Source organism: Pithys albifrons, chromosome 22, assembly GCF_047495875.1.
Source record: "Pithys albifrons albifrons isolate INPA30051 chromosome 22, PitAlb_v1, whole genome shotgun sequence".
In the NCBI taxonomy this organism is placed as follows: domain Eukaryota; kingdom Metazoa; phylum Chordata; class Aves; order Passeriformes; family Thamnophilidae; genus Pithys; species Pithys albifrons.
In genome coordinates, this window is record NC_092479.1 from 4,250,803 (window position 1) to 4,814,492 (window position 563,690).

At 49.9% G+C, this 563,690-nt stretch overlaps 22 protein-coding genes across 63 annotated transcripts in view; 12 read left to right on the plus strand and 10 right to left on the minus strand.

Annotated features, from left to right (window-relative positions):
- TNFRSF9 (TNF receptor superfamily member 9) overlaps positions 1–3,295 on the plus strand; it is a 4,741-nt gene extending 1,446 nt beyond the window's left edge. Inside the window, exons 4-7 of the mRNA XM_071575820.1 lie at positions 245–311; positions 413–549; positions 776–910; positions 1,878–3,295. Coding sequence (XP_071431921.1) covers positions 245–311; positions 413–549; positions 776–910; positions 1,878–2,005 — 467 coding nt within the window. The 3' untranslated portion in view covers positions 2,006–3,295. The remainder of the gene's footprint in view (positions 1–244; positions 312–412; positions 550–775; positions 911–1,877) is intronic.
- A 10,762-nt stretch (positions 3,296–14,057) lies between these two features.
- On the plus strand, positions 14,058–17,821 carry UTS2 (urotensin 2). Its single transcript, XM_071575712.1, has 4 exons — positions 14,058–14,213; positions 16,420–16,530; positions 17,023–17,066; positions 17,705–17,821. Exons 1-4 carry the CDS (start codon positions 14,108–14,110, stop codon positions 17,819–17,821), a joined length of 378 nt encoding a protein of 125 aa, XP_071431813.1. The 5' UTR covers positions 14,058–14,107.
- A 3,547-nt stretch (positions 17,822–21,368) lies between these two features.
- Positions 21,369–44,309, minus strand: PER3 (period circadian regulator 3). Of its 6 annotated transcripts, none has more exons than XM_071575791.1 (22): positions 43,733–44,309; positions 42,538–42,689; positions 41,841–41,956; positions 40,810–41,011; positions 39,728–39,776; positions 38,856–38,918; positions 37,912–38,054; positions 37,489–37,567; positions 36,654–36,760; positions 36,274–36,430; positions 35,300–35,405; positions 34,798–34,923; positions 34,153–34,279; positions 32,956–33,100; positions 32,172–32,299; positions 31,535–31,738; positions 30,687–30,938; positions 29,461–30,191; positions 28,189–28,354; positions 27,470–27,647; positions 26,742–26,892; positions 21,369–25,238 (listed from the first exon to the last, which is right to left on the minus strand). In XM_071575791.1, the coding sequence occupies exons 1-22, from the start codon at positions 43,870–43,872 to the stop codon at positions 25,137–25,139; spliced, it is 3,624 nt and encodes a 1,207-aa protein (XP_071431892.1). In that variant the 5' UTR covers positions 43,873–44,309; the 3' UTR covers positions 21,369–25,136. The 6 variants fall into 6 exon arrangements, 5 of the variants coding, with proteins under 5 accessions (XP_071431892.1, XP_071431891.1, XP_071431894.1 ...); XM_071575790.1 differs by having other exon boundaries at positions 27,470–27,650; XM_071575793.1 differs by lacking the exon at positions 43,733–44,309 and adding an exon at positions 43,437–43,665 and having other exon boundaries at positions 27,470–27,650.
- Positions 44,310–44,315: 6 nt separating this feature from the next.
- VAMP3 (vesicle associated membrane protein 3) lies at positions 44,316–48,587 on the minus strand. Its single transcript, XM_071575797.1, has 5 exons — positions 48,485–48,587; positions 47,109–47,190; positions 46,347–46,505; positions 45,656–45,707; positions 44,316–44,877 (listed from the first exon to the last, which is right to left on the minus strand). Coding segments are annotated over exons 1-5 (312 nt in total). The 5' UTR covers positions 48,487–48,587; the 3' UTR covers positions 44,316–44,860.
- A 1,832-nt stretch (positions 48,588–50,419) lies between these two features.
- Positions 50,420–281,951, minus strand: CAMTA1 (calmodulin binding transcription activator 1). Of its 10 annotated transcripts, XM_071575903.1 has the most exons (24): positions 281,866–281,951; positions 278,330–278,423; positions 257,968–258,086; positions 219,747–219,814; positions 200,276–200,411; positions 156,760–156,831; positions 105,187–105,340; positions 95,453–95,593; positions 91,287–93,142; positions 90,015–90,141; positions 89,196–89,330; positions 76,215–76,354; positions 75,771–75,967; positions 75,346–75,424; positions 74,187–74,502; positions 73,308–73,831; positions 71,950–72,137; positions 71,334–71,580; positions 70,804–70,875; positions 69,805–69,825; positions 67,053–67,246; positions 66,787–66,861; positions 62,490–62,520; positions 50,420–53,939 (listed from the first exon to the last, which is right to left on the minus strand). In XM_071575903.1, the coding sequence occupies exons 2-24, from the start codon at positions 278,394–278,396 to the stop codon at positions 53,907–53,909; spliced, it is 4,992 nt and encodes a 1,663-aa protein (XP_071432004.1). In that variant the 5' UTR covers positions 278,397–278,423; positions 281,866–281,951; the 3' UTR covers positions 50,420–53,906. The 10 variants fall into 10 exon arrangements, with proteins under 10 accessions (XP_071432004.1, XP_071432007.1, XP_071432005.1 ...); XM_071575906.1 differs by lacking the exon at positions 69,805–69,825; XM_071575904.1 differs by lacking the exon at positions 62,490–62,520.
- Positions 281,952–282,016: 65 nt separating this feature from the next.
- On the plus strand, positions 282,017–300,124 carry DNAJC11 (DnaJ heat shock protein family (Hsp40) member C11). The gene is made up of 16 exons (XM_071575496.1): positions 282,017–282,125; positions 285,946–286,075; positions 288,123–288,196; positions 289,345–289,446; positions 293,463–293,591; positions 294,168–294,290; positions 294,586–294,659; positions 295,583–295,772; positions 296,110–296,195; positions 296,635–296,751; positions 297,410–297,565; positions 297,737–297,806; positions 297,926–297,983; positions 298,624–298,766; positions 299,160–299,289; positions 299,874–300,124. Exons 1-16 carry the CDS (start codon positions 282,054–282,056, stop codon positions 299,897–299,899), a joined length of 1,680 nt encoding a protein of 559 aa, XP_071431597.1. The 5' UTR covers positions 282,017–282,053; the 3' UTR covers positions 299,900–300,124.
- Positions 300,125–302,438: 2,314 nt separating this feature from the next.
- Positions 302,439–306,942, minus strand: PHF13 (PHD finger protein 13). The gene is made up of 4 exons (XM_071575497.1): positions 306,782–306,942; positions 306,265–306,366; positions 305,357–305,909; positions 302,439–304,950 (listed from the first exon to the last, which is right to left on the minus strand). The coding sequence occupies exons 1-4, from the start codon at positions 306,818–306,820 to the stop codon at positions 304,724–304,726; spliced, it is 921 nt and encodes a 306-aa protein (XP_071431598.1). The 5' UTR covers positions 306,821–306,942; the 3' UTR covers positions 302,439–304,723.
- A 32-nt stretch (positions 306,943–306,974) lies between these two features.
- Positions 306,975–313,818, plus strand: KLHL21 (kelch like family member 21). The gene is made up of 5 exons (XM_071575495.1): positions 306,975–307,098; positions 307,574–308,616; positions 309,916–310,321; positions 311,769–311,841; positions 312,185–313,818. The coding sequence occupies exons 2-5, from the start codon at positions 307,581–307,583 to the stop codon at positions 312,476–312,478; spliced, it is 1,809 nt and encodes a 602-aa protein (XP_071431596.1). The 5' UTR covers positions 306,975–307,098; positions 307,574–307,580; the 3' UTR covers positions 312,479–313,818.
- Positions 313,819–314,133: 315 nt separating this feature from the next.
- On the minus strand, positions 314,134–318,760 carry ZBTB48 (zinc finger and BTB domain containing 48). Its single transcript, XM_071575494.1, is given in 10 exon segments — positions 314,134–314,937; positions 315,023–315,111; positions 315,244–315,408; positions 315,733–315,869; positions 316,041–316,195; positions 316,532–316,618; positions 316,938–317,030; positions 317,273–317,384; positions 318,064–318,292; positions 318,295–318,760. Coding segments are annotated over 10 exon segments (1,830 nt in total). The 3' UTR covers positions 314,134–314,640.
- Positions 318,761–318,971: 211 nt separating this feature from the next.
- On the minus strand, positions 318,972–323,293 carry TAS1R1 (taste 1 receptor member 1). Its single transcript, XM_071575490.1, has 6 exons — positions 323,081–323,293; positions 322,703–323,009; positions 321,589–322,365; positions 321,087–321,299; positions 320,769–320,889; positions 318,972–319,909 (listed from the first exon to the last, which is right to left on the minus strand). The coding sequence occupies exons 1-6, from the start codon at positions 323,233–323,235 to the stop codon at positions 318,984–318,986; spliced, it is 2,499 nt and encodes an 832-aa protein (XP_071431591.1). The 5' UTR covers positions 323,236–323,293; the 3' UTR covers positions 318,972–318,983.
- On the plus strand, positions 322,713–329,316 carry NOL9 (nucleolar protein 9). 2 transcript variants are annotated; one of them, XM_071575492.1, is made up of 12 exons: positions 322,713–322,739; positions 323,603–323,825; positions 323,959–324,086; positions 324,179–324,317; positions 324,534–324,630; positions 324,793–324,890; positions 325,643–325,804; positions 325,963–326,248; positions 326,332–326,443; positions 326,806–326,983; positions 327,412–327,545; positions 328,982–329,316. In XM_071575492.1, exons 1-12 carry the CDS (start codon positions 322,728–322,730, stop codon positions 329,105–329,107), a joined length of 1,695 nt encoding a protein of 564 aa, XP_071431593.1. In that variant the 5' UTR covers positions 322,713–322,727; the 3' UTR covers positions 329,108–329,316. The 2 variants fall into 2 exon arrangements, with proteins under 2 accessions (XP_071431593.1, XP_071431592.1); XM_071575491.1 differs by lacking the exon at positions 322,713–322,739 and adding an exon at positions 323,282–323,531.
- A 6,464-nt stretch (positions 329,317–335,780) lies between these two features.
- On the plus strand, positions 335,781–342,629 carry PLEKHG5 (pleckstrin homology and RhoGEF domain containing G5). 3 transcript variants are annotated; one of them, XM_071575498.1, is made up of 20 exons: positions 335,800–335,878; positions 336,002–336,104; positions 336,185–336,245; positions 336,351–336,442; positions 336,520–336,656; positions 336,733–336,881; positions 338,446–338,631; positions 338,806–338,976; positions 339,048–339,143; positions 339,225–339,275; positions 339,384–339,533; positions 339,609–339,719; positions 339,787–339,936; positions 340,012–340,149; positions 340,349–340,468; positions 340,548–340,680; positions 340,753–340,868; positions 340,950–341,098; positions 341,172–341,960; positions 342,068–342,629. In XM_071575498.1, the coding sequence occupies exons 1-20, from the start codon at positions 335,836–335,838 to the stop codon at positions 342,075–342,077; spliced, it is 2,955 nt and encodes a 984-aa protein (XP_071431599.1). In that variant the 5' UTR covers positions 335,800–335,835; the 3' UTR covers positions 342,078–342,629. The 3 variants fall into 3 exon arrangements, with proteins under 3 accessions (XP_071431600.1, XP_071431599.1, XP_071431601.1); XM_071575499.1 differs by having other exon boundaries at positions 335,781–335,878; positions 340,753–341,098; XM_071575500.1 differs by lacking the exons at positions 335,800–335,878; positions 336,002–336,104; positions 336,185–336,245; ... (1 more) ...; positions 336,520–336,656; positions 336,733–336,881 and adding an exon at positions 338,009–338,245.
- A 367-nt stretch (positions 342,630–342,996) lies between these two features.
- TNFRSF25 (TNF receptor superfamily member 25) lies at positions 342,997–346,869 on the plus strand. Of its 2 annotated transcripts, XM_071575679.1 has the most exons (7): positions 342,997–343,220; positions 344,847–345,042; positions 345,145–345,273; positions 345,349–345,501; positions 345,591–345,675; positions 345,770–345,852; positions 345,937–346,869. In XM_071575679.1, the coding sequence occupies exons 1-7, from the start codon at positions 343,191–343,193 to the stop codon at positions 346,545–346,547; spliced, it is 1,287 nt and encodes a 428-aa protein (XP_071431780.1). In that variant the 5' UTR covers positions 342,997–343,190; the 3' UTR covers positions 346,548–346,869. The 2 variants fall into 2 exon arrangements, with proteins under 2 accessions (XP_071431780.1, XP_071431779.1); XM_071575678.1 differs by having other exon boundaries at positions 344,847–345,273.
- A 237-nt stretch (positions 346,870–347,106) lies between these two features.
- Positions 347,107–358,955, minus strand: ESPN (espin). 9 transcript variants are annotated; one of them, XM_071575922.1, is made up of 14 exons: positions 358,616–358,955; positions 357,628–357,821; positions 355,186–355,372; positions 354,912–355,094; positions 354,700–354,831; positions 354,057–354,626; positions 352,334–352,495; positions 352,082–352,256; positions 351,768–351,794; positions 350,386–350,531; positions 350,016–350,297; positions 347,871–347,950; positions 347,778–347,789; positions 347,107–347,683 (listed from the first exon to the last, which is right to left on the minus strand). In XM_071575922.1, the coding sequence occupies exons 1-14, from the start codon at positions 358,907–358,909 to the stop codon at positions 347,536–347,538; spliced, it is 2,592 nt and encodes an 863-aa protein (XP_071432023.1). In that variant the 5' UTR covers positions 358,910–358,955; the 3' UTR covers positions 347,107–347,535. The 9 variants fall into 9 exon arrangements, with proteins under 9 accessions (XP_071432023.1, XP_071432022.1, XP_071432025.1 ...); XM_071575921.1 differs by having other exon boundaries at positions 354,057–354,629; XM_071575920.1 differs by lacking the exons at positions 347,107–347,683; positions 347,778–347,789 and adding an exon at positions 348,496–349,782 and having other exon boundaries at positions 347,870–347,950; positions 354,057–354,334; positions 354,407–354,626.
- A 1,283-nt stretch (positions 358,956–360,238) lies between these two features.
- Positions 360,239–365,736, plus strand: ACOT7 (acyl-CoA thioesterase 7). Of its 2 annotated transcripts, XM_071575888.1 has the most exons (10): positions 360,239–360,344; positions 360,914–361,031; positions 361,419–361,575; positions 362,091–362,182; positions 362,316–362,430; positions 362,861–362,875; positions 363,470–363,556; positions 364,119–364,235; positions 364,421–364,605; positions 365,179–365,736. In XM_071575888.1, the coding sequence occupies exons 1-10, from the start codon at positions 360,298–360,300 to the stop codon at positions 365,281–365,283; spliced, it is 1,038 nt and encodes a 345-aa protein (XP_071431989.1). In that variant the 5' UTR covers positions 360,239–360,297; the 3' UTR covers positions 365,284–365,736. The 2 variants fall into 2 exon arrangements, with proteins under 2 accessions (XP_071431989.1, XP_071431990.1); XM_071575889.1 differs by lacking the exon at positions 362,861–362,875.
- Positions 365,737–366,420: 684 nt separating this feature from the next.
- Positions 366,421–370,103, plus strand: ICMT (isoprenylcysteine carboxyl methyltransferase). Its single transcript, XM_071575570.1, has 5 exons — positions 366,421–366,672; positions 366,810–366,898; positions 366,975–367,144; positions 367,810–368,027; positions 368,746–370,103. Exons 1-5 carry the CDS (start codon positions 366,448–366,450, stop codon positions 368,926–368,928), a joined length of 885 nt encoding a protein of 294 aa, XP_071431671.1. The 5' UTR covers positions 366,421–366,447; the 3' UTR covers positions 368,929–370,103.
- Positions 370,104–370,687: 584 nt separating this feature from the next.
- RNF207 (ring finger protein 207) lies at positions 370,688–376,380 on the minus strand. Of its 2 annotated transcripts, none has more exons than XM_071575571.1 (18): positions 375,656–376,380; positions 374,996–375,186; positions 374,776–374,908; positions 374,546–374,690; positions 374,381–374,462; positions 374,234–374,309; positions 374,025–374,150; positions 373,857–373,903; positions 373,679–373,751; positions 373,537–373,605; positions 373,343–373,411; positions 373,106–373,227; positions 371,902–372,091; positions 371,628–371,813; positions 371,494–371,545; positions 371,288–371,405; positions 371,139–371,219; positions 370,688–371,053 (listed from the first exon to the last, which is right to left on the minus strand). In XM_071575571.1, exons 1-18 carry the CDS (start codon positions 375,953–375,955, stop codon positions 370,891–370,893), a joined length of 2,223 nt encoding a protein of 740 aa, XP_071431672.1. In that variant the 5' UTR covers positions 375,956–376,380; the 3' UTR covers positions 370,688–370,890. The 2 variants fall into 2 exon arrangements, with proteins under 2 accessions (XP_071431672.1, XP_071431673.1); XM_071575572.1 differs by having other exon boundaries at positions 370,965–371,053; positions 371,311–371,405.
- Positions 376,381–376,500: 120 nt separating this feature from the next.
- RPL22 (ribosomal protein L22) lies at positions 376,501–378,964 on the plus strand. Of its 2 annotated transcripts, none has more exons than XM_071575623.1 (4): positions 376,501–376,670; positions 377,081–377,185; positions 377,810–377,934; positions 378,751–378,964. In XM_071575623.1, exons 1-4 carry the CDS (start codon positions 376,659–376,661, stop codon positions 378,893–378,895), a joined length of 387 nt encoding a protein of 128 aa, XP_071431724.1. In that variant the 5' UTR covers positions 376,501–376,658; the 3' UTR covers positions 378,896–378,964. The 2 variants fall into 2 exon arrangements, with proteins under 2 accessions (XP_071431724.1, XP_071431723.1); XM_071575622.1 differs by having other exon boundaries at positions 376,563–376,670; positions 377,078–377,185.
- Positions 378,965–379,099: 135 nt separating this feature from the next.
- On the plus strand, positions 379,100–402,177 carry CHD5 (chromodomain helicase DNA binding protein 5). Of its 5 annotated transcripts, none has more exons than XM_071575854.1 (42): positions 379,100–379,239; positions 380,342–380,472; positions 383,155–383,334; positions 383,775–383,893; positions 384,378–384,616; positions 384,994–385,118; positions 386,211–386,334; positions 387,719–387,885; positions 387,964–388,185; positions 388,682–388,891; positions 388,978–389,189; positions 389,973–390,104; positions 390,619–390,727; positions 391,024–391,215; positions 391,294–391,494; positions 391,876–392,013; positions 392,433–392,554; positions 392,751–392,924; positions 393,114–393,255; positions 393,456–393,587; positions 394,071–394,188; positions 394,650–394,774; positions 395,101–395,332; positions 395,411–395,536; positions 395,668–395,840; positions 395,999–396,173; positions 396,580–396,672; positions 397,095–397,183; positions 397,359–397,492; positions 397,710–397,854; positions 398,038–398,197; positions 398,323–398,402; positions 398,522–398,651; positions 398,980–399,087; positions 399,424–399,558; positions 399,808–399,916; positions 400,086–400,218; positions 400,397–400,592; positions 400,775–400,935; positions 401,030–401,144; positions 401,255–401,305; positions 401,537–402,177. In XM_071575854.1, the coding sequence occupies exons 1-41, from the start codon at positions 379,176–379,178 to the stop codon at positions 401,260–401,262; spliced, it is 5,880 nt and encodes a 1,959-aa protein (XP_071431955.1). In that variant the 5' UTR covers positions 379,100–379,175; the 3' UTR covers positions 401,263–401,305; positions 401,537–402,177. The 5 variants fall into 5 exon arrangements, with proteins under 5 accessions (XP_071431955.1, XP_071431957.1, XP_071431956.1 ...); XM_071575856.1 differs by having other exon boundaries at positions 391,879–392,013; XM_071575855.1 differs by having other exon boundaries at positions 380,345–380,472.
- On the minus strand, positions 402,045–423,344 carry KCNAB2 (potassium voltage-gated channel subfamily A regulatory beta subunit 2). 4 transcript variants are annotated; one of them, XM_071575868.1, is made up of 16 exons: positions 423,284–423,344; positions 417,764–417,883; positions 417,354–417,395; positions 409,386–409,429; positions 408,972–409,009; positions 408,703–408,782; positions 408,195–408,239; positions 407,996–408,040; positions 407,882–407,925; positions 407,670–407,756; positions 406,461–406,546; positions 406,149–406,269; positions 405,920–406,014; positions 405,612–405,732; positions 405,437–405,525; positions 403,125–405,099 (listed from the first exon to the last, which is right to left on the minus strand). In XM_071575868.1, exons 2-16 carry the CDS (start codon positions 417,838–417,840, stop codon positions 405,010–405,012), a joined length of 1,104 nt encoding a protein of 367 aa, XP_071431969.1. In that variant the 5' UTR covers positions 417,841–417,883; positions 423,284–423,344; the 3' UTR covers positions 403,125–405,009. The 4 variants fall into 4 exon arrangements, with proteins under 4 accessions (XP_071431967.1, XP_071431970.1, XP_071431969.1 ...); XM_071575867.1 differs by lacking the exon at positions 423,284–423,344 and adding an exon at positions 420,967–421,356; XM_071575869.1 differs by lacking the exons at positions 417,354–417,395; positions 423,284–423,344 and adding an exon at positions 420,967–421,356 and having other exon boundaries at positions 403,124–405,099.
- Positions 423,345–423,680: 336 nt separating this feature from the next.
- Positions 423,681–443,365, plus strand: NPHP4 (nephrocystin 4). 6 transcript variants are annotated; one of them, XM_071575859.1, is made up of 29 exons: positions 423,681–423,757; positions 423,977–424,191; positions 424,979–425,110; positions 426,858–427,030; positions 427,358–427,422; positions 427,684–427,839; positions 428,582–428,718; positions 429,456–429,622; positions 429,704–429,830; positions 431,221–431,403; positions 431,528–431,657; positions 433,861–433,907; positions 434,585–434,775; positions 434,887–435,078; positions 435,698–435,885; positions 436,138–436,298; positions 436,711–436,891; positions 437,772–437,888; positions 438,080–438,159; positions 438,325–438,545; positions 438,647–438,836; positions 438,989–439,072; positions 439,168–439,324; positions 439,642–439,727; positions 440,547–440,632; positions 440,763–440,934; positions 441,465–441,644; positions 442,462–442,605; positions 442,782–443,365. In XM_071575859.1, exons 2-29 carry the CDS (start codon positions 424,054–424,056, stop codon positions 442,920–442,922), a joined length of 4,026 nt encoding a protein of 1,341 aa, XP_071431960.1. In that variant the 5' UTR covers positions 423,681–423,757; positions 423,977–424,053; the 3' UTR covers positions 442,923–443,365. The 6 variants fall into 6 exon arrangements, with proteins under 6 accessions (XP_071431960.1, XP_071431964.1, XP_071431963.1 ...); XM_071575863.1 differs by having other exon boundaries at positions 439,180–439,324; XM_071575862.1 differs by having other exon boundaries at positions 438,328–438,545.
- Positions 443,366–528,010: 84,645 nt separating this feature from the next.
- AJAP1 (adherens junctions associated protein 1) overlaps positions 528,011–563,690 on the minus strand; it is a 37,685-nt gene continuing 2,005 nt past the window's right edge. The window contains exons 2-6 of the mRNA XM_071575925.1: positions 548,753–549,420; positions 541,327–541,414; positions 538,855–539,097; positions 537,539–537,669; positions 528,011–532,702 (exon numbers count right to left, since the gene is read on the minus strand). Coding sequence (XP_071432026.1) covers positions 537,597–537,669; positions 538,855–539,097; positions 541,327–541,414; positions 548,753–549,420 — 1,072 coding nt within the window. The 3' untranslated portion in view covers positions 528,011–532,702; positions 537,539–537,596. The remainder of the gene's footprint in view (positions 532,703–537,538; positions 537,670–538,854; positions 539,098–541,326; positions 541,415–548,752; positions 549,421–563,690) is intronic.

Below are 563,690 nucleotides of genomic sequence, written 5' to 3' on the forward strand. Positions count from 1 at the left end.
CTCTGGACGTAGATGTGGTTTGTGGCATCTTGTGCCAAACAAACTGGCTTTGTAGCCACGTACTGTACTGGTCCATGGCTCACAGGGAAAGACGTATCTTGCATACTCAGAGCAGCTTATGAAACAGTAATTCTGTGAATGTGAATTACAGTCATGGTACAAGCAGGCAAAAATAATGTTTCACATGTTGTGTTTTAAATGTTTATCTTGTACAAATTTACCTGTCCTTCTTTGTCTGTTGAAGGTTGCCAGACTTGCCAGTATGGAACTTTTAATGATCAGCCCGATGGCTCCTGTAAAAACTGGACAAAGTAAGTAATCTAAAAATAAATGCTACGGCTATTACACTTCACTGGATTTTTATTTATTTATTTATTTTTCTTCTCCCTGTTTTGCTGCAAATGCCATTCAGGTGCTCTGCAAACCAGGTCCTGGAGCCTGGAACTGCAACAAAAGATGTCATTTGCAAACACGCTTCAGTCAATCCCACTTCAGTCACCACTTTACCTACCACCTCGCTTGAAATTCCACTTTCTGTCACTGTGCCAGGTGAGCAATTTTCTATCACTGTGCCAGGTGTATAATACTGCTTATAGAGCTGAAGAATTGTGACCTACTTTGACATTTTCCATTTAAAGCAAGAGTCCTTTCTTCTGTGCATTTGAGTGTTGTAGACTTAGCCAGAAGCAGAGCGGGAGACAAAGTTGTCAGCTAATTCAAGGGCAGTAGAATTTTTTCTGTTAAAACTCTTAAGAGAATATTGTTTACTTCCTAGGGGAGGATCTCCAGACAGACATTATCAGGATTTTTCTCACTGTAGCTGGGATATTGTGCATAGTGTTCCTGCTACCTTCGTGCATATGCTTCAGTGTCTGGCAGAAAAAGAAACTCCATGCTGTCTTCAAGAAAAGTAAGATAAATACACTCTTGAGTTACCTTTGTGAAACTAGACAGAAATCAGGAATCCAGGTTAATAAGCCATGGGGAAGCTCAAGAGTTCAACACAAAGATGAAGTGTAAATGCATTCAACATAGTTTATAGTTGGGGGTTTTTTTTGTTTTTTGGGGAGTTGTCTCTCTCTCCTCCCCCGGCCTAGGGATAAGGTCTTAACCTTCTAGTGTAACTCTGAAAACAGGAGAAAACAGCAGTCCAAAAATCTAACTCCTCCATGTTGGTCTTCCTTCATTGCTATGGCAAACAGAGCACTGGAGGCCCTGTTGAGTTAGGGAAAACAAAATATGATACATTAGTTTTATTAGATGTATATGCTGTAGAGGAGTAACTTCAGATTATAGAATCCTTTGGAAGATTTTTTTTCTTCCCAACTTCCTGCACTTGTGACTGAGGAATAGTGAAATAAGATGGGGAAAGAAAACATTTATCTGGTTCTGGGCCCCTCACTTCAAGAAATGTTGAGGTGCTGGATTGAGTCCAGAGAAGGGCTTAGGAAGGGTCTAGAAGGTAAGTCTATGAAAAGGAGCTGAGAAAGCTGTGAGGGCTCATCTTGGAGAATATGAGGCTCAGGAGGGACCTTCTCACCCTGTACAACTACCTAGAAGGTGGTTGTAGCAAGGTGGGGATTGGGCTCTTCTCCCAGGTAACAAATTACAGGACAAGATGAAACATCCTCAAGCTGTGCCAGGGGAGATTCAGGCTCGAGATCAGGAGGAATTTCTTCATATGGATTGTTAAAGATTGGACGGGGCTGCCCAGGGAGGTGGTGTAGTCACTGTCACTGGAGGTGTTCGAGAAACATCTGTACAGACACGTAGTGCCATGGTGTAGTTGGCAGTGTGGTGTTCAAGCAAAGGTTGGACTCAATCTCAGAGGTCTTTTCCACCCCAGCTGATTCTATGATTCTGTTTTTTTAATTCAGTGCATCCCACACCTGATCAGTCAATTCAGGAAGACGACACCTGCAGCTGCCGCTTTCCTGAGGAAGAACAAGGGGAATATCAGGACCGTGGCAAATCCACAGAATTCAGAGATCTTTTGGTGAACTAGAAATTGAACTGCCCAAGTCAACCACATTTGAATTTGCTTTTGGAACACAGACAAGAACTTGTTTTTGTAAATAGAGAGGTTATCAAAATCTGTGAGTGTCAGTGCTAAATAGCCACTGAGGGAAAATGCATCTTTTCTAGCTCTTAAAAAAATAAATAAAAAATATATACTTTGCTGACTTTTTTCATCTAGGACTAAGAATCATATTCCTAAAAAGTAGCTCATGATCTACATGTAGAAACTTAAAATGTACTGCACTTTTGTTGAAATGTAATGTACTGCACTTAAAAGCTCTAATATAAGGCAGAATGGCTTTCTGGTCCCTCATTAATGGTGTCTGAGCCATAGTTTATCTGCAGTCCAAAATTATTTGATGCTAAAAAGGAGATCTGCAGCACACAGTAGAGGCACAGGTGATACTCATGGTCTCTCACCATCACCAGCCCTCCTCTTGAGTCTAGAGCTGCTGCTCCTCCCAAAATTTGGCTCAAACTCAGCAGTCTTGGGGTTTGTGTGCAAATACAGATGGAGCTCATTTCAGATCCCATCAGCCCTAGAAACAGATCCCTGGTCTCATCATTACACACCTTCTCATACAGAGAGGAGAGAAAGACAAACACCTGGAGCTGCAAAGTGTTCCATAACTTGGATCTGCTGTTGTATTACATTGATTGGCTTAAAGGAGGCAGTGGAAACACTGACAAGCTGTGGTTGACTTGATCTTAGAAACAGCTCTCACTGTGCAGCTGGACTGCACCACCTTCAGCCCTACATCACTCAGCTTTGATCTTTCAGGTGATGTCAATTTTATGTATGTTGCAGCTGTACATGTGATAACTTTCTGGTACTATTTTTGTAACTGAGGTTGGAAAGGTTTTAACATCAGACACTGTCTGTGTGTCTGATCAATTTACTGTTACTTTGGTCTTAAGAAAAAAGGCATGTTTGGGTCATGGCATTTGCAGCATGGTTTTTAACCTTTTACAAAACCCAAGTATTTTATTTCTTCAGTAAATGTTACTCAAAAAATAGAATCAAACCCCACCAATATGTCATGTAAAGGGTGATGTTCCCCTCTGTGTGATTTCAGCACAAGAGAATGTTGTTCTTGTGCCCATCTCTTCATTCAGCAGATTATGATAGCAGGTTATTTTCCACATTTAAACATTTTGATAAACTTATGTACAAATAAATATAAAACAGTGATTTTTATATAGTGAGAAAATAAATACACAAAGCCCGAACTGTGAAGTTAAATATATTTAAATAAACTTTTCTTTTTATCCCTAACCCAAGCCTTCTGTTGGTACTTTCAGCCGTGAGAAGTGAGTGACGATTATGTCAAGATCACAAACTTTAAAGACAGGAACAGGATGCATGAAAAGCCACCAATCTATTTATAAATATGACATATATCTATTTATTAATCAAAGAGCTTCCTTTGCACCAGTGGATGATGCCTTCTCAAGATAAAAAGGATAGTTCTGCCTGGGTTTAGTTTTTTACCCAAATGTAAGATATGAGAATTAATGTACACATCTTGTAAGAACTCAAAACATCTTCTAGGGAATAAAAGAGATACCAGCTGGAATTTTACATGTTGTTAGTGCATTCTGTATATATTTTGAAATGCTTCAAAGTCAGTGCAAACCCCCTATTTTCCTTTTCTGTACCTGAAACAGAAGCTTGACAATGAGGACACATTTACACCAAAATTGAGTGTTCTGACTGTTTCAAGGAGTCACTCACAGAAGGAGGTACATTCTGAATCAAATGTTAGAAAAAAATCTTCCTTTCAATCAAAGAATTACATGGATAATCCTACCTGGGACTTCTGTCATTTGAGAGTACTGAAGTCTGAATTACTTAATGATAAACATATTTTGTTGGCACAAACATCTGTTGTCAGATTGTGCAGCTACACCTGCATTTCACAGCAATGCACATCAGGCCACACCAGCAGAGTAAGACATTGGCTAATTGGTAGTTTTGTGAAATAGTTCAATTGCATCTAAAGTCAAACATATTTATAAATAAAAACTAAACAAATACTTGGAGATACCATATTTTCAAACGTGAAATAAATCATGGTACAACTGGAAGATCAGGGCACTTCACAGTGTGCAGTGCTTGCTCACTCCCTGAAAGCCTTGGCAGCAGAGCTTTATTTCACAAGGTAATCATAGAACTGCAAATAGAGATGGATTAATCCATTTTGCAGGCAAAGGCCAGAGCAGGCTATGTTAAAACTCATAACAAAAGCAGCACTACAAATACTAAGATAGTTGGAGTGTTTAGCAATTTACACAATATTCAAATTCTATGAATTGTGGCTTTCTAATGAAGAACTCAAATTATAGCCATAGAATAATGCACTTCCTTGAACATAATTCATTCTTGTGTGTTGTGTGATTTGCCTTCACTCTGATCACACAGAACAAATGTATGAGAAGCTTTTTCCCACTTCAGACTGGGATAGTTGGGGATGTTCAGCCTGAGAAGTGAAGGTTTCAGGGAGATCTCACTGCAGCCTTTCAGTACTTACAGAGCGTTTAGAAAAAGAGGGAGAGGGACACTGTACACAGGCAGATAGTGATAGAACAAAGGGGAATTATTTTAAACTAAAAGAGGAGAGATTTAGATTAGACATTAGGAAGAAATTCCTCCCTGTGAGGGTGGGCAGGCCCTGGCACAGGGTGCCCAGAGAAGCTGTGGCTGCCCCATCCCTGGAAGTGTCCAAGGCCAGGCCAGACAGGGCTTGGAGCAACCTGGGATAGTGGAAAGTGTCCCTGCCCAAGGCAGGGGGTGAGACTGGATGAGGCTTAAGGTCCCTTTCAGCTCCAACCACTCTGTAATTCCATGATAACTCTTTCAACTCTAAGTGTTGTCTGCTTTCTGTGCATGTCTCTTTTCTTGACAGTCATTGAATTTATTATGTAGCCAACAAAAAGGAACTGGGAATGCCACGATGTGTCTCGAGCAGCCCAGGTGGCCAAGGATGAGGTAACAGGCCAGATGCAAACTTTTTGCATTTCCATTTGTTTTTCTTGGAAGTCAGAAAGTGCCCTCTTAGCCAGACTGTGCATGGAGGCCCAGGTGATGTCAGGCAGGGTTCTGAAGGCATGGAAAAAGAAGGCAAATTCTCTTTAAAGACAAGTATAAGCAGGGGAACCTGCTGCTTTTTTATTGCTCCCAGAACCAGCACCGTTTCCTGGCACAACTAGTGGCATCAGTAATTAAAACCATGTTTGTCACAGGTCTTGGCTCTGTAATTTCTTACAAGAATTGTGTGGCTAAGGAAAGTAAAAGGTTCATAACAAAAGGTTTCCTGTTTCTCACTTTCTTTTCTTACAGGTGTTTCTGTGCCTGATAGTTCTGGATGACAGAGACTCTGAAACTGTAATGGCTCCTCTAAAATATATTTTTTCAAGCAGAGTGTGATTTCTTATTTTCAGTCTCTCAGATCCTTCATAGAATGGAAGCACAGTCTCCTCTGACAGTCATTCTGATACTCACACTGATGATGCAAAAACCTTTGAAGGAGATGGTCCACTCTGATGAGACTTAACACCCTGGAAATAGTATTGAACAGGTAACTTGTACCACTCCACTTGCATTTTAAACAGGTGACAAAAAGTCAAGTCAAGTTAAGTTTTATTATTAAAATGATAGAAAGCCTTATTTTATTACCAAGTGTCACCTCAGTTCCTGTCTCAGCAGTGGAAAAGCCTTCCCTGGTCCAGTGCTTTCTTCAGAGCCTGTAGGAGGAGGTTCTCCATCCCTCAGGCTTTGTGTTAGCTGTGCATCAGGAACACATGGCTGGGGATCCTTCTCTCCCTGGAACTGTCCTGAAAACAGCTCTTGGGTACTGTCATTGCCCTCCCTGTAAATAAGAACTTTTAATACCACCTACAAAGAAAAGGGAATGTCCCTCTAACATCCTTTTGGCAGGAGTTTGTTTAGATATCACCCACTGTGTTTCACCTTCTAGATCTTGGGCATCTGCCAGTTGAAGCATCAGACTCCTGCAATACTTTGAACCAAACTGGATTGTACTTTAACAAAGCAAGATCAGCAGCTGAGCACATGCTGAAACTGGGGAAAATCTCACCTGTTCTATTTGCATTAAGAAAATAAACTGAGTTTTATTTGATCTAGCAAGTGCAAAACCCCATACAAAGACACCTACTTCAATTTAAGGATGACTTATAGTGTATCTTAAACCTGTTACATCTACTCTCTGTCATTTCATCTCACTGTGCCCTCCTCATGAGGGTGGGCTGTGATCAGAATACGTCTCACATGGAACACTGAAGCTGTAACAGTAACATCAGGTGCTTTTCAAGAATGCTTAAATATGCCTCAGGGAAACACAGACCAGGAAAAAGAATTACTGTGCCGTGGCAGTACTAATTAGCCAACCTTATATAACTTTCTGCACCTTCTTCCAGTCATTCCTAAGGACACCTAAAGAGATCATCATATAAATAAAACATAAATATAGTGGCAGAAACAAGTAGTAAATGAAGGCGGCTTTGGAGGCTTCCTGCATTATCCTGTTTCCACATATGGTGGTTGGAAATGGATTATTTTCTTCTAAGCATAAATCCTGCTTGTCTTGTAGAGGATTTTTACAACAGCTACGTGGATGCTGGGATGGGGTACTACATGGTTTGTAAAAGCAACACAGTTCTTCAGCTGGAAAGGCTGATAGAGCTGAGCAGTTACAAACAGCCAGAAACACCTTCCCATCACCCTCTCCAGCTAAAGGAAGGAGGATTGTCACAAGAACTAGTGGAGAAGTTGATGGAATGAGAGCAGGAATTACTAATCATTAGGTTGGAAGAGACCCTTAAGACCATAAATGACATCTAAAAGCTGGTTAGAGGGTTGTACTTTGCAAAGATCTGCAGTATTTTTCCTCTTGCTCTTACATATCCTTCACCAGAACAAAGCTCCTGTGCACAACACAGCTGTGTACACAGCAAGAACATAAAGAGGAAATACAGGACTGTGCTAGAATGAGCTCACCAGATATATACCCTTTTCTTGTGATACAGGTCCTAATCCCACTCTGAGAAGCACAAGTGGATTTTTCTTATTTCCAAATCTCTTCTGCAGACTCTGCTCAGCTGTAACCAGTTGGTCCTGTCTGTTACAAGCCTCACTTGTAAAAGATGCATAAAAAGCAAAGGAATATCCAGCTAAATATGGACTGTTCTTCAGAACTCTCTTGTAGCAGAAATATGCCTCAGGAATCCTTGGAGGAAAGAGGATTTTGCTCCCTTTAGTTTCAGTGTAGCAAGAAACATTCAACTTGCCAAATCAGAAGACAAAGTTCTGGTATCTGCTCCCTTCACCTTTGTTAATTCCTGCTCCTGTTGGTCACTCCCATTCCCAGGGAGTGCTTTCCACTCCAGCCAGGATCAGTCAGTCATCACAGAAATCAGTTAATGCTTGCAGTGGGGATTCTCCAATAAACTGAATTCAGCTCTTAAACAGTGAAGGGAAGATTCTACATGGCTGACTGCCAAGAAACACACATTCATTTACAAAATAACCTTGAAAGAACTGCTTTAAACCTGCCCTGTCAGACCTATGGCAACTTTCCCCGTTAAATACACGTATTTGCCCTGAAATGTGAATCACTGAGCCTGAAGAGATTCCATTTAATTAATAAAAACCATCTGATAGTGAAGGATTAAAGGGATTATGCAGTCACAAAGCAAAGTAAAAAAATTAAAAGTCTGCTTTTGTGCATCATTAATTTACTGCCTACGCTAAGTGGACAGCTAAATGCCAATGATTATTAGCATTCCTCTTTAATTAGTCAGAAGCTCCTGCCCACACACTAAACTTCTGTAGAACTCCCTGAAACTTGCCCTCTGATATCAGCAGGGGATATTGGACTGACAAGTGATCCTCAGCCTCTGGTAAAACCAGGAAGAACATGTGCACCCCAAATGTGAAAAGCTGGACAGAAAAATAAAAAAGGGCACAAGGTTATCTGTGACCAAAATTGTCTTTCCCTGTCCCCACTGTAGATCAGAGCCCTTATCCTCCAGCTTTCACAGACAATGAGACAGGGCATAGTCTTCAAAGACAGCAAAATCTTAATAAGTTTCCAATAAGATGGTTTGTAGCAAGAAAATATCAAGGCAAAGCCCAGTGCAATTAACAGAGTATGAAGCATCTCAGCAGGGAAATCTGGAAAATGACTCTTGCACCTCATCCATCTCTTGCAGCTTTAGTATTTCTGCGCTTCTTCTCTTTGGCCTGGAAAAAGTACAAGAGTCTGGCCTGCCCACACCATCATCCAAACTACTGAAAAAAGAATCAGGGTATTGCTGCTTCCCTTTTTTACATTAGTAGTACCAGTTTTTTGAAAGTTGCATTTGAAGCCTCTGGAGACAGAAGCTGAAATTAATTTCTTTAAATTCTCAGCTGAATAGATGTCTGTGTGGTCAGGCTCCAGGACAGTAACTTGATTGGAAAACCCCTCAATAATCTGCTTAAAAAAATAATGAATGGTCTAAATCTAAGGAAAGAACAAGAATGAAAAATGTCATAGTATGCAGCAGGATTAGCATAATAATTTAATATTACAACCTAAATTAAACCTCAGGAAGACAGTGCTATTGTTTTAAAAAGAAAAATATAGTGTCTATTGCTGATAAAAATGTGAGGAATGCATTTAGTGCAGTAGCTCAGGGTGGAGCTGCAGGTTGAGCTCTGGGTAGTGGAGCCCAGGACAAGAGGCCATGAATTGGCACCAACCCTTTGGAACAGGGACCTGTGGTGCCAAGTGACCAAGACACTCAGGGACAGGAGCCCAGGGCTCAGGAGGAAGAGAGAGGAGAGGTAAAGTAGTACATGGAAGGGAACAAGGTGTGAGAAAGGACTAAAAAAGGGGGCTCTCAGAGGACCTTGGGTCTGGCTGATGTAAAATATAAAATACAAAATAAAGCCACCCATGGGTCAGGACATCCCTGTGCAGAAAACCCAACAGCAAAATGTGTTCCCCTGTCACGGTCCTTTCCCAATAGTTGTCTGCTTCCACACTCCCCATGCCAGGAAGGACTGCCATGCACATTTGGACTACTCTGGGTTATTGAAAGGTCTCCAAAAATCCAGTATCTTGCCTTGAAAATGTCTCATAACAGATTTTTCTGCAACAAAGAAATCCAGTCAGAAACTTCTACCAGCTCCAAGTGCAGCAGCGCTGCAGAAAAGTGAACCTCCCAAGGAATGAGTCCAGGGCTCCCACCTGCCCCATGGAATTGGGAGGAAGGATGGAGGGAGTGGGGAGGAAGGACGGAGGGAGTGGGGAGGAAGGACGGAGGGAGTGGGGAGGAAGGACGGAGGGAGTGGGGAGGAAGGACGGAGGGAGTGGGGAGGAAGGACGGAGGGAGTGGGGAGGAAGGACGGAGGGAGTGGGGAGGAAGGACGGAGGGAGTGGGGAGGAAGGACGGAGGGAGTGGGGAGGAAGGACAGATGGAATTGGGCAGATGGACTGATGGAATGGGGAAAAGGGACGGTCAGAGCTCCCTGACAGCCTGTGCCTTTCAGCAAGGCTGCTTTGGACTCCTTTCTGTGATGGCCAATGTGATGACCAGAAATATTAAATAAAGAAGACTTTATTCTGCTTTTATCCAGATCATAATTTCTTATTAGAGGTGAACAGATTATTTAGGATAACTTGGGATAATGGGAGAAGGGCAGAGAGAAAGTTCCAGCCAGGTGTGTTCCACTCTTCCCTTATACTGTCTGCTCTCATAATTTCAGTTTTAAAAATAAACTGGAATTGCGTAGTCAGTTCCATTACCTTTTTTGTGAAAGAAACCTTATTTCCAGATCTGGTCTCTGCTCCTCTGTTTGTGGCTGTGTTATCCAGAATTCAATTCCCATAAGATATCAGTGTGCTGTATTTCCAAGCTCCAGTCATGCCAGACTTACTTTTCCTTCACGTCAAACAGGGAGAACCTTCGGTTTTGTAATTCTGTGGTGCTGAGAGGACAGGAGAATTAAGGACCAGTTTGTCAAGCTTCACTTGGAAAATATACCCAGACTACAGTGGGCCAGCCCAGCAGGGCCAAAGAGCAAGAGGGGTTTTTTTCCCCTCAAACTGGTGGAAACTACACTACAAAACAGCAATGTTTGGGCAGCTGTGATTCTGTGCTCAAGAGTTTTTAGACCACTTGCCAATTCTGTAGCAAACAAAGTATCTTCCGAAGGGCCTGAGGACCCTCCATGTGCATTACACACAGGAAGGTGTTCAGGTGAGCACACACACTCACCTGTGCACCTCCAGCCCACCCCAGAACAGGAAAACCTCAGTCAGAACCTCTTGCAGGTATTACCTAACATGGAAAGAAATTCAAAAGACAAGAAATACCCAAATATGTCTACGAGGTTACAGAGAACACACACAAAGTGCTGCATCACAGTTCACACACAGTGAGCAGAAGAAGCATCTTCAAAGAGAGAGTGAACAGCAAGTGCCCAAGTCAGGGTTATTTTTCCCTTTGTTCAGCTTAGACTCCACACAGGCTATTTTCAGTACATGCTGAAATGCAGAGTATAAATAAGGCAACGCAAGCTACTGGCAGGGAAAAATCACCTATTGCATCGAAGAGGTGGCTATTTTGAATGCAGAATTGATCTAATAATCATGTTATGAAGCTGAATAATCAGCTAAAATGTTAAATTTTAAGTCAAAGTAAACTTCTCAGGTGTTAACGAGGACAGATATCTGCCAAACCAGCAGTGATGGCCAATCAAACCCCCCCAAGCCCTACATGCCAGACCCTACCAGGAAAGTAAATAGCAGTGCACTTATTTTTTCTCTCATGCCAGCCAACATGTGCAACTCATTGAAACAAGATGTTAAGTTGAAAATGTAAAATTCAAGGAAGAGCTGGATATTTATACAATAACAAGCTCATCTGCAATTACAGTGTCAATACACGAAATTATTTTACTTCACACCTCTCTTCTTGCAAACTAAATTCAAGCCAAAAATCTACACCAGAAGTTATAACCTCTGAAAAAGTCTCTCATACAAATGCTACTGGTAAATCACACCTTTTCAGAAATTCCTGTTTCTGCCAACTGCCACAATACTTGACTAATATAACAGATTGTGCTTTCTTGCCATAAAGGACTTACAAACAAGGAACAGAACTGTTGCATTGTACATCAGATTCCATCCTTGCTATTTTACACAGAAGGTAGATAATTTTGGGGGGGTGTTTTTGTGTTTTTGATTTCTTTCATTGTGTCTTATTTTTACTTTTTTAAAAAAGTTCTCTTGCAACTTGTACTTCATGGGCCATCCTTTTAAATCAAGAACAGTTGTTTCTTCTGGTAATGAAGGATAATCTTTTATGATGAGTTCGTATCTACTTACTGCTTAGAATATCCTCATTAATTTATCTGGACCACTACCTGCCCTGTTCCCTTAAACTGAGGCACTTGAAAAATAGTCTATTAGCATAAATAAGAACTTCTGAAAAGTTTTCCCACAAAATAATAATTTTGGTAAAAACTAAATCAGTTTCTTGCACATCAACTTCCCAGTTTCCACAGAGCAATCCAAACTTGCTTCCCTCACCCATGGATTCGGTGCCTTGTTTGGTATGAGCTGTTTCTTTGCTTTGCATGATGACGTGTGCACTGTCCCCTGAAGGAAATGCCTTTGACATTTTGGTGGAGGAAAGAGTTTCTAAGTGACAACTTCAACTCTGAGTAAAGGCTGTGGGCAAGTTGCCCAAGTCGAGCATGACGCACTTCACGGTGGCTCTAAGAGGCTGAGTCTTCCTTGAGAAAAGACAAAGGACAGAAGCTGCTCCTTAAGAATTCCTCATTAGCTTTCCTTGGAGGATGCTCAGAGCAAATATTGATAACACCATTGTCATTGATAGTTCACTGAAGGAGAAGCATTTGTACAGAGCATCCAGCACCAACAGTGAGATCATGCATCAAATCAGACCTAATTACTGTCTGCAGTTTTGGAATGAAGAGCTGCATGACTCAGATGAGGAGCAAGAATTCCTCTCTTGCTGCCTATTTCTCTCATAGGGAAGCACAGGTAAAGAGAGGTATAAAATGTATGAGGTCAATTCTGTAGAGAAATTCTTTTGTCATAAACAGTTCAGCAAAGAGAAGTCCAGAGAAACAGGATTTGCAGTTCAGACACTCAGCATGTGTTCTGTAAGTCAAGACTAAGCCTCTCTGTGCACACAGGAAAGTTTAGAAAAGTTTAGGCTGGCAGGACTTCTGTGGGTCCTTTCACACTTCAGCCACACCCCACTCTGCACTCGAATCAGAGCATTTGAACTTTGCCATGCTTAGTTTTGAAGTTCTATCCCATTCCATCCATCAGCAATTCAAACCTGAATAGACACACTCCTGGACAAGCAGTTCTGGCTGACTCTGCTTTAAGCAGGTGGATTAGACTGGATGATTTCCAGAGGTGCCCTCTGACCTCAGCCACTCTTTCAGAGCCCACTGTGTTTCTGGACAACCTGTTAACCACATCCATGTGGGAAATGCTGTCTGTGAATTAGTCCTGCAGCAGAAATACAACTGTTTATTTGACCAATGCACTCAGTTTGAAATTAGTCCTAGAAGCCACAGGATGTAGATTTAGTATAAATGCAGTTTGAAGTGTTTTTTTCTTTCCCTTCTCTTTTCCTCCCTTTCCCTGGTGTTAGGAGGGAGGCTTTTCTCTCTGTGCTTGGGGGGGGTTGGCAGTTGCTTATCTCAAACCAAGACAACAATATAAAACTTAATCTTCAACAGGAAATGTTAATAAAGGAAAAAGATGAGAAGCAGGTAAGTTCACACCTTTTGCAACTTAAAATTATCACAAAATTCAGCATAGGGAAAAAACTTTAGTAACATTAGTTGGATTTCACAGCATTTAGAAGAGCATTTGAAGATGAAAACATTTAATTAGAGGCAGAAAAGTAATAAATGCCATTTTTTAATGAACAAGCATTATCTTATCATCTAAAGGAAAGAAAATTGCTATAAACTTTTTTAAAATTTATTTTCAAGGTTCTGTACAGTTGGGTATGACATTTCATAGAGAATGAAGATGAGGGACCCACTCAGTTCTTGCTCTTTGATACGAAAAATGAAATTGTAAATAAAGAAGACAAAATATGCTTGATGGAGGGAAATAAATATTAAAGTGATGAGATTACATAAGGCAGTTACTGTATTAGCATTAAGTAAAAGCAAATAAAGCAAACAGGGGAAAATTGTTGCTAGTACACTCAGAATTAAGTAATTAGATCCAACTGAAAGAGAAGATAAGTGAAATGGAAAAGGGTCTCCCAGCCTACTGAGGGACCTGTGTTTAATATCAGCCAAAGCAGTTTATATGTACCAAGCAAGTCTCCAGATGGAAGCTGTGCTTTCTCTGCCAAGACAGTTCTCTAGGGCAACATTGGATGAGGTCTTCTCAAATGAAGAGCTGTGAATTGCTGCAAGGGGGGCAGAACAAACAAAAAAATTGAACTCCCCTAATACTATCTTTGTAAATTAACTAGATGTTTTAACTCCCTTTTTCTTTTACTTTTTCTGGCACAAGAGCCCCAAATACAACACAACACATTCATCCATCTCACAAAAGGAGAGAAAAAGTGCATTTCATATCAGATGCTTTGCGTCAAGCACTGCTCAGGCTCATAAATCAGCTGTCTTATTGCCCTGGTCATTTCAACCAAAGTCTGACCCTTTTGTTAACTCATGATTTATAACTGGAAGTTACTTTTTTTTTAATGCCAGATTTATAAACTTTACTGTGCTTGGTTTGATATAATATCCATTTTGTACACCAAGCTGTAAGACAGAAAATTTATTGTCTATGAACTGTTACCTTGAAAAATTACATCAATGCAAAGTGGTTTCCATTTAGAATCAATGGGCAATAAATTCATTGGATTTTTTTTTTGAAGGGGGGGAGAACATGATGATATTTATGAAGTCATGAGTGGCTATATAATGGGAGAAACTGGGAGCAGAGGCAACAGTCAGACAGGAGTTCTGAGTTACAGAGGAAGACAAAGACGAAACATATTCAGTACAGCAACGATGCACAAGCTGATATTCTGCTGTCTCATTATTGTCAGCTTCTCCTCATCTCCTCTCTCATCTCTTCCCATCATCAACACCAGTGAGATGTCTTATCCACTCTCAGGTAAGAGCCTTCTGATTTTAATGGTTATAAAGAAGGGGCAGGAGCAGTAAAACCAGAAAAGAGGCAGATGTGCTTTCCAAGGGGCCTTATTTGTGCTGATTTGCTGTAGAAAAAGCAGGAATGCCTTTGGAACACCAGTAGCACAAGTGACTTATCAGTGAGTGCTAATCTTGTAAAAAGGGGAGGTTGGGTGCCCTAAATATTTATCCTTGCTGCTTTGAGATCCAGGAAACAAAAGTATGTATCCAGGTGAGAAAGGTGTCTGCACGTTATAGCACTGAATGTGAGCTACTATTCAATGTCTGTCTGAGCATTTGTAGGCATTGGGTAACTCAAAGAAACTTGGCTGGACAGTATCTCCTCTTCCTATCCTTTGAAAGGAGTTATGCTGTACTTAAAAAGAGGGAAACCTACCACAAACAGCAAGAACAAGCAAGTCTGTCTTACACTCCTATGTACTGAGCATGCAATTGGTTTGCACTAATTCAGATTCCATTCAGCCCAGGGAAAGGATAAATCTTTGCTTGAAAAAACTATCTACAAATCTTGAAATGGCTCAGTAATAAGCAGAGTAGAGTCTGGAAGGTTACTGTCCTCAGACCTGACTTGTACTGGAAGACTTCCTGAAATGAGTTCTGAAACAACAGGCAAATCAAACCCAAAGTTATTGCATAAAGCTGCCTATTAAAAAGTGGCTGTTCTTACCTTAGCTGGTGCAACAGCTGTTGTATTGGTTTATAGGTATCAGTAGTCCCTCGTTTGCTTTGAAAGTCTTGGACTCGCTCAACCAGCATCTTCTTAAGCCTCCCACTGTGTACCTTGCACTTACAGGTAACCCTGACTCAGTATGGACAATACCTACCACATTACTGGCTCTGACCATTATTGCATTTGTTTGGAGACATCCACTGGGCTTGTTTAATCTTCCTTGCTAATAAAAAGAGTTTCTAGGATTGGTAAGATAGAAGAGGAACTGTTTTAAAGAGGAATGGTTTGGGGTTTTTTGTTTTAAATCTCAAAGCAAATTTACCCCCCAACACTGCTCTGACTTAAAGAACAACCCAAGGCCTGAGACATGAATTGTCTCCACATGGCACAGGGAAGTTACTGTGTTCTTATTCTGAGCCTTACAATGAAATCCCCACTTTGCAATTGTCCTTTTATGTAGTGAACAAATTAATAACATGGATGTCCAAGGTCTTCAAGTTCTTGATCTTTGTCCAAGTTTTTGAAATGTTGGGGAATTACTTTCAGCAGTTTATTTTCTTATATATTCCCAGTGGAGGAGCTACACAGTCACACCCACCCCTGCAGTTCAGAGCAACCGAAACGTCACAGTGTCATCTAAAAGTGCAACTACAAAATGACATTCATATTCACAACTAATGTTTGATAATAACACCCTCTCGTTGCCCACAATTTTGAATGTCTACTTTATATTGGAAAAGATTGAATTTACTGCTCAGACTACAAAAGCCCAGCTAAGCATTTCTGTTGGCCACCTGCCATGGGGTACAAGCTGGCCACAGAATTATAAATGCTCTGTGCACATACAAATTAATTCTATCAGCTACCAGCAAACTGTTTTGGAAGAAGTAGCAACATCTGTACAGATATGGACATTAAATGAGAGAGGACTGACACACACTGAGAAGTTTTGCTGCCAAAACAACTAAGTTGCAAGATTTTCTACAGTTATTCCTGTCCTTCCCCTTCCTTTTATTGCATTTAGTAGTTGGGAAACTGAGCAGATTAATACTCTTGAACAGGAAGCTTTGTCTTTATTCATAGAAAAGCTCCAGCACAGGAAATAGGTGATAAAGAACTGGAGTATAAAATAGAAAAAAAAATACATACAAGTGTCTGTGTGTACAGCTGAGTACTGGAAGGATTAGGATGAGTAACTCAAGTGATGAGAGGGGCTGTTTGTCAAAAAACTTACCTGAGGAAACATCTGTCAGAGAAATGAGAATCTGAGATTAACATCAGGAAGGCACCTTTTCCCAAAGCTTTGGAAGGAAAAAACCACAAAACCAACTATCCCCAATTATAATTATCAAATGAGGATGGATGATTGGTACTTTCAAGAAAATTTTCAACAGATGGGGCCAACAGACATAATTGGAAATCACTTGAGACAAACTCAAACAGGAATTCAGAGCAAAAGACTCACCATATGCCTGTTTCTATAATCTTCCATTTGTAGCTGATGAGGATTCGAGATTAAACCTGGAGAGACTGGACAGCCCAGGAAGCACTTCCCTGATTCAGTTTCTGCCACAGCTCTTGGGCACACTGACTGAGGACACCAAAGCAGGTGAGGATTTACCACAGCAATGGGGGAGTGCCCAAGGTTTGCACCTCCAGCTTCCACAGATATTGTGCCTCAGCTCCCAGGTGTTTGCTGAAATACAACTTTATGCACAGGCAACAGAAAGCTGCCACTTGGTTAACTGGGGCCTTGGGGAAACCACTGATAGCCATGCTCAGTTCAACACCACCTGATTAAGCATCCACATGAGTTTAGCAAAACCTCCATACAGCAAACCAGGACAAGGCAAAGACTGGCCTTAAAGGGAGCTGGCAGAGAAAACAAACCAGCAGCCTTAGAAAACATCAATACCTGCAGAAAGTACAGAATCAATGGCAATGGATGGTTTGGGGAGCAACAGATGTTACTCTGTCTGGTCCTCTGAACTTTCCAGTCCAAGAGTTCTGCCAGCTATAGCATTATGGCACATGAGAATTATTTGCCCAAGTTCACAATTTCTGAATCATAAAACATTTCCTTATGTCTCCCCTCTACCAGGTCTTATCCCCAGCAACTACAACCCAGGGGAAAACATCAAAGAGGTAAGTAAACAACCATCCCTCACTGAAACACAAGACCGAAAAATAAGATTCCACATTTTAAACTACACAGAATTGTTACTGAGACATCATTTCAGATGCACAGACTTCATAAACAGTATAGACTAAAGTAGTGTGCCACAGGGTTCTTGAAGCTGGAATCACTTAGCAGTTAAGTAGGCAGGGGAGGGGGGAACAATGGAAAAAGAAAATGAGAGACAGCAAGTAATCCAGAAAACTTAATTCTAAACCCTCCACATTGTTCCCTGCTCCCCAGAATAAGTTTTCTAAGTAAAGGCCAATTTTCAGCTTCATTAGCCCAGGCACCAGTATCAGTTGCACATAATTCCCATCCCCACCCCTGCAGCACAGGCTACACAGTATTACCAGATCTGTTATGAATCATTAGGTACATGGAGAACACCATCCCTGTTTACTTCCTGCTGAATTAAAAACAAATGCAGAAGACAGGGACACATTTTAGTGCATCATCCAAGCCAGAGGGCACCCTGGGCAGCTGTCCCTCCTTCCCCCAGTCAGAACACAGGGCTGGGTGATCACTCAGGGCAGGGAAGAGTTTACTTTCCCACTAGCACCAAGTACCATTCAACAGTAACCTCTGTAATGCTGTTTGACTTCAGACCTTCTATGGAAACCACCCTCGACTTGCTTTGCTGGGACGGATCTTGGCCAAGGACAGGAAACAGTACAAGAAACGTGGGAATCTTTCCGAGTGCTTCTGGAAATATTGTGTGTAAACAAGAAGCTCCCTGACTGTCTGCATAATTTATACAGATGTCTGAAAACATGTACATAGATTTGCTTGATTTAAAATGGGAACGAAGAAACATGAAGGCAGCACCTAACTTGAGACTCTATGCTACTTGGAAATGAATAAATTCTTGATATTTTGCAATTATGCTGTGACCAATGTAGTATTTTCTTAGTGCTCAGCACAACAGGAAGAAAGTAGTGGGACAAAGAGATAAATACACAACACAAAGAGAAGTTGGGCAGGGGAAGCAAAATTCCCATGGGGTCCTGAAAAACCTCTCAGAAGAGCAACTGTGTCTAAGTCCAGAGGAAAGAGGATTTTCTCCTTTGTCACTTGATGCAGATTGGGGTGTCAGGAGGAAAGGGTCATTGCTGCATTCCCTGATGAGCTGGTAAGGGATTACAAGCTTAATAGTGCCCAGTCCCATCCTGCCATCCTCAAGGCACCACAGAACCAACAAGCACATGTCAGGATCAAGCGTCTGCTCCCACGACTGCTGGAGACAAGTTTCTCTTGTTCACTCACCAAAAGACCCACAGATCCATTTCTTTACAGCACCTTGTCCAGCCCTGGGCTACCCATGACAACAGAGCTGCCTGTGCATAGCATGGGCTGTGAGAATTGTGTCTGGTTATCACCAAGCACAGAGTGAAAGGTAAACCTGGCTGTCAATGTCAGGGCTTTACACCCAGATTCAGCCATGGAGGCAGGAGTGGCAACATTCAAAAGATTCTGGGGCTGTAACTTGCAGTGATGTGGCTGCACACACAGATGCAGGAAGGAGATACATGAACACAGATAATATGTGTTAATAGGGCAAGGCACCTCTGCCTGGGCACTCAAGGGCAGTGAGATTTGTTCCCCTGAGCTGCCACTCACTGATAATGTTGGTGTGTAAGGTAAATAAGGGAGAGGACAAAACAGCAGCTGCAAAAGGCTTCTAGTTTGACTCCTTTGTATGCACAGGACCACCATAATTTCTCAATCCTGGGTATCTCCTGGTGATATCTGCAAGAAATAGAGGTAAACAGTCAGGAGTTGTCTCTGGGGGATGCCAATCTTGATAATATGCACAAACTGCCTGAGCTGTGACCCCTGCCTTGCTCAATACATACTTTGCACAAGCCTCACACCAATCAAGGCTCACAGAGAGCTTGCAGTAAACTCACCTAACAGTGATACACAGGCTACATTGATCCCAACAGTACACATCATAAATCTCTGACCGTGCTGTTTAAACAAAGCCTACAGGTTTGAAACAGCTTGTTCACTTCATATAAATTACAAGACAGATGATGCCAGTTGTAACAGAGAAAAATGTCCTCAGAAAGTCAGGGCAGCTGGATGCCTTTGTGCAGCCATTTGTAATCTTCTGAACATTCATCCTTCTCTTACACCATGGAGCAAGTCAGTGCATGTCAGGAAATTACTCCTTTTCTGCTACCTCATCAGCCAATAAAAACTTGTCAGAAAAGACTTCAAATTGATCTAAATGAATAACCAGCTAAGACAGACAGATGGACAGGGCAAAGTGCAGAGCCTACAGAAAATCCCATCACCCACCCCCTTTTTACAGGGGAAAAAAACCCCAAATATTTTAAAAAATTGCAAGCATAAAGTAAAATACATAAAACGAGAATGAATAATAATGGAAAAATATTACAAGCATTAAAAAGTCCACTAGACATTTCTCCAAGAGCTGCCAGGTGTTGAGGATGGAGACAAAGTAATCAAGCTATAAACCCTGAAACTTTAGCTTTTAATACTGTGAAAATACTTGCTGGCATTTATAGCAATAACCAATTTATTGTTCAAGGCAGGTCACAGCAGCAGGGACTGGGGCAGGGGGAATTCAGCTAATTTGAATTCACCAGAATTTTATCAGAGTCTGACACTTTGTCAATCACAGTCCTTGCCCATAGAAGGAAGGAGTTCAGACTCTGGATATCACCGACAGTTCTCAAAAAGCCAATGGTCAAGACCCTGATGCTCATCCAGCTACCTCTGTCCTGAAGGAAACATTCCCAGTGGGTGCAGAACAACTCAGGCCAGGGTCCCAGAGCAGAGAGCCTGCCCAGTGCCTGACACAGGATGGCAAACTCCACTTGTCCCCCATCCTGCCATGACCTACAGCTCCTGTCAGCTTTCAGCCCTGAGCTTTCCCTCCCTCCTGCAGGCCAGAGACAAGGCTGGAACTGTCACAGAGAACTAACAAGTCTGCAGGAAGAGTTTGGAAGCCAGGCAGGTTGTCTGCCCATTGGAAGGTGTAACTGTGGCTGGGGAAATCAGCTACCAGTCTGACCCCACCTGTACTCGTACCAGACGGCAAACTGGAGCACCAACTGGGAGCTGAGCAGGCAGACACCAGTCTGAGCTGCACAGGAACAGTGTGTAATACACACCCTGACAGCTGCTGCAACTGTGAAGTTAATCTATTACAGGAAAACTACGGGCCAAACACTTTTGAGACTGGGCTGACAAAGCATCACAGGTCCAATTCTTATTTCTCATCATTTGCCAAAAGTAAATCAGCACATCATTGAGCTCCCCTTTGACATCCACACAAAGGTGTAAGTCACAGGTTTTTAATTGTGAGCAAGAACTGGAGCTGGCAGAAGGATGACTACTATTGACAAAGCAGGAGCATAGCTGGGCTGGAATTGCCTAGATCTTGGAATAAAAACATAGAACAACTTTTTCATTTCACAAGCCTATTCACTTTTCCTCATTTTTTTTGGACCAGAAATAGTCAGATTATTTGACTCACATTTTTAAGTATGCTTGGAATGACCAAATTACCCTTTAAAAAACAAAAATCAATAAACCATCAGGAATGACATATCCAGTGTTACCTTCAAGATGTCTGTATTTCAAGGAACTGCATTGCTGACCTTATCAGAAGCACCTTCAGTTACATGCTCATCTAAGATTACTTCTTGCTTTTCCAATTTCAGTAAGAGGCTACATCTTTTGTTCTGTACTTTGCACTCCCTGCAGTGACTTTGCCTGTGTGTTTCTTTAAGCACTGTCGATCACATCTCTCTGTCAGGTCCCTTAAAGCAGAAAGAGATGAGCAAATTGTTTCTCCACAACTAGTTAAAGAACTTCATTGACATGCCCACGAATTAAAACCTACGAGTTTTTTCTTTGTACTTCCTCTAGAACAAAAATTTCCCAACAAAATTAGCAGAGACAGAACCTTTAAATCCTGCATGCCAAATCCCAAGTTTACAAATCCAGATACAATATTTCACACTGAAAAGGTGCTTGCCCTTTTTTGTGGGATAAAATTAGTAAGGGAAGAACATGCCCTGGAGTTGGGAGGGTAGAGTGGGACTGAAAACACAAAACAACTACAAATCCCCTCGACAAAACAGCATAAATGGCCACTGCATGACTGTTTTCACTGTACCCACAACCCCATGGACACTGTACCCCAGACTATGTACAATCAAATGCAATGAGTATTTCCTTAAAAATATCTTTTCTACACATTACCGAGAAAAAAAGTAAACACACATTTCAAACAGTTCTTTGCAGCACATTTTTCAGTTTTATTTATAAAATCAGATGCTCCTTTAAAGTGTACAGTTAAAATCACAACTGTAAATTCAACAACAGCTGAATACTATTTCAATAAAATACTACTACCAACTGATGTAAAAATTCATTTGATTGTGATTTAAAACTCGATTCAGCTGGAAGATAAACTTACCAATACATTACTCATTCAGCAAATATTTACCACACTGTAAAAATACACCAGGGTCCCTCCTGTTCATGGCAATGCCATGAAAATATTTGCACATCAGCTCATCTTTTAAATCATAATTCTGTATTTATGAATACAACAAGAAAAAATTGCCAGTGAAATCCACCAGGGGTTTCTGAACTGCTGAAGCCCCCACAGGGGGTAGTAACTGCATCAGTCCTGTCCTTCCATGTTTTCCCTTGGATCACCAGGACAGTGACCTCCAGAGCAGCTCTGAACTGTCCAAAACATTTTGCCAAGCAAAACAAAGTCACAGAAACAAAACAGCAGGTGCAAATCTGGCTGCAACACTCACCACACTGCTCTTTCAGATGGGAACTGAACCTCACTTTGATCATCACTCCAGCACAGCAGAAAGATGAAAGATTAGTGTAACAACCTGAAGTAAAAACTACCAGTTCCCCAAAACTGACGGAAATGAGGTCAAAGGCTTGATAAGGCATTTTGTTGCAAGATGTTGTGGTTCTAGTGGGTTAAAGAGAAGCTTGGGAAACTTTTTCCATTCTAAGCCTGGTTTTGCAGCCATAACCATTTGATTTTTGGGCAACTAATTGTCTCATCATCACACAGGGCACTGATTCACCTCTTCACTCCTTTTATATTCTTCTCCCATACCAGAACTTTTTCCATAACCCAGGACTAATGTAGCCCCAGACAAGGGATCCTGCCCTAAGATTCAGCCAGGATTACAAGCTTGGAATTCAAAGTCCTAGGGATGTGTATTTTCATTATATGTGGCCAGAGGGTATGGGGCATTCACAGCACTTCAAAAACTCTCTGGGCTTTCTGTTGCTTGATAATTCTACCCGTAGTAGGGGGTACAAGAAAGGTTAAGAACTCCAAACAAGAAACCAATGTAATAGGATCAAATTTCTACATACAAGTCAGAATCTTGACCTCCTGCAGCAAAACCAGCACAGGATACAGCGAGTGAAGATTCCCACAGTTTCCTCCTGGATTTGGTATGAACTGGGGGTAGGCACCTGTGCAAGTCCTTTGTGTCTCTGTCTCTTTTATCCAACTGGGATAGTAAGTTATCTTTCTGACATACTCACAGACCTATGGATAAAAAGCACTATTCAAGTGTTAAGTATTATATTGCCATTCTCCTAAACTAAGTCCCACTGTTTTAGAAAAATGGATGATGTGTCTGCCTGCCAAGACATTACAAATAATCTCATTTTCATACTTGGGAAATAAACAGTGAAAATAATGTACACAAAAGAGCTGAGTATTATCTCAACTTTCCTTCTGGCTTAGGGGTCAAAACTATTTTGAAGGAGACAACTGTCCTTACCTCAAGTATTCAAATTAATCCATTTCACTAAGTCTCAAAATACATTAAAACAATCATTTTAATTTGAGCACAGCTAACTAGAATTCTAGTGCATAAATCTAATTTGACAGGGAAGTTAATTAAGAAGCTTTCCAATCAAGAAAGAACCTATACACAAAGCCTCTTATTACATGTTTTAGAGCAAATATTTTAGGCAGTGTGATCATAAATCAGAATACCACGTTTGGACAATGCTGTAAGAAGACCAGGAAAGGTCTAAGACACTGCCCACATTTTCCTACTTGAATACAGAAGCTGCTAAATGAAAACACCTATTGAAGTCTCTTAAAATAAGAGGTGTTTGAACACAAGCAGTCCTGAGGATGTGTGGACCTCTGCTGATATACAACACAGGGAAAAAAAACAAGTTTAAGCTGAAAAAACTGAAAGACAAAGAAATGCAGCTTAAGAATACACAGAAACCAATAGGCATAAACAAAGTGGGTCAACATACTGTTAAAAAAATAAAAATCAGAACAACACTGAGTCAAATTAGCCCTGAAAACTTAAAATTCTGTAAAAATAACTTTCCATAAAGTAAACTTTAATGGGAAAGATTGTCACTGGATTGATTTTTAAAAGTAACAGAAACCTTTAGATAAACAGTTTTCCTTCAATGACCTGCAGATCACAGTATTTTTACCTTAACAACTTTAACCTTACTAGTAACTGAAACTAGAGAAGTGAAAATACTTCACACAGCAGGAAAGGAAGAATCCCACAGAAAAAAAAGGTAAATAATGTGTTACATTCTAGACCTCTGTTGAGAAGGCTGAGGTGATTAATAACACCACAAGGAAAACCTGATTACATCCAGCTTTTGATAAACAAAGGGGAAATCAGACAAAATTGGCTGAGTTTTATCTGAAGAGCACTTTGAGACATCCATGAGAACAAGTCCTTGTACATACTGAGAGTGGTTATCACTTTCTGAACAACAAACTCAGATTATGCACAAACTCCTTTTTCATCCATGGATTTAAACAACCAGAGACTCCATAATAAAGAAAGAGGTTAAAACTTGCACAGGAAGTCAAAAGTGCTAAGAAATAATGAGTATGTGGTTTGATGTTCAAGTTTGGCTCTGCAACATGTGACTTTTCACAAAAACTGAAGAAATGAACCTCAAACTCTTTTTGGTTCTGACATCATCACAACAAAAGAAAAACAGAGAAACTGCTTAAAATTTCCTGTTTTCTACATCTGGATTCAACCCATCTAACCACTCTAAATTAACAAAAACATTCAGGTACAAACCAGAGCACTGGCAACAGAAGATAAAAGACTACATGGAACTCCTTTAATTGGTAACTACTTGCTTTGATAGAGAAGACTTTTCCCCCAACTCTGTTTTTAAAAAGCAGATGATGTGGAAGGAAATAACTACTACATTAAACCTTCTGGTGTTTTTTTGGTTGCTGTATGTAATTTAATCTGTAGTGGATTTTCAAACCAGTCACCCTCAATTAATTTTATACATCTGTCTTGATAAATACAACTTTAAAATCAAAAGCTGTAAAACGACTTGGCTTTAAAACACTTATCACCAAAACCAGGGAAAAGCTCTGCTTAACTTCAGTTTGTTTTTTCTGATGGGCACATGCTGGCAAAAGGCATTTGATGCAGAATAACCTGTCCAGTTTCAGCTGCTCTTTAAAAACCCTACTGGATTCTCAAACCAGCTACAGTGATTTCAGAGCCTCAGAGTATTCAGATCTTCAGTTTAGACCTTTAAATATTGAACAAAACCCAAGAGTACTCTGCTGTAGCTTGGTTTAAATACATCCACCTTACCTGGAGGGTGAACATGCTCTGATCAGTTTGGTTCATTGCAGGTTCTCAGACACTGCATCTTTTCAGACTCTTACTTGCCAAGTTTAAAAAAAAACCCACCCAAACAGAAAAAAAAATCTTTGTATTTTGCTCAGCATTGAGCAGTTAAAGGTTAGAAACCTCATCCATTCTGTGTCAAGTCTGTGAGGTCAAAAAGTGAAACAGTTTCCCAGTGAAAGATCGTCTTCAGTCGTGCCAGGAGTGGAAGGTACTGGAGGAAGATTCAGTCTCGTGTGTGTGACTGCCCATGTTGGTAAGAGGTGGCCATGTGGATTCACTGCTAGTGTGGAGCAAAGCCAGAGGAAAAGGGAATGGGGATGACACCAAGCAGTTTTACTGACACAGGTGCTGATGTCCTCAGCGTTGCAGGACAGGAGGTGGCTTTCCCTTGTTTTCCATATTGTCATCAGGCAGTACAGCCTCACAATGTGCTTCCCTGTTGTCACATGTAACACAGCCCTTTAAAAAGGAACAAGAAATAGTAATTTGAATTCTCCTTTTTCTATTTCAAAGGGTCAAATCCTTGACCTGAAACCTCTTACCAATGGGCTGAAATCTCCCTAAAAGCAGACATTACATAGATATCTGATTTTCAGAAGCAGATATTTGGACCTGCAACTTACCTTGTCTAGAGATGAATACTTTGGTTAGTGGAAAATACAGTTTTGCCTTTGAGATAAAAAGGCACGTGGCTTCCTTGAATTTGAAGACCTTGTCATTCAACTTTATAAGCAAGCTCCTCATTAAAGATTTGGAGCCTTAGTAGGAACAATACTGACCAACATAAAGGCTGAATTTCCTGAGTGTATTGATAGACCAGATTTTTCTGTGTTTTGAGAAATGGTAGAATATTGAAATAAAGCACTGAAATAGAAATCCTACATTTCCCTCTACTGTCAGAAGCCTGGTTATATTCACAAAATCATGATCTGCACTGGAGACACGACCTATTGCCCAGGAACAATTTCAGGATCTTAGACAGAAAATATTGATATTTGCATACCAATACATCTCATAACATTTGGGATGGAAATATGCAACAGAATTTTCTACAAGATCACTGGGCATTTTGCAATTTGAATCAAACATGGTATCCTAGCCACAACAGGACAAGTGTTTTTTATCAACAGGTATCAGGAAAACAAAGACTACTTTTCTGGTCTTCTTGCAGTGTCAAGGACACACATGTCTGTTTTTCTCCTCCAAGTATAAATATCATATCTCAGAATACCACATTGGACAATCCTGGCACATACAGCAGGCAGTGCTCTAACAGACATAGAATTCTCTGCTGCACAAGTACATGAATGTAGCCCACTCTGCCTTGAAATTTTCTGTACCACTCAACATTGAAGCTCTTTGTGTGACTAGATCTGCCTTGTTCTTCTCCTGGAAGAACTCCAAACTGATTAGGACATTCAGAAGAAGCTTAGCAGAGTGCCCAAGAGTTACACCAGCTAAAGCAATCAAGCATAAGAGACCAACATTAGTAAAGGATGAATCCACCTACCAAAATCCAGCTATTTTTGTGTTTCTTACTACAGGCCTGAACCTGTGATTAGGAGCATTTTTCAGCCTGCTGAACACACTTGCTCTGATCTTCACTGATATCCCACTGTTATATGCTATTCAATCATGGCAATAATCAATTTTGTAAGAGCATAAGTCCTATGCTCTAAACACACCTCTAGATATCTTACATGATATCAGGACACTATTTCCATTCATCCAACACTTTGAAAGGACTTTTCCAGAGATGGTTCCTATGCAGAATTTGCATATCTTGAAAGAAAAAAACCAGTGGCAAGACTTGTGTTGGCATTTCTCATCTGGCCAGGGCACTCAAGCTCATGTCCTGCTTATACTGACATGCATGACCCCAGCACTGCACAATGCCCTGGTTAGAAATGCCCTGGCTGGCCAAGGCAGGAAGGAGCTGCCCAGTCCTCTCCCCCTGCTCACCTGGGTGCTGATTTGCAGTGGGACAGTCTGGGTCCTGATCCACGTGTGCACCTCTGCAAGCTCCTGTTTTTGCCCATCTGTAAACCAAGGCTGCTGCTTCTGCATGACAGCCAACTTCTCCAGGTCCTGCTTTAGAACTTCCTCTTGGATTCTGCAGGTGACAGACAACTGTGAGCACAGCCATGCTACAGGAAACAAGGCAGGCACTGACTACTGCACTGTGAGAATCTCTTCACCATTATCTATGAAAGGGAACTGTACTTTGTACTGTATCTGCTTTGTAAGGCTGATTTCAACATTAGTCTAACAGCCAGTGTTTTGCTGTTGGTTTTTTTCAAGTTTTTGGGCATTTTGTTCTTTCTTTCATGGGTTTATGTGGCTCTATTTTTAATGTGGAATCTCATTACAAATTATAGAGAAGCTGAGTGCAAGCACCTTGCAAATAACCTGTATTTTTACCCCTTTATTCATTCAAAGTACAGGACAATAACCAATCCCATTAGTGCTTCAGCAAAACCATTACATATTCCCTTATTTTAACTAATGGGGAAAATGGGGAAAAAGTAGACAACAGTGAATAAACAGGGCCTAAACTGCACCAAAATAAACTAAAACTCCCTCTTGAAGTTTCATTGGTATGCATGCTGTTTTCAAAGTACATCATTTGAATCCTACAGTTCTACACACAATTCCCAAGTACATGTCAGAAATTGTTCATGTTTTCCAACCTGTTTGGCATTTGGTAATTCATTAGAAGTCGCTCAGGTGTGTGATCCATCATCACCCAGGCTGACTCATGTTTCAGTTTAGAAGCTGTCCCTTTTACTTCTGCTTCCTGATTCCTCTCTTCTTTGGAAGTTTCAGAAGAATAATTACTGGCAAAATGCTTTCTGCTTCTCTCACTATCTGCTGAGAATGACCATGAAAAAAAATAAATGGAGATCCCTGAAAAATCCCAGTAATTCAGCACAAAAAGTAAACCACCACCAGTGTATTCTTGCAAGTTCTGTAACACAAACACAGGTACTCCCAGAAGACTGCTCTAGAAATTAGTACCTATTGAGAAATCAAAGTACATTTTTAAAGTTATTCAAGATCTCCAAGGTTCTATTCACTCTTCTCAAAATTAACTGGCTCAGCTTCTCTGCTTCTGAGAGGTCCTGCTCTAGGTAGATTTACCTTTACTCAGGTAAGATGTAAGCCAGTATCTAATGTAGAGAAAATTGATAATTAGCAAAAGGAAAGAGTGATTCCAGGTTAAAGAAATAGCTTCTTAGATTCACATTTCAGTTACAGTAACCGGAACAAACATGGCTTCAAACACTGAAAGCTGATGAAAAGCAAAGGTTACAGTTCCTCTGACAGACATTTCCCATTCCCATCATAGTGCCTTGTTATTGATTGCATGCTAGCAAGCCATCTAGCACCAAATATCTAACTTCCCTACCTGTGCCACCACCAGAAGTCTCATTGAAGCTAGAGCCTAAAGAACAAGACAAAGCTGATCCACTGCCTGATGCTGCTGAACCTGAACTCAGCTGGGAGTCCTCATACAGACTGTGGTCAGGAAATTCTCGAGCAGCACTGTTACCACTATCTTCTGGATCATTATCCTGGAGACAAGAAGCAAAACCAACATATCCATGGAGGTTACATTTAAGTTTGCAAAAGGAAATGCATGCATTTACTGAATTTGTCACACGTTGACCAAGTTCTCCTATCAATTCAACAGGTTTGAAGTTCTTAGCTCTGAAAATGAATGGTGGTCTAGAACTCAGGCTAACACTCCTCATGGGTGAAAATCAACAAGCATCTGGACTCGTTTACTGGTTTCTGCTACAGATCCTTCCCCACTTTGTCAAGATATTGTGCTGTTGCATAGTTAACATTTTCTGCTGACAAGAGAGAAGGAGTCAGTTCCCTTCACATCCTCTTAGATGGCATGAAGCAGCCACACACATCAAGCAATGGTGCACTACAGGGAAAATGAGAGAGTCTTCCCCTGATTCACTATGCGAAGCAACTGCTTCAGCAGCTAGAGGTACACCAACTCCCCTTCCAGGACCCTACCCTGCAGTTTCAGCTGATCCAGCCTTTCCAGCCCAATCTGGATTCAGGAGCCAGCATTTTTTTCCTTGCCTGCAGAGCTCAGATTTCTGCCTCTGAGTTTACCGCGGAAGTTGGAGAGGCCTTTTCTATGCCCATGTATGGAAACCGACCCACACGGATCCCTGTTCTTCGTTCATTAGCTGCATCCCTGGGAGACAGAGGGAGTAATTAGAAGAGTATCTTCCCTTTGTTTTGGTTCTCCACAGAGACTGTGGGACTGGGTGAGAAAGGATGCAAATTGCGCAGCACTAACCAAGTCCCACATGCACCAAAGCCCCAAACCCAAAATTCTAGCTGACAGTTCCATCAAAGAGGCTGCTGCCAAAATGCTGAGCAGAAGCACCTTGTGGCAGACTAGACCAGAAGATCTCACATTTCTGTCATTTACTGAGTGTCAACACTGTACTGGTACAAGTTCCCATAAGTGCAAGTATAAACTGCTTTTCCACCTCCTGTGCTATTTGTGTCCCGCAGCCTACATAGCACAGCCAACAGAAAAAGCAGCTGACAAAATCTGCGTCCCTGGAACACAGATCATCTCCACAGGTTTTGGTGGCAGAACACTGTGAAAGCCAGTTTCTCCTGTACATTGAAAGGTTTTGTTACTTACACATTTGTCTTCTGGATGAGGTTTAACATCAGCACTACTGGAAAGCTCCATAGGCTTTGGCAGCTCTTCTTGAAGCAAATTCAGCTGAAGTGGGGAGCTGCTCCGTGAGCTGCTCAGCAGGAGAGCCTGGTCACACTGGCCCTCTTGCGGGTCCTCCACAGACACGTGAGAAGAGGCTGGAAAGGGCTGATCCACAGAGTGTGGGGCTAGTGGTGATGGTGCAGAAGGAGGGGGGGCTGGAGGTGCAGTGCATGGATATGAAGAGGGGGGATAAACACTCTGAGCGTTAGGAAGAAACACTTTTTGAGGCATCTGAACATACATGGGGAAACTCTGAAAAAATACAGCCATAAATGTGCCAATATTTGGGGGATAAAGGGCTGGGCATGACTGTGCCACACAGCACAGTTGTGATGATGACATGGACTGAGGCTGTAATGAGTGAAGGGCAAGTCCATTTGCTGCAGAAGAGGCTGGAAAACGAGAGAGTGGATCCAAATAGACAGGAAGCCCAGTAGCAGGATGGACATTCAGACTGGAGGAGCTCAGATAGGACACTTCTGAGGGAGAGAACGGTTGTTTCTGAACGGTTGTCTTTTCACATGGAAGACTATTTCTATTTTTACTAGAAGAGTGGCCAGCTGAGGATTGTCTCTGAGGTTTCTGGCGCTTGAATTTTCCATGTTTGCCTTTTTTACAGCTAGCTGGGCTCATCTGCTTTGAAGGGAAATCTAAGGAGGAAGAAAAATAGACACATTCACTACATGACAGACCTAAAAAAGAGAAGAGGGAAAAACACAGAGATAATAATTGAGTGTGGCTTATTCAGAGAGCTGACTATCCTCTGGATAATTCTTCCATAAATTAGTGATGGATTTGCTGACATACCTACAATATTTTCCTTCATGTCAACTTTCTTATCGATCACTTTGGCTAATCCCAGTCAGATCTTTTACATTATTTCAAGGGGAGGCAATAAACTGCCTGGGGATTTGTAGGGTTTACTGCAATAACAATTTGCTTTGTGAAAGAGAGCAAAAACCAAGAAGAAATAGACTTTCTATGTGGGCAATGCTGCTGTCAAACCCTGCAGTTCAAAGAAATATTCTGTTTGCACCCACAGTAAGACACTCACTAAATCATACAAAGGGCAACCAGACTCCATGGCTAGCTTGGTCTTTTTAAGTCATCTAAGCAAGTCTTTATTTCTCAAAGCTGCTGCCTACCTTGGCCACAGAAATGCCTGTTGTTACTTCTGCTTCCTTGTTGAAGGTAAGTCCTAAATGGAGAGAGCAGCACCTTCTGCCGGAACTTGTCAACGTAGTTCTGCTCCTCCTTTTGAGTGTGGGCTGACAATGTCTCTTTTGTGAGCCCAACTGGCTTTAACTCCTCAGGCAACACAGCAAGACTCTGAGTGTTCACAGGAGGCACCTCAATTTGTTCACTTCCAACAGCAGTGTCCTCCATTGTAGTCACTTCTTTGAAGAGGGGGAAAAAAATAAATCACTCTCTGCTTTTGCCTTCTGGTGTCAACACCCACAACACCCAGAGGGCTACACAGAAAATAATCTCATCTGAGCTACCAAGCAGATACAGACTGCAGAGACAGGGGAAGAAAACACCCTTTACACTCAAATACAGTTACATTAACACCAACTGAGCAAATTATTTTGCATGGTCTGGAAAACTTCAAATTCCCCTTGAAGTTAATAGGCAGTTCTTTCTTCATATTTTCCAGTACAAAAGCAGCTAAATACTCATTTTTATACTTCTTTCTGCATTAAAATGAAGCAACATTGGCCCATTAGTCATTTTACTTTTAATCTTCAATGGTCAAAAGCACGTTGTTGTGTTTGAGGTATATGTGATGAAGTTCAAGGGGAAAGGAAATAATGGAGTCTGCAAAAACTGTTTTACTAAAACACTCTTAAAATTTGCAGGCTCAAGTTTTCTTCAGTGTCCCAAGAAGTAGCTCAATATTTCAGAATTCACATTCATGAGAATGTACCTTAAATGGACAAAACTTTCTCACAGTCTACTTCAGTCTGGAAACTGTACATTTAAAAATCAGTACCTGACTCAGGGTGTGGGACATGCACGATTGTGCTGCTGTAGCTGCACTGGCTGGTGACAGACACCACGCTTGGAGCCTTGTTGGACAGAGTCAGGTCTGCCAGAGGAGCTCCCACCATGCCTGCAGTTCTCTGGTCTTTCAAGGCCTCTTCCAGACCAGCAGATATTGGAGTGTGGGACTTAACTGCTGACAGCATAGCAGGATCTGTTGGTAAATGACAGAGGTTCCACATGGAATTTCATTCCGAGCACTATGTTCCAAATTCATCAAGTCTAACTGGTTCATAAATAACCAGAAACTATACAGACTATTAAACCAGACAGTCTTATATACAAAAAACATCAATATGCCAGTGCAATGTCAGTACATACTAAACATGGCATAAAATGAGTGAACAACAACAAACAATAGTTCTTTTGATCCATTCTACGTTCAAAGACTCAATGTTGTAGCTTATGTGCAATTGTGAGGTCTAGGCAAGGTAGGCAAATATTCACTATGTACCCAAAATACTGTTAGCAACACAACAATTTAAAAAGTGGACATAAAACTTGGAACAAATAACAATTGACTTATAATAAAAAAATTAAATCAGCTGTTGTGGTTTTATTATAATTGTCAATACACTTTGTGTTACCTTCCAATGCCTGGATTTCCTGCTGACCTTGCTGGACTTGTTTGTCATCTTCTGAAGATGATGATGATGTGTTTGCAGAAGATTTACATTTCCTTTTCAGTGCTGGAATATTGCAGCTCTCCAGATATCTGAAATGAAAGCATAGCACAGGAAGCTCTCCCTGCTTTATGTTTTTTTCTCCATTTGGAGATACAAATATTTGAATAATCCAAACTGGAGATCCAGAGGTTGTTAACTAGTATCTTAAATTCACTTCAGGAAGTTCTGGACATGTACCTGCTTTCCAAGGAATATTTTAAATAAAATCTATCACTCTTTGAGGGGACAAAAAAAAGAAGTAAAAAGAAGAAAAAAAAGAAAAAAATATGACGTATCATCCACTGGGTTAAAAAATACTGACATTCTATAAATTATATCAACTTCCTCTTTTATGTGGATGTTCTCAGAGAGCATAATGAGAAGACATTGACATATTATGGTCATCAAAATTCACATAAATTTGTATTGCACCAATGGTGAAATTAGCAGTAGACAAAGATCAACAAATAGTTGCAAACAGAATCTTGGGTCCTAAATTCTTCCTTACTGTGCAATTCAGATGGGGCAATCCATTCCAGAGGAGGAATCCATCTTCAGAGAGGAAGAAAACTTTACAAAAAATCCCAACTTTATCTCACAACTCAAGACCCAGACAGTTTTAATACTAATGCAAAATACTTGGCTATTTACCTTTCACCAAATAAACTTAAACTTACATCACTAAAATTGCTTCACAGTTTATTACCTGATGATACTATCGACACAATTGATCTGCTGATAGGAAGGAATATGAGGGGTCTTCTTCGGATCATCATAAAATGTGTTGCCTGGTTCTTCTGTGCTATCACTTCTCAATGTCTGAAGAAAACAGGAAGCAGTGTGCCTCTTCCCTAGAACAGAGACAACCTTCAAGATTCCTCTCAAGGGCATCTAAACACTGCCCTCAGCAAGACACAGATATATACATATGTATATATATATATATATATATATACTGGGATACATATACATGATACAAGGATATATGGCCTATGGCAGCACAGCTCTCATTACTAAGTTATTCTGTGTTTTCATCTCAATTTATATGAGGAAGGGGAAGAAGAAGGGGAAAGTATGTCTGAAATAAACCAAAACCACACACACTGCCTTAAACATTCACTCAGAACAATCAGTGAACACAAGGGAAACAGCACATAGAAAGCCCCTGCCTTTAAACTGCAAACAAAGCTGCAATTAGTATTACCCTTCTTTCAGTTTAAACATCACAGAATCCAACGTGTTATTTAACAGTAATTCACAGCTTTGCATACCATGGATACACTGGTCAGTCTTATCAACACTGACAGCACAGTCCCTTAGCACAACACCAGCAGTTAACTGTAACTTTAATTGAGTGTCATAGTGGAAAAGGTTTTAATACAGATTTCTATGATATTTGTGGAAGCATCCAGGTTTCTCCATGTATTTGTTCCAGGTATTAACTGCAAATAACGTGTATTAGCATAATATTAAGCCCTCAGTAACTAATTCTTACTTCAGTGGGAAGTGGGGCAGCATTGTCCAACATAGGACTGTTTTGAAGAGTCCACACAAAGTAACTAAAGGAAACTTCCACAGTACTTGCTACAAGCACATGTGCATTTTCACTAGAAAATGTTAAAATAAATAAAAAAGTCAAAGTCTATTAACCTAGAAAGAGACATGTATGTTCCTCCATGTCTCAGAAGCAGTTAAAAAGTTACTGTATCTGCTGAGGTTTTGTTAAGGGGTGACTTTGGGATTTTTTCTGTTTGGGTTTTAAACAAAACAAACCTCTTCCCATGTTTTAACCGTGCTCAAATACTTTCTGAAGTTCTTCAGCATCACATGAGCTCGCCAAACTCATGGTTACAGATCTACAAGAGTTTGTGTTATCTTAAGAATCATAACTACATTAACTTACCTGCTGGCACTTCTGAGCTGACAGCCTGCTCGTTTCCATTCTGGGGCTTGCTCCTCGATGCAATATACAGCTGCTGTCCCAGATTCTTTATTCTGTTGACATCTGCACAAACCTGTTGCAATGTCATCTTGAGATATGTGAAAAATGTGAAGTCAGAATAAAATGAGTACAAAGAGGCCATAGGAGCTGACTTGAGTTCTTGCATTCATCAAATTTAAAGTGAGTGGACTGTCAGCCTAAGCCCAACATCTATTGGTATTTGTAAATTTAATGAGTCCAATTTTCATGGTTAATGTAAGTAAATTAACTACTATAAAGCTCAAACAGTCTCAGCATTTCAGTGCTTTAATACTGATGGCAAGTCTTGAGAGTGGCAATAAGCTGATGACTTGCCCAAGAGCCTCACAAGGAAATTAAGTAACTGCAATGCTGGTTTTACAACAGCCACTGCTTCCTACAGCAGTCAGCAAAATTAAGAGCAAAACCCAAAAGCCAGCACTCTATAGTTGACCAATTTAGCTTGAACATAAGCTGTGTTCTACCAGCTTCAGTGAAATTCATGATGAGAAGCACATACGTAAACATTTTCATTTTTAAAAGTGTATTTTTACTACTCTGCAGGCAGTGACACATTCAGAGACTTACTGGTTCCTGTGTTTCCTCTGCACAATTCCCATTGGAGTCACTTGAAGATGCTATGCTGATATAGTGCTCATAAGAGCCATTGCTTCCAAGGCTTCCATAACCACTGGAAACATTGCTGTGAACTGGCTGTATGAGGGGGAAAAATAGTAATTAAAATTTCATGCTTTTAGAGAACAAAATGAAGGAAACATCATACTTTGCAACACAGAACTTCAAGTAAGCAAAGAAAATCAAATGGAAAATCCCTATTTGTCTGGGCTTTTCCATGTGCTTAGGAAGAATTCTCTATCATGCTTCAAACTGTTTCAGGAGGCAGATTTATCTTTCAACATACAAACTTGCCAAACAAATTTTTTTTGTAACAAGGTGGGCCTGTCTCAATTTAGAACTTTCCTTTTAGACCTTTTAAAAGGCCATCCTCAAAGTAGCCTGCTAAGCAGACTCAAGTGTCTTTAGCATCTCATTCAGAAGGCCAGTTCTGATATTCTTTCATCTTCTTTACCTGCAGAAGCAGTTTGTAAATTTGTCCTTGCAATTCTCTTATCTCTTTCTCCACACTGCTCGTTTCTTTACTTCTTGCAGCAAAGACATCTTCATTCAGAGGGCTTCTGGAGAGAGCCAACAATATTTCACTATTCATTTTAATTTGATGAAGAAACGGTAGCTATGAACAGTTAGAACATTATTTTATTTTGACTGCTTTGCTGAAGCAACAGAAAGGGAACGTCATCTGTCCCAACAGCTGCTCTGCTGGGGTAGTGAGGCACTGCCATGAGAGCAGGAGAGCTCCAGGGAAGTCAATACACCAGCACAGACTCAAGTTATAAGGTTGACAAGCATCTATCCCTCTGTCTCCTTCACTCAGAAGACAAATCCACACCCCATAAAATCTTGAATAAAAGATCACTTTGAAAAATCAGAAGGCCATCCCAAAAAGCCATTTCCTATAAGAGAAACCAGGTAAAGAAGAAGGCAGTCAGTCATATTTTCAAATCTCTTCAAAGCTACAGAGAAACATCTGAAAAATTAACTTGCACATTCAATGTTAATTGCATTTTTAAAAGATACAACTTTGGTAAATATTTACATTCTGTATCAAGTAAATGTAAGGTCAATTAATTGGGGTTTTTTTGTAAGCCAATCATGAATGAATTTTAAGTAATTATTTGTTAAAGTAACCTACTTTTTATGTTGCTTCTACTCATCTAAAACTGATATTTTGATTTAGACATGTCCATTGTCATAGTATTTGGACATCAACCATGCTAAAAAAAAAGTTGACTTTGCCTTTTTCATCAACATAATCCACTCATTTTTCATATTTAATAAACAAGACTAATACTGTTCTGAAGGAAGGGGCTGTAGACAGATACTGGGTAGATGTCACATCTGCAAGAGCAACATTATGTCTCTAGTTCAGTACTCAGACTGTTTTGTTTTGCAGAATAATCAATGGAAAGGATTTAATTGACTTACGTCCGGACTTTGTGTCGGCCGATGATGAAAACGACTTTCCTGCTCCAAGGGTTCACAAAACTGGACCAGCTGGTATCCAGTATGACATAGTCCCCATTCTGAGTACAGAATCTAATAGGTAAATGTTCAAAAGGGGGTTGGCCTGCAAATTTCAGTACTGAAAGAAACCACAGTGAAGAAACAAGGTTTAGTTTACATTCTGACACAGCACTGCAAGCACAAACAGACCGGGGTCCTTAAAACTGTGACTGACTCTGACTGCACAAATTATTTCATTATTTTTGTCTAGACTGCAGATCAGTCACATGTCAAGCAATATGGTAAGGAAAGAATTGTAAAACATTCAGAAATTCCTCTCAAATGAACTGTACTGTACTTACTTTTCCTGTGAATAGCAATCATCAAAGGGCGATCTTCTGGGTGCAAATACATCAGTATGGATGTTCCAATTAAATCTTGGGGTAAGTAACCCAACAAAGGCACTGCTCTGAAACCCAAACACATTATCACAGGTTATAATAAAGTTTTGAGTACTTACATCCTTAACCCTATTTTAGTCAGTGAAGTGTCCATGTGTCATCTACAATGGAATGAACTGAGGCTACAGAACATTTTCCAACCCATCTAATAATCATCCACTGCAATACAGACATGCAAATACCAATGGCAGACATTTCTGTGCCTGGAGATCTAACAGATATTCACATTTACTGGCAGTCTTGTGCTTATCTGCACATAAAGCGAAAAAAATGGCATCTTGAAAAAAAAGAGGTGACAGGCAAAATGGGAGGAAGAAATCTGACAGGCTTGGTGCAAGGTGTCCTGTAAACACAGTCTTGTGGCTTTGCAGGAGACAGCTTCAGTCTGGTCAAATTTATTTGACCCAGCTTAGTCCAGCTGTGCCATCACTCTGATCCCCAGGGCTTGGCATTATGGATGTTTTCCATGTTGGTGCTACCACAGCTCCCAACTGCCCTGGGTAGTGAAAACTGGCTGAGTTCTGTTCAATATGCATGTTAAGCCAAGAAAGCAGATTACATCTGTGGAGTGCAAGATGTTTTCCATGAATGGACTAAACCAAATCTTTTTTGCTTAATTAACTACTGCTGATTGCACCGTTCAACTACTTTACTTGGGTCTACAGCTGCACCACCAGGGGATGTTTTCCTACTGCTCCATACACACCTCACAGGTCTTAACACTCAAATCTCTCACCTGTCATCTATGTCCAGAAAAACACATCCAGGGGTGTGAGTGGTGGTGAAGATTCTTTTATCCATAGGAATTCGAGGAGCTAATAGAAACAAAATATGCACTAAGACAGAAAACCTAGGCATTACTTTTGCTCATGGCAGAGATTTATTGCCTTCTGAACTTTTTAATTGTTCACTGCTTTCTGACCAACTCATAGAAACATTACACACTTTTAGGTGCTACACAATTCTCTCAAAAATAACAAGGAGAGGTGAAGAGCTTTGGGGTCTGGCAAAGGCAGCACAGATGCTCTGGATTCTCATGCATGCACACACAAGCTGCAAGTTACACAGGTGAGACCACCCAAGCATAAGTTCTAAACAGATTTCGTACACTGCATTTTTCTACTGGTTTGGTTTTTCCCACTGGAATCTCCTGACTTGCCTTCGTATCCAGAGTGAATTTTCTCAGCCAGAGCTAAGCAACAGGATTCTGCATCCACATGGACAGAAGTGCACACATGGACCAAGTACGGGGTGATTCGGAAGGGGTAAGAACGTGGTTCTTGTTCTTGATCTTTGCCACCCCTGAGGAAAAGCAAAAGGGATTCATACACTGCTTTCAAGACTCACTGTCAGGGCTGAGAGCCCTGCATGGAGAAGCTGTGCTGAGCACACAGACCCAGATAACCAGGTCCTACACATGCTCCCTTGTGATCCAAGGTCAATACATTCAGCAATACTTATCTCTCTCCACCTGGGTGTTTTGTCTCCAATGCCTCCATTCAGAGGTTGTCTAGAAATACTATTCCACTAATGATTAAAGACCACCTTCTAATACTCAGTCCAAATGTACTCACAAGAACCACTCATTTGGGTTTGTACTCTCCTTCAAGATAAACAGTTCTTTTTCTGCTTGTTGTTTATTCTGCACCATTCTTATGAAAAAAAATCTGTCTCTCTCAAGTTTTGTTTCACAGACCTACATAAGTAAGACTCCTCCAGCCTTGGCTCATTGTTGTTGTTCTCTGCTTGCTCTCCATGAGAACTTCTCTTCCTAGAACATGGTGAACAGGAGCAGCATACAACACCGTAGATGAGATCTTAACCATGGCTTTGCAGCAGCTGCATTAGCGAATGCTCCTCTCCATTACAAGTATTTTTTCACCTATTATAGTTGCAGTATCTTACCCAGCTCTGATAGAAAGAATTGAGATAAATTTTTGGAGCTTATACTAAAAGTTACTTTCTTATTCCACTTAGCTTTTCAAAATATTTCTACAGAGAAATCAGTGTAATAAAAGTTACGACTGACACCTCTGTCTTTGAGAAAACGACAGATACAAATGGATACAACAGAAGTTTAACTCACAAAAAATATTTTCTTACTTAAGCCTGGTGTGCACTTTTGAGAAGATATTTTTACTCATGATGCCAACATAATCAAATGATCTGTTATGTAAGGGAAATAGAGACAGATGTCAAATGAAAACACAAACTATTGTAAGATGTTCATGCATCTTACAAACAGTTTACCCAACTTAACATTGCTATCTGTCCTGCTGTATTTATTCCAGGTGCCCTTACACAATTCAAGATACAAATGATTTTAGAGCTCAGGTTTTAGAAAAACAAATGAATGAACCAGTGATCAACTGAAAGATGGAGCAAGTGTTCTATCTGCACAGAAGCAAATAATTCTTACTGACATCAAGAGATCACCTGAGTCTGGAACAGAACTTCACTTAAGACTAAAGGCCAATCTCAATTTTTTTTATTCTTTTAGTTCTAAGATTAGCCAGGCACAAAGCAACAAACAGCATCCAGAGTGACAGCAAGTAGTATCTCAGGGGTCAGGTCTCACACTCGGACTCAGGCAACTGAGTTTCTGTTAATGCTTCTGTCACAAACTCTCAAGCAATCTCAATCTTAACCAAAACACTCTTTGCCTCCACCCTCAAACAGTAAAAGGGGGAGCAGCAATTTTTCACAAGATCATTCTTCTGCATGACAGTACAGATGGAAACTGATGGATCCAAAAGAAACACGTATGAACAGGTTTCATTCTGTCCCTGTACGAATTTATGCATCACTCTGGGAAAGATATTCCAAGTGTCCTACTGGATGCCAATATTAAACACAATAAGCCCATTTTTTAATGGAGTTTCCCAAGCTCACACTGGTCAGCTTTAACAATAGAACAGTTTCTGCCTAGTACTGTCCCTTCATCAGCCTTCACAAAACTGTAATAATGTCCTTACCTGATCCTGCAGAAAAAGGATTTCACCTGGGCATATTCATACAGAGAAGCTAATAAAAGGAACACATTGAAAGTATCAGTTAATATGCTCAAAAAGGTCCCACCTACCAGAACTATTTTAAACTCTGCATTCTCCAGACTTTCTGAGCAGGACTGAAGTCTCACAACCTACTCTTTATTAGCTACTGAATTAGCCATTCAACAGTCTGCTCCCACCTCAGATGTTATCTCTCTTCTCCAGCTCACTCACTCCCAGCCAAATGGTTGACCTGAAACTAAGTTCAGAGAAAATGTGTATGACCTAAAAAACCACAAATCTTTCTCAAGTGCATCACCATGAAAAGGAAAGGTGACATTTCCTGGCTTTATAAGCCATGTATCAAAAACTATATACAGACAAAACCAGCTCTACTGGGGTGCCACTGCTCTGCTGGGTAAGCACGTGACTGGCTGCCAAGTTATGGAATCTCTGGCATGTTGGCAGTTGCAAACTCAGATAACTCACTATCCTTTGATAGCAAGGACTTTGGACTTGTCTGATCTGATATCAAAACAGCCCCAGAACAACCCATGTCTAGGTGGACAAAAGACATGTCCTGGGCATGCAAGCTACATTTAAACTGCTCACAAATAACATGGGACTTAGAAGTCACAGTTTAGACACATCCAGCACTAAACAGCAAGTCAGCTTAAAACGTGGGTTTGGTGAACCACGTTCACAGCAGGAAGCAAGGGGTCCATAAAGACAAACCACCCAAGCAACCATAAGGTATAGATAAAACAACTTCAAACTCACAACTAGATCTTCAGTTTCTTTTCAAAGAGCAAGAGTATTCAGAATGAATAGGATGGTACATGAAACAATGAAGTTATCTGTCTTTTACTTACCCCAAGCAAGAGTTAAGCCACTAGGAGAGCAGCAAGAACTAATCCCACAGCCACTCCAGTTTTCAAAGTGGAAAGGGAACAAGTGTTGCTGCTGTATATTGCCAGCATAAGCATTTAAAATGAACTACTATTCTATCCTCATTCTGCAAAGACAGAAGGACACACAGAGCATTTAAAAGCATTGCCATGTCCCACCTGTTTGACTTTCCATGTTCCAAAGCGGCAGGTGAGAGTGATCAGTGTGTGTGTAGAACACACTCACATCCTGAGGGACAAGCAACTCTACAAACCGGGAAGAGTCCAACACTTTCTTCTTACAGTTTAAGATAGATGCTGCCTGCTCAGAAATATGCACTATGCGTCCAGATAGCAAAGAAAACACAGCCACAAATGTGTCCTGGAAAACAAACATTAAAGGCAATCACCTCCCAAAACGTGGTAGGGATATTGTAAGGATAAAAAGCAAAACCACCACAGAACATACCAACCAACTGCAAACCACCACATACCACAACCTCAGGATGAGGGTCAAAAATGTGTTGTCAGCATCCAATTAAAGCAGTGTTCAAGTTACTACACTCTCCAATGCCACAGCAGCACACCCAAGATTTACAAATGCTAGTAAGACTGCAGTATCAAAACTGAAACTAATGAGTGATGCTTGTCTTTTCCCAGAATGACTCGTTATCACTCCACCCACTTCTCCGCAAATTTCAGAGGATTCACCACAATCCACATACAAAAATACTGAGAGCCTTCCAGAGATTAAGCATTTGCAATATTTCTGATACAGCATCTAACAGCACTGAATTTCAAAAAAACACTCTTTTCTTTAAAGCAGAGGCAGAAAACATTACAGATACTGCCAAACAAGAAAAAAAAGTAAATCACGAGTATAAATACAAAACAAAAGTCCCTCACAACTCTCAATTTGATTGGTTTTGAAGGATTACTATGCTGTAAATGAATTCTCAAAGAGAATTTGTTGCTTGGGAAAAAAAAAAAAAGAAGAAAAATTAGTATTTCTTCACTCACTGTCATTGGGTACCCTGAGATAGCACAGATAAGAAGTAGTCTTGACCTAACTTTAAAACTTAAAAGGTCTGTCTGGCTAAAACTTAAAGGCCTTTCAATTTTACATGTTTTATTTCCACAAAACCATGTTAGCAGACTAAATAGAGTAAAACAGCAAGTGATGAACTCCTTGAGTGTGCCTGAATTCTTACAGTGTTTTTTGGAGTGTGTTCAGATGCAACTGCCACCAACTCCTCTATGCTGTATGTCACCACATCTGTCTGAAACACTCTTCGGTCATTCAGAGCCTGGAAAAAGTCATTGTTTGCTAATTGAAAAAAAAAACAAACAGAAAAGCAAAACAAACACAAGAAAGTCAGTAAGGAGACTACTATGAAAGTATTTCTTACAGCCCTTGTACTTTTGTCATCTTTTTGGTGGAGTCCCAGGTGAGATGAGGAAGGTCTGTGTAGTGACAAAGGGAAAAGGAATACTGATTATACTACTGGAGTGACCTGGTTATGTTACAGAAAACGAACATGAGAAAGCAAAAAGGACAGAACATGATGGTAAAAGAACAATTTTAGCTACCTAGTTCTGTTGGAAAACATAAACTATCCAATAATTTTTCCAGGTGGGATGGGAATGCTGTTTTATCAATATACATAGGAAGTTACTAGTAGGCACCTATTAGCTATGGGACTCTGAAGAAAAGAGAAGCAGTAGGTGGGTATTTCAATAGAACAGATAACATGATTGTTTAACAAAAAAAAACCCAACAAAAACCCCACAGTGCTTCAGAAAGTCAACTGGATAACTAGAATGTATTCTTTTCTTTTAATGCTATTTGTTGCCAGACATGTCTATTCAAACCATGCTACTGTTCTTTCAGATTTTCTCCACACGTACCCTGGACCTGCTGGACACACTGCAAGGCATAATTGAGTGCACTGATGGTGCTGGGCTTGCTGGAACTCCTTTTCTCTTCAGGCAAACACCTTTTCATTTCTTGGATCATCATCATCAGGTCTCTGTGAGACTGGCTCCAATTCAGCTGCTCACTGTAAAACAGAGGTTAAACTTTACCAGAGAGTTCTGGTATAGGCGCTTTTTTTCCCTATCCCTGAATTAAAATTATTCACTAATTTAATTTTATGGGATTGGCCACAACATTGCACGATATCCAGAAATGTCCTAACACTTCTTCACTAAATTTCCTCTTGTATTTTTCTCACTTCCTTTTCTACTTGAACTTTTCTCCTCTACTTTCCTCTTTCCCGATTCCGATATGTCATGGATGGCGAACTCACACCAAAACCACTCTGCTTTCTAAGATGTTCAGCAACTTAAAACAAGCTGATGTTAACCCTAGATTTTGTAAATCTCATTAGTACTAAAATAATGAATAGATGCTGATTCTTGATCTCTGCAACTTTTTCTAAGCACCTCAGGGAACCATGAGGTCCTCAACATACACCTGACGCAGATTCTGCTCCTCAGGTGACTTCAGAGTCTTCCTTATACTTTTGAATTGTTGACTCCAAGAGCTGTAGAATTGTTAACAGGCAAAACCTCCCTTACATTTCACTGACTAAAAAATAAGCAGTCAATATCCTCAAATCAGATTCTAATCCTACAGATGGGTATGAACGTGATTAATTTTAATAACTTTTGTCCACTTGACATTTTTATTAGCATCATATTCATAGGTTCAAGTATTGCATGTTAAGTTCCCACACCAGTTCAACATTTCATAAACTATAGATCTCGAACTTTTCTATTAATTAAAAAAAAAGAGAAACTACCACCTCATTGAATTTCTGAACTTCCCGGAAAAACACTGTCAGTAATTTCTGCTTCGGTACTGCCAGAGGCTTCAGATGGGGTACATATAGAGAGTTCCAAAGGGTCGCTGGCGCTCGTGGCTCAGCCGATGCCGGACTCGGGCACAGCTCGGGGAGGGCGCAGTGCCACAACCGCGGGCTCAGCTGCCCCGCCCGTGCCCCCGCACTCCTCCGGGTCCCGCAGCGCTCGGGCAGCCCCGCGAGTGCCCGGTCCCCGCTCCAGCCCCCGCCGAGCCGCTCCCCGCCCGCTGCCCGGTTACCTGCTGGCTTTGCCGGCGGCCGAGCCCTCGCCGGACTGGGGGCTGTGCAGCTCCGTCCCGCCGGGGCCGGTTCCCGTACTCGCCGCGCACCGAGAGCCCCCGGCCCCGGGGCCCGGCCCCGCGCTGTGCTCCGCGTCCATGTCGGCTCCGCTGCGCGCCGCAGCGCGGGGGCATCGGCCGCCACAGCCCCCCGGCACGGCCAGACCCTGGGCCTGCGGCCCCGGCGACAACACGCGCCGCCCCCGGGGACAGCGGGAGGAGCGGCGTGTCCCCCTCCCACCGCACCCCACCCCCGCCGAGCGCAGCGGGTACCGCGGCCGGGTCCGCGCTCCGGGGCAGATCCCTCGCTGCAGACCCCGGCCTCCCCCGGGCGGCTTCCGCTCAGCCCTCCCGCCCCTGCGAGCCCCGGCGAGGCCGCGCCTCTCCCGCCGCGGGGCCGGAGCGCCCTGCGGGGCCGTGCGGGGCCGTTCGGGGCCGCGCCCCCGCCCCGCGCCCTTTACGTAACGCGGCGCACGCGGCGGCCCCGCTCGCACACGCCCCCGCCACGTGCGCCGCGCGCCGCGCAAGGACCGAGGAGGCGGGGGCGGGGCCAAGGCTGTTTATTGGAGGAGACCCAGATCGGGGGGGCGGGGCCAGAGGCTCGCGCGCGCCGGCCACGCCCCCTCACGTGGCGCCGCACGCGGCCCCCGTGCGCGCGCCTGCCCCGGCGCCACGTGCGGGGCCTCGACACGGGCGGGGCCCGCGGGGAGCGCGCGGGGAGGGCGGGAGCGCGCGGGGGCCCCCCCGGGAGCGCGCGGGGCGGGCGGGCACGGCCCCGGCCCCGCCGCTCCACAGCAGGGCCCACCTCAGCAGGGCCCACCTCAGCAGGGCCCACCTCAGCAGGGCCCACCTCAGCAGGGCCCACCTCAGCAGCTCCGCACCGCAGTTTATTAAGGCACTGTGCAAGTGGTGAGCTGTGCTTGTTAGTGATTAATGGCAGGAGTGTCTTAAGGCAACCGGTGAAGTTAGTTTCAGTAATGAAAACACAGTTTTGCTTTAAACAGCAGTAAACGGGTTGAAAATGCAGCAGGTTTGAAGGCTGAAGACTCGAGGCACCTTCGGTTGATCTGACTTTCTTCCTGTAACTCACTAAGGCACAGTTGCGACTACAAAAAGAAGAAAAGAGTTGTGCAGTGTCCTTCAACCCCTCACTGTAACAATACTGCATTTTAAGAATTGAAAGTAACAAATAAATCCCTCTTTAAATCTAAGAATTTGCCCCTGTTGGTTTTCTTAGCTGCAGTTTTCCTTTGTGCTTGCCCTCCAGTACTGCTCACCCAGGACCATATCTCAGGTGTCAGTGGTTACTGCAGTGTTTGTTACTGCATCACAGTACAAACTTAAAACCCTTCCCTTCCCATTAAATACCTGATGATTACATGGGGACTCTAAGACTGAACTATACATTCCCTGGCTCTCTATCCTAACCTAATGTCATTCCCATTTCATCAGGCAGCAAAACTGCTACTCAAAGAAAACCTCCCTGCTATGGCAGTGCACTTGGAACTGCCACACCAAAAAAGGTTAATGGAGTAGGAAGCAAAGGCAGATGATAAACAGTTCTCAGACAAGGCAGGTGTGTGGAATTTCATCTTATAATTCTGCAACATGTAGCTAAAAAATCCAAGTCTGTTCCTGGTTTCTAAGTAATTTTCACCTGTGTCACCCTCACAAACGGTTGAGATTCAGGTCCTGGAGCTCCCACAGTAGTCCCAGTTTACCACTCACTGCAGGCAATGCTTGCTAAAGGTGTCACTATTACTTCAAATTACTGTTGTATATACTTCTATTTGAGTATCCTGGCTTTATTTAAACTATACCAGTCAGTGAATTACCACCATTTATTCCAAGCTTATGAGAAATCCCCATTTTGGTGAAACTTACCAATGATGATGATGATGATAATGACAACAACAGCTATCAATATTGCCCACATCTGTGAAAAGAAGCCATATAATGCTTACTACAAAGCATGCAACAGCATTAACTGTCCCTTAGGACACAAGAAAACAGTCCCTGAAAGGAACTTTAGCACCATGTCTCAGATCTAACATGGCAAGCAAAGCCTCTTCAGTAAGCAAGCTTGATCCACACTTAGCACTCAGAGATGGCAGGCCATGCACAGAGGCAAAACACAGCAGGACAGTCTTCTTCACATAGAGCCTGTCCCAAGTAAATACACAAGTCTTTGTTACTCACCAAAGATGACTCCAACCTTTGCCAACAGCTATAAGTACAGGAGTCCAAGTGAGCTTCTTCCACTTTCCAACAATTCCTCCACATTAACTGAACCTATGCATTTTTAGGCTTTTCTTCCTGTTCCTCAACACCTCGGATTACTGACATGTTTCCCCTCTGGCCATTACAATCTTACACAAGATCCTGCATAAGGCAGCATGGCCACTAATCCAGCTTTTCATTCCTTCCCCCAGCCACTATCCTAAGCTTTAAAAAACTAGATACTGTAACTTAAATAACATCGGCTAAAGTAACTTTTTCCTCTGCCTCTTGAGATGTCTATTGCAATAGTGTTACCTGCAGCACTGCACAGCATAAGTACACAAGAGAAGGTTACCTTGCAGTTCTTCCACCAGTACTTCCTTTTCAGCTTGGCTGCGCTGGTCTCAAACTGGGAAGCTCCTGCCTGCAGTGCATCAGCGCGGTCATCCAGCTCTGACAGCTTCTGATCTCGCTCCAACACCTTGTCCACGTTCACTCGCATGATGTCAACGACCTACAGCATTTAGTGCTTACAGTGAGTTACCAGTTGTATAACCCAGGGTGGAACATAATCACAGGCGATGGACAGCAACACAGGGTACTCAATGTTCTCTTCTCAGAAGCAGGAGCTATTGCCATTTAACATATGCAGTCATAAGCTTAAACAAAACTGAAATTCACCTGTGGCTGGAAGCCCATAATACCTACTTTAAAAAGTCAATAGTGCTGGCATTCCTTCAAACTTGGGAAATAATTCCTGACTTGCTTCAGGAGGAGTTGAGGTATATAAACATGAGTAGACCACATGTCAAAAAATACCCTTGCTAGCCAGCCTGGCTTTTGGACTCCACAAAAATCCAGACATATCATATTTGGCAGTCAGTCCTCATGGCTACTGATGAGAAAAGAGGTTATTCTCTGTAAGAACAAAGGGTTTTATCTGTACTTATGCCAAATCCTCAACCAGCAAGATTGCAGCTAATATTTGGACAATGGTAACTTCTCTCTGCTTCCCCTTTACACACTGAAGGGAAAAATGCTTTGGCAAAAATATCCCTTCTAGTCATACAGGTTTGCTGAAGGAAAACAATGAGACTGCCTCAGACTTGACTTTTACCTCATCTACTTGGTGTTGAGTCTGCTGAAGCCGACGATTACTGCCAGCAGCCATATTTGAGCTTCCAGGGATATTGGCTGACCTGCAGTGAAGAAAGTCATCATTATTCATCTGACATTTCTGAGAACTGGAAACTTGTATCCTTGGAATAAAAGTAGGGCACTTTCCTACTGAAGAAATGGTGTTTTAACAGGTGACACTGGGTGCAAGTCACACAGTGTCCCAAACATCTTGTCAACAAATTGGCTGCTGTGCTGAGACGACACTGGCTTAGCTAATACCACATTTTGCAGTAAGGCACAGAACAGCTCCAACAATGGTTCATGGGGCTCAAAGAGTCAAGAGTTTGGGCTCAGGGGTGTTCTTGCTTTTCACTAGGAACACAAATACTAAGTTTCAGTAGTTTTCAAAAAATTAAATACAAAAACATAATGGATGAATAACTATGTGCTTCTCCATTGTTGGCTGTCTCTATCCTTTTGAAACAGTTGATACAGGGCAAAATAAAGCACCAGAAGGACAAAGTATTTGGCACATACAAGAATTTACCTCGTTAGCTTTGAATTCATAATGAAGACTTTTTTTACCCGGTGCAACACTCTGCATCTTTGTAATGGATGCAAAAGCTTCTGCACATACTTCCCATACCCTTCTCACTGCCTTGCCAGGTTTTCACTGCATATCTCTAGAACTATCTGTAGTCTATTTCCTTTTCTATGTAGTTACTTCCCATCAGATCCTTGTTTAGCGCATCCTGGCACTCCAAACAGCCAAGTCTGACTATTTCCTGTATTTACACATTCGTGCATTGACTTTAACTTCCACGCAGCGAGAATAAACGAACACACGCACAAGGCTGACCCAGGAAGCCCCGGACCAGGCTCTGAGAGGGCTCTGCACAGCCCAGCATCCCCGCTCGTCTGTTTGGGCAATCCCGCCAACCTTTGGTGCTATTTCACTGCTAGTTCCAGGTGAAGAGCCTCGGAAATGACACCTCTTCCTGAGAGATGAGACTCCAAACACAACCACACCCCGGTGCGCAGCGGGCGCTGTCCCGGCGGGGCGGCTCCGCTCCGAGAGGCGCCCGGGGCTGGCGGGACAGCACAGCCCAGCCCCGGCCGGCCCGGCCCGGCCGGCCCAGCGCGGCGGCACCGGCCCGAGCAGCGGCTCAGGGCGTGCGGCCCAAGCACAGCCGCCCTGGGAACCCCCGCCCGCGGGGCCGGCCCGGGCCCGGCTGTGGCTGGCACCGCCCGCCGGGGCGCGGCCGCGGCCAGCGGCGCTGTCCGGCTGCCCCGCGCGTTCCCCCGCAGTGCCCGGATCCCCGCAGTGCCCGGAGCCCCCGCAGTGCCCGGAGCCCCCGCAGTGCCCGCACTCACATCCTGCCGGCGGGGTCGGGCCGCGGCCACAGCGCCCGGGCGGGTCCAGCGGGAACTGCGCTCGGCGCCGGCGGCGCCCTCGGGGTGACGTCAGAGGGGCGGGGCCCTGGTTAAGCCACGCCCCCGCCGGCAGGGCGGTCCGGAGCGCGCGCTCGCGGTGCAGCCGCTGAGGGGCGCCATCCGCCCCTGCGCCCTCCCCGGTGGGTCACGGCACGGACAGACAGACGGACACGGGGACACGGGACACGGCACGGACAGACAGACGGACACGGGGACATGGGACACACACATGGACAGACAGACGGACACGGGGACATGGGACACGGCACGGACAGACAGACGGACACGGGGACACGGCACGGACGGACAGACACAGGGACACGGAGACACGGGACACGGGATGGACAGACAGATAGACACGGGGACACGGGACACACACATGGACAGACGGACACGGGGACACGGCACTGACAGACAGACGGACACGGGGACACGGCACGGACGGACAGACACAGGGACACGGGGACGTGGCACGGACAGACAGACACGGGGACATGGGACACCCATGGACAGACAGACGGACACAGGGACAAGGCACGGGTGGACAGATGGACACAGGGAGATGGGACACAGACATGGACAGACAGACGGACACAGTGACACACACACAGGCACAGAGACACACAGGGACAGATACGCAGACATACAGACACACACACACAGACAGACACACAGACACACAGACATACAGACACACACACAGACAGACAGACAGACACAGCCGAATGTACATTTTCTGCTGTTCTGACTCGCGTCCGCGCGTTCCGTGCAGCGCCCGGGGCGGCGGAGACGCGGCGGGGCTGTCCCCATCCCCTATTCCCTGTTCCGTCCCGGTTGCCAGGGACTCTCCGTGACATCGGTGCCCAAAGCAGGGCCGGAACACGCCGGTGTTAGGGCGCTGCTGTCGGTGGGATATGGATATTCCCGGAGGGAACACGGGTGTGCTCGGGGGACACGGTGCACCCGCGCAGCCCCCGAAGCTGTTCCACCGGGGAACATCGGGAAGCAGCGACTGCCTTTGCACCACTTGTTTTCTTTCTTTTCCTCTTCACTTACTAAACTTTTCTTACTCCAGGCAGGTTTTTTCCTCATGTTTGGTCTTCCAGTTCTCTTCCCCCACGTCACCGGGGAGAAGGGGGAAGGTGGGGGAGTGACCAGAACCTGGTAGGTGTCTGGGTGTCCATTTTCAATACAGGGTCAGCCCGCCACGAGGCCAAAGAAGAACCCAGCAATTAACAGGAATGTAAAAAAGGAGGAACCTGAGAGCAATTTGGGGAGTTAAATGTTGATTTATTCTTTAAACTCTGTAGTCAAAAAATAAACTCCCTTGATGAAATCTCCTGTTGTGGACCTGGATTTTGGACGAACTTAGAACAGCACTAACACATCTTTCACAGACCAGATGATGAGTTTATTAAACCTGGCTTTCCCTGCTAGGCTGGCCTTGTACTAGTCTGGTACAAGTTTCATTATTGAGGGTGTTTGTATAACTTACGTATCTGATGAGTGCATTAGTTATTGTGTCAGTTCTTTGTATTATTGTGTGACCCCTCAGGTTTCTGCATCAACAGCCCTCTTGAATTCTACTAAGATTTCACTCTGCTTTGTGCACACAGTGGGATTTAGCACTTTGCTATCAGGTATATATGGTTTCTCATGAAAAGCTCTCAAAGTGATTGCCCAGTGAAGAGGAACTTAAAACAATCTGATCTGAGAAAAGCTCTGGGGGCCGCACCTGCTCAGGGCAGGCTGGGTAACAGCCTGAGAAACCAGATACTTACAAACAGATCAAGTAGAGAAGAAATGCATTTTTTTTTCATGGCTCCTTACAGTGGCTAAAGGACTATGCTCTCAAATTAGTATGGAGGAGATGTGTTTAAAAGAAGGCACACACTTTGTATGGGGAAATTTTCTTTGTTTTTAATTTACAGCAGAAAGAATATAAAGCATTCAGAAAACATTTTCCATATTTTAAGGGCAATTCAAAACATTTTGCATGGTTCCAGCAGCTGAGTTCTTCAACAGATCCATTGATTCAGTGATGCTTTACATGCACGGTTACAAAAATAAAACTTACAAAAGAGAAGACATCTATACTAGTTTTACATGCAAGTCTTGGGGACCCCCCATTGGGCACCAGCTATTGTGTGGAACTGCCATAAGCGTGCAACCAGAGAGGGGGTTCATGTTATATTCTGTATTTCTTTCACACAGTATTACTGCAGTCGAATGTGTTTCACAAAGGAGCGGTTCCATTATCAGAAGACAGAAGATCTGGCTCCTGGCACTTGGGAATTTTGAATTTTCCTAGAAAGCTGCACTTACTTATCTTCGGTGAAAATGTTAAGTTCCACAACCAAGAAGAGGGTTCGCAGAATCACTTCACTGCAGGGGAGTCCTCCTCCCTCCCCAGTGACACACTGAAGGGTTACGGCCCGACACAACAAAGCACTTGGGAGCTGCACTTGGCCTCAAGCACGTGGGGAGTTCTGCGGCACCCGCGGAACTGCCCACGTGGTTAACGCCAGCACAGGCTTAAACGTTTGGCTGAAGCAGGATCTAGATTAGTAGATACACCACCAGGCCCATGGATCTGGAAGAGTAATTTGAAATAGCTCTGTATATTACTGAATCGTTTTCTGTAAAGACAAGGAGTTAAAACATTTCCACTGAGGTCACTACTCTTGTTAGGAACAGATCAATTCTATATTGTCACGTATTGGTTAATGGGTGCAATATTTCACTTTCAAAATGTCGGAGTTCTTCCAGTACTAATACAGAGCATTTCCAATTCATTCCAAAGGAGATTCTTCAGCATCTCCTGTTCTGTTTTGGCGTGAGAGGAAAATTTAATGACTAAGGTTCCAATTGCAGACAGTAAATGGAGGCTACGAGGCTGCCCACAGGCACAGTACGAGTGCCAGGCCATTCGTTTTGCCTTTTTCCCTTTTTTAAAATTGAATCAGGTCATAAAGCAGCAGTTCAGAAATGTACAAGAGAATTCTGATAATGAGCTATAGCACATCTACTGTAATTCAATGCTGGCAGTGAAAAGAAGTAATTAAAAACAGGTACAATTATAGAAAAGGCACCAAGAGCACTGACCCCAGTTTTTTTGCCACAATCTTTGTTTTTTACTCTTCTTGTAAAGACACCAGTTTCAAAGCTTCTTATATGTGAATATTTTTTGGCTTCACAACAAGCCTTGCGTTTAAACATTGCAGTTGGTGGCCGGGATCAAGCAAGAACAACTATTCCAAAACTAACAATCTCAAATTTACACAAGTCCATTCAGAAATTTTAAACTGCCACAAGCAAGACAAACAGACAGGAGCAGTTTCTGATCTCAGACACATGTACGTGACCCACAGTAACGACACGGACTTCAGGAGTTTCTTCCCTTACATTCCTACGCAATGAAGATCAGAACCTGGTTCCCGTTGCTGAGAATCTGTGACAGTTTTAAATTAGTAGTTCAATTTTAAAAAATCTAATTTCTTTGGCTCCTCACTATGTGGAAATAGCAATATACCATGACACCCCTACAAGATCAGTTTGCATCTTTTTTTTAAGTTTTACTTAATTTTTTAAAATTTTTTGTGCAATTTTTATTACATTTTCTGACTTCCAGCAGGAGATATGAAAATGTGAAACATATTTTCTACTTTCGTACTATTTATTTTTTTTCATTTTATGTTCATTCTAAGTGTTCTTTATTGGAGTGAGTGTATGGTGTTAAGCTAGATACGGTTTTTGTACTCTTATGATTATCTGCTTTGCAAAAGTAACTTAATTTTCTTAAGCAATATTAGCATTCACATTACTTGGCACCATTGGCAAAAAGAAAAGAAAAGAAAAGAAAAAAAAAAAGATGGGGGTAAAAAAAAGAAGGAAGGAATACGTAAATTAAACCCAACTGAACCAAACTCCTGGTAGCCAAAATCAAATGTAAACATATCCTTTTTTTCTTTTTTTTTTTTTTAAAGTAATGTTGCTCTGCCTTTTTTTTTCCTAAGTCTAAATACAGTAGCTCTTTTTTGCCATTTAGTCATGCTTTAGCAAAAATGTTCTTCTAAAGAACATTTAAAATAAAGTTTCTTATAGTGAAATAAAGTTTTTGTTTCATTTTACAGACCATAGCCACTAATGCTTTGCTTTGTTCATTTCTTTTTCTTGAGTTCATGCACATATCTCTTTGTTTTAATATATACAATATGTACAAACAATACATCCACACTCTTCTGGTTCATTCAGACAAAACTATACAAATAATAATTTTATCTTGCCAAGTTATTGACCCTTTGTGAATAAAATATTTAGTAATTAATCAATATATTCCCTTTCAAATATTTTTTTCTCATTTTCCATTTCTACCTTCTATATATACAGAAAACTGCCCAGAATTTGATGAAGTAGCCAAAATAAGAAATTTACTGGCCAGAATGCAGCACCACTGATCTTTAGGTGGCATAAAATGTCCAGGCAACATATGTACGTGACTCTGCAAAATGACAAGAGGTTTGACATAAGAGAGAAAGCTACATGTTTTACAAATCATTTAAGAACTTAATCGAAACAATAGTACATGAAGGTAAGGCTAGAAAATAAAGTGCTGAATATGAAAGTACATGACAGTTGGTATGTTTGCAGGTTCTAGTAAAAATACCAAAAAAACTGTTTAAAACTTGCTTAAGCTGCTCTCTCCATTCCTCATGCATTACCCGTGTCTCTCACACACCAACCCCTTCTGTAAGTTCCCACAGGATGTATTAAAAACCTGCAGATTTAAAAAGTTGCATTAAGTGTGCTGTAGAGGTTTAAATAAAACACAAAGGACAGGAGTGCGAAGGAAATGAGGATGCATGGACCCAATAAAGATGTACTCATCTAAGCCCCTCCACTGAGACTCTCAAAGCTTCAGTTTCTTGGAGATGACTGACAGGTGCAGGAACAGCATTCTTGTGTTGCTTGTGCATTCCCACCTTTTCTGAACAATATTTTTGGTATAATATTTGTACAGTTCCACATGTTGTTTAATACAGCCCTATATGAAAAGGATAATTAATCGCTTCTTCCTTCCTTCTCGGAGAATGAAGCAACTCACAAATTCTTCCTGGTGTCTTTTGTTTTCCCCACGATCCAACAGAAGATTGAGTTCCAAGATGTCTTGCTGAACAAATTAAAAGTTGTCCATGAAAGTGCAAATGCAATGACCAAAACATTACTGTTAAAATCCTGCAGCTGGTATTTTCCAGAACTGCAGTGGGTATTTTTGTTGTTGTTGCATGTCTCTGCTAAAAACAGAAAATGAAAACAGTCTGAAAAGCAATGTCACATTGCTACGGGATGCTGCTGCGTATCTTCAAGTTCCTTGGCCTTTTTCAATTCTTTCACTCTGAAAAAACAAAGAGGAGCTATGTAACACTTCTGTTGCAAATCTCTTGAAGACACAGAACAATCAAAAGGACTCCTCAGTCCAACTTCCCGTGCAGAAGAGCCAGCTCTCAGAGAAATGACAGGAGGGTAACACCTTCCCGACACCATAAACAGTTGGAAGTGCAAGAATGGGCCACTAGAGATCCGAGACAAACACATTTGGAGACATACCCTTGGTTCCAGCTACTGTTTTCCCCCAGTATTTGAAACCATAGCTGGGCTTCATTCTGTTGTTGACCTGTCTAATTGCTTGGGGTTTTCTAGACTGCTGTTCACTAACTGACCCTGCAGCTGCTCTTGTTTGTCATGGCAAAGGGGATGGTCAGTGCTGACTTCTTTTCTCCACACAGCACTGAGGCAGTAACAGCTTTGATGTCATGGCCAGTACAGACGGGGAAAATCAGTCCGTCCTACTTGGACAGGAGCCTTGGGTGTTGATAGAGAATCTCATAAAGTGTTTATGTGCAAGCAGAAAAGCTGGTATATGGATGTGAAGAAAGGTGTCTCACATTTATTCCAGCTGCTGGTGGCTGTCCTTTCTAGCATGTTGTTGGGAGTAGATTTGGGTGTTTTCCCAGCCAGCAGTGCAGGATGCTGCTTGCCAAGGGCGACAAACCTACAGCATGGAAGTCACTCTCCCTAGATGTGGCCTCGTGCCCCAGTTCTCAGCTCTAAAATGTATGTGATTCATTACCTCCTCTAACACTTGTCAGCATAAGAACTAAACCATCACTGAAAGCTGAAAGAGGTAATAATCAAAATAATGAAGGGGAAGGAATCCTTTGAATCCCATCAAGTGAAACAGAACTCTGCACTGGTGCTGGGGCAGCAGCAATCCTCTACTCAGGCTCAACCTGGCTGTGTGTCAGAGCAGACTCCCAGCAAAGAGCCAGACCAAATCCAGGGGCGCTTCCCATGCTGTCCCTAAACCACAAGGCAGGTGCCCAGCTGTGCTTGGGGCTGCCTCTGCCTGCAGGGAGCTCCTCTGCAGTGCAATCCCTTTGCCACCTGCCTCCAGTTGTCTTCCCTCTGCTTCTGCAAAGGGAGGACCCCAACAAAAGAAGCAGAACACAGCATATCAAAAAAAAGTGATTTAGCTAAGCATGTACATACATGCTTGAGTGCTCAAGTGATGCTGCAAAAACTTTAAAGGACAAATAGCAAAAAATTGTGTCAGAGATGCACGTCTCTGTAACAGACACCAGCTACAAGTGAATGTATTTAACAAAGCCCAAGCAAATAAAGGTAATAAAACATGTTGGGAGAGCTAATCAGCAGCAGTGAGAGTTTGTTGCTACTGTAGGTGGACTTAAACCCCCACATCATCTTTTGACTCACACCATCCTGCTAATACAAGGATACAAAAAAGGCTACAAATGGATCTCTATTAATACACACCTCCATTTCACAATTTTATTTATTTTTTTTGCATGTACTGTTACTCAGAACCACAGTCAAAAAGGAGCTGGCTGCTTTTACCTCTGGTTTAGCTGACTCAAAGCTCTAGTGCTCAAAGGCATTCTCAGTATTTGTGAAACGGGGCCAACAGGGGTCAAATCACACAGGTCAGGCCTTAACTAACTACTTTAATTCCACTGACCTGCTGGAGAATATCATCCATGGAAATACAGAGGTTCTGCTAGTCCAAATGCATGCACTGCTTTGAGAGTCTGAAGGCCATTGCTGAAGGGGCCCCAGCACCCCTGAAATCTGGGCCTCTGTACTGCTCCCCCAGGTGTTCTCAATTCCTGCTTGGACAGTGCCATGCTGAGCCCAAAGGGCCTGCTAAAACTTTAAGAAATCTTCTACAAGGAGATTTTGGGTCTACACAAACTGGTGTCTAAAAGATCCTGTTGACATGAAGGGAGCAGAGGCTTCAGCACTGCACAGAGTGACAACCTGAGTTCTGTCTGAGTTCACTGGGGTTCTACCTGCTGAGTATGGCCAGGTCACCTTTTCATTACAGGAAACAGAGGAGGGCTGGTACAATGAACTGAAACCACTCACAAATTACAAGCTACCCATCTTCAATATATTCAGTTTTCTTTCAGCAGAAAAGCAGGGAATTTATTGCTAATATTTCTATGACTCCACTCCTTAGAAGCAGAAGGTGAGCAAAGATCTCTGGTGCTGTGCTAGAAAAGGTGTTGTTCCTCTGTGCACTGGACAATTTTTAAGGCTTAGATGAACTATGTTCAAGATACCATCAATTAATGTATGATTTGCAGTGCAACTTCCAAGTGTTTTCTGTTGCACTTTAGTACTGTAATGTAAAATTAACCTGTTATTATAGATCTCTCACTAAGAACATGCACATTAAATAAGCTGGTGGCTCTTTCACTGAGACATGCTATCCCTTAACTTTAGCACTTCACATGCAAAGGCTACACTAACAAAGCACTTTTGCTGAAAGAATGCAAGACATGCTTTGCTGCAAACTTCAACCTACAGCATGCAATATCTGTACTGGTGCAGACCTACTGCATCTGTTTGCCTGGAACACACATGCCAACAGAAGTTAATTACTGCAGCAGTCAGCATTTGCACTAATACAGGTTCTATTCAGAAATACAGAATTACAGAATGTTAAGGGTTGGAAGAGACCTTGAAGATCATCTAGTCCCAACTCCCAGCCATGAGCAGGCACACCTTCCACTAGACCAGGTTGCTCAAGGTCTTATCCAGCCTGGCCTTGAACACTTCCAGGGATGGGGCATCTACAGCCTCCCTGGGCAACCTGTTCCAGTGTTTCATTACCCTCATAGTAAAGAACTTCCTCCTAATGTCTAACCTGGAATTCCCCTCTTTCAATTTGTACCCATTACTCCCTGTCCTGTCACTCCAGCTCCCACGGAAAAGTCCCTCTGCAGGTCCCTTCAGATACTGGAAGGCTGCTCCGAGGTCTCCACACAATCTTTTCTTCTCCAGGCTGAACAGCCCCAACTTTCTCAGCCTGTCTCCATAGGGGACGTGCTACTGTCCTCTTGACAACTTCGTGGCATCCTCTGGACTCGCTCCAACAGTTCCCTGTCCTTCTTTTACGTTGAGGACACCAGAACTGTGCACAGTGCTGCAGGTGGGGTATCACAAGAGCAGAGCAGAGAGGGACAATCCCCTCTTCTGACCTGCTGGCCCTGCTCCTTTTGATGCAGCCCAGGACACAGCTGGTTTCTGGACTGTGAGTGCACACTGCAGCTCATGGTGAGTCTTTCATCACCCTCAAGTCCTTCTCTGCAGGGCTGCTCTCAACTCATTCTACGTCCAACCTGTAGGTGTGTCTGGGATTGCCATGACCCACGTGTAGGACCTTGCACTTTGCTTTGTTGAACCTCATGAAGTTTTCACAGGCTCACCTGTTAAGCCTGTCAAGGTCCCTCTGGATGGCCCACGCCTTCCAGCCTGTGGGTGCACCACACAGCTTGGTGTTGTCAGTGAACTTCCTGAGGGTGCCCTTGATCCCACTGTCAATGCCACCAACAAAGATGTTCAACAGTATTGGCCCCATCACCAACCCCTGGGGGACCCCACTCACCACTGGTCTCCACAGAGAGAAGGATGTCAGGCAGGACAGTGCCAAATGCTTTGCATTTGCAATCCTTTCCTTGCTCAAGTAAGATTTACATGGTTGCAGGTGCAATGATAATTACTGCTTAAAAACACAACATGCACTAGTACAGAATTTCCCTACAGTAAAGGTCAGACTGAAATTTGTTGTGGGTTAATCACTGAAAGATGCTCTTTAGTATGTAATGACTTAAAACAAACCCTGCATTCCACAACATTTATACATTTAAGGTTCAAGGGGATGACCATCCAAATTCACTAAGCTACCACATTTTTTTACTAACCCATCTCTGTGTACAGTACACATGATGGTGCAAGTGTCACACGGCACATGGGAGTCTTCCTCAAACCATTCTAAACAGGAGGTGTCAGAACCAATGCATGCATCAAGGTACATACCAGACCAAGATAATCCATTAATGTTATCTGAAATGCTTTGTCAAGAGAACCTAAAACTAATTGCCTTTACCCACTTAATTCTTTCTTGGATGGTCTGTACTGCAACATTTCCTGTGTCTTAGAAGTCCTTTCAGTCCTCACTGATCTCTTCTCTGAGTTCCTTCCTCAGTCGTACTTTGATTTGGATACAACAATATAATGTGTCAACAGAGTGGGCTGATATTTCCTCTTCATTAATGATCAGTGTAATAAACTGTCAAAATGTTCAACTGCAGTTAAAAAATACAGTTTGACCAGGGAAGAATTTTGGACAAATTAGGACTCCTGAGAACAGAAACCTTCTGAGTAAGTGCTGCTAGGAGAGATAAGAGAACAATATAGCATTGCCTTCAAGCTAGAAGGCAATCTTCTTTGGTTCACTTTTTTCCACGCTTAAATTGAGGTAGGGGAAGAGGACCAAACGGTAGCATTTGCAGTTACAAGCATTAATGAACTGCTGTAAGAAAAAGAACACTACTGGGATTTACAGAATGGGACAGCAGAACAGATGTTTCTAGAGAAGATGTTTCAATCCAGTTTGGTAGACTTGTAGTGAGACTTTTTTAACAACAGAGAAAATGAGAGCACTGAGAGAAAGTGATAGCAGCAGGTCAGGTGCTGCTGGATGGTGTGCAAACCTCTCCACCAGCAGTCTACAAGCACTGGCACGCTGGCTTGGATCACTTCTGGGAGTGCCTCCTGCTGCCTGGGACTGGAGGTGAGGGTGCCTCAAGTGAGGCAGAGCTGCAAGCAGAGCATTCCAGAATGGGAAACAGACTCTGGCTGCTGCAGGTCCCTGAACAAGAAGCACCATTTTACATCAGCAGATCTGAAACAATGCACAAAACTGCAAGGACCATAAATTTGGGGTTGCACTGATGAAGCCTTGAACAAAATCTCCTTAAATAATGTTTTCTCTAGACAGTAAGTGCCTTTAAGGTACAAAGTCATTCCCTCAGCAAGTGCTGAAGAGCAGATGGAAGGAAAAAGCACGTGCAATAGAGATGACCACTGATAAGGTGTCTGAAATAATAGCTGTGGTGCTGACATACAGAAAGGGAAGAGAAGATGATTTCAAACATGAGCTTTGAACCCTGACTCTTGGGAGCTGCGTCCCAGTTCCCAGACTGCTCCAGCCAGACAAAGCTTCTGCCCTTCACACTGTGATACTTACTTGGACACCATGAAGGAGGTTGCATCGGTACGTGCTGAAGCAATGTAGAAAGCAACAGCCCCAGCAAGTGGCAGCTCCTCTCCCCCTCCCCAGTCCTGTACGAGGTGTCAGCAAATGAACAAGGTCTACTTAGATTAAAGTCACAGCAAATGATGGCTGCATGGGTAAAGCGTAACACAAAGCTGCTTCATCAGACTTACTCCATAATGCCCAGCCAAGGAAATGCTGAATGAGTCCCAATGCTGAAGATCAGTGTAAAGGAAGGGATGCAAGAGCCAGAGAAGGCTGGCTGCTGAGTTACCTGTTGCTCTGAGAGCTGAAATGGCCCATGGGATATTTAAGAAAAGGGAGCTCTTGCCTTTTTCCAGATACCTCATTTAGGCAGCAAAACAAAAAAGACAGAAAGGCCCAATAAGAATGACACCCCAGAGCACATGATCTGCCATTTAACACACATATTTGAGCTCCAAATACATTCAGGCCCTGCAAGAGGTAAATGAAAAAAGAAATTACTTGCGAAAACTTTTGCTGCAGGTACAGTGACGCACATCCCAGTATGACATTTTCGCATATTGTCCTGAACTCAAACAAACAGGACTTTCCAAGTCCTTGAAATTTTCCCCCATTCTCAATCTTACTAAGAGACCTAAGAAACCAGGTACTTCAATGAAATGTCTCCTGCACCGCATGGATCAAAGTAACACAAGAAATACAAGTCCTAGATGTGCAGGAGTAGGAAAACGTTTGTTGCTAAAATGCCAAAAGAGGGAAGAGTATGCAGAGAACAAGCCATAGTAAATGTTGTTTATTCAGGTATGAAATGAAGCTGTACTTACCAGAGATCTGACTTCAGGTTTCAGTGTGTGTTACATGCACAGCCCCCCAAACTGGAGAGCAGCTTTTAATCAAACCATGAGAACATGGTGCGGGGTAAGGGGATGTATTTGTACATGAAAGATGTTGTGAATGAATACAGAATACAGTTTTTGTTACTCATGATCACAGCTAATGAGAGCACTTGTTTGGCCCCAAAGAGGAGAGAAGTTTCACCGCAGGCAGAAAGCGACCAACTGGCCTAGTGATGTGAAAAACCTTGTTCCTTGTGATCTGCTCCAGATCCCCTCCTGCCAAGGGTACAGCAGAGAGGGTCACACTTCAAGTAGCTGTGCAATTTGTTCATCTCTATATCTGGACTAGGAGCAAAGCTCTCCTCCGCAGGAGGCTACAGTGGATGTTTTGACTGATGAGCAGGTAAACATTTGTGTAGGGGGGCAGTGTTAGTAGCTGAAATCTCTCCACTGAAGCAGGTGTCCTTGAGATGGAAAACTATTACTTAAAGGCAACAGCAATTAGATAGGGTTTCTTCCCCTACAAGGTGTTTTAATTTCTATTGTAGAAAGATACCAAGTTTTGCCTCGCAGGAGTTGGGCAGCAAAATCTCCTGCCTCTCCCTCTTCACTGTTCCTGGCATAATGCAACCCAAATAAATCCAGAAAAAAACAATCAAATCAATTTGAAAAGATTTAAAACTCCAACAAAGAAGCAAATGCTGCCATCATTTATCTGCACACTACAATAAGATGTATACAGAACTCACTCAATTTATGTATTACAGAAAGACAATGTTTGCAGGCATTCCCTCAGCACAGGGGAATGTGTCAGCCTGAGCACAGGCCCAGGAATACTTGTCTTGTGGGTGTGCATGCCAGCAGCACACACACAGGTTGTTACCAGAATGCAAAGAATCATTTGCTGTAACAGACTGACTTTGGCACAACAGCACCAATACACTTTGTGATAGCTCACAGTTTATTTTTTTCCAGACAAGCAGAGAGCTCCCTCATTTTCCCATCAATCTCATATCACTGGCCATTCCAGGCAAAACCTGCAAAAGCTACCAAACTTCCAGAATCTGCTTCCTGGTAATTTCTCATATGATGTTACATACACAAAGCCTTGAAGTGCAAGAACTGTTTCTCCTGCAATGCTGACAACTGGCCTGTCAGCTGCAACTATACCACGCAGCCTCTGCAGAGCCTCAGGGCTCATCTGGGCCTTTGCCCCCATTTCATCCAATTCTTACCTTGTCATCAGTAAAGAACCCACATTTTACTTTGTAAAAAACTGAGGATTTGCAACAAAAAATGTTAGCATAGAAGTCATAGTTTGGAAACAAATGTCATTAGCTGCTGCTTCTTTGCTAGGCTCAATAGTTAAACAAATAATGGTTTCTCCAGCAGGCTTAAGCCCAGTTCATACTCTCACTCTTGAGTCTTGAAAATGATCTCTGCAATTCAGCAAAAGTCAGCGATCAACAATCTGGTTTTCTTTTCTGAATGTTACATGGAAGCAGGGATCCAGGCCCCCCCTTCCTCTGCCTCCCCTTCCTTGCTGAAAACAGGAATAATAAACATACAAATGGTGGTATTTCTGACGGCAGTTTTTGACAAAAACGCTGCTGCCCCAACGACCTGTCAAGTGAAATGGAACAGACCAGCCTGCTGACAACAGGGCATTGTCTGCTCAGAGGGGCTGTGACCTCCCACCTATTCCCACCCTGCTGTCAGGGAGCAGATGAGCTGCTAAGGTGACTGAGCACACAGGTGACTGGACTCTCTTCCTGCTGAGAACCAGACTCCCAACAGAAGCTCTCTGGGCACCTACTGTAACACAGTTACAGCATCTTCATTTCAGTTTCTTTTCCTTCCCACTGGAGGAGTGGATTAATTCATGAGAGAAGCAGTTGTCAAAAAGCTGGCCATATAAGGCAACCAGATGTGTAACTTACCAACTTCTAGAAGGTAAGTACTGGTGCTTAACCACCTTTGGCAGTAAAAAGCAATGTGAGGAGCTCTTCCACTTCCATCTGTCTCAGGCAAAACCAAATACTCATCTTGAGTAGGCTGAACTGCACCTCAACTGCAGCTTCCTACACTCCAGCCTGAATGCTGTCACAGTCCATGACAATGGGCATTGATACTCATTCAGTGTGTGTGAGTGTAGACCCTGTCAGGTTCCAACATCTACTAACAGCCATTTTGGATATTGAAAAAATATCCCACCAACAACGCCATCTAAGCATGCCCATGATGAATATACATGTTCTTTTTCACAAATTCATGCATTGGTAACATCTACTGCAGAGCTCTGTCCTGTTACAAAAGCAGCAGTGTTAGTCATTGCAGTAGGGTTAGTTTGTATAGGATTCTTTTATATAATTAATGGAGGTGAAATTTAACTGGCATATCTTGGCTGCAGCCCCATGCAAGCAAGCAGAAAGCAAATATATTTAAAATGGAAGAGAGGAACTGGCTAGCAGGCAGCTACACTCACCCTTTTGTACAGCCTATGGTCCACCAGTGGGCTTCAGAGTGCAAAACAATACCAAAGAGCCATTAGACACACATGGCAACAACTGTACCTTACCCAGAGCTTCACTTCAAGGAGGAGGAGACAGCACTTCTGCTTGCCTGGAGAGAAAGAACCCTTCCCACTCCTGCCTATGGGACTCCTCTTTACCAGGGAAGAGCAGTCCTGTGTTTAGGTGTTTTAGGGCAGAAAGTTATAAGCAAGTAGAATAAACCCAACACTGTCATCCCCATGGCATTTCTAGCTGCATTCTCCCTTCTTTTGCAGCAATCATCTGTTTTCTATCGCATCCCAAATGCTACTCCATAGAAACCACTGCAGATCATAACCCCAGCCAAGCAATGGTCTAGGTATCCCTCAGAAGAGCAAAAGTTTCCTACAAATCAAAGAAAGAACAGGAAATAGGAGGTTACCTTCCCAGTGAAAGCTGTACCCTATGTGGATTTGGCTCAGCAAATCCAAACCCACTTTGGTGCTCCCAAATTCCCTTGCAGCTCTAGATGTGTCATACCTGGGGATCACTACGTAGGTGGAGTCCCAAAACCACTAAATATGCAAAGCCTCGATTCTGCCTTACACAGGACAGTGTGCCTGGAAGCAGATCAGCTCACAGGAGGTGTAAGGGCAGGCTTACAGGAGGTGTAAGGCTGGAAGTTACTCAAGAGCCAGCTGACAGGTTCAGGCACCATGGGAAGATGGATAAAGCTCTCCTGGGAGGCCGGAAAGTTTCTGTTTCTCATTCTCAACAAACAATACTTCTGTGATAAGTCATGTTGATACCATGTTATGGCTGATGCATGTTTTTCACCAGATTTTTGAAAATGTGACAACAGATGGATAAATGTGGTGTCTTTTTTTGTTCAAAGTCAAAAGGAAAAGATACATGTCTGACAGTTAGAATGATTGCTGCTGATGAATGACCCCTTTGTCTCCTTGATCCCTGAGGATACTGAGCCACTACAGCTCCAGTGTCTTCTCTAGGAACATGTTCAATCAAAACTTACATTTATTTTCTGATTTTCATCAACATCTATGCACCCACTACCGAGAGCTCCAATAATGCAGAACCTCTCTCATTAACTCTCTCAAACACCTGAAATACCGTCTGGTCAGGTAACAAATGTTAAGTTCAGGAGATCAGATCCTCAAGGTGATTGGAATCACGTTTGTGTTATTTGAGCCTTTGTGCCACAAGTTACTAAGCAGAATAGAACAAGATGACCATTTAAGCTGATCTGAATGTGAGCAGAGAAAGAGGTCTCTGAATTGGCTTAAAGTAGACTTCAATCAATTTTAACAGGATAAAAGAACCTATCGACCAGATGGTTCCCAGGGAAAAGCCTGAGTAAATTTTGCCTAAAGCCTACAGAATAAGCTCTTGAGAGTAATTTTATGGCCTACCAACAGAATCTGGTCATGGACAACAACCTAGCTTAAACTGTTCCATTTTTCTTTTAAGGTTGAATTTCTGAATTTTAAGAACTAACTGCCTTCTCACTTAGCTCACTACCTTACAACAGACCACAACTGGCTTTTACAGCCTCTTCCCCCAGGCTCTATCAACTGACATAAATTTGTTACAAGATCCTGTTTCTTTGATGTTCCTATGCATGCTCCTGTTTCTCTCACTCCCTCAGATTTTCCAAAAATACCTGTCTTGTACTGACAAGGCACTGTTTAACAAATGGCTCCATAGTGCCATTTTTATGCTACAGAGCATTAACTAACATTAGATAGTAGTTGTTATGGCTCACCCCTGGATGGTCAGGAGCTTGGACAGCTGAGGTGTTTCTTTCTGGAGATTAGGGCTTTCTTCATTTCTTGTCTGTAGCACCAGTGTGCTAACTTTGAATATAAAAGTATTAAACTTTCTTTACAGGTTGTTTACACAAGAAACACTCCTGGGTGGTAATAAAGCTCTCAGAACCCAGTTTTGTGTGGTGTTTGTCACTGACTGCGAACAGCAGAGGGACCAGATCCCTGTGTGGCTCCAGCAGCCAAAGGAGCCTGAGCAAAAAAGCTCAGTGTGACCCCAGGATCACATGTGTAGTCCAAGTGTACAGAGTATGAAGGGCTTTGGAAAGTATCTTTCTTTGCAACTGCTTGCTAGAGCTTTTTTTGGCAAGCAGGAAAAAGACGGAAACAAACCTGTCACATTTCTGAACAGTTCTATAAATGTGGTAAATTTATGTATTTTTCAGATTCTGAATGCTTGTCATTTCTGACTGTTTTGTCACTTTGGTATTTCTTACTTTTACTTTTAGCATTTGCCAATGCCAGAATGCTCCTGTTTTTTCTGGCAATTATTAGCATTTGTTACATTAACATAGTTTTAAACTGTTATGATTGCTTGGAGAAAGCATGTGATCACAAATGTGTGATCATTTTTATTTCAGAAGGAAAGGCAAGGGTGTTTTGAAACAAAATTAACATCTTTAGTGGAAATATGTCACTTTTTCCTTTTGTTGCATCCTAGCCAAGAACCAGGGACAAATTCCCACGTAAACACAACACTAACAAAGTGCCTCTGACACAGACAGGACAGGACTGCACTGCTGCAGAAACTCAAGCACTGTGCAATGTGACATCAAGCCAGAGAGAGCCTAAGGGCAGTGAACGCCCTCTGCTCCTGAATCCCTGTCTGCAACTACCCAAGAGCTAAAACTCATCCTGCAGAGATGCCCAGCAGCACTGACCATGCTGCTAGAGAGAACAGACTGGTCACAGGCAAGGGGAAGGGCCTTGCCTGCAAAATTCAGTGGTGCAAATGAGCAGGGTGTCACTCTACAAAGGAAACAGGAGACACTGAGAAAGTGGAAGGCAACGAGCTGAAGTCAAGAAGAACTAATGGAATCATGGGCAATTTGAGACTGGGAGAGTCCACGTTACTTGACAGCTGGAGTCTCAACTGAGCCCAGTTGAAGCACATGGCACATCCTGCACGTTGGTGGGAACCCCAGAGATACAGTTAGCCCTGGAATATTCTCTGGGCCTGTGTGTGAATTGGCTGCAAAAGCCTGTCAGGTTGACCCCAGAGCCTCCATGGATGGAAACTTGGCACAAAGCTCCCCCAGGGACTGCCTGGATCTCAAGCAGATCTGAGAGGATACAGAAGTTCTGAGTCTCTGTCTGCTTCAGGAGGACATGCTCACAACAAACACAACAAAACAAACCTTCTGGTCTCTTCCGCATGCCCTGACAAAAGCAAGAAGCCCCTTGTGCTTCCTCGTTGTTTCAAGCGCATTTGGAAATGGCCTGAGAATTACAAAGCCCTCTTTCTGATCCACATGTTTCTTCCCATAAGATGTCCTTCAATAGCATGAGCTACACTGACCTCCTGCAAACTGTAGCTCTGAAATCCCGAGTAAGGACCAAGCCTGTTTCTAAAACCAAGTCTATCATATGCCTCCCTGAGAGTTCTCCTTGTTCAAATGGCACTGGGCTGAACTAAACATGCCTCAAAATGCATCAGGTTTGATCAGCTCCTGAGTGGATGAAATGCATGGGTAGTGAGAATGGAGGGAGCAGGGGCAGAAACATCAGAATTCACCTTTGTCCAGGCAAAGTTCTGGTTTGCAACCTGGTAAGATAGGGGATCCTTCAGCTAAAACCCAAACCAAATGCCCTGCTCGTAGCAGAGCACAGGTATGGCAGTGCTGGCTGCCACAGGGGGCACTCTGGCCAGCCCACACATGTTCCCACGCTGGCAGGAGATGGTTCATCTTCATGTCTGCGTCTGTGCTCCTGGCTCTCTGCAGTATGTGTGGACTGGCTGACGTGAACTAACGTGTCTGCTGCTCTGCTGGCACATTCCATCTATCCACATGAAAAAGAACGTGCACTTGAGGAACCAACCAAATGATCCTGTGACCAAACTAAAGGCATTTCCAGCACACACCAGATATTGTCACATTTTGCACTTTCCCTTATACCATGAATGCTTCGTGCAGCACTTACAAGCTGCTGCTACAATTTAAGAAGCTTTGTTTTAGACTTCCTCATATCCAGCTTTTAAAGTCACACAACCTGGACTGCTTTATTGTATCCACAATGGAGCTGAACACAATTCTCTTTCAGCAACACTCCTAAGTTAAGGGATTTCATTTTTAACAATGTAACTTGGAAGCAGCTCAGTTTTGTTCAGTGCTTAGATTTATAGCGAGCTGATTCTGTTACACTTTACACTGTACTCATTGCAGACACACCTGAATATTGTCACAGTGCTCTAAGGAAGGGCAGATACCAAAAGACAGTGTCATACCTGTGGCGGCAGCGTCGTAAAAACCGCATAATCTTGCGAGCAGCTTGATCCTGCTTCTTGGTAAGCAGACTGCTTCTAAACACAAAAAACCCCAACACTGAAGTGTAGGCAAAACTGGGGAAAATACTACTTAATGCAAGAATAATTATCCTATGAACCACAGTCCTTCTCCCACTGGCTTTTATGTGTAGATTACAGCATAGCCCTGGGGAGCGTAAAAACAACATATAAAGATCCCAATGGCATTTCCCATCCCAGCAGCTCACCTGAGCTTCTGCTGTACAATGGTGGCTGCCCGACGGTTTTGCTTCCTCTTCCCACACTCTTTGTAGCTGCGATAGTACTGCTGGATCAGCATCGCAGCTCGTCGGCTCTGCTGGAATTTTTTCTGCTCGTAATAACTTCGGAATTTGCTCTGGATAAGAATGGCAGCTTGCGTCATCTTTTTATAAAGTGCATACTACAACAGAAACAAAGAGAAGCTGAGGCATTCCAGTAAGACAGTAAGATGCAGGTTCCTACAGTGAAAGACTCTTAAACAAATCTGTGAACATCTATTCACTGACTGGGAATCGTATGAGAAAATGATGACAGCAAACTGGGACAACTCTAAGACCAGAGGCAGAATTCATTTGCATCAAGAAAGCAACTACCTGTTTTGCTGCTGCTGGCATAGTTTGATGAGGTTCATACACTCACAGAATAGTCTGGGTTGGAAGGAACCTTTTAAGGTCATCTAGTCCAACCCCCCAACATGAACAGGGACATCTTCAAGTAGATCAAGTTGCTCAGAGTCCCATCCGGCCTGACTATGAATATTTCCAGGCATGTGGCATCTACCAAATCTCTGGGCAACCTGTGCCAGTAATTCACCACCCCCACCACAAAAACCTTCTTCCTTGTATTGAGTCTGAATCTACCCTCTTTTAGTTTAAAACCATTATCACTTGTCCTCCTGCAACAGGCTCTACTAAAAAGTCTGCCTTCATCTTTCTTAAAAGCCCCCTTTAAGTATTTGAAGGCCACAATGAGGTCTCTCTGGAGCCTTCTCTTCTCCAGGCTGACCAGTCCCAGCTCATTCAGCATGGGTCCAGAGCAGAGGGGGTCCATCCCTCTGATGTCTCATTTAATACCTTGCTAGCAGAGGCTCTACATGTCCATGCTAATGACCAGATGCAAGTGCACAACACTTGGAAACAACTTTGGAACAAGTGGAGCTGAGCTGTGTTTGCATTGCAGCAGGTCTGTTAGAGCACTGACTGCACTCAGGGGAACTGCTTTTCCCTTGCATACAGGAATGGCATTCCAGGGCATGGGATGATTGATTCTAGGCAGCCCTTGTTGTCAAAATTCATAAGAACAGCAGCAAAATATGCCCAACTAAATGACTGTAAGGATAAAGCAGTTTGAGTGACTATTACAAAATACTAACAAATTTACTAAGACCAAAATAAACTTTTTTGTTTCTTTTTTTAATATTTTATAAACAAATTACATTTTTAAGAACCAAATTCACTGCTTATAAATGTATTCTGCTTTCCTAGGACAATTCACTTTTCAACAGCTCATGTTCTGTTTCTACACAACAGCACAATAACACAGAAGTCTTAATTGCTCATATATCCATTTAAATCCAAGCATTTCAAATAGAGTAATTCCAACTTAAAAAAACCCCAAACAAACCCCCAAACGCATGACAGTTAATTAAGGCAAGTCTAATACTGAGCCTAAGTCACAGGCAAAACTAAATCTCATTAGAAATCCGTAAAAAGTATCCACTGAACTTGCAAAAAACCCCCCAAAACCTCCAATACCACCACAGGCCACCATTTACCAAATTTCACCTTTTGGAATTGAAGCAGTCACAAGGAGCAGTTATATTTTGTCAATACTGATTTCTGTTGGTTTTTTTCCTTTCTTTTTTCTTTTTAACATTTTTAATGAAATGGATCAGATTGTGGTTTTAAATTTGCTGTTTGAAAGAGTCCACTCATGGGCTGGTCACGGTTTTCCTTCAATTTTTTAGCCCAGATGGGACTTCCGTGGCTGAGTTACAAACCCCTGAATAGAAGGGTTCAAATACAAACCCGTGATGTGAATTGTGACTGTTCAAATCTAGTCACAAGCCTGTGCTGATCTCTGCAGTGCAGTAACAGAGCAGAGGAAAAAGGCATGTGAAAGAGAAATCAGCAGTCACTGTATGGACCAGATCCCAATATGTTTGCATTCAACCCCAAGACCTGCTTAGCTGATTAGTTACCCCCTCTCCTCCTCTTGCTCCCTATGGTGGGAAGAGGATCAGTGGAGATCTGCGAAGGGGAAAGCCTCAGCAAGCAGTGTCCCAGAGAGTTCAACTCACTTCTGCTGATGGAACAGTCCTCAGCCTGATACAAAAACCTTGGGGCAGGAGGAAGCTGTGGATGGAATATCACTCCAAGGACACATGCTCTCCAGGAGCATGCCTTGCCCCTGGGTGGCCCTGAGAAAAGCTCAGCTGATTCTACAAAATGGTGAGAACAAGATGTTGCACAGCTGGGAAACCCATCCTTAGAGTAGAAAATTATTGCCTGGGAACAATTTAAGACTGGCATCAACAGTTCTGTCTCCAACATGAGCAGCAACATACTGAGATGTTGGTCTTAGGAATTCAGATCACAGGCATTTCAAAGATGAATGGTCAACATACTTTGGCAGGCAGGCAGAAAGCAGAGGACAGGCTGCACGGGTGGGATAAACATTCTGTGCTCCCTGAAGGCCAAGGCAAAGGTGATGGCTGATCAGGAGCAGCAAAGGAAAGCCTGTCCTCTGGAAACTGGCTGTAAAACCCTCCCTGCACCTCAGCCCGTCACTGCTCATGTGAGTGGATACACAAGGTCTGGTTTGTCAGTGATTTCTCAACCACAGGCATTTATTAGTGGATACTATTAGAACATTTCTCCAAATGCCAGGTTCTCCTGGTTTATACTGAACGTGACCCATAGGGAATTGTTTCCAAAATAGTGTCTGTATTTGTATTACCTTCAAGGCTATCCAAGTAAGCTTGGAGAGAAACAGAAAAATACATAGTTAATGTTAGTTCTGCAAATAAAGAATGAAAAAGACCAAAATAAAAAACCCTAAACAATCTTCTTTCAAAAAGAAGTGATTCCAGGATCCAAGACAAAGTAGTTTGTCAAGTAGCTTTTGAAAGGAATTAAGCTTCCCTATTACAGGAAACATCACTCCAGAATGAAAGCCCTGTAATGGGTTGGATGTGAATCAGGATGCAGTCACCTAACACTAAAAAGACTTCCCAAATAAATATTTTTATGAGGGTTGTAAAATAGCACAGGCATCTCGCCTCTCACTTTATGCAACATGCCAGGTATTAGACAGATGGTGTCTGGCAGGGTAAAGTAGGAAGAGGGACATGAGCTCTAGTCCCCACAAACAAAACTAAACAAACAATCAATCAACAAAAACACAACCAAAAACCACAAAGGAAAAGCTTCTTCTTTTTCTGGGGTTGAAAACTCAGCCTGAAAAAATGTCTCCAACTAGAGTGTGGAGAACAGTCTCAGTCCTGGAAAAACTTGCATCAAGCTACGACATGTGACTTCCCATAGTTTAAAGGTTTCATATGTGCAAAATAAAACAATCTATTTTTCATCTTCACCTTTATCAGAGGCAAAACCAACTTCAATTTCACAATGAAATTTGGCAAGCAACTAGTCAAGAGAATAGTCTCCTCAGGCTGTAGCATGCATAAAGGCCAGTAGGGAATAATACATCATTGCCCTCTGTATCACAGCAAAAATGCAGGCATTATCACAAACAAAATAATTGCAAAGATTCCCTTCAAAATTAAGATGCAGAACATGAATTTTCTTCCCTTTCAATTTTGCCTGAGCAGGGTATTTCACTACTGCATGCTGAAAAGCATACCAGAGGAAAAGTGAGATAATTCCCATTACAATTAATGTAATTCCCATTCATGGCACTTACATGTGCTGAATAAAATTTCACTCCCTTGATTACCTGTTTGTACTTTCGGTAGCAACGCTGGATGACAGCGGCAGCCACCTCTTGCTGTTCCCGGAGAGGACGACCCTGCGTGGAGAAGGAAAGGAGCAGTAAGTGGTCAGTGTGTACCAAAACCCAGGACAGATGACGTGGCTCTCAGCTGCTTGCAGGGCAAACCTCTCCTATCAGTGCTGCTACCTGGTCTGACTCAGGCCTAGGCATTTCCTGGAAATGTTTCTACTGTCAACACATATAAGGAACAAACCCCCAAAATGCATCTTTGCATCAAACAGGCAACTACCCAGAACCTCTGGAGTGCATTTTGAGGATGTGCTTTGTGAGTGCTGCTTTGGCACAACAGGTTTGCCAAGGCATGGCATGCTCTCCCCAGCATGCTACTTGCTGGGCAAACCAGAGGCATTAAAAAGGTTATGACAGAAACTGTATTTTTGTCCCAGGAATGGGTATTACCCATATCTTGTTTTGCAACAAATGTTACTCTCTTACAACTAACAAGGAAGACACTGGACATTTCAGCCACATACCTTGTATTTCCTGAACACTGTCTGGACGAGTTTGGCAGCTTCATAGAGTTCTCTCTGCTCATGATCAGACAGAGTTAACTGTGCAAACTCATTTTCTACCTTCTCGCTGGTGGATGCACTCAGAAATTCGGACCAGTCTGCTGCCGAGGGAAGGCTGGGTTTCTCAAAAGCTATTTCACTCATTGGTGAGCCTGCAGGGCTCAAGCTGGTGTTCGAAGAAGGGGTCAGGGGTTCACTATACAGACTTCTGAAATACCAATCACAGTAGGAATTATTGGCTTACAAGGCACCTGGGCTGGCATCACAGGTAAGGACAACAACATTTCTGAGTTCAAGACAGAATTTTATGCTCTCCTCCCTCTCTCCAAGCAACATCCCATACCCCTGAGACCGCCTGTACTGCACTGCACAGATGTGGCACTGGAGCGAACCCCCCACTCTCTGAATTTGTAGTTGTGTTGGCAATGATCTGTCTCAGTGCAAAAGTGTGCCTGGACTTGGAAGACCAGCACTGAGTCTTGCTGAGAAGTGGCATCTGCAGACTGAAGAGTCAGCACATGCATCTCAGCATTCACACCACACCAAAACCCAGAGCAATCTCACAGCTCTCACTGACCTGATCTGTGCAGCACTCGGCAAGTGATCGACATCTGCAAGGTAACTGGCCAGCCAGCTCATGGTGGTGCTCATGGCAGCACTGTCTGTCCTCTCCACCAGCAGTGATTCCATTGGCACAAAATTCTCCCGCTTGATCCTGTCAGGCGTAGCTTCAATAATGTGCTCTGCAAGTGTCATCATGTTCACCTGTCAAGGGGGAAAGGAAAGCAAACTTTTGCTGCTTGGTAGAAGGTGTCTTGTCCTTCCATGTTACAGCCCAGCTTTAGACAGAGTGCCCCATTTCCCCCACACCTGTGAAAGCTGGAGTCTACTGTTTGTCTCAGCACTGGAGAGAAATTCATTAAGCAATGCTCATTTGGTTTTCTGTCTCCTTGGACAAAGTGCCGCAAGGTTTCATATTTCCCAGACTGCTTTTTTTGTTTATGGGGAGCCAGAGAGATCTGGTGAAAGGTTAATGTCCCTGGGCTCTTACTCTACACTACTGACAGCTGTCACTGGTATCTTGTTTCCAAAGGAAAAGCAACCTTGCCACTCTTGCTGAGATGTGCAGCAGAGCATGACAGGAGAATACAGGCACATCAAGAAAATTCAAAAGCTTTGGGACAACACATTGTCAGGAATCCTTCTAAACAATATCCTCCAGCCTACCAACGTTCACAGGGATTTTTAATACAGAGGACAGAAAATGGTTCTTGTTTTGCAATGGTATGCTTCATCTGTGCTATACCAGCCAGGGCATTCAGAGATGCCAAGGCAGAACAGGTAAGACTGAGCTCCCACTACTCTTTTTATTCAGATGGCCACTGTATCTTTCTCCCAGTGACTACTTCTCATCTGTCTCTCCTGCTTCTGTTGTATTTTTATTTTCTCCATTCCATATCTAGTGTGATTCTTCCTTCCTCAAAACCATTATTTCTTCCCTTCTCCACTCTCATCTCCTTGCCCTCTGAAGAGCAGCAGCTTGGACTGCAACCAGAGCACTACATCTCTCAGATCTTCCTGTCTTTGTAGGGACTGCTGGCCAGTGTCCAAAGGACTATGGGGTCACCTTAGTCTCATGTACTGCTGTGAGCAGGAGGCTCTGCTTTTTCCTTTTACCTTGCACAACTGCAAACAATTTTGTGCATTCTGTACACTGTTGAAGTGTATGCCAGTGAACCATCCTAAATGCTAATGGTTAGTGCCCACATTGAAATTGGAAAAAAAAGTATATACATTGACTGTGTGACCACCTCCTTTCTCAAAGTACAATTCAGAGTCTCCAGAGGCCTCCCTAGGAGTTTCTCAAAGTCAGGCTCCTCTGTGAAGCCACTGTGTTCTCTGAGATTGCTGATATTGGTGCTATGGTTATTTTACCTGCAGTTCATCCATGTGGTGTAAGCAGTCCTCATCCCCTGCGCTGTCCCTGTAGGACAAGAGCTCTGCATCCACCATCTCCCTGTCAGCCATCATCAGCACATTCATCTGCTCCCGCTGGCGTAGCCGATGGCCTGCAGCATCTTTCCCCAGCGCAGTCCCCTTCTGGCTCCCTGCCACCTGCACTGCAGACACACCAATATAAATGTCTTTTGGGTTCCATTTGATGCCTGCTTGGCTGCCAGAGCCCCGGTACCCAGTAACTTCTGGGATGTGCTGGGAGAGCTCCCGGCCATAGTCCCTCATCCCTTCACTGGGGCTGATTGTCTCAGTGGAGGATTGCTTGGAGCTGGAGTTCTGCTTCCTAATGCTTGGCTGTTCCAGGCTCAGTGCAGTGGAAAGCAGCTTCTCTTGCCGGGCTTGAAAATATTCAGGGCTTAGCTTATGTTTTTTGGGTGCAGGGTAATCTTTCTGAGTCTCACTACTGTAATAACTGGAAGGTTCTGATCTTGGCCGTCTCAGCTCTGGAAACAAACAGATCAATAATTAAAACTAAACATGCAACCCATGATCGTTATAGGACCAGCAAAGCTTCTGCCTCAGAGCTCTCTCCTTCTGCAGATCCATGACACCCAAGAGGATCAGCAGAAGGAGTACCAGTCACCCTGCCTTCAACCATTCCTAAGACACACACATCTTTCCAAAGCAGGCATTTACTCCTCTTCCTGATGCTTATGCAAGTGTATGGAGTACAAGAAAATAATTAAGCATAGACAGCAGGACTACAGGTGGCATCTTCTGCCCAGGTGAGCTCCTTGCCCTCATATTTTCACATGTCAAGTGACAGCAAATCAGTGCATGTCCTCCAGATTGTTTTACCTGTGTTTGTACTGGAAATCACTGTGACTCCCTTCTGAGGCTCCTGAGAGGCAACAAGCTCACTGTGCCACTGGGATACCCAGTTCTCTGTGTTGGAGTCTGTGCTTGAGGGGCACTGGATCCTAGGGTTTTGCCCAAGCTGAGTTTGCTCATCTCGCTGTAGCTGCTCCAAGCACTCTGCCAACTTCACGTGGCCCCGAGACCGAGCAATGGCCAGTGGCAGTCTCCCAAGGGAGTCGGGAATAGAGATGGCTCGGCGGTCCCACTTGTACAGCACAACAGCCGCATCCATGTGGCCCAGGGCACAAGCCCACATCTAAAGAAGAAAAGATAATTGACCCATTGGGTGACCTGCCTTCTCCTTCCTTTCTTGCTAATGCAGCAGAGTCTGGTCCCCAGCTCAAGGAAAAATGATAAACAGAATCATGACATGCTTGAAGCCAGCAAACGACCTTTATAAACGTCCCATCCCAATGAAAGGCCATTATAGAGGACTGAATACATGCTATTCTTTCCTACAGCAGAGAAACCTCCATCTGCCAAATAAAGCTGACAGTGTGACAGTTTCTTATTTAGCAGTAACTGTTTTTTTGTTTTGGAGGTTTTTGTGATATTGGCATCACTGCAGACAGAACAGCCTCATACGCAAAGGAACCTCTGAAGTTAGAAACGTGGACAGGATCAAAGTTTGGGAACAACAACCCTGCTGTTGTAAACTTGCAGTTCTGGTTCCAGCTCCTTTGCCTTTTTGCTTGTCAAAGTTCTCAGTCATGATTTCATGATTCCAATGACCAAGATATTGTAATGACTTTACAACCTCTACAATTAGACAGTCACAGAGAACAATTTGAAAGAAGACACATAGGGTCCTTTTCACAACACAGTAGTGGAGACTAGAATTTGTGTAAAACACAAACCAGAACCACCTGCCTGTCCCCTTTCCTCATGTTACTCAACGACAAGGTTTTCTTCTGGGTGCTCTCTCGCAACAAAGTGCCAGGAAGCTGACAGTATCATGTCTTACCATGTACAGAGCAGGGATACACCAGAAATATCTACTCTCCAGAGAGTGAAACATAGTAGGAAAATAACACATCAGATCAGAAAGAACTCCAGAGGGTCCTTAGACTCTCTCAGAAGCTTCAGACTCTGCTCTTACCAGAGGGGTGCAGGAGAAATGATCCACATTCAAAGGGTCAACTTCCAGCTCCAGATCAATGCTGTCTGCATGTTTGGTGCTGCAGGGGAAACAACAGTACAAGTGATGCTCTGTAGCCATGTCAGGATCATGGCCTAAGCACAGCTTTACCCAATGCACCATATCACAGAGAAGTGGCCACGCACATGCCTGCGACAGATTTACTGGCTCCAGATAGTGCCCCCACCAGAGACTTGAAAAGCACAATAATCCAGTGACTGGACTCGCTCTCTCAAGAGACAGGTCCCGTCAGATCAGGGGATGGAAACAAGTTCAGAGACTTGGCTGTTTGTACAGCACAACCAGAAATGTGGACCAAGCAGAGTTTATGTATGCTTCTACCATGCCAGTAATGAAACCCCAGAGCCCAACAGGCTGGGTCTTACCGCCATTTGATGAGGGTCTGGATCAGTGTGGCATAGCCCTGGGCAGCGGCCAGGTGGAGTAGTGTCATTCCTCGGAAAGTCTTCGAATGGATCAAGTGTTTGGACTTTGCCCAGCAAGCACGACTCATCATCTTCTCACACACCACCACCACGCGGCTCTCAAAGCAGCTGCCCAGGGTCCCAGTCCCAGAAACGCACTGAAACATCACACATACACCAGCTGAACCATGGAGAGGAGCTGTAACCTGCCCTGAGCAGGCAGCCCTCTGCTTCTGCAAGTACTGAGGCAGCGGCAAATACGACCGAAAGCCAACTGCTGTTAGATAACCATAAACCAGATTTGTTATTTAGGATGAAATATAATCCTTTCCAGACCCCTCTCCCCACAAAGAAACTCTGGTAAGAAAGCATAAAGCTGCCATTTCTGGACAGCGGGGTTCATACCTGCACCTGCGTTCCACCGTTCCCACTCCCATTACTGCCACCTCCTACTCCTTGTTTGTGCTGCTGGGAACCTGTCATTTCAGCCATTCTCCTCTCCATCTGCTCAAGTCGCTCCAATATTGACATCCTGAACTGGTTATCTAGGTTGGAGAAAGCCAAAATAAGGACATTTCATGGAAAGGATGCTCAGGTTTTGAGAGCCAACTGTAGGAAGCCACAAACAGCTATTCTGGAAGTCACAGAGGAGATTTGCTCTGCTAAGCAATGTACACACACACTTGCCTTGCAGCACCCTAGTTCTTCAAGTTCCTGCAGCAACCTTTTGACTGCCATTCCAGAGAACTTCCTTACAGAAAACAGACAGGAAAAAAATGCAGGCAAAAAGACAGATCCATTTCCTTCTGAGTCCAGCTGTATCCATACAACAATGAACATGGGTAATGCAAGGTTAATTAGGAACAAACTCTAAGCAAATACACCCATCTAGAGAGCATCAGTAGGATCATATCTGCCATTTTACAGCCAATCTCCTACTTTACAAGAATCCTGAATTCAGCTTGGCTTGCCTCCTGGAATCATACAATAATGGTACCTGGATGAAAAAGACTGTTCTGTTTCCTTCTGTGCTTGGAAAAGGAGCCTTTAACAAGGTACTTGCTCTTTCCCTGGCAGGCTCCCTTTCTTGGAAAACAGCTTCAGCCAAGTGCCAGAAACAGAACTACCAAAAATCAGCAGAGGGGCACAGACAATCCTGTAGCACCATTCTGGAAAGCAGTGCAAGTCTGGAGCCCTCTGGTCCCTGTAGAAGTCTCAGGGCAGTGCTACTGATTTTCTCCTCCATTCATTGCAACACAGCACTATCCTATAGCTACCAATGCTTGCATGGTGGAGCAGGGAGATTCAGACAGGTTAACAGATCATTACTGGACCTGATGTTCTAGAGATCTACTGGTTAGGGCCAGTCAGTGCAGAGGGAGTGACTGCAGACACAGAGTTCCTTCTGTCCTGTGACCCATAAGGGATAAGCTTCATGCAGCTCATGTGAAATTGGGCAGAATTGTTTTGTGAATAGGGAATATTTCATGAATCTTGTTATCAGGCTAATCGCATATGTAGTAAACTGAGGGGAAAAGACAGCCCTTATCTTGTTTGGTTTTGTGCATCCACGGACATGGTGTGGTGTTACAGAACACTGATAACCCCAGAACAAAGCCCACTGAGAGCAAAAGGACTATGTGCAACAAAATTGAGGAGCTTTGATCAAGTTTTAAACAAGCAGGTCTCCAAGTGACCTGGTTACACAGAGTCCTCCCAGGAAGGTTGCAACACTCCATGGCACAACTCTCACTAGAGAGTGTTCAAGAGATGTAGATCTCTGCTGTACTGCACTAAGGACTGTATTGCAGACCATCAGTATAAGACAGGTCCACTGGCTGGAGACATCCAGTTCTCACCAAGAGGCTGCTGTGGTTTGACAGCAGACAACAGCTCTACTCTCTTCTGGCCAGTTCCAGCACCCCTGGCTGCTCAAGAGCCAGGGACAAAGGGCTGTGGCCAGCACCTCCTGTCTAACCTCATGTCAAAGGCGAGCTCACTAGTCTAAAACACTTATTATTAGTGCCTTATTAATCCTTTAGTTGTTCTGCTAATTGCAAAGCCTCTGTTGAAGTCCTGACAGTTACATGAGGGAACACCCATCGTGCTGATGCAGCCTGAGGGCCCTGCCCCTGAGCTGCGGTCAGCACACGGCAGCAGCAACACCAGTCCTGTTTGCCCAGCACCTCTTTGTTCCAGGAGTGCTGCAGTGTGCTGCAGTGCAGTCCATGCCGCTGTCTCCTCCCTCCCCATTGCCAGGCGGAGCACGTCCACTGCAGAGACTGGCAGAGACCTGGCCCTGCTGAGCCAGCCCCTCTGACTGCAGGCCTGTGCAAACACAGCTGTGACAGCTCAGGCACCTGGGAAAGGGGCCAGGTTTGCCACACAGGGCTCCGTTCTGCACAGGTAATGCCGATCTCTCTGATAGCGGGGTACCGGTACTTGCATTTTATTAGAGCTGAGAGTGGCCACACATACTGGGTATCACATCTGAGCCTTCAGCCTTGTACAGGCAAAAGTAGCATCTTTTTAAAAGAAGAAATTTGGCTTGAATTGGTGTTGCAGATCAACAGGCCCAGGGCTGCAAAATTCTGGGTATTTGCTCCTACTCATTTAGGGGTCAAGTGAGAATAATTGTTCTGTACATCTGGAAACAGAAGGAGAAATTGATTCCAGGGAGAAAATTATTCCAGGGAGATACAAAAGTACACTGTGCAGATTACTATTTTTCCACACTTTCCGTTTTTTCAAGCTGCAACCACCGTGAAACAGAATTGGAGGGCCCTATGTTTGGGTCTATGTTCCAGACTCTTCTCACTGGGCTCTGTGACCCGTAACGGAGCCTCCACCTTTCCTGATCCCAAGCTAAAGACACTGAGAACTTCCTGTCAGTTTTTGTCAGAAGACTGAAGTTACCAAAGGTATGTCTGTCACCAGCACTGTCCCCAGATGGAAACACAACCAAATAAATAAAAGCAGGGAACTCTTCTTAGGAAACAGAATTTAAAACAGCATCTGGTGTTCCCAGGTATTCCTACTGAGACACCTGGCAGTGCTCCTGCAAAGTATTTAGGGCAGGGCTATCTGATTCTGCCCTGACCAGGCAGGTTAGAAATAAGCTGCTATTAGTTAAAAGGAAAGTGGAAACAAACATTCTGCAGTGCCAGCACAGCATAGAGGGAGCTGGACCCTCTCATTGCATAGCAGAGACTGTCAGCATTTACTCAGCTCAGGGCACACCCTCAAATCAGAAAGCTCCAGGCAGCAAATGAGCTGTGTGAGGTGGCAGTGCAGGGAAGGTATCTCTGAGCTGCCCGTTTTCCAGGTGATCAACTTGTGGCCTAAGCAGCTAGAAGAAAGCCACAACTAATGGCAATTTCAAAATTATTTATGTGTAGTGTTTTCATAAATCTGTGGTATCAATTACACCAAGGTGTCCCTTTCCAAAAGGGACTGCTCACCTGGAGGGTGTGCACTGCATTGGTCTACCAAAAAAACCCCCAAAACACTAAAAAACAAATCCCAACTGAAAACAAACGGCAGAGAGAGCAAGAATTGTAAAGGGAATATAACAACTAGCTGTGCTGCAAGAGTTGGTACATCCTTAAGAAAACAAGGACACTTTAAGCAGAGGGGAACAACCAAGAGACAGGACACCTTCCCCCCAAAGCCCCCTGAACTCTGTGATGAGGTGAAAGGCTCTTCTCCCACACGTGGCCCTGGGCACACACCAACTTGGTAGCATTTGGACCATGGCCAGCATGGCTCACATGCTGCTAATGAGCCAGCAGATGTACTTTGTAATAACTGAGAGATGGGCTACAAGAGCCATAGGGCTGAATGTTAGAAGGAGGAGGAGTTCAAGACCCTTTATCCTGTATTATTTCTCATTTTGCTAATCACAGTCTTTTCTGTCTTGTTCACTTCAGGGGTCTGTGCAGGGCCCACCTGCTTAGCAGGCACTGAAGTTACTGGAACACAGTTTCCTTGTATCTTAAGCCAACAGAAGATCTCATGACAAGCATCTATCTTGCAGTGCACTGAAGACAACAGCTGAACAATGTATGTCACTGTCTAAATAAGCTTTTCTCCTGCTGTATTTTACAGGAAATCTAAACAGGCTCAGCCCAAGGAGATGTCTCACACTGGAGGCATCCTCACTCTGTCCAAAGGCAGAAAAATGAACATATTCACATATTTACATATACACACACACATACATACTTGTCCAAGGACTCTGCTTTTGATGATAGAATTTAGTATTAAATTTGTGAGCCCAAAAAATAGACACTGAATTTTTCCATTGCATACCAATCTAAGAAATGTTACAATATTCTTTAGGACACTACAGGGAGAGTTTCTGAAGATACTCTTCAAGGCTTCCTCCACCAAAAATCACCACACTTCTGTATCTCCAAGATACTTCATATTTTCACAGAAAACATTCTGAACATTACGTTTTCTGGAATTTATTCTTCTTCAAATTTAGCAATAACAATGTAACACCAAAATTACTTCTCACCATCATTCCTTAGCATAAGAGGGTGAAGTGGCAGCAGCCCAAGAGCAGCTGAACTGTCCCAGGAGGGAGGGACCAGGAACAGCTGCTTGGTCAGATTTTGACCAGTACTAAGAAATTGGTTTGAGTCTGGTACTCATTTCCCTAAAACATGAATCATCTTTTAAGTGCAGAACAAGCTTCATTTTCATTTGTACTGTGAAAGAGCCTACTATGGATCATAGTAACGATAGCAGATTATGCACTAAACATTTCTAGAGATGCAAAACTATTCTGGTACAAATCCAGTAAGGATATATGGCTGTTTACATCAGTTAGCATCTTACAGAGCTACAGCATGCATGTTTGCACAGTTATGCCCAGACAACCTGGAGATCGTTTCACATTATCAGGTTTTTTTGGCAGGAGTTGTTTAGTGGTGTTTTCTTAGTGCAGATCCCTTCATGATGAACTGAGAGCAGACCTGTACCAACAGCTTGATGAAGCAGCACGGCAGGCAGAGTGAATGGAAAATGCAGCAAGCAAAGGAGTTAGTCTGGGCTCCTAGACTCTGGAAGTCACCACTCCATTTTCCCCCCATTGGTGTCCTCCAATAAACACGGAATTTCCTCAGTAAGAATCTAAATAGATGCCAGCCACTTACATGACACAAGTTTTCAGTGGGGGCTGCAGAAGCACATGCCTTGTGCAGCCTGACAGCAGCTCCTGACTGCACAGACCCTCTATTTAAAAGGGGAGATAAAACACAGCACTTGCAAACACTTCACCTACACATCCTGCCCTGACAGCCCAACTCCTCTGCATGCCCCTCCCCATCATCTAACCCAAAAGCCTCTTCCAAAGACTCCAGAATTTCTGGGTTTGATCTGTGCGTGTAGTTCCCCACCAGAAGGGCACAGCTCCAAGCAGTCTTTACTCATTCTTTATTACAACAGGTAGTAAGGGCACATGTTCATCCAGCACCAGTCTCTGCACTTCCTTTGTGTGGTACCCAAAACAGCACCATGGTCCAGGGCATGGAGCTAAGAGGATACCAAAGCACAGCAGTGAGTGACAAGTCCTCCTTTGCTTGACAGGCCAAGTTTAAGACATTAGCACAGAGAGCTGCTTTTCTTATCTCTGCACATCGCTGTACTGGACAAGTACAGAACCCAAAGGAAGTTTTGTCCTTTTGCCAAGCAAGCTGCAAACAGCAAGAAACTTTCTGTGCCACACTGTGTGACTTGGCAGTGCAGCCAGAACTATTACAGAGGAAACACTGCTGAAAATACAGATAAAAAAATAAATTCACATTTCTTGGCAGCAAGCAATGTCTATTCCACTTTCTCTTTTTTTGCACTCTCACCTGCATGTCTGGGGTTTTTTTGCCACAACCAAAATGACAGAATCTGACTGGAAAGACTAAAGAATGAGGGTCAGTGCTTTTCTGCACATTCCACTGGGGCTGCACCTGCCCAGCATATAATTATTCCCCTACAGATGTCTAACCACTTAACTAACAGTGGTATGCAAGGTCTGCATCTGCACGTGTTCCCAAGCACTGTGCTTAAACACTGTGGCAGGGAGAAGCCACTCTGAGGGCCCTGGCTTCTCAGAACGTGCCATTTCTTTACTGTGCCATTTCATTCCCTGTATGAGCACACGCAGACTAAACTGAACAAGGGTGGCAGCTCAGCACTGTATAAAAAACATGCAGCACAAAGACATTTTTCTGTTTTGCAGGGCAAGCCAGATACTCCATATTCTCTCATCCAGGGCAAGCTGTGGGTGGGGATGGAAGCAGTCTGAGGACACGTCACTCAGAGTGTCATGCTCTGCTCCTGTTTTGCAAATCATGTCACTGGTCCATAATATCTTGTTTAATTCTTCTGTACAGTACAAACCCTGAACACATTCCATGTAGCAGTATCAATTTGATCTGGCTTAGTACTGATTTCTGAGATGTCAATGTTGCAGGAATATCTATTTCTGAAATTAAACTCTGGTAGCATCCTCAATGCACCTTACAAGAACCTTTCTTTAGCAGCAAGTTGTTACAGGTCTCAGTCCTTACCAGCAAATGAAAGCACTTCATATTTTAGGACAAATGTGTATCTATGCTAGGAAGGCAGGTCACTTCTAGACCTTTTGATCAGTGAGAAATGCCAGAACTACTGAGGCACGAAATGAGGAAAACACTGTATGTACATTCTGAGCCTAAGCAGCAGCTTTCACACAAAAACACTACTGGGCATGGGCAGGAATAATGAAGTCATCTCATCCTGTACACACAATCACTGTCAGTGATTTTAAGCCATTAATCCACCTAGCAGAGTATGATTTCTTACTGGCAACTCTCCTCCCACAGTTCTTCCAATGATGTAGAACTTGAGCTATTATTCTCATGCCGTCTGGGACTACTCTGTTCTTATCATCCCCACCAGTCAGTGCTCCCTCAAAATAGGGTATTTCTCTGCTTTTCTTTATCATGCCATTACTAGAGAAGAGAAGGAGGGTGGCTCAGGCAGACTTCTTCCCCAAGTGGCAGTCTCTATACCAACAGCAATAAAGCACTTGCTGCCCTATTTTTCATGCTTCTATTCCCCAGGTCGTGGAGAGGGAGAGATTTTAATGCTATCCAAGAACAGCTACTTCAGCAAACAAAAGGAGGTTTTAGACACGCCACATAGACTTAATGTATTCCAGAGGTAGGGCACACTGCTAAGCACATCACTTCACGTGCTATTTTGTAATTTGTATAAAAAGTTGGCTGCTTCAGGTCAGTCTCTGCATCTCAGGTCAGAAATTGGCTTTCCTGTGGATTCCAACACTATGAAAGATGTGCTTTTGGATGTATGGAAAGAGCAACAGCCTGGGAGGACATGATGTGCTGCTTCTCAACTGCACAGAGCTACTACCCCTGCTCCTGGAGACTCTGTCCTCCAAGGGCTACATTCTAAACGAGGTATAAAACAGGAAAAACCACCTCATGCTCCATTATGCAGTGTCTGTGCTTACAGTACTGTGTATGGTATGTATGTACATGCACAGTAACAATTCTGACCCAAGTTTTCTCTCATTAAAAATACAACCTCAGGAGTCAAAACACTCACTCAGAAATCACCAGACTGATGAACAGGCTGATATAAAATAGCCTCTATTTGCTGTAAATTTAGATAAATAGGAATTGCTGCAAGCTACTGTGAGTCACCAGAACAGGTCAGCAAAAGAGATAAGATCTCCTTCACTGGAAGCTTTCAGAGAGTCTGACATCAGCCACGTTTACCCCATCTAAACTGGGAGTGGCCTACACGGTCTCCTGAAGTCCCTTTCCTAGTCTCACTTTGTGGCGAAGCCCACTGCAACACAAGTTTTGCAATAACGTGGTGCAGAGCAGGTATGTGCTTTCAGCATGCCTGAGATCGCCAAGGTTTGGACTACCGACCTCCTCCTCTGAAGAACCAGCTCAGAACCGAGGCTGTGAGCTGGAGGTGCTCAGATGCAATCTGTCCTGCCGCACACGTGATGATACAATTAAAGTGCTGTCACAACTCTGATGCATCGCAACATCACCCAGGAAGGGCTGAGGACTAGCGAGGGAGGGCGAGTGGAAGGAAACACGACCACGTCCCACAGCTGGGGGCACAGGGAACGGGGGGAACAACGAGCAGCAAGGCGTGCAGTGACGCTGGAAGCGCAGCAGAGTGAGGGACAACACAGAAGCATGCAGAGTTAAACCCAAACAAGCACTGCATGACACATTATCCTGTAATACTTACTGGAAGCAGTACCTTGTCACATCTGCACATCCACCTGCAAAAGCTGGGGGTCTCGGACCCCTCTGCAGTCCCTTTACCTGCTTCCAGGTAAATAATGTGACAACACTTGGCACCAGAGGACTGACCTGGGAATCTACAAGGCATCAGCGGAGGCTCCAGCCAGCATCTGGCGCAGCCCCCTCAGCATGGGCGGGCAGAGCAGGCTCCCCCCAGACCCGGGTGTCGTCTCTCGCATCCTCGCAGCCAGTGGAGCTCCGCCGTGCAGCCCCAGCGGCTCTCAGCGGTGCGGCGGCCGGGCTAGCGCTGCCCGGCATGGCTCGGGCCGGGGCTCGGGGCGGCCCGGCCGGCAGCGGCGGAGGACGAGGGCAGGCGCCGTTCAGCGGCCGGGGGCATGGCGAGCGCGGCCGCTCGAGCGCTGGAGCCGCGGTCGGCAGCGGAATGCGGGGGGCACGGGCCGGCATGCGGGGCCAGGGCCGCTCCGAGCCCTGCGCCTCCCCACAGCCCCGGCCGGCCCGCGGCGGCCACAGAAGGCAGCGGCGTCCCCGGCGGTGGGTCGGGCAGGGGCTGGCAGTCGGGGGCCGCCCTGGTCACCCCGACGGGCCCATGGCCGCGCCCCACGCCCTCTCGCAGAGGCACCCGCCGGTACCCGCCCCGGGGCGCACGGGCCCTTCGCGGGGGTGGCGGAGCTCCGGGCGGGGAGCAGAGGCGCTGGGTCCCACCGCGGCGCTCAGCCCATACCCGGGCCCCGCGCCGCTCCCATCGCGGGGTGCCAGCCCGGTCCGGCGGGCTCGGCGGCGGCCGGAGCGGGGCGGGCGGGCGGCGGCTGCGCCACCTCCTCCCTCCTCCCATTGTGTGCGCGGCGCGGCCGAGCCGGCCCTGCCCCTGCGCCCGCCCCGCGTGACGTCACCGCCCCCACTGGCGGCCGAGCCGTGTTTACAGCGCGGCCCCGGCACCGGAGCGACCGCCCGCCCGACCGCTGCTGCCACCGCCACTGCCACCGCCGTGTTTACAGCGCGGCCCCGGCACCGAAGCGACTGGCTGACCGCCCGCCATTGCCATCGCCGCTCCCATCACCGTGTTTACAGCGCGGATCCGGCCCCGGAGCGACGGCACCGGAGCGACCGCCCGCCGCTGCCATCGCCACTGCCACTGCCCACCGCCGTGTTTACAGCGCGGCCCCGGCACCGCAGCGACCGCCCGCCGCTGCCATCATCGCTCCCATCACCGCTGCCACCGCCGTGTTTACAACACGGCCCCGGCACTGGAGAGACCGCCCGCCGCCACCACCGCTCCTGCCACTGCCGCTCCCACCGCAGTGTTACACCGGAGCGACCGCCCGCCGCTCCCATCGCCACTGCCACCGCCGGAGTGACCGCGCCGGAGTGACCGCCCGCCGCTGCCACCGCCTTTCCCATCGCCGCTCCTCCCGCTGCCACCGCCACCCAGACCGCGCAGCTCCGCGGCCATCGGGCAGCGGGAACGACTGGCGACATCCCTGCGGTCACCTAAACATGCGGCTATTTGTACTTCTACTTACTGCTCTCATAAGGCAAATTTGCGGAGCGTTAAAACCTGACACAGAATTCCGAATAGTGTGCAGTGCCGCGATCCACGGAGGAGCCGCGACCCCCACGGCAGTCCCCGCGTCAGCAGGGCATGTTCAACCATCGGCCTGAGAACAAACACGGACCTCCCAGAGGAATCTGGTGTATAACCATGAAGTTCGGCTGGCTCAGAAGACAACAGTCAGCACAGAAAATGAAATACTCCTTGCCTCAATTCAATCACAGTACAGCCAAAATGGAAACGGCAGTCTGGGAAATGCAGTCAGAGCAGTAGGAGACTGACTTCCTGAAACAGTGTCCTCAGCAATGGTGTGTGAAAGGAAAAAACCTACCCAAGAAATCTCAGGAGGAATATAAACAGAACAGATAAAGCCTCCATACTGCAGAGGAGTCAGTACACAGAAGGATGAATAGAAACTTGCTAAGTTTACTGTGTAGTTCCTAGGAAGGAACAAGATCTCTTTGTCCTCTACCAATGCTCACACGTCCCAGGGAGCTGCATGGCAGCCTGCAACATGGTATAAAACATTCATCCCTCTTCCCAAAGAGAGCCCAAATAAATAATCTTTTATGGTAGAATCCAAGATGTAAAATTAAACATCCCATCACCTCTACCCAGAAGGAAAGACAAGCGAAAAACAGTGACACTGTTTATGAACACGAGTTTTTTTTCCACCAAAAGTCTCTCATGGCTGCAAAACAACATTCCTAAGGACCTCACTGACACTGAACACATCTCTCCAACATGACTCTCTTGTCCTGCATATTATCACATCTGTATGCTAAGAAGGGCATCTGGTCCCGCTAAATAGACACATGCCAAGGTTTTTGGTGATGAACATCTACCACCACCTTACAGAAATCAAGTACCTGTGAAACCATGAAATGCCACAGAAAGCACACACACACTGTACAGTCACAGATAATATGAGTGCATGTGATTCCATCCACCTGCTGATTGCTGAGTGTGGGTACCACAGGCACAGCCACATCATGCTACCAATCCCCTTTGGTCTTTTTTATATTTTCCAGCTGGGAAAGACAACCAGATCATTATGTGAGAACCCAGCAGTAGCTGAAAGGCTGCCTGCCAGGTGCTCCTGCATCAGTGCCATTTACATTCAGTGCCAGTCACACTTTTGTGCATCCCATACACACTTCCATACATGCAAGGCCTGCTCCTGTTTTTAAGTTCTGTCTTCTTTCTATAGATGCATAAATGTAATGCCAAGAGCACCCACACCCGTTTCCCTGGAATTTCTGATCACATCCCACACCAAGGAAACGCCAACTCTACAGACACTTTATGAAGGCAGCAAAAACTTCAGCAGAGAGTAAACACACATGCTTTCCACTGGGAATCTGTACTAAAATGCCTTTATAATTTGTTATGCATCTGCCAGAAGAAGGTCTCTGCCCTTCAGTTCAGAAGGGGCCTCATTTGCTTTTTGTTGTTTTGTAAGAGAACCTCTCTACAGACAGTGAATGAAAAGTGAGGTCAAACAGCTATTAGAAGCACATGATGGTTTCTGAAAACTGACAGTTCTACACAGAAAAAAGAAAAGGCTGCCAAGTTTATGAGTGGAGATCAGGATCACATGAGAGTGGTTCCTTTATGAGAAGGAAGACTTGCTTTGAAAAGAAAGAATACTATTCCAATTAACTAGAAAAAAAATGCAAGTGTCAAGTGTCCATCTGCAAAAGATCTAACTCATCCATGGGGTAAAATAAGAAAAACTCAAAACAAGCATGTCTGTGTATAGTCCAGAACAGGGTACAATGTCCTTCACAGTGCAGTGGACACTGACAAAGGAAGAAGCACTTCAGAGGATGGCACCAGACATGCTGGCACCTTCAAAATCCTTCTCTGCACATTCCTGCACTTGGCTCCATACAGTCCTAAAAGAAGCAGCATGGAGGAAGATGGTCTCACAACACTTCCCAGTCATTTGCAGGACTGTTCCTTCATCCCAAAGGCCAGTACTTGTGCTGTGCTCAAAAAAAGAGTGATTTTTGTCTTAATATTCTTGAAAACACACAGTTCATACACAGAATGTCTTTGACTTTCAAATAAAGAGATCTGTGGAAGAGCATTGTTTACCTAAACTTCTGTGAGATGAAAATTGCTTGTTCTTTTCCTATGCTGTTCACCCTGCCTTTCTGGCACTGGTCATTCCAGCTGGAATTTTAACTGTATTTTAACAGTGAAGTGCAAAGGAACTCAGTGTTCCACTGAGTTAATTAAACAGAATTTTAAAATTCCTGTCAATATTTTGTGACTTCAAATACTCCTTGAAAACCTTCCCTCAAGGTTACGTAACAGGCAGCAGGGCAAGGATTTTAAGCAGGGAAATTAAAGCAAACAGAGAAGACAGGGATTTGTGTATTTATTCAATTGATAGAATCAACTCACACAGCTTATACCTTAGCTGGCTAAGCTAACATTTGTTCTCTAACAATAAATGCAAAGATGTTGCTGGTCCTTTAAATACGAGTGTAATTTGCTCCCTTTGGAGCATTGTGCATCAAGGCAGAGGCTTTGATAAGTCATGGTTAGTATAATTATTCAGTCTTATTCCCTGAAGGGCCTCTGCAATGCAGCGGTTCACTTACTTTTTTTTTTCCCTCCCTCTTAGCAATGCCCTAGTTTGTTCACTACTGCAGTCCCCCTCCCTTTCACCATCACCACAGCATAACAACCTCTAATTGTGAGCTGGCCTGCTAACCAAGAGCTCCCAGACAAACTGCAGGGACACCAGAGACAGCACTCACATCTACCTTCTCAGCTCCTCTGAATTCATCAGCACTGAGGGAACTGTCAAACAAGGGGTTTAAAACTACCCACGTGGCATGCTATGCTGGAGAGAATGCTAACAGCTGAGTATCAATCACCATCACACACTCAGCTCCACTCCACAGGCAGCAAGAGGCCTCAGTGGCAGATGAAAAGCACCTGCAGACTCTTGCAATACTCTGAAGTCAAGCAAACTCAATTTTGATGGTGAACATAAGACTATGTACACTTGTTTATTAAGGCCATTTCCATTTCTGTTTGCAAGTGTCCCTCTCCAGTCACGTCACAAACCTCTCCTTACTCTGCAATACAACAGTTCTGTCTCCACACTGCTCTTTGGAGGTGGGACCACCCCAACTTCCTTGGAATGTGCCTCTTGTATGTCTCAGTATCTCCCCACTTTCTGCTTGTTAAATACAGTTTTCTAGACAAGCTCAAGTTTCAGAGTTCTCAGGAAAGACAACTCCAGGGTAAACGCTTCTGTGCTAGCCAGTCCCCGTTTTAGGGAAATAATCAGGGTTCTGTTAAAAGAAAACACCCCTTTATCACCTTGTATCAAAGACAGCAACATTTTGTTCACATCAAAAGTACTAATATGACATTTCAGTGAGAGCACTTCTATTACTATGACCACAGTCCTTCCTCTCAGCACGAACTTACACCTCTACATCTCCACCTTCACTCCCACCAAGAGCTGGTCACAGTCCCACGTTTTTTAAGTTTTCTTAAAGAATATCACATGCTTCTTACCGTCCAAGGACAGCCAGTCATGCTGGGAGGAAGGCAGGGTTGGTAGAGCTCTGGCTTTATATTCAAACACCACAGAATTGGAGATGATCTGATTGTTGAAGGCAACTTGCAAAGTCACGAGCCCAGTGTCATGAGCTGAAAGGAAAACACATGTGGTAAGACAGAGGACTCTGTGCACAAACCCACAGCTAGGAATTGTCCTGTGAATATCCTTGTGTGCTCACTGGGCTGAGAGCAGGTGAAGAGAGGGGAATGTAAAACAATATTTTTGGGATTAGACAACTGTGGAGTGCAAAAGGCCCATCTGTATTTTCAAACGTGAAAGTTCTAAGTTTAAGAGTCACCTAACAGGTAGTTTTGGCGGGAGGCAGAATCATGTGTGTTTCCAGAGGCAAACTGGGGCCAGCAGTGAAACCAAGTTATTCTGTATCCACTTAGAAGTCACATACTGAGGGCTAGCACTACTGAAAATCTCTGTGGGGAGGCTGGAGATACTCTCATCCTGTAAGTACCAAGGACAAAGGGCAAAATGTAGGGGAATTGAGTCAGTTACTCTTTAATTTGCTATTTCAAAACTAATGGAATGCCAAGCATTATTTCAAATTATTTAAAATAGTTAATTCAGAGGTTCTAAATAGTGTTTGTTATGCTCTGTTGTGACGCATCTAGATCTCAAATTGCTCTTCTCATACTAACTAGGTCAAAGAAAAAGGAAAAGCTTCTTGATGCCTACGTGCTGCCTTTTGTAGTGGATCAGGACATGTACATGCCTTGATGAGGCTGTGAAACCACCAGCTGCAGGAGAGCAGTGCTCCTTACCTGGGCAGTAGCAGCGCAGTACCCCTGGCTGAATTAAAGATGCAGGCACTGAGATCTGATCGAACAGACAGCTGTAATTATTGCTGGCTTCCTGCCACGGGCCGGTAATCAGGACTTTTACTCCTCCCTGAGAGGAAAAAAGGGAGAAACCCAAGGCGTGACAGGAGAGGCCGTGCAGAGAGCGGGGCACGGCTGGGGATGGAGCTGCCCCCGCCCCGCGCCCCTTCCCCGCGGCCGTGCTGCCCTCGGGCGGCGGCTGCCGGCAGCGCCCGCGCCTCGGGACACACACCGGCCCCGGCTCCGACACCGACACCGGCACTGACACCAACACCGGCACCGACACCAACACCGGCACCGACACCGGCACTGACACCAGTACCGGCACCGACATCAGCACTGACACCAGTACCGGCACCGACATCGGCACCGGCACCGACACCGGCACTAACACCGACACTGGCACCGGCACCGACACCGATACCGACACTGGCACCGGCACTGACACTGGCCGGTGCCGGTCCCAGCGCGTTGCGGCTCCTCCCGGCACCGGCCCGGGGGCTGCTCGCACAGAACATCGCTCGGCAAAGGCCGGGAGAGTCCGGGCGCGGTCGCAGGATCCTCACGGAGCCGCATCCCACTGGCGACCGGGAACTGTCATTACACACCCCCGCTGGGACATAGACTCAACAGCGCTCCAAGGCTGGCCTCATAAAAACACAACCCTTTTTGGTTTATCATTCAAAACAACCTGTTTTGAATTCCTCTCCCATTAGTGGCTCAAACAGTCTCTTCCCTCTCTCCTTCCTTCACATCAGCAAAGCCTGTGCTGCTGCCATTTTCAACTTGCAGAATATGCAACTGATTTTGAAAAGTCAGTGAGATGGAGGGAAAGGCTGAACTCATTAAGGCAGTGCAGGTCTGGAATTATTCTGTTAAGAACATCAGAAACAAATTTAGGGATCAGCTCCAATTTGCAAACTCTGTTGCTCTAACATGGCTAGGTAGCACCATGAAGGCATTGCATGGGAAAGACTTTGCTTTCAATAAAAGAATATATTTCTGTTCAGTGAAGAAAGGGCCCTGTCAGGGTAATGAAGTGCTTAATTAAAAGTATGCTCAGACAAGCAAAAGGCCTTGGATGCTCCAACTTCGAAGAGAAGTATTTTAAAAGCCTTGTCAAAGCTTTAACAAAACAGTTGCTGTGAGCCCTTATTAACAAAAAAAGGAAAGGATAAAGCAGTAAACATTACCAAGTAAAAGCCCTGGACTTACCTCAGGGTAAGACCATTCTGGTGAATAATCTGTCACCATGAACAAGCGCCCACTCTGCTGCAGCAACCCCAAAGTGCCTTGTGCCGCAGCTGCCGAGACCACCTCAGCCACGTGCATGTATGCCATGGTGCTGGCTCCGTTCTCCGTGCTGCTGAGCTGCATGTTGGCCTGCTGGGGACTGCAGCAAGGAATGCACATGTCGGCCTGGTTGTACGTCGCTCTGTTACTGTCTTCAGGCTGAGACAGGCCGGCACTGTCACCTGACACCAGCTGGTGTCCATAGAGAGCATTGCTCCCACCTTCTACCGATATGAAATCATTAATTAGATCAGAAAACTGGTTGCTGAAGGAAATGTCAAAGTGGTCCAGGTTAAGCTCCATGTTGGAGGAGTTATTTAAGCTGGGATGGGCCACGGGATAGAGTCCTTGTACCATGTTTCCTTGGATAATAGGGAGATTGTTCCCATTCCTGATACCCCCGTTGGACTCGGGCTGTAAGTAGTGTTCTGTGTTGCAGGCCTGAAGATCCCCTGATTTAAGTAGATTTTCATTTCCTTCTGCCTGCTGGGAGGTCTCCATGGGAACTTCAGCTTCTGCAGTCATAGCCTGGAAGTTTGCTTGGAACTGCATGAGCTGGAGAGAAGAGGTGGACTCTATTCTGGTTTCCACCGTGCCATTACAGTTGGAAGTGGTTTGGGAGGAGGACTCTGTTTTCACACTAGGGATCCCTAACGTGTTCACAAATGAGCTATTTGTGTCACTCAAATTATTGTGAGTGTTTTGCTCAAGGGGAAGAGGTTTGCTGGCATCCTGCAGAAAGAAGCTGGGGGAAGGGGTCTGATGGACGTGAGGGCTCTGAACGGTCTGATTGAAGCTGGAAGAATAGTCCTTGTTGGAGTCAATGGCACTGAAGTCCATCTGCTCCAGGGTGGTACTTGGGCTCAGACCTCCTCCAGATGGAAGCAAACCTGAACCAGTACTGAGGGTGAGAGTGTTAGATGCAGAAGTGGAGGAAAATGCTTCTTTGGACATCTGTTGTTCAAAAGATGTGTCCTCAGTTTTAATTTCTTTTGTGAGGGTTGTATTGAAGTTGAAACTACGTTCTGTTGTGGGTGACTGCCTTATGTTGGTACTGATGCTGTCACTTTTCATACCTCCTCCACCGTAAGTCTGCCCTTGCTTGGGATTGTTAAGAAAACAGTCTGGGTCAAAATTCATGGTGGTTTCAGGAATTTTTCTATTTCCTTCTAAAGTTGTGGAGAGCACAAGTTCCTCGGAGACAGTGCTGGGTAGCATTGACAAGCTCTCTGAACTACCAGTTGTTGGAAAAGCAAACTTGTGTCCATCTGAACTCACAGCAAGTACCAGTCCTTGTGCAGCTGCATCTGAGGACAGAAGGTGTTGATTTGGACCAGAGGTGGGTGACATGGTGTACACAGCTTCACTGGTGACTTCTGACATAAATACGGTGGCACTTTGTGACAAGCTTCCCATAACTGATGCTACAGCCATACTGGACACACCAGTGACAGCTGGGCTATCTGCCATATCTGGGTCGCTGTTTAACCCACTGCTGATGGACACAGGAGAATTCTGGGTCGTGTCAGGGACCTCCACCTGGTTGGTGGAAGAAACCTCAGTGCTGTTTTGATGGAGCAACACTGGTTTCGCCACTTTGCCATTCCTCTTCTCTCGGCTGGAGGCTTTGCCATGACTGTGCTCGTTCTTGCCTTCAGAGACATCGTTATTTTGTACCTCTGAATGAGCGCTGTACCCACCTGTCCTTGGTTCAACCTTTGGTGATATGATGCGGTGTTTGGCACTGTTACACTTGTGATGCACACTGCTTCCTGCCCCTGTGGCAGAAAACAACAACATTTGCTGTTCAGTAAACACAAAATTAAGACAATGCTCATTGTGTATCTCATGGTTGTAGCAAGGGAGAACTATGCTTATGCACGTGTGTGTGAGAGAGAGAGTGAGCACACGTAAGAGAGAACAAAAGTGACCTTGGAAATAAAATAGATTTCTCACCAGTGCCAGATGTCCAAGTCCTGTCTAATGCAAATATCCACTGTATGCAATGACAGCAACCTCACAACAGGCACATGTGCACCCTTACCCTCATGCCATGTAGCACCTGCCCCCTTCCACCCTGCCCCAATAGGCATCATGTTAGGAGGACAGGAACTGGCATCTGTGACAAGTTGCAGAGTTACTTAGACATGCCCAATCTCAGTGCAAAGTCTGCAGAGCAAGGGCTGCTGCTGTCAGCTGTGGCACAGGGCCCTGTTCCACCTGCCCCATGGACAAGACCTGAGCCCCAGAGACACAGATGCTCAGCTCTTCATGCTGGCTGATGTCAGGAGGTTTGACAACTTCTCCTGTGAGGTGGATGCTGACTGGTAACCTGTAGGTGATAGATGCCATATCATGCTCCTGTCCCTGGCATCACCATGCCACATAGACTGTAGCATTCACCTTCCTGTCATTATTGCGTCTACTACAGTTGCCAATCAAATTATTAAAGAAACAGCACATTAACTATACAAAGCATTCTTGCCCTCCTGTAAGGATGGTGATGTATTTCTCCTGCTCTCAGCTGTTTCTGCGCTGACAGATAGACATGTTGTACTCTGGGAGGTGTTTGCAGAGCACATGGCCAGCATTGGAGCTGAAGAATGCTCAGGCAAGGGTCACCAGAAAACAATCCTCCATGAATTAAGCCAGCCAGCACCTTTACTGGTCTGACAGAAGGTAACAACACCTGCATTCCTGGAAGCTTGGAAATCAGGCATGATGAAGTAAAGAGTTCTGTCTGCAAAGGCACCCTAGCCACAAACCCTGGTGTGGGGACTGCTTTTGCTGTTTAAAGAAGAGCACCCTGTTAATTTTTGATGTTTCTTTCCTTAATTGATTCATTTTCCCTAGAATGAGGTAAGAACATTAATTATGGTACTGCTGAATGACTAAAGGAGAGAGGAAGCCCCCTCCCTATAGCTAATGGCTACAATTATAAATGTCATCTTCTGGGCAACATAAAGCATCCATGTAGCCACTGCAATTTGCTAAATCTTTTGTTCCTTGCCCTTGAAGGGGAACTACTCTATTATGTGCTCAAGATTTGAATCCGGTCACTTAAAGAAGTTCAAGACAGTGCTTTTGAGATTAAGTGCAATATTAAATCTCTCTATTCTCCTAGGTATAGTGATGAACAGGAACAAGGAAAAGGCTTTCACGCTGCTATATTTGTGGATGACAGTAAGGAATTGGGACTGTGTGTGTCAATGTGCAAGCCATTACAAAACAAAGCAATACTGTTATGTTAAAAAGCACTGAGCAGACTTAGCACAAGACAAAACATCAAAGGAAAGCATAAAAGGATTCATGTTCAGATCTGCAAGCCTGGATCAAATGCTGAGCCTTTAGGGGTGAATTTCAATCCAAACTCAGGTATTTCAGAGGTCATCATTCTTATTTAAGTCTTGATTGTATAATGCAACTGCTCACGAAAAGAAGAAAAAATAAATCCTTTGAAGCACTGACAGCTTTCCTTTATAAGTTTTGCTAAAAACTAGTAAATGTGTCATATACTTTACTTGACCAAACTACTAGAAAGGGATGGCTGTAAAGCAGATGAGTTGGCAAAGTGAATCACTTTGCTTCCCACTGTCTGTATAAAATCCTAACACTAAGGATATTGTTTCTTGCTGCTGCAGTCTCATTCAAAACAAAGTCATCTCCTTTAACGGGAAAGAAATCTGTATTTTCATGATACCTAAATAACACCTGTCTTATCCCAGTAATTACTAGCTGAGCATTTCTTCAACAAAGTGGGCTGCAGGGCAAGGAATTCAGAGGGTGAAGTTGGAAGAACATTAAATTTTGAGTCTTTGTTAACAGAATTTGAGCATGTAGAAGAGAATATGCCTTTTTGAACAGGTATATATGGAGGGCATTTATTAGAACTTGCACATTACAAAGCACTGACATTTCCCCCAGAAGTTCCAGCTGCATCTTTTTATATTTGAAACCTCTCCTATCAGCTGTGGTTCATTGTATTCCAGCATTTCACAGGACACCATTTTTAGCACCTCAGTACCACAAACCCAGCTGTTAGTCTGGATGAAGCTGAGTGATGTTCTGTGCCCTCCTGAGGTACTCACCCAAGGTACCAGTGCAGAGACAGTTGTGTGTCCGAGGCTGGGGCTTGGTCTGGTGGCTATCAAGGATCTGCTGCACGAGCTGTTCCACTGAGAACCCTGAACTGCTGTTGCCATTGCTGCATGTCCACTTAATGCCATGAACTGCAAAGAGAATAGTAACATTTCCCATTAGAAACTTCAGAACCGGGCCAGAACCATCAAAATCCACTACAAACCACCAGTGGAAAGCCATTCTTGCTGCTTTTTGTCAGAACTGAAGGACACCTGTAAAAGGCAACAGTAATGGTTACTGGTTTAGTATTCTCTGCTCCTTGGTATCCTTAAGCTTCTAAATGCAATTTCTGAATTAGGTATATACCAAGGAAAAACCCCTCAGTAGAGTAACAGGCTCTATTTCAGTCTGCTGCAAACAGGGACCTGCAAGGACTATTCCTGTAGTGCCTGAAACCTTCACTGAAAACCCCAAAGCAACAAAAGACTTGGTTCCATTGAAGTAAAACAGTACAATTCCAAGGAGCATTTTGGAATCATTTTCTGTCTCATATCAAAACAAAACCAGCTTTATAGTAAAATCAGCAGCCAAAATATACCAGTGTAACAGCACGTGCAAACCTTCTGCCAGGTCTTCATTGTCAGATCCTGGCTGGCAGCAGTGAAGACTGACTCATATTTTGGGAGTGACTAACAGACACTGTGTGGGTTCCTCTTTAGACTTGGACAACCTTTTAGTAATTTTGGAAAATGGACAGAAGGGTGATGTTGCAGAACATGTTGCAAACTGAAGTTTTTTTCTTGAGGACTCCGGGCCTGTTAGGTATTGAAATAAGAACGTTAAACTGCATGCAGATACATGATTTGAATAAAGGCTCCCTCAGAATTTTTTAGATTCAGAATTCCCCATAACAGTGATATTTGTAACTTGACTTACAATGGAAATAGTACTTATAAATTATTTTATCCATAATAACTGACTCAAAACATCTTCTATCTCCTTTAATGTCTCTCTAAGTAATTTATATGTGCATATTACTTATTTATCCTTTGTGTGCACCAGAGCTCATGTGCAGACTTTGAAAGTGCTGCCTGGTAACAGCATCTTTTCCAAGGTGTTCTCATGCCTGGCAGCTTCTTTTTGGGAGTGTCTTTGACACTAACAAGGGACATTCCTTTGCATGTTGTTTTCTAAAATCCTTAACCAGAATATACCAAATCAAAGTTAGAAGTGCCACAGACTTAGGCTTTGTAGTAAATGCACAGATCCCTGCATGGTGAAGATCCCTGATGTGAGGGGGTGAAATGCTGGCAACATCAGGTTGGGCTGGTGCTCCCCATACAGCCAGAAGTGCCTGCAGGGCTGGGGCACAAGCCACAAGCAACATCATGTCATGCAAGAAGATCAGAAGCAAATGAAGGCATGTTTATGACAACTAATGACCGTGGTCACAGGGGCAGTAAATCAGGTGAATCTCTTGTTCTCCCTTTGATGCTGCTCACTTCAGTGTGCCACATGCAGCTTGTGTAACAGAATTCCTGGGTCTGCTCTGTGAAGCAGTTTTATTGCTCTTTTTTGTTACCTGTTGCTGTATCACCTCATCACCCACTGATGTCACTTTGCCTAACGACATCTCATATTGGTCTAGTTTTATATTACAGAATTTGTATTTCTATTGGCCAGGCTGGATAACTTGCAGAAATACTGTAAATAAGGTTTATAAGTGTTCTTCCTCATATCACTACTTAAAGTGCTGCAGATAGTTTAGTAATGAGTCCCTCTATGTTTGCTTGACAACCACATTTATTGTTATCGTACCCAACAGATTTTGCTTTCTAGTATATTCACAGTTTTGAATTTCCTTTTAACACTCCGTCTCTGTTATTATGTCTGTTTAAGTTACATACACTTGCCAGTTCACTACCTCTGCTCACATTCATTTTATTATTTCAGGTACATTATTCTGTCACCTGTGATATTATGCCTAGTGAGTGACATTCAAATAGCAGTTTTGCACAAAATACATTGACAGTGAGATTAGAATACAGTAAGGTATTTTGGATACTTTTGGCTACATGACATGAAGTTACTGAACTGTAATTATTACCGAGAACTTTGCATTAAGTAATTTCTTCAGAGGTTACTTTAGAAATGCTTTGCTAATGAAGTGAGCTCACGTTGTGTTGTTGGGTACAGAAAGTCTGTTTACAGCAGGATGGCAGCATTTGCTCCCTACTGCTGCTAAATCCTGGGATGAGCAACACATCGTGGGGGCCAGTCTGGAAGGTGAATCATGACTCGTGGTTTGTGTATTCATGATGATGGTTCTTAAGTCTGAATCAAGCTGTGAGCTGGAAGCCAAGACATAATGGACAGACCATGCCTATTATTTTCAGGTCCTTCCAGCATAGCAAAGTCCCATCAAGGATCAATTGCTGCTGAGAAAAGGTTGATCTCTAGCCTTGCTCCAGCTGATCCTTGAGGGCTCTGGCTCCAGCTTCTGTCCACCTTTTTTTTAGTACTTATGCTCTCTGTATACTATGAAGGTTATAAAATAAAAAGGCAGTGAAGGGTTACAGATTGCAAAAAATGAATGTCTGGATACTTAATGCAAATTATCCACTATCTTGGCACATCCAATATGTAGATTTTCTTCCTCATCCTTTTAAAGAAGGACTCCTGTGCCTGGTGAATTGTTAGTACTGAATACCAAACACTATCAAGATGGCTTTTAACATGTCACGCTTGGCTTCCTGACACATAATGAATCAGCAGGAAAGGAGATTTCTATAGGGAAGAAAGTGCATTATGAAAGGAAGGTTAATAAAAAGCACACACACACACACACACACACACACACACACACACACACACACACACACACTCTTCCTGGTTCTTAGTGGTTCAAAAACCGAAACCACTGAAGAACAATGTTTGATTAAATATAGCCATAAAGTGTGACTACAAAAGGAAAAAAAATATTGAAGCTTAGCAGAAATTCTGGGAAGCATTTTAATCTGGATTCCTGTTCAGACTCGTCCTGCATCTCCTGAAAATTTAAAATGAAAACTGTGAACTGCTTCAACACTTTCCTTTTCAGTGATAGCACAGAGGGGTCTAAAAGCTACAGCATTACAGCAGCAACACATTCCTCCTGCCACACAGCAGCGCCTGCAGCACGAGGCAGTGTGGCCTGGGAGAGTTACTGGTGTTTCACTGGAGGCTCACAGGAGAGAACTGAGGCTGTGGGAAGGTCCACAACTCAGAGCACTAATGCTGGTCCTATAAGATCTGCCTCCAACCTTTTCTGGTGAGCATAGGCTCTCACTGTTCTTCTTTTTCTTCCCTTTTGGAGAAAAAACAATAAAAATGACCCAATAGTGGCCCAACAGCTCCTTGTTCACTAGCACTGTAAAAACTTTGACTGGCACAAGCAAAGAGATGAAAAATGATCTGGATTAGCAGCAAAAAGGCAGCTCAGGAGCCAAGGGAAACTTGCACACAGAAACACAGGATTGTCCAGGTTTCTTACAACACTCTGGCTATTTCTGCCTCCTTTTGCTGCTGGTGGTACTTAGTCCTCCACAATTTTCAGGTCTGCTGTCCTCCAGTCTTGTAGTTATCTTCCTTGTTTCCATCATCTTATGTCTATCTCACTGTCTCACCTTCATCTAGACCCAACACCATCAGCAGCTAAAACTCAACACCTAAAACTGTTTCCCTCTCTGTGGTTTCTCCACCGTAAGCAAATCTTGTCTCTAAAATACCCTCCCACATTGAAATCCGATCATTTCACCCTTCTGAATGCTCTTGGACCTATCTCTTTGCCACTTCAAACATTTTATGCTTCCTGTTTCTGTTCCAAAGATCTTGGCGTTTTGTACCACAGCTTACACATACATGTATACTACACAATGAAGCTATTCCCTATACCTTGTGTGCTGCTCCTCTGCCCCAATTTGACAGGTCTTTTTTTTCTGGAGTGACAATGAGATCTCCCACATGAAACACATAAGTTGGACAGACTGATAAGGCTGGAACATCTGGAATCATCAAGGTCAAGTTTCTGTTTTCCTCTCCCTCTTGATGTACCTTGATGGGCCACTGGTATCAGAGTCCTGCTCTTGGCCACTCCTGAGTGACAAAAAATGCTTTAAAAATCCCTGAAGCACTGCTGGGAGGGTGAGCGGGTCCTTTGTCCAGCTGCCCATTCCCAACTTGCTGCCCACATCCCCCTCCACCAAGTCTTGACACTGAGAGTTGTTTCCATGGCAATGGTCAATTGGAAATGGCAGCCTTGTCCCTTCAATTTTCACTGCGTTGGTGTTGACAGAAGTAAAGGCCTCGCTCTGATGTCTCAGTTTGGCTGAATGAGATTTCCATTACAATTATCCTTTTGTACTCAGACGCCCACACACAGTTCAGCTTTGATTTTCCTTCCATTTCCACTCGTTGCTGGTTGTGAAGGACAGGTTTCCTGAGCCTCAGTGCTGGGGACGGCGCCGTTTCCCGTGACACCCCCTGAATGCTAATGCCTTTGCACGGCCTCACACGGGCGCTCTGCTGCTCTTTAAAGGGATGTCTGCCTTCCAAAACGAGCTCTTCCCTTGAAGGCTTGCTCAGACACAGCAGGATGCACACAAGGACTGGGGAGAACACGTGGTCCAGCATCCCTTGGAGGTGACCAGCAGGACACGACTCTTCCGAAGCTGCTCAGAGTGGGATTCCTGCCACCATTTACAGACATCTGAAGTTCAAAGGCTGCTCGCACATGGAGAAGTAGAGCCGAAGCCACCTCTCCCGTTCCTCCCGTGGGCTGCTCGCCCTCAAGGGCTGCGGCTCAAGGGCACCATCGCCGTTCTCCTGCTGCTCCAGCTCCTGCTCCAGCTCCAGGTCCTGCTGCGAAGGGCAGCGGCAGCGGCGCCGGCGGCCGCCAGGTGGCGCCAGCGGATAAGGCACAGCGCTAATTTTGTCTTAAATTTTTAAGTCTTGCTGGGCCATTTTTGGGGTAAAAAACTCCTCTTGAGCACGGACCCCACGGAGGAGGCCTTCAACCCCTGGATCACACCTTGGCGGGGGTCTAGGGCTGAGTCTGCTGGTCCCTATGGCCATGAGGAGGGGAGATAAATCCTACGGAAGAACAGGAGACAAGGGCTGGGGTGCAATTGCTGCATCTGGTTTAACACCCAAAATTTAGGAGGCCTGGAAACTATTTGGTTTAGGGTTCCTCATTTCCATTAATGCTGATGGTTGGTTCAGCCTGGACTGCTGTCAGCACACTCGGTGGGATTATTCCACTGTTGTCTCTTCAAATGCACCAGCTGAAACATGGTTCCTAATTTTGCTCTTTTGGAGAAGTGGAACTTCCTGCAGTAGGTAAAACTTGCCCAGCAGGGAAGCCACGTTTCCTACAGAGCAGCCCATACAAGATGGGAGGGAACAAGCTTTCCCTGGGATATGAAGGCCACTACAGATTTGAGGGAGAGGAAAAGTGCAATTCTTGCATAGGGACCCTGTTCAGAGTCACACCCCTCCAGCAATGAAAGGGTTGTTGAGAAGACAGAATCTAATAACCAGGTGGCTCATACTGAGCAAACCATATGAACAGAGGTACTCTGTCCAAGTGGTCCAAGTGGTGGGTGGGATATACAAACCTATCTAGCACCTACTATTGTGTTCTCTTTTTAATAAAAAGTCCAACTACTGCACTAAAACTGGATGTCAGCATTACTAAACCCAAGGTCTTTTAAACAATCCATGTTGTTTTTTATGTGGTCGGCTGAACTAAGCTGGCAAGCTTCAGTTTCCATTGAGGGCATTTTGGAGCTCTGACAAACCACTTGGGGAATGTAAAAATCATCCCATTTAGACTTTTGTACAACTGATCTTTTAAGATTCAATATAAACCTCCTCCTTAAACCCAATTACTGAAACTGAATATAAATTCAAGTCAAGATAAAACTTCCAACAACTCAATTCTTGAAACCATATTAATGCCAATTGCAGCTCTCTGAATTTCATTCTGGGCTGCAGCACTTGATGTCCTCTCCAGTGGTGACAATGAGGCGATCCAGGCCCAGGTCACCTGCAGGAGCCCAGACTGGTTCCCTTACACAGAACTGGGTAACTCTGGGAAGAGGTGAGATTGGCCCCTGCATCAACTCTGACCAGCACTATGTAAAAAACTTTCCAGCTGTGGCTGTATGGAGGGGTCACAAAGAGGAGCCCTCAGTTTCTACACAGGAGAGGAATGAAAAAACCTCTTTCTCTGAAAGGAAGATAGCTCCTAATTATAGTGGACCTGGAACTAGGATTGCAGTGTAGCACCAGCTGTGAGCTTGTAACTCATACTTTGCCAGCTGAAGGATGAGACAGCCAAACGGGGATGATTTGGAGAAACCCCCAACATGAGCTGGCCCAAAATTTGCTGATCATATGGAGTTTATATACAGAATTCTGCTGTGTTGGATTCTGCCACTGAATTTGCTTTTACCACCAGATGCCTCTAAGGACATCTGCTAATCTGTTCAGAGAAATCTCAAAGCAAGACTGTAATGGGGCACAAGAGGGGGGTGGAAATGGAAAGCAATGCCAAATAGAGGCCCATCCTTCACACCAGGCACCCTGAAATGACTTACAGGTGTCTCGGACAATGTTCCTACAGAATTTTCATGTATTACAACTATTCACTTTGCAGAAATGTCCCCAAAGGTTGCATTTATACCAAGGCAAACAACCCTTTGGTCCATACACCTAGTTGGTGCTCCCAGCAGTTGGTTTGTATCTCAGGCCTGCCATCCACAGCCCTCCCTGCGCTCCCTGATCTTTGCTGACACCTCTAAGTTGAGGGGCCCCATCTCCAAGTCTGGAGGGAGAGAGTAATGATCCTGTGGGAGGCCATGAATGTGTATCCAGCCCTTCCAGGCTCATCTGCTTCAGTCTCAAGGACTGCCAAATTGAGGTCTGACAAGCCAACGGTGATAGTCCAGAAAGGACAATTAGGAGGTCATGGATGTCCCAGTGCAACAGCACGTGACAAATAGATTAGAACTAAAGCAAAAATTCGAAGCCATGAAAACTGAAGTCAGGCTGATTAATTAATTATTTACTGTCTGAACTCAGCTGGAAGTGTTGAAAAAAACTTCAAATCCTCAGAGCATCTGCAGCATTTACCTTTCACGGATGTTCAGATGGGTTCATTTCAGTCTCTTAATTAGTTCACACACCAGCTATGTTAGAACAAGTTAATGCTGTTTCCACAAAGCACTCAGAGCTGTATGGCCACTCCAAAAAGGTGGCTTTAAACCATAACCACCAGCAGAAGTACAGTCACAGAATAAGGAAACACCACCCCTGCAGCCAGCCAAGAAGCTCTCTCTGGGTTCAGTGACCTCCTCCAGGACCAGGGCAGAAGCCACCTCTTGGCACCCAGACCTCAGGGCCCTGCTCTGCTCATGGAGGTGACAAGGCTGATATGAGGAGCTGGTGCCCGTCCGATGCCTGCTGAAGAGTTGCTGAAGTCTGGACTGCCTTTGTAATGATGTGGCAGGGAAGGAAGAAGCAGCTGAGTGAATTATGGATACAAGAAATGTAAACAAACTCCCTGATCATCCCAGTCGGGGTCTCTCTGCATTTCAGGAAAAACAGTTTGATGTATTTGTCTGGCTCGGACTCCAAGACCGATGCTGCTCACCCTGCCAGCCATCTGCCACATCACTTTTAGTTCTCCAGGCACACATGGCCAAGAGAACATGCTCCCAGCCTTTGGCTGCCACACCACTGACTATCTGCTACCCTCACTGCTGACAGAAAAGCTTTACTACCTCACAGAGGTCAACAGCTTTAACACCTGACTTCGGTCCAGGCTGAATAGGACTTGAACAAACAGTACTTGTTCTCAGTGAGTCAAGAGATGGACACTGCAACCAGCCTTTGACCAGAAAGAAGCATTTTCCCCAAAGGCAGAACTAGTATCAGCTTCTCTCTCCTATTCCTGAATTACATCAGTGCTCTGAAATGGGAACCTCCCTGCAGGTACAGCAGCCTCAGACCTCCAAAAACATCCTGGCTGTACCACTGCTAACTTGTCTTAAATGTGCAATTCTTGTGAAAAACAGCAACCAAGAAAACAAAAGAATCAACAAAAACCTCACGCTGCTTCCAAGTCCAGAGGAATAAAACATGAACTGCAACACAAACAGGTAAAAGGGCAAGGCTGTTGGTGCACCAGTGACACTAAGCACAATACTTTGATTAAGTCATTGACAAATCTGCTTTAGGGCAGAGAAATTTGGAAACATCAGGCAATCAAACTGTGAAGTCTGTGAAAGAATGTGATTAATGCAAAAATGTGATGAAACTAATGTGCTTGGCTCCAGAATTTCATGGCACACCCCATACTGGAACAAAATCTGATGGCTTCTTGGCGAGCAGTGCCCCTCTGTGTTCCCTGAACACAGTTATCCGTGTCCTCTTTGTTTTCTAGGTCTGATCAGAATCCAAAGCTTTTATTGTAGCTACATTTCTAAGGATGTGTTTCCCAGGATATGTACCCATAAACAGAGACGTGTACATGCATATATACTCTGAATAATTGCGCAGAATTTCACTCTTCCCTCCTGAGACATAAAAGAGCCAAGTGTTATTAAATTTACGGTGAGTTCGTTGTAGTTTTCACATAATTTTCTTGATGCACTGCAGATTTTTTAGCAGGCTGCCACTTCCTCTCCTGTTTAATGTTAAGGTACTTGGCCAGGCTCAGCTACACCTTCAACACCCTGAATTTCTGCTTAATGTTATCAGCCCCAGGGGCAAATGTGTCATTTACTTTATTCTCTTCTGCTTGTCTTCTGCCCTCCAGCTTTGCGTAGAAAAGAAATACATGGGCCTGCCCAGCTCAGGATGAAACAAAGGAGTGGTGCAAACTCAGATTACTAAGGCTGCACTCAGCATTAGACTGACCTTTCATGCATGGCAGAGACACATCAGGATGCACTCCGTGGCTGTGACCTCCAATTACAGGAAGCTGGGCATGACACCAGCACCCAGGCAGGGGCAGAGGGCAAGGACAGAAACAGACCCGGTATTTGTTGACTCAGATTTGGTATTCTGGCTTCTGCAGTTAATTTTCTCCTCCTTACAAACCCACTTTATGTCTAATCTTTCATTGCAAAAAGTTGTTTGTGTGCACATTGGAACGTGCATACAAATTAAGTCGATGCTAAAGAAAATACTGTACACCAAAGCAGATGCAGAGAGGTCCAAAGAACTGCTTGTTTGAGGGCAGACTTCCCCACCACCCTGTGCACCTAAGCAGACTCTTTGGACTGCAAAGTTCAGAACTGTAGGCAACAATGCCCATTTCAAAGAACTCAGTACCATGGGGCTTTCTGTAAAGTACAACAACCCTCTGTGACCTGACACTGCCCACCCAAACATGGAGTGCCCTTAGGGGAATCCACCTGCCAGTACTGAGCAGGCTCTTTGCAAGTGAGTAGGTACCTACTAACAGCCCTCAAAAGTGCATGACCATAGGTACAATTTTTTTCCCAGTGTGCAGAAGGGATCCTTTTGGGAACACTCTGGGCACATCCCAGAAGTGTTGAATATTGGGAAAAATGCATGTAAATGCAAGCTGAGTTGGGTAATGAAAAATGACTCCTTCACAGCAATCTTGGTGGCTGTGAGAGACATTGTACTCTAAATACACAGCAAAGAAGCAAAACCAGCTCCAGGTACTCACACATCGGTTTGAGCTGCCCAATGAGTTCTTCTTTTGTCCACTTTGCCCATTCCTTCTTGTCGGTGTTTATTGAGCACAAGATGGGGCCACACGGTTTCCCGCAGTCCTCGATGGCTGGGACGTTCAGGTAGTGCACCAACACGATGTCTGGGTTCTGCAGGGAGAGCAGAGCAAGAGTTACATCGGTGGGCCTCTCCCCTGCTCACAGCTCTCTGCATTTGTCTTCCTAATTAAAATTGTGATAGAAAGCATCATAATCAGACCTCAGTATGTCCTGGATTTCCCCAAGATCACAGCTGTTCTTTCAAAGAGGTGGCAAAAGACAGGCAGGAGAGTTTGCACATGGCTTGCCCCAGTCCTGAGGGCCCTTTGCTTGCAACCCTCATGCTTCCCTTGTATGCTTAGAGTGAACCTTTTTTCCGAACTCTACAACACTGAACACTTGCAAGAGTCTTGCAAACACCACTTACAACGAAGACCAGGTAATTTGTTTTGGTTTCAGGGACCCTGGGTTCATATGAGACAATGCTTCCATCACTTCTGGTCCACATCAGGCTATTTTGCATATACAGAAAGTCACCTGAGAACATCCAGAACAGCCACACTCTCCATACAGTGACAGAAAGAGGGAGGGAAAAGCCAAGGAGGCTCACAAGCCCCGACGACGGGCTCTCTACAGTCAAGACTGGAAGGCAGCAAGCTGCAGAAGGCGGGGACTGGAAGAGCCCTTTGCAGAGCTGCTGCAGGGGGACAGTGAGGCACTGGCTCCTGCAGGCTGATCAATGCTCCCCTCTCCCCACAGCCCTTCCCAGGGCCTCTGAGGGGGAGGACACCCCACGGTGATGCACTTGCGGTGCTGTCCCACCCAGTGCTACCACCCTGCGAGCAAATGAATCATCTTAACAACAGCAACAGCAACAACTCTGCCAGTTCCCCAGCAGCATCCCAGGGAGATTGTACAATAGATAATAACAAGATTGAGGAGCTGATTTCTTTCCCTTAAGTAATTTACTCCGAAGTTCGCAAACTTTAATGACTGCTTTGGAATTATTTATAAAAATAAATAGGATAATGGTGTAATTAAAACTCTAATGTTTCATTAATGTTGTTAGAGCCCTGTTCCAAGGGGGAGAGGGAACACAACCGATCATTCATGTGCAAAGGTTGTGCTAGTGGGAGCATTTGCTTATGAAGCCAGGGGAGGGCTGGAGCAGTACACGGATACCTGCAGCAAGGAGACCTATGGAAGGGAACTTCTGATGGGCAAAGCACAGCACTGAGGCCCAGCATGTCAGAGCTGCACCTGGAGCAGCCCAGGGCACGAGTATCCTGCACATCTCCGAAATCAGGGCGGGGCTGGTCACATCTCCCAGCTGCTCAGCCTGGCTAAGAAGGTTCCAGCATTGGAGAGGTCACGGGTGCCCGTGTACAGCAACGGGATAAACAGAGCAGCCCCCTAAAGTGTGACCTCTGTAAGCAGAAACATCCCTCCGTCTGGAGGAGAAGTTCTTTTAAGCAGGAAGACCTGAAAACAGGAACTTGCATGTTTCCCCTCTATGGATACAACTGCAAGCAGAGGATTCTCAATGAAGATGCTGTGAGAACACAGTATCATTCTTGCAGTTTCTGCTAAAAGAGTTGTGTTGCACAGGGAAAAGGCAAGGAATCCATGTAAGCAACAGCTATCAATTTATTTCAGAGCAGTTTTGGAAAGTGCTAAAGCAAAGAAAACTATTGGCTCTTCTACTCCCAAGATTCTTCTGGAGACAAACAATTGGATCTTTGATGTTCAATTGTGATGTGTTCAAAACCTTCCACTTTGCAGGGCACATCTGTCCCAGAGGACATGGGAAACCATCACATCTCCTCTTCCCACAAAGAGGAGGTCTGAAACATCACAGTCCTCCTGCATAACTCAGAAAAGGTTCAGATAATAAAAATGATTACCTATACACCCAAACAGTCTCCATCAGCTAATTTAATGTAATTAGTGATCTAGATGATGAAGTAATAAGAAGTTATAAGCTTCAGAGATTTCACGTAAAGACACCTCTTGCTCTCAGAGAAGTTTCCAAGGGAGCAGGGACACGCTGCTGCCACAGGACTGGGCAATGTGTGTGGCAGTTCTGCAGGTGCTCTTCCTTCCTCTCAGATAGCTGTTTTTCACAGCCTGACAGTGCCTGTTTGTCAGGTCAGGATGACAGGGCTTCCTGGCTTCACTGCAGCACAAGCAAGTGGACCTTAGCTGTCAATTTACACTGAATTTTTTTTATATATAAAAGCATACAAAATGAACACAAACCCAGGAGGTTTGTTCCTTATGTCTGCATCTAAAAGTTGACCTCAGACTGACAAATTTCATGAGTGCCAATCTATTCGGTGAACTGAAATGTTTTGACACAAATGAAGAGAACAGGTATGTTTTGGAAAACTTGAAATGAGCAGTGAGTGAATCACTACTGGTGGTGACCTACCAGGAGAGCAAGAGAGATGTGAAAGACTAAAAGCAGAATTACAAATTTAACTTCCACATGGGAAAGGTGCCAGGACAATGGACACACCATGGCAAAGCCCTTCACTGAGGTGGCAGAGAGGGGAGCCCTGGACTGGGCTGCAGATGGCTCTGGAAATGTGCCTGCTGGAAAACAGCCCAACATTCCAGTGCCCACAGCAGAGCTGCTTCCCTTCCCACACAGCCCAGTCGAAGGCACTGCCACCTGTCCCTGACCTGGGCAAGGCTCCTCCTGCCACACTGGGGCACGTCACCTTCCTCCTCAGCGTGGTGGAGGAATGGGCTCCACTGCTGCTGGAGGGTGAGCAGGAGGTGGTGCAACAAGCAGTTAAACACAAAAACCTCTTAGTTTTGATAAAGAAAAATGCAACTGCAACATCTGTCTGACTCTTGTTTGAAGCTTCATCAGCACTAAGTGGTCAATAAATCAGACTGGCATGGTGTTACATTTCTTCCATGGCTTAACCATTAATCTAGTGCCAATTCTCATGAAAAATGAAGGAGAAAAACTATGTGATGGTGGAAGTATACACATTACTCAGGAAGTGGCAATGGCACATAAGGTGCTGCAGCCCTCTGTCCTCTGCTGCCCAGCACACACCATGGAAATTACCCAAGTAAAACAGCAGTTGCTCCACTAGCCTGCTCCACTTGGGCATTTTTCACAGGAAAAGAAATTCATACCTGAAATCAAACTGAAACAGTTCTGGCAGGTGTGAGGGCACAGAAAGCTGGCAAAGGGCTGATCAACACTGAGGTGAAAGAACAGACAGTTCCTGCAACTCTCCAGGCTGGCCTGGCCATGGGGGAAACCCTCCTTTCATTTCAGCAACCACCTTCTGCTTCCTCTTCACTTCCCAGAGTCAGTCCCCCACGAGGGGAAGTCTTCCTTCTCAGGCAGAGTAATCACAAAAAAACTCTCCATTTTTCCTGTGCCCATCCAAAAGTGTGGTGGTTTGGTTTTCTTACTTCTTTTTGTTTTAAAAGCAAAAATCAAAAGCCATTTCTGGCCAGCTTCCAGCTGCTCTTCAGCTGTTCAGCCAAGGCAATCAGCTCAAGGCAAAAATCTCACTGTCAGGGGCTCCCAAATCACCGATGACCACAGCTGAAGAAAATTCTATTTGGAAAAATACCTCTGAGCTGAAAGTTTTGCATCTGTACTCCCTGCTGGAAGGATGAGAGGAAATAAAATATCCTCAGGGATAATGAGGATTGGTGAATTTAGTCCCAGACAAGGAATTACCCCCAAACACAGCCACTTCCTCTGGCAGGCACTGGACATTTGTATTAGTTCTGTTGTGTCCAACCTGCAAAGTACTACAAGTGGTGAAACCAGCCTGTGCCAGCCCTAATGGCCACACCATGAAGCAGAAGGGTAGAAGGAGAAGCAGAGCATGGCAGGGGGATGCAGAGGCGGCTCCTGTGCCCCCCTCCCTCCATGTTCACCCTCAAAATTATAACAGGATTTTTCTTTTCTGTCAGCTACTCCTTCATGAGGTATCCTCTGAATTCCTCAAACAATCCAAAAAGCTGAAAGAGGATCTCGGCTTTCTGGAAAGACAATTCACATCCATTGCTGCGCAGTGACTGGATTAATATCCAACATATTATTACCCCTCAAATAGATAATACTTAGAGTTTTCTGTGGTTTTGAGGGGCTGCTGTCACAAGTTTCTTCAGTACCCAGAGGTAACTCAGGGACAGGTACTGGCAGTATCTGTGTATCCTCACTATACTATTTAAAAAAAAATCATAGAATGAAACCATTCCCAGACACATGGATGGCAGAATCTTCTGCTATTTAAAGCAGTGTCTATCTGGAGGGATTCCTCTGGATTTTCAAAGGTTTGATTATGGAGCCTGGGATACCTGAAGAACAGGCACAAATACACAACACAGACACAGAAATAATGGATTTTTTTCCTTTCCAGAGACCAAATGCTAGCTTTGGGAAAGATTACTCGTTTGAATCCCAGCAATTTCTTTACCCTTGAACTAATTTCTAATTGAGGTCATGCTACAGAAGGCAACCTGGTGGATGATACGTTAGAATATATTAATCTTCTGCATTAATCACAAAAACAAAAAAAAATCCAGCATTGACTTTGAACACACAATCCATTGCCTTAATTTATCTAGAGCTGGGCATGTTTAATTAGGGAGAATGAAAGAATTACCAGAGATGTAGCACAGCCCTGACACCCGAGTTGAGGCACTGGAGCACAGGGAAGAGTGTGGGACCCCAGAGCTGGACACAAATCAGAAGTTGTGCTGCAGACTAGGACTCCTTCTGCTGGGAATCCCTCTTAGCCAGTACAGCACTTTGAATAAGCCTTGTGTCCTATGGCTCCAGCTGCCAAAGGAGCTGGTGGGAATTCTGTCCCTTCAAAAGTTTCCTCAGGAAGAGAGAACGCTGAGAGTCAGCCAGGTAAAGAAGCAGCAGAGCATATATGGTTTTAAATGCAGTTAAATCAGCATCCTGACAAGCACTACCTTAGGAGCCACTGTCAGTTGTCACTGTCTGTTATTTGACCTTCACAACTGTCCTTGCCTGGGTACAGGAGCTTTGGGTCCCCTTGGGGGCAATGGCCACTCCTGCCATCTCCATCTTTGCCACATCCCAGCCAGGCCTGGAGTCTCCAGATTTATGCCTTATGCCACACTTGTCTCCAAAGGTCAGCCAGCCCACAACTCCAACACACACACATTTTTCCCACTTTTTTAGCCCAAGTCCTTTTGAGGTTTTTTGTTTGTTTAAATTCACTAATTTTTGAGATGAGAGACTGGCTGGAGGCCAACACAGCTCCATGTACTGCAAATACTGAAGGGCTTGCAAAGCAAAAGAATTATTTTCAGATTATGAGATTTCCTGCAATTATTTTGAAGGGAATAAAGATTTCATTTGTCTGTATGCTTTATAACATGCTCCCTGGTTCTTCTTCAATACCTTGGTAAGGTCACAGTACACAGAGCAGCACGGGCATCACCAGGCAGCATTTAAATAATGAGCAGCAAAGTAAGAGAGTCTTAATATAGAACAATTACCAAACACTCACCAATACATCATCAAATGTGATACATTTCAAGATACTTTATACAGAAAGAGCTGCCTCTGAATACTCCTGGGGATCATGTTTATTTAACATACACTTTGAAAGATACAGAGAAATACAACACTGTAATTCCTGGCCTCCAAAGTTCCAAAAGAAATTGATTTCTGAGATGCTTTTTATCTTTCATAGCAATACCTCTTGTGCTAGTAAAAGGTGTAACAGAAGGATGATGCTGCACAACTCGAAACATGCAGCAAAATAAAAACAAAAGGCTCTTCTTTTTCTCATGCTGGTATTATTCTTCTGGACAATGGAAATTTCATCTGTGTCACCTCTCCCAGCTGGAAGCTGTAACTTACATAGGCTGACAGGGACAAGATAATTCTGCCATGAGCTGGGACTGTGTTTGTTTATCTAGGAACACTTAGAGGAGCTAGTGGTGCTGACACAGAGGTCCTGGGGATGGAGATGTAGCAGGGAGATCTCCTGTCCTGCATATCGCTGTGGAGAAACAAACCCACCAGAAGCCATGAAAGGAGTCACCTGGGAAGGTCTGAGGAGAGATGAGTCTTTGGCACCTGAGCACACAGAGTGCTGGCAATGCCCAGCATGCAGGGCACTCACCAGCAGTGCATCCTTCAGCACAGCTTGGCTCCCACACAGGTCTCTGAAGGGTTTTTTCCAAGAACCACAGAGGGCTCCAGGCTTCCACCCATGGGGCAAGGCAGAGGAGCCTCTTTCAAACCCAAGATTTTTCCTGTTTTCCGCTCAGTCCTTTATGACTGTACGACTGGATTCTTGGAGGACCAGCCTGAGACTTTCACAGCCATTAAGCAGCCAGTCAGAGGAGGTGCTGGGGCAGCTGTTTGACTCAACCACCTTCTAAAGCTACGCCATTGCTCATGTATAAAAACATGACCATGACAAAAGCATGAACAGAACCCTTCCAGAGAGCAATCTCTCCTACTTCAGCTTGCTCAGAGACACTCTTTCTTAACACCCTCACTCAGGAAAGTGCATAACAATGGCAACAGCTGCCCTTTAACCCAGCTGCTGCTGCATCCAGCACCAAATGACTCTACAGGGAGACAGATTTGACATGGAAATCACCATGGAAATCTCCTCCTCCTGTCACTTGCTCTCTGCAGTTCTATAACTCATTCTGCAAAAGCCTTCAGGATTTTCAAACAATAACACTGAGGGGGCAAAGCAAAAGTTTCTTTGGGTTTGAACTCCTTTGAGATACTCTTCCTGACAAATGAGGCTTATTACAGAGACACACATGTCTTGCTATACTGGGCATGTTCTCCTACTCCAGCTCATGACCTTTGAAGACTTACACTTGAATAGTGCTCCTGTGTTTTCTTATATTAAACCTGTGTATTGCAACCACTTCCAGAACAGTGGAATTTCTTCTGCAGAGGAGAACATCAAAGCCACCTGATATTACAGTGTCCTACACTTGAATTGTGCTTTTCATTTTTGTAACATCTCAAAGAATTTGCTGATTTATACACCATGATTAGTGGATTTAACAGCAAAACACAGCTCTTTTGAAGGTAAAACAAAGCAAATGCTTGATTGCCCACAAAGCACCAGTGAGGACCCTCAAAGCTGCGATGTGGAGTAGAGCTCTGCCCTGCAGATGCAGAAATAGTTTGAAATCACATTACAGAAAGCACCATTAAATCACAGACACAAATGCAAATACCAAGGTACTGAATATCCTGTAATGGTGCCACTCTCTTTGTAGGCTGCTGCTCTGTAAAAGATTTGCTACTGCATTTGGACTATTTTTCTCCAACAAGTGTGAGCCAGAGATCCCTCAGCTGACATTTGTGAGGACTCTTTATTTTTTCAACTCTGAAGTACAGAATCTCTTCTCCTTCTTTCTGTTTTTATTGCAACCTTTACATGGGAATTCTATCACTGCATTTCAAACGAGCTCAGACAGAGCTCAGCTCAGAACACTTCCATCCTCATCACCAGCCAGAAATGCCAGCACTATAAATCATGCCCCAAGTGACTTCTGTCCTTTCCCAGCTTACCCAAGCCAGAGATACAATAATAGTTGGTCTGAAATAAGAGGAATTTTTAATTTCAAAGGTCTGCTGACATTCACCAAGTGCTTTCAAAGTTTCTATCAACAGAATGCACTGTTTCCAATTCTGGTTGGAATGCAGATGGTGCAAGTTTTTCTCTCATGCTGATGGCCTAGTTTGCCTCAATAACACTATTAGCTGTTAAATATTAATGCATTTCTGCAAATTAAGAACAGTTCAATGTGTACCTGAAGATGTTTCACTTCTTGCTTTTTTAATTGGTATTGTTGTAGGTGGACCAAGTAATAGGAAGCTGACATTTCCAAAGACCAAACAAGAAAAGCCCAGGAGAACGTACCAAGAGCTCATGACAAGCTTCCCTTCCAGAGACATCCTGTCCCTCAGTGTTGCTCCTAAAGCTTCACCAAGCTCCAAGCTGTTTTTGTATAGATGATAATGATTTAAAATCATTTGGAGGTGGATTGCCCCTCAAGCCCTGTGTACACTCCCCACATCAGCAGCGTGTCAGCAGGCAGGACAAGAGGGTGAAGGACTAAGGCTGTGTCCAAGGGTTGGCCAACCTGCAGGAGGCAGAGGAGCACCAGCTTTGGCCCTTCACGAGGTGCCACAGCCTCTCTGCCCTGCACATCCCACCTGCCCAGCAGAAAGGAGCTCTCTGCAGTGCTGGGAGGGGATGGCAGCTCCTGCAGCACCCCAGGGGCTGGAGCCATGCCCTTGGTGCTCCCCAGCCCTGGCCCCTTTCCCTAAACCTGCACAGCACACAGTGCAGAGTCACAGGGCTCCAGGTGCCTGGAAATGAAGCACGTGTGAGCCTCATGCCTGCCTGGAGGAACAGGAGATAAATGCCATTTAGTGTTCCATGCAGCCTATATGGTACATGGTAAGCCAAAAAGTCCTTTTTATTTCTATTCTTTGCTCTTGTCCCAAGGGCTCTATCATTTATAGCTTCTTTAAATTTGTTACTTTTGATATCAGTGACTGATAATACAATTCCCACAGGAATAACATCAATAACCTTCAAAACACTTTCATAATGTTCCCTTTGATAGTCTTGCAACATTTTTGTTCCTATGGCAAAACCCTTATGACACTGCTATACAGCACACAGGTTATTCACTGAAGGTTTTGATATGCCTGGATAACCCTTCCAGACATGGGTAATCCCAGTGCCAAGGAATCCAAAGTTCTCCTCTGCTACACATTTTGGAGTCCAACTTTACTTTGCATTGGATGTGAGGGCTCACAGAGATGCAAGAGTCCAAACAAAAGATGCATAAAGGCCAGCAATAGGGGACTGTGCCCAGAGGCAGAGATGGGCAGGTACCAGGGACACTACAGATTGCCATGTCCAGGACACGCTGACCTCCCTCCTTCTCCCTACAGCTGTGACTCCTGGAAGGAACCCACAGCAGCCAGCTGGCAACTGAGGTGGCACTTCAAACTGGAAACACCAAATTCTTAAGCAAAAAAAAGAGTATCAGACTTGAATTTCTTCTAAATGGCAAGAAAAAGATTATTAGACAACCTTGTTTCCTCTTCACCATCACTCTGAAAGCTCAAATTCCCCCAGACACAGGGATTAACAAACAGGGATTAGCATCTCAGCACTCCTGCTGTAGGCTTTGAGATAGCCCAGTTTTCTGGGCCTTCTGCACATACACTTCAGAGGCTCTCATATGGATACCTTGGAAACCTAAAAGAAAATGTGAACCCTCCACCAGTGCTGCTGTGCAGCTCAGAGGGGCTTCTCTGACCTGCTGATGAGCATGGAGTTTCTCCCTATCAGACCTTTCCAAGGACTCCTGGTCCTTTCCGACATTCAGGTTTCTTTTGGGAAGATCTGACAAATGGATTTTGTTTCTCCTATTCTACTGTGCCAGAGCAAGCACAAAACCACTCCTAGGGCGGACAAACAACTCTGGTCAGTGCCTGCTCAACTCTGAACTCAAGGGAGGAGCACACATTTCTTCCTGGCTCTTTTTTGCTCTAAATCAGGTCCCCCTTTCATATAGTGAGAGAAGAGAATGGTAAACTGGATAGTGAGCCCATCCTGCCTCAAACTGCCAAGGCAGAGCAAGGGACCTGGCTGCTAACAGAGATGTTATCAGGGATGAGAAGATGGGTGCTCCAGCCCAGCTACAGCAAAGCAAACTGCCCTTCAGCCTGATCCATCAGTCTCAGATTCGCTGTGCAGGAGCAGCCTGGCAGTTTCCCAGCAGATGAGAGTGCCCCAATAACCTCCAAAGCTGTTATTTAAGTAGAGGAAGGTGAGCTTCATTTAGTTTTTGGGCTCAGCTGAGCTGATGACAGATGCTGATGCTCCATCCAATTAGATTTTTAAGTAGTGAGAGCAAATTTATCAGGTGAGCGTATGGAGAGGCAGTACATGAGAATTATCAATTTCTTTGGTAACTCCATGGCTCCATCTCACCTGGAGAATCTCCCTCCTCTTTTTATTTCACAGTGTGCTCCAACAAAAACAGTAAGTTTTGGCAATGCTTTCTGAAGAATACAACAAATAGCAATGCAGTTCCCATTATATGCAGAAAGTATCTTTTTTTAAATTTACTCACCAAAAGTGACTATAAAGTTGAGATATTTTATAAATTTAGTGCTGCTGCCTCTGGTGTATACTCAAATTAGCAAAAGAACACACAATGCCCATGACATTGTACACTTCACCAAATACAAAAAGACAGGAAAGCTTCTGAATTTCAATAACAAATGCAGACTATTACACACAGAAAGTCATTACTCATTTCACCCATCAGCTACTTGACCCAGCTATATACACTGGTATCTTCTGAGACATCCCAAAAAAGCAGCAGTAGTTGGAACATCCAGTGCCAGACACGGCAATATTAAAGTTTAACATGGGTACTTTTAAGTTGGTAAATGCTTGGCAAAGTAAGCACAGATCAAAGGGGTTTTTGAGCTTAGGCATCGATGCATCTGAAGAAGCATCTAAGAGAGAGGTAATGCTGAGGAACGAACAGCTTCTGACAAGAGTCCTTGAAATCCCAGAAACAGCAACACTCTGCATTATCCAGACTCAGAGTGCTCTGTGCATTTTCAAATTTACTGCTTTTTCACTTCTTTTCTGCCTGCACAGAACATGGAGGAGAAATGAAGACCATTGTCTTGCTGTCCTTCAAAGAATGGACATCCCAGTTTTTGTTCTTCAGCTTGAACTTCTCAGATCTGAATTTCATCTCTCAGATCAGAAAATTGATCTCAGTGTCTGTTGTTAAGAGTGCCACACAGGGCTGTATTTGAGAGAAATACTGAGGTTTTAAATGCCCACATGCATTTTTGTGTTTGTACATACCCCCCATAGGTTTTCTGCCTGGGAGCATTTTTATTCCACCAGCAAAACTGCCTGTTAGAGTTGGAGACTCTGACCAGATGCCTCCTATTTGTTGCTAGAGATGAGTGTCTTCACTCATCCAGCCACAGATTATTACTCTTCAATACTGCTGAAATGGAGACTTGGTGCTTGCTCAGCAGCAGCACGATTTGGGGTGACTGCAGTCATGCCTTTGCAAACCCTTTGACAACAGGGATTTTCATCTTGGCAGAGACACAGGAGCTGCAGCTGCCTTCTCTCCTTCCTCAGGAACATTTCCATGAGCCATCAGGTGCATTCCCCTCACCTGCCATGGCTGCAGAGAGCAAGGAACCGTCAGCTACGATAGGGATCCAAGTTACCAGGATTCCCCATGTTATTCCTACTCGCTCTCAGAAGGACATGCCTTGGAAGAGCAGATGTCTGGAGCGGGGCTGGATGCTCTTGCTGGGCCTGCTGGGACCACAGCGCTGGCACCACCAGTATCCACCACCCATGGGAAGGGATTACACTGGCACTGCAATCCTTCCTCCTCCACCACATGTTCAGAGCAAGAGACAGAGCAGAGAACAGCCGAGGGGATTCTGTTCTCATGACACATTGAAAAGCCAATGATGATATTCCCAAACCCTGGGACTGGAACAACAGCACTGCCCATCCCAGGACAATGGAGATGCTGTGATGCAAAAGCACAAGGGAGACCATGACCTGCTGGGCCCCCTGGAGCAGGGCAGATATTGCTGTCTGCCTGTCACACCAGGGAGCACTAAAGAAACCTGTAAAGGAATGTGTAATGAGATGACAGGCAGCAAAACCAGCGTGGGTGAATGCAGGGATTCCTTGCAGTCTCCTTTTGACTCCATGCTAGGAGAGCACTCTCTGAGGAATGTGGCATCCCTCTCTTTGGGCAGAGATTCTCCACCACTAGTTGGAATGGGAATATCTTCTCCAGGTTTCCTGATGTTTTGGTGTTATGTCAGGAATGTTTCAACTGGCTCAGTATTGCCAGAACCTGGAAAACATCACAAAAATCACCTGTCCTGACTTGCACACAGAGTTTGGAAATGACTGGAGCAACCATCACGACTGAGGAGATTAAAGACAGATTGTCACTGCTTGCTGAAAACCAAAGCACACCCTGCCACGCCAGAAGCTGCAGCAGGACAGGTAAATTGCACATCGCTGCATTCTGGTGATGTGGGGATGACAACAACAGCAGAGCCCAGAACTTGGAGGCACATTCCCAGCAACACGGCAAACTCCTCACTATGTTCACCGTGTCCTCGTCATTCTGTTTAACAGATAGAGACACAAGGAAAAAATGAAATCTAAAAAGCATTGTCAACTTGAATGATTTTCCAGGTTCTTGTCACTAAACAACCATCATCCCTCAGAGCATACGAAAGGCAATAAACGCAATAGAACTAATAAAGGAAAACTGTGCAGAGCTTGACAGATCTGGCTGTCCCTGGCATGTGACAGCCGATTTTCCAGGCAGGCAAATTGAAGCTGCAGCAGACTTGTCCACAGGATAAGTGAGACCCTGACAAAAACAGCACTGACTCCTGTTTTTTAGTGCTGTTAAATTCTGCTAAAAAAAGTCCATTTTGAAAGAGCACTCAAAAGGTTCTGCAAAGTACATTTTGCTGTTAAATTCTGCTAAAAAAAGGTCCATTTTGAAAGAGAACTCAAAAGGTTCTGCAAAGTACATTTGTGGCTGATATAAAAACTGCTTAGTAATTGCTGTTTAATGTCTCACCTCTGCTGAGCATCAGCATGAACCCAGCAGCTCTGTAACACCCATAAAGGGATGCACCTCCCCTTCTTAACAGTCTGTCCACCCTGGCTGTGCCAGCCTCCAGTCCCTGGTCACCCTCCTGTTATCTGTGTTTCTCTGAATGCTGAAAACCCATCAGAAACTGCAGTTTTCTCCAAAAGCTGGAATCCCTCAGGCTGTGTGGCAAGCAAGCCCTGCAAAGTTTCCAGGAAGAGTGTGTTACCAAAGAGAGACCTAATTTATCCAAGAAACTGTTAACATTTCCTCTGTGCACTCACTGAATGAACATGCTTTTGAAGTCACTTATTTACCAATAAACCGCAATGGTCTGGAATCATTAGCAACAAAGTAAATTGTTTTAATTGATCAGAATTAAAACAATGTGGGAGTTTCTTTCCCATGTAACTGTAATTTCTAAAGGACTGAAACAGCAAATGAAGCACTCCTGGAGCACTGTCTGCAAAATGTTCCCTATTCTGAAAGGCTGCATAGCTGAGATGAAGAAAAAAAAACGGAAATCAACACTTGTATGACTCTCTCATGTTTGCAATGAACCTTGAACCTTGTAAGGAGTCAAGGACTAACTTTTCTATGTTGAGGGACCCACCATAAGCCACGTGCAGGCAGCTCATGTGGGAGGAATGGCATTTCATGACATGCAGCTCTTACTGCGCTGTCCAGAAACAATGTCACAGAACCACAGAATCACAGAATATTCAAGGACTTTATTTATTTTTTGAGGGATCAGAGAAGATGAAGACTAGGCAGGTTTAAATAACTGCAGGAGTTCATTTGGTATAACCTCAGGCAAATGCAAAGGAGCAAAGGTTCTGTTAATAAAGACTCAGCCCCTGTCCGTCTGAGTAACAGCAGCCTCTGCAAACAACAGCAAAGCTGCAATCTAAAACAAACACAGTGTGCTGCCATCAGGTAAAAATACATTTTTATTCAAACTGGTTGGGGGGTTTCAGAGGAAATATTCCATTTATGAGTAGAGTATAAATGGCATCTTTCAAAACCAGAGTTTTCGGCGCAGATCAGCTCTCCATCCCCAGTGCTGCTGAGAGGGCCAATCACCGCCTGAATCAGTGTTTCGGCTGAACCTGACATTGGAAATCACACGTAATTATACTGATTAATTTTGCTGAAAACATACAGTGTTTTGCTATAGAATGTAAACATAATAAGCTGAAAGTGTGTTACAAACAGAAAAAGCTGTGCTATTCAGAAAAACCTGCTCAGGTGCTACAGGCATTGGAGTGACTGCATTTATTAAAAGAGCAGCACTGATTCCCACAGCTGCCTCCTGACTTCTGAGGGAAAAAAAGCCAGTGGATATATGACTCAGGAGTATAGTTGCTGCCTAGTGAAGGCATCCAATTATTTATATATACATCAGAATAAAATAAAATGGAACTATATAGAAGGACTGCTTCAAATAGCACCAGTCCTGAAGAGCATCTGCACGCTGAAGAGCCTGATGTGGCCAAAGAACTTGGGGTTCAAACAGGGGGTGGATACAGAAGGAGCTGAGGGGAGATGCAGCAAGGAAAGAGAAGGAACTCAGTCCGTCTCCTGGCAGGGAGGTATTAAACAGCCAATAGGAGAAATATAAAAGGCCTCAAAACACAAGATGAACCCTAAAATTAGGAATTCCTCCTCTGTCATCCTCATGCAACACCAACACTTCAGAAGAAGCTGCAGCAGCTCTAGAACAGGCTTGTCCTCACTGCCTACAGAAACAATTTCTATGAAGGGCAAACAAGCACAGAATTCCAGCAACTAAGCCTGGTAATTTCACAGAAGACACCAGCATTAATGCAGAGCACTTAAAACTGAGAGAGATGCCTCTCTCCTTAGCTGCATCTTGCTGTGCAACAATCTGAGAAGGCACTGCAAGAAAATTGCTTGGGTTTCCATTTTAAGGCTGCACTTAACCAAATACTGTCTTCAGACATATTGGCAAGGAAAAGTAGCAAATTACTTGCTTTTCCTGTAGCACCTAAAATCACAACAGCAATGGTGTTGGTCCCATGTCACCCACCATCAGCAATGCCAACACACCCCTGAGACTGCTCTCCTGTGCTGCCTCCTGAGGTGGCCACTCAGATTCTTTGGGTGTTTTGGCTTATCTACCCACAAGCACATTGCAAAGCACCCACATCCCACAGGACAGCAGCATGGGTTCAATGGATGCAGTATTTTCCAGGGCCCTTTGGCAGAATCACCAGTGTGGCAGGCTCTGCTCTCCTGAGCCAGCCTTACCCTGGGCTGGGGCAGCCCCAGACCCCCATGGGCACCCCCAGCCGCAGCCAGACCCCGACTCCTACAGAGCATCTCTGCCACAGCCACCTCCCGGCGAGGAGGACGCGGGGTTTGCCTGACGATAAACAGAAGGGAAAGGCAAACACAAAGCTGTAGCTGAGTAAGGAACATTAAGTCTGACACGGGGAAGCTGTGATGCATTACTCAGCCTGATAAGTTTAATGTATAATTTAGAAAGATATCACCAAAATGGAAAAGAGAAGCGGTTAAGCAGCTCTGAAGGGTATTCGGCTCAGGCATCACACGCAGTTAGTGTTCACAGGAAGCTGCTCACCCCATGGCAGAGAGCCACCCCTTGCCCAGTAACTTGATTTAGATGTGTCTCAGCACTGAAGCACTTCAAAAGAACTCAGTCCTTTTCACAGGACAGATTTAGGCTTTTTACTGAGTATTAGGTATTACCTTCCTGCTTGATAACCAGAAGCCATCAGATGGGAACGCACTTTTCCTCCAGTTGCTGCTCAGTGTAACAGGCAGCCTCAGCCAGCTGGTTTGAACCCTTTTGACACCTTGGAAGTTGCAAATAATCCCAAATTACACGAGCAAGACCTTAGAGGATGCATTTAGCAGAAATAAATTTTAAAAAGCCAAAACACTGCTCACATAACACATCAGGTGTTATGATTTTTGTTTAAAAGACTATAAATGACAGCCACCTTGCCATAGTCCTTTGAAGAAATGTTTATCTCAGGGAAAACAAGGGCTTTGCTGGGGCTTAGGGAATCTTCTGCCCTTTTGGCTTCGTAGGGACATGCAGAGGAGGGATGCTGCAGCTGCTTGTTGAGCAAGGCTGTAGGCTGGTGAGTGACAGACCAGCACCTGCCTGACAGGGGAAGCTTTAACAAGGAAAGGTTTAAAGGTTTATTTGCCAGCTGAACTTGCTGAAAGTGCACCCTGGAGCCCACATTTCAGAATTAATGACTTCTGATACTGCTCATGCAATCACCAGAGGGCCTATGGAAAATATTTTGATGATGAGGGATGCCATTTGTTACCAGAATGAATCTGAAGAGCGGAGGAGAACACCCCAGGACACCCCCAGCACGCAGCAGACCCCTGCCACCCTGCCACCAAGGATGGGACAGTGAGGGGGTCCCACCCCACATGGGTTCACGACAGCACCTGCTCCAGCCCAGCAGTGCTGTCAGCTCAGCACCACTGCAAGGCTTCCAGCACCACTGACAAATCTTTAGCACTGCCACCTTCAGTTATCTCTGTATGGCTCACTGCAGCACTACACAGGGAGCTCAGTCAGGTCTCCATGGATGACCTGGCCTTGCATGGAAAACCACCACCCCTAACTGGAGAGGACTGGCAGGCTGCCTTTGGGAGCACGGTGTCTGCCCTTCAATGCGAGTCCACACTGTCCCACCAGGGATGCTCTTCCACACATCCACGTCACAGCTGCCATGGGCCCTGACAGGTGAATTTCAAGCAAAGTGGAAATGATGGATGGCAGCAGGTTAGACCTGAGACAGGGAGGAAATTCATCCATGGAGCCAAAACAGCACTGTGGCATGGAAGGGAGGGAGGTCACACAGGGGGACACTCACAAAAAGCCATGATGGCCCCAAAGGTGCAGCCGATCCCAGAAAGGTCCAAGTTTTGATGTTCCTTCTGGTAGTCCCCCTAACAAGGCTGCTTGTTATTTCCCTGGATTCTCTCACATCCACACATTTTCATTCCATTTTTGAGTTTACCACACTCAAGAAGGGAATGACATCTTGCAGCAGTGTCACTGTATTTCCTTTCCTGAAATCAGATTTAACTTCTGTAGCTCTTTAATATAATTCATTGTCCTCTTATTCAGTAAGACAAGAAAAAAAGGACAGAACTGTCTTCTTTACAATTTTGGAAACACTTCCTAACCTGACACAGTATAACACCTTCATGTCTCTTTTCCTAGCCTGTTAATATCAACCTTTTCAACTCCCTTTAAATAGGACCTTTCCAGGAATAATCTCTCCCCATCCAGCCCCCATCCAGCATCAACCACAGCATCTCAGACAAGGCTGTGTAACAGGATTAGGATCCACTTTGTTTCATGCAATCCCTCTGCTCTTTATTTTTATAAAAACATCTTTTTTGCTCTTGACTTCAGCTGCATATTAAGAAAAACTCTCAGCCCATGATTCTCTCTAATGATATCCTAACCACCCCCCAGGTGCCTGCAGCACTCAGAAACAGCTTTCCAATTTTCTCCCTGTTTCCTAGCTCCATTAAAAATATACATTATAAAAGGTCTTGATTCTTGCTGGCTCACTATCCAGAGCACCCAGTGCTCCAGCACCAGTCTGACTGACAGATAAGGTTTCCCATCCTGCTGGCACAGCTTTCCTGGGCTCCCCAACCCCAGTGAAGGGGCAGATGCTTTTCAGGACTCACCGTTACTGCAACTGCTCCATGAAGTGCTTTATCACACACATATTTTAAACTCTTGACAACACAAACACAGATAAGGGAATGGGAACTTGGGCCACAGTTTCGTAACATCTTTCCTATTTCTAGTGGTTTATCTCCAGAAAATATCAGCATGTCTCCCAAATCCTTACAAATTAGTGCAGCTGGCAATATCAGCCTCTCTGACCTCAGTCAGCACTGCCTGAAATGATTCACTCAGAATAATCTGCTCAGAAAGGGAGCCCTTGTTCCAAAAGCCTCTGCCTTCAACACTCTGACCACCAGGTACCCATCTTTGCAGTGAGACCAGAATTTCTGGGGGTGATGTGCTGCTGTACTGCTGTTTACTCACAGCAATGACTGTACCTGCACCTTCCGTGCAATGACCTTCAGCGTAGAGAACAGCAGACAGTGACCTTGAATTTCATCCTTTCAGAGGATACACAAATGAACCTGCACTGAGCTGCTGCACCAGCCCTGGGCCATCAAGCACCTGGGAGGAAGGTGCTGGCAGCTGCTCTGGGCAGCTGTCTCTGCCCAGGGCTGGACCAAGGTCCAGGCAGATCATGCAGTGTATGGAAAATGGGTCTGGGACAGAGAGATACCAACCACATGAGCAATCCCAGCCAAGTCATTTAAAAGCACACAGTTGGATCCTGTAATTCTGGATACAGCAGGGAGCACCTGGGAACAAACTGGCCCCCAGCCACCCAGACATCCTGCAGCTGAGCATGACTAGCACCCAGTGATGTAGTATAATCCCTGGCATGCTGTGAATACCCATGTTCCCTTTGGATATGGAGGAACTAATCCTTGGGAGCACTGGCTGCAGATCTGCAAGGAGCTGCTTTTCTCTGCATGGAGCAGGACCAGCAGCACTCACAAGCCAGAGCAATATGAGGCTGCAATTTGGTGGTATTTTTTTTAAAAAGCACAGACTGTGCCCATAGAATCTGACATAATCTGAGTTCAGACATGCAATAAAAAATAGCATACCCTTCCCAGAGCTTTTAGACTCAAAATTTCATCAAAAAGAAATGCAGGTCCATAAATTATGCAGCCCTGCCCTGCCTATCATATTCAGCTGATGCTTAGAGTCTCTTCACTTTGACAGGGCATTTGAATTATAAGAGTTTGTGAAAACGCTAAGGGCTCCTGCCTCAGGCTGTGGGAGGGCAGCCCCACACCAGGCTGCCAGAGCTGCTGAATTCACATCTTGTAGCCAAAGACAACTATTGCTTTTGCTGCAAATGCTCCTGGACATAAGGTTATCTGGCTCAGAGGGGCAACTGCACTTGTGCAGCGACACCCCAGCCAAAACATCCTCCTGGTACAGGACAGTAGCCTTCCCTGAAGACATCCCCTGAGGGACACTGGCCCAGGAGCACAGCAGGGAACACCTGTGCCAGTGCTGGGTGCTGTCTGTGCTACCTGTGCTCAGCCACAAGCGAAACAGTGCAGCACTTTTCGCTGTAGTCAGATCTTGGCACAGCATGCAATGAAAGACTTTCAGCATTGCCAGTGTGCTGAATTTAGCAGAGAAGGGAGCTAGGGAGATGGAATTCCTACAGACAAAAATAGAAAGTTTTAAAGCTGCAGCAAAGAGAAAGACTGCTGGAACATGGAGTCCTCTAGCAGCATCCAGCCAAGCAGCAACAACCAAAAGGAAACCTATAAATAATATAGAGCAGATCTGCTCTGATCCACTAACCTACTTCAGGACAGGTTTATAGTGAAGAAAAAAAGAATTTCAGCTTGATTGTGGTGATTTAGAAAGCATACGGTGTTGATGTATATTCCTTGCCTTGGTTTCTCAGCTGGAATTAAACCAGATAACTGACTCCATGTACAGGGAAAGCAGTCTGTGTTCTCTAGTTGTTTGTGGAGAAGGGAGGGAGGGAGTGTCTTGTGCTGCCAGCTTGGGCCAGTGTGTGCTCTGCTTGTATCTCAGAGCTGTACCCTTGGGGCAGGGCAAGATCCCAGATGCTGTGACCAAAGCATAGCAGGATTAGAGCATCCTCCTGGGAAAGGAAAGCAAATACAAGGATGTCAGCATTTATCAGCTTATCAGAGTTGCCCTGGGACACACAGCACATGTAATACTCATGTACTGACAAGACTCAACATCTCATAGAATACAGGTGGTTAATTGCCATTGTGAAATAATTGGTGTTTACAGTTATTATTACAGTTGTTTGATAACAAAGGTGAGCCCGGATTTCCTACATGGTGCATGGCAAGACTGTCAGCAAACTCAGGGAACAGCCCTAACTTTACTTAAATAATGCCAAGTAGTGATTTCCTCTATGTTTAGACTGAATACAGCAAAATGGTGACCTGTAACTCTTTGCAGGTGTTGCTGGATGCCTCAGCCAAGAAATTCATGGCAGGGACCCCCTCAGCTTTGTGTTACAATGTCCTGCCCTCCCCAGCCCTGAGACACCACTTAGTCACTGGCTCAAGAGTTCTTCAGAGAACACCTCCACGTTGCCAGAGCCCCTGACCCAGGGCCTTCTGAGCCTCTCTCTCCTTTTCTCATTCATCAGCAACATCTTCATTTCAAGCACATTCCCCTGAGGCAGACAGAGCCATAAATAACCTTCTGCCTCGTTGTCTCTGCTCTCTGGGAGTGCACTGCCACTGGCACAGGCCAGCCCTGCTCCTCCAAGGGGGAGGTGTGTGCTCTGCTCTGCCCAAGCAGGTTTCAATAATGCATTCCACATGTGAGGAACATCCAGCTGGGGTATAGGAATGCACACCTACTCCAAGAGGAAACCTCAGGATGAGCACTTGCACAAACTTTAAAGATTATTAATTACTGTTACTTTCCTGAAAACACTTTGAAAAATAATTGTGAATCAATAGCCTGTAATCTGCTCATTTATTATGCCAGACTCTAATGATGTTCTCAGGTTCCTCTTCTTCCTATTTCTCATTTTGATCAGGAGGAGAACACATCATCCAATTTTAAGTGGAAATTTAAGTGGAAATCAACACTGCTGTTTGGGTGAGGGGATGCTTGTCAGTGTCACCAGAGCAGCTCTTGCAGTGGCAATGCCTGTTGGCTCACAAGGGTTAAACACCCACCTCCTTTCGGGACTTCTGGTGGTTCCCACCTGCAGAAAACCAACTCCCAAGATCTTCACTCCTCCAGCCAGAGAGAAAGCCAGCAGGCAAAGGATCAGAGGAGTCGTTCTGCCACAGACCACCCCTCCTGTCCCTAAAACAGTCCTGCTTGCAAAGCCAGGCTTCAGGGTACCTGGCAAGAAGCACCTCGGGAAGTCACAGTCTGCTGCTGCCGAGCTCTTACGCACTTTTGTACAACTAAGTCTGCTGTGTTTTGCCTACATGACATGCAAATTTGCGCATTTGTGTGGGTAGATAATTTCCGTAAAAGATTCCCAGTGATCATGCACAAAATCTGGCACTTCAGAACATGCTCCTGCCCTGCGTCAGCACCTGCATTTTCTTCTTTTTTTTTGCAGGACCCCAGGAAGGCACCCACAGCCCACCCTGAGAACAAAACAACCCAAAGGAGCTCCCAGGCAATTCAAAGCCAAATGACCCTTTGTGGGAGAAAAAAAGAAGTCAAATTTTAGCTCTGCACACCTGGATTTTTCTGATTAGAGAAGCACATGCTGAACACTTTTAAAAGCTCTTTTGGCCCCAGGTAATTCCTGGCATAATGTCCTTCCCAGTAAATTGGTTTTGGGGGCGGGAGACTTGCTGCAGACTAATTCCCTGTGTTTTTCTGCCGGGTCTGTAACAAAGAAATGCTCCATTGTTACAGCATAGGGTAATCTCTTGCTCTCAATCAAACCCAAAATCACAAAAACACATTCCCCCCTTAATTCAGTTGAAACCCTGAGCTGTTCCCCAGGTAATTAATAATGTTTGCAAATGTGCCTCCTTTGAAGGAATATTATCGTAGTTTAGGTGACAAGCTCAGACTTGGATTCCTCTTTATAATTCCTAACATCTACTCAGGCAGCATTAATTGGATTCAAAGCAATTACACAGGAGTCAGGTTGGCCACTTTATATCAAATTCTAGAAGAAATTTTGCTTTAGGCTGCTCTGAGCCACAGTGCTGGTTCCCAGCCTCTCCCTGTCCAGTGCCTGGAGGCACCTGGCATGAGGCACTGGGCAGGTCGTGCCTTGGCTCTGCCGAAGCAGAGGAGCTGAATTTATTGACCACAAAGGGATACCTGTACTGTGGTTATTATTATTATTACATAAAGAAGGACCATGAGATGAGGACTGGTCACCTGAGGCAACCATGGGTCGCCCTACCTTGGTGTGGCACTGGGACAGAGGGGCTGCAGAGGCAGTGAAGGATGGGCACAGTGTCATCCTGTACTGGGGACACTGTGCCCCATTTGGGTGATCTCCCTTGGCCTGGAAGGCTGCAAAGCCCCTGTGGACACTTCAGGAAGAGGTGTGGCTCCAGAAGGAAAGAAAACCTGAAAGGGATCTCTGTCTCTGTGCAGTGCCAACCCATTTCTCTGGGCACAAACGAGGAAGTTTGCACCACATCTCTTGCTGAAGCAGAGGAAATTAAGGCCAGCTCTGAGCCATGCTGATGACTTTCAAAGTCATAATACTCTGACTCTAATAACAGCACTCCAATTATCCTTGGGAGCATGGAAATAACCCACATTTTGCAGGGGTTCCCAGTCACACCGCGTGCCTGCGGAGGAGGGATCTGCAGAACCTGCTCCGATAGAGTTAATGGGCTGCTGTGCCAGAGCCTATTAAGAATTCCAGGCAGCGCTAATTTAGTTTTAATGGGCACAGATTCAATTCCAAAGGCTAAAGTATGCAAATAACAAATAAAAGGGAACCCCTGCTCCAGCAGCTGCCAGGAGAGAAAATGAAGGGGTGCCCAGCTGCCCACCTTGCCCTGAGCTCCTCTTTCCTCGCCCATCATCTCCAGCAGAAGCAGCCCCATGGCCCTCTGGGCGCTGTCAGGGATGGGGCTCACCCCACACTGCCAGCTGAGGTATTTATTAGCCAATGAGTGCAGAAGTGACACTAAAGGGCCCTAAATAATACCAAGCCTCATTAAACTTTAATCAGGGCAGGTTCGTGCTCCCTCTTCAAACACCAAGGCCTTGTGAGAGAGGGGATGCTGCAGCAGGGAGCCTCCAGCAGAGCAGGGGAATGCCTTGGGCAGGGCCTTCCAAAAGCACCACCACTGTCACCCTGCCCACCAGACCCAGAGGACAGAGGCTCCTGATGTGAGATGTGTCACTTGTGTCACTCTGACCCTCCTGCTTCATCATACCCTCATCACAGGGAAACCCACACAAGAGGCAGGTCTGTCCCACGGCATCTTACAGGAACCAGCAGAAATGGACTTCTGCTTTGAGCAATACCACAAAGGGCTTTAGCTGCAAGTTTGAGCTCTGAACTGCACTTGGGGCAGAACATCTTTTCCACTGCTCAACACTTGGTCACCACTGTACAGCCCAGGGAACAGCACTGTCATCAACATCTTCCTGGCTGGGGCCATCAGCACCGGGATTCACTCCCAGGTAAGCTGCATGCATTCATCTGGACATTTGTGCCCTTCTCCCGAGAGCTGGAAACACACCTGGGAATACAGAGGTGGGTTTATAAGAAGTCCATTGCTTGCTAAATATCGCACTGGCACAACATGGTCGATGCAACACAGTCAGAGTCACTCAGAGACAATGTGCAAGCAAACCTGGAGGTGACTTACACCAACAGCCTGTTGGCTGCTGTGACTTCATCACTTGTCATCAGAAGGAGGAAAATAAAATTAGAGGCAATGAAGAAGCAGAGAACAGGCAAGAGGAACAAACACCGAGATGTTATTCAGTGAGCACAGGTCAGGTACGAGAAAGGAGCTGGAAAAGACCAAGTCTCAGGTTCACTGCAGCACAACACACCAGAGTAGCTGAGCAAATCTGTCAGGGGGATGGCAACATCGTAGTAGTAATCAAAGATCAAGTTTCCCCAACCTGAGGTTCCTTTTTTCACTCTGCTGCTACAGAAGATGAACTCAAACTGAGTTATGTCGCTCAACTACACAGAAAAAGTGCTGAATTGAACAGCTTAGTAACTTTACACACTCAAACCAGGGCAAAATACCATAAAACATGCTGAGCAATGGCTGCCTAATGCAGATTTCTTTCTTAAAAATGGCTAAAGCAGCAGAAACTAAGCAGGTGAACACCATGTTTACATCCTCTGTAGCTATGGCAGAGGCAGACCCGCTTCCTCTTCACAACATCATCTCCACAGCCTCTCCAGAGATACCAGTGGCTGCAAGGACACCGGAGGGAAACCAGGTGTCAGCAGCTGGGAAACAAGCCTAAGCTTTATCCAGGGGAACTGAAGATGCTTCTCTCTGTTAATCACTTCAATCTGTATTTAGCAAGGAAAGGCTGCAGTAATTCCCACCCTCCCATCCTCTTCCTGCACTGGCTGCTTGCTTCCCAGCTGTGGCAGTGAAAGACAGGCCAGGGTGTTAGGATTCTGGAAATGCCAGCCCTGTTCACCTGTGGGCACCTCCTGCTCCGACCCAGGCAGCATCACTCACCGCTAATCACCTGCAAAGCCCTGGGTCACCTCATTCCTCCTCTGAACTCATTTACTCATTGACAAAGGCTCATTATGTCACCAGAGCAGCATCAGAAAAACACTGATGGATGAAGGACTCTGCAAGGACACTCTCAGCGCCTTTGGAGGAAGCTGCCAGGCCCAGGAAGGAGACGGCAGGGTGATGTGCCACTGGGATGGAGGGATGCAAGAATCTGCAGTACAAGGCTGAGCGAATCGTGCTCCAGCCCAGAGACTCTGCTGTGTGATCTGTAGGTTCTGCCATGCAAAAAGCTGGTTACAGTGCAGATGCATCCTTGACTCTTCTGCGTGGCACTGCAGGGAAAAGGGGACGCAGGGCTGGGCACAAGGGCTGGTGTGACACATCACAGCCTGGTTGCTTGGGCCGGTGGTCGTGTGGGGTCACGCTCACTGCCAAGCACAGCATCCTCCTGCTCCAGAAACCCTCCTTGCCCTGCCAACAAGCAAGGACTCAAGGATGGATTTTTCCAGCAATTGCCTTGGCAGACATAGAAGGCATTAATATTGCTGTCTGGTCCCTGCAGGTGCAGGGAGCCTCGTGCTGCCCCTGTGCTGCACTGCTCTCATCAGAGAAATATCAGCATTCTCTCCCCATGGCTCACAGTCATTCTTACTTGTTTGAAGATGGGGTTTTCCCTTACAAAAAAAAAATCAAACTGAGAAGTGGTTTCTAGGAATCCCTCCAGTTTGGCACTGATGGGCTGGCACTGAGGGCCCACAGCTCCAGCAAGCAGGAGCCTGTGTCATGCTGCCTTCCCCCAGTTCCAGGTGCCAGCAATGCTCCGGCTGCCGTGCTGCATCCATCAGCACCAGGGCTGCCTCTTTCATCCCCTCTTTTCCTTGCCCTTGCTGTACCTGACTTTCTGTCAGCACAAGTTCACCAGGTAAAGAGCCACAGGTAGGGGTCAGGCTCTGGCAGCAGCAGTAAAACTGAGAAGTTTCTCCCTTCTGCTCCAGGCACAGCAACCAACTCTTCCTTGACCTCAGCTCCTGTGAACATTTATCGTGGGATTGACATACTTGTACAGCATCACAGTGGAAATGGAAATTTAGGTGAAATCATTGAGATGAAGTACAGGAAGCCTGGGACCTCTTACTGTGGACACAGGGAACAGTCAGTGCAGATTTCCCTTGGCCCACTCAAAGAACCCAAGCTGTGGTGGGCACCATGCACAGGCATTCCCTTCTGTCCCCCGTGACCTCACCAGAGTCCTTCAGCACACCTTACACACCAGCCATGATATATTTTCTTTGCCTGCCCATCCCATTCCATCCAGACACTACACTGGGAGTGTCCCAGGAGCAGCTACAGCCAGGCACGTGCAGGTGACTTGCCAAGCACCTGGCACACCTCATCTGCCTTCTTCCCACAACCTGGTAACACGCTTAACTCATCCCTTTGTCCGCAGTTATTGGAGGACAGAATGAATGTGTCCTCTTTTACAAGTAAGGATAACAATTTGCGAGGTACAAAGAGCCTTAGACGTCAGGAAATTGAATCTTATTCAAATTGAACAAAGATAATAGGAGTGGAAGAAATGCACATCATCAGGGCACAGCACACTGAGAATGGACTGGTGAGCCTGATCAATGGCTACACTTACTGTAGCTGAAGAAAGGAGACTGGGCTTTTTCATACCTCCAGCTGCACAATGTAAATCTAACACTGTGGGGATTATCTCAATCAGACCTTTTCAAAGACTGTATCTTGAATACTTTATATCAGTGATTTCAGTTTAAATCTGAATTCACAATATGATTTCTATTTATAGGCTCACATTCTATTTTTGAGAAATAAAGGAGTTTATGCCAAAAGTAATACTTAGCATGATGAAAGATCGCATTTCCCGAAGAATTAATCTCTAAAATGATGAGCGCTGTTCACCTGAAATGTAATTTTACAATTAATTGCTGCAAGATTACCTTCCAATGGCAGAAGACCTCTTAAAAAAGTCTCTTCAAATCAGGGCAGTAACTCTGGACCTTTTATTGTAGCACATCTAATTTCAGAAAGCACCAACTACACTGGCAAGTGCTAATACAGCAAGGAACAAAAACCTGTGCACTCTCCCTGGCAAGAAAGAGCCCAGGAAGGCAGAAGGTCAATGCTCAAAGCATGGCTGAGGAGGCAAAACCGAGAGGGAGGATGCAGCAACACGGCAGAGTGCAAAGTCCCACCTCCTGTTCCAGGGAGCTGCTGAGCAAAGAGACCATCACACGTTTACTCATTTTCATCGGACAGGGAAACACACACAGGGTTCCTCTCCTCCCTGAGCTTCTCCAGCAAAGACACCTCTCTCCTTCCCTTTGCAGACTGCTGTCCCCTTGGCTTTGGGGTGGATGTGACAGTGCTATTTCATGTTCATACTTCCAAATACTGGAAATGGGCACAGCACGACCCCTCTCTCGTAGCTGCCCAGTCCCAGTCCCTCGCAAGGACAGGGTCAGTGCTGCACGTGGGAACAGTTACTTGGGGGCATCACATTTTCACACAGACCTCCAGGAGTAGAGAGAAGAAAAATCAGCTGCTGCTAATTACATCCTGAGGTTCTCACCTTCAAGCTTTTAAATCACAAGTGACATTTCCAAATCAATCCTATTCTTTTTTGGAGAGTTTAACAAGAAACATTCAGTCTCCAAGAGCACTTGGATTTATTTTTTCAGTGATTTTACAAGAACCCATTAAAATCTACTGGAGGTTGCTTTACCCCCTACAGAGACAGTTTAGTCCAAGGGCTTTTTCACAGTTGACTTTTGGCAAAATATGCAAAGGAAAAAGTCACTGTAACAGGGAAAAGACTGGTACTGAGCAACTCCAAAATGTTAATCCAAGCAACCCTTTCCATTCCATGCCTGATGCTGAGCTCTACTGGGGTGTGCCGAAGCACCTACAGCAGCTTCACTCCACACTACAGGGCAAAGCACCTGATCTGTTTCCTGGCCTAAGTCCTAAGCTGGGAATGCCTTCCTCGAGGGTCTAAGAGGAGAGCAACCTCTGGCTCCCAGGTTTTCTCTTGTCAGGAAGGAAAATGCTCAGTTCCCCCGTAGATAAAAGGTGCTTCTCACCATGTCCTGCTGCAGCCTTTCTGCTGGCATTTGCCTCAGTGGTGTGCACCTAATTTACAGTTCAGCTTTACAGAGTAGGGCTTCACTAAGATTACTTAGCACCAGTTCAGGCCTGCAGCTGAAGAAAGAAACCATCTCAAGAAAAGGGACAAACCCCTCCTAAAAGACCTTCTAGTTAGCAATATTTATCAGAGAAAATAATTGGGAGAGTCAACACCCTGGATCTACAAGGAGATCAAAGCACAGATAAAGTTAAAAACCATCAGCTGAGTGCAAGCTTTCTTTAATTCAGGCAGTGGATCCCCAGTAATTAATTCCTTATCGTGGTGCCCCCAGCTTTATGTTTAGCCAAGGAACACACAAAGTGAGAGTCAGCCACAGGATAATTACAGGATGAAACAGGCACCAACCTTCCTGCCCCAAGCCATGGCACCCTTCAGCAGGAACAGCCTCTGTCGAGTCAGCTTCATTAGGTATTGTCAAGAGCCCCAGCCCTCATTTGTTTGCATCAATAATACATTCAAAGGGTTTATCTAACTTGCAAATGCGAGTTCATTTATTGGTCCCATAAGCAAGAAAGAGCTGTGACCAGAGAAGTGTTTCATGTTACAGGTTGGAAGAAAGAGCTGTGACCAGAGAAGTGCTTCATGTTACAGGCTGGGCACTAAACTGGAATGACTTGCTGAAATTTCAACAATTACATTCTACCATAAATGTTTATATCAGTACAATTTCCCTGTGCACATCATAATAATAAAATTTACCATAATGTTGCCCACAATTTTAAAGACACATATTCCTTATAAGAGCAGAGCAGACACGTGAATGTTAAGAGATTTGTTTCTATAGAATAACTTAGAAATAAAGTTAAGTAACAGAAGAAACAGAGTGCAATTTGCAGAGTGTTGGCAAACCCTCTGTGTTGACCCTTTATTCCTCCTTGGAGCACAAATCCTTACCTACAGAGCAAATTTCAATTATAGTTGCCTTTTCTGATTTCACTTTTTCCAATGAAACATCCAACTGTGGTATTCCTAGTCTGGAAAAAGGGTCCTCCCTGCATTTTGTGTCCTGGCTGTACAGTATGAAGCAATGCTGATTGCTGCTATTCCACCTGAGATTACAGGTGGTCCCACATCCCCGATTTTCTTCTTGATGTCTTCCTGAAAATTTGAGCCAGGAGGCAGTGAACCCTCACAAAATGGGAAAAGCCCAGAGAGAAAAAAACTCTCTTGGACTGGGAAGACTCAGATTCTGTCATCAATTGGATTTCTTCCTATAAAAAATACCTAAAAACAGCAATAAACCTGGCTGGACCAACCACCAGCCACAGCAAAAGCTGCTTGCAATTGCCACAGCTGTCACCAGCTTCGAGGTGCTTCTGAACCCTATTTTGTAGCCATGAGACTTAAATGAAGATGGCAGGGCAATAATCTGCCATAAAAAAATGCTCAGAGGCTCCTGCCTGTTCACTGCACTTGTGAGACATGGGAAAGCTCAGGGATGTTCTGCCAGAAGGGTCAATACCCTCCAGGTCCTACTTTGAAGAAAAGCCAGACCTGTAATTTGCTTTAAGAAAGACAAACAAACAGAGGAACTCGAGACTAAGGCAAGATAAATTTGATTTTGACAATTCATCATTGTGATGCCCTTCCTTGTATCAGCAGAGCTTTCTTCAGCACCTGCTTGGAGGGAGGACAGAGCTCAGACAGCTCAATCTTGTTGGATTGGAAATTAATGCTCCAAACTGGCCGGTGACGTGAAGTGAGACCAGTGGCAGAGCCCACACTGGTGGGAGCGCATCAGCTGCTCCTGTTGAGCAGAATTGTGCTATGATTCTCATGTAAAGTGAAGACTAATGGATTTCTTCCTTGAGGCAATTAAAAAGTGATTTGTCTCAGGCTGAGATGCCCAGCTTTGTGCCAGCAGAGACTCCTTGGCACTCCCCACCTGCCAGAGAGACAGGCACTGGGAGCCACGGGCCAGAGTGGGCTTGTCCTGAGGTGGGTCTGGGCGACAACGCTGGGCACCTCCACACCCCAGTGCCTGAGTCAGCACAGAGGGATGTACCCACGGCAGCAGGACCCAGAGCCTTTGGAAGATGTTGATTTATACTCTCATTGACTGCTCAACTCTCCCAGGCAGCCACACGTTTGTGGGACTTTGGAATGAATTCTGACAATATTATGAATAATTCTGAAAATCAGCTGAAGCGTGGACTAAAAATGCGGCTCCCCAAATTCAAATAAGTATCTGAAAAGACAGAGCAAGAGCTCTACCTAGAGACAGAGCAAACTTTGCCTGCTCTATCTCTCCAGCCTTCTCAGCCATACCTGTGCCCAGCACAAAGGGATGTTTCTGTAAAAGGTGTGACGATGCAAAGGGAAGGGGGCACTGAGTGCAGAGGTGCTTTGGACACCAGATGGTCCCTGAATGCAGCACAAAGCAACGGGGAGAGCCCCTGGGGCTCCACACAGGGGATTCTGAGCTGGCAGAAGTGCCTTTGTGGGCAGGGGATCCATTCCGAGAGGGCCCTGTTAAACCAAGAGTGACCCTCCCCTTCTCCAGCCATTTCAAAGCCCTTTGATTCCCCTCCAGGCTTCCAGTACATCAAACATTAAAGAACTAACGTTATTTTGAGCACACAACGCTAAAGTTCAAGATATTCTGCAGATGGATTTTAAAATCTTTTAATCCATTGTGAAGCCAAAATCCTGCCGTAAACACTCTCGGCATGCTCCAGTTAGCTGCTCATGCAGATAGAAAAAAAGCCTTTCCAGCTTATTCTGCAGATGACCTTGTGGTCCCCCTACCCCATGTCTCACAAACCTCAGGGGACCAGTGAGGAATCAGATAAAAGGATTTAATTTATTTTTGTTGGCATTGTTTTATGAAGCTTTCCTTTTATCGGCACCTCAACTTCAGACCATTTTCAAACACCCAGTGAGGCACCAGAGATCAGCAGATATTCAAGGGACATGCTGAAGGTGCCTGTCTTTGCTCCCATCAACCCTTCCTGTGAAGGAAACCCTGTCTTGCACATGTGCTGAGCTTTAACCTAAATACTGGAGGCCCCACAGTGCTGTGCTGCCCACACTGGTGACACCCTTTGCAGAGGGATAAGCTGTGCTGGATGGCTAATTAAAGATCTGCAATTAAGCCTCACATGGTCCTGAAAGCTATTTCATCACAAGGCTAAACCCTGACCTCGTTTCTCCAACAGAAGTCACAGTAAAAATTTTATCAGATGATTTTGCCCAGCTTTCCAGACAAGCAGACAGGACACCATGGTCTTTCCTGACATGCTGGAAGCTCACTCATGTCATCTTTTTCCTTGCTTTTGTGGGGGAACATGGAAGATGCACGGCTTGTACTGCTGGAAATGGAAGGCAGCTGTTTTCCCAGGTGCTGGAGAGATGCTGAGGATTCTGAGTGTGTGTGGGTGTGATTATTGCCTATCTGTTTTTCCACACCACAATATGCAAACGCTTCATTTAAGAGACTCATATATCACCAGTCTCCCAAGTTCCCACTGAACATCCCCTGATCTGTTCTCCTCCGTGTAACAGGAACATGGGGATCTCTTTGGAAGCCAGGCGGAAGGTCAATTCATGACCTCTTGGCTCCAGGAATGATTTTGTGTAGTGTTTCCCCCCAGTGTAGACATTTAGTAAATACAAGTGCTACACAATGCAGTTATTGAAACCTGAGGTCTCTGGGACTCCTTCCTGCAGCTCTGGGCTGAGTAGGAGGGGATGCCTCACAGGGGACATCTGCTGGGAGGTCAGGTCTGCTGCAAACCAGCCAGCAAGGTACCAGGGAAGGGCTCTCCTTACCTTGCAGTTGACCCTCACACCCTTCCTGTCACTGTGTCACACATTAGTGCTGAAATAGCATCAGGAGAGTGCTCAAATAATGGTGCATTTACAATTATAATTGCTCATGTCCAGGATTAATCCAGTTTAAGCCCTTTACCATCTCAAATATTTAGAGAAATCCTGCCAGCTGCCTGGAGGGAGAAAGTTAGGAGCACTGGGAGAGCACAACAGATTTTCATCTTTCCAGCCTTGACAGCCTTTCACACATAAATATCCTCCCAGCCCTGCTTCCCCCCTCCTCCTGCTCCACTCGAGCTCCAGAGCCAGTGTCCTGCCCATTGTGCAACTCCAGCACTTTCCTTTCTATTGCAAAGGCCCCTGCTGCCATGCAGGAGCTTTGGGCAGAGATCCTACAGACCTGCAAGTTTCAAGATCTGCAGAGCTCAATACTCATCCTGCAAACATTTCTCTTTTCCAGCTTTTAAGTCTGGGGGATGGCACTGCTGACACTGAACCTGCTGCCTGGCAGTGACACAGCTCTGAGTTCCAGTCCTCACCAGGGACCCCAGCTGAGCAGGGCACACATCTCCCCAAACACACCATGTTCCAGAGGGACATGACAGCTCACTCTCTCAGTAACTGCATTCACCATTCAAATAGCAAGTTTTCATTTTGCTGACCTGGGCCCTGTGAGGTCTGTGTCTCTTGTTGAGCTTTTATCTGCTACAACTGCTTCTATGCAAGTGCAGTCAATAGGGTGTGACCAAATCACTGCTTGGCTGCCTCACTGATCTGCTTTGTGCTCTCACTAGAATCTCTCCTTTAAAAGCTCTGCCATTTCCCACCTTTAAAAGCAAAAGGACCATGGCTGGGTGCACACTAGCACTGCTCATCAATGAGCCCAGATTTGGACATTTATGGAGTGGAAGCCATTTCCAGAGACACTGCTGGTTGATAAAACCCTGCAAGCTTGCTCTCACCTTCTTTTCATGCAAAAGCTTGCTTTTCAGCTCAAACACGTGCTGACAGCTCTACCCATCTCTAATCACCATGTTCGGATTAATTTCTGTGACCAATGTTCATCAATATTTATTACCTTGCAAAACTTCACAAATCAAAGTGGTGATGAAACTTGCAGGTAATGATTTTATAATTTCTTTCAGATGATTTGATAAAATATTGAATACCACTGGGCTCCAAAGCAGCCTCAGAGGGATGCTGCTAGAACTGCCGTGACAAACTGATAAGCTTCCCACTAGCAAGGCAGCAGCGAGATCCAGCAGCGGCTGCTGCAGGTCACAGGGCCCATCCAACAGTCTTTGCACATGGGGGTGATGTTTGTGCCAAAGAAGAGCGTGGTTCCAAGTCAAATGCCTCATCTTCCCACAGACCTGAGTGCAGGACAGGAACATCACATGTGAACATTGAGGGTGTCACACTGAATTGCCTCGATAAGTGACAGGACAGTCCCTACAAGGAGCAACCAATGCTCTTGCAGACAGTAACTCCTGAGGGGTGGCAGAGCAGGGCATGAACATTCCCTACCTTTGAATCCATACAGGATGCTCATTGGGATCTGAGCATCCTGTATCACCTGAACATCCTCCTTCCAAGGACTGCTCCGTGTCCCTGAGGTGCACTCACCACAGGGTCCCTGCAGGACCTGGACAGGAGTGCTGTGTAGCTGTGTGGGGCTTTTCAGCACTGCAGCTGGACACAAGCAGAATATTGAAAAATGTATTTCCACATTCTTCACTAAAAGGACATCCAGCATTTCTGCATTTTGCATCACAACTTCCAGTCATCAGAGCACCAGTGACTCCCCAGTACAGGCAGGTTAGAATAAAAAATTATCATACTGTCTTTCTACACTTTCTCCAATTGCTGTCTAATGCTATTCTGGAGCCCAACAGGATGGAAAACCTTTGTAGCTGATGAATGCAGACAGGCTGATATTAAGAACTGTGGCAGTTTTGTCAGCAAGAAAAACCATCAGGCCATCAATGCAATATTAGAGAACACCTGGAGCTCTCCTGAGTGTTTGTGCAAGCACAACCATGGCAGAGTGAACCCCCCCATTAATATCACATTGCCAAAGAGAACCATTCATCATTACTGCTTCAGAATGGTAGGATGAAGCAATGTTGAGAATACTGAAAACTTTGACTTGGAAGGGACTTCTGGAGATTGTCCAGTCCAACTCCATGCCAAGGAAGGGTCACCTACAGCAGCTTAGACAGGAACATATCCAGGTGGGTTTGGAATGTCTCCAGAGGGGGAGAGTCCACAATCTCCCTGGGCAGCCTATTCCAATACTCTGCCTGCCTCCATGGAAGTAAGTTCTTCCTCATGTTGTGGTGGGACTTTGTGTTTTCATGTATGGCCATTGATCCTTGTCCTGTGGTTGGGCATCACCAAAAAGACTCTGGCACCATCCTCTGACACCCATCTTTGGGATGTATATGTATTAATGAGATCCCCTGTCAGTCTTCTCCTCTCTAGACCAAACAAGTCCAAGCCCTTTCAGTCTCTCCTCAAAAGAGAGATGCTCCAGACCTCTCATCATCCTTGTGGCCAGGGAAGCCCTCTTGCATCTTTTCTCATTTCCCTATTTATGTGAGGTGTTTTCTTCACAATGGAATTGCATATTTTGTTTACAGAAGTGCCAGAGGGGCATCCCAAACCAAGTGTGGCATGGGGAAAGAATGTGCAGGCTGACCTCAGCACATCACCTCTGTCCCTGCTCACAGCAGGGCAGGGCCCAGATGGAACAGGCGTCAGTGCCCAAAGCCCAGTCCCTCCTGCCCCACCTGCTTCTCCCCTTGCCACATCTGGGGCAGTTGTTTTCACTGGGAGCTACACTTGAGGTGCTGGCTCTGTGTGTGAGGTAAGGAAAGTGAGGAGAAGCATTCATCAGCAAAACCAAAACCAGCCAGAAACACAGTAGGTTTGTCAGATGGGTCTGGTGAGCCGAAGTTACACCTCTCTCTCAGCAGACATTTATCTAAGTCAAAGGTAACAGATTGCCATGCAATGGGAAAAGGAGAACAGGTCCGTGTTCTGCTCACCACTGGTGTGCCATCAGGTGTGCGCTGGCACCGCTGAGGCAAAGTGGGAGCAGGGAAAGTGCTCCAAGGTAATGGGCTCCAAAGGGACCAGAAGGTACAGTGGTGAGAGAGAGCCACTCTTCATTCTGGTGCACCTTCTGCTTCCTAGCAGGATGATGAAGAGCTGGCACACCTCGAGCTGGCTGAGATGTTGCTGCAATAAGAAGATCCTATGACTGTCCTTATATTCCCACTTACAGAAAACCGTCCTACATACAAGTGGAAAAGATTTGCCAACAGTAGCTTCTTCTTCACAGTCCCAGTCTGAAAGCAGCTGATCTATTATGCTCTGCCTTGCTTAATACTCCTACAAATTCCTCCACTGTTATTCTGCATGGCTTTTACACTCCTCTCCCACAGCACCAGCCTGATGGGAGCGCAGCTTCAATTAATGTGCTCTCCAGAGGGAAGGGGTCAACCCATGTACATGAGGCATTTCTGATCCAGTTCCGTAGGAAGGGAGGGATCTCCTCTGACAACTTCTAACAGCACAGAAAAATTAATTCTAGGAAGCCCCAATATCAAATTGTTAATAATTTTGCAGGCACAAATTAGTGTCACTGAATGAAATTTCACTCTCATAACTTCACTTTTAATGAAAGACCACAGATGTTGGACTGTATTTGCATTACAAGCTGAGAGATGTTTCATAGTTTAGATCTCATCTATGGTTTTATTAGCTCAATATCTGAGCTAATCTGCACAAATTGTTTCTTGTATTCATTCCCAGTGGCCAGGACAGTTTCTGTGCCAAAACCAAAACATGCCCTGTCACCCTCCACAGGGAAGCCCACACCAGGCCTGCTGTTCACTGCTGAAGCATTTTCTATGAATTCTTTAACAATCATAACTGGAAACAAAGTATTGGCAAAATGAGGAAGCCTCAAAGCTGGCATCCTGTGTTTCTGTGAGGAACAGCTTGCAGGGCACTGCTGCCCAGCCTGACGTGAAGGGAGCCCAAGGCACCAGGGGATCCCCACAACACCCAAACCTCAGCCACCAATGCACCACCAAAGCTCAACTTAGCACAACATTCAGGCTTTGGGAAAACCCTTGCTGCCCTTTGCTTTGCTCTCTTTTGCCTGTACCAGAGTGCTGCAGTTCCTGCCCAAAGAGCAGGACATCAGTGATGTGTCACTGCCACAGCACTGGGGATGTGCCGAGAGCTGGAGCAGGGAAGTCCTGCTCTGACACTTTGGTGGTCTGCTGACTGCAGGGCCTGGGCTGAGGGGATTAACCGTGTTTTCACACAAGCTCTTGTGTCCTGCTGCTGCTTCAGGCTGCTCAGAGTCCAGCACAGGTCGTGGGTACCTGGTACAGCCCAGGATCAGAGATGTTTCCTGCAGGATTGAGGCCACATTGGCCTGAGAATCCTCAGCTCCAGGCAAGCTCCAGGACTCGTTCACTGGCTCAGGCTTGGATTCCTTCACCCTTCTGGGAAGTGCTCACTCAAACTGTTTTGCTGAGCCTCTCTATAATAATCACATCTCCCTCCTGCTACTTAGATGATTAATGGCTGAATTTGGTTGAAAATCTGATGCCGTGCCCCGTTTTCCCAAACCTCCCTGACAAGAAACCTTATTCTGCTATTTTGAGAGGAGACCTCACCTTGCTGCCCATGCCATTAATTGAGTAACTATCAGTTCCAATTTATTCCACTTGGCTACAAATTAGATTTCAGCTGGCTACTTCCAAGCCTGCTTCAACACAACCTTATAAAGCTGCGTCCCTTGGCTGATGCCACTTGTCAACCTGCATCTGTTCTTGGGGTATTAAAAGACAACAAAGCCAGAAACCTGCCAGTCTCTAAAGTACAGAACCCAATATGTTTGGCTTTACTTTTTTGAGTTTATTGTTACTTTAATGAAGACAACTAGACTTGGTATTTTGGAGGCTCAGCCTGGCTGCCTGCATCCCACAGCCCTCCACTTTGAGGAGAGGTACAACAGGAAGTTAAAAACTCATCACAGGAAACTCAGCAGCACCAACACTCCCTCAGAGAGCCAGGCAGTGCTGAGGGAGCATCTTCCAGCCCCGCAACACGCATCTCCGGTGCCAGTTCCCACTGTTGTTCTGTGAGCTCAGAGTGATTTAATTCCTATTAGAGTATAAAAATTAATAACAGTAAAATGTCATGATCATCTCACACTAATTACGCATCTAATGAATAATTAGCTGTGGACACATTTGACATTTTTGGTCATTAATCTCAGCAAGTGTTTTAAGCCTTGAACAAAACTCTGCGGCGGCAACCTGGTGCTGAGCAGCTCAGACCTGCCACATCCATTCCCTCTGTGCCAGATGGAGAGCATCCACTTCCCTGTCCCTTTCCCTGCAAACAGAGGAGCTCCTCAGAGAGCACCCACCAGCTCCAGATCCTTTCCCTGAAAACTCCTCACTGCAGGAAAGGCCCAGCACAGCCTCTTGTGCTGAATTCATGGAGCAGCAGAGCAGATCTGTGCCTGCCACTGCCCTACTGGCCAGTGGAAAAAGTAGGATTTAGGAAGAGAATTTCTGCATGCCACCTCTCTCTTTGCACCAAACCTGGAAATTTTACACATGATGCTGTGAGAAATATTTCTTCCTAAATGTGCTATGAATCTTGTATAAAGCAAGACTATAAATTTCTGTTAGAAGCTGTCATTTCTTAATCATAAAATCATTATACAAAAGGGGGAAGAAGGTAGAACTCTGCATCTTATATATATGCACATACATGCGTACACACATTTTATTCTGCCTGGCTCAGGCTTTTAATGCCTCCCCTTCCCCTCCACCTCTAACATTTTGCCTGCAAGGTCTTGGGAAGGAAAGAAAACAAGAAGGAAACAAATCTCTCCTGCAGGGTAGGTATGAACTCTGAGGCAATTCAGTTCAAAGGGTGTAACACACATCCAGAACTAACAAACAAAACATGTCTCATATCTAGAATGAGGGGACATGTAAATAGGTCACAAAGGGCCAGGATTAGCACCAGACTAAGCACTAAAACCAAAACAGAATGCAACAGATGTTTCCTTCCTAATTTACTCTGCTAGGATCTTCTCTGGCTAGCATGCACTGCTGCTTGCTAATGAAGCATTTCCATCTCCTGGCTGCACATCTCGTAAATAAGCATCCCTAAGGTTGGCAGCAGGAACTCAACTGCTCCTCCCAAGCAGGCTTTGTCTCTTTTTATAAACCCTGGTTTTTGTTGAAGAGAAAATAAAAGTCTGTTCCCAAATTCACAAGGAATTCTGACACAACTCCTTTACCTCCTCTTGCTGAGCTGCCTGTCTTGAACAAGGACTCTCTAACCCCACAGTGAACCCGTTTCCTCGTGCTCATCAAAGCGACTCTCCCCATTATGAACAGCTGTGTATGCCCCACGTGTATTGATCTTTTAAACTACAGGAGCAAACCACAAAAGATCTAAAATAAAAAAGTATTTCACCTACTGTGTTGTCACTCTTGGTACTTTGGTAACTGAAGAAACACCCCAAATTGGTTCCCTACATCAGACCACTCATCCCTCCATCCCTGTCCTGGTGTTGCCTGGGAATGGCCACCAACTCCAGCCTGTGGTAAATTAATCACCTGCAGAACCAACCTCAACAACAAAACCTGCTTTCCTGTCACTGTCCCAGCTGCCACAGGCACATCTGAGAGCTGCAATGGTCCACTGAGCCAAAAATGGTGGAACTGCTGCCTTGGAGAGGTTTTTTCCCATCTCTACAGCCTGTGAAATATGACCCAAGCCTGAAACAGTACCTGGGCAGAAATCCCGAGGCACAAAGCAGAGGAGCACTGCCTGAGCCTGCTGGGATCACCTGCTGCTGAGACAGACACTGCCCAAGCAAAACACACTAAATCATATAATGTTAAGGGATTGGGAGGGGCTTCAGGGATCATCCAGTCCCAACCCATCCTGCCATGGGCAAGGACACCTCCCACTGGACCAGGCTGCTCCAATCCCTGTCCAACCTGGCCTTGAACATGCCCAGGGCTGGGGCATCCACCATCTTCCTGGGCAACCAGTTCCGGTGTCTCACCATCCTCACAACAAATAATTCCTTCCCAATACCTAACCTAAATTTCCCCTTTCAATTTGTACCCATACACACATTCCTCCCCACTGCGCTACAGCTTAATTATAGTGCTCTTGCAAAGAATTCTGATTTATCCTACCATGGGAACGAGCTCTGTAATGAAAAGGCTTTATTAAAATGGAATGTAAAACATGATATTAATTAACACGACTGTGCAGGTGTGTTCATGAACATGGCTGAGCTCTGTGCACATCGAAGAGGGCTGGATTAGGGGTCACCTGTGGTGCAACAAACCTGTCTCCATGCAATGCCACATGCCCTGTCATGGCATCTTACACAGCCAACAGTACAACTCTTGCTCAGGTTTGAATTCAGGTGGGCAACACTGAGGAGCACCTGGGGAGATGAAGGTAAAAACGTGCTCCCAGCAGGAATTCAATGAGACTTTTAAAGCAGAACCAGCCAGGGCTGTGCTCTCCACCACAGGACCTGAGAGATTCGATCCAGAGCCTCTGACCACACAGAATTTTGGAGTGAGAATTAATGCAGGCCAACAGCACTAAGGTCAGAATGCCTTATCACTCAAGAAAACATGAGCTCAAATATAGACCTGTCTGACACTTGCACTAAACTCCTGCAGATGGAAATCCAGTAAGAGCCGAAATGCCACGGAAGACACATCCAGCCGCACTGAGGTTCATGTCGACCTGCAGTATTTGGGGGTCTTTTTGGGTTTTGACATTTGGCTCAAATTTTGGTGTTTGGAAACCTGAAGAGCTCCTGTGCTGGTGGCTGCTGGAGCCACAGCAGAACGACACCCTCACAGTTGTGTGCCTGGCCAGGAACAGCCATAGTTTGTCTCCTTTGGGAGCTCAGGGAACTGTGGGAGGATATTCTTCATTCCCTTCAGCCACCTTGTTTGCTGAAATGCAGCAAGTTATACTGCAGCAGGTGTGAGCATTATGCAGGGCTATTAAAAGGAGGCTGCTGGTATCTTACTCATATGTCAACATAAGAAAACCCACCGATGATACACGTTCACAGCCACGTATGCCTGTAGATATTTTCAGAGGCACAGGCTGCGTGCAAATCCATTTTCAGGGTTTCTTTTGGTAGAACAGAGATATTTATGACCAATTGTTACTGTGTGGGCCAGACAGACCTCAGTGAGTAAGAACAGCCCTTAAGATTAACAGTGCTCCCAGCTAATCACTTCAGGTTCCCAAAAGCCATCAGCAGATCCCTTCCTTAGCCCCCTGCTCCAAAAAAAGCTGTGTCCTGTCTCATTGTCCTGTTCAAGGAAACCTGACACTGCCCCGACAGAATAGAGCCTCCCAGGGCACTGGGGAGCCAGCACCCCTCTGGACACGTTCCAGAGCTCCTGTGAAAGGGAGCATTTCCTCACTTCCAAGCAATTAATCTGAAATAAAAACTTAGGATAAACTTACACTGAATTTTAATTCAATTATACAGAGCTCTAGGTATAATTGTACACAGGGAGGGTGGTTTGTTCTGCCTGCAGCAACTAACATGCAAACACACTTTCTCTGCACGGCAGAGATGCAGCTGTTACATCCTGAGCACCAGCATACAGCAAATTTTTATGGCTAAGCAATAAACCTCTGAAAAATAAGGTTTATAAGAGAAACCCTGACACCATCTAAAATATAGCAGCACTACTGGGTGCTGCTGTAATATGGCCCTAGTTTATAAACCAGGGAGGAATCCTATTCCATTTTGAAACTTACAGACACTAATCTAGAAAAAGGGTAAACTACGGGGAAAAATGGTCATGTTGTCCATGAGCTATAGTGTCTAGTCCATCCAACAATTCAAAAATCAAATGGGATGCCACAATATTTAGGCTGTGCACTGAATCCTGGACTGTCACAAAATAAAAACATGGTGTATCCTAGGATGAGAATATATTTCATAAAGCCATATGCCATTTCCCATGCCTCTGGGCAGTATTTTTCCAGTGAAAATTTGATAGAACACCAGAAGTAAAGAAAAAGAATTACTAAAGAAGTACAACCCAAACTCTCCAGTTGTGCTTGGCACATAAATGTTTCTGCAAGAAGGCTTCAGTGTACTCCTGTCTAAATTGAAAAAAGTGGCAAAGCAGCAGATTGCTCACTCACAGGAGACAGAATTTTATCACTAAACCTTAGGAAAATGTTCTCAGTTGCCTCAAGGCTCCAGCTCTGCATTAAAATGCATAGAGGAAGAGGTGATTCAGGGGGCACCATTCCAGCACTCTGCTCTGCTCAGGATCTGTCTTTCCACAGTATACTGGACCAGAAATCTGTTTGAGATCTTTCTAGTGACCCTGAAACACTGAACAGAGGAATCGGCCTTAGGATTTCTGTTTGCAGAGTGATTCTGTGCCTCCTCAGGCACCACTGCCTTGGGATGCTGCTCCCAGCATGGAGCAGGAGCGGCAGCAGGACCAACGCCTGTCGCACAAAGTGCCACTCACTTGCAATTTTGGGAAACAAACAGGAACCTTTTGGAACATGAGTTGGAAATCAGGGGGCCTGCGAGGATTCCACTCATTGCTGTCACTTGCTCTGAAGCCTGGAAAGAATTCTGTCTGCACACTGGCACTAACTCCTCCCAGATACCAGAGTCATGTCCCTGACTCGCAGGCTTTAGGGGCTCACAGCTGTCAGGTCTACCCTGCAATTTTCATTCTGGCCATCCCAGATTCCTTTCCTACTTCCCCTAAACCATCTCCTTTTGCATGCTGAGCATCAAAGGAGAATAAATCCAGATTTATCTCACTTCTCCTGCTAAAACTATTTCCCAGTAGGCTTGTTATAAACCAAGCACACCACATTCCTGTCAGCCAAATCACTGCCCACCAGCCTGGCAACATTTTACCTACCACAGGTTCATCCCCCCGCCCCAGCTCAGGTGGGTCCTGGGCCCTCTGCTCTCCTACAAAATGCAGGATTTGCTTGTGGAAAAAGCACTATGCATCACTCCACAGCGCTGTGCTTCTCCCCACACAATTCCCATAGCCAGTGCAGGAATGTCCTGGGCAGCACCGGGATGCTGGGATGGGGCGAGAGGAGCTGAGCTCTTCATGAGCTGTTAGCAGGCTAACGAGGGCATCTGCAGAAGGAATAGGCACTAAAACTGAAACTAGATACAAAATGAATATCCCAGAGCTGGATTTCTTAAGAAAGATTCTGCTGAGCTATAGTTCCACATCAAATTTTTATTGAATACATTTTCTTCTGAGAATTTGTGCACTAAAACCAGTCAGAATCATATGAGAGGAGTATAAATTTCACATACAGTTTTCACTGCAAACATTCTTCAAGAGAAAAAGCAAAAGCAGTTTTTAATCAAGCCCTCCACATCCTCTCCTTCCTCCCCCAGAGGAGTGGCAGTCTGGGAAGTGGAGCTCACACAGCCCCAGTCCCTGCAGCACTGGGGCAGTAGGAAGCTCTGGGGAGGGATGCTCTGCCTGAAGGTCACAGCGAGTAGGAGACATTATCCCCCCTTTGCATGCCTAAAGACAGTGCCTAGGTCTGCTTCACATAGAGTAAAGCAATGAAGAAGGTGACATTTTAAAGCAATTGATATTCTCAGCTGATGATATGAGTTCACACGATTTCAGCAAACCATTGTTAAAACCCAAATATGGCATGGCCTCTTCTCCCAAGTTCAGAGCTGCCCCTTCCAAGCTTACTTAGTCATACTATTTTCTGAATCTGCAGTGGATTTTCTGTTTGATTCTACAAAACCTGAAAATGAAGGGTTAGTTCCCTGGAAGGACAATGTTTCTTACTGTTCAAGTGATTTTGGGTCACTTTGAGCTTGGAAAGGCTCTAGGATCTGAAATGCTATTACAGACAGAAAAGCTATTTTATATAATTTCTTTTAGCAAGGTTCCAGCACCCAACAGTCATAACTTCTTCCTCTGACAACTACAAGGTGAAGTCAGAAAAAAAACTTCTTTTCTCAGAGGTTTCCATATTTGTTACCATAATGTGAACATCAAACCATTGTAAAATTGAGCACCTTTCAGCACTTGAGTGAGTCTCGGCAGCTGTGCTGTCCCAGATGCTCACACGGCTGCTCTTCCTGGGCTATTTCGTTACCTGGACTCCCAAGAAGAAAATTACACTGCAGGTCAATAAATGGCAGAGAGGAGATGACATTACAAAGTAGTTATAATTAGTGTTTATCAGAGTGCTGGACTGCACAGGTAATAGCAGGTAGCAGGTTATAGGATGCATTTGTTGTATTTTTCCATGAAAAAGGACACAGCTACACGACTCGGAGTCAATCCCATGACCCAAGTGTCGGCTGTGTCAAAGAATGCACCACACAGTCACATCTCCTCCATGGAAACCAGTGACCTTGAAAGATGTTACATTCATTTTTCTTCCTGCATACTTTTGTGATGGATTTGATGTTCAATAAAACCAAAAGAACAACAGCATTTGAGGCTGGAGCTCTTTGCGCCAGTGCCAAGCGCTGCAGGAGGAGCCAGGGCTGAATCTGCACCTCGCTCAGACCATGCACAGCAGAACTGATACTGCAGCTCCTCTCTTCACTGCAGGCCAAGGAGGGGATCCATCTTCTATGGGGATTTCTTTTCCTTCAAAGTCTTACACTGTGCACATAATGAAAATTCCCAGCAGAACAGGTGCAGGAAATGCAAAAGCATGAGATGAGCAAAATTTGACTGTTTAAGAAATTCGAAGGCTCTCCACAGCACTAAATATCTGTATGGGGACACTATAAAACCAGACAATGACGGTGCCTCTGTGCTGGGCAATGGTGGTTGATGAAAAAGGGGATGCTTGGCTGAACCAACCTGACCAGGTCTTTGCACTCCGGAACACTCTGGATACCAGCACTGTGTCTTAAAAACACCAAAACCCCCACAGAAAGTGGCTCAAGTGTAGGTTGTAGAGAGGAATAAACACCAGTATTCTGCATTCAGAAATAAAGGCTGTGATTATGGAGCTGTTGATGCCAGCTTTCGAGGAGTGCCAGAAACAAAGATAAATGGAGAATGGTGAAAATCCTGGCAGCCTTTTCCCTCTTCCAGCAGAAAGCACCTGTGATGGCTCAACTGAATCATAGATGGTGACTGTCATGAGTGCCCAGCAACAGTGAGGAGCAGGGGTGTGCATGCTGTCCCTCCAGCCAGGACAGTGCCAGGAGCCGTGGGGATGATTGGAACAGCCATTCCACTCTGCCATATGATGGTGGGAACAACATGAAGATACACTGAATACAACAGACTTACTCTGGTTACATTATTCGGAAATCTACTTTCCTGGGAAAAGACCATCCCATTTCACAGTGATTAAACTGATAAAACCTCAGCCTCTGTTTCACTCTGTCATGCTTTCTGTGCTGCCAGTGGCCAATAACCAATGCGAGCTGGCAGACTGCTGCATGACACGCGCCTTGCGGCAGTGCCAGGAGCAGAGGTTAAGCTGACATTTAACGGAAACAAATGCATGATAGGACAAACTGTGCACTTTTTCCTCGACACAGAAAATGATCCCCTGAGGTATGACACCTGTTCAGAAGCAAAAGCCATTTAGGTTGGTCATTCTCCTCTGGGTTTGCCCCCTCACTAACACACTAAAGAAAACCATTGATCTCGCAGGAGAATCAGGCTGTGATCCCTACACACCATTCCCACAGCCTCAGAGGTGGGTGCAGCATGCTATGGTGCAGAGTGTGACCTTGGGACTGCTTTTAATAACCTTTACTGCCTTTCACTAAGGGTAGTACACCATGTATACATTCATGTGCGTGACAGCCACTTTCCCATCCGTTGGTCTGACCCGAGATCCCACCATGGGTGTGGACTGGTGAGAGGGATGCACTGATGCATCCCAGGTGGGACACAGATGGCAGGATGCAGGTGGCAGCTGCAGGAGGTGACAGGGATGGAGAGTCTTCATACCAGTGAGACAGGGTGAGACAGAAGAGGCGTCACAGCTTCATTAACCAGGGGTAGCACAGACGTCAGTGACAGCTGAGGCAGCCAGTTGATAGAAAGGGAGTACAGAGAGACTCCTTCAGAAATAAAAGATTATCTTGAGAATAAAAGCAACTGGGGTAATAAGCACAACACTCTCAAAGGCAGAGGACAGAAAGAAGAGCATTCAAACCTTCAGGCACCTGGGAAGTGATTTATCCAAAACACTTAAAAAGTGTGCCTTAACAGATAAAATACAGAGGGTAACTCACTGCAGGCCAAAACACTGCTTATTAAAGGAAAAAAATATACTGCATTAGAAAGAGAGACTTCAGCCTTGCCAGCATCTGCTTCAAGTCCTCTGCTGCCTACGCCAGAATGAACTCCAGATCTCTAAACTCAAAATTGTAATTTGCTTTGCTACAGAATTCCCAACTCAAGCCTCAGTTATACCTCTCCAGTGAGGGTGAAACTCCAGCCAACGGTATAATACATTCACTGACACCTGCAGACCTAATAATTGACCAGGGAGGATGTGGATGAGCTCAGCAGAATCTCTGCATTGTTCCTGCAAGGCTCGGTGTCCTACACCAGGAAACAGCTTCACTACTGCAAGGTGCATAATTTAATAAACCATTAACTCAAACCTGAGGTGAAGTAAATTCAGCGTATTATATATTTCAAAATAGCATTAGAATTCAATTTAAGTGTCACCAAAAGCCTAATCCTCAGTATACAGAGCATATTAATAAGTGTCTTGGAGCCTGTGGTTTGATTTAATTTCCAGCTGAGTTGTGCTGCCACATGGCTGTGATCCCTGCAGTGAGAATGTCTCAGTGACAGCACCACCGGACTGAACCGGAGCAGAATCAGAGGGATGACAGTCCTGCTTTTTGGGGTCCTCCTGAGAGAACAGGGGGACAGCCACTGGAGCAGAAGTAATCCTGTTTCCAGTCGTGCCACTTCTGTGTGGCCCTGCTGAGATGCTGATCTCTCCCAGCATCAGCAGCTCCTTGCAGGGTCCCCAGGTGTCCCTGACCTGACGCTGCTCTCGGTGCCCTTTGCAGCCACAGGGACAAAACCCATTTTAGGTAAGGCAGGTGCTCCATCAGCTGCCACATGAGGCACAAGGAGCTGCTGTGTGGCTGCTCTTGGCCATGCCATGGCACATGGCAGGGCTGTGGCCACTGAGAAGGGATGAATCTGCTGCTTTCCCTCCCCCAGGTCAGGCATCCAGGGCCAACAGGGCATCATTTCCATCAAGAGCTGAAAGCACAAACTCTGCTCTCCCTTTCTGCAGGAGTCACTCATGTTTTGGCCTTTTCTCTGTCGCCCCTGACAGAATTCCTCTCAATCAGCAACCCAGGCACGTCCCCCAGCAGTTTGGGAAAGGCATCTTTTCTATAAATGACAACAGATTATTTAAGTAACAACTAAAGCACTCTGACTGCTTTTTAGTTTGCTCGCATTAACGTCAGTCTCCTCATATATCTAGGGAACGAATATGGGATTTTCTTTAAAATGGTGGAGAGCGATACAAAAATAGCAGCCTGCTCATCTAAAATAAAGTTATGTATTTGAAAGGGTTGGAAATTGTTTTTTAATCAGAGACGTCTTCCTTCTGGAATATAATCTGCTGGCTATACATTCTGCTCTTCTACCCAATTTCTCAGGAAAATGCAGCAAGTGTGTTAATAAATAATTTATAAAAACATTACAAAAGATAAAGCACTCCTGCTAAAGTGTTCCCAGCCTTTGACACACCAGTTCATTTGTAATCCTCTTTGTCTCCCCTTTACTGGAACATCAGCAGAGGGTTAGTGCTGCTGCTCTCGCAGTCCCACTTCAGCCACCCTGCAGAGCTCCATCTCTGGTTTCCTGGGATCCAGGCTGATACAGGACATGGCCCAGCCTAAGCCACACCTCAATGTTACATACCAGAGATTTCTGTCATAAAAAATGTCTTTCAGGAAAGCAGTATCTTGATTTCTTTCCATAGTCTCGTGTGCAAAGATGGCTGTTAATGCAAAGAGTGCTCTGTGGTTTGTTCTTTCTCCAACAGCCCATGGGCTGTGTGCTCTCTGTGACACCCCACAGGGTGATTATGGAGCATGGTGCACAGGACTCTCTGCTTCTAGTTACTCTGAAATGCTCTTTCAGGAGCCAATATGTTAGACATGTGACCAAAAAAAATTATTAAAACAGACAATTATTACAAAAGAGTTCACAGAACCCTTGGGAATTGACTTGGACTGAGCAATAGCTTTTGCACAGCTCCACTGATTCCAGGAGTATTTCAGATCTTTAATGAACCTTGAAAAACAGGATGAGAATTCTTGAGACATGGCTGTTCTGGTGACTTCAAGGTAGCAGAGACACAGCGATGAGCACAGTGCCTTCAGAACAGCTGGTGAGAAGATGAAAGGAGGAAAAGAAGAGAGCACCCTTCAGAGAGATCAAGTCAAAGGCATGTTAAGGAAGCATGAAAAGGGTACCCACAAGTTCCTCATTCTCTGAAAATGCTTGTCCATCGTGAAGCCTGATGATGACACAAGGGGACCAATCGGTGTATCCTGACAATGTCTGGTACCAAAAGCACTTCTGCTCAGAGCTAAATCAATGCAGAAGACAATTCCACTCTCCTGCATGTGCCATGTGCTCCGCCCACATTCCCTGTCTCCTTTCCAGCACAGCTCCACATGCACACAGGGCACTGAGAACAAGAACCCAAGCGAGGTAGAGCACAGATGCTGCACAGCTCTGCTCTGTGAACACCCACCTGCATCCTGGGCGTGCTTGGGACACAGAGCCATGCAGGCTATGGTTGGGCACCCCAGGCCATGCTCTGCCAGACTTCTGTACACACTGAATTTCATTGTACAGGCTAAAACCCACTTTGGGACAACATGTCAGGGTAGCAGCAACAGTTTACAGTCCCCTTAGCAAAACCACATAGGCTTGTTGTGCCGAGGCCTCGCTCACACCTCACCCCCGAACATACAGGACACACCTATGGGTCCATGTGCAGTGCAGCACCCTCAGTGCTTTATTGCCCAGCCACTTCTATTTCACCCAAATGAAATATAAAAACTCATTACTAAGCAAAAGTCTTGAGAATCTTTATAAGATTGTAATGCTTCCAATTTATGTTGAAAAAGCCCCAAAGCCTCGAGCTGTCGCTGCTCCAGCCAGGGACGCAGGAGATGCTGCTGACACAGCCCAGCACGAGCGATCAGAGAGGGAAATGCTGCTCTGATGGGGTGCTATCAAAAATAAATGGGAAGGGTTTCCTCTTGTTCAGGACATAATGGAAAAATTGAGGCAAAAAAATACAGAATGAACACCAAAATTCTGCAGGACAGACATGTAAAATATTTTAAATGAGTTAGGCCTGGATACTTTTTGTCCATTTCAGACAAGATGCATTTTAGGAAGGGAATGCTCAGGGAGCATGAAGCATTAGTGCAGACATTCATAGTAACAAACTGCTGAATATTCAAGTGTATCAGAAGGAAGAATCCAGGAAGAAACAGTTTAAAGAGAAAATATTGCAAAAACCTTTGAAATTCAGTTGGTGCTTATGGATACTCCACAAAGGCACAGCTGATGCACACTGAACTGCAGGAACAATAACTAAAGACTGCTATCCAAATATTGCCCAACACCAGTGTGCCCCTCAGCATCTCCCACTTGCTCCTTCCAGGACAGATATCCTGCCTGGACATTACCCCTGATGACACTGCTGATGTCCCTGACCTTCCCCTGCCATTTTCCACCCTGCAGGAAACCATCCCAGGACTGCCAGGGCTGCTGGGAGCATCCCATGAATATGCAAGCAATAAAGGTGAAATGCAGTTCCCCCCGCGTCCCAGAGAACTGGATTATCACATTTCAGGAATTATTGTGAATGCTGGATTTACAATAGGGCTCTGTGGGGCTCTGGTGTCTCCCTGTGCCCTCCCAGCTCAGCCTGCGTGTCCTGCTCCACTTCTCTGGCTCACCTGCCTGAACAGACAGTGCCACTGACACTCTTCTGCACCACTTCTGAACTATTCAGCAAGCAGTTAATGCTTGTACAGTGGGAAACAGCTCTCTGCTGACATATTGCTCTCCAAGACTTGTTACTCTTAATTTGTTTGATTGGACAAGAGGTCTAAATTCACAGTAGGTTTTTAGCATGATCCTATAGCACATTTTATGCACTTCTTAATTAAGAAAAAGGCACCACTTTTTAGAAATGTATTCCTTCCTATCCCTGCAGCACCTGAACACCAGCACTAAAGAAGACATCAGCACCTGCTAAAGGCAGGATGGAGCACAATGAACAGTCCAATGAGCTCAGCATCTCCAGCTGCACGGCACAAGCGTGGGAGTGAGCAAGGGACACGTTGCTGTTGATGGGTGAAGGCAAAGCCTGCCTCTGTAACCCTGGCAAGCAGCAGCCCTCTGGGAAGCCTGGCAGCCAGATTAATTTCACATTCTTGGGGTGCCAATTTCCAACGTACAGAAGGGAACGCTGCATTTTGCTACTCAGCGGTGCCAATGTTTGAAAATCGTCCGTGTCTGAGAATCCACATTTTCCCTCCATTAGTCAGTACGAGAGCAAACAGAGGTTTTTCTCCGTGTTCCATTAACACAAAATCTGGTGCTATGTTGAAGAGGCACAGTACAGGTCCTGCTGGTGACAAGCCAACGAACTCAGGGCTGCAGCTGTGGTGAAGCCTCTGCAGAAGACTGAGATCTGCCATCCCCCACACCTCAAGAAAGGTGTCAACAGCACTGCTCTGTGCTCAGTGCACTGAGGACAGACAGGGTTCTGTATCTTGTCACAAGCAAACAGGTAATGCAAAGCAGTAAAAACCAAAGCACCACTGGGGAGTCCTCCCCAGAACCCAGAAGAGACCACTGCATCCTCAGTCCCGTCTTCTCCTCTGCCTGTCACCCAAAGCATGATCTTATATTTCTAGAGATCAGAAAATCCAAAGAAAGATATGAGAGCCAAATCTAGGAAACCACCACCTTCATCATGCTTTCTTCACTCAGCTCCAAGAGTGAGTGTCCAAGAAAGCATCCAAGCGAGAGGCTCCCAGTGCCTGGGCCTGGACCATCTCCTGCAGAAACAAACACTGGCTTGGCAATTACAACACCTATTACAAATATTAAAGGTCTTTGGGGTAAGGCAGTACTTCAAATCCATTATCCAGAAAGCTGGAAATGTCTCAAAAATGTCTCCCTTTAGAACAGGGAGGAGGAGGAGGCCTCAGCTGCAGTGCTCCATGCAGCAGACCTGCCATCCCACTGCCCGCGCCAGCCACGGTCTCTGCTGACCACAGAACTTCTCTACAAGAGACACAGAAAACTGCACTGTGTGGCTCCAGCTGACTGGTTCCCATTTCTTATCCCTCTGACCAGTCCCCAGGGAGCAGGCATGTTGTGTCAATCATAAATGACAACACAAAGTTGTTTCAGTAAGAAATCAGACATAGCCATATAATTAATGGCTACAGTGCAGTGTAAATGCATGAGGGAGGCTGTGAGTCCCTGTGGCTGGTTTGAGTCCTGGCCTTTATGCTGAAAATGTGAAGCAGAAAAGATCAAGAACAATTGAATGGGGATTTTTAATCAATATCTAACCTGACAATAGGATTTGGAGGAAGATCATCCCATAAAACACAGGCAGCATCGCAGACTAATTGTATTGACTCCCCACTGACCAGACACAGGCAGAGCCCTCTGTGCCCCAGGAAGGTGCTGAATGTCTCTCTAAAAGAAGGACAAGTCATCCACATGCCTTTGTGAACTAAAAAGCCAAACATGTTGCTGGAGGTTAATGTTAAACATTGCCCTGGCTGTACCTGTTTTGGAATACCAAACTCATTTACTGGGGGATGTTGAAGTGGAAGCCTCTGCAGCAGACATACAAAACACCTTCTCCCTCTCTGGTCTCATTCCCCCTGAATTCACCATGGAGCTGAACACAAACACTGTGCAGACGACAGAAAAGCATCATCTATTCTTGGCCAGCTCCCTTCTCCCAGCTGAATAACCTTGAGCGCATGACTGAAGGATGCCCATTTATGCCTGGGAGATGCTGTCATGAATCACAGACCCCTCTTCCTCCCACAGAGAAGGCACAACGTGTCCTTGTTGAGGAATACCAGTCTACCACTGCCACAGTGAGACATCCTGCAGTGCATTTTATAAATAGGCTTCTAAGAAATATACTTCCCATCCGCTCCTCTTGAACCAAAGAGATTACATTACCTAAGCAAAGAAGACAACTATACATCATCACACACTCTGTGAACATGAAGGGGCCAGACCCCAGGGTACAGCTCAGAGATCCTACAGTGCTGCAGTGCAACCCTTCAAGGAGATGCTGGCCAACATGCTGGCTAACAGCTACAACAGCCAGGGCCAGCAACACTTCTGGGGAGCACAAAACAAGAAGAAAAATAAATACAAAGCTCACAACTGAAGGTAAGAGAGGTGACTTATGAGTGAGGACCCCTCTGGGGGTACAAGCACAGCTAAGCAGCCTATAAGAGAGCCAGATCAATGCAGTCATGCTGCATTTTCAGAGGAGCCACAGCTCTGCTCTGTGAGGTGCAGTGCTGCTCCCACCACTGCAGCCAAGCATCTTCTCTTTCCTTGCATCCAGCATTTATATGCTGTGGATGCAAAAGGAGTTGAGAGCACAGAGACAGCACAGAGGACAGTGGCATTTGGTGCATGTTCCCTTTGATTACATCCATGGTGTGGGCATCGTGCTCTGCAGGTCATGAGGTGTCTGTCCTGTCCCAGTGACAGCTGCAGTGTCTTCTTTTTTCATATGAAAGTACAGTTGCAAAACCAGGGGGAAAAAGGGATTATTTTCCATTTGCTTCTAGAAACAGATGTCACTTTCCTCAGACCTGTTAGTCTTCGGGACCATGGGAGTTTAATCTTTAAAACAGTATTAATACAATATGTGTCAAGTGCCATTTTCTAACAAAAGAAAACAAATTGCTTCCACTTTGTATGCCATGGTAACCAGCCAAGAATACGAACAGCTCCTCAAAGGTATGGTCAGCAAACACCACCCAGGCCAACTCCCACACATGACCCTGAGCATGCCCCACCACAGCACCAGGAGAGCTGCTCAAACTCTGTGTAACTAAGAGAAAAACTCAGTTTGACTCCTCCTGGGGTTTCTCTGTTCCCACAACAGACAGAATAAAAATTATTGAGTGACTAAACTCCTCACTGGAGGAGAACAGATCCACTGCAAGGCTGGCCCCAAATTCAAACACATAAGGAATGCCTGACCTGGCATCCCTCTCTATTGCTAGAGAAAATACATGATCCCTCTGAACAGAGACAGACAACTAAGAAGACCCATTTCATCGTTCAGACAAACAAAATCCCCCAAACAGTGAAACGTGGGATGCTGACCCCCCCCAGCAGCAGCCGAATGTGGCTGCAGAGCTCAACGGCGTGACCCCAGAGAGAGGAACTCGTCGCCATCCTACCTGCAGAAGCCAGTAGCACCTTCTGTGAAATGTGGGGATGATGGAGGAATGGACGTAGCAGCCATACAGGCACTGGGGACACAAAAAGAGAGAAAGCAGAGTCGGGTTAGTGAAGGAACCATTGCCTGAGAGGCTGTGCTGAGGATGGGGCAGCAGCACAACCCGCCACCAAGGACATCGTTTTGCTGCTGGCCCAGGGCTGGTTAACACAAAACACAGGATTGTGGCACCCCAACATGTGTTTTCCAGCATTGCTATAGGTCACAGAACCCCCTTCCTGACAGTCCCCCCATGATGCCTTTGCCCAAGCACAGTCACCTTGGAGTGGCCAGAGCCAACGGAGGATCCCTTGGCACCCCAGCACCAACAGGGCTGGTTGGGGGCTGCACTCAAATCTTTGCTCTAACCTATTTTTATTTTTTGACAAACACAACACTTAAATCTCTTTTTCCAGTTTATCTCCTGGGTTGTTGTGTTTGTAAACTGAAAAAATTGCTCTCTGGTATTTCAGACAGCAAAAGGCCAAAATACAGTTTTTGATTTCCTGCTTAACTTGTTCTTTTTTGTTTGTTTGTTTGTTTGTTTGTTTTTTATAAACTCTGCTTCTCCGATTAGCTGAAACCAGCAAGGCCAAGGAATTCTTTCTGCAGGAAAAAATCAAATTTCCAGCATGTTTAAACTTTTCAGTTGGAAACCAGGCCCAGTGCAACCCAAACACACAGAACTGGTTTTAATTTCAAAGACCCTGAGCACAGAGGGGTGCAGTTCCACTGGATGTCTGTGCTTGGCAAGCACACTGGAGGCTGTGGCACCATCCCCTCCCCAGGATCACCACTCACAAGGTCGGCCTGAATTAAACAGGATTTAAGGACTGCTGGCTGCTATCACAGAGTTATTTTTAAACAGAAATGACAAAGATTAATAATACTTTCAAATGTATCAAGGGTACATTCCACACAGAAATGCAGCGAGGAAAAACAGGGCAGGGAAAAAAGCCCTGCAGAAAATAATCCAAAGAAAAGCTTAACATTTAAATCCCTCCCCTCGGATGGGGAACAGCCGCCGCCTTTTGTTTGGATAATCCCTGACAGTGACTCCTGGCACACGGCGCTGGTGGCTGCATGGAAAAGTCTGTAGTGTTTGGTTCTGCTGACTCAGAGCTGGTCCCCCTGCTTAGAAAAGCAGCTTCGGAGGTGCAGAATCTCCCAGTCCAACTTGCTTCCCAGTGAGGGTGGGAAAGCTGGTCTGGAGCAGCTGAATAGCCTTTACAGAAGCTAAGGACATCCATAGCACCTCCTGCAATATATATCAACATATTCCAGCACCCCTCAACTTGCTTCCCACCCTGATTTGCTGCGGAGTCAATTGAAATTTCATTCTGATTAAAACCAAATCCAAACAAGAAGTTCCAGCACTGGAATCTGTGCAGCTCATGGAATGCAGCAGGCAGGACCACTGCCCACCCTCTCCAGAGGTGTCTTGTGGATAATTCTGGAGCTGTCAATAATGAATCACAAAAGCCTTCCACCTCCACGAAAATGGTTTTCAACATTACAGTAAACCCTTAAAAAATCCTAATGATTCACAGAATTCACAAAGCACCCAGAACACAGAAGGGATTTCTTAAGTTTTTCTTTTTTTCCCCTCACGGTGGCAGGACATGGGAATCAGACTCTGCATTGATGTTTAGAGGCTGGATGTTCTAACTTGGGCAGCTGGGATGAAGGAGATTCACACGTTGAGCAAGCTCCTGACCTCGGAGAGATGGCAGGGACTGTCCCCACAGGCACCAAGAGACACCACAGCATCAAATAAATGCTCTGCAGGGGAAAGAAACAGTCCCTGGGAGTGCACATGGAGTGTAGGCAAAATGAGTGATGGCAGCAATAAAAACTACATTAATTTTGGGATAAAAGGCATAAAAACCCCCTTTAGGATATAAATAGAAACCTAGGAAATCTGAGTGTCATTGTTTGGGAGGATTTTCAAGGTTAATGAGTTAGGCGCTGTGGATGACACATGCAGCCCCATGGCTTGGTACACGGGGGTTATGGGGAGGGGAGTGTAGAGGTAATTTTTCCTACACTTGGTCCCTCTGACCCCTGCCTTTGGCAGAGGCAGAACCCCTCAGTCTCAGCACAGCTCAGGGTCACTGAGTGCCCAGCTGGCTCAACACCACCCTGCAACTAATGAGGAGAGCAGAATTACTGCCCTGCCTGGCTGGAGCACACAGGCAACCAGGGGAGGAGTAATGCCTTTAGCTAAAGCTGTCTTTAAAATGAATTCTTGCTCAGAACAGGCAAAGGGGGTTTCATTAGCTGGGTTTTCTTTTATTTTTTTATTTATTTTTTAGTGGGGAGGAAAAAGCTGCGGAGGCCTGTGTGTCTGTGGAGATGTTAATGCCAGGCTGGGCGCTCAGCCAACGCATTAAGTGAAATCGAATTCCTGAAACCAGCTTTAATCAGCAGATTTTTAAGGTTAGAATGACTCTCTCCTCTGCAAGGCTTGCCAAGGTTAATTCTGTCCTGAGCAGGCTGAATTAATGGGCTGGACAGGGGAGAACAATTTTTTTCAAGATTCTCTTTCAAGTTTACAAAATCTCCAGGAGAAGAGAAAGGGCACTTCTGAGCTGTCTGAGGAGAGATGCCACCTCAGCAGCTCATTGACTGCTGTGTAGAGAAGAAGGCCTGAGATGTGACCAGTCACCACCTTCTGTGGGGACCAGCACCAGCCTGACTCCAAAGGAGCACCAAGTGGCACCAGAAAAGGGACAGGGACACCTGCAGGGATCACTCTGACCCACTGCCATGCTGGGATCAGGATGCCCATGGTGGTGGTGATGCAGTCCTGTTGCCTGTCCAGGAGCATGTCCTTGTCCCTGTAGGTGACCCAGTGAGTGTGGCCACACAGACCACATCCTGCTGCTGTGGGGGTATCCCTGGAATGTGACACCCACACCTGCCTATGGGCACCTCCTGTGCAGCCCTCGCACTGCTGCTGGAGAGCCCAGCTCTGCCATCTCCACTGCAGCTCAACCCTTCACAATTCAAGGGGTAATTAAAGAGAAAAGGCCTTCTCTGGGCAGGGGGGAGAACATGCAATTACAGCTGCTCGCCCTGCCATTTGTATGCAGTGCACATCTGGCATTACCAAACTTCTGAAAACTGGAGGTGGGGGGGGGATAAAAAAATCAAATTATGAGTGGATTTTTTATCCTGAGCTCTTTAAAGTGATTGTGGCTTATTTAAAAATAATACAATAATGCTGAGGTGTTCTTCCTTAACAAGCACACCTTGGGAATGGAAATAGGAAAGCAGGAGAATCAAAAATTCAAGATAGGGTTGGACAGGCTTTGAAATTCTTCTCCCCAGTGAGTTACACTAGTGGATATTTAAAAAAAACCCTAAAAACCGCCTAGATTTTGTTCAGATTTTCACACTGAATTCCCAATTCCCTTAATAAGAAGCTAAATCAATCTTTAGAGAACAAATGTAAGACCCGTGGCTGTAAATTATTAAAATATACTTGAGTAATTTTCTGGTGTAAGGCTTCAATTTCCAACACCCTGGCAGCCTGCAGACACCACGAGCAGGATCTGTGCAGGTTACCTGGAGAAAAAGGACTGTGTCCTCCACTGCTTGGCTCCATGGTGGTGTTGGGCAATATGGGCTCAGCCCAGCAGCTCACGGGCTACTTGTTACAACCCTGTGCTGCCAGGATTTCCCTCTGTAATTACATCAACCATTCCAGAGCTTCCTCACCAACTTCCATCAGGGAGTAGCACACTGCTGGCAGTGGCAGCACTGCTGCTGTGGATCAAACCTCCTGGGAAAGCCAGAGGAGTGTTGGCTTAATTCCTCTCATCATCCCAAAGACAAAGTACAGGGTTCCTAAAGTAGTGGCTGTATTTGGGCCCAACCACACTCTGCCCTCACCCTCACCTGCTGAAACCAGCACTGAACCAGGAAGGTGTGATGCAGTAACAGAGCTGTGGAGCAGCACAAATACAGGTACAGATTCATAGGCAAGGAAGGGAAAATGGAAAAGTTGTCATATGGATACCCTCCAATGCACCAACCTCTGTTTCAGTGATACAGTCAAAACGCAACGACAAAGCCCACTCTCCCATCCCTACCACGACATATAGACTATATATATCCCTGTCATGATACATAGAATAATTTTGTGATTTTATCACAGACACCTCCATTATCTGTTCTCATAGATACTACTGTTCCTTTCATCAACTTTTCCATATCCCAGCAGAGATATCATTGAATCTTCCTGAAACCGATTACTCTGGATTTCACACAAATTGTGATCAGAGGAATTCATCAGCTGTTTGTAGTTATACATTTGTTTTAAATGTAGGAGTGATTGACCATCTGTGTTTGTAACTAACACCCACAAAATCCTCTGCTGATTCTCTGGAAGGGCACAGGCCAGCTGGAAAGGCAGGGCAGCTGAAAACTGGGAACTGCCTCTTGGCCACAGAATTAGCAACCATTGGGGAAACCCCTCATATATTATGTGTCACCTCTCTTTTCAAACAGACCTGAAGTGAGATCCTTCTGAGATCGGGTTATCTTGCAGCAGGTGGTCCTTCCTTCAGGACAGGGATGCTAAAGCCACAGATAAGTTCCAAATCTGTTTAAACGTCTCAGACAAGGCTCTCCCCTGTCAGCTGCGGGAGCTGGGAGACAGCAGCAGCTCCCGCCCACTCCATTAATCAGGATTCACCGAGAAAAGCCAATGTGCTGCTATAACCCCCTGACTCTGTGCCAGCACCACGCACGGCGAGCCATGTGCCATCAGTATTCCCCATCCTCCCCCAGCAGAGAGACACAGCCCAGGAGGGCCTGGCGGGGCTTGGCCATGCGAGTGGAGGAGCAGGTTTGTGACAGCTCTGGATGGGCACAGCGATGCTGATCTGATGAGGATGTGACAGGAGACCTCCATGCTTCCCCATGCAGATTGGCCCTGGCTCAGCTTTTTAAAACAGGGAGGTGTAACTGTGCCTGAACCCTGGGGTATCCCCCGGGCTGCCAAGCTACCCCAGAGCTCTTGTTTTGACTTAGAAAGTGTCATAACATAGGGAGGCATCCAAAATGTCCTTTTACTGTTGCAAATCTTCAACAAAAATGCTGCTAAATGTGTTTTCTCGCTCCTTTTCTTAGTGAAACACAGATATTAGGTTTGGATTTTCCTCTGACATTCATAAATAGTAACTTTGATTCAGCAAAGCACAAAACCACGTGCTCAGGTCTCAGGCTGGGCTAAGCTGTGCTGCTGGCAAGGTTTGCCTTTTATCGATGTCAACAGAACTTAAGTGATTGCTTACAGTTTGCCAGGTTGGGTGAGGAGTCCCTGGTACAGACAGCAGATCCCAAAAACATTCTTAACGTTTCTAGGTGGTTGCAAACCCTGGGGATCCGGACCCTTCACTTTTTGGCTGTGGCACCGCAGCGCAGGTCTGTGCAGGCACTCGGGCTGGTGCAGATTTTGGTTTTAATGCTGTTGGCTCTTTTCCTGACATATCTCAAACCCTCCAGATGCCCTCAATGCTACCAGCAGGCACACTCAGACAACAATTCCTGGAATGAGCCCAGGGCTCTCATGTGATGGCTGAGCAAGGCAGAAGAGGTTACACAGCCTGTGCACTACAGGACCTTGTAACTTCTGGTGGCTTTTGTTAACAAATATGTTCTGTTTATCTTGGGACTTGTTAGAAAGCAATTTTTGAAATGTTCAATATTTAATGAAATATTTAAATGTTTAATGGATGGATTCTTTTTCAAACCCTGTTTTCCTTCTGTAGGGTTCTGAAGTCACTCCAAAAATTGCAAGGTTTTAACTTTCTCACTGTTACAAACTAATCTTCTAACAACACTGGTTTAGCGACAGAAATCAGTGTACATGGGGACTGATGCTTCCACGGGTAGCAACACCCACTGCTGGCCCACTGCAGGATCATTGGTATGCAGTCCCACATCCCCCCTGCAGCGCCTGCCTCTTCATAAATGCATATTTCTTTATTAATATGGGGATACTTTAATCTCAGTCTAATTTTACCTTTAGGGAAGCTCCATTCCGAGGCTGCCAGGAGCTCAGACCCTCCAGATGCAGCGGTGTGATTTGTATTCAAAGCAGCAGGTCTATCTGTCAACATGTTTGTCTCCCCTCTCTGCCAGCTCTTATTTATAATCCCATTCAGATTAATGAATGACAGTAGTTCTCATCACAAGAAATTTGATTAATCAATTTAAGTGCTTAATCACCCTGGCCTGGGTGAGAAGTGTACTGGAGGAATGCTGCCTGTATAGGGGCAAAGTTGTGAGATGTAGGAGGAAAACATCATCCCTTTCCCTCGGGAACAACTTGAGCTGGGAGCATGCACCAGATCCTTGACGGGATTACGAGCTTTCCAAAAGCTCAAAGTTTCCTTAGGGCCAGCAGTCATGGCCAATTAGTCATGAAATATCCTTTTCAACCCACCTCCTAATCTGACACAAAAGGCTTCACACTACCCACCTCACTCCCTGGTACCCAAGTTACTCAAACTGAACCCAACACCTGTCAACCATAAAACCTCTCCCAGGGTGATGACCAGGATAATCCAGCTGGGCATCCTGCAGCATCCTCATTAGTCTTGCCCATTGCTTTCCTGTACCACAAAGACCTCCACAGCCTGGCTGTGGTACCAGCTTGAATACTCCAGAATAATCTCCAGGGTAAGAGCACGGTTGAGCAGAACTCACTGATTTCCAGGACAGAGGCCATGCAGCGTGGGAGCTGCTTTGAAGCTGCTCTTGGGGATGCTCTGAATGAAATGATAAAAACAAAAAATCTGGTAACACACCTCAAGTAGGCTCTGCTCAACCAGGCAGATAGGATACAGGGATTCTCACTGGGAAGAATTCCCACATTCATCTCCACCCTCTAAGCTCAAAGGCACATGGAGGCAGGAGACCTGTTTGGACCTGGCTACAAACAGGGCAGCATGAGCTCTGTGGATGGACAGTCTAATGACGCCTGTAACTATGGAACAGAGGTTACTGAGAGCAGATCCACCTCACACAAGCTCCACATGAAAGCCAGACTCCCACACTCTCAGGTAAGGGAAGAGCATCCCAAGGACCCTGACGTGAGTGGGGAATTAGTAAGAAGAAAAATGGTACAAGAGGCTGCCCTGACTCCACAGACTGGTGTTCTAATAAACCAGCACTGCCCAGGTGGGTCTCTAGTGGGATACAACCAACCCCCAGGACAGGCACTACCTGAGTCCCCCGTACACCATCGACCCCTGCAGTCCCCTCAGCCTGTGCCACTGCACCCTCCCTGACTGACACCACACAGTGAGAAGAACTGTGAGCTGGAAAACCATGGAGCATATTAATGTCACACTGAAATATGACACAATACACAGAAGTATTTTATATTTATTCTCTTTTAGGAATGTTAGCAAGACAGTATAATGAGAACGCTGCAAACAAGTCAAGTGTTTTCCTCCTAATCTGGCAATAAAAATATGTCAAAGAAATGCCTAAAATCATAATAGGAGAACAAAAAAATAGCGGGCTGGGCTGTGACATGATTTAGTTGCAACTTTATTTGGAGGTTTTAACCATGTCTCCTACAGTATCAATGGAAAATCAGATACAAAGCTGTATGAACCATTAATGTCTGTGTTGGTTGTCTCAGTTGTTTGGGGTCTGAGACTGAACAGATTGGGCAGAGGCTAATGAAGATAGGTCAAGGCTGAAATGCCTTTATATCTGAGGAAGATTTGCACAAAAAAAAGATTGTTGAGCTGGTCTTAGTGGAGATTGGACTGAAGTAGCAAATACTATGATAAGAACAGCATTGCCTCTCCAGCCCAGCTGCCTCCACTGTGGCCATCACAGGCAGGCTGCACCCAAGTGGGAAACGTCTTTATTGTCTGGCTCTCTTTTTTGGGAAAAAAAAAAGACCATCGCAGCATGGGGGAACTAGACAAGATCTGACAGTGCCCTGGGGAAATGCAGGCTGAGACGGTATTTTTGGAGACATACGACAGAAACAAGCCACATGTAGAATGATCCAGGACTGCAAGGCAGGGGCACAATCACGTGGGGAACTCAGGTCTGAAGCGTTCACTGTCTGTCCAACATGGGCAAATAAGGACAAGTTTAACAAATGCAATTAATAGAAAAAAATATATATCTAAAGGAACTTTTGGGAGCTATTAATTATACACGCAGTTTTATCTTGGATTGATTTTGTGCTGGAATAGATGAGAAGCCTTAGCTGAAATCTTTTTCTGGCAGCCTCCCTTGGGCAAAATCAGCCCTGGAGGCACCTGCAGATATTCCACACTGCAAAGGGACATGCGCAGGTTCTGGGTCCTATTCTCTTTACTCTGCTTGCTCAGGGTTAAGAGCAGCAGGTGCTGCAGTCAGTGACTCAATAACCAACACGTGTCCACTGCACCTGGTCACTTTAGGCCCTTTGCAAAGGTGACACAATTCCACCACAGCTCCACACAGACTGAGCACATGGCTGTGGAATGGCTGGGTGCCACAGCCAGGGAATTTCCCGTGGAAACCGATATGCCCTTCCCATTTCAAGAAGTCACTTAAAGTCACTTAAAGTAGGTCTTGAATTCTGAAAATTGAATACAAGTGCATAGAAAACTCAGAATGAACTGACCTTCAAACCTCCTTTGAGTGAATCTCTTTATTAAAAAGCATTTACAGAACCTAAAACAAATTATTGTGTATGTCAATACTAAATCTTCCCATTCCAATTTAAAATCCTTACAGACTCACTATTGCTCACAAGCAAGGGCAGAATCTACAGCAAGCAGGCATTTAAGAATGTCTTTCTGGACAAGCTGTTGTACAAATACTAAGTTTATACTGTTTACAACCCGCTTACAAGTATTTCATTCCTGTCCCAAAAAGCCAAACGGCAAAGCATTAATTTCTCAAGGTTAGTGCACCAAATTTACTGAAGCTCACCACCAGCAAACAGCCAAGTGTTTCTGACATTCAATAAACAGCAAAAAGGTCAACATTTTACTTGTATTAATTTCTCATCAGAGAAGGAAAAGCTCATTTTCCTGACAGATAATGAATAAACATTGGAAGAGGTTTGCTATGGCAAGATACAGAAGACCAGGGTACTGTCTGTATGAATAGTTGTGGAACCTCAGACCTCTTGCTTGTGCCTACCTGAGGTGACATTATTGCTGGGATTTTGCCTTCTGAAGAGCCCTCCAGGGCCATTTAACAGTTACAACACTTGGCTGCTTAGAAAGGAAAATACAACTCTAAACACAAAAGCAAGTATCTTCCATATGCCCTGAGACCTTTTGGAGGATAGAAGAAAAGGTGGCAAGCTGAGAGCAAATTTTCTTCACATAGTAAAATCATAGGGATTTCTATCACTGGCATTTGAGGTACAGCTGTCTAAAGAGGATCTGCCTACACATTGCCAAGAAGTTATTTGGATTCTTTCAGGAACAGGACTTCAAAGCAATGGCATCTTGGATCTTGGGTCTGAACAGTCCTTCTCCTCCTGCCTTTTGGGCCACCCAGCCTGGGGCAGAAGGGGTGTGGGGCTGCCCTGCCAATAGTTGCCCCTGAGCTCCTTTGCATGGGCTGTCCTCCAAGAGACACTCAGAATCCTGCCATGTACTGCCCTCACAGCACCAGCCACCACCTGGCCCTGAGACCTTCAGCTCTGGGTGCTGGGACCCTGTACCTGCTGCTTGGCAGGTGTGCTCCTGCACCTCCCCAGGCAGCCACTCATCTGTAACCACAGTGCCCAGACCCCCATGGCAAAGGTACAGCCCCTGGGGATGTCACCTGCCATGTCTCCTGCACACAAGGTGACACAAAGGGATTTAACTTTAACTGACTTGTCACCAGCATCCAATAACAGATCTGGCAGGTTTTGCTGATTAACCAGACACAAGCCTTCACACAAATGAATCTTAAACTCTGCTCACACAGATGGGACCGTACCATATCCCTCTCCAACCTTTTGTACTCCCTACCTAAGAAGATGAAAAAGCTCACAAAAGGCATGAGTCGAACTGCAGGTTCTTTAGCAGGTAATGAGGGTTGCGAATTTCCCCACATCTGCACCTTCTGCATCACTGGAGGTTGCCCAGGGCTCGCTGTGCAGAGGGTGATGGTGGCAGCAGGGCACTGCCCAGCTCCAGGACATCCTCTTCCGACTGTCCTGCCATGCCACAGCCTCTGGGGACAGGTCACAGGGTAAGGGACCTGGCAGTCACAGGGCACTGACAAATAAAGTCAAGTGATCAGCTGGCAGGTTCAACACTTTTGCTTCTAGAGTGCTTCCTGCATATTTTCTCAATAAAAGCCAGACAGTGCTGATGAACTATTTGACAAAACATAACGCTGAATCATTTTTAGTACATCACCTTTCTCATGCAGAGGGAATCTTCCGTCTTCCCCATCACAGCCAATTAGAGCATTCAGAGCATTTCTCCAAGGCTGACAGTGATTGGAAAAGACCATGAGAGTTATAAAGGAGGCTTCCCTGCTTTATGCCATTAGGTCTGTTCTCTCCATCCCCCCGGTTTCTGGCTGTTTAACTGGCAATGGCAGAGAAGCATTTTGCTCAACCCAAACAATTTTCTCCTTGCCTGCGAGTACAAAGTGCAGCTTTGCTGAGATCAACAAAAAAGGCAGTTTTCTCTCAGAGCAGGAGCAGCACAACTGGCATGAGGAACTGCAGCTCCCTATCCCTTGCTCCTGGCCAACAGCAACCTGGAATCCTCTGTCCTTCAGCAGAGATGGACACAGCTGGGTAAGGAAATGGAACTGCTGGAGAACAGTGCTGAGCAGGAACTGAAATGTTACTTGAACATGAAACTACTGGGTATTTCAGCTTTTTTTCAAGACTGAAATGGTGAAATGCCATCCCTCGAGAGCAGTCCCCTCTTAAAACGTCTGGACCCATACACAGAAACTTCACTTTTCAAAATGTTCACTGGCTGAATCCAGCTCAAAAGCATATCAATGCTTTCATCATGGGTAACTCACAGCATTCAGAGGTTCATGGTGTTGAACAGACCTCAAGAACATTCAGTGACATCCATCAATTTAAACAGTGTTTGTTTCATTTTGTAAGTGGAAGTTTTTCGGCATTTGGGAGAAAGGGGTGGACAGAAACTCATGTGCTTGTTACTGCCAAGAGAAAATTGACAATGCACTGAGTCTTACTTAAGGTGGCTACAGCACAAAACTGAAAAGCAAGATTTTCTCAGTTACTGAAACCAGGTTCAAGATTCAAGAAAAAGCAAAAGGAAACAGAAAATTCTGGGCTGCCTGCTTCCCAAACCTCCCACTGTCACCACAAAACTGTCATTAGAAATGAGTCCCACGGGCAGGCAGAATCTGTTCCCTCAGCCGTACAATCCATCATTTCTATCCAACACGTTGCCTGTAGGTTTACAAATCACAAGGAATTTACCAAGTGGCTTTCATAAGGAAAAGTGGACAATAAATCATCATCACACCAAAGCCACTCACATAACACACAACTTCATTTTCATGCCAACTTTCATAACTGGTAACTGTAAAAAAACACAAAACCAACAAAAAATCACAATCTGAGCAGTCTTCTAAAATAACAATACAGTATTAAGGATGAAAATTAATTCAATTATTCACCTACTCCTTCTTCTCTAATCCCACACTAAACTTGAAGGGGCAGGAACTCTGCCCCTCTAGAGCCAAGGCTGTACTTTGCCTCAAAGAGCTTTTGAAAACAACTGATTTTACTTGCATTAAGCTCAGGGCTCTGAAGGACAGGGACAGTCCCCCTGAATCTCCTGCCACTATGGCACAGTGACTGTGCCACCTCCTCAAACTTTTGATAAATCCTCCTCAGAAATGGCAATTAACACCTTTTGCAGGTCGCCCCACAAGATTAATTTTCCAAGCACAGATTAATGAAAATGCAGGCACAAGTGTTTAGAAAATATTTTCTCTATTAATCTTCAGCAGCAGCAGATTACCAGCAGGGTGGCTAATGAAGACATTGTCTCGTTCAGGTGAGGGCAGACAGGAAAAATTGTGGGGCCACTTTCCTGGGCACCGTGAGGGGACAGTTCTGTCACTACCATGTCCCACTACACTCCAAATTCCACAGAAAAATGACTTAGGTTTCCCCAAAATGCTGACTGGGGCCTGCCAACTTGCTGACAGGCAGCTCAGAGGAGGGAGCTGCCCCAGGAGCTGCAGCCATCACAAATCCCCACAGCCAACAGGTTCTGAGCTCCCCAACAGAAGCTCAGACAAACATTTAAAAATCTTCAGTCCCTCTAAATCCACCAGCAGCAGATGCTTCTCATGGTTGAAAGTTTACCCTTAGGACTGAGAGGCTCCTTTTCTGGAGAATTTTTCACTACCATACACAAATCTCAAAGGGATACTTAACTGAACTAGAGAAAGAGTTTGAAGCCAACACAAAGAGGATCCTGCAGAGCAATCTGCCCCCGGAAGGAGCCCACAGTCACTGCAGAGCCCATGGCCAATGACTCTGGAAAGGGGATTGAGTGCACCCACCTTTCTAAAGCAGGACTTTTTGACTCCCAGAATTTTCCCAAACTAACAGGGCATGTTTCATGTTTCTTTCTCTAACAACGTTTTCTGCAGTTCAAGCAAACACAGTTTCTTTCCTTGTTATATTTTCCTTTACAGCATTAAACTCTCTTTTAAATTGAAAACTGATATTCTGCCCTCATTTTTCCAAGCTCACTGGTGGCAATGCTGCATTTTGATACAGTCTAGCTTAGAGCCTTGTCTGGCTTTAAAAACAGTAAACGTGTCCGTTTATGCGCCCTGCCCTGGGGAGAAGGCAGCGTGCTTTTGCCTGGCTCATTACAGAATCAATTAAACCTGCACTTAGTGCAAGGATGGGAAGGCAGTGGGAGGAGAAGCCGAAACCACATCCCCTGTCCTTTGTCAGCAGCACAGAGCTGCGCACTCCGTACCCTTCAAAGCTCCTTGCGGGCGGGTGGCAAAGCACTGCGGGTGCTTCCTCCCGGCACTCCCCCATCCTCACCCTCCTCTGCTGCCCACACAGCCTTCGGACCAGCACTCAGGGCCCCTGTCAGCACAGCACCGACATAAACAGGACAGCTCAACGTAACATTAACAAAGGTGACCTTCATACCTTTTTGGCGTTTAAATTCTGTGTGCACCCTTCACAAATTAGCCATCACCTGCTTAGTATGACGGATGCCACCTCACCATGTCAGCGTCTGCTTTATAAAATGAGACTATCATTGCTTTATTTCAAGGTTCGTCTGCAAGTTTAGTTTGTAATAAAAAGGTGATTCTGTAGAGACATCAAGAAAGGGAGAGGGACAGACCTGGGCTAAGGCTGGACCTGACTGTGACTGTCGAGACACCAACTCACCTCTCCCCTTCAGAGCAGGGGAGACCCAAAAGGTATAAAGTTTAATACTATCTTGTTTAATGATATTTTCACTTCAACCGAACTGTAAAATTAACCGAGAACTTACACTAAAAAAAGACTTTTATTTTATGCTGATCATTAACTGAGAAGGTTTTGCACTTGAGATTTGTTACATTAAAGGGGACTGAAATTGCTTGTATCAATTACCTTATTCTAAGTGGACAGACTTCTCATGAAATATTAAACTGTTTTGTGACTATAGAGGAGAGAAGGGCCAAATCCTGGGTGGGAAGGGATCTGTGGCCCAAGGGTGCTGCCTGTGTTGAATGGTGCAGCACTCACCTCCCCTGGTGCCACAAGCTCCAGGCTCTGGCACAGTCCCACACAACCTTTGGTGGACCACAGGCCTTATTTTCTGGCACTGAAATGATCTTCTTCAGGTTCTACTACTTAAAGCAAATGAAGGTACACTCAGCTGGAGCTCCATGACTTTGCTGTTTACCTTGCCAGTAAATACATCTTTAATGAGTGCAGTTCAAATGCTAATAAACTAATGAGCTCAGAGGAACCATCCTCAGCGTCACCCAGACACTGAGCAAGCAGACACAGAGACACAGAACTAAGGAAAAAAACTGGTTAAGTAGAAAAGCACCAAGAGCACCAGCAACTGGGAAGATGCAAAGCCCACAGCCCAGAGCAGGGTCTGCACCCAAACTGGCTGCACCTGAAGGTGAGAGCAGAACACAGTCCCTAAAAACTGACACATTTCTCTAACACTCTCACTGTGGTGTCTCTGATACAGTTCAGTGCTGCTACAGGTATGCAATTAATTACAGACCAGCTGTAATGCACTTTGCAAACGAAAATTCTATTAAAATGTAATTATTAATTCTACAAAAACGTAATTATTAATTCCATTACTATTACTGCCAACGGCACAAGTCTGGATTGAAATACACAGCTCCCCTAAGGTAACTTTAAAGACACACAATAAATGGGGTTAGGAAACAAAGTATTGAAGGATCCTCAGGCCACTAAAACTTTCTGAGCACAATGCAATCCACCCACATATAGACCCTGCTTACACAATGGCACAGGCAGCTTTAGAAAAGCCCTTGTTTCTGCAGGTAGTGTGTTTTGTTGTGATCATCCTCTTTACTTTCTCTTTTCTCTTAACATATAAAACAGGCCATGTTTAGTTGCAGAAGGTGCTGACTTGGCAAGACTGGGTTTGCCAATGGAGAATGTGTTATCCCTGGTTTATAAAACCACGCAGTGTTTATTTAAACACAAGCCAATGCTCAGCTGTGTGAGAGGGATGAGCACATGGCAGTGCCAGCCATCCAGCTCCACTGCTGGCACCCACGAGCAGAACTGCTCTTTGTCATACACCCACAGCCATGGAGGCTTCATGAAGCCAAGCCCTAAATTTAGAAGTCATCATCCCAAAGCTGTACGTGAAACGATTCATCACGACGACAGCAGCAGCATGTGAAATGGAGTCATTTGGAGAATAATGCACACAAGTATTTGCACAGGACAGAGATAGTGGTGATGTTTGGAGCCTTCTGAGTGTAGATCACGCCCCTCCAGAATGGGGTGGCTTTTCTAGAGTCCTATAATGACTCTGCCACAAGGCCTAACCTCAAATAATGTTTCAGCCTGTCCTAACACACAACAAAAATCTCACTATATTCTGGAGAGGGGGAAGAAATCAATACAGTGAGATGAAAAAGGACCCCTCCTGCCCAGAGCAGCACGTGCTGTGGCGTGTGGTAGCACGGGTGACTCCTTGCCACAGAGCCCAGCACTCCCACAAGTGAATGTCACAGGCACCCTCAGTCCTGGGCTCTTGCCTGGTTCTGTTCTCATGAGCCCTGTGGCTGGTACCTGACTCCTGTCAGAAGCCTTGGACAAAGACTCAAGACTCCAAAACAACCAGTGAACACCTTGAATGTGCATCTACCTGCAGCCTCTCTTGCTCTGGTCATTCCTGTGCTGACATCAGCCCTCAGTTTATGTGGTTTTCCACCTCCCCACTTTATTCTTTTGACATTTGTAGATGAAACAACTGCATCACCTCTCAGCCCTGGTTTTGCCAGATTAAACAATCTTTTTATTTCCGCTCATAAAACAGCCCATTTTCCTGATCCAGCCTGTTCTTTTCTGTTCTGCTCCTCACCATTGTCCTCTAAACTCTGCCCTCCTTCACTGTATACAGTGCTGTAAATGATGCAGTGCCACCTTGCTCATGGCCCCATCATGCCCAACTGCTGCTGTTATTCCTCCTCTGAAGCACCCAAGGAATGCACATGCTGCAAGAGCCATTAGCATACACTGTCTAAGGCTGAGGAACTCTGAGTAACACACAACTGTATGTGAAAGCCACCCTAAATGAACAGATGAAACATCAGTTCTAGCTGCAAAGATCCTCCAGTGCACAAGGTATTGGTAAATATGGGCAATTTAACTAAGTGTGGCTTTACATGGCCTGTGAGAAGGAAATCTGCAGGGCAGAGGGAAACAAGAACGCAGCTCCGAGAGTAACAGTGATGTAAAAGCTAATCTCTCTCTTTCTCACTGCTGTATTCCCAGTCACAAGCTATGTGTTCATTATCTTCCATTAACATATTGTGTCCTCTTCCTTAATTTCCTAAGAAAACGTTTATCTCCAAGGAAATCCTGCAGAAAAGACTGAATTTACATATACATAATAGACATGTCAAAACGTACGATGTGAGGATTTGGTATTCCAACTAAGAGTGTTGTACATGATTTGTATTAGTTTCCCTAAACTCCAGAACAACTTCACTGAATCCCTTTCCTGCCAGTGGCACTGTAGGACCAATAATTCTACTGCATTTACTAAAGATACAACACTGAGCAGGAACTGCCCATTTGGGCTATGCATGTTTTGGGGGCAGTCATCTATCTAAACATGCCTGCTTAATTCTGCACTTCAAGGAGGGGAAGTGGGATGACAGTGAGGCTTTAGATGGGATAAAATCTGAAAAACTTGTGTTTCCCAACGAGAAGGGAAGGGCTGAAGGCAGGAGCACCACACACACTGAAAACTGGTGGAACCACCTGCCCCAAACACAATGGTTTTCCAGTCAGATCCAGAACAACCTGGAATGCTAAAGGTGAACTTCAGTTCAGATCTGCTGTGCATTTTCCTTCAGATCCCAATAAAAACTTCATTCCCTGCCAACAGCAAAGTCTACTGTGAATTCTTTTTTTTGAAAAGCAGTCATTTTTGAAAGCCAGCTTAGAAACCAGATGTGCTCCAAGGAACAGAGAAGGCAGTGCCATGTACATGATGCAATACTGGGAGGCAGAGCTTAGGATACTGACATTGTAAAACCTGAATAGCAATGGGAAATAGTATTTTTACAAGGATTACAAAAAGGAACACAAGAACTAAGGACAATTTTCCAGATTCTGCTCAGTAATGTATTGCAGGTTCCCGCTTTTCCTACTGAGAGAGGGAAGGTGAGACACATCAGCTGGGGCCACAATGCTCACCAGGCTTCCTGGCCACTGTTCCATCACCAAGAGTGGGCACAGTCCTCACCAGGAAAGGAAATGAGCTCCCAGCTGACAATTCCCTGGCACAAGGAGCATCCTTCCAGCTCCACAGCTGAGCCATACTCCAGTACATCCCCCCATCCCGATGGCTCCTGCAGCTCAGTTGCTGTCGTCAGTGCATCCATAAATCAACTTTATGGAATGCACCAATTCGGGGGTGGTGCAATAAAATACACCTGTATTATTGGAATATCAACTGTCTTTGCAAAGAAACTGTTTTTTATCATGAGTTACTCAGACAGCTCCCCCAGCTCTGCAGAGCTGCGCGTGGAACAGGGACAGACCTGGCCCTGCCCAGCACTCAGAGCTTGGTCACAGCCCCCAGCCAGCCTCTCACATACCAGCCACTGTTGTCCTGGGCATCAGTGCTGAGGGGGGCAAACTGTGCTAAAATGGTGGGTAACACAGACTTCTCATGTCCATATTTAAAAAAAACCCCAACTTTTTCAAGTAGCTGGGCAAACATCACCCAGATGGCAAGTTTGCTGTATCCTTGCTAAAAAATATTATGCAGCCAACAAACCCATATGGCCAACCAGAGAAGCCACATAAAGATAACAATATGCCTGTACAGGCAAAATGTTAATGAATTAGGCCCAAAGTACATAAAAATCTGCTATCTGGTTCATTACATGTGTTTATGAAATCAACACTTATATTTACCTTAATATTTAGTAGTTCATAACACAGGACAGGCAGGTATGGTCAACACAAAGGTGCTGGCAGGAGGCTGCCTGTGCCGCCCACTCTGCTCTCCATACCCCAGCCTTTGTCCCCTTTCAGCTGAAATGGGGGTCTTTGAGTCTTCAAATTGCCCTAAATGGGAAAGGGATGAGACATACAAGCAGACAGTCTATAAACAAGATTCTGGAAAAATCTCTCACTGCCTGTGGATTTATCTGCCTTAAGAAGGCTGGCCTGTTCACTGGAGGGTTATTAAGCTCTCTGACACCTACATGCAGGCAGTAAAAGAGATGCAGAAAGGGCTGCTACACTTGAACCACCGACTCAAATAAATGCTAAACATTGATGCCTTCAAGGCTCTGCCATTGCCACCACCTTTTCCATGGCTATCATCCATGTAAGAACCATCTCTGTTGGCTTCCAAGATGACACTGAGCTGAAAAAGCCACAGAGGGAGCTGACAGCAAGAATCTTCTATATTAGGATGAATCAATTAAATGGCCATTACAGCAGGAACTGTCAGGATGCTCGATGGCCAACAAGATCTGTATTTATGCCTTGCTGCCTGGAATCCCCCACCAGCGATTAACCATTCCCCTGGGGCATCTCTCAAGCAGCCTGCTCTGGAATGAGGAGTGAGCTGTCTGACAAACCATCGGTGCCTGGGGAGGAAGGGGGTTTCTGCCACCCCCAGCCACACCGCCGGTGTTCCGAGCTCCTGGCCAAGATGCACAGTCATGGATGGCAAGGGATGTGAAAAAAGGATGAAGCCTTTAAGGCGTTCTGAGCTCCAAGGAGGCTGCGAGGGCCGTGCGTGCCGCTGCCTGCTCTGCACTGAGTTATCCCGGGTGCCCCCAGCCCGCGGGGAGCCCGCGTGGGAACCGCCGCAGCCGTTTCCAAGGCAACGGCGCGATGTGAAGCAGGATTCCTTTCTCATCAGTCGAGATGGCTCAAGTATCCATTACGTTCGGCGGCGGGTTGAATAACAAACAGGAACGCCAACAAATCAATGAGACGCGCAGGATTTTAAGCCCTGCAAAATGCTTGTTTTCTTCTGTATTCCCTCGAGCCCGAGGCTCCCCAGCCAAGTTAGAGCAAAGAGATTTCAAATTTGGCAAGAATCTAGGCGACAGATCCTCCTGAAGTGCAAATTGCCACAGTTCCACTGAAGTCAGCAGAGATATGACAATTTACACCCACTTAGGTTCTGCCACTGGGTAATTAGCACATTGCAAATAACTGGAAACAGATTCCCAAATAAGAACACTCTTAAGCTTGAAGCAAGAATGTTTAAATTAAAAAAAAAAACTTCACATTTTTTTCCAGGATTAAGCAAACTTGGAGGGTTCTCTGCTGGCTTCTTCTAATATATTACTGGATGAAGTAAAAAACTATCACTCTTTTGGTCCCCTGAAGACACTGAATTGCAGGTGATGAAACCATAGTTTTGTTACCACCTTTGCTGTACCTGATGTGTTTGGTTGACACACCTCCCACCAGGTCCAGCCCAAATGCCCTTTCGCTACCAACTCTCCCTGTCCCCCCAGGGACTCAGCACCCCAACATGGTTCCAGTCATGCCCAGATTTTGTCACCCATCCAGTTTTACCGACTTTTATCTCAGACATGGAGGTAACAAAGCACGTGTTAATCATTTTCAGGATGTGATACTCAAGTTTTGTATCATTTCTTTCTTAATCAATACCCAAAAAGGTCAAGCAGAACAAACCCTTCATTCTTTCACGATGGGCTGACTTGTCTAACATCAGTCCTGAGCAAAGCAGTGGAAAAACTGATACGAGATTCAATTAATAAGGAATTAAAGGATGTGACTACACTTAATGCTTGTCAATCTGGTTTCATGGGAAACGGCTCTTTTCAAGCACCTGATTTCATTCCTTCAGGAGGTTCAAAGTCTGGTTGACAAAGGCCACATATTTGGAAGGCACTTAAAATTTTGTATGGCATTTTAATTGCTACCAAACAGCATTGGAATGTTAAAAACACACATTTCATGAATTAAAAGCTGTCTAGAACACAGATCTCAAAAGCAGTGGTCAGCTGGGATTTATAATCAAATCATGAGCTTTTGAAGAGGAGGCTGCACTCGAGGAAGTGATGACCCTGGAATTGTTCAGGCTTTGGAATGGACAAATGGCTCAGCCCACATGGGCAGGCAGCTGTGAAACCCAATTGCTGTTGGGGTCAGCACTGGCAGTGGAGACGTGGCTGGTGCTGGTTCCTGTATGACAGCTCAACACAGATAGGTGGCCTGGTAACTGCATGGCTCTGCTGCACTGGTTTGCCCAGTTAGAACAGTTTTCAGGAGGAGAAACATCTAAAGCAGCACAGAAAGGATTCCCTTACTGTCCTTTTCCCAGGATACAGATGTTCCTTGTGCCCATCCATCACGCATGAGCTGTTACATCACAGCACAAGGTGCAGACCAGTCACGCATGACGACCAAGGGCACCTCTGCCCTTACTCATCAACCACGCACAGGTACTTCATCCATCAGCCCACATGTGAGCTCACTGGGAAAGAGTCAAAAAAGGAGAGACACCCAGCAATCAAAGGTCCCCAAGATCTGCTTCCTTCTGCCACCAGCAGATGCTCAGGGACTCCTGAGAGCTGGAAGAGCTGCCTCTGCCTGCAGTTGGCCCTATACCCTGACCTGCCCCTGCTCCATGACAGGCTCACAAGAGGATCTAAGGAGTCCCTGTTAGTGCCTCTGACACAGCAACCTGCCTTTTTCACCAGCAGGTTATTCCAAAGGCTTGAAGTGCTGAGTCAGAGAAATTTAAAGTGATCTCTACACTTCAACAACAAACAAAGCCACTGAAATGTCCCTGTGCTCACCCACCAGGAAGGCATTGGCTCTCTCATCTGGAGAAAATGTTGGTGGGGAGCAAGGACCAAGCACAAGGCAGGGGATCCTTGGGAGGAGATGAGAAGGACTGATGTTCTGCAGCAAGACTTGCCATGTCTGCTCAAGCCCCAGCATCAGTCAAAAGAAAGAAAAAGGCAGCCTTTAAGGTCTGAGGAAGATGTGTGGCCCCAAAGTGCCAGCATTGAGACAGCACCTCCCAGCCACGGCCCTGCTCAGGGTGCCAGACTGCTCAGAACTCAAGCTGCTTTAGTAACATCTACAGCAGCTGATAACTCAGGCCTGCAAGGAACACATACGTGTTTCAACGCCATTCAACAGGGAGTAGGAGCTTGTCTTCCCAACACTTGGTGTGCTGCCTCTACTCACAACAGAACCATCCCTTCCATGTCCCTCCTCACAGCAGAACCATCCCTCCCATCCTCTTCTTGCAGCCAGGTTTGTTATTAGCTGGGGAAGCAGAGGGTGTCCGATGGCAAGAGGGAAATAAATCATTGTTCCCAACTAAATGGAGTAGTGCAGATCTGCTGGAAATGCTGCCTTTACCAGCAGTGCAAATAATGGAGATTGCATGCGCTGGGGCCAAGGCAATGAGCCACCACACTATTGATGGGGCATTTGTACAACTCCAAGAGTTGTGTTTCACAGCCAGCTCTAACAAAGACAGTGTCACTGTTCAGAGCTGAGGATTAATGCTGCCCCTCACCATGTACAGGTTTCCCCAGCCAGACCTCAGAGAAGCCAAGACAAGCAGCTCTTGCCTGTGTGTCGCCCTCTTGGCCACTGATGTGTTTGTGGGGGCTCAATGCTCTGCCTGCCACGTGTTGTGTGTGTGTGACAGGATCCTTAGAGAATGCTGGCAAACAGATATTCATCGAAACGTTCCGTATTTAATCTGGGGGAATTATACCCAGTACACATGAAAAATAGCCATTACCAGCACTGGATTCACCCCCATTTAGCCCCAGCTCCTGTTCCTGACAGCCACCAGCATGAAATGCACTGAAGGAAGGTGAAAGGCTTTGGCATGAGACATCAGGAGCTCCCAAAGGCATTATCCAAAATCCTAGGCAACCTTCCACTCTGTAGCTACTCCACTGGCAGAGAGAGTGAGATCTCTGAGAAACATGATTTATCTACACAATTATAATTTACATTTTAATGAAAGATGCTGCAACAAACATCCTGAAGTACCTCATCTCTAGCATCTAATTCTGTTGATGCCAGTCAGCATGTTCCACTGTTCACCATTTTTACTCAAAACTCTTGGGACTACTGGCTGTGTAACCTGTTTATTCCGCTCTCCAGGCATCTGCCATTTGCATCTATGTCCAAATTAAAAAAGAAAAGCACCCAAGTGCTTGACAGCCACTACCCACTGGGAACCGAGATGGGACCAGTGACTGGTAGAATTTTGAGAAAGCCACACACTCAGTAACCCAGCAGAACACCTTAACTAACACCAGGGAGAGACCCACAGGCTTCATTCTCTGCAGTAGTTTGCAAAAAGTGCATAACAACATAATATTTAGCATACAAAGACAAAAGGCCTATAAATCTGTGCAATAAAGCCCAGCATCTCTACAAAAGAAATACAATGAAAAATAAGATTACAGATGAAAACTAGATATCAGCTGCGCCAGCACTTGCTTTAGTCAGAAATTATAACCCAAACAGCAAACTGGTGCAGTATCTCCTTCTTTGGGTTTACTTTTTTAACCAAAGAACTGCAGCTTCTCATTGATTTTTTTCAGCACATTTAAAGATAGATTAGTACATTACTGCAGTTGTGGTGAGGTATTTTAAACAGAAGAACCATAAGACCTTACAGACACTCCAAGCCTTCAAAATTTTTCCAAATGTGACTCTTTAAGTAGTCATATGCATTAGTACTTTTTCACAAAACAGAACAAGTTGAAGAGGCTTTTCCATTAAAAGCATTTCTGCCTCAATCCCACCTGCTCTGCATTGGAACCTTTTATTCCACTCTATGTGTGTGTGCCTTTACAAAGATCCTGGAACCTCTGGGTTCAACCAAACCTTATTACATTTTAAAGCCTTTGGATGGCAGCAGCAAAGTGTTCTGCGCTATAAACCAGAACACAGCTGAGCTTTGATGGGTTTGCTGCTTCTTTCTACCCCACAAAACACTTTCTAAATGCTATTAAAATTTAGCATACACCATAATAACCAAGCTGCATTTTTTTCCCACATTTAAGTCAATTGACTTTCAAGTTTTATCTTTCTTTTGAATCATATAAAGTTTCTGCAGCTCAGGAGGAGGAGGATGAGGAGCAGCTCATTTTGATGAGCAGCAGTTCCATGAGCAAAAGTCCAGATACCAACATAAAAATGCCAGTGAAGACAGAGTAGAAAAGTTCAAACATTTTCTGTTTCTCAGCACACGTCACTCAGGAAAGGGCTCTTCAACCTGAGCCCTCAAACTCATCTCTGCAGCGTCTCCAATGTTACAAATATAATTACAACCATCAGCCTGTGCTAACGCGTAGGAAGGCGAATGATTTGCATCCAAACTGCAGCCAAGTCCAACCAGAAGATGCTTCTGAAACAGGACGCAGCAAGGCACTGAGCTACAAAATCTTTCAATTTAAAGTTACGGATGAAATATAAGGAGTCACACTAGAAACTCCTCCTTCCAGCTGAGTCAGGATGCAGAGGCAAAAATGAGCCAAATCTGAGTTATCTTCAAAATAACCAACATTGAGGATGAAAAAGAAACCAACACCCACCCCTGCCATGAGCTGAACCCTGTCCCACCACCCATGTGAGTGGAGGGAGGACGTGGCTGGAAAGCCACAGAAAGGAAACCATCAGACATTGGGACCAGGATTTATGTAGACTGTTGGAAATTTACCATGGGTAGAAACAAGAAAATTCTTCCTTGACTAGGGCAGAACATCATGAAAGCCTCAGTGGCAGGATGACTTATCACGTGTTAAGACTCACCTCCCAGCCCAGTAACAGAAGTTTCATCATTCCAAACACGTAACGTTCTCACAAGGTTAGGGAAAGCATTGCAGGGCATAACCCACCTTTGGCTGTAGCAGCAGAACAGATTTTTCCTGAATCTGGTTTCTATGATTCAAGGCTTTGGAATTATAAAGCCATGAGGAAGGAAATCAGATAATATTTGATTGTCATTTCCTTCAGCTGATGGCACCAGTGCCACAGAGGGCAACGTGAGCAACCTGGAACTGCATTGCCCAGCAGGACACTTACACCCCAGCCCTCATGCTTTTCACAGGTACTTATTTATGAAAGTCTGAAAACCTGGGGCATTTATCTTCAGGAAATTTCCTCACAAAGCAGGTGACCAGACACACACAAAGCTCCCCCTGCAGCAAGCAGAGCACGTGCTCACTGAGATGCATTTGCTCACCCGCAGGGAACTCCTGCCACGTGCTGGATCAGCTTCTCCGAGCACACAAGCAAGTTGTGCTCAATATACTCAGGAAATTCCTTCCCTGGATTTTGCCCCCTTTTTTACCTTCCCACTGCCAGACAATACAGAAAGTGGGAAACACAGCACCTGTAAATTCAGGTTATGATCCAGCACTCCAGGGATGCTCTGAGACACTCTTTCACCTTGTGGGATCCAGGGACGTTTCCAAGCAGCTTTCATTGGCCACACACAATTGGTCCGAGGTGGGCTGTTTATAGGCACTGGCAGTTCCACAAACACCCATGATTTAGTTCCCCAAATATTTGTCTCTCATGAAAGTCGGGAACCTCTCAATTTTACAAGAGTTGTTACAAGTCAAACAAAAGCTATTAATAAAGCGTGAAACCTGCAATATCCCCCAAGGGGGATGGAAAAAGAAATCAGCACTGGAAGGAAAGATCAAATGCAGCTCCAGTGACAGATGGTGCTCCACAAAAGGTCAACCCTTGGCTCATTCTGCTGCTCATTATTTATTAACAATCTTTCTGACATTGGCATTACTGCAAGAGTCCAGTGTTATGCAGATAATAAAACGCTATTTTATCGTCCAAGGTCTCCTGCAGGTACAGCAAAAAGTTTGCAAAGTGATTTCAGTGTCGCAGGGCACTTTTGAGGATGCGCGTGCCAGGAGGGCACAGAGAGCCTGCAAAGTGAATGTGAAATGGAAGAGTTTCATGGCTCACCTGCCTGGCCTCCTGTTCACCCAGACTTTTCACCACCAATTCCCATTTCACACTCAGAACAAGACAGCCAAGGTCATGTATGTCACAGTCTGCACTGGCTGTAAGAGCTCACAGGTTACATCTGCCAGAGCCTGACAGGAAACCTTTCTTATTTCGCTTCCTGACACCTGAGGACTTTGACAGGTGCTGCACTGCTCCTTCCACAGCAGGCACAAGAGCAGCAAGGAGAGGGAGTCACCGACCACAGCAATGCAGCAGAGCAGGAGAACCTCCTCCCACTCAGTACCTGGGGAGTGTTCTTTGTCATGTGATGAACAAGCCAGGAGAGTTCTGTGCTTGCCAACACAGCCCCCTCCTTACTGGAGGAAAGAAAGTGTGATGGTTTTTTCCAGCTTCCGATGTGAGTACTTGGGAAGTTAAGCTTAAACAACAGCCACGTCTTTGTTACACATTGCCCAGCTCAAAGGAACCCTGGAAGATCTCCCTGACAAAACAAGAGTTGGAGTGAGCCCACTACTTCCTCTGAGGAATGATTGGCATAAGGGTGATTATATAAATAACAAATAAAAACATCATAAAAAGTCGTCAGCCAGAGATAAGTTTACAACTAATTATGAGCAGCGTGTCATGCCCTGACTCCTTGTAAAATAAAATATAGTCCATTTTTACTATCTGCTCCCATGACTTTCAGGTAACCGACACATTTACTTCCAAGGTCGTATCTCATTTAACATGTCAAGAGTTTGAACCCCATGTAGAGAAACCACCAAAGGTTCCTGCATCCCACAGAACTGATCTGAGAGTGACTGTGTTTGATCCTCCTTAATAATGTGGTTTATCAGTAAGTATCAAATAAAGTTCATTGCAGAGAAAGGGTTAGATCTACATATAAATCTGCAGGATTTATAAAGTCCCAAAATATTTAGGATATTTAGGTTTTTAGCCAAGAACAACAGGAGCAAGCACCAGTTGCCCCTCAATAAATGCAAATCAGGTACTGATGTTGGCAGCAGTTTGGCAATCAGAGCTACCAACAGAGTGGAGATTCACATCAGGGACTCGTTACCCAACCACCTTATGCTGACAGCTTCAAAATGGTGATTTAACTTTTGTACTGTAGGTGCAGACAAAATACCTGTGGAACGCTCCCATCCCAACCCAGGGGTAGCTGCCAGCACTGACTCTGCAGTGCCATACCCGCCATGGGATACCCCAGTGGGATACAGCTGTGGGATGCACCCATCTCTGGCACTGGCAGCCGACACATCTTCTGGACTCCGCGCCCCCATGACAGCCTCGCTTTGGCCATCCAAGTTGTTTTACTGCAACAAAGTCACATCCCTCAGCCAGGAATGGAAAAGCCTTTTGTATTCTCCCCACATTTTCCAAGCTCCAGCAATTTTCAGAACTTTGTATTTATTTCTGTATAAAGTTTAATGAACTTTTAAAGAATTCCTGGTAAGGAGGGAGCAGTGGCAGGCATTATCTTCAGGAACCAGTCATCCTGTATTGCAAGGGTGAACCAAGAAATAAAAGGAAATAGCGGGGCCCTTGGGCAGTTCAGAAAATGGCCCAAGGTACAACAAGATGAATGACAATCCTTGCAGCATCCTAATGGAGTGATAGCCATGGGACATTCTACTTACAGGGAGCCTTTTAGAGCCTGGGTTCTGCTGACTGTGAATGAGAATGTGTATAAATAAACAAAGAGCACACTGGCAATGATGTTAAATGATGCTTTGTATAATTATCACTATTCTGTGGTATCATTAACAGGCAAAAGCACAGAATCTTAATGACCATGTTCTCATGGCTGCCTGGATTTGTTGTCTGACACCACGTGGCCGTAAAACCTCCCCATGAGCGCAGCTGCTGATGGCACAAGACCCACAGGCAGACGGCAAGAGTCTGTTTTAGCAACAGACAACCCATTTTGTACACAAAACCAGCAGCATCTTACTGCTGAAACCTGAAGTGAACCTTTCTCCATTTATCCAACATCCTGACAAGCCCCAGGGTCTGGCCCAGAAGGTCTGTATTTCCTTGCCAGTACGGGACTTCCCTGACCAGTGCAGACTGGGATGCTTGTTGACCAGGATGCCTGTGGAGCAGGATGTTCCTGGGTCAGGATGCTCATGGACTGGGATGCCCATGGACCAGGATGCTCATAGACTGGGATGCTTGTGGACTGGGATGCTTGTGGACCAGAGTGCTTGTGGCCAGGACCTGCATGATCAAGCTGGGTCCTGCTGTCAAGGGACTGTCTAATGCCTCTGCCCTTAGTTCAACTCTAACAACAAATCCAGGTACACAGTTCTTGAGATTCATGTGAGTGACTTGAAAGCTTCTCCACTGAGACTGAGAGTTTCAGGCCAAATGTCTGAAGATTTTTGTGGGGAGCACCAGCACAGACCACTTCTTGTTACAAGAGGAGCAGCAGCAGGACTGTACTAAGTCAGTGCTGAAGCAGCTTCCACAGAACAAGAAACTGTCTTTACATCATGTAAGTCTTAACAAATCAAGTTGGCACCATAACGTAAGCCCTACACAGCTTCAAGGCACAGAGCCTTGGTATTTTATTTCTCAGCTGTGTACCTACCACTTAACTCTGAAAAATAATACTTATAAAAGATGGTTCCTAAAAGCAAAGTTTGGAATTTTATTATGTCTCTGGGCTAGACTGGCTGATCTTTGAAGAAATAGGGTTTTACCTTTTTTATCTGATATCCACAGAACAATATTTTAGCAGTGAGAGAGGTCAGAAGAAATAGATCCATGGGGCTCTTGGCATGTGATGCACGTTGTAGGCAGCAAGGTCGGCACTGCCAGGTTCAAAGGGCACCACACAGCCTTAATAATGTGACACTCTGGAATTTGATGCATTATCCCTACCAAGGTGGGAAAATACCACTGAAAGGCCATGAAGCAGACAGAACATGTGAAGAACACTCAGAAATGTAGACAAAAAAAAGAGAAAATAGAGCAAGAAGAAATCCCTGTGACATCACAATTGTTAGCAGTGACACTGAGACTTCTTAACCTCAACAATCAAACATCCTTTCCTGTTTTAGAGAGGGCTCTGATTAAAATAAGCAATTCTGGTATCACTATTGTATTTTAGTTTCCCTTTGCTGTGTGAGCCACCACAGCAGTCCTTTCAGAGCTTTATTTACTCCTTGTGGAAGGCAGGATGCCCAGGCAGGGACAGCTGTGATGAAGCACATGTGGAGGAGCCACTGGACACTGACCAAACTGCCACAGGAAACACCTGTGGATGATGCTGGTGGTGAGAGAGAGGATCCCTCAGCTGTTCTGAGCCCACCCCACTTGGCTGCTACCAGCCAGCCTGACTTGGTGACCACACTCGCTAATTAATGCTGACAGGAGCTGCCTCTGCAACAGGAACTCCTGCAGCCACTTTGGAGCAAAGGTAAAGGACAAGGTGCTGGAGTGAGGGAGTCTTTGGCCAGCCAGAAAACTGGCTGTCAAGAGAAGCCCTTCTCTTCTCCCTTCAGCATGTCCAGCTGCAGCTCCTGAGCTGCCATCCTCCTCTGCCAGAGGACTTGGGGCCTTGGCTGCATTTGGAACAGGAGAAACATTCCCGCAGGCAATGAGGGGGAAACCAACACAGGCAACTGAAACAGCTTGGAATCAGTATGTATTGAAAATTAACTTCTATTTTAACCATGATTTAATCCATACTTTTCTTTGGTAAATGTGCCGATAGGTGTTTGTTGCTTGCAGATTGTCACACTAAGCAAAACATCGAGTCAATTTGTTCTCAAAGAAATTGATTTGAGAGCATTAGATTCATCAACATTCCATTTTTCCAACACAAAACAGGGTCTGAGTAAAGACTCAATATTCTACCCCAAACCAAAGTTTTAGTTTAACTTTTTAAAGCACGTGATTAACTTTTGAAAGCAAAGTGTGGCTGGTGGGACAATGCCCATCCATCACCACCACACTTCCCATCAAACCACTGCCGAAATGTTCCCAAGCAGGGGCTCAGCAGACAAAGCTGTTTGTCCTGAGCAGACCTGCATCAGCTCCAGCGAGCAGATCCATCAGCCCAAATTGCCTGCAGATTGCAAAAGCTGAGCATCCTCCTAAATCATGCTATGCCGTGCCCTGGTTGGAGAGCCAGCTCCCACCGGCGCTCCAGATGCCAGGTGATGAGAAGTGCCGATGTGTTGCTGCCTCCAGAGCCATTTGCTTTACAGCCTGGCAAGGAAGGCCACTCTGAAATTCAGCTGTGCCCCATCAGCACTGGGAGCGACAGCCTGTGATACAGGCACGGCATCCCCGCCCTCGGCCCCTGCTGCAGCTCCCGACACCAGTAGCTGTTCTTCAACAAACACCTGGCAAGTGTATTTTTAAACTGCATCCGTGGTTTGGGAGAGCTGCCTCCTGGGAAGGTCAGGAGAGGCTAGAGAGGCTTCCCTGGGGAATGTGGCTGTTCACTCTGGGCCACGTGGCACATGGCCATTGTTCTCTGCATCACACCCTGCCCAACGAAGGGGATGGGCAGCTCCCACTGCTCACCCCATGGCTGTGGGGGCACAGCACAGGAAATTGCAAACCATCTCTTCAGCTGGGGGACAAAGGGGGAGTTACCACCAAAACTGCTTCACTGGGCACCACTGCCTTCCCTGCCAGACGCCCTTCAGCACAAAACTGCCACGAGGGCAAACCAGCCTTCCACTACAACACATTCGAACAAGCACTCTCAAAGCTTCCGTACTTCCCTTAATTTTGATTTTTTAAATGACAGAATTGGAGGTCTTCCTATTGGCATGAAACAAAGAAATGTGACATTCCACTTCCCACTCATTTTATTCCATGCTGACATTGCTGAAAATTCTATTTTTAAATAGAATTTCTTTCTGATGATGTATATTGGCAATCAAACCAGGCACAGCATGGTTATCTGACAAGTTAAAATTCTACGGTATTTTCTCCTAAATAGTCTCATCTACTGATTACTTAGAAGAGCAAATTCCCTGCAAAGCTGCACCCAGGCACTTGGCTTTTGCTCCAGCTGATAAATGTAAGCAATAAAAATATGTTCCATTCTACAGCAGTGCCTATTAAAATGTAAACACCACTGGAAGATTTTGAGCAGGCTACAGAAATGCTTTATTCAAAAGCAAAAGGCTTTCTGAGGCTGCCAAAACCTGGCACGGTGTGCCCATCCATCAGACAGTGTGTTCCACCAGCGGTCAGTGGGACAGCTCTGTAGGGGTCAGACTGGGAGCACTGGTGCTGGGGCTTTCCCTGCTCAGGCTCCAGAAGTCAGGAGTCACCATGGGAGCAGGATCTGAGTTTGATGGGTGCACCAGCACCCCATGTTCTGCTGGGCTAAGGGGAGAATGATGGCATCAGGTGCTTCCCCCCAGTCAGGTTTGAAAGAGGCCCCTACAGGAGTTGGGGGAAGCAAATGTGTCCCATGTTGTGGTGAACTTTCCAGCCTCTGAGGTCATTTAGAGCCTGCATGAAGCAGGATGCTGAGGAGTTAAAATTCAAAATATCCCTCATGAATAATTCACTGAATGTGTGCAAGTAAGTTATAGCAATGTAAATATATATATATGGCTATAAACAGATACATGTATATGCAAATTAATATAGGAAGGGCTCAAGTTACCCACAAGTTAAAATACCAGTCACCTGAAGATGTTTGCTTCATATGGCTCAGACATGTCAAACTGTAACTAAAGAAATAACCTGAAATTTATCCAGCTATGGTGCAAAGTTGTCCTTGTACTTCCTCACTTGCAACATTACAAATCATCCTCATTTATTTATATTGGGTTTTTTCCCCCAACACAAGTTTTACTCTCCCTAACCCCAACCCATCACCATGGTCTGACCTGTGCTGACGGCTTTGCTCGGCCACACCAGCTTCAGTCCCCGCTGCCCACGTCACCATGAGCCATCAGCTCAGCACCACCTCGACAATCCGCACTCAGCAGTGAAATTACATGAATAACAATTACCACGGTAGGCCAGAAAGTGCATTGAAACCCTGGAATTCTTATAAACAACAGAAGAATATAAATGACAGACACAGGTGCAGGGTCCATCGATCATCCCTTTCTCCCTCACAGCAAGAAAGGTGGGATCACATTAAAAATAGAACAGACACCTGCAAATAGACAGGTATTTATACAGAATATTGTGACAACTGTCATTTTGCATTAGTCAGTGAGATCCCACAGGACTTGGGCAAGTATTAACTGTGCTGCGTTTTGTTTACTGGCAAAATATAATAAAATCCACCCTCCCTGATGACTTCCTGGTGGGGATTGCTCCTCTCCCTGAAGTCATTCATGAAATAAGGATCTTCCTCCAAAAGCCTGGGTAGAAAACACTTTACCTGGGCACCAGAGTATGGAGAGGGGAGGAATTTTTGTGATTCCTCACTTGCACTCTCTGTGTTTTTCAGCGTGGTGTGATGACACCAGACTCAAAAAATGACCATAAATGACCCAAAGTCAAGGAGGACCCATTGCATGATGGTTATCTGATTAACAGTTCAAATGGTGACCCCCAAAATGTGAAGACCAGAAAGAAGAAAGGTCTGTGCACTCCTGAGAGCCCATTTCTTGAGCAAGTTCCTCAATGGTTTCAGGAAAGAAAATCCCAAAATACAGACCTAGAGGTACTTTTGTTTATTTACAATAATAAAAACCTCTTTCCCATAGAGATGAAGCATTTCAAGATTTTGCTTGTTACCCTGAGCCTCATTCAAGTAGGCTTTTTATAAAAATAGGACTTTTGTGAAGGTCCTGGACACTCCTTTTACTTGGTGAAAGACATTTACATCATCGGAAGCAAAAATGTATTCTCAGCGGCAATGTAGTTCCTGTCCAAAAACACACCATGCCCTACATTTTATCATCAGTGCAGTTAATCATTTATACACCCTGCACAGGCACACGGTACTCACTGAGAGACACCAAGGCCCATTGTGTGTCCCAAAGAACACAACACCAAGTACAGGGAAGGAAAACAAGAGCAGAGGAAGGAAAGACCTTGGATACAACCTCCAGTGGACAGGGCTGGAGAGAGAAGACATGACGGACAAGGGACAGAATCGGAAGGGACAAAGGGAATCAGAGAAATAATGGGGAAATCAAGACAAAAACATGTCAACAGGGCAAAACTCAAAAACTTTATGGTGAAGAAGAGCTCAAAACAGATGCAGAAAGAGCCAAAGTGCCACGAAAAGGTGACAGAATTGGGATGGCAGGCAAGGAGAGTGCTGACTGCATCAGTGATTCAAGGGGAGCTGCTGGGAGGAGAAAGGGGTTATCAGAGCATCAGAAGGCTTTCAGCAACAGCAGCTGGAGGTAACAGGAAAACATCCATAGTCTTCTGTAAGGAGCCACAAAAACATTTTAAAACAACTCACACAAGAGAAGAGGCATGAGTGCTCTTATCGGAAATAAATGGTAAAAAAGTAATGTGGCATAGCAAAAAACAGAGAACTGATCCATGTGTCACATGATGCCACCAGAAGCATCTTATAAACATACATTAGAATTCAGGTTCTGTTTTCAAGTGCCTCTCACTGAGGGGACTGGAGAGGGCATGGCCTTGACTCATGTTCTGGCTGGCCCTGAGGTCCCCAGCTGCGATGACTTGGACGTGCACTCCTGATGAAGGCCATCTGTCAGTGGCCTCTGACACCCCAATTTTTCCCCTGTGTTGTCTCCATGTCCAGGGCATTTGGGCTTGTTTGTACCAACCAGGCCTAGTGTCAAGGCACAGCCTGTCACACAACTCTGTGTCATCTGGGCTGGGAATTGGCTCAATGATTTGACCATGCTTCCCTCCCGCCCTGTCAGCAGTCGGGTGGGATGTACACCCAGCCCGAGTCATCACCTGCTCTGCGAAGAGGGACAGGCCACCTGACCCAGACTTGGCAGGACTTAGAGGAACCTGTCATGGCACTCAGCCCAGCCAGGTAGAAGAGATCCATCTGTGGGCTCCTAGAAGAGAGGGGACAGAGCCAGTGTGGCCACACATGAAACATTTGACCGGTACAAGCGATCAGCCCCTCAGAGCATCACTCCCAAGCTTGCAGCAGGCGCTCTACCTTCGCCTGTCTTTAAATCCTGCCTTTTTGGGAGATAAAGGTGCAACAAGAAGTGACAATTGAATTCAGGCATCAGTAGGTGGAATTTTTCAATGTGTGCCACAAAGGCCAGATGATCCTGTGAGCTGTTCCTTCTGACCTTGTAATCTGTATTTTAATTAATGTGCCCTCCTGGTTACAGGATATCAAGGAAAGTTACAGCTAACGATCTTGTGCTTCGGGGTTTTCCTACTAGTGTGGACTTCCAACAACCATTACACATTTTTCTTTGATTTTTATAATCTAACGTTAAAATCATGACCTATCCCCAATCCACTTCAGATTTTGTTTGTTTAATCAAGAGTTGGGCAATTTCAAAGGTGTTTATACAATTCAAATAATGTGTGGTTGCACGCTGAGGCAATCCTTTGATATCTGAACAGTCCTCCAATGCCAGCCTCACAGTTTTAATCTTCCTGGTATTGAAGGCAATCTAGTTGATCTTACAGACACTTCTGATTAAATGAGCCTTTTTCTCACCCCAGTTTTCAAACAAATATATAAAATATTTACAAATGTGATACAATGAAGTTTATGTTCTTCTGCTGCTTAGGGCAACACTTGGTGGCACAGCTGGCTGATATTTTTTAGTCATTAAAGAAAAAGCAACTAAACCTTAAATTCTTTAAAACTAATTGTTTTGTTCAATACTCTGTTGGGGTTTTCCTCTAACAGCAGTCACTGCACAGCTCTTATAGGTTGTATATAAGAAGAGTTATTTTTGTGGATAAAAGACAACAACAAGTCAATAATTTTTGGCAGACAGTCTTCACTGTTCTGCTAGCACAAGCGCATCCAACTGCTGATGTGCCTTAATGTTTCCCTGATATTGTTTTCTGCTATAAAATGAAAGATCTAATCTATGCTGAAGGTCAGTTCCCACCAAAGGCTGCAATCAGTGACAGCCTTCACAAACTCATTGAAATTCATATTATTGTGCAACATCCTCTCCCGTCACAGCAGCAGCTCCATCGATGTGTCCTCTGCCCAGGATGCTGCAAAGCTGGAAGCACCACCACTTCTTCACCACTGGTTGTGCATGAGGAATAACAGATCCCTGGGTCAAACTGGAGTACAGGAAAGCTGCTGGTGCAGGCACTGTAACCCCACACACACTTCATGAAGAAGGATAAAGTCCTGCTCATGTTCCCCAGCAGCTCCACCTCTGGCAGGGACATGCACTTGCCTTTAAAGTAACAGTGGGGGGAAATCCACCCTTTCAATGATCACCCCGTTCAAGCCTAAGAACACAAGATCTTTGAAAAAAGCATAACTTCAAACCTGGACTTCTCACAATACCTTGGAGTCAGGCAATTATGAGGCACTTTTAAGGAGTAATTTAGGTAATGAAAAAGTCAAACATACCATATGCAGGAGGCAGTACTGGTGTGTCACAGTGCTCCGAATCCCAGCCAGTCCCCTGTCCTGTTAACACATCACTGTGGCTCAATCATGGCTGCAAAGGGCTTTCCACAGAAGCCTCAGCTGTGGCTCATGTTGGAGTGTGTTTAACACCAATGTGTATAAAGTATGTTGGGTAATTGCTGCTGGAATTCAACATGTGCTGCATCTCATCTAGAAGATGCAATTTACTGGCTCTATTCCAGTAAAATAACTTTATGGCTCTCTGTCATGATAAATAACAGTTTATAGCATAATGGAATTAATATTTACTTTGGAGCTATGTGGACTATTCAAATAAAGTTGCTATATATAGAATCATCTCCACACTGCTGGGCTTCCAAATGCTGTAAATTGACAAGACAACAAGCAAATAATAAATTCCAGTGCCCTCCAGCCATTAATAAACTTTCAGATTTTGGGTTTGCCATTGAAACCCGCCTGTGTATTTCATACAGCTAAGGTAGTTCAAGAAGAGTTAATTCAGAAGTGGGAGAGACTGGGCACGAAGGGCCTTTGGAGTCTGGGAGCTCCCTCTGCCTGCCCTAAGAATGGAGACAGGGCAGGACCATGGGTCCGGATCACCAGGCTTGGAGCTGGGGGCAGAAATCTCAGCAAGTTTTCACAGGGAAGATCATGATTTAACACATAAAAATATTTTTATCATTATAAATCTACTATTTATTATTCCAACAAGGAGAAATTAAAGAGACACCAAAGTCTAACCATGTCTCTTCTTCATATGGGTGTGAAGGGAAGCACACAGAAGGCAGGAAAGGAGATGGTATTTAATCTTTTTAAGCTCAAAACCAGCTCCTTTTTAGCAGGAAAACACTAAAATAAATTGTCCTACTTGTCCCCAAGGACAACAGTGAGCCTGACTGACAGAAGAACAAGGAAGGGCCAGGCCACTGCTCCCATCACGCACACTCAGGAGGAAGCACAGCAGGAGGATTAGGTAGTGCAGCAGTCACAGGCGCTGTATATCCCCCTTGCAGTGCTCCAGCATCTCCGTATCGCCTCATCCTGCTTTTATTCAAAATTCCTTCATGGCAACAAGCTCACAAAAACTGCAGGCAAAGTGTAACCATCAACAGAAATGCCCACGCAGTATCACAGAGTGTCTGGGGCCAGACAGAAGGCAGAATCTTCACAAACATATTTATAGTGCTCTAAGACACTGCAGTCCTCTGGAGCACAGGGCCTTTTAATGGAAAAACACCACGTATTTGTCGTGGTAAATGACAAGGAGCTGCACCAGCAGCACGGAGCTGTCCAGAGTGGTGTGGAGTGGGAATGGCAGGGTGGGGGCTGCAGTGGGTCAGTGCTGGCTGGTGCAAAGAGGCAAGGGCTGAATGCCGTGGCACAGCCCTGCCACCAACACACATCACCCCAAAGAGGTGACAGGGATGCCCCACCAGCCCCCAGGCTTTGCACTGGGAGGTCTGACTCTTTACTGATTAATTTGCATGTCTGAACCTGTAACTTCATGAACCCCAGTACCTCAGAAGATCTCAGAGCTACTGTACATTATTTTGAGAACTCACCCAAACATTAAACCAAGTGCAGCTCTGCCAAGTGCTGCAGTTACAGATGGACATCAAGCCCTCCCTGGTGCCCTGGTGCAAGCAGCAGTGTCCAGCTCTCCTTCGTGCAGGACAGAGGGGCTGTGGCTGCGTGGGGAGCATTGTCAGGGCTGAGCAGGTGGGCAGCAGAGGGTTGGGGGGCCAGGGATTGGGGTCCAGCCACCAGCAGTCCCCCGGGACAGCAGTGGGGTCTCTCCTCCACGGAGAGTGCTGCTAATCCCCAGCAGCCACGCGATGGCAGCAGAAATATGGGAACACCGGAGCAGACGAATGCATTATCCCACCGCTACAAGGAAAAGGTATTCTGCAAAGACGAGGCAACTCCTACACGTAACCCAACGTACGCGATGGTTTTTTAAGACAAGTGGAGAGTAGAAAAACAGTTTTTCCCCTGAAATACCGTAATTCACACTTTCTGCATTCCTGATATTGCCTAAAGGGTCACTTGTGCTTCCCTGTTGCAACACAGACACAGCACAGCCCTCTCCCCTGGTGACTTTAATCTGACCTACAGCAGACACAGCAAGATTCAGAGCACAGCTCCTGCTTCACAGGAATTCCTGGAGGTGAGACCCCGGCCAGGGCCTGGGAAAACCCCTCAGTGATGGCACTGCTGAGCTCCTTCCCTGCTACCCTCAATCACATATTTTTGCTTCACACAGGCTATTAGTGGGCAATTATTGGTTTATATGTCCTGAGAGTGTGCAAACACCAGCTAATTAATTCTTATCTCTTACCTATAAAAAGGAGGAATAAATAACATCCTACAAAGGGGTGGCCATTCGAACGTGCCAGACAGGGTCACACTCTGGAATCCCCTTTTGGCAGGTTCTGTACCTGTGCTGCTTGTTATGGCCAATACTACACTGTGTTTTGGAATTCCAGTGCTTTCAAACCCTGACAAGACTGTCTCCCTGCTCCTCCTCCCCACACACACCTCGGTGAGCAGTTCTTGCTTTCCAACAGGAACTCAGGAAATTAAAATGTTTAATGCACCCCTGACGCATACAGAATTAGCAGCAATACAGAAAACGAAGTTTGCTTTCCTGCTCATGACACGGAGAAATAAATAAATAAACAGGAGCTCACTAAAAGCCAGGCAGGGAAGAGGCAGAGCCACCGAGACTCCTCTCTTCCCGTGGAAACCCTTATCTCCGTCACAGCCCACAATGCAATTACAAGATTACAAGGCACATGCTGCTCCAGCATCTGGATCCTCCGTGCAATCGCAGGGATCCCTACAGAACCAGGAAACCTCTTAATCTTGTGAGGAACAGCATGGATTCTCCTTGCCACGTGGCTTCCACTGACCCTGCTCCAGGAGCCACCTCCAGGGACAGCTGTCATCTTTGGAGTCCATTTTTCTTCACACAGGCACAGAAAGGAACTGTGTGGTCAAAAAGATAAATGGTGACCACCGACTCTGGTCCATACAGTATTGATGTCTCTCTTTTTTTGCTGTAAAATGTCTCATCTACATTGCAAACCCTGGGATAAAGTTTGGACCAGCACCCCTCCACTCCCACCCCAGTCCCCAGCACGTTAAGCCCAGCCCACAGAGCCAGCAATCCAATCTCCATATATTTTGTTCTCAATATATTTCATTTCTGGCCACTGATCTTTAGATCTCCTATTGGATTTTGTTTTCGTAAATGGATTTTCCCACAGAGCTGGCAGAAAATAGATTTAATTTCAAATTTCTGTAAACTGAAATAGTCAATATAAATGTCAGTGTGTGTTTGTGCTGTGCAGGCCGTGCAGTGAGATAAGCCTCATGTTTCAGAGGGGTGCAGGGGGCCTGCCAGCTTGTTCTGTGTCTGCCCACTTGTTCTAATGTTTTCTTTCATAAGGATGACTAAATAATAGAAATGTATATATATACACATATATACATAAAGACATACAGATATACAAATAAATAAATAAAGTTGTTGGTTTGGTTTGGTTTGGTTTGGTTTGGTTTGGTTTGGGGAGTGCAAAAAGCAGTATGATGACTAGCACTGATTTAGAGGCAAGTCTAGAGTCAAGATTCCCTCTCTGCAGAGGATTCCACAAACTGACATCACCACAGACTCATCACAGAATGGTCTGAGAGGCAAGTCTAGAGTCAAGATTCCCTCTCTGCAGAGGATTCCACAAACTGACATCACCACAGACTCATCACAGAATGGTCTGTGTTGGAAGGGACCTCAAGGACACCCTGTCATGGACAGAGACACTTCCACCAGTGCAGGTCACTTGTTCACTCTCTCCCCCCAGCACAGGTACAGTTGCAGCACCAATTACTCAACAATTTCAATCCAGCCCGTTGTTAATGTCATTAGTCTGCAGAGATCCTTTTGGAATCGTTTACATCGCAACTGCCTTTACCTGCTAAATGAAAAATGCTCAGACTTCAGTGAATGGCATTTGAATTACAACCCTACCACATGTGGCTCAGCTTTATTCACGCTATTTATTAAACAGGGGAGAAAACAGTGATGCAGCCAATTACAGAGCAATTACCTGAGAAGTGCTGCAAACCTGTTGCCTCACACTGCAGGGACAGTGGTTGCCCTTGACTTGGGCAGAACTTGCCCACAGGCCACCTGCCTGGCACAGCACCCCCAGTGTCACACACAGGTCACGATCTCAGCTGAACCTTCAGAGACACCCAGATATTAGGAAAACTTTTATTGCTTAAATTAAATAAGCAATGACAATTAAAAGCTTAGGAAGGTTGTGGGTCTGTTGAAGAATAAAATCTCCTGGACGTGTCCAGTGCTTTAGAAAAAGATGCCAAAACTCACAAGCATTTGCTGTGACTTTATGTTACTGCAGGAGAATAAACCAGGACCCCAATATAGAAATGGATTATTGATATGTATGTTCCCTTCTGAAGAGACTCCCAGGAGACCCATTCCAGATTAATGATAATCCATACTCCCCTTCAGAAACAGCAAAGCGATGCTTCCATTTCCCAGGACTGCCACCAACACAGGAATTGTTAAGACATCATCACAACCCTGCATTCCAGGTGCTATAAACACCACCTGGAACAGGGAACAGAATAAAACCCAACCACAGCTCAGGAACAGTCAACACCTCCACATTTCTGCAGCAGCATTTGACCATGGTGCCCCACTGTGGAGACGTGTGTGTCCCATGGCAAAGGTGGGGAGATGCTGTTGGTCTCTGGTCTCCAGGGAGGTTAAGGGAGGGGTTGGTTAGAAAAAGCATCAGTCAAATCTCAGGAGAGGTGTCAGGAAATTGCTGTTTGCAGCAATGATGAAGAACAGGTCTGCTTAAAACTGCCCCTCCTCATGAGCAGTTTCTCCCTCTTTCAAGGCTGCTTGTTTGTGTTAATGTATGCACACGTGTGTGTCACATTTCCAGCAAGCCTCTCACATTAAACTCTCATTTCTCCTCCAGAGCCATTCCACAGTATTTCTCTGGAATGCATTAAGCAGCCCGACTGAACAATGCAATCCTAATTAGTTTGCAAACTACACAGCTCACCTCTGAGGGCGAGCAAAGCCCATGTAAATTAAAGTGAATTCACTCAGACTGTCCTAGGAATCCCTTCCCCATCAGCACTGCCCCAGTGTGTGACCTCCGAGGCCGCTCCCACCCTCCTGTGACAGCCACAAGCAGGTTTCACCCACGACAGCAGGGAAGGGAGACGTGTAAAACCATTTTGCAGTTCAATATTCCACAGTGAGTTATTTTACACAATGCAGAAGGGCCCATTTGGCCATTTACTGAAATGCAGAGCCCCCAGCCCCAGCCTGCAGGAGCCACAGACACTTTCCCCAGCCTGGCCATTCAGTGCTGGACAGAGGGACCTACAGAAACCTGTGCGAAGTCCTGACAGTGATGTCCCAGGGTTTACGTAGTAATTGAATAATCTAAAATTTTCATTCCTGTCCTCATGGACTAATCTGCAATAGTGTTAAGGGACTGTTATGATATTAATTAAATACAAGTCCTGCATACAAAATTGATACTCTGCATCTCCATCTCCACAAGGGAGTTTCTCTCTTAATAAGACGAAGTAAAGTTTTGCTTTTTTGTTGGTTTTTTTTTTTAAGGAATTCATGAAGATTATCATATTGTACCAAGATAACATACATCCATCTACAAGAGAACAAGATATTTCAAATACAGGAGCTCTGCTGCTTGGAGCTGGGCCTGTAGGCACAGCTCTGCCCAAGCCTCGGGACAGCCCTTCTCTATAACCACTCCTTAGGCAGTGGGGTTTGGAGAGACCAAAATACCCTCAACACAAGAAAAAGAGCAGCAGGATCAGCATCGACCTTCCAAAACACAGAGGATGAGAGGGAAATTCACTATAAAAACATGACCCCGTTTTAATTTTAGCAGCAGTTTACTATGAATTCACGTGAAGGCGCAGCTACAAGAAACATTTCATGTACAAGGAAGGGCAAAAGCATCCTCTGAGCCAGCCGACTGCGATGCAGAGCAGCACCATCCAGAATGATGGCTAAGCTGTTCCAACACTCCCCTTACTATTATTTATTAGTTAAAATTTTTAATTATGTGAATTGATTAGGAACACATCACCAGGGATCCTAATTAATTAGAATTTTTAAAAGGATCACAGACCAGAGATTCCACAAAGAATTGCACAAAGAGGTGTATTAAGGGAAAGGCCAAATTAACTTCTTTCTGGTTTATCCAGTGTTTCCTAACAAGACTGTGATCAGATTAACCAAGTAATACCCAAACTCCTCCTGCAGAGCAATGCTAATCAAGACAACATCTTGAGGATTTCAGACTGTTCTCTTTTACTAACCACTTTGTTAACTAGTTTATTCCTCCTAATCCTTATTTATTTAAATAAGTGTATTCCTTCTTAAATTAGTTTATTCCTTATTTAGGTCCTAAATTTGCTTTGGCTGCCTCGTCCATGCTCACCAAATTCTTCTGTGTGGTTCTGACAAACACCAACATCCCTGAGGATCTGGTGTAGACTTTTTGTTTCAAAATGCATTTTTCTCTTTACCCAAAACTTGGAAAGATATAGGAGCCATCACATTGATGACACTCAGGAAGGAGTTAATTATTAAATCTTCTAATACAAATCCCTGTTCAGAACTGGCTGGTCAGTAGTTTCCCAGCCCAGCATGTTCCTCCAAGCTGCCTTTCCAGAGCAATGTTTGGATGCTATTGATGCTCTTGGCTGTCAGCTCTGCAAGTACTTTTCCATCAGTGCGATGATGATCCGTATTTATCTTCCGGCTGCAAGAGTCACTGAGATGATCTGGCAGTGCCACAAGGCAGACAGTTATTTCATGCCCTGTTAAACCCGAATGTGGCTAACTACAGTATCACTCCAACTTTGAGAAAAGTGTTTTTTTGTTATTTTAAATCTGCTGCCTACGTGCCCAAGTGGAGAACATTGCTTCCTTTCAGGATGGTATCAGAAACCCAAACCCAGAACGCTGTCTGTGAAGTACCACGCTGTACTGATTGAGTAATTAGTTAACAAGGTTAAAACTATGTCATTTTAACTAAGAAACACCCAGGAGTCAAGGAAACGGACTTTTCCTGCATTGTTCAGAATGGAGACTGGCAGTGACCTCCTGCACACTGCCTGGGGATGAAAGGGCCCAAGCACCTTTTTGGAGATAAAATATCAGGTACTAAAGGGCTCTTAAGCTGGACAAGGATGTATGAATGAATGGCCAAACCCTGGTACATCCAAATCGCAAAGCAAGTACTTTAACACTTATTTTCCTACGTGGCAAATGTGATCAGCCATGGGGAGAAACCCTGAAAGCTGCACATCCTCCAGCTACCACAATGTCCCTGTCTGGATTTGCTACTTTCCAGAAGACATACTCCAGTAAAACATAATTTACTGGGTTCAGTGCAGGGCTATCTGAGCTAAACATGAATGCCACCACATACACAGAACAGTTGGGTACTCCAGGGCTTGATGGCTCCATCTAGGGAAAAACCTGACAGAAAGTCACATTTATTTCCTCACGTTCTTCTGTGGCAGCCAAGGGTCATCATCAACCCCTTCCTACAGGTAAGGGGGCAGTACAGGGTCTGGTGTTCTGCATTGTGAAAGTTCACAGGAATTAATTAAATCACACTCTGCAAACCTGAAACAAAAACAAGGCACCATTTCTGTGATTTTTTTTTGTGCTTGTCATAATAAAACATTGTTATTGGATGTAAAAATTATGAAACAAAGTTATGCCTCTCTGGTGTAATATAATGCAATCCATTTAATACTATTTTAAACCCCAAAACCTCATTAGAGCAGACAGAATGTAAGAATGACAAATGGCCCCGGAGGAAGCTGGAGCACGAGATGAATTCCGGGCACTCACATTGCTGGCACTGACTTCGGGGATGCCAGGGGGTGTCAACCACCAGCACCACGAGGGGAATGTGGGGTGCCCATCAACCCGACAGCAGGGAGTCAGTGCCATCCAAAACATCTGTCAAGGTGGCCCCAAGGGCGAGGCTGGAAAGCTCCACTCAGCCCTAAGTCCAGACCGGAAGTGCTGGATGGGCCTGGAGACAGAGGTAAAGCTCTGCCTGTGGTGGACACCCCAATTACCCCAATGCCAGCAGTGGGCCAGGCCAGGCCCACAGGCTGTCAGATGCAAAATCAACCCGACTTCCACAAACACATCCCCAGCAGCCTCAGGCTCCTTGGCTAAAATGACACAGCTAAACACTATAATTACACATTTTAACACCCTTTGACCACTTTTGTCCCAAGTTCTTTATCCCATGCCAGGAATACAGACCTTCTGCCTTAGAAATGAGCTGGGCACAGCTCTGCAGGTGGGCTCTTACTACCAAACACATAATTGTCATTTAATAAATAGAAAAGTTCAATAAATGTACTTGTTATTCACACCTGTGCAGAACCTTTAACACCAGAAGTGACCAGGATGATCAAGCAGCTCCTTCCTCATGCAGATGGAGTTTAAGAAAGAAAAGTGGTGTCAAACAATGACACATTTTAGAACAAACAGGCTTATTCCAGAAACTGTCTCAGGTGAAACCACCTCTGTGAATGTCTCAGAGTGGCTGAATCTTATCAGCAGAGCAACAATTCCTTCAAAACATGCATGGATTCTGGGCTGAATCCAACAGAAATTGCACCCCTGCATACTGCAAGGCCAACACTCAATCAGCACATGGAAACTACAGCAGTTGATAAGAAAAATTAGCTGGGATTTGTGAGAATCAGGCCAGACTCATTCAATCTACCACAGTTACTGAGAGTGCTGTGCAGCCCACCCTGAGATGTTGGGTTGCTCTTGTGCAGTCCCTGTTACAAAAACCATGGGGTCTACTAGAAGATGCTCAGTGTGGAGCCGTCTGTGCCTGTCCACTCTGCAGTCACACAGCCCCACAAGAGCCAGTGAGCAGCCACATGGCCGGACAGTGAACCTGCACTCACAGTTTGCTCAATGGAGTAATAAAAAATGCAGGTGTGTGTTGGGGGTGGGGGGCATTGTGGTTTAACCCCAGCTGGGAACTGAGCACCAGGTCAGAGGGAACAGCTGGGAATATTTTTCTGAAGGTGTGGACAGCCTTGGGTTGAGGTGTCTTGGAAAGCCATTGCCTTCCAGCCCAGCACCACCCACAGCCGCCCCCGTCGCACTCCTACCTCCACTCCTTGCACCTTCAGTTTCATGTGATCCTCTCTGGTGGTTTTCCCGTCTTTCCTTTTTTTCCAGCAATATCCATCTTTCCTGTATTTCACTTTCTTCCTGTTGTACAGGATCATAGAACCATTCTGTGGTCTGAAAGTAAGAAACAGGTCTGGATTACATAAAGCAACAACATCAGACTGAAGAGTGTCTATGGGACAATGTCCAACAGACTGGCAAAAGGTTCCACAGAACAGCAACAATCAGGATTTGGCATCAAATAAATGTTCCCCTTTTGTTGCTGTTACCTGGTTGAACTGTTATTTTCAATCTGCAAACTTTTATGTGAGGATCTTATACCTAATGCAGGAAGTGTCACTGACAGGTAAAATAAAAAAAAAAAGGGAAGTCTTATAAAATAGCCAGCATTTTTACAGGATGTACTTTGACTGCTACATGCTGAAAATTAGAAGGAAAGAAAATTTAGGAAAAAGGATTGTTGTTATTTAATTACAGACAATCTCTGGCTCTTGCTAACACATCAGCAGGGTGAGATTCCCATCACCTCTAATGCTGCACCAGGACATGGATGTTTGCTTAAAAAGATAAAAGGATAAAAACATGAGCTTATACATGGGTTTCACTGTTCTGCTTAGATCAGTGCTAGACAGGGAGTAACCTGCTCCCTTCTGAGCACATCCTCAGCTTCAAAGACCCAGGAAAATGTTTTCACTTAGGCACCACACTGGTGTTTTAAAATGTCCCTAAAGGCATGGTGACACCCAGCAAGACAGGAGCCACAGAGGTTTGGGTGTATAACAACATCCACAGAGAGGTTTTGCCATCTGCTAAGCCAAATCACAACCATGGAGTGACTGCTGTAACACTGAGAAATAAAAAATACCCCCAAGGCAGCAAACATCCCACGCCTGTGGCAGGGGCAGTGAGAGTTTTTTCCCACATACACGCAAATATTTATTGCCTGTGACTAGAAACCCAAGCTCCATCCTCCCAAAATGCACCTCCTACTGTCCCTTGGCTCCCAGCAGCCTGGACCAAAGGGCTCAGGGGGGCTGCTCTTCATCTCTGCTCCTACGCATCACCCTGAAAATAAACACTCGGGTGACAGCGCAGCCACGGCATCTGTTTGACAGCACTGTAGATAGTGCAGGATTAATTCAGTGTAGATATTACATATCTCACTTCTATGTTTATTCTACAAACCCCCAGTTGGTACACATGTCAGCTCACACCCTTCTCACATCATCGCAGATCGCCCAGGCCCTGTCGGGACGTGTCCTGTTGCTGATGGCGAGTCACACACGTGGTCAGGGTGAGCTATGAAGAGACAGCGCGAACTGATCTCCCACTCGGTGCCTCTGCACTCACACACACAGCGCTTCACAAAACACATTCTGGAAGGACCTCAAGGTTTCTGATGCCAGGAAAATCCTGTCTCCCTCACCCTCAACCCCACATGGACACACGGAGTGCAGAGCCAAGCTCCACAGCCTGGCTGCTGCTCTGCAGGGCTGGAACTGGGTTTGTTGGTTTATTTCTGCAATCAAAAAGGAACACAGTGAGAGGGCACAGGCAAAGCAGTTAACGAGATTTATAGAAAATAGAGCTCAATGAAACAAAATCTCTTAAGGATCTCTGGAGCAGTTGTCGATTTTGATAAGAGTGTTATCAAGCTGCTTTAAGGCTCACAGAAAGCGGCTGGTTTTTAAAGATAAATTCATGAGATGAGACGCAATTTTAACCTGATCTACACTGTTGTTGTATTTCACCCACTTTAAGGAAGAATGGAGAGGTAAGCTCTGCCCTGCTCATCCCTCAAGGTTCAGACACAGCCCAGAGCACCCAATTGATGGTGAGGGAAGAAGGAGGTGAGGCCTGATGGGGACTCCCAGGACACGTGACAGGTGTGATTCCAGCCCAGATCTCCTTTGGGTGTTTTGCTGCTCAACCTGAATTTGGGGATTTCCTTTGTAACCTTGAAGTGAGAGGAAAAAAGTTGCACACCTGAACATGGGCTACTCCAGCTCCTAATCGGCTCTGGATTTCCTCTCTTTATGAGCCTGTAGCACTTAAAAGCTGCCTGATCTCTATTTTGGTTTCTTGCCTGTGGCCTGGGGGAAGGATGGGGAAGGACAAAAAGAGTAATTGCAAAGCACAAAGCCTTTTGTCGTGACTATTGATGAGACTTGAGATGCTTTCCTCCCTCTCATCCCCTGCTATCCACAGACACAGCTCCCACAAATTGCCACAATAGCCTAAGAGCTACTTTTGCCCACATTGTTCCTGCTACAGCCAGGAAGAAGACCCTAATTTCCCTTTTTTGGCTTATTCTTAACACAAACAATCATCCTCTGTGGCTGATGCCTCTGGGACCTGCTGGTTGCTTGAGGTGACCTGGGGCTCCAGACAATGCTCAGGAGAGATCCAGACAAAGGCAGATGGGGACAGGCAGGAATGGAGAAAAGGGATTCCCAGAGAAGATTTTCCAGAGATGTCATTTTGGATTTGACACCCAACTCAGCTGTGCATGCTGACCTCTGGCCCCAAGTCCCAGTCTGAGATGGTTTTGCTTCTTTTGCATTGTCCCTTACTAGGAACTTAAACCTACTTATCTTCTCATGACCAGGAACCAGATACAATGAGGAAGTAAATAGAAAACAAGTTAAGATAAGGATATTTTGATCCACTGATGCTTTGTGTCTGCCTCTCCATTTTGCTCATAAATTTAGGTCCCTCTGGCATAAATGACCAAGATTTCCCCCTAATCACATTACTGCAATATTAATAACACTGTTCAGAGCAACCAGTTCCCTCTAAATTGTCACATCAAGATGTGGTAAATGTCAGACGTATCAGTTAATGAAAACTATGTTTTACTGCCTCAGGAGCTGGGGGTGCCAAAAGGGAATTGCAAATATTGTAAATCCAAAAACTTCTCTTTTTCGGGATAATAGAGAAAGATCAGCCAGAACCATTCCTTGAGAAGGTCCTTGGCTCTAAAAATTATTTTTTATTTTATCATCTTGCATTTATTCCAATTCCAAGCCAAGGAGATTTAAAGCAGCAATATGGATGTTCAGTGCCATAAAGCAGAGGTATTACACACAAGACCCTTCCTGTACTGTATTGGGGGACAAGTGATCACCCAGCACCTGGGTGACAAACCCCCTCCATCCCTGCCACCCACTGCACCAAGAAACAGCTCCTCCAACCAGCCTGGATGACATTATTTTTCACCTGCATGATATTTCCTCTGGCTATGAAGTTATCATGGAGCCAAGGGACAACAGGAAGTGACTATCTTCCATCTTCTGCATCTATGCACAATAATAATGAGAAATTAACTTCTGCTCTCCCAAAGGAGAAACCTTCTGGTGCAGAAACTGGCTGGGAAAAGCTGCAGTCCTGGAAGAAGTGCTGGAAAGCAACAGAGTTTTGCAAGAAAATATGAACACAAAGAGGACCAAATCCTCAAACCTGTCTTCATCCAGGCCAGTATGGGAATGGGAAGAAGTGTCAAGAGCAAGTGCAACCAGGTGCCTCCCACTCAGCTAATGCCATGCCACACAGCAGCCCAGGGCAGGCAGAGCTCTGGGGCTATCATACACTCCAAGTGATTAACTCCATGTAGCCCTCTATTCCTTCTTCCCTTTCCTCTGCACTGTGTGCAGCTGTATAGCCCTCACACTGCAGCAGTGATGGATGAGGACCGTTTGTCAGGAATGGTCCTGACTGACATCATGCTCTCATAAATATCTCATCTCTTATTTCTTGTTTCTGCCCAAGAAAAAAATCTGATGACCGAAGTTATTTCTCCCCTGAGAAATCCTGGTCTCAAAGTCTTCATTTAGTTTGACATTTCCCCTCACTGTACCTGTGGCTTATCAGAAGATTATAGCCCAAATGGAAAATCAAGAGAGGAATCTCGAGCAGTCGCAGCCTGGGATGTCTCATCCACCCTTGGCCAAGCAAACACCCAGACACTCACCGCTGATTTAGGATGTCACCCAGACTCATTAATGATGGGGTCACCCACTGTCGAGGCAGAACTGTAACTCCTGTGTCGAGGGCATCACCCCACCAGCCCAGGGATGCACCTGGAGGATGCTGTAACCGGTACCTGTAGCTCTCCTCTGTACCAACAAAGGGCTTTAAAGTAACATTTACATGGGTAAATAGTTACAAGACTTTGGAGACTTCATCCATCACAGCTTTAATACTGGCAGATCACACACAAATTGTTTTTACAAACCCTTTTTTCCCCCCTCCCAAATAAACACTTGACTTTGACCCTCAGGCAGTGATTTACACTTGCCCCAGCAGAAAAGAAAACCCAGCCCAGTCTGTGTCAGTGGGACCAGAAACCAAAGAAAAGTGCCTCAATAACTTAGTGGAGATGTTCAGACTTCACAGTAACTGCTGGGAACCCTCACAGGGACAGGCTCCACTCTCTCTACTGCAAACTGGGATTACTGGCATGGTAACCAAAGGAACCACAGATTATGTGTTTGAAATATGCCTTATCTTTGAACTCTGCAGGGACGAAATAAAGACTTCAGAAAGTCTTTTTATCCATGTAAGAGAAGGTATAAATCACAAGGAAATGTAAATACCCTGCAAGTTTTTTGTACCTAGAATTAAATGTCATTTGCATTTAAGATGCAAGTGAACTTACTTTGTATCCACAATATTTAAGAAGTTAAAGTCTAAAGTCACAGACTTAGCAATTTTATCCAGAGTTGCAGTTAACACAACGGCTAATCCCATCAAGGGGGCATTAATTGGTGTCTAGATGCTCCTTCTCATAGCAGCAGCAGGCCATAAAACTTAATCCTTGCCTCCTCCTTCCAGCATGTAGCCTCCGTGTTCATCAATAAAAGTAATGTGATTCATTAAGTATGGGAGTAATTACCTGTGGCTCCAACAAACAGGACTGAACAAGCCCGTGCCAGTGCCAAGTTGGCTCTTGTGCCGTCGCACAGGACTGCCAGGGGCTGCCAAGGAAAGCCTTTCTGCACAATTGGGATAAATGCTGACGGCTGCAACACAAGCTGCAAGAGCCCTACACAGCTGCTGGGCATCTCTTTGGTGTGGGCTGGGACACTCGCTGACAACTCCTACCCCAAAAGCAGCTCCTTGGGGCTATTTAAGAAGTGATCAGGATGCCAGTACCACATAAGTGCATCCTACAGATATTCTGTTTGCACAGTGCATTGGTACAGAAGTTAATTCCAGGAACATCTGGGGCTCTGCTGACTGAAGCAGAACCAGACTGTCCTCCCAGCAGAGATGACCCTGCAGCACAATGCAGGTGACGAGTGCAGGGGCTTTACTGCGGGCAAGGCGGCAGCAGAGCCTTGCCTGTGCCCCCAGGGATGTCCCCAGCAGGCTGAGGAGACCAAGAGCAACGGGGCAGTTAAAGGCACCTCTGTGTAACCACAACTCTGACCGGCACCACTTCTCCTGTGCTTAGATCTGTATTTGTGAATGCTCCAGAAAAGAGCGTCTTTGTTCTGCATACTTGCTCTTGACAAAACTAGAAAATAGGGAACAGTGCTACCAGCACTAATAACAGTGATACAACTAATAACAGGATCTGACTTCCCAGTAAACATTTATTCTGCAGCCATTTATACTTAATAGTATTGCAGCTGTTGCCAAAGAATGAATTCCATGAAAGACTCACCCAGCATCTCAGCCTATCGTGGTTACTCAGACTGATGGATTCCACCATTAACAATATTCTTCTTAGAACCAATAAAAAAAAAAAAAGCACAACCCAAAAACCAGATTAAAAAAAAAGAAGAGATGTTTCATTCCTGAGCACAACTAGGCAGGTGAGCTCTGCTCTCCCAGCGATACAGATTCAGAACTCCGTTCAGCACCTTGTCCAGACCTCACTAGGCAGGAAGATCCTCCAGGAAACAGTGCTGTCCCAAAGCTGCATATTTAGTTCAAGCAGGCAGCAGTGGTTTTCCCCACATTTTACTAAGTAACATGATAATTCACGTGTTGACTGCTCTGAACCCTGTAACAGACTTGAAAAAGAAATTGGAAACAATCTTTATGAACTCCTCAGAACACCAAGCAATTGAAGCCTCCTTGTAACGATGTAGGACCAAAGCTGGAATATTAAAATTGTCATTAAGTGGAATGCACATGAAATGCTAAAAAGTCTTTTGGCAAATTATTTCTTGATATAATGACATGCTGTAGAACTAAATCTTAGTACAAGGTATGAAAAAAGACAGTTAAATCAACTTTGTTCATTTAAATATAATTTTAAAAGAACTGGTGTTCATCTCTTTATTGCTCAAGGATTTTTATCAATTTCTTTAGTCCTCATTTATTTCTCTTCCCTTCTCCCATGGGGATGCTGTTTGATTTATTGGGAATTAATTCTTACAACTCATGAATGCTTTAAACTATTTTCAGATTAATCACCACAATCTCCGCTGGCACACTGAGGAGAGCCCTGTTCCCTCTCTGCACTCACACACACACCAAAGGGCTCCAGGCACCAGCAGCCTTTTTGCCTTATCGACTGCTCTCTCCAAGGACATGGGTTGTTATGGTGAGGACCAGGGGTTCCAATTAACTTTTAAAAGATTTGTTTGGAGATGGATTCCTCCTGTGGGTGGTATTTTGGTTCTGGATCTGGTGACTTCCCAGTGCAGCAGTGACACAAACGTGTGCAAGCACTGGCACAGTCTTATGGGGGAGGAAGAAAAGGCAAGAAAAATTCTATTTATTAACTTACTTCCAGTTCAACTTCCTCACTCATTACAACCAGCAGCTCAAGACTAAGAAGGTTTTCCCAACTGTGTTGAAGTGACACCACATCTTGGTTTTGTCCAAAACACCACATACCAGGGAAATTTGCCAGGATGCCCTCAGTGTCCACATCCTTGGGCTCTGGCAGGTGTCACCTCCCTGGCACAGTAGATAGTGGGAGCTGTGTGGGCTTTGCCAGGGATCAGGAAAATCCCACTGGGGATGGGAGAAAAGTGGAGCTCTGAGGAAGGGAAAGGGTTCCTGGCTCTTCCTCTGCTAGCAGTGTGGAGTTTGGCTCAGGACTTGAGACACTATAAAAATCCGTAAATATTTGAAAATTGAATAATAACTCATTAATTATAAATTTTAATTGAGAACCACTTCAAATCATAAATGCAGTTTGACAGTCGATAAACTTCAAACACTGCTAGGCAGCAAAACAGAGAAGGCCAGAGGAACAGGCAATGCTGGCATGGGAGGGATCAACTCCCCAGCTGTGCTCCAGTATCACATCTGCCCCACGTCAGCACAGCCAGGCCCAGTGGAAGATGGGCACAGCACTACAGGAAGGGCTGGAGAGGAGACAGCACTGCCTGACAGCCAGCCCTGGCTGGCTCTGTCCAGGCAAAAGCATTATATGTAACTCTGCAACAGAATTTAAAAAGGGTTGATTTTTCTTGGACTCTGTTGATTGTTGATTAATAGTAACTATGTACATAAATCTGGATTAACCTGGAAACCAGAAGTGCTCAAACTGCCCCAGAAGCCAGGCTGATGGGGCTGCCTGTCCTCAGCCCTCAGACAGGACCACTGGCTTTCTGCAGGGCTGAAGTTTAGGACTGAGCTGACTGCTGAGGTTAATTTTAAGATGGGACAATGCAAGTGACCCCAGCCGTGTCCCAAAGCAGGAGGGCAGAGCTCACTCCTCCTAACAGGTTCACGAGTGGTGGCACTGACCAAGCCTGAGCTCTCTTCAATAGTCACCAGTCACGTGCTGTGCTTGAGGCACGTGCCAAACGCCCCACAGCAGCCTGTTCTCAGCCCTTCCTCTCTTTCAAATGAACATCACAAATATAATCTGTTTATTTATATCAATTTAGTCCCATCAATTAATGATGACAAGGCAATTAACTAGAATGCCAGACAGTAAAAAATAACCACATAATGCCTTCTTCAGAGGAAATCTATTATGTAATTCCAATCGGTCTTCATTAACACAAAGTATTCCAGTAAAAGGTAGTAATCTAGTTATGGTCTGTGAAATATGAAGATCCGCAAAGTCATTTTTCAGAATTAAGGGTAAAGTATTTTTAGCCAATGAGAAGGAAACCTTTCTGCATTTTTCCTGCAAACCTTTGCAAAACCCTAAAGAATTCCAAAACATAAGGTACCAGTACTGAGCAGGCTGTGCAGTACCACTGAAGAGGCACTAAACTCCCATCATTACCTCCCCTCTACACAGTGTTTGGGTTCTGGATCAAACTAAGAGCGCGGCTGTGCCAATTTTCTCCATCTCTCATCCAACACTTGGTGCACAGATGCCAGCACCAGAGAAACGAGTCTCAAACCGCCAACTGTAGTGGTCTTCAAACACCCTAACAAGCAGTTTTTGAGATGAATGCGTTCAGATCAGTTACTCAAATGATAATGCAATATACTGCTCATCCTACCCCACAGCTCTCCTTCACACATTGGCTCCACCACTGCTGTGATGGGAAGATGGCACAGCGTGACCTGAGCTGGCTCATTTCTACCTGATGGACCAAGCAAGCAACTTGTGCACAGAATGAAGACGATGTATTTGCTTCAGTACTTCATGTGAGGCACTTCAGAATAAACACAGTGTTTTAATGGTAATTAACCTAATTTATCAATTTCATATATTAAGGTCCAGGTTTTAGGGAAAATGAGATAAAAAATGTACATGAGTCCACAAAACAATCAGCTTCTCAGGGAAATTCACATTTTCCAATTTTAAGCTTTATTCCCCTTTAAAGTTATTAATAAACTAGTAGATGATAAGAGAGAATTAACCCCAAATATAGAAAATCCTGCAAACAATGGACACAGACAAATATAAAGGTAGTCAACCACTTCTCAAAAACATGCCCAAGCTATTAAGCATTCTCGACTTAAAATTTCTCATGAAGCGGCTTAAAAAATCCCCAATTCCTACAGGAATGTGTTTACAATACAAACTCAATTATTGTCTTATTCTGATGCTTATCTTTTCTCACACCCTCTCAGCTCATTCTACTTTGGAATTTAATTACATTCCAGTATTTTTAGTTGAGATGAAATTACACATTTTCAGATTAATTTAGGCTGAACCAACTTTTGATAACAGACAATCCTTTTTCTATCATGCCCTAATTTGTGACCCTCCAAGTCAGCACAAATTGCTCTTTCAAGTCCCCCCCCATCACCCCTGCCATAAAGCCATAGTCCCTGTCCCCAGACCCAGCACAGCATCCAGCATTGCTGGAGCAATGTTTGCCCAATTTTCTTTGATGCAAACCTTCCTGTTTTCCTCTTTCCTCTGTTATTTTCTGAACTCAGGTCGACAGAGCACAGTCAGGGGGTGACTGTTCCCTACACGCTGGTGCAGTAAAGGCACCACGTTTTCTGTTTAGTTAAAAAACAAGGGTGATGTTTTCACAAGGACATTTCAGCTTGGCCATCACAGAAGTGCCAGATGGGAACACGGGACTGAAGCACACCTGGCACCCAGCCTCTCCCAAACCAAACCCCACTCAGCTCAGTTGGATCCTGCCAGGACATGAGGTATTCCCCGAGAGATGCCTCATGCTTCCTCTGGGATAGTCCTGCAGCACCGTGTCAGGAATCCCGGCCTCTCCCCAGGCTCCCACGGCTGCCTAAATCCAAGCACGACCTCCACAGCTTTCCTTGCACCTCCCTCCCACCAGCTGTGATCTGATGCAACCGTCAAATCCTCGGCATGTTTGAAACCTTCTTGTTGAGGCACCAAGTGGAGACTCATCTATCACTGTAACAAGTCAGACACCGCAATTGTGCGAGTGCAGTGCAAGACTTTCGCTTTCCAAACCCTGACCAAACTATGATTAATATCAGCAAGAAACTAAGATTTAATGTTAGCTCCTGTATGAACTATATAATCTGAAGGGAAAAAACCAAACCCTACTTATTTGATCTTTTGCATACATTACTGAGAGTGCCCTTGTGTCCTTCCAACAGACATTGTGGACAGTACACTCTCTCTAACCACTGCCTACTTTGGCCCATCAACGCTACAATGGTGGGGCCATGCCTGCACATCACCTGCTTTGGTTGGTTTCCCTCCCATGGTGATGGGCCGCCCACACAATCCTACCCCTGCAGCATCTCACCCAGTACTAGGGACTGTGGAACACAAGGGGCAGACAGACTAAAGGAAGGCATATTAGATGCAACAGTCCCTCCAGATCTGGGATCTGTGCAGGATTAGAAGTGACTTTTTTTATAATTTTGAGCAGTTGAGGAGATAAGAGGAAGGACTGAAAAGGAGGAAAAACTGAACAGTGCAGCATTTAGAAAAGCCTGGGAGAAAAACCAGAGGGAGAGGAGGAGGCAGAGCAAGCATGCAAAGCCATGACTATAAAATCCTGCAAATCTTTCATATCCAAAATTTAAAACAGAGCATAAAACAGAGACCTTCTCTTGGCTGGCACTGTTCCCAAAGGGCACAGTTTATCAAAAAAACATTTGCCACACAAGTCAGTGCTGGCTGGGTCTTCTAAGGCCATCTGGGATTACAAATATCATCAAGCAGGGAGATGGGTCCCAAGTGGCGACCAATGTCACCATCACTGACTGGCCTTAGATGTCCCCTCTGGATACTGCAAAGTAGAATTAGAAGCAAGACAGTGGAAGAGCCGTGTTTCACCTTGGCGTTGGCAGCTGGGACTGCACGTTACTCAGTGAACCCAACATCCCCTTATGCACAGAGTATTTTCTTGGCAAACTGGTCCAACAGTGTCACCCCTTCTTAGCTGCTCACAAATCCTGTTACACAGCAAAGATTTGTACCAGTGCTTTAATTTACTTACTGTAAATAAACCCAGCAACTTGGCCAGATGCTTTCATGAGTCACCGGCACAGCCGAGGGCCGGGAGCTGTAATCCTTCCGCAGTGCCGCTCTGTGCAATACCCCAGGTAATGCACTGCTACAGCATCCGCTGCTTCTAAAGATCCAGACAAAGCCTTCAGAACACACTTGGGGGGTTACTGCCAGAGGTGGCCGTCCCTATCCTTGTCCCAGCCTGCTTTGGCTCCTGACCATGCTGTGGTTCCAGGAGCAGCCCCATCACCGCCCCACAGCACTGGTGCTTCCAAAGCCCTTGCAAGCACATGTAGACCATGATCCCAGCCCAAGCCATGCTGTCATGCTTGTGTTTAACCAGGGCTGCTGTGGATGAGCCTCCTGAGGTTCCAGAGAGAACTGGCAGGACTCCAGAGGAACAGGTCAAACAGAGGCTCCTGGACATGCTGCTGAAAGAGATTTTGTCTCTCTTAAGGAAACGTGGAAGGGTCCTCCCAATTATCACTTTGTTTCCTATCTTGTAACAGTGTAATTCAACTCCTAATACCCTGTTTGCTCACCACAGCCGCAAAGAGCAGGGGGAAACACATGAGCCCTTTAGCCAGAGAGAATTAAACAAAATAGTGGGAACATCCTACAAATACCAAAGTCAGTTAATTCATTTGTTACAGAGCAAGAGTCCTGCATAATTTGTCCTTTGAGTAGTTTATTTTAGCTAATTGCTTATCCAGCAAGAAGATCTCCCCTGCATGACCCATTTGCTGTGCAAGAAGCTCGACTGATGAGAAACAAATGGTCACCTTCCAGAGGGGAGCAAGTGATGGCAGGGACATTCCATATTCTGCTCTGGTCCTCGGACCCACACAAAAGGAGAGGAACACTCATAATCTGTCACCTTGTAGTCATGGTGAGCACCAGTGCCCAGCTTCTCTAGAGGAAACTAGAACACAATTCCCCTTTCCAGGACAAGCATCTCCAGCAGGCTGGAAAAGGGAAGGCTGCAGATAAGGCTTTACTTCCCCCTTTGCCTGCTTCCATCACTGCAACTCACAGCAACGTATTCGCCCATCACTTGGCTTCTACAACAGCACTTAAAGCAACACAACAATTCCACTTGTGTGGAGGAGCTCTTTGCCAGCCGCATTACCCCCCCAGCTTCTCCATCAGGGTCAAAGTACAGACAGAAAAAACTGGCTTAACACTGCACTTGTACATCCCCTGTCTATAAACAGCGCTGGGGGACAGCCTGAGCAGAGCTGTCAGAACCACAGCCGCCTTCAGCCAGCTGAAAGATGGAACCTGTACAGACGTTATTGGTCTCATCAAAATCTTGTAGACTGAACAGTGAAATGAACAGCCTGATTTACCTTAATTTAGTTCATTGCTGACATTTATAAAATAATACAGGAATAATACTATGGGCACAACTCACTCTCACCAGTGGCAGCAGGAATTACACATGTTCCAAAGACAGACAAGGGAGGGACACTGCTGCTGTCTGCAGGAAGCAGAGCAGAGGGTGCCAGGGGATCTCCAAGGGACCAACTGCTACCTCTCACCTCAACACCTCCCTGCAGCATCAGCACATCCTTGCTAGACTGAGCCAGGCAATGCTGAAAGGAGGAGGAGTGTGAGGCAATGCACGCCTTGAGATTGGCTGGGCTGGCGAGTTTGGAGTCAGCACCAAGGAGGCAACAAGATTTTGGCAGGAAATCTTCCAGTTCTCATGTTCTACCAGGAGGCTTCTGATAGGCTCTTAATGTTGCCTCATCTCCCTCAGAATCAATAGAAAACAATAATCCCATGGCGAGGTATAAATCACATTGCAAATCTTGGCAAACCGTCACATGGGATGCCTCAGGACAAGGTCACTTCTTTAATTCCAGAAACAGCACCACTAATGGTTTCACAGATTCCCACTTCACAGAACCAGCGATCTCCATCCTGTAACAAGCCTGGCCACTGGCAGACAGGTTGTACAGGTTTACTATGGAGCAAATGTGGGCAACGCTCACCTCAGCCAATGAGGGGCCAGAGGGTGCCAGTGCTGGGGAGTAGCTCCCTGCCCAGGCAGTGAGGACCAGGGGCTGTGGGGGGATGGACACCTGCACTCACCCTGACACCGGTCCCAACACGTGCCTGTCTGCCTGGGGCTGCAAAGCAGCTCCTAAATCCCCTCTTACTACTTGTCACACTGGAGATGCTCCTTCAGGCACAGCAGCCCCAGGCAGGAGGCTGCACTGTCTGTTAATTGGGAACAAAACAGCCACTGCACGAGTGGGAAACTCAACACTCCCACAAACAGCAGCTCTGGAAAACCCCGGCAGCACCTCCCCTCATGTCACTTTACATCCCATCAGTAACTCACAGGAAACAAAATGGCCTAGCAAAGTTATCTGAGGGTATGAGACTTTAGGTACACCTGTAATTAAAACACCGAGACCAAAGCTGCGATGCAGCACCATAAAGCAGGCCATTTTACAGCTGGCTGGGCTCCCTCTGATGTACTTGAGAACCATTTTTAAGTGACATAAAGTTTAACATACCGGTACATCTGCCTACCCACCAGATTCTACATGGAATTTAAAATTTAATTATATAAAAGTATTGCTACAGTGTGCGTAGCAAGAACACCAACCAAGTGTAACTCAAGGAGACTCTTTCCCAGATTGTTGTAAATCTGTGTTTTCAGGACCAGCAACTAAAAAAATAAAAATTCTAATCTGAACACCTGTATTGATGCTTTTGGCTTTGTTATTGTTCACCCACCAACTGCTCCACGTTTGTGCTGAGCAGAATCACACACTTCTCCAGTGTTTCATCACAATGTCGATGCACACCAACAGCACCTGCACCTGCCAAGCAAATTATTCCTCATGCCACAGCGACAGCAAAGCCTGTTCGCTGCCTACACACACTTACTCAGCACCAAAAGAAAAACCCCAGCCCCTGCAGGGAGCTCCTCAACTTCCAACAACCACAACACAAGCCAATCTGTCCTCTCCAGTCTGAACAGCAGGTCCTCTGGGATGCTCCCAGCTGCTCTGAATACACATGGGCACAAACATCCTCCACCCCAATTCCAGGTTACCAGCTCGTGCCAGCTAACATTCCAATGGGCAATTTAAATCACATTGTGTTTGTCATAAATACAACACTGTCCCCAACTGGAAAGTGAAGCACCAACCCCACAGACACAGGGCACCCCTCTCCCCTGGGCCGTGGCCACCCTGATCCCTGCCAGCCCAGGACAGTCACAGTGCCCAGCTCCAGCCCAGCACTCCAACCTCAGGGTCAGGTTTCCTGGAGGGGAAAAAACTTTGTCAATAAATAAAGAACCCAAATAAATAGTTTATTTTTCATCTGCTGCTATTTGCAGGCCATTAAGATGCAACAAGCAGTTGCTGACGCTCTTTCTGGATGGTGTTTTTGATGCAGAGAATGTATGGGAAAAAACAAGAGAATATCAGTAAAGGTCAATTATGAGCAACTTAAAGGTTATTTTTGCATATCTCACCTCCTGGACAAAAGATGCTTCTGCATTACCATACAAGAATATAAATTAAGTTGCAAAAGTCTTTAAAATGTGACAAAGAGTACAATTTCATTGCTGCTACAAACAGCCTAAAGAAGAAACCGTGGGTCTCCTGCCCCTCTGCAGCCGCCCTACATTATGCAGAAAAGGTCCCACAACAGCAATTAACCCCTGTCCTTCCTGGTTCCCTTTGATGGGAAGCACAGAATGCAGGACAGTATAGCAGGTTTGGCAGGTCTGGGTGTGCCCACCAGAGCCCCAGCCCAAAACTTCTTCCAGCACTCTCTTCCCTTTCCTCTGCCCTACCTGGGACAAGGGCAGCCCCTCACTGATCTGCCTCACAGCCTGTTAACCCCCAATTGCAGGGTCGACACAGGGGGCTCATGCACATCCAGCAGCCTCCTCAACCCTGAGCATGCTTCGACCCCATAATGTGGGACTGAGAACAGTCAGAGCCTGCCCAAATACTGAATGTCAGTGTCATCCAAAGCCAAGTGCCACGTTGTTTTCCTTGGCTGCATCCACTGACAGGAAAAGCTCACCAAGCCTTGCTGCAGGCAGACAGGGTTTTGCTGAATAATTTCATTGCTTTGTTATCAGATAATTGCTTTTTCTGATGATTCCATGGTTTCATGGCTCTCTTCTTCTCCAAGCAGCGATTCTGCAGGACTTTCCCAAGTTCATGTGAAGAGGAGCAGGAGCCTTCACCCCCCAGCCCTGCATCACTACAAAGCCAGGCAGCAGGGGCAGACATCTGTATGCATGGACCAGACGTGGACACAGCACCTCTGACAAATATCCCCCTGACACGGTGCACGTCTGGAGACTGGTGACCACACACTGTGGCTGCAGAGCCATTGGTGGGCTGGAAGAGCCAACCTTCAGCCTCTGTGCCAGGTGAATCTCATCCACAACAGAAACACAGACCTCTTGCCCTGGTTGCCCAAACTGGCTGGTACTCCCCTCTGCAGCATCGCAGCTCTCCTGAGCCACCAGTTAAATATAGAAGGAAACCAACTCTCCTGGAGCACCAGCTGCCCAGGCAGGGTTTGCAAGGAATACTTTAAGACCATCAGCCAACCCAGGCCAGGCATCCCAGTGGTCCCAAAAACTGTCCTTAGGTGGCATTACAACCAATGGGGTGAGCTGTCAAAGGAATTCGTTATTGGTGTCTCAACAGCGCTGGAACACAGTAACTAAAAATCTATATGAATTAAGGGCTCTTAAAACCATCTCTGCACTATTTATCCTCTTCAGGGAAAAGAAAGAGAAGAAAATACTGAAAGCAGCAAGATGAAAGTGTTGAGATTCATGGAATCTTTAAAGTGTAAAGAGAGATGTGCCACATTTAGCAGGGATTATGTCAAGCAGAATCCCAAGCCAGGAGAGCTGACAGCACACACACTGCCTTCGATGAAGGAGGGTAAGTTGTACGCGACCCCAGACATGCTGGCAGAGATTCCAGCAGCACAAGCAGAAAATCCAAATTTTAGCACTGCCAACAGGCAAAGCTGATGGTCCTGGATCCCACAGAGAGCATAAAGCATGAGAGCAGGACCTTTAAAACATGCCTTGAAAGTCCATACAAGGTCTCGAAAGGACTCTTACTTGCAACAAGCAAAAGGGGAGATGGACAGAACTTCTGCCACCAATCATGGCTCTGGGCAGTCACTTTTTCACAACCTCCAGCTCCCATGACTTTGTCCTCCACAGAGAGCCTCTGTCTCATTTCCCAAGGGCTAAAACATCCTGACGGCAGCATCCACCCCAAGCAGCAGGATGGCTCCCACACAGAGCACACCGGAGAGCCGGTTTGCAAGGTAATGGCCTAATGCAGTGAATTCATTCCAAAGCACAATTGTTTTCAATCTTCATTTAAACCCAACCTTAGCTAGTCTCACTTTAACGACATAGGAAATGGAAATTCCTTTAGTAATATAAGTTATGAATATTTATTACCCTATTTTTTACCTGAAAACTGAATAATTCAATTAATTTTACTATTAATTATTTAATACAGAATTAATATACTGCAAGATCCCAACTTTTCTTTAAGATGTCACTGATAAAGATATCCCAGATAGAATATGGATTCAGCTGGACTGACAGACAAGTGAGGTGCAGGCTGTGCTCCCTGGGTGATAGGCAGCAGGACAGGAGGAGAGGAGGTTCCAGTGACTGCACTCATCTTGCTCTCACTGTGGAGCAGGCTCAATCTCCCCACCAATCCTGTGTCCTTTCCAAGACAAAATACAGGAAGGGGCAGGAACACATCGGAACTCTATTCCCAGGTAGAAAACCGACCTTGCAGCTTCTGGGCTCAGCCAAGGCTTTTCCGTTGCCTGAGGCTCACTTGTGAAATACAGGTGAAGCCACCTCGGATTGCTCAAGTGTATTTTTACAATACTGTACAAATGCTAATGACAGAAGGCACCTGGAAACAGAGAAGCAAAGTACTCTCCTCCAGTAGAATGTTTCTGGACTCAGGAAGTAGACTTTGTCATTGAAATTCCAAAGTAAATAACAATTAATTTCTACTTGATATACAAATGTCAAGTAATTTTTTTTTAATGTCATGATTCACATTTAAACTTGGAAATGTCAGACACTTGGCCCTGCTGCATTAGCAGAACTGTTCCCCCCACCCCACTGATGGAACACCCGCTGCGGATCACCCAGCACATCATCAAGGAACCAAACACTGTTCTAAGGGAACGTCAAGGTCGATGCTGCAAGGTGTACTCGTTAATTTATGTTGATCAACTGAAGTGCTCAAAAGACTATTGTAATAATACTCCAGCACATTTATATCAGTGTATTTGATCAATTTGAGTCATTCAAGAAGAAGTTTCATAGAAAAGTGATTTTAGAGATCTTTCAAAGCTTTCTCATAGCTCCTCCAATGCCATTACAATGGCATCATAAGAAGGCTCCTCCTCCATCTCCATGACTAAAGCAATACCCAACAGTGCTGTAAACATGGGCACTTCTGTTTGGGATGGATATGAAAACATTCAGAACAGCAGGCTTGGCTCCAAACCAGCTTGTCCCTTGTTGCCACCCTCTGCCTCAGCTCAAGTGACCTGTGAGGCATCACAGCCCAGTCTGGCCTGACCCCCCACAGTGGCTCCTTTGCTGGTGGGTGAACCAGACAGTACCAACACCTCGTCATCAATATCCACCCTCTGCTGACGGCTCTGGCGGTACCAGCTCCTGCGGGCATCGTCCAGCTGCACTCGGAGCCCCTGTGGCCATCTATCCAACAGAGCATCCTCAGAGCACACTATACATCATTGTATTAGGAAACTCCATACCTGTCAGAGGTATAATTAATTTTTATTAATTTTCTGAGATGAAATTAGTGCCACCCAGAGCAGCAAACAAAGAATGGGGAGCGTTCCAGTTCAGTGCTGAATCGATGTCATTAATTCTGTAATACTGAAAGCCCTGATTGCAGCAACTCAGCATTTAACTCTTCCAATTAATTTTTATATTAAAAAAAAAGAAAACTAACTCAACAACTTCAGAAGGTCCTTGAACTCCCGTCACAACTCGCCTTCTCCTGGGACATTATTTTTTCCAAGTGTAAACACACAGAAGGAAGGTATGAGAATGTTCATCAGAAAATTATTTTCATGCACTCCCTTAAAATCATAAGATGCTGCTACAAAAACACTTATATCTTTAATGACACCATCTAGTCAGACTAGTGAATGTGTTTTATGACCTTTTAACAGGTTTCTCGGCAAAGGTTCAGCCAGAAATTGTTTTGCATTTATTCTGAAACTGGAATTACCAGCCCAGAAATAAAACTTCTCTAATATTAACCAAATTACCTGCTGTTCTGCAGGCAAGGAAAGCCTTGCAGCTGCCACCAGCAGGAAAGGTCCATCCAGGACCCTTCCACCACCACGGCAGCTCCAGATCTTGGAGAAACATTGAAAAAGCAATTGGGTTTCCCACACCTCCTTCCCAAGTGCTACAGACAGGTTTTAATATGACAAGCAAACACATTACTTAGGGATGTCACAAAAATATACAGAATATTCTGGGGGGAAAAACCCCACAAAACTAAAATGACACAGCTCTTTTTTCCCCATATTCCATGGAAAGCAGGTCCTCTGTGCCTGCAGCTGCACTGCAGAGGTGCAGAGAAGGCCTCCACGTCCGTCCTCTCCTCGGCTGGGTGCTGTGGAACACCTGCAATCAATCTGTGCTACTTGTTAGGGTGACACTGCTCCTTGTGTCCCACTGTGACCTCTGCCCCTGCTCATGGTAGCAGCAGGCGATGCCAAACCTGGAGTGTGCTGCCCTGGGCGCCTGAGGCAGCAGCATCTGCAATGGATGGCACTAGGATATAGGATACTAAAATAGGCTTTTCTCTCACCAGGGTCCCAGCAGGCTCCCTCCAATGGTCCTGCTCTCTGCAACAGGAAAGGAGTGGATTGGGAAAAAGACAAACAGGAAAAGCCCAGCAACACCAGAAAGCAGGAGTTGTTCTCTGTGTTAGTGAGATGCATGGAGCTTGAACGCAGCCAAATCCGCAGCCAAAACTCCATGTCTGGGTTACCAGGGGAGCGAGGAGTTAAACATTTATGGCAGCATGAGGAAGACATAACATTTACTGAATAATAAACTGCAAACATGTCTGTTAATGCTTTTTGGGATCTCCTCACCATCAACCACTTAACCCCAGCAAGGGAAACACTGGAACTCAAACAATCCCTGTGCCTGCATGTGAACAGGGAGCACACAGTGGGGCTGGTGCTTTTTTATTTATTTAAAGTTGGAGGCAAGGGAGTTCTGTCAAGATAAACAGCCTGTGACCTCGCTCAGAGGCTTCAGATCTGCTCATCTGAAGGGATACAATTAAATCCTGAGCAATTGGGTTAAAACTTTAACCTGCCACGATTGCAGCTGTTCCATTTTTAATCAATCTGATTTCATTCAATAAAATGCTCATTAAGGCAATTAATGAGAGTTTGGTGTCACAAGCCATCAAGCATGACTGGGAGTTTCCACTTGGTGGTCAAGGCATTGATCAGTGAGTCAAGTCATCAGCGCGAGAGAGTCAATGTGCTGAGCAGGAGAACGTTACCTGGTTTTGGGGGAGGTTGTTAGCCACTCTTCATGCTTTTCAAACGTTATTAAATAAGCTGCAATTTCCTGAAAGAGAAACGCAGAAAGAAAACAGAGTTACTTGCATGGCTGTGCTGGGAACTAGAAAGTTTTATAACAGAGACACAAAGCCACCCACTCCGGGCCAGGCTGCAGCTGAAATCAGGCTTTGACTGACACAGCGTGCTCAGTCAACGTTCACATCCACACCACCAGGGCCAGGCTTAAACAGGGCAATGAAGAGATGTAAATGAGGAAAGGCATTAACATTTTCCAGCGCAGAGAATTTGCTGGTAACTGTGGTGACCACAGCATCGCCGCGAGCCTGGCGTGACGTCAGAAGGCAAAGGGGAGGGTAGCAACAACACGGACACGGGAAGCTAAATTAAATATTTAAAAATAGAACAGCATCACTGCAGAGAGAATTACTGAATTATTAATCGTTGCCATAAAAAGCCAGCGGGTGACATCAACATAAGTCATCGCTCCCACTTGCAGGAATGATACGGGCGATTACTTCCAGATCAGAACCGATTTGTTTGCAGGAAATTATCGGTGCTGGCGAGGTAATTCACGACAGTGCCTGTAAACAGGCCTGAGGAATGCGGGACGGCTGCTCATTCATCTCCTGGGCACAAACCCGGCGCGGTCGTGGGGCAGCCACACTGCAGACAGACCCAGCATCAGCAGCAGCCCTGGGAGAGAGCGGGAGAGCTGTACCAGGGGAGATGCAGGAAGAGTGACAGTTACTAACCATGATGGCCACTGCCACCACACTAGCAATGCCCCAACATCTAGAGATGGCCATGGACCCCCGGGCTGCACTGAAAACAAGCCCCCCAATATACTCAGAAGAACATAGTTTTTTGATGTTCTCTTCCAAAAATTGCCTCCTAGTCCTCTCAGAGGGACCTGAATGCAAAATCCACACAAGTGAGGTCAGTGAAGCTGCCTTCAATGTTCAAATGCCTCAAATCAGACCCCCAAACCACATGCAGTGTCATCTCCAGAGCCACTGCAGCAGAAGCATCCCCAGGCTGCACATCCTGATGGCAGCACACACGCCAGCACTGGGGCTTTCCACCAGGAATGGAGTTTTTATTATTTTTTTAGCTAGCTCTATATAAGGGCTGTCGCTTATAGTACCAAAGCTAAAAACCCCCACAATGCTCTCCAACCAGCTGGCCCAAGCATCTGCTAGAGCCACAAAATGCAATTATATTACTCCCAAACGAGACGTAAAAATATCTTGTTTCCAATACTCTTGGTTTTAAGACTCATACTTAATGTCCTCTGGGCATTGCGGCAGTGCCAGATCTCCGTGTTATGTACTTTATTAGAGCTGTGTGAATGTCATATTAATGACTCCTGACCAACATGTTTACACTGCAAATAAATTCCCCCAGAATCCAGCACTGCACCCCTTGTTTCCCAAGCCCCTCTCAGCAGGTTTAAAGGATCCTCACAGAAGCAGATTATGGAGAAGTGACACAAAGCTACAAAAAACTCCTCTTTTTAATTTCTGGGTAATTGCTGCATAAAATTCAATATCAAAGTAACCCCTGCACAAACCTCCACAGTCAACACAACTTTCCCAGAGAACACACCAAGTCTCGCACTTTCACAGCAGCTGCAGCTGAATCAGATGCTAGAGCTGAAATTTGGATGCTGCATGGCCAAAAAGGTCCGACCCCAGATTCCCAGCAGGCTAAAAACACCAAAGAACTCTGCAACTAAAATTCTTCAGAAGACATGAAAGAAGACCTCTGGATTTTTTCAGCCAGTACAGTAATTCTACCAAATGTGCTGTGATCAGCAGAACTTTATTTTCAACTCGTCCCACGTTATGTCCTCAGCTCAGCTCCCTACTTTACAATGCAGTGTCACCTCACGCTGCACAGCAAGATGAGCTCTGGAGATACCAAGGAACACACAGGAGCTCCCTGCACATCCTCTCCATCATGGGGCCAGCAGGCATTTACAGAAATAAACCCCTTCAACTCCAGAGCAGTTTGGGGCATTTAGATCAGCATGGGATTTTGCCTATTCCTACTAAGAATCAATTGCTGTAAGGACAATGAAACCATTTTTAACTTTTGTGACTGAACAAACACATTGCTATGGCATGGAAACACAAAGTATTTCAAGTAAAGGAACTGAGCCTTACCCACAGCTCATTCACTCTGCTCCTTCCTGCTGGCCCGTGCCCAGCATGCGTGAAATGCTCATCCCAAACCGTCACCAACGGGAGGAGCCGTAGCAACGAGACACTCCCGTGTGCAGCAGAACACGGGTTTCCACACTGCTGGCCTGGCCTGTTCAGCACATTAGGGCAGAGCAAAGATCAAGCTACTGGTTGGTGCCACAGACATGCAGGTGACTCACTGGAACACATGCACAGTGTCACCAGAATGTCCAGACAGCTCCTGCCCTGGCTGTGATACTATGGAGAGCTGCAGCTCCAACCAGACTACAAGCTGGATCTTCTGACACTTCCAGATGTACAATTCAATTCTTCCCACAGGATAAAAGAAGAATCCACATCAACTAAGATAGCAGCTCCCCCAGGCTTTCCGCTTAATAATGTATTACAGCCCGATTTCCCTCCTCCAGGGGAAATACCTTGGATAGCAAGGAGAATCTCGCTCATGGCAGCGCTATAAATTAACACGTACAGCAGAGAGACAGCGAGGCCTCCATGCTGCCTTCTGTGCTCTGAGAACTCAGAATTACAACGACTGGCATGCAAATGGGGCCCCCCAAAACCCCTGCACCATCCACTCACCCTGTCCATGCCTGCCTGCAACCCTGTCAGCCGGAGCTCCCCATCCTGCACTGGGATATCTTGGCATCACTAGTGAGGAGCAGTCACTGTGCTTGGCTGTGCTGCAGACTCCTCAGTCCAGTGTGCACAGCCATCGGCAGAGGGGGAGCCCGAACACAGTCTGGTGTCAGGCCAAGCGCCACCCCATACAGGTGGGACACGAACAGAACCACCTGTTTGCAGTGCCACCCACGTGCCCATTCCTGTCACCACACCAGCACTGAGAACAATCTCTCATTTGCCACCTCCAACTGGAGCAGAATAGCAAGGAATAGATGACTTGGGAATGCTTAGCCATGTTCGTGAACATTTGCACATATACACAAAGCCAGGCAAAAAGGGGCATTCCAAGGGAAAGGCACGTTCTGGGCTCTGGGGTGAACCCTACGCTGCTGCTACTAGTGAAATGCTGGGATTCCAAAGGAAACAGATGGGAGAGCTGTGAGTCCCAGACCCACAAAGCAGAGATGCTCGGCAGCAAGAGATGCCTGGGATGGGGAAGGCCCAGGAGGGGATGCAAAGGACCAGGGCTGCAGGATGTGCTGGGGAAGGAGGATGTGCTGGGGAAGGAGGACATGCTGAGGAAGGAGGATGTGCTGGGGAAGAAGGATGTGCTTCTCTGCTGCCAGAGATCAAACTTTCCTTAAGCCCCGCTCGTTACATGTTCTGCTTTCTGTAACTCTACAACCTTGAGTTAGCTCTGCAGAGGAAAGTGCTCACCCAGTGCTGGTGGTGGATCAGAGGTTTGCAGGAGACAACTCCGTCCAGCGGGTCCCTGTCAGCACAGCAGGGCACCAGCAGGGCTGCTGAGGCAGGGCCAGGGCTGCTGAGGCAGGGCCAGGGCTCAACAGCTGTGTGGGGCAAGCACCCCTCTGTCATACCAACACCCTTTTTCCCTTTGAAAAAAGGGTAAGGAAATAGATTTATCACTAGAAGACACAAAGTCATTAAATAATTAAAAACAAAACTATGGGCACAATAAAAGACCTCTGATAAAACCCTGCATTTTAATGCGCATTAATTCCCCTAATGATTCTTTCTGTGTCTTACAGGGTCAAATCAATGTCCTCACCAAAAAATCCAATTACATCCCATTCATCGTATCTTTGGAGCAAGGCTATTGTTTGCTTTTGTCTCCTATCAAACCCTTTTCCCATTGCTTCTTGCCCGAGATTACAAACAAAAGGCAGCATGGCACCAGCAAGGTCAGACGAGACAGAGCCAGCTCTGAAACCCCAGCTGGTCCTGGCTCCTCTGTGACTGCACAGCAAGCGATGGAAATCACAGGACACACGTACTTCCACAAACACTCAACTCACCACTGAGTCCCCCCATGGCCACCCAAGCACATCTTCCATGGGCAGGGGACTATGGGCACTATGGGCAGCAGCCCCTGGGCCAAGATATCCTACCTGGCCCCACATCCTCTCTGTACCAGCTTTAGAATTAATTACAGCATAAACTGAGCGAGCATTGCTGGGAAAGAGTGAACCATTGAAAGCTGTGCAGATCCAGCTCCACTTCCAAGCATGCCAGGCCCAACACTCACAAGACATTGGTGAGGAGAACAGGTTTGATTCACCAGCTCACGAAAACACCCCATAAAGAAAGGAGATAATTTAACATTCAAATCATGAGAGTTATATTTTATCCTGAACTCAGTCAGATAATTCAGTGGTCTAATCTAGACTTTGTTGCTCAGGCTGAAAGCATTTTATCCAAGTGCACATTTATTTTTATTTTGCATTTCCCTGTTTGTTTAGTTTATTAGTCCAAACACACCAGGGAGCCACCGGCTGGGAAGCCCAGTGAGCTGTGTGAGACAGCACACACACAGCTCCAGTGATCCAGGCAACTGCCACCAAGGATGTTCCTGTTGTCCCCACAGCCCTGTGCCAGCACAGCCCTGTTCAGCCTCACACAGTGTGAGTGGTGGAACAAGCTGTTGGCATTACTGGCTTGGGCACCCTGCTGGGGCCAGGGCTGGAGGTGGCAGTGGCAGAGCCAGCATACGCTCCCCGCCCGACGCTACGTGACTGCAGCTCCTCAGACACTTCAATATTTAATGACAGCACGTAACGGCCCAGAGCTGCAGCACATGGGTGACCTGATCTCACCCACCATCTCCCAGCCGCGGTGGTGAGGAGAACGGCAGTGCCACAGCTGGTGGTGTGGGAGGAGGAGCTGGGTGCTGCCCAGCAGCTGCTGCAGAGCTGCTCATCTTTGTGCATGGGAGCTGGAGAGGACATTGCTGTGAGGTGTAGAACAGACCAACAGGGCAGGCAGGGATCCAGCAGTGTCAGAAGACACCCATAACCCATCACGCAGACAGGAAAGCTGCAAACTCTGCTCTGAGATGAAGGACTTGCAGTGAACATACACATTTTTTGGAAGAAAAAGATATTCACAATCAGTGGGCTCCCTAAAGCCACAAACTGAGCATTGGGTTCCTCTTCCCAGCTCGACCCTCTCCAGGTCATCTTGCAGGGTCATAAAGTATCAGCAATTCCCATCTGACCTCTCATAAGAAAAAGAGAAACTGGAACAGAGTAGGATTGCAGGATTCCCTGGGCGAGGCAGCTCTGGCCACTATCTGGTCTCAAAGCAACATGTCATCCATTAAAAAATAAAAAAGAGTCTGAATTTCAAGTTATTACTTTCTATGAATTATATACACCCAAATTAATAAGCCTAAAATCTATGCATGTGTTAGGAGAAAACAGGAGGGTTTGTACACATCCCTGGATTTATACCACAGAGCTAATAAAGCTGCAATCTCTTAAGCAAGCACATTTATTCTCTTAGGAATTCATCACATCCTCACTGCTATAGACAAATTCCAGCCCATCACTTCCTTATCGTTCTTCTGCTCTGAAATGAAAAGAAAAATTCGTGTTGACTGTGGAGCATCTTCTCAACTGGGATTGAGTCATTTTCATTTTCTATCCGTTCCCACTCTCAAAGCCATTAATATTTTGAATATCACAACTACAAACTGCTCCAAACAACCACACATAGTGGGCTCTCACCACCTTGTTCAAAATCACTAGAAAGAAAACCCTAATCCCATTGCGTTTGTCCAGTCATTCAGTCTAAAACAGCAACACATCATTGCAGGCAGGACTTGGTCTCGAAGCATTACCTGACTGCAACCTCCCAAGGCAGAAACATTGGTCTGACCACACTGAGGCTGAGAAGGGGAAAAACTCATCACCCTGTTTTTGCTGATAACCAGCATCAGTGGCACAAGCTGGGGCTGAGGGTCAGAGGTTTCCCAGGGCTGCACATTTCAAGTCCAGCCAGACCACGTGTCAGGCCGGACTGGCATGGATTTGATTCTTCAATGCGTACCATAAATTTCCTGCCAAGTGTGGAGGCACTCATTCATGCCTGTGAAAATACCACAGAATAGCTTAAGCCAGATCCCTTGTCTGTGACTCTAATGGATGAAAAAAACACCTCTTTGGGGCCCAAAGTGTTGATCCCCCTTGGTTTGCAAGGAGCAAGAGATGGCCCGGAGCCTGTTCGCTGCTGCCATCCCTTCACCCAGCCAGCCTGGCTGAGCACACAGGAAAAGGCATGAGGACAGCCCTGGGAGTGCTGACCAGTGCCATGGGAGAGTAAAGCTGCTGAGTGGGAAATGCCTGTGATTGGGGAGACACTCGCCTTGGTTCCCCACACAGCAGATTGCAGGAGGGGAGATGTTTTCATTAATAACGGCATCTCGCCAACCATCTGCTAAAGGTCCACGCTATTAATTTAACAGGAAAAAATGGAATAGATTACTATGCAGTTTTCAATTAAAGTACATGATGTCTTCAAACTGCAACCTTAATTAGATATTATAGGGTGACATTTCGGGAATCCTGAGCTGCAATGGCTGATCGAGTCATCTGACTCGGATGGTGTTCTGCAGCACTGCTGGGGCCACATGCACCCCCTGCCATTGGGAGGGTTGCCCTTGGGTTCCAGTGCCAGGGCAGCTTGGCCAAACTCCTGGGGTTAGAGGAGCAGAGGGGTGAAATCCACAGCAGACTTGGCACAAGAAAAAAACAGCTGCAAACAGGCTTGGACACAGTCACAAAGAAAACTTATGGAAAGGGGTGGGAGAACACAAGGGAAAAAAACCCAAAGCGAAAAAAATAAAAGTAGCAAGCAGACAGCTTAAATACTTTATTTTCAAGGCTAAACCTGGTATGAAAAACCTGGATTCAGACAAGAAATAATTTTCTCTAAAACACAAGAAAAGGAGGGGAAAAACCCAATCTAGAGCACAAGAAATGACTGACAGGCACCAGAGCTGAACGAGTTCTGCTCAGTCACTTCACCTGACAAACACATGGACAAGAGCAAAGTGAGACATGTGATGAGTCTTTATAACAGCAAGACCGTAATTGGGCACAACCCCTGCAGCTGTGGCTGTCCTAAACTGCTTGGAAGCACCGTTAGTCACAAGGAAGAGAAAAGTCAGCCCCTGCCTAATGGGATTAGGATGGATTTTATCTTCCATTTAGGCCCCACACTGAGGGACGGTGAGTAAAACAGAGCAATAACAAATAACAAATCTTGAGTTACTGGAAAACACCCACCGGTCATGGTGTGATTTTTTTTTCTTTTAAATGACCTTGGACTAAACCCTGTGGTTTAAAGAACCATGAGCAGTGGCGTCCTGCTGGCACTGTTGGTTCAATTCACTTGTCCTTCACAGCCAGAAGAGTCAAATATGCAGTGGGATGAAAAAAAGAAAATCAGTGCACTAAGATCCATGTGTTTATGGCGGATTAATTACAGCATAACAGTAAAAGTCTGAATTATTTGACACAATTCAAACAGCCATGCAGTTTGAAGACGCTGAAGAGCGTTCCTCTGCTCCAGAGTGGGCACATGTTGTTGAAGACACTGCCCTGCTCTCAACTCCCACAGAAACCAAGAGGAACATGGAATTTTCTGCAGCTCTTCTCTGACCGGCAAAGCCCAACCACATCATGGCAGGACAGAGCAGATCCTGTGTGAACCTGCCCATGCTGCACCCTTCCCACAGCCCAGCTTGTCTATCCCACCATGGGGACACCAGTCCCAAAATGGGCAATGGGGTCACTATACCCAATGTCAGTAAAGTGACAGCACCAGTACCTGCTCCATTAGCCTTCTCTCACATGGACACAGCACCAAACCTGTCCAAAGAACTGTGCAAGGGTCATTAAAAGGGAAATATCCACAGAAATTGCCCCTTTTTTCCATATTACTCAAACACATATGCTCTGACATAATAATGTTCCACAGGCCTGCAGAACTGTCTTTTCAGCATGTTTTTGCATTATGCCTAATTCTGTCAGAGTTTTTTAGTCCCACATAACGACAGCTCAATGCAGAGTCAGATATAAATCTGGCTTAAGAGACTCTCACCAGGAATTCATTTAAAACTGTAAATGTTAAAAGATTCTGTTGCTGATTTATAGCATTTTCTTATTCCAAACGGAACTAAAATTCTTCTAAAGATACATATTCAATCATGATAAAAGCCGCATTTGGATGATGCTTCTGGTCAGATTAAGAGCCACAAAGCCCAGAAATCTGGCAATAACAGGGGAATCTGGGAATAGCAGGGACTGGGACGTTTCACTGGCTTGCTCAACGCTGTGCTGTCCTGCCACAACCTCAGTCCTACATCTCAGCCAGTGTGAAAAGGGAGTCCTGGATGCTGCTGCTTTCATGTTCCACCTATCCCCCTCCAGCCCAAGCACAATGATTTCTCTTTCTGAAAGTCCACCTGAACAGAGGAGCTGCTGCACTTGGAATGATTCCCTTTCCATTGTTTACATTGAAGGACCTCCCAGCTCTGTCAGTACAACATAAGTGCACCATGTCATTGTGCAAACAACATTTTTGTCTTAAAAAAAATGACCAATGCTACTCATTATCACCATTCTTGCAAGAATTGTTCATGTTTTGCATTTGTGAGCAGAGAAAATTGTACTGATTGAGCCTTGGGCTCCACAGCACCTGTACCACTGTACCCAAGCATGGCTGATGAAAGCACAGGAACAGTGTTTGGAATGAACCCATGCAGTGCTGACAGAATTCACAAGGGTTTTTTAAGTATTCAAGATGCAAAACGAACCACAGCCTACAGGAGGCTCACACCTTCCAGCTGTCCTTCCTAAGCATGCACCACCCAATGCTGACCTCTGCAGGAGTCCCTAATCTCATGCTGCTCCACTGAAATAAAAATCTAAATGAAAGAAGGACCAATATCAAAGACAGAAGTAAACAAGTACAAGAGTCCAGAAAGAATGTCATTCAGACATTTATATAACTAATTGCTCATAATTCACAAGCCACAGAGGCATTAGCAGAAAGGCAGAGCTCCCTGCATGGTACTACAGGAGATGCACTGACACCTCAGAAAGTGGGTTCTGTCCCAGGCCCACCTCAGCCATTTGTGCTGCTACCCTGGTGCCAAGCTCTCCTTCCTTCTTCTAAGCCTTCATGGCTCATTCAGTTCTTCCCCCTCTTTTTAACTGTTCCTGCAGGTTTAGAAAGAACAAAAAAACCCATGAAAAATGAATACTGAACTCAGCTCCAATCCTCAGCTCTTGGCCCATGCTGCTGGGTGGGTTGGTTGGTTTTGGAGAGGTTTTTCGGTTTGGAGCTTTTCCCCTCCTAATCTCTTCCCTGGTACGTTGATGGATTCTTCACTAAAATGGGAACAACAAGTCAAGTTCCTGGAGGCAGCTCCTGAGTGCTGATTGGCTCCAGTGAACTCATGATGCTCACAGCTACCATCAAACCATCCTCCCTTCTGTGGGGGCACAAAAGGGGAAATATTTCTGCCCCAGGTAAAGATCTGGCCATGACAATTAGCCAGGCCACTGGCCCGGGGAGGACAGCAAGTCTGTCCCCAGAGGGGTTTGGTGGTCACCAGCTGGCTCCCAGCTGTGGAAACTGCACCTCTGGACCTGAAATTGTGCATTGTTGTTGTTGTGTGTTGGCACAGAAAGGAAACAACCATAAAACCAGAGCAGCATCAGGGAACTGTAAATTCTTTGCAAGCTATTTTCAGACTTCTAAGAGTTTAGTCATTACTCACTTTCCAGAAAACATATAAGACAAAAAGGACAAGCAGAAAAAAAATGACCAGAAAAAAGACATTATTTGTGTGAAAGCAGTTTCCCATTGTGAGCAGTGCCAGGGCAGTAAACTGCCCAGGATTCCCTGCATTTCTCCTCAGAAACAGGTGGACCAGAAGGCTGGTGTAAAGACAGGGCCAATGTCATGTCACTCCGGTCACCTCTGGGCTGTCGGCAACATGGAACATCGGCACAGGCTGTGCTGGGGCTGCCACATCCTTTCTCACAGAGAGGAGCCAGTGGAGACCATGGATGTCACTTTCCAAAGATTAAGTATCACAGGCAGTTTCATGTTCTTTACATTTCTAAGTGGTTGATTTTTGCTTTTTCTTTTAAATAATCATAAATCCCAGCATCTGCTCCCGGGGCGGGAGCCCTTTGGCTCTGTGCTCAGCCAGAGAAGGGAACGCGGCTGCTGCAGGTGTTATTTTTAGTGCGACAGCTATTTACCAGCTCCATCCCAGAGGGAATTCAGGGAAGAAAAGGGATGCTGATGCATTTCTTACTAAATATAGAAAAGGGGGCGAGCCAACACATGCAGCGTGGCTGCAGCGACCCGCTCCCACCAGGACATGGCCTCAGCGAGGAGGATGCGGCCCCGCAGGACCCAATGCCATGGTGGAGCCGCCCCAGCACAGGCTCCCTGTTCACCTCGTTTTAACCTTCAAGCTCTTGTTGTTTGGAAAAAGCTTTTTAAAAGCAGATCTTATACCTAATTGGTTCCAATTTGAAGCCCTGATCCTGTAATGAATGGCTTCTGAAATCAAACAAAGCATTTTCAACACCAACAAAATTGCCTGTTATGAAAGCAGGACGTTTTTGGGGTAATATTGACTTTAACGGTCTGTCAAGGCACATTAACAGCAGGATGAAAACAGCCCTCCCTCTTCTCAGGCAGCCCAAATCCAGTCACTGAGAGGGGACTGTGAGCACTTGTCCCAGGCTGTGCTTCACATTCCCTGGAGTGGGCTCATTTCATATTAATTTAAAAACACACTCCTTTAAAAAATCTAAAGCTTGCTGATCAAAGAAAGGAATGTATTTCAGAATCACCCTGCTCTTCTCTGGTTTTAAGCCTTTAAAATTCTGGAGAGGCAGTTTTGACATCCAGGAGCTCTGCAGGCCCAGCCAGATGGGGCATCCTGGTCGAACTCCCTTTGTATTTCTTTTGTTGCTTCATATTTACCAAGGACCTGGAAGAAAGCACTGAGAAGGTGCCACTTGAACGTGACAGAAGGTGTTTCCAAGTGAGGCTCAGAAAAGGTGGAAAAACAGCCTAGAGCCCCAAACAAACTGCGAACTGGGCAAATGATTGACATGACACAGAGTGCATGACTGGGAAAAAATGCAAAGTAATGGGGATTGGAAGAGCAAGATGCATTATTTAGGCAGCCTGCAAAGGTCACTAATGGCATCACCACAGGGTAAGCGAGGGCATCAGGGCACAGAACCATGGGCACCTCAGACATGCCTTCATCACCATGAGCCACACCAATCAGCCCAAGACCTAGCCCACTCCCCAGGGCTCCAGCTCTGGGCCACTACCACAGCCCCACCCACAAGACAGAGACATATCTATATTTCTACAGATCAATATACACATAGTTACACACACATTCCTTGGGGCACTGCATTTCACTTCATAGTCTCCTGAAGGGCAACCACTTACAGAGTAGAAGAGTTTAATGAATTAAAGTGCACTTAAGTTAGGGAGCACTAATGAAATCCCATGTTAATTGGGCATAATTGAGAACCTAGCCCAGACACGGTTTGGATTATGAACTGCCATTTTTGGGCCTACTGAAATTAGAAGCTACCTCCTCTGAGAGCAACCAGCTGAGAACGACATGTTGGTCACCCACCTGTTATGGCTCTCTTTGTTTCTATGGGGAAAAGCACCAAGGTTTTCCCCTTATTTCCCTTTCCTGGGGTTTTCACTGCCTTACTTGGCCCTGATTCACCTTGCAACCATCCAACAGCAGCTCTAGCTCAGCCATGCTGCCCTCCCAGACACCATGGGCAGGCTCAGCACCCCTGAAGGCAGCCCAGCCACAACCCTTGATGCCCAGCAGAGGATCCCAGAGGTGCCAGCAGGGACAGCATCCAGGCATCAGTGTGCCTCAAGGGAGAGCCCAGCAGCCCCATCCCAGGAATGGGCTTTGTGCCAGTCTGAGCTCTGCTTGGAGCAACCTGGGAGTATTTTGGAAGAGAGAAGCTCCAAGGCCCTGAGCATTGTGCTGCCAAGAGGAACTTACAGCATGCGGAGATCTTCCAGCTTCTTGTGTGCACTTAAAATATTATTTAAAAATAAAAAAAGGAAAGAAAAATACAACCAATCGTGTTTTGTGGGACTGGGAGCATCAAGAGCAGGAATCGCAGTGCCTGTGCATGCCTTTGTCTTCAGCTGGTGTGGTGCCCACTTATTTGGCTCAAAATGGAGAGGAAAAATGCCATTTCCTCAGTACCCACCATGAGGAGTGGTGAGGAGGAAAGCTTGCGCTGTTCCAGATATACAAGGAATACACAGAAGTAGAAAAAGGTCATCCCACCACTTAATGTATGCAAATTATGTTAAATATTTCATTCATTAAATAGCTCAGGTTATTACTGAATTGTACCTTAAGCTGTTCAGAAAGTTCATTCTTCTTGCACTTGCTCAGTAATGTGATATAACCAAGTGAAATGAATATTTTAAAGTTTGTGCAGACAGAACATTTATTAACAATTCTCTCATTCTCAGAGTCCCTCTCCTAAGCAGGTTTTGGGCACAGTGTGACTTCACATTATCCAGAGGGAATGAATTTTGGTTTATTTTTAAAAGTTTGTTTCACTCTCAGTTTGGAAGAGCCCAACAGCCTGCGAGTTGAGCCAAACACAATCCTGCTGGGAGAGGGAAGCAGTCACAGAGCTCATTCCCAAAAGCCAGTGGAGGGAGAGGAAAGCAGCAGCAGCATTTGGGAATTTTCCTTACTCTGAGTCCACTCACCTCAGCTGTTAGCAGGGAAACAGCTCCTGCCATAGCCCATACCGTGCCACGGGTCCTGCGGGATTTCATACAAGTAATGTGAAGTGACAGAGCTCTGGCGCCCGCTGCCTCCCGTGCCCGCCGCTGCCGTCCCTGGGCCAGCCAGACAAGGGGGAAGGGGCCACTCACAGAAAGCCAAGGCAGCAGCATCCTCCCCTGTGGTGTAAGGTCATCACAGGCTCCACGTAGGGGAGTACGTCCCGGCTAACGCACCAGCACATTCCAGTAGCTCCCAGTCCCATGGACCAGTGTGCAGACCACCCTCCCTGGGGCAAGGGCAGGACACAACATACCCCAATATATGCCCAGAGGATGGCATCACACAGGCAGTGGCCCAAGGGGCAACACAGGTGTCCTCCACCACCCTCCACAGCGCTGCCTTCCACCATATCTCCAGATGACCTTCCCATTGGCATGCCATGGGCAGCTCCCGGGGAAAACCCACTGGGCTTCAATCTGGATGTTAACATGGCATAGCAGCCACATCTGCAGGAATTTCCAGGCTCAGAGGAAATACAGATGGATAAAAATAATCATCACTGGAATGGTGACTCAGGCATCTCAGTCAGTCCCTGGCCAGTGACCCAGGAAAGGAGGCTCCCTCTGGCACAAGCTTGTCCCTGGGATGAAGGTTTACAGCCTCAGCTGAGCAGACACCCTGCAATGTCTCATCAATCTCGGCTGGGAAAAACCTTTCCAATTCCACCGGGAATATGCAAACCAGGCTCCACACTGTAAATCTTCCTTTGCCACGCTAAGGAGATAAGTAGGACCTATTAACCTCCCATGTTATTTCCAACTTCATTATTGGAGCTGACACGGGGAGAGCGCGCGGTGACGGCTCTTTTTGGCAGAGTGCATGTAAATCGCTTTCTCAAAGGAAATTACTTCTCTGGGCTGAATGTTATTAATCTAAATTCTCCCTTAGTCAAATTGTTGCCCGTAATAAATATGGAACAGGTTGCTACGCTCATCTCCGGGGGCATCCTAATACAGCTGAGGTTTTCCCCTTCATTTGAAGGAGCTCCCGAGAAGCTGCTCTGCGAGAACAGACTTCACCCAAGGATGGGACCATCAATTCCAATGTCACCTGGTGTGTGAGCACCTCATGATTTCATTATGAATATGTGTTTTCATGCTGCTGGCATGGAGTGCTCCAGCACCAAAGTGAGCAGGAGCAAGCCAGGGCTGGTGAGGTTGGGGAAGCGACATGAGGCATGTCCTTGATCTGCAACATGATGTGGTGTCCTTCCATAGCCAACACCTTTCATGGCCAGGGCATCATTTATGTCAGCTTTGGTACTGTTAAAGCAGCTCAATGTCCACGGTTTAGAAGTTTATGCTCTTTCACAGTAGATACACACTTGGCATCCTCCTCATGCAACTAAAAAACCCTGGAACAATAACAGATCAAAAACTCCACAAAAACCAGATCCAAATCCAACCTAAACTTTGCCAGAGATGCAGTTAGAAATCAGAAATTTCACATCTTGAATTCTTGGAGGAATTATAAGCCAAAGGGAATTCTGTTTGAACATTATTCCTTCCTTTTACTGAGAACCAGCTCCTTGCCAGTAAAGACTTTCACAGAAATCCCCACAGAACACCGCTCCATAAAAAACCTGCAATCCTTTCTGCTCAAAGGTGGGCACCTCCAGCTGAGGGTGCAGACTGCTCATCTGAGGTACAGAGCAGGCTCAGAGCACTATAAATCCAGTGGCACAGACAGCCCTTCTCCTCATTTGTTACCAGCCGAGTGTGAAAATGTTAATGAAGGCAGCTGCAATAATCGTCGGGAATTTCCCAATTAAGATTTCGTTCACGTCCGCCAGCTCTGGCTCCTGCACGTCCCCCCCTTCCATCCAACAGCAGCCGTAATTGCCAGGCTCCATCCAGGCACCCTCACCTGGCCACCTCAACAAGGGAAATCACTGCCACTCTATTAACTCAAACTTTTATTACATGTATTCCTAGAAGAAAGTAAGTGCATAGAGATTTTAAGTGTGTATCTTCTCCCCTACACAAGTATGTTTGAAATATAACACACTGACAATGTTGGGTCAGGCAATACCACAGCACCTGCTTTTACTGAAAATCAAAAAAGAATTACAAATTAAATTTTAGGGGTGGCTCATGGCAGCTCTGACTCATGGGAAGCTGACGCCTTCCTGGTTCAGCAAGATGAGCCCTTAGAGCCGGTCTGGGTGTTGGGAGCACATCTCTCTTTAGGCAGAGCAGAAGGGAAAGAGACTCCATGATAAAACGAAGACATCCTCGCAAATAAATTACTTTCCTACCATAGTCGTGTGATTTTTAATTTTCCTCTAATTTCAGGACTGCAGCACTGATATAAAACCCCTCTAAGTGTTTTAGGGAGATGGTAATGGTCCTATACTAAAATAATTCAACCAACACTATAATTTTAGTACCACTATCAAAATGAAATAATGGCTGTTTACTGTGTTACACCTTTCAAATGACCTTCATTTGAATACAAATTGTAGCTCCAAACTCCAAAAGCTGCTCCATTACAGGAGGCAGCAAACTGAGGATGCTTACCCAGGATTTACTCTGCCAGCAGATACACAGCATACACAAAAGCCAAATGTTTTTTGGGGTTCTTTTCCTCTGAAGGTGCCTGAAACTTGCCTAAAGGAACCATGTGGATCTGACCAGGAGCCCAAGCCACAGCTCTTCATGCTGCTCCAAGTGCAATGGGAATTGCACATTCTGTGTTATCTGGAAACACTTACTGATGACGGAACTGCTCATTCACAGCTCCCTTCTCTCCCATCCATCCCAGCTTGGATGAAGAACAAGGATTACTCTGCCAATAATCAGTTATCCAGCCAAGAGAAGAAGGCAGAATGGTCCAATCTCAACCTGAGCCTGTGAAAACACCTTGATTTTTTTTTAAATTTAGGCTCTGTCTGCCCATCACAGGCTTTTGCATTGCTTTTAGGAACCCCATGCAGCCACCTCTGCCCAGAAGAGCTGCCAGTGCCTGGGCAGTAGGGAGATCCTTGGCACAGACCTGGGCAGCTGCACAAGGAACACTGTTCTCAACCCCTGGGGCCGTGCAGCTCTCACAGCTCAGCCCACGCAGCCAGAGCGGGGGCGGCCACGGGCGAGGCTGTGCAGAAGAAATTTCACTACAGACATTTCCTCGTATTCACTCATCCACCTGGGAACCCAGTCTAGCACCAGCTATTTCTCTCTAATAATGAATTTCTGCCCTTTCATCAACATTAGTCAGAACAAGCTCTGAGAAAATTCCCATTTGGTGCCAGGAATATAACAGAAAACACTGACATGACAGGCAGCAAGAAAAGCCAAGCAGTGTGCCCGGCTGCAAGGCAGCACAAGCTGCCATCACCCGATCCTGAGCCCTTCCCAAGATCATGCTTAAGCAGGGAAAAAAGGCATTATCTAAAAAAGAAGTTTCTCTGTAAGGCAGCAGAAGTTGTGCTACGAACTCCTCTGCTGCAAACACCAAAGGGATATGATCCCACAGGGATGCTCCATCCTCAGGTGCTCAGGGGCACTTGCTTTCCCCCCTCTCTCCCTCAATTCCCAAATAAACCAATGGTGATCCAGGCATCAGGCTGAGATGCCACAGTGCCTTTGGTCCTGCTTGCAACCTGAATGCAACAGAGGGAAAATCCCACATGCCAAAAATAGGGAGCGTCTGTAAACACTCCCATTCCAAGACACGTAGGTGTCATTATTCACAATGACTGAGGAGGAGGAGGAAAACCCCACTTTTTGTTTTTAATTCCCTTCTCTGTCCATAAAAGCAAGAGAAGCCCTGGCCGGCCAGGGTCTCTGGAGGGGAAGTTGCAGTGCGTGGCCACAACAGTCTGTTCTGTTTGGCAGCAGCACCATTTTGGGGAAGGAGAAAGGGAAATCCCTTCTGTAAAGGCTGACCTCTGCCTTTCTTCAGAGACACCTTTCCTCAGCAGATGCAGCCCTCCCAAGGGCAGAGCCAAGCCAGCAGAGGATGCCCCAGCTGGAGATCCTGACACAACACCCATCTCCTCTGTGGTGACATGTAGAGAAATAAAAAGGGCTTTAAACAATAGGTATTGCAGAAAACATCTGAAAACACAACAAATTAGTCATTAAAAATTAATTTTGCAAAATTACAGTCTTGTTAATAGATGCCATCATGGCTTTTCACATTCCTTTTCAGGCAGGAGGGAGGAAGGAGACTTAAAACACATTTTATTGTACTTCAACAAAAACTGAAGAGGTAGAGACCTATGCCTTTGGTAGCCTGTGTCCCACCACACTGTGTCCTGGTGCTGGGAGGACAGCCCCATTTGGTGAGGTGCCAAATAATGCGATGGGGGCAGGTGAGCACCTGCAACCCTGCGCCAAAATCCCCACCACAAAACTGACCATGGGATGCTCAACGTGATTTCCATGAGCTCAAAAGCAAGGACTATGCCAAAATACTCAAGGTCAACAGACCAGCATGGTTCGAGGTAATCTGCACCTCTTAAAACAGTGACAAATATGTTATTTAATTTTAATGAGCTTTTTTGCATCTCCAGTCTAATTACGGCATTATCAAGCACTGCTCTGAACTGCAGGTGGCTGCTCATTACTTGGGGTAAGGCTGTCACAAGCATTTTTCATGAATACTAAAAACTGCCTCATTTCACCACCCGCTCCAGAATATCCCCAGCTGATCACTCCACTTCCAAATGTGGGGTTTGGTGTGGTTAAGGGAGAGCTCCTGCAGCCAAAACCCTGAGGGAAACTGCCACATCCACCAAAACAAGTGACTTTTGGTGTCCAAGACGCTCCTGTCAAAAGTGTCGTCACAAAGCAAACATCTCCCTGTTCTGCACACAACAGTGAGGACATTCTCTGACAGGGCAGAGGAAAACCCCTGGTTTCCAGACTGCTTCTAGTTTTTGCTCTCAACTTAGTATTTGTTTTAATCATTATTAAAAGAAAAGCTCCAATGTCAAGGGCATTTTGGCAAGATCGAAATTCTTTGGTTTTCCTCTTAAGCTTTGCAAAAACCCAAATTTTTCTGCCATTTTTGGTCAATTCTTTTGACCACCTCTGCTCATGGGCTGCTGTTTCCTCCATGCAGTGCAAAGCTGCTAAGCTCAAGTCCAAAGGACTCAGTAACAAGCAGGAATCAGGTATTTTAATCCTCCCCAAACTCCTTTTTCCCTGCAGGGTTTGGTGAGCAGAGGCAACAAAGAAGTGATAATGAAATCCCAACAGCAAATTTTCCTCTTCCAAAGCAGGGAGGCAAGGAGGACACCCCTCTGCAGCAACCCCAAATCCTCATCCCTCAGGAGCCAGGAGCAGCCCAGCTCACCCCTGGAATTACTGCCAGGGACACCGCAGGAAACCGAGGACAAGGAGCTCGTCCTGCTCCCCCGGCATCCTCATCTGTGCTCACTGACGGCTGGTGGGGATGAGGATGCAGCACCCGGACAAACTCCCGCACACCAAGAATGCACGAGTGTGTGTGTGTTTGCATGTGTGTGTATGTATGCGTGTGTGTGTGTACATGTGTGTTTGCACGTGTGTGTATGCGTGTGGATGTGAGCATTGTGCACATACGTGTGTTTGCATGTGTGCGTGCACGTATGCGTGTGCATGTATGTGTGCATGTGTGTATGTGTGCATGCGTGTACCTATGCGTATGCACACACCTACGTGCGTGCATGCACATGAAAGGGCACACACGACACACACCGCAGGGCAGCCCAGCACACACGTGAACGCCGGAGGAGCCGCGGTTTGGGAAGGAGCGTCCCCGCCGCTGCTGCAGTCCCGGCGTGTCCCCCTGACCTTGCTGCAAACCGCAGCTGCCTTTGGGACGCGGGATCGCTGCCAGCGGGGGCCCCACACGGCAGGGGCTGGCGAGGCAGGGACACTGCCCGGGTCTGCGGGGAATTGTTCCCTGCGGGAGAGGCAGCCGATGGGGCACCGCGGGGGAGTTGCGTGGCGAGCTCCGCGTTTGCTCAGCCTGGCCCCGGAGGAGCTCCCGGCTCTCCCTCCCCGCTCCCTCCAGGCCCCTCTCCAGATAAGCACATTGACTTTAAACTAAAGCGTGTGCCAACAGCTGCAGCCCCGCGACCGGAGCAGGCAGAGATGTGGCGCTGAATGATAATTAAATACATTCTCATCATCTGTCATTTTTTACTGCAGGTGCCAGTGTAATAAATCCGAGCTTGACTCTTCTGTCAGCTGGCAGCGAACATGTTTTAACGCCAAATCCCAGGGGATGAATTCAGAATGGATTGGCTTTGCACAGGGAGGAGCCACCTTTAACACACCCAAGTGGGTAACGCATACGTGATTGCATTCGTAACACTTTTATTATTTTGGTGACACCTTTGAACCTGCTCCTACAGGGAAGGCAAACACCTTCACCTCTGTCTCCCCCCACACGTGGCCCCAGCTCTGCTCTCCTCAACCCCTAGCACTGTCTCAGCATCTTGGTGTACCCATGACCCATTAGGGGTACTAGAATTTTGGTCAAAGAGGAAAAAAAGTTAAACAGCAAAATTTAAAGAAAAAAAATTAACTAGAACAACTGCAACTCAGAAAATTCAGCATTTAAGTTACTATGCTGTAAACCCAACTTGTTCCTCCAGTGCACAGTGATGGAGCAGCTGTTTCCCCACGGATGGATGCAAACCTTTCCCCAGTCATCTTGCGGAGAACAGTGAATCCTTTGCTGCAGATGCTGCTGGGACATCCCGTGTGACACCATTTTCCACATGCCTGTGATGCAGCACCACCCCCTGAAGTGTAATGATGCTGCAGGAGTGAACTGTTTTGGTTGAAGTAAATTTGTTATTTTACCAATAGTTTTCTTCTCTTTGCCTTTTGCACACAGCCTGGCTGATGCACGGACCGGGTACAAATCCAGGTGCTGCAGGAGGCTTCTGCCTCCGAGCTGGCCCCTGTGCCAGCAAGGATGGCAAGCCTGGCCATGGGGACCAGCCCCTGTGAGCCAAGGTGGGGAGAGCATGGAGCACGAAGGGAGAAGCCAAAACACTGATGAGAACCATCCTCCCGGTTTTGCTAACGAGTACCAGTGCCTTGGCGTGCTGGGGCTGGGGCTTGCCAGCTGCACCCGCTATTTATAACGCTGGCACTTACATAATTAGAGCTCAACAACTTAAAACACAGGCCTGGAAATCAGAACACTTTATTTACCCAGGCAAAGCTATGTATCAGTGTAGCTGGCTTTCCACTGGTGTTTATGGAGCACCTGGAGGAGTCTCTCGGCCTCCGGCTGCCCTGAATGGCATTTCCCTCCTCACAGCATGGGCTGATGGGAAACAGGTAAATCCTTCAGCAGCACTCTCCATCGTCCAGGACTTGCTGTGCTTTCAGCCTTAAAAAAATCCTGATCTTAATCTGGGGCAGAAAACGCATCTGAAGGGGCAAACAGCTCTGGGTCCTGCCCCACAGTGGGCACAGGTGCCTGTGCTTGCCCCCAGGTGGTTTTTATCTACATTCACAGTGTGCTCCACTCCTTGATCATTTTTAACTTTGGCCAGGTACTTTCCCAGACATATGTGTGTCCTGGAGCCACAAATGCCTTTTTTGACAAATTAAATGAAATTAAATCATAAACAAGCTAAGTGGCTACAGAAGAGCAGAACTCCCCTTTGGTGTGCAGGAACCAAACCTGGTGCTGCTGCTTTGTGGTTTCCTTGGCAAACACATGGTTCTGCTTGGCTCTCCCTCGCTGGAGCAGCAGAAGCCCTGTAACACCTATCAGAACACAGGTACAACTCCAAAAAAACCTCCAGGAAAAGCCATGACTGAATTCAGAAGCAGGAATCACTGACACAGTACTTACAGAATGGTTACACCTCCCACAGTGAGACTGTCCTGAGATGGGGTTCTCGCTGCCCACCCCTGCACATTCCTACACCCACCATACCCAAACTCGGGATCCACCAGTGCCAAAAATACCTGATGTGGGTTTGTGATTCCCCACGCCAGTGCTGCTGCCCACAGCATCGCCTGTGCTGTAACACCTACTTTAAATAAAAGCACGTTTTCCTTTCATTAAAAACAGACCCACGGCTTAAAGATTTGGATGCCACAGCAAAGCAAGTTAAACATTTACTTTCTATTAAAACATCTAAATGAGAAGATTAAAACCTGTTTTACATTTAACAGGCAAAGTCAAATCAGCACAGGAGCAGCTTAGCAGCTACTTAGAGCCAAGGCCTTCTGATGTGCAGAGGTAATCAATTTATGGAGGGAGGGATGGGAGGGATTTCCTAAAACTACTCATAAAGGGGTAAAAAAAAAAGCACACCTACATGTGAACAAATCTCCTTTCTGTCCCCACACCCCTCTCTCAGAGCCGTTCCGCTGCAGCTCCAATCAGCTCACTCCTGCTGACAGCTCTTGCCCCAGATTCCCCCATAAAATATTTTCACAGCTTATTACTCTATTTAGCACATTGCACGCTTAAGCTCTTTTGTTTATTTTTCATTTGAGATGGCAGGAGGAGACGATCCAATGGAATGCATAAGGGGGTTATTGACTGTGTTTAGTGGCAACTGTTCACAGGAGCAGCAGTTAAGAGGTCACGGAGGTGACGCAGACACAGCTGACTGCTGCAGGAATTTATGCTCTAATTTTCTAACATCCAAACAGATTCTGCCTGGTAACAGAAACCACCAAACTATGGCTAGTGCCTGCCAAGGCAGAATTCCCCCAGGAAACTGAATGTCTCCCTTTACAGGGCCAAAATCCAAGTCTATTTGTAGTTGCCTGCAGCTGATCTAACAGCATTCGGACACAAGACCAGCTCAGGTTTGCCATGTGGGTGCTGAGGCAAACCTCCTGCTGCTGCCAGGCATCTCATCCACAGTGTGTATTAGCCCAGCTTCAGGATCACCCATTCCACCAGGTTTTGGTGATGTAATTTCAGACGAGTGCCAAACCTGCAGGGTAACACAAAGCACTGTAGCTGCTGTACATCATCCTTCATCCAAACACCTGGGATCCAAACCCAGGTAACTGAACCGTCAGGTGCAGCAATTCCCCTGTGGCCGGCGGAGAACCCCACAGGGACTCATACACAGATCCCAGTCCCAGCATTCACAGGGTACTGAGTAGCTGGTTTTACACCCCCCCACACCACAGCTCCAGCAGGTGATCTTGCTGCCATTAAAGGAAGGACTCAGTTCCCACACTCCATGTAACAGAATTAGATTGAATCCCCCTACATGTCCTAGAGGTCATTCCAAAGAGAAGTCTCTACTTCAGTTTCTTTTTCTACTTGGTTTCAAAAGTTTATTTAAGTGAAAAGCAGAAGTGAGGGGCCGAGCAGACACATGCAGCCCTCGAGGGGGAAGGCTGTATACTTTTAAAGAATCACACTTAAATTCAGGGTGAAGCAGGACCCAGTGGAAGGGAGAATCATGTGGAAGTGCTGCACTATGCAAAAGGAATAATACCTTTAATTAAAATATTTGAAAGAAAAGCTGCACAGCCAGGAATCAAAAGAAGGTCTCACCATTATTTCTCCTCTGATGATGCTGAATAAAAGGGTCCAACTTACAAATTATTTTAGGATAGAACTTAGAGGCTCTAGCTGCAAGCAAATGCAGACTAAACATACTATATACAGACAGGAAAGCAGCTGGGTGGCTACAAGGCTCACTGTCAAGAAGCCACACGACCCACTGGCCATGGACAACGCTCAAGGGGAAGGGTCCCTGTATCTGCTATGAGGCAGGGGGCACAGGAACAGCCCCCGGACACTTTGCAACTACCACATGCTTGACCCTGTGGCATCTGCATTGCTGGCGTTCCTGCTGCCATCACTTGCAGAAGTGGAAACCCAGGGGACGGCCACGGGATGCTGCGAGCCCCAGCGCTGAGCTCCACCTGCGCCGCTCCCCGGGCACGACTCAGGCACTGCCCTTGCCAGAGCCACGGCGTTGGCTGCCCTACAATCGCCGTCTCCTCCAAGCCCCGGTCTCCTCTGCAAACCTGCACATTCAGTGCCTTCACAGCACCCTCCTGTGGGGATTCCGCGTCCGTACAGACACGGGGGCAGCTGGAAGCGGGGCGCGATGGAAACCCTTCTCCTCCTCATCCTCCTCCGGCGATGCCGCAGGGACAAGCACTGCAGCCGCCTCAGCCGCGGCTCGGAGCACACCGGGCCGTCCTGCCGGCACGCACCGAGTCCCCTTTCCCCAGCAGGGCTGGGTGACGAGGTGATGCCAAATGAACCGCTGCCACCGGCATAGTCAGGACAGGATGGACAACCCTGGGGGCTGCGGCCAGTGAAACTCCCAGCACGGCCGGCGTGAAACCAACCAACGTGTTTGTCTGTAACCTGCTGATTCACAAAGCCAAGCAGTGACAGGTAATTACAAAAAGAACCAAAAATAAATGGATAAAGCAGATTTCCTGTAGCAATCCCTGACAAATACAAACGGCACCTCAGCTCCTTCCCTGAGGTGTGCAATTGCCCCCCATGGGGTATATCAGTGATTAAAACCTGCTCTCAAAACGAGGGAAACCTTCACTTTGCAGCAAATCATTTGGAACCACTTTTGCATTTTAACACTTTTGTTTTTCATGGTGATGCTGCATTTTCATGCAGATACTTAAAAGCATTTTTATCACAAGTTACACAACACTTTGCACCACAATGAAGGCCAGACAGTACACTCATTTTTAAAAGAAAGATTTTGAGAGAGTTTATAATTACTACTCAACATTTAAGTTTTTTTAAAAAGTTTGCATGTTACTTTGCTGATTTACAGCATTCAGAGTGGTACCAAGATACAGAAATGCCAGATATCAGACACCTTCCCACTTTTTCCAATGCTGCTGCAAAATTAGTGTTGGATAAATCTCAAAACTGAACTACTGATCCCTCCCAGGTTATGCAGTAATTTAACAACCCTTAGCACACATGACTTGCAGAGCACACACAGAGTTCACTCATGCAACACACATAGGAACATGTGCTATCATTCACTTTTGAAGTCTCTCACACCAGAATGATTCACCTGAAGAGATGATGCCTCTGCAGGAACAAACTAAGTTTTTTGCTTCTCAGATGAACAGGATTTTTAAACAAGTCTGGCAGACAAACATTAGATGAAGCACAGACACACTATAGACACCCATCTCTAGTTTAGATGCTCTAAAGCAAGGTAAGAGTGATCGTGGGAGGGATGATAATCCCTCATTTACTTTTTCCTGCACCTAAAGAGGGAAGTTCTTTCCATGCCCTTAATTATCTGGCAATGACTGCTTTCACTTCTTGGGAATGGCACATTTTTCCCATCCCTGGAGCACACTAGTACCCTGTCATGGAAAAGAATACGCCATAGAATCAATCACAGAAGCTGTCAGAGAAGAGAATCTAGTATGGAAGATAAAGGTGCAAAACTGCAAGTAAAAACTGCCCTTCTATTGCCAGAAAGCCTTTCCAACCTGGACAGTAACTAAACCCTCCTCTTGAAAGTTAAAAACTCACTACACTCATGAAACACTGAGAAATAAAGATCTGCTCAGCTACCAAATTCTGAAGACTTAACTGAGCTCTACAGCTGCTCTTCCAGGGCAATGAAAGGCTGAGGCTGATGGCAGGATGGTCTGTGGAGTCTGGAGGCGAGGGCTGAAATCCATCCAGCAGAACTCAGGAAATAGGGAAGCAGATGTGGCAGAACAGAGCAGGCAGAGCTGCAGCAAGATGCACCAACTGCATAATTTTTGTTGTTACTGTGCCACGAGGTCTGTGTCCAGGGAAGGCTGAGTAGGAGAGGAGACTCTCACCACTACTGGATGTACAACATGACTTACTACTACCATCACAAACTACAGCACGATCTGAGCAGCAGCAGCAGGATTTTCTGGATGAAAATGCTCCATTTCTACCTTGAACAGTATCAGTTCTTCCTCCACTACCCAGCTCTGCTCAGGGAATAGTAGGGCAAGGCTATTCCCAGATACAAAGAAAATGTGCCTTAAACAAACGGAAAAGAAAGGCAAATAAAATGTTTGATATTAAAGTCTTGCAAGTTTGTAGCCTTTTATAGGAGGGAAATAATCTTCGCAGCTGGAAGGACATGTCTTCTGGCATCAAGGTCAGAACTTCTTAAGGAACAGTGAAGCACAGACTGGCCCTAACTCAACAGGTACCTCAGGGCACTGTTCTCTGGCTGCCACCTTCTACACATCCCCCAGAAAAGTGAAGCCACAGCCTAAACCCTGGTTATCAAATTACACACAAATCCAACTACTGAATCAGTTATTCCTCAGCCTCTCCTCAGCCCACTGCCCTGCTAACATGTGAGGGCCAAGAGGGACAGAAAGTGAACAGATGGACTTGGGTGACAGAGCACTGGGAAGGCACATCGTGCACCACGGCACCTTCCAGGGCCCTTGCAAAGAACTGAGAAAGGCAAGTTGTAGTATTTGTTTCATACATTCATCACAACAGGAATATCAGCCAGATCTAGACTAGGTCCAAGGGATAATCACTGTAATTAGCACTTCGTTCATATAATTACCAGCAGACCCTGTAACATTTTACAATGGAGGTAATTACCCACATTTTACAGCTGAGGAAACAGATACAGTGCAGGTGAGTAACTTAAAAGAAATCATCAGTGAAAGTGTGGCACAGCCAGAGACTGCAATTATCCTTATTCCCAGCCAAGGCTCTCCCCAATAATCCGTGCTGAATTCACTTCTGTCTTGTGGGAAGGAATCCAGAGAAAATAAACACTAACTGGAATTTCCAATGTCAAGAAGAGCTGAAAAGCAGACAAGCCAAACCTGAAGGAGAAATAAAAACACATGTTTATCACTGAGCATTTTCTGACCTGAATTGCAGCTACGAGTGGGGGACAGGCAGAGCACCCTGCTCTAGCAGACACAAAGCCAACATGGGGTGTCAGGTGCTACAGTTCTACTTCTGAAGCAGAGGAAAAGCAGAAGCAGAGGGGCGGGTCAGGCCCAGCTGCCCAGCAGTGCCGGCTCACCCCCTCAACTATCAGAGACCTTAATGCGCTTTGAGAAGTTAGAGTAAAGCAGGAGCAATAAGTAAAGGACTTTGCAAACCAATGCACACCCAGAGCAGCAAGCAGGGTGACAAGCCTGAGAAATTCACTTCCAGCCCAGGGAGAAGCTCCCCAGAGTGGCCGCCAGGGTGCCCCAGTTCTGCACCCCAATAGCTGGTGCCCTGCTGCGAGGCCAGAGTGGCACTCAGGCTCTGCTCTGGGAAGGGGGAATTCCCTTCTCCACCAAACAAGAGCAGCAGGATCCGTGCCTAGAAACCACCAGCCCTGAAACATGAGGAGGGGTCTGCTGCCACTTGCTCAGTTTACTGTGTACAGTCAGGTGCTGCACAGAAATCTGTGTTTTCCCAGACAGAGGCTTGGACAGGGAGGACAGACCTGTCCTGTACCTTCATCCTGCATGTTTGGATGGTTTTCAGTATTAATAGAAAACAGAGTGTACATGTGCCAACTGATACATTTGATTTTCAAAAGTAGACCAGGCCAAAGTGAGCCAGTTGCTGCTGCTTATGTTATATTAAATGAGCAGTACATGCATGAGACACACAGGTGTCTATTAGGTTGAATAAAGCAGATTACAGTAATCCAACCCCAGATGCATTACCTGAACTGCAAGATATGCAATGCTCTGAATCTTGTACATGTGCCAAAGGCTTCATTTCAGCTCTTCAGCATTTTGTTAAGGTTAGCATGTAAAAGTGTCCAGCAGCAAAAGATACAGCACAGATTTCCAGATTAAGACTTGTTTCAGGAGTGCTTTTAGCAACATTCTGGCTTTAAGTAACAGAAAACCCTCACAAGCAGGAGCAACTCTCTCAATAAAGTATTCTCTCAATATTTAAATAGACAAATGTTTTGCTTTGCAAACATCTTGCAGCATTTGTGTAGCTCTTTGATTAAGTGCTTGAAGAAAACATATTTGAGTTCCTGCTCCGTACAAAACACGCTGAATAAAGTGAATTAAGTTCCATCATGTCCTGCCATCTGAGGGTCAGCTGTTGCTGTTCCTGCTGTATCCAGCAGCACTGCAGCAGAAACCTGAGGACAGATTTTATGCTGGGGCAAATGCTATTGCTGGGTCAACAAAGCAGCTTCTCTTGCTAATATTTACTAATTTTTATACAGGAAACTGAGGACAATTCCTATCTCCTTCCTTCCCAAGGGCTCTACCTCCTCCTCCCTCAGCATCTCTAGCATCCTGTAAGCCCATGCAACAGCTGAACAGGCATAACCCATATTACTACACCGATTTCTGCAAATAACCATCTGCATCTAACACAATACATGGAAAGACCACAACAAAGCATGCACCACTCTGTCACCCCCACCACCTTGGGAGCTACACCCAGCTAGTTCCATGACTCAGAGCGCTTACCTTATGAAAGGAGGCAGGATGGACATGACAAAACATGAAATGAGAAAAAAAAAGAAGAAACAAGACATTCTAACCATCTTTAAAGCTCATCTGTTTTTATATTATTGACTCCAATTCCCAACATTAAACATTTTTATTCCATCTCTTCTTTTTCCCTGCTATTTGTTCTAGCAGGAGGCAGCCAACAGCCAGCCCGCTGCACAGGGAGGGAGATTCCCTTTGGTTTCCAGACGTCTAAATAAAGGTTTTTTTAAAAATTGCTTCCTTGGAAAGGCAAGGCATTCACATCTAACTGCTGCCAACATAAAATATGTGTTACAAGGAGGAAAAAACAGTCTTCAAGGAGTTTTCTTGGGCAAAATAAGTATTTTTTCCACTGAGTTTTAAAAATCTTGTTCTGGAGACTGAAGAAATAGCTCAAGATGATTTCTAGAGGCTCCTTCTTATCAGGCTGACAGGCAGCATTAAACCTAGAGCCAAAGCCAAATCCCAGCTATCCCAGACACACATAACGAGGAGCAGCAATCGGTGTGCCAGAACTGACGACTCCAGGCCTCCAAAAATTAGAGCTAAAATTTGGAACAGGATGGGAAAGGAAAAAACTACCCAAATGCTTCAAGCACTGATGTAGGCTGTGATGGTCCAGCATAGCTTCATAGTCATGGGATCAGAGAAACTCACACACCAGCATGGAGGGGCTGGGCAGAGAATTCTGTGAATTCTCAATCTGTCACGTTATTTTAACACATAATTCTGCCACACAAAGGCAGTTTCAAAACAGAGATCTTGTGACTAAGCATAGAGAACAGTGCTGGAAATACCTTTCTCAAGCAGGGATGCCAATTCAAACTAGCTGGTTCCTGAACCAGGCTCTGGTGATGATGGTGAATCCCCACTGCTCAGGTAGAACCTGCTGGGTGGGGCCTGATCCCCCCAGGCCTTTCAGGACTCACAAGGAAGGAGCAGCTCAGTTTCAGCCCTGTGAGGCAGCAGGACCCCCAGACAAGGGAGCAGAACTTGCTGGGTGTTCGGGTGGGCTTCAGGCTCCTCCCAGGCCAGACACCAGCAGAGCCCACTGAGACTATGTGAACGGCTCACTACAATTTTAATCTGTAGTTCTAATGAATGATATAAAGTTTTACAAGCATCAACAAGGCTCTGAGAAGACCTAAATCCACTTCAGTGCTCATTTAGAAGCTTCATCTGTGTGCAATTAAAACTTCAGCATTAAATGTTAGAGAATGAAATAATGAGACACTTAAAAAGTAATCTGTACTTCAGTGGGCCGTGCTCTGTGGATTTCACATGATCATTTACCAGATAAAAATAGAACCTGGCCAAAATCTGTCTTACCCATTGGTTCCCTTTCAATAGGAAAATGGAAAGAACCAGCCACTAAGCTTTGGGGGCTTTGCCATCCCACGTACACACCTAAGCACAGCCATGCCTAAAGCACAGCTCCAAGCATTGATAACTTCCCTTTGGACTCCAACGATAACGGAAAAATAAATGTAAATTGAGTTTCAATTGAGGTTTTCATTTTGGTCTAAAGCCTAATCTTTTATTAAAACAGCTATCAGTTTGGAGCTGATGGTTAGGAAAAGTTATCTTCAGGACAGGGAACAAAATTTCAAAAGCAAAGAATAGTTCTTATTCATAAGAGTATCTGAAATGCTCATATGGTTACTTTAGCCTATCAAAATGTGACTGAGGGGGACACGGATGGGCCATAAGAATGGGTTTTACTGAACAAAAGAACTGTAGAAAAAATGCAAATGGAAGCAAAGAGGTACATAAATATCAAAATAGATTAAGTACTGGGAAAACAAAAGTAAAAAAAAAGTAAAGTATTATACAGGCAACATACACACAGTTGAACTTAAAAGAAGCAAACGCAATGAAAATTACAGTTTATTAATAACTGAAATAAAGTTTATTCAAGAAAAGCCAACATTACACATCCTCATAGGAAAAAAAAAAGACATTTGGGGAGGTCAAAGACCACTACAGTTTAAAATGATGAAATGTTACAGCTTACACACCAAAATTAAAAATGAAATGAAATTAAAAAAAATGAAATGGTTACCAAAGTAATGCAGGTCAAGGGATCAAAGATGAAGGGTCACACACTATTAAAAAGAAATCCAAAAGGGCGTCTGCATCAAGATCTCTGCAAAACAAAGGAGCTTCAGTGAGTAAAACTAGAACCTTCTATGGAAGCACATCAAAGCTCTCGCACTCCACACCCAGCCCGTGGCAGCGCCCTCGGTTGCCTCCTGCTCCCGCCTGTGCCAGCGGCTGCTGACCCTCCTGTGGCCGCTGACCCTCCTGTGGCCACCGACCCCTCCTGCGGCTGCACCACCCTGGCGACACCAGGAGACTCCTTACTCCAGCCACTCTGGTTTGTTACTATTAACCTCCCTGCAGATGGGCTCCTCCAAGTTTCCCAGTTTCCATACTGGGGCGCGGCTTTCTTGATGCCCAAACTGTTTTCAGCGCCAAGGGCACGAGGCAGCGCAGCCCGAGCATCGGCTGCAGGGCAGAGCACACGGTCCCACATTGGCACTGACCAACACCTGTGCCAGGGAGACTCTGCTGAGGTCAGAACACACTGGCTGTCAGTACAACCGTCCGATCATGGCTTTTATGGAAAGCTTGATGTGCTTTTTCAAGAGTTTGCTTTATTCACTGTAACTGTGGAAATCTGGTGATATTGACACACATCTGCACTGAACCCCTTCACATTGTAACGTATTTGCTTCAACACTACAATAAAAAAGTAATTCAAATGTGGTTTCCAAGACAAAGGCCTCTCCTCCTAGAATTTCAATTACACAGAAGCTATAAAACAACCTTTGCTACCCATTTCCAAGCAAGATGCAGTCAATTATCTATAATAAATTTATGCAGAGAACGTAGTATTTACATCAGATAACTTTTGGAGAAAGACAACCACCAAGGGCATTGCATTCCTCCTCATCCCAGCATCCCTGGCAAGGCATTAACTTTTGGGAGTCTCTTATCTGGACCAAACCAGTGTGCTTGAAGCCAAGAAACAAACTTGCCACACAAAACTCTGTCTTTGTAAGGCAAAGAAGCCCCCAGTGTCAGAGAATCACCATATGTAACACTGACATGTTGTGCAAGGATTTAATCTGTCCAGAAAATACATCTCATCTTTCCATATCTCTCTTGTTTCATGCATGTCACAGTCAGGAACTCGCCAGAGAACGCAGGAAGGCCTCCCCAGCAGTGGTGTCTCACAACCCTCCTGCTAAAGCTCCTGCCACGTGCTGGAATTACAACTCGGCTCCTGCCATTATTTTCAACACTTATCAATTCCAACTTCTGTGAACCAAACCAGTAAGTCCACATTTCCATTGCTCCCTCACCGTTTTGCTGGGCTGGCTCCTCTCACCACAACTCATACTGCAGGTGTTCCAGACGACCTCGCTGTGAAGGAAATCAGTTTGGGAACCCAGACACTTCACAATAACTCAACAGCACAGACACAGACTGCAGTGACTTAGGAGCTAATTAAATCCAAAGGCATCAATGTGAGGAAGACCCCAGAGTTCAGGAAATTTCAGAGAGGTGCCACACAGGGACATGCCCCCAGGGCATACCAACGTGGGGCTCCCTCACTAGTTCTCAAGTAACACAAAGATGAGTTTTAGATAACTCAAGAACATTTTACCACTGGGACAACAATGGCCTCCAAGGAGGGGCAGCTCTGCAGGGTTTTCCCAGTGCCTGGCTCGCTCCAGGGCTGTGCTGCAAACAGCTCCCGGCCTGAGCTCTGTCAACAGCAGAGCAGACACCAGATCCAAAGGAATGAGCACAGAGCCTTAGTTATTCTTTCGCCCCACTGCAGTAATTCCAACCCCTCCCATTCTCCCTGGGACACTATCCCTGCAATGATCCCCGCAATGATCACTGCTTTCACAGGAAACAAACTGATTTCCCTCTTTCTCTTAGGCACTACCCCTGCAGAAAACCTGTGCTTTCACTGGCACTAATTTTTCCTTCATATCTGGTTTTTCTTTTTCACCTAAATCCCCTTCATTTCTTTCTTCCAAATGCAACAGACATCCTTGAAAGCAGCAAACCTGAGATCAAGATGACAGGATTTCAACCACTTTTACGAAATATAATCTCCTTGGTTCCCATTCACTTGCCAAGTGAACCAATTCCTTTGTGTGTGTGCATGCCAGGCCTGGCAGAAACTGAGATTGACTTTGTAAATTGACTTTGTTGTAACATTTTCCTTGTAAAATGAGGTACAACGTACAATTTCTGCAACACCAGTGAGTATTTTACTCGGTGCTGGGCAAGCAAGAGACCCAGATACATGATGCAGTGGTACCCAGCACTACTGCTGGTGTTCCTGCAGATAAACAGGTAAATACTAACTGAATTAATGCACTCTGATGACTCTCTCATGTTTCAAGAAGAGTTTCCATAACTGGTAACTCCAACTTTTTATTCCCCACACACCGGATTCCACTTTCTATTTTGATACTACACTTCATGGTAACCATATGTGGTTAAAAAGGATGAACTGCAGCAGATGACACAGGTTAGGAAAAGCACACCATGTTCATCAGCTGGAGGAAATATTCCACCTTATTTTCCCACACTCCCAGAGCAATCTACCATTTTTTTGTTAATTGTGTTGAGTATAAGACAAAGATTTCAGAGCCACTCTACAACTGCTGTCCAGGTATCTGGACACACATGTATTTTGCTTCTGAACTACAGTCATCTCACAACTCATTCTTAGTGGAGGAACCTAAGGATGTCCAACAGCAAAAAAAAAAATTCCACCGGACCAATTCTACTCCTAACTAATGTCTAGAGAGTTTCACAAGTATTCAGCAGTACTTTGACAGGTTACTAACGGCAAAGAGTCAGGTGGTTAAATACCACCATCATTTTATAGTTTGTGTATACTATGCTAAAACTAATGATGAAGCAATTTTTTTCTCAGGCTATCATTAAGTTTCCAAAAGTTAATTTAATTCATTCAATCGAGCTCATTTGTAAAACAAAGTGCATTATCCCCAACCCTCCATTTCATCTGTTTGCTCTGCTTTACAGTAGCCACTCCGTTTCCAGCACTCTGACACACTAAATGCCCAGAACCACCAAAAAAGCCATTTTTCATCAGCATCCGCGTGAACCAAAGGGAAAGGAAAAAAGTTAGAGGTTTTCCCAAGAGGACAAGTGATCAATCTCTCTGTGTTTAAGCATGAACAGCATGGCAGGCATTACTGCTCTTGTTCCAAATGGTCAGGACCAGTAACTAACCTTCCAATTCTGCTCAGTCCCTGCTCACAGCACAGACTGAGGAATTGCAAACGCAATCCCAGCAGCACATTCCTACTCTGCACATTAAGCAAAGGACAGAATTTCATTAATTTCACAAAATAAACCCACAATGAAGTGTTCTCATTTTTTCTATTTCATTCACTGATCAGCCTCAAACCCCAAGCACAGACACAGCGGGAGGAGCCACCCCCGTGTGCCACAGTCCCAGTCAGGTGTACGAACACTTTGCTACTGCTCTGCTCTCCTCACACTACAAATGCTGTTTTACTTGGATTTCACTTGCAGAGCTCTTTCTTCTTCAAAGGAAATGCAGTTACTCACATTCCTGCTGGTGGCCCAGAGGAGGGACAGGCTCTGGAAGTTTGGTACCAGCCCTCTTAGTGCTCCACAGGTGCAGGGCTCCCACAACAGTGGTCAGCCTCTGGCTTCAGGAATGTTGCGCTCCTACTGAGCACTCTCAAATTAACATGAATTTGATAGAAAGCATTTTAAAAAATACTCTGGACTTCACAGTCCTTAGGGAACCATACGGAGTGCTGCTCTGTTTCCAGGGAGTTTTGCCACCTTGATGGCACATCACAGAGGGGACACTGTGGCCAGGACAGGCCCTCCCTCCGTGCTGTGATGGCAATGGTGACACAAATTGGTCCCATACACTTACTCAACGCCACAAATTTGTAACACATTCAGCTACTTTAGCGAACAAGGAACAAAGTGGTACATGTAGTGCAGGGTTACAACACACCGTGCTGTCCAAGTAGCTTTAAAAACAAGGAGGTTTTTTAAGTTTTCTGATATAAGAGTCAATTGTAAAAGGCAAGTAAAAGCATTAAAATGAAAAAAAAAAGCAGTGGCAGTAGCTGTGCTGCCAGGTCTGTAGCAGGGCAGGGCTTTGATGAACAAACGAGTGCCGACAGGAGCCGTGTGGTGACTGGCTGCCCGACGCTCAGCCGCTGGGCCCAAGGGGGGCTGGAGGAGCAGGCGGCAGGGACCTATCGCTTTCACTGCCTCCCTGCCAGCGTCTGGGAGCATCACAGACAGCCCAAAGGCTCCAGACTCACTCCCCGTTCAGTCTGGGTCCCTCATGTCCCTCAGGCAATTCTCCAGAACTTCAAGATCTTCTCAGTGCTTTGGAGAAAAGATGGCAAATAACTCGCTGTCAAGCAAAGAGAATGTCAGTGTCGTGCAAGCAAAGCAAGAACGCCAAAGCACATGGAGATGTCAGTGAACACGCGACTTGGGCCCCAGGGCAGCAGAGGCAAAGAATCTCTTGCTACGCTAAACAATGCTCAAAACACTGATTTTCATAATTGCATTATTTGCATACTCTCCCAAGCAATACCTGAGCCTGGAATCTGCAAAACATGGATGATGACTGATTCTGGACAGCAGGGCAGTTGTGTCATGCTCCTCCAGACAAGAGCAAGCACGTGGAGCAATTACTGCTGGCTTTTCCTACCATGGAAATTCTGGGCTTCGACCAACAGGGACTGTAAACAGAAAATACTGTTGGAACCAAAGCCCGAGGTAGCCTCTTACGTTTCCAGTGTTTAACTTTTTCTTCTTTCTCCCACCATGTCATTAAGTGTTTACAAGGATGATTAATGACTGCGTCTGCCAACTGTTAACAAACGGCATCTCTGCTCAATGCCACAATCCAGTGCCTGGCAAGCACTGTGCAGAGAACAAGGTTACATCAGCATCCTTGAGTCCCAGCACCCCAGGAAGCTCCCTCTTCCCACATAACCTGGTCTCTGGACAGAAAGCAGTGGGATGCATCTCCTGTGGACAATGCATCTTGCTGCTCAAAGCCACTAGCGGGTCATGAGGCAGCAGTCTCTGCCACCTGCATCAGGGGACACGGGAATTCAGCTGGGGTGCCCAGAGGGACCCAGGGCCATGGGCTTAGTGCTTTGGGAGCCTGGCCCCACTCCTGCAGAAGGGAACCCAGAACCAGCACTCCCGGAATCCTCCCTGAAGGTGCACTGCCAGCACACGGAGCGGGAAGCCTTTGCTTCCCCAGCTCACTGACACCAAACTGGATCTGTGTTACACAAACCCTACAATGGTTCACAACAAATGACAACCAAACCCCAAGAGCGAGGAACTCCCTCACGTGCACAGAGCACTGCAAAACTTTCTGGTAATTAGCTGGTCTGTTCTAACATGCGAAAATGTATGAAAACCCCATCTCTATCCTCTCCCAGAGCCAGAGGAATAAGCACAACACACCTTCCCAGGCATCTCAAAAATGTAAATCTGTAATTAAATTGCTTGGCTAAACTTATGATTTTCTATCTCTGGTAAAAAAAATTGAATTAGAAGGAACACTTTCTTCGGTAGGAAATATAGAACTGCTATAAACTTGATTTAAGACAAGATGACATCTTGGTATGTAAATGTATTTCCATCAAACATTTCAGTTCCAAATGCATGCTCTGATGGAAAGCAAACACCTCGATAACATATTCAAAGCATTTTTAAGCACTCCATTTCTCTTCCTACTCATCATGTGATTTTACTATGTGTAAAGTCAAGCACAACCCATCCAGCTCTCAGAGGATATGGTGTCTCCATCCCATCTAGAGCAACATCTGACCATTATTCTCAAGCTGCAGATGAAAGCGCTCAGAAAAAGTTATTTGCAGTGTTTCCATGGTGATGCCCTGGCAGAGGAACAAGCAAACCCCATCTGCTCCCTGACCTCTGTGCTGACAGCACCAAGGGGCTCAGTGACAGCACACACCTGTCCCACCACCCCAGCGGCCCAGAACATGCTGGAACACACGTTCAGGGCCCTGCAGAGACAGCAAGAGTCATGTTCGAGTCTCCTTGAGGCATCCCCATGCAAAGAGGCCCAAAAAGCAACGCTTAAGGGTTTTGGAAAGGAGCCAGGTCATGGCTGGCTTAGGAGGTTGGCCCCACCTGTCCTCAGGATGCATCCCACACCACAGCCCACACTACCACCTGTACCAACCATCACCTGCAGCACTCACACTTTACAGCCCATGGACACCTGCAACTGCCAAAATACGCACAATTCAAATGAGGACAGCACTGTCACACACATGTTCAGATCTTTAAGTTATTTATGCACTTCATTTCTTTTCCATCTTTTACTAAACCTCCCTGTCAATGAGACACACACAGGACCAGGGATTCTGAAATTAGTACAAAGATTCTCGAATCACCACTGTATAAAATAACATCTTTTTCTTCACTACTTTACAACTTATGCCTCCACCAGCACAGGCAGAACATCTGTGTACTCAGATGAAAAAAATGTATCCCCTTAGGAATGCCTGAGGAATGTAGTCCAACATTATTATTCAATTATACCCTAAGAAAAATTCAAGTTTTAAAACGGCGAACAGAATTAAACTTTCAGATTGGGGGTGGGGAGGGAACTAAAATCTGGAAGCTCAGATCCCTCCTTCCCCATAATTAACACAAATTTCCAAGACTTCACCTAGGGATAAGACTCTGCCTTTTTCTTTTTTTCCCCCTCTGAGCTAATGAGGCCAAAATTCTCCGGCCACAAGAAAAGCTCTTCCATTTAAATAATTCAACAGGGAAACTGCACTGGCCACATCACACAGGATAGCAGTGTCAGCAACAGCATAACCCATGACAGACCTGGTTCCATGTCCCTGTGGTGTGGCAGCTGCAGTAACAGATTTCGGAGGAGAGGATACAAATGAGAGTGACAAACCTGACATTCAAAAAGACAGAAGTGGGCTGGGTCTGGCTTTTAATGTCCCTGATGATCATGTGTAACTATTAGCAAACAATCCATTTAGAACTACAGCATTATACAAGCCCACCCCAGTAACAGGCTGGCCAGCCCAGCAGAGTCACTCACTCCCCACTACCTGGGACACTAACATGTCCCTAAGGAGGAAGGCCACACTCCCAAATTCTCCTCCCAGCCTAACACACCACACCAAGCACCTGTGTTTTCCTGTTTGCATGCTGTCCTGCTCATGAATAGTAACAGTTTTCAGATGTATGATGAACTTTGCCATGTCCTGTACCCAGGGAGGCTCCACACATCAACCCTACCCAAACCATTTATGCAAGAACGTGCACAAGGCTCTGCACTGAAGACAGCAGCACTACCACAGAAAGTGACTAAAACCCAAGCAGCTGTTTCCAGTAAGAAGGAAAAGCATCATTCTATCACAAACCTGTGAAGACCTTGGTTTCCCAACTGTCCTTGTCCAAACATCATCTGTCAGGGCCACTGGAATTGCCATTACTCCATGCCCTGTCCTCGTTAGTACAAACGATATTGCAGAACAAACCACGAGCCACATTTTCAATTTACCCTTCAATGCAAATTACCCAAGACAAAAACATCTACACAAAAGCCAAGGCCAGCAACTCTACCAAAGACCCAATTCATTCTGCCACAGTACTAGGAATGTTAAAAACAGATATCTGACTGTAACTTCCAGTCTCCAAAAAGAAGGGGATTTAGGACTCCAGTTTTGAAAAATACACACAGGAACTGCTCTGTGATTGATTCGATGCTCAGCAAACACACACAAGTGAGCTGTGTTTGATCCTGTGCTCAGCTGCCACTTGCAGGTGTTAAACTCATGAGCACAGGTTCTGTTAACAAGTTTGGACGCTACAAATGGGGATCAGAGGTACAGGACCAGTCAGCTCCCAACAAGCAGAACTAACTGGAGCTTTACAGTCATTTCTTCAAGTGGATCGCCTCGATTGTTAAGGGATTCGCACAAATAAGGCAAAGCTATGGCACAACAAAGATACTGAAAACTAAAACCACACTTGTGAGTGTTGCCATGGGACATCCAGCCTTTCTGCCCAGCAGGAATAAAGCCTAGGGATCATAGAGGTATCTGGGCAGCTCTTTAACTTCACTTTGGCCCACAGACACCCACATTTTAAATACTTCTGTTTCACTTAAATTACGCCAATTGTGATGCATTAACAGGAGACCTGTGAACCAGCACACTCAGGATAATTGGATTCCAGTATAAAATGCCCAGTTCTGTGTGTCCCTTTTTCTTAATGAGATTTTTCAGACAGAGGTAAGGTGGTTATTTCCAGGTCCCTGTGTGGCAGGAAAGAACATACACCAACTTTTTGTTCAAAAGTCTTCATGCACTGAAGGTAACACCCTGGTACAAACACACCTATCTAATTTTAAACCATTTAGAAACGGGTCATTAAGATAATCCAAGATTTGACTCCAAGACAGGTCACACATATGAGCAACAGGCTCCTACTGTACTAGTGGTCAACTTCCACATTTGCCTTCAGGTCCAGCTCAAACCTCACCTACAGCATGTACTAGGACTTTATTATTTATAGAACAGGTTCCAGAGCCAAGGATTTCATATCCTGGAGCTCACATGGCATGCTTTCACAAAACAATCTATAAGCATTAAGTAAGATGGTGCATTTAAGAGTAAGTAAAAGATTTAGCTACCTCGTTAGTGTTCCAGCGGTGCCTCTCTTTCGGTAAACTTGAACATTTTGGTAGACATTCAAGCAGCTTCTTCGGTAAAAAGATTTTTACATGACTGCCATTGCTGTTCCCATGATCATCTAGAAAGGAGAGGAGACACATGATGTACACACAGGACAATGGGTGGCTTTCACCAGGAGACCTGAGCGACAACAAGATTTGGAAACTCCCCAGTTCCCTGTCCAAGAGCAGCAATTTGCCATGGCAATAAGACAAATAACAGCTTTCTGATGAAACTGCAACTTTACTTCAGAAGTATAAATACAGTTTAATTCTTTGTGGTTGCAAAGTTTGAGAAGAGCATTGATGAATTTGGGCATGAGGAGACTGTGTGTGCTTACCTGTGCCTATTTTAGGTCATTATTTCTCTCAGTGACAAATTTTACAAGCAATAGCGACAAAATGCTGTAGAAGCTGTGACCACAGCGGCACAACCTGCCAGGGAAGTCATAAATGAAGTTCACACTTGACAGGATTTGCAAGTAAATAAGCACAGAGCCCCAGCACCTGCTATAATTTTGTCAAGCAGCAGCAGAAATGCAACTCAAGGTCTATTAGTTCATTTAAAACTAGAACGCACTGTATCCGATCAAACCCAGGTTACTCCTCTTTCCAAGTACAGCTCAGAAAGTGAATGTAGTTCCTCAATGTGAAAGTGAGAAAAAGGGCTAGAAATTTTCTTACTCTACCATACCTGGGGTCTCAAAAGCAGAAACACTGAAGAATACAAAATTATTCTTTCTTTATTGCTACATATGTACAAGGTGCGTCAATTACACTTAAAAAACCATGTCCCAAAAAGTCCTGCCCTCCCAGTCCCAGCAGCAGCACCTTAATGATGTCCATCAACCCTCCAGCACCACCGAAAGAATCAGAGCATCCATGAGCTGCACATGTTTATCAACTGAATCGGTCCCCACAGGAAAGGGAACTGGAGCAGCAGGATAAGAGGGGCCCAGCCACAATGCAGAGCTTTACCAGTTCTCCCTCAAAACCCACTCCCTCTGCCTTCTTCTACCATCCTCTCGCTTCCCATGACAGATCCTGGGCAGAGGTACACAAGCAGTACACTTACTCACTGGCATTTTACCCTACAAAATTAATTTATAGTCATTTCCCATTTGGAAGTGTGCAGAAAAAGGATATTAACTTCTTCCTTTTACACATCTAATCATTTTATGTCATTAAACAGATGCCAGCACTATGATAAAACTCCTCTGCAATTTCGTACAACACAGACATTCCCTGTGACCTGCAGCGAACCCGACACAGCCTGGCCCACGAGCATTCTTAGAAATGATTTAGGAATTGCGGAGACCTCACACCAGCAGCCAGACATCCCTGGTATTCTTAAAGCTTGATTAGACTCTTGGATGTGTCAAGTTCAACAATATACACGCTGTTAAATCAACTGCTCGTGCAAGCCCAGCAGATGAGTTTACAAGATAAGCAGCGATGTGTATGATAAACGTGAGCTGCTCTGTAATTTATGAGTCCTGCGCACTCCCTGAGTTATTGGAAACTTTACTGTGAGACTGTGTTGGACTAAATCAACAGGGCTGCCACTTTCCAACTTCTTCCTGAGCAAGGAGCAGTCAAGCAGGATCGATCTCTGCTGGACTGATAAAGAAATCAGGATTTCTAACTGGACATAGAGTAACTCAGACTGTTACTCTACAGGGCTTTTTTCCCCCCCAGACAATGCTCTGCACATGTGACTGTCACTGCTGCTATTTCCCTCCACCCGAGCCACTCAAACCCTCATGAACACCCATGTCATGACACTGGGGCTTATCCACAAAGGCACAATTTGTCTGGGGCAAAGACCAGAGCCAGGCAGCCCTGCCAGCAGCCCCCACCATTCCCACCTGCATTTTCAGATCCACTGCCCGATGCAGCTTCACACTCCCTGCTTTCATTTTACACCATTTCCATTCTTCATTCAAAACACTGCATTGCTCTACATTCAATTCATTATGGCACAAAGTATTTTACGGCACACATTATTGCTTTTATCAGCCAAACTACATCCCAGTTACATCTCATCAGCTTATTTTCCATGGGCACATTTTAATTGACATTAATTGTAATACTTCCCCTTACCTCCGTATCAGTCAAGTCCTCTATCATTCATTCCATTATTTTGCAGGGCTGGCAGACCTCTAATTATTCAGCTCGTTTTATTAACTTTCTTCCATTGTCATCAATTATCAGTATTATTAATCCAGAAAGCGCCTATGGATAATAGATCCCTTTAAAATATTTTGGTAGAACTTGTCAGAACTTGCTGATGCTAAACCTTCCAACTCCTGTTGTTAGCATCTCCCACCTTGTGTCATTACAGCAACGGAAGGTCATTCTCATCATCCTGTAACACGACTACATCTCACCGATGCCTCCCTCTTCAGCATTTAGCAATGACATTTCTTCATTCCAAAAAATCCCCAACGTGGAAAACAACAACTGCCACCCGCCTCGATCCAAAAAGCTTTTCATTACGGACTCCTTGAGCCACACAGTCAGAACACACAACAATCATGTTATGGGACCTGAATCCTAAATTCAGTGACCTCTAAACCAGGTTTGACCTTGGAAAAGAATGAAGTCAGCCAACTAGCAAGACCCCATTGCCCCAAATAATGCACACACACTCATCTTCAAACTAACTTCTTCACCCTCCTGGAATCCCTCACAAGGTATTCCCACAGAGAGGAAAGTTCCTGGGAAGCCAGGCACAGAAGAGGATTGCTCTCCCAGTGGCTCTGTGGATACTGGTGGACCACGAGTTCCCATTCCTTCAAATGAAGCACCACTTCCCTGCTCCCGTTCCTCATAAATAACACTGTGATCCTTCCAATGAAACATGGACAGCTTTAGGGAGGTGGAGCAAAAAAACCCCCCCTGCTATCCCTTGTCTTCAATCAAATCTGCCATTCCTAGTCTGGCTGACGCTCTCACCCACCACCACAGGGGCTCCTGGTGAAGGTGGAGGAACAAGAGCCCACGTTGCTCCACATCCCTGTGCTCCCAGCAGCACGGCCAGAGCACCCACAGGCAAACTCCTCCCTTTGTCTCAAATTAAAATTTCCTCAGTAGCTTAAAAGAGGAGCTGCAACCTCACAGCACTGATTTGGTTTTACTGTGCAAACCCAGATTTGTACTTGAACTTTCTCCTCGTTTATTTTTGCCATGGGTGCGAATCACAACACCGAGGTCTGCAAACCTGTCCAGCGTCAATAAAAAGTGTCTGTGCAAGCAGAGCCGCACTGGCATGGGGAGGATTTGCCAGTAAAGCTCTATCGACACAGGGGTTTTTAGTGCAGAGCTGGCCACGGCTCAAAAATGTTTCCCAAGGCAGGCAGAGCCACAGCCGAGAACACCACTAAGAAGCTACAGACTAAAATACAGCAGCCTACACTGTCCTGTTATATATCATTCAGGATGAAAATCCAAAATTTAAGTTCCATTAGCAATCTTCAAGTTTACTTATTAGCAAACCAGAAACTCGTTTAGAATTAAGAAAATACAAGTATTATAAAGTTCATGGAAAGTTCCATATTAATTATACCACATAAACCCTTCGTCACTTTATGGGTTTCTTCATGCTTCTTGCACTTTATCCTCCCAAGGGATGCACCATGGACCATAAAACTTTAAAGTGCACAACAGCAAATCACACAGAGAGTCTATGCTCTACCCCCTCTCTTCAAGCAATCCCCCTCATACCCTCCCCCTTTTTTTTCTTTAACTGGTTCTTAAATCTTGAGTGATCCAGGAGGTGAATTTAGACCGCCAGCCCCTTTAACTACCACAGTTTGTCAATATAACATGTAATTGGAGAATACAGAAATGGCCAAAAGGGTGTTGATCCGCTGCTGATCTGCAGACAGGTCTACACTAGAAATAAATATCACAAGTAAGCTATAAACTCACAAACACAAGTTTTATAAACCCATTATTATGAAGTAATAACTTAAGGTTGGCCATCTTCTTAACTACCTCACAGGAAAGGGAAGAGGTGTTTAAACATTACAAATGGGCTCTTTAGTACAAAACAAACCGCTAAATCCCAGTGTCATCCTTGGCAGGGGAAGGGGCCAGCATCCAGCTGACCCCACCACCACTGACCGACTGCGGAGGCAGCAGAGCCGCGTCCGTACAGCACGAGGAGGGACAACACAAACATGTGCCCGCACCAACACGGTTCGTGGAGGCCACCAGAGTCACCGGGACACTTGCTGACCTCTGGACACAGACAAAACCAACAAATTCCATCTGGAAGCAATAAATGCAAAGAATTATCCCGGATCCAAACATCTGCAGGACTGCCATGCTATTTCTCATGGTTAAACTTCGGTCCTGGCATTTTCCACCCGTAAACGAGCAGCAACAGAAGCAAACCCAGCAGCTTTTGGTCTGTTTGCTAACAATATTTGGACAATTACAGTTGTAAATCTCTTGGCAACAAAAGCAGATTTCCAAATATCAATCAAAGGTGGCTAAGAGAAGATAACCAGGTCCAGCTCTGCAGCGCTGCTGTCTCAGCAGGGCTCCACTGGATGCCAGCACTCAGTGAGATGCTGGCTGAGCAAAGGTGTTCCCAGTCCTCCAGCACCAAATGCAGCCCAGGGCTGAGGGGAGGACACGAGGAAGGAGTAAACAGTTCAGGCAAAGGTAAAAAAATGTACAACAGGAGCGGGAGGCCAACACAAACCAGCACGTATATGGCCATGATTGCAGCCTGTGGGGAATATGTGAGGAACAAGAAAAACCAAAAAGCATAAGGAAGGAATCACAGGAATGGTGGCAGTATTAAGGCTGAGCAACAAAACCATTTTCCTCTAGGAAGTTATTGAATCTAGCCTTTACTGTCTTGGAGTATTTGTGACAAATACTTTGTTGCTATGACAAGCTCTACAAACAGTTCTAAAACCATAAGAAACAGAAATATAGCTAAAACCATTGCTGTGCATCAGTGACCCCGTTCCCTCCATCAGTAACATGCTACTCCCAAGTTCCTTTGTCCTTTTCAAATAGCAGAAAGTTTCTTGACCTTTTATAACTGAATTCAGTCCTAAGACCAGTTAGGCAAAACTGCAAATGGTGCATTTTGGGGAAGCCTTGATAGCTCAGTTCTCCCTAATGAAACCCCACATGCTGGCTGAGGGCTGGGTGACAACCAGCAGTTTACCTCTCATCCTGTACACCTATCCCCCTGTGCAGCACTTCTGAATCTACTTTTCCCAACCAGCAAAATGAGCTCCTCTTTCCCTCTCCCACCTCGGCGGGCAGTTCCAAGCACCCTGCTAATGTAGAGAGAGGAGAACTCAGTTACAATTCAGAAAGTGCACACAAATAGTTACTCTAACACCAAACTTTGGGAGCACTCAAACAGTGCAGTCGCTTCAGCATTTCCGGCAACATCTCACTGTGTTCAAGCTTGACTTTCACAGTGTTGCTGTTAAACCTGGTAAGTGCTCCAGTAGGAGACCATTGCTCACCATCACCAACAACTACTTTGGATGAGACCTCTCATCAGTTTCTCCATCCCTTGGTTTTCACTAAAGTTACACCATCAAATTCAATGGCAGTGAAGCCAAGGAGCAGAGGATATTATTGGACAGGTCTAGAAAAAATAAACCAGCTATTTATTCAGTTTCCAATACTACAGATGTTCTCAATGCTACAACACATTTCCCAAAAGTCCTAAAGTATTGGCTAAGGCCGAGGAATTTGCTTACTCTGATCCTATATGCTGGCAGCCACCAGCCAGATATTTTCGCTTTTTCTCCTTGTATACCATCAACAATTGAGTTTGGAAACCTACCTGGAGAGCTGGCTGGAAAAATCCAGCTCCCAGAACCAAACTGTGTGACTCGAGCAGAAGGACAGTGAGTCCTCCATACCCAGTGGGAACAGAGTTTGCTCTCGCTCACCCGGTGCTGTGATGGCTCCTTGGCACAAACAAGCCCTTCAACATCACCCTGGGAACGGGGTGGGTGCTGCACCCCAAGGGGCTTGGGCTGAGACAAGTGCAAGTACCCACAGGTGAACCCGCCTTTCCAAACCCAAGGGGTTTAACAGCACAAACCCAACGTGGGGCTGCCAGGGCACCGGGAGCTGTGGAAGGTGAAAACAAGACACGAAATGAGGGGAGAAAACTACAAAGCTAAAAGTCATCAAGGTGTGGAAGCGGAAGCCAGGGAACACCAAAGCTACAGGAAGCTGCTGGAAGCACTGCATTTCAATTAACCCGTCCCATATACCACAAGCATTCCACCAGCTGTGTTTCTCTCCCTGGAAAGGTCTGGGTTTGTCGAGGTTTTTCTACCCTCCAGAAATTACTGAAGCAGAGACAGAGGGATGCTAAAACAGGAAGGTCACATTCCGGCTCCCTCTTCCTGAAGACTGTCTGGACAGAGGAAGGACAGCTACTGCTCCTTCCTCCAACAACATCCACCATTGTAAGAAGGTCCTTACATTGGCAATGACATGGTTATAATACCAAAAGTACTTAAAAAACTGACCTCACACACATGTAGTTCCTGCTGTTTGGAAAAGGCAAATCAAGCCCACCCTCTGAACCCATCCTGCTGGCTGACAGCCCACAGAGAGGGTCTAGAAGCTTCACTAGGACACAGTTTGCTTCCGTCTCTGACAACAGAGATATTGGTAAAATCCCAACTGCTGAAATTCAGCGGAAATTCTGGGGCAAAGAGTGGACTGAGCTGAGTTCAAGTGCTGCCTCCTCCTCACGACAGTCTGATCCTGCCAAGCTGGACAGCAGCACAAAGCATGGCACACAGCCCCAGCCATCAACACACCGTAAGCTCAGGCTTGTTTAAGTAACAAAATCTTACGCAACACTTCCAGAGAGGGAAGTAAATATTTGCTATTTAACAACCAAACCAAGAATGTTTTGTTTTCAAAAGGCAGTTCCCTAAACAATCCCTCTGCAGTCAGTAGCATCTCCCCTCTCAGTCATCCAGTGCCACCAGCACCATCAGTTCATCCTGAGCTGCAGGGAGAAACACCCAACTCCTTCTATAACCCTGCCTGAACTAACAGACAGGAAATTCAACAGCCACATGTAACCAAACACGACAAAGCGCCCAGCCCTGCACCAGCCGCCCAGGAAACACACGGGCACTGCTTTCTGCAAAGCTCACGGTTACAGGTACCTGTCCATGAGAACACAGAAATAAAAAGCAAGGTTGTCCATGCACATCCTCTCCATTTTCAACTTTAAATCAGAAAAATGAAGTTTTTAAAAAGATCCCCCACCCCATCACCTCCCTGATGAAGTTCAGAGCTGTCACAGCTGCCAAGATGGCACCGCCGAGGGTCAGTCCTCCTGGCTCGGCTCAGATGCACAAAACGCAGCGGGAACTACAAAACCCACAAACCCTCTGCTGCAGGATGGCAAAAGCCACTTGGTCACCGAGCCAGTCTCATCCTGCCGGGGGAAACCAGAAAAGAGGAAACTCACCCGAGTTCTCTAAGCCATGGAACTCTTTTCTGCAGCCAGGGGACAGCGGTGTCAGCCTCATTCCAAACCTCACCTCCCACAGGGATCTCCTGCTGCTCACGGGGCACAGGAAGCCCCGACCACAGCTTGGCAGGAAGCTCCAGGGCCAGGCAGGTCTGCAGAGCCGTGTGCTGCTGCTCACAAGGCTCGTCGCTGCTGCACCGCGCCGAGGGGATGGAGCAGGCGGCTCCCCAATGAAAGCAGCGCTGCTCCGCAGCCGGCCCGTAAGCTGCCATTTACAGCGGCTTTTAACTCATTAAAGTAACAAAAATCTAAAGCAACTCGTGTTCTCTCCTCCAACACCTGTACTACTGGTGAAGCACTGCTTGATTCATGCTTTAAAACCATTCCACTTAAGTTTCTGACAGGTAGAGTTTAAGAAATGAATGGTTTATATTGCATCTCCTTGAAAATCCACCACTGAAGTAGGTCAGCGGGGAAGCTGCTCTGTGACTTACTACTAGAACACCCCGGCTGCCAGAGCAGAGCCAGGACTGCTCTGTTCCCACCTCCGTGATGGTGCTGTGCTTGGGCACCGACACAGAGCGGCGACAGCCACAGCCCAGCCAGCAGAAACACCGGACAGCAGCACTGGGCACAGCGGGCGCCTCTCTGGCAGCGCCTGCACAGCCCGACTCGACAGAGCAAACCCATCTTTTCAGCAAGGCCACACCTCACCCACCCCCAGAAACCAGCAACCGACACCAAACATGACAAAGTTGCAATAAATAACAAGCAGAAAGGACAAATCACCTTCCTAATCAGGGAGCACTGACCTGCCTGGTCCGAAGAGCTGCAGCCTCGCCAGAGCTCAGCACACCAAATCCTGTGCTTTACAGAAGGAAAAATCCATCATTCGTTGGCACAAGAAGCCTGAAAAGCGAATGGAGCCTGAGTGTGCTCTGGTGACAATACTGTCACCCCCAAGAGAACCGAAACATCACCATCTGAGCCAGGAAGTCCGGCTGAATGCTCAATCTCTCCTTGCTCACACCCCTGTTAACCAGGTGGCATTTTCCTACTTCAGTGCAGTTAATCATGTACTTATAAGCAAACGAAGAAAGAATGAAGACTAGTGTTTTCCAGAGCGTAGAAAAGATCAAATTAATGGATTTGGAAGCATCACAGAGACCAGTAAGAGACGAAGATGACAAACTCAAAATTACTACTACTACTTAAAAATAACATTTTTGCAAAGCCTTTGGCCCTCACACTGCTGGATGCGGCGCAGGCAAAACTCAAGCCAGTGGTGGCCATGTCCATGGAGGCTCTACAGCCACCGAATCACAAGAAACAACCCAAAAAAATATTCCCAAAGCAAGCTGAGCAAAAATCCAGACAAAAGGTGGGATAATCGCCCTTGTGTTTTAAGAAAGGGTTTCCCAGTAAAGAACGCAAATGGGTTCATCAAGGTGAGGACGCACATTTGCTGTGGCGGATAAGGATAAAAATCCAAATTAGTAACTAAACACCGTTGCTTGAGAAGACCAACCACATCCAGGCCAGTCCCTGGGGTGCCAGCACCTTCTCCCGGGTTTAGGCAGGGGATGTGAACGGCCCTCCGCCCTCTTCTCCCGCCCCTGTCACATGAAGTGCCGACACCGGTACCGGCCCCGATCCCTGCCCGGCGGTGTCCGAGCCGGTCGGGGCAAACTTCGCTCCAATGACCCGCAATCCCAAACCCGGCGCGCCCGGCCCGGGCCATGGCCGCGCTCCCGCCGGGCCGGGGCAGGAGCGGTGGCGGAGCGGCGCTTCCCCCTTGCGGACGCACCGGCCCCGCTCCCGCCGCGCCGGCAACTTTCGGCCCGAGCCTGGCGCCCCGGTGCCCCCGGCAGGGACAGGCCCGTACCCCGCTCACCTCCGTGTCCGCCGCTCAGCCCGCCCCCGGCACGCCCGCGGCGCGGAGGCCCCGGTTTGGCGAGGCCGCGGCCGAGGCCGCCCCGCTCCCGACGGGCGCGCGCCCGTGAGGCACGTGCGCCGCCGCCGCCGCCGCCGGGGGGGGGCCGGGGGGAGCGGCCCGGCCCGTCCGCGCAGAGCGGCGGCCCCGAGCCCCGCACCGCCCCGCGCCGGCCGCGCCGCCACAGCCTCCATGTTGGCGGCGGGCGGGCACGTGCCGGCGGGCGGCGGGAGGCGGGACCGGGACCGTGCCCGGCCCGGCCACCGCGGCCCCGGCGCCACGCGGCCTGCCCGCCGCACATGGCCCGCCCGCCGCCCCGGCCCGGTCCGGCCCCGCGGGGGCGCCGCCGCCGCAAACTTCATGCCGCGCGGCCCAGCCTGTTCCGCCGCCGCCCCGCGGCGGGGCCGTGGCGGGGGCGGCCCGGCGGGCAGGCCCGGCGCGGGGCCCGGCGCGGGGCGGGGGCGGCCCGGCCGCGTTCTCACCTTCCGGCTTGTTTTCGGCGGCCATTTCCCCTCCGCGCGCCACATCCTCCTCCGCCTCCTCGCGACCGGGACCAGGCGCGCGCCGCCTCCTCCCGCGCCGCCGCCGGCCCGGCCGCCCCGCGCGCACCGCGCACGCCCCGCGCCGCCCATTGGCCGAGCCGCCGCACTGACACCCCCGGCGGCCAATGGCGGCAGGCGGGGGGGCGGGCGCACGGAGGGGATGGGCGCAATTGACAGCGCGCCCAGCCAATGGGAGCGCGGCAGCGCTTCAATGGCACGCGCCGCAGCCACTCAGCGGCGGCGCTGGGCGGGAGAGGAGGCGGGACAAAGCACTTGACTGACGGCCTCGACAGCCACTGAGGAAACGGCATTATGAGACTGACGGCAGCCTGGACCAATCGAGACGCAGAGGAGGCGGGACGGGGCCATTGACGCACAGAGCCGCGCGCGCCGGCGGCCAACGAGCAGGGCTGCCCGCCAGAGTGACAGCGAGAGGGACCAATGGGCCGCCCCATCCTGGTAATGGCCCCGCCCCCAGTCCCGCCCATTGGCTGAGCGCGCCCCGGCGAGCACCGCCCCCTCCGCGCCCGGTGACCCCAAACAAAGACGGCGATTGGCGGGGCCGGTCCCGCCCCGCCCCGCGCGGGGTCCGAGCGGCTCCGCGTGAGGGAACCGGCCCCGCCGGGACACCCGCGGCGCTTCGGGAGCGGCGGCACCTGCGACCGCCTTTGGCACCGCCCGCGGGAACGCCGGCGCCGAACCGGCGTGGCCCGGCCTGAGGGTCCGCCCAGCTGGGCTGGTCCCGGCGCCGCCGGGAAGGAGGCGGGGAGGGGAGCGGAGCCCTCGGGACGGGGAGCAGGCCCCGGGCTCTACTCGCTCTCTCAGTGGCCGACGAGGCCCGGCGCCGTTTCCCCGCCCTGGCCCCCGGCCCGGGCTGCGGACGTTCTCTCCCGGCGTTCCGGTACCACCGAGCACTCGGGGCTCGGTGCCCCCTCCCACGGCCGGTCCCGGGTGGAACGGCCGCTCCTGGCACCGTGCAGGGTTTGGGACCTGCAGGGAACCAGCGGGCTGTCCCTGCCCGCCCCACAGGGACAGACTGTGACACGGCGTCGCGGGTCCCGCCTGGCACCGCCACGAGCCGCGAGGCTGTGCAGGGGCTCCCGCGACACCGAGATCGCTCTGTCCTCAAAACTGAGGTGCCCCGAGGAGCGGCACGTTCTGGCCTGGCTGAGTATCCCCCGTGCCTGTCAGAGCTTGACGAGCACAGGCACTTCAGCGTCCCCGAGCAGAGCCCTGTGGAACTGGACCACAGCTAATGCCTGCACAATGCAAACCAAGACTGGAACGGTTGTTTCCTTTGATGTGTGTTACTAAACACACAAAAAGGATATTTTCCCTTAGATCCTCCTGGGAGCAGAACTTCTTTAAAAAGACCTGTTGGTGCTCTGGCTTTGCTAAGGATGGAAGCCGTTTCCGAGCCCAGACGAAAGGAGGAGGATGTGATGGGTCTCTTCTAAGACAGAAGAAAGGAAAATTCCTTTTTCCTGTTTTCAGCAGCTGCTAATCTCGTGGAGCGTGAAAGGCACATTGATGAAGAGGCTCCAGAATGACAGGCTCACTCCCGATGGTCAGAAAGCTCATCTGGTACAGTGTCCTATAAATACACACAAATACTAATGCAGCCACAGGATCAGCTAAGACAATTGCTTCCTTCAGCTCTTCAAAATATGCTGAAAACAGAAAATTTCCTGGTTGCCACACTGGCAAAGAGCTACCATGTTATTGACGAGTTCTATGGAATTTATGTCTTTCCTTGGATATTCTTCCAAGACGATCCATATGCTTAGCAGAGACACGAGGTAGCCCCACAGTTGTTGCACTTCACAGTTTGCATCATGGTGAAGGATGTGCATGGCCAGACTTCACAAACAAAGATTTGGGAAGGGCTCTCCCCACATGGTGTGCCCTTCCAGCCTCCACAGTGGATTTTTTAGGTGAGGCACAGCATGTGCAGAACTGGCCCCACCGTTTAAGTCCTAAGGGTCCATTTGCCATGGTCGAGCGAGCCCGGACAGCAACAGTGAAGTCCTCAGGACTGTCACAGCACCCAGTACTAACCGGGGCTGACCATGCTCAGCATCCGAGATCTGATGGGATGGGATGGCAGGGAGGCATTGAACTGCCAGGGGACAGTCCCCACTGAGACTCAAACTCAGGTCCTTGGGATTCAGAGTCCGGAGTGCTCTCCTTTACACCACGGGACCGCCCCATTTGGAGAAGGATAATACCTGATTAAAAGAGACATCCCTTGGTGCTGAGGGTCAGCAGGCAACTGCAGGGCCAGCCCACACTGAGCTCCCCACTCGGGGTGGCAGGTGCCAGAGCCCCTATGGACAGACCTGCCTTGCTGCCTCTTCTTCAGCACAAAATAGGCTCCTTAGCCAAGGAGCACAGCCTGCAGTGCCTCTGCTCCAATCCAGCTCGTCTCTAGCCATGTAGCTCTCCTGCCCCAGGAATGTCAGGCCAGCATTCACAGGGTGCTTGAGCTTCCATGTGGGTATCCAGCCAAGTAATAAAAAGGAGATGAGAGAAAGGGTGGGGCCAATGGCAGCTCCTCCAGCTGACACAGATCTTGCTCTGGTACCAAACACAGCAATGCGGGAGAGCTGTTGGGTTCATTTTGCTGCACCCTGTGCTTGTAGCTGATGCCACAAAGCCAGGCTGCTCCCCACACGCAGAGCAGCTGCTGCCTCAAACAGCCTTCCCGTGCTTGCCAGGGAGATGGGCACAACTGTTCATTCCAGTCACAGCCCTCACTTCAGTATTCAGGGGCACCCTCGGAACAGGGAACTGTAGGGACTCCACATGGGTCACATCACCCTGGGATCACCCTCAAACATAATGAAATGCCAAGTCAGCTCCATGCAAGGAGTGTCCATCCCTCTCTTCCCTCCAAAGCTCGAGCAGTTCCTTCTGTGCTTCTATGGTTCATTAGAGTAACAAGGTCCATGCTCGGAGAGACAAGGTTGCTCAGGACACCAGCTGCCTGTTCCCAGCCAGCACAGCCTGGGGACGGAGGAACTGGTGCTGCTCCAGTCAGAAACAGCTCCACTGCCAGGACTACCACAACCACCCTGGCTACACATGCACCCTGCCCTATCACGTGTCTTTGGGAGCACCGTCCGGCTTCCTAGATCCTTCCTGGTCCACAAAGACTATGCAAATTTGTGTGGATGAGGATGAATAAAGCATTTTTAAGGGGTTATTGAAGCAGTGTACAAACTCTGCTACATTTAGCTAATGAACCGTTCTCCTCCTCAATATGAGCTTTTCTTACCAGGAGACATAAATCCCTAATGAACTGAGTCTCCCACACCTGAAATCTTACCTAATGTTAACAGTACACACGGGTTACTACACAGTGGGATCTGTGCAATACCACAGATGCTGTTTGAACAGGGGTTTTTTTATCCAGCATACCAGCAAAGCTCCAAATATTTTCATTTAATTCCTGTGCAATAAAATGATAAGAAAGAAGCCATTTGAACTGAAGTGCTGCTGGTATCTTTCAAGTTTCCCAGCTGACACTGTTTAAAACTCCAATTGCTGTTAAGGCACAGAGGTACTGAACTGCACAGGATTCCGTGCATGGATCATGTGGAATAAACTGGCTTGCTCTTACCTTTCCAGGGACACATGCACAGATAAGCAGCAAGAGAGGAGATGTACCAAGAGTTTGTGCATCTGAATCATAAATAATTTTTATCAGCACACTGATAAAAGCTGCTGCTATGATGGCAATTGGTGTCTGGGTTGGTTTCATTAAGAGGGAGGTGAAATACCAAGTTCTTTTAAAAATCTTCATTGTCATTCCATGGCAGATTGTGGCTCTGGTTTGGTTAATTGGGTTAATGTGATGATTTGGCATGCTGAGCTGTATGCAGAAGTAAAACTGTAAAGAACATATTCAAATATCCTGCTATGGATATTCAGCAAATTGCACATCACCATTGTTACAGCAAGCAGCACAAAGGAAAATAGTTCAGATATGTTTAATAGCCATAATGACAATGTCGGAACCCCATTTCTTGCAAACTGTTTGCACAGTTACTCTGTGATTTAGAAGCAAGAAATGCCAAGTGTTTTCACAAATATACTTTCACAGGTGTAAAGAGATGCTTATAAAAACCCACATGATAGAAATTAAATGCTTTTGCCCTTTCTTTGCTCTCTTCACTTACAGAATCCAAAAGGTGTATTTTCTAGGAATAAACCCAAGACTTAACCAAGACAATGTCTGTGGACTCACTCTCAACACATCACTTCATTTGTGACGTGCAACTGCCAATTCCAAGGTTCGGCAAAACCAGGTAAATATCCCCACATGTATTTCTTCCAAAAGGCTCTCCAGGGCAGCATACTCTGCCTAAGGCTCTGCCATCCAAGTAACTTGCCCAACAAGAGAATATACATTATCAGGACCTAAGGATACTGGACTCACTCAGAATGGATGAAATCACATACTGCCCTACCAGGAAACTGAACTTGGTCCCCTTCCACACTATGGGCTTTAGACCCATCCTTCTTGCTGTTCCTTTTGCAGTTCTGAGCCCACTAATTTCCCTCAGAAATACAAAGACTACACTCAAATCATCTCTAGTAAAACTATGCAGGCTACAGGGAGTTCATGCCAGGCTAAAGTGAAGCACAGCCCAAGAGCTTTGCCCCATTAAATACACCCCGAGGAAATACGTTTTGTTGTGCAAACCCCCATCAAGAGTCTGTGAATATTTAAGCCAGTACCCTTAACAGGAAACAGCATTTACCTGTTTAACCAAGAACAGGGCCAACAATGCTTTGTTCCTCTACATGGGCATCAGCTCCAAACAGGAAACACATGCCCTGACAGGGGGTTGCAGTGCTGGAGCCCCAGTTATCCCAGGACAGCATCACACAGCTCCAGAGGGACTGACACAGGTGCCAAATATCACCTTTGCTGCAGGCAGCAGCTTCCCCACTGCTCCCCACACGCTGCCCCTGCAGCCCCTCAGCCTTTGCTCCCTGCATGACAGATGGGGGTCTGGCTTCCCTTTGGTGCCTGTTCCCAGCACCCCGGTGGCACTAAAAAAGTAACAATTATTTTTGCCCTAATATACACCCATAAGCCAGTTAGAAGAGAAAAACCTGAAATATGAGGTAAATTAAAGTTTCCAACTAATAAAGGGATTTAACAGTAAGTCACCATAAAATTCAGATAATTTATTTTTTCAATTCTGCAGCAACTTTCTCCAATTCATTTGGACTAGCTATTAGAAATTATGTCTCAAAAATTAAAGAAAATGTCAATTGACCACTATATCAAATTCTAATTTTAGCCAGGAAAAAAAAAGAATAATTAGGCTATGATTTATTCCGGTAGTCAACTTACATTAACAATTTTTCCCCATGTTTATGTAATTCTGGCAAAATCAAATAATATATACAGTGCTCATAAGTGCTGGGCTAGATTTAGTAAAGACAATTTCCTGCGCTATATCCAGGACATTTCTCTTTGCTTTCTGTTCTAATAAGACAGTTGAGTTATTCCATGTGTGAAGGGACTATGATTGTCATTCATGGTCGCCTCAGTTGGAATTTTAGTGCAGTCTCCAATGAGGGTCATGGAGGGATTGTTTTTAAATTTTCTTTAAGTTGTAACAAGCTGTATAGCCTGGCTGCTCTCCGGGAATGCTTTAGACCACATCCTAACCCCCTAGTATAGAAAATCCACCTATTCCCCAATGAGAAAGTGCAAATCCTGCGAAGCCCCAGCAGTGCAGGGTTGGCAGCCAACTGGCTCTGCTCTCAGGGCTGCACAGCTCCCAGCTCAGCACTGCCCAGGGAACGCGGCGCCACAAAGCTCAACCCTCAGGTGAGTTTGAGATCAGATCTCCAGCCACAGATGGAGCAAATAACACCAGAAAAGGATGTTTAAGATCCCTAGAGGTACACTCCTAAATTTGTGTTCCTGCTTTTAAACAAGTGTCTTTTCCAAGCTACTTAACTCTCTGGAATTGGGCTGTTGTCTACATTAACTAAATAAATACAGATCTGGGAGCCAAACCAGTCACCAAGGTATGAAACTGTCAGCCTCAGGCACTGAAAACAGAAGAATGAGTAATGGAAGACAACGGAAGAACAACAGGAGAACCGAAGGAAGAGGAATTGGTGATGGTAACAGAGGCAGAAGGTGCTCACAGCCAGGCAGATTTCAGAAATGGAAGCCAGAGGCAAAGTCAAATTTACCAGTCTGCTCAGACAGCACTGTCCTGGCTCTGCCCTTTGCCCAAAAACCCGTCCTGGCACTACCAAACCAAGTCCCTGATCATATGCTCCTGTGATTCCCTCCAGGAGCATCATTAGCACACAGAGCACTCAAGCTTTCAATTAAAAAGCATCATTGCTGAAAGCATTATCCTAAATCTTTATTGGACTCCACCCCAATTAGGCTCTGCCATGCTCTAAATTCATAATGCAAAGGAACTTCTCTGACTGTTCCCATCATTATTTATGAGTAGGTAAACCAAATGGAAGTGTAATTCCAGTGTCACAAATTAGAGTCACTCGTTCTTTGCTCCCAGTGGCACCGTGGCAGGGCAGCTGATCCAGTTCTCTCAGGGGGACCCAACAGTGCCTTATCACACAAACCCCTCCTGTTCTGTCAGCAAGGATACACAGCAGTTCTTACAGCAAAAAGGATTGGTTTAATATTTTCTCACTGGTTTTAGCTACAGAGTGGAGTTTCTTTCTAGGTCTCCCTAAACCTTCTTTAAGCATTAAAACTATTCTTTCCCATGTGACCCATGAGAGTTGCACAGAATGAGAAATATTTCCAAACAGTAGCTGAGGCAAATACACAAAAATAACTCGTCTTCACTGAGATGGGTTCATTTGTGAGTTCTGACTTTCCCCTGAACTTTCTCCCCTGAAGGACTGGAACACTAATACTGGAACAGTAATACTTTTTCTCCTGAAGTGGAGTAAATCAGGTCCTACACTCAGTAGCAGAGTGAAAATCAAGATGAAAAGGAGTAAAGAATGCAGAAAACCCCTATTACTCCACAATAATACAATTTGCTGCTCATCCTCAGTTGCTAAGACAGGCACATCAATTATTTATAGAACCCCAAGTGTGACATATGAAGTATTTCAGCCTGGGACAGCATGAAGGTAAAAACCAGGAATGTGATCCTATCAGCACTGCAGACAAGGACAGAATATTTCTACACAGATTACCCTTTTATTGAACTACAAATTGCCAAAGGTCCCTGTGAAGTGCCACTTTTGGTGTTAAGTGATCTGCATTCTCCTTTTGACAGTGTCAGTCTGTATTTAAGGTTTATTTAACGTTTATCTAAAGGGCCATCTCTGCCAGAGAAACAAGGCACAGTAAGTCAGCATAACCTCACCAGAAGATTTACCTGAACATTTATCTCCCTGAAACCTGAGACATTCCCCAGGATCTGTGCTTATGTCCATCAACAGCCCATCGTGCAAACTGCAAAACCTGCTCCACATAACCAAACTTTGCCAATAATTTTCACAATCAAAATTCCAATTTATATTCTTAGTAGTGATACCGAAAGTTTATCTGCACAAAAGCACTTGTATGGTTCATAGCAAGTTTATTGGGAGTGGCTTAAAACTCCAGTGGCTGCAGTGAGTGGCCCATCTGAGGAACTAACATGTACTACTCAAAAATATCCACAATTTCTTGGGGGAAAACCCCAAACCTAAATCAATAAAACCCCACAAACAAAATCAGAAAACCTTGGAGCCCAAAGTTCTAGTAACAGGCACTGATATGTGACACAGCCTTACTAAAATGTACTGGTAGGTCCATGCAATATTCTATCTCAAATATTTCAAAGCTGGGGGAACTCTAATGGCAACTCCTCCTCCTGCCTTGCCTCTGACTCCGAGGCCAAGAGCTTCAAATACGGTGACTAAGAAATTTTGTCTGACAAACCCATTACAGAAAAGGACTGAAAAAATTCTGAACTTTCAGATCAAAGGATACAAGGGAGTGATTCGTCTTCCTTTCCTGACTGCTTGCAAGACATAGGCTAAACACCAACACAGTCTGAGGTGCTCTGAAAGGCTCCACCTGCACCTGAGTAAGAGAACTTGCTTCAGTGGTGAGGCTACAGGACCCTGAATGCTGCAAGTCTCCCTTAGACAGACATCCTCCTTCCCTTGCTCAAGAGCTCTGTCTGTCAGTCCATGTCACTGGAAGGGCAATACTTCTACTGCTGCCAGCACTGGCAGGACAGCAAGCAAAACAAAACACGTATTGCCCAGTGCTCCCCTGCAACTGAAAACCTGAATGCTGACCCAAATGAGGAAAAAACCAAAACAACCACAAGCTAGGCCAGCAGGCAACTGTCTGTCCTCAGGGTCACACCAAACACCACATGCTGCAAGGAAGCAGAAGCACAGGACTTGGCAGTGCCCAAAGCACAATGCCTGCAGAGGGGATAGTTCTGATGCCAAATCTGATCCTTTTGGAGCAGTCCAGGCACTGCTGAGTGGGCAGCACGTGCTGCGATGCCGGGGCTGGCAACGGCGATGCTGAGCACAGCTAGTGGCCACTGGCCACCTTAAAGCACCAGCCCCACACATCTGTCCTGAGCCAATGTTTAGGAGCATGAGCAGTAAAATAACATGTCTGTCGACCTCTCAAAACTGCAGTAAATTCACTGAAAAGCATCTCCTTGTTCCTCATTTCACCTGGCCTCGTGGGTGCTGCAGCTGCCACCATACCCTGCTGGCTGGGCTCCAGAGCTCCAAACTGGGAGCAGGAGGAACAGGGAATACATCCTGGCTCTGGGGAACTGGCACTATCGCAGGGACATGGCTCCTGCCAGCACAGACTCCAGTCTTAGAGACTCAAAGCTCTCCAGAGTGATGGTGAAGAATTTTGAAACTCAAAGAATATAACAGATTTGCATCCAAGTTTACAGAAATAGCCAAAAAATAAATCAACAGCCTTAACATACATATATGCAGAAAAAGGAGAGACAAAACTATCAAATCTCCCAAAATATGAATTGACAACAACAGAAACTTGATAATTATTTTTTAAAGTGTCCTCAAATACTCAAGTCTGTTATTAAACTAAAACTTTTATCATCATATGTTTGAACTGTAGGATAGCTTATTCAAGTTAGGATTGTTCCAAAAAACCCAATCTGTGTTTCAGAATATATCTAGAGGATATTTTGAACATGGGCAGGACACAGAGCTCTGCCTCATGACAGACTCTTGTCATACCAGACTGGAAGGCTTTAAGGAAACCAAGAGCTCCAATTCACCAAATGGCATCAATACCTAAACTACAGTGATTTCCTTCCTGACTGCTGATTTGAAGACAAAGCTTCCAACATAACAGAACTGTAATTTATATTTACATGCTATTAACAAGATCCTTTGCTTGCCCCAGAAATGCCCTGGTGTCCCACACACCTGCTGCCAGAGAGAGCTGATAGGCAGGGGCAACACAGTTCACTACTACAGACCTAGAACACTTTCAAAGAGAACATTTGCTTTTCAGTTTTGGGGGATTGAAGTCAGTCTGCCCTAAACAAGCATGAAAATATCCCAAGGAGGGTTACATTACTACTACAGATTTTCTTGCTTCTCATCAGTTGCTTCAGCCACTTCTGCTGCCACTGGATGAGCATAACGAGGCCTTTCTAGTGCGCAGCTCTCTGCAGGTGTGATTAAATCTGCCTCTTACCTCCCCAAGTCCCCAGGTGGACTATCATGCCTCCATTATAGAGATAATTTCTCAGAATGAAAGAGCCAATAAGAAGTGATTCCTCTGGGCATCTCCATAGCATTAACACCAAATGCAGTAAAAGACACCGGAGCAGCAGAGCAATTCAGCCCTGGCGGACACACCTGTCACTCCCAATGCTGCAGCCACGTGTGCCTGCCCGGCGGCACATCCACAGCTGGAACAGGCGTGGCTGACTGACTGACCCTCCGGAGCACGGCACTGGCTGCAAATGGGCACATCCACTGCAGCTCTCTGTTCTGTTTTCCCCCTCAGCATAACCACAGCAGCAGAGACCTGGTGTGACTGCCAGGCTGGCAGGGCAAAGAGAGCTGCTGCACCTACAAGAGCATGCATGCAAGGGCAGGGTGGAAAGGACAGGTTTTAGCTACAGAACGACGCAGCTTTAGGGAAAGCCCGAGCAGAGACTGAGCAGCCAGAAGTGAGAGGTGGCACTGGGACTTCATGCAAAACAGAGGAGGAGGGAATTCAGAACACTGAGCTCTGGTTTGAGGGGGTGTGCCATTTGCCTTGTGAGGAAAGGTACCCCATGAAGTCCCACAGGCTCTGAAATGCACTCAATTAGCTGTTTCTTTTACCTTTTTGTTCTACCCAGCATTTCTTCAAGAGCACTGTCATCTCTGGCTTTGGCATCCTACTCATCATCTATGAATTCATGTTGCCGTTTCCTCCCTGAAAGGAAAAATCCCATAGTCAGTCATTTGCTACACAGAGAAAAGGTCATATTTGACAGAGTATTTTTTGCCACTGTTCAAGTTCAAAGACCACACTGTTCCATGAGCAGACAGCACCGCAGGTTGTGTTCTCCGCTATGGTGTCATTCAGCTGTGATAAATCAGCACGTGTTGACTTCAGAAACTTACCCAGAAGTTATCTGTAAGCAACTGAAAAGCTGTCAATGCCTCAGCCTTGCCTGGAGAGAAAGAGCAGGGCAATAACTCGCCCAGAGTAAAAAATTCCTAGCAACACAAGAGACTTGTGCCAATCAAATATCTTTATTTTACTTTAAAACATTCTGAAAGTGTTAATCTATATGAAAGAGAAGCAATACAAGATTGAGAAAGCATCCTTAATGTTAGGGAAGCCTTCACTTCACATCACATGAGCCAAATTAAAAATAAAACTAAACATGAGCGTACAAAGCGGAGACAAAAAAAAATCAATTTTCTCAAAGACATAACATGAGAGACTCCCACAGGAGTTGGCAAATTCTGGAAGGAAGAAAGAGATTATATTTTATGGGAAGAGATTCAATAACCATTCTTTTCCCATAAAGCTAGTGATGGAGGATTGTCACTGCTCCATAGACACCCTGCGCACATTTCAGGAAAACAGTAACAGGAAATCAATACCACCTTTTATACGTGCAAAGACATTATCTCTCTGGACTTCTAATACTAACAAATGGGACTAAGGAAGACCTTTACTAGAATTTAGCAGTCAGCATTACTCTGGCTGAGAACAGAGAGGAGGATGCTAGGATGCCACTCTATATCCTTGGAATTTTTAAATTTTTTTTAAGAACTAACTCTGCTCAGAGCGTCACCCTCCACTGGCGCCCAGGAGCCCCCAGTGACAGCACATCACAAGTGTAACAGTGCTGGGCCCCAGCGCTGTCGCCCCATCACAGACATCCCCTCTGGCTGATGCTGTAGTCATTACAGGCAGGAGCTTTGTCAGGGGGTAATTTGACAGCTTTGACAAGCTCGGCTGAATTTATGGCACTTTCTAGTTTTTCCCTCCATTGAGCTGCAATGGAACTAAAGTTAATATTAGCAAAACCACTCTTTGCAGGGGCAGGTTCCCAGTGCTGACTCTGTCATCCCAGTCACTGAGAGAACCTCCTACCCTGAGTCTCTCACAGTCCCCACTGGGACTGGGGCCAGGCAGGGCAGCTCCATCCAGCCCACACACAGAGGAGAGATTCCATCCATGAGGTCTCTGGTATCTCTGGCTCTAGTGCAGCAGAGGTGAATCACCACTAGTAAAGCTACTCACAGCTTACTAGAGGAGCATGCTGCACACACGGGAGCAGCAGCTGTGGTGTCACAGGTCTGACAGCACACAGCTAAACCCAAATCACACTCCTGGGTGCTGCTTCCCTTGTTACAGGGCCTGCATCCTGCATACCACATGCAGTGCAAGGAACCTGCAAGTAACAACATGGGCAAGAGGAACAATGCACCATGGGGCAAACCTTGGCCACTCAGTAAAGCACTAACAAGTATTTTTCTTTTTTCTTCCTTTTTTTTTCCCCACCTCAAATTGCTTTTTGCCATAGATGTTACACTTCTTTTTGTTGTTATGCTCTCTGTACATGCTTAGAAAGCACAGCTCATATTTAGCTGCCTAAAGTCGTATTTCTGTCCTCCTGTATTTCCCTGCCAAGATGTGACACCTGTGGAATGTTCCCAAAAAATTCCCCTGAATCATCAGTGATGCGAGGGAACAGCGACCAGCGCTTGGCAACGAGCAGTTGGGTCTTTTAGGAAAGCATTAGATCAATCTGGTAAAGGGAAGGATTCCCCAGTAACTCTGGCAGTAACACCCCTGAGGACCACATAGCTCCCAAATCACATTAGAAAAAGAGCAGAATTATGACAGGACCAAAATCCATGGGAAATAGTGTTGCTATGGCAACTGACATCCTCAGAACTCAGTCTCCTTTGCATTGTTGCACAGACTCAGTGACTTCTAAAACACGTGGAAACAAAATCTGTCTAGCAGGTGGGTTCATTGAGGAAGATCAGTGCTAGACATGTTTGCCTGCAGAACAGACCCTTTTCCACGTGGCTTCTCAGAAAAGAAGGCTTTGTGCACCTCTTGTTCCAAGCACTGCATCTCACTTACCAGGAGTGCAGAGGAACTGCTATAAAATAATCAATACTTCCTTGTTAACTACCCTTGGATCAGGAGAAAAAAACTTATTAAATATTAAAACATTCCTGTTTTCAAATCAAAGTTACATGAAGATAAAATCCAAAGCAGACCAGCTGAGCTTCAGAATGGGAACACACAGTTCTAGCCCCACGCTGAGCTGTGCTGGTGTTAATAAGAGATCTTTCCAACACTCCTCTTTACAGACAGCAGTACCTGAAAACCATTCTAGCATCCCCCCACAAATATCAGATCCAGCCACTGGGGAACATCCACCCACGAGCAGGAAAGACTGTATTTGTCTTCCTGACAGCCTTATCACAGCATTGATGCCAATAAGCACCTAATCTGTCTGTCAGGGTGCTTTAAACGGCACTCAGGTTAACGCACCAATGGGGCAGCCCTTCTGCTAAAAGCTCTGTGCTCTGCACATTCTGGGGGCATTTCCTTCCATTTCGGTACTGGTCAGAACTAGAGGGAGTGCCCGCTCGTGGTTAACCACCATCACGGAGGGCAGCACAGCGCGAGCTCCAGGCCCACGTTCTCTACTCCTAAAGCCAAAGCAGCTCTATTGATCCAAGTAAAACAGCTCCAGATCTACTCGTGACAAGCGAGCGCACGTTCTGCCCACGGTGTGTCCCTGCCGGCCGTGCTGTGCCCGCGGCTGCCACATCGCCGAGCTCGGCTGTGATCGCCTTCGGACCCCGCGCCGGCCGGGGCTGCCCCGCTGCCTCCACCAGCCCCGCCGGGGCCGGGACTGGGACTCCGTCATGGAACAGCGACTCGGTGGCGACAGCTGGGTTTGGGAATCGCCTTCTTGCTACGGCGGCGAGAGGCTTCGGGGTACCGTCTGCCCTGCAGGTCCCGTCACTGACCTGGGTGAGCGACGGCCCTTTGGGCAGGTCCCGAGGGCCCTGCGGCACCGGGAAAGGTACCGGGAGAGGGCACCGGGAGAGGTATCGGGGCGGGCATCGCACCTGGCGCCCGCGGCCGCTGGCGCTGCGCTGCTGCCCGGGAACGGGGCGGACGGAGACCCTGAACACCGGCGGCTCCGCCACAGCAGCCGCTCGGCCACGGAGCGACCTCGCCGGGAAAGCCGCGTCAGGGAACGCGGCCGGAACGGAGCGCGGCGGAGCGGCGGCCCGTGCCCCGGTGCGGCTGGTGCCTGTCCGCACTCTCTCTTGCTCTCTCTTCCTCTCATATTCCCTCTCATCCCCTCCCTCCCTCTCTCACTCACCCGCGTCGCCTCCTCCTCTTCCTCCGCCTCCTCCTCCTCCTCGCGGCTCCCGCGCTGCGCACGCGCACACGCCTGGCGGGGAGGCCATGGGGGGGGGGAGGAACGTCCCCGTGCGCGTGCGCGTGCGCCGGGCCCGCCGGGCCGGCAGGGGGCGCTGCCGCGGCGGCGCGGGGTGAGAGGTCGGGGCGATGGCGGCGGCCTTGGACGAGGAGGCGCCGGACAACGAGGACTATTACGGGCTGCTGAACGTGCGCCGCGAGGTGCGGCCGAGGGGCCGATGTTGGGACCGGGGTCGGGACCGGGAGGGCCGAGATCCCCGTGCCCACCGCGGCGGGAGCGGCGCGCCCTCCGCGCGGGCCGGGGCAGCCGCTGCGGGCGGCGGGGCGGGAGGGCTCGGGCCGGGCCGGGCCGCGGGGCTCCCGGCTGTGTGCGGCGGGCGAGCGGCGGCTGAGGCCGAGAAATGCGTGTTCTGGCCCGACTGGCAGCGATCTGGGCGCTCCCGGACCCTCCCGGTGCAGCGCCGCGCCCCCTCGGCCGGGTCTGGGGGCACTTCCCGAAGGTTTCCTATTTGGAAACACCTATATTTTTTGCAAAACGCCTCTCCCGCTGAAAAAGGCGGATCGAGAGGCCTTGATACACTTTTAAGAATAGATAGGTATTAATTGGTGCGATTTTGTTATGCTGGATCAGTTCTGAAGTTTATGTAAGGCAACTGATTTTTATAGTAATAATTAGGCAAATCTCTGGATATCTGAGTATAGGAACTGTGCAGTAGTTTGTTTCAGGAAATGCAACAGCAATATAGATATATATATATGTGCATATATGTATAAACAGACCGTACTTTTCAAGCCCATCCTTCTGGATGTTGCCATTGGAGCTGGACAAAGCTCATGCTGCACCACCACTGCTGTGTGCAATAGGAGATCCAGACTTGGAAGCGATTCAGTCTGATAGCGTTGAAAAATTCCTTCTGGGACTCCTGTCAGTCCCTGGGCTGCAAAGACAGTCTCCTGTGCCTCATCTGTGGGAATGTGCCACATTCCTGAAGGAACAGCATGTAATGGTTGTGCTATTTGCAGAGCTCCCTGGTGCTGGGTGGCTTTTAGAAAAGTTTCTGTGCAACTGAGACTCCTGGTCTGGTTTGAAGGTGGTGGGGCTGTGCTTTTACATCTCTTGGGAGCTTTTGTAATTCCCCCTCCCAAACGTCAGCAGCGTGCAGAGGTTAAAACAGAGAGGTGGGAACTACACAAGGGTTGGGACTGCTGGAGAAGGTTTAATAGTTAACTTTGGCCGGGTTCCAGAGCAAGACTTTCAGGTTTGGTACCGCAGGGAGCTGGAACCCAGTTAGAGGGGTCTGCAAGGGAGCAACTCCAACAGAGAGGCGTGGGTGCTTTGTTAATTGCCCCTTGCTAATTAACTTCAGCAGTGCTGTAGAGGAATGCAGTGAACAGCATGTCTGTGTGCTGAGCCACAGGATGATGTGGCAGCTGAGCTGAGAACCACAGTGACCCCATGAAGGGACTCTGGGGGACTCTGTGTGTGTGTGAATGGTTCATCTTTTAGAGATGTTAGTTCACTAAAAATGTGTTGTTATGTTTGAGACATCAAATGAGTAGGGAGTAGGGGCCAAGTAGGGAGGTGGGAGGCCTTTTAGTTTTGCCCAGAGTTTGGGTAATAAAAATGTAACTTGCACACAATTATTAGTGACTTAGGTATTTCCTGGCAATCTGAAATGATGTCAGGGTTTGTTTAGTGGTTTCAAAGAGGCTGTTGCTCGTGGAAAATTGAACCAAGGATCTGAGCTACTCAGTGATGATGAAATGCTCAATCTAACGTTTTATTGAACATGGCATTTATGAAAAACGAACCTGGTCATTTCTCTTATATAATCAATAGCACATTAAACCATTTATCATTAATTTGATTTAAAAATGCCATTTTGGGCCTGTATGATCCCCTGCCTTCCCAGTTGAGTTTAAATTTGATATCCGAGAAAGCACAAGGTAGTAAAAACTAAAAAGCTAATCTGTACCTTACTGTCTTGGGACCAGCAAGTTTGGCAGCTCCCTTTTAGCTATATAATTTCAAAACATTAATATAAAATAGTACAAACATGCAGAGAAAACATCTATTCTGAGCTATCCTCAAATCTAAATGGATTCCTGGTGTTGGAGCACAAGCGAGTGCATTTCTGTGACAAAAACATTCCTTGCCACAAGAGGGGAAAAAGATGTTACTTTAAAAAATTACCTTTTAGGGCCTTTATATCCCCAGTGAAATCTTGGAAACTGTGCCAGCTTCGCTCCCTGAAGGGCATTAAGAGTAAATGGTATTTGTGTCTGTAAATCCCATTGTTAATGGTCCCTCTCTGGGTGCCCCCCCTCACTGGCTGTACTGGGTCCTGGCTGTGGCAGCCCCTGGGAACAGCCAGGACCATCAGGTTTCGTTTATTTTCCTCTGCATGTTCCTCCAGAAATGGCCCCCTGTGCCCAGGAACTGGTTCTTGCCTGGGCAGTTTGGGAACTGGATGGCTGGCAGCTCTGTGAAGCTCTGCTGAGGGGAGGTTCTGGTTGATTTTGGCAACTGCACTTCTTAAATTCAGGCATGATGCAGTCTCCAAGAAATGGACAGGGGCTGCAGTGCAAGGGCTGTAGCAGCATGAGGTGAGGGAGAGGAGGTTACCAGGACTCTCTGGAGTCCAGAAATAACATTGCTGGGAGATTGTCTCCCAAGAGATGATAATGGAAGGAGACGGGGACGGGGAGGTTGCTCCACTGATTCTGGAGGAGCCGTCTGTGTCCTTGGAATGAGTCCAGGTGCAGACTGAGGTCCCAGAGTGCTTGTGGTAAAGGACAGGGCAGGTTTGTTTTGGATACATTTGGCGACACACTGTTCTCATGGTTATTAGTCTGTGACTGTGGGCAGATGATGCACCTCCCTCTCTTGCAGCAGAACACAGACCCTGCTGGAGAGCAGGATGGGGTGCTGGGAAGCACAGGGGGATGCTGAGGAGCATAGAGGGGTGCTGGGGAGTGTGGTAGTGCTGGGATGAGTGTAAAACTGTGGGGTTACATTTCTTATGTTTGCAGCTGCACAAAGTCGGTGCTTTTATCTCCTTGTGGGGTAAGATTGAAATATGCGTGGAATTTGTTGTACATCTCTGGATTTATATATTTTTATCTGGGGCTACTTTGCTTTTTCTTGCTCTTCTGAATTGAATAGAAGGGGCACTCATTGCCTAATAAAACTGTTCTGGGCCCCTCAGCTCAGGAAAGAGATTGAGGGGCTGAGGTGGGTCCAGAGAAGAGCAACGAGGCTGGTGAAGGGACTGGAGCACAAGCCCTGTGGGGAGAGGCTGAGGGAGCTGGGGGTGTTTAGCCTGGAGAAAAGGAGGCTCAGAGGTGACCTCAGCACTGTCTAGAACTACCTGAAGGGAAGTTCTGGCCAGGTGGGGGTTGGTCTCTTCTCCCAGGCACTCAGCAATAGGACAAGGGGGCACGATGGGCTCAAGCTCTGCCAGGGGAAATTGAGGTTGGAGATCAGAAAAAAATTCTTTCCAGAGAGAGTGCTCAGGGATTGGAATGGGCTGCCCAGAGAGGGGGTGGATTCCCCATCCCTGGAGATTTTTAAACTGAGCTTGGCCGTGTCACTGAGTGCCATGATCTGGTAAAGGGACTGGAGTTGAACCAAGGGTTGGACTTGATGATCTTGGAGGGCTTTTCTAACCCAATCGATTCTATGATTCTAATGCCTGAATGTGGATTGCTCAGGTAGTTCGGTTTTTATGTAATTTTTACACCTGGGTATACACTGTTGAACTGTTGAGGTCACTTGATTGCGCTACAGATAGTGTGGACAATCCTGGTGTGATAATTGAACATTTTATCAACTTATGTAATGAAGCAATAGTCCACTCCTGATTTGGCCAGAGTAGTGTCATGTAACAGCTGATGGACTTCCCTTTCTGGGCTGATCTTGAGAGTGGCCTTGTGGAAATGGCATTCATTGTGCTTGAGTTCATTCATTGTGCTTGAGTTCATTCATTGTGCTTGAGTTCATTCATTGTGCTTCCCACAGGCCTCCCAGGAGGAGCTGAAGGCTGCGTACCGCCGGCTGTGCATGCTGTACCACCCCGACAAGCACCGCGACCCCGAGCTCAAAACGCAGGCTGAGCGGCTCTTCAACCTTGTCCACCAAGCGTATGAAGGTCAGGGGGAGGCTGGACTTTGCAAAAACTGTTTTCAGAGGGTTTCTATGAGAGCTGTGTCTTCATGCTTTTTGAAGCTATTTATTTTTACAAGGAATAATAAAATTTGCTGATATTTAGTGAGGCTGTTTCCTGCTTCTGTCCCATGTCAGAGGAGAAATGCCATATAAATGCAGTAGGTAATGAGATCTGGAATCCTTGTCTTACCTCCTGCATGTTGTAAATGATCTTCTAATCACTTCCCTTGCTTCTGAATGCCTCTTCCGTAGGAGAATGAAGACCGAAAAGCTGTTTCAAACAGAGACAGTTTCATATGAACTGCTGCATCTCAAGGTTCTGTTCCCTATCACCTGACTGCAGTTCTCCATTGTTTTCCAGCAAGTTCTTTGATATGCTCTGACTGAAATAAAGACAACTGATTCATAGCAGTTAGGGTTTTTTCTCAAGCCAAAGCCTTTTTAAAATACTCTGAATTAAGCTCAAATTTACTTAAATACCAGTGTGCAAGTTGCACCTGGAGTGCAGATGGATTAGAAGCTGGTAGGAACAAACTTGGTGCACCCAGCTGGATGCCCAGTCCTGAAGACTAAAGAAAAACTAAAGCAAAATGATGAATAAATATTCCTCCATTCAACCTCAAATATGAGGGGTTTTCTTTTCAAGTCTCCTGTTTTTGACTGATAAGCATTTGTTCCTTCCAGCTGGACTTGAGCATGGGTGGAATTATTCCCATTGTTCTAGATAGGCGTTAGGACGTGGATGCTTTTGCTGGGAAAGCAGAGAAAGTGTAACCTTGATGATAAGGGGAACAAAAACAGGTGATACTTCAGTAATTTCATTTTAGTGTGGTGAGTTGCCTTACATTACAGGCAGCAGCTTCCCTTTGAGTTTTGTGGCTCTGCTTGGCTCTGCCTTGCAGGGAATGTGAAAACTGGGGCTTGTTTAGTACCAAATGTGAGCATAGTATGTTACAAGCAAAAATTTTGATGTCTTGGACATAAGCTACTCTACCCTGTGCCTATATTCTCTTCTTCCTCTTACATCTCTTAATATCACACAACAAAAGATTAATTTTAAAAGTGGTACCTGCCTGTGACATTTAGCAAGTCCAGTAATCTTCCAGTAGTTCAGGCCAAAGCTCAATTACCAGTATAAGCCTCTTTTTGCCTTAGTAAACACCCCCAGCTCCCTGAGGACTCATCAGTTCCCCCATAGTCAAAAGAAATACCTCATAATGATAAAGCTGGTCTTGGAACCCTGAGTGGAAAATACTGATGATCTTTTAATTTATTTTTTTTTACATAAGGGTTTGGTATGGAAGATTATGTATTTATATATGCCTTACCTTTCAGAGATTCTTCCTAATTCTGTATCCAGTCTTTTTCCAAAGTAGCTATTCTGCAGTCTCCTGGGGTATTTAGTGTTCTCCATTGTGTTGGGTGACACTTTGGGAGGTTCAGATTCTACAAGTACCTTTGCCATTACCCTGTAATTGGTGTTTGGCAAGGTGTGGATGGCCTTGTGGAAATTGCTTTGCTGGTGCTTGACATGTGCCCCATGTTTAGACTGTGTGGGAAAGGGTCAGTGGGACAGGGATGGTGAGGAATATCAAAGGAAGCATCACAGAGCTTTAAGAGCCAGACAGAGGTGGGTGGCATTCCTGCTCAGGAAGGGCCCTGGGACTGCTCTGGCCAAATTGCTCATAATCTCTGTGATTGTTAATAAGCCTCATGTCACCCTTCAGTCAAAGAAAGCAGTGTTAGAAACTGCACTCCACATTCACTTAGGCTGCATGTCTCTTGTGTTCTTTCCACTTTTTTGTTTTAGAAGTAAGAAAAATGAAACAAAAATGGAATTTTGGGGGGAAAAAGTCCCTATGTCCTCTTAATATAGCACAGGGAAGCATCAAAGGGGTTAATGTGCTGTTATTATAGAACAAGATGTTTCCAGGATCTGTGCTTGAATTCCAAATAACATGACTGGGTCTGAAATCTGAGGAGATGACTGAAAACTGAGTTCTCTCCTCTCTTTTGGTTTTAATTTGCAGTGCTTAGTGATCCACAGACCAGAGCCATCTATGACATATATGGGAGGAGAGGACTGGAGATGGAAGGCTGGGAGGTGAGAGAAATTGAGGACCTTATGGCCAGTGGCCTTGACTAAATCTGCCTTTATCTACCATTCTTGTTCTATCAGCTGCACTGACACCTGGCTTGTAATAAATGCCTGTTGGTCTGAAGGCCTCCTTGCTTAGTTATTTGTTTCTCTCTCCATTCCTGCTGAAACACTGTGATGGATTTTCAAAGAACACTTGGGTTTTGCACTTGACAAGAAAACAATAAACCTGACATTCAGAGTTCCCTGGTAGGATATTACTGTGACAGGCAACATCTTTGTCTGAGATGAATGCATCATTATTGTCCATCTAGTCCCATCTTTTTCATCCGGATCTTGTTTTTTCATCCAAAACATCTTCTCAGCTAGCTTCTGAGTTTGAAATTACTTTTTCTTCCTAGGCTTTTTGGGGTTGGTTGGGGGTTTTTTTGTTGTTTCTGGTTTGGTTTGCTTTTGGTTGGGTTTGATGGGCTTTGAAAGAGATTTTGTCCATTCGTTGCTCTCCTACTGTTGAGTCCCCTGCCAGCCCTAGTTGATTGCACTGTGCTGCTTGCAGCAGAATCATAGTATTGGGTCAGGTCAGCACCAAGGTCAAGTCTGAGGTCAGTTTTTTAACTGGTTTTCACAGACTTGATCTTATTTGGAAAATCTAAATCTAATACTCTTTCTATTCATACCAAAACTGGACCTGTGTAAAATCCTCATTCCCTGAGCCATGTCAGTTATGAACTAGCATGGCCTAAAATCACAGAGCTCTCATTGAATCAGTTTACTTAAGGCCAGAGACTTTCAGTTGCTTTCATGTTTGTGTCAACACCTGGTATAGCAGTTAATGGATCACTGAGGGCAACAGCGCTGCAGTGTCTTGTACTTGTGGTTGGAAAGGTCTTTGCCTTAGTTTTCTCAAGGGAATGGAAATAATGAGACTATTTGTCTTTTCTCAAAGCATGGGATTTTCTCTCATGCTTGCCTTTTGATTAGTCCCAGGTGCTTCCTTCCAAACTCTGACTTACTGAAATTGGTGCAGAGTGGCTTTCAGCAGCCAGGGCAGTGTGTTAGTGTGTCCCAGGTCCGTGGGCCTCTGTCCCACAACAGTGCAATGCTCTGAACAGCCTCAGTGTGGTAATCTTTGGTTCTCATTTCTTTTTGAGCAGGTTGTGGAACGAAAAAGAACTGCAGCTGAAATCAGGGAAGAATTTGAGCGTTTGCAGAGAGAGAGGGAAGAGAGGAGACTACAGCAGAGAACTAATCCAAAGGTAAGCAAAGACTTAATCCTGGTCTCAAGAGTGGATTCGTAAATTATCACCACTATGCAGGGTATGCTGAGCCTAGGTGAGGGTCTGTACAAAAGAGCCCCTCAGGTGCCTACACTTACTCTGTGACTCTCTCTTTTTCATACGCAGTTTCTCTGGACACTGTAGGGAGAACAGCTTATTCTTTGAACAATCCTCTACTTTCTTTTCTCACTGAAACATGTTGGGGCAAAATACCTTTCTCAGCAATTTCAAGAAAACAGACCTAAAACTAAAATATTTATGATTTTGTTCCAGGTTTTCTAAATAAAATGTAACTCCCTGCAGTTACCTGACAGATTTTCCCTTTGGCGCTGCAGCAATGTCACAACAATGCAGTGAGCTATTCAAATGCAGCCTTGGAAACAGTGACAAATGCAAGGCAGCCCCAAGCCAGCTGGGCAGCAGCACAGTGAGCAAAGTCAGCCTGAACTGGGGTCCTGCCAGTGTCACAGTTAGTCCCTGTTTTTCTAAAGCTTGATTGCACACTCAGGATGAGAATTGTCCTGAATGCCATTCCCATCTCAGTCTGTTTGAGCAGCTGGCTCTGATCCCAAGTGACCCACCTTGCAGCTAACCTTGGCTGGTCAGAGGTGCTCAGGAATACTGTTGGGATGACAGGGAGAGGGAGACATGGTGATAGGCTGAAGTAGTTCATAGATCAGACTGCCAGTGGCTTTGCTGCCTCTTGGCCTGATGAATGTGCACGGCAAACTTGTCGGGATTCTTCCTGACTGAGGAGTCAAAGCCTGTTGAATCACAAAAATCTTGGTTCTCATGCAAAGACTAACATTATCCAAGAGCTGCATCTACTAAATTCACCAAATAAATTCATACTTTAGTGTAAAATCACAGTGTTCTGAGTGGACAGGTGTGTGAGTGCAGTGGTGCTTAGGACTGAGTCAGGAAAACATTCATCTAAGGAGACCTGTAATATTTTGAGACATTCACCTTGGCACGACCTTTGGATCTGCACTGCTCTTAGCAAAGCCAATGGACTGTACAGATCCCCAGGCTGTGGGTAGCGCAGAGACACTAAGAACTATTTTATACTGGAAGGTTAAACAAGCATAAGATGTTGTGTGAGTATCCATTGACTGCATATTCCAGGCAGGAAGAGATTTCTGGGTGCCACAGACCAGGCAAGGCAAACTGTCCCTGCTGGAGGTGTGATTGAGGGGTCAGAGAGATTTTCTTGGAGAGGGGCACAGTTATCTTCCACTTATGCTGCTCTGTGCTTCAGGAATGTGACATTTTCTTTGGGTGCCTCACTGTGGCTGTGAGCTGCACTGTGAGCCTCAGCCTGTGTCCTGGGATAAAATTAGCCATCTGGGTGTTTACAGCAATTGCCGGTTGGCAGCCAATGGAAATGTCTCTCCAGGCAGCGTTCCCGTGGAATTGGGGAGCGCAGCTGTGATCGTTTCATACACGAGCACAAGTTATTTTAAAATTTCCAACATTTTGTCAGTTCTATAAAACAGTTCCACAAAAATAAAGCATTTTAACCAGAAATGTTGAGCAATAACCAGATGTAGGCAATTTGGAGGGTTGGAATTAAGTCTCCTATTTGCTTTTAGAGCTTTGTTTTTGCTTTCAAAGACACGCAGAAGGGTTGAAAAGTTCATTACTTGGTTTGAGAAGAACCACTTCATGTTAGGAGAAATTTAATCCCATTATTTTCCTGCTGTGGAAGGTTAACATCAAAGGAATACAGTCTGGCACAGCTTTCAGGTGTCACCTTCCTGAAGGTAGATCCATGAGAAAAAAGGCAAGGAGGGAGTATATTCTTCTCTGGCACACCTGTGAATTCCATCAGCACAGTCGATTTCCTGTTCACAGGGTGGCAGAGAACAGTGATTGTAAAAGCTGATCCCGGCTCTGGTGGTTCCACTCCCTGCCCTGTGAGCTGCTGCGCTGTGCAGCGCTGACTCCTGAGGAGGCCTTACAGCTCTCTCCTGCTGCTCTTCCTTTGGGGAGGGCTCCTCATTTCCCGTGGCTGGAGCAGGTGGCTGATGGGAGCCAGGAGCAGCAGCAGTCCCCTCCATTATCCGGTGGCATAGGGGTGCTCTCATTCTCTGGGAATATTTTTAACTTTACCATCTGCTGCTTTTCCTGTGCTTGCGCCTGAACCACTTTCCTTGCCAGGATCCACAGACCTCTCAGGGTGACTTCACCTGCCTGGTAGGAGGTGGAGGGTCTGCCCAGAGTACACTGCTCACCTCAGGGAAAGACAGAGGAGTGGGAGATCCACTGAGGAGGGAACAGGTAGACACTCCTTTCCTCTGAACAGGTCATGTGGAATTTCATGGATAGTTTCAGGTGTTTTCCTTTTTCCCTTGGGAATGATATTTGCTGTGCAATTCATAGGTGTGAAAAAGGAAATCGTAATATTTTGAGTATGTTTTAGAAAAAGGAGGTGCAGTGAATTCCAGGAATGCATGTGGACATTGGTGTATCTTTCCAAAGGTGCAGTGTCACGGCACTAGTAAGCCCAGTACAGCAAGGTGGTCTCCAATGGGTGTTTGCTAGCACAGGGCTGCACCCTTCCAGGGCAGTTAGTGGTTTTGCCTTTGCTTTCCTCTTCTTTTGGCCTCCTTTCAAGGAACAGCACAGAACAAGAGAGGGCTGAAACTGGAGAAGCTGTAGGGCTTGGAGTCCCCTGAAGGTGACTTTGCAGATGGTTCCTGAAAGTGCAGAAAGGGCAGGAGCTGGTTGCTGGTGCTCCCTCACAGAACACTGAGTGCACCAGCTCTGAAATTCTCCAGCTGCCAAGCATGGTTAGTACACAGCTGGGACACAGCCCCTGTTCCAGGGTTCTCCTGGAAATAATAGTACCTTTCACTGTTAAAATATTTATCCAATTTTTGCTACATAAGAAATCAGAAAATAAACACTGAGAATAGGTCTGGAATCTCCACAGCAAATATCCAAAGCAGAGAAAAAGTTTGAGTCCTGTCTGCAACTCTCCCTTTATTTATGGTTCGGTATCTAATTAGAGTGGAGTGAACAAGTCAAAATGCTCCCTTGTACTGAAATAAGGATTTATTTTATCCATGCTTGGCCTTGGTGCGTATGGGTTTTGTACATACCCAGCTTTTGAGTTTCCATACTCAATCTGCTCAGAGTTCAGGCTGTGCTTATGCACAGAGAGGTTTTTTTATTGCAATTAGTACATTTTATAGGAGCTAGGATGCTGTTGAATGAGTCCATAGAGAAGGTTTCCAAAACCTCTTGAAGTTATATGACCCAGACAAGGATCTAATCGTGCTCTTTTTCAAAGAAACCCATTTCTGCAGTTAGTCTGAGGGAGCACAGCAGCAGGTAGCCAGACTATTGAGCAATGGCCTAGTTTTTTGCAGAAGTAAGTTTTTATATGGTCTGAGAAAGGAAATACCCCTTGCTAAAAGTTTGTCTTTGTCAAGCTTTTCTTCTGATAACAAAATATAAACCAGAAAAAAGAAAACAAAATTTTTGACTAATGAGGTCAACTGCAAGTGAATGATGCAGCTCAGAACTAAGTTGGTTTAGATAACTCATAAGAAGAAGCACATAGAGGCTTTCTGGCCAAGTTCCACTGAAGAAAATCAATTTCTGAAATATATTATTTCAACTTTCAAGTACTGATAGAGCAGAGTCAGTTGTGGGGGAAGAAGAAGCCTGCTGTGTAAAGGTGTTCTACCTGCTTCTGTAATAGGTCACAATAGAAAAATTACCTCAGGATTGCAAGTTGAGTTTGTGCTGAAAAGCTGCCTTTTCTACAGTCTGTTTGATGATTTATATTGCTATTCTGGAACACTGTAATCATCACTTTTGTTTGTCTTGCATTGTTAGGAAATACATTTTAGAGTAGAAAACGTAATTGCAGAAAAAGGGAAAACTGCACAAAAATGTGATCATATACAGGGATGGTTTAGCCACTTGTCCTGTGTATGTTGGATGTTTGCTAATGCTAAGTGTTTGTTTCACTTGTCATCCCTCAGGGAACAATTAGTGTGGGAATAGATGCCACCGACCTCTTTGATCGCTATGACGAGGAATATGAAGATGTGCCTGGGAGCAGCTTTCCTCAGATTGAGATAAACAAAATGCACATATCCCAGTCCATCGAGGTGAGGAGGGCAGGAACTGCCTTGTGAGCAGGGCCTGAGCGAACGGGACACCGCTGAACACAGAACACGCTGCTCAGTGGTTCTTACCTGGACTGGGGAGGGAACAGTGACCAGCACAGGTGGAAGGAGGCAGCTCAGGGCCAGCAGGATGGTGGGTTGGCCCTGCAGCCTTTGGGAGACTGGTTTGTGAACTGCAGTGGTCCTGCTCTCCTGCCAGCAGGGAGGCTCAGTATCCAGTTCAGACTGAACATGGTGTGTTCAGTGGATGGAAACGAATGGCACCCAGTTTTCAGGATGTGGGTAAGGAAAAGAATGGGAAGTGTTTCCTCTCACCAGAGAATTGTAGAATTTTATTCTACAGCTAAATTTGCAGCTCAGGGTCAGAACTTCAAGATGATACATTACAGGTGTCACAAATGTCTGGTACTGTAAGAATTACCTCGCCTTTTGCCATACTTGATCTTTGACTACAAAACCATTTACACTCTCTGCATTTGTGATTATGTCCTTGCAGAACATACACTAAACTTATGAACTGGGATCAGAGTTACTGGTAACAATATATTCATTTTTCAGGCACCCCTGACTGCCACAGATACAGCAATACTGTCTGGTAACCTTTCCACCCAGAATGGGAATGGAGGGGGATCGATTAATCTTGCTCTGAGACGAGTTACCTCTGCCAAGGGATGGGGAGAGGTGAGTACACTTGTTATGCAGTTTTATATTCAGTCTATTGCCCAGTGTTTATTTTTGGGGCACAACTTTCACTGTGGTCCATCTCTCATTTTCTACATTTTGTAGAATGTAGAAAAAGGAATTCTTTAAGGAATTTGAGAAAAAGGGAAGGTCAAACCTTGATTTTTGTTATTTTTTCCCCTCTCCATTTGGCCATGCAGTATAGACTTCACTTTTGCAGACAGGATTGTTACTTAGTGTCTGTAGCCTTTCTAATTTCTCTCTTCTAACACTCTGTCATTGTGCATTTAAACAGTTGGAGTTTGGAGCAGGAGACCTTCACGGACCTCTCTTTGGGCTGAAGATATTCCGTAATCTTACACCAAGATGGTAAATATTAGAAAAATGGTCTAAGGGTTAATATTTCAGAACTAAATTACTTGATTTCTCTTCCATGCTAATTCTGGATTTGTTTTCTATCCTGCAAAATAAGGTATTTCCTCTTTAGCCTGAAGGTCATACTTGTCAAAATACTTGTGTTCTTTCTGGGCGTCAGTGCCTTCCCTTTTCCTACTTCCAGTTTAAGGAGGGTCTGTGTTCCACATTCTTAGATTTGTACTTGATCATCTCATGATTCATGGTATTTGAGGTGTGATCTCCAATCAGAGCAACAGAGTTTGCTCTGGGAGCAGAACAAAAAAATGGGGAGCTCTTCTGACACTTCCATATGTGAGAGGGAGTTTCTGACAGCAAAATAGGAGATGATGTGTCAAATTTGCCACTACTGTGGTGTCTGTTCACAAATGCATAGAGGTCTCAGGTTGCAAAGGAGATGCAAGGTAAGGGCTGTGAGTGAAGCCACATGCCAGAGCACTGTAGGAGCCAGTGTAGGCTCCTTCATTTTGTCTAGTTTAGTAAATACAACATTCCTCATTGTACAGGATTGTTGTTCCCTGTAGAGAGCTTTAGTGCTACTTTTGGAGCTGATGCTCAAGGGTTATTAAATAGCAGGGCTGCACAGTGCCAGCAGCTGAGTGTGCTGTGCTGCTGTTACCTGTGCAGGGCAGGAGGAGGAAGGCTGGAAGCAGCCACCTGTCTGGGCACAGTCAGTACACCAGGGCACAACCTGCTTTCCTGGGTGCTACTGTGGTCAGGGCAGTCTGAGTTAGTTTTGACTTTTCCCTGAAAGCCTTGGGCGTTGTGTTCTTTGAGGGTGGTGCCTGGGCATTCAGCAAAGTTCCTGGGCAAGAGGGCATTTGAGGCTGCCTGGAAACCTGTGTGTTAGCACTGATGAGTCTTCCTCATTTCTCTAGTTTCATCACTACAAACTGTGCCCTGCAATTCTCATCCCGCGGGGTCCGTCCTGGCCTCACCACAGTCTTGGCCCGCAACCTTGACAAGAACACAATGGGCTACCTGCAGTGGAGGTGGGGCCTCCAGTCAGCCATGAACACCAGTATCGTCCGGGACACCAAAACCAGCCACTTCACGGTGGCACTGCAGGTGAGAGCCCTGCTGCTCCGTGGGGGCAGCAGTCCCACCCTGTGGGACAGAGGAGCCTCACCTTCCTGTTGTGGCAGTATTTTGGCTTGGGACTAGAGGTTAAGGCAGCAGTTGGTACTATCCCACGTTACACCAGGCTAAATGTGGCAGATCACAGCACTGGGCATTACTGTAGCTAATGTGGGTGAGCTCAGAGTAGGATCAGGACAACATGGTCAGCAGAGGTTGTGTCAAGCACTCTGTGTTCTGTGCCACTTCAAGGATAAGGGAAAATGGGGGAAAAGTTCAGCAGTAGCCAAGGGTATGTTTTCATACATTTGTGCCTCTTGTGTTTCAGCTGGGAATCCCCCATTCTTTCATGATGGTCAGTTACCAGCATAAGTTTCAGGATGAGGATCAAACACGAGTGAAAGGTTCTGTCAAGTAAGTGCTCAAGGGAAATTCACATGACTCATAGCCAGAGGAATCTGTCCTCTTCTTCTGCTGTAGGCCTACAGGTTCTACACAAACCAAATGCTTCTGTAGCCTTTGGGAATCTGCTTTTCATTCTTTAAATCTGTTAAAATCTGAAGTGAGTGCCTTGGAGGCTTGGCCCTGTGTGCCTCTGTGGCTATGTGGAACTTAAAATACTTGGGTATGATATCTCTGTATCATCTTAAATTTAAGAACTCCGGAAGTTTATAGTCTTTTTACTACTTAGCAAGCTGGAAGGGTTAATCTCACCTTGGAAATCCACAGTGAATCTTCCAGAGGACAACATTTGCTGCATGCAGATGTATTTCCATGCTTTACTGGTTGGGGAATTACAGGATTCAGTAAAAAGTCTTCTCTGTCTTACTAGTTTTTGGCTGTGTCATTCTAGGGCAGGTTTCTTTGGGACCATAGTGGAGTATGGAGCAGAGAGGAAGATTTCCAGACACAGCGTTTTAGGAGCCACCGTCAGCGTTGGTGTTCCCCAAGGAGTGTCCTTGAAAATCAAGTCAGTTCAAGATTACACCTCTAGATTGCAAAGGCTGCTATAACCTCCATGATTCTATTTCCAGTGTTCAGGTGGGAAAGTCCCAGTCCCAGGGCAGTACAGGTGTGTCACTCTCCCAGTGATACATCACTGGGTGCACTCAAATACAAGCAGTGCCCATCGTAAGCAGTGGATGCCTTCTGGTGATGTTACTCACAACCTGAGCCACCTGCCACCTCTGTGTGTGTGTGTGTGTGTGTGTGTGTGTGTGCGCGCGTGTGTGTGTGTGTGCGCGCGTGTGTGTGCATGAGAATATTCTAAAGACCCATGCCAGTGTTGTGAACACAGACCTTCTCTAGAAGCATTTTCTTTCCTTTGATGATGATGTTAGTCCCATCCATTTTCTGGTGAAATTAATGATTAAGTAGATTCTAAGACTGAAAAACCACTTTACTTAGTAAGGTACTATCACGAGAGATGTCTGCTTCATCAAAGTCTGGCTCTGGCTGGTGTCAGCTGTCTTTCTTACACTGGCTTTTACAGTTTTTGGACTTTTATTTTTTTAGCTCATTCTTCATCTCCCTTTGGTTCAGCAGCACATGCTGCTGCTAAGTGTTCTTCATTGAGCACATTCATCTGCTTTTCCTCTCACATGTCCATCTACTCTTTTTTGTTGCAGGCTGAATAGGGCTAGCCAGACCTACTTCTTCCCTGTGCACCTAACAGATCAGCTGCTTCCCAGTGCTGTGTTCTATGCCACTGTGGGACCTCTCGTTGTCTACTTTGCCATGCACAGGCTGGTCATCAAACCATACCTCAGGGCGCAGAAGGAGAGGTGAGACTGCCAGGCTGTGCTGCACATTTCAAGTGAGGAAGTCTCACTCAGGCTCATTTGTGTGAGGTTGTGGGTCACTTCTAATTGGGGTGGATAAGCAGACACCTGCCAGTTTGTGGCTGAATCCCATCTCTCTGTATTCCTGATGTGATGTTGCCTTCCTTCTGCCAGAGAGCTGGAGAAGCAGCGGGAGAGCACAGCCAGTGACATCCTGCAGAAGAAGCAGGAGGCTGAAGCTGCGGTGAGTCTTGCAACTCAGTCCCCTTAGTGAAAGAAAGCCTTTTTCACTCTGGGCTGTTCTCTTTTGGCCACAGTGTCTGACCCTGCATGATTTCTGCTCTGCCACTTGTGTTGTGACAGGTCCGGTTAATGCAGGAGTCTGTCCGAAGGATAATTGAGGCAGAGGAAGCCAGAATGGGTAAAGATTATGATACTATTTACTTTTTCTATGAATTTGGAAAGAAGAAGAAACAATACAAAGGTGTCTTTTCTTCATTCCCACTTCTGATGAAGCACAGTGTAGTTGCTGCTGTGCACAGAGTGGGGAAGTCCCATTATGATTCAGCTCCTGGTGCCTGAGCTTAGGAGGGATCACAGAATATTTTGGGACATGCTGTAAGGTAGATGAACAGACTGAAGACACCAGTGTGGATTCACCTCTCCACCAAAGAGAGGCATGTGTATAAATATGTACAGAGTTATAGTCTGAAGTTTAGCGTTCACTGATTTCTTCCTCATGTGGCATTGATCCCATTGTTCCTGGCAATCTGATCTCTGATGATTACTAGCAATTTCCCACAATGTTCCAAAGGGAACTGACATCCACTTGGACTGTCACATCTATGGCACTGAAGTCCTGTCACTCCATCCTGGTGTTGAAGGTTGCTAGCAATCAGCCCAGTAGAAATGTTGTTCTGGGTTGAGAAGAGTGGGTCCAGGCCAGGAGAATTAAATCTCAGGGAAGTCAAGAGGAAATGCTAGGAGGGTCTTTTTGTCAGTGTCTGTCCAGCCATGGTGGGAAGCCTTTCATCACAGCTGTGGTTTCCCGGGAAATGCAGGTCTCATTATAGTGAACGCCTGGTATGGGAAGTTTGTCAATGACAACAGCAGGAAGAATGAGAAGGTGAAGGTAATAGATGTGACTGTGCCCCTGCAGTGCTTGGTGAAGGACTCTAAACTCATCCTTACAGAGGCCTCCAAGGTACGTAGCTGTTCTGTCAAAGGCCACATTCTGGGACTCAGATGTGTGACCCAGAATTTCAGTTGAATCAAATGGTGTCCTGCCAGGGGGTCCCTCCAGTGCTTCTGTTTCTCTGGGCGTTTCCAGTGCCAAAGAAACAGCATCTCAGTGTCTGCAGTGTGGGACAGTGGGTGTTACAGACCCTGGGGCTATACACCAGAAACTTCCCAACCCCTTGATTTACTTTTATGTATTTAAAACTGGCAGAGGTAATTCCTCAGCATCTCACCTTGCTGGCAACAAAACTTCTTATTTTTAATAACGCCTTGTCCTGGCACTAATAAATGTTTCTGGCTGCTGAAGAGCTGTGAAAGTCCATTCCCTGATGCTCAGTCTGCCCTTCTCTGGTTCTAGGCTGGGCTGCCAGGCTTCTACGATCCCTGCGTGGGTGAGGAGAAGAGTTTGAAAGTGCTTTATCAGTTCAGAGGAGTTCTGCACCAAGTGATGTCAGCTGATAACGAGGCCCTTAGGATACCAAAGCAATGTGAGTAGCACATACTGCCCAGCTTCTTGCCTTGGGAACCAGAGATGGATTGCTTCAGCTCTGTGGTGAAGCACACAGAACTGGTGTTCTGGGGCTCAGAACAGGTTACTGGAACGGACTGACCATGGCATGCCTCTGCAGTAAGGCCCAAATACCCACTAGCCTTTAACTGGGTTTGGAAGCAGAAGCCTCCCAGAGGTGCCAGTGTCCCTCTGGACTGTTCACAGCACTGGGTTGCCCATTAGGGACTGAATTGAATGTATGGAGGCACATTGGAGACCTGAGGCAGATTTCTTCCTTGTCCCCATTTGTCTTACTTGCCAAAACATTTTCCCTGCTAGAATAGTTCTGTGAAACCAGTGTCTACTCATGACAAGTTTTACTGTCACCCCTTTGGGCCTGGCAGGCTGGTTCAAGGGCACAGCCCTGGCCAGTGTGAGCAACACATCCAACTGACAGAGCTTCCAGAAGCACCTTGAGAGATGTATACAAGTTGTGTTTTATTAGTAGCCAGAAATGTTCCTGCCTGTGCCCCATACAGTGGTGGGTTCCAGCATGTGTCCATTCCTTGTTCTCCCTGACAGCTCACAGGATCGATGCAGATGGCTAATACAGGGATCACGTGTCTGCCACAGTACCTGGGTCAACAGAAACTGCAAAACCTCCCTGGGACGCTGCGAGTTTGAATAGAGACACTTTTATTTTTATTGTCCATATAGCAGGCAGTGTCCTGCCGATTCTGATAGGGACAAAAGGACAGACCCTGCTGCTCTGGGCAGCTCCAAGGCAATATCTGAGTTGTGGCTTGGTACCCAATAAAGCAGCGTGACTCTGAGTGCACAGTGCTTTCTGCCCAGGGGGCTGGGCAGGCATCCTGCTGCCAGCTGGCCATGGCCCCTTCGTGTGCTCACACATACCTCCTGGCACAGCAGGGATGAAAACCTGTTGCTCTCACTTCTCCACATACTTCTTGGGGTAGGTAACACACCTTTTCCTGCTCCTGAAGGGAAGTTCAGTTCTCTGGCCACCTCCTGGAAGTCCCCTGTGCAAACCCTTTTTGTTGGAAGGAAGTCAGACATTGTTTCCATCTCAAATCTGTGTTTGAAATGCACTTGTTAACAAAAGTATGTTCTTAACTATGAATGAAGTTCTTTGCCTTTTGTAGTACATTGACCTCTTCAAGACTTACCTGTCCAGCCACTTATTTCCAACACTGCTATTCCAGACAACAGCATGGGGTATCATAGTCTTAGTAATTTGTCTGCCACCCACATCCATGTATTACCAAGGTTTTCAGAAAATCAAGTGGAGGAGAAGGACAGCAATTAATTTCATTTGATTCTGATGCTGCAACTATCTCTTCACACCCAGTTTGTTTCTAGGAAAACAAACGTAGTTCATATAAGTAAATCAGACCAAAGTGAGGAAAGGTCAAATGGATAGAGCTGAAAACGTAATATTCAGCTGCCCTTTCTGAAAAGGAGCTGTTATGGCATAAATCTATTGGATTTATCTTGCCTAGAAGCCTTGCCAGGGATTTCCAGTGGAAGGGCAGTCCTGGGCAGGTGACAAAGCTGCTGAAAACAGCACCTTGTAGAATCTGCTATACACTGGGCACATCAGCGACACTGAGGCTTTTACAGAGAGACAAGGAATCATGGTGGCTGTTCCTTAGTCGCAGTTCTGCTCAGGGTGAGTCTAGATAGCCTTCACTGCTCATGGGTGAGAGCACAGGGGGCAAACACCCATGTCTTGGCAGTGCAGAGATGCTCTGGACAAGTCTTGCCATAACTCCTTTCCTAACATGGGCCTGGCCTATGTTTGGTTCTGTGCTCAGATCACTGCAACAGAATTAGATTTCCCAAAGTAGACCTGTTCAAGCCAGTCTGAAAGAGATGCTCCCCCCTCTAAAAACAAGTTCATACAGTGAAGGGATATTCGTTTGTTTTTATTAAAACCAAAACTCTCAGTTGTGACCAGCTCCTGCTGCAGGGCTTTATTTCACTTAGGACCAGTGTTCTGTTGATCTGAAATTAAATGTAAAATGTGCAATAAATTATATTCAGCTGAGAATCAGTTCCCATTCCCTTTGCATCTGGAGGAGACTCCTGAAAATAAACCCCTGGAAAGCAAGGGTTGCAGGTTTTGTAAACATAACGGCATCCTCCATCCCCTCCAGCTCATTGACTGCTGCTGGTCATTGCTGGGTGGGACTGGAGGAACTGGGCAAAATCTCTTCCAGAAGCTCTTTGTTCGTGTCTTGTCACTGTATGAGGTGTGTAGTCAGGAGTGAGAGCCAGCCTGTAGGGACCAGGACAGGAGAGAATACTCTCAGGAGAGTGTACCTGGGAGCCAGTTGCTGGGTCAGTCTTTCCAGCCCACCTCCTTTTTCCCTCTTTCTGTCAGTGCCAAGTTTTGCCAAGACTGTAAGAACAGCCTCACTGTTGAACCACATTCCTGCTGTAAGCAGCTGCCATTTTACAGCCACAAATCCCTGGGACATCTTTTTATCACTGTATAATTCAAAATTACCAACAGAATTAAAAATAGAACCTAGTGCCATTTCCAAAAGGGTGAGCCACCTTTTCAGTTTGCCACAGTGTTAAGGCTGCTGCTTTGGAGGCAGCTGGCTGAGCAGCAATGCCTGTGGGGTCATGGCATGTACAGGAGCTGCAGGGTGGCACCAAGGCTTAGGTAGCCCTTGGGTCAGTTGGGGTCCTCTAGCAGTGGGGAGAGAAGAAGAGAAGAGGAAGGAGGGGTTCTCCTTCAGCACAACTCCAGGAGGGAACACCCTGGCCTGAGCTCCCTTTCTGAGTTCAGCCTTCACACCCCTCAGCAGGCCCCTGACACAGTGTCCCAGCTGCCTTCAGCCACCTGGGCAGCACCTGCCCCCCCACCCTGTGCCAGCCAAAAGGCTGCACTACCATATTCCATTCTCTCAGCAGAGGCTGGCAAGGAGCAGCTGCTCTGAAGAAAGGTGGGGACACCTGCCAGCACTTGCTATCCCTAACTGGGTGTATCATTTAGGGAAGAGCACTTGAAGCATCAGGTCTTGCTGCTGCCTAGCACAACAGCTCACACACCAGTAAATCACAACAGCAGACTCCCAAGTTTGGAATGAAACAAACTCATTATTCACTTATTTCACATTTAAGAAAAAAACATGGTTCATTGAAAGTTTTAATGAAAAAATAAAGTTCTGAATTAAACTATAATTATACATGGCTGAAAGTGATGAACTAAAAGAATGGAGGTGTTACTTTTTTATTTCTCTCTGCTGATATTGTAATGTGCTGGACTTGTCAGACACCACCCACTGGGATAAATCTGAAAAGGGAACAGAACAAGAGTCAGTCACATCGATTAGTGTTGAACCTCTGTGAAAAAGAGCCAGTTCACTTGGCAGTGCACCATTTCTCCCATAAAAGCTTCAGGAATGTGCTCCACGGAGGTCCAGTTGAACTGTGGACATGCTGTAAATGTGGAGATACCGATTTCAGAGCAGGTCCAGCCCTTGCACAGGAGCAGCCAGGATCTTCCAAAGCCTTTCTGGTTGCAGAGTGAAATGGCAGCATTGGAATACTTTGGTTATTTTTCTGGCTGCAAAGGACAGTCAGGCAGCAGTCAGGGGCAAGTCTTTGGCAAACTCCTTGGTGGTTCCACATAGCTTCTGAAGGCAGCAGAGCACGGTCATGGTCATGAGATTTCACAGAAGCTAGAGCTGGTTTTCTGAACCCAGAGTCAGCTGTTGCAGCTTCGTGGAACAGGATTCTTTTCAAGAAGTAGAACAGAACAGTTGCATGTCATGCAGCCCCGATGCCCTGCTCCAGGCTGGCAGACCTCTCATGTCCCCATGTCCCACATCATGGAGCCTCCAGGACCCTGTGGCACTGGCCTGCCTGAGGCTTTGGCAGCTTCAGGACATGTGCCTGAAGGAGGGCACCTGAGTCTGTGTCCTGGCAAGACCCTCGGTCATCACCAGGGCACATCTCCCAGTGAGGCAGTCCTCAGACAAGGCTGTGACTTGCAGAATTCAGGGATGTGTTCCTGCTGGCACAGCTGGTCTGCCTGTGGCTGCAGTACCAGCCAGTGCCTCCCCAAGCTTCCTGGTCTCCCTGGACAAAGCATACACTGTTCCCCAGGCATAACTTCAGAGAAATACCTCAAAATATCAACCCAATTTGTGTGATCCATGAGGATCCACTTGGTCATCAAGGAACAACACCAGCATCTCCCTGGCCTTGTGTATGACCTGTGACTCCCTGACATGGTTCTGAAGGGCTTTCCCTTGGGTTGACGCTGGCCAGGGCCTCAGTGCTCTCCTGTCCACTCCGCACTGGATGGATCCTCATTGCACTTCACCCTGTAGCTGTATTGCCTGTGTTTGCTTTGAGCTGTGTCATTGCTACCACTAGGGTAAAGATTCTGGCTTTTTGGTTACAGTCCAGTCTCAAAAAACAGTGAAAACACAAATCAACTTAGCTGTCATACTCAGATGGACATGATCAAATCCCAAACCAGATCTGCCAGGTTCTACATTTACTTTGGCCCCTTTTACAGTCCATGTTTGAATTCTGGGCTGAGAGGAGGGAGAGTCATCGTCTTGAAACAGCACCATGGAGGTTAACAAAGGGACAGGAAATAGAGCAGTTTCCCCCATAACACATTTGAGCCTATCATGCAAATAAAATCACAAAAAATCACTGTGAAGAGACCTTCTAGGAAGGAATCTGATACCGCTGATCCCCCCTGCTGCCTGTCCAGGAAAAGGGCTACTCTTTCCTGCCAAGGCACTGTCCCTTGGCACAGGAGGGAACCCCAAGTCCCATTTGCACTTGGACGATGCCGAAGCACAGAACTCCCATATTCCCAAGCCCGTGAAAGCGGCAGCAGATCGCACAGAGGCCAGTAGGACTGACACTGACTCCTACGGAGCCTTAGGATATCTACGACTGATCTATACGGACAAATGGGCAGGTATAATATTACACTGAATTTAAAACACAGGGCCATTTACTTTTCAGACTGTTCACACGGACTTCCTCCTCCTCCTCCCCTCCCTCTTTGGAGGAGGAGGAGGAGTTTCCTAGCACAGAGAAGATTTGCAGTTTCCCGATGGGATGAGAAAACCTACGTGGCAAAGGTATTGTACATTCTCCAGACATCACCCAGTCACCGTTAACCAGACAAAACTCCACCGAACTCAGAGAGCTTCGTCTGTCCCTCAAGACAGTCGGTATCTCGCCGCAGTTGTGACCAGTTGGCCTCTCCCAGCTCCAGCTGCCCACGGCTCGGCGATTCCTCATCCCTGGGCCGCGGGCCAGCCGGGCAGCTCTCCTGCCCAAGCAGCAGCAGTTTGGGGGAGCCCTTGGCGGCCACCTGGCCAGCGCCCACAGCCCGCCCGCCCGCGCAGCACACCAGCACGCGCCTCCCCCTAGTCCAGAAAGCGCCTACGCGAGCCCGTCCGGGAGCGGTTCGAGCGGCGAATGTCAAACTTGGAGTCCCGGCACTTCTGGCAGATGTAGATCTCTGGGACGTTTGACTTGCGGATTTTGGCGCAGGACAGGTGGATCCAGGTGTGGCACTCATTGCACTCGATCATTGGCCGCCCAGCGAAAGGCTTCATGCAGAAGCAAGTGACCAGGTCCCATGAGTCGTCATCTGCAAAGACAAATGGTAAAGCCACATTTTATAGTGGTTGACACTTCTCACCCACATTCGGAATTTTCTCTCCTCTTGTGCTAAATTAACTACCTGGATTTCAGACAGGCACTTTTCCGCTTTTTCCAGGTCTCTCTTGCGTGAGAAGAGACTCTCAGCGGTACATGGGATGCCATAATCCAGGAGAAGAGAACACGCTTATTCTATAAAGTCACAGCTTTTCACTCAGTTTATTGCAAAACAAGCCAACCCACTCCCTTTCCCCTGAAAACCCAACTGCTCCTGAATTCCACCCAGGCAGCACTCCTCAGCATTATCCTCATGCTATAAGTAAAGTACCAAAAAGATCAGCAACAGCACTGCCACTTCCACCTGGCTAACCCTTTTGGACAGTTAGGCCACCTACCTGAATCCACCATGATGTCCTCATCGTCACCAGTGCCGTCCTCATCCCGAAATACCACCTGCTTGCCCTGCCGAATGACCGTTCGTTTGCCCACACTCTGGATCTCCACTGTCTGCTCAGCTGTCACAGTGGGGTAGGAGACGCTGGATGGGGTGTCAGAGTCCCACACTGAGCAGTGCTCAGTCACTGACTGAGGGTCCCCCTCTGACGAGGGGCTCATCGGTGTCTCTGTGTAAGAGTCCTCCGCCTCCAGCTCCAGCAGCTTCTCCTCATAGTCCTCCTCTGCAGACACCTCTGTTTCCCTCCTTTTCAGCTTTTTCTTCTTCCTGATCTTATCAATTTGTTTTCTCTCCGGCAGGAAGTTGCTGGCCTTTGCCCGCTGGAACAGGGAACCGTATGGTTTCGCTCGCTTAAGCTGACTAAAGTTCTTTCTGTTCTTGGTGGGCAGGGACACAGAGGAGGGGGTGTCATTGAAGCGAGGATCCCAGCTATCGCTGTCAATCGTGCCTCCCGTGCTGTTGGGAGGGCTGGGGCTGTTCCTCAGCGGCGTTTCCTGGAAGCAGGTGACAGCCCTGCCTCAGAGCAGGCTCGGCGCGGCACCGGGCGCTGTCCTGTCCCCCGCGGCGCTGCTGCTCCCGCTATCTCCACGCGCCGCCCCGGCAACCTCCGGCCGGAGCGCCCGCGGAGCGGCGGCGGCAGCGACGCCGGATCCGACGTTTTTCACCCCGCCCACGGTGGCCACCCCCCGCCCCGTCCCCAGAGCCTCCGGCCGCCGCCGTTCCCCTTTTGTTCAGGCCCGGCGCGGGGCCGTGACCGCGGGAGCCGTTGGTGGGACACACCACCCCAGTGCCCCCCCGGTGTCCTTCCGGTACCCGGTGCCCTCCCCAGAGCCCCCCGGTGCAACTCACCTCCTGCGGATACGGGGTGTAGCCGGCGTAGGCCAGGACAAAGGTGCAGAACTTGTTGAAGTCCTCCACGGTGCGGTGCCGCCGGGAACCGGGGGAGAAGTCCTACGGGAACTGGGTGTGAGCGGCGGCGGCCGCAGGGCCGGGCCCGCCGAGGGGCGGGGAGGGGGAGGCGCCGCCGCTGCCGCCGCTCCCACCGCCCCCGCAGCGGCGGAACCGGGCAGAGCCCCCCACCTCCCCATCGCCCCCGGTGTCGGTACCGAGCCCCCAGGCAGCCCCCTCCGGCGGCGGGCACGGCGGGGCGGCGCCGCCGCCATTCCTCGCCCCGCCGCCAACAAGATGGCCCCGACCCCGGCCCAGCGGTGGAGAGCGGGCAGCGGCGCTCGGGCCCGGCCGAACCGGGCACGGAAAGGCCCGACCAGGCAGGGCAGGGCCCGGCCGGACCGGGCGGCGGGAGACGCTCCCCCTCCCCTCTTTCCCCGTCCCCTCCCCTTTCGTGCCCCCCCGGGGCCCCGCTCACCTCCGGGGCGAACGGCGAGGCGCAGGAGTCGGAGTCCATGTCCCGGCGCGGGGGGCGCGGGCGGGGCCGGGGCGGCGGCGGCGGCGGCGGCGGCGGCCGGGCAGTGCCGACACCGCGAGCCGCTCGGTGCCGGCGGGAGGCGGGGAAGGGGCGGCCGCCCGCGCGGGGCCGCCGGGAGCCGTAGTCCGGGCGTGCGCAGTGCCGGGCGCGGGGCGCGCCGGGAGCGGCGGAGGGGCGGGGGCGGCGCCGGCAGCGGCGGAGAGAGCGCAGCGAGGAGCGGAGCGGAGAAGAGAGGAGAGCGGGCGGAGAGCGGATCGGTGAGCGGGGCCCGGGGCGGTTCTTACTGGGTGGCTGCGGGCACGGGCCCGGGTGGGAGGTGGCGGCCCTGGGCTCACCGCAGGGCCCGGCCGGTGTTGGCGGCGGGACGGGCGGTGACGGGATGGGCCGGGCAGGGCGCCGACGGCGCGACCTCGGGACGCGCCTTTTCGCCCGCAGTAGCGCCTGGAGCCGCGCTCAGGGTGAGGCTCCCTCAATGACACCCGCTCTGGGGGCTGCCCCGCTGCCCTCCCGGTACCGTCGAGCGTGGTACCTCCCGCGGCCGCGGGGCTCGGCGGGGTGGCTGCGGGGCCCCGGGACCGTCCCGAACGGGGCCCCGCTGGCAAAGGCACCGCGTTTCGCAAGGGCCGCTCCCGGGGGGCTCCCGGCCGGGCGCGGCACAGGACGGGCTCCCTGAGGGCAGCCGTCGGGCCCGGCGGCTCGGCTCAGGGAGTGACCCCGGTGCGCTCCCCGCAGGCTCGGCATGGCGACCGGCACGGGCACCGGCGGGACGACGGCGGCGGCGGCTCCAGCTGCGGGAGAACCGGCGCACGCGGTGTCGCTGCTGCGGGGTCTGAGCGCGCTGCGGGCTGAGCGGAGCCTGCTGGACGTGACAGTGGTGGCCGGCGGGCGGGAGTTCGGGGCTCACCGAGCCGTCCTGGCCGCAGCCTCGGGGTATTTCCGCGCCATGTTCGGCGGGGCCCTGCGCGAGTCGCGGGCCGAGCGTGTGCGGCTGCACGGAGTGGAGCCCGAGTGCCTGGCGCGGCTCCTCGACTTCGCATACACCGGCCGCGTGGGCCGCCTGGGCCCCGACATCGCCGAGCGCCTGCTGCGCGCTGCCGACCTGCTGCAGTTCCCTGCCGTCAAGGATGCCTGCGGTGCCTGGCTGGCCCGGCAGCTGGAGCCCGCCAACGCCCTGGACATGCAGGACTTCGCTGAAGCCTTTGCCTGCCCGGCGCTGGCAGCCGCTGCCCACCGCTTCGTGCTGCGGCACGTGGGTGAGCTGGGTGCCCAGCTGGAGCGGCTGCCGCTGGCGCGCCTCCTCTCCTACCTGCGGGACGACGGGCTCTGCATCCCCAAGGAGGAGGCTGCTTTCCAGCTGGCGCTGCGCTGGGTGCGCGCCGACCCTGCCGCCCGCGCCCCGCTGCTGCCCCAGCTCCTGGCACATGTCCGCCTGCCCTTCGTGCGTCGCTTCTACCTGCTGGCCCACGTGGAGAGCGAGCCGCTGGTGGCTCGCTGCCCGCCCTGCCTGCGCCTCCTGCGCGAGGCCCGCGACTTCCAGGCCGCCCGCCTCGACCGCCACGACTGGGGACCCTGCGCCCGCATGCGCCCCCGGCCCTCCACAGGCCTCGCTGAGATTCTCGTCCTTGTCGGCGGCTGCGACCGCGACTGCGACGAGCTGGTCACCGTCGACTGCTACAACCCGCGCACCGGCCACTGGCGCTACTTGGCCGAGTTCCCTGAGCACCTGGGCGGGGGCTACAGCGTTGCCGCGCTGGGCAATGACATCTATGTCACTGGTAAGGCACACAGTGTGTGAGGACACCCACCAGGGTGGAGATAGATGTTGAAAGTATGTGGGTTCTAGCAGTGAGCTTTTCCTGGGAAGCAGACAGTCTGGGACTCGGCTTGGGTGCCTGGAGCCTGCTGGCAGGCGTGGAGACTCCTGGAGTTGGTGCTGGATTTAGCAGCTGGTCTCAGTCCAGGAGCTATTTTGTCATGACTAATGCTGCTGAGCACGCAGGCAGAAGTCACAGATCTTGCAGTTAGAATTTTCTAACTGTCACTCTGAGGGACAGGGGTGACTTTAGAGGGTTTTGAGTTTCTCTCTGTGAAGGTGTTTGGATTCGGAGCCCTGTGAATCACAAGCCAGGCACATGCTCAAGGCGTAGGTGCGTCAGAAAGCCCCAGGTTCCTCAGCCAGCCCCTGTGAGTCACAGTACCTTCCCCAGCACAAATCCTGCCTCTTCATAGTCCATGGGGGTTACAATTACTTCTGTCAAGGTGACACCAGTGTATGAATTCAGCTGTTAATCTACATGCAGATGCTGTCTTTGAACTACATCCCTGTAGCTGGAGCAGCAGCCCTGCGGCAATTGTAACAAGACAAGGCCCAGGAAAGCAGGTGCTGTGGAACAGTGTACTCTGGGTGTGCAGGACACACTGGCAGAGCTTTGAAGGGCAAGTCTTACGCAGATGGCCAGAAAACTCTGTGTTCTTTAGTCACAACCAGAAAACAAGGCTCTGCTTTAAGGGCAGGGTTGTAAAAATGGCCACATGGCTTGTTTGTACAAACACCCTTACATCCCATGGGAGCTTCCTGGAGTGATCCCCAGTGGGTCTGTGAAGTCCAGTCTTGCCAGGAGCCATGTGCAAGGCTGCTGCTGGGCCACTGTTCTGCTCAGTGTCAGTGTGGTGCAGCAGGGCCAGGAGGTTCCTGACCTGCCGTTGGTACCGCTGCCTTAGCTGCTTCAGGGCAGCAAATTGGGAGAGAAATTGGGGCTTAGAGGATGGAGACAGTGAAACCTGGGAGACTTGTTTTGATTCATGGTTGAGCATGAACTAAAAAGGATGTGGGAGAAATCCTCCCTGTCTTGCTGGAATCAGTGCAAAACTCACATTCAAATTCTCATGGCACACACTAGTGCCGTCCCCCAGAACCAAAATGCTGCCCTAACAGCCCAGGGCAGTGGGAGGGGTTGTGTGCAGAAAGTGGAGCTGGAGCTGTAGCAGAGGTGCCAGTACCAAGCCAAGCACTCCCCTCCATCACCCTGCCCTGCACAGAGCCAGGCTCTGACACATGTCATGCTGTGCCACAGGGGGCTCGGATGGGTCCAGGCTGTACGACTGCGTCTGGAGGTACAATTCCAGTGTGAACGAGTGGACGGAGGTGTCGCCCATGCTGAAAGCCAGGGAATACCACAGCTCCACAGTCCTGGATGGGCTGCTCTACGTGGTTGCCTCTGACAGCACAGAGCGCTATGACCACGCGCTGGACAGCTGGGAAGCCCTGCAGCCCATGCTGTATCCCATGGACAACTGCTCCACCACCTCATGCCGTGGGAAGCTGTTTGCCATCGGCTCCCTGGCTGGCAAAGAGTCCATGGTCATGCAGTGCTACGACCCTGACAGCGACCTCTGGTCCCTTGTCAACTGCGGCCACCTGCCCCCCTGGTCCTTCGCCCCAAAGACCGTCACACTCAATGGCCTCATGTACTTCATAAGGTGAGTAGTGGGAGCCATCACCTCCCTGTCCATGTCCCTGTGGGGAGAGCACAGAGCTTCCCTGGGAAGGTGTGTGGATTTTGGAGGTGCTGGAGGGAGGGCACTGAGTTGCGACAGCACAGCAGTGGTTCCTCTGATGCTGCTGGTGGGGAACCCTTAAAATTGTGTAGAAATGTCTGAGTGTAACCCCAGGCTGGGGAACAGCCAGGTGTAAATCCGGCTGAAGTCAGCAGCGCTGCTTAAAAATTGGCTTCTCGGATTCCTTGGCTCCTGGTTCAGCCCCCCTTGTTGCTATAAATAAGCACATAAGCTCCAAGAAAACATTAAACTCTAGCACAGGAGAGGACATCTTCCGTCTCAGCAGTGATAAGAGGGCTGAAGATGAAGTGATTGGTCACTATTTTTAAGTGCCTTTCCAAGTTGGGACTTAATTACCCATCTGAAGCTGTCCTGGTGGCGCAAATACTTCAGTTATCCGCTTAATTAAAAATAAACGGAAAGGCATGCTAGGGCTGCAGTGTTTCATCTCCCTGTCTGTTGACTCTGAGCAAACAGAGACTTCTCTGAGGGCCTCCAGCCACTTCTCTTTTTTTAAGCTCCTCTTGGCTTCACATAAAGCAGCAGCTTTGGCCCAAGACCTTATATTTGAACCCTTCGGGTCCAGCTGAGTGTCTTGCTGACGTCTGTTTGAGTCACCTGGTTTCAGTCCATCCTGACGGAGTGTTGCAGCTGCTCACTCCTTGTCACAAGCTGATTCTGTAGAATTTCATTTTAAAATACTGATGATTGACACTTAGGATTTCAGATCATTTGTGCATCTGCAGGAGTCAGTGAAAAGGCAGTCAGGATCAGGTGTTCTCTCTGCATTTTATGTGCTGAGTATGGGCTGCTGGTCCATGTAGAGCTGTAGGATAATTTTTGGAGGGCAGAGGAATAGATAACATGTAAAAGTAGCAAATTCAATTTTTGGTTTGTTTTAATAGCTCAGACTAAAGCCTCTGAGCGATGATCCCTCATGCTGGGACTGATTTTATACCTGTAGATACAGCACAGCAGTGAGGCTCAGGTGTTCTCTGCAGCCACCCTAGAGCTGACCCCGAGCGGGGAGAGGAGGCCCTGGCCCAGCTGCTGGCCCTGCCTGGAGCTGCCTCACAGCCTCTTGATCCTGTCTGTACCAGGACTGTCTTGGAAGGACTGACAGCTTCTCTTCAGCTGCCCTGACCTTGTCCTTCTCACATTCTTGTGTCAGTGTCTCTGTGTTGCAAATGTCCCTCACCTGTCACTGTCGCCCTCCTGTCTGGCAAGTGGGGTGGGTGAGAGAAGCCTTGGGGGATTATGCAGCCCCTCCAGCTTCTCCCTCCTCCCACACACCTAAATTTGGCATTGGCGAAAAACTCAAGTAGAGTTTTTAGAATGCAGAAGAGTAATTTTGTGTTCTCTCCCCCAGAGACGACTCAGCTGAAGTGGATGTTTACAATCCAGCAAAGAATGAATGGGATAAAATCCCTGCCATGCTTCAGGTAGGACATTTGCATCCCTCCAGGATGCCTGAAGTGTTACAAATGAGCTTTATTTACCTTTGAAAACTTAGAGCTCTTTAGATCAGAACCCCTTGCATGTGGAACAGGTTTAAATGTATCAGAGTCATCAGGAAGACAAAATCCCAGATGTGGTGGCTTGTCTTGTGTGTTCAGCTCAGCACATGAGAGCTGTGGGCAGCGCTGGTTCAGAGCCTGAGCTGCAGCTGGCAGGTACAGACCCTCCTCCAAGGAGCAACTGCCAGACTTGCACTCACCACCTCAATCAGCTGCCAGATGGGGCAAACACCCCTGATCATGGTGTGTATTTATTGTTGCTTTGCAGGTTCACGTCGGGGGGAGCGTAGCTGTGCTTGGTGGGAAGCTCTACGTCTCCGGGGGCTATGATAACACGTTTGAACTCTCGGATGTCCTGGAAGCCTATGACCCTGAGACACGAACGTGGAGTGTGGTGGGCCGGCTCCCTGAGCCCATCTTCTGGCATGGCAGCGTCAGCATATTCCGGCAGTTCATGCCAGAAACCACACAGGAAGATGACAGTATTACACTGGACAACACCATCAGCTTGAGCAGGCAGAACCAAAACCTTCACAACCAGAACCTCAACGAGCTGCCTTAGCACAGGGAACTTGACACGTGTCCCTCATCCAGAACCTGGGCTGCTTCTGGAGAAGGCTGAGGCAAACCAGTGCTTGGAAACAAAACCACACTGATCACAGAGCAAATGAGAACTCTGGCTGTTGGATGTGCTGCTGTGTGACTGTAGGCAATGAGGCCTCCACTGCCTCCCTCGGCCCTTCGCTGCTCATAGGGACCTGAGAGCTGATCCCTCGGGAAAACGATCGCGCTGACCCACACCACAGCACTGCCACTTACAGCTTGTGACTGGACACCTTTCACTGGGAGCTCCTTCACCCCACAATATGTTTGCCACCAAACTGCTTCCTTTGGTTTCTTTTTTGGGAGGGTTCTGTCTGGTAAGACAGTGGTCTGGACCCCTCCTCTATTCTGTGCCTCAGAGGGAGACAGGCTTCCTGTGCACGTGTTGGAATTGAATGGTAGTTATTTTAGGGTTTTTTTCTCTTTTTTGTTTGGCGTTTGCAGTTTTTTTGGCCTGTGTAAGATTTGCCTTTATACTTGCCCAAGTGCCCTGGCCAGGTGGGCTGTTTATCTACCTTTGCTGAAAAGCAGCTGCTTGGTTTATTCATGGAACATTTCTGGAACAAGCAAACAGCTGAACCTGTGGCACAGCTCCCTGAGAGCAAGTGCTGCACCTTCAGGAGAAAACTGAAGTGTGACAGTGGCTCAGGTGTGGCACGATGTGTTTGATTTTTGGTCTTTCATTTTTAACCAGTAGAGGAGAAGTTTTAAACTGAATTCAGAGATGAAAATCCCGCATATTCGATCGCCACACCCCTCAGCCCTGGGGAACTCAGGCTGTTCTCCAGTCTGGAACACTTGACAGTGCCTTGAGACCACCATGTCCTGGTGGGGACTGTGCAGGGCCTGGCATGGCTGCCCCTTGGTGTCAAACCCTCCTGGTGCTGCCACACGCCAGGGTGGGCCCCCTGTGGGCAGAGCCAGGCAGGGGGGTCACTGGGGCCTGCAATTTGGGACAGCTGCTGCTTTTCTGGGAGCAGCCCATCCACGCTGGCCCATGCTTGGGGAGAGCGGGCAAGCGCCGGCAGCTGGACAGCACTGCAGCCCGAGGCATTTCTGCTGAGCTATAAATAGCACACACAGCAGTGCTCACTGCTGGACCCCCAGTCCCACCTGCTGAGCAGCTACAGATCTGTATTTATTTTTTTTTAGAATTCATTGTGTTGAATCTTCTAGTACAGTTGAACTTCATCCTTTGAAACAAAGGCATTTTACATTTGCAGATAATGTATTTTTATTCTCATAGTTTGTTTTTAAATTTACTTGCAGCAGTCAAGTTAAATAAAACCTGTTACACAATTCTGTCGTCTGTGAGGGAAAAGGGCCTGGAGTAAGATTTTACTGGGACTATCTCATTCCAGGACACTTAAAACTGCTGCCTTTCTGCCTCCTTGGTGAGTAGAGGGGGAAAGGGGAAGAGAGTGTGGTTGCAGCCCTGGGGGGTGAGGGTACAAACGGGGATCCCTCCTGACCTTGGCACCGCTCAGGAAGTGGTTATCCCTCCCATCAACCCTGGATCGCATTTGGGACGGAGATAAGTGCCTGTCCCTGAACAATAGGAGCTCAGGCACAGTGTGGATGCTAGAGTGGGTTTCGAGTGAACTTGCAGCTCCATTATTCCACCACTGAGGAGACACAGGTCCTGCCCCCCTTTAATGGGAGAAAGAAAGAGCAATTGAGAGAAGACTGACAAAACAAAGGAGAAATAAGGCACAAGTTTAACGGAGAAGACAATCTTTTCACATGCGTTAAAGAAAAGGGCAGAGCTGCTCCCTCTGGAGGAAGGTGAGCTTTAATCATGAGCAGGGTGAGAGGGCTGGAGGAAAGAGCGCAGCACCAGCTCCTCCAGCAGGTGTCAGAAAGTGAGTCACAGTACGACAGGAACAGGTCAGTCCCATCTCCCTGCGCAGTGCATGGACACTGGCTGGAGTGGCCAGTTTGAGCCATTCCTTCATTTGACATTCAATCACAACATCATGGTGACTTCCCTTCCCTGCAGTCTGTGGTGAGAGATTGGAAGGGAAGGAGGGAAGGGGACGGATGTACTACTCAAAAGAGTAAGTGTGGCAGAGAGTAGCTCAGTCCGACACTGGACTGTGTTTCGGTGGAAAGGCAGCTGCACTATGTCTCACAGTCTTCAGGAATCGTCGTTGTTATAATCAGAGATTGCTCAATCACATCTGCCGTGGAGAAGTTCTCGTTTGAGCAGAGTCTCTGTGCAGGGACCTCCTCAGACAGTGGCCCGTGGGCCAGTGCCTCCACAATCACCTCGGCTGAGCCCACCTCCAGCTCTGGGGGCGGCTGCAGCACCACCATCACATCCTTCTCATCCTCAATTATTAAGTTCCGCAGCTTCCGCTGCCGGGGGTTGTAGTTCTCCACGCGGTCGTGGATCTCCATGTGACGCCTCAAGTGAGCCTGTGAAGGAACGGGCACAGGGAGGGGCCTGGTGAGGGCCGGCTCCTGGCACCGTGCGGGGCCCTGGAGGTGGGGAAGGCCTCACCTGCCGCGTGAACTTGTACCCGCACTCAGTGCACTCAAACTTCCTCACGCCCTTATGCCGGCGGATATGGACACGCAGCTGTTCCACTGCTGGGAAGGGAAGGGAAGTGAGAGCCCGTAGGCAGCAGTTTCACGTTGTACATGCTCACAGTGATGCCAAGCTGCCCATGGGAAGGAGGCAGCTCCTGCAGAGCCCTGTGAAAGCCGGAGCCTTGGTGTTACCTTTGAACGTCTTCCCACAGATGTGGCAGAAGTGGGGCCGGCCCTCCTGGTGCCGGCTGGCGATGTGCCTCAGCAGCGGCCCCTTCTCCGTGAAACGCTGCTCGCAGAACTCGCAGCTGAATGGCCGCTCCCCAGTGTGCGTCCGGTTGTGCTTGTCCAGGCTTGCTGCCATTAGCAGGGGAACAGAGGGGCAGAACAGCCAGTCAGTGGTGTGGCACATGCCTCCCATCACAGGGATCAGCAGGCTGGGTCAGGCTGCTAGGAGAGCGAGAGCAACACAAACAGCAGCTGCCTGCTCCAGGTAGGGATCATGGGGAACACCAGTTTTTTCCCCTTCTGTGCCATGAAGGCAGTGGAGGTGACAGGAACATGCTTTCCTTGGCATCAGCCTGCACTCACAAGAGCATGGCTTTGCTCCTGGGGAAGCTGCTTTCTGGATGTCAGAGTATGGTGCTTGACATGACCCGCCCCAGCCACACCCGGGGATACCTTGTGTGCGAAAGGTCTTGCCGCAGAGATGGCACTGGAAGGGCTTCTCGCCGGTGTGCGTGCGCAGGTGCATGTTGAGGTTGGCTTTCTGCGTGAAAGCGTGGTGGCAAAACTCGCACACGTAGGGCCGCTCATTCCTGTAGGCAGGGAAAACTCAGCATCATCTGTCTCCACTGGCTTCAGTTGGGTCTCACCCCAACACCTCCGTGAAGGGGGCACTCCCTTCAGACAATCTCCAGACCCACAGGGGAGGGAGTGCAGCCAGGAGAGCCAGGGTGATAAAAGGGAGGACTCAGCTCACATCATACCTGTGCTTGGCCTTGATGTGCATCTGCAGGCCATTACGGCTCGAGGCCCTGTGCCCACACTCCTCACACACAAACAGCTTCTCTCCACGGTGTTTGAAGGCCTCGTGCAGGCGCAGCTCTGTCCGGGACAGAAAGCACTTGGAGCAGGTTGAGCACTGCAAGGCCATAGGAGAGGAGGGTTAGGTACACCTGCACCAGACTCACTTGTGCCCAACACCTGACACTGCCTTGGCTGCTCCAGGGCCCCTTCCTGCAGCAGCCACAGCAGCAACCCCAACTCAGAGACATCCAGTGATATGGGACAGCCTAACAGAGGCAAAATGCTGCTCAGTGCTTGGGTCTATCAGCAGCTGCTGTACACAAAAAAGCCCATTTCCAGCAGCTCTCACTAAGTGCTCATCTCACTAAGAGAGCCAGAGTGGACATGGATACCATTCCCTAGGCCAGGCCTGTGTGCAGGATTGCACCCTCCTCAATATCCTGGTCCCTACCGCATGTGGCTTGGGCGCGCCGTGCAGTTTTATCATGTGGCTCTGCAGGTCCTTCTTCTGCATGAACTGCTGCGAGCATGAAGAGCACTGCAAAACAGGAGAGGGGGATCAGCTTCCAGTTGCAACCACAGAGTGGTTTTGGAGCAAGGAGAGGATCTGTGGACGATCAGAACAGATTCCTTGTATGACTGTAGAAAACAGTTGCTTGTGGTGCCTCCCTGGAGCACATTCCAGCTCAGAGACAGGGAATGACCCTTACTGGGCTGTCATGGACTGGGGATGGGACCTGGTGCACTTGGGTCCCAGACAGACTGGGCCAGGCTGCTCCAGAAAGGAAAGGCTTGCCCCCACTCTGTGCCAGTGTCCAGTGGTATCCATAGGGATGTCATATGCCAGCACTGCTGACCTTGTATGGCATCTCCCCGGTGTGTGACACCATGTGCAGTCGCAGCTCCATCCGCCGCTTGAACACCTCTGGGCACACTGAGCACGTGAACACCTGCGAGAGACAGGGCAGCATCAGCTTCTCTGTGCATCAGGCACAAGCTGCTGCCACCCTGGTCCTGGCCCTGGGGATCCCAGCCACACGGGTCCCAGCTCTGGGGGTCCCAACCATGGAACATGTGTCATGCAGGTGCCTGTTCAGAGCTGAGCATGACCTGGGGCTGGGAGGAGGCTCCACTTCCCCTCCTGATGGATGGCAGCCACACTCCAGCCCAGTGGGGCAACTCTTGGGAGTACCTGTTCCGATCGGTTCATGCAGTTCCTGGCTTCATGTTCCAGGAGATTCTCTTTTCTAAAGTAACATTTGCCACACTTGGAACACTCAAAGGGCTTCTCTCCAGTATGTTTCCTGGAGGGATACAAATGGAGAACCCCATCACTGCCTGTCCAACAGCAGCTGCACAGACAGGCATGGGAGGACATAGTGAAAGGTGAGGCAGCTTTTTCCCCCTCTCCCCCCAGTGCCACTGTTCAGTCACCCTAAAGCTGCTTTTCTGCCACTTTCAGGGCCCCTCAGAGCCTGGTCACGCTGTCAGTGCCCACTGTGCTCTGCAGAACCTCGATTCTGCAGGGCCAAGGTGAAGCTCAAGACCTCACTGCAGGGCCCTGCTCTGCTCTGTGATCCACCCCAGAGATGCTCACAGAGCCCGACCACGTTTCCCACAGCCCTCAAAATCTCCCCCAGCCTGCGCTGATCTGAAAGCCCGCAAGGACGATTTGCCATTGCCCACCTGCAGCCAGCACAGCCCTTCAGGAGCCCCCACCGCCACCTTCCTGAGCCACAGCCCAGGGCCATCCTAGGACCATTGCTGCATCCCTCGAGTATGTTTCAGAGACATATAAACCTCCCTCAGGTCAGAGCACTCCCAGGGGCAGCGGGGACCCTCCTTTCCATCCCGAGGGATGCCGAGGCGTTGGGAACAGCTGGCAAAAGCGGGGCCTCCCTTTTTCCCCCGGGAAGGGGCAGAGCTGTGCGGACGGCGCATCCCCGCTCGCGCGCAAGGGGAAGGAGAAGTCGAAGCGTTTACCTGTTGTGCACTTTAAGGTAATATTTGCTGAGGAAGGTTTTATGACATGTGGGGCACTCGACCGGCACCGCTGTACCTTTTCTGCTCCCCGGCGCCTTTCCCGGGGCGGGGGAGCTCTTTTTGCTCCGTAGCGCCTTTTTGTCAGAGAGGGGCTCGGCGTCGCCATCCCCCAACCCGCCGCCGCCCGCCGCCGCCTCCTCCGGGGCCGGGGGGGAGCCCTGCGAGGGAACAGCGGCGTCACCGCGCCGCGCCCGCCGCCAGGCCCCGGCCCCGCCGCCCCGCTCCCGGCCCCATCACGCACCGCCTGCCCGCCGGGCTGCGGGGCCGCCGCGGGCTCCGTGCGGGCGGCGCGGCGGAGGCGCGGGCGGAAGGCTCGGCACAGTGCCACGGCGTCGGGCACGCCGAGCTGCTCGGCGGCCGCCAGCAGGCGGGCGCGGTTGTGCGCCGTGAGCGCCAGGCGCCCGGTGTAGAAAAAGTCGAGCAGCAGCTGGAAGGTGTCGGCGAGGCCGTCGGGCAGCGCCACGGGCCCGCCGGGGCCGCGCGCGCGGAAGAAGCGGGAGCAGCTGGCGAGCACCGGCCAGTGCGCTCGGAACTCGCGGCCGCCCACGCCGAGCGTCGCGTCGCAGAACTGCCCGGCCGCTCGCTGCCGGTTCAGCTCCCGCAGCACCCGCACGCTGTGCGCCGCCGCCGCCGCCATCGCCGCGCCCCGCACTGCCGGCACCCGCACCGCCGGACGTGCCGTCACCGGGCACCGGCAGTGACGTTTGGGGGGTGGGGGTGGGTGGGTTTGTGTGCGGGGTCGGACGGTGACCGCGGCGGGGCAGGCGCTGTGCGGGTGGAGCTCCGCGGCTCCGGGTCGGTGCCGACGGGGCAGGCGCTGTGCGGGTGGAGCTCCGCGGCTCTGGGTCGGTGCCCGCAGCTCAGGCGGCGGCCTTGCGGCGCGTGTACGCCTGTATGGCCATCTGGAAGTGCTCGGTCGTGTTTTGCTGCGGCCGCAGCAGGATGACGAAGGCCCGCGGCACGAAGTACCCGCCTAGCAGAGCCCCGAGCGTGCCCAGCGCGCTGAGCACTCTCGCCGCCGCCTCGGCGCGGCCGCGCAGCGCGCCCTGCGAGCAGAGCAGGACGGCCGAACAGCCCAGGTGCAGCAGCAGGCTCACCGTCAGGCTCTTGGCCTCATTGTAGGCAGCGGGCAGGTCCGTGCCCGCGTAGCTGAGCGCGAAGCAGCCCACGCTGAGCAGCACCGTGTAGGCGATGGCGGCCCCGGCCGCGGCGCTCGAGGCGCACTCCAGCACCACCCGGTCGGGCCGCGCGCTGTAGTCCCGGAGCGGCACCGAGGGGCCGGTGACCTCGGCGACCAGGCACAGCATGGCCTGAGCTGCCGTGCTGGCTGCCACGAACAGCACCGGCCCCTGGCGCCGCAGCCAGAGCTCGTAGAGCGCCGGGCAGCGCGCGTTCAGCTTGAAGATGCAGAGGATCTGGAAGGAGCGGATCGCCACGCATGAGAGGAACACGGTGAAGCTGATGGCGAAGAGTGGCAGCCGCAGCAGGCACACCAGCCGCGTGGGCTCCCCAAAGTAGCAGAAGAGGCCGCTGCAGGCACAGGCCAGGGACCCCAGCATGAGGAAGCACATCTTTCCGCCCGCAGACTTGACCACGGGTGTGGAGGCATTGAGGGCAAAGAGGACAGCCAGTGCCGCCATGAGCAGCATGAGGAGCAGAGCCAGGGTCATCAGTACCCAGGAGAGGGGCTCAGACCAGGACAGGAACTCGATGGTGCGGTTGAAACAGGCCTCACTCCCCACTGGGGCCCACTTGTCCAGCCCACAGGCCTGGCAACTGTAGGGGTCTGCAGAGGACATAGGCATCTCACACACCTCGGACTCAGTAAGAGCTCTGCCACAGTGCAGTGCCCACAGCAGCCTGGGCTCTGCCCAACTATCACATCCCACTCCTTCCTGCAGGCACTCCCAGGCCTTGGGGAGCACAGGGGGCTCTTTTCCCAAAAGACACCCCCACACCCAGAGTGTGGACCCTGTCTACACCCTGTGGACTTCCCCAAAGTCTGTGGCTTGGGCTGGAGTGTGGGGCCCACAGGAGCTCAGCTGGATGAGGTTCAGGGCTGTGGGTGAGAAGGGGCCCATGCATCCAGCAGTAATGTGGGAATAGGACAGGACCTCGCTCTTGCTGTTCCTGGAGCTGCCCCTCCCCACCCCGTAAGCCCAAGCACACTGAGGTTGTCCAGGCACCAGCTGCCAGGAAGGGGGTTGTCACTGTTGCTGGTTACTTCGAGGCAAGAGACTGTTCGTGCAGGGCACATTTCCATATGCCAGTTGCTGGTGACCATGGTGCGGAAGCCCCAAGTGCCATCTGGGGGACAAAGGCAACCACAAAGGCATTCCTGGCAGAGGATGTGGTGCAGGGAACAGCTGCCAGGCCAGACATCCCGGTCCCCTGGCCACAGGAGAAGGGGCTCTGTTTGCCCAGGTGGGCTCACCTGTGGGCAGCGCTGCACTCCCCGGAAGGTGCAGGGTGTGGGCTTTGCATACCCATGGGTGAGCAACTGGGAACCAGACCCACCACCCTCAGGTCAGCACAGGGGCTTTAGTGACCACAGAAGGGAAGAGGCTGGGAACAGAAGGAGGGAGCAGAAGGCAGGGTGCAGGCAGGGGAGGAGGGGACAGGAGCAACCTCCAGGGCATACTGACCCGATCTGTTCAGGAAGGTTCCCACTGGACAGGCCACGCAGCTGAAGCAGCACCGGTGGCGGCTCTGCTGCAGCCGCATCTCCCCTGGCTGGCAGGCCTTAGAGCACACTGAGGTGGGAGCCTGCCAGGAGCACAGATGGGGTCAGGCGGGTGAGCAGGGTGGGCAGCAGCACAGCTAGGGCCCAGCAGCACTCTGGCAGCTTCCACACTGCCTCTATCCACCCTCAATTTTGCCCTGCTGTGATGAAACCCTGCTGGCATTGTGATGCAGCCAGCTCAGCAGTGAGCAATAGATAAGACCTGGGTGTAGAACAGTACCTGGCCATCTTTTGTGTGCCACAGGACTTTGCCTGGGTCAATGCTCAGCCTGTCAGGGTTGACACGGAAGGTTCCTATCACATTGGAAGCCCAGCTTGGACCGCTCCAGTTCCACATGATGATGTCATAGCCTTTACGAATGTCCCCGCTGGCATCAAAAGAAATTCGGCTCTTGTACAGGGTGAAATTTACTTGCCTGATCTTTTGCAGGAGCTGTAAAACAAGAGAGTAAGAGAAGAGCTCTTCAAATGGCGAAACTCTTGCCATATGTGCTAGAGGACCCCTCCTCTGTGCTGCCTCCACTCTCCACCCTTCCGTCATCTGCACTGGCCATCATCTGCATCATCTGAGAGCATGGCAGCAGAGGAACCAGTGATGTAGCGTTGGGTCCCGAGTCCAGGTCTGGCTCTGACTGTGAATCTTCAGCAGGAATCTGACCCTTTGGCAGGGACAGCAAAGCCCTGGGCACAATGGGATAAAACCTTCCTCATGTTGTTCTTACCTGCCAGGGATAGATGGTGCCTTTGCTGCAGGCCCCCGAGGCACAGCCTAGAAAGTTGTGGAGGCCATGGGCTACGGCATACACGGCCGAGTACACGTTGAAGGAGGCTTGAGCATCATACACGTTGGGGGCAGCAGTGAGCGAGCGGCAGCCGGTGTAGCGCGGGATGCAGTCCGGCCACGCACTCCCCCCGGCCTCCCAACCTGCCTCTGCACTGCCAGCACACTCGGCTGCAGCGCCTTCCTCTGCCATCTTCCACGTTTCAAAGCGTTCCAGCATCGCAGACTCTGGCTTCTCAACTGTCATCCCAATCACCGAGCCAATGGTCTGGATGCCAGGCACCTGCCAGATGGCTTGAGACAATGACCAGTCCTCAGAGCCCACCCACACCATGCCTGTGATGTTCTTCTGGACCACCACCTCGAAGAATGGGCGGGCGCTTTTGGTGTTGGAGAAGATGACAGTGACATTGACACTGACATCTGTGAGGATTCGAACCAGGTTGTGGAGTTCAGGGTTGCTCGCATCAGAATTGGTGGGAATGGTGCCTCGGTAGGCCACGCACACATCACTTGCAATCAGCAATTTGTGCAGGCTATCCACGCCAGCCCTGCCATAGGTGTTGTCACTGCCCAGCAGCACCACCCAGGTCCAGCCAAAGTGCTGCAGCAGCAGGAAGATGGACTTCACCTGCTGTCTGTCGCTGGGGATGGTGCGCAGGAATGATGGGTACAACCGCTTCAGGCTCAGTGTCTCCACGGAGGCTTCGTAGCTGATCTGCAAAGTGAGCCAGGAGAAAGGAGGATGCACTGCCCCAGGCAACAGCATCCCTGAGAGCTAATGGCACACGCAGCCTGTCCTGGGGAGACTCAGAGCTGGGCAAGCAGTGGAGACAGCACAGAGTGTGCTGTGGTGGGAGAACACTGTGATGGATGGTGAGCCAAGCATGATTCCTGCCTGCCCACAGACAGGGTCTGGGAAGGAACCTGAGCCAGCACACACAGAGGGGCTGCATTTCCAACTCTACCAGCCTTCTCAGCTCCGAGTCCACCCTTTCTCAAACCCTCACTGCTCAGGATCCCGATTCTTCATCAGCTGTGGGAGCTGCGCTTACCTCTGGTACGAGGAAGACACTGAGGATGGCAGCTGTGGTGAGGGCCAGCTGGGTGCTGTCTGGGCCGATGACGGCAACAGCCTGGGGCTCATAGTGTTGGAACGTGGGGAGCACCTGGACATCCTGCCCACCTTTGTGGGCAAGGGCACGCAGGGTGGCGTGGAGGTTGGTGGGCTCGGAGCAGGTGTCGTGGATGTCATAGCCCAGAGTAACATTCGGGAGCAGCGTGCTGGAGTTGTTGATCTCCTCCACGGTGAAGCGCAGAGCCTGTGCCAGGCAATAGCCGTGGCTCTTGAAGGCGACAGCGCTGTGGAACCGAGAGTGGTTAGTGGGGAGGACAGAGGTCGGCTGCGGGGAGCGAGCGGCGCGGGCACTCACCCCTCGCAGCCGCGCAGCAGCGGGCGGGCGGCGTTGCGGGGCCGGGCGCTGTGCAGCGGGAACAGCCCGGCCAGGCGGTGATCGCCGCGCAGGGTGAGGGCGGCGGCGGCGGCCGCGCAGAGGCAGAGCCGGAGGCGGAGCAGGGTGGGCGGCATGGCGGGGCGGGCCACGGCGGCGCCGGGCGGCTCTTAACGGGGCGGCGGGCGGGGCCGCTCGAGGGGCGGCCCCGGGAGGCGGAGGAGGCTCAGCGGTCATGCCCGCGCGGCGCAGCCGCCCCCGCCGGGCCCTGGCCCTGGCCCGCAGCGCGGCCCGCGGGGGCCGGGCCGAGGCGGCCTGGCGAGAGTTCGCCGCCTCCTTCGCCCGCGCTGGGATGGTGCCGCCGGCCCAGCCGGGGCTGGCGGCCGTGGAGGCTGCGGAGGGCACGGCCGTGCTGCTGCTGGCGCCGCGGCAGGTGAGCATCGCCCGCGCCGCGCCGGCCCCGCCGCGCCCCGCACCGCCTGACGGCGCGCTCTGTGTCCGCAGGCGCTGACCTTCACCGGCAAGTGCCGCCTGCGCTGCCTGTACGGCGCCGTCCGCCTGCTGGGCTTCGCCATGGCCTCGCACCACCCGGGGCTCCCGGTCTTCTCGCCGGCCACGCACTGCGCGCTCACGCTGGAGGCGCTGCCCGGCGCGCGCCCGCCCGCCGCGCTCCGCCAGCTGCGCGCGGCCGCCCGCGCCGCCATGCGCGCGCACCGCGTCCGCCGCCGTGAGTGCGGGACGGGGCGGGCGGGCGGGCGCCATTTCGCGGACGGCGCGGTGCGGGGAGCGGCCATTTTGTGCGCGGGGCTTTGCGGGGCGAGCTGAGGGCTCGGGGTGATGGCGCCGCTCGCCCGTTGCAGAGGCGCGGGTGAAGGCCATGGCGCACTTCTCGCCCGACTGCGCCGTGGTGCTGCTGGAGCACCTGGACACGCCGGTGACGCGGTTCCTGCTGAGCCACCCGCCGCTGTCGCGGCTCTTCGAGCCCCAGGTGAGGCCCCGCGGGCGGAGCGGTGTCTGCGCTGCCCCTGACGGCGCTTAGCGCCGGGGCCTCCTGCGCTCAGTCCTCGCCCTCTCGCCCAGAAAAAGGAGGAATCCAGCTTCACGCCGGAGGATGCGGTTCTGGCGTCCGTGGGCATCGTGAAGTGCAGCCCCGACCGCGGGATGCTGGTGTCGGAGAGCGTGTGCGGGGCGCTGGAGGAGCTGATCCAGGTCTGCTGTGGTGAGTGCAGGTGCTTGGCCAGGGTAGGGTCTTGGTGGCCCGAAGAAAGAAAATTCATGAGGCTTTTCATGAGTTAGAGAGTATACACTGCATAGCATGCTCTGATTTAGAGTTGTGTTTTTGTCTAAAGAATGGGAGGCTTGAGCTCGGCATCGCCTGGGATGGGTCAGAGTGATGCCAGCACTGGTCTGGTTCACACTGTGTTTGTCTTTCCAGCGGAAGATGAAGGTGTCCCTGTGGTGCTGGTGTGTGGCACAAAAAACACTGGAAAATCAACATTCAACAGATACTTGATTAACCTGTTACTGAATCGGTGAGTCTTTCCATGGTCTGCAAGCTTTTAAGTGCTGCATGGGATTAGGAGAAGAAAGAAAAAATGTGTCTGACAGCACTCTCAGAAGAGCTGTCAGGCCTGGAAGGTGGATAGCTTTTAAATACAAAGCGGTGAACACGTTCGTGTGATCTCTCCCTGCAGCCTTCCCGCAGTCGAGTACATGGAATGTGACATCGGCCAGCCGGAATTCACGCCGCCCGGGTGCGTGTCCCTGAGCAGCGTCACGGAGCCCGTGCTGGGTATGTGTTCCGCTGCTCTGCGGTTACCAGAGACCTGTTCCGTTCCCGAAATGAACAGGGTGTTCTGGGCAGAGGCTGCTTGAGGGGAAGCTGCTGCCACAGATGTCAGAGGTTCCTAGAGAGACTACACTGAGGGCCGTTTGATTTTTCTTGTGGGGACATCTAAGGTCCCTAAGTAACAAGGCACTGTTCTGCCGTTTTGTCTTATTTAAAGAGAGATGATGTTGTTTACAGCTGGTAGAACAGGGTGAGGCACATCAATGGGAGTGTTTGGCCTTTCACATTTCAAAGGTCTCTTTGGGAATATCTGTATTCATGGATGAAACTAACTTGAAAAGTTCAAGGTGAATCCGCACAGGTTTGGGGCTGTTGTAATGAGTGTGAAGAAACCAGAACTCAGGAAACTGCTGGTGTTTGTGGTCTTCTGGATTCGGGTGGCTGTCTGAAAAGACTGGTGTGCTCTTTGAGCAGCTTGTCATAGACTGTTGTTTAAAGATTTGCAAGTGTGTAACCAGTGATTTCAAGCAAAGAAACAAACTCAAAAAGAAGCCAAAACAAACAGGACTGCCAGCCCCAGAGACTTGCAAGTGATAGATGCGTTTCCCCTTAAGTGCAGGCTGTGCTAGAAGGACTGTTGGCAGGTAGGAAGAGGACAGGTTATTTTCAGGAGGGATGGCGTGTGGGTGTTATAGGGATGGGAGTGTTTTGGGTTGATTTGGGGAAGGCATGAGATGTTTGATGCTCTTTGCCAGGTCCCCCCTTCACTCACCAGCAGATACCCCGTAAGATGGTGTATTACGGCCAGACCAGCTGTGAGCAGGACACGGAGAGGTATCTCGACGTTGTGAAGTACGTGTTCAGCTGCTACAAGAAGGAAGTGCCTCTAGTCATTAACACCATGGGCTGGGTGAAAGGTAAGCAGTATCAGTTCTTCTCTTGAGAGATGTGGGAGGGAGGTGGCAGTGCAGTAATGCAGTGAACCAGAACTATCAGCACACCTGCGCAGAGTTAGAGCTGGCATCTGACCTATTGGAGTAGCAGCAGCAATCATGTATTCTCTGTGCTCCTGAAGGCGAGGGGCTGCTGCTGCTCATCGATATCATCCGTCTGCTGTCGCCCAGCCATGTTGTTCAGATGGACATGTGTGACTGGAAGGCAATGCCCGCGCTCACCCCTGAGTACCTACACCTCAGCGCTGGGCTGCACACCAAGGGCAAGCAGCAGCCCAAGTGCAAGCAGTTGGATGTCAGTGCTACAGAGAGCTGGAAGTGCTTCGAAGGGGAGGATGTGTCAGCTCCACAGTACAAGCTGTTGTATGTCCATCCGGAATTCCCTCGGGCTGGGGTGGCAGGTGAAGCGTAAGTATAATGTTGAGTCCTGGGTGGGGTCCATGGGCTGAACAAAACCACACACTGTTCTTGACTCAGGGCTGTTCTTGCAGGCGAGTGCACAGCGGCGTCCTGCGTGACATGTCCATCCTGGGATACCTGGGGCACCTGCAGTACCCAGACATCGGGGCAGTGCTCCCGCTGCACAGCCTGGTGCCATATCAGGTAAAGGAGCCTTTTGGCAAGGCTTTGGGGTGGTGCAGAGAGTCTGGTTCACAGTGATGGGCAGTTCTGCTCCTACTGCAGGTGTTCCTCAGAAGAGGGATAAATACTCTGTAATCTGTAAAGAGATAATAACTCTATTCAGGGTGTGTGGAAGTGAAGCTTCTGTCAAGGTGGTGGTGTGGCACATGTGTGCAGATGGCATATATGTGTGTTCTGTCTGTGCAGAAGCTCCTGGATGTGCCCTGCCTGGGGGTGTGCGGTGGGAGCATGCAGGGCCTGTGTTCTCAGCAGGGTCTTACCTTTGAATTCAAGCTCAGTTGTGCAGCTGATGGCAGTTTCCTTTCCTCTTTTCCCCCTCTCAGGTGCCTTTCAGTGCTGTTGCACTCAGAGTTATTCACACAGATGTTGCTCCCACCAACATCATGTATGCAGTGAATGCCAGCTGGGTTGGGCTCTGCTGCATTCCGGATGAAGTCCAGAGCCAGACTGATGGGCCGGTCCTGCTGACACAGACACCAATCTGTGACTGCCTGGGCTTCGGTGAGCACACCTGGCACTGTACTTTGACCTGCTGTGTTTTGGCAGTCAGGTCACAGAGTGACAGAATTGCCTACTCTCCCTAAAACAGCGAAAGAAGTGTGATGAGATACAGGAGTAGTGGTGTGTTCTCTGCTGTTAAAAGCTGTGCTGTAAGTCTTTTGGCTTTGGTTAAGGTGTGGTAACAGCTGTGGGGAATGTCACTGAGCTTCTCTCAGAACTTCACAGTTGACTCACTTTCTGGGTTCACATTTGCAAAACCAGATTGCATATGGCTTATGTAAAATTTTTGTAGTTGTCTTAAGTTTCCCTCTACAACTCAATTTAATGTTCCAGTTCAGACCTGGAGTTTGGTGCTCAGGGGTCTGTAGGGATGTGCCTATGAGCAGGGATTCCTCATTACCAAGCTCTGTGTGTGTCATTTTTTTCAGGGATTGTCCGAGGGGTTGATATGGAGAAGAAGCTTTACCACATCCTGACGCCGGTGCCTCCAGAGAACCTGAGACTAGTGAATTGTCTGCTCCTTGGGAACATCGCGATCCCTAACTGCGTGCTTGTGGGCCAGGTAGGAGTCCATGGGAGGGATGGGAGCTGGCTGAGCTTCAGCTGCCTGGCAGCTTTTCCAGTTTCTTATTCCTGAGGCGGATGCATGCAGGGAGATGCCTGGGCATCTGCAGATGGTTATCTCTCTAGGAGATTGTCCTTAAGCATAGAAACCTCTGGAGAACAGAACGTTCCATTCGTGTTTCAGATGCCAGAGTGGGGTTTGGTGATCACTGTGTTCTTACTTACCACCAGCTCTGTCAGCCTGGGGAGGAAAGTTGTCATGTGAAAAGGAGGGTCAGAAATGCAAAGATTTCTTGTCCCACCTGTATTAATATAAAGTTATTAGCTATACTTGCCCTCAGAATATTGAAGTCATGTAAACCCAATACTGCCTGCCTACCACTTAAAAGAGCACAGATTGGGCGAGTCATCAGCACTCTTGTGAGGACGACACTTTAGCCAGAGGGAACTTCCTTTATCAAGATATTAGCTGTAAGTGTCCTCAGAGCATCAAAGCTTTATAACCCAGATCAGCCTCTCTGCATCTCACCTAAAGAGACACTACTGGACAGCACACTGTTTGGACAGGTCTTTGACACTGTTTATGAGACCACACTTAATAGCAAGAAAATAAATTTCTCAATATCAGCTCCTGATATAAAAAGTATATGACAACGCCTATATGGGTTGCTTAGTTGATGATAACATTTAGCTGCATGATGATATTTAATTGATGACAGAAAACCCCACAAGAAACCAGCACAAAATGCATTCTACAGGCAGCTCCAGCAGTACATCCCCCACGACAAACTTAACTAATCAACAGAAAACTACTAACCAGAAACACAACAGCTTAAGAACACATTTAAACATACTCAGTAACCCAAAGCAAAAGCAAGACTGTAGCCACTTCCCACTAACACCTGGTGAGTTGAAGCAAAGTATAATTAGTAAGGCATAAGAAAACAGTAAGAATTGGTTTCTCACCCCTGCAATGTCCGATGGGGTGGGAGGAGACAGGATAGCTTGTAGGTTTCTCTCCCAGCGATGGTGGAAGTTTACTCCCCAATTTTTGTTCATATCCAATCTCTTTTTTTACCCTTTTTCTTTAGGTAGGTTGAGTGATTATAGTCAATAATAGTTTTTATTTTGTGGGTGATAGACAGATGCCTGAGGGTCGGCTCCCTGGGTCTCCATAGGGTGTGGTGAAGAAGGGCCATGTCATTTCCATAACATTCCATTCTTCCATAATCCCATCAATATGACTTGAGCACTTCCCAGGGACCCACTGGAGTCTCTTTGTCCCCTGACAGTGGTTCCTGGGAGCACCCCTCCAGGGGCTGAGGTGTTCCCCTCAAAACATCAAGAAGTTATCAGGGCTATCACCCCACAGAAGTGCTTCCCCCTCTGCTGAAGCTACAAAGTTGTTTCTGGGTTTATTTTTCTGTTTTCCAGCAAGGAATTGAGGGAGAGATACCATACGTCACATCTGATTACAACTACAGCATTCTGGGCTCTGGGAAGCTGAGGAAAAAGCATTTCAAGAAGAAGGAGTTTGCCTTTGACTGTGATTTCACCTGAATCCTTGGGGCCCTCAGGCCAAGGGTTGTTTGTGTGGAACTGAAGGGAGCCAGGTGTGGTCATGAGCCCTGGGTGCTGCAGAGGCCCTGGGCCAGTGTCCCTGGACAGGTGGCCAGGGAGATGCCCACAGCAGGCTTGGCTTTAATAATGTTTTGTATGTTCCATTTGTATTTTAGCGTTTTGTAATAAATACCTATGGAAAGCCTTGAGTTGGTTTGGATTCTAAACTTGGATGTGGGTGACACAACAGGGGGCAGCTGCTATTCCACACACGCTCTGCCTTGGACCAGGAGTTGTTTTGGTTGCCTTGCTGGCCCTGGGAGGCTCTGGCTGTCAGAACCATCTGCAGTGGCCTAAGCAGAACTTCAGGGTCATGCGGTTTGGCAAAGGGCTTGTGCTGGGATTCTTCTGGCACTGTGGCTGGCCCAAAGCTCTTGTTGCCCCACTGGTGGAGGAGTGGGGGGGAAGGAAGGAGCATATCGGGCAATCCCTTTCCCCCTGAATGGTGAAGATGGAGCTGTTCAGCCCTGCACCATCACAGCCCCACTGGCTTTGTGCTGGGGCACTGCTGCCTCCTGCCTTTCCCAGGCCTGGCAGTGCTGTGGTGTGAGCTCAGCACCCTGAGTGTGGTCTGGGAACAGGTCAAGCTGGCTTCACTGTGTCCCCAGCTCTAACAGACTATTCTCTGGATAAAGGCTGAAAACAGGATGGGATTGGGGAGGAACTCATCCATGTGAAGCACTGGGGCCCATGGCCTTGCCTGACCCCCACCTGCTCTACCCTACTGGGACATAAGAGGAACTTTATTTTTCCTTCCCAGCCCTTTGTCAATCATCAATTTGCTCCTGAGGAAAGCTGGGGGTGGTGGGAGTCACACTGAGGTGAGTGAGCATCTCAGGTCAAGTTGAGCACATTTTTGGAAAATGGCTTCTGAATGGGTAATATCAGCACTTCAGGTGTTTACTGGATGCATGGCTCCGAAAGTAACCTGGGTTCTGACCTGCTCCTGCGAGTGAGGTGCAGTTCTGCCCCAGTCTAGACTAGGGAATGATCCAGCCCCAGCATCTACAGCCCCCCAGTCCCACAGACCAGGTCTCCTGCAGAGAAAGGAGGGATGTGGCATGTCACTTTGGACCAGAGCTTTTTGGCTGGTGGCTGCTCTGGGTGGGACTAATCTGCGAAACCGCTTTTATCTGGGTTGCAAAGAGATTTGCTAGAACTCCAGAAATGAGCAGCTGTAAACAAATAGACTGGGATGAGTGGTGTGAAGGGGATGGAGCTGGAGGGGAGCTGTGAGGGGCTGTGTAGTGTTGCTGCCTTTTAAAGAGTTAAACTTAATCCAGGCCTAATTATCCCCATCTGGCTGGGTCTGGCAGCAAAGGAAGGACTTGGCTGGCACTGTGGCCTGAACAGTGGCTAAAATAAATAAAGGGGCTGTGATGCAGCCAGGGAGAACATCCCAAGCAGGGTGAGAGCAGAGTTAAAGTCACAGAAGAGGAGGTGGAAAAGGCTTTGGGAAAAGCAAGACAGGCAAAGGGCATATGAGAAATGCCCAGCACTGAAACCCTCCGTAGCTGAGCATCACTCTCAGTGCTGTGACTGGCCCCCAACATCCCCCTTGCTCAGCTGTGGGTGATGGACCCTGCACTGGCTCCGTTCCTCAGAGTCGGGGGTAAGTGAGTAACCCCAATGTGCCAAGCTGCAAGTGTCTGTTTTGGGGTGTTTCCAGGGGATTCAGGCTGCCAGGGCCCAGAATTGGATGTAGCAGCTCTGGGAAAAGGAACCTCCTCACTGGGTCTTGGTGGTCCCTGAGATGGAGAGGAGCAATGAGCTGATCAGGGGCTTTGGAGCATAAGCCTCAGTAAAGCATCCCATTCGTGAGTTGGGGCCACTGGGTTCTGTGACTAGTGGGAAATCAGTGATAGTACTTCCAGTATCAAGGATGCACTAAATAAATCAGGATTCATTTTGCAGTAAGTTGGCATCTGCTACCTTTGCAGCAGCAATTTGTGTTGAAATTTCTGGCAAAGGGTGCACGGAATCAGGAAACTCTGGGGAGGCCATGCTATGATGAGTCTGTGGGCTGGGATGATCTTGGCCAGGTTGATCATCCTGCACAGTGCTGTGGGTTTTCTCTATTTTAGGGAGTTTTGTGTGGGGCAGGATAAAGGTGCCATCCTTTGCTGCCTGTGTGGGTTTAAAGCCCTATCTGGTGCTTTCTTTTTTTGGTTGGATTTAGCAGGAGGAAAATCCCCCTAAGACCCCTGACTTTCCCTGTGCAGGCTGGGGGCCCCCATGTGCCCAGGGGTACAGGGATGCAACCAGGGCTCAGGGCAGCGCATTCCTGCCCCCTCAGAGGCCGTCTGGATGGCAAAGCCGCCAAACAGCCCCCCTCTTCATGCCAATTCTTTCCATCACAAGTGCGTCTTGTCTCCGTGGCCGAATGTCTTCCATAGACGGCGGAAAGTGAAATTTGTGCAATGTCTGTAGGAGGCTGAAGAAAGGCCCTTTGTGCGCCCCCCGCGCGGGTGCTGGGCAGCCTCCAGCGGCACCCTCGGCCGCTCTGCAGCTCTTGCCACTGGCATCAATGCGCCGCTTGTCCGGAGGCCGGGACCCACTCTTAAAGCTGGAGCCGGTCTCCCCTGGTTAGTCCCACTGGTGGCCCCGTTGGGGCTGGACACGGCTCTGGGGGGCCCCCGGCCGCAACCCCAGGATGTTTCTGTACTGGAGGAAGAGGGGTGCCTACGAGCTGGAAGCTTTGCCGGCTGGGCTGGCGGGCCTGGAGTATGAGGCAGTGGAGCGCTTTTCCTGGAGCTCCAGCCTGGACATCAGCGAGGAACTTGGGGGTAGGTGGCTGGGGAGCTTTGGGCAGCCGGTGGGGTGTGGGCTGCTGTGGTCAGCCAAGGCCTCCAGCCCTGGAAATGAGGGTGAGGGTCTGGGATAAGCTCTTGCTGGAGCAGGGGTGCCACAGGGATGCCATGGAAATACTGCAGGTGCAGCTGAGGAGCACTCAGGAAACCATCTCGTGCCACGGGCACCTCTCCCCCTGGCCCAGGCAGACGTTTGAAGCAGCTGGCTGCTGCCGTGCTCTCTGCTGCAAGGATGATCCGGTTTCAAACTCATTTTCCGTCACCAGGAGCGCCGGGTGTGATAGCACAACCAGCAGCAGAGGAGGAGGAGGAGGTGACCAGGGGCGAGGGGGGACAGGATCCCTCCTCTGGCCCCCAGAGTGTCTGGTGGGGACCCGGACACCCTCCTGCCTCTGTCAGAAATTGGGGGGTCCTGCGAGGAGCTCCTAGCCCGCGTGCCCAAGGCCCTCGTCCATGTGTGACCCGTGGGTAGGGTCAGTGTTTGGGAACAGCCACGCGGCTTTGGCTGCAACACAGGGCTGGTCCCTGGCACTGCCAGCTGCTGCGGACGGCCTCTAGGTTTTTGGTGAGTTTGGAAAACTTTCCCTTGGGTGCATGAAAGAATTTCTTATTTGCTTCCGTTATTATTCCCGATAGGTCAAGTGAAACAGCAGCGGCAGGGGGCGAGGGGCCTGCCCAGCACTGAGGGGCGGCCGAGCGGACAGAGCCCTCATTGTGCTCCGGCCGCGGGGGCAGAGCCCGGCCCGGCTACCAGCCCAGCTACCAGCCCAGCTACCAGCCCGGCTACCAGGGAGCCACGGGCCCAGCCCTGCCTGGCTGCTACTGAGCCATCATCCAGCAGTGCCCATGGTGCCATGGAAGCTCTAGGTTCACTCCCAGATGGGAGCTGGAGCAACCAGCACCAGTCCAAGTTGCTTTCCCCTCTCCAAGGCAGAAGCAGTAGCTCTCTCAGTGCTGCCTCAAAAGGCATTTTATCCCACAGACTGAGTCTAACCTCGGCCTTGGCTGTGGTCCCACTCGGACCGGCATGGTTGCTGTTTTTGTTGGCAGGAAGGATGCGGGAGAGGGGAGTGGCGTGGTGGGGAAGCCCTTTGCTGCTGGGCGGGTGCAGCCGTGCCACCTGGTGCAGCCGTGTCACCTGGCCTCTCCTCATTCCCAGCATCAGCTCCTTTCCCAGCAGGCGGCTTCCCAGTGGTGCATCCCTGTCCTCAGCGAGGCTGCCCTGCCAAAGGGTGTCTGCACTCCTCATTTGCTGCAAGCAGCCCGGACTCTGTTATTTTTAAACGATTAGATGCGACACATAACAAATGCCTTCAAAATAGGATTTGTCCCTAAGGCCGATTTAACTGTCAAAGCTTAAAGTGGCTCCTAAGCCCCTGCTGGGGACTGACAGCAGCAGATTTAGTGTTCCTGCTGCAGCCCCAGGCCGTGCCAGCCCTGGGGAAGCTGGGGCAGGTCCGTGTCCTCATTCTGTGCCTTGGGACGCCGAACAAGAGGTGATGGATCCTTTTCCCCTAGCGGGGATGCAGCACTGGCTCTTGACCATGGGACTTCATCGCACTGGATGGGCTGTGGGATGGGCAGGAGTGGGCAGGACCAGCCTCAGCGGAGCCTGTGTGCTTTGCCAAGCTCTTAAACCTAGAGTTTGTGTTGTGAGGGCCTCGGCATGGCCCTGGAGGAGGCTCTTATGGCACCCAGGCACTGATCCTATTCTTTCCACAGACGAGCCGTGCTCAGCAGAGGAGACAGTGCTGCGCTGCCAGAACCCCAACTGTGCTGGTGAGAGGAGGGCTGCCAAGGTGGGTCCTGCAGGGTGGGGGCAGCTGCTGCCTGATGTCAGTCTCATGGGTGAGAAGGGACAGTGGATGGTTCTGCCCAACCTGCTGCTCCCTGAAGGGCCCCTGTCCTGGTTGGCAGCCCCTGATCTGCCATGTGCCCCAGCCCATGCTGGGTGTCATTCCTTGCTGGTGTCGTAGTCCGGCTGTCATTTTAACAGCACAGCGTCTGTTTCATCATTTCCCCAAGGTGCCATGGTTGGAGCTAATCTGCTCCTGTCCATCTGCACCCCTGCTCACTAATGTGACACCAGGGTGGATTTAGGGTCCTTTCTCTCCCACTGGCTGTGCAGGGCTGGGCCAGACCCACACCCTGGCTCCCAGTGAGTTCCAAGGGTTCCTGTGTGGGGCTGCAGGCGGTGTCTCCAGTGTAGCAGGCAGGACAGCCTGGGCGTGCCAGGGGTGTGCCGCAGCGATCTGTTTGCATGCTGGGGTGACAGGGCCAGTGCCACTGGGGCACACGTGGCACTGGGCTGTGGCTGCCCAGGGGTGCAGCTGGGACTGCCAGGAGCAACCCACTGAGGCCACTGTGCCACTGTCACCAGAGACCCCTGATGGCACCTGGGAGGTAGGGGGGCTTGGGGTGACTGGTCAGTCTGTGGGCTCATCCTTCCATGGCAGGGTGCTGGATCTTGATCTTTCTTGCTTTATGAGGTTCTTGTTGAGGGGCAGCAAAGCTGCCGTCTGTAGGGACCATGACAGGGCTCAGATCAGGAGTTGATCCCTGGGGTGGGCAGAGGGGTTTGACCTTCCTGCCTGGCCCCTCCTGCAGGGATGAGCCCAGGGATGAGCTGCTGGCAAAGGGTGGATGAGGAGCCCTGCATATCTGTGGAGTGGCCACCAAGGATCCCAGGGGGGACCACTGAGTGAGCACCAGCTGTGGCCACACTCTTGCATGCAGGTGCCATAATGGCAGCAGTGGTGGAGGCATGTGTGGGAGAGAAGGAGGGCTGGGGGCACAAGCCTGGGGTTGGGTCTGTCTCGTGGCCTGGGATAGGACACTGGTGGGTGCTGTGGTGGTGGCTGCTGCAGGGGAGACGGTGGCCCCTCCGAGAGTACGCGGGTGGTGGGAGCACGTCAGCTCTGACCTCAGCAGCACCGGGAGGAAGGAGGGCAGGAAGTGGGGGCGGCTGGAGCTGCACGGGTGCTTCCTCCCCGCAGCAGTGCAGTGTGCTACAGGCAAGCCTGGGCAGGGCTGGCTCCTCCCAGCAGCCCCTTGCAACCCTCCACATGCAGGGTGGTGATGGGGGTCCCACACAGGGATGGAGGTGTGTAGTGGTGCAGCACACCTTGCTGGCAGTGGCTGGTGGCACCACAATCCCCAGGAGCAGAGCTGGCCAGAGCCCCCAGTGAGATGGGTGCTGACCAGAGGTCACAGGCTGTGCACTGTGCTGGGGGCCCAGCCGGGGGTTTAAAAATAACCCGCTGTGAATGCCCGGCGGGGCTGGGGCCATGGCCGCGGCCGCACACAATCGGAGGAAACGCGCCGGCTTCAAGCATTGTTTGGTCGCAGACGCTCGCTTCCTCTGTCCTGCCATGGGGACACAGCTCTTGTCAGCACAAAGGGGCTGTGGGGTGCCAGGGCAGCCTCTCAGGCCACTGGCAAGGTGTAGGTGCCACAGGCACAGGTGGCTGTCCCCCAACTCCTTGCCCAAGCCTCAGCATGTGCAGCTGTCCCAGGGTTTCTCCTCATAGCAGTGGAGCAAAGAGTGGGCTCTGTGGTGCAGAAGTCCCTCTGTCATCACCATGTCCTTCAGAACCCACTGACTTGTGGCTGTGTCCTGCTCATGCTGCTTTCCTCACGAGCGGTGTGCCAGCAGCAGCTGGGGATGGGAGAGGGGACCCCGCTGCTCGTGGTGCTGCCCATCCCTCCTGCCAACGTGCCAAGACTGGTGGCCATGGGCAGGCCCTGCCCAACAAACACATGTCCTCACAGGAATGCCACCATGTGGAGTGCCGGCAGCTGAGCCGCAGCGGCCCACTCAGCCTCTGTGAACTCTGTGACAGCCGCCTCCATGGCGCCATGCACTTCGATGGCCACATCCGCTTCGATCTGCCCCCGCAAGGTGAGCCAGGCCGAGCAGCAGCACCACTGCTCCCACAGCTCCATGGCAGTGATGCCTCACAGGGGTGGGAGCCAGCATGGAGTTGGGGAGGTTGTCACAGCCCAGCTCAACGTCCATTTGCAGGCTCCATCCTCTCCCGCAACATGTCGACGCGCTCGTGCCCCCCACGCACCAGCCCTGCCTCAGATGTGGAGGAAGAAGAGGAGGGTCCAGCGGAGAGCAGAGGGTGAGCCCCTGACACTGCACATCCCCTGTGTGGCCCCAGCCCACGGCATCCCCATCACCCTGCTCCCCCTGTGCCCGCAGGGAGCGCAGGAGCTCAGCACTGAAGCTGCCCAAGAAGAAGGCTTGGCGCAGGCACACAGACGTAAGGCAACAGCACCTCTCCCCGAGGCACTTGGTAGGGCAGCAGCACAGCCCTGTTGGGTGGGAGGGAGGGACCCCTGGGTGAGCAGCTGCTGCCTCCTCTCAGGACCCCAGCAAGGAGTGCTTCACCCTGAAGTTTGACCTCAACGTTGACATTGAGGCAGAGATTGTGCCAGCTGTGAAGAAGAAGTCACTGGGGTAAGTCTGCTGGGGACAGGTATAGGGGGGATGTGGGGACAGATGCAGACACAGACATAGGGATTGTGTCCTTGCAGGGAGGTGCTGCTGCCAGTATTTGAGAGAAAGGCGATCGAGCTGAGCAAGGTGGACATCTACCTGGACCAGTCCCACACACCACTGTCCCTTCAGTTTGAGGCGTTCCGTTTCGGGGGGCACTACCTGCGGGTGAAAGGTGCGGAAGGGGCCCAGCAGGAGGCTCAGCTGCTTCAGGGCTCCCTGGGGACACTGACAACCTGATGCTCCCACAGCCAAGCCCGGGGATGAGCTGAAGGTGGAGCAGGCAGTGCGGGACGCCAGGTCAGCCAGCCTACCCACCCTGCACCCTGCCAGCACTGTCACACTCCTTGGGCCAGTGCTGGAGCCACTGCCAGGACGCCGAGAGGGCACCAACACCCTGGTGAGTGCCAGTGCAGCTCTGGGAAGGAGGAGCTGGGGAAGGGATGGTAGGGCATGTGATTCCCCTGAAGACATTCTCTCTGGGAAGATGGGTCATGGGCCAGCAACAAGTCTTCTTGACAGCCTCATGGGGTGTGGCTGAAGATCCTGCTGGAGTCCCCAAGAGCCACTTTCTCTCCTGACTGTATTGTGCTGGCTGTGCCACAGTAGCATAGCAGCTCAAGCAGTGGCACCAGCCCTGTGGCTGTGCCAGGCACAGGATGCCACCAAAGTTAAGGCAAACAGGAGTCCTGGGGGCCCCAGCAGTGGCTGCCACTTGGTGCCACCCCAGCCTTAGGACTCACCCTGGCCCCAGAACTCACCCTTGGCCACTGGCCCTCCTCTCCATGGTGCCTGGCAGCTGCTGAGCACAGCTTGGTCCTGCCCTGTGGACCCTGTCCCCAGATAAGGCCTGGGGCCGGGCTGGGCACTGGCACCACTCCTGTGGGAGCAGAGTGTCAGGCCCGTGGAGAGCAGCTCTGGTCAGGGAAACACAGTGCTCACTCCTGTGCCAGCAGCCCCTGAGGCTGGCAAGCTGGCTGCGTGGCCAGGGCTGGTGGCCACCCGTGTCCAGCACTATGATGCCTGGCTGCGGGACCGACACAGCCATGGCAGAGCAAGGGGGCCAATGGGCAACCATTCACCCCTGCATGGGTCTCAGTCCCGACCACCTTCCTGGGGACAGGTGGATGCCAAACTGCATCAGGGCAATAGGGCTGGCAGCGGCTCCTGGGGACATGGCAGCACAGTGAGTAAGGGGGACAGTGCCTGTGGTGGCCCTTCCTGCCTGAGTCCGGGGACGTGGCAGGGTGTGGGACTGTGCTGGTGGTGATGGCAGCACTGTACCCCTTCCCAGGGCTCGGTGGCAGGCAGGGAGTCCCGGCCCTTCTGCCCTTTGTGCCACAGTGAGGGGATGGCAGTGGCCACGTTCCAGCACAGCCCACGGATACTCGGGGAGCTGCCTGGGCAGCAGTGCCTGGAGAGGCGGGAGCCACTTGGCCGTGACCCAACTCTCGCGACCAGCTGGGGGGCTTTGATCTCTGCCGGTGAATTGTTCAGCTCTGGTAGCTTATCTGCCGAAGAGGGAAATTAGGTTTTCGGCACTGGCCCCACCTCCTTTTGTTTCGGAGGAGCCCGGCCACAGCCTGCCCGGCCCCGGCTCTGCCGTCCGGGAGCGCGGCTGAACGGGCAGCTTGGCCGGGTCTGCGCCCCTCGGGATGCCCTGAGCCCCCGCGCTGCTGGGGCCGCTTGCTCATGGCCGGCCGGGCCCAGCCAGGCAGCACCCGGGGTCCTGCACCCCCGGGGCCCTGCACCCCCGGGATGCAGGTAGGCAGGTCAGTGCGGGCAGGGGAGCGTGGCTGGGGGACCCCACTGCCGGGGTCTGCCATCTGGGTGTCTGTCTGTCCCACGGTGCTCGAGGTCAGCTCTGCTGGAGCATCAGCTGTGCCACGCTGCTGTCCCCAGCCCACTACCATGGCCATGATGCTGGGCGCTGACCCCAGGGGCACCAACTGTCTCCGCTGCAGGCTCTGGGCCGGCGGAGGAAGAACATGACAGAATTCCTGGGGGACACCAGCATTCCCAGTCCTGAGCTGGCCCCACACATCGGCAGCTCCCTGCCCACCAATGGCACTGACACCTGGAAGAATCGTGCTGCCAGCCGCTTCAGTGGTTTCTTCGGCTCTGGCACCAGCGTGGGCTCCTTTGGGCGGGTAGGTCGGACGCAGTCATGGTGAGGGGCATGGGAACTGCCTGCAGCTATGTTGGGGAGCTGGTGTGGGTGACACTGGAGCTTGAGCCTCCCAGTCTCACAGGCAGAGCAAGAGGGTCTGTGGCACATGCCCACCAGCTTCTGCCCAGCCACTCTGCCCCCTGCTTTTGGCCAGGAGACTGAGAAGCTGGAGCAGCTGGTGAACAGGCTGCATGCCTACGGCACCTTCGGGCTGCCCAAGCTGCCACCCCAGCTCTGCTTTGACCGCGACTCCTGGGAGGAGGATGGGGACGAGGCTGGACTGGCACTGGAAGACAGCTGGCAGCAGATCATCCAGGGCGCAGAGGTAGGGCAGGGGGCTGGGGGCTGGGGGTCTCTGCTCAGCCCCTGGCACAGTGCTGACACTCAGCTTGGCAGGCCCTGTCGCGCCGGCAGTGCCACCAGCAGGAAGCCATCTGGGAGCTGCTGCACACCGAGGCCACCTACATCCGCAAGCTCAGAGTCATTACTGATGTGAGTGCTGGTGGCCACTGCACCATGCTGGGGTGAGGGGCTGCGACTGCAGCCCACCAGCTCCCCACTCTCTCCCCACAGCTTTTTCTCTGCTGCCTGCTGAACCTGCAGGAATCGGGACTGCTCTGTGAGGTGAGCAGAGAGGGCTTGGGGGACTGGGGGGTTGGGCATGACTCCTCAGCCTAGCCATGCTACAGGGTGTGGGTACCATCCACCTGCACTGCCCACCTCACCCTGCAGGTGGATGTTGAACGACTCTTCAGCAACATTGGGGAGATTATCCGACTACACTGTGAACTGTGGCGCAGCGTCATGGCCCCAGTGTTGGCCAAGGCTCGACGGACCGGGGCATTGCTTGACCCCATTGACTTCCTCAATGGCTTCAAGATGGTGAGTGGGGAACCCATGCCACGGTGGGGGGCTGTGCCATGCTTTTCCCCATGGTGACCCCCCTGTGCCTCCCAGTTCGGGTCCCTCTTCAAGCCCTATGTGCAGTACTGCATGGAGGAGGAGGGATGCATGGAGTACATGCGGGCACTGCTGCGGGACAATGAGCTCTTCCGCACCTATGTGACGGTAAGGAGAGGGTGGGGACTGGGGCCAGGGCAGGGGCAGTACTGGCACTGACACCTGCATGCCACAGTGGGCTGAGAAGCACGAGCAGTGCAGCCGCCTGAAGCTGAGCGACATGCTGGTGAAGCCCCACCAGCGCCTCACCAAGTACCCACTGCTCCTCAAGTCTGTGCTGAAGAAGACAGATGACTCACGTGCCCGTGATGCCATCACCACCATGGTAAGAGGATGGGAGTGGGGGGCAATAGAGTTGGTCTCCCCAGCCCCTCAAATCCAACCGCCAACCTCGCCACAGATCAGCTCTGTGGAGCGCTTCATCAACAACATCAACTCACGCATGCGCCAGCGGCAAGAGCAGCAGCGCCTCGCCACAATCCTCAGCCGCATCGATGCCTATGAGGTGGTGGAAGGCAGCACAGATGAGGTGGACAAGGTAGGCTGGGCGTGGTGGAGCTCCCATCCCTTGCCATGTCATGCCATGCCACACTATACTGCTCAGTGCCACCCTCTGCCACATTGCTGTACCACCCTATGTCACTTCATGTCAAGCCACCCCATGTTATATCATGCCATGCCACCCTATGCCATGTTTACCCCCTGCACTCCATGCTGATGCTGGGGTTTGCTGGCAGTTGCTGAAGGAGTTCCTGCGGCTGGACCTGACTGCCCCCATCCCTGGCACCTCCCCGGAGGACACTCGGCAGCTCCTTCTCGAGGGCAGCCTGCGGATGCGGGAAGGTAAAGACAGTAAGGTGAGGACTGGAGGGAGTGGGAGAGCCTCAGCCAGAGCCCCTGCCCACCTGCCCTCACTCACTGTGCTCTCATCCCCAGATGGATGTCTATTGCTTCCTCTTCACTGACCTCTTCCTCATCACAAAGCCCCTCAAGAAGGCTGAGCGCACCAAGGTGGTCCGGCAGCCCTTGCTGGTGGACAAGGTTATCTGCCGGGAGCTCAGAGACCCAGGTGAGCAGCACTGGGAGTGAGGGGGTCTGCAGGGAGGGGGGCCCTGACACAGCTGACAGCCTCTGCCCACAGGTTCCTTCCTCCTCATCTACTTGAACGAGCTGGGGAGTGCTGTGGCCGCTTACACCTTCCAGGCCAGTGGGCAGTCTCTGTGCCGCAGCTGGGTCGAGGCAGTGCGCAACGCCCAGGTGAGGGACAGGGGGTTGTGTGGGGGACTGGCAGGTGCCCCCTGCAAATCCTGGTCCTCGCTGATGCCTCCCCCTTCCCAGAATCTGCTGCAGCAGCTGCGGCAGCGGCGGTGCATGGAAGAGGAGGAGGAGGAGGAGGAGGAGGAGGAGGACGGTGAAAGCGGCACCTCAGCTGCCAGTTCACCTACTATCCTGCGTCACAGCAGCGCCAGCCCAGACTCGCAGCAGTGGTAGGAAGCGGGAGGGGGGCCCTGCACTCCCCTGGCAGGGCACAGCCCCCTCCTCACCATCCTGCCCCCGCAGCCCCTCTGACGGTTCCACCGAGACGCTTGCCACGGTAGCAGCAGACGGCGGTGATGAGCTCTCCTCCCCGGACTGGGACACGGGGCCTTTCAGATCGACCTCAGACAGCTCCTCCGTTGGCACCAGCACCTCCACTGGCACTGGCACCTCTGCTGACACCTCCACCGAGACTCCCACCCAGGAGCTGCCTGCAGGCGCCCTGCCTGTGCCCCTGCCCCATGGTGTGACCTCCCCAGCCGGCGGCTGCCGGTCGTCTTCCATTGACAGCGCCTACGGCACGCTCTCGCCTGCCTCACTGCGGGACTTCAGCCAGCAGCCAGATGGGGTGGCTGAGGAGGGGCGGGAGCCTTGCTCGGCCCCCCCAGCTCCACGGCCCCCCTCACCCCGGCTGCGCCGCCGGATTCCTGTGCAGCTCCTGCCCTGCCCAGCCAGGGTGCTCAAGTCCAAGTCAGAGGCCAGCCTGCCACAACTCCTGTCCCCCACTTCCCCAGGCCCCTTAAGCCAGAGTCGCAGCCTCTCTGACCTCTCTGTTGGCTCCCCTCGGACTAGCCAAGCCCCCACAACCCTGGCTGCCCCCAGTAGCAGTGGCAGCTCCACATCTGAGCTCTCAGAGCCTGAGGAGCCAGTTCAGAGCTCAGCCTCCCTCCCACGGGAGCCCAGGCGTGACTCCCCATATCCTGCCCGCCGGACCCTCTCGGACCCACAGTCGGCACAGCACCGCAAGCTTACGCTGGCGCAGCTGTACCGGATCAGGACCACGCTGCTGCTCAACTCCACGCTGACGGCCTCGTAAGCATGTGCTGCCTGCTCCCAGGGCATGCCCTCGCCCTCCCAGGGGCTCCTCTGGGGCCAGGTCCCAGTGCTGAGCACATCTCTCCCCACTCTGTGTCTTGCAGGGAGGTCTGAGAGCCGCTGGCATGGAAAGGCCAGACACGTGGATGCACCAAGGAGCTGCTCCTGCTTCTAACCGTAGCATAATGCCAGGGCCAGACAGAGCAAGCACTGGAATGCTACGCTGGTGGGGACATGGATGAGGATGCAGACTAGTCCCCTTGGCAAGGATGTGCCCTGGACATGGCAGTGCAGGGCTGGACATGGCACATGGCGCATGGCTTGTGCTGGACCCTTGTCCACAGTGACAAGACTTGTTGAGCAGGGGGCCCTGGGGCCGTGGGGGGCTGCAGGGGCTGTGGGGCAGCTCCTGTGGGCAAGGAAGGGCTGATAATGTTGTCAATGGGGAGTGGGGAAGATGCTGAGAAGGACACTGTGCCAGTGGCATGGTGGTGCAGGTGGTGCAGGAAGGAGGCTGGGGCTGGTGGCAGGAGGGGATGGTGTGGGACTGGCCTGGGTTTGCCCTGTGTGGTGGCAGTAGGTGGCAGTGCCCGGGGCTAGAGTGTGGAAGCTGTGGTGGGAGCATCCCCATGCCAGGCTGCACTCCACGTCCCAGCTGAGCAATAAACCCAGCTGGTGCACACTTGTGTCTGTCTCGCCTCTACTTCAGCCATGTCAGCACCTGCGGCTGGGCAACACCAGGATAGGCAAGGCACAACTGAGGGAGCCCCACAGGGGCAGGCAATGAGGGGACTGGAACCAGTTTCACCCTCCCGTTCTGGGACTCAGGGTGGGGATGGAGCCCTGGGATGGGGGTCATCGCTGCTCTCTGCACACCCTGCATCCCTTCACCAGTCCCCACCAGCGTGGGTCCATGCCAGCGGGTGACGGAGGGTGGTGGCTGGGCGGCCTGCAGCAAGGCGGCGCAGGTCCCTCCCGCGCTTCTGTCATGTGATTTCATACCCCCTGGACTCATTTCCAAAAAAGCATTTCCTCCTGCTGTGGTCGGGTGTAAAAGCCTGTGAGGGGAGGGCTGGTGCTCACTCACCATGCGTCGCGTGCTGCTGGCAGCAGCCATGGGGTGCTGGGGCACCCTGCCTGGGCACTGAGCTGCCCTGACACCCCACCACACCCACCGCCCTGGTCCCCTCACCGCCCCGGCATGACCCTGCCACATCGGCCACAAGGATGAAGTGTTGCTGCCCTGGGGTGGCTTGGGTGAGTGTGCTGGCATGGAGGGCCCATGGACCCCTGAGACCAATTGTGGGGAGCCCCAGGGCTGTGGCTGTAATGGGTCTGGAGGAGGGAGGGAAGAAGGTAGAGTAACTCCAGTGCCAAGAGTGCCAAAAATGCTTGTCCCTCTGGCTAACACCCGGGACTGGTATCTGCTGCACCAAAATGCCCGTGGTGTGGCTATGGGGGTCACAGGCGTGGCACAGCCACGAAGATCACAGGCACGGACACGATGCAGCCGTGGGGAGCGTGGGCTCAGCTATGGGGCTGCAGGCTGGACAGTGCCACAGGGACTGTCTGTGCCGACAGCTCGTGGGCGCGGGTCACGCTGCCGGCGGTGGCGGCTGCCCCGGGGCCTGGGTGGGTGAGTGGCTGCCCCGGCAGTCGGGCGCCGGGAGCAGAGTCCTCGTTGTCTGGACAGGAGCGGCCCTGGGGCGGCACAGGAAACAGCGGCTGTGGCCCCGGCGCAGCCGGACATAGGCGTGACCCCCGCGCCCACCGCAACCCCGCGCCCGCCTCATCCCCGCGCCTGTCGGATCCCCGCGCCCGCCGGGCACCTGCTCCCCGCTCTGGGCAGGAGACAGCTGCCCCTTTGCAGGCAGCGTGTGCAGGCAGGGTCGTGCCTTGGTGGTGACTCAGACGTGCCGCTGGCAGCCGGCGCTGAGCAGCCGCCCTGCTCTGCCGGCAGCGCTCTCCATGTCGGGCGGCCCAGCGCGGTTTTCAGTCTGCCGATGGCGGCGGGTTTAGTAGAAAATGATTCAGCTGCCGTAATCGGGGCCATCACGGCTGGGAAATCCAGCCCCCAGCGAGGAATCCCCTGGCTCCCTGCCCACACTGCCAGCGCACCGGCCCCCTGCCTTGCGCTGCCCGTGGAAGGGGTGTCAGCGTGGGCACCTCCTTGCCGCCCACACCAGGGCTGTCTGGGCAGTGGGGCTGCCCTGCATGCAGCACCTGGCACGCCGCGGGGGAACAGTGACCTACTTTGGGACGCACACACAAGGCGTGATAGCATCGGGGAGAGCGTGAGCCCGGCACGGCTTCCTCTCGGGGAGGAAATCACCTCCTCTGCGAGGGAGATAAACCCCAGGAAAGTCAAAGCTGGCAGTATTAACCCTTCTTGCCTGGCTGTCAACACCTCCCTGGGCCGATAATCCCTTGGCACCACCAGCAGTGTGCCCGACTCACTCATTCCCATGCCTGAGGACAAAGCAGGGGTCCTGTCATCAGAGGTGGTCGAGCAACCCAGCCAGCCTTGCAGAGCACACAGTGGCAACTGACAGCAGGCACAGGTTGTGGCACAGTGGCCCCCACAGCACCAGCAGGAAGTCGCTTTTTCATGTATGACAGGAAAGCAGGGCACAGGGGCTGCCACGGGGCATTCCTGGCCCTGGGGCAGCACACCCGTGCAGCTGTGGGGCACAGGGTCACAAATCCAGCCATTCTGCCCTGCACAGCAGGCACCAGTGTCCATGGGCTACTGGACCCAGCTCTGGCTCCAGTAGCCCAGCATGTATGGCTGGGAGGGGAGATGGTGTGAGGCCTGTCCTCCACGGGTTCACAGCTCCTGGGGCACCCTGGCTGCCCACAACCCTACTCTCTCCTTGCCCACAGGTGATTCTGGCATCACTGGGGCTGGGAGCCAGTGAATCGCAGCCCCCAGGGTGGCAGAACCGTGCCATACTGCAAGGAGAGCGGGTCATGCTGCAGCCACTCACCCGCCTGAGGAGACATGCCACTAGAAACCCCTGCCCCGCTGGTATGAACTGGATTGAGAGTACTCGCCAGTGCTGTCCCCTGTGTCCTGCAGGTGAGTGCCACCTGGCCCGTGTGGTGTGGCATGGTACACTGTGGCACAGCAGGTGCATTGCCCTAGGTTGTCATGCTTTCTGTTATCCCACTGGCCCTGCAGGGACACACCTGGACAGGCCCTGCACAAGGCACAGAAACAGGACCTGCACTTCCTGTCCTGCTGGCACCTTCCGTACTCAGCCCAACACTCTCCCCAAGTGCCAGGCTTGCTATGAGTGTGATCGACAAGGTGAGCTGGGATCACACCATGCCATGCTGTGCCATGCAGTGTGGTGCTGTGCTGCTCACTGCCTGCTTTCTGTAGCTTTCCAGAGTGTTCTGAGCAACTGCTCAGCCACCAGCAACATTGCCTGTGGCTGTGAGCCCGGCTTTTTCCGTGTCTGCATCGACAGGAGCTGCAGTGACTTCTCATGCCAGAAGTGCCAGCCCTGCACTGGGCGCCTCATCCTGCGGCCCTGTGAGTGCTGCCAGCCACCCCATGGCATGATCTGCTGCCTGTGCCACCTCTGGTTGTGCCACCCTTCCTCATGCCCACCCTCTCCCCAGGCTCACAGGAGCAGGACGCACTCTGTGACAGCAGCTGCAAGCCTGACTTCTACACTGAGGGTGATGAGTGCCGACCATGCCACACGTAAGCACTGACCCTCCCTGTGTCCCAAGTGGGGACACATGTGGGGCCCAGGATATGGCACAGTGTGATGCCCATGGCTCCCCTCTCCTTGCAGGAGCACCCTGGACTCATGCGGAAAAGAGTGCCAGCAAGTGTGTGGCAGCAGCAGCAGCAGCAGCAGCAGCAGCAGCAGCTCAGGTACACAGATTATGAGGCTGGGAGCAGTGGTGTGGGCTCACTGTGCTGGGCAGTTGATGAGAACACTCCTGCTCCTCCTTTCAGATTCAGGTCTGGAGTACATCCTGCTGGGACTCACTGGGCCCCTCTTCCTGGGTGCCCTCGTCATCTACCACAAGAGGAAGAGGCTCCGGCACGGTGCTCTGGCAGGTGGCCCCCTCCCTGCAGCACAGGCAGCCACCTCCACGGCCAGGGCTGTGGCTACACCATGGTGCCAGTTCAGTGCCCGGGGGTGGGACAGCTTGTGCTGGACCCAGCCATGCTCCCCACAGGGGACAGACCGTGCCACTGTCATGCTGAGGCAGAGCCCCAAGCACCAGGCCCTGCTGTGTGAGCGGCTCAGTGACAAGGGGGAGCCCTCTGCCCTACCAGAGCCTCGCAGTGTCCTGCTGCAGAGCAGCCAGCTCTATGCCATCATCGATGCGGTGCCAGTACGGCGTTGGAAGGAGTTCATGAGGATGCTGGAGCTGCGGGAGGCGGAGATTGAGCTGGTGCAGCTGGAGGTGGCCAACATCCGTGACCAGCAGTATGAGATGCTGAAGCGCTGGTGCCAGCAGACCAGCGCCACGCTGGACCGTGTTTTTGCTGCCCTGGAGCGCATGGAGCTGGCTGGCTGTGCCGAGGCACTGCGCCAGAGCCTGCCAGCAGGGCCCTAACCCCCAGCATCACGACCCTGGCAAATGGAGGTCCTGGCACCTTCACATCTCACTAGGTGCCTTGGCTGTGCCATACCCCTAAGTATTGTTACTTATGCCGTGTAGACATTTTATGTCAGTTTTATGCCCCCCTTCCCACCCACTGGCTCCCTCTATTTATGTCCCCCTGCTTCCAGGGCTGGGGGGACCCCACGCCACAGCATGTCGGCTGCCTGGCCACTCGCGGGACGAGTGGGCACTGAGCCCACTGCGAACCCATGGGATAGTTCTCAAGGCCACCTGCTGCCGGGTGTGCCTGCCCCCACACCAATAAAGTGGCGTGTTCTCCATTCGCTGGCCCCTGCCCTTCCTCACAGGGCTGCACCAGCTGGGCACTGAGGCACTGCTGGCCTCAAGGCCACCACTGATGATGTGGCCACCACAGGTGGCAGAGATGCAGGTGATGTGGGTGATGGGGGTGATTGTGTTGGTGTGGATGAGAGGGGCACCGTGCTGGGCAAGCATGGTGTGGGGACGGGGGTGGTGTGGGCAGCCCCAGGAAGGCGAGGGGCACTGCTGACGGGGTTTATAGTTTTAATTGCTGGAAAGGCAGGTGGTCTGGGCGGAGGTGAGCTGGGAGCCAGCCTTGAGCAGCTCTGGAGGGGCAGGGGTGGGGGCGAGCACGCTGCAACAGCGAGTTGTGCCAGTGGGGAGCGCAGGGATTTGGGCAGCATGGCAAGCTCAGCCGCAGCAGCTGAGTCGGGCAGCACACAAGGAGCCACGTGCCCTACCCCACAGCAGCTCACTTTGTAAAGGGCAGCACGGGGTGGTGGTGGGCTGGCAACAGCAGGATGGGGGCTATGGGTGCCTGGGGCAGTGGTGGGGACTCCTTTGGGTCAGGCTATGTGGCCGTCCATGGCAGGAGGAGAGTGCCGAGGCATCTCGCGGTCCGTGGGGGGACCTGCCAGCCTCCTCCCACCGCGAAGAGCCAGGGTACGGCGTGGCGTGGCTAGTGCTTGGCTATGTCCCCCTTCTTGAGGATGATTTGTCGCTGCCAGGGCGCCAGCTTTGTCTCATCGTACCCGAGAGTCCTTAGCTTTTCCGACTGCTCCTTCTCCTTTTCCTCCTCCTCCCGCTTCAGCTTCTCCTGCTCTTTCCTGCTCAGCAGCAGGGGGCACGGGGCGCCGCGGTCACCAGAGCCGCCGGAGCCGCCGTGCCCGCCCGCCCAGGGAAGGGGCTTGCGGCACTCACCGTTTCTGCTCCCTGCAAAGGCAAAGGGAAGAGCGGGGTTAGCAGAGCGGCAGGAGTTACCGATGGGTGCGGCAACCCCCGGCCCCAGCTCACCTCTCTTCCTCCAGCTTCTTACGCAGGATGTCCCTCCTCCAGGCCGGCATGCTGGCCAGACGCGCCTCCTCCTCCTTCTCCTGCAACAGACATCTGTGTTACTCGCACTGTCGGGAGCCCACTCTTACTAACGGCACCAGGGGGCCACAGCATCATCCTGGTGTGTGGCAACACATCCTTCTGGCAGCTGGGCTGAGCCAGACTCCTGGCACAACTCTGGCGGGGCTCGCCAGCACGCGGCTCCCCGACGCGCCCCTCTCTGCCCGTCTTCCGCCGACGCGGGGAGGAGGAAGGAGCGTGTGGCGTGGCCAGCCCTTGCAGCACACCACAGCTTTATTGCACGACACGCGGGAGCCCACGCTGCCCCAGCACCGCAAACGCCACACCAGAGGGGAGCGCAGCCCCGCTGCTGCACCTCCCAGACAACACACAGCCACGGCAAGCAGCACACTGCAACCTCAGCCCGGGACCGCGCGGAACACCCAGCCCTCCTCCAAACCAAGCCGCACCACGCAGCAGTGCCAGAGCCACAGAGGCAGCAGAGCACACCCAGGCACCAGGTCCTGCTGCCCACAGCTGACCCCTGAGCCTGCTCCCCTCCACGCCACACCACTGGTACACCCACAGCATCCCGCTGGACTCAGGTGTCAGACATCTGTGCCTCCTTCTCCTTCCAAAAGGAGAAGCTGCGGTCGATGAAGCGGCAGATGTCCTCCTCGCTGAACTCGCCCAGCTCCAGCACTGGCACCGGCACTGCTGCCTCCTGCCCCTCTGGGGCCATGGTAGGCAGTTCTGGCAGGCTCTCTGACCCTGCCACAGGGTCATCACCAAAAAACTCCTGCACGAGGTCCTCAAAACCATCGAGCCAGTGGCGGTGACCAGCCTCGATCTGCTCCAGCACGGTGCGGTGGAAACGGCGGACATGATGCCAGCTGTAGCTGCCCAGGCGGTCAAACATCTCATAGCAGAGGAGGTGACGGAAGCGCCGCTCCTCAGGGCTGAGCGGCATCTCCAGAAGTTGGAAGTAACCCAGCATGAAGAGGTCGAGTGGGAGGCTGTCATGAGGCATGGGTGAGCCGCCAACATGGGGTAGGAAGTGTTGGGGCCAGTACAGCACCGTGGTGCGACTCAGCCGCCGAATCTGACGCCCTGGCACTCGGCGGGCAACACTTCTCCAGCGGGCCAGCAGCTGCCCCGCCGCCGGCCGCCAGCTCCCTGGCCGCCGCGACCGCTCCTCCCCAGGCATTGCCACAAGTGCCCGCTTCTTCCAGTGCTCCAGAAAGAGGAAGACAGCGCGCTCCTTGCACCCCTTGGTGCGTTCACATGGGCTGCTCAGCTCTGGCAGTGCTGGCCTGCTCAGCCGCAATGCCCCATCCCCATACTCCTCCTCCAGGATGGGCTGGCGAGTGCTGCCAGGGGAATGAGCCCACTTGTGCTTGGTGACCCTGGGGAGGGGTACAGGGGGCTCCCTCAGCCCCTCGTAGTTGGCCTTGAGGCTGCGGACGGAGACGCCACAGCCCAGGATCTCGCGCCGGGCATCATGCTGGGCACCAGGGCTGCTCACCACCCCCTCTGCCCTGGGGCCCTCCTGGCCCCTCAGGGTGGCTGTTGTCACAGCCATGCTCCTTGGCAGTGTGGGGGACTGGCTGTCGTGGGCAGGTGCATCCTCGTGGGTGAGGGCAAAGCGCCGGGGTGCCGGGGTGGCAGACAGCGGCATGAGTAGTGGCAGCTCCTCCTCTGGCCGCCCCGGTAGCAGCTTCCCTGGTTGTGCCTCGTGCATCACCCGCAGATTCCCCAGCTGCCTCTCCAGGTGCCACGTGTCCTCCTCCTGCATTGGCTGCCTGGTGGGTCCTGGTGTGCCCCCATGGGCAAGTGGCCTGTGCCGGCAAGGGGGCGGTGACTGGCTCCCAGGCTGCGGCGGGAAAGAGGGCAAAGGGGCTCTTGAGGCCATGCCACCTGCACCTCATGCCACCGCCGCCATGTGCGGCATCCCCGGGTGTGATGCCCCTGCATGCAGGTGGAGTGGTGCCCCCTAGACCAGCTGGGAGCTGGAGGCGAAGCCACACATGCCATTTCACCAGGTCCTGAGCTGCTTGGGCCATCCCCGCGCCGCGCTCGCCGCCGCAGCACGTGGGACCCCCCTACCTTGCGCCGCTGCTCCTCTTCTTCCTGCATGCGGAGCTGCAGCTTGCGCACCATCACCTGCCGCTTCCACTCGGGGATAGGCCGGCCCTGCTCGTCCTGGCTTGGCACCAGCACCTCCATCTCTACTGCTGCCCCAGCACCTGCTGCCGGCACTGGTGAGTTTCCATTTAGCACCGGCTCCGGCGAGCCCCCTGCCAGGCAACGTGGTGGCCCGGCAGCCTCGGGGGTGGCTGGTGGGGTAGGCGTCCTGGTGGGTGACGGGGAGGACACCGGCGACTCTGCCTGTGGAAGGAGGGAGGGAGGGTGGTGGGCACTCGCCATGCTGTGCAGCACCATGCCACCGGCTCCCCTGGCCCCTGTCACCACCTACGTTGGCCCCTGCCTGGCCGCTGCCAGAGAAGACAGTGGTGAAGCCTTTACTCTGTGGAGTCGGCTTGAGGCTCTTCCCAGCCTTGATCTCAGCCAGCAGCTCTGAGTTGTCACCGGTGGGGGACATCATGTTGAAGGACTTGGTACCTGAAGGGGAGGCAAAATGAGCAGTAAGTGTCCCGTCAGCAACAGCTACTGTCCCATTGAATCCCTCATCAGCTTGCAGGGCATGGGGGCAGAGGGATATCTGCCCCCCCGCATACAGGAGTCCCTGGGAGCTCAATGAAGCAGTATCTTGACACTCAGATCATTGAGCCCATAGGAACAACTCCACATCATCAAACTCCTGGGTCCATGGGACCCCACTGGAGCAAGACCCCTGCATGCAACAGCCTGGCATCCTAGCTCCCCAGATCCATAGCATCTGTACTCCAATACCAGCTTACTGAGTCCACGGCACCCTGCTGGAGCAGCACTCCAGCACCCCAATACCCAGCTCCAGGGGCCCCAGCACAGCCCCAGCCCTGAGTGCCACCCCTGCATCTGCAGCACTGTGCTGTGACAGCAGTGACCTGGCTCTGGAGGGATGGCTCCATCGCCAGTGGCAGTCCTGGCACTGCACTACAGCTCCTACACTCCCCTGCAGTCCCCACCAGCAATGGACTGACAGCCTGACACAGCCCCACTGCCAGCCCAGAGCCCAAAGAGCTGTGTGGCACCAGCACCCCGCGGATGCTCATGCCACTGCTCGTGCCACTCGCCCTGCAAGCACCCACCGTCTGTGCCAGCCATGCGTGGGTCCCTAACAGCCCATGGTGACGTCCCAAGGCAAAGCCCCTTCCCCGCAGCAGGCGCCCACAGCTTGCCCCGCTCGGGTGCACCACGCCAGGGCCAGAGGGCTGCGGATGCTGAGGGCCGAGTGGGGTGCGCACGCTGCCATCCAGTGCTGGCTGAGACCCCCCAGCCCCGGGAGCCGGCGCTAATAAAGCCGGTGCCGAGTGATGGCCAAGCCCGCCGGCAGCGGTCACTGGCGGGGGAGCGGCCGGTGCGCTCACGTGGCGGGGTCACGCTGGCCGGCTGAGCGCAAACAAAGGCCCTCTGTGTGCGGGGCCACGGGGGCCGTGGGGCCCCGGCTGCCTGCCCAGCCCTGCCAGCCCTGCCTGGCAGCTTCGGCAGCCCCGCATCAGCGCTCGGCCTCCCGCATGGCACCGTCGGCCACCGACGCGCAGCGAGGGCTCGGCAGCAGGAGGGCTGCGGAGAGTCACTGGTCCCAGCAGCTGTCAACACCCCATGGCTGGGACAGCGCTGAGTCGGGCCCCTCTGGCTGTGCCTCGCGCCGGGGCACCCCCTGAACAGGGAGGAGCGCGGGGCCGCGGTACTTACTCTTCATCTGCCTGAGCGCCTTTCCTCCTAGGGAGAGAAGCAGAGAGGCGGCGCAGGGCGCGCGGCAAAGGAAGGATTTGGCCACCGCGAGACAAGAGAGAAGAGAAGCGGCCAGCAGTGAGAGCAGGAAGGGGCGAGCGGGCATGAAGGCCCCCGCGCCGACACCGGAGGAGAGAAGGACAGAAAGGCCGTCAGGAGCCACGTGGCCAGAGTGCCACAGAAGGAGATGTGCCAAGGTGGCCGGCGCCACAGTGCAGCCAATGGGACAGTGCCCAAGATCCCTCCCCATGCCCATCCGTCACCCCACCACTTACTTCCCGTGGAGGAGGAGGAGCGGCGAGGGCTGGCGGGGGTCTCGGCCAGCGGAGGCGGTGGTGGGGGCGTCGGGCAGGCGGTGTCGGGCAGTGGTGGGGGTGGTGGCGGAGGTGGCAGCTCGGCACTGGGCTTGCTCTCCCCATTGCGCATGGTGTCTGCTGAGATGGGTGATGCCTGGGAGAAAGTACAGGCAGGCGTTGCCCGGTGCCAGTGCCACTGAGCTGTGCACAGGCTCATGGCATGGGGCTCACCTCTTCGCTGTGCGCCATTCGCCGGGGGCTGGGCTGCTCGGCCACAACGTGCCCCAGATGCTTGTAGTAGTCACCGGTGCTCGGCTGCTTGCCGAAATTCCTTGACCGCCTGCTGGAGTCAGCCCTGCGCAGGCCTTCGGGACTGGTGTCACGCGACGCCAGCTGCAATGAAGAGCACACCTCAGCACCGCCATGCCATGATGTGACCATGGGGCAGAGCCATGGTGGAGCAGGGCCCTGCCAGTGGTGGGGTAGGTGCAGGGCTGGCAGGGCTGGCAGGTGCATGTCCTGGGGTCTGCTCGGCACACAGCTGTACCGGGGCTGTGTGCCATGGTGACAGTGTATAGCATCAGTGCCTGGCACTGTGACCCCATTGCCTGTGTCCAGAATCCTGGCTGAGCCTTCCCTGGGATAACCCCCTGGGAACAGGAGTGCCAAGCCTCAGTCCCGTGGATTACTGGGAGCTTATCCCGCGCGGGGTTGGGGACTGGTTCCAAACCTCCCTCTCAAACAGGGCTCTCAGGCAGCGCAGCCTCGGCTCACCCTGTTGCATTCCACAGCGGCTTTGTGGGTCGTGCTGCTGCCGAGTGCTGGCGCTGCTGGGGGCTGTGCCTCTTCCCTGGGTTTGGAGTGCCACAGTGGCGTGGCCCTGCTCCCCTTGCTGAGGGCCCCACTATTTGCATTTCCCCATGAGCCACCTTCACCCATGGCATTTTCACAGTGAGCCTGGGTGCGTGCCGCCGCTGACAGCCTCAGCTAAGTCAACAAGTGCCCGCTCGGTGTTTCCTGCTCTGGCTGCTGTGGGCACTGTGCCAAGGCCAGCTACTGCTGCAGTAGCCTCAGCCCCAGTCTAGTACAAGGGTCCGTGCCACCCAGTCCCATTGCATGGGGCACCCACAAAGTGCTGGCACTGCTCTGGCACAAGCCCACACCTCCCCAGGACAGCCCATTACCCTGGTGAGCACCAAGGAGAAAGGGCTGTGAACAAGAAACACTCTGGAATCGCGAGTCCCCCATGCACCTAGCACACACTGCTCCACCAAGCCCCCCACCCCATGTGCCCCATCCCCTGTGGTTCTGGGCTTTGCCAGTGCCCTGGCCATGAGATTTTTGGATGTGCATCAGAATCTCATCCCCAATGGGGTGGCGAGAGCTATGGTAGGGGGTCAGGGCAGCCCCAAACCTACTGCATCCCTATGACCCCCAGCCCTCCATGGGGGGCTGCAGCCCTCTTACCTGTGCACGCCTGGCTGAGCCCTCTCAGCTCCTGGCAGCACCGACTGTGCCACCCGACACCTGTGGCGCGGGTGACACCAGAGCCAGCAGCTCGGGTTACTGCCTGCGCCGCTGCCCACGCCCAGCTCGGTGTGGTGCTGGTGGCACTGCTAGGGCTGCATGGGTGCAGCTGCCACAGCACGGTGCTGCTGGGTGCTCTAGCTGGCACAGTGGTCGAGTGAGGCTGCCCAGTACCATGAAGCCACTGAAGCATCACTGGCTCCAGCATCCTTGCTGCTGGTTGCACCCCAGGCCTCCCCCCAGTGTGTGCTAGTGTTACAGGCATATAGCCTTTAACTGAGGTTGTCCCCTCCCGATGAAGGCAACGGCTCCTCAGAGAGATAGGTGCACACTGACATGCCCCCCCCCCCCCCCCCCCCCCAATGTGGCACATCTTCTGAGCTGTGCATGTGGCACGGTGCACGGGACGCAGTGCATGGGGCCGTACCTCTCGGCGCAGCGCCTGGCTCTCCACGTGCCGCAGGTTGTTCTTGGCCCGGACATAGATGTCAGCAGTGTGGGGGGCGGCAGGGGGCGCGGGTGCAGGGTAGCCAGGGGGTGGCGGGGGTGGCCGGATGGCAGGGGGTGGGGGAGGTGGTGGGGGAAAGGCAGGGGGTGGCGGCGGCAGGGGGCCCTCGCCTGCTGGGCCCCGGCCCCGTGGCCGCATCTCAGGATCCAGCATGTCCATGTACGCCTGCATGTCCGCCAGCGCCGGCTCAGGCACCCCTGCGCAGGGCAGGCGGTCAGGGGGGGCTGGTCCCATGCCCCCCGCCCCGCGCCCCCTGGTCCTGCACTCACGGGCGGCGGGGGCCCCAGGGAGGCCGCCCCTCTTCTCCCCGGTGCTGGATTGGCTGGAGTGGCAGGAGTCGTAGTTGGAGAGGGTGCTGGCAGGGGAGCCCACCTCGAAGCGCGCCTGGGGTGCCGATGCCGTGGTATTGGGCGATGACATGCCTGAGTCAGGCTGCCGGCACTCCCCATCCGCTGAGGGGTCTCGCGACAGCACACGGTGTTCCACGCTCTGCTGGCACAGACGTGGGTTCAGCCAGCAGGGCAGGGGCGGTGGGGCCCACTCCCCCCAGGTGCTGCCATACCATGTTCTCCACAGTGCGCAGGTACTGGGCACAGTGGCTGTGGCCGTTGTAGTCAGCAAGGTCAGCTGCTGTGTAGCCATCCTGGTCACGGACGCTGAGATCGGCACCATTCACCACCAGGATCTGGCAGCACTGGGGAGAGTGGGGGGACATGGGAGGGCTGGAGGGAAGTCTGCCCATTACCCTGACACTCCACTGGCCACAGCACCCACCTCCAGTTCGCCATTCTCGGCGGCATCATGCAGTGGTGTGCCGCCCCAGCCGTCAGCAGTGATCTCCCCGCCGTGCAGCAGCAGCCAGCTCAGCACCTTGGCATGGCCACGGCTGGCAGCAAAATGCATGGCTGTGGCCCCCTCAGCATCTCGCTCCGACAGGCTCACCGTCGTGAAGCTCATCTGTGTAAGCAGGTTGGCTGAGCTTTTGTGCTGTGAGCCCCATGCCGTGCCACTGCAATGTGCCACCACACCACGCCCCAGCGGCGCTTACCAGCCATACGATGACAGTGTTGTGGCCCATCTGGGCAGCAGCGTGCAGTGGGGTCATGCCGTCATGTGCGCGCACGTGGGGGTCAGCCCCACAATCCTGCACCAGGTACTGGATGATCTCCAGGTGGCCTTCCTGGCAGGCGAGGTACAGTGGGGTAGCCCCCGTCTTGGTCTGGGCACTCAGCGTGCTGCAAGCGGGGCACAGCACCCGTCACCTGTGGCCACTGACACCGGCAGCACTGAGATGGGGGATGCAGGACGCAGGGACATGGAAACATGGGAGACACAAGGGGCATAGCGGGTACAGGGGACACAGCTGGGGGACAGGCAGGACAGTGCCAGGGCTGGGAGCTGTCCAGCCCGTGGTTCCCCATGGATCCACATGCTGTTGTGGCGGCTGCAGCTGCAGCGGGAGGTCACTAAGTTAATCAGCCTGCTTAGGCTAAGCTCCTTCCTCCGGCTGTTTTTGGACACTGCAATTTAGTCGTATTTTAAAGTAAGCAGCTTACACAGCACTGGCCGTGGAGCCAGTGGGGAAAGGCTGACTGCACCATGGCACTGCCCAGCCCTCCTGCCCCCTGACAGCCCCACTCTCCCAGCAGGTCTTGGCATCCCTGTCCCTCATCCTGAATTACGCAGCCCAAATCCCACACCCTTTACCCCATAACCCACATCTGATAGTCCCATATTTTGCATCCCACATCTCACATCCTGCCTCCCCACCCTGCAGGAAGCTGTTTTATTAAGTGCTCCATAAAAAACCCCTGCTGAATATTTAAAAAAGGAAGAGCAATAAATACTCTGCTCTGTTATCACAATGATCACAGGCCCTTAATAATTGATCTCTGTAACCGTGAGACATGCTGTGGCCAGTGCTGCCTTCCTGCTGTGCTCTGCCATGCCATGCTGTGCCATGTCATGCCGTGCTGTGCCATGCCATAGGGTGCCTGCCTGCCTCACAGTTCTGTAGTGCTGGGTTGGCACAGCACTACTCACTCCCCAAGCAGTGACTGAGGATGGAGCTGGGGTGGTGGCAAACGGGTGCAGGAGACAGTGGAAGCTCAAGCTCACAGTCAGTCCCTGATTTTCATTTTCCACTAATTGGGAAGGGGTTAAACCACTTGGGCAACACCAGTAAACTGCTTTGCCAGATGGCTGAGACCCCATGCTGGGCCACCAGCTGCCGAGGACCCTGCAGGCTGGTGCGAAGGTGGGTTGGGAGAGCCAGCACTCTGCGGCGGCACCAGGGATTGGATTTCGCAGCTGTAATGGAGCCTCTGAGCAGGCACAAGGAGCAGGGCCAGCCCTAAATAATTCAGGGGGGAGGCGGTGACAGTAGTGAAGCAACCCCAATGAGTAGTGTGAAAGCCAACGCCAGCACCATGCCACACCGGAGCTGACAAGTGAGCACTGAGAGGGAGCAGTGGCTGGGTTAGGGCTGGGCTGGGGCTGCACAGGTTAATCCCAGAGGTGCTCAGGGCCAAGCTGGCACACCTGGGGCAAGGGGATAAAGAGCCTGGGCTGGGATTGGGGCAGCTCTGGCCAGTGAGTGCCATGGGATCCAGGGATCTTGTGATGGGCTCTGTGGCCCTGCCTGGAAAGGATGCAGGGGTCTGGAGTTGTGGAGCCAAGGGACAGAGGGATGCCGATCCCCAGTTCACTTCTCGTTGCCTTTGTAGCCTCCTTGGTATGGGGGAGCTGTGCAACCCCTCTCATCTGCAGCCCTGGAGACTGCCAGGAACAGCATGGAGCAACAGCGCATCCCCCCGGCTTCACTTTGGCCGGGTCTATGCGTTATTTCTAGTGGCCTCTTCCCACCGCAGGAAATCAGATTAGGGGCCACCTAATCACCTGCTGCAGCTCCGTAGCAAGACCTGGCACCACAGGCCCAGTGGGCTGCTGTGCCACATAGCCTGGAGGACCAGTTTGGCCCCATGTACCACTGAGGAGGCAAAACAGAGATGCTGCTGTGATGGAGCCATCTGACATTGCCATGTTCAGCAATGCCCACGGCCCTGGGCATGTGGAAAGGTCGTCTCTGGCACAGGGAGCAGCCTCTCCTCAGCGGGCAGCCTAATCCATTTACATAACAGCAGGCAGACAAAGGCGGCTGTGTTATCACCCTGCACCAGGAGCCCAGGAGCTGACTCTGGCCGTGGCAATATTTCTGCCAGCACTTGCCGCTCTCCTCCTCACCCTTTCTTTCCGGGCCATAAAGAATGTGCAGCTGACTGCCCAGCCCAATAACACGGCTGCGTTGCCCTTGGAGCTGGGGGATATGGGTGGCTGCAGCATTCATCCCCAGTGCTGGCACCTTGCCCAGCAGCTGGAGGTAGGGATGGGGCAGCAGTGGGTACCCCGCTCTCCCACTAGCTCCTCTCCTGATGGTGGGTGCTGAGCCTCCGGCAGAGCCCTTCTCACTACCAGCAGTGGGGGCCGTTACCTGGGGCAGTGTCCCAAGAGGAGTCGCAGGGACGGGAAATCCCCTTTGGCCGCGGCGTAGTGGACAGGCAGTGCTCCTGTGTTGGTGGCTGCCATGGGGTCACTGCCTCCAAAGCGGAGGAGCCATTCGATCACCTCATGGTGACCAAAGCGGGCTGCCAGGTGTAGGATGGTGGCACCAGAGTTGTCTGTGTCCTGCAGGAGGAAGCAGGGTGGCTGTCAGCACCAAGGACCCAAGCATCTCCAGCAAGAGAGTGTATGTGGGGCTGGGGACAGTGGGCAGCTGTGGGGCATCCCCCAGGCAGGAGTTTATCCTAGGAGGGTGGGACAACCAGGATGGAGCAGAGCTGGAGCGGGAGCACAGGGCATTGAAGGGACCGTGGGACTAGCGGTCAGCCTTCCATCAGGGCCTGCATTTGCACACAGCAAGTGCGGCACAAAGCTCTCCTTGTTCTGCCGGCGGCGGAGCCCCTGCCCCCAGGCACTCGCCGCCGAGCCCTGCTGTGCTGCCGGCCCGTCCTCCCTCCACGCTCGGTGGGGCACAGGCAAAGCTGGCCCCTGGCCAGGAGGTCGCCGGTGCGTGCTGACCCCGTCCTTTCCGCTTAATCCCGGCTCCCAACCCTGCCGCTGCCTGCTCTTCCACCGGCCGTCACATGTCGTTAACTCTCGGCCGGCCCCGGGGCAAGCCGCTTACCGCCCCGGTCCCGCCGTTGTGTAACCCCGGGAGGAGGCGGTAGCCCCGGGGAATCTGTGCTGCCCTCGAGGCTGAGCCCCGTCAGGATGACGGGGGCTCTCCGGGTCCGTTGGATGCCGTCGGCTGTGCACGGCTGGGCCCTGACCGTGCAGAGCTGGAGGAACCACGCGTGGTCATCTCCCCGTGGTAGCGGTCACCCACGCGGGACTGATGAAGGTCTCCCTGGCCACCGTTGCCATGGGGGGCCCCGCCACCACCCACCGCCCCGCGCCGCACCCCGCGACCCCGCTCGCACCTGCACGCCGCAGCCCCCCTGCGTGAGCAGCCACTGGAGACAGGCGAGGTTGCCGGTGGCGGCGGCGTCGTGGGCCGGCGTGGCCCCGTTGCGCGCCCGCGCGTCCCCGCGGAGCGCGGCCTCGGCCGCCAGGTACCGGAGACACGCGAGGCGACCGGCGCGGGCGGCGTGGTGTGCGGGGGAGGCGCCCAGGGCGTCCCGCAGCCCCGGCCGCAGCAGTCCAGCCGCCCGCAGCCCCCGCAGCGCCTCCACGTCTCCCTGTCGCGCCGCCAGCAACGTCCGCTCCAGTGCCATCCTGGCCCCGGCCCCGGTGGCCCCGGCGGAGGCCCCGGCCCCGGCGGCCCCGGCCGCCGCTTGGCACTGCGTGGCGCTCCCGCCCCGCTGCCCCCCGCCCCCGCCGGCTCCTCCTCTCCCGCCCCCGGGGCCGCCCCTACGCCCGCCCCGCCCGACGGCGCGGCTGCTGCCCCGCTGTCCGCTGCTCGGGACCCCCAGAACGCTTTACTCGGCCACGGCTGGGGCAGCTGCGCTTTGCCGGGCGGCGTCTGGGACCGGGACCAGGACCAAAGCTGGCCCAAGAAGGTCACAAGAGCGGATCGTGCCCGGCTGCCGGAGCCGCCGTCCACGGCTTTCGGAGCGGCCCCACAGGTGTCGCCGCACCTCCACGCGAGAGGCACGGCGGGGATGGGCTCCGCCGGCAGCCCCGACGAGCGACGTCGGTCGCAGCAGCATAAACAGAGTGAAAGGAGCGGCAGCGTGGGAAGAGATGGCGGGACCATGGGCAGAGCGGGCAGTGGCGGCCCTTATCGCGGGGGCGGGCAGTGGATGGCGTGGGCGGGCACGCGGGGACCCCCCCCGCCGTCAGGACCGCAGACAGCGACGGCCCCGCTCGATCAGCACCGAGGACAGCGGCAAGGCCACTGCGGCCACCTCCCTCCCTCGCTACCTGACCGCCCCCCGCCCTGTCTGCCCGGCACTCCCGCCCCGCGCCGCCGGCGGCTCTTAAAGCCGGCACCGCTACAGAGCGCCGAAGCACCATGTCCCCACCGGGCGCCGCGCCGCAGCTCCCCTGGTCTCCGTGCCCCTCTCCTGCCTCCGCCGAGCCGTGCAAGTGAGAGCTCCGGCACTCCCCGCACCCCGGTCCGCCCCGTCTGCTCGCAGAGCCTCCAGCCCCTTGCGGAGACGCGTCGCCGCGCGCGCATCAACGAGAGCCGCTACCAGCTCATCCTGCCCCCGGTCGGCGAAGCCGTGAGTGCCGCGGCATCCTCTGGACCCCAGGGCCGGGTCCCTGCAGCCCTCGGCCCCTGACTGCTTTCCACTGCGAGCTGTCCCTGCCTGCTCGGAACTGTGGCCACTACATGCCCTGAAAGCCTTGGGCGCGCCGCGCAGTTCTATCCCAACCGGAGAGAAGCACCGAGAAGGAGGATGGCAGGGGGTGCTGCCCATGCCGACCCGAAGACAGCGGCCCCGCGCACACAGCGCAACCCAGGGGCGGCCGGGGGGGGATCCCGCACCAGCCCCGCACCGGCCCCGCCTTCCTCGGCCCCGCCCCTCCTCCGGGCGCGGGGCGTGGCTCGGCGCAGCCCGCCAATGGGGTGTGGCGATGGGCGCGTCGCGGGAGCGGCGGGGCGGGCCCGGGCTCAGAGGTACCGCAGCGCTGCTGCGGGCGGGGCGCTGGTGCCGCCATGTCGGAGCCGGGGGCCGCGGGCCCGGCCGCTATCCAGGTCTCCAGGTAGGGCCCCGCCGCGCCGGGGGCCCGGAGAGGGTTGGGCAGGCGGGGCGGGTGCCGACCTGCAACCGGGATGCTGCCGGCGGTGCTGCCCGCGCGGGTTACGCTGCCATGACGCCGGCCCCGGGCAGAGCGCGGAAGCGCCACGCCCGTGCTGCGGGGGTGTGAGCGGGCAGGGCAGCCGCGGTTCTCCTGCCTGTGCTTCCTCACACGGGCTCTCTAAAGCAGCACTTACTGTCCGGGCCCGTGCGCGGCCGCTTGTCCCGGCGCCGCCCGCGCCTCCTTCCCGCCCCGGCCCATTACCCGCTATCGGCGGAGCCGCCGCCGTTGCCGGGAGGCCGCGTGGAGCGGCGGCACGTGCCCGGCCCGGCCTGTGCCGTGGCCCCAAGGAGCCGCCGGCTGCCTCCTCCTGCTCTCCGCTGTAATTCGGAGCGGTTTCCACTGCTGCTCACAGGGAGCCGCGTGCTGACGCCGATGGCCCGGCGGTTTTGCCGGTGGGCGATGGGCTCCCTTCTGGCACCCGCACCGCGACCGGGCCGGGGGTGCGAGCTCCCATGTTCTTCCGTCGGCAGGATTATGGGCCCGGACGATGCCAACATCGCAGGGAATGTCCACGGGGGAACCATCCTGAAGATGATCGAGGAGGCAGGAGCCATCATCAGCACCCGCCACTGCAACTCCCAGGCCGGGGTGAGTAGGAGCCGGAGTGCCTGCTGGGCTCACGTGGTGACTCTCAACACCCTGCTGCATCTCCGGAGTCCTGCACTGGGAGTGCTTACTCCTGTGTGCATACCACTGGTGGCTCCAGCTGCTGCCAGCCCCTCAGTAGCTGGAAGCATCCCGCTGAAATTGTGGTTTGTAAGCAGAAACATTATTGCCCTGCTGTTAGTGTTTTAACTCTTGAAGTAAGGCGAGTCAGGGAAACCCTGGCCTTGCTTACAGATGGGGAAGAAAGTGTGGCCAGTGGAGGCTGAAGTGTGGGAGCCACACCCAGCACAGCTGGCCCTAGGGAGCTGCTGGCTGCAGTCCCACGTGGCATGGCTGTGGTCACTACCCTGGCTGTCTTGCTGTCCCCAGGAGCCCTGTGTGGCCGTGCTGGCACGGGTGGAGCGGACTGACTTTCTGTCACCGATGTGCATTGGTGAGGTGGCCAATGTCAGCGCGGAGATCACCTACACCTCCCGGCACTCTGTGGAGGTCCAGGTCAACGTCATGTCTGAAAACATTTTAACAGGTGGGTGCCTGCTAGCGGCTGTGTCCTAGAATTCCAGGAATAACAGTAATAAGCCAAGAGCTCACAGCAGTGATCCCATTCTCCATTATGTCACTGGCAGACTGGCAGCATTGGGCAGAGGGGAGATGTTACCTGTTTATTTAGAGAGCTGGGGATATGGGGAGGGCTGGCACTGGGAAGAAAGGCCAAGCAGGCTCCTTGGGGGTTAGGGTTCCATTGATCTTTTTCAGTGAAGAACAGCAAAATCTGCTGGTAGCTCCTTCTGCCTAATTTGCTGCCCCTTTGGCCTGAAAAAGGCCCTTTTCCTGCTGTTGCTGTGGCAACCAGCTCCACTTGCCCGAGCACCCTCCCAAAAGTGCATTGTCACATCCGTTGCAAGCCAAAACCTTTCAGGAACCAGCAAGGTGAGGGGCCACTGGTGCTGGCGGCATTGCTGGGGTGTGGCCAGCCCCAGACCAGCAGCAGGCACGGCACTGCTGGCCTTGGCACTGTTACCCTCTGCTCTTCTCCTCCAGGAGCAAAGAAGTTGACGAACAAGGCAACGTTATGGTATGTGCCGCTGTCCCTGAAGAACGTGAACAAGGTCCTTGAGGTTCCCTCCATCCAGGTAGGGCACCTCGCTTTGATCCCCCAAAACTGGAACTTGGCCTCTCTGGGGAACAGCGCTAACCCAGCCCTGTTGACACCCCTGGCTGTGCTGGTGGCTTTGCCGCCTTATTCTCACCAGCCTTCCCTTCCAGTACACGAGAAAGGAGCAGGAAGATGAGGGGAAGAAGCGTTATGAGGAGCAAAAGCTGGATCGGCTGGAAACTAAGCAGAGAAATGGGGATGTGATCTTCCCCATCATCAATCCAGGTAATGCAGGCTGTGGGGAGGCCAAACTGGTCCCTGAGGCAACTTGAGCTGTCCCCAGGGACCTGGAACTGCAAGTGTGCTTTCTGAAACACCGTGTCAGGCATAGGGATGGAATTTTGGAGCCCATAGTATGTTACTGGAGGGGGAGCTGGGTGGACAGCTGTGATGCCCTGAAGGCACCCGTGGGTAGGATGCCCTCATCTGAAGTCCTGTTTCTGCACCACTCCTTTCATCCCTCATGCAATCCCGGGCAGCTGGAGCTGTTTTTTCTTGGCATGGGGTAAATGCAAGTGTTGGGCAAGAGTGGCCTTCAGGCCCAGCCATGGTCCTTGGGCAGGGGTGGAGAGATGGCACACGGAAATGTTGGGGGGATGATGGGCGATGAAAGTTGCTCAAATGGTTTTTTCCCCTCTGTCCTCCCTGCTCACAGACAGGCAGACAAAAGGTAAGCCTTGATGGGTGCTGCCATGTGGATGTTCACCCCAAGTGGTTGTGGGCTTGACCGGTTTTCCCTGTTCTGAACTCCTTTAGCACCTCTCATTAGATGGAAAATACACCCACCCCTGGGAGAGGATTTACTCTGCTGGCAGTCACGAGGTGCAAGTTCTGTTGCTTAGAGGTGGTGGCAGGACAGAGGTTACCAGTATGTGCCAGGGCTGGAGGTGTGGGGGCCAAGGTTTTCCTGCCGAGTGGAAAGCAGAGGCTCTGTGCAGCAGGGTTGGGGAGGTTCAGCTGAGGAGTACAGCCATGTGCCCCACTTCACTCCCATTTGCTTTCATGCTTTTGAAAAGAAAGAAATGAGATCAGCTGGAATAAAATGGATGGGTGGGGATTAGAGGGAGGCAGCAGTCAGTCAGGTGATAAACAATCTCTGCTCTCAGGACTTCTCCAGCCCAGTTTAACCTCTGGTTTGAACATTAGTTTAGCTTTGGACAAGGCAGGCCCATGTTTTCTTCCTTTGGATGACTTAAGGCAGGGGTGTACAGTGGTGTATGGGTGCCAGCCAAGAAGCTCTAACCCTGCTTTGCTCTCTAACCAGAGCCACACACCGTCAGCTACAGCCAGTCCAGCCTGATCCACCTGGTGGGCCCGTCAGACTGCACACTGCTGGGCTTTGTGCACGGAGGTGAGTGAGCACTGCCCTACACAGTAGCCAATGGCAGCTCCAGGTGGCTTTTCCCCAAAGCAGAGTTGCTTCAGCTGAGACAAGAGCTTAATCTGATTCTATGCCCCAAAGTCTGACACTCTCAAACTGTAAATCCTACAGTTAAATCTCATAGTCTCTGAGATTGCAAATCCCAGAATACAAACACCCAGCATGCAGTGCCTGCAAGTAGCTCGAGTAATTTCGTCTTGTCTGTTGCCTGCCCGGCTGGCACGTGTGGTGTGAGCCAGGGGAGAGGTGTCTGCCAAGGGCTGGGACAACACACATCTAACCGAGTCCTTAAAAAACAAAACCATTGTGGCTCAGAGCTGCTTCCAGTCTTAAGCCCAGATCTATGAGGATGTTGCCCTAGTGTTGACAAGAGTCCTTGTGCTGCCACTGGGTTTTCCTGAAGGTGGGACTCAATCTCTGGTCTGACTGCTCAGCACACCTTTGGCCACACAAAGGCCTTACTGACTTATGCATCGTTTTCCCCAAATCCTACTGGCTTCCCTGAGACAGGATCCTCTGCTTCCTCTCCCAGGTGTCACCATGAAGCTCATGGATGAGGTCGCTGGGATTGTGGCTGCTCGCCACTGCCAGACCAACATTGTCACCGCCTCAGTGGATGCCATCAACTTCCATGAGAAGATCAAAAAAGGTACTGAGCGTGGTGGCAGGCAGCCATGGTCCCATGTCCTGGCTCCCTTGGGTGTGTGCTCGGGACACACTGGCAGAGAAATTTACTCCCTGTTAGACCTCTCCTGTGCTAAGAAGCTCTGCCTAAGACACATGAAACACGCAGGACCCCTTACTCCCTTCACTGGCCCCTCTTCTGCTTTGCAGGCTGTGTCATCACCGTCTCGGGGCGCATGACCTTCACAAGCAATAAATCCATGGAAATCGAAGTCTTTGTGGATGCTGACCCATTTGTGGATGAGACTCGGGAGCGGTACCGTGCCGTCAGCGCCTTCTTCACCTACGTGTCCCTGAGCAAGGAGGGGAAGCCCTTGCCTGTCCCACAGCTGCTGGTAAGAGCTGTCTCCCCAGGCTGGAGCCAGTGGGGCCAGCGCATCTCATCTTCCTCCCAGGGCAGAGTCCAGGTGGCTTTTTTCCAACAAATCCTCTTCCTTTGAATTATTCAGCAGAAAAATATGAGCACAAACAAGACTTTCAAGAACAGGTTGCAGGATTTCTTTTTGTTTGTTTGTTTATTTCTTCTGGAAGTTGCTGATGTGGAGGTTGGGGATTTTCTCCTTTCTCATGATTGAGGACAGACTGCATGCAGGGGACTGTTAGCAGTGATAGAGGCTCCCATGTTCCCTGTCCCTGCTCCCCATGGTGTCCCCACTCCCACCATCCTGCCTATTTTTAGCTTCTCTGATCCTGGCAGGGCTTTGATGCGGTGCTGCTATCTGGGTGTGTTTGTTGGTTAATATTTGATGTGGTGCAGGTCTGCTGCTCTGTGCAGGAGCATGCTGGCTGTCAGGGCACGTGTTTCAGGGAGGGCAGCTTTCCTCTCATTTCCATGGAGGATGGTACATCCCCCTCCCACAAGCACTCGCAGCACTGACGCTGGGGCTTCGCTTTCTTTGTGGCCACAGACGGAGACGGAGGATGAGAAGCGTCGCTTCGAGGAAGGGAAGGGCAGGTACCTGCAGACCAAAGCCAAGCGGCAGGCACAGATGCAGCAGGCTGCCCAGCAGTGACCTGCCCTCCACCCTTGCTGCCAACGCCCGCCAAACATCCAGGTTGTTCCTGTTCATGTCGTGTCTGGTCCGCGCCTCGCCTGCCCCCGCCCGCCGCCGGCACCGCTGCTTTGCTGCTGCGCCTCCCAGCGCCGCCCACCTCGTGCTTCAGGTGGCATTGAGAGTCCCCAGGACCCTTCCCAGGCACTTGCCATCTGCCTCCGGAGCTGCTGTCACTGTTGGGTCCTGCGCTGCCGGAGCAGGACGGAGCGGTGGGGTGTGCAGGGCCGCGGGTCCCTGTGCTGCTGTGTTCGACTCGCTGGTTTGTCCTACCATGCACACCAAAGCTTTGGCAAGTGCGGCGCCGCGGCCGCACTGAATGTCTGTGACATCTCTAGGTAGTTCTCTGTGCACATCTAAGTTATTTAAGGAATCCTGTGGCATTAATAAAGTCTGTTTCATTGACTGGAATAAGCGGCTGATGTCTTTATTTCCAACAGTTGTGCTTTTCCCGGCTCCTGCCTCCCCGGGATCCACCCACACTCCCCAAGTGGTGCCGTGTGCTCCCACCCTGCAGTTTAAGGAAATGTGGCTCTATTGACAGGACCACCAGTGCAGTGTTCCTGCGGGGATGGCTGTCCTGGTTTGGGATATTAAAAAACAACCAGAAAGCAGGTTACAGTGAATGGGGCCGGTCTGTTCTACCATGCCTGGTGGTAGAGGACATGGCCTTAAGCTGAGTCAGGAGAGGTGCAGGTCAGGTATTAGACCTGTTCGGGCGGTCGGGCGCTGGAAGGGGCTGCCCAGGGAGGTGGTGGAGTCCCCATCCCTGAGAGTGTTCAGGAGGCGTCCAGGCCCTGCGCCGGGTGGTTTCACGCGGCGGGGCCGCACAGGGTCGGGGCCGCGGGGGCGGCGGGCAGGGACGGCCCCACAGGCCCCACAGGCCCCACAGGCCCCACAGGCCCCACAGGCCCCACAGGTCCCACAGGCCCCACAGGTCCCACAGGCCTCACAGGCCCCACAGCCCGGGCGGCTCCGCGACCGCCCTCGGACCCGCCCCGGCCCGCCGCGCAACTCTCGCGAGAGCTGCGCCGCTCCAGAGCGGGCGTGGCTGCGGGGGGCGGAGCTCTCGCGAGAGCGGCGCGGTTGTTTCCCGGGCGACGCGGGCGGGGCGGGCCCGCCACGATGGCGGCGGCGGTGGCGGCGCGGCGGGGCCGGCTGGGCCGGGAGGGCCGCGCCAGCCTGGGCTCCTTCCTGCTCGGCGCCTCGGTGGCGGCGCTGCCGCTGCTGCTCGGCTCGTCCCCCGCCCTCCTTGCCGCCCCCGGCCTGCGCGGCCGCCTGGCGCTCGCCCTGCACGTGGCGGGCGTGAACGCGGCGCTGCTGCTGCTCTACCCGCGGCCGCTCTACAAGGTGCGGGGTCGGCCCGCGGGAGCGGGGCGGGGGACGGCCGCGGAAGGGTCGGTCTCGGTGCCGGGGGGCGGCGGTCGGGAACCACCGGGCCCGGGGAGCGGCGGCGGCAGCGCGTTCTCCCCTTCCTGTGCTTGCAGATCGCCGTCCGGGCCTGTTTCCTGGGCTTTGCCTTCGGCTGCGGGGTGCTGCTGAGCGCCGGCCGCTCCGCCTGGCGCCACTTCGGATGGTAAGGGCCGGGCCGGGCCGGGCGGACGCGCTGTTCCTGGCTATGCCAAACCTGCCCTCCCTTACTTCTGCCGCAGGTACATGTGCTCCCTCTCTCTCTTCCACTACTCGGAGTACCTGGTGACAGCCATCAACAACCCGCGCAGCCTCTCGCTGGACTCCTTTCTGCTCAACCACAGCTTCGAGTACAATCTGGCTGCCCTCTCCTCCTGGGTGGAGTTCACTCTGGAGAAACTACTGTTCCCAGGTCAGCCACCTTGTCCCTCCCTGGCTCTGCCCAGCTGCACGTGGCTTGTCCATGTCCCACCTGTCCCTTAGCAAAGTGTAGGTGATCCCCAGTTCATTGTCCCATGCCGATTCTGGAGCAGCTTTTCTGTGCTCTTAATCCCTCTTTGCTCAAAGCCTCTCAGGTTGGGTCTTGGGGGGGTATAGGGGAGCCCTCCCTTGCTTTGACATGGTAAGCTAGGGGGTCTTCAGCCCTTTCCTGCCTTGGTGGCACAAGAACAGTGCCTTAGGTTCACCTGGGCATTGTCTTTTGACCAGGAATAAAATCAAACTGGCAAAAACTGTTGCTGTTTGCCCAGTTTGGAGCAAACTGGTTGTGTTCATTTGCTTGCTTTTGGGAGAGGGGAGCTGTTGTCCTTTCTTGTTTCATAACAGCCTGAGCATGTCCTTGGCTGTGCTTTGTGCTGGCTTTGCTCAGCCCCTAAATCCAGGCCCCACAGGGTAATCCGTGCTGACGCCGTGCTGACACCAGGCAGGGGCTGCTGGTTTTATCTGTTTAGTGCATGGCTGCTGCTGTCACGTGTCGTGCTTTGAGGTGGGGGGCAAAGCCCACGGATCCAGCAGCCCCCACGCCCTCCCCTCCCCAAGACCTATGCAAACCCATTGTGCTCCTCCCTGCCCACACAGAGCTGAAGCAGATCACCTGGCTGAGCACCGTGGGGCTGCTGATGGTGATCTTTGGGGACTGCCTGAGGAAGGCGGCCATGCTCACAGCCGGCTCCAACTTCAACCACATTGTGCAGAATGAGAAATCTGACACACACACTTTGGTGACGAGTGGGGTGTACGGGTGGTTCCGGCACCCGTCCTACGTGGGATGGTTTTACTGGAGCATTGGAACACAGGTACCAGATCCAACATGCTCGCATACTTTGGTGTCATGATGTGTTGCTCTTAGTGCTGCCCATGGCATGGCAGGTGCAGACAACATTCTGCATAAGGAATGGCCTGAGCACAGATTCATCAGCACACAGGGAACGAGGAATCCCTGGGTGCCTTGCTTCATGTGATCTTTGGGAAGATCCTATTGACTTAATTTTCTCTGTGCAGTAAGCAGGGGTGCTGAGACTGGGATTTGAGACACAACTCCCTTGGAGGCTTGGGACATGGTCTGCTACTGGTCTAAAACTGGTGTCCAGTGTTTCCTGTATGCCTATGGCCAAAATTCCTTCCATGAGCAAACGGACTCAACCTGGCTCCTGCCAAATATTAGTACTGTTCCGGAGAGCAAGGAAACTCCCTCTAAAAGTGCCCAGGGCCCCAGCCAGAGTCAGCTCTGACCAGCTGTGATTGAGCTGTAGCTCAGTGCTGCTGAAGACACATGTTCTTGAGGCCGGGTGGGAGTTGGCATTGGGTTGTACTTCTCTGGAGAGGGACCATAAGGGGGCATGTGAAGAGGTAACTGGGGAGAAATTAGTGTTTATGAAGTTTCACAAGTGCTGTTGGGAGCTTTTCTTTGGAGAGGGTTTAGAGCCCATGGCAATGTTGCCAGAGGGGATGAGCCATGGAGGCAGGGCAACCTCAGGCTCTCAAGGAGGCACTCACTGGTGGCCTCTGTTCCAGGTGTTGCTCTGCAATCCCATCTGTGTGGTGGGCTATGCACTGGCATCCTGGCGCTTCTTCAGGGAGAGGATCGAGGAGGAGGAGATCACACTCATTCACTTCTTCGGAGAAGAGTACCTGGAGTACAAAAGAAAGGTGCCATCGGGTCTCCCTTTTATTAAAGGAGTCAAATTGGAACTGTAATGTGGGCAAGAACCAGACTGGCTGAGCAAACACCTGCCACCTGCCATGCCAGGTGCCTGCATGGCACTGGTGTCGGGACATGCCGGTTGGTATTTCCCGGCTGCCCAGAAGGAGCTGGCAGAGGGCTACAGCACTGCGCAGCCTGCTTGGACACTTGCAGGTCAGAAGCTCGTTCCTCCTCAAGATCAGTCCTTGGTTGCACATTCAGGGATCTTCCAGATAACTTAGCCTGTAGCAACCCTAAAGAGAATGAATCCTCATGCCTGCAGCAGCTGAATTGTCCTGGAATACCTCCGGACCAGTTCTCCTGGAGAACAGCACTGCCATCCCAACCTTGGGGAGAGAAGGCACTGGGCAGCAGATTGTTCCTGTTGCATAATTCGATTTTAAAGCTTTCTGACCTTGTGAGCTCAGCGATGCAGCTTTAATCTTCTCAGGCTCCTTGAGCTGGCACTGGGGTGGCCATGGGAGCAGCCTCTGTCTCTGCCTGTCCTCAGAGCACCAATAGCGTGGCACCACTTGGCTCTCTCCAGGCCTCAGCATCCACGGGGAGGGTTCTGCCACTCCCCTCATGCCACTGGATCCAGGCACTTCTGAGCCTGATACTTCTCCCTCAGCTGCTGCTGGGGATGTGGAGTCATCGCTCCAGCTGCTGCCTCCCACCGCCTCCTCTGTTTCCTCTTCTCGCTTCCAAATCACGCTGCTTCCTATCCTGCCAGGCCGCCTCTGTCTTGCAGAGATCCCAGGATTTTGGGTTGGGAAAGAACCACAGCTGCCAGGCTTGCTAAGGGCTTTAGTACCCGAGATCCTCACGTGCTCTTTTTGCCAAAAGCCGGGATGTCAGGGCAAGTAGATGTTCCTAGGGAAATCTCAAACTAGGAGAAGAATTGGGCTAGCTAATGCTCCTTAAAATATGACCATTTTGAAATGGTTCCTGCTGACCTGTGTGGTATAACTTACTCTGTTGTTATATACCAAAGAGGTTCGATGTTTCCTTGAGTTCTACATTACTCTTCCTCGCTGGAATGGAAATGAATTGCTTGTCAGTTCATGCCTGGGGCTTGTGGTGTTCCGTGGGGAAAGCGCTGCAGTACGGCTCAGGAAGGGGCACTGGTGGGAATGGCTTGGGTTTTGGGCTTGGGTTTTCCTTTTATATAAAAAAAAGAGAAAACATTGCCAGTGTCTGTCTGATCATTATTTGAAGGTCTCTTGAGGTGCTGGTGGCATCATGGAAATTGGAATCCTTACTTTGTATTTCCCCACATTGGGGATACATTGGCACCAAAGAAAGGGATAAATTTCACCTTGAGCAAAACCTTCGCACCTCTTGGTTCTTTCGAGACCAGCAGCCTCTTTACCTTTCCTTTTCCTGAATCTTGTTACTGCAAGTTCTGTGAGGACACAACTCACCAGGTGTGGGGAAGACATGTGAATCTTTAGGGAAAAGCTGGAGTAATCTGTGAAACCCTTCCCTCTGTGCTGCAGCAGTCGATGAGTTCTTAGCTAGCCCAGGTGTGCAGAGTCTCTGGAGTGGCTGTTCCCAGCACCTGGTCCATGTTGGTGCAGTGCTGCTGGGGGCCTCACAGGATGCTCTGACACCCAGCTGTGTGCTCCTGTCTCTGCACTGCACCAGGGGTTGGTATTTCCCCCCATCCCAATTTGCAAATGCTGTGGTTTTAGGAGCAGCTGGAGACCCCAAGCCAGCAGATCCCTTCTTTCAGTGCTGCAGAATCACACGGACTCGGACACTTGTGTCCTTTATTTCACTCCAACACATGTGAGAGAAAGCACAAAAACAACTAGTTTTTCAGAACCAAGTTCCCCTGAGGCCTTTGGCTACACCACAAACACGAGTGCCTAGGCTGTTTTCTGCCCTGGCTTATGGCACAGGATGAGACAAGCTGGTCAGCAACCAGGGCATGGCTCTGCCCAGTGGCTCTGCCATGTGCCCAGTGCCAGGCTCTACAGTGCCGGCTCTTCCTGGGTTGTGCTCTCGGCCTTGCTCTTCTGCTGGCCGCTGCAGCAGTCTTTGCTTTTCAGGGACGGGTCTCCAGAGGTGTCACTGGGCATGCAGCCCTCCCTGGGGCTGGCTGGAGTCACCTCGTTGCCGCTAGGTGAGACATCTCTGGAGAAGTGAAGGCACCTTGGCAGGGTCAGTGTCAGAAAGGGCATGGGGGCAATTCAGTACTTACGCACTTGCTGTCACCCACCTTGGTACTGCTTTGCTGTTATCACAGATGTTGAACAGCATCTGGGCCTGTTCTTCCTTGGGCTCCCGGGACTCCTGCAGCCTGTGGTAGGATGGATGTGAGCCATGGCTGCATCCCCCACTGGCCCTGAAAGCCCCCACACCCCTCACCTGGGCTCCAGCCGCTCTTTCACCTTGGCGATGGAGCGGACATAGGGCACGATCTGCTTAGTGATGGTGCTCAGGCAGCTGTTCTCCTGCCGCAGCTGCAGCAGGTCGTGGAGCTGGGCTGGGGGTGAGAGGAGTGGGCTGGGGAATGGCCACCCCTCAGCACCGGCACAGGGGGCTCAGGGAGGAGGAGTGGTGTCCACCAATACCTTCATAGATCTCCTGCTCGTTTGCCACCCGCTGGTAAGTCTCCTCCCAGACCTGGAAGGAGGAGAGGGAGCTGGGCCGTGTATGGCAGTGTGGCACAGAGGGGCCCTGCTCCACCAGGATGTGCCAGCCATACCTCCTCGAAGACGCTGCGCATCATCTCCACAGCAGAGTAGTGAGCTGCGATCTGCACGTCCATCTGCAGGGACTTCTGCAGGATCTCGCTCATGATCTCTGACTTGATGAGTGAGTGGTGCTTGGTGAGGTCGCGATGCAGCTCCTGCACCTGGTCCTTAAGGCCCTGGATCTCCATCTGCAGCATCTGTGGTGCCAGAGGGCATGGCTGTGTGAACAGCACTGACCCAGCCCATCCTGTCCTGCCCTAGCCCACTCTAACCTGTGCTCCCTACCCGGTAGGTGTTCTCGTAGTTGCGGCAGTGCTCGGCGAAGGGGGTCTCATGCCCCTCAGCCAGGAGCACCTTGGTGCTGATGTACCGGTGCATTGTTGGCTTTCTCACCATGGGGCTGCTGGACATTTTGTCACTGGAGGTGGGACAGCTGGGCACCATGAGGGTCTTGGAGCATTGGCCACCAGGGAGCCTGCACAGAAAGGTGATGGTGACACACTGCAGGTGAGCAGTGGCAGGGGTGAGATGCCAGGGACCACACTGCTGGCTCAGCCCCACTGCCCCTCAGCCCTGGTAAGCATGGGGATGTGCCAATCCTGTGTGTCCCCTCCCTCTCCTGACTGCAGGGGCTTATGGAGTTCCAAAAATAAGGTTTCTGTGGGCTGCTGTCCTGATCCCCATGGTTTCAGAACCAGTTGTGGCAGGGAGAAGGCAGGAGCTGAGGTTGGTACTCTCTGGTTTCTGAAGGGCAGGATGCAGCTCACTCCCTCACCGCTGGCATCTCCTGGCCTCTTGGCAGGCACCACTGTCCCTGTGTCTCCCCCCATCCCGTGGCCTCCCCATGCTGCCCACCACCATCAGTCCTACCGTGCAGCGCTGCACTCCCTCTGCCCACGCTGGGGCCAGCAGCCCCCAGGAGCTCAGCCACCCCACGGCGCCCAGATCGACTGGGGCGAGGAGCGGTGCCCATGGGGTGTCCGTGCCTGTTTGTCCTCTCCTGCTGGGAGGTTCTGGCAGGGCCAGTGCTGCCGTGACATCAATGGGCCTAAATATATCCTGGGCAAGAAATGGATGGGCCCTTCCCTGAAATTCTGATAAAAATAGTGGCGGGCGAAGAGGCTGTGGCACAGCGGGCGGGCTGGCAAGCAGAAGCTGGTCCCAGTGCAGCTCCCATAGGACAGGGGCAGAGCCCTCTAGGGACTGCAGTAGGTGCTGGACTGGGGAGTAGGGTGAGGCTCACCCAGGCCCCCATCTGCCAGCTCTGCTGCTGCCTGTCCTGCTTCCCAGAAGTGTCACTTGAAGCCCTGTGCCTGTTGTTCATCAGTGCAGCTGTGCCTGCATTGTCCCTGTGCCACTGCTGAGGTGACAGGCTCAAGGACAGCAGCAGGGGCAAACTTGGTACAGGATGCCAAGGGGGCTGTGCAGCATGGCACGTGGCAGGGGACATAGTGGCACGTGTACCCCGGGTGCAATCCTAGCACCTCACATGTTCGTGCCAGCAATGCCAGGACCGATGCCACTGGCACTGCCCACCACGGAGCGGCGGGGACTGAGCATCAGGAGTGGCTCCAGGCAGTGGGCAAACTCCGCCTGGTACTCGCTGTTGATCTGTGGGATGAGATGGGGTGAGCAGGGCTTGGGGTCAAGGCAGAACCGGCAGCTGGCAGTGCCCACAGGGCGCTGCAGGCAGGGACTCAGCCCTGGATGGGTGGCAGGGCTCTACCTTGCTGGTCTGAGCTGGCCGCAGGCGGTGTGGCAGCTTGACAATCCTCTGCAGCCTCTCCATCAGTTGCTGAAAGGCAGCAGTGAGGCACATTGAGGGGTCTCTGGCATGGCGAGGGATACCCAGCACCCTGCCCGTGAGCTCAGCACTGCTGCAGGGAGCTTTGGCCACCCAGAAGGACTGACAACACTCACATAGCCCAGGTCCAGGAACTCGGCTTTGTTGGCAGAGCTCAGGAAGGCCGAGCAGGTCACCAAGTGGACCTGTGTGTGTGGGCAGGTCTGTCACTGTCCAGTTCTGGGGGTCAGGATGTCCCTGCTTGACATGGGGCCCTACCTGCAGGGTGGGCAGCAGGGAAGCGAGATGGGCGAGCTGCTCCTTGAATGCCTTCTCCTTCTCCTCATGTTGGCTGCAGCAGAATAGGGCATGGCACAACCATCCAGCCCCAGGCACCCCAACACACCCCTGGAAGGGGAGACACCCCCAGCAAGGCACTCAGCCTGTGGTCTCTTACCTCTGCACAGCTTTCAGAAGTGTCTTCCTCCTCTCAGAGAGCTGCTCCTGCAAATGGCACAGCCGCTCTGTGTCCTACAGTCACACCAGTCCCCTCCCACTGCCCCAGCTCCGCCATGCCCATGTGTCTGGGACCTGTGGGCACAGGGCACCATGTGCTGCCTTGTACCTGCATGCGGCCGAAGAGGGAGTTGATGGCTGCCTCTTCCTCGCTGGCACTGTTGTGCACCTCCTCAATCATGGCCTTGAGCAGGACGATGGCCTCACGTGTGGAGGTCTGCAGCTCCTTCACAGCCTGCCTGGGGCAGCAGGGCAGCTGCAGCACAAGGGGCACCACCACACCCCTCACCACCCCTTGCACTCTCCGATCCTGCCCACCATCACTGCCTGGTCCAGCCGCTGGCAGCCCTGCATGTACGCCGTCTCGATGTCGATGCAGTGTGCCCGGCTTTCCCTGTGGGCATGGGCATCAGGGCACAAGCATGGGATAGGGCATGGGGCAGGCACAGGGCTGGGGCCGCTCACCCCTGCATGTCCCTGAAGCAGTTGATGCAGAGCATAGACTTCTTCTCAGTGGAGAACATGATGTAGGGCTCCTCATGCAGCGCTGCAGGGGACAAGGGCATGGTGCAGCCTGGCACGGCACAGTGCAACGTGGCAGAGTGCAGGGTGGCCTGGCATGGCACTCACAGCACTTCTTGTGGATGTCTTTGGTGCGCTTGGAGAGGGACACAATCTCGTGGCGAGAGAACATCCTGGCGCGGTGGGTCTCCTCACGGCATGGGGCGCAGAGGGGCTGCCCACACGTGTTGCAGAAGTACATGGTGTCCACCTCCTGCGTGAGGAGACACAGCTGGCAGAGGGCATGGTCCTGCTGGGGGTCCCCTGCCCTCCCTGCCTGCCCATGCCGCTGCCCTCACCCCTTTGGCGCAGCGCCGGTCGCAGTTGGCACACTGCACATCCTCCTCGCCGTCAGCCGAGCTGTCCACCAGGAACTGCAGGAGCCGGTCCACAGGGGGCAGCCCCGTGCCCCCCCTCACCACTGAGGGGTGCCTGTGGGGACGAGAGGGGGACAAGGATGGGGACACCCACCTGAGGCCAGTGGGACAGCTCTGGGGACACGAGAGGGCCATTCCTCACCCGCAGAGCGGGCAGCGCAGGCGGCCGTCGCTGGCGCGGCCCCGCAGGCAGCTGGCACAGAAGTTGTGGTAGCAGTCGAGCAGGCAGGGGTGCTGGTAGGGCTCATGGCACAGCAGGCACACAAGCGGGTGGCAGTTGGCCTTCTCCAGCTCCGAGCAGCTCCCCAGGGGGGAGAAAATGCCTCCGGCCATCTGCGGGATAGAGGGCAGAATCCTGTGCCCGGCAGGGTGCCGCGTGGCACGGTGGCTGCCACGGAAAGGGCGAGTCCTGTCCCAGGGCCCACGAGCTGCTGCCTATTTTTAGGTTATGAGCTGCATGGCACGAGGCTGCTTTCCCCCGGCACCACGGGCTGGGGGCTGCAGGGCTGGGTAAGGTGGTCCCCACAGTGGAGTGTCCCCCAGAGCGGGTGGCCACAGAGCAAGAACATCCCTTGGCATTGGGAACCTCCTGCAGTGGAGCATCCCCTGCAGTGGAACATCCCCCAGGACAGGGGTAGGGTTCCTCCCTGACTGAGTGGCGCTCCGGAGGGAGCATTCTCTGCAATGGGGTGTCCCGTGCCCTGGGATGTCCCCCGCAGTGGCAGCCCAGCAGTGAGGGAGCCAGGTGCCCCAACGCCAGAATCCCCGGCACAGGGGTGCCCTGTCCGGGTGAGGGTGTTACCTGTCCCGGTCTGTGAGCCGGGGATTCGAACCGAGCCGTGCCGAGCCGAGCCGTGCCGCTGCTGCCGGTGTGCCGGCAGGAATGAGAGCGATGCCAAGGCGGGAGGGCCCGGCCGGCCCCGTGACGTGGGGCCCCCTGCCCCAAAAATAGCTCCGAGCGCTCCGCGGGGCCCCGTGTCAGGGACCGCCCTCGGGCTATGGGGACACGGAACCACCCACCACGTGGGGACATGAACATGGGCATCTGCGTGGCCTGGGTCACCCCACGGACAGCACAGCGCCCCGGAATGCGGGGAGGCATCCTGCGAGCAGGGCTGGGGTGCACGGACAGTGAGGCACCCCGGAGGGGTCACTCCATGTCCAGCAGAGCCCCCGGGGGTGTCACTCCATGTCCAACACAGCCCCCGGGGGTGTCACTCCATGTCCAACACAGGCCCCGGGGGGGTCACTCCATGTCCGGCACAGCCCCGGAGGGTGTCACTCCATGTCCGGCACAGCTCCCGGGGGGTCACTCCATGTCCAGCAGAGCCCCCGGGGGGTCACTCCATGTTCGGCACAGCCCCGGAGGGTGTCACTCCATGTCCAGCAGAGCCCCCGGGGGGTCACTCCATGTTCGGCACAGCCCCGGAGGGTGTCACTCCATGTCCAGCACAGCCCCGGAGGGTGCCACTCCATGTCCAGCAGAGCCCCCGGGGGGTGTCACTCCATGTCATGTCCAGCACAACCGCCCCCCCCGCCGCTCCCACCGCGCGGTCCCCGCCGACAGACCCCGCCCCTTCAACTCGGCCCCGCCCCCGCCCCGCCCCCGCCCCGCCCCCGCCCCGCCCCCGCCCCGCCCCCGCCAGCGGGCCGCGCCCGGCCAGGCAGCACTATCCGCTCATCGGCGCCGTGCACGGGAGGGGCCGGAAGCGATCGACGCCCTCGGCGCTCGGCTGGCGCGGCTCGAGCGCTGTTGTGCGCAGGCGCGCGGCGCGCTCTCCCTTTCAGGCCCGCGCGGAGCCAACATGGCGCCCGCGGTGAGTGTGCGCGGACCCGGGACCGGCCCGGGCCCCCCGGCACCGCCCCGCCACTGCCCCGGAACCGCCTCTGCCGCCCCCGAGACACTCTCCGCCCCGCGCCGAACCCCCGCCGCTCCCCTCGGCCTCCGCCCGTCCCGGTCTCGCCGCCTGCCCCTGTCCCACTCTCCTCCACGTGGGACCCGGCCCGGCCCCGCGCCTCCCCTGGGCCCCGCACACCGAGCGCCGCCAGTGCGGATCGGGAGGGGTGGGCGGTGGGCGAGCCCCATCCCCACCACGCTGCCCCCGGCCTCGATCCGGGCCCGGGCCTTTCCCTTTCCTCCATCCTGCAGCTCAGCCTGGCCCCTCCCCGCCGCCCTCACGGCTGTCTCTCCTCCCCCTGCCTCTCACTCTGTCTCCCTTTGCAGCAGAAGAAGCCCGTGGCGAAAGGTGGCAAGAAAAAGAAGCAGGTGCTAAAGTTCACGCTGGACTGCACACACCCTGTCGAGGATGGCATCATGGACGCCGCCAACTTCGTGAGTGGAGGGCCTCCCGCGGCGCTGTGACGGCCCTGCTGGTCCCGCGGTGCCTTCCTGGGGTGATGCTCCGCTCCTGGCAGCCCCCGGCCCTTCCCTGCGCCTCCGAGGGCAGAGGAGCCGCGAGTGCTGTGGCTGGGACTGGGCTGGGTTTGGGGCACTTTGTGGTTAAAGCATGTGCGCTAGTCCTGCCATGGACAGTTTTCTTGTCCATCACTCCTGGCAGAGCAGCCAGGCCAGGGGTGCTGCATTTTGGGGCTCATGAACATGTGTCCATCCAAACCACGCTCAGGGGTGGGTCTAAGCAGCGCTGGGGCTGCTCAGAGGAGGGCGACCCTGTTGCCTTGGCCATCCCCTTGGAGGGCAGAGAATGCCCACACCTCCCTGGTCCAATGTGTTCAGGCCTGAGCACCTCACCCAGGTGTGGCTTTGATGGGGCTGGATTGGCTGCAGAAGGTGCTGGCTCGGAGCCTCCTGGGCTGAGGAGGGGACATAGCGCTGCTCCCCTGGGACACGTGGGCAGTGCTCTCTCTTCCCCAGCTCTGGAGGGCCAGGCAGGAGCCAGCCGGGGGGCCGTGGCTGGCGGAAGCTGCAGCCCTGGCTCAGGGCTTGTTTCTCTCACAGGAACAGTTCCTGCAGGAGAGGATCAAAGTGAACGGCAAAGCAGGGAACCTGGGCGGGGGCGTGGTGACCATCGAGAGGAGCAAGAGCAAGATCACGGTCACATCGGAGGTGCCGTTCTCCAAGAGGTGAGGTGGGGCAGCCCTGTGGCCCCTGGGGCCCTGCAGGGGATGGCTGGGGTGCTCTGGGGGCCAGGAGGGGCCAGAGGGCAGGGAAGTCTCAGTGCAGGACTTGTGCCAGGACCATGGTGAAGTGCTGCCTGGCACTCGCTGCGTGGCTGTTCTTCCCAACTGGTATTTAAGAGGGGAATGTGGTTGATATTCCTGGTGGGAAGGATGCTGGTGCCAGGCAGCAGGAGGCACTTGAAGACAGAAGATGCAGAGTATGCATTTAGGGGCATCTGCTGCCAAGCCCTTCCACTCGCAGTTCATTCCCCTGGTTGTGTGGCTGCCAACCCTTTGCTCGTGCCTCTTGGCAGCCTGTCCTTGGGCCAGCATCCAGGCAAACTGGGGCTGTGCCACGGCAGAGCTGGCTCAGGAGGGTCAGAACAGTGGAAGAGCAGAGCCCTGTGGGTGAGGGGCACCCCTGCTCTGGGGGCACCCACACTCCCCCCAGTGCCAAGTCAGTGCCGTACCTGGCACATCCTGACTGCGGGAATCTGCCATCCCAGCAGAGATTCCCTGTGGCACATGGGGGTTCAGGGCTGGCGTCTCAGCCTCAGCAGGCCAGGGGTGGCAGTGATCTCCCAGAATCCATGTCAAGGCATCGTGGTGCGGTTCCCCTGGTTGGGATGTTTCCTGTGCCAGGATGTGCCTGGTGGGAGATGTTAGTCCTGCTGGAGGTGGGAATCCACAACAATGGGGCTTTTTTTATTTGCTGAAATGCTGCAAGGGGGATTAGCAGAGAGCACAGGGGACCCGCCATGAGCCACACATCTCCTGCAGGTACCTCAAGTACCTCACCAAGAAGTACCTGAAGAAGAACAACCTTCGGGACTGGCTGCGTGTGGTGGCCAACAGCAAGGAGAGCTACGAGCTGCGCTACTTCCAGATCAATCAGGACGAGGAGGAGGAGGAGGAGGAGGATTAAATCCCGCTGCTGGCGGCCATTTTGTACAGTTTTGCTTTTCTGGAATAAACAGCAGCAGAGTTGTTCATACCCCGCGTTCGGTGGTGGCTGTGGGGCCGGGGGCGGTTTTGGGGTGATTTGGGGGTTTTCGGGGAGCAGCGCGGTGGGCGTGGCCATGAGGGGCGTCACCGGGGGCGTGGCCCGTCCAGGGGGCGGGGCTTGTTCTCGCCATCTTGGCGCGGAGCGGCCGCGCCCGGCTCGGCCCCGCGCTCGGCCCGGGGCGGGCGCTGCCCCGCCCGGCATGCGGGGCCCGGCGGCCGTCCGCGACCTGCTGGAGGACGCGGACAACGAGGAGGACGTGTCGGGTAGGCGGCGGCGGGCAGAGGGAACGGACGGGGCGGTGGCATCGCTCCCCGGGCCGGTGCGGCCGTGCCGCAGGCGGTTACCGCTTCGCCCGCGCCCCGGGCCGGTGTGGGCTGTGCCGGGCCCTCCCCGGTATCCCCCGAGAGGTTTCAGACACCTTGCTCGGAAGTACCTACGGTTCCCGGCGGCGGGCTGGTCCCCTGGGCTAGGTTCAGTGCAGCCACTGTGCCTGGCGTGCCAGAACCTGAACTGGCGTGGATCGGGGAATCATGGAAACACAGGATGGTTTGGGTTGGGAGGCACCTCAAAGACCATCCAGTTGCAACCCCTTGCTAAGGGCAGGGACACCTTCCACTATACCAGTGTCCAGCCTGGCCTTGGACACTTCCAGGGATGGGGCAGCCACAGCTTGTCAGGGCAACCTGTGCCAGGGCCTCACCAAAGTCAAGTGAGCAGTTCATCCTGGTGGTGGTTTGTCCGAAGTGGTGTTACTGTGTAAGCTCAGAAACTGAAAATACAAAGACAGGCCTAAAGCTATGCAGACTGGCCAGGATTTGGGGACATAATGAGAGGAAGGTGCTGAAATCAGTGCCCCTGCCCAGGGCTGGGTCCTTGAGCTGGTGTGTGCAGCTCAGCCAGTGCCTGCAGTGCTCCCCAGGCTTGGAGCCCCAGCAGAACAACTGGGATGCCAGAGTACCACATGAGTCCTTCATCTCCTCTTTCCTCCTTGTTTCCCTGGGCTTAGCCTGGAAATTTGAAAGGTAAAAGCCAAGTGCTCCCCCGTTACTGAAGGAACAGGCAGCACATGTGGCATCCCCACACCCATTCTCTGAGAGCACTAAGTGCACTGCCCACATCTCAGGAGTGGGGTGTGAGTGGCAGGAGGAGCTGGGCACGGGAAGAGCTGGGACAGGTGCTGCTGGGCAAGATTCTGTTCGGGCTCCTCGAGGGGTGGTGGCAGGGCAGCTGCCGGTGTGAGGGTCTGCAGGAGAGGCCACAGAGCTCCATGTTTTGCAGCCTGATGCTGCTCAGGTGTTCTACTCTGTGTGGTGTGCCATGCCTGTGCAGTCCATCCACGTGAGTAGTTGTCCCTTTTGTCCTCAGAAGAAGATGATGGGGTGCTGGAAGGACTGGATGAGTTTTTCGCTGAAGAGCAAGTTGTGGTGCAGAAGAAGAAGAAATCCAAGAAGCTGAAAGACGGCAAGGCTGCCAAAATCAAGAGGAGGAAGAAGGAGGTAACACTGCATGTTCTCACACCAGGCTGTTTCTCAGCCTTGGTGCAGAGGCAGATGCTCAGGATGCTGCTGGCAGGTGCTTTTCTGGTCTCTCTGGATGGAAAGAGTGGTCACTATTAATACTGCACTTAGGAGGTGCTCTCCCAGCCCTGGGAGGTGACCCAAAGCCAGGGCATGGCAGCTCTTGCCCAGCTTGGGGTGCCAACGTGCCTTACGAGTGGTCTCTGGAGAGCAGCTGGGCAGATAAGGGGTCCCTGTGGGTGCCTGCCCTGTGGGTGTGGCTCAACTCTCGTGGGTACATCTGTGTGGCAGCACCATGTGTGCCTGTGTGTTGAGGTCCTTGTGCTCACGCTGCAGTGCAGCACCTCCTTCCCACTGCCTCTGGTGGCTGGCAGTAAATCATCCTGGTATGTGCTATTCCAACATGGTGTCTGGGGCTCATGTTCCCAAAGAGGGAGATGCAAACCACCACACTGGGGCATGGTCAGGGTAGACCTTGGAGGTTGGTGTGGATATTGGTGTTGGCCACACTCATTCCAGGTGTTTGCAAGCAATGTGGCACAGGAGCTTCTAGGATTTGCCTCATGGAAAGGCTGTTGGGCCTTTCATAGGAAAACAAAGGCGAGGTGTCATGTCCTCAAGGGTCTGGCCTGGAGACTGCACTGGAAGGCTGGGTTGGGAGGGCTGGCTGGCACTGGTCTCAGAGGCAGGCTCTACCTCTCGCTGTCCCATCTCTGGGCAGTGCTGGACATTGAGGACAGGAGCAGACATCCTGTGTGCTGACCTTTTCCCTCACTAAAAGAGGACAGGCTGCCAGGAATAAAGAGGGAGCAGCAGAGGCTCCTCTACTCCTCCTTTCTCCTGCTGTGGCTGGGAAGTAGTTGCTCATGCAACACAAGCATTTGCATCCCCAGTTCTAGCCCTTGTCAAGGCAGGTGATGCTGATCTCCAGCTGTTCCCTGAGGGAGCTGTAAAACGCATCAGCTGGATGAAGTACTGCACTGAAGTCCTTTTGATACTGGTAGGAGTGTGGTGAGCTGCGGATTTAAAGGCAGGTGATTCCATCCTGCACTGCTTCTTGCAGAAGTCATGGCTCTGAGGAACGTTGTTTCTGTCGTGGTGACATTCTCTTTCTGCAGCTGCTACACAAAGCTGGTTCAGGCCCTCTGCCCTCTCTGCTTCTTCCATTGTTGAGCACGTTTTTTCGCTATGCTGTTTTCTGGGAGGTGGAAAGTAAAACACAACTCGGTAGTATTTTCATCTTTGCTCCTTTGCTGTTGCTGCTGACATGCGTGAGCCCAGCAGCTGCATGTGCAGCTTGTGCTGAGCCTGTCTGCTGCTAAGCTGGGAAGGAATGCACTTGTGTTTTTTAATTAATGCCTTGTATGGGCAGCACTAACCTAACCTCAATCCTGCCTGTGGGAGACTGTCCCCTTGTCCACTGAAGCCAGAGAGATGCTGGTGCTGGGGCTGTTGGTAGGCACAAAGAGCAGCCAGGCTGCCCTTGGGATAAGGAGATAAAAGATGGAGGAACCTTGAATGGAGCTTCCTTTTCCTGAACTCCTCCTCCGAAGTTTTAGGGGCAAATGGAACTCTCCCCTGCTTAGAGGAGGGTGGGAGTGAAGTGCAAGGAGCCTTGATGTGTGGTCGGTGCCGAGATTGGCACCCTGCCGGCCCCGGGGTTTGTCAGAGCGTGGGGCAGGAGCGCTGCCACGCCGCACTGGCGAGGGAATTCGCCTCCCCCAGCCTCAGTGGAGCCCGCGCCGTTCACGGCAACGCAGGAATCGGTGCTGCAAAGCCCCGGGAAAATCCGCGCGGAACACCCAGGCTGAGTCTGCAACCTCAGCGCAGGCACATGATGGTCCTTGGCAGGGAAGGGAGTGGAGAGAGGGATTCAACCTGTACTGCAGCAGTTCCCATGGAAACCAATTATCCTGTGCCCAATTCCAGCTGTTCCCAACCTCGCCGAAGGAGAGGCGCGGGCTGCTCCGAGCCGGGAGGGACCAGCCGGCCGCGATGGTCACCGAGCCCTGGCAGCCCTGGGGGTCAGCGATTGGGGCCGGGGCGGTGGCTCCGGGCAGGAGGGGCTGGAGGTGGGAGGGGCGGAGTGGACCGGGATCGGGACCAAGGCTGTGACCCGGGAGCAGGGCGGACTGGCGGGGCTGGGAGCTGTCCGCGGTGCTGACCCGCACCGGTCCCTCCCGCCGAGGCCCGTCGCTGCTCAGAGCCCCCGAGGGACGGAATGGCATCCAGAGGGACCTGGAGAAGTGGGCCCATGGGAACCTCGTGAATTTAAACAAGACCAAGTGCAGGTGCTACACCTGAGTCGGGGCAACCCCTGCTATCGATACAGGCTGGGGGATGAGCAGATCAAGAGCAGCCCTACTGAGAAGGACTTGGGGGTGCTGATGGGTGAGAAGCTGGATGTGTCCTGGCCATGAACACTGGCAGCCCAAAGACACACCTGAGTGCTCTGCCCACCAGGCAGTGGCATTCCTTGGGGTGGTGATATGGGTGTTGTCAGTGTTGTGCAATGGGTAATGGTCTCTCCCAGAAAGAAAATCCCCACTGAGCAGACCCTGCTCTGGCTCTCCCAGCACAGTGCAGCCAGCAGAGCCTGCTCCCTTCTGGCCCTTGGGAAGCAGAGCCTTTCTTTTTCTCCACTGTCCTTTTCTGTTTTAGGGGAGCAATGGTGAAATGTCAGACAACGAAGAGGAGATTGAAGAGAAATCTGAGAGTGAAGGGAGTGACTATTCCCCCAACAAAAAGAAGAAGAAAAAACTGAAGGACAAGAAAGAGAAAAAGCAAAAACGAAAGAAGAAGGATGAAGAAGAGGATGACAATGAGGATGGAGGTCTAAAGGTACAAAACACTTCTTTACCCTGAGCTAGTGCTAGAGCCTGAAGCCAGGCTTGCAGAAGAGGAACTGGTGATTTCATTAGAAGCTTGCCCTGGGTTTGGCAAGGAGGATGTTGCAGGGAGAGAAAAGGTTCTATTTTGCTGTTGATTATCTTGTGGACAGGGAGAAACTGAGTTTCTTGGAACTGTAAAACCTGCCAAGGCCTTGTGTTGTATTATGTGGTGTGTGGAGCATTTTGATGGTGCCATGTTTATTTGCTTCTTGAGACTGTATTAAGCATTAGTTTGTTAAGTGCTTGTGCATGCTATTTTGTAAATCCCAGAAGCAAATCCCTGTATGTTGCTGACTATGGAGATATGGAGCACATGACAGACTCAGCCTTGTGCTGCTCATCTGCAGAGCTATGGCTTTTTGCATTAATGATGTCTCTCTAAATCTCCAGGAGCCCAAGAGCTCAGCCCAGCTGATGGAGGAATGGGGTCTTGATGACGTAGATTATGTTTTCTCAGAAGAGGATTATCATACTCTGACAAATTACAAGGCTTTCAGCCAGTTCCTCAGGTAGGAAACCATGGGGCTGGACAGGGCCTTGTGCGGTGGTTGTGGTTTGAGCATTGGTCAGTCAGCAGATGAAGCTGTGAAGTCCATTCCACATTGCCAGCTCCTTGTTGCTTCTCTCCCCCAAGTCAGTCCTCAGAACTCCATGTATTTGCAGGATTGACTGAAAACAACCAAAGCATTTGTCTCCCTTTCTCCAAAGCCCCGTGGTTTGTTGTGCTTCTTTGAAAAATTTCATGAGAAAAATGGAGTAGCAATAGTGAATTCCTGCTTGTACCATGAGCCATTCAGAGAATAACAGATATTTCAGGGAAGGCTGGTCTCTGAGGAGGTTTAAGTATGCCACCCTTGCATATGTACCTGTTTAAGGAAGCTCTGGTTTCTGCTGCTTTCCCAACGGACCTGAATCACCAGCACGTGATGGCAGGAGCAGATGCACAATGCAGTGCTGTTGTTAACATGGAGTTCTCTCTTCCCTGCTCTGCAGGCCTCTGATTGCCAAGAAGAACCCCAAGATCCCCATGTCCAAGATGATGACGGTGCTCGGTGCCAAGTGGCGAGAATTCAGTGCCAACAACCCCTTCAAGGGCAGCTCAGCGGCAGCGGCCGCAGCAGCCGTGGCTGCAGCCGTGGAGACCGTCACCATTGCCCCGGCACTCGCCACCAGCCCCCAGCCCTCTGCCCTGCCCCCTGTCATCAGGAAAGCCAAGACCAAGGAGGGGAAGGGTGGGTGGCACCCACAGGGAGCTGCCCCAGAGGCTGTGCTGGGGGACTGCTCTCACTGGCAGAGGTGGGAAAGCACAGCCTTCAGCAAACTGGGGAGGGAGAAGGGGATGCCAGAGGAGTGTCTGCAGCTCCTATTGCCCTTGCAGCGGTCCTTGAGAGGCTTGTGATTCATGAACCATGGCAGATTGCCCCAGCAGCCTCTGGGCCTGCTGGATGTTTGGCAGTTTGTGGCAATTAATGGAGCTGGGTACTAGCAGGAAATGGAGGGATCTCCCTTTGTGCCATGTTTCACCTCGGAAGTTGCTGTTCCATGTGCTGGGGAGTGGTTTGGGCAACAGCTGTTTGTAGAATACCAAACAAGTCTTCAATTTCTTCAGGTCCAGGTGTGCGGAAGAAAATCAAGGGCTCCAAAGATGGGAAGAAAAAAGGGAAGGGGAAAAAGATGTCAGGCTTGAAATTCCGGTTTGGAGGAATCCCCAGCAAAAGGAAAAAGGGCTCCTCTGTAAGTGCGTGGGGCATTGGGTTTGGGGGTGGGGGGGGTGACAGGGAAGTACGGGCAAGCCCTTGTTAAGAGTGTCACAGCCACCGTGTGTCAAGGGTGTCACAGCCTCGTTTGTGCCCCTCTGTGAGATGCAGCACAATGTCTAACCACAATTTCTGCTAAAATCACATGACCATGTTTACTTCCAGTGGTGTGGGTGGTAGTGCCATCATTTCAGATTTCATTTGCAAAGGAATTCTTCAGGGCTTGCACTGCAGATGAACCGCACACCACAGAGAATTGTGGGATGCTTTAATTACATTAGTAGGGCCTGCCCATGGCAGCTGCAGTCCTGCAGCATCACCTGGAGTGCTGGAGCTGCCCAGCCAGAGCACACTGGGCTCTTCTCAGTGCACCAATATCAGGCGTGTTTTAAGGAGTAACAACTTTTAAAGAATTCCTTTAAATAACTAGTGACTGGGGCTGGGGGTCTTGTAGGTGTTGATAATATTGATCCAACCCCCATTAGTTCACTGTGTTGCAGCTCACACTCTCCAGCTCTAGTTCCCATAACACAACCTGTTTGCAAGCACCTCTGTGTTGGAGGCTGAAGTGCAGGTGCAATGCAAGGCAGCCGGTCACTGCTGCAGATTTTCAGTCACACATGATGAAAAATTCCTCCAGTCTCTGGATGTGCTCTAGATCCACACATTTACTTCTGGAGGGTCACAAGGAGCTCAGTCTGGCTTCTGCAGCTGGAGCCTGAGCACTGATTAGGAGTGTGCAGGTTGGCAGTTTGCATGTTCAAGTCTCCAGAGTAAGAATTCAGCGTGTTACTACATTTTGACTTCACAGAATGCTGGGCCTGTTTAACTCCTATCATCTTATGGGAGTGCCAAGTGTGAATGTCTGCATGCACGGACACAGCTGAAACAGGTGCTGAGAGAGAGAGGGAGCAAAGTTCTGCCAAACATGGGAAAAAGGGGACCCTGGATGCACAGAATGGGATAGAGGGGTGTCCCCCACACATCCCTGTTCAGGAGAACAAAACAGTAAAATGACTCTGGGATGCCTGCACATGGACTAATTACGCTTTGCTTTTTTCCCCTGCAGAGTGAAGAAGAGGAACGAGAAGAATCTGACTTTGACAGTGCCAGCATCAACAGCTCCTCTGTGCGCTCCGAGTGCTCCGCTGGCCTGGGGAAGAGAGGGAAGAAGAGGAAAAAGAAAAAGAGGAGTAGGCCATCCTTTGTACTCTGTTCCTTTTCTGATTGGATTTCCCTGTTCAGATGATGCTTCACTGGCCCATGCAGCTTTGAGCTGTTTGTGGCACTGGCTCGGTGAGAGAGGATGTGTTTGTGTCTGTCTGTGTGTGGAGGACAAGGTGCTCTTTTGGTGTCCAGGCCCTGATGCTGGTGGGCTTGTGCCTGCAAGAAGGTTCCAGAATTTGTAGAGCTTCCAGGGAAGTGATTTTCTGAGGACTAGGACCCTGGAGAGCTGTGGCTTGTGGCCAGCTCCCACTAGAGCAGGGCAGGCTGTGGGTGAGAACGCATGAAGCTGAGGAACGTGTTGTGTGCGTGAGCTGTTCAGTCAGGCTGTGGCAGGGCTCTGGTAGCAGTGGTAGGACAGGGAGGCATGTGACCCACTCTGGAAAAGATCTGTTGGGATCTGCCAAGAGTGTGGTCATGTTTTGTGTTGTGTGCATGTCCCTTCATCCCTTCCCTCCTGGAGATCTGTGGGTAGATGCTGCATCATGGCACCTCCCTTCCCAATGCAGCCCCCTGTGCCAAGTGTGCTGCCTCTCTATCATGTATCCTTGTTTGGAATGAGATGCTTTGGATGCAGGTGCATCCTTTGGCTTCTTAGCTTTGCTGCTGGATTTTTGCTTCAAAGAAATGGAAGGACAGCTTCTGGGCTGGGGGTCAGTTAGGATTGTGACACTGGCCAGCCTCCCATCGGTTAGTGAGGCTGGGCTGCCAGGCTGGTCCCATGTCTTGCCATGTGAAAGGCATCACTTCTGGCTTGTTGTCCTGCAAGGGCCCTTGTGCTGGAGGTAGGCAGCTCCTGCTATGTGCTGGAGGAGTGGAAAGTTAGAGTTTATGGCAGAGCTGGGAATTGAGATGAGCCATTCTGGTACTTGTGAGGCCTTGTTCCTCTCTTCCTTTTCCCATCCATGCCAAGTTGAGAGCACTCCTGCCTCTGTGCCAGTAAACCCCCAGGAAGAGTAGAGTAGCTCCAGCAGAGGAGTCCTGTCCTTGGCCGTGTCACCCTTGCATGGTGCGTTTGCAGCTGGTGGTGCTGGTGCCTGGGGAGGTTTCTCTGACTGGCCTCCCTTGCAACCTCTCCAGGTTCTGGCATTCTCCACTGAGAGCCTGAAGGAACCAAAGGATGATACAGTGTGGAGAGAGAAAGAGAGACAGAGGTGAGATGATGCTGTGTGCAAAGGTGAACTGTGGTGCTGAGGGACAGAGAGGTAGGGGGTCATTACAGGAGGGGTCTGAGGCGAAATGCTGTCCTTATTTCCTTAACTGTATGGTAGAGGAGCAAGTGCCCCATTCTCTCCAGGAATGCTGGCTGCTCTGCTGCCCCATTGACAACAGTTGCCTGTCCCTTGCTTGCAGTTGAAGAAGGGGATGGGTATGAGACGGACCACCAGGACTACTGCGAGGTGTGCCAGCAGGGTGGGGAGATCATCCTGTGCGACACCTGCCCCCGTGCTTACCACTTGGTCTGCCTGGACCCCGAGCTGGAGAAGGCCCCTGAGGGCAAGTGGAGCTGCCCCCACTGTGTGAGTGGGGTCAGGGCCCCATGGGAGGGCGGGTGGCTGGCAAACACCCTCGGTGTTACACTGGCTGTGCTTCCCCAGGAGAAGGAAGGCATCCAGTGGGAGCCAAAGGAGGAGGAGGAGGAGGAAGAGGAAGGTGGCGAGGAGGAGGAGGAGGATGACCACATGGAGTTCTGCCGGGTCTGTAAGGATGGAGGGGAGCTGCTGTGCTGTGACACCTGCCCGTCCTCCTACCATCTCCACTGCCTGAACCCGCCACTGCCAGAGATACCAAATGGTGAATGGCTCTGCCCACGCTGTACAGTGAGTGTTACCAGCATTCTCATTCCTTCCACCATCCCTGCTCCCACACCTGCCTGGTCTGCCAGCAGCTCTCCTGGCTGCTGCTGTCCCTCACAGCCCTGCCACAAGGCTGGCATCCTGCCCTCTGCCCCAAAGCCCTCCCTGAGGAGTGTCACCCTGAGGGCCCAGGTCAGCTCTGTATGGCTCTGCTGCCTGTGCAGTTTCCCTCTGGGAATAGTTGGCTGGCAGCTTCTTGGCCAGGTTTTCAATGGGATGACAAGCCCTGTGTGATGAGTGGCCTATGTAGAGAGGACTTTTCTGCCTGGTGGCAAGACCTGTCCCTGTAGGGGATGCAGCAGTGTCACAGACACTTCTTGGGCACCCTGCACTGGCTGCCATCTGCTCAGCATTGCTGGGCCACTTCTGCCCTCTGGGTCCCCCCCTTTTCCTTCCTGTTTCCCTGACAAGGTCTTGCCTTAAACTCTGTGCTCTTGCCTATTTGCTTTTGTATACCCAGTGCCCTCCCTTGAAGGGCAAAGTCCAACGCATCCTGCACTGGGCCTGGAAGGAGCCCCCAGCCACCCCCTTCCCATCTGTGCTGCCCACCCCAGATGCGGAGCTGGCTCTCCCCCCACCAAAGGTGCTGGAGGGAATTCCGGAGCGTGAGTTCTTTGTGAAGTGGGTGGGCCTCTCCTACTGGCACTGCTCCTGGGTCAAGGAGCTGCAGGTGAGCCTGTGTGGTTGTGATGTAGAGCCCCTGCCCGGCTGCTGCCCCACCACCCACAGGCTGAGCGTGGCTCCCTCCTGCTGCAGCTGGAGCTCTACCACACCGTGATGTACCGCAACTACCAACGGAAGAACGACATGGATGAGCCGCCAGCCTTTGACTATGGCTCTGGGGACGAGGACAGCCAGAGGGAGAAGCGAAAGAACAAAGACCCCCAGTATGCCAAGATGGAAGAGCGGTTCTACCGCTATGGCATCAAGCCTGAGTGGATGATGATCCACCGCATCCTGAACCACAGGTGAGGATACTGTGGGGAAAACTGTGCCCTCGGGCTAGTGGAATTTCAGCCACTGTCTTGTGCTGAGTTCTCTGTCACCTTGGAGGTTTGCTCCTGTGATCAAGCTGTGGCTGGGAGGGGATCCCTGCTGCCTTATTTTCATTTCTGCTACACTGCACATTAAAAGCAGAGATAGTCAATTTTAGCAAAGGTGGATGCTGTTACTCTTCCCAGCCATACTGTTTGGATTCCCGTTGAAGCCTAATCATTCCTTAAATTCTGGTGTTGATGGGGATGGTGCTGAGGGGAGTAGTTGGAGCAGGTGCCCAACTCCCTTACAGACCATTGACATTGCCTCTTTTCTGTGGAAGAAATTCCCTGTGTATGAAATGTGCTGTGCAGATGGGCTTTCTGCACTGAGTGGCTGGAGACACGTTTTTGTTGAATTTCTGTGTTTCAAGTGGCAACTTGAAATTTCAAGCAGCGACAGCTCTGCTCAAAGGCTGTGTGGCAGAAAAGAACTGAAGCTGCCCAGCTTATTTTTGTGTGAGCTTTACCTTGTCTGTTAATAAGGCAGGTTTCCCCGTAGGCACATAGTCAGACTTGGAAGTCTGTTTTTTCTGTTTTCAGTGTAAGCAGAACTTCCTAAAACAGTGAATGCTGCAGGAGAGAGGCTGCCTCTGCCAGGGTGTTGTGGTCTGTAGGTGGAGGATGAAGCATCCAGCTCTGCGGAAGCAGGTCATGGCAAGCTGCTCCTGAGGGCAGTGACATTTGCTGATCAGCTTTCTGTGCCCTGCATTGCAGCTTTGATAAAAAGGGAGACATCCACTACCTGATCAAGTGGAAGGACCTGCCATACGACCAATGCACCTGGGAGATTGATGACATAGACATCCCCTACTATGAAAACCTGAAACTCCTCTACTGGAACCACAGGTACGAGCTCACAGGCAGCAGAGCCTGGGAAGCCTGAGTGGGCATTTGGGATGAGTAGGACACGGAGGTGCCCCCCCTTTGGGACATACTGGCACTGCTTGCAATGACCTCTCTTCAGAGAGCAGTGGCCCATCACTGCCAAAGGCTGGTGCTCCAGATGTGCCATTTTGGGGCTGCTGGGTAAACTTGCCTGCAGTTCTTTAGCCTGTGCTTGCTGTCACCCATGTCTGCACTGCTGTGACATTCATGGTCTCACTGCCCTTCAGGGCGGCTCCATGATGCTACTGTCTGTTCTGGGAAAAACTGCAGCACTCTGCTGTTATTCATTCTGGAGACTGTTGCATGGACTGTTGTGAGGGAAAAGTAAACGGCCCATGAGTGCCTGTGCTAACTGGGCCAGAAGAGCTCCTGTGGGGAGAGTGGCAGTAGAGTTTGAGAGGCGTTTCTGTCCTTTGGCTTGGGGCTGTGAGAACAATGCCTGCCCACCCTCCCTGACATTTGCTGGCTGTCACAGAGAGCTGATGCTGGGGGAGGATGTGCGCCCTCTGAAGAAGCTGAACAAGAAAGGGAAAAAGCTGAGAGAGGAGAAGCTGGAAAAGCCTCCAGAAACGCCTGTTGTGGATGTGAGTAGGAGTGGTGGGGACAGTGTGGTGGCATGGGAACCCTGAGGGAGGGTGGGCTGTCTGGGCCCCAGTCCTGTGCCATTTTGCTCCTCTAGTTCCTTCGGGGACCCTGTTTGTTTTCATTAAAAGTTTGGGGTGGCTTCAGTGTGAGAAGCCTGGGGAGCTGGTGCCAGGGACCATGGCTGCATCTCCTTTGGAGCTGTTGGATGTCACAAGGTTAAAGAGGGATGTGATTGGCCTCAGAGGAGGGAGAGGGAGTTGGTTGTCACTGCTCTGTGCTATGGCTCTCTTGTCAGCCAACGGTGAAGTTTGACAAGCAGCCGTGGTACATCGATGCCACAGGAGGCACACTGCACCCTTACCAGCTGGAAGGGCTGAACTGGCTGAGATTCTCCTGGGCCCAAGGGACAGATACAATCTTGGCTGACGAGATGGGGCTGGGGAAGACGGTGCAGACTATTGTGTTCTTGTATTCCCTGTATAAGGAGGTGAGTGCAGCAGTCTCTGAAGTAGCTGAGAGCTGCTTGGTACAGGGAGAACAGCCTGGGCTCTGTCTCCCTGAGCAGGGGCACTCAAAAGGGCCGTACCTGGTCAGCGCCCCTCTCTCCACCATCATCAACTGGGAGCGTGAATTTGAGATGTGGGCACCCGACTTCTACGTTGTGACCTACACAGGAGACAAAGAGAGCCGGTCGGTCATCCGAGAAAATGAGTTTTCTTTTGAAGACAACGCCATCCGGAGTGGGAAGAAGGTCTTCCGGATGAAGGTGGGAGCTGAGTCTGTGCTTGCCTGCCCTGTCACTTTACCTGTCAGTAAGAAGAGGAGAGCAGAATTTGACCCAGAATGGGAGACTGGTTAGGTCCCTGATCAGCTGTGTCCCACAGAGGAAAGCTGGCACTGTTTACAAATGCAGATTTGTGATTTTTCTGCCAGAGCTTTCTTGTTTTTGTGGTGCCCTGCTTGGTTCTCGTGTTCAGATGGATTTAGGTGTTCTGTTGGCATGACTTGTGCCTTGGTCCTGCTGTGGGCTCTGTGCCAGGCAGTGCCCTCAGGAGCAGTGCACCCCTCACTTTGGGTCATGTGCAGGTGAAGGCTGTCCAGTTGCCTGCTGTCTTATCCCAGCTTTTTTCTCTCTCTGCTCCTCCAGAAGGAAGCCCCAATAAAGTTCCATGTCCTGCTCACCTCCTATGAGCTGATCACCATTGACCAGGCAGTGCTGGGCTCCATAGAGTGGGCCTGTCTGGTGGTGGATGAAGCGCACAGGCTGAAGAACAACCAGTCCAAAGTAGGTGGCAGGCACTTGTGATTTTTTGATCTCTCTCTTTAACATCCTCTGGCATTAAAAGTCCTTCAGCAGTAAGAGAGGCAGCAGCTTGGCTGCCTGACAGTCCTTGGATGGGCTGTCATAGAAGGCAATTGATCCCTCTCCTTCACCTCCCATTCACCTGAGGCTAAATGCAGTCTTCAGCCTCTGGGACTGTCACACTGTCCCTGGTGCAGGAGGAGGCAGGCAATGTGACCCAGGGACACCCAGAATTGCTGCTTGTGCTCACTGGGAATGGTTGTGAGCAGGGCATGTCAACTGCCTTTTGCCAGTGTCTGGTGGGGGGGGACACTGCTCAGTCTCCACGTGCAATCTGAGAGTGCCCAGATGACACATTGGCCCCTCACAGCCTTTGTCACCTAACCTTGTTTCTTTTCCAGTTCTTTAGAGTACTGAATAGCTACAAGATCGATTACAAGCTGCTTCTCACAGGGACTCCGCTTCAGAATAACTTGGAAGAGCTCTTCCACCTGCTCAATTTCCTGACTCCTGAGAGGTTTAAGTAAGTTGCTCTTACTTGGGCTGTCAGGGTGGCTCCTTGCTCTGGCTTTAGCTTTGCTTGGGCCCAGGCACATGAGTGTTATCTCATCATATGTCTCGAGAGCTCTTCCCTGGTTTTTAAGTCATAAAGCAGCAGATGCCTTTGTTCTCGCATGCGGCTGTTGCTCCGCACCATGGGTATCTGACTGCTTCCACAGCAACCTGGAGGGGTTCCTGGAGGAGTTTGCAGACATCTCCAAGGAAGACCAGATCAAAAAGCTCCATGACCTGTTGGGTCCCCACATGCTGCGGCGGCTCAAGGCTGATGTGTTCAAGAATATGCCGGCCAAGACGGAGCTGATTGTGCGAGTGGAGCTGAGCCAGATGCAGAAGTGAGTAATTCCAGCACTCTCCTTTGGGGTGTCTGTGGGGACTGGGGTGTCAGAAGCACTTTGCTGGCCTTGGGCCTGCTGCAGGAAGAACTTTGTCTCATCAGGAAGCATTTTGCAGCACAACGTGCTGTCCTATTTGTCTTGTCCCACACCTGCTCCAACTAACACAGTTTCTGTCCCATCCCGCAGGAAGTACTACAAATTCATACTGACGAGGAACTTCGAAGCCCTGAATTCAAAAGGTGGTGGGAACCAGGTCTCACTACTCAACATCATGATGGACCTGAAGAAGTGCTGCAATCACCCATACCTGTTCCCTGTGGCGGCCGTGGTACGTCCCCTGCCTTTGCACCCTGGGACGCATCTCTGAGTATTGGGAGGGGGCTGCACTAAAATCATTTGATTTGGTTAAAGGTGTGTGTTGCCATGTGAGTAGTTTCATACAAGGCTTTTGTTTTGGAAATGCAAGTGAAGTTCTTCATGAGGTTAATGTGGGTTGTCCTCATGGGACTGATCAGACTGCCTCCACAGGAGGCCCCAATGCTGCCTAATGGATCCTATGATGGGAATTCTTTGGTCAAATCTTCTGGGAAACTGATGCTACTCCAAAAGATGCTGAAGAAGTTACGGGATGGGGGTCACAGGGTTCTGATCTTCTCACAGGTGAGTGCAGAAAGGGATTAATAACAAATACTCTTTTTTTTTTGTCCTGTATGGGAATTTTGTGTTGAGAACAGACGGAGATAGGTGGAAGAGCTGGTGACAACTTTCCCAGGCAGCCATGGCAGTTGTGATGGAAGGACTGTGTCCTGGCTCTCTCCCAAGGGAGCGCCTGTCATGTTTAAGAGCTCTGTTAGCTGGGAATAGAGAGGTGACAACAGTCATAGTGCTCCCCTTCAGAGAGGGGTGGCCAGACATGATTCCCTCCTGCCTAACAGAGCTACCTGTAGAAGACGAGGTGTGAGTGTCTCTCCTCTGGCAGCTGCCTGTTGGCCATGCTCTGCCATTGACCATACTCTACCACCACCACCACTGTGGCCTCTGGGTTGTGGTCAGGGACCATGACAGGGAAGGGCAAGTCCACAAGGGAGGCAGAGGGGTTTGACCATGCAGAGCCATTCATGCCAGGGTTGCCTTGCCCTGCAGATGACAAAGATGTTGGACTTGCTGGAGGATTTCCTGGAGTATGAAGGCTACAAGTACGAGCGGATTGATGGGGGCATCACTGGTGGCCTGCGCCAGGAGGCCATTGACAGATTCAACGGTACTCGCCTTCCTGCCTTACTGAGGAATGGGTTGGGGGATGGCAATGTGTGGCTGGCAGTGGGTCGGCTGCCTGTGCCCTGAACTTGTGCCATGCATTGGCTGTGCCACGCTCAGCAGGTCTGGCTCTCTGAGCTGCAGCAGTGGCTGCTTGTACTGTGCCATTAAACCCTTGAGTCAGTCCTGTAAGGAACCCTGAGCATGCCAATGGCTGCTCAGTCAGGGTGTCCCCTGTCTTTCCCTTCAATACCTCAGCAGATGACAGAGCTTCCCCTTCATTCTGGAGCTGTGTTCCCCAGTACCTGGTTCCCAGGGGGCAGTGTCTTTTCACTCCTTCCCTCCCTCTTGCTTGTCACGTTCGAGCTGCCGTTCCCGCTGTTCTCTGGCATGGTGCTGCTCCTCTCTGTGAGCTGCATTCCTTTCTGTCTCATGTGATTCCACCTCTGGGTTTGTCGTTCTCAGCTCCTGGGGCTCAGCAGTTCTGCTTTCTCCTCTCCACTCGCGCTGGTGGTCTGGGCATAAACCTTGCTACGGCTGATACTGTCATTATTTATGATTCTGACTGGAATCCTCACAATGACATCCAGGTTTCTGACTTTCCTTTTTCCTTCCTATGTAGTAAGTACCTGTCTGACTCTGCCCTTTCTTTGCACAGCCCCTCGGGGATTTCTTCTCTTGAGAGGTGTTGATACTTTCTGCTGGGTTTTATGGGGTGTATTTCTGCTCAGCAGCCCCCTTCCCACACCCGCTGGCCTCATCCTGTCCTCTCTTTCCTATGGGATTGTCACTTCCTCCTCATGCTTGTTCTCAACTGGGTGCGCCCTTGTCTTGTGCAGTCTGGAGGGTGAGAAGCCTGGCCTCCTTGGCCAGCTGGCACAGTGCTGCCCTTGCCAGCTCTGTCCTCTGCCCACAGGCATTCAGCAGAGCTCACCGCATCGGGCAGAACAAGAAGGTGATGATCTACCGCTTTGTGACCAGAGCCTCTGTGGAGGAGCGTATCACCCAAGTGGCCAAAAGGAAGATGATGCTCACCCACCTCGTGGTCCGCCCAGGGCTTGGCTCCAAGTCAGGCTCCATGACCAAGCAAGAGCTGGATGACATCCTCAAGTTTGGGACAGAAGAGCTCTTCAAGGATGATGTAGAGGGTGCGGTGGGGATTCTCTGCATGAAGCGGGTCCCTCTCTGAGCTGCTGGGACTCACTCTCCTCGCCTTGTGTCCACAGGCATGGTGTCTCAGGGACAGCGGATCAACATGCCAGATGCTGTCACTCCTTTTTCTGACACACTGTCAACCAAAGGGGGTTCAGGGACTCCCAGCATGAAAAAAAAGCATGGTGGCACCCCACCAGGTGTGTATCCCACCTTTTTGTGGTGTCTCATCCCCCTCCCTGTCCCCACACCTGACCTGAACTCCCTTGTCTCAGGAGCAGGCTGTCAGCACCCTGGTCTGCACTGCCATTCCCCTTGCTCTGCTTTCCAGGTGACAATAAAGATGTGGATGACAGCAGTGTGATCCACTACGACGATGCTGCCATTTCTAAGCTTTTGGACCGAAACCAGGATGCAACTGATGACACAGAGCTGCAGAACATGAACGAGTATCTCAGCTCCTTTAAAGTGGCCCAGTATGTTGTGAGAGAAGAGGATGGTGTGGTAATGTGATCAGTATCATGTCTTAAAATCACCCCTTTGTGTATCCCTCTGTGTTTTCCTCTGCTCTATCTGCCATCCCCATGAGCCTTTGGCGCAGGGCAGGACTCCTCCCTATTCTCTCTCTGCGACTGCTGGAGCCCTTGTCTCTGGCTCTGCAGGAAGAGGTGGAACGTGAGATCATCAAGCAAGAGGAGAACGTGGACCCAGATTACTGGGAAAAGCTGCTGCGGCACCACTATGAGCAGCAGCAGGAAGATCTGGCCAGGAACCTGGGGAAAGGGAAGAGAATCCGCAAGCAGGTCAACTACAATGACACCTCGCAGGAGGACCAAGGTACAGCTGTGGGTGCTTGGTTCCTGGCTGGGTTCACAGGACAGACAGATCAGCAGAGCCATCACTTGGTGTTTCTCTCCAGCTGGTAGATTGCCTGGCTCCATACTTCCCAGATTCCTAAACTTTCCAGGACAGAAATTCTTCCAAGATTGGGGTTTTTTTTGAGGCTGTTAACTGGTTTTGCTGGAAAGTCATGTCTGTGGGCAAAATATTTCAAATTGGTTTTTTTCTGTATAGCAGAATGCTAATTTTTGAAAACCTGAGAATGTGATTTCCTGTTGCTGTGTCCCTTTCTCCTGCTGCCTGACAGTGGATGTCTGTGTCACACCCATGGACAGGGTCTGACCTATCCAGCACATCCCTCCCAGGCATGGTCTTCTCACCTGGACTCCCTTGTGCTCTGCAGAGTGGCAGGATGAGCTCTCAGACAACCAGTCGGAGTACTCCATCGGCTCCGAGGATGAGGATGAAGACTTTGAAGAGAGGCCAGAAGGCCAGAGTAAGTTGATGCATTTGATACTCCCTGAGACTTTCATCTGCAGGAAGCCCCTGGCAATTAGGAGCATCAGGCATGTCTGCATTGGAGGGACTGGTGTGCCCAGGACCTCTGTTCAGGGTGGCATGTACCTGCTTGCTGGCAGGTGAGGAGATTCTTAAGCAGGAAAGGCAGGTGGCTTCTTTCTTGGCCTCTGCAGGACCATGGTCTGGTCCACCACAAGGACCAGGCATGCTCCCCCCTTGTCTGGGAACAGCAGAAGAGTGTCCAGACCTGGGGTGCAGTGGCTGGAAGTGACCTGGCAGCCTGGGCAGCTGCTCTGGTGGGTTTTGCTCCTGTCAGGAGGGAGTGCAGGAAGCCTGGGGCACATGAGGTGTCCTTCCTCACTGCCTGATCTGTCCATCACTTTGGCTGCTTGGCTCTAGGTGGAAGAAGACAGTCCCGGAGGCAGCTGAAGAGTGACCGAGACAAACCTCTCCCTCCTTTGCTGGCAAGAGTTGGGGGAAACATCGAGGTGAGCCTCAGCCTCAGAGCACAGCTGATGCCATCGTTCTTGGGCTGACCTGGGCTGTGGGCTGGACCCCCTGTAATGAATAGTCCAGCAATGCCTGTCACAGCCATGAGGCTCTGGGATGCCACACGCCACTGAGGCTGCGCTGTGATCCCAGTGATGCCTTCACTTCCTGCAGGTTCTGGGTTTCAACGCCCGGCAGCGCAAGGCGTTCCTGAACGCCATCATGCGCTGGGGAATGCCGCCCCAGGATGCCTTCAACTCCCACTGGCTGGTCCGCGATCTGCGAGGGAAGAGCGAGAAGGAGTTCAGGTACAGGGAGTGCTGGCAGGCAAGTGAGGTAGGGAGCCTGCACCCCTTCACTGTGGGCTCTTTTTGGGGAGGCAGCATCTGTTTCATTGAGAGAGTGTCTCTTGTTCCCTTTCCTGGATGTGAAACTCTCCTTGCCTATGGGTGACAGGGGACCATGTGGGTGCTGGGCTGAGCAGGGAGACCATGGGTCAGGACTGAGGTCTGGCTTCCCTCACAGGGCATACGTCTCTCTCTTCATGAGACACTTGTGTGAACCTGGGGCAGACGGTGCTGAAACCTTTGCGGACGGTGTTCCCCGGGAAGGGCTGTCACGGCAGCACGTGCTGACTCGCATTGGAGTAATGTCACTAGTAAGGAAGAAGGTGGGTGAGTAAAATTGTAAATGGGCCATTTCAGGAATGTTCTGGAGACTTGTCCCAGCAGGGTGGGTGCAGCAGCCCTGCTGCTTGGTCAGTCTTGGGAGTGAGCAGCCTGGACATGCTGACTCTGCGGCACGAGCTGGGAATGTCCCAGCTCTGTTTGATCTGATGGTGTGTGTGTCCCAGGTCCAGGAATTTGAGCATGTCAATGGGAAGTACAGTACCCCAGATCTGGTTCTCGAGGGCCCAGAGAGCAAGAGGTCCAGTGAGGTTGTGTCTTCAGATCCCAACACACCTGTCCCAACCAGCCCAGCACACACGCACACAGGACTGGGAGCCCTTGCAGGTAACTAGGGTGTCCTGGTTGGGATCTGGCTTGGGAGGGAGGTGGGCAAAGACACCATGACCTCTTGCAGAGGCTGAGCTTGTGGGGTCCTGCTCAACAGCTTCTTGACTTTGCTCTTCCTACAGACAAAACAGAATCACAGCTGGGGTTCCATGAGGAAAAGGACCCAGTGGAGCAGAAGCCCAGGAAGCTGACCGACAGCCAGGTGAGGTGGCTTCATTCAGTGTCCCCTCTGAGAAGCCTCCCCTGGTCTTCCCAGGAACTTGAGGCACTCCCTGGGGAAGGGAGGGCTGGGCTGATCTGGAGTGGGTGCTTGGTGTTAAGGAGCCTGCAAATGCTGAGAAGGTGGAGAGTGAAGAGCACCCAGAAAGCTGTGATAGGAAGGAGAAGCCAAGGGAAGAGAACCAAGAGGAGAGTGAAAAGGCTGAGCCTTCTCCTGAGCCCCCTGTGAAAGGTGAGGTTGTGACTCTTCTCCATGTCACTGTGGGAAACCTGAATGGCACAAGATCCTGAAGAAATTCCTGAAACAACAGATTACAAATTGTGAGAAGTGCTCATTTTGGGGGGTATTTTCTGTTTCTAGCAGTAAGTTGCTGCACATATCTCAAGGAAGAGGGAAAAGCAAATACTTTTTCTTGATAAAATGCAGAAGAATGTTCTGTTTGAAGTTTTTTGAGCACCTTGAATGTAAAAACAGTACAGTTTTCCCTTTTAGGGAAAGTGTTTCCAGACAAGTAGGTTGTTCCCTGCAGAGCACCTTCCACATCAAGCATTTCTTTTAGGCCTGTTCCCATCTGCAGATGAGGGGATTCAAGAGCAAGAGAAGCCTTTGGAGAAAATGGAGTTGAGCAGCAGCCCAGGGAAGGGGGAGGACAGAGAAGTCAAACGAGGTGAGGTGTGAGGAGGCTTTGGAGTGAGAAGAGTAGGAAGAGTCCCTGGAGTGCGGCCAGTGCCTGGCACAGCGAAGGAGCGTGCCTGTGGGGTGATGGCAAGAGTGCTGGTGCTCAGGAGCCACGAGTGGGAGCAAGACCAACTAGGGTGGGCACTACCTGTGCTAAAAATGGAACCTGCCAGGAGGGCCAAAGTCAGCTGCTGCTGTGAGGCAGAGAGGGGCTGGAGGCTTTTCCAGCAGTGACTGTAGCAGGGAGTTCCTCTGGCAGCTGATGGGGCAGGGGTGGCACCACAGGATCTGGTAGACAGGCCAGTTCTTTATGTTTGCCGAGCAGACAGCAAGGAGGAGGACAAAGAACAAAGTGAAGCCCAGCAAAACGGTGACAAAGAGGAAGAGGAGGATGGGAAGAAGGATGACAGAAACATGAATTTCCGATTCATGTTCAACATTGCTGATGGTGGCTTCACAGGTAAGAGCAAGTGATGAGGCCTTGGCCTCTCCTGCAGAACTGTTGCAGAAGCTCTGAACCTGTGCAAGAAGTGTGACCCCTGTCCACGGGCTGTGGACAGGCCAGTGCTTTGCTGGCAGCAGCAGACCTGGATCTGTGCTGTGCCTGTGGCCCCGGAATGTTCCACTGCTCGCTTGCCCACGCGCTGTGCACTGACCCACAGCCCAGCTGCCTGACTGGGCTGTTTCCCTTCTGCTTCTGCCTCCACAGAGCTGCACACACTGTGGCAGAATGAGGAGAGGGCTGCCATGTCCTCAGGCAAAATCTACGACATCTGGCACCGCCGACACGACTACTGGCTGTTGGCAGGAATTGTCACGTACCCTTTGACTCGGCAGGAGCGGGAGGCAGCAAGGCGAGAGAGGCCTCTGCGGGGTCTGGGAGCTGGGCTGGTGGTGACAAACAGGGAGCAGGTTTGGGGCCACTGTGGGGGGGATGGGAATGCTCTTGGCTGGCTCGTTCTGCCCTTGACATCTCACCTGCACCAGTCATGGCTATGCCCGCTGGCAGGACATCCAGAATGACCCACGCTATGTGATCCTGAATGAGCCCTTCAAGTCAGAGGTACACAAGGGGAACTACTTAGAGATGAAGAACAAGTTCCTTGCCCGGCGGTTCAAGGCAAGTGCCAGGTCCAGGGTTGGTGAGTAGGAGGACCACAGCAGTGTCCTAAAGCCAGGGGAGTCTGCCAGAGCCTTCTGGGAGCAAAGCGGAGAGTGGGCTTTGTGAGAGGCACAGTGGTTTACTGGTTTACACTGGAGTAGGGTCTAGTCATTAATCCTTTCCCTCCTCCTCCCAGTTGCTGGAGCAGGCCCTGGTGATCGAGGAGCAGCTGCGGAGGGCAGCATATCTCAACATGACACAAGACCCCAGTCACCCAGCCATGGCACTGAACGCGCGGCTGGCAGAAGTGGAGTGCCTTGCCGAGAGCCACCAGCACCTCTCCAAAGAGTCCCTGGCTGGGAACAAACCTGCCAACGCCGTCCTGCACAAGGGTGCGTGCCTGCAAGGTTGAGGGAGCCTGATCCGGGGCCAGGAAGTGTTCCCCACCCTGACTGTGGGGAAGACAGTCAGGAGGTTGTCCCCATGTTGCATTCCCTTGGCCTGGAGCTGCCTGCTCCTCCCAGCTGAGTCTGGTGGGCGTCACCTCCCTGAGCACCACCCACTCTGCTCACAGTGCTGAACCAGCTCGAGGAGCTGCTGAGTGACATGAAGGCTGATGTGACACGCCTGCCCTCTATGCTGTCCCGCATCCCGCCTGTGGCCGCCCGGCTGCAGATGTCGGAGCGGAGCATCCTCAGCCGCCTGGCCACCCGTGGAGGGGACCCAGCTGTCCAGGTCAGTGGGGACAGGCACAGAGACCCTCACTGTGGGGGTCATGGTAAGGCCAGGGCTGCAGGTCCATGTCTTTTCTCCCTTCTTGCCTCCCCAGGGCTCCTTTGGCTCCTCCCAGATGTACAACAACAACTTTGGGCCAAATTTCCGTGGTCCCGGGCCAGGTGGGATTGTCAACTACAGTCAGATGCCTCTAGGACCCTACGTGACTGGTAGGTCGGGGTTTTGCTTGTGGGCAGAGCAATTCAGTGAGTGGATTTGGGTGGTCCAGGAGCATTGCCAAAGGCCAGTGGTGAGCAAAGTGTTTCCTCTCTCACCACAGATATTTAGCCGTTCCCATGATTTTCCCCTGCAGCTCCCATTCTTAGCCGAGGTAAGGCTGCACTTGCTGCTCTCTGTGCTCCATTTGCTGGGGAACACAAGGGGGTGAGGGGGCTGTATGGGAGTTCCATTTTAGGCTGCCACACCAGTGCTGGTGTCTGGTTGAGCAGCTGCGGTGGAGGCAGGAGCAGATCCTTCCCGCAGCCCTTTGCCAGGTGCCTGAGCTTGGCACATGGGGAGGGTCTGGACCTGGCTGACAGGCAGCCCTCCCTTCTCCTTGCAGCAGCACCAGGGGACAGGCTGGCAAGGGAATCGTGCCAGCATTGCCCATGTGGAAGATGAGCTGCCACCGGTGCTGCCAGGCTGTCCTGCTCCAGCTTCAAGTGTGCTTTGCCTGCTGCAGCCCCTGCGGGAACAGCAGGGCCGGGGATTCGTGTCCGTGTACATTTTTTGCACTTTCTTATTGAAGACTTGAAAAGTTTGTCTGGGTGAGGTGGGCTGAGGGGAGGGAGGGATGGAGTGACGGTGTTTGTCTGGTTGTGTTGGCACATGCGGGATGAGGGGAGACTGGCGGTGCCCTGTGCCCCAGTGGGGTGTGCCAGGCTGCCCGAGTCGGCTTGCGCTTCCCAGCTTCCCTGCAAGGGCAATTTCTGCATCCTCACCGTGTTCAAGTGAGCCCACGCCTGCTGCTGCCCCAGTGGGAGCCCTGGCACTGCTGTGGTGTGGCCAGGGGTCTGTGTGTGCCGGGCACAGGGCAGGGGGACAGAGGAGACATGGGTGGGATGGAGGGGATGGCCAGAGCTGGGATGGGGACACCTCGAGCGTGGTGACACCGGCAGCTGTAAGCAATGGCCCCGCATCTGCTTTGTGCTCCGTGTCTCCTGGTTTCTGTTCTCTGTGTTTTAATAAATCCTTTGGGAAGGATGCAGTGGAGTCTGGCACGGGGGTGGTTGGGGCAGCCCCGGGGGTGGGGTGGGGGTTGGAGGGGGAGCCCTGTGTGGGGCCTGGCTGCAGTTGCAGTCTCTGTGTTGTCCTGCACACACATGTGTCCACACAACTGTGCATACACACACTAAACACACACATGTCCACGTTCCCCACATGTGTACACACACACATGTATACACACACACGTAAACACCCCCATGTGTACTCACACACACACATACACACACACATGTATACATGCATACATGTGTGCACACACAGCTAGAGGGGTCCCCTCCCCAGCCACAGCTCTCCCACACACCCCGTGCACACAGACACACATGGACACAGACTAACATACATGAGGATGTGTGTGTATCTGCAGATACTGTAATCTTTGTGCACATACACTTAATGTACATATGCCTGCATCCCCCACACATGTATGTACGTATCTCTTCATATATAGCATGTCTAGATATGTGTACACACATCTGTAGATATACACAGGACTGTAAGTTTTAGATACATGTGTGCATATATATCTTTATGTGAGCATACACAGATATAATGATTTATTTAGGTGCAGCTATATATGTATGTGGGTGTATATATATAATATACAAATGTATATATATAATATACATGTGTATTGTACATGTATAAATAATGCATTTGTAGTTTTAATGTGTTTATGTACATATACAAATATATGGTTGTGTGTAGGTATAGGCATAGCTATGGGAAGATAACAGATATACATAATAGGCATAGATCTGGACACAGGTGGGGATGTATAAGTCTGTGTTTCAGAGGTGTATATACACATACATGTATCTCTGTTTATGTAAGTATACACAGAAACATGTATTTGTAATTTATATATGTATATATATACACACATGCATATGTAGCTATATATCTACATATAGATATAGATCTATAGATATAGATCTACATATCTCTACCTCCATCTGTAGCTCTACATGGATATATGTGTATCAATCTGTGTGTATATATACACAGACACACACATGTATTTAATTTTTCTATATTTATATGCAGGCGTAGATGTAGATACAGCTAAGGGTGTATACATGTACTAGACCCAGATAGTGTATACACAGATACCTTTGTATTTGTGATTTCATACATATATATGAATGTGTATGCTTGTTTGCACACAAACATTGATGCAGTCCTGTAGACAGATGTGTATCTATAGATAAAGGTGTGCAGGTACAGCTGCAGGTAAATCCATGTACCTGAAGGTGTGGGGGTGTGTATGGGGCAGGGTGTGCATACAGACCCCAACCACACACAGAGGGAGAGCTCTGATGTCACACATGGATCAGGAGAGATGCCCAGTGTTTGCATTCACACATTTATGGCGAGGCTGTAGGTGCAGCCAAGGCTACACAGGGAGTGGAGAAACACACACTGCGCAAGGAGCTCAGGGCTTGCACATAGATTTAGTTTGTATATTTATGGGTGCACAGATAAAGGCGTCTTTGTGTTTATATATGTATGTGACTATAGATATATGGGTATTGGCAAAAATGTTTGTTCTGCAGAGTACACAGAGAGCCATAAGGAGATAGATATATGTAGCTATACCTGTATCTCTAGGTAGCTATATATCATATCTGTGTGATATATATGGATCTATATATATAGCTCTCTGTAGAGAGATTTAGATATATAGATTTAGATTTAGATATATATATATCTAAATCACAAATACCTCTGTATCCATGTGTTTATATGGCATATGTTTGTAGATAGAGATGGGTATATAGAGATGGATATCTACACATGTATCTGCATATACACACATGTATGTAGATATCTGTTATTTTCAAATGTGTGCATATATCCACACAAACGTGGCTGCTGCAGCAGCAGCAATATATTTACATGGATATGTACACATCTATATATTACATATATGATCTAGACATCAAGCTCTGTATGTCTGTATATACATGAGTCCACATGTGTCTAGATGTGTGTTTGTATACACTATATATGTAATTTTCAGAGATATGTGCACATATCTATATACATATATATATACACATACATGCGTGTGTGCGCACACACACCTGTAATGAGTGGATGTGGGTGTGTGTGAAGGCCCCTGTATTTCAATAGCTTTTGTGCAGGTACTGCTGGAGGTGCCTGTGGGCCATGTTCACCTCCACTGCTGCTGTCTGCAAACATACATGTGTCTGTATGTCCCTGCGTGTCTCCACGTGTGTCTGTGCACACACATGCTCACACACTTGACCACACGCACTCCCCCAGCCCAGCCCAGCCCCTCCCCACAGCAAAGCCCAGCCCTGCGCTCAGCTGGGGCACCACAGGGAGCCCCTTCCCTGTCACGGTCGCATCCTGCCCCCCATCCCACAGTGCCACGGTGCCAGTGCTGGGCTGGTGGTGCCGGCGGCGCAGGGCAGAGGCGAGGGCTGGGGCGCAGGCTGGGGAACAGCTTCGTGTTGTCGGCCTCGTGGGCGTACAGCACCCGCGTGCACCCCACGCCCACCACCTCTGGCAACGCAGGGGCGGGAGCCACGCATGCAACGGGTCCCGCGGCGGCTCCGGCTGCGGGCAGGGCGGCTGGGGCTCTTCTCCCGCACGCCCTGCCGGCCGTCCCTGTGCCCTAGAGCCAGGCCAAGCGGCCGCGGTGCCATGTCCAGGGCAGCACGGGCAGGAGCGCTGGCTCTCGGCGCTCGTGGTGCAAACCACACTCTCCACTTTGCTCCAACAAAGCGTAAGCAAGCGAACGGGCGGCGAGGGCTGCGCGGTGGGTGGCACGCTCAGGCGCGCTTAGGATCTGTAGTCCTTCTTGCTGTAAGGTTTGTTGCCCAGGATGCTATCGATCTCGTGGACGATGGAAGACGACAGCTTTGGAAGGACCTGCCGGGGATGGGGGCAATGCTGGGGGTTGGGATCATGACTGTGGTATGTGCAGGAGGATGCAGCCGGCGGTGGGATGCAGCCGTGCCGCACTCACCGCCTCCACCCCACCATGGTCGCACCACAAGCCCTAGCTTGCCAGATGGGTGACCCAGTTAGGGAGAGCCTGGGTTGGGCCCAACCCTGCCCCCTCAGTCCAGCAAAGCCTCATCTCTGCTGCTTGCCTTCATGACAAGTAAAACCTGTCATGGTGCTGGGTTCACAACCTTCTTTCCCTGCACAGTGTGGTGCAGCAGTGAGTGCTCAGGGACACGTTACACCCGCTGGGAGCACTGACCTGTATTGCTCCAATATTCTCCATCAGCTGGTCAGCATTGGAGGCCCCCAGTAAGACGGAGCTGACACCCTCATTTCGCAGGCACCAGGCTGGAGAGGAGGGAGAGCAGAGCCTGAAGATGGGCCGGTTGTCCCAGTGTCACCCCCAGCAACCCTCTGTTCCCTCGTCCCCTTACCAATGGCAAGCTGGGGCAGAGTGCAGCCCAGGCGCTCGGCAATGGCCTGCAGCTCCTTCAGCTTTGCTTGCTGCCGCCGGCCCTCCTCACTCAAGATCTTGTCCTTCAGCCACTGGTATCCCTGGGGAGGTAGGAAGGAGTGTTGGGGGGATTGAGTGTACTGGCACCTTGTGAAGGCAGGGCATCCCCAGACAACCTGGGTCATGGATCCTGGAGCTTCTGCTCCCACAGGGACTTTGAGAGGCCCCTGGCCCTGCTCCCCCAGCTCTGTCTATCCCAGTGTGCCCCCTGGCCCCAGTGCAGCTCACCTTCAGCGAGGCACGGGAGTAGGGGGGGATCCCCCCATCGTACTTCCCCGAGACAATGCCACAGGCCAGTGGGGACCAGGTCATGGCTCCGACACCTGCGGACAGAGCAGAACAGGGGGTGATGCTGATGCCCCCAGCTCCCCTAGGGAACATGGCAGCTGAGCTCAGCAGTGCTGGGCATGAGGAGCACTGTGCTTTGGGGGCTGGGGAGAGACCTCTGCCACCATACCTATCTTGTGGAAGAGCTCAGGCAGCTGCACCTCCACCTTTTCCCTCTGGAACATGTGGTACTCGGCCTGCTCACAGATTGGTGGGATCAGGTTGAACTGCCGGGCCACTGAGTATGCCTCCTGCAGAAGAGTGGGCACCCTCAGTGTCCTGCCACTCCCTGTGCTGAGCCCCCAGCTGAGCCTAGCAATGATTAAGGCTCAAGCACATCTGCACACACTTGGCTCCTGACAGCTGCTGTCTAATTAAATCAGCGTCAGCAGTGTCACTGGGACTGCTCCACTACTGCTGCCCCAGTCCCCTGGGCCCCTACCATGATTTCCATGGAGCTCCAGCGTGAGGTCCCCCAGTACATGGCCATTCCCTGGTTGATGACGTGGGTCATGGCTCGCACCGTCTCTGCCAGGAGGGAAGGAGAGAGCGGCAGGCAGGGGTTAGCAGGGGCTGCACCAGCAGAAGGGAGTTCACACCACACTGACGGCTGGTGGGCATCCCGCTCCCCAACATTGTGGCGAGAGCTGGGCTGTGTCCAGGGGATGCTTTCAGAGGAGCAGGATGGGAACAGGGGGAGCAGCCACTCAGGATGTGCCGGGGACCACAGCATGACATGCTGCTGGCGGTGCCGGGGCTCTCTTGACATTGAGAGCAGTCCGAGGCTCCTGGCAGTGGCCCCACACACTGTGAGGTTTCGAGCACCGGCACCGCTGCAAGGGGAGGGTCTGATGCATCGCCCATGCACGGAGACCCAGGGAGAGAAGCCTGGACCCCGTGCAAGGGGCTTGGGAGTTTTGGGGAGAGCCATCCCTGAGCCATGCGGGCTGGGACCAAGCCAAGACGCGCTCCTTCAGCCAAAGGTGAGCAGTGGGGAGAGCAAGGGGTGCGAGGCTTGCCCGGCTGGCACCGGGATGCACACCCCAGCATGCTCACAGCCGCAGACCCCAGCATGGGCCAAGGGCGTCCCACAGCAGGACCCTGGAGGGGCAGGAGCCTCTCTGCTTTTTTCCTTTTAACTGCAGTACAGTCTGAAGGGCCAGGGGGTTATTTGTGTTCTGCTGCCACTGCCTCTGCATCTCATGGCGGGGTTTGCTCAAGGAGGGGGATCAGGGACAGGGGTCACAGAGGAGTGGGGGCTCTGCCCCAGGAAATGCCGCTGGGACGGGCAGCGGCTGGCGGGCAGAGTGCGGGCAGGGAGTACCTTCTACGATGAAAGTCCTGGACTTGGAGGAACTAAATGGGTCCCCTGGTGATAAAAGAGAGATTTAGAGAGAGTGGAGTCACTGCTGCTGGGATGGGGGCAACGACCTGCCACCGTGCCACCAACCCGCCCCATCATGGCCAAGAGGCTCCTGGTGCCGGGCGGGGGGTGGCAGAGGCATGACCATGGCACGGACTGACCGTGGTGGCGGAGGAGCGGAGTCTGCTCAGGAGGGAAAACGCCCTTGAAACACAAGCCTGGTGCAAACCAACCGCGACAGTGACGAAAGGCAGTGGGGAGGAGTGTGGCACCGTGGCGCACACCCACCTTCCATTGGCGTGTTGGGGTCGGGACGGTTGGCAAACACCACATCCACGTACTCCAGTTGCAGTCGCTCCAGCGAAGCCTTCAGACCTGCCATGTGGACAGGGCTGTCAGGTGTGCTGGTCCCCATGCTGCCAGCAGTGAGGCAGCTGCTGAGGCACAGCCTGGCACCACAGCCAGCAGCACCCAGCAAGCACCCCCACCCCTACCCCTACCTTCTATGATGTGTTTTCGGGATAGGCCCCTCTCCGTCTCGGCCCTGGAAAAGGAAAGGCGAGTGAGAGCCTGGCCCGTGCTGGCTGCTCTGCCGCAGGGTGGGCGTTACCTACTTTCCTCCCCAGAAGATTTTGGTGGTTATGACCAGGCTGGACCGTCTGCAGGGAGAGAGAGAGAGTCACCGGTGGTGGTACCTGCAAAGCCCCATGCACCCTGGCCACTCCCTGCCCACACACGTTCCTGCCCAGGGCTGCTCTGCCAGGTTTCCCCAGCCCACTGGGGCTGTAGCAATGGCTTTCCGAAACAGCTTACCTCCACCCTTTTTTCTTGATGATGTTCCCCAGCACCACCTCGGCCCTACAAGGAAAGGGGACATCAGCCACCAGTGCCTTGGCTGCTGTGGTGGAGGGGACTGGGGACAGCTGACAGGGATGGCTCCAGTCCCTGGCAGACTAAGAGGCAAACATGGCAGCCATGGGGACACCATTTGCCCTTTGGCTGCAGCGCTCAGAGCAGAATGCATGAGCTCTCTAATTTTATGTGGGTGCATGGACACACAGTGATGCTCCAGGCCAGCGTGCCCTGGGCTCAGCCACTGCTCATCATGATGTGAGGGTGCATGGATGTGTCTGCATGGCACAGACCACCACAGGACTGCCAGAACCATGACCCTCTGAGAGCAAGCACTCGCAGCCCCATCCTGGAAGCCACTTTGCAGCTGGCAAACCCAGGAGATTCCCAATGTTGCCATAGTTTGAAGGTGCCAGGGCCCAGGGTGCAGAATGAGGCCCCTGTGATGCTGCCAAAGCAGGGTACCTACTTGCCAGCAGCGTAGACTTCTGCTGTGTCAAAGAGATTAATGCCGTTGTCATAAGCTAAAGTCATCAGCTGCTCCGCCATCTGTGAGGAGAGAGTGGGGTCGGCGAAGGGGGTGGCCCAGAGCCGATGCACAGGCGCATGCACAGAGCACTGGTGAGCTCTGGCATGCCATGTGCACCCAGATCACAGCCGCAGCTGTGCCAGCCCCATCCCTTCCCTGCTCACCAGGGAAAGGCTGGGGAGGGATAGGATGACAGGGTGCAGTCTTACCTCATCTGTGATCTGCCCTCCAAAAGTCACCCATGTCCCTGCAGGGGAGAGAGGGTGTGTGAACGGTGAATATGGTGAGCATGGTGAGCAACGAGTGCCACCGCCTTGAGCCCCTGGCCACCCACCCTGGCTCCCTCAGCACAGCCCCGGCACGTGGTGGCCACAGCTGGCCGGGCCGCGTGCAGCACGGCGCTCCCAGCATGGCCCAGTCGCTTCCTATCGCATCAGAAAAAGAGAAAATAATTTGACAATTTCTGGGCTGTGACTCAAAACAGCCGCAGGGCCGAGGGAAACCCTTTCCTTTCCTGCGCAAACATCAACAGGGCAGGCAAGCGCCATCCTCGCTGGGGAGCACTGGGAGCCACTGTGGGACTGAAGGGATGCCGAAGGGCTGTGGCAAACCCTGGCACTTACCCAGGCCTAGGCAGGACACACGCAGCCCAGACTTCCCAAGGTTCCTGGAAGACAGAAAGCATCAGGAAAGGTGCCAGAAATCCCCAAAACTCCATTTTAGGCATCCCATGTGCCACTGAATGCACCAGGCAGGGGCAGTGGTGGTCCTTGGTCTCCATCCCCATCCCCACCTGGGACAGTCTCACAATGAGAGTCCCCCTGCAACCAATTTAAGAGCCATCCCAGGCCAGGCATCCTGTGGCTCACTCGTGGCACTGCCAGCACTGGTGCAGTGATGCTGTGCCTGGAAGGGTTATCTTGGGGACAGTGGAGAGTGACCTCGTTAAAGCAGTTCCCTGTGACAAGGCCAGGATGTCTGGCTGCCCTGAGAGTGCTGCTGGCACAAGGGGGTGAGATGAGAGCGGGGGGAGCTGGCATGCTCGTGATCAGAACTGAAGCATCCCACACATGGTATGAGTTGTGCCTGTTCTCTACATCATGGCACAGGGAAGCACACAACTTGTACAGAGCAAGGGTGCTCATGAGTAGAGCAGCATCCTGGAGAAATGGAGCACCCCAGAAAATTTGACCAGCATAAGGAACTGGAGAACAGCTTTCAGAAAGGGGGCCGGGCTGGCAGACGCCTTCACCACAGTGATGGAGAGCCACTTCCTTGTTAAATATGACAAAGGCTTGAGAAATGAGCGTTAAAATAAATAAAGTGTAGGTGAGCCGCGGCAGCTCGCCCGCGCGGGTGTCGCATAGCAACCGGAGGCACCGCCACCGCCGGCACCACCGACACGGGCACCAGGAGCTGGGCAGGGAGCAGCCGTGGCCTTAGTATGGTGGCAGGGAATTGCTGCCTGTGCTGAGTCGGCGCATTGTCCTTCCATGCTGCCATCTGATTACCCAGTATCTGGAAGTGTGGGTGCTCCCCTGGCCTTGTGGGGCTTTTAGAGCATTGCATGGCAGGGAGAGGCCATGGCCATGGGGCAGCAGTGGCTCAAACCCTCTTGATGGCGGTTGCCATGGGAGTGGACAGCATTGGACCTATCCTGGCTATTCCAGCGGCATCACCAGGATCCTCCTGGGCAAGTGGCCATCACTGCTCCCAATGTTCCAGCCCCAAAGTGTGTTGACTGGCTGCCCAAAGGAGATACTGGCAAAACTTCAGAAGGCCAAGCATCCCCTTGCACTGCACCACAGCTTTCCTACCCCATCCCTTCACTTGGAGCATCTCTCTGCATCACTGTCCCTTCAGCAGCCACCAGCAAGAACCCCCAAGCTGATCACCCACTGCCTGGGAGAAGGTGATCCCGGCATGCTCGTCCTCTGGAGGGGGATGTGACAGTGGAACAGGAGCACCAAGCTCTGAGGATGCCACCGCACACGGCCCCAGAACTGCTGCCAGCCATGCAAAGGTTTGATGTTTGAGAACTGGATGGAGCCACCCCAGCCCTCCAGCCAGTGCCCAGGTGAGGGGACTCTCACCTGATCTGGATGATGCTGGTGGGTGACAGTCGGGCTCACCCCAGCACTCTGACGTGCTTTGTGCCTAATGCCGGCACATCTGGGCTGCAGCGGGGGCACGTGGCTGCTTGCAGCTGGACTGTAGCGTGCAGGCTCATCTGGGGGGGGCATGCCCTGGGGTGCGTGCTCAGGTAGGGGGAGTCCTAGCCCCACTGGGGTGCACATTCAGACTCATTAGGGGAAGCCTCCAGCGCTCTAACCCAGAGCCAGGGATGTGCAGTGCATGAGCCCCGTGGATGCTGATCAAGGGGGCCACATGTGCACATGCCACTCTCCAATTCCAGACCCACCGTGGGCAGCCAGACCCGAATCCCAGTTTACGGTTCCGCGGTCACTTCGCAGGGTAATGAGTCTCTGGCAGCAACCATAAGGATGCTGTGGCAGCCCGGATTAACGCTGCCGTGACTCCCCAGACCCACCCGGCTCCGCAGCCAGCCCGGCTTGACAGGCGCTGGGGATGCTGCTGATACTACTCTGAATTTTAGGGTCCCTTCTGCCCCCATTCTGAAGGTTTTACGCGCCGCCGGACTAAAGCTGTCCCGAGGGGACGGGAGCAAACAGCGAGGAAGCACACGGAGGCGCCCGGTCAGCACTTTTAGTGCCGAGAAACGACAGAGCTGGTCGCTAGCCGGGAATCAGGGGAGTGCGGCCCCACGCCGACCCCCAGACGCGCAGGACGCCCCAATCCCGGTGAGAAACAGGGAAAGCCCCAGCTGTGCCCGTTTCCTACCGGTATTTCATCCCCGGCTGCTTGACGCTGGAGTCGCTGGAGGAGGGGGCGTTCTGCACAGAGAGCTGCCCCAGGCTGCGGGCCACCATGGCCACGGCGCGGAACTTGCCGCGGGTGCCGAGGCTGGGGCTGCCGGCATTCTGTCGGTTCAGCCGGTCCTCCGCGCTCCGGCTCTTGATGCTGTGCTCGGAGCACACAAAGGAGACCTGCATGCTGCTCCGCCGGGCAGCAGCGCCAGCTGCCTAAATTTAGCCGGCGCCCCGGGCGAGGCGGGAGCTCCTCCCGCGCGCCGCCAACGTGACGGCGGGGGGCTGCGGGGCGGCGGGCGCGGAGCTCCCGTCAGCCCTCCTGCCCTCAATATTTGATGAGCTCAGGAAACGAGCGAGCGACGCGCGGGCAGGTGGGGGCAGGAAGGGTAGCACCCTTGCCGGGACCCCCGAGGGGCCGCGGCGGGGCAGGACCCCACTGTACCCTGCTGGGCATACCCCGCGGGCTCGGCTGCTGGCTCAGCCCCGTTTTGGGCTGAGGCAACGGAGTGAAGAGGTCCTTCCTTGCCTCCCTCTGGCCACGCACCGAAGCACAGCATCCCTTTGCACAGGTCATAAACCAAACTCTCTGGCAGCAGTGCGTGTACACTGCCAACCCCACGGCTGGGAGAGGGCACAGGCGGTGGCGATGCTGGCGGCTCTCCCGCAGCAGAGCTAGACTGTTTGCCGAAGTCGGACCAGTTGCCCCCTTGGGGCTATGGCCCCAGCAGCACATCCCTCAGATTTTGCCCAGTGCAAGCAAAGTGGAGCAAGGCGAACACCAGCCCAGCACCTTCTGCCAAAGCAGGGACACAAGTAACCGTGCTACAGCACTGTCCTGCAGCCGGGGCCACGTGCCGGCTGCCGGCACCCGCCGCGCCTCTCAGGACAGAGCAAAATGTGGGAACGGGGCTTGCGGGAAATTACGCACATTCGCTCCCAAACTAGTGAGAAATCTTGTAATCTCCTCCGCTTCCCTCTGCCGTAAAGCTCCTTAGCTGGTAATCCTGCCAGTGCCGGCTCCAGCACAGGGGGGAGACCCGACAGCAGTCAGCAGCCCCCGGAGGAGGAGAAACCCCACAGATTTTTGAGGGCAGTGGTGACATAGGCAAAGGAGGAGCACCTTTGGGGGTGCCTGTGCCAGCAGCTTCCATCAATAAATAATGTCACCATGAATATTTGATAGCCTCTTGCCATTGTGTAAATGTTACCGCGGTCATTGTGAGCAGAGGGGAACCTGACCCGAGGCGCAGCACGGCATGGCACAGTGCGGCATGACAGGAGCTGGAAGAGCTGCCAGTTCCTGGGGGCTTTGCTACAGTGGGGGGCAAAGGGCTTTGCCGTGCTGTCACAGGGGGAACAGCTGTTGTCCCCAGGCCTGGTGCCCCTGGCCAACCCTGAACTGGGTGACTGGGGGTGCTGGGCCCTGCATTCCATCACCCCAGTTGTGATACAAGGGGAGAGCAGGGAGGGGTGCACTGGACAGAGCAGCCTCATCACTCCACAGGGCCACGGCCGCCTCAGCGGCTGCCCAGAAAAGGGCAAATAAGGACAAATTCCTGAAGAAGGACAAATACTGGCTGAAAATCTGATACACCTTGCACTGGGACACACATTCAAAATTAATGGCGCACCCGCCTCGTGACACACAGCTGTCAGTCAGGAGACGCACACCCGGCCGGCAGAGACACACACCCGTCAGATGAAGAGGTACACCCCTCAGATGGAGATATACACCCCTCAGATGGAGATGCACACCCCTCAGATGGAGATGTACACCCTTCAGATGGAGATGTACACCTGTAAGGCAGAGACAGCCCTTAGGTGGCTGTTTGCTCCAGCTGCCTTGTCTGTAAAGTGCAGAGGGTGTTTGCATCTGCAAATACCTGAACAGCAAATGGGAATGTCAGCTCAAAGATCACCAAGCAGGTGAGTGCTAACAGCACTGACTGGCTGCCACCTCTCCAGCACACACAGCACCAGATCACCCAAAGTGCCAAAGGCATCAGCTCCTCCCAGCCTTGGTGAGGCACAGGGAAGCCGAGGTGAGCACAGGTGAGAGCCATTCTCCCAATGAGGTGTCAAACCAGCACCACACAGCATCCCCTGCGCTGTCTCTGCACCCTGGCCCAAGCTGCCCTCACGGCGCTGCCTTACCTGTACTTCATGCCAGTGGCGTGGGCAGTGCTGTCAGCCAGGGAGAGCCCATGCATCCGCAGGAACTCCTCCAGTGTCTTCGCCCGTGCTGCGGCCCGTACGTCCCGCAGCCGCCGCAGCTCGAGCCCATCGGCCACCCGGGGAGCTGGGGGCAGCCCCCACTCGGGAGTGGGCCGACTGGCCACGCTGCGCAGGCTCTCACTGTAGGTCATGGAGAGCATCCTGCCACCCAAGCACGGGCTCTGCTGGCTGGCCACACCACCAACCACTACGTGGTGCTACGGAGAGAGCTGGGAAAGCACGACATGGGCTCCATTGCCACTCAGAGCAGACTCCTGCCCATGCTGTCATGCTGGAGTGGTGGCACCTGCCCTTGCCAGGACATGCAGCACAGGCAGGGGGCAGTGGGGACCTCAGCAGAGCCAGTCTCCTCAGCAGAACAAAGCACTGACATGGGAACTGAAGCACAATGGGAGAAAGAACAGGACAGGGATGTGGCACAGCCCATGGCTGAGGCTGCAGGAGTGCCTACCACAGCTGCCCCAAGCCATGTTGCAGCAGTGTGGCCCATGCCCTGCCTGCACTGGCCCCGGCTCACACCAGCTGGGCTACATTGCCCCGGTGAGGGATGTGGTGGGCCCAGGGAGCTGGCTGAGCTGTGGGAAGTGGTGGCACAAGTGCTGCTGGTGAGAATCTGGCAGCCAGTGGGCAGAAGTAAGGATAGGAAAGTCTCTGTGGGGCTCCCCAGGAAGAGTGGGCATCCGCAGAGGAATTGTGGGCACCAGGCACTCGCTGTGCCTGCATTACACTGTCGCAATGTGCACTGCCAGCCAACACCTTCCTCACCACCACGGCAGTGACCTCCCAGCTGGTGCAACTGCTGAAAATAGGCTGCTGCAGGGTGGGCTTCTCAACCACCAAAGTCCTTGCTGCCTCTACGACTGGGACCTCACTGGCACCAGCATCGATTTCTGTGCCGCTCTCCAGTGTCTCTTGTTCTCAGTGTCTGAAAGGAGTGAGGACTGGGGCCAAAATCATGGTGCTGGTACCAGAGCAGCCACTGGGAATGCACTGTGCCGGATCTGCACTGGCATCAGGTTCCAGCCAGGCTCCCACTGGTGGTTTTTTCTTTCCCTGTGAAGCTCACATTGATGGCAGCAGGAGCCAAAGATGAAGTGCTCTCTGCTGCTGTCAACTCCAAAGACTCCAGACACAGAGGATATGGAGCAACAGCTGGCCAGGAATGACCAAAACCCTGGCGGGGCTCCTGTGACACCCAGTGCTGCCAGAGACCACTCTGTGCTTCTCCTGCTCTGTAGCAATGCCTTGGGAACACAGGGAGACATGGAAAAGGGATATTTGCTTCAGATGTGGCAAAGCTGAACCATGGTTACCAGCCTCTTCCTGCCACACTTCAAATTTGGAGACAAGCTGGCACCACCAGCACCAGTTCTTCTCTATGGCTAGTAGTTTTAATTAGGGCAGCATCAGTGGCTCCTGCTTAGGTGCAAGCACCTGTTGAGATCTCCTTGATCCCAGTGGGATCCCCTTGGTGTAGTGGGATCCCCTTGCCTGACAGCGTCAAGGAGAAGCATTAGCTTACTGCACCACTGCTCCACAGCAGCAAAATGGGGTTTGGTCTGGGCTGCACTGAGGAACAGAGCGGGAACCCACTGGCTCACCCATCTCGACACCTCCCTGATTTTCAGCAGAGCAACGGTACAGGATGGCAGAGAGAGCACGGAGGTGGTGGTGCATTCACAGCCGATCATTAGCAGAAATCCCGGTGCTCCCGGGCTGAGAAGCCGAGGGGCAGCAGGACCTGCCCAGGACAAGCCACGCCCTGCCCAAGCGGGAAAGGCTGTTTCGGGGGGAAGGAGCAAGAATGGGGACAAGGGCACGGGTTCTGCAGGATACCAGCACCGTTAGCAGCATCGGGGTCACAACAAGTGAGTGATGGGCAGGGCACCTGCCCGGAGAGGCGTCTGGCCAGCCTGGCTTGACAAGCTGGGAACTTGCTGGCAGCCACTAGCCCACATAAAGCCAGAAAGACCCCAAATCCCAAAAGAAAACCACGCAAAGCCACCAAATCCCACGTCGCCGTGCACGGAAAATCTTCCCCGCTGCCTGCAGCGGCTGCCCCATGACAGTGCCCATTCCCGCTTGCTGCCCGCTATGCCCATCCCCACTCACTGCCCGCGCCACCGGCCCCGACTCACCGCGCCAGGGAAGCTGCTCAGCAGCAGCGCAGCTCTGGGCGGCCAGGCTGCCCCGGGGCAGATATAAGAGCCGCGGCCGCCGCGTTGTTTTGCATTTAGGGGAGTGTCGACGCTTGGCGTCCAAAGCACTTGGCGGCCACGCCGGGCCCCCAGCGCCCGACTTCTCACCGCGCTCCATTAGCCCTATTAGGGGATTTTCTTCCTTGCGAAAGGGAGCTAAATTATTCATGGCGCCTCGCTAAAAGCCTGGAGATGTGCTGCTGCAACGCTGGAACGGCCGCCCCTGATAGCAGCCGCCCCTCACCCTGCGGTGACAGGCCCCGCACCACCGGCACACAGGACGGTGAGGACAGCTCGACACTGGGGCCATCGGGGAGTGGAGACGGTCCCCTGCGGCAGACACAGCCCTCCTGTGGTCCCCGCGGCAGCAGGGTCGGAGCTGGGCTGTGGCAGGAATCAAAGGCAGCCTCCTCTGGGCTGGAGCCCTGACATGGAACTGGGTGGTGGACACTGGCAGTGCATCCCTGAAGGCAGCCCCTATGCACAAGCTGGGTTCTGCCTGTCAGTGAGCCTTTTGCACCAGATGTGTCCAGTGGTTCAGGCCAGTTTGTCAAACAAAATCTGCCTGTGCCTGCGGCTTGGCAGTGCTGGTGATGGTGCTGGGCCAGGCTCTCCACTCACAGTGCCACTCAGCCATTCCAGTGCCAGCCAGGCTCACCTCCTCCTGCTACTTGTGGGATGGAGTGAGGGGGGCCATGGCTCTCTCCAGGGGCAGCTCCCTGCCCCAGGGTGACCAGGCTGGACCCAGTCCCACACCACCAGGGCTGCTGTGGCCCCAGAAATACCAGAGTGCCTGCTGGCACTGGAACAGTGCATGGGCAAAAAGCTGCCCTCACTTCAGATGGTAGAAGAGTGGAGGGGGCGAGTGTTGCCTCCTGTACCACTTAATGATGCTGCTCCTAATAGCAGGAGCAGCAGAGCAGCTGGCTGGGTTCCTGGAGCTGCCCCTGGGAAAAAGACAGTGAGTTCCTCCAGGCACAACATTGGCGCAGGATGCCCCACACAGCCCTCCTGCCACACTCAAGCCACACTTTGTTGCTTGGGCAGCCCAGGGGGATGGTCCCCTCCACCCAGGTGCACCGCAGGGTCCCCACGCTGCGCTCCCAAACCCACGAGCAGGTGACAAGGTGATGCCACACCACTGATGCCCATCCCACATGGAGGGACTCTGGCCTGGTGGGCAGGGCAGCGTTGTGCCAGCAGCACCCAGTCAGGGGCCGTGGCCACTTGCTGGGGGGATTTTGGGGAGGGAGAAGGGCTGGGTTACCTGTAGAACTGGAGCTGGCGCTTGGGGCTCCCGTACCTCGCGCTTCCGACAGCAAAGGGGAGAGAGAAGAAAGATGCCACAAACCCCATTAGAAAGAAGGAGCGAGACCAAGCAGCAGAGCCAGTGGCCACGGGAAGGGTCAGTGGCACCCACCCATGCCACATCACAGTGAGCACAGTGCACTGGGCATTGCGTGACCCCAGAAATACCCACTATGCCTATAAAGGCACCAGCACCCCAAAATGCTACTGCTACTGTGTGAGGTTTTTGTCCTGGCAGTTTTTGCACAAAGTATGCTGGGGCGGTTTCGGAGTGTCAGAGCAGTTTCAGAGAGTGTGGTGGTTCTGGGGTGCCATGGGCCCAGGTTTGAAGCCCCACAGAGCCCCACCACCACCATCCTGCACCCTTACCTGTAAATCATCCCTGGGGAGCCCGTCTGCCGCAGCGAGAGTCGCGCTGGGGAGTCAGTGGTGGATTCGGGATACATGGAGCCACCCTGGGCTCCCCGGAGCCACTCGCTGCCTCACCCCCTGCCAGAGGGGAAGAGAAAAAAAGGAAGAAATGAGGGCTTTTTGGGCACGCGCATGACGGTGCTTCCTGTTGCAGAAGCTTGTGAGCCGGATGGGCATGTGGCATGGGCAGCAGTGTGGGCACAGCAGCCCCGCCAGCCCCACACCCCGGGGCTTACACCCTGACCTGCTGCTGATCCAAAAATCATCTCACCTCAACCCCGTGCCCCTGATTTGTCAGCTTGGCTGCTTTCCCCAAACTTCTGGGGAGAGCACTCAGGAAATGGTAGGGAAATGCGACCCTGAAAAATGAAACATTCTGAAAATCGCGAAGCCACCCTGAGGGTCCTTCTGCAAGGGCCATGCCAGGATGAGGAAAACAGCCCAGCTCTTCCTGCAGCCCACAAGTGACTGTGTGCACAGGGATGCAGGAAGTGCAACAGAAAGGGGGCTCTCACCCCCAGGCAACCCCAATCCTTCCTATCCCTGTCCCCATGCCAGGGGCATGCAGCATGACTCCCTGGGAGCTGCGCTCCTGCTCCTGCAACACTGTCAGCAGTTTCCAGTATCACAGAAAATGATGACACTTCCTTACAGAATTGGGGCTAGGATTTAAATTTATCCCATCTTTCTTCAGGCTGGTGAGATGCCATCTTTACACTACAGGTCACCAGCTGCTCTTTCCCCCAGATGGGGACCGAGAGATCTCCAGGCTCCTTCCTGGCTGCCCTGACCTCAGCAGGAGCATGGCCTTACAGAGTGTGCTCACGTCCTGGCACACATCCCACCTGCATCCTGGCACAGCATGCCTGCATCCTGCATCCCTCCTGCATCCTGGCACAGCATGCCTGCACCCCGCACAGTGTGCTTGCATATCGCATCCTGCCTGCATCCCAGTAGGGAATGCCTACATCCTGCATCCATATCCTGTATCCCTCCTGCATCCCAGCATAGTGTGCCAGCATCCTGCATTCCTCCCGCAACCTGCATCCCTCCGGCATCCCGGCACGGCGTGCCTGCATCCCGGCGCAGCCCCTGCAGCCCACGCAGCCCAATGGCAGCGGCTGCGGCAGCCGAGCCCGTCCCCGTGGAGCCGCCCGCCCGCCCACCGCAGCTCCCGGCCCCGCTGAGCCCCGGCACAGATCCCCATCGCTCTTCTCCCGAGAGCCACAGGAGCGCATCACTCTTGGCCGCAGCCACGACGGAGCCAGAGCCCAGGCAAGCTCTCTAAAGCCGGGTTTATTTTTGAGAGGTCAGGAAGGAACCGCTCTCTCCTGGCCCCGCAGCACTGCCCTGTGCCCGAAGCAGAACCCTTCCAGGCCCCCTAATCAGGACCCTGCTAAGCCCCCTGAGCCCTTGTGAATCCCCAGCTTCTCCCGGGGCTGCTTGTGTTGGCTCTGCAGCTCCCGGAGCCTCGCCTGGCAGTGGACAGTTGCCTGCAGTACCTCTGGCTCTGTGGCAGCCACTGGCTGGGCACTGTCCTGCCCACTTATGGCTGCTCAGTGTCACTTCTTTAGTGGGGGCATACAGCAGCTGAGGGGAGCTGGGGAATGCCTGCAGAGGGTCCGACTGGACCCCCATGCCCCAGCACAGCTGTGCAGCTTCTTGCTTGCAATGCCACAATCATGGACTCCTGAGTGGCTCAGGGCGGGCTGCTTCTGTATCCCGGAGGGCTGTGGTGCCAGGATCTCGTCTCTCTGCAATTTTCAGTAGGACCTGATGCCCCTTCCCCGTTGCCTCCCAGCAATACTGCAGGGACTGAGTGCAGTGGCTGGAAAGTCTCTGGTGGTGCTGGAGGGACTTTGCTGGGAAGTGTGGCTGGACCACAGGCACACAGTTCAAGGCTCTGCACCCTGAGGAGCCAGAGCATTCTAGCCTCTGCGGCCAAATCATCCCTCTGAGCTCCCTGAGCCAAAGGTACTGCCAAGGGCCAGTCCTTTCCATGCTGGCAAGTTGGTGCTTCCCTGAGACTGCTCCTGCACCTCCCGTTTCCTCACATCACAACTGGGATGCGAGTCCGCAACTGCGGTATTTTCAGTGGGGCAAACAGCCCGAAAAGGAAGAAAAGTGTTTTCTTCTGCAGGATGCACCCAGGAGCCATGTGAAGGGTGCAGGGGGCCCTAACAGTTTGTGCTCCCACTGGGCTCCATCCCTGTCCCTGGCAGCACAATGGGGCAAAACAGTGTGGGCACTGCGACACAGACAGTTTATGCCCAGGAAGCACCCAGGGCTGGGTCAGCCTGGGAAGGATTATGGACTGCACCCTCCCAAACACAGCACTATCAGAGCAGGACAGGGTGAAACTGCACATGGAATTGATGGGAATGTATGGAGGAGACCACTGCTTCTGATGAGCCTGAACCCCCAAGGACGAGGCCCTGGGAGACCCCTGCCCTGGGCACCCCAGCATTCTGCCCAGCTGCTAAGGTGAGGGATGCAGGGAATGAGAGATGGAGCATGTCACCACGCCAGGTGCCCATCCCTGTATTTCTCCCCATTTTTAACCGTGTTTGCAGCAAATGCCCCCCCTCTCAGACGTCACGGGGAAGGTGACTTTAGCTCAATGACTCACGCTGCCCTGCTCTGTCGCCTCGGCACCTCCTGCCGTCACCTCTGCGCTCATGCCCCGTGCTGGTCCCGTGCCCCCCCGGCTGCACGGGCGCCGCAGGGATCCGCAGAGCAGCAGCCCTGCCCTTTCCCTCGGCCCGGGAGCCTCTGCTGCGCCGCAGCGTCCCCCAGCCCGCCGGGCCCCTCCGACCGCGCTGGTGGGCTCCGGCACCTTCAGCAGCCCATCATCGCGACAACGCAGCAGGCGCGTGCTGGGGATTCAGTTGCGACACGTGAGGTCGCCCGTGATCGCCGAAGCGCCGGCACTGCTCGGCTGCCGAGTCAATGACACAGCCCAAAAGCACATGCGGCGCGTCAGCCGGGGTTATTCCGGCTCTGCCGTCACGTACACAAGTGCCAAAGTGCGTGGGTCCATCAGGATACCGAGCCCCCGTGCCTGGTGTGTGACCCTGCCAGTTCCCCGCTGTGCCGTGGCTGCCGGCCAGGCACGGCCGAGTCACCGCCGCGGCCCCGCTGGCACCCAGCACCGCACCTACCTGGCTCCGGTGCTCGGAGGGAGGGAGACGCGAGGTCAGGAGGCACAAAGAAATGAGTCAAAGCCCGGCGAGCTGCAGGCTCCGCTGCTCCCGGGAAGCGATGCCGGTGCCGGCGCAAAGCAGCTGCTACAGCCGGCGGCAAACGCAGCGGATGACGGTTCCTACCCCATTCCCGCTCCGTCCCCGGGAAAAGGCGTCTGGCGGAGGGGGAAGCCGAGCCCTTCGCGCCTCAGGATGCGGCAGCACCTAGGGATGCTGCAGAGCCGTCCCTGCCGCTCTCACATCCTGACTCGGCAAGTTTGCCTCCGCCGGTGGCTGCAGCCGGCTCCCGATCCCGCCGGTGCCTTAACCGTGTCGGCGCCGCAGCCCGGCACCGGCAGCGCGTGGGCGAGCGAGCGGCTGCCACCGACCGCCCCTGCGCAGCTCAGGCGGGGGGAGGCTCGTCCGGGGCCGCAGGGAGCCTGGGCAGGAGCTGCATCATCGCTGCCTTAAATCACGCCGGGTGTTTTTCTTAAAAAATCAAATGCAGCATCGGCAGTGATGCTGCGGGGCTGCCTCCAGCACCGGGTCAGTCCCGCTGCTGGCCAGCCGTCCTTTTCAGCTCGTGCCTATCATGCCTTTTCAGCGCCTTTGGATTTTTGGTCACCTCGGGCAAACCCTCCACTCCCCACTCCCAGAGAGTACGGCTCAGAGACACCCCAGTAACTGGAGCAGGCTGGTCCCCACGGTGATCCCGCAGGAATAACAACACTGATGCGGCTGGATCTAACAGGAAAACTAGAGGCCAAGCCTGCAAAAAGGGGTCAGGGTTCTGGACACACTGCTCATGCAGTGGTGCTCTGGCAGTTATAAATTAGGAAAACCCAGTTCCTCTCCCTCAGCCAAGTTATCCTCAGCTTCATGGCAGCATCTTGGCACTTTTTCTGCCCTTCCAGCACCATCCTGGCAGTGATGGGGCCAAGCACACTGCCTGCTCCAAACCAAGCCTACACCCACAGTGACCACTTGGCACTGCTGGGGTGGGTGAACTTGACAGGCTGCCCGCTTTCAATGCCACACCAGCTCCAGGAACAGCCAGTGACAGATGGGAAAGGCCATAAACTGCGTCCCGTACAGGGATGCTCCCAGCACCAGCCCATCAGTGGTTTTGCTCCCCCAGCAGACGGTGGGAGCCTTGTGCCAAATTGTTCTCCTCCTGCTCGGTGATGCATCTGACCCGCAGACCTGCACACAAAGAGCAGGTGATGGCTGGCCCTCCCGCCCTCCTCATCAAAACAATAACTAATAAAACCAGCAGCCCTCCTGAACCTTCTGTTGGAAAATGCGTGCAGAGGCTTTTTCCTGCTTACCAGCCAGAAAATCACTGCATATATGCAACAGGCCTGTATAGGGATTTGATACAGACTGGATACATCTCACCCAGCCTGCTCTGGCACTCACCCACTGCGCTGCACCGCAGCTCCCAGCCACGCTTTGGGAGGAAAGCTGTGGTTTTGGGAAGCAGGCTGGGTGTCCTGCCCGCGCCTGCCAGCGGCATGGACCACGTCTGACCTGGATGAGATCCCGTGGCATCCGTGTGAATGGTCCCAGGACGCCGGCATGAACCACAACAGCTTCACGTGCCAGCCACCGGCTGAGCAGGCGGGGGCCAACGAGGGTCCCCATCATGAGGAAAACAGCCTCAAAAATTGGAGGGTGGAGAGGATCTGATGAGTCAGAGGCCCGAGAGCTTTGCGCCTGGCAGAAGAAAAGCTGAAGGAGCAGAGTGGCTGCAGACGGGCTGCAAAGCGACCCGGGACCCTCCACAGGGCTCGGGGCTCCTTCCACCCGTAGAGCCCGGTCACTGTGGCCAACGGAGACAAGGAACGAACCGAGAAATTGAAGGAAACTGAAGGAACCCTGACGTTTGACCCGCTGTGCACAAAGTAGCTCTGACGAGGAAACCGGATGGTGTTTGGGGAAAATCCATCATTCCCACTTCCATGTCACCAGGGCTGCAGCCCTGCCGCTCCCGGAGCATGGCGACAGGCCGCAGGCTACCGGAGCATCACGCACAGGGTCACCTCGCCTTGCTGGAGGAACGAACCAACGCTGGACGGCGACCAACCACCCCCGTCCCCACACAGCCCAGGGTCCCACTGGGCCGAGAGCCGGCGGCGCGGTGAGGGCCCCGCTTCCCGCACCGCGGGAGGAGCGTGCGACAGAGTGGTCTCAGCTGATCCCGTGGCCATATCCGGTCCCATCGCCCCCACCATCGCCCTGTCCCGGCCCCGCTCCCAGTCCCGCTCCCGGCCCCGCTTCCCCCGCGGCCCCGCACCTGCCCCGCGTCCGCCGCTCCCGCCGCTCCGCCGCGCGCCCTCGTGGGGGGCGGCCCCGCCCCGCCCCGCCCCGCCCGCCGCCCATTGGCCGCGCCGCCCGCCTCTCGCGCCGCATGCAAATCACGAGGGCGCTGCGGCCTTCCCATTGGCTGCGATGCCGACCGGGCCCGGCGCGAGGCCCCGCCCCGCGCGGTGCGGCACCATCGCCCTAGTAACCCGATGCTGAGCCGGGCGCGACCACCCGCGCGGAGCGGGGGGGACCGGCGCTGCCGTCGCCGCTTCCGCCCCGCCACCGCGTCCCGCGCCGCTGCGAGATCGCTCCGGGATCGCTTCGCCTCGGTGTCTGTCTTTTTCCCATTGGCAAGAATGCGCAGGAGGCGGGAGGCTGAGCGATGAGCAGCAGCGGTGCGTCCTTTCCTCCCCATGGGTCGGGGCGCAGTTGGTCGGGTCCAATAAGATGGCGTCGGGGCGCGGTGAGTGAGCGGGGGGTGCGGGCGCTGCGGGACGGCCCCGGTCCCACGGATGGGGATCCTGTGGGTGCGCGAGCAGGCCCCGAGCCGGCCGCGGCTGTACCTGTGCGTGCATCCCCAGGCGGGGCCGGGCTGGGCGCGGGCGGCGGCGCATCTCCACGCACGTGAGCGTGAGTGCGTGGGGCTGTGTGTGCTGACTGTGCGGGGCCCGTGTTCCCACAGGGTGCGTGTCCACCGGTGTTCCAGCACCGCGCCCGCCGTAGCCGGGGCCGGGAGGCAGCGGTGACCCTCGCAGCGCGATGGACGAGTGGGAGCGGGTGTTCCGGCAGCACTCGCCGCTCTCGCCGCACCCGCAGCGGCGCCGCGCCCGCCCCGTGCCCCGTTCCGCCGCCTTCCGATGCGTCCTCAAGTACCTGCACGGCGCTGCCCTCGCCCAGGTAGGGGGACCCCGGCAGTGTCTTGGTGAGCCCATGGTTTCTGCTCAGTCCCGTTATTCACGGAATCATGGAATAGTTTGGTTTGGAACGAACATTAGGGATTCTCTCCTTCCCCACCCTTGCCATGGGCACGGACGCCTTCCACTATCCCAGGTTGCGCCAAGCCCTGTCCAACCTGGCTTTGGACACTTCCAGGGATGGGGCAGCTACAGCTTCTCTGGGCAACCTGTGCCAGGGCCTCACCACGCTCCCAGCCAAGAACTTCTCTGTAAGATGAAGCTTAAATCTCGCCTCTTTCAGTTTAAACCCCTTCCCCCTTGTTCCATTACTGTCTTTTTGCTAAGCCCTATTCAGCATTCCCAGCTGTATGCAGGCCAGACATCTCAGCAGTGAAGACTTTCAAAACAAGGTGCTTTTAGGGGGAACTAACTGGAAATGTCATGGAAACACGAATCACAGCTCTGTTTCAATCCTGTGCCTTCTTACCTGCAAATCTTAGTTAGCCTTTAATTAATTTTTCATTAATTAAGTATGTTTAAATTAAAATCTCCGTGTGGCATTTTAACATTTGCTGCCCCTTTATTCTGTACTTGATATTCAGTTTTCCCAGTTTTCCTTTGCTCCATTAGTCTCTCACTTTCAGGCATGTGCTGCAGCAATACATGAAGGTGTCCATGGCCACATGGCCGATTTGGGCATCCCTTAGAAAATGGGAATTATCTATCCTCTCTCACCAAACTGTATTCTGAGGTTTGGGGGTGCAGAGCTGGTGTGTTGTGCCTTGCAGGGAGCTGAGTACCAGCTGCGCCTCTCCCTTTTTGATGCCACCTACCACCACTTCTTTGGGAGGACGTGGAGGAGCAGCTGGCAAGCTGCCCGTGCCACCCCGCCGCGCTCATTCAGGGCAACGTTCAACGAGGTAGGGACTGCCATGGGTCTGGGAAAACACAGCACCAAACGCTTTCCCCTCCTGATGTTTCCTGACTTTTTGCCCAGGGTGTTCCCCAGCACTGTCTAGTTACTAAGTTTTATGCATGGTTTTTTGGGATGGGGAAATTGGGGTGCTGAGTTACTCCCAGGGCTGGTGCCATCGTGCAAGCAGCAATGTGCCACCATGTGCCACTTGCTGTGTTCCGAGCTGGCGGCAGAGAGCAGTGTTTCCCCATAAGTGGGAAGGAAGGGAAGGAGCAGCTGCCCACCCTCCAGCACAGCACATCTCTCTCCTTATTTGGGAACTAAACTCTTCCAAAGTCGGGCTTCCATCTGCTGCTGATACCAGCAGATGGAGGTGCCCCTTACTGGGGACATTCCACTGCCCCATAGCATGACCCACAGCCCAGATGTCATATTTTCCAAGCCATCACTCCTGTTTCCACTCCTCAGTGCTGCAGGTCAAGTGAAGCACAGCTTGGCACCACGCTCTTCCTTCATTTACATTCACAGCAGCATTGAGGGGCATTGATGTGTTTCCAAGTGTTTCAGTACCATCCCACCGCAGCTTGTTTTGAAGAGGGATGGATTAAAACTAGGGCAGAGTGTGCTGTGGAGAAAGCTGGATGCTGGGAGGAGCTGCCTTTCCAAACACATTCCCCGTGTCTGCAGGCTTCCCAGGTGTTTGCCATGTGGTTGGGAGCAGCTGGCAGTAGTTTTGGGATGTTGGGGCACTGTGTTGTGGCCGCTCTGCAGTGGCTGATTTGCGTTGCCAGTCTCTGCAGCTGCAAGGCTCAGAGTCTGGTAGAAGGGTGGGATCTTTCAACTGCATGATAATCAACAGGTCAGTGTTGTGAGGAGTTCAGATGGAGGTGGAATTGATTTGTGACAGATGAGGAAAGGAGGAAGGGCCCTGCTCCTCTGCCTGTATGTGCTGCCTGCACTCACCGACCGTGCCAGAGCAGGAAGGCGGGAGGGCAGGGATCAGGGTCTGCAGGTGTGGGGGATTTCATCCTCAGGGTTTAGGAGAGAGGAATGTGCTGTCACAAACCACTGTGTGCATTTCAAGAGGGGCCATAGAGCTGTGTGGCACATGGGACCTGCTGTAAAGGCTCCTTGTGCTTTTGCAGGGTGAGCCTTGCTCTGCAGCCAGAGGTCAGGTGGTTATAGCAGCACCATGCAATAAAGGCTAATGGAATAACGATTTATGTCCTGGGGTTGATGTGGAAATGTCTCTCTCCGTTATCCCTTCCTGACAGCCTGTGATTGCAGTGAATGTTTTCTCTGGAACAGCGTGGTAATGAGTTTTTAATAGAAAGATTAACTTGGCTTTAAATCCTGTCGGGGAAGGTGACCAGTGTCCCGTGCCCTCCTGCCCTCAGGTCTAGGCCACCCTCATCTCCCTGCTGTAGGATAGTTTGCACCTCTTTTGTCAGGCTCTAATGCTGTAGAGCCAGGGTGCATCGAAGTCCTGCTTATATGGGGTTTGCAGCCTATGAGTTACCATGGAAAATGGATGTTGGCAACAAAAAAAGTTAAGAAAAAAAAAGATAATAATGGTTGAGATTTAAGAAGTTGAGATTTCTTAGTGGTGCCCAAGTTCATTTGCCATGAGCTTCTGTCTGGAAGTTTTAATGGATGTTCTTGTTGTGCTGGTGGCTCTCCCAGGCATTGCTCTGCCTGCAGTCACTGCTGCCGGCTCTGAAATATCCTGACTCTTTTCTTTCCCGTTCCAGACTGTTTATTTCCACACCTCCTTGAACCACCCGGGCATTGTTGCTGTCGTGGAAGTGGTAGTGCTTGCCAAGAAAGGGAATGGGGACTCTCAACACCTTTCCTGTGGCTTTGGAATCATCCCCATCTTCCGCTGTGGATCTGAGGCGACAGACCTGGCCACTGAGGACAGAATGTATGTTCCCCTGCTGCTGTGTGATAGGCCATGCTAGGAGTTGGGGTGGCCATGTGCATGGCTGCTCTGGGGAAAGAACGGGTGGTCCTGGAGCTGCAGAAACAAAGTCAGCATTTAGAAACCTGTAATTCCTTCACTCTGGGGAAGCAGAGATAGATTTGGGACGAATGCCTGTCCCTTCCCTAAAGGACAGGGCTTTTGCAGAGTGTGTGAGTGAGTTTTGCTGCTGAGCAGGGGCCTTGTGGGGAAGATGGAGATGTAATGGAGGATGGAGATGTGCTTCAGCATGGATTTACTGACTGTTGTGTGTGTGCTCTCTGCTTTCAGGCTGAAGCTGTACCATGGGACGCCACGTGCCCTACTGCACCCACACTTCCAGGACCCTGTGGAAAGTAAGCAGCAGCCAGACGTGCCATGTTCGTCCCTTCTTGTTGGCTTTCTTACTCAAGTGTGTGTTCTGCATGTCTGGTTGATGTGAGACGTGATCCGTGCCCAGGTAGTGCTCAGTCGATGTTCCTTACTGCCATCTGGGAACAGCCTAGCTGGGCAAACCCAGGTTTTCCTTTGCTCCTAGCACATGTGTTCCTTCAACACTGGCTCTGTGAAGCTGTCTCACCAGTTTTGGTCATTTTGGGCTGTTTTATTTTCTTTAGAGAACAAATATCTGACGGTGATGGAGAAGAGCCACCTGCAGTATGCCCTGAAGCCCCACCAGCCCTTGGAGACAATAATTCACCTCCTTCCTGAAAACCTGCTGATATCTGGGCTGCAGGCGGTTCCTGGCTTGCTGCCAGCACATGGAGACGCAAGTAAGGGCTTCTTCCCTTTGCCTCTGCTTGGGCTGCTCCTACTGAAGGCAGTGGGTCCCCAGGAGTCTGTAAGCAGGGCAGGCAGGGCGCTGCGATGGGATTTCTGGGAGCACTGGTGGGTTCTTTGCAGTGCTGCCCCTTCACAAGAGCATCTCCCCGGTGCAGGGCCCCAGCTCTCACGCTCAGAGCTTAGCCTGGAAGACATCAAAATGGCTCAGTCTGTTCCCTGTCCGTTAATTGCTTTGCTCCTGGGAAGCTCCTAGGAATAAGTGATGGTTGATTTAATTAGAGTCATTCAGCAGAGTCTTAGGAGCAGGCCTTGAAGCTTGTTTACACTCCTTGGCGGTGGGTTTGGGATCGCTGGGGTCTGTCAGGTTTGTGGGCATGAGCTCTTGCCTGCTCGGCTCTCGTTAATCTCTCCCTATAGCACATTGACCTTTGAGTTGCAGCAATTAAAAGACGTGAGTTGAAGATTCAAGGGGTAAAAATTCCTCACAGTTCTGCAGCTGAATTATTCTTCAGCTTCCTGCCTGGAAAACCCACTCTTGGTGGCTTTGGGGTTGTAACTGTTGGTGCTGAAGCCAAGGGAGGTCTCCAAAGCAGCTGAGTCCCTGCAGGTGCTCAGTCCCATGCTTGAAAGCTGAGTGGGCAGAGCCACCACTGGCACTGCAGAGCGCTCCAGCACAGCAGAGGTGGCTTTCTGTTTGCTTGGGAAACCTGTGGCCACCTCTTTGTCTTTCAGCTGACTGCTTCCAGAAGCCCCGGCTGATGAAGCCAGTCACCTGCTATCTGGAGAGGTTGTCTATCCGGCTGTACCCTTCCCTCGAGGAATTTGAGGAGGAACTGCTGGACTTACTGAACAGTGATCGCTTACTTCAGGTAAGTAATGTTCTGTGAGAGTGGGGAGGCCCTGGCACAGGTCCTCCAGAGAAACTCTGGCTGCCGCATCCCTGGAAATATTTAAGGCCAGACTGGATAAGGTTTGGTGCAACATGATCTAGTGGAAGGTGTATCTGCCCAGGGCAATGAGTTGGAACAAGATAATCTTTAAAGTCCTTCAAACCAAAATCATTCCATGATTCCATGTTTCTAGGTGCTGTTGTTGCAGTCGGTGCAGGGGAGGGCACAATGCAAAGCAGTAATGCCAGTGCCTTGTTTATGGATGGGGTGGAAAGAGTTTGATAAATGGTACTCGTGGATTTGTTTCCCTCGGAGTCTCCAATTTTTTTTCTATGGGAAGCCTTTAACTTGACTCCCTTCTGGATTAGCACAAGGGTTCTCTGTATAGGCCTTGTGATGAACATCCAGACACTTCTAAGCAGAATTTGGGTTTGGTCTGTGGTGAGAAATGCAGAAGCAAGATGCAGTGTGTATCGAGTGTGTCTCTTTGGAGTTGCAGCCACTGGCCAGGTCCTTTGTTTGCCAGGTTTGCAACAACTCTGCCATAAAGATAAAAGACTTCAATATCCATCAGCTGCTGCGAGAGTGGGTCCTGGTTTTTGAGTTTCTGATGGATTGTCTGAGCTTTCCTGGCTGCGGGCACGAAAGGGAGTGATGCTGTGCCATCCATCCCATGCCACCTTGCTGTCTGAGCTGTGACAACTTTCCTGCTGCAGGCTAACGCCGCGCCGGACGGTGAAGAGGTGGCTGTTCGGGAGCGGCGGCTGCACATTGGTGTCCACAACGGCCTGCGCTTTGTTCGGGCGCCGCAGGTTGCGGTGCTGGTACCAGAGGCAGAAGAAGTGCTGGGTGGCTGCTGGGAGGCACCTGGTTCCAGAGCCAGGTAAGGGGCAGCCCTCTGCTGCTAGTGCTGCTTCTCTCCTGTGTTGTGTGCTTCCCACAGCTGCTTCTCTATCTTGCACAGGGATGCAGGTCAAGCCCTGGTACTGAGAAGCCGCATCCACCTGAGTGAAATGGTCCCTCACCCGGCATTCGTGGTCTGCTTCCAGCTGGAATATGTCTTGTGCAGTGCAGGGAGAGCTGGTGGGAAGGTAGGGCTGAGCGTGCACACGCCTCATTTCTGTCCCCTGTGAAAGAGCATAGATCCTGCTAGAGGAGTGAGCCCTGCTTGGGAATTCCTTCCTCTGCCCTTGTTTTGCCATCCTGCTCCTCCAAGTCATGGCAGCTTCTCATTGCAAGTCTGCACTGCCTAACGAAGGGCTCCGCAAAATGTCTGAGTGTTTTCTGCAGCACTGGATGAAATATCCTGCAAATGGGCTTGTGGAATCATGTTAATTACATGGGTTGCATTTCTCCACCATTTAGATGGAGGAATGTAGCCTGCAGCAGTCCCATACTGTTCTGGCAAGCTAATTTGGAAAATTCCAGAATTTTTTAATATAAAAAAGGCTTTTCTTTATAATTTAGTATTTATGCTGAAAAGAGGTTAACGTTCCCACTCTTTTTTTTTTCTTTCCCCCTGAATGCTGAGGTTTTCCAGGTGCTCCAGCCTGATGTTCTCAGATTGGAAAGCCAGGAGAAATCTCTGAGCTTGGTCTCTGCAGTCAGTATACTCTCACCTACTTACTGATTATTTACTTGCATTTCAGTTTAACCTTTCTGCAGGTTAAACCCAGCTCAGCCAGCACTGTGTATCCTCTTCAGAGACCCTGTGTGTTGGAGCCATCAGCTTCTGGCTGGCTGAATAAATGGCCATGAGTTTGTTAGGAGGCTTTAGTCATCCTGCTAAGATATTTGTTGAAAATGCAGCAAATGTCTCTTGTTAGAGCTGTCTGGAGCCAAAGTAGGGGAAATGGGATATGTGTGCCTTGACCACAGGCATTTGTACTGAGAGGGAATGCTGAGCCTTGCTGTTGGAAATGTGTTGTGTCAACTGTTGGAAAGCTGAAGCCCAGGGACCCATAGGGGCTTCAGGCTCTAGAGGCAGGTGCCTTTGGCAGTGTTGGGAGCACTGACTGGGGCAGCAGCAAAGCTGGTTCCTGCGGCACAGCCCTTGGGGCAGAGCAGTTAATCCCAAAGCTGCTTGAGGAGCTGATCACCTTGTCCTCTGTGCCATAATTAGCTGTAAGGGAGATGACAGGCAGTGGCAGAGATCTCTCTTGCTTCTGTGCCTCTCCTTTGATTTGAAGGAGGCTGTGGATGCTCTGGGTAAGTGAAAGCCTTTCCCCTCTGCTAGGGCTGGGGGTCAAACATGTATCCCTTCATGCTGCTGCTTGAGGGAGGGGTTACAGAGAGATAAGATGCTGGAAAGTGAAGTATCTCCAGAACAGCATGAAAGGCAGAGGCTTCTGTGACACCAGAGCCAGGTGTGGGACCGTGGGGTGGGAGATGACAGCCAGTGTCTGTCTGGCAGCACCCTTTCCCTGGTCCTGGTGGTGAGATCAATGTGCCTGACACTCACTGCGCTCCCTTGTCCACCAGGCTGTGTCCGGCAGTGCCCGTGGTGAGGCAGCTGACATGCGCTCAGTGCGCTGGGCTGTCTGGAGACCTGCCCCAGGCATCAGTGACACTGACGTGGTCCTGCCCCTGCGTGGTGGTGCCTGCCGTGGCCCTTGCCAAACTTTGGTCTACCAGACCCCACCAAGTAGCAGAAGCTCTTGGCAGGTAAGGGTTTGCTGTGGCCCCTGGCATCTCTACCTCCTGCTGTGGGGTGAGGGAGCCCCTGTCAGATGCATGAGGGAGGCTGCATGCAGCATGCTGTCTGAAAGCATTGCGTTTCCAATTCCAGGGGAAGCACGTGGAGTCTGGGACTGTCCAATTCCATGTTTCTACTGATTTGGAAGAACATCTTGTAACTGCTGCGGAGATCCTATGTAAAGACAGGGACGAGTCGGAACAGCCTCCTACGCCATCGCTGAGTGAGTGTTTTCCAGCTTGCTGACATTTAAAATATAGAGTGTGGCACTGGTGTCTGCTTGGGAGAGAAAACACAACTTCAGCGAGTTTCAGTGAGCTAGTTATGAATTACTGAAGTGAACCAAGTTTCTGTCGAGTTAAATTCATCTCTGACTTTTTAACTTTCAAAATTCCCCTGTGATAGTATTGCTGAGCCATGGGCAGAATCCTCAGGGTCTGCCAGCACTGCCCCAACCTGTTCCCATTCCAGGTCATCCTGATGGTGATGGGCACAGTGGCCACACCCAGCAGCACATTCTTGCTGCCAGTGCTACTGCTGCTCTCTCTGAACTCAGAGTCCTTCTGGACATGGGGGCAGGAGAGATGTCAATTATAGACTGAGGGAAAGAATGATAATTTGGTTTTACTGCTGCTGAGAGTGTGACAGCAGGCTGGATTTGTTGGGTGTGTATGAGATGTGCTGGTTCCTGGCTGGGGAAGAGCAACACTATCTGTGTCGGTGTGCACATACATCTGTTTGTAGTTTGGGCTGCCTGTAGTTGGAGTTCCAGCACTGTTGGAGATGGAAGGAAAACTGCTGTGGGTTTGAGCTTGGGTGTGAGATTGTGTCCATGCACTGGGCTCCTGGAAATCCTCTCTGGCTTATTTTCCTCTCATCCCTGTTTTGTGATTGGTGGGAAACAAACTCCCCTTTCCTCTGCAGTGCCATTCCTGATGAAGTCCCAGATGTGTCTCAAGGTGATGCTCCAAACACTGTCAGCATTTAAAGTGTTACAGCTCCACCAGCTCTCTGGTGAGCTGCTCATTGCCAGCTCTCAGGGTGTCACGGGTACCTCTTCCAAGCCGGCTCCAGTGCTGTGGTGTCTTCCACAAGATGGCAGTGGCACCATGGCTTTGCTGTGACAAATCCTGTCTTTCTGCTGGTGAGGAGCCAGGATTTCTGTGAGGGACTGTAGAGAGGAAATCTTTTAGGGATAGATGAAGGGGTCTAGTGATGTCAGGGTACATGAGGTTTGCCTCCCTGTGGCACAGGCTGCGTCATGGCTGGTACTTTCCTGATGCTGCTTGGAAGGTTTTCCTGGTGCCTTTCAGCTCAAGGTGGCTGGGATGTTCCTGGAGTTGTGGTGTGGTGAAGGGAGAGGGGAGTGACTGCTGATGGTGAACTTCCAGCTTGGTGCTGGTGTGGCATGCTCTGACTTGGAAGAGTGGACTGGTGCATGGGCTATGTGCCTGGCAAAGGGAGGGCCCTGGCAGGCCAATTTTCAGGCTCCATGGCATTTCCCTGTTTCCAGAAGGCTTGTGGCACCAGGGGGAGCTTGGGAAGTGCAGCGGTGATCCTGGAGCTGTTCTGCTCTAGCCTGTACCCCATGCTACTGAAGAGGCTATTGGGTTCAATTTTTTGTAGAGCTCTGTGATGGAAACATGCTGCCAGTCTGGCCCAGGGGAGCCCAAGGGGTTCTTCTGCCAGCTCAGCTGCTGGTGATGCTGATGGATCCATCCTCTCGTTAACACAGGCCAAAGCCTTCCCAGCTGAAAGGAAACAGTATTTTAGGCATGAGAGAGATAGGGTGGTTTCCTTTGCACAGCAGCCAGCATGGAATAGCTGGAGTATACGAGGTGGGGAAAGCAAAATAGGGTCTCAGCATCACATGGATGTAGAGATGGAACATCTGTGCCCCTACTCTGCTGCAAAGGACCCACGGCTCCACGAGCTCAGCTGTACCAGTGCCAGTGAGCAGCCAAATATAAACATAAAGCTCCCACTGTTTCGGGGCACAAACACACGAGCAGATGAAGGGAGTGTCAAGAAATAACAGAGATGCGATGAAAACTTTAAGTATCCTAAAACTTTCACGTCTCATTAAGCATCCCACTTAGGCAGCACTGCGTGGCCGTGGGGAACCGCGGCACTGTCAGGGGATGGAGGAGCTGCTGCTTGCAGCAGAGTTAGCCTGATTCCCAGCAAAATAACGGATGGAACTGGAGATGTGCTATGTTAACCCTCAGGCAGCATTCTTATTTGAAAAATAAGTCAACAGAAGCAGTTGAGCAATGGTAAACTGCTTTGTTGCACTGCCTTCACCCCCAAAATTGAAAAGGGCCAGTGGGAGAATGGGGGGTGTTCAGTGGTGGTGGGTGCAGCCGTGACAATGGGTCCTGGGGGTGACAGCTCCACTACAGCATCTCTCCTGTTCCTCTCTGCAGGAGTGCCAGTGCCACGGCGAGTGCCGGCCTCCCCACGGGGACCAGGGGTAAGTGCCACACACCGGTGAATATGGGCAGTGGTGTTCCCAGGGGATGGCCCCGCATAGGATGCCCACCCTCTGCCTGTTTTCCTGTCTGCTGCAGCTAAGAGGGCACTGACTGTCCTTAAATCCACCTCTTCCAGGCAGCAGAACAGACCCTGCCTGTGACATGTGGGGGGAGGTTCCCTGAGCAATTTTCACACCCCAAGAGTGTTGGTGAGGGCAGCTCTGGTTTTTGACAGCCCAGATTTGCAGGGTCCTGTTGTCCCCTGTACGTGCTGACAGTGACACATGGTTTGTTCATGTGGAGCTGCTGGGATTTAAGAGCTATGAATGCTGAGAGCCCTCTTTATGCAGTTTTATATCTTGATGCAGGAATCAATGCACACAAATATTTTTCATGAAATGAAATGCCTCATAAGGCTGCATTAAGCAGTTTGATCTTCCTGCTGCATTTGCTATCCCTCCCCTTGCCAGGGAGCGAGCAGCAGGGAAAAGGCAGTGTAGGTGTGAACCCTTTCGTGGCCAAGCTCTGCTGCTTCTTGTTGGAATGGCAGTGCCAGCAACATGCAGTGGACAAGCTCCTTTAGGATGGAGAGTCTGCTGGCCCACCTTGCCTTGGGGGGCTGTCTCAGGGGCTGCTTTGCGGCTGCAGGTGCTCATGCCTGTTGCTCTCCCTCCAGCTGTCTGTGTCCCAGCTTGTGGCCTCACCACGGGGCAGGGGCCAGACCCCACCACAGGATGGAGGCATCACCCACCTGGAGGCCGACCTCGGCTCACCAAACACTGAGCCTTGTGCCGATGATCAGCTGCAGGCGCTGCCCTTCACCCCGCTGCAGGTGCCCATTGCCGCTGTGGGGTTACAGGCAGGCAGGTGAAGCTCAGCTGCCCTTCCCCACGCTCCTGCGAACCCATCGAACCCATCGCATGGCCTACCAAGGTCCCCACAACTGCTTCCTGCAGTTAACCCCTATGTCTCCATCAGTTCCTGTGTGTCGCTCTCCCGTGCCTCCCTGGCACGCCTGCATGCTGCTGGCTTTCCAGAGATCCTGGACCGCAACCAAGAGCCAGTGGAAATCTCGGAGCCAGTGGAGCTAGGCAGTTTCAACCCACGACTGGAGGAAGCTGACCCTCTGCAAGGCAATGAAATAATCCTGCAGTTCCTGGCTTTTGGCAGGTGGGATGGCAACTTATGGTGGTGCTTTTGTGAGCAGATCTGAGGGGCCTCCTGGACAGAGTTCTTTCCCCAAAACGCCCCAACTCGCTTCCCTGCTTGGGCTGGACAAGTCCAGAGGTGCCTCTTCCTTTAGCACCTGCCATGGAGATGAACTCCAGAGGGTTTTATGATGATGTTCTTGTCCTTTCTGGGCACTTTAAGTCGTAATCTAGTTTTTAATTGGATCCATGAGCCACAATGTGATGTCAGAACTTGTTAATGCAGGGTTTTTCCAGAAATGCAAATGCAGTTAGGAAAGTTGGCACCTGAGGTGTGGCTTTGGCTGGATGAGACCCCGCTTCTGTTTTTTCCGTGGCTGGCAGCATGCTGTGAGAAGGTAACGCGCTGCCTTTGCTGGGCACCTCCATCACAGCATATGGCAGGAGACAGCTGGAATTACTAAGCTTTTTAGAAAGTTAAGGCAAACCGTATGGCTGCTGTCTTCAGAGAAGTCCAAATACTTGTGATGCTGCCAATCTTCTTTTGTTCTTCTGTCTCTTGGCATGTGTCAAACGCACGAGGAGCTCATGATGGAGTGGCAGCACTGTGCCATAAGCTAACCCAAACTCCTCTTCTCAAGGGATGCCCAGGGCAGCGTGGAGGGGCCATGGCCAAGAACCATCTTCCTCACCTTCCAGTTCTACCGTTTCCCGCCAATCACCACACCACGGCTGCAGTTAGTCAGCACAGATGGAGGGCCAGTGACTGGGCTGACCATGCTGGCACAGCATCTTGTCCGGGTGAATGAGGACGGGACACTCAGCACCAGTAAGCTCTGGTTTTAGCATCTCTGTGTGGCTGCTTCTCTTAGTCAGGCAGATTTGGGCTTGCCTCCAGGCTGAGTGATGGGCTCGTGTCTGTTGATAGCAAACCTCTGCTGGTTTGGACATTGTGAGAAATATTCAAAATGTCCAGTGTTTGAAGTGTAACATTGAATGTCAGCAGCCTGAGGTGGACATGAAGGCTGCCCAGCTCCCACCATGCCAAGCACCATGACTGTGATGGTGTACTGTCTTGTAGGACCACCGGGCTTGCAACTGAAGTATATGGTGGATCCGGCTTTTCTGCGGCCAGGGGAGCAGCGCTGGTTCCTGCGGTACCTGGCCGAGCACAGCCTCCAGATTGATGTCTGGGATGGGGACTCTCTGCTCCATGTGGGGTCTGCTGCTGTTAAACTGGAGGTATTGGTTAAACTGAAGGTCTTTTCCCTTGAACCTCCATGACAGCTAATGCTGAAGGACCCCCCCTTTCGTGCAGAGTGCAAGGGAACAGCCTGACTCTCCCTTTGGTCCCGTGTTGAGATGCCTTTGTGTTGCCCTTAAGTCTTCAGTAATGAGATGCTGTCAGCCTTGCTGTGTAACCAAGTCTGGTGGCAGCCTGACAAGCCCTCCAATCATGGGATTTGTTGTCTTTTCCTCCAAAGTGATGGCAAAGCATTAATTTTTTTCCTGTTCCCTGGAACTCCAGCAGTATTTTAGGGCTAAACCTCACAGAGCCAGGATATTCAGTGGCGTCCCTACCCAGACCCCTTGACCCCCTGGACAGGACTACACAGTAATTTGTACCTTGTATGTCCTTGCCCCTTGTCCCCAGCCTCTGCTGCGCCAGGGCCAGGCGGCTGTCAGAACCTACCATGAGCTGGAGGTGGCCACGACCGAGTACGAGCCCGACGGGACGGTGCTGGGCCGGGAAGCTCTGCGGCACGGCGCCCTGCGGCCCCTTGGTGTCCGCGTGGCTGTGAGGGGCCGCCTCCACCTCTGCCTGGCTAATGTTGGTGAGACCCCACTGCTCACATGGCCCAAAGGCTTGGGTGTGCTGTACCTGAGCAAGAGCCAGGCTGGTGAGGGCATCATGCTTCCCAGAACCTGCTGGCTGCTTTTATTTTATATATTTAATTTTGTGTCCTATAAATGTGCAGTGACTCTAGGTTTTAAAATCTTATCTTCAGAGGAAAGATTAACTCCATATAAGATATCTTAAATCATCATTTCCATACTTTGCCTGCAAAGGGCCGATAAGCTCCCAGGAAGGAGAATCTGACATCCTCAACCCAGGGAGAGGTTTAACTTGCACCCTTCGAAAGGAGAGGAAGGGAGGGAGGAAGGATGGGAGGATGGGAGGATGCAGAGCTGCTGCACTAGGACAGCAGCTGCCCTTTGATTCGTGTTTTTCCCATCCTCTTTTTTATTTTTAAATTTCAAAATATTGTTAAAAACAGGATGGCAAAGCTTAGTGCTCCTGCCCAAAGGATGAGGACAGGATGTGTAAGCTGGGTATATACCTGTTGAATTTAGAGCCTTGTCTGGGTCTGCTTGGCACAGCCTTTGTGGGAGTGGGGAGACACAGCAGCACATGGCTGTGCCAGTGGCAGTGCCACAGCCTGGAAGGGAGAACACGGAAATGAAAGGAGGAGCCAGTGAGGGCTCGAGATGGCATGAGGTGTGAGTGCCCCTCTGTTGCTGGGCAGGCTGCTCTGTGGTGCAACAGACTTTGGGGAGCACAGTGGGGCTCTCAGAGTGTCATTGGTTTCCAGATACACCTTCCTGCTTGTGTAACTTGGCTAAACAGATCTGCATGGAGGTAGAAGTTGGCAGTAGATTTCATAACAATGAAAACAGGTATTTTCCACTCACTCCTGTCTCTACTTGTGGCAGGTCACCCATGCGAGGAGATCCCAGGGCAGCTGCTGTCCCGCTCTCGCATTGGCCCTGCACCAGACACCACTGTCACCATCCCAGCTGGCAGCTGGCGCTCCCTGAATGCCGCTGGCGGTGAGTCCTGCCAGGCTGGCACTTGGCCTGTCCTGCCATAGGTTCAGGTGGGCAGGGTCTCTGCTGCTGCATTGCCAGTTGTGTGTGAGCTGCCACCTCTGGCACACCCTGGCCCCACAGCATTGTGGGGCCCTGGGGGGCTGCACTGTCTGGGAGTCCTTCATTGGTGTCGTGGTGCTCTCTCCTCACAGGCAGGCGGACGGTGCGAGCGCGGAGGCTGATGGATGTGGACGGGGAGCTGGAGGCTGTCCTGCGCAGCCACCGGCCAGAAGTGAGCCTCACACCCTGCCAGTCACCTCCAGTGCGGCCGCGGCCACCAGCTGGCACCAGCTGTGGCACATGGTGCTGGTGTGACTGAATGAGGGTGTCGATGGCAGGAGGGCATGGGGCCAGAGATCCCCTGGTGTCAATGGGCTTACAATTCCTTCCCTCCCAGCAGGGCTGGCCGAAACAGCATGCCTGGGACCTGCAGGTCATCAGTGCCTATCGAGATCACATCAAGGGTGACAGTATCTACCAGATGCTCAGCCAGGCCATCACAGCCACCCGCACTGTCCACGCTGTGCTGGGGACGGCTGAGTTCTTTGAATTTCCCCTGAAGAACCCATACAGCATCCAGCACACTGTGACCATCGAGGTTGACCACCCTGAGCTCAGGTGGGGGCAAATGTCAGGTCTCCCCTGTGTGTGGGGGGTGATGCCAGGGTGGTACCAGCTCCCAGCCAGTCCACCAGCACCTCTGCTGCTCTCTCCCCCAGTGTCATACTGGACCCGAGGGAATGGCGCCACTTCAAGGAGCTGACCAAGAGTGTTACGCCAGTGGAGGAGGAGATGTTCCATCTCCGTGACGACCTCAAGCCTCAGGTCTACCTGCGTCCCAGTGAGACTGTCCACATCCCCTTCAAATACCAGACATTCTCTGCAGACCCTGCTGTTGTTGTGGCACAGGTAAGCATAGGCCCCTGTTTTGAGGTGTTCCTGATAGGAAGTGTTCCCTTGGCTGCCTTTGCTGATGCAGAGCAGCGTGGTATGGCCTCAGAGAGCATGGTGCAGCCACAGCAATGCTGCATCCTGAGGCAACCCACTCTTGCACCCTGCAGGGGCCATCCGGGCTGGGTGCCAGTGCTAAAGCAGACACCTCCTCCCTTGGGAAGAGCAGGACTGGGCAGACTAAACTCATCCAGGTTAGGGAGCCAGGTGAAACACTTCTCAAGGGGCTGCGTGGGAAGAGCAGCATCACTGGAAAGCCCCATCCCTCTCCCACCGGCCCCTGGGACAGGTCTCCTTCCAGGTGAGTGGAGGGAAGCCCATTGCACTCCTGCGAGTGAAGGTGGAGCCGCAGCCCCATGTGGTGGACCAGACCTTCCGCTTCTATCACCCGGAGCTCACCTTCCTGAAAAAAACCATTCGACTACCGCCCTGGCACACCCTCCCTGGTGAGTCTGCAGCATGCCTGGCAGTGCTAAGGCTGTTCTCTGCTAGTTGGCATTCGTGGTTCACAGGGCCCTCCTGGAGGCACAGCAGTATCCAGAGAGCATTGCTGCTTCCCTCACCCCTTCACAGCCCTTGACTTCTCGCTTGCTCTCCATCCTCCTTCCTCTATTAATGTTATCCCAAATTTCCCACACCAGTATGCCTATGTGTTTTGCTGGTAGCCTGGCATGAGAGGTTCTGTGTGTAGCTGTGTGGGGTGCAGGGGAGCAGCATAGCCAGAGGAAAGGCTGAAGGTGGTTTCCTTGGTCCCTGTCTGCAGGCACACCAGTGGGGATACCAGGGGGACAGCCCGAGATGTTTGTTCGCTGCAGTGACCCTGACATCATTTGCGAAACCAAAACCTTGGTATGTTACCCTTTGGCATTGCTGTCCTTTGTGTCCTTCTGTGGGTTGTTTTGGTTGGTAGAGAGCTGCTGACATGGGTGCAGACATGGAGCATCCGTGAGTACCAGCCCGTGGCAGTGACATACTGTCAGCAATGAAACAGGAATTGCTTTTTACTCCCAATTAAAAGGAGCTGCATTATTTTGACGGGGGAGGCTGAGCATTGCCCTTTATCGCATCATGCAGCAGCCTGTGCTTGCATGTTCTTTTGAGCAAGTACCAGATGATTCAGACACTGGGAAAAAGCAGCCTTTTGTTGGGCTGGGCTAGACCTTCCCACTGCTTGGGGTATCTGCACCTGCAAAGCCTGTCCCTGCTGGGGGTTGCCGGGGTGATGGGGCAGCTCCATGGCCCACCCTGTGCCGCTCTGCTCCCTCCTCAAGCGGGAGGCTCTCCTGGCCTGGCTCTGCAGCTGAGAGTGGTGGAAGGAAAAAATAAACTTGGGCATGTCTGTGCAGATGGTGACGAGGGGTAGTTGCTAATTGCTGTTGTGGAAATGCGTTAGTATGGTAATTGGATTAGGGCTTGTTAGAAAACTTGCAGAAAATTTGCCAAAATTTGATTACAGATGCAGACCTGGAATGCAATAGTCGTTTGTATCCTCTTTTGTAATTAAAAATACTGGAGGAGCTCAGCCAAGCTGTATAATAACTTAATAACATATTTTAACGAGGTGCTGAAAGCATCTGCTTTCGTAAGGGAGTTGGTGGTGGGTTCCTTTGTTCCTCATTAGCTGGTCTTGGGGTCAGCTGCTGGAATGATGCTCTGGTGTCTGTGCAGGGGCCTGGTGAACCACAGGACATCTTCCTCAAAGTAGCTGGAGGACCAAGTCCGCAGATCAAAAAGTTCTTTGTAGCTATTTATACGTAAGTAGCAGGACTCTGAAGCGGTGGGGAGAACAGAATCCAAAGGGTGGGGAGTGCTGACCCCAAAGGGGTATGGGGAACTCTGACTCCCATGGTGTGTGATGAGCCCTGTCTTTCTGCCCATGCTCAGGGATGCCTGGCTGGCAGCACCTGTCCAGATCTGGCAGTTCTACCTGCACTCACTGCAGCGCCTGGATGTTGCCTGCTCAGTTGGGCAGCTCACCCGCCTCTCCCTGCTACTGCATGGCACTGCAGCCCCGCGGAGGGTGCGGGCCTTCACCTCCCACCCCCAGGAACTGGAGGTAAACCCCATGGCAGGCTCAGGGCTGGCTAGCCTGGGTCAGCCCAGGGAAACCCCCTCCAGAAAGGGAATGCCAGCCCAATTGGAATTATGAACAACTGAGAACCCAAGAGCTGTAAAGCGTTTGTGATAATTATCTTTTGATTAGAGCTGTCATGTGTAGGATCATCGGCGTGAAACCCCGGAGGGCAAATTATCTGCGTTAATGAGACCGTCTGAAGACTCACAATTTCTTTAGAATTCGTTTGGCCATAATTGCGAATGTGAATAATAAAAGGCACAAAATCTCCATTGCTGTCCTCTAAAGGAAAGGCAAAGGCTCCCCAGGCAAAGCCCGTGTGGGGGAACCCCTGGACTGGGAAGGCACTGGCTGTCTCCAAGTAGCTCTTGTCCTTCCTGACATGAATTAGTTGCAGAGTATTCCTGGGGTTGGGTTTTTAAGAACATTCAGATTGAGCTGATGCTCCAAGCTGAATGTTGCAGGGCCATGATCGGCTGTGGGTGGCTGTACCTCCAGGTGTTGTTCTGCAGGTGGATCCAAATGGTGCCTTCGTTCTCCCCGCTCATGGCATCCAGGACCTGTACATTGGTGTGAGGCCACGGCGGGCTGGCAGCAAGTTCATCTACCTCAACCTGGTGGATGTGGAATACCACCAGCTGGTATCCTCCTGGCTGCTCTGCTTGTCCTGCAGGCAACCCCTCATCTCCAAGGTACGGGGGCTCTTGTGACTGAGAAACATGGTGACGGCACTGGATTAGTAGTTGCAGTCCCACCAGTAACCTGGAGCTGTCTCCTGTTTCTTCCTCTCTTTCCATCTGTGTTTTTTTTTGGTGCTTGCCACCCTAAGCACACATTTAGCCCTCGGGTGCTTGAATAATCTCACTGAAGCCCCCAGTAAAATGCCTTTCAGGCTGTTTTGGAGGCAGCCCCACGCTGAGGAGCAGCAGCTCGGCAGTATTCCCGCTTGTGAAATTAGAGCTGCAGCATGCTGCTTTCGATTAGCACTGTGCTGGTGGAGGCCTTGCCTCAAAGACAGAAAATTAGATTTTCTGGATAATGTGTTCCTTCTAAAAATATTTTCTTGAACCCCGCAGTACCAGGAGAGGTTCAGATCAGCATTTACACTGGCACCCCAGTGTCCTGCCACATGCTGCTGGTGCCGTGGGGCGTTAGAGAATCATGGAGTAGTTTGAGTTGGAAGGGACCTTTAAAGGTCATTGAGTCTGTCCAGTTATCGGAAGGAGTGCCATGGCTCTCCTCATGGACATCCAAGAATGAGATGGAGAAGGAGCTGGCTAGTCTCCTGTGTTCTCCCAGCCCTTCATCCTTTGGTCTTATAATTAATTGCTGCTGCCTTTGCTCAAAGGTGGGTTATTTCTGCCGGCTGGCAGAGCAGATGTGAACTGTGGGAGGGAAGGCAATGTGTAGGAGGCAGTTCTCCATGGCTGGTTTGGGGGAGAGCCTGTTGTTCCTACTGCCCACCCTGCTTTCTGTGCCATCTCTGCTATGGCTCCTGCTCCCCCACAGGCCTTTGAGATCTCGCTGCCTGCGGGAGGTGGAAGAGGCTGCAACAAGCGCATCACCTACACCAACCCGTACCCCTCACCCCGGCTCTATTTCTTGTGCACCAACCGCCCTGACCTGCTGCAGTTCAAGGAGGACTCCTTTGAGGTATGTCCTGCTGCCAACACTCCCCCTTGCCAGCCCCTGCTGCTCCGCTGGCTGGACCATGGGATGCTCGGCAGGTGCCAGGTGTGCTGCTTCAGGAGGGCCATGTTGGCCTGGGGAGGGTGGGCAGGTGGGGCCTGGCCAGATCTTGCCACCAACTCCTGCCTGCTGTTCTGCAGGTGGCCGGCGGGGAAGTTTACACCATCGGCCTGCGCTTCGCCCCAAGCCAGGCTGTGGGGGAGGAGGAGATCCTGATTCACATTAATGACCATGAGGAGAAGAACGAGGAGACCTTCTGCGTGAAGGTCCTTTACCAGTGAGGCCACCCACCCACCACAGCAAAGCAGCTGGTTACTGTGCCAGCTGCCATGGCTTCACTGGCAGCGCAGCCTTCGGGGTGCCCATGTCTGTTTGAAGAGGGATCATAAACCCAGTCCCCTCATCATCACTTTGCCAAACTGGGGTGTCTCTGTCTCTAGGATCCCTGGGCATTGGTGTGAGTGCCAGTGGTGGTGCCATGGGGCTCCATCCGCACAAAATGGGAAGCATGGATGTGTTTGTTACAGCACTTTACAACCACAGGACCTTTATTTTTGTTAAACGTGACAATGTATTAGGCACTTTGGAGTCTTTTTTTAACTTAAAAAGTTTGCAGATTTGATTCTGTGGAATGTTTTTTAAAGTATTTTGTATTCTATGGTGAGTTTTGTACACGCTGGGATTTTTGATACTTGTTACTCATCCTTGATCCATTAAAATTGCTGTGCACAACTGGCAGTGTGTGACAGCATTTTCTTCAGGGGCAGGTAGAAATATGCAGTGTCCCTGTCCTGTGGAGGTGAGTGCTGGAGGTCCTCTGTGTCACCCCCATTCCCTGGAGCACCCTAGAGGTCAGGGCAGAGATGGTGAATGGGTACGGTGGGAAGGGCAGCCCACCACTCCTGGAAATGCTGCCTCACTCTTCTCAGACCCAGGGCTGGTGAGTTAGTGGCCCCAATGAAGTCGGGTGCTGAGTTCCTCTGCCTCCCTCGCACTGATGGGAAATGATAGCTCATATTTTAGAACTGATTATACTGTCTGCAGCACAGAGAGGCCCCGAAGTTGTGTTATTAAAGTAGATTAGCTGAATAATTTTTATTACATTTTCACACAACGATATTTCTTGAGGCTTATGAATGAGCTGGTGCTATACTCGCAGCAGAGGCAGCTCGAGTGGTGAATGATGTGCCAGTGTTCAGGGGACACCGATGCAGGGATTCAAGCTGAGCTGGCACATGGCTGTGGCCCAAAATCTACAGAACTTAAAAAAAAGAGTGTTAACAAAAGTTGATGAAACTTTTCCTTTAGGGAAGTGTCTTGTGTCCCACCTGCTTGGCATTACAGCCCTGGCCCTTGGAAGTGCTGCTACTGCTGCCACTTGAACATGGGGCAAGCGTGGGGGCAGCTTTTTAGGCTCCCACTTGTTAATGAAATCATCCCCATTAATGACAATGAACTCAGAGTGTCTGTGCCCAGCATGCAGCTTGGTATGCTCTTCCCATTTGCATTCAGGTCAGGAAGGAAACTGAATTCCAGTAATGACAGAATTAGTTTGCACTAAAAATCTTAGCTCATGTCTCATCACCCAGGTGCACAGGCAGGGAAAGGATGGGAAAGCTTTTCCATGGGTTCTGGGAGTGCTATGCCTTCTTGGAGCATACACACATGGGACCCTTTGGGGACCAGAGTGTTGCTGCCTTGGTGAAGACGCTGCTGGGACAGCAGAGGAACAAGGAGAGGGGGGAGACCTGCCCCCAGCACTTGGGGCAGGGAGGGACCACTAAACAATGGCAACTAGTAATAAGTTTAAAAAAAAAAAAGGAAAAAGAAACAAAGATGCTGCATGCAAAGCTCCTGCAGCAGCTGAAGCCCATTGGGAAGCTGACTCCCAGGATGCCAGAGCCTCAGCACTGCCAGACCAAACTTTTAAACCCAGCTTGTTTTCCCCATTATGAAGAGGAAATGTGACTGCCTGAGAACCCTCTAATTAAACAAAGCCTCCCCATAATATTTGCTGGGAGCTTGCCAGCCCTGTAATATGACATTACCAGGCATCTTTATTAGCTGAATTGAGTATTTAGCATCTCTGCCAAACCGAAAGCTGATTGAGGCGCTTGGAAGCAGCATGGCAGGATCCAACAAAGGGTGCTGTGACCTGTCGACAAGGCTTGGCCATGCAGAGGGTGGCTGCATCTCTCCAGGGGCCTTTCTACAGAGACAAACCCCCTCTGGGTTATTTCCATGTCACCCAAATCCAGGCCAGCACCCCCAGCATGCGTGTTTGGGAGGTCTGTTCCCTGTTTCTCCCACTTGTCTCCCTGAAAGAGCATCACCAACTTGATAAAACCTGATTGAATGGTTACAAAACCTGGAGATGAAGCTGCTCTTAATGGATTTCTTTAAGATCAAGGCTGTCAAATACCAGGCTCAGAATCCTTTCTACGGTGGGAGCGACTATATTAAGTGCACTCAATCATGGCTGGGCGAAGGTTCCCTAAGTGAGACGCTGGCTGGAGGAAATGCATTTTATTAGCATCTCTAGAGAAAGGAGCTTGGCAGGAGGAATGAGGAGAATCCAAGCTGCAGCAGCCACACTCCTGCTCAGCTGGAATGGATGGTATGTGAAGGACTTTGTAAAGCATGTCCTTGCTCCCTGATTGGGTCCTGCAGGAGGAGTTTGATGTGCGACCTGGTGACATTGCACAATGGTGACATTGCATGGTGGTATCCTCTCCCTGGGGCAGATGGCTGGTCTGGGGGAGCATGTACTCCCAGGGAGGGATGCTCACCTAGGGACGGTGCTCACAAACACATCGCAAAATCCACCCTATGGGGCTTGGCTCCTGCCGGGTCTGGTGGAGAGTTAATGGGGGTGATGCTCAAAGGCTGTTGGGCTCTTGGGTGGGAGTCACCCCAGTCATGGGGTGGAGGAGTGGGGCCTTGGCTGCTCTGGGCAGACCAGAGTTTAAATGCAGATTAGTTTTTCACAATTTGCAGCCCCAGACCAGAGTTTAAACACAGATTAGTTTTTCATAACAATTCACAGCTCCATAATGAGAAATTTGCAGCAGTTCTAAACTGCTGGTTGCTTTTAAATCATTTGCCGTCTTTCTGTCTCAGGCTTGACATTTGATGACAAATTGAGTCTCCATGTTCATTTACCCACTGATTTATTGTACAGAGGTGGGAAGCTGTGGCCACCTTAGTGAAGGTCAACACAGACTGTTTGCTTGTAATTTCCAAAGACTATTAAAGTTTTTAAATAAACTGTGTGGGTGCTGTAGGCAATGAAGGCCCCTCTGGCGAGGCTGCTCCTGCAGCAGATCCAATTGGATGACAAGAAAGGCTTTGTGGGAGCAAGAATGAATCAACCTACCAGTGTGAGGTTCCCAAAGGGATACATCAAAATGTACCCCAAATTCATGCTTGGAGAGCACTTGATTTTAGGGGCATGGCAAGTTGGGTGCTGACAGCCACTCATCACCTCCCAGCCCAGCCCAGCATTGGGCTCCCATTCTGCATTCCCCTCACTCTCTAACCCTGTGCTTATCCCTGGGAGGTTAGAGGGAGCTGCCCTATGGCTCCCCTAGGACTTTGGCTTTGCCTCCTGCTGCAGGACACGGTTGTTTGCGGCTGTGAATCTCTTCAGCGGGTGTGAGCAGTGCGGGTTGTGCCAGGAGGTTTGTCTGCGCAAATGTCACACCGATCTTATCTCAGGGGAAACATCCCTCCGTAATTACAGTAAATGAAAAGTCCCGAATAAAAGCCTCCGAGGCTGCAGCCTTCTGTTTATCTGCGAAGTACATGCAGAGGGAGCTGGGAGCAGGAGGTGCCAGTGGCTGCAGTCCCCGTGGTGTGGGGATGGTGTCAGGGTTTGCCTTCCCCTGAGGTGTGGGCAGGAGGATGCTCTGAGCTCTGCCTGCACCAACCATCTGCCCCTGTGCTGCAAATTAATGAGCAAACTCAGAAAAAAAGGAAAACGAAGTCTCTCCATGCATAATTTGCACACAGAAAAGGGGCCAAATGAATTAAATAAATCCTTTGCCATGACACTGGCCCCACTCAGCTCCCTGCCTCTCACAGCATCTTTTCAAGCCTAATGGTATCAGATAACCTTTTGCCACCCATTTTCGGAGGTGCATGCCACCCCTGCTGCTCCTTAATGCAGCTCATCTCCTACCCATGGCTCCCAGGGCCTCCTCCAAATCAGCACTTCAAATTAAACTCTTCCCCACTGCTCCCTGGTTTCCATGGAGATCCGAGTGGATGCTCTTTTTTTCTCCTCAGTCAATAGAGAGACTCCTCTCCAGGGATGGCCCTCAGGAGAACCTGGGTGTCCCTGAGCATCTAGTGGCTGTGTAAATGCCTTTGCCATGTGCTGCCACCGGCAGATTTTGGCTTCAGTCGTGGCGTGCTGGTGCCCCTGTCCTGTTACACAGTTGATCCCTCAGGTGCCAGAAACAGGCTCCCACATTGGAGCTGATCCCACCTGGCTCCCCAGCGAGCCAGGCCAGAAGAAACTCTTCCTCTCATGAGAAGCAGCCTTTTGGCTGGACTAGTACCAGGTTGGTTTGTTTGTAGCATCTTTACTTAAACTATGAATACATTTTGTAGTCTGCACACAGGTTTCCCGAGCATTGCCTGGAGCTGTTTGGCCAAGGCTGCTCCAGCAGTGGGAATGGCAGTGGGAATGCCCTCACATGTGTGACTGAATGGGCAAATAGCTGCGAGATCTAAGAAACGACAGTAATTACAGAACAAAATTGTTATTAATGTACTAATTTACATGGGAGCCAGGCTGTATGTAATTACACTTCGGGATCATGATAAGGTTAATGCATTTACCTTCCTGGGTATTTACAGACACTTGGAATTGTTCTCTCTGTAAGAACCACGCGTGCGTGTTTCTAGCCTTGCGAGTCCAGCAGTTGAAGGGCGGTGAAGTGCTTTCTGCTGGTATTGCTCACAGGGGAATTCGAGGCAGCAGCAACCCTGGCTGAGTGGCTCTGGGGCATCCCAGGGGATGCTCACCAAAGGGGATGCATCCCATGGCTTCCCAGAGCTTCTTGGATCACGGCCAAATGAGTTTTCTGTGATGTGTTCACAGCTCTGAGGGGAGCTGGCTCAAGGGCCAACTTCTGGTGTTTGGCTTCTTGAAAATCCCCTCAACCTCTGTGCTCAGCAGCAGCCACCGGGGCAGGCAGAGTGACCAGCAAACATTACCTGTTTGTGCTTAACAAATCAGAACTTTTCAAACACCTCAAAAACTTTCTGATATGGCTGAAAAGCCTCTGCCTGTGAAGATGCTGTTCCCATGCCAGGCCCACGTGTGTCCTTCAGCAGCCACTGCTCAAGTGGCCGTGGACACGAGTGCCCCAGAAATGCCAGGTTGGAGCAGAGCTGCTCGCCCGCACAGTGGTTGTGGGGGAGCCTGGGAACTGCTGCCACCACACTGAGCATTGCTCTGGCACAGGTGGGAAAGGCAACAAGCAGGGTAGGCTGGGACCTCGGACACCCCCTCCTGAGGGATGTTCTGGCTTCTCCCCAGTGCCTCGGGAGCTCTGCCCTGCTCCAGCCCACCTTTATTAATGTCACACTGGGAAATGTCAGCTGAGTTTGCCAAGCATCCCTTGGCACTGAGCCCTCCTGGCTGCACTGGCTGCCAAGCCCACGCGTGCAGAGCCACTCGCTCGCGGGCCACTTGCATGGCCACCAAGTGTCACCCAGGATATGTCTCCTGGTGTCACATGGGGAGGACAGCAGCAAGCTGCAGAAGGTCAGCACAGCCCTAAAAATATGTTTCTCTGTGCACGTGGCTGTATTTTTGGCTTCTTCAGTATCCAACCCACACACTGCTAGTGAAAGGCTGAAGAGACCTGGGCATGGGCACCTTAAGGAGCAAGAAAAATGTTTAATAAGGTCATGGGAGGCCTTGAGGACCCCTCGGTTTGGCCTTTCACTGATTCACAGGGAAATAATGTGTGAGTAGCTCTGGGAAGCCCAAAGCTCCCCTGCTCCACTGCAGAGCTCTGCAGTGAGGTGGTCAGAAAGGGAATTGCTGGAGAGGAGCTAATGAAGCCCAGTGACATCCCAAATATTTATCCAGAAATCAGTGTAAAAGTTTATTCCTCTCTCTAAAGAAGGAGAGGAAGGGGAATGGAAAGAGGAAGGGGAAGGGGGTTCTAGGCTGCCTGTCAGGCACGATTAACTGCATCATGTAAACAAACATAAGTCTGTGTTACGTGTGTTGTTTTTGCAAACTGTTTGCACATGGCTGAATTTCGTGATGACAGAAGTGAGTAACTGCACAGGGTTATGCAAATGAAATACTTATTAAGTAGGAGTCATACAAAATAAATTCCAGCTCCACCAAATGCCCTCTCTTTTTCCTCTGAATACAGGTATCTTCCAAGTGATCGACTCCCAGCTGGAAAACTCTTCCTGGGGGGACACGGTGCTGCTTTCCCACCCTTGCTTGGGAGGAGGGTGGGAAGAGGCATCCCCATCCCTGGAGCATCCCCTAGAGATGTCCCTATTCCATCCCATCCAGTCCCCAGCCTATCCCTACCAGCACAATGTTCTGCTGTGCCACCCGTCTCTCTCCTTCCTCCAGCCCCATTAATCACCCTCGAGGGCTCCTCATACTGTATCAGGCCCAGATGTTTCCCGCTGTTCACTACAAATGTTAATTACCTCCTAATTACTTCTGAGCAGAGGCTGGGCTGGCAGAGAGCAGGGTGAGAGCCAGCCAAGGGCATTTAGAGCCTGGGGTGGTGAGACACGAACTAGCAGCTGCTTCTGGCAGGGAGTTTGTTGGAGTTCCCTATTATCTGCTCACAATTCCCAATATTTACAAAGGAGTTAGCTGGGCAGTGCTCCAGGATGGAGATGGCCCATGGGGATGGAGGATGTGATGGGTGTGGAACCCTCTCTGCCTGTCAAGCTGTCCTCCACTGGTGCTTTTGTCAGCTTGGGACATTTGGGTGCTGGACATGGGTGGCTGTGGTGGCTGCAGGACAGATTCCTGGGGCTTTGTGGTTGGCTGCAGGCATGGAAACTGGTGGGCTCAGGCATTACTGGAAACCCCCTCTGAAGGAGGGGAATAGCTTCTTTGGGGGATTTGCAGCCCACATTGAAGCCATCTGTGACACCACACAGTTTCTGTCATCCGGCATGTACCCAAGCTGTCCCTTGTGCCAAACCATCTTTCCATGGCCGCCGTGCTAATGCCACTGCTGCAGCCCTGCACTGGGACCGGTCAGAGCATTGCTGATGTGGCCCCTGCACATCAGGAAAAGCCTTGGCCAGTCCAGTGGAATGTTGCTAGCTTGGGCGACATGGGACAAAAATTATTTAAAAACCCAGCCCAAAAGCCACAGAGCGAGCAGGAGAACAACTTCGCAGAAGTTTTATTTTTAGTTCTCTCCAGTGCAAAAACAATTACAGTGCTAAACCCCACCCCCAAATGCAAACAGCTGGAAGCCAAATGTCACCCCAGCTTTGATCCCCTCAGAGGCAGCATCAGTTTAGAAACATTAATTTGCATATTCATGTCCCCTAATTTGCTCTTCGGGAGCTGGAGTCTAACAGCTAATGAAGAAAATCTTCCTGTGCATGCAGAGGAAACCTGGAGTCTGTCACAGATGCACTGGGAAAAATAAACATAAGTAAGTGTCCATCCCAAGGGAAAGACTGTCCAGACCAAAACACTTGACAAAGAACAAACTCCACATGCCCAGGGAACGGAGTGAAGAAGCTGTGGCTGCTGGGGGATCATGGCAGTGTCTGTGGGGCCCCAGTGCCAGGATGTGCCCTAATGCTGAAGAGGAGCAATGCTGGGGAAGGGATGCTGAGGGAAATGTTGAGCTGGGGGGATTCTGAGAGCAATGCTGAGGGAGATCCTGAGGGGGCTGCTGAGCTGCTTTTGTGTAGAGCAACAAGAGGCATTGAACTGTGGAATGGAAATGGGTTGGTTTTAGGGAGCACTGAGCACCCAGGGAACTGCCAGAACCAGGAGGAGCTGCCTCAAGAGGCAAAAGGCTGTTTTGGCAGCTGGCCAAGCAAGCACTGTTATCAACCACACTGCTAAGTGATGTGTCTCTTCTGTTCACCCTTAATTCAATTTCTTTCAGCAACACAATAGCTCAGTTTTATGTCTGCCATTTATCTAGAATTAAACTTATTGCCATCATTGTTGGTGGGGTACTGATTTCAAGGTAGCACTGAAACTTCCAGGAGGCAGTGACTGCTCTGCTCCTCATCCCACAAACGGGAACACTTAAAAATCCTGGGGTCTACATCTGTTGGAACTAAGGGGATGTGCAGGGATCCAGTGAGGTCATGGGATGTCATGTGAGTTTTCCATGGCTCTGGAAGGTCAGCACTGAGGAGCAGGCTGAGCTCAGGGAGTGAAGTGATCCTCTCACCCGCCATTGTTGGAGCTATCTCTGGACAGGCTCAGACCATGCGATACCTGTTATTCTGAGCAGTGCCTGGAGAGTTCTTTCTATATGTTCTAAGGGCTGCAATTACAGCTATGTTGTCAATAGCAAATAAAGATGAGGTTGTCAAAAGGCTTGAGAAGCTGGATTAAGGCTGCTGTCTGTGACGAGAGCCATGCAGAGAGGGGGAACTTCTGGAGAGAAACGTGCTGCTGGTTTGGCTGGAGCTGGACTGTCACAGCTTGGCACTGTATGCCAGCAAAGGGGCTAGAAAAAACAAACCTGAGCACTGACTCCTTTGTGGTGAGGCAAGGAATCATGGCCATTAAAGCTCATCTAGTTCCACCCCACTGCCATGGGCAGGGACACCTTCGACTAGACCAGATTGCTCCAAGCCCCATTCCAACCTTATATTGAACACTTCTGGGAATGGGTATCCCAGATAAATACAGTGTGTGTCTTAGTTGGAAAAATGCTTCCTAGCATTTCAATATGTTGTACAGCTCATTAGCCTCCAGTGTGTTACCTCTTGATGGTTTAGCATTACTAATTCCTTTGGTAATTATGGCAATAACAATAATCCTGGGAAGCTTGTAGGGCTGTGATGCTTGTATATGCTATGCTGTTCCATGCAAATTCCCCTTGGAAAGTGTGGAAGTTAATGGGACCTGTCTGCATGGCTGGGAAACTCCTGCAGGATAGTGAGTGCTGGGCGGGCAGGTTGGCAGGGCACAGGCAGAGTGGCAGGGCCATGATGGCATGGGAGCCAAGCTGGGTGCAGGGTAGCTTGGGTCCTCCTGTCCACTCCAATAGGGGTTATGCTTCTGGATTCTGCCAGGGAAACTCCTGCTCCAGTATAATCCCAGATTTCACTGAAAGTTGGGAATTTCAGCCCAAGCTGCAGGACTCAGTTTGAGCAGTAACATCAGAGGCAAGCTTGCTGCACTGCTTTATCTGTCTCTAACATCAGCTCCCCTTAAGAAAATCACAAAGAAAAGAATCTCCCACTTTCTTTTCTTTCAGCAAATGCATTTTAAAAAAATTATGGCATTAAAAAAGTTAAAAGTTTAATCGGCTCCCCCATTGTGTGCAAATTCAAAAGGAACATTTATCAGATGCAAGGTTGGGCCGCAGTTCATGTGTGCCATTGAAAGATTTTTAATTTGCTCAACAGGAAATGATGAGCAGAGTTGATTAGATGGGAGCTGTAATTTTGTCCCAGCTGTCAGCAGTCCCGGCACCCTCAGGGAGTTTGGAGCCTTGGGGCAGCTGTGATCCCCTCCCCTGTCACCAGTCTGGGGTGCCCCTCACTGGACCTGAATGTGGTCACAGTTCATGGTGTAGTTCCTTATGCTCCAAGAATCCCTTGCTGTCAAAGAACTTGTGTGAGGAAGCCTGTCACACCAAGCAGTAGCATCCCAGGGAGAAGCAGGGCTGTGGTCCAAAGCATCCCAGGGCAGGGATTGGGCTCCATCCTGGATTGCTCAGCTGCCTGCAAACAGATGTGGATTTTGCCACTGCTGTGTGCCAGAGGCACAGCACGCTGCATGCCTTTGGTGTCTCCAGCCCCTCAGATGAAGGATGCAGCACACAAAGCCAAATCCACTTTATTAGCATTATCGAGGAAGAGAAATCTTTTTCCATAAGTGGTTCTGTATCGTTAACAGCAAAATAAGCAATTGCTGACAGCCAGGCTGTTCTGGAGAGCAAGGCTGCATCCATCCTAAAAACTGGAACATGCCAGCACAGTGATGTCCTTTCATCTGTCTCCTGTGCTCCTTTTCTCCCTCCCTCCTGTCCACTGGGACCTTGGGAACACTGGCAGCAGCGGCAGGCAGCTGTGGAAGAGTTAAGGGTCTGTGTTTCTCACTCTTCCTTCTCAGGAAAGACAAATGATTCATTATATTCCCCATCATTTTCGCTGATGCCTGGCTGCCTCCCATCGTGATGTTGGGTCTACACCACACAAGTCATTAGTGTGATCCCCAAGAACAGCTGTGGAGACCCGTTTCCTGTTTGTCTGTGGTGGCTCCTGCCAGGGACAAACCAGCATGATCAGTTCTAGTTTTCTTTCAGATCTTCACGAAAATGCCAACACACAGGGACATGGCATGAGAATATTACAGTGATGTCTGGCTTTTCCTGGACAAAGCAGAGGAAACTACAGCTGTGAGAGGTTTTGCAAGTCAGTGAATGGGGAGGTGCCCCTGACCCACAGGCACTGACAGTCAGAGTCCACACTGGGGATTGTTGTGGGCGCTGCCAATTTCCAGCTTCCATTACAGTAAATATCCAAGTCATCTTCTCCTGATCAGTATTTGCCTCTCAGATCCATGGATGGTAATATTCATCTTAGTAGGAGTCCGACAGCTGCAGGCAGGATGGTGCAAACTACATCTCAATCATCAGAGCCGTTGTGCTCCCTACAGCAAGAGGCAGAGAGGGATCGGTCAGGAAACTATAGTCCAAGAGCTGGCAGTGGAGCTTTTCCCTAAAATCACTCAATTTTCACACACCAGAGCAACTCACTGCTGAACTGCATGTAGGACTGTGAGTGGGACCTTGAGGAGGACAGCAAGTAGGACTGCATGTGAGTAGGAGGATGCAGGTGGTATTTGTAATGATGCCTGTATCCAAATCCAGAGGTTTTTCAGATGATCATGCGAGCTGGATCTCAGGCCTGAGACAGATAAGATTACTCAGATCCAGAGGCTGTGGGAGTCTCCAGCACTGGTGGGATTGGCAAGGAACCACTGTGCTAATTGAGGTCTGGGTGTGCACCATGGGATGATGATGGTGTTAATTGGTCAGAGGGCTGATGTCCACAAAGATCCAAGACCCCAGTGCAAACTCTACAATCCTGTGCACTCCCCAGCGCATTCCAGAGACCAGCTCTACCTGGATGGAACATGTCTCCAGCAGGCAGTGAGATGGCACTGAAAGAGACAATCAATAGGACCCATGAATACATAAAGAGCAATGTGTGTTTTAGCTTCTCTCTGAAGGGTTGTGTTATTCCTGTTAATATTTTAATGATCCTCTCTGGGGCTACTCAGGGGAGCTGGGGCTTGAAGGGAAAAGGAAATGCTTTGGTTTAAGGCACCGGGCAGAGAAATGAAGGTGGCTGTGACCACAGAGGTGCATGGAAATCAGGGGTACTCAGCCTTAGGCATTGGTGATGCCCCTAGAATCAGCCTGGCAGCCCTGGCAATATTGTCCCTCTAGCCATGCTGGCAAGTTCCAGGGAGGAGCTGGCTCCCTGCACGGCACTTACTGGTTTATTTTGATAGGCAGGAGGCATTCCTGTTCACAGCCGTTTAATGTAATGTGGGAATTGGTAATTTGGGATCGTGGCTGAAATCACTTTTGAATACATAAAACATAAATACAGCAGAAGCAGAGAAATGAGCCATAACTCTCCCTAATGGAGCCCCAGCCTCCCCGCTTTCCACGGCACAGGGAAAAATGGCCCCACTATTTTCAACCATTAATTCTGCCTTGGCCCGAGTCATGCTGCTCCCGTTTTCCCAAGCACTTTTTGCAAAATAATGAGGCTATTTATTAGCAGCAACAAGGCTTCACAAAAAGAGGCGTTGAGATAGTTTCTATAGTAACTCCCTGTGAAAACATTTGGAGCTCATCTGACCGAAGCTGTTCTGCTGCCCTGACTGCCCGGCAAGCGGAGCAGCCCTGGCTCAGTCCGGCTGTGGAGCCCCATCCTGTACAGACCCACATGATGAGCTCCATAGGAGAGGGTGCAGGAGCAGCAGCATTGTCATTTTGGGGTTTATTTGGCAGAAATTCCCTGAGAAAGACTGTTGGACAGGTGGGAGAGGAGGTGGATCCTGCCAGCCCAGCGTCGGCTCAGTGGGATGCTCGTTGGCGGGACATGTGACATGTGATGGCTCTCACGGCTCCTGGGGCGAGACCCAACATCTCTGCTCTCCCAGTGAAGCATCTTCTCATCTTCCTCAGCTGTAGGTCACATTTTCATTGGGCGTTTAATATCTCTTCTCAACTTCTTCCTCCTCAGAGCGGGTGAGGGGCAGGAGCAGAGTGGCCTAGTGTGGGCTTGTGAGCATCCTGCAGCCCCCAGGAGCACCAGTCACTCTGCCTCGGAGAGAAGCACTTGGGCTCAGGCTGCTCTCTGCATAGCAGCAGAATTTCCAGGAGTAATTTGATTTGGCCATTCAGTTACTTCCACAAATAAAGGAAAACTTGATTATGCACATTTGCCAGTTGGATACTGCGGGAACTAAGCACAAATTCCACTGTTCATAAGCACAGTCCTACAAATGGTTTGTATTGAGTTAAAAACCAATAAAACTCCCTGGCACTGCTCAGTTCTTACATTCCCACACATGGAGTGACCGTGCAGCCCTTCTGAGGGAAGGGCCTGAAGACCCACATTTCACTCTGTCCAGTTCCACGTGGGCACTGAATAAATTCCAGGAAATCAAGGATGCCTGAGGATTAAGAGGAGACTAAATTTACTGAGGAAATAGTTACTCACTTGGTCCTACCTGGCAGCTGGACAAACAGGGCTCAGGGAAGGAGGATAAATCAGTCTTGACCTGTCGGTGTGTGCCGGAGGAGTGGAGCATCCTCCAGCCCACGTTCTGGCTTGCCAGCATCTCCCATCCCCCGCGAAATCGTTATTAAAGCTGGCAAGCCATCATGAGAAATAAAGATTTATTGTGGCATAATTTCCCAGGAGGGACAGAGATTAATGCCGAGGAGAGGGGAACCAGCAGCCGTTTTCTGTTCGGGGAGTGGAGGAGCTTTTCACTCCCTGTGGCTCTGTGCTCCTGCCAGCAGCCAGCAGTGGTTGAGCTGGGAGTATGGCCTTGGGCCTCCATTCTGACCCCACTGGTATCCAGCCCATCCCTGTGGGACCATCCTGAAACACCTCTGCCTTTTCCTTTCTAAAATCCTCCTAAATTTCACTCCTTCAAGGACACTTGTGGCCATGCAGCCTCTGGTGAGGGGCTCCCTGCACACTGGTAGGACCCCAGTTCTGCACACAGGGCACAGAGAGAGGAGGGACATGAGGAAAGCTGCAGAGAATTGGGACAGTGCAGTCCCTTAGTGACTTTTACAGAGAAAAAGATAATCTGTCGACTGAGGAAGCTGGTACCACTCATACACAGACTCTCACAAAAGGCCCCTATTTTTGTTGCTGCTCTGCATGGACGTGTCACAGGAGGAGGGAGGGGTTGCAGCAACACACTTTTCAAATTTGGTTGCAAAATTTTCATAATTATCATTTCAATTAAAATTGCTCTTTGAAGCAGTTTGTCTTCAGGCTCAGCCACATGAATCTTCGCTTTCATGAACACAGAAAACTTGAAAAATAAAAATGACCCTCTTTTATCCAGCCCTAGTTTCAATGACAGGGCTCACGCTGGCAGGATGGGATGGGATGCAGACCATGGTGCCCAGAGTCTGGGGACATCCCTGGCTTGCTCCAGTGCAGGGCAGTGATCCTGGAGCAAGGGCAGGATTCACCCCAGTGTGAAGCTGAGTGAGATGCACACAGCCCCATCACTTCTTACCGTATGGAAAGTTAAATCAAGTGGAGCTGCCAATGCCCCTCTGGATTTGGGCAGTGCCCGACATGTGGTGGGTCAGCTATAAATTGATGGGAGCCTCCAGGGGATGGCAGGAGGATGGGTCCTTGCTGCCAACACTGAGTGGCCTCCTCTGCCTCTACTGGGATCCTGGGATGGGCCGTGAACACCCATGAGGCGGAGATTATGCAATGCTTCCATAAAACCTACTGATGTTCAACACTAATTTATGGATATACTGAATTATCTAACAGAAATGTAAATAGGGCTTACAAAGAGATATCAGAGAGGCACCTACAATCAAGTCAATCTTCTTTGCAGAGAAGGAGTATGGAAAAGAAGCCCGGTAATTTATGCATCTGTGTGTCCCATTCCATCCTCAGGAACGCAGTTCCCAATGCCTGCACCCGTCCTTCAAAACTGGTCTCAATGTCATCTTTTTAATGAAAATTAAGTGCTTTGGTTGTACTCAACAAAAGCTGCACGGACACGACTAATTGCAGCACTGGGAGATGGTAACCTCATTTGAAAGGAAGCAAGTCCTGGGAGGATTCAGCATGGACTCTCCCAAACAACAGACACCATGGACTTAGAAGGACTAAAAATATTTCCCCTGCATCTGTGCGAGCTGTTTCATTTCCTCTTCATTTGCTCTAATTTTCTTTGTTTTCAGCTTTAGCTGATTTTATGCATCCTAATTACAGGCACATCTGCCCGCTTCTGTGGCATCCTGGATGACCCATGCCAGCATCCGGGCTGGTGGAGGGATGGAGGAAGGACAGGCAGCAGGGCTTGCTCTCCAGGGACCTGTGGACATCTCTCCAGCCCTGGATGTTGCCCAGGAGAGAGAACTTTCCATATGCCAGCTTTTCATGCTGTACTTGTGGACTGGGATGTCCAACTGTTTTCCCACACTTACAATTGGTTTCTCAGGAGCTGATGGTGTGGTCAGGATTGCACCATCCCAACTGGTTTTTGGGTCTGGCAGGTAAGATAGGGGCTGACTTCTTTGGGTTAGCCATCCCATAGGAAAAGCCCGTGTAAATGCAGTGCTCAGAAGTCATTTATTCTGCTGCTAATTTATGACAGTATTTTTCATCCTGATTTTAGAGAAAATCCATCCTCACATTGGGGCTAAAAGCAAATCCCCAACAAGATTAGGTTAGCCTAGAAAAACTCAGCTCACAAGCAATTACCCAGTGCTTCCAAGGTGTTTTGTCTCCTGCATAAGGAAATCAAAATCCCCAACCAACGATTCATGGGAAGAAGCGGCTCTGATACAAGAACAAGATGTGTGTTGTGTCCTTTCTTTAATCAAGTTAATGGTCATCATTTTACATGCTAATGTCTCCTCCGTGGTCTATCAGTCGTGCAGCTGCAGCCGCCTGCAATCCCCGTGTTTTATCTAAGAGACCCAATTACCGCTTGGCTCAGCGTGAGCAGACATGGAGCATTGCAGAGCAGCCCCCGCCAGCACCACGACCACGGCAGAGTTTCCTCTGGTATTGTCTGAGCCAGGGGAATCACCCTGAGGTTTAGGGTGGAAAAACAAGGAGCAGAACAGCTTGTATTCTGCTTCATTGGGTTCCCCAGGTGGGCTTGGGTATGGCAAGGGCACTGTGGTACCCCAGCCCAGGGGCTGAGCTTGCTCTTAGTGGGCTCTCCCAAGAGCCAGAGGCTGTGCCACTGGCAGTCTGGCCATGAGCCCCCTGGACCTCTGCTATTCTCATTGCCATCTAGTGGCACTCACTCATAGCTGCTTTTATACTTATTTTCTCACACAATCCACAATAATTGATAATAAAGTATAGAACCCCAAATATTCGGTGCTTATCCCCACAATTTTTGCTGCTTGATGGAGCGGTCTGGGGGGCCTGCACCCAAAGGTGCCAACCAAAAGCAAAGCAGAGGTGGGTAGTAACACAAGGAATTCATCAGTTCCCTGGATTTGTTCCCAAGGGATCAGTTCCATTTTTACTGAATGGAGAGACACCCACTCTCCCATGGGGCCTCAGGGTTACAGCTGTAACCTGCAACAGAGGTGGCTGGAGCAACATCCCAGACAGTCCCTCTGACAGGACCCACATCTCTAAGGCAGGATATGGGCAGAGGAGAGGCCATGCTCTGCCATTGTGCTGGGAAACCCAATCCTGTCAGGAGTGGATGGATGCAGCACCCTCACAAGAGGCTTGACGGCTGCTCACAATCTCCAAGGGCTGTGAGATAAGGGGGCTGTCACGGAAAAGCAGGGCCAGAGAGATAAGAGAGCTTATTCCGTTCAATTATTGGGCAGATAAGGTAGCACAGGCAAGCCCAGCTTTCCTAATCCATCGCAACCAGCCGCAGAGTACTGGTCCCTTCCCCATGAGCCGTCCCCACGTGGCTGCTGCGGCACCGGGCAAGGGCTGGGAATACCCACTGCAGGCAGAGCCACCTGTCCCACTCAGCCCCTCTGGAGATGATAACAGCCTGGGACTGCTTGGATTCATATTTCCTGTGAAATATGGCCCTGGCATTTCTCAAAACCTTTGCACAAAGGTTAGGAGGGAACGTGATGAGATTTGCTTGATGACAGGGAGTTGGGATGAGCTGTCAGCAGGGATGATGGAGCACTCCACTGGGAAGTGGGGCTCCCCCGTGGCTTGGAGGGCTGGTGAAGAGACCAAGTAGAGGAGTGTGGAACCCTCAGCATAAGAGACAACCCCCTTCCAGGAGGCTGTGGGCAGGGATCTACAGCCTCCTATGCTGCTCAGAGAGTGCTTGGAGAGCCATGCATCCAAGCAAGGACCAGCCCCCAGGAATGAGGGGCCAGGGTGTGGGAATCAGGCCAAGAGGAGTGCAGGAGTCATGGTGGGCAATGGCTCTGGGACAGGCAACCCACACAGGGGAGCAACATCAGCCTTTTGGGACAAACACCAGTGTTCCCAACACTTTCCTCAGTGGGGGGACTGAGCTCTGGTGGAATGCCTCTTCCCTGCTGGGGTGGGCAGGGATGGGCCAATGCCAAGGAAGAAGCAGCACACTGTCTGTGGTTTCACTGGGTGTCTATAATTTACTCGCACAATTAATTGGATCTGTAAATCTGCAGTCGCTGTTACCATGTGCACAGAACTGGAGATGAGTATTAAAGTCTTCCCTGTGTTGTTTCCCTGGCTCGTGGCTGCCACCAGTCCTGGTTTACACAAGCAAGGACCGAGTTGGACCCAGTCTGCATCTTGGCTTCCCCTCCCCAGTTGACGGCTCGTCAAACTCATTCCTGATGGTACTTTCTCCGTGGCGCGTGAAGCCAACTGCCCATAGATCCCTAAATGGATCCTGTGCTTCCCACCACTGCCCTCCCTGCAATGGGATGAGTGACAAGATGATGATGCAGTTTACAGAAGCTGTCTGGACAGGATCGCTAGTCCAGGGCTTGGATCAAATCCCAGCCTGGGGAAAGGGATCAGGCAGCTCTGCCTTACTGTTAGCCACAGGAGTGGTAACAAACACATCCTGAACACTCCAAGCATGGCTGGGCTCATGGGAAGGCAGAGCTGTGGTGTCCGGCCACCGCCCTGCACGGTGCATGCTCAGCTGGGCTGGGACAGCTTTGTACTTTGGGGAAACTTCCTTGGATTTTTAATTATCTAGGCAATTAAGACTTTAAATCTGCCAGACTCCAGCTGCTGCAGCTGGCACAGCTCCAACAGCATTGCCATCCTCTCTGAAGGCAGCGCAGGGATGCTGAGCCCTGGTGAGGAGCTCCAGGAGAGGAGATGGTCACCAAAGCCACTGCTGGTGACAGGATCAAGGTCATGCTGCCTGTGGGGGCATGTTGGCAGCACCCAGAGCAGGGTGAGTGGCTGGGGATGCAGGTAGGGAGCTGCTGGGATGCTCCCAAGAAATGCTAGGACACTTTCAAGAGGAGTGAGTACCTGGAAAACACCAATGATGCAGTGAAAAGTCAAGTATTTTCTGGAAGGCAAAAGGATGAGGAGCAAAACCTAGAGCTACATTGAAAGTATCTCAAGGTATGGAGATGAGAGAGGCAGCTGGGAAATGAGAGCCTGGGCAAGGAGTGGTGGGCACAACGGAGAGGAAGATGGAGAGGAAGCATCCAGCCAGGTGAGGATGGAGAAACAAACCACCACAGCCCCCAGGGAACCCACTGGGGACTGCGAGGTTCCATTTGTCCCACAAAGCCATCCGGAGAGACCCAGAGAGGTGGCAGTAGAGACTCAAACTCTTAATAGACAGAAGCATCAAAAAGTGCTCCAGGTCACACTGCAGCAGCTTTTCCCTTTCCATTATGGAAATCTTTTCCACAGCTGATAGAGGGGAAGCTGATATAGCTATAATGTTCGCAGGGGGAATTGTGTCCCCACGGCTGCCTTACGTCTTATCACAAATAAATACTGCTGCAGAACGCAGAGGAAGTGCGAGCTCGGCCTCAACTGGCGACCCATGATGTAATTAGCAGGTGCACATCAACCGGAGCCTGAAAGATGGGATACAGAAATCCAAGGATCTCCCCCAAAGAAACGCAAAACGAGGATCCTTACCCAATGAACAAGCTCTCTAAATATAACCAGGGCTGTAAAACTGTGTCAGGGAATAATTCATGCGCAGAAATAGCTCTAAAACTAAGTGGAAGAGTGAGAGCTGAACAGAGCAAACCCCAAGGAGCTGTAAGGAAATGGCACAAACACAGCAGAAGTGAGGGGGCAATCCAGGAGCAATGATAAGAAGTATCCCGGGTTAGTTCCTGTACATCCAAGCTCCCTTTCTCCCCTGCTGGCAGCACAGAGGTGATTAATTCCCAAAGCTCCCAGCATCAACTTGAGCCAGCACCGGCACCCGCAGCACTTTGGGGTTATTTTGGACACTTAATTTACTATGGTGTGACTGGATTTGATTAAGAGGTATTGATTGGGTGGGGGAAGGGTAAAATTGTAGCCATTTGTCAGTGGCCAGGCAATGAAATATCTGTGTTAATAAATCAGAGCTGATGCTATTGGAGCCCAGCTATTGTGGTGCAGAGATATGGTCAGGCACCTTCCCCTGGCACCAAGGATGGATTAATCCCATTAAAAGCTGTGAATGTTTCCAACATGGAGCTGCCTCTGGGGAAAAGCCCTGGAGCTGGAGTATGAGTGCTGGTGTATCCCAGGCTAGAGGTGATGCACCCTGTGCTTCCCCAGTCCTGGATGCAGACGGGATGTCCAGTGCAGGGCAGCGATTTTGGAGGCCATCACAGCTCATCTTCAGGCAAGCTCCTTGACCAAGGTGCCTTCTCCTCCTCTTGGGCAAGAGGGTCTGCTCGAATGTGCTACCCCTGTAAATGGCTCAGATGAAGGGAGCTGCTGCATCTCCCATGGGATGTTGTTCGCACCTCCACAAGATGCTCCTGGCATGCAGGACTGGAGCACCCACCAGATGTGGCTGTGGCTGTCACTTTGATTTAGGAAGCACTGTCCATGAGCAGCTCCTTCAGCAGCTGCGACACACAGGAAAATTATGAAGAGACACTCGCCAGCTCTTTAGCAGTGTATTGACACAACGGGGACCGGAATGACAAGACGTGAGACTTCTGATGCATTTGTATTATTCCCAGCACGCTATCACAGCTCCCAGAATGGGGATGTCAAATGGCTTCCTCCGAGCATTTTGTATGTCTTTAAAAATGAAATGGGCTGTGCTGATGCCTTCAGATGTCTAATGGGTGATGTGAGTGTAAAAGTGCCACTTCATGCTTTGAGATGTTGCTACAGTAAATCAATCCCATTTTCACTGCTTTTATAAGCTGCAAATATTTTCTCAGGGCTGCTGTGGAGGGAGGGGGGCAGGAGCCAGGGGTTGTCAGCAAAGCCGAGCGCAGCTGGATCGGCCTCTCAGTCCAACTTGGCTGCTCCCTCATCCCATGGAAGATGCTTGAGGGGCAGCAGCTGTGAGCTCTTGGCTCCTGCCTGGGCTGCTGATCATCCCTGGGGCTAAGGAGTCATCTCAGCACTGTTATCTCCTGCTTCTCTTGAGCTTTTGCACCACCCAGCAAGACCTCCCTCCGTGTATCTGTTCTGAGTCCTTTGTAATAGCTCACATGGAGCCAGGGGAAGCTTGACAGGTCAATGCAGCATTTAAAATTATCTACGATAATAAAAGAGGAGGAAAAGAGGCCACTGCCTTACAAGGAGTCTTCTCTGAAGGCATGGAAGGGAATGTGAGTAGCAGAGCTCCTGTATCTCACACTTGCTCTTGGTTTTGGGGATTAAAACACTGTGCTTGGGATTCCTCTGTGCGGGTGGTTGGTGCCATCAATAACCACCAAGATCATGACACCTGGTGAGCTGAACAGCAGGATGGTGATGCACATGGGGTCCCTGAGCATCACAACGAGAGCAGGAGCTGTGGGACTCTTGAGGCCCTAGGAGCCAAGTCCAGGAGTTGAGGGAATGGGCAACCCACTCCTGGAAGAGCTCGAGGAGGAAAGCACCAGTCAGCTCCTGTCCTCTGCTGAGGGGTTGGATGGGGGCAACAGCTTGGTCTGGAGCTGAGGCATGCAAGTGGATCCACTGCTCCTTAACTCCTCAACACCTGCACCCATTGCTGCTCTGCAGTGACTTAGGCATCTTGGTGACTAATGCAATCATAATCAAAATGGACCATAATCATTACAGCAGCAAAGTGATCATCACATTTTCCTAATTACTAATCTTCAGTTTCTCCTTGTGACCTTTACTTCAAAATGTTTCAATATAAATAATGCACTTCTGTGAATATATTCTTCTGATTATTTCCCAAAGCCCCGATTCTCCATGTGCGACGGTCCCTGAAGTGGTAATTTGTTCTCCTTCCTGGTAATTGCAATTTTAGAAATAGCTTTTCCAAATGCTCCCAGCCCAAGATATTTTTTGATATCTTTCCTTCATTTTCCCCACTGTAATAAAGCTGTTCCCCAGGCTGGGGAGCAGATCCAGGCCAGGGGGTGCCCCAGGGAACAGGGAGCTCTGTGGGTGTCCCCACCACTGACCAAGAGGTTTATGCCACCCCAGGAGACTCTGTCTTTCCATTAGGCACTTTATGATCTATAAGGGCATTAGTTAGGTATAATAACCTCAGATTAACTGTTATTAATTCCAGTTGCAGCTGAGATTTGGTTACTGGGGACTGGGACTGCATGGAGGGAAAGAGCCTGGCAGAAGAAATGGTAGTTGGAGAGCTGGCCAGAGACCTGCCCTTCCTACAGCTCATCCCTGAGGCACCTGTTCCAGATATACATTGGCTTGGGAGTTAATCAAAAGCTCATTCCCAAACAGCAAATGGATTTGGGCTCTGGATACAGGCAGTGTGGGGCACAAGGGGAGAAGGATCTCCCAGGAGACCTCATGCGCAGGGACCACCCTCCACCAGAAGGCAGCCTGCCAGCTTGGGCACATCACCTGCAAATGAAGTGCTTGTAGCATCCAGGGTCTTTGCTTTTGGAAGGAGAGGGGTCTCCAGCACAGGCACCTTTTCCCAAGGGAGATGCCGCAGCACAGTCAGATCTCCTGTTGGAGATGCCGCAGCCTCTGGCTCTAACCTTGTGTAGCCAGTTCAGGGAAATTGCTGGTGATGAATTTAAGCTGAAGGTTAAGAACCAACATAAGCTAGAAAGTCAATGACTAATCTATTAAGCTCCCCAGTAACTTAATTTACATGTTTTTAATGATTACTTCCTACCTGGGCACTCTGAAAACTAATTGGACTTGAATCATTAAGTGCATTCAGAGGTGGACTCAAATTAATAAGTACCACTCATGTCTGCTTTTAGATGCAAGAGGGAATCAGCGCTGGCTCTGGGGGTTGCCAGACACCTCATTGCCATGCAGCCATGGCCACACTGCCCAGGCTGGGGGGAATCTGCTTTCTAATAACCAGGAAGCATTAGCATGGGGAGACAGCTCTGCTGCACCCACTGCCATTTGGGAATTAAAATCCCAATTAAAGGCTTGATGCACTTTTTGAAAATTGAGTTTTTTTCATCCATTGTAAAAGAAAAATCTGCTTGAGATTTCAAACGGGGCCCAGGCCAAGCATCTCTCCCAATTAGTCAGTGGAGTTCTCAGCATTGAAGGGCTGGTGAGACGGACTCTGTGGTTTCTCCACTGCTAGGTCATAAGCTCAATTTCCTCCTCCTCCTCCTCCTCACTAGGTCAGTTGTAGATTTTACCAGTGCTGGCCCCAGCCTCACTGCTCCATTAGCATGCACAGGAAACATGGATCTCAGTGAGTGGGACTGCAGTGCTGTCCAGCTCCTCACCCCAGCACTGAGAATTGCCAGGGCACAGAGGGGTGGCCAGGAGGCAGAGGACACACCAGGATCAGACAGGAGTGTCCGCAGAGAAGGGGTTGTCACTCAGATCACAACACTCCATCATGCAGAAGTTGCCTGGAATCTGTGCAAGAGACATAGCTGAGATGTTTCTGGATGAGAAAGGGAAGCTCCTGCTCTGGGGAGAGCAGCCTGGCTGGAAGGGAGGGAATATGGCTGGAGTTAAAAGCACCTACTTAAGGGATAACCTGAAAGCCCTTCTAACATAATTTCATAGCAAAAGGCAAAATGAGGCTTCCAAATGCCATGACAGTTCCCTACTTAAGATGAAGATTAACACTTGTCTGGGATTTGTCCACAGAAGGCAAAAAAATACCAGTGTGCTATTTATTTCCCTGAAAAGTCTGGCATCTTTGCTGGCCCTGAGAGAAGTGAAATTAATTCACCCAGCATCAGATGCATAGGGCCGTTCTCAGGCAAGAAGGAGTCACAGTCGCAGGGCACTCGGTTCTGAGCAGCCAGGGGTGACAGCCATCTCTGCCACTGCCACCATGTGCAGCACCTGGTGAGGGACAGGCTGCACCAGTGCATCAGAACAAAACTGAGAATTTCAGTTTGTCATCAGGTAATGTCTGAACAGAGTGCTGGTACTGGGGAAGATGCTTGCCGCTAAAGAACAGTTCTTTTAATGAGGCTCATCATAATGCTCATTAATTTGTATACATCTGGATGTTCAGGTTGGCAAATGTGGAGAGAAATAGCTTTGCACTGCATCGCGTCATGCAAACACACGATCACTTCCTTGCTTCTTCAAGCCTCTTGTGGGTCAAGGAGAATTTGTTTTACTGAGAAAAAGCAGTTTCTTGGAATATGCCCTACAGCTGGCAACTCCCAGGGCCTCCTGACAGTTTACCACACTGGGCAGAGATGGAGCCACGGGGTCCTGCACCCCTCACTGCTGCCTCCCCTCCACACTTATCCTGCTGAACACATTCCTGTATTTCCTTTCTGAGCAGTGAGGTTTGCAGCTCAGATCTGTGCAGAGGGAACATGGGCTTTTTCCCTTTTACAGGATCAGCCCTTTCCATCTGTGCCACAGGCAAGGTCCTTGGCCATGTTCCCAGGGGACACCATGGCAAATACCCCCACCTTACTGTGGCTCCCCAGTCCCCAGGGTGCTCAGAGGCAACTCCCGCGGGGAGCTCAAGCTGTATCATCTTTCCCCACATAGGGAACTGGAAAAGCCTCACTCCAACCTGCCAGGCTCTGCTCCAACACAAACACCAGCTCCGCTGGAGAGAGCCGGGTTCCCTCACCATCCCTGGGGACCGAGCGTTTCATTCGGGGCTTTTTCATTAGTGTTCAATGCTGGAGTTGCACAGATGCTGCCTGCTCCCCCCTAATGGCAAGGAAATTATGCACCTGGGCCAGCAGCCAGCATGACGAGGATTTATGCTTTTCAAGGTCTTTTATTAACTTGGCAACATATGGCTTTATCCTCAGAGCATCTCCTCCTCCTTCTCCTCCTCCCCAAGATGATGGGGCTGGACCAAAGCTCTCCCTGGCTCCCTGTGCCCTTCACCCTGGACATGGGCACCCTGCTCAGGGAAACAGCCCTTTGGGGGTGAGTGGGATGGTAATTAAAGGACATGAAGCAATGTTCTTATTTAAAGCATATTTCAATTCATCTCTCTTGCACATATGCAAAATCAGACTTTAAAAGTAGCAGTAGTGAATATTTAAGATGCCGAAAGCTGTTTTCTTTTTGAACTGTACCTGGGTTTGAATAGGGGCCCTCTGGAGCCAGGACTGCCAAATGTATGCTACAGTCACGGGCCGATGCTTGGAAAGGGGAGCTGCAATTGATTTTTGACTTTAAGATTCAGTCTGCAGCTGCCTTCTCCCTGACAGCAGCTTTGCATTTAGTGAAACACAGGGATGCTTTTGGAAATTCAGCATGGAGACAGCAGGGCCACAGGCAAGGAAAACAGCCTTCGTCTCTAAAGCTTTGGGTAACTCCAGGAGCAAACTACAGGGCATGGTCTGTGCAGGTGGATGAGCAGGAGGGAGGGCTGCCAGGGAAAGACCTTGACAGAGGTTTCCAGATTTTTATGAGGAATGTCTAATGATGCTGAATTTCAGCCAAATGGAAGAATGTCCTACTGCTGCCTGGCTGCAGCCGTGTCTCTAAAACATGGCTCAGTTGCATCCAGCTAAATCTCTCCTTGCCTGTGAACAAGCATAAACACCAGAGGCAACACCAATCCTGATGGCAGGTGAATTGGCACCCTCCAGGGCAGTACCCATCCCACAGCACTCAGAGTGTTCCAGTGACAGTGCTGGAAAGACCACCAGAAACAGAGGGGAGGTTTGCAATTGCCACTTCACATACATGAAATATTCGAAGTGCTGCAGCGTGTGGCACAGTCCAACGAAGCTGGACTGACCCCGCAGCATCCCACTGAGCAACCAGATCTTCCATCCTCTCTGAACAGCAGGCTTGGCTTTTTCCTTTGCACACTTGCACAGTTCCCAAACATCCTTTCCTGAAGCCACAGTCTGGGCTCTGCCAGTGCGCCCAGACCTGCTGGATGAGTTCGTTTAACCGCGTGCCTGGAAGTGCGGAGCGTGAGGCTACAGTGGCATTCGAGTAGCGTCGAGTGCTTTCAAGAAGATTACACCCGCTGAAGTAGTAATTAATGTTTGTTTTATTATGTTCTGGGGAATGATCGGCCAACAAGATAATTCAAATAAAGCCGAGTATGTTCTGAGTGAACGCTGCTTAAAGGCTGATTCATTGCAAACTGGACTATGCAAAGGACCAATAATTAAGAGAAAAGGCGCAAGTAGGAGCACACTCACCATTTATTTGCCTTTTATGTATTTAAAATGATGGAAATTATGGCTTAATGAGTGGAAATTGGATGTGCTCTTGAGAGTTTTGCGTATCTTGTTTTCCTACAAACATGTCTCCAACTGCGTCCCTCCAGCCGTGTCCCCAGCCTGCAGGAACTGCCTGATCAACACGGGCGACCTGGGGACAGAATGCTGGCAATGATGGTGGTGGCAATGCTTCCACCTGCTGAACCCTCACTCCCAAGGTTCTGCATCACCTGGGGCCAGGGAGCAAGGGCTGGGAGCAGGGCTCCTCCTGCCAGACCTTGGCCAAGCGTTCAGCACGAGTGCCACTTTCTGTGATTAAGTCTTTCCTAATGTGTCATTAAATGACATACACTGAAATCACCGTGTCACATTATACGGTAAATAAACCTGAGGAAGGCAACACATCCAGCAGGCTGAAAACCACCCAGTTTTATCCCACAGCTGAGAAGTCCAACAGGGAAAGGCTGCTTTGCCTGGATGGTGGGAGCTGCTGGTGCTGCTGCTGGCAGAGCCCTGGTGGCTCCACATCACAGCCCGAGGCTTTGCAAGCTGGTCCGTCACGGTGTGTCGGATAAATGATGAGAAGAAAATTGTCCTCCATCTGTTGAAATAAATTCCACCACATTTAGTTATCTTACCAGCCGTAGTGGGGCAGAAGGTGGTATTCAGCCCATGGAGGCAGAGGGGGGTAATCGAGGTGCCAGTGGGGGCCAGCATGACCACCCCATGCAGACTGTCCACGTTAGCAGTGCCAACTGGACCCATGCGCGCCAGCTCTCACGCCAAACGGTGGCTTCCCGCTTTGGCTCCTCTAGAGAGCATCTTCCACAAGATGGAGCCTGTAGGCAAACGATGTGTGTCCGGGAGGACACCGGACAGTGAGCGGCGAGCAGCTGCCTGTGCGCCTGGCCGTCCCGACACACAGGGGTCTGTCCGTCCATCTGTCACCCAGGTGATGCCCGGAGAGTCATGCAGAGTGGTCTGTCTGTCCATCTGTTCGTCTCCCAGGTGGCACTCAGAGAGCAATACGCAGCGGTCTGTCTGTCTGTCTGTCTGCCCGTCTGTCTGCCTCCCAGGTGGTGACAGGGAGTGATGGAGAGAGGGGACCTGGCAGCCCCGAGGCTAGGGATGCCACCTCAAGGCACGGTGACTTCTGCCTGCACTCAGAGGGCCTGGAATGTTTCTCATTCCTCACAGGGCATGCTGAAGGTGTCTGTTTCCCTCTCACCCCATGGGCTGTGGCTGACACATGGGCTCCCAGTTTGGATAAATTCACCTTTCTGTATCAATATCTCACCACTTTGCCCATTAATCCTGAGAGGGAAGTACAAACCCAATATGGATTAAAATAAATGCCAGAGCCTGAGGAGAAATGTCAGTGGCTGGCAGGGATGGTGGGAGCAGGAGGCTGGGTGCCCTGGGGAGGGTTTCCACATCCCAGCTCACTTTTCTGGAGGAAACCTCTCCCAGTCCATGCTGAGCTGAAGAGTCCTGGGAGAAAGACTGGTGCTTGCTTGGGGGGTTCCCAGCCACCCCCCCCATTCCTGGGTTCTATCCTGCCTTTCCCTCTCGCTGGGAAACCTGAGGCAGAGGAGAGCAGCTCCACTCAGCTCTGCTCATCGTGAGTGGCTTGGGGAGAAAATAGCATCCTACTCCATGCCATTTCTACATTATGCTAATGCACAGCTGTTGAATTCTCCTTCCCAGCACGAATTCCAGCAGGTCCTTCCTCCTAAGTGGGAATTACTTCCATTTGCTGGTTTTTTTAATTACCCAGTGCTTAGGAAAGTAGCTCAGTAGATGGGCTGCTGGCTGTGGCAGGCTGGTGATCTCGGCACAGGCAGGGCCCTGCAGTGGGCAATGCCAGGGACCTTCTGTTGATGCCAAGGGCTTTTTGGGGTGATATCAAGTCCTGAGGAGTTGGTGAAGCTGTCTGGAATTGCGGGATGGCAGCACTTCATTAATGCCAGTAGAAATGGAAAGAGGATTTGGAGAGCAAGAGGAAGGCAGATCAGCAGTGACAGGGAATATGAAAACAGCCGACTTTTGTCAGCCTGAGGAAATCAGTTCAGCATTACTGGAGATATGAAGAAGACTGCTTTGATATGGGATGCTGGGGACACTCAGGATGGAGACCAGCTGTGCCAGCACCACACCAACGTGGACACAGACCTGCTCTCACGACCATCACCCCTGAAATCAGCCTGACCATGCATAGTTAAAAATGGCAACAAATTTTAGGGATTAAGGTTCTCTGGTGTTTTTTGGAGAGGTCTTGTGTTGGATTTGAGGAGACTTTTTATTTGAACAATAGGTCAAATGTGAATTTACCTCGCAGCAAACACAGGAGCTCCAATTTGGGAGGCTTTTAGCCCTTTGCAGAAACACAAAAGAAAGAAAATTCTCACTGTCTAATTATGCTGGTTACAGGCAATCAACCTCGCAGCCATATTCAGATGACTTTTATTTGACACTGATTGATCACACTTTAATCGCCGCCCTGGGCGCTTTCTCCCCTTGTGACGAGAGAAGTTTTTGAGAGTTACAGTGAGCACAGGGATGGCTGCTGCAGGTCACAGCCAGTGCCTTCCCCTGCACTTGGGAATCGCCTTCACAGAGCTTGGCTGAGAGCTGGGAATGTTCTGAAGGGAACAGATCTTTGCCTGATCTGTGTCTGGCTCCGTGTCACAGTGCCTGCGGACAACAACTGCAGGCAACAACCCACTGGGAATGGAGCTTCCAAAGAGGAAAGAAGCAGCCAAACTCACCTTTGAACATGTTCTAGTATCTTTTACTGCACTGTAGCACTCCTTCAGCTGATAGTGGAACAGCTCTCACAGCGAGAGGCGTGATGCCACTGATAAAAAACGATTAGGATTTTTAAGATAGAAAAGCACATCAATTTTGAACACAGATGCTGGATATATTGCTGTGGAGAAGTGTTATACTCACAGCTCGACCATCCTGTTCCTGCTCCCAGAACCCACAGAGCTTAGCAGGACCACAGCACCACTTCACGTGTCTCTTCCATGCCATGCAGGAAAACCTTCCGCTGCAAAAGGAGGGGAAAAGTGTGATGAGAAATTACGTTCTATGGAAATGCTGGTCCTTGTACACAGGGACAATGGTGCAAATGGGACCTACTTCAGAAATGGGCAGCTCAGCCTTTCTGAGCCTCAGGAGAGCTCAGTGTGTGAAGCCATTTTCCACATGCCAGTGGAAGTGCTGAGGGTAATTCTCTCAGAGTAGCTGCTGGTCATGGGCAGGACAGTATGGTGATGGGTCAAGGGGAAACCCAGACACTATGGCCTGGATGAGAGGCATGGGCAGCACCTGAGGGGAGCTAGACATCCTGGTTCTGTGGGATAAACTTCCTGGGGGAAGGAGGGCAGCTGACACTGGAGCAGGTAGGCAAGAGTATCAGGATATCACATGAAGGAAAAGAACACCACAGACTTGTGCCATTCAAATGACAAAAGGGGATGACTGTGGTGCCTTTCAGTAACTGTGCCTTTAAATCTGTATCCTTAAGGCATTAATCATCTTTTAATGCAGCAATTGTTTGGGAACAAGTCCAAACGTTTAAATATTGTTGTTTTACATGTGCGTTGCAGAGCATGGGAAGCTACAGCTCTGCTTATGGCCTGTGAGAGGAAAGGAGTGATACCCTGGACAGAGTCAAAACATCATGGCTCAGACTCCACATGTCATGCTCCAGTGGAGGGCTAGGAGCAGGTAATCACTTCCCTCTGTGGGAAGTGTCGGCAGGGTCAGGGCTGATGCATTGTAAATCAGCACCTTGATGGAATGGCACCTTGTTTTACTCAGCCTGCCCCTGTCAGTTTGAAATTCATGTATAATTCTACCACTTGCTGCTGGAGAGGTAGCTTTCCAGGCAATAACTGCTTTTCTTTGGCACCCAAACATGAACAGCAAATCAAACTGCTGCTGTGGCATGGCCATTCTGGGAAACCATAGGTGAGGTAGAGTAAAAGTGTTTCCTTTCTCTCCTAAACATGTGGCCAGCTCTGAGCTCCTACAAATAATCAACATTCAGTGCCTCATCTTTGCCATCCCTGCACTGTCAAGGGCTCCCTGCTGGCCCAGGAGAGCTGGTGCCAGTGCTGCCCTGCCCCCTCTGAGCCTTTCTGTCCCTCCCTGTGCAGTGGCAGAAGGTAATGTGTGAGGTATGGCACCTGAAAAGCTCAGACCAGGCCATGATTACAAAACAAATATTCAATATCAGGATCTAACAGTCAATATCCAGCATCTCACCTTGATCTTGGTGCAGTCCTGCCTGGCTGGGGCTGCCCACACACCTCTACCAGGATAGAGAGCCCAGGTGATGCTAACCTAGAAAAGAGAGACAAAAAAGGGAAAATCTCAGTATTATATTTAACAAGCAGCAGATGATATGGCTGTGTCTTGTTTGCTTGGAGCCAAGTGAAACCCTGCTGCTCTGGAGCAAAACGGTGAGTTATTGAGGTGAGAAATGCGTGGGCTGGAAGCTGACCTGTGACATCCCTCCCCTCCCACCCACGGCTGGGTCCAGCCACCACAGGGAGAGACCAGCTCTGTAACAAGCACACCAGAACCATCCCTCAGCCTTAGGCAAAGACAAAAGGGAGATGAGAAAAAAAACCCCAGAGTGAGAATTTAATCGTGAACTCTTGCTGGAGGAGGCAAAGCATAAACCAATAAATGGCAGAAATGTGTCTGATAAACTCTGTGAGGTGAAGATGAGAAATGTGTTGGCTGCATGTGGGAGTGTGTGGGATGATGAAAGGCTTTGGAAGTACCTCCAACAGGAGAAAGACCGTGGGGAGTAATAAACCGGGTGTTTAGCACAGGTTTAGAGGAGCTTTAGGCTTCAGTTGTGGTGACGCTCTTGCCTTTCCCCATGGAGGAGCAGAGCTGGGGGAAACAGACTTTGCTTGCAGAGAAAGCATAGCAAGAGAAATCTGCAGGTTCAGTGTGGAGCCAGAGGTATCCCCAGAGAAGCCTTTGCTGATGCTGGCTGCAGGCATCACCTGCCAGCTACGGATGGGTTGTACTTACTACAAGTTTGGCTGAGTGTCTGAAGCTCCACTGCTTCCCTGGAGCCACCTGAACCCCAGGAGGGGCTCAAGCCCCGGCTCCAGAAGGGGAAGCTGCTGAAGCTCTGCAGCCAACAGCTGCATCCAGCATCCCTGAGGGCTGCACACTGGCATCCCCAGCAGTGGCCTGCCCAGGGCCAGAGAATGAGACACTGTAATAACCAGCCCCACTCTAAAAGCAATATGAAGTACTGTTGGTTATCTGCAGCTGGGAACACACCCAGCTTCAGATATTCCAGTCTATGTAATTGAATTATTTAGGGGCTGGCATGGCATGATGAAATAGGCTTTCTTCCTATTTTTAGGTTTCCATCTACAGGGCTGGAAATTACAGCCATTAAAATGTTCTATTAGTAATGATATATAAAGGGGAAAAAACTGATCAGACTTTTCTAGTGCACATAGAGCATTAGGATATCATTAATTTTAATGATAGAGCCCAAAATTACAAAGCTATTACAGTCATACTTGAAGTTTCCGAAAAAAAAATCAGTCTGAATTGTTGTTAATGAGTAAAAAAATATTTAAATCATATTTAACAGACCTTAAAATTACGGTTGATGTTCCTGTGAGCTGATGACAGCTTTTGCTGCCGCTGTTCTCTGGTGCTGACAAACAAACCTCCAGCACAAGGCAACAGTGAGGCAAGTCCAGGAGGACTTGTCAGAGCATTCTGGAGGGGATGGGAGAGAGGCCATGCTCCTCAAAGGTCTGCTTTGGGCCTTTGATTCCCTTCTCTCAGCCCTTGCTACAGGATTCCTGCTGAGAAGGTTTTCCAACTCAATCAGCTGCTGAGTGAATAACTCCCAGCCCTGTGCACTCTGAAGTAGAAGCAATTAATGGCACTTGGACAACTGGTTTTCTTTTAAAAAATAAATCACTGAGAAACAAAGTCCTTTGGGAAGGTGGATGATGGAAAAGAAGGAAATTGGAAAGAGGAATCCCCGAGATGCTTTGTGCTCTCTGACCCATTGGTGTGAGGGGAAGGGATGCAGCACTTGGAAAGTAGCTGGGATTTCCCTGATCTACAAACTTGGGCAAGGAGACTGCATGCCATGCTGATGGGAGCTGGATCCTGGATTTATTGAGACATGCTTGCAATAATTCAACCAGCAACCCCTGCCCCTGGAGCAGTGACACAGCTGAGTCTCTCTGGAGCAGGGCTGTGACTGAGGGACAATTTACTGCCTTGCCCTTGACAGCTCTGGTCATCTGTAAGTCATCAGACTCATGACTTCCTCATGGAAGAAAGGAAAAGTCCTCCCTGCTGAATCTCCCCATGGCTCCTGTTTGCTGATGGCTTTCCCAAAGCCCCGTGAAACACCTCAGCAGAATACTTGCAATAACAGCACAGGCTCATAGTGCTCCATGCAACATTAAGGCCATTTTCCAGGTTCCTTATACTTGAGACACTGCAATAGAAGGGTCAAAAACTTTTCAAATTCATTAGGCCTCAAAATAGCTGCTTCGTTAAGCACCGTGGAGATGGCCGATAATGGGAGGCGAAGCAGAGCGCCCTGGAGATTGGATGTGCACACCAGGCTGATAAATGGCTTCTCTGTGGCTATTCCAGACCTGGCAAGGGGAAAAATGCCATCCCACGGTTGAACAAGTCTGGAGTTTAGTACAACAACTCTGGAGCTGCCTCAGCTGGAATAAAACATCTCTGCCTTTGCCTTGAGGCAGCAATGTGACCTTCGGGAGAGGGGCTGTAGGAAAGCAGCCAGAAGCCAAGAGGGAGCTGCCTGAGATCCAAAGCCTCTCCATCCTTTCTCAAATGCCATTAAAGCAGCACCTGCCCTGCTGCCACTTCCTTGGGCAGCCACGATCTCAGTGCAAGGGCTGTGGGGAGTCCATGCTTCCTGTAACCCTCCCATGGGCTTAAATAATCCTGCATGTCAACCTAACTTCTTCAGCACTGGGAGAGGAGCCATGGCCTCGGCTCCTGCGCCCCCAAAGAGCTTCCACTGAACTCAGCTCGCTCAGCTTCATCTGCAGATCTGGGATATGCAGTACGTCAGGGCACTGAACTGCCATCCCCTTCCTGATGGATCAGAGGAAGGATGAAGACAGACGGTTTTCTCTGACCACAGTAATAGAGTCAGCAATTCCACTTGGATAAGCACATGGATTTTATGTCGTCCCTGTGCAGCATTGAGCAAAACACGCCAGTGGCAGAAGATGCACAGCGCTCTCTGCGGAACAGCATTTCCTAAATGGCAGCTTGCTGTTTGAAAAGAAAGCACATGAACACTTTGGAAAATAGGAAGATCCCAAAGCTGAATTTTAGAGTGCTCATCTTGCAGCTCCCAGAGAAGCCAAGTTCATTACCAGCAGCAGTGAGTGCCGGGTGGCACCGGTCCAAGCAGTGCTTAACACGCATATCACTTAGAGTGGACCCACAGTCCCAGGGTAGTTGGAGGTGTTACTCACATCCTAAAAGTTCAGCTTCTGCTAGGGTTTTTTAAATGGAAGGTTTTTTTACATTAAAGTTTTTTTCATTCTCTTTTTAACCCCAAACAGGAACCAGCTTTATTTCCAGACTCACCCTATCACCCACCATTCTGAGGCTCTCCCCTGGCATTACAGCTCTGCTGACAGCATTGTCCACACTTGTCCTTGTTTCACAACACCAAGGTGCTTTCTGGTTTTTGGAAAGCAGAAGCTGAGATAAACACCCCAGGCTCATGCATGTCCTTCATGGGATGCTTCTCCTGCTGCTTCTACTGTTCAGTGGTTTGGGCATCTCCTCTGGGGAGTGCTTGGAAAAAGAAATTGCTTTTATTGACAAGGCTTGTGGCAGAGAAGATGTCCTGGGGGAAGCACATAGGAGAGGAGCCCGGTTCTCACAAGGACAGGGCTCCCCAGGAGTCAGTGGAAGCAGCTGGGGGCAAAGCCTTCCCTCCTAGAGTAGGCAGAGTGGACGTGTTGAGAGGGGTGAGTGAGAAGCCAGGGAGACTTGAGGGTTTGTCTCATACCAACATGGAGCTTGGTCTTGCTGAGGGCTGGCAAAGGGCATCTGTGCGCTCTTGGATCGGCGCCATCCCACAGCAAGGCTTTCTATCCAGTTTTCCCTCATTTTGCATAGCTGATGCTCCTGCTGTCTGCGGTCATCCCTCTGAGTCAAAACACCTCTCCCCGACACCCTTCCCTGCAGTGCTGCAGGACCTCCTGACAGCACCAGTGTCCTTGTCAGGCAAGGAACTGTCAGTCTCCTCTTCCTGCCCTTGCCTCTGCTTAAATTCAGGTGAAAACTGATTTTGGCACTAATCGAGGCTGCAGGGCACATCCTGCTCAGCTGCCACATCCTGCCCTGCCTCTCCTTGGAGCCACAGGGCACCAGTCAAGCACATGGCTCAGGCGTTTGGCCCAGACCTGCTCTGGTTCACCGTGTGGGAGCCAGAGAGTGCCGCGATAACCGCGAATTCGGGCTGAGCTTCACCAAATCTATTTGCTTGATCAGATTTATGTAGCAATTCCAGGACGAGGTGAATAATGAAAATGACTCATGAATATTTCATTCTTATAAATCACATAATTCATATCTATTCACAAATATTTGCTTTGCCTTATAAACCGGATGAATAATTTACAGAAATACAGAGCAACTATTTTAAAGGAAATATGAAATCCATCGACTACATTAATCAACAAATATTATTCAACTTTTACGGGTTCAGCTTGCTGACAGGCACATTCCCTGTTTATGAGAGGAGCTGGAGCAGTAGATGACATTCCCCATATTAAAACATGTGGAGATGGAGCTTCGTTCTCCCTGTGACTGTGTATTTCCACACTTACCTGCTCAGTCTTGGCCATGGCACTCTCAGCAGAAGCCCCAGATTTGTGTTGCCACAGGGGCTCTTTGAAGGGAGAAGAGCGTAGGGGTAAAATGAAAGCTTATTGATCCCACTTTGTCTTGGATGGCAGCTCTGACAATAAGCAGTAAATAAACTGTTAATTTTTCTAATTTTGCCAGTAATTCCTTCAATTACTGAGCTTTCTTTAAAAATCAGCTGCTTAAGCAGAGTATTAAGCAATGGCATTAATCCACCTGTATTTGGATGATAAAGTGATTAATCTGACTCATTTAAATACCATGATAGTTTGTTGACGAGTGTCACGATGGCAGTGGGGACTTTGCCAATGGGCCCAATGGCTGGGCAGGCATGAGGGATGTATGGGGACAGGATAGCCCTTGTCACCTCCCAGAAATGTCACCTTGGCTGCTCCAAATTCATCATCAAGCAGCTCCATGGCAGGGGCTTGTGGTATTCCCATTCTCCTCCACTTCTGATGCTTGGTCCCAGGAAGCTCTCCTAGACTGGGAGCAGAGGGGATGGCCAGAGCTGGAGGCACCTCACATCAACACATCACATCCATGCTGGAGATCCTGCCAAACAAGACAACCTATCAGGCACTGGGCAGGAGCGTAGAGTACAAGGACATTGTCACCTCACGTTTCTGCAATGCAGTCCCCGAAGTGCTAGTGAACTCCCACGTGAAGTCATGGGGAAACCTGGCTGATGGAGCTGCAGACAGCAAAGCCCCCTTTCTCCCCTGAAAGTGCCACACACCACTCTGCAGGGAGCTTAAGTGCCTGAGGCACATGGTCGCCATGCCACTGTGGGAAAACAAGGCTTCCACATGGGAAATGGATTAACAGAGAGATGGGTCTACTGTCACCTCCTCCCTTTGCAATGCAGACACAAGGTGAGGAGAGACAGGGCAGCTTTGTGATCCCTAAATTAAACAGCTCCTCAGACTCCCTAGCCTGAGCTAAGAAAGAATGGGGTGCAAATGTCCAGGTCCCTGAACAGTAGGGCCAAAGCTGCCATGGATCCTGACATTCCACATGCTGGTTTTCGTACCCCAATGCAAGAAAAACCCAATGTTCTTTTTAGTATTCCTGCCACTGGCAGCTTGTCTTCCAAACTATCCATCTGTAACATTTGTAGGGCTATTAAGAGGGAAATACAATTTCATAGTCACAGATAAGAGATTAGACAAATCAATTCCTCTCCGCGACATGGGCTGGAGAAAAACTCGTTTCCAAATTGCAGTGGAGGTTTTTGTTCTCCTGGTTTATTGAGCTGTGAGTCCTGCCACCAGCTTTCCTGGTTGCGTGCCCATCAAGAGCAAGATATTCATGACCGATAAGACTGCCAGAGGGGTAGCTGGGAGGGACCTGGTGTTGGGGAATCCTTTGGGAGGAAGGAGGCTGAGCCCACTTCAGCAGACATCCGTCCTGTGCTTTGAGGCAGCTGGCAGTAAAGTGCCTTTGACCCCTTCCCATCTCCAGGATTTGAGGTGGGGGCAATTCCCCCCCAGAGGGTTGTGGCTGCCCACCGCAGCCTGTTTTGTCACCGGGAGCATGCGGTGTGTTGGCATGAAGCACGTGATGCGCTCGGCGGGGAGCCGAGGGGACTGTTACTGTACAACATGTCATGCTGTGCTGGGCTGCAAGACGAGAGGCTGTCAAAATATTTAGTGGCAGAGATAAACTGAAACCTCTCCATCCGCGGATGGGGAATTCCACATAACAGCTCTCAAAAAACTGCCAGTACTTGTGGAAAGCCCTGGCAGAGGTGGGCAGAGCCTACCATGACCCACAGCCAGCCAGAGGCAGTTGCTCTCTAAGGTGCTCAGCTTAGATGTAGATACCAGTCAGGGTTTTGGGACAAAGCAGCTTATGCATAACTCTCTGAAGGATGACGGGCTTGGTTAGTTGGTTGTGTGGTTCCAGCACACATGGGAAGACTCTGGCTTCTCCCAGCACCGAGCAAAGGGCAGTGCCAAGAGCTCTGGCCATGGTCAGGGACGTGGGTGATGTGAGTGTGATAGGAGAAAGCGAAGCCAGTCCAGAAAGGCTGGGAAAAGGACAGGGACACTGCTGAAAGGGTGGTGGGACCTGAGTCATCCCAAGGTGCTGTGTTCTCCTCACATCTGCACACAGCAGCTTTGTGCTGGAGAACTCTGAATTATTTATAGCCTGTTATCATTCCCCAGGTATTATTTGTGTAACCATTAGTTTCTGTAAAGTGTATGAAAGAAGCTGTAAAACATCAAGCATCTCCTCACTTCACCTGGGAGCTGATTATTTTCCTGCCTGATTTACCAAGCTCCAAGCTCAGCAACTTAACCCTTTGTGACAGAGGTGTGTGAGTACATCGGCATCTTGTCAGTTCTCAACTGCTCACCCAAGCAAAGCCTGAATCCTTGTCCCCATGCACAAGGCAGTGTGGGACCCAAAAACATGCTGCCAGTGAGGGGAGCTGGAAGCTTCCAAGGTGGAGTAGTTTATCCAAGAAGGAGCAGCTCTTGACTAGAAAGCTGTGGCTCTTCTCTGGATAAATACGTTTTTTTAAAAAATGATTTATTCAACAGTATAATGAATTCAGTGCCTTTTAAATGTGACAGTGGATAAAATCCATCGGCCTTCTGCAGGCGTAAATGTCATCTGGAAAGATCAGGATTTCTCTTTCCTCCCTCCCCCGCGCTTGTGGGCCGGCCTTTAATTCACTTCTTGTTTTAGTGGGACTCAGGGCAGAGCAGGACTGGTGTGGCTGTGAGGACACAGCATCCCCCCATCCCTACGTCTCTGAATGCCTGCACCCTCACATCCCTATGTCCCCCAGTATCCCCACCAAAGCCTGATGAAGGGGAATCAGGGGAGAAGGGCTAGGGTGCAAAAGGCAGACCCCACAAAGCTCAGGGGGCTGCCAGGGAGACAAAGGCCTTTTAGGGGGTTTCAGATGATGACAACGTGTTTCTCTTCATGCCCAAGTCAGCAAAACCAAACAGAATTACACTTCAATGTAAATATAAAGCCAACCAAGAAATAAAATAGAAACGACAAAGCTGACTGGCAAATAGCCCTGAAACCCACTTAGTGCCAACGTGACAAGGGGCTCGGACAAGGCTTGAGAAATAACTCTATAAAACAAGCACTTTAAAAACCAAATAAACTGTTCCAAAAGACACAAAAAAAATTACCCCGGGCGAGCTTGTATCGATTGCAGGCACCGAGCCCAACTAACAGTGCACAGGCCCTCGCGTTGCTGGTGCTCATTCAGCACCTACCAGCCCCAGCATCTTCCCCACCACCTTCTGTGGGAAAGAGCAGCCTAAAATCAAAGAAGACGACAGCAAACATCATCAGGAGAGATGGGCAGAAGCGAAACCATAGGAGAAAGCAAAGATATGAAAAATACAGAAAGAACTACAGAAGCAGCAGCATAAATACAACCAGGCTGCCCAGTATGCGTATGCTACGTTGATAAAGTGGAGAGAAGTTCTTACCTCTAACACCTCCAAACATGGTCTTTTGGGGTGTTATTTCCTATGCAGGCACCATTTGCACAGAGATTGGTATGTTTTTCTCCTCCTCTCCCTGACAGTGTTGACACTGACATTCTTGAGGGGACATTTTTTCTTCTGCCATCCCTGTGGTTCTCCTTGTCTTGGCACCATTTCCCTTATTCATCTCTTCCCCATTCTCTGAGAGACTCTACACTTCATGCTCCCCCTGGAAAACTGTTGGAAATACAGAAACTCATTAAGAAATGTGAGAAAAAGAACTGTATCTCTCTAAAATCATTTAACGGATTGAATTAATGGCCACTGGCTACCCTGGGCTACAGGGCACAGCTCACCCAACCCCACCCATCACGCAGCAGGCCAGGAAGCAGCTTGCTCAGTTTACAAATCCCTAAACCAGCCTTTACCTTCCTTAGAGAACTGAGGATCCTTTTGAAATGCATGCCAAAGGCAGAAAACCCAGGAGAAAAGTTCTTCAACCCTCAATGCAGGTGGGTTTGGGAAAGTGTAGCAAAGGGGGAAACAGCACACTGGCAATGCTCTCAGCATTGCAGACCTGACTGAAAGCAAAAATAGCATAAACCCTTAATTTTCAGCTTTTAGTGCCACGGGAGAGGCACTGAAAAGTGGGATATCCACATACACACCTCAGATGTTCCCCACCATGGCAGGAAGGGGATGCCCTTGGCACACCAGGCATTACTCCCTAGGAAGTGAATCCACAAAGCCAGCCGCCCGCTGAGCAGCTGCCCTGCCAAAAGCAGCAGCTGGTACACGGTAAAAAACAAGAAAAAAACACATTAAAATGTTTTTCTTTCAGATTATTAAAGCAACTGTAGCAAAAACTTCACATTTAATATGCGTGACCTGCTCTGTGTTCTCCACTGGAATAAATTGGTGGAATGTCCCGCACAGCCCAAGCATCAGGGGGCTGGGTGAGGTGCCGGGTCAGCTGTAAAGCCAGGGGAAGAAACTCTGAGTAAACTCAGCACATAAAATATGGACCAATATTCTCATCTTTGCCAATGGACTTTAAATGGGAAACCTGATCGTGGAGAACAGAATAGCCAGGAGCTGCAGTGGCCTGACCAAGATCCACAAGGGAAGGGCAAAGTGTAGGGAATGGTCCCAGAAACATGGGTGAATACAGCAGCTCTTATCAGCTGTTCCATTAAAAATCTGCTGCTGAACATCGTGTTTTCCAGAGCACCCATTTAAAAGTGTGTTGTAGCTTGCAGCTTCCTAATTACCTTAGATGTTCTGCATAATTTTTGTTTTTAATTTCAGATGGGAAAACACCATAAACTTGCTAATTAATTACATTTTAGCCCCAATGCATCACCTGAAGCACATACTTTGCTCGCAGCCTCTCCTCTCTATGGCACTTCATGGGAAACATCCTCTGTGATGAGTGCTCGGGCAGCCTCTGCTGAGTGGCTGTATTTGCAGGGATTCCACCAACAGCCCTGGAAAACAAAGAAGAAGAGAAAAAGGAGCCAGGTAACTCGATTTTTGGCTTTGGCAGCAGCTGCCCACCAACTGCAGCCCCTCACAATGCTGTGCCTGGCTGTGGCAGGAGCTGTTCAGAGCAGGGACTGCAGCAGAGGGACATCATATTTCAAAAGCCCGTGAGCTGCTAAAGAGAAAATGTTTAGAGAATCTAAAGGAGCTGGAAGGAGAATCAGGGTAAAAATAATAAACTAAAAAGGCAAAAGACAGAGGAAGGAGTTGGTGGAAGCACTGCCAGCATCCAAACACAGCTCCCAAACCTGCCAGCCAGGGCTCACTCCTGAAGGTTCCAGATATCTTGGCAGATTTTGACACTCAGTTCTTCTCTGTCTGTTACTCCCAATTTTCCTGCCATGTCCTTTCTCCCTGAAAACCTCCAGCTCAGGTTTTCTTGATCCCATCCTGGTCCATGTCCAATGACCCTATACAGGCAGGACAGGATGATGAAAATCCCAAAATGAACACACAGACCACCTGGGCAGATGAGTGAGTGGCTGCCTGAAACACTGACCTGGAGTGTATATTTTCCTTTGCTGTTTTGAATCATTCATATTTTCAGCAACTTTTAAAGCAAATAGGCAAACATAAAAGTTAGGATTTTGAAATGGGAATACATTGATGTGAAAACAGAGAGAGGTTTAGTTTCCTTTAATTCCTGGGAAGTGGATGTTAATGAGAGGTGGGAGCTCAGCTCTGTGGCCAGAGGTGGTGGTAGTGGGAGACGCCTCTGGACTGGTGCAGAGGAAAAGTGAGTCCAAGCACAGTTCACTGCAGGGCTGCCCCATGGCTGCTATCCCCATCCTAGTCCAGATCTGGATGGGAGAGCAGGGCTGGAGGCAGTTCAGGGCTATGCAGTGCAGCATCCACCGGGGAGCACCGGGACCACAGCCAGCCCCTCCCGGCCCCACGTGCTGCCAGAGCCCATAAGCTGTTTATGCCCCTCGTGCTCCATCAATCATTTTTTCATACAGTTGGAAGATTAGAGCTCCTTATACACTACCTCCAGTCTGGCTTGTCATAGGAAAACTCTGGGGAGAAATTCACGGAGATATATTAAAGCCATCCAACACTTTCTCCATGGCAACTGGGACCAGTGCAAATCCCATCAGCCCTGCCTGGAGCAGGACGAAGCCTCTGCAGCTCTTCCGGTCTCCCAGATAATGGCTGATACACGGGAAACATCTTCATTAGCTGGAGATGCCTCCCAACCCTCACACACAATAACCTTTGATTAATGCCACAGCACTTATCACTTATGAAATACATCCGTCTGAGGATCCCTGGCATTTTCCCAGCATGTCTGAGGGATCTTGCCATCACAGGCAAAGCTCCAAGGGCTCAAGCAGGCAAGGAGGGGTAAGAAGCAATGTGAGCGGGCAGGGTGTGCTCACAGCGATCACTGACCTGCCTGGCAGAGTCCAGGTGAGAGCATGTTTATACCAACACAAAATAAACATCTCTGTGATTAGTTCTCAGAGTCTTGCTCTTTGCAGTGCCATCCTCAGGATGTCCAGGAGCCTCCGGACTAAGTAGGAGAGGGAGCTCCTGCTGCAAGGAGCAGATTTCAAGTCTTTCGTACTAAAAGTTATGGCCACAGTGTGGGTTGAAAGGCCTTTAAAAATAGCTTGAGGTCTGCGTGTGCACATTGTGTGAGAGAGGGATGTCCTACATTCCCCAGCTCACTTAATCCCTCTGCCTGATGACAAAATCCCTGCTCATCCTCCTGGCAGGTGAGCTCTCTGCTCTGACTCGGATAAGAACCTTCCTATAACTAAGGGCCCCACCACCCCCAGTAGTCGGGGGGTCCGGGGTCTCATGCTGTTCCCCGAGAGGGGCACATCTGGGACATTGAAGGCAGACAGGAGTCCCTGGAGCTGGGCTGTCTCCACACACAACCATGCCAGGTAGCAACATTGGCACGCCACCCCCTTGGCTGTTTTGCTTGTGCAAAGCTATGGGAATCAGTAGGGCTTGGCAGATGCTGTCCAGCCCAAATCCCTGCTCTCCATGGGAAAGCAGCATTTGAACCACTGGAATGAATCTGCAATGTTACTGCGGCTCAACCCACACCAAACTATGCAAGAGCTGAACCCTTTGAAGTCTGCCATGTCCAATCCATTATTAATCACTGTAAATCTGGTATAATCTCTACAAGCATATTCTGCTCCCCACAAACAGGCTGGTGCCAACTTGCTCCAATAAATCCTGCATCAGGGCAGCTATTGTGTCTGCTCTTAAGGCAGCATTTCCCAGTAGGAATATTTAAACAATAACAGTCTCTATTTGGTGCAGTCACTTTTGTTTTAGAAGACTACGGTCTAACGTGTAACAGATTTAGAGCTTATGGAAAGGCTGGGATTTATGGCACGCTTTCTTTCCAATGCATTTTGTATCTAATAATCCCTGTGAGGCATTAAATGTCTCCATGTGGGTTCCTCACTTCATGCTGAAGCAAGAAAACTCTGTTCTTCCTACCCAAAACTTTGGGCTGAATTCTGAAAGTTCTACTTAAAAGCAGCATTGCTAAACAAGCAATAACATTGACCCTTGTGGACTAGGAATGACTGGCTGATGCCTCTAGAGAGCTGGGATGACCCATGGAGAAAGAGTGGAAGAACACAGGTGCACAAGGAGCACTGGAGATACTCACAGGCAAGGCAAGACTCAACATTGAAATGGACCATTTCCCCATTAGCGAGAGATGCCAACCAGCTAAAACACCCCAAAGTGGGAACAAGCCAAAAATTCAACCCCAGAATAGTCATTGGCCAAAAAGAGTCAAACACAAGGGTAACAAAATGGAGCCCCAGACTGTGCAGGGGGAAATGGAAGCAAAGGAAGTTTATGCCAGAGTAGAAGCTGCTCTATAAACAGGAGCTGGAGATTAACCAACTCCCACTCCACCTCTATCCCATATCAGCCTCCTTCCCTGTGTGAGCACCTACCAGTGTTTGCTCTGACTGAAGTTGGTTTCCAAGAGAAACTGGGAAGCTCCAAGGTTCAATAGAGATCCTGATGTTTTACAGACAAGTGAAACTTCCCCCACAGGTTTGTGGCTTGGTGCATGTCAGCCTCCTACGGCACCAGCAGCCCATGTCTCCATGCTGGGAAATGCATTGACCAGCTCCAGTCAGCACAGATTCCAAAGAGTGGGGAGAGAGTTCGGGATGCTCTGGGGGTTTCCTGGAAATGCAGCCTGGGGCACAGCAGCTGGCCATAGGATGCATGGCCAGGCTGTAACCCATGAGCCAGCTCCAAATGAGTTTTTAGGGAAGGTTTTACAGATGAGATGCTGATGGCTCCTGCAGTGCTGGCCCTGGGACAGCCACTTGCCCTCAACTTGGGGATGCCCACAAGCCTGACTAGCTTTGAGGTGCAGCTGGAACACTGTCACTCTTAGCAACAGCTTGTTTGGTTTTGCTGACAAATGAGGCACAGCTCCAAAAGCCATTTAGTCTGGGCACAAGAACTGAGGACCTGTGACTGGGACCAAGGCACTCCAGGAGCTGAGCGGAGGGTGGCTGTGGCGAAGTCTGCTTCCAGGTACTTGGTTCTTACTTGACATCTTCTGCTGGCAGCTCACTACAGGCTAGACATTCTCCAAGAGGAGCAGCAAATTCCTGCGTGTGCCAAGGGCTCCATCCAGAAAATGCTTTTTCCCTCCCCTGATGCTGCTCATTATTTTTGTTTGTTTGTTTTCTTTAAAAAAAAAAAAGCATTTGCTCGTTCCCTGGTTAGGATTGGATTAAAAAACCCAAGAAAACAAGGAAAATCCAAGGCACAGGGAATTCAGCCCCTCACAGGGGCAGCTGGAACTGCTGAGACCCCAAACCCCTTCTCAGTGATGTTGTGAGCAGCCAGACCACCATGTCTTCACCTTCCTCCTCCTCATGCCACTGTAGCTCATGCCTTGTTTGCATTGATAAATCAGCAATAAAAGCATGCAGGGACATCACATTGGATCAATTTATTTCAATATTTCTGACACAGATGCTGCAGGAGCTGCAGAACCAACAACACAGTTTCCTACAAGAGAGGCAGTGAGATGTCAGGCATAAAACACCCTGAAGTGCCACAGACAACAAGGCTGCACTCAGGAAGGTTTCTTTCCCCTTTTCTTGCATTGGAAACACTCCAAGAGGGTGATGTGATGCAGGAACGTCACAACAGAACCTTTCCAACAGGATCAGTGGCGGTTTCTCCATTGATGTTCTGAGGATGGAGCTGAGGTACCCAATCTCAGAGCTGCATTTTCCTCCCTCGTTCCCCATCTCTGTTGCTCTGAGGCCAAAGCACATGGCTAATGACTGAAAATCAGAATATTAATGTTCACCTTTCAGGAAGTAGTTGAATGTGCCACTTCCAATGAGGGAAGGTATTAATTTCAGTACTCGTAAGAGCCGTCTGAGGCAGTTTCCATCATGATCATGGAGCTGTCTGCTGGCAGCCAAGAGCAAAGAGAGTAGGTTTTTGCTTTTAATTTACAAAAAGACAAATACACCTCACATGCCTGCTCTTGCCAAGCAGATTTCCAGCCAGAGTTCATCACTTCTCCCATTCCCCTGTAGCTGGAGTCCCTCTCAAAGCCTGTTTGGAGCAGTGATTTTGGTAAATAATATGCTGGGTGTATTCCTTTCAGTTCAGCATGTGCAGGACCACTGAGATCCCATTTCTAATGGTTCAGATCAGGATTCCCCGAACTGCAGCAATGGCTAGTTGTGTCTACTGGTGCTCCCCTGCTCCCCACTACATGCTTGTGAGCACCTTGTTTGCTCCCTCAGCCAAACCCTAGGGTCTGGGGGTTGGGTAAGTCTGGCAAATGGGCTGCAAATCCCATCAGGTGAGACATGGACCTCCAGAAGCAGCTCTGCCAAGTGGGATACGACCCTCTGGGAGTGGGGGAGGATCTTTGTCCCATGTGCCACTCTTCAAGGGCACACACCAGCTCTTTCTTGGCACTTGACAAAATTTACGTGCAGAAGGAAATGAGGGGAAGGCTGGAGCAGGGGCTGCAGTAACAATATGGATTGGCTGCAGTAACGAGCTTTTCCAAAAATATCTCTCCTTGGTCAGAGATGCTCTATTTTTAGAGCTCTGGAGCATCACACTGACAAGGCGGTGGGGTCAACATGTACCTTTAAACTTCTGAAATGCCCTTGCCCTTGCACAAGCACCTTGGTGTTCCAGCCAGCTGTCAAATGTACCAACAGACACCTCTGGTGAGCACAGCCATGAGACCTGGCTACCACATCCCCCAGAGAGTGGGAAGGGCAGCTCAGACATGACCAGACACCATCCATCCCATGGATCACCACCACCTTTACCCTGAGCACTTGACACAAGTCTGTGAAAAAAATCTATAATTTAACCCCCCCTGATTAGATCTCCAGATGGAGAAATTGTTGTTCTTGGAATTTTGTATCAGAGATGATATCTCAGGCCTAGAAGTGACTCCCTGGGTGTATGGATCATTTCCTGTGCTCCAACAGATGCAGCAGAAGAGGGCAGGTTCATGAAATCATCATGGTTTTGGTAGCTACTCAACAGCAATGGAAATAGGTAAGACGCCAGTCAGAACTGTAGGACTCCCTGTGAGCCCAGCACACAGGGTGCAAAATTAAAAATCCAACAGTTCTATTGTTAGGAATAAAACCCACCATTTGCATGTTAAAACACCTCAACTTACAGCAGCAATTTCCCTCTTTTTAACTTTCTTGGTTTACCCAGTTCCCAGGATGAATAATGCAATGGAACTCCTCAGCAGCCACACAAATGCAAAAATGTGATAGGACTCCTTTTTCCCCCTAAACCTACACATCTTCTGCAGGAAGTCTTTCCACTGAGACGTGGAATCCCTGCTGCCAACTCTTCTGCCAGTGGCTCTGAAAGAGCATTTTAATGGAGAAGGTTGGGGAGAAGCTGCCAGCCCTAGCAATAAACCCTGTATGACCAAATCCCAACACAACATCTACAGAGTCCCACTAATGAAGCCTCACATTCCTCCTTTAGGAAAGACCAAAGTAATTCATGAGGGAAAAAACATGTCTGACATGTGGAAGCAGATTACATCAAATTTGAATAATCTAGGTGACATCTCAATTTAAATTGTCCTCATGTCTGAAGAGGAAAGAGAATTAAGTGCAGACTCATTGATTGGTGCCTTGTGAGGGGTGGTCGCACTCCTGCCTCTGCAATGAGTTTCATCAGACCCAGCAGAGCCACAAATGCCTGCCTGGCCACAGCATCTGGTGCCTGGCCCCACCCCACCACCACTTTGCTCACTGGCTCTGCCCATTCCTGACCCATCCCTGCCTTTTCCCAAACTGCAGGAGCAGCCCAGCCACTGTCTGGATGGGATGTGTTGTCCTTGAGGGGCAGGTGTAAGGGGAGAGACTGGTGCTTTCTGCAACAGAGCAGGGACATGATGTGCCTGGACTCCACCCCTTCATTGCTCACTCTGGGAGATGTTCCTGCGTTTCTTCTCTACTGCTGATTTGTTGCAGGCCCAGAGGGAAACACAGGTTTCCCGAGTTTGGAGACTTTGCTTTGTGATGAAAAGGAAGGCTTTTCCATGCTGGAACAACATAGAAAGAAAGCAAGAGCATACAAACACCAAGGGGCAGCTTGTCTTCTGCTGGGGGCATTTATAGCCCCACCCTCTGCCATCCCAGCAGCTTCCTCTGCAGGTGAGTTCGACTGCTGCACCCACCCACCTGGGTCTTGCTGATCCTGCTCCACAGCTGGGAATCACCACTTTCCCACTGCTGCACGGTGGAGGCTGGGGCTGGGCAGGGCTTTTTCTATGTGTAAAGGGATGCACATATACAATTCCATAGAATATGTGGAGTGTCATGCCCACTAACCCACAAGTAAGTGATCTGTGTGTAGGTGGTGTATACAACTTGCTCACCAGCAGTAACAAACTTCCTCTTGTTGGCATTTCCCAGCATTTAGTGCTTTTTACTTTTGTTATGTGCAAATCTTCCACCAAGATCAGTTAAAGCACCTCACTGGGTTCAACTCATGCCTACTTACAGGTGTGTATCTTGATCCTGGCACAGGTCAGAACAATGTGAAAACATTTGTGAAAGTGGCACCAGAGAGATATTGAGAGGCCTGTTACTATTGCTGTCACCCCACAGTGACATGTCTAGGACACAGCAGGACCTGACCTGAGCCCTCCCACACCTGAAAGCATGAAACACTTCACTCAGACAGCACATCACAGTGTTTGGGATGTTTGGGAAGTCCAGCAAAAGTGAGAAACTCTATATGGGAGAGGTTCAGGGTTGGAGGCACTGGCTGTGCCACACACCAGCACCGCTCCAGGAACAGGCGTTTTCTATCAAGGCAAATTTTTCACTTGCATTAGAAAATAAAATAATTTCCATTTATACATGTATAATGAGAATTTCAAAAGTGTATAATGCAGCTAATGCTTCCAGGCTGTGTGCAGGCATCTGGAGCTGGAGATGAGGAGGTCTGCTGCTCTGCTGGATCCTGGCCCACAGCCGGCATCTCTCATCCCCTCCTGGAGCTTGGTCTCCCAAGCTCATCACTTAAGATGCGAAAAGCATCTGGGTCCCTGGGCTCTCCCTGCCCGGCTGCCCATGGCAGCTAACGGGTGGGTCGGCTGAGCTACGAGACTGAAACTTGCTAATTAACAAGCTGTTAAATAATTAATAAGTTTATATATAATGGCTTCTGTGTACATAATCTCGCATTTTTCAGAAAACTATCACGGCTTTTCAGTTAGTTCCACTCGAGGAAACAAGGGATCCTGTTTTCACTTGAACAGATGAATATTTATGTCAAATTTGTTCTGTCTGGGAATGGGGAAAACCGGATTATTCAGCTTCCCAACATGCAAAAAGTGGGTGGTGGAATGGCATGGCACATGTCACTCCAGACCTCCTGTCCCAGATAATGTGTCTATGAAATGCCTGAAAGTTTGGCCAGAGAACCTTTTGATGTCCCATTCCTGAAAGTGTTCCAGGCCAGGTTGGATGGGGCTTGGAGCAACCTGATCTGGTGAACTGTGCCAGCACCATAAATATGGCCTATATGGGACTGGCATTGCTTATCCACTCCACCTTGGAGAAATGTCCTTCAGTAAAGCCCAGTTGCAAAGCATCGACATCATTTATCCAGCAGCTGCCAAAATGAACCACTGAAGGGGCTGTAGGAATGTGTTTGCTTACAAAGAGTCAGCAAACAGGAGGGTTTCAGAAAAGCTTTGTTCCCTCGGGAGTGGTGAAGGTGGCTGGCTCCTTCATAGGGTGCGGATCCATGCCCTTGGAGTGATGTGACTTGGCGCTGCGACAGCTCAGTGTCAAAGCAGCCCAAGCTGAACACAAACCTTTTGATCTCAAAATATTCCTTCTTTGTTTTTGTACCACGAATCAGTGGATTGCTGCTCCTCAGTTCCATGCCGTGACAAGTCCTTCAGCAGCCTCGGCTTGCTGTGGAAACAAAATATTTTGACTTTGCTGTTTATTTCTGGTTTTTTAAAGTGTGTTCTGAGTGAATAACAAATACGTTTTGTGAAGCAGCTGGTGTTTCTTCCTGTAATGCACAAGGTAAGGGAGAAACAAACATATTTGCTTTTGCTCCATCTATTTATTCAACAATTGTAGCAGCCGCTTTAACGGCACAAAAATGTAATTACCACACGTATTCTCACCAGCCCTAATTAGTGACAAGCTTAAGTATACGCTTAGAGACATCGCTGTTCCATGGCAGTGTTCCTATCAGCTGAGCAAGGGCTGATGAATCTGTGCCCTCCTGGGTCACCTTGTGCTGATCCAACACTGATATTAGGGAACCTTGAAAAGCTGGAATTTATTTTTATTGTAGGAAGTCCCAGTCACCAAGAGTTGCATCTTGCCTCAGAGACCATCGCACGTGGGAGAACACCAGAGGGATCCAGTGCAACAGGCAGTAATGGAGCTTTACAGAGAATCACGTCCCTTACTTGTCCATAATCAAGGCTTTGCTAATTCAGGAGATTTTTTTCTCTTCTCTTCTTTTTTTCCTTTTGTATTGGCAGTAACAGGAGCTCAGTGAAAGCATCATTAATGTAATTAAATGAGCAATTTGCTTATTAACAGATTGCAACCTTTTCAACAAGCTTTGCTGAGTTTTCCCCCTTTGAATACCAACTCCTTGTGCTCAGAAAGGAAGGACTTGCCTAAGGAATCCCAGCCTCTGCTCTGCTCCATCAGCAGGACACAGCTTGAGCTCAGTCTCTAAGGCTGAGACCACTGGTCAGTCCTGGGGCTTCCATTCTCTGGCCAGGGCTCCAGGAATGCTGGTGCCAAGCAGGGAGCTGGAGCAATGGGTAGGCTGTTCTGTTGCCTTATCCCTCAGGATAAAGAGCCATGAGGCAGGATGGGAACAGCTCTGACATCACTGGATAGAGAATTAAAAACCCCTGGGAAAGTTTGCCACAGTTTTTCACTGTGCATTCAGGAAAAGCTGTTGCTGCTTGTACCCAGGAGATGTAACTCCACTCCAGAATCCATCCTGCGTTGCCCTTTCCTACCCTAAATGTAGACTAGCCTTTTTTTTTACCTTTCAATTTTCCCAGTGTGCCCCAAAGTAGGTGATACAGGGGCCACGAGTGCCCCATGTGGCGCAGATTGGTGCTTATGCTGGGGCCTGTGTGTGGCTCTCAACAGCTTGTCCCAATGGGAGTCCACTACCATTCTGCCCAGAGAAAAGCACTTGGTGTTTCCCTGGGGGAGTTTTCCCTTCTGCAGTGCTCAGTTGCCTGGATATCTTACACTGCAGTATTAAAAAACATGGATAATTATTACTGTTCACCAGCACAATAGTTTCAAGGATCAGCATCCCTACTTTTCACAAGGAACACATCCCCAGGCAGTCGCCTTTGCATATAAGCGCACAAAAAAAGTTCAAGTGAGAAAACAATCCTACCAGCAAGGCACATTTATAGAGATGAATTATTTGGAAAATTCTGAGCATCCTAACTCATTGCAGCAGATTTGAATTACAGAATTATAAGCAACAAGTTCATTTTGACCCTCCAGGCTAGAAAGTTATAATTAGCGCAGGCACCATAAAACTGGCTTTTAATTAAATCAGCCTCAGAATGGAGGGAGTTCTGTGAGGTCCCTCCCTCACTTACATAAGGCAGCCGGCCCAAGCAGCCGCCACGGGGATGCTGCGGCGCTCCGAGCCCAGGGAACCTTCTGCAGGATTTTCCAGAGAGGAAAGAGAGAAATGGGGAATGGGGGAGTTGGGGAGCCCACAGCCAGCCCTGGATCTCACAGAGTCGTGGCCTGAGGAGCGATCGCCGCCACATGATCTGGAAGGATGGTTTGTGTGGGTGAGTTGAGCTCCGTTTCTGGATCTGTGGTGTTCTGGATTATGCTGGCAGCAGTTTGGGGCAGCCCCAACACCTGCAGCATGTAGGGTGGTGCAGCCATGGGGCATTGGTGACACCCTGATGGGACCCAGACCCAATCTATGCTGGGAAGGGCTAGCTTGGAGGACACTGCTTGTACTTTGAAGCCTCCAGAACAGCCTGGCAATATGTCGCACTACCTGTTGTTGGCCTTATAATGGGCTGACTGTATTCCCCAAAAGCATATGCTGTGGTGCCAAGTGTGGTGATGCCAGTCTCACAGTTGTCTCTTTCTTCACACTTCCAAAAGGCTGTAGGAAATGATGACATATGGCACCCCAGCGTATGGCATTTTAATCGACACAGGTAGGACCAGGGAAAATAGAGTCAAGCAGCATTCCCTAGTGAGGACACCCACCCTGGTCCCACTGGGATGCTTTGGCTGCCCCCTATGCCTGCAGGTGCTGAGACCAGCAGGTGTGTGCACTGCCAGTGTCGCCCTAGTGACATTGCAGGACACGCATTGATGCTGCGTGATCAAATGAGATAATTAACAGGCGCCTCCTCATCAACACAAAAGCTGAACTTCTAGTTCTGCAAATATATAATTAAAGCACACTCTTGTAATTATAAAATTCTCTTGCACTCAAGCAAAGGCAGAGGGGCTGGCAGGTGCTGGAGTCAGTCCAATTTTTTCCACTCGCCCTCTGTTCCTCTGGTGTATGGCACAACCTGAGCATGGTGGTGAGGGAGGGTGGATGGTGGGGCCAAGGGTAGAGCTAGGGTCTCATCACGGAGACCCTCATGGCAGAGGCTGTGCCAGTGCCCAGGGCAGGCACCAAATGGGGCTGTGGGTGCAGAAGAGCTGAAGGCAGTGCTGCAGCTGGTGGAGCCTTGCAAAGGATGAAACCCTCTGGTGCTGTCTCTGATGATGACTAAAGTTGTGAGCAGTTTCAAGAGTTGCTGCTGCGAGCAGAATCTGCACTGGATCAAGAAGGACAGGGAAGGCTGTCAGCATTAATACCTTGCATAGCTGGGAAAGCAAATGTTGCTATTTTCCCTTAATATCCAAAATTATCTGCAAATATCACTCCTGTCATGTTCTATAAATATTGGCTGTTCCCAAAGCCTACTGCTCAACAGCCCTCCCCAAGCCCACTCCTCCCTCCAGATTATGCACTGAATCTCACTGTTCCTTTCCTATAGGCAACAAACAGCAGGAATAAAACCATTGCGGGAATAGGAACATCCAACTCATCATGTCAGACCTGGAGATACCTGGACAAGCTTCGCACACAAGGAGGACATGAAGCACCACAGATCATGGGAATGCATTTGTCTCTGCAAAAGCACCCAGGGAGTGATGGTCACCCTGCAATCCCAGCTTGGATCAAAGGAAAAAGAACTTTTCATCCCAATGCTGAGCCAGCAAGAACTCACCAAGACTGGGTGGCAGCGGGAGGGCATTGTCACTGGAGCTAAGCCTGGAGCACTCACAGCAGCCAGCCAAGTGTGGATGGGAAGAATCGCCTCTGGAACCAACCTGCCACTTCCCCCAAAATAGCTTGATGATCCAAGGGGAATGGCACAGGTTGTCCATGGATGCTCTCACATGAGCTGGGCTTTCCCCAGGATGGCTTTGGTGGACCGTTGGCCCACATCCTCAGGCTCAAACCAAGGTCCTTACCCGTGTGGTCAGCTCAAACCATGACACTGGGAAAGCCAAGGGAGAAAATCTCAACTATGACACCTTTCTGTGCCCTTGTCCCTTCTCTAGAGGAACAATCGCTGCTGAGGATCTTTGCCAAAATTAGTTCCTGTAAGATCTGAGGGATCTTTCTGCTTCTGCACAAGGCAGTGGGAGTGAGCCCACAAATCCAGTTAGTCACAGTCACTGGATTACATCGGACCTTGTCCTTCTGCCTTTAATAACATGATTGTTTGCCGCATAAGGAGCTTTATGTAACTGGGAATCAGGGGTGATCTGCAGGATTGCACAGATTGGAGCTGCCAACCATCCGTTCTCTCTGGGCTCGGGTGAACCTCCTGCTTCCAGCCCATACCTGAAAAATAAATAACCTCCTTGCTTTGGCAGTTAAAGGGCTGGCTCTAACCCTCTGTGATGGTACTCTCAGCATGGGATTTCAGTCTAATAATCCAGTTTAATGCATGGGTCTGTACCAAAGGTGATGCAGAGATGAAGTTATCCTTGAGAAATGCTTTCCATCCTGCACCTCTCCCTTGAGGACAGCCCTCACATGCAAGGGGAGATTTTTTGGCTCTCCTCTGGTGCCAGGCGGGAGACCACTATGCCCTCAAACCATCGAGGCTGTTCAGGGATGACAAAGCTGTTACCAGCTCCCTCATCTATAAAAGACAAGCACTTGGAGGGAAAGGCACTGGGCCTGAAGCCTACGCTGCCCACAGCATACACAGCAGGCTTGCCCAGCACCATTAAATCTCTGTTTTATCACAACAGAACAACCTCTGCACTGCCCCCACGCTCTCTGCATCCCTTTTTCCTCTGGATTTACATGTCTTTTTAAGTGACTCTGCCAATCAGCTCCAGCACAGCCAAGGCTGCACACCCGTGTGCAGGGTCAGCAGATGGGCAGCATCAATAACATCTCTAGCCATGGGTGGTAGGGGTTTTGGTCAAGTGCCAATCTTTAAGGACAAGTTTGGAGATTTAGCAGGTCTGAAATTCTCTTACAATTTCCAAGTGATGGCCCCATGCTGGTGGCTCAGCCAGGTTCCTGGAGCTCTCTCCTTCTCACTAGCAGCCAGGGAACAGCTCCCAGCACCTGCACCACCCACCTCACTAGGACTGAGCGAGCAGAAAGCACTAGCACGCAAGAGCCTTTCCATTTGTGCATGGGCAGCCTTAATCCTCACACAGTTAATCCATTTACCATCTTTTAGTTTACCTATCAAGTGTTACAAAATTAATGGATAGCTTTGTTGCTCTTCCACCACCCAGCCTAACTCCTGGGGCCAGCTTGGCTGGGTGACAGCAGGGTGGCTTTGTTCACACAGTTAGGGAAAGCAAGGCAGGTGAAAGTGCCAGAGCAGTTCCTGGCTGAATGCAACTTGCATTGAAAATATCAGGGAAAACACAGGCTTAGCCTTATTCAGCTATGGGAGGAACTGCAGTCTCCCAGAAACCGGGTGACTGAGCAGGGCAGGAGCTGCTGCTGCACAGCATAGCTTCATGTCTGCTCCAAAACCTCTCTGGTAGATACAACTCTGGATACTCTGGACAGTCTTTGCATGCCCTGGCTTATCCTTTGGCCAAGACACAACTATAGGTGTCCCAGAGAGGTACCTGTGGGTGGCACACGGGCTGGTCCCCAAAACCTGGCAGGGTTAGACACTGTAGCTCTAGAGCTGGCACTCACTGGTGCCAGCACCTGACACCATGGCACACCTTAGCAGTGCCATAACACCCTGAGTGAGACTTGCTGGATAAATAAATATTCCAGAGACACTCCAGGTCATGCATTTTCCATGAGTTTGTTCTGCTATGGGGAACTGCATGCATCCTTTAAGAAGATCGGATGCATCTGGAACAGAAACAATTTTGTAGTGAATAATTTGCTTGAAAAACTGATTCTGAACATCTTGGTGAAGGAAGTGCAGCTTGGCTCCCTGGAATGATGCTTCAGGGACCCTCCAAGGGGTCAGGTTTGCCCCATGGCTCTGTCCAAGGGGTCTCCTCTCCTGGCTGCAAACACCAGCAGTTCCTGGAGGAAAGAACAAATTTCCTGCAGATTTCAGAAAACTTTGGGGAAGAGCATGAGACCTTCCCAGCCTGAGGTCTGGCTCAGGTGACCCACTCAGTGCTGCTGGAGCTGGATTTCCTACAGAGGCAACTTTGGGATCCTGGTGAAACAGCTGGCACAATATTTATTATTGCACTGGGTTCCAGCCATGGATTTAGATATAGATGGAGTCTGCGCCTCCAAGCAAAGAGTGCTAATTAGCACCCGCAACAGAGAGCCAGCTTTTAATTAAACATAGCTTAGCAAGAAGAACCTGTTAGAGACATCATGCCTTGTGCAAGAGTGATGCATGCAGGAGGATTTTGGAGCAGGACTGAATCTGGCAGGGCACAAGGCACTGGGACAGGGGTCCCACAGCAGGACAGGGGGGAGGCAGGGGCTACCACTCTCCTGAGGGAGCCTCAGGCCAGGCACCTGCATTGCCAGGGCCAAGCAGAGCCTCAGGGCTCCGGCTGCTGACACCCCGGTCTGTCCTGCCCATGCTGCCTCCTCCACCAAGCACCAGCCCGTTCCTGCCATTGCAAATAACCAAACAAGCTGCACAGAGAAGAGAATAATATTAATATTAAAAAGGCATTTATAGTTTTAATCAAGCTTTGGGGGGAAAAGACAGCTTAACACGGCACTTTACACAGTTGATAAAATGTTTGACATTTACGGGTGCCTGTAATGAATCTTGTCTCAATTTTCTCTTTTAAAATGCCACTCCAGATACTCTATCTATCTGTAGGGTTTAAAAAGCACTTATCCAACAAAGCGTTATCATGACAGAGAATATGAAAGGGCAGCATGGCAGAGCAGCACAAGCTCTGGGGTTTGCTGGAACCCAAGTGGGCACTCTGTGGATTGGGCAGAGAAGGTGAGAGTCTGGGTGGCTCCATGGGCCTGCTGCATCCCAGCCCAGCAAAACACCTCCATTTTCCCACTGGTCACAGCACATGAAGCTCAGCCATGGACTAGTGCTAAGCATCTGGGATACAGCAAGCCTAAAGGCTTTGGAGGTGGAAGACACTGGAAGTTTACTTCGTCCCAAAAGAACAGACCTTGGCTGCTGGTGCTGCCCACTGCAGAATGGCACGTGGGCTTTGAGTGTTATCAGGGAACAGCAGCTCTCCTGTGCAAACAGAGCTGCCATTCCATGGGCGCTGATCTGAGGAGCGTTCCTGCTCCTCCTCTGGAAGGACACTGCGGAGGAAAGTATCAGCAGTGAACACAGGCAGTTGCTGGCCCGGGCTTCCCTTTGAACAACCACTCCAATGTCCTTCGCTTCTCCCTTTTTTCTTCTCTTTTTTTTCAGAGGGAAGAAATGAATTATTCTATGAAAGTTAGTGCCTGTCTCAGGAGCCTGGTATAGAAAATTAGGTTTTAATAGCTTTGAGATTGAGGCTCTTTGGGTCAATAGGACAAGATTCAGACAGTGAAATCACAGGCCCATAAAGGGAAAAAAAGTAAATATTTTGTTAGTCATCAGAGAGTCACAGTCCAAAGATAGCAGGCAAGAGCTTAAAATACCGCTGTGCTTGTCAGCTCCTGAAGTGTTTAGTCATAAGCTCCTTTTTTTCTCTTGTTGTCTATCTATGTATTAGCTTTGGGAATGGAGCGTTTGGCTTTCTGTCTTCAGACGTGCCTGGGAATTCCTCAAGTTACTGCTGGAATTGGGAAGTTTCCTCTGAACCAAAAGCACTGGAAGTCCATGAGGTGCTGCAAAGAGAGAAATCACTAACTCAACTGGCACTTCAGATCACACAGGATGGAGAACTTAGAGAGAAGTTCTGCCAACAAGCACTGAAATTATTCGACTCATTATTTAAGGGATGAACGGGTTATAATTATTCTTAATTTTCTATTCAGATCTCATTACTACCCCCAAGAAGGGTAGGTGGGGAGCCCTTGAGATCCAGCAAGTTACTTTAAATATTCATAGAGCTGAGAGAAATTTCTCATGGTTTGAAGCTGTAATGGAGAAATGGGCTAAAAATGGGCTGGGAAGCTTCCCCCCATGGCTGCTCTCCTCAGGGAAGCATCCCAGTGCAGAGTTGCTGTGCCAGTGTTACTGTACCAGCCAACTGGGTCTAAGCAGCCTGTGCTGGCAGTAGCACCAGCCCAGCCTTTGGAGCTAAGACACTGTTAAGAGACCATCCACTGGAGAACAGGAGGTGGGCACCTCAGCATTTTATCCAGGTAACTGCTTTGTGGCTATTCCGGGTTTTAGCTGTGGTGAGGTGTGGTAGAGGAAGGCCATGGGGCTGGGACGTGGTGCCTGGCGAGAGTTGCTCTCCTCTGGCCACAAATGATGGCACATGAGGCAGCGCAAGCGGGAACTGGCAACATATGCCCTGAAAATTGCCTACAGCACACACATCCCTAATGCATGGAAATGTCACACTCTTTTAAGTATTGTGCCCAGCTTCTGTCCTCCGATCAATGCCCGATTTGCTTCCAAGGATAAGGCAGTACACTATTTCTGTCTGACCACTCCAGCTCAGGGCACTCTAATTTTCCCCCGTGCACTCAGAGGACAGACGCTTCCCGTGATGCCTCAGAGCTATGACAGAACAAGCACATTCCCAATGGCTGGCAGAGCCATACAAAATATATTAAATGTATTAACTTTGGCACTTGCTGGGTCTCGGGAGGAGCTCTTGGAGCTGCTCATCTGCTTTGCCTCTGATCCCCTAGCTCCTTTTTACTCTCTGCTTCTGCTTGGAAAATTCCCTGTCCCAGACTGCAGCTGGCTGGAGGTCACTGACATTTGCCAGCAGCTCATCTGTGCCCCACTGGGAGCTGACCGGGCCCACCTGGCAAGGCTGGCAGATGGCACTCAGCCATCCTGTGCTGCAGAGCAGTTGAGCTGGGCCAGTAACGCCTGGGATGGAAGACGCTCATTGCCCCCAAGGGCTCACATGACCCCAGAGCCAACTCACGAGCAGAGCAGGGAGCACGGGAATGAGTCCAGGATGACACGACCAACTGCTCTGTTGGCTCAGGAACACCCAGATTCATAATGTCCAGATGCTTAAAGCCTGGCTTAGACTCACTGTGGGTTGAGCTGCCAGGAACAAGGCTCTGGGAGGAGTAAGGCAAGGGACAACGTGAATGAGAAAGTGCCTTCTTGTGCCCATGCTGGGATGAACTGGCCGGCTACCATGCAGTGGAGTCAGCACCAGGACAGCACCACTCAGGGATGCCCAGAAGGAAAATGCAGGGAGGCTTCTTCACCACCAGGGTGGAACCAGGCCTGGCACTGACCAAGAAGTGGCTGTCTATGATAAACCCAGACAGCTCCACATGGGGAGGACTGTCCAGGGCTCACTCCCCAGTCACACACAGTCCAGGATGTGATAATGTTGTCAATAAAAGTAGTGCTGGAAGATAATGCTCTGAATGGCATCTGCCATGTGGATAGCTGCTGTCAGAACGGGAAAACTGTCCTTTGTTCTTGACAAATAAATGTGAGGGAAAGCCTGCTCTGAGCAGGCAGCCTTCTCTGGGGGCTGCCAAGGACTTCGCAGGCGTTGCCATGAATAACAGTTTATCTACAGAGTTTCGTTCAAAATGAAGCCTCAGACACAGCCTCGAATTATGGGAATGCTGTGAAAATGGCTTTATAAACTATTGCTTTATCCTCTCTGAGCAGCAGCAAAATACAGGCCAGACAAAAGCCAGCCAAGACTCTAAATGTCATAAATAAGTCAGCAGAGCTGATAAAAATAAAGGATGAAATATAATTCAGCCTTTCAGTGACAGATCCCATCTTAGCCATGATATAAGGTCTGTTGAGACTGTCATTGCTTCAGGAAATTAAAGAATGAGCCCATTAGTGGGGATATTTAAAGATGTTCATATTAAGATTATGACTTCCCAGACTCAGTTCGAGCAGCGAACTTGCTCAATTCCAAAGTAATTTTTCACAGTCCTTTTTCAGTTCTGCTCTGAAGACCCAAAAGGTGCCTCATGGCACAAGGGAGTGGGGGTTGTGGATTACAACACCCAGCTCAGCTTGACCATTGTCATGCCAATGGGAATACCTGTCCAGAACCTCAAGAGATGGTGCATGTGAGGGGGCACGTGGTCCTGGGAGAGGGATCCATAACTGCTGCCATGTGCCATTCCTTGGTACTACCACTCCTTGCACACCCATGTGAGCATCTCCCCTTTCACTCAGCTCATGGAGCCAGGAGCAGTTGCTACTGCTTGCTTCCACTCCTGCCTGGCAAAGCAAACATGGATGCTGGGAATAACAGAGCAAATCACATCATAAAAGAGGGCTGCAGGGGAGAGGAGGAATGGCGAGCACCCATGGCCTGAGATGGGACGCATGGATGCCCATGCCCAGAGGGGTGTTGGGTAGAAGAGAAAAGCAATGGTAAAAAAAGTCCTGGTATGTTGAAAAATTGATGGATAATTGTAATTAGCTTTCAGAATTTTTAATTATAGAAGGGGTATAAATAATCACAAAGCGCAGCTTCACTAATGAGAGTCCTTGTGCTCAGAAACACGGGGATGCATTTGTTAGGGAGACTTTGAAAGCTCTGCTGTTAATTAGGTGTCTCACAGCCAGCAGGGTTTCGGGAGAAGGAGAAACATGTATACATTTAAATCAGGCTCATTGTGAGAGGTACCCAACATCAATTATGGGATAGCAGGGTGCTAAAATGAACGCAATTTGTAATTAGGGAGTGGATCTGAAAGGCAGAGAAGAGCCTTTGCTTCCCCACAGGTGTCCGTCAGAGGTGTTTAACATTGGTCAGGAAATGGGAGGAGTTGTGGCCTGCCTTTCTCACACTGAAGAGCAACCCACAGCGGTGACCTGCCTTCCATGTGCACTAGAGAGCATCCCACAGTGCTGACCTGCCTTCCTCATGCTGGAGGGCATCCCATGGCAATAACCATGCACTGCAGAACATTTCAGGGCATCCCTTGGTGGGCTGGGATGGATCAGAATTTCAGCTAGACGTCACTGCTGGGGGTTGTACAGCCCCGTGCCACTGCTTTTATTGGCAGGGAAGAAGAAGGGGCGGGGGAAGTCTTGGTTAGTTTAATTAAGCATGTAGTCACGAATTGTATTTCCCCACCCACAAAGCCCAACACAGCACCTGTGGAGCTGCCGGCCCTGCTCTGGACCATACCCAAGACCAGAGGGAGGTCCAGCCTCCCTGTGATCCCCCCTGGATGCGCAAAATAAAACAGCAGCTAAAGGGAGCGAGAGAGGATGTTTACTCCTTTCTGAGGCCACCTGGTGTGTTTTCTTGCTGGTTATAAAAAAGCAGAAAAGAAGATGACAAAGGCTGGGAGATACTTTCTGAAGCTGTGTCTGTTTTTGGCTACTCCAAGAGCAGCAGTGAGCTCAGACCCTGAGGGCGATCTCCACCATTCTTCCTTCTTTTTTGGATACAAATTTCAAGCTCTGCCACAGGAGTTTGTGCAAGTAATTATGTTTAGCTAGTATTTGGCTAAATCTAATGAAGCAATGATAAACAGCTCAGCATTTTCTTCCCTGATGACTAATGAATATTAATTTCCCTGTCAAAAAGGAACCTCTGCTCATTGCAAAAGATTAGATTCCCATACTAAAACTTGGGGACACTGTAGGAGCTCACTAGAAAGGATTGAGTTTTGGGAAAGCCTGCATCTGCTCCTGCATGGAGAGCAGCAGGCTGGGTTTAGGTGCCTTCATGAGGGATGGCGGTCAATTCCCATTTGATCAACCTGTTCTTATTTTTTTTTGTCAGAAACCCATCTGAGCATGAGCTGTGAGGACACACCAGGAACCCCAGGAATTCCCCTCCAGCCAGTGGGTGCCTTTGGCATGAAAATGGCCCAAAAGTCTTCTACAAGTTGTTTTCCTCATAGTGTGTGGCTCCCCATTTCCGGCACTTTCTCCTTGTGCTTTTGAGTGAAACAGCAAAGCCCAGCCCTGCAGGAAGATCTTAGCTCTTTGCCTTCATGGGTGGCTGCTAATCTGCCACTTGATGGTCATTTCTAGCAGCGTGGGAACTCGGAGCTGCTGCCACCACAGGAACCCTGGGACTGCAGACGCCCCTGCACTCCAGCATTCTGTGTGATGCTCCTGCTGCTGGCTGCAGGCCAGCCTGGCAGCTCCACAGGCTTGAGGTACTCACCTCAGCTTGCCCTGGCTCCCCGCAGCCTGCCGTGCTGCTCAGAACCATGTCTGGGTGCCAGCATCGTGTTAAACTGTTTCTAACTTTAAGCAGCTCGTGGGCTGCAGTGAAACACAGTTTGCACATGATGCGAGGGGAGCCGTGTGGCTCCTCCCGGGGAGAGGGTGGAGAGAAAATGAGTCTGCCTGGGTGGGCGAAGGGCAGCGAGACCCAGGTGGACACTGCAGCCCCCAGCAGGACCCCTGCACGATGGTGTTTGCCAAGCCATCTCCTTCCAGCATGCTGCCGGCTGGCAGCCCTCCGCCGAGGAGAGAACTGGATCATCTTCCCAGCAGCTGCTCTCAGCAATCCAGTAGGATGTGCTGAGTTTCTTGACGTTGCTCTGAAGAATCAGCACCCTGTGCCCGAGGCTGTGCCAAGGGCCGGGAAAGTAACCTGAGTGCAGTGGAGTTCAGGTCTATCCATTTCCAGGGGCACAGAGGGACCAAGGCAGCTCCTCAGTGCCTGCATCCTCCCTGTAGACTTCTTGGCAAGGTACCAGGAAGCTCACACAGGAGCACACCAAAGCCAAGGCGCTGTAAGGGGCTGAAGAAACAGCGTCAGGGTTTACAGTGAAAACAGATGCTAAACTTTGATTTTGGCAAAAGGAAGCATCACTGGCATCTGCTTGAGAAGATGCCTGGGTTGGGGAATGTGGGAGCTCCCAGAGCCCAGCAGCTGCTTAACGAAGCTCATATTTCCCGTTCATCCTTGTGCAGCTCAGAGACAACAGGAAAAGCAGTGATAAGTTCACCCACAGACTAGTTTAAAACACTTCGACGTGCTAAACTGTTTGCCTGTATTGTGGAACTTTGTTATCTGCGATCCAAATTCCCAGCAGTGCTGCTGCTCACTGTGCTCCACACTTCAAACCCACTCGTCTCTCCAGAGCCAGGCTGGGAAAGGGATGTGAGCAGTGGTTGCTCTGCCATTGATGGGTATGACTGAGTATTACTTAGAACAAGAATGGTGGAGAGAGGAGAGCGTATTCTTGCCTGTGTAAATACCATCTGAATTCAGATTCAAAAAAAATTATGGCAAATCTGCAGCACTGGAGATAAAAATGGTAATGAGTTTTAATAGTTCCCTTTGATTTCCACTATTGAAATCGACTCTGGGAGGCTGATATTGTATCAGGAAATGTTAGATCCCTGGTCACACATCAGGCAGCTGTACAGCCTCCAGGGGTGAGGAAGAGGGAACAGTGCGCTGCTGCTGCCGCTTCGGAGCATCGTGGCTGTGACAAGAGCAAAGAGCTGTGAGAGATGCCCATTAGAGCAGCTGTGAAATTAATCCAGCCATAGATTGTTAATGTGCTTTTAATCAATAACCTGGGTAAATACAGGAGCTGGATTGATATTGCAGGGGTGTGCAGTATCCATAAAATTATAATCTGACCATCCAGGGAGGTGAGCTGCTCCTCCACTGCTGATTAGGTGGATGGGACTATAATTGGCCAGGGAAAGGCAGGGGTGATGCCCATTCCCAAGTGTATGTACCTGCCCGATGCCCACACTCCCACCAGCGCCAGTTCCCTTCATTGCAGATCAGTGTTCCAGCTAATTGTGCATGTCCACACACGCTCGTCAATGTTGAAATCCAGGACTGGCACCTGTTCCCTGAAACTGAACTCATTTTGACACTGCTGATAATTAACAACCTCTCTTGCCCTCATGTGAGCAACTACAAGTCCCGGCACAATCACAGGGTCAGGAAGGAATTGGCTCTGCAGCCCTGAAAGCACAAAGCACCTTAGCCCCAGTTTCACCAAGAGAGCTGTCACCTCACTTCAGAGCCAGGTCACATCATGGCCACAAGCAGCCTGTGGGCCTTGCCAGCAATCCTCACTTCTGCCAAATGGAGTCTCTCCTGCAGTGGGGCTGTGTCTGTTGGGAGCGCGAGGCTGGCGCCCTGGGCTCTGGATGAGCCCCGTGTGTTCACAAGGAGCCATCTGGGTCAAATAGCAGGAGGACAGCTCAAAACCTCCCTTTTTTTTTTCCTCTCTGAGAGCTCAAGGGCAAAATTTGAACATTAGAGGCAGGGACACATCTTCCTGGGCTGATTTGTGAACATCTTGTTGAGACATCCAGGATCAGATCTGAGAGTATTTTAGTGATGCAGAGAGTGATTCAGAGTCACCTGGGTTACCCCCTCTTGCTGAGGGTGCAATTGAAATATTTGTGGCTGAATATCACCTGGGAAGAACTGAGCAGTCCCACTGGCACACAGACTGTCATGTGTATATCCCAGGATCTCCTCAGCCTCGCAGCAAGGCTGAGAGGAGCATCCATCACTTTCATACATGTGTTCTCCGCTGTGGCAGGGCTCCTTCACTCAATGCCACTACTGGATCTGACCCAACTGCTCTGGCAGGGTGGTCCACACTCCTTCCACTGACTTTCCATATGGGAGGTCTGGCCATGAGGGATGAGATGTTTGTGGGAAAGGCCAAGGATATGCTGTTGCTCAGGAAAAGCTGATACCTGCGTTTTTTACACCAGAAGTTGTAAGTGCAGATGGTGCATTCTGAAGCCCATGAATGCAACTCAGTCTGGGGACCTGGGGACCATGGGATGTTTAGGATGGCTGGTTCCCCCCAGCTCCCACCCCCGGGTTCCTCTGCCACGGCAGCACCCTGGCTGTGCCACAGCAAGCTGGCTACAGGAGCACTGGCTCTGAGAGGCAGCAGCTGCCCAAAGGAACCTCCAAGCACCTTTCCAGTGTTTGCTTTCTCGCTGCTGGCTTGTGCAGATGAAACGGCGCCTTGTTTCTTCCCTCGGCACTAACCAGCTGCCCAAAGACAAACTGGCCTCCCTTGGGGGGCACATTAGAAATGCTTAAGCAAATTAGCCATAAATAGAAAATGTAACATATGGGGCTGTAGATAATGTTTCATTATAAATTATCATATTCTCCAGGGAGATACGCCTCTTCCCTTCACACCAAAGACTCTGGGTTTCTTCTTCTGTGCAGATTTTGAGTTTCTTCTTCTTTTCTTTCCTTTTTTTTTGGGGGGGGGGAGAGGGAACTGTTTCTGACAATGATTGGACTCAGTAGTTGATTTCCTGGATGCTGGAACTGGGATATGTAGCTTACTTCTGTTGTGAATCTTCTCAGATTTAAAATTTCCTCATTATAAAAAGAAAATAAGCAAATACAGTCCTGATGAAAGGTGCCTGAGCAAAGGCCCTGAAGATTAAACAGGGATGTTTATCCATTGCAGAGCTGCACCAAGAACAGCAAGGCTGCTCCCTGCTCTGTGCCCAGCACTGCCAGTGCTGTGGGACCACAGACCCAGCTCTCAGCCTCATGGAAATCAGGCACTTTCCAGACCAAGAATGCCTGCAAGTTATTCCCTCTGTACAGCTGATCTCTGAAATTCCCTTCTCCTGCTCAGGCTGAATGGGTCAAGAGGAATCTGGCCAGTGCAGATGCATCTCCTTGGGAGCCCATCAATCATCCCCAAACCATTCAGCCACTGGGGATCCTGGTGGGCAGCACAAAGCTCCTCCCCCCTTGAGCAAGTTCAAGAAAACTGTGTTACTATTCATCCACCTACAGAGTCCTCGAGGGAACAGACTCCCCAGACAGCTTGAAATCTTTCACATCTTGAAAATGGACTGGTTTGGTGCTTTTTTCTGTTTTACTTATAATCCTGTAGGTTTGTTCCCACACTGATCCTGAAACATGTTCCCAGTGGCCACCAGGAAGGTCCCATCTTGCTCTGGGAAGGCATTTATTTTCTTGCTGAAACCTCCCTGGGCTGACTTCCACCAAAGCTTCAGTCCTCATGCAGATGGAAGCAGATAAGAGATTCCTTCCCCTGAAATATTATTGCATATGGAAACACAAACTCTGTAGGCAGAAACCGCAGCACAGGAAATAGTCTCTGCTCCACAGGTGTAGGTGCTGATGGATGTTGGTCTCCCAAAAAAAACAGAAAATGAGCCCATTTGAACCACTTCAAGTGAGATTATTGCAGATGCAGAGATTTACCTGCTGTAATTGCAGAAATCTTGGCACTTGCACCCTAGAGCTAATTGATGTCATCAAAGCACTGAACGAGTTCTGATTTTGGTAGTTATAGTCCCACCTGGTGCTTCCACCTTTCCATAATAACCACAGGCTTAAGGGAAAGAAAAATGTAGAAAGGAACATCTGTTGCAATGCAAATATTTGGGAGGATGATGGCAGCTTCTGCCGGAGAAGTTTCCCTGCCTGGTTGCATGTTTAACATGTCCAGTGCTGGATTAACAGTGTCTTCCTTGCCTGCCAGAGGGATGCAAAGTACTGGAGGACGTGTGCTGGTAGGATTCAGAGACTGGAGCACGCAGGATGCAGAATGCTGGAGCATATGTGCTGGTTGGATCCTGTCCTTCCCAGAACCAAGCTGAACCTGGCAGAGTGGGATGTGGCTGTGTATGGAGCTGGTGGAATGCTCTCCCTTGTTATCCTGTCCCTGGTGTGCTGCTTGTGCACTGTCAGGGTGGATTTGCAGCAGTTCCCGGTGGCACCGAGGTGTTTAGCGGATATCCCGTTACGCTGGGGACAGGTGACTTAACTGGGTCAGCTGGCTTTGCTCTGCAAAGGCTTAAAGCTCCACATCAACTGCCTCAGCGAGTCTCCTGCAAACTTCAAAACAGAAGGAAAGAACCCCTTCAAATTTAGCTGGAATTTCATTTTTGTTGTAACCTGGGGTAGACGTGCCCTTGCCTTGGCATTGCCAAATGGAGAAGTGCTCTGAGTGCTGGGGGTGTGACCTTTCTCCCCACAGGATGCTCACATGGCATTGGGGCTGGAGGGTACCCAGCAGCATCTGCCTTATCCCTCTGTGTTGCCATCATCACTCCCAGAGGAAGACACAGTTGCCATCAGAAGACCTGAACACAGAAATGCCTTACTCCAGGATCATCCCTGTCCCTCAAGCTTTCATGCTGTACAGACCCTCACAAGGATCTTGGAGTGTGGTGACAGTGGTGGGGCCAGAGCCCGTGTTAAATTACCTTTGCACATCCGAGCTGGAAGCAGTGGCTGCCACAGCTCACAAGGCTCAGAGAAGCTTCTTTTCCAAGGAAATATTGACCTTTCCCACAGAGCAGCAGAGCATGAGGATGAGTGGAGCTGTGCCCTCTGCACCCGGCTGAGAGACGAGCATCCTGCAGATCAGCTCCGTCAGTTAAAATAAACAACAACCTCAACCATCCCTGCTAGGGCAGAGCTCTGGCTTATTGTTCCAGTCAAAAAATAATTATTGCCTTGAGGCCTTGGAGATAAAAAAAGGGGGAAAGGAATGGCAAAGGCAGCAAGAGGGAAGATCTGGAGCAGTGATTCCCTCACCAGTACTGGGAGGTGGTGCTGGATTTCTGTACGCACAGGAAATGATGCATTGCCAAGCACAGGAGTCACAGCCTACCTGGGTGTTTGAGACCCTCCTTTGCTCCTTGCCAACTTACGACTTTCATAGGCTTCAACTTGGACTTTTTTCCTTAAAAACAAATCCATGGCTCATTTTCCTACTGTGGGACATGTGCTCTTATGTGACAAGACGGACAAACACAAAGGTGATCTTGAGCATGGGGCAGTGCAAGCCCTCGTCAGCAAACTCTTCAGAGCCAAAAACATTGGAGGCCTGATCCTGGTAGGGACAAGTGAGGGAGTCAATACTCTTCAGACATCTCAGTTCTCCTCTGAAGGCTGTGACAGACTCTGGGGTGGGTAGCAAGGCCCTGGGTACACAGAATTTCAACCAAGCAGGAAAACAAGGCAAAATCTATCTGCTCTGTGTACTGGGGATTAATTATTTACCTACTACTAGCCAGCACTTCCATGCAAAGGGGCCACTTTAAAGTTAAGGACACAGGAGGGAGGTGGCAGGGCCATGGGTCCCCTCCAGCTGCCTCTGATGCTAACAGGGAACTCCAGTAGAAACACCGCACACTTCCAGGAGCGGAGCGGGTGCGGCTCCCACACGTCTGCGCAAAGCAAACACAGATTATGCCATTTCTTCAGGCCTTTCATTTCACACGTCATTTTTTCTATCTAAGTATAGGTTTACACGAGAGGTAATTACCATCCTTTCACAGCTCTTAGTGCAGAGCAAAATGAGACGGAGTATTACATTCGTAATCTAATCATAAATAAAAAGGGCCATAATAACCCCCAATTAGCACATTAAAGTATGTAGAGGACTCATTTTACCACTTCAGTGTAAACAAGACCCCCAGAAACACCTCACATTGCTGAGGCAGCACCAGTGGGTCTCTTCTCTCCCTTCCAGAACCAAGTTATGCAACATCCTGAACATCAGCTCTTAGTTGGAGTCAGACATGGATTTTTCATGAGGATAAATTAATCATGGGTGATTCTGTTACCTCTGTCAACACATCTGGTGCTGGACAGGGAGGAGAGGGCAGGAGTCTCCTCTTCCAGGCTGCCAGGGCAGCATTTCTGGCTCCCATTGGCAGGCTGTGGGGAAGAAAATGGAGATAAAGCAAAGGGGCAGTGTAAAAATGAAGGTCAAAAATGGCCAGAAGCCCATTGCCGCTCTTAGAGTTAAGCACTGAACCCAGTGTTGGATGAAGAGCACCTTCTCCCAGTTCTCCAGGGTGGGCAACAGCCAAGGTGGGGGCTAACAGGGTGACCCCACCCTGGGGCCATGCCCATTGGATACGTGTTGGCCACCCAATGGGAGGTATCAATTTTTCTGTTGCCTTCTGTAAGCACATGGAAGGCAAATGGGCTCAGGCCTTTCCCAAAGCTGTGATTGCAATTCCCCGGGGAGACTCATTTTCAAATGATCTTGTTAGACATTGTTAAGAATTGATATATTTGCATAGCATGAATGTTAAAACTCCGAAAGAACTCAAATGCCAATTAGAACCACGGTGTTTTTTCCCCCCCTCATTAATCAGTCATAAAAGAGCAGCTCCAGGTGTTTTTCCCTGACTAAATGCCTGCAGAACTCTATTGCTATTAATCTTGATGACCCGAGTGCCATCACCATACGCAGATTTTAGCAAAGTGATGTAAGATTGGGAATGACTCAAGAAGTGAGGCATAAGTGCAGCTGTGGATCACTCCCAGGCTTTGGGACCACCACTGGGATAATAGCACTGGGATAACCCTGCTGGGATAACACAGGCTTCAAATGCAACAGCTAGGGATGCCACGGGGATAACGGTGCTGGGATAACCTTACACTCTGCATAAAATCAGCAGCAAAACCTAGAATTTCACATCAGAAAACAGTGAGGAAGCGATGAGGCAAGCGACACTGGACTGACAACGAATCATGCTGATGTTCAGAGGAAAGGAATATCACCCTCGGGTGAGAGGGATGCCACCAAGAAAGAAAAAGGCATCACAAATCAAAAAAAATGTGGGCACTGCAGGCAGGTGGGTTGCATTATGGTAACAGTTAAAATACCTGTATCTGGCACAGGATCTATGCTGAGTTGCACATTGACATCTCAGCATCCAGTGTTTGCTCCCTGGGGTTGCTGGGACTGAGTCCCCTCCTCTTGACATCAAATGTTTTCCATGCTGGGTTTTGAATGGCACAGCCCATCATGGAGTTGCTGGCACTCCTCAGTGGGCACTGGTTATGGAGCCAAGGGCCCTCCTGATGCCTTGGAGATGTGTGGGGCACATGGGTAGCTCCTGTGCTGGCAGGGACTGAAGGTGCATCTCAGCCTCGTGGTCATCCCAGCCTCTGGCCAGTTGGCAGAACACTGCCAGGCTGTTCTGAGCCCTCCCAGGAGGAAGTCAAGCAGCTTCATGGTGATTAATTACCTGGCAATAGCTGCAGGTGCAGCCTCCCCCGGGACAGGACAGGGCAGAGGCACAGCCCTCACCTGGCCTCCCACCTGGGAATAATGCCTGCACAGGATCAGCTCTAATTAGCAGCACCCAATTATACATCCTGCTACAAATGATGATGAAAAAGCAAAAACCCCAAACTAAAAATACCTCCCTTGGGAGAAGCGTGGCCAGTGTTTAAGCTGATAAGGTAGAGAGCAAGGGAGAAGATGAAGCAGCAAACTGTCCTTCCACTTAAAAGGTAGGGCTTCAGATATGCAGATTTTCAATAAGCTTTTGAAATTCTTAAATAAAAATACTGTTAAATATTAATTATATTGCTATTTATAAATCTATACATAATTAATAGGAATCATTAATGGAGCAAGAATCGGTTAAGAACTGTCTTCTAAATATTTGAATAGTGAAACATAATTACGTTTTGATGTGAAAATGTCAGGAATACACTGAAGTGTTTTTCCATTATTGAAATCAGCAAAACTTGCTGGGAACTGAAGCCCTGGGAAGGGGTTGTTTCACCTTGTTCCACTTCACCCATAGAATTTTTATGCACTTGCCTGCCTTGGGACAGTGAATGGCAGAGAGAGCAAGAGCTGTTGACACAACACATTCATCACTATTTCAGGCTACAAATACCCTCATCCCCCTCTGATGGGGAGCAGCACCTTCTGACAGGACAGAGCAGGGATAAAGGCACAGCAGTGCTCAAGGACAGACCACACACATTATGGAAACCTCGCAGATATATCCAAAATACTTGGCTGCTTTGTGTCCTTTTGGGGAGATTTCATGGGAAAGAGATGCCAGGCTGTTTGCTCTGAAATTCATGCTGAGTTTGAAGTGAAAGTGGGGTAGACAGGCACATGGCCACGTGCTCTATAGAATGACCAAGGAGGGACAGAAGAGATGGAGGAAGTGCTTCATGTGATCACCATGGGCAGCTGCTGAGACCTGGGGCAGGGTTTGCTGGGCTCCCAAGCAGCATTTTTGGGACTCTTTGGTCAAATGCCATACCCATCACTCCGTGCCACGTTTCCCAGGCGCAGCTGCCTGTGGCATCTCCTCAGAGTCCATCTGCAGCTCCACAGGTTTGGGAGGGCTCTGCACTAAAAGCAACGCGAATCACACTTTTTCCTTTCCAGGAGAACGCAGTACAAGCTTTTGCACTTAGTCAAAAGGCTTTTCCACCTTAAAAGTGAGATTTGCTGCAAGGGAACAATAAATCCCAAATAACTTTTATTTTCAAATAGTCTTTTATGCCTGCTTGCTTTGTCCTGAAAAACTCCTGCTTGGTTCCACTTCCTGCTTTTGTGTTTGTTGATGAATAGGATAATTGAGCGATGGCTGTGTCAGAGGGCGAGCCCTGGGCCAGGCTCTCTGGCCCAGCTTTGGCACACAGTGGGGCAAAGCTAGCCAAGGAGTTGGATACTGCCACTGCTGACAGCAAGAACACTGGAACCTCCCTGTAGGAAAAAGGCATCTGTGAAAATTGGATCCAACCGAAGCCTGAGCATTCAGAGTGAGTAATGCTGCCTTTGTCATGGCATTGGCTCTGTTGTGGTGTTGAAATCTCCACCCCATGCCTGCTCCTGGTCCCTGCCCCTCCAGCTGGTGATTTGGCTCAGTGGGGATTCCCACGTAGGTGCAGCAGCTGGAGCCATCCTTGCCATGGGGCAAGGACAGAGCCGTAGGAGCCAAATATCACTCCCACAGCACCAGGAGCTCATCTGTTAACATTATGGATCCTCAGTGTTACACAGCCCAATCAACCCAGCACTGAGAGGAGGTGGTGTAAACGACAAGGAATTTAGTAGAGCATGTAAAAGATTTTGCAAACTCATAAATTTTCCCCTAGCATGATCCTTATGCAGATCTGGGCACAGGGCTGGGCCTGCTCCACCATCGCTCACCCTGACAAATGAAACTTTCCCAAACTTTTGCACATTAAGGAGAGGTTTGCAGTTTGGTTTCCCAGTTTGCTTGTTTTTAAATGTGCAACATGAGCGATTATGTCTCAAACCAAATGCTTCAAAGGCCTTCTAACTTTCTGGAAGATTCATGGCATAGCTTCCCTATGTTTTTTGAAGAGGAAAGTACATTTATTTATTGCACTTTAAGGGAGAGATAGTATCTCACAGTCAATTCCCTAAAACAGCTCTGCTGTCTTAAGGAACTTGACCAAGGATTGCTCTGCTCAGCTGATACATTCCCACTTAGAAAGGGAACAAATGACCTTAAAATCTGGACATCAGTCTCTGATGGGTTTCTCTGTGGTTTTCAGAAAGATGTAAGAGAGACAGACCTTCCCCAGGCCTGTGCAGAAAGCAGGAGCTATTCTGGCTGCCCTGCTACTCCTGCCGAGAATCTTTGGCTGCAGCAGTGCTTGAGCATCTCTGTGTCAGCACAAGGAGTTGTGCCCTCTGCTAGGGCCTGGCCCAAAGGCAGGATTTTCTCATGACTTTGTGAACTCAGGACTTGCCTCATCCTTGGGCTCTGTTTGCATGAGGCTTTGAGACATGGACATGGCACCAGGTAGAAGGTCAGCAATGGCTCCAGGTGACCCTGTGCTCACACCTGGCTCACCTGAGATCCTGTGAGAGATTGAAATGTTATTAATGTCTCAAACATTGTCAGAATCACAGAAAGACTTTTTGTCAAACTACAAAGAAGCAACTGTCTGTCTGAGACCACTGAAGCACTGCCCAAACGTGCCTCCTGACTGGAAATTGGACTGTGACCAGAACTTAAGATAAGACTATTGTGCAATTATCTCAGGTCTGAGGAGAAGTAAACAAGGCTCAGGAAAGAAGAATGTATCTGTGTTAAGAATCAGCCTTAGCTGGCCTCTGTGGGTGAAGGAAGAGAAAGGGTTTTGGTCTGTGATGGGCAAATGTCTCCACAAAAAACAGGAGTAAACTTCCCCTTCAGGAAGGCCACATACACATGGGACATTTACATGAGAGGCAGCTGAAAAGGGGGTGATAAACCCCCAAAGACCCTCAAAGCGCCCCCTGACTCATTCCTGAGGCCTTCCACCACCAGAGGACTGCACGTGATTCAAGCGATGCAACAAATCCAGAGCCTGTCACAAAAGACTGCAAAGCTTCCACTCACCAGGTGGGATGCCTGGGCATCTCCTGAACATACATTAATCCATTGGATTCTATGCTTTGCAGGACCCTCCCCACCAAGAAGACCAGAAGAAGATCCACAGGATGCTGATTGTTTCCACAGAGTGGTTATACATTTTGTACTTAATCTTTCCCTGTCACTCTCTCTCTTCCCTGCCCCTCCTTTTTCCTATTTCTTTCTCTCTCTCTCTCTCTCTCTCTCTCTCTCTCTCTCTCTCTCTCTCTCTCTCTCTCTCTGTCTCTCTCTCTGTCTCACATTTACTGTTAAATAAAATCCATACTATTGACTTTGGCATATGGTCTCATTTGCACCTTAATTCAGACGGAGGCATTTCTAATAATTTTAATAACTGGATCCTAACAGACCCATGGCAAACAGCCCCAGGTCCCTGCAGGCAATTCTCCGTTGGCAGGGGGTGCTGAAAGGTGCTGAGCCTGAGCAACGCACCAAGCTCCTGCCACCTGAAGGCAGAGGAGATGAACCCTGAGGCAGCACAATGAGCTGTGCCCAGCTGCTGTGTGCTGCAGCTGGTCACTCAGGTTGGAGACTGAGCACCTGCCCAGTGCCATCCCCGTAGCATGGGCCTGCGGCGAGCTGGCACATGCTGTGTCACAGCCAGCAGCCCGAGCTGCTGGTGGCAGCAATAACCCCTCTGTCCTTCTGATCTCCCTCCACTCTTCTGCTCAACGTTGCAGGCGATCAAAAATGCGCAACAAACGAGCAGTCAGCATTTGTGCTTGAGATGTATTTAAAAAGGGTAAAGAAAAACAGATCAAAATGTCCTTTATTCTACAGCGTTTTCCCTAAAGTAACACATTAGCCCTAAGGTAAAAATCGATGTTCAAAGCCTGTACCAATTCTCAGAGAGATAAATGCTGTGTTGAACACTTTGCGTCCTCGGTGTGTGTGAGGCACTACCAACGGTTCCCAGTTAATGCCTTTGCACTGGTGATGTGGCCCCAGAGTTTGAGGAGAGAAAGAGCTAAACCGGGTACCTGAGACAACTTGCTTCACAGTGGTTCACACTGACAGCTTTAGAGGATGTTGACACTCTGGTTTTGTCACCTACATCTCCCCAGGACAGATGCAGAGGTGTGCCTGGGAATTGAGCTTCCATGCCAAATCAAGACAGCACATTCCCAAGGATGTGCCAAGCACACGCTGCCCAGCCTCCATGTCTCTCTCCCTGGAGGAGCTGTACTGGGACCAGCACAGTCCTGGGGCATCACTGAAACTTCTCATGCCTTTATACTCAGCCAAACAGGCAGCACGTTGCTCAGACTTGTAAGGAAAAGATTGTTTTTTTCTGCAGGAGCCTTTCAGAGTTTGCCAAAGGTCAGTGGAGGATGTGAAGCTTGTCATGGAACAACAGTGGCTGGTTCAATTCACAAACATTGTTAATTTGGGTGCAACCAGGAACTCATTTGACATCTGCCTATAGCCCTGCCCACTCACACCAGAAGCCAAGGCTGGATTGGAACATCAATGCTGGCTCTGAGCCGGTGGGTCATGATGCCCCAGCAGAAGATGAAAGAAGGCTTCTCATTAGCCTACAGCAGTTTAATTACTCATTTGCCTGGATGTCTCCTCAGAAAGAAGACAAGGGGTATGGATTCTCATTGCTTCTTTCTAAGCAAAAGTCAAGGGTCTAATTTCTAAGTTTTCAGACATTTCCCTGGTTACAGCAGCCTGAAGTGACAGTGAAAACAGGCAGAAAAGTGCAGGTTCAGGTGCCTCACTGAGCCTCCCTCTCCACAGTGATCCCGGCAGTGATCCCTGTCTCCCATCCTGGCCGAGTTGCTGCTCCTCCTGCAGGCATCAGCTTCTTCCAACAGAAATCCATGGCAGATCAAACTTGAAGCAATAAACAATTCTCTCAGCCCACAAACACCTTTCCTGGTCAACTGAGCATTTTCTGAGCTAAAAGGGCTTTTTTCTTTCTTGATGGATCCCAAGGACAATAATCGTATTTGCCATGATAAAAAGTTAAATTGCATAAAATTAATATTGATCCAAATTAAACCATTTGCTCCTTTCCCTTTTTAGAGCTATAAACACAATTATTGCTTTGGTTGTTACAAACCAAATACGATCACAAGTTGAAATTGCAGCTTGTTTTCTGCTCTTTGCTCCCCCTTCCCAGCTCCCTTCTCTTGCAGGGGAGAAGGCAGCACCTGAGCCACCAACTCTTGGGTCTTGCTGAGCACCAGGAATGCCTCTCCAGCCCTGGCTCATACTTCAGCCCTGAACTGAGGTTCCCTTGTAGGAGGGTCCATGATAGACAAGGAATGGAAGAAAGACACCATCCAGAGACTTCAGAGCTGCTTCCCTCCTGTTTTGTCTTCTCCTCCACCACCTTCTCGTGGTGATAATTGGAAAGGAAGGAAGGAGCTACAAATACCACTGGAAATTAAAAGGAATGTGTATAGTCTTGACAGAGAGGGAGAATATCCAGAGGGTCCCGGTTCCTCTCCCCTACACCTACTGGCAAGTGTTTACTTTGAAATTTTTCATTTATCTCCTCTGGAAGTACAGGCAAAACAATATTTGACAGCCCAGGAAAACTGTGGTTTCTATGGAGAAAGGGATGAAAATCTGTTTTGGAGTAAAGCAATCTGTGGCACAGGAAAGCTGGGTCTTAAAAATGAGTGAGTCTCAGCAGTGGGATGTGGAAAGGGGTGTCCCCACTGCTTGCAGTGAGTCTCAGAGCAGGTATACAGCAACCAAACCACTCCCAGAGCTGCTGAATGGAATAAAATCCTGAATGTCCACCTGCACATCTGCCTCTGCACACAATACCAGAATTACCAGCATCCACAGCACCCACACAGAATCCCTATGGCACTGGCCAGAAAAACCCCACATCCCCATCCACATCCCCATCCACATCCCCAGTAGCAGCTCAAGGCAGCAATCTTCACATCAAAACCTTCTTTTCACAGGCCAGGGAGCTGCCAGTGAGAGGCTCTAGGATGCTGCTGCTGGAACCAGGGCTTGCCTGGGGCATGGAGTGAAGCAGAAGGAAACCCAGGCTTACCTGGATAAGAAACACATATTTGCCCTGCATCTGAGCTTGTTCCAAAGTGAGTCCCTTCGGTGAAAGGCTGCTTGCCAGGCCCAGACCCCAGCTGGGAACCAGGAGAAGTTCATGGGACTGAAGAGGCTCCAAAACAAGTGTTACTGGCTCAGGGAAACAGGGCTATTCTCACAGACCCATTCCAAACAAGTTCCAGTGCCAAACAGATTTATTCCATAAAATTCCGAGATGCAGAGGCAGGGAAAAGTTACTGAAATCACTCTCACTGGGCAGGGTTGGGGCTAAGCTGCCATGTAAAGCTCCAAGAAGATATTCCAGGTGAGCAGCTGGGGCCAAGATCTGCCTGAGCTCAGCCCACAGCATTGCAGGGATGGTGGGAAGCTCCTGAGTGTGTCCTGCAGCTCCCAGTGAAACAGCTTTAATGGGACTATGGAGGAAGGAAAGGACCAAAAGGAAAGAGAAAGGTGATTGTGCATTCAGCTCAAACCTGGCTTGTTTTCCCCTCATGTTCAGCTGAGCTTTATGGTGCTTAATTTAAAGTGCTGTTCCGTGTGGGAAACTCATAAAACAACACGATCCATATTTATTATCTCTTGATGATTCGAACTGAAATCTTCCCATTTTGTGAGATTAAGGGAAGGGAGAAAAGGCTTGTGCTGCTGCTGCCAGCTCTGCCAGTGGATTGCACACGGGTCTGTGGAGTGCCCCACTCACTATTCTGCTCAGCTGTCTGTGCCAGGAAGAGGTTGCAGGAGACACTGCCCTTGCCAACATTTCCCTCCTGCTCCTGCCCCTCAACTCCTGCTCTTTCCCCTCCAGGAAAACACAATCCAGCACCTCACAAAGCCTTGGAGAAAGCCTTTTTAGCCATTAGGTAGCCTCATCTGTCCTTTTCCCTGGGAATACATCATGAGCAGCTCCCCTAACCCTCCCCGTACCTTGCAGCCGCTCTCCAGCCGAGCTCTGCTCCTGCCTATTCTCCAATGCCTTGTTGTCCTCCAAAGTGAACATGAATTGCTGCCAGCTCAAATTAATGTCTTCCCACACTCAGCCAGCTGAGCTGCTGAAGGAGAAGAAGGAGTTGGGATCTTCCAGCCTTTAGAGTTTGTTCAACTTCTATTCCACATCATGCAATTCCCAAATGGGTGAGAAAGAGTTTGGAAATCGTATGTCTCCATCTCAGACGGGAACCAGATTCTTCCTGGAGAAGGCATGGAACAAACCTCTAGCACAGTGGTCTCAGGCAAGGCTCTGAGAAGATTAAATTTTACACACAAGACAGAGAAGAAGCAGCAGCCGTTGCAGTGAGCTAAAAGTACCGAGTGGGGGATTTCAACAAGAGATGCTGAGGACAGTTGTAAAACTGCAAAGCAACCAACCAAACCAATCTACAATAACAAACTGGCCCCACAAACACCTACCTCAGTGATCAGTAAATGGCCACAGCAGCAGACCCTGGGGAACATCTTGGAAATACTTTGTGCAGGAGCTGATGAAGAGGGGAATCCCTGTTCCATTTCTTTGGAAGCACAAATAACTCCAGCAATTGCATGGGATGAGGAAAACCTTTCATCAGGGGCATTGTTTATTTGATCAGGTATAGCTGACTGCCCAGGCTTGGTATCTACCTGGCACACATTATATCCCTTTGGAATGGCACTCAGTTGCCAACAAAACCAACAGGAGCCAGAGAAAAAATCCCAGCTCAGTCTAGGTACTTTTTTCTTTTTATTTCTGATCACCCCCACAGTCTGCCCACAAGCCTTGTGAAGGAGGATAAGCTTTTTATTGACCAGATAGCTGTGGCTGTAATCTCTCTAGAAATGCACATTAAAGGAATTTTTAAATCGAGATTATCTCTGTGAGTAGTCCTTAATGACTCCTTCACAGCTGTTACAATGCTTATGTAAATATTGCCAGGGAATATTTAAGACTCTATTAAAGAGAAATTTACAGTGTTGTCCATAAAACATTGAATCTCTCCATAAATCCCACTGCACAAGTTGACTCTTTGGAACATAACTGCTGCCTCCCTGCTCAGCTCAGTGTTGGGGTCCTTCCCTCTGCAATACTTATGTGGTTGTGGATAGGATGCTGGTGCAGCCTCAAAAAAACAAGGCTCTGGAAGAGATCTGCACCCCAACTCTAGCAACTTTGGAATCAAACTATAGGCATAATGTCCAAGTAGAGGAAACAAGTTAAAGTAGAAAGATGTAACCAAATGTGATTGATTTCAGCATAAATTAATATTCCAGGCTGGGAGCAATACACATGTACATATGCACGACTGCCATCAGCTCTTTTGTTCTGAAGTTGGAGAAGCATGAAAACAAATACATTCACTAACCAAGCTCGAACCTGCCAGAAGTAGTTGAGACATGAGAGGAGGCTTTGGCATTTCACTGGGCTCACAAAGAGAAAGCCAAATGAATTCAGATTCATCTGCACTTGAAAAGCCACTTCTCTGCAGGATTGGAGCAGCAGATGGACGGAGAACAGGAGCACCACAATCTTCCAGAGCATCTCCCACCACCCAGCATTGCAGTGCCCAGGGCAGGAGCAGGAACTGAGCTGGGAGCTGAGATATAGAAATTCCAATCTTCCCACTTAGACTCTGAAAGATCATTAAAATAACCTGAACAAGATACAGCACAAGATGAGCTTCTCTAAGACAAGCAGGCCTTTTCTTCCCCCTATCCACTACCAAGTCTGAGTCTGCCCACATACACCTGCCTTGCAGGCAGCAGCATCTCCCAGCCTCAACCCATGGCCACACACACCTGAGAACTTAGAGACAAGGAAACCAAAGATCACAACTAGCACAACATTTTTTAAAAATTATTATTATTGAACATTTACAAGCAAATATAGCATCAGGATCCCAGGAAGATTTAATGGAAAAAAATTAATTTTCCTAAACTAATGAAGTACTTGAGCTCCAGGGCAACAACTGCTAATGGTGCTTCTATCTCAGCAGAAGAGGCAAAAAAATTGTGTTTAATAGTAATTTTAAATATAAATTCGAGGATCTTTCCCATAAATCATGAAGTCAGATAAGGACTGCGCATAATAACTTGTCAGATTACATAAACAAAACTGATTTCAAAGACTTTTAAAAACACTTTTATTCCATTTGCAAGGCTGCATCTTTGTGAGGAGACTTCACACCTGCACGAGCCACCAGGCACTTAACCCATTACCTGCAGTAACCTTTCTGTATAATGAGCACCGAACATGGCCATCACACAGGCTTTAAAAAAGAACTTAAACTCTATGAATTTTTCCAGAGAGGGATCCTGGCAGTTTTGCTCAAGGAGAAGAGCTGCTTCCCATGCTAGCTGGGAGCAGGAGTGATGGGTGCATGCAAGGGGCCAGACGTGACCCACAGTGACAGTGCCCCAGGCAGGTGCCAGGAGATGATGGCATTGAATGTGGCCAAGATCTCAGCTGATGCCATGCCAAGCTATTACTATGAATATAAATAATGGCTCATGCTGTTCCACTCCTTTACAAGAGGTATTATTTTAATGCTTCCCTCCTTGAATCTGTCTTTCCCTCAGGACCACGCACTGCAGGCTGCCACATTACTGCTATGGAACCCTTTGGCAAGCAACACCCACCAGCACAGTGGGCTCGGCATCTTTAGGGCTTTCACCAAGGGAGCAAATACTAGACTCTCTGATACACTGATAATGTCAAGGTGATCATTAACATCCTACCTAAATCTCTGTTCTATCAGACTTCAGTATATGCATACCAAGGAGAAAAATTCTCATTACCAGAACCTGAATTAGCACTTTGGGGTCTATGGGCAAGAACTGTACCACAAGTCCTTCAAACTGACCGACTTCTGGTCTTGGACAATCCCTAAACCCATGCTTACAGGGCAACACCCATCCCCACCTTGGGGTCCCATCAATAACCATGAGTTACCACCAGTTTGTGCTTAATTGAACATTCCCCTGAGAATGAACACTGTCCCTGGCCAGGAAGCTCTGAGCCTCTGTGTGGAGGAAGTGGGGCCATAGCTATCAGTAGAACCACCTCTGGGTGCCAGTGAGAACTGGGGCTCCTCAAGGAGCCTGAAGCCGTTACTTTCTCCAGAACAAGCAGATGTAGTGAACATGTCCATACCGAATGCCTTGCCCTTTTCAGTGCTTTATAAACGTTTTATCCAACTGTAAAATTTCTAATTATCTGAAGTAACTAACCAACGTTGCATGAACTCAAACTGAGACTATTACAGTCAAATATATAATTAAAAATTTCTGCTGTGCTCATTCCTTCCACTGGTTACATAAGTTACTTCATGGCTGCAGCACTGCAGCCAGGACCCCAGTTTGGTGATCCCAGTTGTGGTAAATGCCAGGATCTGGAGGAACGAGCTGCACCCTGAACTTGTCCCCACTGCAGCAGCACTGGCTCTCCCAGCCACCATTCCCAGCTTTCCCAGTCAGCATTCCCTGCTCTCTCCATCTGCACTTGCTTTGGAGACCCCCAAGCACTGTCAGAGTGGGTGCCCTGGGCTGCAGCCCAGGAGCGGGCTCAGCTGGCAGAGACAGTGTCACAATTAGAGCAAAGCACATCTTCAGCTTGCTCCTCCACAGAATCCAGCCTGGGAAACATTCTCCTGTAAGGAGCCAGCAGCAGCTGGAGATTGCAAATTGGAAAGCCACAAAGATAAGAGAGACCATAGCAGGGAGAAGCCAATGCTCCTATCTTCCCTGGGCTGTGCATGCCCCAGCTGCTGGGACCGTGGTGTTTGCATACCACCGACCTTCAGGAAACTTCTGCAGCTCCTCAAACCATGCCAGAAAAAACCATATTCCTCTTAATGACTCACCTGCCTCCACACTGCATCAGACATCAAGTGGGTCTCATAGCAACTGCCAGATTAGCACATCTCCCTAAGCCAGGCTTATCTTCGTGAGCGGGAGGGCTGGAAGGGAAGATGCATGATGCCAGCTGGGGAACAGAAGCAATTCCCCCAGATGCCACGTACCTGTCAGGGATGAGCTGCCATCAGGCTCTTAGGAAGGACGATCAAGGGCTGAGCCACAGGCAGCACTGGCTCTTGAATAACCTCTTCCCCAGGCCAACCAAGTTTGGAAGGCTCCCATCCCACAGGGCCTTCCTACCCACCTGCTTGTGAAAGGGGCTGATTTTCAGAGATATGCTTTGGCTGAGCCAGGTCCAGCTGTAGCTGTGTTTGGCTGCTACAGCCAGTTTTCCAGGCAGGGTCTGTCTTGCTCCTTAGACCAAGTGGTGTGTCAGGTCCCAGCAGGCATGGAAAGCCTTTCTGAGCAGGTGTAACAGACAGGTTCTTGTCCATCCCACTGCAGGTTTCACCTCACCACACACAGTTGCTCTGTCCAGTTCCTATGGCAATACTTGGCCTCTGGCACAGCCATGTGTGTTATGTTCACAATTCCTTTGGGTTCCCACAGCTTGTGGGAAGGGGGGAGAGCCAGGGAGAGCCTGCAGCAACTTTCTGTGCTTGTGCACACGCTTCATGTGTGCTTGTTTTGGTGTGGGAGTGCTGGCAGTGGGTGTCAGTCCCGTTAGGCTGCAAGGAGGGATTTAGAATCACAAAATCACAGAGTGGTTTGGGTTGGGAAGGACCTTAAAGCTCATCTCGTTACAATCCCCCATGGCAGGGGACACCTTCCACTAGTCCAGGTTGCTCCTTTTACTCCAAGGCTGCTGCTGGAACAGCCCTGGCGCAGGCAGCTGTGCTGGCTGGCTGGAAGTGTGGTGGAAGAGGGAGGCCAGCCATGATAAGTGCTCCTGGCAGTGAATGTGCGAGAGGACAAGCATATCCAACTCCATCTCAAATCTATTTTAGATCAAAGGCCCAATGGCTCAGCTTGCCAGGCAGAGCCCTAATTCTGCCGCCACCAATGTAATGCCTGCCCGAGATTGCCACCAGTCTCAGGTCTGTTGGCAGAACCACGACAAGAGAGGGGGCAAGTCCAGCAAGCCCCAGGTGGCTCAGACAGTTCCTGCAGCTCTTTTGGAAAGGGCAGTGGAAATCCTCTCCTTCGAGTCTCGCTGCTGTTGCTTGGCCCGAGCATCTTCAGCCTCTCCTTCATCTCCGGGTTTTATCCTGCTGTCCATAGCACTGATCAGTGATGCAGGGGAGCACAAAAGGACCTTGCGACCCTGGGGCAGCCGTGCCAGTCACGCCACTGGTCTGGGGATTCTGCTCGCCGGGCGGCTGGATACAGAGACATCTCATATTGGGAGCGTTTTATAGCTCGTCACAACCGATTATCGGAGGGTGCTTTAAACCCCAGGGCCATTATCTGTGTCTAATTTTCCGTTCCAGCCCCTAACATTTCAATTTCCCCCTTCACTGATCTCCGGCTTTAATGGCTCTTCCAAACTTTCCTTAAGTTGAGAAGTGCCCATTTGGTACTGTTCCTGCTGCATCCTACTGATGCCTTCTCTCCTTTCACCCCTTTCCCTTTTCTCATCCTTTTCTCCTTGAAAACAGACTCTGTTCTCACTCCCCTGGGAATCGCGGTGCTGGCCCTGCCGCTGTCAAGGATGCTGCAATCCCCGTCTCGACTCCCCCGCAGGGGGTTGCTGCTGGACCCTGGGAAGGAATTTCACGGAGCCTGTGAACCTTCACTTTCCCTTTTCTTTCTTCTCTTTGCGAACTGAGCTGGAGCTGACACGCCGTATAGATCCAGCGGGACTGAGAGCGGTGCTTGACCACCAAACCGCTCCAAATCCATTCAGCGGGTCCCAGCCATGCTCAGCGGGCTCCAGCGGCTCCGGCGGTTCTTGTCCTTCTGCTTTGTCTGCTCAGTGCTTTTGGCCGGCTGCCGCCAGTGAAGCTGCACTGTCCGGTCTCTTCCCAGCCCCCCGGAGATAGGTTGCTCCCGGGCTTTGGCAGCTGCTGCTCTGTGTCGCTCAACTGTCACCAGGCTCCGTGCTTTCCAGCACTCTGTCTCCCTGGACAGGGACTTGCTTACCCACTCCCAGTCTCCTTGGCACCAAACAGGGCTGTGGGCTTGGGAGAGGGTTTTGTTGGGCTCTTGGCTGCTTCTTCTTCCATCCTACGGAGTTGTTCCTCAGGGAGAGCTGGTTCTGGGATGTGTACAAGGCTCAGCACCGCAGGCACTGCTATGCCCTCCCCTCTGCCCAATGAGAGGGCGGCCTCAGTTCCTTTGGAAGACAATTATCTGAAGTCAGACGGCGCTAAAATCTGCCAACTTTTTTAAGGGAAAAAGTTTTATTGGCATTTTAAATATTAACCCTGGCACCCGGTTTTCAGCCACATTCTCTGCGAGAGTTTGAATAACACTGGTGAGACAAGGGATACTGAGCCCACTCCTGCCTGGATGACACAGGACACACGGCTGCAGCAAAGCCCCAGCGTGCCTGTCTCTGACCACGGGGGGCAGATTTTGAGTACTCCTGCCTCCTAAACCCCTGGGAGAATGCCAGGGCAAATATACCAGCACAAAATGCTAGCAGATCCATGGATGCAGAACGGTTTCCAGCCGAGAGGCTCTTGGGCCTGATTGAAAGCATATTGGTGAATGTGGGTCTTTTCTCTCCCAGGGGCTCAGCATGGCTAACTGCTCCAACAGACAAGTTTATGGACTGTTACATGGATATGGATCTTCCCATGGCTTCACAGACCCATTTCACAAATGGGTCTGGCTGCAATCCACTGTTCTGTGACACTCTGGTTGCTGGGATGTTGGTGAAGAGAGAAGAAAACATGGATGAGAAATAGATAAGAAAAAACAAATGTCAAGCTGTGCTTTTTATAGTGCGAGGGCAGAGTGCTGGCTGGAATTTTATGTCGAGAAAGATATACTGGTAATTGGAAAGACACGTGGAGGAGGACAGCAGCCTGGCTCCTGGACCAGCAGGCATTCAGGACCTTCAGTTGGCCAGCCCTGGACCACTGCCCAATTGGGCTTGGCTGAGACCAAAGGTGCTGTGGCCCTTGCAGTGCAGCCTAGGCATGGGCTGGTCCTAATCAGCTCAGGTCATGCTGCTGGTGAGGTTGCAGAGAGGAGACTCAGAGGAGAGGACTGAGCTGGATCCCACTTTCCAGTCAGCGTTGGCCTCATGTCATCACTATGACCAGAGCGGTCCTCTAGGTTAGCAGAGAACTCGGAAACACTCACTGGCAGCCAAAGGCTGAATTAGCATTTCTTAACTATGGCTTTTTATGGGAAACTGAAGCCCCATGGCCATACATAGCCATATCTGTTAGTGCTGTCCATTAGACATGAGGCAATATGCTTCCGCCAGTGAATCCTGTGATTTATTCCTAAACACCATGTTATCAAAGGCCAGAGTGAGTATCAGGCAAAGAAATCAACTGTTCCCTGATCTAAGCTGACTGGAATCAATTGCTGCAAGGGGAAAGTGCGGTCAGCCACGTCGGAGCCCTTTGACAGGTCAATAAATACACCTGAGAGGACATGCTCGCCCACGGAGGGGGATGTGCTTCCCTGGCGTCACTGCTCAAGTGATGCTTTGCTTTGGAAAGAGCTAAGAGCCATGTGCTCTGGCACTGCTGACCTTAGTGTCATGTGGGCTTGGCACCAGGAAGTCACCTTGCCCCCAAGTGCCACCAGGGCTTTTGCTCCCACATTTCCTGTACTGGTCCTGCTGCAGCACAGACAAGGAGTGGGCTCCCAGGACACCCACCACCAGCTCATGCCTCCGTCCTCTGTGCCAGTCACAGCACTTATTCACGCTTCAAAATTTGCAAGAGAAAGATAATAAAACCCTCAAGAAAATCTGTCCCTATTTTGGCCTGACAAGGAACTAAGATAAATGTCAGTTTTCAGTTAATATCATTCTCGAAGGATAAGCAGGAACAGCAAGGATTTCATTCTGGTACATTTATTAAACACATACAGACATGTCCCTGCTGGCACAGCCAAACAGGTCCCACAGTCCCGGGGCTCAGGTCCTATCAGCATCAGAAATGCCTGAGATTAGATCCAACACCAGCCTGGCATTTGAAACCTGGGAATTGCATCCACATATGCTTCCTGTCAGTAGAAGATGTTAAATCCCATCTGGAAGCCCATTCCCAGAGCTAGCTGCAGGCAGCTGCTCCACCCACCATCCCAGTGGGGAAGGCAGAGGAGATCTGTGGGCTGATCCTACTGTGGACTGATCCCACCAGGGCCGGAGCTCACTATGGGCTGCACCAGTGCATGCCACGCAGCACTCCTCCACTGCAGCATCCTTGGGCTCTTCCTTGCCAACCCCTCCTGCCATAACTCATCTCTGCTGAGAGGCTTCACTGCCTTGAACTGCTTATTAGCACAAATTGTCTGGCAGTAACAAATGGCTCTCTCAGCACTCATTGTTCATCGGGTGCGCATGGCCACGGCCAAGTGCAGAGGTGGAGCCTGGAGCCTCGGCCGCTTGCCCTGCTGCAGGACACTGTGAGGCTCGGCTGGGGTGGGTGACAGTGGTGATAAACCCTCCCGTTTACAGCAGAACTTAAGGATGAATCAATTATTTCTAATTTTAATAAATGGTTTGGTTCAGACATGCTTGGGGCCATGCCATCCGTTGGGAACTGGACACATGCCATGGGTCTGGTACCCATCTGAGGATGGGGAAGCAGGGGGTAGAGATGAGCTATGAGCTGTTGGCCAGCTCTATCCACCAATGTTTCTTGTCATAGTCACCCTGCCTGCCAGCACCCTCATGTGGCTCCATCCCGTCCCCCATCCCCAAAGGGAGCTATGGGCACTCAGAGAGGTGCAGAGTGTGGAAATCTTGGCTGTGAGACCCATCAGCTCAGATGATGTACTTACACTTTTAATAAGAAATAGCATTGATGTAGCACAGTTCCAGCATTTATTGAACTGAAGTGCCTTCCACTGCTTCAGTGCAGAGCCCTAAAGCCTGTCCTGGATGATTTAAGAATGATCCATCTGGAAAATGATGCAGACAATTTGTTACATCCAGCCAGAGAGCCATAGAAGCCACCATAACAAGCTTAAATGATTTCAGCATCGCTACATCATCCAGCCCCAGCCAATCTTCCTCAGAGCCACTGCCAAGCTGGGGTCGCCTGTCATGCATGGCTCCTCTTCCCAAAGCCGATGCTGCTCCTGCAGACCATCCCAGTGCTGGATCCAGGCTCCTAGTGAATACTTTACGGCACATGGGGGACTTCTTTCCACCTTCCTCCTGCTTATCTCACATCACACCCCTCAAATCCCTATTTGTAGGTAAGAAGCTCTGACCAGCTCACAAACCTTCCTGGTGGGCTCCTGCTGCCAGCAGCACTGTTGCCTGTTGATGGTGTTACCACCTCGCCCTGGGTAAATCAGGGCTTTGGTTTTCAAAATAGCATGTTGATTGGCGCTTAAAATATCCCCAGCAATTACTTTGCCCCGGTATAATTATAATAATTAAACTTGGATAATGCTTAGTCCTACTTTTTATCAGAACTGTGTGCTGTGGCACTGGTGTGTGTTTTGTTTCCAGCCTTATTTTCCAGCCTCATCCCACTGAGCAGTGCTGAAGGGACATGAGCCTCCAGTTGACAAGGGGACAGTGACCCTGCCACAGACACTCCAGTCCCAGGGACTGCTCATGGCACTGTTTAACCCAGGGCACAGTGTGTGGTGGCCATGCCCTGGCCCTCACTACATGGTGGGGGTAAGCAGCAAGAGGGGATGCTCCTGGCTCCATGCTGCAGCAATGGGTGCTGGAGGGAGCAGGGCTGATGGTTCTCCCCTTTGGCTGCTCACTTCCTCCCCCTCAGTCCCTCTCCCACAGTATTTCTCCTCTGTGGTCCCAGCAGCGACACTTGGAACAGCTCAGGCTGGAGAGTATGTTTCCGGCTGTGATAAATAGCAGGGAAACGAATAAGATCCCAACACTGTATTTCATGGCCTGAAATCCCACTTGCATCTGGAAATGAACAGAGTTCTCCAGCTGATATATGCAGCTCTGAGGCCATTCGCATCCTGTTCGCTTGTACACATTGTCAAGGTGATTTAAGCTGGCAATTTGGCCCTAAAATGAAGAGCCTCTCACTTTGTCCCTCCCCATTTTCCTATATATTTTCCTGCAGAAGGGAGCTTTTGGAGATTTGGCTGGGCTGGTGCTGGGCAGCATCTCTGGTACTGGTTTTGTGCTGGTCTGGCAGAGAGAGCTGCAGAGAGTCCTGGCACCATGGAAAAGCTCCTACCACAGTCTGGGAATTCAAGTGGCAGGTGGCTGTGCTGAGCTCTGTCTTCCCAGGTCATCCCTCTTCAAAGCCAACATGGGCACTGAAAAAGGCTTTTCCTCTTTTCCAGGTCAGACGGCATTGTGTGGAATGGCAGCTGTGCCATCTCACAGAGGTCTGGGGAAGGAGAACACTGTGAGAGCATGAGGGGCTATGGAAGTTGTCCTTGCTGGCTGGCATGAGCACTCCTCATGCTGCCCAGTGCCCACGTCCCTCCATCTGTCTGTTGAGCAATGTGTGGCTGCAGGGCCAGCCCAAGTGTGAACTGTCATCACCCACGTCACACCCAGTGTGCAAACCAGAGGCATCACTTAACAGGTCTCATGGCTCATGGCCAAGACTTCTCAGGTAAAAGAAGTAACTGAGTGAAGTGTTCCTATAGCAGAACTGTTTGTTTAAAACATCATTAGTGACATCTAATTAACTCCCTGCCAAGCCCTGGGGGATGCTGGGTGAGCCTGGGGACCCAGAACCCTCCTGCCAGTGCTGCAGGGTGAGAAGTGGATGCCATGGGGGTACCACAAGAGGACACACGAGAACTTCTTCCCAGGATGAAGGCCGAACTGTTTCTGAGCAGCTCATCCAAGGGTTGTACAGGACAGGGGGGTTTCTCAAGGGAAGCATCTGGACTCCTTCTTGCTGATGGGTCAGTCCTCCTGGACCCCAGACCAACCCTGTCCCCTCCCCAGAGACTGCAGCCGCATGCAGAGGAACCCAGTCACCACTGGCTGCGCGTTTCTCATATCAGTTTTAATAGCAACATCAGAGTACTAAATATACAGAGGGCAAGGGGACAGGGTGGCATTTACAGTGCTTCCAAATACACGGCTTCCACGGACAGAGACAAATTAAAAACCGCTTGGGAAGAAAAGGTCCTTTTGGCATTGCCCCAGCTCATGCCGCAGGCACAGGGAGCAGCTGCAATGGCAAAAGGCAACAGTGATTCCACCGGTGACGGCCACCTGTGCTGGGCTGGCCCGGCAATGCCCCTGGACATGCCAGGTGCCTCCCGGTGCAGGATTTTCCCAGGAAAAGAAAGAAGTACTCAGTGATGTAAAACTGGTTACAAAGTAAAACTGTCTCATGTTAGAAAACAGGTTTTGGCAAAATAAAAATAAAGTGTAAACTTCACTGTACATGTCCTATCAAACAAAAAAAATAAACCCTTCAGAACCTAAAATAGAAGAATCTGGGTCAGAAATCTGTGCCCTTAGTGTACATTTTTGTGCAACATATATTTTTTTTGAAGTAAATATTATCTCCACTCTTGACACTATTAAAAATGTATCTACAAATGCTGAGAGTAATTCTTAAAAATGTGTGAGAAGCGTTAGATGATCTCGGGAGACCAAACCCACGGACTTGGAAATGGCAAGGGATTTCTTGCTGGTTTTGAAAAAATTGTGTACAGATTTTATACCTGGTTGAATGAAAATTCCAACCACATTCATCCTGAAATGGGTGGGCTGAGATAGGATAGATATATTTTTGTTCTATTTTATTTTTTAGGATTTTTTTTACAAAATATATAATATGTGTAGAATATCTACTATTTAACTACCATTTGAGTTGAACTACCTTCCTTTGCAGCAAGCTGCCAGTGGAGAAGAGGTAACCTGAAATCCACCCCGGCACCAGTTTTGCCATCTCTGCGGTGACCTCCTGGCAGGCTCAGTTCTGGTGACCCCACAGAGCATGGCTCCCACACAGCCCCTCCATGCCACCACCACTGGCCACCCTTTCTCCAGCTGGGAAGACAGAGTGAAGGTAAACGATCGGATCTGGAGAGACAGGCGGCCACCCAGGACTGGCTCTGCCTGGAGTGCTGTGGGGTGATGCTGCCCTTGGGAGACCCCAGCTTACAAAGATCAGGGGATAGAGGAACAAACCCTGCCCGCCCTACTCAGAGGTGCCATGACATGGGAGCTCAGACCTGTACTCCCAAACCAGCTCAGTTAGTGCAGGACAGAGCAACCCAGTGCCAGTGGTGCCCACAGCTCTGCCCACAGCCCTTGTGCCTGCAGTCAGACACCCACTCAGAGTTTGCAAGGGATTTGGAGGGAGGAGACTCCTGGGTTTGCTGCAGAGCACAAGGAGAGCCAACCTTTCCTTGCATTGGATGGCTCAACCCACACCACTGCCTAAGGCAGAACCACATGTGATCCACGGACACTCCATGACACCTCTGGAGGACGTGGTAGCCTCTCGGCTGCCGTGGTGTGTTTCTCAGGGACTACTCAGGGGCTAAGGAATCCGGAAAATGAACTGAAAAGAACCAAGCAGCAGCAGCCTGGGGGCTTACAGCAAAGTAAGGAGCAAAATTTTTCTTTTTTCAAGCTTCCAGGACCTCAGGGTGAGATGATGTGCCCAAAACATGACACAGCTCCTGTGGGAGCCTGTCCGAGAACATCATGCTTCCCTGCTTTTCCACGGTGGGAAGATCTGCTCAACAGACTATGCCATGGAAACGTGACTTTCTGTTTTCATTTCTTTTTTTGGCTTTCGTCAACAGGAGGGAATGAAATCACCACAGTTCACTTCTCTTCACTGTGCAAGACCTTGGGATGCCTGGATCCTGTCTTGTACCTCACCACATTGGCACCTCTGGCCCTGTCCTTCTTCCTCCTTCTCCTCTCCCTTCTCCTATTCCTCCTTCCGGCAGTGGCCCTGTGTGCCCAGCATGCATGGGGGGAGGCTTCCTCTGATAAAGTGCAAGTGCTGTTGGTCCTTATAAATAAGGGAAGATTGTGCATCTACTTTTGTACCCTGGTTCACCACTCAGCTCTGGGTGACCAGGATGTGTCCTGTTGCAGACTGTGGGGGAAGCTCAGGCAAGTCCTGCCCTCTGAAACCTGCTTCCGTCCTTGGGGACACAGTTACTCACGTTCCTTCTCTCTCTCTCTCTCACACACACACACACACACACACACACACACACACACATATTCATTCCTCTCATTTTCCCAGCTGCACAGGGAATTTCCTGAGAGCCAGATGCCTCTCCATCACCATCACCACCGCTGGCACTGGCGCTGCCCGCACCGCCCTGCCATCCCCTGACTCTGCCTGACAACTTCCCTGCAGGCAGCAGGTTCCATCCATGCAGAAGCAGAGCGCTGCTTCAAATGCTCTGGAACAAGGGAGATGAGATATATTTCATGTCATACTGCTATCATGATTATGTTGGAATACCTGCAGGAATTAAATAAATAGGAAGATCAATGGGAGAAGCATAAGGGATGTGGCTCCAAGCTGGAGCAGATGGATTCCCACGAAGTCACAAAAGGGAGGAGAATCCAACACCAGTGCCAGTGAGGGTGCCTCACAGGGGCTGCACCAGGAAAGCGCCAGAGGAAAGCCATGGGACACTGAGGTGACCTTGAAACAGTCACTCAGACTCTGTGCTTCCCAAGCACAGACACTCCCCATGTTTCCCAGGGAAGGCTAAAGCTTTGAGGGAGTCACTGCTCTAGGAAGACACTGTCTCCCCTCCTCCCTGGAGGCATCCAGTGTTCTAGAAAGCTAGATATGAGCCGCCCAGGAGACCCTGCTCTGCCCAGAGGATGGTTGGCTCAAATCTGCAGGTAATTGTCAGGGCTGGCAAGGAAGACTTCTGTCCGAGGCAGCGTCCAAAAATTCAAGAAAAATAATCCAGATTGTGCAATTCCATGGGAAAGGGACAGAAAAGGACACAGGAACAAGAGACCGCACATGTGGCTATGCACAACACCACAGGGTTCTACTTTTTTTTTCTAAACTGCATGTTCATTATTGTAAAGAAAAGGAACTGAGTGATTAGGGAGGGAGTAGAAATGTGGATCTGGACAATTCTAAAAAACCACTAGTATTTACCAAGGGCAGTTTACAAAAAAGATCTGGAGGACTTTGGTCTGATCTCTGCTGTCGTTCCCACTCAACCAATGCTGAAGAGACCCGAGCGAGCCCCATCCTGGTGTCTGACGTGCAGCATGGCATGGCAGCACCCAACTCCTTGGAAAGACTTGGACAGAGAGGGCTTAGGGTTGGCTGGCATCCCTGTCAGCACGCACCAACACCACCCACCCCAGCAGGAGCTGGCCGGGCCATGGATGTGTTTCTAGAGCAACACACCAAACCGGAGCCTGCAGAACAGTGCTTCCCTGGCAAAAAAAGTCCCTTTAAATGTTATTGAATGACCCCCAGGACTGTGGACAGCAGACTGCATCTTCTCTTGCCACAGCATAGCCAGCCAAGACCAAGAGAGCATAGGAAGAGGCTCCCTGGATCCACAGCCCTTGGTTGCTGCAGGAGAAAAAGAACTCCTTTCTCTCATTTCTCAAACAGGGCTGAGCAAGTTTTGGTGCTGTGGCAAATTTAGAAGCCATTTTAAAAAAAGACTCCCACACCTCACTCCTGAAATTTCTCTCCTGTGTCAAGAGAGGCCCATACTTTGGAAGTCCACCCCTAAACCTCGTAATGCCTATCACGGCGGGGACCAAAGCTCTGTGACATGGGGCAGGCATAGGCTTTCCGGCTTCTTCCTATTGGCCTTGATGATGTATCAGGATACAGAGGCTTGGAAATACCATCACCACTGCCTTGAGCTGCATTCCAGATGGTTTTGGGGGAGCTTCTCCCTTGCCCCCTGCCAGCAGTGCAGCCCTGGCCATCCCCCACCACAGTCACATCACCACGCTTGAAAAGCAATTCCAAAAAGAACCAAAACTATATATATATATATGTATACATACATATATATGTCTATACATACACACACACGTATATATATGTATATATGTCTACCTATATATACACATATAGGTTGACAGGCAAGCTGCCAAAGTAGAAAACGTCAGATCACCCAGTTTGCATGATGTGTGTTAAAGAAATGAAACTTTTAGCCCATGACATCTTCTTTAAAAATGAGTATTTAAGATCTTCAAAAATTGCTACAGTACAAAAAGTGTTTGTGTGTGTATATATATATATTTTCCCTCTACATATAGCGTATGTATGTACGCATATGGACCAGAATGGATGACCCCACCAGAAGAGATGCACCACTCATCCTCCACAATGTTTCCAGGTATTACTGACACGGCTCCTCACAAAGTCTTTACATCGGTTCATGGCACATAATGGTATTATTGGCACAGGTTCAGAGTCACCGTTCACGGCCGGGCTCCAGGCGCTCAGTCCTTCCCTCTTCATCCCTCGCCAGTTCCTCCTCCTCCACGGGATTCTTTGCTCACACACTTTCCTTTCTCTCCTCCCAAAAACATGCTCCTTGACAATGCAGTTACCTATAGGCGTGTTCATTTTTATAAAAATATATTTGGCCCATAGAACGCTGCTCTTTGAGTCTCCTACTGGTAAACAGAAATGGTAGGTACAGGTAACCCATTATTTTTTTATATTTTTTACAGGTTCACCAATGGAATCCTGTTGGGGATGAGAAGAAAGAGAAAGATTAAGTCATGACAGGAAATCACATTGCGACTTGCAGTACTGCTTCGATGCCCCCACAGCCTGGGGTCTTCTCCCTCTTTCGCCCCAGGCCATGGAGCTGTGGGGCTCAGGAAGCATGCACGGGTATCCTGGGGGAGTGGGGCACAGAATGAGCAGGGTACTGGTGACATCCTCCTCCTCCGCCTGCCTAGCTGCTGGTCTATGCTGGGGACCTTGGATCACTACTTCTATCTCCTTGGGGCCTGTTCCAGAGCAGGATTTACCCCCTATCATCCCTGTGTTCTGCAGCTTCTCATACTCAGGCCATGAGCAGCGGGTGCTCTGTCAGACAAGAAGACGATGACAAGCACTAACAAGATTTTCTGAAGTTAAATCTAAAGAATCAATAGGGAATTGGTTAAGCACCAAACTAGAGATCCTATCAAAGTTCTCAAGCTATTTATTTACTGTCTACTGGAAGATCTCTTCCTACGCAATCTCAGACCTTCAATGCAAAGACAATCACTCCCCATCATTAGTGTGCAGCCACTTGCTTTCTGTGTTGTGCTACTCCATGCAGCGAAATGTACTGTAGTACTGCTGGCTGTGCCTGAGACAGCTGCCAGCAGGTACATACACATACATACACACAGGTACAGCAGTGCTCAGTACACACATCTCTAATCCATGCTATGCCCTCTGCCTGCCTGGGATCAGCATCCAGAATGCAACGTGCTTTTTGTCCCAGGGCTCTTTCTCCAACACTATTTTTAAGCAAGATTCCCAATATACACCATCTCCAAGAACAACCCTGAAGTCTTAATTAGCGAGACAGATTTTCCAGAGTCCTTAATCTCCTGTGCCGGGGCTGTGCTGGGACTGCTGTTATTCCTCTGAAGACAAGCCGGGATTTTTTACGATGACTCATTATCTGTTAATGTTAACACAAACCATTTGCTGTTGTTAGGCAGAACGGGGCCATCACAGCAGCTGCTGCCATGTTCAAGCGCAGCATTACCACACAATGCTGTCAGCTCTCACCTCCCTGTGCCAGGGCAGGGTCAATCCGATGTCACCAAACCAGAACAGCTGTCAGGTCCCAAGTCACCCCCTCCCTGCCAGCAGTGCCGAACACCCTCTGGCTCTGGGTAAGCACTGGTTAATGTGTGATGGCAGGAGGTACAATTGGTATTGTATCCCAAATAGCCTCTTTGTGCAAAGTAGGTCAGTGCTTGATCAACCTTACAGATTTTTGGATAATCTCATTCCATGGGGTTTTTCAGTCAAAGAGAGTGGGATTAAGGACAAGAATAATGCGGAATCTCAAACTTCATTTCAGAAAGCCCCAAAGCCAGGATGAAATCAAGCCACCCTGTGCTGAGGTGCCCGGCCAAAGCCACTCAAGTCTTCAGCAAACGTCACCTGTCGTTCTGCAGAATACTGTCTACTTCTGTCTCTGCCTGGGTGCTGTGTGTCCTCCAGTATTGCTGGCACCAGGGCACAGGGAGTTTTCCTTCTCCTACCTCAATGCTTTCACTGACTGTTCCATTCCTCACCTACCTAGCCTGGGGCCATGCTGCAGCTATGCCAGACTGCTGGGGATGGGCTGGCTCCTGTGTCTGCAGGAATAGCTGCCGGTGGCCACTGCCGAGGTGTGACATCCACCAAGGTGTGACATCACCAAGGAGCTGGCGCTCCATTGGGGCCCAGCTGCTGGCAGAGGCAATCTGCTGGAAAACTCCATCAGCTGCTTGCCGCAGGCGGCATCACCTGCTGCATGAAGGGCTGGCGTCCCAGCAGAGACTGCGCCAGTGGCATGGGACCCTACCCATCACTCCTGCTGGCATTGGAGGAATCTGACCCCAGGAAATAGCTTGAGCATCTGCTCATCATGTAACTAGATGAGTTTCACGAGGTTTCCTGACACAACCCCGGCACTGCCTGCAGCTCTCTGGGATGGAGATGCTCCACAGTGCCATCCCTTACATCTGCTGCCTCAACTGCTCAACCTAGCTTGATGAGGCCGTCACATCAGGCTGATGTGAAGTTCATATTAAACTCTTAACAGGGTTCCCAATGCTCATCTTGATGAAACATCTGCAGCACCTCTGTTCTGCCATCCTTGTTCCTGGCCACGCTGCCCACCTGGTGCTTCCAGCTCCAGGTCCATATCTTTGGGAGGACTAATCTGCCTATCAGACAGCTCAGAGATGTGAAGTGCTGTCAATTAAAACTTGTACAACACCAGAAGAAAGGGGCTGGGAGGAGAAAGCTGTGTCTAGCCCTTCAGGCTGGACAGGAAGATGTACATGCTCCAGAGCATCCTCCACCTGTGCTGAGGTGCAGTGGGACAATGGCAACTGCCCCCTTCAGGTGACCTTGATGCAGTTGTGAATGCCAGTCAGGAAACAGTCATTCCTTTGGCACCAGTGCAGCCCAAGAAGCTGCATCTTCTTGCCCACCAGCCTCTCCTCTAGAAACAAGAGCTGGAAAGGCATCCTCCATTCCTCTACTCCTCGAGCACTACCCTCCACCCCACTACTCCTCTAGCCTGTGGCAGCTGGTGAGAGCACAGGGCAACCACAGTGGCAGGGGCAGCCTAGTAGGGAGCTCATTTTAACACAATCTGTACCTTACACAGTGACATGTGAAACTTGGGAGCATTTATTTCACCTGCAGGATTTCCCAAAGGCACTTGCTTTGGACCTGGACGGACCACTTACATAAGTGTATTTCATAAACACTCCAGTGCAAACACACCTGCGCACAGGTACACGTGCAGAAAACAGGTTTTGGATTACTCTTATTTTGTTACCCTTAATGAAACCGAACAGCCGCTTCCAGAATTGTATGTGTAATTGAAACGCTATTATAGAGCTAATGCTCCAGGTACGAGATGGATAGATTTTTCCAGAGCACGTCAATGCGCATTTTATGGATTCCATGAAAACGGGTCAATAAGAATTTCAAGAATTTAATAAGGCGTAATGGAATGGCTTCGGGCTATTTAAAGAAACCTACAGAGATGGCCAGGTCTTTGGCCTGAGGTTTCACGGGACCTTGGGCAGGAGAGGTGGGATCCACACAGGCTTCCCATAGCACTCTGAGCTGCTCCTTCTCCTTCCTTGTTCTTGAGACATGAGAGCTGTGGATGGCACTGAGTGCAGCTGGCTCGTTCTGTGTGCTATTTCTTTTTTTTTAATTCACTTTAAGCTGATGGAGAGACACTCCAAACTACAAAGTTGAGGGTGGAAAAGTCACACCCCAGTTTGGTGATCCTGATTGTCATAAATGTCAAGATCTGGAGGAATGAGCCACACCCTGCCCTCGCCCCCACTGCTGCAGCACTGACTCTCCCAGCTAGCAATCCCAGGAACCATTCCCTGTTCTCTCCATCTGCACTTGCTATGGATTGCCCCAAGAACTGCCCGAGTGGGAGCCACGGGCTGCAGTCCAAGAGCAGGCACAAGGGGTTATTGCCATTCATTTTCTGAGACTGGTGTACTCTGCAGAACCATCCTGCTCATCCTCCTGCTGCCCTCACTCCTGGCATCAGCTCCTGCCTGGGTTCCTTCATCCTCTGTCCCTTGAGAGAGTGGCCATGACAAAAGCATTAGAGAAATAAAGCAAGTACATGAACAGATGGGGAGTGAGAGCCTTTAACCTTCCCTAGTGAAGACACTTTGGCTGGGAGAAGCTCCAGGGGGACAGCAGGGCTGTGCCAGCCAAACCCCTGCTCTCTACCCTGCCATGCCAGCAGATACCTCACCTACCCTGCCCAGACACTGCCAGCCTCAGCACAGACGAGACTATTAACATTTTATTCCCTTCCATTCTAATCTAATTATATTTCTGTGTTCAATAGCTGTGCATAATGTTAAACAGGCTATTGCAGCCAGGGAAGGCTGGAAATTTCATTTACACTGAATATATGATTCATTACAGCAGGGACTTGGGACAGAGCAATTAATTCACCTGGGCACGTGGCTTGAGCGGGCTCTGCTGCCCACAAGGAGCTGGCAAACACAGACCCCTAATTGCTTTCCTGTCACTATTATTGGCTGTGCCACCTTCAAAAGTGACACAAAGAGGTGGAAAAGGCTTGAGCCAACTCAACAAAAGACCAGAAAATCCCCTAAGATTGTAGTGTTGCAAACAGAACAACACCGCTGCACTCCTTTGGTCACAGCAGCACCCCAGGTGTGACCAGCTCTGGCGACTGTGCACATGGAGTTGGCTTTGCATAGCAGGGGAGCTCAGCAGCAGGACAAGGATGAGTAGTAGGAGGAGGAGGCAGAGGACTCCAGCACCCTGGCAGTGAGCACGGAGATGTTTATGACAGCAGACAGCACCAAATGAACTTTTGGGTACTGACAGAGTGTGCAGCTGGATGTGTGGCGTTCGCATGGGGCGAGCTGTCCATCATGCCACCAGAGGTTAATTACAGATCAGGCCATTTCACAGCATGAAAATTACAGTGGCTTGTTGAGGTTTTAGAGGTGGACTGGAACCATGAGATCAGCCTGAGGTTCAAGACTGCCCCAGGGAACCTTTGCTCTCAAGTCCACATCCACCCCAGTTCCCAACTGTTAGTGTGGTCTGTCTGCAATTAATCTCCCTGGAAAAGCCATCTGACACCCAATGCCCCATCCACAGCAGGAGGTGTGTACAGCCAGCACAGCCAGGTGAGCCACTCTGCTTGGGTCCAACACCCTGAAGGAAGCATGACTGGGAGGATGGCACCAGGCAGGGTATGATGGGCATGGCAAGGGGCACGTGATGATGGATGTGGGATGGATGCAGGATGGACGCGGGGAGCGCGGTACGTACCAGGAAACAGCCCGCTGGCGTCTGCCCTGCCCCCAGAAGTCAAACAGGCTTCGGCCAGTCAGCAGGAGATTTCAAACCATTTCTCAGACACAAAGGCCACGGGAATAAGATGCCGGTCAGAAGAAGAGGGTCTGCAATGAGCAGAAAAAGGGGCTTGTACACTCTGGTACGTAACACACATAGCAAGCCGGAGTGGCCTGCTGCAAAATCAGCCATTTTAGGGGAAAAAAATTACATCTGTCTGGAGTGAAGCTTTGAATGGGCTTGGGTCTGCCAGGTTGCCTGGAAGCACTCTGGGCCAAAGGGTCCCAGACAGTGTCCCTGGATGGCAGAAAAGCTGTTTGCCCTGTCAGCCAGAACATGGGCGTCCTCTGTCACTTGGCTGGAGTTCATATCAATCCGGTGCAGGTGGACACCCAATAAAATGGTGTGACAATCCCTGCCAGTTCTCCATCTTCTGAGGTCTGAGGATACCCTGGGAAACATGGACCAGCAGAATTCCATGCACATGCAAAAGATGTTGTTTAAGAAGACATCTGTGATGCTGTTGGCTTGAGGCCTGTCCTTGGGGCAGGCAGACGTGGGCTGTGGATGCCACACATGCTGTGGTTCTGCCAGGCTGCGTGGAGCACTGCCTACTTGTTTTCTCCATTAAAACTCTCCTCGTGGCTTTCCCTCTACCTTTGATGGGGACACACATTTGCCATGTGGTGAAACCACACCAGCATTTGGTGGGAGGGCTCTGGTGCCAGCCTGGGGCATAGGAAGCATTGCTCCAAACCCCACCACTCCTGGTACCTTCCCTCTGGGCAGGCAGAGCATGGCCACATTGCTTGCATCTCACCCGCAGCAGCCGTGACGCCCCTTGTTAACGTGCCATTATTTCATGCCAACCCAACCAACAGTTCATTTGGCTTAGTGCCTGGTCCTCCATTAATCACTTGCTCGTTCGCAGCCCAGCGGTTCTGCTGATGCCACTGAGGAGACAGCACAGGCGCTGGAAGATGGATCCAGTGGCATTTTGTGTGCTGGCGGCAGCAGCTGGGAACTGAACACACCATGTGGTGCTGAGCACTGCCGCAGCTTGCCGAGCCATGCAGAGCTTTAGGGCACTTACCCAGCCCTGCTGGCAGGACAGGGGTCTGGAGGCCAGTCCCACATTGAGCTATGGGGCAGGTAAGCACCATGGTTCAGAGAGCCAGAGGAAGGTGGCTCTCCCACATGCCCCCAGGGCATCACCCTTTGGCATTGAAGTCTCATCACCAGAGCAGGACGGTGGTCCCTAACCCACAGGGAAACCATGGTGTCCACCTCACCTGTTTCCATTGAAGGTCGTTTTATAATCCCCGGGCGAGTGCAACGTGTCCTCTGCGTAGACAGACACGGGGGTCCGGACACACTCATGAGAGCACTGCAGCGTCTCATTGTAGGCGGTGAAGATGTCGAGGGCGCTGGGCACGCGGGCAGGGGCGAAGTCGGTCAGGTTCTGGCAGCTCTCCTCCTGCTGGTCCAGCTTGCGCTGGTGGCTGTTGCGCCGTGGGCGCCCACTTTGCGCACAGCTGGATGGAGAGAGAATCAGAGAATTGAGGAATGCTTTGGGTTGGAAAGGACCTTAAAAACCATCCAGTTCTAGCCCCTCTGCCATGGGCAAATGCCTTTTCTTAAGTGAAAAGATGTAGGTTAGAACAATGAAGTGAAACTCATTCCATTCGGGAGGCACCCACAGATTGGAACTTCTCAGAATAAATGAGCTCAGACCTGGTGTGACATAGCAAAAGAATGGCTGGCAGGGCAGCCCTGCTCCCCAGGAATTCTGGAAGCTCTATCAGGACCTCATGGCTGCACAACCCTTCTGGCTTGGTACACAAAAGACAAGGAGAACCCCAGCTTGCAGGAGTTGCTGCAGATTCTATCCTAGGCTGGTTCCATTTCATGATCTAGATGTCGATTTAATTACAATGTCACTTTTCCCAAATGGGATTGACAGTGCCTCACAGAACACTGGAGTTTTGGGAGGTGGCAGCTCTGAGGGTGGCAGGAGCCAGGGATGCCAGAGCTGCCTGCAAAGGGGAACCTGTGGAAACAGGAGCACGGGACACCCCCGCGAGCAGCGCCAGCTGGGGCAGCAGCATCTGGCAACACTGGGGCACAGCCGGCTCCACTCTGGCTGATGTGATGGAAATAGAAAGCCCTAAACCAAACACTAGCTCCCCATGGCATGTGTGCAGGAGGAGCAGGGGCAAGACATTGGCTTGGCACACCGCCGTAGCTCGCCTGTCCTGCCCAAGGGTGACAAGCACCAGCCAAAAGATGGGGGCAGTGACTGAGTCCCTGCTGGGGCTGGGGCCAGAGAGTGTGATGTGGGTCAGCCCTGCCATGGAGCACTGGCACATAGCTGGCCCTCATTGCACCAGCAGAGTCACCCAACACACAGCATGAGGAACGAAGGCAGTTTGGTTAGAGCTGATCAAACTCCTCAGTACTGCTTCTCCACCTCGGTGCTGCCTGCACTCCCCTGCTGGGCAATTTTTCTGGTGATTTCCCAATTTCATTTACTATAAACCATTTCTGTTCTACATTGATCACTGGATTTATTTTTTCCCCTTTTTGGTTTCAGCAGCAGTTACTGAGCTGTTCTGCCAAGCCGTGGTCAGGAGGATCAATGACTCGTACTGCTTGCTGCCGAGACTGGAGACAAATCCCACAAGTGTTTTACAAACTATTTTCCCTGCTCCTTCACTGAAACACTGTGAGATACAGGAGGGAGCACTGGCTGCTCCCCAAAGCAAGCTCAGCTGTGGGGCCAGTAGCTCAGGACTTTTGGCCAGTTGCTGTGCCGTGTTACAGCTCTGCTGAGATGAAGATGCCTCCTTAGCCCTGCAAAGAGCTTTTGCTCTCATCTGGGGAGCCAGCAGGCTCCTCATCAACCCGGTGTTCTAATTTCCCCATGGCTGCAGGAATTGATTTTTTGCAGCACCCACAGAGAGCTCAGCTGGGCCAGAGGACAGAGCCACCAGCAGGACCACACGGCCACTCTTCCCCCAGCCCTGCGCTGCAGCCATGTCGCTACGCCAGCAATGTTGACCTCAAAGTAGGCCAGTTTCCCTGGGAAAATAGGTAAAGTGAGGAGTGCCTGGAGCGAAAGCTAACCTATTTTGCCATACGCCCAGCCACACTGAAAGAATAAACAGGAGCAAGTGAAGCTGGAGGAGCACAGGAGTGTCCTGGGGGACGGGGCATGCTTCAAACCATGGAACCTGAAGGGGTTTCAAAGGTGCCGTTTACTCCCCGGGGTCCCAGCGAAGTGCAGGAGATGCAGTTGCTTCTTGCAGAGCTGGACTGGGGATTTAAGGAGCAGCATCAAAGCTGCTTAGTAAAGGCAGCAGAGGAGCTGCTGACAGCACTGGGCAGGTTCCAGGAACACCTGCTGTGACCCAAGACATGACTCTGACCTCTCCAGGTGTCATCACTGCAGAGCTCAGCCCTGAAGCAGTGCTGTATACCTGTCCCACATGGGACTCGGCCACCCAGCCCTGGCCATGTGCTGGTCCCCAAAGCTACCAGCCAGGCAGTGAGAGGTTGGGGAGCTGCAGGGGCATGGCTGAACCCCAGTGCACCAACTGCCTTCTGAGGTTTTGGTATAAACACCTCATTTCTTCCTGCAATGCCTTTCCAAAGCCATCCCAGTGGGTGCCAGAGACTTCGGCACTTATACTTGGATGGGTGTTCCTCACCTTGTTCCTGTCCCACACCACCCCTCAAACCAACTAATGCAGGAGGGACCTTACCAATTTTTTAAGACAAGAGTTGTTATCAGCGCAGCTATGACCATGATGAGGGACACGGTAATAGTGATTATCTGATGAACTGCCAGACCTGCAGAGAGAAGAAACAAGAGAGGGTGGGGATGGGAACTGAGGGGACCCTGGAAAAGCCCCCACCCCCACACAGCCTCTTGCCAGCCTTCCCAGTGTGGGGCCACACACAGTCCCTGCCAGCGGTGCTGCAATCCTCCCTCCTGCCTTACACAAAGTAATCTGTAAGCCAGGCTCCTCATTTCCTATCCTCTCAAGTATGTTCCTTGTCAGCCTGAATTAGGCACGAAGAACGGAAGAGAAGTGAAGACGTCTCCCCTCCGGGACGGAAAGGGAGATGGGCACAGCCTTGCACTGGGCGCAGGATTCACCAGGGATAATCATCATGGCACTGACGGCTGCTCACTTCGTGCATTGGGTGGGCTCATTTCCCCCTCTTCACCTTCCACAGGGTATGATTTTGGCTTGTGGATCATTCCTAATGAGCAGTCTGGAAACAAAAGCATCTCGCTGTACAGTATGTTTGTGATTTTGTGCAGCCTTACAGTTGCAATTTCATAATGAAATGATTTTTCCTGGCTGCAGCCCAAGGATGTGCTATTTTTCTCAAACAGATGTTGCAGTTCCTGACGGATGGTAGTTTTAATAAATAAATAAGTCTTAGAATGACAGAAAAATAAGCAGTTTTATATATATATGTGTATGTGTGCATCTGTGCCATACGTGTGTAGCAGTTCCAGCTCGTGTAGGTAGGTGTGTGTGGCAAGAGAATTACTGCTCCTTCCCACACCAGAGCACACCTGTTACTGGCTGGATGTCCATGGGCAAGGACAGTGTCAGTGTCAAGGCCACTGCTTGGCTGGAGCTGGGGATGCCTGCAGGTCATCAGACTGAAGATCTGGGCAGTGCCAAGGCAGTCACTGCTCACAGGGAAGGATTTGCTCACAGCCTGGGTGCCAGCAGGGTGGGCAGCAGCCAATTTCCGCAAGTCAAAGCCACAGTACTCACTCCTCGGCTGCTCCACCTCGGGCTTTCATCTCCCAGGGGAATTCACAGGGAAAATGTCACCGGGCTCCCCACCTCCCACTGGCACTCAACCACCTGAAGGTGAGGTGTGGAGAAGGACTTCTGGTGCCACGCTTTGACTTCCTGGAGGATGGTCATGACGGGAGCATGTCCCGACAGACCGAGGAGCATGGCTGGCAGCTCGTGCCTGTGTATGCCGGGTCAGGAGCGATGCCCACCCCGGCAGCAGCCAGCCCGGCTGCATCCTGCACGGCAATCTTGGAGCAGCTCCCAGTGGGACGCTGCTGAAAAAGATAAAAGGAAAGATTCTAAAAATAAAATCAAACCAGCCCAGTGCCCGATTCCTTTGAAAACAGAAGCAGCATTGGGGACAAGACCTTCTGAAACACCCGGAGCTGAGGCAGAGGCAGCAGGGCCACGGGAGAACCTAATGATGCAATTAATCCTTGCATTTATGTAATGGGAAAGGCACAGGCAGAACAGATTGCAGGTGGCTGAGCACTGGGAAGGATGGCAGCTCCTCAGAGCAGGACACATGGATTTTAAGAAAGGCTGGATAATTTTAGACTCCATCACATACATAAGTTGCCATATGTACCGGCACAGAGGAAAGTTCTTTTGCATCATGTATTAATTCTGCACCAGAGCCCAGGGGGATTTCAGGAAGACAGGACATATTTGTCCCAACAGTGGTGACCAACAGAGGGAAGGGACTCGACAAGCGACCAGGATGGTTCCCTGAGAAACCAGATAGCAACACCCACTGCAATAAAAGCTACTGGGTCTTTATTCTTACTTTGCAAATATATTCAATCCTTTCCTCTAGGCCCTTAAAGAAAGTAGAGCCATATGGAGCAAGATCAAATAGAAATATACAATCTGCAAGGGATGGGATTAATTGATGGGGTACCCTGGGAGACAGGAATGTCCTTTAAGGGACACACAGCACCTGGGGGTGTCAAGGCAAAGCAGTATTTTAGATGTGGCCCTTGGAGCCCAACTGGATGGAGGAAGGGGACTTGGAAGATAAAATTAACAGCTCACAGAGCAAAATCATCCTCCTCCTCCATCAGTGTGGGAAACTGCCTGGCACAGGCGTAACTCCCAGTGAGAGACTGTGCCCCCAGAGAGAGACCCTGGGAGCAGGGATTACAGTGCCAGGGTTTTGTTTGCTCATCTCCATGGCCAAAGCTCCAGTCCCAGTGGGCCACAGAACCCTGTGGCCATGTAATTACACGTTATTAACTGTGAAAGCAGAGAGCTGCAGGGAGCACAGAAACAGGCACAGGAGCACAGGGAGGGACTCCTGACACCAACCACAGCACCTGCGAATGCCTCAGCTCTGCGAGGGGCTGTTGAGGGCTCCCCCCACCAAAGCTTTTACCAGGCGATTTGACGCAGTGACCATTTAACTGGAGGGTAATTACAGGAGAAGTATTTAATGGAACTGAAAGTGTGTCCAAGCCCCTGTGCTTCTGCTAGTGCAGCAGAATTCTGTGTGCCGCCTGCCAGGAGGGAAAGCTCTTCAAAGGAGCTCTCTGAACCCTTGGAAATGCTGAAATATCGCTGGGTTTTTCCATTCTCGTGACGTCCGAGTACGCTCCACTCTCAGCGGGGCTTCTCATCCCTCCGGTGGGGGGAGAGGGGCCACAGCATCCTGGCAGGCAGCACAACGCAGCTCCCAATTCCCTGCATCCTGGGCAAACCCCCAACCTCCTCAGAGCAAACCAATGCCAGGCCCTTTTTTTTATCTGTTATTTTAAAGACCATATATTTGCTGCTGAGATGAAAGCGCTGAGGTTTGGCCTTTCTCGCCACCTTTTGAAACAGCTCCCGGACAGCTCTGCATCAACGGAATTAATTCCATGAGAAAATCCATTCCAGACTAATGTCTTGCTACTGCAGGAGCACGCAATGGCAGCGAACAGGAGATATAAGCTCTTAATTAAAAACAAAGAGAACCTCTATCCCCCAAGGCCTTTATTTCAACAGCTCTGGTTAGGGAGCCTGTATTTTTCATTTTCCCAATAAAAACAGCTATGAGCCACAACTCTTTGAAGACCCTCGTCAAGGCCTCAAAGCTGCATAAAATTAAAAATGGAGAAAACAGCTCCATTTCAGTTGACAGGGAGAAATCTGGAGTTACCATTTATATGCCAGATACTGGCTGCACCCGGACAGGGCTGCACCAGAGCTCCCCAGCCCTTTCCTGTAGATGTGCCATGTGGATCTCTCTCTCCGAAGCGGAAATCAGTATCCCATCCTCTTCCCTGTCATGGGTCTCCTTTCTCTATTCTCACATGTGCTGGGCACTAGCAGGCTGATGCCTCTTCCTGAGCGTCATGGAGAGTCTGGGGCAAACTGGCGGGACCTGAGGCTTTACAGCTTCCTCAGCCATCAGAAATCACATCTGAACCCTAAGAGCCTCATGCCCTGATAAAGCTGCTTTTGGACAGAACAATTCAATCAGGACTGTGGTGGGGCTGCCCAGGGGGGATCAGCCAGATTCAGCCATAACATGAACTTACTGCAGGTTAATAGCTTGTAAGGAAAATAATTTACAAAAGCCATACGGCTTAGAGTCAGAGGAAGAGACATGGCAGGGGCCTTCTTGGAAAGCCTTGTTCCAGTGCACAGACAGCTCCTCCACTGCCTGACCCACAGTGCCACAAGCTGCCTTGGGTCCGCTCTTCCCAATACCTTCTTGCCTGCCCCTTGGTTTTCCACCTGGTAAATCAGGGTGATCATTCTGAAATGTAGCCCAGGAAGTTCTAGTCATCTTGAGGTGAAAATGAAGTTTTTCAGCAAAAAAAAAGACAAAGGTTCCTGGTAACCTCACAGTATTTTGGGCTAGCTGATGAAAGGAGAAAAACATAAAAACATCCTGCTGCTGCTGCTGCTTCTGTGAAATGTTCTTGCCAAAAAGGAAGATCCTAGAGGCTTATGCTAAAGACACTAGGACTTATCTTCTCAGGTGTTACAGCAAATATCACCAAGAAATAAATACTCAGAGAGCAGCAAAGGAGAGTTTCTGGCTTGTTGAGATGCACGTAGGAGGACATGCACAGGCACACTCACCATCTGTGCATCCCAGAGAGAGAGTCCCGACTCCCTTTCAGGGAGAACTCAGCTGATGGCCACGCTTCTTCCTTGCTTCCACCATCATCCTCCACCCTGCAGGAGAACTGCAGCTGATGCACAACCTTTGGGACCCTCACAGGACAGGCAACCAGTTGTGCTGGCCCAGGAGACGCCGTTTAGCCCCCTCACCTCCTCTCTGACCCCCAGCTGCAGTGTCTCCCCATGCCTTGGCACAGCGGATCAAAGAGGCAGCTCGATCCCAAACGCCCAAGGTCTTCTTTTAAACACATTTTATCTTTAATTAATTCCTTTGAAGCCTTTTGCATCCACTATCTCCTCACATCCAGCAGCCCCCTACTGCACTCTCTTTCTGGAGGCAGGGTCATCCTCAGCGGGAAGCCATCCATCGTCTCTTTACTATTTATTCCTGACATGCTCCCAGATGGTGACAGGGAGGGGGCAGCAGGTGGGCTGGGGCCACCACGAGCTGAGATCTGGCTGCTAGTACAGTGTGTAGTCACATTCACACTCATGCAGTCCCTGCCTCCAGCTGGGAGCACCTCAGCCCTGCGAAGGGAGTATCCCTGAGCACCGGCTCCATCAGGAGCTCACTGCTTGCAGGGCGTGGTGCCAAACGTGCTGCGACCAACCATCAAACACCACTAAGAGCAGAAGACGGCACACGGAGTTTTCTGCCTTATAAAGCACTTAAAGGTTTAATTAAAGACAGCTTTATCCTAATGCTTCTGAAAAGAGCCTCGGACAAGCCAGTGAGTGCAATTCCTGCCTCACTCTGACAGTTTCGATTCATTCTGCTCTTCTCTGGTTGAGGCTGTGGGAGCAGGGGATGCTCTGCCTTGGTGGAGGAGCCCAGCCCACGCAGAGTGCCTGGTGAAGGCTCCTCACAGCCCTTCCTGCTTGCAGCATGCTGGAATTTTAATTATTCCTCTCTTTCCCTGCTCCAGAGTAAAATGATTATGACAGCCCTGAAAAAGGAAGCACATTTTTGAAAAGCACAAGCATAAACTACGCCTGGGTGAACATCTTGTGTGCCCAGCTGATGCCAGCAGCGCTGTGCCGTGCTGCAGGGGTGGCATCGGGACAGGCACACCTGAGCTGCAGGTCACCCAAACTCCCGCAGCAGCACTCACTGAGCCAGGGCATGTACTAGTCTATCCTCTCATCCCAGACATCACCAGTCATCAGTTCTGTGCCATCCCTCCTGCCTATGAGCTAAGTAATTCCTATTCCAGGTGAATTTTTTTAAGCTTGTGTTTGCTGCCAGCGAGTCATGGAGACATGTTTCTAGTTTTTTTTCTATCCCTTCTCAGCAAGGAGAAAGGGGGCAAGAGGAAGATGTCACAGAGCAGAGCTGTGCCCATTGCTCATCTCAGTGAGGGCTGCTGCTTTCACTGACATGTCCTCACCCTGAGAGCACCCCAACGATCCCACAGTCCCCCAGCACCACTGGGTGCCCAGAGGTGAGTCCCACTCCAGCAACACACAGAGGGACACAAGGACATGGCATAGGAGGGACACAGGGGCAGTAGCACCTTCATTAGCACGACAGCAGTGCCTTCTCCGCAGGATCAAAGGTGCCGCTCTGTGCCTGGGAATGCGGATTGCATGGTTGCAGGAGCCCAGGGGCAGCTCTGCTTGGATCCGGGGTGATCCTGGCTCCTGTGGGTGCTACACTCAGGTGAGTCCACCCCGACTCCCTAGGCAGCTGCCAGGGACAGCTGAGGGACCACAGGCAGCAAGAGCAGAATCACGCCCTCCTCGGGCTCCCGTCACGGCGCCTCACTGGACAGGGACTGGTAATGCTCGCTCAGGCAAATAAACCGTACAGGCGAGCTACCTCATCCTCATTTGTAGCCATATGTTTTTCCCAGCAGAGAACAAACACTTCCAGCCGCTACAGCTTATATAACAGAGCAGAACAGGGCTGGGGAGCTGCACAGCCTTGCACAGGCACTGTGCCAGCAAAACACCAAGAGCATGGACCCTGCTTTGAGACGGCATCAGTTGCTCACTTCCAAGACACTGTCCCAAGGCACAAGAGGGGCATGATGTTTCTGCTAGGAAAAAGATGGGAGCACTCCTGGGCTCTCAGCCCCAGCATTGGCACAAAAAGAGGATCCAGAGCTCAGGAGCTTTTCAGTGACTGGCTGGGATCAAACAAGGCCTTTAGGCCTGTGAAGCAGTTTATCACATTCAACACTTGAAGAGAAGTTAATTAGCAAAAACTCTGATCCTGGAAAAAGACCCTAATGAGAGCTAAAACCAGCAGATTAAAGCAGCCAGGCCCCCAGGAGCTGTCAGGACTGCAGATCCCATTGTTCTGTGGCCAGGAAGGACAGTGGTGGTGGCGGCATCGGCTTGTGGCACCAATGGGCAGCACCACCAGCTCATCCTTGCCTAAACAAGGCAGCCCACTCCATTAAGTCTCAGACTCCCAGCACATGCCAGGAGACATCCTTCCACAGCTGGGGCAGGCTCCCATGGCTGGCCAAGGGAAAGGAGCCCACTGGACCCCACACTCCTGGATCAGAAGATGCCACTGAGGCCGAACATGCTGCCCACGGCAGGTCTGGAGAGACCAGACTGACATTCTCTCCATGCAGTGAGCAACTCACACTGCAGCCCTTATCAATACTCCCTTGCTAATCTACCCAGCCAATTCCAGTGCTTGTAAAAGGTATGTAGGTTGGGAGTTATTTTGTCTCTATAAATAACTCCTTTAAGTCAGGAACAACATCCTGGTAGCATCGTCTCTTTCTGCCAAGCAGGGCAGGCTGGATAAATTAATTGGGATTAAGATTAGGCAATAAAATTCCTTTTCATTTCGACTAGAAAATCACAGTGGGCTCAAAGCAGTCGATGCACAGTGAGTAAATTCTGTAAACTATCCACCAGTATCCCATGGTTTAATATCAGCAATAACAAATATAATTTGCAATAAATGTGAAGTAGCTTTCCCATCCATGTCCACGCAGCAGCCAGCGCTGGGGGAAGGCATCGCTGTGCCGAGTGCCACACTCAGTGCGATTACGGGAGATGGGCTGTGGCTGGAGACTTTAATGGGAAAACACAGCAAGTGGCTGGAAAACACCTCAGATAAAAGCGATAATCAGCACTGCTGTTCACCTCCAAGCACTTGTTGAATGTCAAACTAACTTCTGTCCCAGGCAGTGCTGCCACTGTGATACTGATCTCATACTGACCCTCCAGCCTAGGAGCCCCCAGCCCTCCCAATGTCTCTGACACCACCCTGGCCCCTGCTAGACCCTACCTGTGCTGTCTCCCAGCCCGCGGGGTGGGCGAGCGTCTTTGCCTCCACTGCTGTGGCCGGCGGCTGGCTCGGCGGTGCTGGTGCGGCCAGGGCTGCTGCGGGGCACGTCTCCACCTGGCATGGGTGCTGAGGTGCTGGGGGGCACACGGGGCGGTGTGGCAGCAGTGGCAGCAGCAGCGGTGGTGGCGGTAGTTGTGGCAGCGGTGGTGGTGGTGGCGGCAGCGGTGGCAAAGGCGCCGGGCAGCGTGCTGCTCTCCAGGGAGTCCTCCTCACCCGTGGGGCCCCAGACAATGACCTCAGGCAGCACCGTGGGCCGCCCGTCCCGTGCGGCAAAGTTGCGGCCGCGCAGGTGCCGCCGGCCCCTCCGGGAGCGTGGCCGGTGCAGAGGGTGGCCAGCAGGCAGCGGGGCCGCAAGGGGTTGCCGGCGGGAGCGAGGTCTCTGCAAGGGGGGCGCAGGGGCGCAGGTCCAGGGGGGCCCGGGGCGCCGCAGCTCCTCCCCACTCCCCGCGTCCCACAGTGAGCCACGGGACAGTCTGTGCCGGAGCGCCGGCCGTGGCGAGAGCCTCCCCCCGGCACTGGTGGCTGGGGGCTGGCAGCTGGCAAGGTCCATGGCTAGGTGGAACATGGCTATTAAAATCCAAGCATGGCTTCCGAGCGGGCAACCTGACCTGTGGACAGAGAGGGATTGCGTTAAAAGGGAAGGGGAGCAATCCTGCACTTCCTCCCAGCACAGCACACCCTGGCTCTCCAACCCCAGCCACTTGAAACAGTCCCCAGTCTGCACAGGTGACATCACCCTCCCTGCCATTCCAGCCAGAGGTCCCCAAAATGATATTGTGGGGCACCCTGCGCCTCTTCCCAATGCAAAACCCACCACCATGAACATGGCAGACTGAGGATCCTCATCCACAACCATGACTTTTCAGTTGATCTGGGAACGGTGAGAATCGCATAAGAATTGGTTTTACCAGGAAACAGTGAGGAAGTAGTTAGCACCTGCTTGGGCCAAACAGCCGTTTCGGGTGAATTATCCAAAGCACAGTGGAGTGAAGGGCTATTGGGGAGCCTGTCCCCGGCTTCCCAAGCCAGGCCCAAGGAGCCAGCCCACAGGCAGTACCATAAATCCCTCAAAATACTGGAGCAGACGAGTTCGTGGGCTCTTGTGTTTGCACATGTAACCCTTCTCCTGCTACAGTAGTTGCTCCCACTGCAGCAAGATCATCCTCCCACAGAGCACAGCACAACCTCTCCTCTGACACATGGCACCCAGTGCCAAACACAACTTTGCAACACAGGGAGGGCAGGACAAGCAGCCCCTTTCACTGCCCTCTCTGTCACAGAGCAGCTGGGAACCCCCTGAGCTGCCAGTAGGATCAGCAGTTACCATTTTTGTTTGATACAACATGTCACCATCACGTCACATCACGTCACAGCCCTCTCCCTTCCCGAACAGCACCACACCGTGCTGTTAGTCCCCTCGTGTCTCCTCGAAGATGTTGCCCCATGTAAAGCAACAAAATACCCAATAGGAAAATTTTTATTGTTTTTTTCATCCTGGAAAAAAATCATTAGGCCAAAGCCCAAAAAAATCTTTACTCCATTTTACTCAGCGTTTACACGAGAAAGACTTTTGTTGAACTCAGCAGGAGTTAATGAGAGCTTTACATGGCTAAACGGGCTAATCCTCCGCAGCGGCGCCCGCACAGTCCTTGGGAGCACGACAGAATGTGCATCTGGTTGACAGAAGCATTTGTACACTCCCTCCGTGCGTGAGCAGGAGAAGCTAAAGGAGCTGACCTGGATACTCCTAAGCACAGGCTTTTTTTGCTCAGAGGATCTCTGCTTTTTTCCTAATTGGGTATTTTTTCAAAGCGTAACAGCATTTATTTTGGGGAGGGAGAAGGCAACGCAGGGAAAGAGCGCAGAAGGAGAAAGGGAAGAGCCAGAAACAGACAACAGAAACCAAAATAGTTCAGGCTGGGGGAGGAAGGATTTCAAGGCTTCAAAAAATCCACAAACCACCCAAACCGTGGTGGTGGTTGGTTTTTTTAGAGGCCGTCAGAGCAGTGTCAGCATGAAGAGTGTTCCCCATGTGCTGTAGGCAATGCTGCCTCTCCACTGGTGAGGAGTCAGGAGCTCAGGCTCCAGCTGAAGCACCAAGCACAGACTCACCTTTGCAATGCTCATGTTCGCTCCAGCGGCATGTCAGGCTCAATTTCAGCCTCTGCCCAACTCCCCAGCATCACCTGAAACTTCTCCTTACAAGAAAGGAGCAGTGCTGGATACCTCCTGGCACATTATTCACCCTTAGGGGTCACTTCTAAAACCACCTGTGACCACCTCCAGATCTTGTCCCCCTCTCTGTGTTGCCCAAACTCAGCACTTTTATGAAGAGCTAATGAATGGGGTGAATGAAGATGTGCCCAGCCAAACCTTGTGCTTGCTGCATCCCAGCCACTGCCTGGAAGCTTCTGAAAGACAAAATGTGGGCCCTCAGTGCTTGGGATTGGCAGCCCACAGGAAAAACAGGTATTTGCCCTGTTTCCATCTTCTTCTGCCTCCTTGTGACATTCCAGACTGCAGTGATGGCAGCTCAAGCTTGCAGGGGTTTGCTTCTGTGGGACCATCCCGAGCATTGCTGCATCATTCATGGCATCATCAGGACGCTGTGTGGGAAGAGTACAACCGTCGTTTTATCCTAGGTCATGCTGGAAACTCATGTCCCAGTACAGCCAAGCAGCACCAGTGGCATCCAAATACTGAAGTGTCCCTTGCTCCTGGACCCTGGCCAGAGGCTCTGTGATGGGGAGGGACACAGTGAGGGACACCCTGATGAGGCAGACCCCACCCTGCCCCAAGGACAATGGGGGTCACTCTCCTACCTGTGACCCTTTGAGCCATGCCAGCCAAGGGGCTCTCACTCCAGGAGCATCCTCTTGGCCATCCCCCTGGCTGGCATGTCCCCAGGAGATGGATTCAGGGTCGGAAGGAGATGGATTCAGTGAGTCTGGTTACCTCGGAGGAATTTTTTGTGCCATGCGATCTTCTGAGGGCTTTGCAACAACAGATAAGAGCAAGTGTCCTTCAGAATAAATAGCAGCGTGTAGGAGTTGCTGTTGTCTTGGCAACGCAGCATGATGTGCCCGGCGCGGCGGCAGGGATGGATGCGGCAGCGTGTGGCACGGCCGGCGGCGGGACCACCCAGCCCTCCCCTGCCACCCCCCAGGCCCCATCCTGCACAAGCACCCTACCAAGGCAGGCAGTGAGAGAGACACATGACAAAGGGCACCCTGGGAGTGGGGCCACATCCTGCCCAGAGCTTCTGTCACCTTGTCCTTGCTCCAGAATCCCTGGGCTGTCCCACGAGAGCCCACTGCAACTGGCACGGCACAGCACAGCACTCCGGGAGCTCCCACACCTCCGCCTCCCAGTCACCCAAACAGGCAGGAGAGCATCGCGTGCCTCTCGGGAGCGCGAGCACAAAGTCACCGCTGCTCGGAGGTTGGGAGGGCGTTCCAGCTTTACCGAGACATCAAACAGCTCAAACACCTCTCCAACAGCAGAAGCTGCCCTCACTGGCAGGAGAGTGGAGGCAGAGGATCCTCTGCTGCTCCCACTGCAAGGCATCACTCTTTAACTGCATCCAATGAGGGGCTCTGGCATAGGGAGGGGAACATATTGTCCAGGCATACACATAGTGCCCATCTGCTTTGATTTGGGGGCACAGAGCCAGCCTCGGCTAGGAGTAAGCATAAGCCAGAGGGATGCATTGGAAAGGGCCTTGGTTATGCAGCTCACTCGGGAATCAGGGATGTGGTTATTCCTGACACTCCCATAAACACAAACCTTTCTTGCAAAGAGATTTGGGGAGCATGGGCAATTTTCACATTATTTCTTTTCCCATTCTGGAGGTACATGGGAATGTTATCCCAAAATACTTCTCAAACTCAATGAAAAACTCAGTAAAACTCTCAGATTGGGTAAGAAAAAGAAATTCATATCAGAGATATTTGAGAAAATGAACTGTCTTCCTTGTCCTCATCCAAGGACTTTGATCCCACCAACCACAAATCCATCCCATCATCCCATGGCTCCATGGATGGCAAGGCAACTGTGTTCATATGCAAGAAGGGGAACTGCACAAGAGCAGATTTCAAGGAAACCATTGAGCTAATGACATGGATCAGGCACAACAGGCACTACAGGACTCTTTGCTGAGCCCATCTATTCCCAAGATAATGGAGCAGTGAGTGTCAAAGGTGTTGCAGCTGGAACCACTGCAGCCTCCACACCCAACAAAACACCCTTCAGAGCCTTTCCCTCTCTGAAACCCCTTCCTGAATCCTTCCAGCTGCAGATGCGTACTTTGAAGAGGAGGACAGTTTGCACTTGAGAGAGAGATTAATTTCAAGGATGCTGGAGGACGTGAGCTTGCCGCTGTCTTTGGCAGTTGGGAAGAGGCTGCCGTGGAAATCAGCTGCCACCACCACTTCACACATGGTGCCAACCTCCACGTGCAGGGAAGGGAAGCAGTAGTATCCAGCATGAAGTGGGACAGAAGAGCCCCTGCCCCAGTGCCACAGACCCTCAGAGGATGGTGGAACCTCGGGGAGCCCTGATACTGCAGACAGGAAACAGGTTAATCCAGTGTACCCACCATGCTCCCAGAAACCCCCAGCTCTGGTAATGTGTCTGAGAATTAGCTGGGATCATGGCTCTGAAAAACATCAAAACACCACCCGTCAGCACTAACCCACTTCTCTGAAGCCTCAAAGGCTCACTTGAGTGCAGTCCCTTTCATAAGGTCCTTGTTTGCTCTCCAGCACCAGCTCCTTTCTCCCCTGCCTGTGGAGACACTTCACAGGAGCATTAACTGCCGAATAGGCTGATTTTTAATGCAGAATTACACAAGTGGAGCCATTCTTCCATTTCATGCCTCCCGTTAGGTAATCTATCGGTATTGCACAGAGAATCAAGGTTATGTCCTTGTTGGGGTGATTTATGAACTCTGAGCATTTCATATCTCCAAACACCGAGAGAGGCAGAGACAGAAATATTCCTGTGAATGCCTGGAGCAGGAGCAGAAGCTGTGGTCGGAGAGATGGGGTGATGTTTGCTTGAGCCAGGCACAACACGGCAGGAAAGCGGATGCCACGCTCTAGGAAAAGCATCCTTTGCAGTGCGGCTGTGTGTCCTACAAAGGCATCCGGAACATGGCACATTATGAGAGTACGTGCAGGAACTCGCTGGCTCCATACGGAATAGAATGAGGCCGCTGCATCCCGCGGGTGACTTTCACGCTGGAGCAGGAGGAAGAGGGGAAAACTTCAATGGCAGAATGGCAGATCCTTGGCCAGCAATCACATGTCCTTGCTGAGGTGGGGACTGCAGCCCCAGCTGTAGCTGCTTTCCTCCCCATTCAGCTGTCCTGAGCGATAATCCTTGCAGTGCAGCAACTGTCCTTTGTTGTCACACTACCAACCATCATCATGGAAATAGAGCATCACTGTCCTGCACTCCAGGCTGGACCAGGACCCTCCACAGGGCTAGGAGGAGGGGAGATGCACATTCCCATCTGAGGGCAGCATGCCTGGGTGACAAAGGCACGTGCAAATTATGCCACAGGACAGCAGGAGACCTTCTGGACCACTCCAGTGGGGCACCCAGCATAATGCCCAACATGTCCCACCTCACACCCCCATCATCATGTGAACCTTTGTCCTGAGCTATGTTCTGCTCTGGGATGAGTTGCTCTGATCCCAGACCCAAAAGGGACTGGGAATGTACTACTCACTGTGTCGTCTGCAGCCCTGACTTCTTCCAAGATAATTATAAATTTGTGAAAATATGGTTGCCAAGCTCTTTAAAGCCAGGACTGGGACTTAAGGCACAAAAGCTGACACACAGTAGCACCTAAGTAAATTAAATGTGCCACATCACTACCTATCTATATTACAGACCTGAGCTTCAGGATTACCTGCTAATAAAAGTGATATTTAAAACAAGTCCTAAGTTCCTTCGATGCCCCCTCCTCCCCACAAGTAATTAAACTGATGCTGCTTCCTACAGCGGAGGGGATGGGATTTATCATGGAGGAAAATCAGCAGAGGGTGAAATAGGTTGAATCCTCACCGCCACAGTGACACAGCCAGGCAGACAGCAAACACTCACTTCCCTGGGAAAAAGGGGCAGAAAGGGGTCAGCCAGGGCTGGGAAGTCAGGGGTCCCCAGGATGGAAAGGGCAAGACGGAGGTGGGTGGATCTATCCCTGGCTGAGCCTGGAGAGCCGTGAGAGGGGGGCAGGAGGGCGGCCACAGCGGAGGGGAGTTGCTCGCTCTTCTGCCTCTGCCTTGAGCTCACCCAGCTGCAAATAAACAATTTTACCATTTGAATAGCCGCGAGTGCGGAAGGCATAATTAATACCCAGCGGTACCATCAGCCAATGTGCTGATGCGGGAGGTGCAGCCCCTGCCAACGCCGTCAGCGCACAGCTCTGGCGTCGCAGCGCGTGGCCCCGGCTGCTCTCGCCTCTGGGCCCGTCCTTTGCTGGAGGCAGAGGAAGGGCAAAGCCCCAGTGCAGACACCCGGGGCAGGTGCTGGAGCCCACCAGCATGGGACACCTCTAGTACATCCCACCCTCGTGCCATGGGAAGTCAGGGTCTGGTAGAGCAGCATGGAAAAGAGAGAAAAGGAGTGGACAGAGAGCAGGCTCACGTGGCATTGCTGTGAAGGTAAGTGCTGGCTGGGTCCATGCTCCTGTTTGCTGCCAAAGCCAGGCCAACCTTTAACCCCAGATTTCAAGTTCAGTTCCCATTTCAAAGACTTTAAAGGACACTGACAGGAGGGTCCAGTGCCGGAGGCCAGCCTGAGGATGAGTATGAGAGCTGAGCTAAGTCAGCGAGCTGGCCAACACCATCCACGGTGGTCAGCCCACCTCAACTTGCTCTAGAAAGGGCACGACATCTGCTGTAGAGTGTTTTCCCTGCTATGGCAGGATTACTTCAGACAGAATTTGAAAAGTGCTGGAAGTGGGAAGCCCAGAAGTTCATATATACCTTCAGACAGAGAAATGTCTCCAGCAAATTTCTGTGTTAAGACCAGCTCAGTGATTCACCCTCCACCACTCTGGCAACAGGAGCTCTGAATGCAGTTTGGCTCCCCAAGAAAGACTCAGTGGGCTGTGGGTTCATCTGCCAGTGTGGCAAAGCAGGTCCCTGATGAGATGGGGGATTAAGTGGCCCAAGTGCTCACCAGAGTGATGACTCAGCTGCAGGATCAGGCCCTGCCTCCCAGGTTACCCCTGGAGCAACACTGCTGGCAAGGCACAGTGTGGGTAGTGCTGGAGCACCCCCACCCCCCCGGTTAGCAGTGTGGGTACTGCTGGAGGATCCCCCTTCAGTGGGCGGAGTGTGGGTACTGCTGGAGCATCTCCTGTCACCGTCATGGGCACAGCGGAGCCGCTGCTTCCCCCACCGCCACCCAGCCGGCAAACACTGCACGCACTGTGGCAGGGCTGGACAGTGGGGCATTTCATCAGCCCGGCGGCGATAACACTCAGCTTTTGTCCTGCCTGGATAAAGGGGGTTTGTGAGCACTGGCTTTCCAGCCCAAACCCGCACCTGTCGCCAAATTACCCCACTCATCCTCCCCCCTTGAGTTCCACATCAGTGCTGGGGACCAGGCAGCAGAAAGAGCTCCAGCGCAGACACAACTTGCTGGGAAGTTTCAGATTTCCAGATCCACCAAAATCTTGCAGAAGAGCCACACCCTCGAGTTCTGTTGTTACTAACCCTAAAAACGATCCCTAAACCTAAGGAAATAAGGGTTTCCACTTTTATTTTAGCTTCTACCTAAACCTTCTCATGTATCCCACCTCCTCACGAGCACCACAAAATCACTTCTCAGGCTTTATGTGCTGACACCGACCCGGAAGGTCCCAGCATCTGGGATGATGTTGCCCTCTCCCATCTCCATCACTGGAGTGAAAAACGCTCCCCCATGCACCAAACACATGGAAAAATTGGTCTGCTGAGGGAATGGGACTGCAACGCACATAGGAGTGTGTTAAACTCAGAGATTGTCCCTAATGGTGACCACAATAAATAAAGCCAGTGACTGGGCTGAGCAGCTGCCAACTGTGGACGCAGGCGCAGGCAGGATGGTGCACTTCCCCACAGCCACCAGTCAAGGAATTTTTGCTTTCCCTGCCCTGCTCATGCATTTTCCTCCTTTGACACATCTGCCTTCTGTACAATCAACTGCAGGATGATCAGGCGTCCTCCTTGGATAAATGGACCACTGCACTGGGGTGTCCAAGCAGGATGAAATGTCCAAGTGCTGTGGGGTGGGATGGAATGGGATGGGATGGGATGGCAAAAGAGAGGCTCACCCGCCCAGGATTGCAATAGTTCTGCCCGATCTCAGACTGGAGCCAAAGCCTTACGAGGGGTTTTTCTCCTCTGAACACATATCCACAAAGTGATTCCAAGAGATAGTGACTAATTCAAGCCAGCCCTCAGCTCTGAAGGACCTACAGAGAGGAAAACCATGGCACAAGCTACAGCTTATTGCCATCCTTTAACCCTGCTGTTTCCTTGGTAAATAACCCACTGCTGATCTTATTTTCTAAATGGATATGCCCAAGAGCATCATTACAATGAATGCCGGAAATGCTTTGATCTAAAAGAATAAGATAAGTTGGCTCAGTACATCTAAAGTAGCAGCTTAACAAGCTTTAAAACAAAATAATTAAAAGAGGTCTGTGGCATTGCTGCAACACAATGTGTCTTCGCAGGAGCCATGCATTGGTGCCCACAACAGTATCCGTACCACCCAGAAACACCACTAACCATGGAACAGAACCAGGGGAAAATAACTCCTAATGGGATTTTTATGATGATCTCCCAAAGAGCCCCACTCTCCCAGGAAAGCACTGACCCACTGGAAGTGCCTGAAAGACCAGCACAGGGCCCAGCTGACACTTTCCCCATGGCGAAGGTTGGATGTCTGCACAGGGAAATCTGACTAACTCAGGTTAACTCAGCACTGCGGTCTCCTGGTAGAGCTGCTCTCAATTCAGAGTGGAGTGACTGAGATCCAGACCCATTTTTCCCCCTGGAAGCCCAGGGATGCACAACTTGCCTGGAAACCTCAGCAGCCATCCCCAGGAATGAACACAGGGAACACATCAAGAATTTCAAAAGCTCCAGAAACTCTTAGAGAAATTAAGAAGATGAGACAAATGAAGCCTCTGAAAGCAGAGAGGGGCACAGATGGCTTTTATGGAGCAAGAAATACAATGTGAAAAAATGGAGCAGCAGAGTTCTCTTTGAAGGTGTAAAACGTCAATATGGAAGCCTGGAGAAAGCCAGGGCCTGGGAGCTGGGAGTTCAGTGCAGGGCGCAGCATTGCCCAGCCCAGGCTCTGGCTGCAGCGCAGCGCTGGGGAGTTCCCAGCCCCACTGCTCCTGAGACAGCATCAGCTCTGCCCAGCTCTACCTGGGGACAACCCATTGCCAGAGAAGGCTCATTGTGACCTGCAGCATGGAGAAATGAGAATAGCCCAAAAAGATGTTGAAAAAGGCAAACCAAAATAGAAAGCAAAGGCAGTGGAAATGAACTCCGGGGCAAAGACTTTTGATCCTGTCACAGAGAGTTTTAAATCCCCTTTTAGCACCAAGCAATTTCTTTTCCATGGAGAAGAGCCTTTCTCCCTGCCATGACCATCTCACTGCATATACAGCATCCAAGCAGCTCACAGGCTCTCCCATTCCAATCACAGCAAAATCCTGACAGATCAAGATGACGGTGAGGGGAGCCTCTAGCACCTCAAGAAAACCATGCCACTGGGTTCAAGCCCCTCAGAGCCCAACTGCCAGCAAGGCAGGGATCACTGCACTCTGCATCTCATTAAAAAAACAATAATCCCCTTTGCAGGACAGATTAAACTTTTGTAGCATTATCTCTGACGGGTCAGCAGTAAGGAATGACCTCCTGCAGCCCTCAGTATCTCAGCTTCCTTCAAAGGCCCCTGAGCCAGCAGCCTCACTTCAGTCCTCATCCATCAAAATTAGCAAAATTGATTTTGCCAGAGAATATGTCACTTTGACAGGAACCCAGAGTAAGTCTTGAGTATGTCATGTCGGAGGATGTTAAAGGAGTAGAGCCTCTTAGGAAGACCAGAAACATGAATATGAGTAACTCATCCTCATCCTTCCCACGGAAAACTTGAAAACCCATGAACAGCAAATACTTGTAGAAAAAGGGTTGATTCTTTTTGGAAGCTCTTCCTAAAATAACATATCCGGAATTGCCACACTTTCCCTACATAACATCCCGCCGCTGCAGACTCAGCCAAGCTTTGGCTCTGGCCAGGAAGAGGCAGAGCCGACCGTTCTCCCAGCGGGATGCACGGCTTCATCTCCCAGCATTAATCACCCATGTTCCGGTGGGTCCTTAAGTGGATGTCCTCATCCATGTCAATTAACTGACGCTTCATTACTCAAGTCCTGTAGACGGAGCAGAGATGCTATCGCAGGCTCTGGGAGCAGGCTGGGGTCATGCACTGGACTCCAGCAATTACAGAACGCGTCCCTGAGGAAGCCGTGCTTGTGGCGGGCTTGGCTCACCAGGCAGGCAAATCCCAGGGGGAATAGCCCGGGCTCTCCTCAGCCTTGTCACATCTTCGACCTGAATGACGTGCAGTCAAGTGGCAACATCAATTAGCACCGTTTGCTCTCACCAGCACCTCGAATGCTGCCATGGAGCAGCAAGTCCCCAGCCCTCCCACACTGAGCACAGCATCTCTATGCAGCCCCTAAACCAGAATTACGTAGCCACATTCCTGACTTATAGGGCCATAAACCACATCTGGAGATTCTCCTGACCATCCCAGGGTTCTGCAGAAGAGGCATGGCCAATACCCTCACAGAGAGGAGCCATCGATCCCCAACAAGCCTTAACTGAGAACCACAAATCCACCTTCCTGCATGCCACAGTGTGGTCCCTTGCAGAGTGTGTGCTGCGCTGCCAGTGTCCCACAGCACAGGATCACCCCTTACCACAGGTTCCTGCACCAGCATGTCCCCTGTCCCCTCACTCCTTTTATGCTAGGGCACATGCCCTCTGGTGAGCTCCCATTTTTCCACCTCGAGCATCCAAACTTGTCTCTCTCTTGCAGGAAGCACCTCACCACTCCTAGATGATGTGTTGTTTTTGAAGAAGCTTCTGCTCAGCCTTTATTTGGAAGTCAGTGGAGTTGGCAGCTCTGGCACTGCAGTCAGGCCAGGGAAGCTTCACTGCTCCCACCTTGGCACAGCTAAGCCTCATCCCATGGATACTTCAGCTGGGGTCCGGAGCAGCTCTGCAGCCAAGGCCCTGCTTCTCCTCCCTGCCAGCTTCTGCAGCAGGAGATGAAGAGTCCTTTCCATACCTACAGAGATGCTGCGCCAGGGAATGGCTTCTGCTCCCACTGGCTTTGGCTCATGGGGCACAGGAGCCACTGGCAGCAGGGACACAGTGCCACTAGGATGCTCCAACACTGCCAGGAAAGCGGAGCTGCTGAGAAAGACCTTCAGAGCAAACTTCAACAAAAATCATTGCATGTCAAAGCGTATCTCCTGCCTACGCATCATTTCCAAGTCACAAGGAGACATTTTGCAGACTGGAGTTGGAAATGAGCACTTTATGAATGACTGGCTTTATTTATTTTTTTAAGCCCTCAGGCAAGTCCCAGAGGGTGCTTTGGCCTCCTGTCCTGGGCACACAGTGCCCGCAGACCCCGTCCCTGTTCATCTCCATGGAGCTGCTCATCCACCTCCAGCCAAGCTGGGTTTCTCCTCCTTTTCTCACTGTTGCTTGGGACCAGAAATGCCAAATCCCTCAGCACTGTCAGGAAGACACACCCAGCTGCACTTCGGGCATGTCTCCACCCTGCTCCCAGAGTATCCCACCCAGCAGCCCTGGCCCAAGGTGAACATTTCTCTGCACAGCACCCAGCCCCACCACCATGCCACAGGCAGCATGGTTGCTCTGCTTCCAGCCTGAGCAGGTGTGTGAGAACACTGAGGAGAGATGGAGCCAAAACACCCATCGGTCCCTGATTTGTCCCCACACAAAGGCACCCAGCACAACACTGAAAGGAGGCTTTAGTGCAGCTTTGCCTCACAGAGCCGACGAGGCCAGAGAAAGCAACTGATAAACCCAGAAAGCAGGAGAGATTCAGCAGCAGACAAAACCTCATTTCACAAGGAATCCTCATAAAACCAAATTAATGTTGAAGGATGAAGGCAGGTAAACCTCCCACAGTTAAGTTTAGGCCACTGAGACTCAGTTTAAATCTCTCAGCAGTTCTGATTTAATCAATGCATTTCCAAGTGAAATTAGATGAAGTACATCTCCATCACAGGAAATTATATAAGCTATCAAAGTCTGTAGGTGCAGGTCCCTGTAAGAAGAGCCACAGGAAATATTCATATCAACTTGAATTCCATTTTTAAGGAGACAGTTCAGATCCAGATTTTAAGGCTTTTTCAGTGGAAATAGTAACTCTGATGGAAACAGCGAGCCACAACAAAGAAGGGCCAAGCAGCAGCTTTGGGAGCATCCCCTGGAAAACCTGCAGTGGCTGCTGTGACACGGCTTTGCCAGAAACACCCTCCCAATGGTACCACCCAGCGCAGTATGGGAGGGAAGGAAGACGGAAGGAAAGATGGAAAGAAAAATGGAAGAAAAACCCCTTTGTTTTAAAGGAGAGGGTGAAAGCATCAGTGAGGCAGCTCCACCCAACACACTCAGTCTCCAGGAATAATCCTGCTTGAAGAGTTTTGCTGTCAAAACCAAACTCTGTTGGGCTTGAACTGCTGTCACCTACTTGGTGACCACCAGCTGTCAAGGAGAACAACAGGCACCACAATGCAGAGCAGAGCAGCTCCCACTCCTCTGGCTCAGCACATTGATTCCCATAATCTTTCCTCCCAGTCCTTCTCCCATTAGCTGTATTTAAAGGCTTGGGTACGCATACACTTCCATAATGAACCTCAGACCTGTTGAAAGTCCTGTGGATTATTCACACCCTAAGGAGCTGTCCTTGGGAGCCACTGGCAGTGCTCATGAGCGCCCTGTACACATACATATCTACAGATACTGAGGTAAATAAGCTGCTCTGAGAGAGCTCATGGATCAGGTTGGGTGAGGAAGATGGGAACAAGGTTGGAGAGCTGGCCTCTGCCTTGCTGCCACTCCCTGTTACAGGCTGGGCTCTGAATGAACATTAGCAACTCCTCCTTGCCAGCAGATGACCATTACATAAGGTAGAGACAAGCCGCGGTGCTCCCAATGCCAGGAGCACCTGGACCAACAGTTCACCCGTCCTGTGTCCTGTATGCCAAGGGCTGGCAGGGCAGCTGTGACAAGGGGCAGCCCTCAAGCATCCCAGGCAAGTGTCAGCACCACGACAGCTCCAGCCCATCACTCCACTGGAGACACCACAAAGGCAACGTGGTGGCTCCAGCGTTATTACAACAATTATTCATGCTCTGGGAAGCGGCTGCCCAAGCCCCGTGCCGCTCCCCTCGCCTCATCTGGGAAATTGCTGCCAGCGTGAAGGTACGAACCACTGCATAAAAGCGCAGTTTATTCAAGCATTATTGTGGCTGTTAAGTATCATAGCCAGTGACACCAGATGAATTTCTGTGGCAATCAATCCACCTGGGAGCAGCCAGCACAGCCCCTGTGTGGATGCGGGATGAGTAAGGACTCCTCAGTGGAGGCCATTAACTCCCACTGCTTACTGCTCTCATTACTTCCCAGACTGCAAGGCTTGCATCTTTGACAAGCGGCTGAATCTACATTTGACAGCGTGAACCTGATGAGTGAAATTCATGGAAAATGTTTGCTTTGGCAGTAACTACAAGGCCCATAAAGTTTTCTTGGAGCCAATGCGCAGGGATGTATGCCTTTTAATGAGTTGTTTTATACAATCGCCGAGAAATTGCAAACGGTGGTTTTACTCCTACTGCAAATCACTCCGGAGCTCAATGCTGTAAAAATTGTGGCATATTGTTTAAAACATTATATGTGTAGCTATGGAGGGGAAGCCCTCAGCAGCGCTGGAAGCCTAGCAGCCAGCACACTGCAGAAGGCTGCTGTGCCTTCGCAGGCGGGCGTAGGCCCTGACGCAGGTATGTGCACGCACACGTATGTCTGTGCGCACTCAAGGCATGACAGAGCCTCTGCCATCCCCACAAAGAACAGACTTTGCCCCGCAGCATCCACACCTGCTAAGGACAGGAACATCCCCAGGATCTCGAAGGGGCTTTCAGGGCAATGCTGCTCACCCAGTCCCGCTCTGAAATGGGGAGCAGCAGCTCCGCTTCACAGGAACTGAATAATTCTGAGCGATGCAGTTGCACAGGTCTTGCCCTCCCCAGCAGAGGAGCACAGCTTGCTGAGAGGTCAGGCACTGCCACCGCCCCAGGTGAAAGGAATCCGACTTGAAAGGAGCAGCAGGGTACCATCTCCCTGCCGCAGGCAGCTGCTCCAGGCAGAGGCTGTGCAGGGTGAAACGGGCGCTGCAAAGCTCCATTGCTTCTCCTGGAGCTATTTTTCTAGTAGTCTTCAGGAAAATGAGGAGAAATGACATGGGAAATGTCAGAAATAAAGCCAGAAGCAATTAGAGTTAGAGAGAAGGGAGAGCAGCAGGCAAGGTTAGCAGTAAAGTTATCTCTTATTAAAAATAAAACAGGGAGGGACTGGAAGCTGATGAGGTGGCGGAGAGGACAGCTTGGCACTGAAGATCCAGGATGCACAGCACAGAAATTCTCAAGGCGAATGAATTGAGTAAGGAAGCAAGCGGAGGGCTCCAGTTTCTATTTACTAAACTCTCCTCAAAAATAACAAAGCAGAGGGCATCCTCTGTTCCCAGGATTTACAGTGTTCTG

Excerpts from the sequence above, each read along its gene's own strand:
- UTS2 (XM_071575712.1), top strand. The coding sequence starts at position 14,108 with ATGCACAAGCTGATATTCTGCTGTCTCATTATTGTCAGCTTCTCCTCA. Across the intron at positions 16,531-17,022 it reads GACTGAGGACACCAAAGCAG|GTCTTATCCCCAGCAACTAC; the intron begins GTGAGGATTTAC and ends CCCCTCTACCAG. Across the intron at positions 17,067-17,704 it reads CAGGGGAAAACATCAAAGAG|ACCTTCTATGGAAACCACCC; the intron begins GTAAGTAAACAA and ends GTTTGACTTCAG.
- CAMTA1 (XM_071575904.1), bottom strand. The coding sequence starts at position 278,396 with ATGATGAGTAGGATGCCAAAGCCAGAGATGACAGTGCTCTTGAAGAAA. Across the intron at positions 90,142-91,286 it reads CAGAATGGTCTTACCCTGAG|GGAGGAGTAAAAGTCCTGAT; the intron begins GTAAGTCCAGGG and ends TTTTCCTCTCAG. Across the intron at positions 75,968-76,214 it reads ACGGTGGAACGCAGGTGCAG|TGCGTTTCTGGGACTGGGAC; the intron begins GTATGAACCCCG and ends GTGATGTTTCAG.
- RPL22 (XM_071575622.1), top strand. Across the intron at positions 377,186-377,809 it reads TCATGGACGCCGCCAACTTC|GAACAGTTCCTGCAGGAGAG; the intron begins GTGAGTGGAGGG and ends TTTCTCTCACAG. Across the intron at positions 377,935-378,750 it reads GAGGTGCCGTTCTCCAAGAG|GTACCTCAAGTACCTCACCA; the intron begins GTGAGGTGGGGC and ends CATCTCCTGCAG.
- PER3 (XM_071575790.1), bottom strand. The coding sequence starts at position 43,872 with ATGGACGCGGAGCACAGCGCGGGGCCGGGCCCCGGGGCCGGGGGCTCT. Across the intron at positions 42,690-43,732 it reads GCCGCCGGCAAAGCCAGCAG|TGAGCAGCTGAATTGGAGCC; the intron begins GTAACCGGGCAG and ends TCTGTTTTACAG. Across the intron at positions 25,239-26,741 it reads CACTGCAAATCAGCACCCAG|GGCTGTGTTACATGTGACAA; the intron begins GTGAGCAGGGGG and ends TCCTTTTTAAAG.
- ICMT (XM_071575570.1), top strand. The coding sequence starts at position 366,448 with ATGGCGGCGGCGGTGGCGGCGCGGCGGGGCCGGCTGGGCCGGGAGGGC. Across the intron at positions 366,673-366,809 it reads ACCCGCGGCCGCTCTACAAG|ATCGCCGTCCGGGCCTGTTT; the intron begins GTGCGGGGTCGG and ends CTGTGCTTGCAG. Across the intron at positions 366,899-366,974 it reads GCCTGGCGCCACTTCGGATG|GTACATGTGCTCCCTCTCTC; the intron begins GTAAGGGCCGGG and ends CTTCTGCCGCAG.
- RNF207 (XM_071575571.1), bottom strand. The coding sequence starts at position 375,955 with ATGCCTCCCCGCATTCCGGGGCGCTGTGCTGTCCGTGGGGTGACCCAG. Across the intron at positions 374,463-374,545 it reads AGACATCCACAAGAAGTGCT|CGCTGCATGAGGAGCCCTAC; the intron begins GTGAGTGCCATG and ends TGTCCCCTGCAG. Across the intron at positions 373,752-373,856 it reads CTTCTGAAAGCTGTGCAGAG|CCAACATGAGGAGAAGGAGA; the intron begins GTAAGAGACCAC and ends ATTCTGCTGCAG.
- PLEKHG5 (XM_071575499.1), top strand. The coding sequence starts at position 335,836 with ATGCACTTCGATGGCCACATCCGCTTCGATCTGCCCCCGCAAG. Across the intron at positions 336,105-336,184 it reads GGTCCAGCGGAGAGCAGAGG|GGAGCGCAGGAGCTCAGCAC; the intron begins GTGAGCCCCTGA and ends CTGTGCCCGCAG. Across the intron at positions 338,977-339,047 it reads AGATCATCCAGGGCGCAGAG|GCCCTGTCGCGCCGGCAGTG; the intron begins GTAGGGCAGGGG and ends TCAGCTTGGCAG.
- ACOT7 (XM_071575888.1), top strand. The coding sequence starts at position 360,298 with ATGTCGGAGCCGGGGGCCGCGGGCCCGGCCGCTATCCAGGTCTCCAG. Across the intron at positions 362,183-362,315 it reads TTGAGGTTCCCTCCATCCAG|TACACGAGAAAGGAGCAGGA; the intron begins GTAGGGCACCTC and ends CTTCCCTTCCAG. Across the intron at positions 363,557-364,118 it reads GCTGGGCTTTGTGCACGGAG|GTGTCACCATGAAGCTCATG; the intron begins GTGAGTGAGCAC and ends TTCCTCTCCCAG.
- KLHL21 (XM_071575495.1), top strand. The coding sequence starts at position 307,581 with ATGGCGACCGGCACGGGCACCGGCGGGACGACGGCGGCGGCGGCTCCA. Across the intron at positions 310,322-311,768 it reads GGCCTCATGTACTTCATAAG|AGACGACTCAGCTGAAGTGG; the intron begins GTGAGTAGTGGG and ends TCTCTCCCCCAG. Across the intron at positions 311,842-312,184 it reads AAATCCCTGCCATGCTTCAG|GTTCACGTCGGGGGGAGCGT; the intron begins GTAGGACATTTG and ends GTTGCTTTGCAG.
- VAMP3 (XM_071575797.1), bottom strand. Across the intron at positions 46,506-47,108 it reads CTCAACACCAAGTAGATGAG|GTCGTTGACATCATGCGAGT; the intron begins GTAAAAGTCAAG and ends TAAATGCTGTAG. Across the intron at positions 45,708-46,346 it reads ACTGGTGGAAGAACTGCAAG|ATGTGGGCAATATTGATAGC; the intron begins GTAACCTTCTCT and ends TTCTTTTCACAG.
- KCNAB2 (XM_071575866.1), bottom strand. The coding sequence starts at position 411,836 with ATGCAGGTCTCCTTTGTGTGCTCCGAGCACAGCATCAAGAGCCGGAGC. Across the intron at positions 408,240-408,702 it reads GAAGTCTACGCTGCTGGCAA|GGCCGAGGTGGTGCTGGGGA; the intron begins GTAGGTACCCTG and ends CTTTCCTTGTAG. Across the intron at positions 407,757-407,881 it reads CCGAAAACACATCATAGAAG|GTCTGAAGGCTTCGCTGGAG; the intron begins GTAGGGGTAGGG and ends TCCACATGGCAG.
- DNAJC11 (XM_071575496.1), top strand. The coding sequence starts at position 282,054 with ATGGCGGCGGCCTTGGACGAGGAGGCGCCGGACAACGAGGACTATTAC. Across the intron at positions 282,126-285,945 it reads TGCTGAACGTGCGCCGCGAG|GCCTCCCAGGAGGAGCTGAA; the intron begins GTGCGGCCGAGG and ends TGCTTCCCACAG. Across the intron at positions 298,767-299,159 it reads TCCTTACAGAGGCCTCCAAG|GCTGGGCTGCCAGGCTTCTA; the intron begins GTACGTAGCTGT and ends CTCTGGTTCTAG.
- PHF13 (XM_071575497.1), bottom strand. The coding sequence starts at position 306,820 with ATGGACTCCGACTCCTGCGCCTCGCCGTTCGCCCCGGAG. Across the intron at positions 306,367-306,781 it reads CCTCGCCGTTCGCCCCGGAG|GACTTCTCCCCCGGTTCCCG; the intron begins GTGAGCGGGGCC and ends CAGTTCCCGTAG. Across the intron at positions 305,910-306,264 it reads ACACCCCGTATCCGCAGGAG|GAAACGCCGCTGAGGAACAG; the intron begins GTGAGTTGCACC and ends ACCTGCTTCCAG.
- NPHP4 (XM_071575859.1), top strand. The coding sequence starts at position 424,054 with ATGGACGAGTGGGAGCGGGTGTTCCGGCAGCACTCGCCGCTCTCGCCG. Across the intron at positions 433,908-434,584 it reads CCTCCCCACGGGGACCAGGG|CTGTCTGTGTCCCAGCTTGT; the intron begins GTAAGTGCCACA and ends CTCTCCCTCCAG. Across the intron at positions 438,546-438,646 it reads GTTGACCACCCTGAGCTCAG|TGTCATACTGGACCCGAGGG; the intron begins GTGGGGGCAAAT and ends TCTCTCCCCCAG.
- CHD5 (XM_071575854.1), top strand. The coding sequence starts at position 379,176 with ATGCGGGGCCCGGCGGCCGTCCGCGACCTGCTGGAGGACGCGGACAAC. Across the intron at positions 390,728-391,023 it reads CAGAAACGCCTGTTGTGGAT|CCAACGGTGAAGTTTGACAA; the intron begins GTGAGTAGGAGT and ends CTCTCTTGTCAG. Across the intron at positions 395,841-395,998 it reads TGAGAGAAGAGGATGGTGTG|GAAGAGGTGGAACGTGAGAT; the intron begins GTAATGTGATCA and ends CTGGCTCTGCAG.
- TAS1R1 (XM_071575490.1), bottom strand. The coding sequence starts at position 323,235 with ATGCCGCCCACCCTGCTCCGCCTCCGGCTCTGCCTCTGCGCGGCCGCC. Across the intron at positions 323,010-323,080 it reads CTGCTGCGCGGCTGCGAGGG|CGCTGTCGCCTTCAAGAGCC; the intron begins GTGAGTGCCCGC and ends TCGGTTCCACAG. Across the intron at positions 320,890-321,086 it reads GGCACACAAAAGATGGCCAG|GCTCCCACCTCAGTGTGCTC; the intron begins GTACTGTTCTAC and ends TGCTCCTGGCAG.
- NOL9 (XM_071575491.1), top strand. The coding sequence starts at position 323,334 with ATGCCCGCGCGGCGCAGCCGCCCCCGCCGGGCCCTGGCCCTGGCCCGC. Across the intron at positions 323,826-323,958 it reads CGCGCACCGCGTCCGCCGCC|AGGCGCGGGTGAAGGCCATG; the intron begins GTGAGTGCGGGA and ends CGCCCGTTGCAG. Across the intron at positions 324,318-324,533 it reads GCTGATCCAGGTCTGCTGTG|CGGAAGATGAAGGTGTCCCT; the intron begins GTGAGTGCAGGT and ends TTGTCTTTCCAG.
- TNFRSF25 (XM_071575678.1), top strand. The coding sequence starts at position 343,191 with ATGAAGTGTTGCTGCCCTGGGGTGGCTTGG. Across the intron at positions 345,502-345,590 it reads GCGCCTCATCCTGCGGCCCT|GCTCACAGGAGCAGGACGCA; the intron begins GTGAGTGCTGCC and ends CCCTCTCCCCAG. Across the intron at positions 345,853-345,936 it reads CAGCAGCAGCAGCAGCTCAG|ATTCAGGTCTGGAGTACATC; the intron begins GTACACAGATTA and ends TCCTCCTTTCAG.
- ESPN (XM_071575915.1), bottom strand. The coding sequence starts at position 358,909 with ATGGCACTGGAGCGGACGTTGCTGGCGGCGCGACAGGGAGACGTGGAG. Across the intron at positions 355,095-355,185 it reads ACACTGTCATCGTATGGCTG|ATGAGCTTCACGACGGTGAG; the intron begins GTAAGCGCCGCT and ends CTGCTTACACAG. Across the intron at positions 349,783-350,015 it reads AAGAGGAGCAGCGGCGCAAG|CCTGGGAGCCAGTCACCGCC; the intron begins GTAGGGGGGTCC and ends TTCCCGCCGCAG.